This window comes from Trichomycterus rosablanca, chromosome 21 (genome assembly GCF_030014385.1).
Source record: "Trichomycterus rosablanca isolate fTriRos1 chromosome 21, fTriRos1.hap1, whole genome shotgun sequence".
Lineage (NCBI taxonomy): Eukaryota > Metazoa > Chordata > Actinopteri > Siluriformes > Trichomycteridae > Trichomycterus > Trichomycterus rosablanca.
In genome coordinates this window covers 14,703,008-15,279,723 of record NC_086008.1, presented here as the reverse complement: position 1 = coordinate 15,279,723, position 576,716 = coordinate 14,703,008, and the positions used below count along the sequence as shown (strand labels likewise).

Genomic DNA, 576,716 nt, shown 5'->3' with positions numbered 1-576,716 from the left:
TGGATTTTTTGTTGATATTCTGTCTCTCTCTGTTAAAATAAACCTTCCATAAAAATTATAGACTGTTCAAGTCTTTGTAAGGGGGTAAACTTACAAAATCAGCAGGGGATCAAATACTTATTTTCCTCACTGTATATACAGTATATATACAGTATATATATATATATATACACACTAATCAGCATTCAAATTAAAACCACCTCCTTGTTTCTACACTCACTGTCCATTTTATCAGCTCCGCTTACCACATAGAAGCACTTTGTAGTTCTACAATTACTGACTGTAGTCCATCTGTTTCTCTGCATGCTTTTTTTTAGCCTGCTTTCACACTGTTTTTCAATGGTCAGGTATTATTTAGGTGGTGGGTCATTCTCAGCACTGCAGTGACACTGACATGATGGTGGTGTGTTAGTGTGTGTTGTGCTGGTATGAGTGGATCAGACACAGCAGCACTGCTGGAGTTTTTAAATATCGTGTCCACTCACTTTCCACTCTATTAGACACTCCTACCTGGCTGGATATATTTGGTTGGTGGATTGTTTTCAGTCCAGCAGTGACAGTGAGGTGTTTAAAAACTCCATCAGCGCTGCTGTGTCTTATTCACTCATACCAACATAACACACACTAACACACCACCATCATGTCATTGTCACTGCAGTGCTGAGAATGATCCACCACCCAAAAAATACCTACTCTGTAGTGGCCCTGTGGGGGTCCTGACCATTAAAGAACAGCATAAGGGGGCTAACAAAGCATGCAGAGAAACAGATGGACTACAGTCAGTAATTGTAGAACTACAAAGTGCTTCTATATAGTAAGTGGAGCTGATAAAATTGACAGTGAGTGTAGAAACAAGGAGGTGGTTTTAATGATATGGCTGATCGGTGTATATGGCAAAACTAGAACTTTAAATAACTTATTTGATCTGCGTCTATAAATAAATAGTCGCGTCTCCTGATGTTTTTGGAAAAGTGTGTAAATTCTTGAATCCAAGTTAAAATAATGTGATATGTCCTGTATTTATAAAAGTATTTATAAAACAAAACATATATCAAATGAACTATTATTGTAGCAAACATGCATATCAGTTGGGTGAGTAAACAGAAGGTTAACGTGTAGTACGCGCTCGTCACACACACATATTTGCGTGGCTGGACTGTGCTGAAGCATGCTGTTTGCTCATTTCGTAATGGCTTGGCCATGAGCCCACACACTTGTACACAGACACTTGCACGCACACACACACACACTGCACGAGAGAGAAAATATTTGGGTCAACGCCAGGCTGGAATGCTACTGACTCTAGCTTTCTGTACTCCAGCCAAAACTCCACGTAATTTTTGCTGTGCTTTTTTTTTTAAGCAGCCAGTTTGGTCCTTACTTGCAACCTCAAATCAGAAAAAGTTGGGACAGCATGGAAAATGCAAATAATATAAAAACACAGAGTTTCTTACATTTACTTTGACTTTCATTTAATTGCAGACAGGATGAACCTGAGATATTTCATGCTTTGTCTGCTCAACTTTATTTCATTTATTAATAAACATCCATTCCTGCATTTCAGGCCTGCAACACATTCCAAAATAAGTTGGGACAGTAAAGCATTTACCACTTTGTAATGTTGCCATTTCTTTTCACAACACTTAAAAGACGTTTTGGCACAGAGGAGACCAAGTGATTTAGTGTTTCAGCTTTTATTTGGTCCCATTCTTCCTGCAAACATGTCTTAAGATGAGCAACAGTTCCCAAAAAAAGACCAGGAATGCTGATTCATCTGACCACAATACACATTTCCACTGTGTGATGGTCCATCCTAGATGCCTCCGAGTCCAGAGAATTCAACGCCGCTTCTGAACATGGTTAACGTAAGGCTTCTTTTTTGCACAGTAAAGTTTTAAGTGGCATTTGTGCATGTAACTCTGTATTGTAGTGCTTGACAAAGGTTTGCCAAAGTAATCCCTCACCCATGTGGTTATATCAGCTATTGTTGAGTGGTGGTTCTTGATGCAGTGCCATCTGAGGGATCAAAGATCACTTTACGCACTAAAATTTCTCCCAATTCCTTGAATCATTTAATGATATTATGCACTGTAGAGGGAGAAATATGCAAATCCCTTCCAATCTTTCTTTGAGGTTCATTGTTTTTAAACATTTCGATCATTTTCTCACACATTTGTTGACAAACTGGAGATCCTCTGATCATCTTTGCTCATTAAAGACTCAGCCTTTATTTAACATCATTATTTATTTTTTTCACTTCATTACTAGCCCTAAATTGCCCCCGTCCCAACTTTTTTTGGAACGTGATGCAGGCCTGAAATGCAGGAATGGATGTTTATTAACCAATGAAATGAAGTTGAGCAGAAAAAACTAGAAATATCTCAGGTTCAAACTGTCTGCACAGCGTTTTTATTTTATTTGCATTTTCCATAATGTGTAGTATAACCTACACTATCAATAAACTATCATACAATTAATTGTAAATCGTGATTAAATGATCTGTTGTTGTTGTTGGCTTCAAGGTACTTTTAAAATAATCCCATTAACAGCTTTATCCTGGTCAGGCATTTATACTGGTAGCAAGGCATTTTATCCTCATAGTTGATGTGTTAGAAGCAGGAAAAATGAGCAAGCGTGAGGATTTGAGCGAGTTTGACAGGGGCCAAATTATGCTGGCTAGACGACTGGGTCAGAGCATGTCCAAAACTACAAGGCTCACTGATGCACGTGTGGTCCGATCCAACAAACAAGCTACTGTAGCTCAGATTGCTGAAGAAGTTAATGCTGGTTCTGATAGAAAGGTGTCAGAATACACAGTGCATCACTGTTGCAGGGCTGTTTTGGCAGCAAAAGGGGGACCAACACAATATTAGGAAGGTGGTCATAATGTTGTTTAAATGTGTAAAGTAAAATATGCATGTAAATGCTACAAATGTTCAGCTTGGAGGCCAATACTTCTCTCAGGAAGATGTTCAGATTCTCAATCACCAAGGATTAACACTTAATTCTTAACATTTAGAGCTCTCAAAAAAAGCATCTAAGCCACCGTGAGCCAGTGTAATAAATACAAAGATAAGGAATTCGGCCCCAATGTGCAACGTGCAATCACCCCCACCCTAAAACCCCATCTTGTTCTGGTTTTAGAGAGGCGTTTATTGCCTTTGAATTTGGCTTTCTTTTGCTGTGTCAAAAACAGGCAGTATATGGGCTCCACCGAGTCTGCCAAATGCCACTAACATCCTTTCATTGTTCCTGTATGGGACTTTATCTGTGGCAATATATGAAGTTTAATTAGATGCATTTGGCTGCACAGAATATTTAAAAACTACCTTTTTATTTTATTAAATTTAATTTAAAATGTCTGATATTTCCATGATGCTTTCTATACAAGTCTTAAACATTATTAAAACAGGTTAACCATTTAAAATCCCATTATACTATAAACTCCCGTCATTCATTTTCCATGGAAAGCCAGTTTCCTACACGAAGAAAAAGAGAAGGCTCCTGTGTCATCATGTTCCATTATACGACCCTCAATTAAGGTCGATGCCCTTATTTGAATTGCATTTCTACGCTTTAGATTACACCGGTGCGTTCGCTAATGCAGCCCTTAATGCACATTTCTCATTTAGCGGGTCCCGAGGATGATCTGTCATGAATAAAAAATGAAAAGTCCATCCGGGTCTGCTCTGTATAGATCTGAGTTGGCTTAAGAGCCCGGCCCTTGTTGTATCAATCTGAATTATCCTCGGAGAATACGCAGTAGTTATCTTCTGGGGGAGATTAGAGGAGCGCTGGATCGACACTGGTTCACTGCATAACTACACAAATACCTATGTTTTACCTTATTCATTACTGTCTTCTTCAGACAAACCTAACAATCAACTTAAATAAATACTCTTAGGCATTGGGTTAATCAGACTATGTTTTGGGTAATGATGTTCAAACCTAAATTATCGTTTAACACACTCTCATTGAATTGACTTCTATGAATATTATAGGTTTAAACAATGATTCCACTAAAATCCATATACATACATATGGATTAAAAACTACATATCCCATCAGCCCTCCCTCTCACATGCTTATGCACATTTGTGGTGGGAATATGCTACTGTATTCACACAGTGTATTCCACACATCACCCTGTTCTACAAAAATACCACACCAGTAAAAAATACTGGTATGACAGGGTGTTGTACACTAACCAGGCACAACATTATGACCACTGACAGGTGAAGTGAATAACACTGATTATCTCTTCATCACGGCACCTGTTAGTGGGTGGGATATATTAAGCAGCAATGGCCAAATACTGATGGCTAGATGACTGGGTAAGAGCATATCCAAAACTGCAGCTCTTATGGGGTGTTCCCAGTCTGCAGTGGTCAGTATGTAGGAACAGTGGTCCAGGGAAGGAACAGTGGATAACCGGCGACAGGGTCCAAGGCTCACTGATGCACGTGCTGTAGCTCAAATTGCTGAAGAAGTTAATGCTGGTTCTGATAGAAAGGTGTCAGAATACACAGTGCGTCACAGTTGCAGGGCTGTTTTGGCAGTAAAAGGGGGACCAACACAATATTATGAAGGTGGTCATAATGTTATGCCGGATCGGTGTACAAATGCAATAACTTGGAATAACATGGAATCATTTTTATAAATGTTGCAAGCATACACTGGTAGAAGGGGTACATGTAGTAAAGAAGCATTTCAATGTTCCAAACTAAATATGCATTACGAGTCATGTGGGCGATGTTTAGAGGAATCCAAACATGGTTTAAACTTGACATTCCAACACAAATACACCATATACTGAAGTAAACTGTTCATGGTTGATACGTCTGAATAAATAATACAGTTCAATCCATTCTACTAGTCATAAACCTACTTCGGTTTGGGTGTCTATCATTCCTCACTATTATTAGTGCTCTAGTTTTACACAGGCTGTCCTCACACTGGTGTACAATTATAACAGCATTCATTATAATTATTATAATTGCTTTAATTGTTTTGCATTACTGTAACAATTATTAAAAATAAATTGCAGTTATTATAATAATAAAGCAATAATAATTAATAGATAATTGGTCATCTGTGAGAGTAGACAAGGTGAAAATCCATACATTTACAATAATAAACCTGCTGTTTAGATTGACAATCCAATTTACATTACATTATTCTTTATGGGGTTGATGAATTAATGAATCACTGAACATAATGGGTTGACACAATTCGATTAATTATTTTCAATAAGTTTGTTTATGGTCATTTTAAATAAATATGCCGAGTGGGTTGAATGAATTTTAATAGGGTTTATATGTTTACACTGATGCACAAGCTACATTTGGTTGTTTATGGTAAATGAGTTTAAATCAATAAACCTACTGAGTTTAGCAAGTTACTCAAGTCATAATGTAATACTGAGACTTTGGAACTGAATCAAAAGTCAAATTCTGTACTCCAGACAAGACATGGGTATTAGTCAGATGCATTCAAACACTGTGGATCACCACGTACCTGTTTGAACTGCTCCTCGTAAGTCCACTCGTGGTGCTGCGGCTGCGCAGAGGGGGACTCGGTCTGCCGTGCCACAGTGTACGGAGCCTGAACCCTGGTGAGCGCATGCGCGCTTTTCGGAGACTCGTCCTCCCCGGTGTGAACAGCATGGCGAGGCGGGTAGTGCGAAATAGCTCCTTCGAGCTCGTCGCCCTCGTTCATGCTGTCCTCTTCCTCCAGATCCCGCTCGTCCTCCTCGTCGTCCATGGCGGTGCGCTCGTCGTCCGCGTCGGACTCGTCAGTTGCGCGCTGCGCTGCGGGTAACCTGTGCGCTGCCAGCGCTCCGCGCACTGAAGCCTGGTAGTGCCGGAAAGCGAGGGCTTGCTGCTGGTGGTGGTGGTGCTCCAAAACCGCTCTGAACTCCTTGTCCTTCTCGGCTTGGCCGCGCAGCTTCTCCTCGAGTGCCAGTCGGGCGGCTTGCTGCCGCTGCAGGTTCTCCATTACAGCCTCCAGCTTCATACCGGCGCCGGCGGTCGGATGGTGCGAGTGCGCAGCCGAGAAGTGAGAGTGCGTCCCCGAAGCCATTAGCAGCGGGAGCGCGCTCGCAGTGGAGAAGGTGGCTTGCTGTTAAAAACCCCCCCCCAAAAAAAACAGTACATTTAGTCTGGACATACAGTTTTGCAAGCACTTCAGTGCTCCCTCCGTAGTGAATGGATTTTATACCAGTACTGGTCCGATCTGAGCCAATAAAACATTTATAGCCCGACAACACACCAAACTGCGCGCTTTTCTCTTTATTGCTCATTTAATCTGAATTCTTGCTTCCAGTAAATGACTCAAACAGGGGAACATTTAAAACTAAAATGTTTATGTGGAAGGATAATTACCCAGCACTTATAAGATTTGCTGGGTTGTTTTTTTCTACCCAAACACTGGCTTGAGGCAGTTGGGTCATCTTCATTTTAATTTCATTTTCAGCATTTAGCAGACGCTTTTATCCAAAGCGACTTACACAATGAGCGGAACATGATGAGCAATTGAGGGTTAAGGGCCTTGCTCAGGGACCCAACAGTGGCAACTTGGTGGTAGCAGGGCTTGAACCGGCAACCTTCTGTTTACTAGTCCAGTACCTTAACCACTGAGCTATCACTGGCCCTTGCTGGGTTATTTCATCATGTCCTGTTGCTTAGCCAGTGGCTAAACTTAAGAATATAAATGTAAAAATTGAAAAATTGGCAGGTTTCAAGGTATCACGACATTGCAAATAAATATATTTAAATATTTAGAATGTCACTACATTTATAATCCCTGATCTGTAAGATATCAGCAGTTAATTTGTATTATGTTTTTTTTTAGTATGTTTGGGCGGTTTTCCATGCATTTTAGCGGATTTTGACACTGTAGCAATCTGGCAACCTCTGGGCTGCAATCAAGGAAACGCATCTAACACTTTCTGTCGCTATATATATATATATATAACCCAGTTTGGGTTTTAAAGTGTAGTCTATAGCTTTCCACACAGCGCGTCAGCAAGCGGATATTAGATTTTATATATATATATATGTGTGTGTGTATAATTTATTCTAAATAATAAAAAACTCCAAAACATCTTTGTGCTGACTGTATTGTTACTATTATTATTAATAATATTATTAGGATTAGTAGTAGAAATAGTAGCAGTATTAGTATTATGATTTGCATATCAGCATTTGATTAAACAACCCAACATTCATGGTGAAATTAACCCAACATTAGGTAAAACAGAACCCTACAGTTGGGTTAAATACTGGTTAAAATAACCCAGCGTGTGTTCTGTACAATATTTACCCAGCGTTGGGTTGCCAAATAACCCAGTTTGGGTTTTAAAGTGTAGTCTATAGCTTTCCACACAGCGCGTCAGCAAGCGGATATTTGATTTTATATCTCATTTACCTAGTCAAAAAAACTAACAAATCAGGCCTGGGAATGCAAATAAGACCCTATGTCAGACAACAAGTCAGCTAAAGTGTGTGGTGTGGAATCAGAAAAAACTATATATATATATAATAACCAGGAATGTTAAAAGTATATTTGTATATCAACCGGGACGGGTGTCCGGACTGCTGTAGATATAATCTATACAGTGTTCCGTACAGTGCGTATTAAGGTTTATTGTTAGGACTTAAAATGCTAAAAATCATCCCGAAGTTAGATACACTGACGTGTCGTGGAATTAGCGAAATGCGTGGGGAACTAAAACATGGGCTAAATAGTTTGCGCGCAAGCTCCAAAATGGTAAAAGTTGGGCTTTGTGCTTTATTAAATGCACTGCAAATCCGATCTACTAGTCTAGACAAACTTTAGTTTCATTAAAACATATCAGTGGTTTCTTATTTTGTTTTAGAATAATTTGTTTGATTATTAGGAAGAAGTATCATTATACAGTAGTTAGATAAATTCCATACATTCAAATGACTAGTACTAGTACTCTAGTACTGTACTAGTAGGCTATGTAAAGAGCTACCTATTAACAGTGATTATTTAATGCCTGTAGACTCAAGCATCATCTAGAAAAGTTGTGGGACTTTTTGAAACCGAAACATTAGATGCCAAAACAGGACTGGAATAAATATACAATTATAATAGTATGCGTAAATATGCGTGTATATAGTAGCCCTAACACATGCTGTTATGTGAAAGTGTATATAATGACATTAAAAGTGTAAAACTAAAAAAAGGAAAGAAAATCAGTTGCTTACCAGGGCAGATTTAGTTGCTATGCTCGTGTTATCAACCATGCTTCTTCACCCGTCAAACGCAACGACCCGGTTTAAATCTGTCCCGCTTTAACTCGCTTACACTAATCGCTGTAGTCCCGCTCCAACATCGAGTTCTGCCGACCACCTGAAATTTCGTTCAAAAAATGAAATAATTCGTTCTCCTTATTTGGGAGTAGAACTGAGCCGGCAGAAGCCGAGGCTTTTGGCAACAAGTGGCAAACTGTAAGCAGAATGACCTCTTGAGGCGAGAGAGGATGAGCACCTCCTGCTGCCGAGCGCCTCCAACCGTACAGCGCGTCAAAGAGTGATAAAGCGCAGAGGGCAGGGTCTATAGTATACAGCTCTCAATAAACCAGCCTGTACCTCCAACCAGCACACACACACACACACACACACTCACACACACACACACACACACACACACACACACACACTGACCTACGACTTCCTCTCATGTACCTCCACCTCAATAAACGCAATCCACTGTAATAAATGTAATCCACTTTTTGGTGGATTACCAAGAACACCACCTTAAATTTCTGAATACTACCTTAAGTCTTACTTTTGAAATTTGTTATGGATATCTGCTATATTTCGTCCAAGTTTATTTGAGCCACAAAAATAAACCCATTTAAACAGTGTCCTAAAATTAGAGTGACCAGCATTATATTATGGTAAAGTCAGGTAATTAGGAGCACAATTTGGGCAAATTATCAAGAAAACCACCTTAAAATTTCTGAATACTGCCTTAAGTGTTTCTTTTAGAATTTGTTACTGATCTCTGTTTTATTTCACGCAAGTTTATCTGAGACATAGAAATAAATACCTCATTCAAACAGTGTCCTAAAATTAGAACAGTCTACATTTTATTAGGGTAAAGTCAAGTAATTTGGAGCACAATTTGGGTAAATTACCAAGAAAACCCCCTACAATTCTGAAGACTACCTTAAGTGTTAGTGTAGAATTTGTATCAGATCTCATCCAAGTTTTTTCTGAGCTGCAGAAATTAACCCCTCATTCAAACAGTGTCCTAAAATTAGAACAGCCAACATTATATTAGGGTAAAGTCAGGTAATTAGGAGCACATTTTGGGTAGATTACCAATAAAACCATTTACAATTCTGAAGACTACCTTAAGTGGTACTTTTGTAATTTGTTACAGATATCTGTTATGTTTTACCCAAGTTTATCTGAGCTGTAGAAATTAACCCCTTATTCAAAAAGTGTCCTAAAGATAGAACGTCCAACATTATATTAGGGTAAAGTCAGGTAATTAGGAGCACAATTTGGGTAAATTATCAAGAAAACCTCCTTAAATTTCAGAGTACTACTTTAAGTGTTACTTGTAGAATTTGTTACAGATCTCTGCTATATTTCACCCAAGTTTATCTGAGCCGCAGAAATATACCCGACATTTAAACAGTGTCCTAAAGATAGAACGGCCAACATTATTATAAAGTAAAGTCAGATAATTAGGAGCACAATTGGTAGATTACCAAGAAAACCTCCTACAATTCTGAAGACTACCTTAAGTGTTACTTTTATAATTAGTTACAGATCTCTGTTATATTTCAAACAAAATTCATCTGAGCTGCAGAAATAAATACCTCATTCAAACAGTGTCCTAAAGTTAGAATGATCATCATTATATTAGAGTGAATTCAGGTAATTTGGAGCACAATTTGGGTAGATTACCAAGACAACCATGTAAAATTCTGAAGACTACCTTAAGTGTTACTTTTAGAATTTGTTACAGATCTCTGCTATATTTCATCCAAGTTCATCTGAGCCACAGAAATTAACCCCTCATTCAAACAGTGTCCTAAAATTGGAACAGCCAACATTATATTAGGGTAAAGTCAGGTAATTAGGGACACTGTTTGGTAGATTACCAAGACAACCATGTGAAATTCGTACTCCCTCAAGAGTTACTTTTAGAATTTGTTGCAGATCTCTGCTATATTTCACCCATGTTTATATGAGCCACAAAAACAAACTTGACATTCAAACAGTGTCCTAAAGGTAGAACAGCCAACATTATATTAGGGTAAGGGGTGGCACGGTGGCTACACTCTAAAAAATGATTCAGCACATTAGTAAATTAAACATAATATAATAAGTCAGTTCAACAAAAAAAAATAAGTTTGTTACATTTGTTCAAATTTTTTAGTTTGGGCAACCTAAAAAGACATTATTTTAGACAAACTTAAAATTGTAAACTTTTTCAACACATTATTTTTGCATTAGTACAACATCATACCAATTTTGAGTTGAGCCAACTAAAATATCTGAGTTGTCTGAACAAAGCAAAGAAGAGAAGAGCATCAGAAGCTCTACGTTCTGTGACTGCGCATGCGCACTTCTCCGAGTTGAGTTGTAACGGACGAGGATGACCCTGAGGACGACGCTGAAGTTTTGGATTTTGCCCTGACCTGCCCTGAGGTCGGTATTCAGCTATTCAACATAATACAAGTTATGTTTAAAACTTAACAAATGCATAAACAATACTAGCATTTTAGTTTCACGTATTTTCTCAACCAAAATTTCAAATATTGTATGGCAGACGAGTGCGAGTTCTTTTCAAATTGTTAATTTATATAAAGGTGTACAAGTGTAATCTACAGTATTTGCAAATTTGGGCTTGTCGGTGACAATTTAACCATTTTTGGTACACAGCGAGCGATGTTAGCTGACATGCTAGCGGGTTATGATGCCCATTTGTTTGAATGGCCTGGGGCTAACCGTGTTAGCTTAATAAGCTAACCTTCTCTGTGGTACAGCACATTACAAAACAGTCTGTTACACTTAATTATGATGCGGTATGATTGTAAGTAAGCGGCTCATTTGATGTGATTTTCACGACTGTGAATTAGGTAGGGCCTTATTCATGGTATTCATAGTTAGCTATAGTTGCAAACTTTTAAACATTAATATGCTTATTGTCAATTTATTGGAATTTTGCTTACATACTTCAACTTTAGCTGATTTACTGTGCTTGTCTTAATTGATCATTAAACGAGAGCTAAATCATCATATTGTTTAATGTAAATATATTAATTTAAAATTGTTTGTGTTTTTTATTGCAGATTAATATGCAATGCAATCCCAGTCCAGAAGTACTACTGAAACATTACAGATTGTGTCATTACCAAGGGCGCTCCTGGCCATTGCTGTGTTTGTATCCTGACTCTGCTTACCTGGAAAACTAGTTTGTTTATTGATGCTAATTATACTTTTGCTGGTGTGGCACAGGTTTATGGCTTAAAATAAATGTCTGTTGTGAAAGTCAAATAAACATTTCAATAAAATTTTCTTAAATTGTCTTAAATTTCTTTCATAGCTACTTGTTAAGAGCGTAACATATTCATTTACATTTTTGTCATTTTGCAGATGTTTTTACTCAAATAGACTTACAATTGTGGCTGAATACAATACAAGCAATTGAGGTTTAAGGGCCTTGCTCAGGGCCCCAACAGTGGCAACTTAGTGGTGGTGGCACTTGAACCAGCATCTAGACCAGTACCTTAACCACTGAGCTACCAACTGCCAGTTCAGATATGTAAAAAACTTTTGCCTGTAAAAAAACATTTAGTAACTGCTTTTTTGTAAAAAAAAAAAAAAAAACAACAGTTTAGTAAACTAAAAGTAAAATGTTTAGTCAACCTTAAAAATCTAAAGGTTAAGCTGACTTGAAAATGTAAGGCAACCGGCTGCCTCACCTTTATGAGTTTTCTCAACTTCAGGAGCCCAAGCAGTTGTGCAACTTGCTTTGCTAAGTTAGGTTGTTAGTTCACTTAAATCACTATTTAAAGTTGGACAAAATTACAATTACTATTTGATTGTACTTCGAAAAAAAAGGTTGATTTAACTTGAAATATTCTTTGAAGTGAACTTACAGGGAAACGAAAGAAAATAAGTACGAATGCCTGAAGTTGAGAAAACTCAGAAAAGTGAGGCAGCTGGTTGCCAAAGCAGATGCTTTAATTTGTTGTTGCATAACAAAACATGGAATTTCCAAAGGTGCCTTTCATTTTCTTTAACTGAACTGTCATATAATTAATACAAAAGGTTAGATTAATTTAGCCTGATGGTTTTGAAATATATATGGTGGTTGCATATAATGTGTATAATGTGTGTTAATTGTTTGCACTTTTAATAAATACAGATATTGTATTTGATGTCTGGAAATTTATTTATTTGAGTGGTAGTTAAGTGTGCTTGTATTTTAAGAAATACAAAAGCAAAAAAATTAAGGCAATAATTTGCATGGATCTTTCTATGTTGGTAGAACTTAAAAAAAATGAGTTGGTACAACTTGAATTTGTAGTCCTTCATTTTGACTTTATTTAGTTGTGTTTATTACAAAACCTGAGTAGATTCAACTTAAAAATATTTAAGTTGACTCAACGTAGTGATTTTAGTTATACTGTGATATTTTATTTAAGTATATTTTAAGTGGCTTAGATAGGTTCCATTTACTTAATAAAACAGAAAGTTAATTCAACTCAAAAAGATCCATGCAAACTATTGCCTTAAATTTTTAAAGTAATTTCAACACCTCATTTTTTACAGTGTAAGTGGGTAGCTCTGTTGCCTCACAGCAAGAAGGTCCTGGGTTCGATCCCCTGCTGGGGCTGTCTGGGTCCTTTTTGTGTGGAGTTTGCATGTTCTCCTCGTGTCTGCATGGGTTTCCTCCGGGTGCTCTGATTTCCTCCCACAGACTGTGTTTGATATTAACTTGTAAACTGATGAATCTTGTGTAATGAGTAACTACAGTTCCTCTCATGAATGTAACCAAAGTGTAAAACATGACATTAAAATCCTAATAAACAAACAAACAAACAATATTAGGGTAAATTCAGGTATTTAGGAGCACAATTTGTGTAGATTACCAAAAAAACACCTACAATTCTGAAGACATACCTTAAGTGTTTCTTTTAGAATTTGTCATGGATTTCTGCTATATATTTATCTGCTAAAAAGATGACATGTCAAGTTAAATACTTTTGAAACTTTTGATACTTTTGGACCTCTAAAGAACCCCTACCTCATTCAAATGTCATGTTCAGGTAAAATGGACACCAAACAAATCAGCTTAATTAAAGAATAACTGTATTTAATTTTTGTATTTTTAAATGGTTGAATGCATTTGTCAAAGCATTCAGTCTAGTGGGAGGCTGTACCCACTACACTACGAAATATTCAGCCAAAATTAATTTACTTCGCTGCTAAGGTGGAGCAGCAGTAAAAACACATGCTAGAACCAGAAGCTGGGATCTCGAATACATTGTATCTAGTCTCAGCTCTGCCTGCCGGCTGGGCTGAGCAGCCACATGAACAACAATTGGCCTGTTCTACGGAGGGTCTCTCTTTCATAACTAATGCAATTACGACCTCTGCTGGCTGATTGATGGCACCTGCACAGAGATGGGAAAAGAGTGCTGTCAGGGTGTGTCTCTCCATACACTGTGCTGAGCTGCACTGCACTCGGCAAAGTGTAAGTGACAAGATGCATACCGAATGCCGCCCACGTGTCGGAGGGGGCGTGGGTTAGCTTTGTTCTTCTCAACCAGAGTGGGATCGACATTGGTGGAGAGGAAGCATGGAGCAATCAGCAATTGGACGCACTAAAAAAGGGAGAAAAAGGGGAGAAAAAATGCATAAACAAAAAAAAAATATATATATTACTACTTCATCCAGTGCCAGGAATAATCAAACCATATATATATATATAAATTTTATTCTAGGAACATACTGCAACAAACTACATAGTTCAAGCTACTAGGTTTGATTTTTCTTGGCACTGGATGAAGCCAAACAGAAAACCTGTAAAATGACAGTGTGGCACACAAAAGCCCAGTAACTAATGATTTTATGCCACCTGGTAGCCTAAAACTCCTGACCCCCGGCCTTGAAATAACTTAAGATACCTATTAACATGTTTTTTTTTTTTTATATTTATTTAAAAAGTAAGGGTTCAGATTTTTCCTAATTTTTAATCTGTCCAAATTTCTTTTTTTTTTTTTTTAATATCTGGGCTTTATAAGGATATTTTAAGATGTAAATTAATGGCTGGCCAGCACAGTGGCACTGTAAGTAGTGCTGTCCCCTTAGAGCAAGTTCTCAGGGTTTTTTCTTTGTGGAGTTTGCATGTTCTCTTTGTGTACACATGAGTTTCCTCCGGGTGCTCCGTTTTCCTGCCACAAGTTTGAAATAATGTGGGGGACCTGTTTGGGGGGTTTCTTGCCCTTCACCCAATGAATTAGACCCATTACAACACTGACCAGAATAAAGCAGTGGTAAAACAGTCAATTCATGAATGAAAATTAAAGGATTTACTGTATATAAATGTTTTTAAGTAGAACAATGACATTTGGTCATTATAGAAGTCCCAGGTGGTATGTGTATTACTGTCCCACAAAAACAAGGATCAAAAGCCAAAGAAAGGGAAACAATTATGTTGTCGTGTCTGTATCAAGCAGATATACAGGAAAAAGTACTCTGCATATCAAGGACCTAAACGCTGCTCAAAGGAACAAAGAGTTTGGAATAACGCAGATCACATCCATTGTATACATTCACAATTATACTTTGCAGTTTAGACCTTGTACGGGTGATTATTTTACACCTTTATTAATAATAGGTGTAATTATTATAGGTGTGATTATTTAATAATTTGGGGGCACTTGCCTTTTTAAGTATTTTAGCGCTTTTATTTCTGTAAGCAGTTGCTAAAACACTGTTGTAACGCTCTCTTAACAGTACTTAAAATATAGCAAATTATTGATTATCCAATATTGTTAGGTTAAACATGACATCTGAATAATGAATGTCTGCACATTCGAGTGTAATATCTATCTATCTATTTCCTCAGCTGCTCCCGTTAGGGGTCGCCGTCGGATCGTGATCTGCATTATTGATTTGGCACAGTATTTACGCCGGATGCCCTTCCTGAAATAACCCTCCCTATTTATCTGGGCTTGGGACCGGCACTACAATGCACTAGTTTGTGCATCCTAGCGGCTAGATATATCTATAGGTATACCTAGGTATACCTATAGGACAATTCAGTGTCTCCAATTAGCCTGGTTGCATGTTTTTGGACTGTGGGAGGAAACCGGAGCACCCGGAGGAAACCCACGCAGACACGGGGAGAACATGCAAACTCCGCACAAAAAGGACCCGGACCACAGAACCTTCTTGCTGTGAGGCGACAGTGCTACCCACTTAGCCACCATGCCGCCCTCAGGTGTAATATCTAAGTTAAAAAAAAAGATCACTGACAAGTCATGTTTAATAATTATTGCCTATATATATATTATATATATATAAGTCATAATGATGCATACATACATTCATTTGTTTAGTTTCACCCGACCCTCCTTTACGTTTTGAAGAGGTGATACTAGGGGTCTATACTGGGTATCTACAGAGAAATGAGGAGAACAAGCATTCTCACCAAAAAACTCCTCACAGTCAGTGACCAGCAATATTATTAGAACCTACGCTCTTTAGGACTAGCACACACATTATCTACTGGGTCATGTGGAATTTTTCATGAACTCATCCACTCACCACCGCTGTTTTACCAACACTTTGATTCTATTCAGGGTCACTGTGGATACAGTTAGTCAGGAAAAAGGTACAAAACACTCACAGGGCATACACACAGACCTACATTCACATCTAGGGCAATTTTAGTAGCTCCAGTTAATCGGACTGCATGTCCAGTTAATCAGACTGTGGGAGGAAACCGGAGCTCCAGGAGGTAACCCACATAGACATGGAGAGAACATGCAAGCTCAACACAGCAAGAACCCGGACTGCTCCATCTGGGAATCGAACCCAGGACCTCCTTGCTTTGAGGCGACAGTGCGACCCACCAACCCACCGTGCCGTTGATGTAAAAATAATTGGTGCATATTAGTTATTTCGATAGTGATATTATTAAAAACTATAAAGCCCTTTTTTCTGGAAAAGTTGGGACATGTATGTGAAATTTTTTTTATTAAAATTTTTTCCCCCTCTTTTTTCCCCCAATTTGTATCCCCCATATTCGTGTCCAATTACCCTGATTGCGTCCTCTATACTAATTCGACCCTTCACCACCGCCTCTCAACTGACTTGCGCCCCCTCCGGTAAATAAAGGTACGCACAGTCAGTACAGACTGCATTTTTAACCTGCACGAGTTGAGTTCATACACTTGACAGGCACTGTGTATGGAGGGCCACACCCCCATCAGCATTATTCCTCAGCACTGTGCAGGCGCCATCAGTCAGCCAGCAGGGGCCGCAGTCGCACCAGTTATGAGGACCTATGATCCGACTTTTTAACCCTGAACAACAGCTAATCGTTGTTCATACAGCCGCCCAGCCTAGTCGGAAAGGCAGAGCTGAGATTCGATACGATGTATTCAGAACCCCAACTCTGGTGAGCTAGCGTACTTTACCGCTGCACCACCTGAGCGGCCTCTTGAACCTTTATTTACTTTACAAAAACAAGGATTTTTATTGTTTCCACAGACCAATTTAATTGTATTTTGTAAATATAAACAAATTTGAATCTGATGCCTGCAACACACGCAAAAAAGTTGGGACATAGGCATGTTAACCACTGTGTTACATCAACTTTCCTATTAATTACACTGTTTATTATTTGGGAAGTAAGCCTACTAAATGCTTCTGTTTTGCAAGTGGAATTTTTGCTTAGCACCTGACACACGCCCCCTCCGATACGTGCGCAGTACCGACTGCCTCTTTTCACCTGCACAAGGTGAGTTCATATGCGGATCAGCCTTGTGCACGGACAGCCAGACCCTGATCAGCATTATTCCCCAACACTGCCCAGGCCGCATCAATCAGCCAGCAGAGGTCATAATTGCACCAGTCATGAGGAACCCTGGTCCGGCTCATCCCACCCTGAACAACAGCCAATCGTTGTTCATGTGGCTCCAGCCCAGCCAGATGGCAGGACTAAGATTCAATACAATGTATTCGAAATCCCAGCTTTCAGCTTGTTTTAAAAAAAAATGGAAGTCAATGGCCGCTCAGGTGGCGCAGCGGAAAAAAAACGCTAGTGCACCAGAGCTGGGATTTCGAATACATTGTATTGAATCTTAGTCAAAGCACACATTTATTGTCTCAGGACCAGAGAATTCAGTGGATTTGAATTAATGTAGGACTATTTATCTGTATAATACAGTTTAATTTCTTAATGCAGTGGTAGGCAGGGTTAAATGACAACAATTTTCCAAAGTACTACAGTACGAGATTATTGATAATAAGTGATAAGCCACGACATATCTGTGCTTGCTAAGACTGATCTTTTGGTCGATTCTCCTTTTATACCCAATCATGATGTTTTAAAATAAGGATAACTTGAATATGCTATGAACTTTTCACTTTAAAAAGTCCTAACGTTTTTATATGTGTTATCAAATTTACAGGAATCAAATAAGGAATCAAATTTACAATTTGTTTATACTTACAGACCAAAATTAGGCAGGACAGTAAAAACATTGTAAATATTTGCTTTGTATTTTTGTAAGTAAAATAAATTTAAAACAGAATTAGCAAATCATATATTCTGGTTTTTATTGCATCCAACAAAACACACTAACATTTCCAGAAATTAGGTTTCTAATAAAATATTATTTTTTTAATTTAATGATTTTAAATAAATAATCATAGAAGTCTAGTACATTTAGGTTTTTATGTAATCGTATTATGTATTCTAAATGTAGTTTTTGTTATCATGTTATTTTTTTTTATTGCATTTTACATAATATACAGTGGACCCTTGAGTTACAAATGGTTTACCATATGAACATTTTTTGTTATGAACGATCTTTTTTAACTTAACGTACGAACAAATTTCAGATTACGAACAGAAATTCGCAAAACACGTGACGTCAGGAACAAGTTCACTCCAACCGTCTCTCTCTCTATATATATACAGTGAGCGAACATTCGGACAGCGGACGGTGTTTTTCCAGTGTTTTTTTTATATTTTGTAAAATTCAATATTAAAATGTCCCCAAAGAATGTGCAGAGGAAGGGTAGTGGTGAGAAAATGAACAAATCTATTACATTTGTTGTGTTGTATAATTACTCCTGCCAGTAGCTGTCACTGTGTATCAGACAGAGGGGACAGTGAGTGAGAGATAAGAAGGAATTCGGCTCAGTAAAGTAGTTTTTCTTTCATGCAATTACACCTACAAAATACAACACTACTGAAATAAAGAAGGAAATAATAGATCAATGTGAGAGTTATTGTTGTTTCTGGTAGATACATTTTTATAAAAAAAGAAGGAAATGTATTATGGTGTATGGTACAGCACACGTACTGTACTGAGATGTGTGTTTTTTATGTACAGTACTACTGTGTATTGTTGTTTATTATTGTTTATTACAGGAATGTCTATTCTATAATTTAAGATTTAAGGGAAAATATAGTTGTATTTATAACAAAAAAGACCATTTAAGACATTAGAAAGGTTAGGTAAAGGGGTGGTTTGGGAGGTCTGGCACTGATGAATTCTATTCACATTATTTCTTATAGGAAAAATAGGTTTAACTAACAAACATTTTGACTTAAGAACAGCCCTTCTAAACCAATTAAATTCCTAAGTCAAGGGTTCACTGTAAGTGGTTTGCCGAAGTGATGTGATGTGATTCCTTCAGGTACCCAAACTACTTCCCCAACCAGACTGGCTCCACTTTACTACTTATATACTGTAAGTGTGTTAGTGAATGTTGAAATGTATGATGTCCTATGTGTATTCTGTCTAAATGTTCTAGGTGGCCCTGGACCCACCGTAACCCTTACCAAGATGGAGCAGTCAGTCCAAAATAAATGAAAGCAATGAATTATGTAATTGTTTTAACACTAAGAAATTTACTCACACAAACACACACAGCAGGTTCATATTGAACAGATGATTTGTCTGATAAGCAATAGCTGTTTCAATCATTATTATTTAAATTCATTAAGCATTTATTTAAGATGTATACATATTTATGAATATGTTTTGTTCATTTTGATGATTTTATCATTTCTAATATTGCAGTTATCATGTAAATACGTGCAAAACACGAGGACACAGAATTGTTGAAACAGTCCAAGCAAGTGTATTGTTTTCTAACAATAAAACCACAGGTCTGGGCTAGTTTTGTTTATATACTGTATGTGCAGTCAGTCATTTTATAAACACACCCTAATTGCTGTGCATTTCTCAAACACAAACATGCAATACTCCTGTGCTCAAGAGCCAACATAAAGAATCAACAAATCATTCCAGTGGTTTACTGGTTCACCTTGTAAATGCAAAAATCCATACAATGTACTTTTATTAATTGCAAATTCATCATTATTTTAAGTAAGAAAGAAGAAGTTATGATTACTGTATTGTGTCTTAATGTTAATCCTGGTTTGCATGTAAACAACAGATAGCTTTGCTGTATTTAGAGGTAATTAAAATGCTATATATATATATATATATATATATATATATATATATATATATATATATATATATATATATATATATATGTATATATATATATATATATATATATGTATATATATATATATATATATATATATATATATATATATATATATATATATATATATATATATATATACTAAGCGCTAGTAATAACCAGTTGTACTGCAATGCAATAATAAAGAGCTAATAATTTAGCATAGCATAGCATAGCATAGCGTTAAATTATAAATAAAAATAAAACCACGGTAGAAACCAAGTTCATTTTAAATGCTGCCCAAATGTGCCATCTACTGTTCGAAACCCTTATGTACATCTGGTAACTGAAGTCCAACACCACATACAAAGGTTCGAATTTTTAAAAATAATAATATACAAAAGTAATTAAAAACGCTAATTGCTAACTAGCACTAAATGCTAATTTGACGAAGTTACACGTACATTTTGGAAGCACTAGCAACACAAGTGCAGCTGTATACACGGATTACACGGATTAAAATGACTTTTGCAGGGTTAAATAAGCTAATTTAAGTCAATTTTGGACCAAAATATTTCAAAACAATTAAAATGACTTTAATTTTTGTTTTACCAGAGTGATGCAGGAGCTTCCACTGCATTCAAAATGTGAACTGTGAGGAACTACCATCAGCCCAACATTTAATACACAATGGTACCTCGAAACTCAACATCAGTTGGTTCTGGGACTGGCATTGAGTTTTAATTCACATGAGAAGCGACAAAACCACCTTTGTGCTGGCTGTGCCGCTATTTCCTATGGAGTGTTGCAGCAAGTTTAACATGTTGTACTAAAACAATGAGCGAGGAATTTCATTAGTGGAGAGAACTTATGAGCAGTACTAATTAAGAGAGGTTTAGTGTTCCCATGTCGTTCCTATGTCCAGATTCTCATCATTTCTCAGCACCCTGAGCTATAACACAAGTTTAAAAGTGAAACAGGAGAAAAATCCAGCTAAACACAGATAGATGTAGAGCTTTCATAGTAAATTTGATGGTTATTCCACATAGATCCAGATTCATTTCATATTCACACTTTTATGACGTTTTAAGGGAGTATGGGGTAAGGGGAACGTCGAGTATAAGGGTACAGATTTCTCCACAAAGTGCGTCAACTTTCAAGAATTTAAGTTTAGGGGATGTCGAGTTACAAGGTACCACTGTATTCCTGAACATGCACATTTTGAGAAGTGGTTCTAATGTTTTAGCTGATTATGGATGGTTGGGTTGATACCTGGTTGGGTATGGAAGCCTGTTTTTGGATGTACCACTGGGTCAGTCAGGAAATTGATCCCAAACATGTAAAGTAAGTCTACACATAGATGGTCAGATTACAACAAAATTAAGCTTTTGCCATTGGTAGGTCAGTTCTTTTACCTAAACCAAATTAAAACCTGTCAGAGGAGCTGAACAGCCTTCAGATCCTTCACTCTGAATTTTAATATTACTTCTGTTATGTTGCCAAAAAGTTGCACATACACTGATCAGCCATAACATTAAAACCACCTCCTTGTTTCTACGCTCACTGTCCATTTTATCAGCTCCACTTACCATATAGAAGCACTTTGTAGTTCTACAATTACTGACTGTAGTCCACCTCATTCTCTGTATGCTTTGTTAGCCCCTTTCACCCTGTTCTTCAATGGTCAGGACTCTCCCAGGTCCACTACAAAGTAGGTATTATTTGGGTGGTGGGTCATTCTCTGACATACTGACACTGACATACCACTGGTATGAGTGGATAAGACAGCAGTGCTGCTGGAGTTTTTAAACACCTCACTGTCACTGCTGAACTGAAACCAGCCAACCAGTTCACCAACCAAAAACATCCAGCCAACAGCGACCCGTTGGCAGTGTCCTGTGACCACAGATGGTCTAGAAGATGACCAACTCAAACAGAAGCAATAGATGAGCGATCGTCTCTGACTTTACATCTACAAGGTGGACCAACTAGGTAGGAGTGTCTAATAGAGTGGACAGTGAGTGGACACAGTCTTTAAAAACTCCAGCAGCGCTGCTGTGTCTGATCCACTCATACCAGCATAACACACACTAACACACCACCACCATGTCAGTTTCACTGCAGTGCTGAGAATGATCCACCACTTAAATAATTCCTACTCTGTGGTGGTCCTCAACAAAGTATGTTGAGAAATAGATGGACTACAGTCAGTAATTGTAGAACTACAAAGTGCAAGTACAAGGAGGTGGTTTTAATGTTATGGCTGATCAGTGTACTACTGCATGCAGGGGTGCCAGTAATAGCCGAGTTAGAAACATGTATTTTTCTAAAGGTTCGTCTTTATTTTTATTAGTATTTAAAGTATTTTTTAATATAAAGGCCAGACATTTAGTACAAATGTAAACTGCTTATTTTCTATTGGACAATACTACCAGTATACACGTTAATTAACCTGTCAAACAACATCTGACACTTTATCTACAGCAGCAAGCAATCCAGAAATCGGATTTATTTTTACACCAGCCTCTTTTCACAGAGCAAACTCTTCACCTGAAGGAAGAGGAATTGATGGAGGAAAGAAAATGGACAGCAGATGGAGGGATCGATACTGATCAGGAATATTGATCAGCCAGTGGAAATGAAAGCGGGTTTGTCGAAGGCTATTTATCAACTCATCTAAGTGGTAGACAAATCAAGGACGATAATAGATGAGCTGCATTATGAAGTTTGTATTCATTATACTTAATGATGCATGCTAGTGCCAGTAAATGAACAGAAAAAAAAGGAAATTGCAGGTGTAAGGATTTATGGGTAATCACAAATAAACCTTGATCTTACCATATAGTAATAAATTTTTTATTATGCATCTATAAAAAAAACCTCAGTTTACAAATGAGGGTGTTTTATCATGCATAATAATAATAATAATAATAATTATTATTATTATTATTATTATAAAAATAATAATATAATATTAATAATAAAAATATTAACAATAAATAATATTGATAAATATAATAATAACAATAATAATAATAATAAAAATATGTAATAATAATAATATATAAAAATAATAATAATAATAATAATAAAAATATATAATAATATGCCGCTCAGGTGGCGCAGCGGTAAAAACACACGCTGTTCACCAGAGCTGAGATCTCGAATACATCGTATCCAATCTCGGCTCTGCCTACCGGCTGAGGCTGAGCAGCCACATGAACAACGATTGGCCTTTTGTTCAGATAGGGGCGGGTTTAAGCCGGATGGGGACTCTCTCTCAGACTAGTGCGATTATGACCTCTGCTGGCTGGTTGGTGGCGCCTGCACGGAGATGGGAAAGGAGTGAGGTAGAGGGTGTGGCTCTCCGTACACAGTGCTGTACTGCACTGCACTCGTCAAGTGTAGGTAATAAGATGTTCGATTGCTATGCGCATGTCGGAGGGGGCGTAGAGCAGCCTCTTCCCTCAATCAGGAGCAGGGACCAGCATTAGTGAGAGGATGATTGACTGGCAGAAATTGGATGCGCTAAAGTGGGAGAAAAAAGGGGAAATATATATATATACTGTATATAAATTAAAAAATACATTAAAAAAATAAAAATATATAATAATAATAATAAAAATATATAATAATAATAATAAATAATAATAATAAAGGGCATATGGGACACCTTCATTTGTCATATATACATATACATATGTACAGCACGATGACATGTTTCATCTTTGAAAGCTGGGGTCAAAGCGTAGGGTCAGCCAATGTACAACACCCCTAGAGTCAAGAGGGTTAAGGGCCTTGCTCAAGGACCCAGCAGTGGCAGAGCTGGGATTCAAACCCACAACCTTTCAGGTTGAGCAAGGGCTCTAGATTGCAGTTTAACCAGCGCCAACAGTGGAAAGGTAAGAAAAACACCCTGAACCAGTCCTTCACAGGGCATACACACACACCTAGTAGTTCCAATTAATCTGACTGCATGTCTTTGAACTGTAGGAGGAAACCAGAGCTCCCAGAGGAAACCCACACAGACACAGAAAGATCATGCAAACTTCACCTACAAAGGACTTGGACCCCTCCACCTTTTTAATGTGAGGCAACAGCGCTACCCACCAAGCCACCTGCTGCATTGCATTTTGTTTCCTCTTTTTCTTCCCTAGTCTAGTCGTATCCAATTACCCTGATTGTGTTACGCTTCACCGATACAACCCTCCACTGCTGACTGAGGAGCTTCGCAACTGACACCCCCCTCCCCCTGACACATGCGCAGTACTGACTGCATCGTTTCACCTGCCTGAGGTGAGTTCATATGCGGATCAGCTTTGTGTATGGACAGCCACACTGTGATCAGCATTATTCCCCGACTCTGTGCAGGCGCCATCAATCAGCCAGCAGAGGTTGTAATTGCACCTTTTCCCACCCTGTGAACATTGTTCATGTAGCCGCCCAGCCCAGCCGAATATGGATTATTCCTATTTTAATAGGGTTTGTCATCATGGATTCGAGCAGTTCCCAGCCTTGGGTACAGATCTCCATGTTGGATTGCATAAATTGCAGGGCGGTCACTAAAACTTTTTACATACTATTTATATGGAGCTTATATAAACCAGATAAATGCCATAACTTTATTTGCTTAGGCCATATGGAGTGTCTTGCAGTTTCAATTGAAAAAATAATAAACTTACATTCTGTCGGAAATTTCCCACAGGATGAAGGTTGGGGTTGTAATGGGGTCACAGGGTTGAAAGGGTTGATATACTATAGCGATATAGGTCAATGACCAGCAGAGGGCACTTGTAACACATATTTAACACGCAACCCTGTTCTTTAGTGGTATTGTGACACAGCTGCTACAAAAGGCAGCACCGAGGTCGAGTGCTTTTTTGATTCATTTGTCCACCATTTAATTTCCTTCAGGATAAATATGTCTGTCCGTCCGTCCGTCCGTCCGTCCGTCCGTCCGTCCGTCTATCTATCTATCTATCTATCTATCTATCTATCTATCTATCTATCTATCTATCTTTCTATCTATCCATCCATCCATCCATCTCTATCTATCTATCTATCTATCTATCTATCTATCTATCTTTCTATCTATCTATCTATCTATCTATCTATCTATCTATCTATCTATCTATCTATCTATCTATCTATCTATCTATCTATCTATCTATCTATCTATCTATCTATCCATCCATCCATCCATCCATCTCTATCTATCTATCTATCTATCTATCTATCTATCTATCTATCTATCTATCTATCTATCTATCTATCTATCTATCTATCTATCTATCTTTCTATCTATCCATCCATCCATCTCTATCTATCTATCTATCTATCTATCTATCTATCTATCTATCTATCTATCTATCTATCTATCTATCTATCTATCCATCCATCCATCCATCCATCCATCCATCCATCCATCCATCCATCCATCCATCCATCCATCCATCTCTATCTATCTATCTATCTATCTATCTATCTATCTATCTATCTATCTATCCATCCATCCGTATGTCTGTCTGTCTGTCTATCTATCTATCTATCTATCTATCTATCTATCTATCTATCTATCTATCTATCTATCTATCTATCTATCTATCTATCTATCTATCCATCCATCCATCCATCCATCCATCCATCCATCCATCCATCCATCCATCCATCCATCCATCCATCCATCTATCTATGTATCAGTCTGTCTATCTATCTATCTATCTATCTATCTATCTATCTATCTATCTATCTATCTATCTATCTATCTATCTATCTATCTATCTATCTATCTATCTGTCTGTCCATAAGTCCACAATATTAATATATTAATAATGTAATTTTATTTTATAATTATAATTATATAACAATTACATACTAATAATGTAATCATATATTTGAATGCATATAGAGTAATTTAGGGTTGTATATGCCTAAATACATGCACATGTTGAATTGACTGGTCTGAATCGTCCCTAAGTGTTCCTAGATGGACTGGATGAGCTAGGGTGCATTTCTTCCTTTCCTGCCAGTGTTTACGTGCGCTAAAACTTTCCACTGCAACCCTGACCAGGATGACCCGGCTAACAACGACGAATTCAGACTGAAAACATGCATCGAATGATGCCGTAGCAAGAAATCCCAATCATCTCGACAGCCAGGACGAACGCCTGCGATGATTAGAGCACTTAATTCCACACTCAATTTAAACACACCTAAACAGACGACACAAGTAAACACATTTATAGGTGTAAAATCTGAGTTACTGTACTGAGAACACTGTTCAGAACACTGAGTATTACAGAAGAAAATCACTCCCAGTTTACAGAATCTTCTGTACATAAGTGCTTAAAATTCAACGCTACCCCGGAGCCCAAAACACGTTTAAACGGCCCCTGGGAATAATTTGGGTTGAATGACGTTAACAGGCTAAAGATAAAATGTATTAAGTTAGCTGTTTATTAACCAGTGTGTAAGTATTTTGTCTCCTCGTGCCCATAATTACCTAATAGCTTGAAGTGCGCCGAGGGTCCTGGGTAATCTATATGCAGATAAATTGCTCAATTGCAACAGCCTCAGTGCGCCGTTTAGCAAAGTCCTGAATGAGATATTGTGCCTCGGCTGGAAAGTGAGCGTGAGTCATTTTCGGCCTGCTACCGTAATGAGCTCTGCTAAATCTTTCCATGTTTTCTATCTGTTTTGAATGTTGAATGTTGTTACATTTTGCCACAGGACTCCTGAGAACTTCCATTGAGACCACAGCAGTCAGAAAATGATAGTAAACAATTTTTTTTAGGTTCTTGAGTATGCACAGTGTCCATTTCATTTGGTCATGTGACCTTCAGATGAATTCCTGATTAATTGTCTTGTGGGATCTGTAGTTTATTCATATATATTCATAAATCTTTAAAGCTGGACGAACACCCCCTGGACGGGGTACCAATTCGCTGTCTGCACACTCACCGTGTACTAACACCTCTGAGAAATTAACAGCCTATTTAAATACTAGCTTTTTATTTTAAGGAACTGGAAACTGGAAGAACCACAAATAAAAATGATGCAAACATGCCATTAGCTCAACTCCTGGCACAAATTAGTACTTCATTTGTTGTTTGTAGTTAAAAACACTGTATGTATCTATATGTACAACCCCAAATCAGAAAAAGTTGGGACAGTAAGGGAAATGCAAATAAAATCTATAAAAAGATGATCAGAGGATCTCCAGTTTGTCAACAAATGCATGAGAAAATGATTGAAATGTTTAAAAACAATATTTACATATTTCTCCCTCTACAGTGCATAATATCATTAAGCAATTCAAGGAATCGGGAGAAATTTCAGTGCGTAAGGGCCTAAACGCCCATGATCTTCCATCCCTCAGACGGCACTGCATCAAGAACCGCCACTCAACAATAGCTGATATAACCACATGGGTGAGGGATTACTTTGGCAAACCTTTGTCAAGCTCTACAATGCAGAGTTACATGCCCAAATGCCACTTAAAACTTTACTGTGCAAAAAAGAAGCCTTATGTTAACCATGTTCAGAAGCGGCGTTGAATTCTCTGGGCTCGGAGGCATCTAAGATGGACCATCACACAGTGGAAACATGTATTGTAGTCTGATGAATCAGCAAATAGATGTGCTTCGTTGTGTGCTCCGGACCAAAGATGAAAAGGACCATCCAGACTGTTATCAGGAAAAAGTCCAAAAGTCAGGGTCTGTCATGGTATGGGGTTGTGTCAGTGCCCTTGGCAAAGGTTTTTTTACACTTCTTTGATGGCAGCATTAATGCAGAAAAGTACATTGAGATCTTAGAGCAACATGTGCTGCCGTCAAGACGTCATCTGTTCCAGGGACATCCATGCATTTTTCAACAAGACGATGCAAAACCACATGCTGCACACATTACAAAGGCATGGCTGCGGATGAACAGGGTACGGGTACCTGACTGACCTGCCTGCAGTCCTGATCTGTGGCAGGCCAGAGAATGTGTGGAGAATTTTGACACGAAAAATGCGACGACAACCCCGTACTGTTGCACATCTTAAGACGTGTTTGCAGGAAGAATGAGACAAAATAAAAGTTTTTTTTTTTTTTTTTTTTTTTTTTTTACCCCTTTTTCTCCCCTTTTAGCGCATCCAATTGTTCAATTAGCATCGTGCTTCCTCTCTGTCTATGCCGAACCCTGCCCTGACGGAGGTGATTGAAGCTAACCCGTATCCCCTCCGAAACACAAGCAGCAGCCAGATGCATTTTTGCCACCCACACATCGACGAGTTTGGTGCCACCTAGCGTTGCATGCGGAGAGACACACCCTAAGGGCACCCTCTCCCATCTCTGTGTAAGCGCCTCCAATCAGCCGGCAGAGAACGCAATCGCATTCTGACAGAGAGAGACCCACATCCGGTTCTTTGTCCCACCCCCCATATGAGCAACCGGCCAATCGTTGCTCATATAGCCACTCAGCTTCGAACCGGTAAAGCAAGGCTGGATTCGATACCACGTTCTCAGAATCCAGCCCTGGTTGCAGCGCGTTTCTTTTTACCGCTGCGCCACCTGAGCGGCGACGACAAAACACTAAAAGTTGAAACACTAAATCACTTGGTCTCCTCGGAATGGCAACATTACAAAGTGGTAAATGCTTTACTGTCTCAACTTTTTCTGGAATGTATTGCAGGCCTGAAATGCAGGAATGGATGTTTATTAATAAATGAAATGAAGTTGACCAGACAAAACATGAAATATCTCAGGTTCATCCTGTCTGCAATCAAATAAAAGTCAAAGTAAATGTAAGGAACACTGTTCGATCTGGTTTCAGCTGTATTTAATAATATCATCCACTAGATGCCACTGTGTAAGAGCTCATTCAAATCGTGTCTGGTCTTATTCACAAGTACGCGTGTATTTTGTCATTGTACTGTACTATGAAGTGATAACAGTGGCCACACAAAGAGCAGTGGCATGGGTTGTAGAAGAGCACTGTACTATAAAAAGCCCCACAAAGTCCACTCTTCTCATTAAAATATGTGTTCGTGTAAACCATTCCAATGTATTAAAGTTAAATATTGATTTTTAGGACAATATACACTGATCAGCCATAACATTAAAACCACCTCCTTGTTTCTACACTCACTGTCCATTTTATCAGCTCCACTTACTACATAGAAACACTTTGTAGTTCTACAATTACTGACTGTAGTCCATCTGTTTCTCTGCATACATTTTTAAGCTGCTTTCACCCTGTTCTTCAATGGGCAGGACTCTCCCAAGACCACTACAGAGCAGGTATTATTTAGGTGGTGGATCATTCTCAGCACTGCAGTGACACTGACATGGTGGTGGTGTGTTAGTGTGTGTTGTGCTGGTATGAGTGGGTCAGACTCAGCAGCGCTACTGGAGTTTTTAAATACCGTGTCCACTCACTGTCCACTCTATTAGACACTCCTACCTAGTTGGTCCACCTTGTAGATGTAAAGTCAGAAACGATCGCTCATCTATTGCTGCTGTTTGAGTTGGTCATCTTCTAGACCTTCATCAGTGGTCACAGGACGATGCCCACGGGGCGCTGTTGGCTCGATATTTTTGGTTGGTGGACAGTCCAGCAGCGCTGCTGTGTCTGATCCACTCATACCAGCACAACATACACTAACACACCACCACCATGTCAGTTTCACTGCAGTGCTGAGAATGACCCACCACCTAAATAATACCTACTCTGTAGTGGTCCTGGGTGAGTCCTGACCATTGAAGAACTGCATGAAAGGAGGCTAACAAAGCATGCAGAGAAACAGATGGACTACAGTCAGTAATTGTAGAACTAAAAAGTGCTTCTATGTGGTAAGTGGAGCTGATAAAATGGACAATGTGTGTAGAAACGAGGAGGCTGATCAGTGTATATGGTTCTCAATCAATTGAGTGTATATACGTGTATAATTAAGTGTATATAATCAAAAAATGACCCCAACATGTAGACCAACTTCCAAATGATGTATAAAGAAATGAATGTGGCAGGAGCAAGGTGGTTAATTCCGAGAATCCCAGCAACATGAAATAATTGAAACAGCGTAAAGCAAAACCGTCTAAAATTCAGTCCTACATTCTTCAGTTCTTTTTGAATAAGGTTGAGATCTTCTTTGCAGAACTTGCTTCTAAGTTTCTTAGTTGTTTGGGTCTGTTGACAGGCGTGTTCATGATATTGGTTAGTTAAGCGCTTTATCATCCAGGATTGTAGTGTTTGCTACTTACACCCAATTTCCACAAGGGGACTGCCTTTACCATTGTATATCTGCCCCTTGGGCAACAGCTGGCAGCAGAGATTCTGGCTTCAAGGCATTTAGTAACAGCTCAATAACGTGTCCAGTATGACCACCATAATTCTGTTTGTTTATTCATTCATTCTTTCACTGTCTGTTTTACCACCATGGTGGGTCTGATTCACTAAGCAAAAGGTAGGAAACACACCGGACAGGTCGCCAGTCCATCACAGGGCAAACACACACTCACACACATTGACACACACTGCATGTCTTTGGACTGTGGGAGGAAACCCATGCAGATACGGGAAGATCATGCAGCACACACAGAACTGACCCGAACCGCTCCACCTGGGAATCGAACCCAGGACCTTCTTGCTGTGAGGCATCAGTGACCTGTTTATTCATGTTTTACCTGTTATGCCAAGACTTGAGATTCCTACACATGAACATGAAATGTGAGTGAGTGAGTGAGTGAGTGAGTGAGTGAGCATGTTACAAGTCAGGTCTATTAAGTTCTTTCCATTAAAAAAAAAACCTTCCACCTGCTAACTAGTAGTAGGTGAGTGACTTGGTGAGTATGTGAGTGAGTGACTGACTGACTAAGTGAGTGTGTTACAAGTCAGGTTTATTAAGTATTTTCCATTTAAAAACGTCCACCTGCTAACTAGTAGTTAGTGAGTGAGCGTGTTAAAAGCCAGGTCTAATAAGTTCTTTCCATTTGAAAACTTCCACCTGTGAGTAATCGTGTTACAAGTCAGGGGTGCATTTCCCACAACGTTCATGAAGCTAAGTACTTCGTAACCTAGTACATAAGAACATTCTTAAATTTACGAGTGTTTCCTGAAATCCTTCGTAACTAACGTAGTACTTAAAATCGTTCGTAAATTAAGAGAAGTCTGACCTATTCATAACTCACTTCGTACTTCTTAGCATAAACTTTGCGTGCACAGAAACGATATATTCAGATCAAATTGCTAAAAAAAAAATCACAGATGCACTGGTTCAATACACGGCAACATCACCTTTATAAAAATAGATACTATCATAAAGGTTATGCAGGTCGTTCATTTACATTTGACTATAAAATATGTAATGTTGTATTTCAATGTTTAAATCATTTTATTCACTTGAAAAAATCATTTATTTTTATTAAAGTACATGAAATAATTTGTTGATGTACACATCTTGTTCAGTATAGGGCAGTATAGAAATAGATGGCATTGATTAGCTATAACTCGGCCATAATGTCCTGTTGATCAGGTGAAGCCATTTGACTTGACTGTGCAGAGGAAGGCGCAGGAGATGACCCAGGACTGCTGCAAAGTGAAGGTTGCACAGGGGATGTAGGCTGAGATGGGGTAGATGGGAACTTTAAACATACATCTACTCCCCCAGATATCCCTTCAGTCGCTGATGGGCCTAGTATTCTCAGTGTTGCTTCCTCTTCTACAGTAAGGCCTGTTGCAGATAACTGACCTCCACCTGTCTTGGCCCTCTCTTTCCTAAATTGTGCCCCGTTTGCGCTGTAGACTTGCCATGCTTCTGGATTGATGCATGAAATGTTAATTGTGCGCCAATTTATAGGCTTGATATGCAATAGATAGCGATTGCAAATGTAATGTTGTTATACCACTAGTTCTAGTCATTCGTAAAGTTGTTCGTAAATCGCTAAGATCAATCGTTATCGGGAAACGCACCCCAGGTCTATTAAGTTCTTTCCATTGGAAACTTCCACCTGCTAACTAGTATTAGGCGAGTGACTTGGTGAGTGAGTGAGTGAGTGAGTAAGCGATTGAGTGAATGAATGGGTAAATGACTGCGTGTGTGTTACAAGCCAGGTTTATTAAGTTCGTTCCATTTAAAAAACGTCCACCTGCTAACTAGTAGTAAACGAGTTACTTGGTGAGTAAATGAGTGAGTGAGTTGGTGTGTTACAAGTCAGGTCTATTAAGTTCGTTCCATTCAAAAAAACGTCCACCTGCTAACTAGTAGTAAGTGAGTGAGTGAGTGAGTGAGTGAATGGGTGAATGACTGGGTGTGTGTTACAAGCCAGGTTTATTAAGTTCTATCCATTTAAAAACTTCCACCTGCTAACTAGTAGTAAGCGAGTGACTTGATGAGTGAGTGACTGTGTGTTACAAGTCAGGTCTATAAAGTTCTGTCTATTTTAAATGTCCACCTGCTAACTATTAATAAGCGAGTGACTTGTTGAGTAGGTGAGTGAGTTAGTGAGTAAGTAAATGAGTGAGTGAATGAGTTACAAGCCGTAAAACGTCCACCTGCTATTAGTAATAGAGAACCATTGAGCAAATTGACTGAGGTACCATAGCCAGATCAATATACGAAGTTGATCAATTAATGAGTGAATGAGTAAGCGAATAATGAGTTAGTGAGTTACAACCCAGGTCTGTCAGGTCGACCAAATTCCACACGCTAACTGTGAGTGAATGAGTGAGTTACAGGTCAGTACATGAAGGTGTTTTTGACCTGTTAACTTTGCGTGTAAGTGAATGAATGAGTGAACGATGTGTTTCTACTTGCTAAACACGAGTGAGTAAGTGACTTGAGTTACAAGCCGGATCTTAAGGTGATTTGGAGACGCATGTGTGCGCATAATGTTTTCTAAAAGGCGCAGTTGGAGGTGCTGTTCTCTAGGTGGGGCGTGAGGGGGTACTGTGACTTTAAGGGAGAGGTGGGCTGCGCAGCAGTGACGCAGGAATAATAATGAAAGGATGCTTCAAAATTCCACACACCGACTGCAGCATGTGTGGTTAGTACCGAGCAGCCCAGTGAACCCACTCAGTCAGACAGGAGGAATCTCACACGCACACGCGCAGCATAGAAGACTTTAACTAAGTGTAGTAAAGTGTAGGAGGGTAACTATCGGGACTTATACACTCTGCACGTGCAATAGAGTGAAGAGAAGAGTCTGGAGTACTTTTGGCACAGACAACAGTTTAAACCAGATAAAAATAAACTAGTTTTTTTCATTAACACGTTTCAAAACAGCAGCATGTTGTGTCTGATGAGCCTATTCGCGTGCATGTGGGTGCTCGCGTGTCCCAGCGGAACGAGCGCGCTCAGTGAAAGCGTGAACGCGCTCGTGCTTCTGCCTCGCAACGATTCCTACATGTTCTCCATCGCCAAAGTGGCTCCCGCGATCGAGTTCGCGCGCCGGCAGCTCGCGCGCGGGCCCCTGTCCGGACTCAATTTCAGCGTGCAGTATGTGAGCAGCGAGTGCGGCGTGGACGCGCTCTACGCGCTGGTGGACCGCGCGCGCGACGAGCGCCCGGACCTGATCCTCGGTCCCGTGTGCGAGTACGCGGCCGCGTCCGTCATCAGGGTGGCGTCGCACTGGCAGATCCCGGTCATCTCGGCAGGTGCCCTGGCGTCCGGCTTCAGCAGCAAGAACTCCGAGTACGCGCTGCTGACGCGCACCGCGCCGAGTTACCTGAAGATGGCCGAGACGTTCGGCGTCATGTCGCAGCGCTTCGGCTGGAGGAGCGTGCACCTGATCTACCAGGACGACAAGGAGGAACGCAACTGCTACTTCACCGTCGAGGGGGTGCACACGCTCCTGGAGGGTCAGCACGACATCTCCGTGTCCGTTATAGACTCCAAAGAGCCGCTGGCGTACGTCGACGAGGTGGTCAAGTCCATGTACGAGCATGAAGGTAGTAGTAATGGCATCTTCTCAATGTTTATTACCACATCATGTAGTTGCGCATTTTGTTGTTTTCCGTTAAACTTGACGCAAAAACGCACTTCATTCCAAGTGCGCAAGAGCTTTCCATTTCCATTAACATTTTCAGCATTTAGCAGACGCTTTTATCCAAAGCGACTTACACAATGAGCAGAACACGATGAGCAATTGAGGGTTAAGGGCCTTGCTCAGGGACCCAACAGTGGCAACTTAGTGGTGGCGGGGCTTGAACCGGCTACCTTCTGCTTACTAGTCCAGTACCTTAACCACTGAGCTATCACTTGCCCTTTCCCGCTGTTTTTAGGTTGTCCTGCAACTCATTTTGTGTGTTGTGTTTTGGGTAACTAAAATGTGATCCCTGCAACACAATCAGAAAGTTGGCATGGGGCAAATCGAATATTTAAGTTACGCAATTGGTAACAGGTGAGGGTGTCTTGTCTGCTCAACTTCATTTCATTTATTAATAAACATCCATTCCTGCATTTCAGGCCTGCAACACATTTTTAAAAAAAAGTTGGGAGAGTAAAGCATTTACCACTTTCTAATATTGCCATTCCTTTTCACCACACTTAAAAGACATTTTGGCACCGAGGAGACCAAGTGATTTAGTGTTTCAGCTTTTATTTTGTCCCATTGTTCCTGCAAACACGTCTCAAGATGTGCAACAGTACGGAGTCGTTGTCACAAATTTTGTTTCAAAATCCTTCACACATAATCTGTTGGGGACAGATCAGGACTGCAGGCAGGCCAGTCCAGTACCCGTACCCTGTTCATCCACAGCCATGCCTTTGTAATGTGTGCAGCATGTGGTTTTGCATTGTCGTCCCTGGAAAAGACGATGTCTTGAAGGCATCACATGGTGATATCAATGTACATTAATGCTGCCATCACAGAAGTGTAAATGACCTTATGACACACCCTGGCTTTTGGACTTGTTCCTGATAACAGTCTGGATGGTCCTTTTCGTCTTTGGTCCGGAGCACACGGTGCCCATTTTTTCCAAAAAGACCTGGAATGCTGATTCATCTGACCACAATACACGTTTCCACTGTGTGATGGTCCATCCTAGATGCCTCAGAGCCCGGAGAAGTCGACGCCGCTTCTGGACGTGGTTAACATAAGGCTTCTTTTTTGCACAGTAAAGTTTTAAGTGGCATTTGTGCATGTAACTCTGTATTGTAGTGCTTGACAAAGGTTTGCCAAAGTAATCCCTCACCCATGTGGTTATATCAGCTATTGTTGAGAGGTGGTTCTTGATGCAGTGCCGTCTGAGGGATCGAAGATCACGGGCGTTCAGCTTAAGCTTGCGCTCTTGGACTTCATGCACGAAAATTCCTCCTGATTCCTTGAATGGTTTAATGATATTATGCACTGTAGAGGGAGAAATATGCAAATCCCTTCCAATCTCTCTTTGAGGTTCATTGTTTTTAAACATTTCAATCATTTTCTCACACATTTGTTGACAAACTGGAGATCCTCTGATCATCTTTGCTCATCAAAGACTCATGATTATAATCACCTGTTTGGATCACATCATTATTTAGTTTTTTTACCTCATTACTAGCCCTAAATTGCACCCGTTTAAAATGTGATGCAGGTCTGAAATGCAGGAATGGAGGTTTATTAACAAGTGAAATGTCGATCAAACAAAACATGAAATATCTCAGGTTCATCCTGTCTACAATGAAATCAAAGTCAAAGTAAATGTAAGGAACACTGCATTTGTATTTTATTTGCATTTCCCATACTGTCCCAACTTTTTCTGATTTGGGGCTGTAATAACAATACACCAAATAACCAAATACTGAGCTGTTTCACACACTAAGATTGGTTAGAGGTCAGCTGAGTTGAACAAAAGAGTATGTGGAAAAAATGATCAGAATTTTGACAGATGTACAGCACTGGGCAACAAGTTTTAGGAATTTAAAGTGCCAATTTCCGTAGGTAGATTTCACACCCACAGGCTTTTTATTTCACCTCACAATAATTACTGTGTTACCATATTAAAAATACCACCCAAACCATGTCCATGTTATTGGTATTATGTACAATGATCAGCCATAACATTAAAACCACCTCCTTGTTTCTACACTCACTGTCCATTTGATCAGCTCCACTTATCATATAGAAGCACTTTGTAGTTCTACAATTACTGACTGTAGTCCATCTATTTCTCTGCATGCTTTTTTAGCCCCCTTTCATGCTGTTCTTCAATGGTCAGGACTCTCCCAGGACCACTACAGAGCAAGTATTATTTGGGTGGTGGATCATTCTCAGCACTGCAGTGACACTGACATGGTGGTGGGATGACTGGATTAAATACAGCAGTGCTGATGGAGTTTTTAAGCACCTCACTGTCCCTGCTGGACGGAGAATAATCCTCCAATCAAAAACATCCAGCCAACAGCACCCCATGGGCAGCGTCCTGTGACCACTGATGAAGGTCTAGAAGATGACCAACTCATACAGCAGTAATAGATGAGCGATCGTCTCTGACTTTACATCTACAAGGTGGACCAACTAGGTAGGAGTGTCTAATAGAGTGGACAGTGAGTGGACACGGTATTTAAAAACTCCAGCAGCGCTGCTGAGTCTGATCCACTCATACCAGCACAACACACACTAACACACCACCATCATGTCAGTGTCACTGCAGGGCTGAAAATGATCCATCACCTAAATAATACCTGCTCTGTGGTGGTCCAGTGGGGGTCCTGACCATTGAAGAACAGCATGACAGGAGGCAAACAAAGTATGTAGAGAAACAGATGGACTATGTCAGATATTATACAGGTCTTTTATGTAGAAACCGTATAGTTCAACATCTAAGCTGGCCTTTTATGGTGGTTGCTATGGTTACACATTTGTTATTATCATGTATGCATGAAGCAGCTTAATTATGCTGTGTTTATGCTATCAAATTACACTTTGATCATTACACTTTATCAAATTCTACATTTATTTAACACAAAAAACATTAAACATGCCTTTGTCATAATCTCTAAGGACAGGGTTAACATAGTGTACATGGACTTTATCAGAAGGTCCCTAATTTAGCCCCACTAAGTAGCCACCTTTGGACCCCTGATCATGGTCCGTTACCCTGGCTTGCATTGCATTCAGTTACGTTGTGAGTTTCATTAAGCAACATGCTGAGGTTATAGAGTTTCTTTTACATGGTGTCTATTTATTATATAACAACTCAGATCAGAAATATGTGCTTCACCACGTTGACCACCCACGCGTCACTGGTTCTACCTACACCACAATGTGGCCTAAGAATAGACGTTATTTAATCATACAGATGTACATAAACAGAACAAATGAATACAGTTTACCACTGCAACTAACAGCAGCTATTAATTTACACCCTTTTTTGAGTACATTACAAATATTCACAGATTTAGCAATTTTGTTCTTTCAACTGATGATTGACTGTTGAGCTAAATGATCAACAAGCTTGTAGCCAAAGACTTCAGACTCGACTCGGACTTGTTTGAAATGACTTAGACTCGACTCATGACTCGCAAAAAAAATTACTCGTAAACAACAAGAGTCCCTAGCGTCAGCATGATATTTTCATTCGGGACACAGCCTCTTCTGAGTGTGAGTGTAATAAAGAAAGTAAAATTGGATAGGAATCTCACTTAAAATGATGGAATACCCTACGTGGTGCACTTCACAGGAACAACTAAGGTGAATGGAACGCTCCTACAGAACTGGCGCTAATGGTTGAAAGAGCGCTTTCTGAACCCATCAGACCTTCTGATTTGAATTGTTAGTAAGAAATGCTGTTATTTGCATTTATTCAGTTTGCGTCACACAGATGATGTATCAATGAAACGCTTGATTGGCTTTCTAACGAGTTCGTGTTTTACTTCACAACTGGGAAAAGTTTGGAGGTTTTTAATTATAAGCACATTTATAAAATAACGGATTATATTCCTAATGGGACACACGGTTTTAAATTTAATAGAATCTGGAAGAACATAAGCTAAGGTAAGCAGTGGTTATGATGTTTTTTGCTGTGTTTTGGATTTTGGCCGCTGTGCCGTGATTTATCGCTCTTTTGTTTTGCAATGAAAACAAAACTTATCAGTTTAAGCTTTTAACTGCTACCTTCTTGTTACAGAAATTACATTCATTGGCACAATGACTAGAAAAGTAAAGGCACTAAGTAAAACAGCAAAATACAGTCGCTAATCTGTTGTTGTTTTTTATCTGAACTTACATATTATTTCTTTATTTATACGCTACATTTCCAATATATGTTTTGTGTATATTATATTGACTCGTGACTTGACTTGGACTCTAGTCTAAAGACTCGTGGCTTGACTCTAACTCTAGCCTAAAGACACGTGACTTGACTCTGACTCGTATTTTGTGACTTGTGAACATCTCTGCTTGTAGCATCTTATTACAATATAAAACACATCAGAGTTTCATATTAGCAAGTCTTTCTGCTTTATTTAATGAAACTGTGTAACGTAGTGAATGTGCTTTCAGTATGTAGATTTTATACAGTAGCCGGTAGCAAACAGTGCTAAATACTTGTGCTAATCATAATTAATTGATTTTAACTGAACAGTTGGTACACTGATCAGCCATAACATTAAAACCACCTCCTTGTTTCTACACTCACTGTCCATTTTATCAGCTCCACTTACCATATAGAAGCACTTTGTAGTTATACACATACTTTTTAGCCTGATTTCACCCTGTTCTTCAATGGTCAGGACCCCCAGAGGACCACCACAAAGCAGGTATTATTTAGGTGGTGGATCATTCTCAGCACTGCAGTGACACTGACATGGTGGTGGTGTGTTAGTATGTGTTGTGCTGGTATAAGTGGAGCAGACACAGCACATGTAAAGTCAGAGACGATCGCTCATCTATTGCTGCTGTTTGAGTTGGTCATCTTCTAGACCTTCATCAGTGGTCACAGGACGCTGCCCATGTGCGCTGTTGGCTGGATATTTTTGGATGGTGGACTATTCTCAGTCCAGCAGTGACAGTGAAGTGCTTAAAAACTCCATCAGCATTGCTGTGTCTGATCCACTCATACCAGCACAACACACACTAACACACCACCACCATGTCAGTGTCACTGCAGTGCTGAGAATGATCCACCACCCAAATAAACCCTGCTCTGTAGTGGTCCTGGGAGAGTCCTGACCATTGAAGAACAGCATGAAAGGTGGCTAACAAAGCTGATCAGTGTATTTGTCTCAACTGATTCAGGCAGGGGGATATTAAAGGGATATTAAACATTGCTTACTGAATCCTTTCATGTACAGTATCTAAAACATTCGGAACCCAGCCTTTGCGAAACCCATCACATCTAGCAGGAGCAGCGTTGTTGGCACGGCAGTTTCGACTTGCAGGATTCAACCTCGGGCAGATAAACAGGTTTCCGTCAGAAACACCTTGGGGTAAAACAATGTAGTTAAAATGTGAAATCGTTAAGAGTAAAAAATCAGTTCTGCAGAGAGTAGCTGTAGACTCCGGCACCCCTAATGATTACATCATAACTAAAAGGGAGAGCGAGCAAGTAACAAAGTCATGAAGGCTTTCACAGGACGTCAGCGCCCACCTCCCCCACATCATCAATCCTGAGTGATCGGACAAGAGAGGCAGAACGACAGCAACCCAACATCCCTAATCACCACAAGTTTCTATGACCTAGAACCTCCAAGCTCTGTGCCTTTGTCTATAATCATGGTGGGCAGCTCTGGCTCTAGGGGACAGAAACCAGGCGCAGCCAGAAGCCAACATGCAGTGCCAGCAAATCTGACAAACATGAGAGTACCAGACTGCCCAGACCCCAGACCCCCAGGACCGGAGCCCTAGTTTGGAAAGACTAATTTGAAACACAAACAAAAGAGACCATGGTAAACTAAAAGTGAAGGCCAAAACAATAGAAACAAAGTAACAAATTAAACAAAAAACATAGGCAGCCCACATTAAAGAAAGTAAATAGAAAAGGGATAGCGCATAATCAAATGGTTGTCACAATATGGCAAGCTGTTCAGAGCACTTGTGAGACCACAGTTCTCAGAACAAGAGAAATGAAAGGAAACCCAGTGCAAACCAGGGACGGCAATGCATGATCGGCACCCATCCCTTCCAACCGGTGCTGCCCTTGCCCATAGCTGTCACACCTCTGGGGCAGTTTGCTCGTCCAGGCTGCTTTCTCATGATGGCTGAAAAGTGCTGCAGTATTGCAGTTTAAAGAGAAAGGCAGGTTTTTTCCAACAGAGGAGCTGCCAAATCTGTGAGGAACAAACTGTGATAAATAGAAACACTTCCACTTGAGGCGGTGGTGACTGTCAGTTATGAAGAACTGACACATTAATCATCTGGCAAGGCAGGATGACATGATCCTGTAACGTAACCCTGTTGCCGATCTCCGCAGCAGGTATGCTCGTTACACTGTGTCAGCATCTGGTGTGAGCCACCAGATGGAAGTACACACTTCTTAAACACCCAAGCTATCTATCTAAAGGCTTCTTTTTGCTCCCTAAACCCTAAGCAAGGTACTTACTCATTCACATCGAGAGGTAACTTGAACACTTAGCTACTATGAGGAACCCCACATGGATGCAGGTCACATTTCTTTTAGTGACCAGAAACAAGTTTTGTACTGAGCTTGTGCAGTTCAGCAGGTTATCATTAATCATGGTCATACTTTAATCTGGCTTACATTAATTGACTAGGTGCCAGTTGCCAGCTTTATGCAGTATACAGTAATAATGTAGTACAATGACAACAGTGCTTTTAGAATACCATGAAGATGTGTGGGTGAACTGCTAAAGTGGTGAGTGGGTGGGAGGTGGAAACTACACTTCATGTAGTTGATTTCACTCTCAGTGTTTTGAAACATTCAATTAGACGGTGAATTGGGAACAGGTGAGGGTATCATGATTGGGTATGAAAGGAAGATCCAACAAAGGCTTGGTCTTGGCAAGCAAAAATGGGTCATGGAATACTGCATTGTGCCAGAATTTGTGAGAGAATTGTCAAGTAGTGGAAAAAGTAAATAAAAAGAGTGAAAATTATCATGGATTCTAGAGAAATCTCAATTTATGCAGGGCAAAACCAGAAACCACTGTTGAATATGCATGACCTTTAAGACCTCAGACAGCATAGCATGAGATACCATAAAGTAAATTTGATAAATATAGCCACATGGGAACTGCAGAAAAGTATTGTCACTCAACATAGTCCTCCACTGCATCAAATAAAGCAATATGAGTTACTGATGCACAAAAAAAAGACTCATATGTCAAATTTATGCAAAAACACCTGAGCTCATCTTAAATGGATTGGAAGTTAGTGCCATGGTCAGATGAGTCCAAGAAACTTGTTGAAGATCCCTCGTTTACAAGTACAAGTTTCCGCACTTTTATATTTTGGTTGGAATTAGTGAGGGTGGGAGGAGTTTGAGAGGCCGAGAGAGAGCAGCGGTGTATCAGTGGCTACGCGCTCAACCAAAACATTGTTTGCTGATGGCAGTAATACATACTGTATATATATATATATATATATGTAAGGGCGGAAACTTTTTGAAGATCCTTCGTATACAACAAATCTTCAAAAAGTTTCCGCACTTTTATATTTTGGTTGGAAACGGTGAGGGTGGGAGGGGTACTTATTGGTCATGTTTGAGAGAGACTGAGAGAGAGCTTATAGTCCGGATTTAGCGCCATCTGATTTCCACCTTTTTGGACGCTCAAAGAAGATTTTCATGTGATGATGATGTGAAGCAGCGCTGCATCAGTGCAGTGCACTGCACATCGTGTCTACAACCAACACCTAGAGTATGGTGGGCGTGGCTTATCAGGTCCACGTGGCCCAGTCATTTAAACGCAGTCTGATGAAAAGATGGAGCAAAATAGATGGATGAAAAGTGGCAAAAGCCACCTGATGACTATTTTATGTTTCCTCGCTTTAAGGAGGTCATGAGGGGATCAAGGTTTGTGGACATCTCAAAGATCCAGACCTGTGATGTCAACTCTGAAGGCGATCCTAAAAAACTGTACGAACGTTGTTAAAAGTGAGTTGTGCCAGATGAAGGTCATTACTTTGAAAGTCAATAAAAGTATTTTCACAGAACCTTTTGTCCACACCCGTATTGTCTTGTATAGATTAGCATACATTATAAATCCAGAAGACTGGTGGCGTTTTTTAAATAGGACTTCAAGGTCATTAAACAGCCCATTAAGTTGGAACTATGATGTTTATGGTTAAAGAATAAAGCACAGTGAAACATGCTATTATAGGAACATAATCCACAAGTGAATTATTATCCAAGCATATCCACAGTGCTCATAAAGTTCATAAAAAAAACATTTACTCTGATTTTTTTACTTGTTTATTGTTACATTTAATAAAGTAGACAGTCTGAACATAATAGCAGCAAAGAATCCTATTCAGTCATTTGTTTTTTACTCTCTTGGGGCAAGAATGAGTCCAGAAGGACATTTAATCAAGCTAAATTAAACCAGTTTTACTGATTACAGTCTTATTTAGCTCAACCTCATTTCATTTATTAATAAACATCCATTCCTGCATTTCAGACCTGCAACACATTCCAAAAAAAGTTGGGACAGTAAAGCATTTACCACTTTGTAACGTTGCCATTCCTTTTCACCACACTTAAAAGACGTTTTGGCACAGAGGAGACCAAGTGATTTAGTGTTTCAGCTTTTATTTTGTCCCGTTCTTCCTGCAAACACGTCTTAAGATGTGCAACAGTACGACGGAGTCGTCGTCACATTTGTCTTTTCAAAATTGTCCACAGGCAGGCCAGTCTAGTACCCGTACCCTCTTCCTCCACAGCCATGCCTTTGTAATGTGCGCAGCATGTGGTTTTGCATTGTCTTGTTGAAAAATGCATCGACGTCCCTGGAAAAGATGACGTCTTGAAGGCAGCACATGTTGCTTTAAGAGCAATGTACTTTTCTGCATTAATGCTGCATCACAGAAATGTAAATGACCTTTGCCAAGGGCACTGACACAGCCCTATACCATGACAGACCCTGGCTTTTGGACTTGTTGCTGATAACAGTTTGGATGGTCTTTTCCTAAAAAGACCTGGATTGCTGATTCATTTGACCACAATACACGTTTCCACTGTGTGATGGTCCATCCTAGATGCCTCCGAGCCCAGAGAAGTCGACGTTACTTCTGGACATGGTTAACATAAGGCTCCTTTTTTGCACAGTAAAGTTTTAAGTGGCATTTGTGCATGTAACTCTGTATTGTAGAGCTTGACAAAGGTTTGCCAAAGTAATCCCTCACCCATGTGGTTATATCAGCTATTGTTGAGAGGCGGTTTTTGATGCAGTGTCGTCTGAGGGATTGAAGATCACAAGACCTGATCACATCATTTAGCTTTTTCACCTCATAACTAGCCCTAAATTGCCCCCGTCCCAACTTTTTTTGGAATGTGTTGCAGTTCTATAATGTATCATGCATTTTATAAGGAATATAAGGCAGCATAGACAGCTGTTTGACAGACAATTTGGAGGACAAATGCCAGCTTGCTGATTACAGGCACAGAGAATCCTTTCAGATAGAGTCACGTAAGCGTACTTTGATCCTGATTGGATGCAGTGTTGTGGTGTTTTGACAGCAAATGATGTGCGTGTGAAAACCCAGGCCCGCCGAAAGGTCCTGCGGGGTGTAACCGAGGGAATTCACAGAGCAGGGGTGTGTTATGCTCCTGCTTACTTAGCATTCTGCAGACCGACCGATCATTCACATCGAATCGTTTATATGCAGTCATAAAAACGTGAACTCGCGCCGTGCACCGGGCCTCGCGTTCCTCAGTTCATTCGTAACTGGTGTCAGTGGGAAATCCAGATTTTTGAAATATTACTGGCTGGAGCCGTACCCCATGGAATCGGCGTGGAGTCCACACAGGGCCCGTAGTGTGTTGCGCAGTCTGTAATTAAAGGGTGGCATAGAATGCGAGCACTGAGGTGAAGTTTGTCCCGCTCATCTGAGGATATTTCAGGCCGTGCGCTACACTGAAAGAGTTGTGGGGAATGTTCCAGAACTCTGAATTTTCCTATTTATGGGACACTTGAAGATCTTTTTTTAAATCGCTGATTGCATGCTTGTTTGTTTGTATTTTTTCGACCCCCTTGCTCCACGGAACAATGTTTTTGGGGTTGTTTTTTTTTCATTCTAATGAATTGCTTTTTTAACATTTGACATGCATTATTTAATTTATGCCCTAAAGAGTTTATGAGATTGATCTTCCGCTAGCACACCAGTACCAAGATTCTGAACTCCTCAATACGAAACTCGACATTGCCACCGGTCTGCTGGGTGCCATCTAGCAAGGGCGGGATGACCGGACCATATGGGTGGGGTCTTCAAACGCTGTGTAAGGACCCTGATTAGCAGATAGAGAGGCACCTGTGCAGAGTGCATGGGTGAAAAAGGATTCCGCAATGCCGCTCAGGTGGTGCAGCGGTAAAGTACGCTAGCTCATCAGAGTTGGGGTTTCGAATACATCGTATCGATTCTCAGCTCTGCCTTTCCGACTAGGCTGGGCAACTGCATGAACTGCATGATTGGCTGTTGTTCAGGGTTAGAGGGTTAGAAAGTTGGATCATAGGTCCTTATAAGTGGTGCGACTGCGGCCTCTGATGGCTGACTGATGGCGCCTGCACAGGGCTGAGGAATAATGCTGATGGGGGTGTACTGACTGTGCGTACCGGAGAGGGCGCAAGTCAGTTGAGAGGCGTCCTCAGTCAGCGGTGAAGGGTCGAATCAGTATAGAGGACGCAATCAGGGTAATTGGACACGACTAGACTGGGGGATAAAAATTGGGGGAAAAAAGAGGGGAAAATATCTATCATCTATCTATCTATCTATCATCTATCTATCTATCTATCTATCTATCTATCTATCTATCTATCTATCTATCTATCTATATTTATATATATTATATATATATATATACAGTGTATCACAAAAGTGAGTACACCCCTCACATTTCTGCAGATATTTAAGTATATCTTTTCATGGGACAACACTGACAAAATGACACTTTGACACAATGAAAAGTAGTCTGTGTGCAGCTTATATAACAGTGTAAATTTATTCTTCCCTCAAAATAACTCAATATACAGCCATTAATGTCTAAACCACAGGCAACAAAAGTGAGTACACCCCTAAGAGACTACACCCCTAAATGTCCAAATTGAGCACTGCTTGTCATTTTCCCTCCAAAATATCATGTGATTTGTTAGTGTTACTAGGTCTCAGGTGTGCATAGGGAGCAGGTGTGTTCAATTTAGTAGTACAGCTCTCACACTCTCTCATACTGGTCACTGAAAGTTCCAACATGGCACCTCATGGCAAAGAACTCTCTGAGGATCTTAAAAGACGAATTGTTGCGCTACATGAAGATGGCCAAGGCTACAAGAAGATTGCCAACACCCTGAAACTGAGCTGCAGCACAGTGGCCAAGATCATCCAGCGTTTTAAAAGAGCAGGGTCCACTCAGAACAGACCTCGCGTTGGTCGTCCAAAGAAGCTGAGTGCACGTGCTCAGCGTCACATCCAACTGCTGTCTTTGAAAGATAGGCGCAGGAGTGCTGTCAGCATTGCTGCAGAGATTGAAAAGGTGGGGGGTCAGCCTGTCAGTGCTCAGACCATACGCCGCACACTACATCAAATTGGTCTGCATGGCTGTCACCCCAGAAGGAAGCCTCTTCTGAAGTCTCTACACAAGAAAGCCCGCAAACAGTTTGCTGAAGACATGTCAACAAAGGACATGGATTACTGGAACCATGTCCTATGGTCTGATGAGACCAAGATTAATTTGTTTGGTTCAGATGGTCTCAAGCATGTGTGGCGGCAATCAGGTGAGGAGTACAAAGATAAGTGTGTCATGCCTACAGTCAAGCATGGTGGTGGGAATGCCATGGTCTGGGGCTGCATGAGTGCAGCAGGTGTTGGGGAGTTACATTTCATTGAGGGACACATGAACTCCAATATGTACTGTGAAATACTGAAGCAGAGCATGATCCCCTCCCTCCGGAAACTGGGTCGCAGGGCAGTGTTCCAGCATGATAATGACCCCAAACACACCTCTAAGACGACCACTGCTTTATTGAAGAGGCTGAGGGTAAAGGTGATGGACTGGCCAAGCATGTCTCTAGACCTAAACCCAATAGAACATCTTTGGGGCATCCTCAAGCGGAAGGTGGAGGAGCACAAAGTCTCGAATATCCGCCAGCTCCGTGATGTCGTCATGGAGGAGTGGAAAAGCATTCCAGTGGCAACCTGTGAAGCTCTGGTAAACTCCATGCCCAGGAGAGTTAAGGCAGTTCTGGGAAATAATGATGGCCACACAAAATATTGACACTTCAGGAACTTTCACTAAGGGGTGTACTCACTTTTGTTGCCGGTGGTTTAGACATTAATGGCTGTATATTGAGTTATTTTGAGGGAAGAATAAATTTACACTGTTATATAAGCTGCACACAGACTACTTTTCATTGTGTCAAAGTGTCATTTTGTCAGTGTTGTCCCATGAAAAGATATACTTAAATATCTGCAGAAATGTGAGGGGTGTACTCATTTTTGTGATACACTGTATATATATATATATATATATATATAAATAAATAAAAAAGGATTCTGCAAAGGCCTGCGCGGGTGGGAGGCGTGAGAAGCAATATACCCACCTCAACTGCAATCAGGGTCCTCAACCCCCAGATCAGGTGGTGCAGCAGTCTGAAACACTCGTAAAACACACCAACACACCAGAACTGACAATCCAAACTCGTCGGTTCAAAACTCAGCTCTGCGACTACATGAACAACGATTGGCTGTTGTTCATACAGGATGAGAGCCGGAGCTGGGACCTCATAACTGATGCAATAGCGACCTCTGCTGGCTGATTGTTGGCGATGGCACCTGCACAGAGTCTAGGAATAATGCTGATCACAGTGGGGCTCAGTACACAAAGCTGATCTGCATATGAACTCGCCTCATGCAGGTGAAAAGATGCACACGGCTACTGCACACGTGTCGGAGGGGGCGTGTGTCAGTCACGCTCTCCTCAATCAGGAGTGGAGGTCAGCATCAGTAGAGAGGAAGCGTAATGCAATCGGGTAATTGGATTAAAAGGGCGCCCTCTACCAGCCACAGTTGGCTAAGATTTGCAAATCCACCGAAGTGTGGGTGAATAAGAAGGGATTGGTGGACTGGCTGGTGGAAAATACACCCTCCTTGGACGCCGTCGGGGTCCCCAGCAGTGGATTGGCTATGCTAAATTGGGTAAAAAGGGGGTTAAATGCACCACAAAAAAAAAGTGGAGCAAGGAAAATTATGCCAATTTAGGTAGGTAGGGTAAATGTAAAGCCAGTTTAATACCGATCCGGCGTTCCGGCTAGGTTTTTTTTGGCTGGTAGTACTGGACAAGAGACAGATACTCACGACTATACACCAATTAGCCATAGCATTAAAACCACCTCCTTGTTTCTGCATTCACTGTCCATTTTATCAGCTCCATTTACCATATAAAAGCACTTTATAGTTCTACAATTACTGACTGTAGTCCATCTGTTTCTGTGCATGCTTTGTTAGCCCCCTTGCATGCTGTTCTTCAATGGTCAGGACTCTCCCAGGACCACTACAGAGCAGACATTATTTGGGTGGTGGATCATTCTCAGCACTGCAGTGACAATGACATGGTGGTGGTGTGTTAGTGTGTGTTGTGCTGGTATGAGTGGATAAGACACAGTAATGCTGCTGGAGTTTTTAAACACCTCACTGTCACTGCTGAAGTGAGAATAGTCCACCAACCTAAAATATCCAGCCAACAGCGCCCCATGGGAAGCGTCCTGTGACCACTGATGAAGGTCTACAAGATGACCAACTCAAACAGCGGCAATAGATGAGCGATCGTCTCTGACTTTACATCTACAAGGTGGACCAACTAAGTAGGAGCGTCTAACAGAGTGAATACTGAGTGGACACGGTATTTAAAAACTCATACCAGCACAACACACACCATGTCAGTGTCACTGCAGTGCTGAGAATCATCCACCACCTAAATAATACCTACTCTGTAGTGGTCCTGTGAGGGTCCTGACCATTGAAGAACAGGGTGAAAGCAGGTTATTAAAGTATGTAGAGAAATAGATGGACTACAGTCAGCAATTGTAGAACTACAAAGTGCTCCTATATGGTAAGTGGAGCTGATAAAATGGACAGTGAGTGTACCTTAACAGTGGTTAAGGTACTGGACTAGTAATCAAAAGGTCAAGGCCCTTAACCCTCAATGGCTTAGACCAGTGGTTCTCAAACTTTTTAGACCGAGTACCACCCATTATCAAACCAAAAGTTCCAAGTACCACCTATGTTTCTCATCACAGAACCACATATGCCACACATTATTTAGGTGTGTATGTGTATATAGTAGTGATGGGAATTATGGCTTCTTGAACGGAGTCGGACCTTTTGGCTCGGTTCCTTTTAAAGAGCCGTTCAAAAAAATGGCTCTTCGTTCTTTGAGAGGCGCTACTAGGTAAACTATAGGACACCCCCGATATTAATATCAAATTTTGCTACCTTGCCTTAAATGTATTCCTAATTCAAACAACACTTAAACAAGAGAAAAAAGATTTATTTTTAAAAGGAAAAAAAACTACAGGGAAGAGACATACTGTGGTTGCATTGCATTAAGTTTCAGAAAAATCCTGTGACTGTGTTTGTTTTTGCTTTAAAACATAAGCACAATGAAATAACCAGATTTAACACAATTAAACAAGTGTATAGTTTATTTCTCAATTATTTATCATTATACTACTAGCTCTGTGTGTGTGTGTGTATAAGTATGCATGAGTGCGAGTGTGTGTTTATGTGTGTGGTGTTAGTGTATGTGAATGTAAGTTTGTGTATGAGTGTGTGTGTGTGTGTGTGTGTGTTGCTCACTCTCCGTGATACTGAAAGTGTTTTCGGATTTGAATATCGACAATAAACAGCTTTTATTACGAGTTACGATTAATTCCCTCTACTGATGCGAAGCTTAATGGGTTGATTACAGCCAATAAGAACTGTGCAGAAATAAAAGACTCGGTTCCTTTTGTTCATTTCAAAGATGCGTTCAATAGAATCGGATCATTCGCGAACGACCCATCACTAGTATATATGCAGTTAGCACTGAGCATGTGAGTGAGAGGGGTGCGCCTGTTTAGCGGAGCAGCCTTGTGATGTCAGGAACGAGATCAGTGAGCTTCAAAAGCAGATCTGGCTCTGACAAAAGTGAGAGAGCTACTGATAACTTTACTAATAACTTTACTGATAACGTTTCGGAAATTTCGAGATGGAAACCGCATACGTAATAAAGTACGGTGTCTGCATAGCCCCGAATATTTCTAGAAACACCTTCATTTTAATTAAACTGATTTTATTAAAACAGAATCATAAGAACTTTGAAACAGATTTTATTGGTAATTTACACATTTTGTTTAATTTTTTTAAATAATTATTCAATTATTTATTTTTTCGGTGCATGTAATAACTTTTCCAAGATTATCTGGCATACCACCTCGTGCTGCTTCACGTACCACCAGTGGTACGCGTACCACAGTTTGAGAACCACTGGCTTAGACAGTTGCTGTCACAGTAGTGTAAAATACAGTGACAGCAACTAAAATACAGTAAAATACTTGTATAACTGATACGCTTTTTTCTTTGTGTCCTTGCAGTGGTCATCATTTGCACTCATACAGACGTGGTACGGGAGATCATGCTGATGGCTCACAGACGCAGACTGACCACCGGCAACAGACTCTTCTTCAACATCGAGCTGTTCAACTCCTCCTCCTACGGTAAAGCCGTAAACACTTTATCTCAGCTACCAGTTGTGCTGCGTGCTGATTAGAATGCTTATCTGCCTGGGTTCTGACTCTCATCCATTGCACAGTGATTCAAGGCCTCGAATTCTTCAGCTGGATAGAGATTACATTTACGAGCTCACAGCTCTAAACATGAGGCACTGGGATATTGTCCGGATTGTTTTGTAGTGCAGGACAATGCCTTTCTAATTTTTCTTTACGCATTGAAACGTAGCCAATTAATCGTATTCGATGAGGGCACATTTGCCTGACACACGCCCTCTCCGACCCCTTCTAATTCGCCATACTTGTGGATGTTGGATTCACACATGAGGCCAGTCTTGCACATGGAGAGTCACACCAAGGCTCAACTTCATTTCATTTGTTAATATACCTCCATTCCTGCATTTTCAGGCCTGCAACACATTCCAAAAAAAAGTTGGGATGGGGGAAATTTAGGGCTAGTAATGAAGTGAAAAAACTAAATAATGATGTGATTCCAAACAGGTGATTATAATCATGGTTTGGTACAAAAGCAGCATCCAGGAAAGGCTGAGTCTTTGATAAGCAGAGATGATCAGAGGATCTCCATTTTCTCAACAAATGCGTGAGAAAATGATTGAAACGTTTAGATTGGAAGGGATTTGCATTTCTCCCTCTACAGTGCATAATATCATTAAACAATTCAAGGAATCAGGAGGAATTTCAGTGCGTAAAGGCAGAGGGCGCAAGCTTATGCTGATCTTCAATCCCTCAGACGGCACTGCATAAGAACCGCCTCTCAACAATAGCTGATATAACCACATGGGTGATGGATTACTTTGGCAAACCTTTGTCAAGCACTACAATACAGAGTTACATGCACAAATGCCACTTAAAACTTTACTGTGCAAAAAAGAAGCCTTATGTTGACCATGTCCAGAAGCTGCGTCGAGTTCTCTGGGCTCAGAGGCATCTAGAATGGACCATCACACAGTGGAAACCTGTATTGTGGTCAGACGAATCAGCATTCCAGGTCTTTTTTGGAAACAAATGGACACCGTGTGCTCAGGGCCAAAGACGAAAAGGACCATCCAGACTGTTATCAGGAACAAGTTCAAAAGCCAGGGTGTGTCATGATATGGGGCTGTGTCAGTGCCCTTGGCAAAGGTCATTTACACTTCTGTGATGGCAGCATTAATGCAGAAAAGTACATTGAGATCTTAGAGCAACATGTGCTGCCTTCAAGACGCCACATGCTGCACACATTACAAAGACATGGCTGCGGAAGAACAGGGTACGGGTACTGGACTGTCCTGCCTGCAGTCCTGACCTGTCCCCAATAGAGAATGTGTGGAGAATTTTGAAACAAAAGATGCGACAACATCGACCTCGTACTGTTGCACATCTTAAGACGTGATTGCAGGAAGAATGAGACAAAATAAAAGCTGAAACATTAAATCACTTGGTATCCTCGGTGCCAAAATGTCTCTAAGTGTGGTGAAAAAAATAAATGTAAATGTAAAAGTAAAATATGTTTTATAATAAAATATTTCACATACTTTTTAGGGGATGGATCCTGGAGAAGAGGCGACAAACACGACAATGAGGCCAAAGCCGCTTACGCTTACCTCAACACAGTGACGCTACTGAGGTCCACCAAACCCGAGTTCGAAAATTTCTCTTTAGAAATGAAAAGGTCCCACCAGAAGATCGGCATTAATGTCTGCGACGGCTGCAACAATGTACGTAAGTTTTTACACGCAGCTGTATCGCTGGGTTCTGAAAAGGGTCACATGTTATTGTCAATCAGTATTATTATATTAGATTCGTATTATATGTACAATTACTCATGACACTGAGGTCTCCACTGGTCACTGTCTTTGAGGAGTTTTGGAGTCTTCTTGCGTCCAAGAGACAAAAATATACAATACTAGCTGTGTCATTATGTCCATAAAATACTTTTACAATACAATTACTGACTGTAGTCCATCTGTTTCTCTATACACTTTGTTAGCCTCCGTTCACCCTGTTCTTCAATGGTCAGGACCCCCACAGGACCACTACAGAGCAGGTATTATTTAGGTGGTGGATCATTCTCAGCACTGTAGTGACACTGACATGGTGGTGGTGTGTTAGTGTGTGTTGTGCTGGTATGAGTGGATCAGACACAGCAGCGCTGCTGGAGTTTTTAAATATCGTGTCCACTCACTGTCCACTCTATTAGACACTCCTACCTAGTTGGTCCACTTTGTAGATGTAAAGTCAGAGACGATCCCTCATCTATTGCTGCTGTTTGAGTTGGTCATCTTCTAGACCTTCATCAGTGGTCACATGATGCTGATCCACTCATACCAGCACAACACACACTAACACACCACCACCATCAATCGTCAATGTCACTGCAGTGCTGAGAATGATCCACCAGCCAAATAATACCTGCTCTGTAGTGGTCCTGTGGGGGTTTTGACCATTGAAGAACAGCATGAAAGGGGGCTAACAGAGCATGCAGAGAAACAGATGGACTACAGTCAGTAATTGTAGAACTACAAAGTGCTTCTATATGGTAAGTGGAGCTGATAAAATGGACAGTGAGTGTAGAAACAAGGAGGTGGTTTTAATGTTATGGCTAATCAGTGTATGTTCACTAGATTTAAAATTAGCTGTACATACTGGGGTACCACCCTGGAGATAACAGACTATGTACTTTTGTGTTAGTACATGACTCTCTTCACACAGCACTGTTTACTGTGTGAAACGTCTCTGGCAGGTGAAGCGGTTGGTAAGTGCACACGTTAGAAGAGGCACTTGCTAGGTACTGCCCTTCTTGGTCAAAGTAGAGATCAGCAGTGGGTACAACTGGGTAATTGGATACGACTAGATTAGGTCTGAATACTTACTAATTCCACTGTAGGTGCATTTAATCATGGAAACACTTGTGTACAGTGTATGTGATTGTCAAGGGGTAAGACTTTGTTTGAAAATGCTCCACACGTACGCAGGTCAATTATTGTCAGAACACAAGCCTGTCGAATACTTCATAGGTAACTTCAAACACTAAAAACTAGCATTTTTTGCTAATAGTTTACTACACTTCATAAATGAGTAAACCATCCAAATGTGACTGAACCTGAACTCCAGGCTTAGACTTGCTGTTGACATGCAGAGTCATAAAAAGATATTAGTCCTTTCTTAGTTTTTCTACAACTCTAAATAAAAAAAAGTTGGGACAGTATGGAAGATGCAAATAAAAAAAACTCGTCCCAACTTTTTTGAATGTGTTGCAGGTGTAAAATGAAGTTGACCAAACAAAACATGAAATTTCTTGGGTTCAAACTGTCTGCAATTAAATAAAATGCTAATGAAATAAGAAACATTGTGTTTTATTTGCATTTTCCATATTGTCCCAACTTTTTCTGATTTGGTGTTGGTTGCTGGTTGAAGAATTGGAGAGTGCTCTTTATTAAGGCTCTAATGTGTAAATCCCTAATGAAAATTGGATTTGTCAACTGGGGTCTTGTGTATACACATTTAGCCTAGTGGCCATTTTTTTTGCAAACAAAGGGTGTCCTTAATCATCCCGGTACAGAATGACCCAGCCAGTTATGGACCGAACAGAGCTGGACAGAATCAAATTAGCCATCGAGCACCAGGGTGTTGTTCTGGGTCAGACCCTGTTCCAGATACCTCAGGAGCCCTATTCCTGAATGACATGATGGGGAACCCGGGTCACTGTAGGGGGTCCTTGCTACAGTGCTCACTGCCATTTGAGCTCCTGCTTTCGGATTCCCAACTAAGCACTCGAAGGTCACTCATACTGAGTCCTAAGTTGGGCCGCCGCCATTTGGGAGAATCACCAAGACCTAAGTTCATGGAGGTCATTTAGCAAGATTGTTGTCCTGTTGTCAGCTATGCCATGCTATGAGTTCCATAACCTAGAAGCTGAGAACAGAGGAGCTCCAAGATTAAATTGTCAATCCAGTTGGACGTCCATCTCCAAGAGCAGTTGGACTAAGACCTTTGGGCAAGCAGTCTGGAGAGAAATTTCTCCAGACAAACAACCTTTCCGTCACCACCCCCACCTAATCCTCCCTCCAAACCAGTATCTACCACATGGGGAAGTCGCAGCATGTCACTGCTTGGCACTTAAGCTTAAAGTTCAGGGTCTATCCCAGGAAGGAGAACTTGTGATAGACCATAAATCTGCTCCTTAACCCTCTGAGATCTTTTTAAAAGCCACTGTCACTTGGGAAACCCAACATGAAAAAGCGGACTCTAATTGATTCTGATGCCTCTATGACCAGGGCCTTGGTTCTGCCTATTATCTGTTATACCCATTAAAGTTCAATTACCATTTTAGCCATTTAATGCCAAACATTGGCATCTGGAGCGGTGACCCTTCAGACCCATCATATTATCATGTGTCTAGGTACCCTAGGTAAGGTGGCTGGTGTACCGGTGTACTGGAGCGTTTCTGGGTTCCAGCCTGCCACATTCTGGACCCTGAGCTCTTTCAGGAGTTCCACCACAGCTAAGCGCTGGTTGTGGGAACATCGGAAGCTGTTCCTGGCAGGAAGAATGGGAAGGGGGGGAGGGCGTTGTTATGTAATCCTCTACCAACAGTCTAGAATCTACTAGTACAAATACAAAGCCCAGACAAATGAGTGTTGTGTGTAAGCAAGATATTTGCATTGACCCTGTTCTGTACAAACAGAGACACCATTGCATATAACTGCCAGTGTGTTTATTAGGGCAAATGCAGTACATCATCATAATCCACCGCCTAGGTCAATGAACGATCAGACCGGGTAAACACATGCTCCGTGATTACATTCCAGAGACACGAGCGAGGGTCAAAAGCAGAAAACAAGACACAAGAAAACTGTTGGATAACACGTTAAATACACAGACTTATTAAGACAGGATGAGAAAGAGTACATTGATCAAGGAAAGCAATAACACAACAAAACGACAAAAACGTGAGACTTACACTGATCAAGCAAAGCAATAACACAACAAAACGACAAAAACGTGAGACTGTACAGCGTAAACAAATGCCCATGCCAGCACTGCCATGAGAAACGGGTAAACAAGGTGGATGTTGCACATATTTGGTCTGGTCATGCTGTCCGGCTAATTGAAATGACAGTCCCATGTAGTCTCTCTCAGTAAACAAGTCTGCAGAAAATAGAAAGCATCCATGTATTGCAATTTATACATATTTTATATATATTTTAACCGACTTAAATGTAAAATTAAACAAAATAAGATGTGCAGAACTGTGGTTAGCTAAATTAAAACCTGAAAAAAATCACTAAGCTAAAAATGCTAAGCAAAACTTAAACTGAACGCAACTATGAACTGCCGTCAAACCTCAAAATAAAAAATAAAAATAGCTAGAGAGGTGTATTTCCTGAACAAAATGCGAGTGTGATTGCAGCTCAGAAGTGGTAGAGTAGTGCATGTGGAAGTATCTGTTTGGTGGGGGTGCAAGTACTTTTGCTCAGACAGGTGATTGTGTGTTTGCAAAATGTATTTGATGGGGATAGGTGATTGTGTGTGTGTATTTGGGATGTGTATACTTTAGCTCAGATAGGTGATTGTATGTGTGCAGAAATGTATTTGGTGAGGTTGTAAATACTTTAGCTCAGATAGGTGATTGTGTGTGTGCAAGAATGTATTGGGGTGTGTGTATACTCTTGCTCAGATAGGTGATTGTGTGTGTGCAAAAATGTATTTGGTGAGGGTGTGAATACTTTTGCTTAGATAGGTGATTGTGTGTGTGCAAAAAGCATTTGGTAGGGGTGTGTATACTTTTGCTCAGATAGGCGACTGTGTGTGTGCAAAAATGTATTTGGTGAGGGTGTGAATGCTTTTGCTCAGATAGGTGATTGTGTGTGTGCAGAAATGTATTTGGTGAAATTGTGAATGCTTTTGCTCAGATAGGTGATTGTGTGTGTGCAAAAAAGCATTTGATAGGGGTGTGTATACTTTTGGTCAGATAGGTGATTGTGTGTGTGCAAGAATGTATTTGGGATGTGTATACCTTAGCTCAGATGGGTGATTGTGTGTGTGCAAAAAAGCATTTGATAGGGGTGTGTATACTTTTTCTCAGATAGGTGATTGTGTGTGTGCAAAAATGTATTTGGTGGGAGTGTGAATACTTTTGCTCAGATAGGTGATTGTGTGTGTGCAGAAATGTATTTGGTGAGGGTGTGAATACTTTCGCTTAGATAGGTGATTGTGTGTGTAGAAATGTATTTGGTGAGGGTGTGAATGCTTTTGCTCAGATAGGTGATTGTGTGTGTGCAGAAATGTATTTGATAAGGGTTTGAATACTTTTGCTCAGAAAGGTAATTGTGTGTGAGCAGAAATGTATTTGGTGAGGGTGTGTATACTTTTGCTCAGATAGGTGATTGTGTGTGTGCAGAAATGTATTTGGTGAGGGTGTGAATGCGTTTGCTCAGATAGATGATTGTGTGTGTGCAAAAAAAGCATTTGATAGGGGTGTGTATACTTTTGCTCAGATAGGTGATTGTATGTGTGCAAGAATGTATTTTGAATGTGTATACCTTTTCTCAGATATGTGATTTTGTGTGTGCAAAAATGTACTTGGTGAGGGTGTGAATACTTTAGCTCAGATAAGGGATTGTGTGTGTGCAGAAATGTATTTGGTGGAGGTGCAAGTACTTTAGCTCAGATAGGTGATTGTGTGTGTGCAAGAATGTATTTGGGATGTGTATACCTTAGCTCAGACAGGTGATTGTGTGTGTGCAGAAATGTATTTGGTGAGGGTGTGAATACTTTTGCTCAGATTGGTGATTGTGTGTGCAAAAAAGCATTTGATAGGGGTGTGAATGTGTTAGCTCAGATAGGTGAATGTGTGTTTGCAAAATGTATTTGATGGGGGATAGGTGATTGTGTGTGTGTGTGTGTGTGTGTGTGTGCGTGTGTAAAAATGTATTTAGGGATGTGTGTATATTTTTGCTTAGATAGGTGATTGTGTGTGTGCAAGAATGTATTTGGGATGTGTATACCTTACCTCAGATAGGTGATTGTGTGTGTGCAGAAATGTACTTGGTGAGGGTGTGAATACTTTAGCTCAGATAAGTGATTGTGTGTGTGCAGAAATGTATTTGGTGGGGGTGCAAGTACTTTAGCTCAGATAGGTGATTGTGTGTGTGCAAGAATGTATTTGGGATGTGTATACCTTAGCTCAGACAGGTGATTGTGTGTGTGCAGAAATGTATTTGGTGAGGGTGTGAATACTTTTGCTCAGATTGGTGATTGTGTGTGTGTGTGTGTGTGCGCGTGTAAAAATGTATTTAGGGATGTGTGTATATTTTTGCTTAGATAGGTGATTGTGTGTGAGCAAGAATGTATTTGGGATGTGTATACCTTACCTCAGATAGGTGATTGTGTGTGTGCAGAAATGTACTTGGTGAGGGTGTGAATACTTTTGCTCAGATAGGTGATTGTGTGTGCAAAAAAGCATTTGATAGGGGTGTGAATGTGTTAGCTTAGATAGGTGAATGTGTGTTTGCAAAATGTATTTGATGGGGAATAGGTGATTGTGTGTGTGTGTGTGTGTGTGCGTGTAAAAATGTATTTAGGGATGTGTGTGTATTTTTGCTTAGATAGGTGATTGTGTGTGTGCAAGAATGTGTTTGGGATGTGTATACCTTACCTCAGATAGGTGATTGTGTGTGTGCAGAAATTTATTTGGTGAGGGTGTGAATACTTTAGCTCAGATAGGTGATTGTATGTATACAAAAATGTATTTGGTGAGGGTATTTGGTATTTGGTGACAGATGCTTTGATCTGGCAACCCATTGCTCCTTGTTACATACAGATAACGCCACGCTACATTTAGCCCTTGTGTTTCAATAGCTTGGCTTTGTAGTGATATAGAGCAGGTGTCACTGTGTTGTCCTTTTGTGAAGCACACGGTGTCTTTGTGTTTGTTTTTGTGTACACGTCCCTATTGTCTCCGCCTCCTTTTTCTGATTCGTCCCCGTGTCAATCACTCCCAGCTGTTCCCCATTTCTGTCCTGATTAGCATGATGTGTATATATACATCTGTTTGGAACCACCCTAAATGTGTATCTGTGAGCGTAAAGCTGACATTGTTAGCTTGAGCCTAGCTTGAGCTTAGCTTAATGTAGTCATTAGTTTGTTATTAAGGTTTAGTGGTTAAAACTGCTTAGTCTAGGGATCCGTTATGTTTAGCTTAACATTAGCATTTAGCCATTAGTTTTAGCCCTAGCCTTTAGCATAGCTCAGTATAAGGTTAAGTTTAGTCAGTGTGTGTTGCTGTTAAGTCTTGTTCTTTTGTATATTGTCTATTTTTATAATAAATCATTATCATGTCTAGACTATCTCTGTGTGTCTGCCCCGTCCTCCGTGCAGTTAAGATCTGTCTTCTATTAAAAGCACAATATCCAACATTTGGTGTAGTAGGCTCCTAAAAGATCACAGCACCTTTTTTAAAGGGGATATTCCGCTAGCACACCAGCGCCGGGATTCTGAACTCCTCGGTTAGAGACTCGGCGTTGCCACCGTCGCTTGGGTGCCATCTAGCGAGCATAATTGGCAGTGTCAGCAGCAGACACATTTTTGCTAGGGTGGGATGACTGGACTATGTGGGTGAAATCTTCAAACGCTGTGTAAGGACCCTGATTGGCAGCTAGAGAGGCGCCTGTGCAGAGTGCGGGTTGGAGGAGGCGTGAGCAGCAATATACCCACCTCCACTAGCAGTCAGGGATCCCGCAGCAGCGGAAGACAAAATTAACTACGCTAAATTGGCAAAAATTTGTATTTTAAATACTTGTAGGGTGGCACTGTGGCTCGGTGGGTAGCACTGTCGCCTAACAGCAAGAAGGTCCTGGGTTCGATCCCCAGGCGGGGCGGTCCTGGTCCTTTCTGTGCAGAGTTTGCATGTTCTCCCCGTGTCTGTGTGGGTTTCCTCTGGGAGCTCCGGTTTCCTCCCACAGTCCAAAAACATGCAGTCAGGTTAATTGGAGACACTGAATTGCCCTATAGGTGAATGGGTGTGTGTGTGTGTGTGTAAATGTGTGTCTGCCTTGCGATGGACTGGCGCCCCGTCCAGGGTGTTACTGTATGCCTTGCGCCCATTGAAAAGCTGGGATAAGCTCCAGCACCCCCCTCCGCGACCTTAATTGGATAAGCGGTTAAGAAACTGAGTGAGTGAGTGAGTGAGAGATTTCCTTCCTGACACAATCCTCCTAAATATATCTGATTTTTGGACCAACACAAAGAGCACTAAGAGGTACACCTACCAATGGATAGTCTGGTCTGTTTGGACACCCCTTCCCCCTCCCTGACTCAGACGTTGCTCGAGTGGCCTATAGCACCGCTGAGATTCGAACCCTGTATCTCAGCAAAAGTGAGCTAGTGGGTTTTTTCCACCCCATATTATTATCACATGACTATACACCGATCAGGCATAACATTAAAACCACCTCCTTGTTTCTCACAGCTTCACTTACCATATGGGCAGCACGGTGGCTAAGTGGGTAGCACTGTCGCCTCACAGCAAGACGGTCCTGGGTTCGATCCCAAGGTGGGGCGGTCCGGGTCCTTTCTGTGTGGAGTTTGCATGTTCTCCCCGTGTTCGTGTGGGTTTCCTCTGGGTGCTCCGGTTTCCTCCCACAGTCCAAAGACATGCAAGTGAGGTGAATTGGAGACACTAAATTGTCCATGACTGTGTTCGATATAACCTTGTGTGAACTGATGAACCTTGTGTAATGAGTAACTACCGTTTCTGTCATGAATGTAACCAAAGTGTAAAAACATGACGTTAAAATCCTAATAAACAAACAAACAAACACTTACCATATAGAAGCACTTAGTAGTTCTACAATTACTGACTGTAGTCCATCTGTTTCTCTGCATGCTTTGTTAGCCTTCTTTCATGCTGTTCTTCAATGGTCAGGACCCCCACAGGACCACCACAGAGCAGGTATTATTAAGGTGGTGGATCATTCTCAGCACTGCAGTGACACTGACATGGTGGTGGTGTGTTAGTGTGTGTTGTGCTGGTATGAGCGGATCAGACACAGCAGCGCTGCTGAAGTTTTTAAACACCTCACAGTCACTGCTAGACTGAGAATAGTCCACCAACCAAAAATATCCAGCCAACAGGGCCCGTAGGCAGGGTCCTGTGACCACTGATAAAGTTTTAGAAGATGACCAACTCGAACAGCAGCAATAGATGGGCGATCGTCTCTGACTTTACATCTACAAGGTGGACCAACTAGGTAGGAGTGTCTAATAGAGTGGACAGTGAGTGGACACGGTATTTAAAAACTCCAGCAGCGCTGCTGTGTCTGAGTCACTCATACCAGCACAACACACACTAACACACCACCACCATGTCAGTGTCACATTGCAGTGCTGAGAATGACCCACCACCCATGTAATACCTGCTCTGTGGTGGGCCTGTGGGGGTCCTGACCATTGAAGAACTATAACGGTAAGTGGAGCTGATAAAATTGACAGTGAGTGTAGAAACAATGTTATGGCTGATCAGTGTAAATGACAACTTGATCAATATTATTAGCACTACGAAATAGTAAATTTAAGGAGGAACACATCTTCAAAGGTCAGGTATGCTTCCTCCCAAGGGACATCCGACCTATCACTGCATCTCTGTCTTTATTATCCACAGGACAGCACAGCGCAGGGCTGGGTGATGAAGATAATAGACAAAGACACTCATGGTTTGGCTCGGACAAAGCTCCCCGCCCACGCGTCATTACACAGGGGGCCTTTTACATGAAACCCACTAAGCTTGACATCCTCAGAATAAATGACTCAAACTGCTGAGTACATAGCCATATTCGTGAGCTCACACGACCAGTAGGTGACTCTGTTGGATTACCACAGTTATCTGACGTGTGTAATTTGCTTTAATCCAGCTGTGTTGTGTTTAAAATTTTTAGAATGAACAACCGTTGGTGCGTTTTTACTCCAACTATCATGAAAGCATACAAGTAATTTGAAATACAATCAACATACAATTAACATGCAACTTAGACACTCAAAGCAACCTACAGAATACAGTCTAAGCAATTGGTGGTTAAGAAGTGGGCTTTCAACCAGCAACCATCTGATTACTTATCCAGTACCTTATCCGCTAGGCTGCAACTGCCCTATATACACCGATCAGCCATAACAATAACACCACCTCCTTGTTTCTACACATACTGTCCATTTTATCAGCTCCACTTACCCTGTTCTTTAATGGTCAGGACCCCCCACAGGACCACTACAAAGCAGGTATTATTTAGGTGGTAGATGATTCTCAGCACTGCAGTGACACTGACATGGTGGTGGTGTGTTAGTGTGTGTTGTGCTGGTATGAGTGGATAAGACACACCAGCGCTGATGAAGTTTTTAAACACCTCACTGTCACTGCTGGACTGAGAATAGTCCACCATCCAAAAACATCCAGCCAACAGCGCCCCATGGGCAGCGCCCTGTGACCACTGATGAAGGTCTAGAAGATGACCAACTCAAACAGCAGCAATAGATGAGCGATCGTCTCTGACTTTACATCTACAAGGTGGACCAACTAGGTAGGAGTGTCTAATAGAGTAGACAGTGAGTGGACACGGTATTTAAAAACTCCAGCACAACACACACAAACACACCACCACCATGTCAGTATCACTGCAGTGCTGAGAATGATCCACCACCTAAATAATACCTGCTCTGTGGTGGTCCTGTGGGGGTCCTGACCATTGAAGAACAGGGTGAAAGCAGGTTAAAAAAGTTTGTAGAGAAACAGATGGACTACAGTCAGTAATTGTAGAACTACAAAGTGCGTCTATATGGTAAGTGGAGCTGATAAAATGGACAGATATTGATTTATGTATGTGTTCGTTTTCTTGTTTTCATTGAATTGTTCAGTCGTAATTGAAGAACCGCCAAGGTCTGCAGCAGATCTGCCATGTATTAGAAGCTGCTGCACCATAGGTAACACTGTCCACTGTTGATGAAGCCTTAAGTCATCATGACTTTGAGACAGCTGTGAAAGTAAGAAGCCCCTGGTTCAAAATCAGCAGGTCTCTCAGGGTGCACTCAGGGTTTTAGATAGTGCCTGATCTCATAACTCAACGTCCCCATTTTATGCCCTTCCTAGACTTCGCTTTGCTCGGCTTGAGAAGTGCGGTAAAACATCATCAAAGTGCGAATATGAGATGAATCTGCATTTGTGTGGAATAAGCGTAAATTTCACTCAGTGTTTAGCTGGATTTTCCTTACTGTTTCACTTTTAAACTTGTGTTATATGGCATTTCAAGATCAAGCATCGCCATAATTATTTTACATTAGACTAACATACAGTGTATCACAAAAGTGAGTACACCCCTCACATTTCTGCAGATATTTAAGTATATCTTTTCATGGGACAACACTGACAAAATGACACTTTGACACAATGAAAAGTAGTCTGTGTGCAGCTTATATAACAGTGTAAATTTATTCTTCCCTCAAAATAACTCAATATACAGCCATTAATGTCTAAACCACCAGCAACAAAAGTGAGTACACCCCTTAGTGAAAGTTCCTGAAGTGTCAATATTTTGTGTGGCCACCATTATTTCCCAGAACTGCCTTAACTCTCCTGGGCATGGAGTTTACCAGAGCTTCACAGGTTGCCACTGGAATGCTTTTCCACTCCTCCATGACGACATCACGGAGCTGGCGGATATTCGAGACTTTGCGCTCCTCCACCTTCCGCTTGAGGATGCCCCAAAGATGTTCTATTGGGTTTAGGTCTGGAGACATGCTTGGCCAGTCCATCACCTTTACCCTCAGCCTCTTCAATAAAGCAGTGGTCGTCTTAGAGGTGTGTTTGGGGTCATTATCATGCTGGAACACTGCCCTGCGACCCAGTTTCCGGAGGGAGGGGATCATGCTCTGCTTCAGTATTTCACAGTACATATTGGAGTTCATGTGTCCCTCAATGAAATGTAACTCCCCAACACCTGCTGCACTCATGCAGCCCCAGACCATGGCATTCCCACCACCATGCTTGACTGTAGGCATGACACACTTATCTTTGTACTCCTCACCTGATTGCTGCCACACATGCTTGAGACCATCTGAACCAAACAAATTAATCTTGGTCTCATCAGCCAATAAGACATGGTTCCAGTAATCCATGTCCTTTGTTGACATGTCTTCAGCAAACTGTTTGCGGGCTTTCTTGTGTAGAGACTTCAGAAGAGGCTTCCTTCTGGGGTGACAGCCATGCAGACCAATTTGATGTAGTGTGCGGCGTATGGTCTGAGCACTGACAGGCTGACCCCACACCTTTTCAATATCTGCAGCAATGCTGACAGCACTCCTGCGCCTATCTTTCAAAGACAGCAGTTGGATGTGACGCTGAGCACGTGCACTCAGCTTCTTTGGACGACCAACGCGAGGTCTGTTCTGAGTGGACCCTGCTCTTTTAAAACGCTGGATGATCTTGGCCACTGTGCTGCAGCTCAGTTTCAGGGTGTTGGCAATCTTCTTGTAGCCTTGGCCATCTTCATGTAGCGCAACAATTCGTCTTTTAAGATCCTCAGAGAGTTCTTTGCCATGAGGTGCCATGTTGGAACTTTCAGTGACCAGTATGAGAGAGTGTGAGAGCTGTACTACTAAATTGAACACACCTGCTCCCTATGCACACCTGAGACCTAGTAACACTAACAAATCACATGACATTTTGGAGGGAAAATGACAAGCAGTGCTCAATTTGGACATTTAGGGGTGTAGTCTCTTAGGGGTGTACTCACTTTTGTTGCCGGTGGTTTAGACATTAATGGCTGTATATTGAGTTATTTTGAGGGAAGAATAAATTTACACTGTTATATAAGCTGCACACAGACTACTTTTCATTGTGTCAAAGTGTCATTTTGTCAGTGTTGTCCCATGAAAAGATATACTTAAATATCTGCAGAAATGTGAGGGGTGTACTCACTTTTGTGATACACTGTATATGCAGTTCCACAGGACCATGGAACCCATTAACAGGTTTCCTATACATCCTTATGGGAAAAAAATACCTTGAAACTCAACCACTCAGAACTAAGTGACGTCTAGTTTCAAGGTACCACTGTATAGAAATTTCATTCTGGGGTATTAAAGAGATCAGAGGCCTCGTTTGACCCGAAGTTACACACCCAAACCTTATTACAGAATGTTTGTTCCACTTCAGTTATCTCGAGCAGATAAGCAAATCAGCGGATCACAGTGTTCAGGACAGTCAGCGTCAGAACTGATTCTTTATTAGTCGTCTTCTCAGTTATTAATCTATAAATATTTCGTTAGGACGTTTTAATCAATGCTGGATTGTCTGGCAGCATTCGCATTTGAGAAATTCTGCACCAGAGAGAGGAAACGGACATGCGGTTGCTCGTTTTGGGGCCTCTAAGGACCTTCGGCAAAGTAAAGCATACAGGGAAAAACACCGAGGCTAATAAGCTTAGCGCATAGATTTGTTTTGGCTAATGACGCATCCAATAACACCATAAATCCGAAACCTGGACTACATTTATTATGAATGAACTCATAGATACCGATGTTTTACACTGAAACGCCTTTTAAAACCTTTTATAGGTTCAATCGACAAAGTCCTCCTTAATTTGACATAATCTGACATAAAGCGAGTAACATTGTCAACAAGAGTGATTGCTGCATTTAAACAGGCAGCAAACCGTGAACTGTAATGCGCATAAAGCTGCGCCCCATGACAGACATTCCAGAGGTTCCAGGGAAGACGTCACCTTTTGGGTCAGCATCTCTGTCTTATGAAACATGACGCCTCAGCTTTGGGTGGTCTTCATGGCCGGTTGATCCTCAGCAACCCGGCTACCAGCAATCGGACCCTTTTCAGGCAGGAATCTTAGAGAGCCATGCGTACTTGGCAACCCATTGCTAAGCACAACATTTTAAATGTGGAATGTTAAATGCAGTGGTACTTTGTAACTTGACGCCCCCTAAACTTGAAATCTTTGAAATTTGTACCCTTAAGCCCCCTGCAGTAAGACGTGATCAAAGTGCGAATATGAGACAAATCCGCATTTGTGTGGAATAACTATCAAATTCACTCTGAAAGCTCCACGTGTATCTGTGTTTATCTGGATCTTTCTCACTGTTTCACTTTTAAACTTGTGTTATAGCTCGGGGTGCTAAGAAGTTGTGAGAATCAGTGACTTAAAGTATTAAAAGAACGACACAGGAACACAAAACCTCTCTTAATTATTACGGGTCATAAGTTCTCTTCACTAATGAAGTTCCTTGCTCGTTGTAGTACAATAGGTCACGTTACCTCCATAGGAAGTAACGGTACAGCTGCGCAAAAGTGGTTTTGCCGGGGACGTCGAGTTACAAGGGACCACCGTATTTCGAAATCATCCATACGAGTTTAAACCCAACAACGTAGTATCCTGACTTAGTATCAGATTAAAAGTCCTGCAGTCCTGATGAAACTTGACGCCTCAGCTTTGGGTGGTCTTCATGGCCGGTTGATCCTCAGCAACAGACCCTTTTTAGGCAGGAGTCTTAGAGATCCATGCGTACAAAACTTGGCAACCCATTGCTAAGCACAACATTTTTAAATGTGGAATGTTTAATACAGTGGTACCTTGTAACTTGACACCCCCTAAACTCGAAATCTTTGAAACTCGACGCCCTTCATCAAGAAATTTGTACCCTTGAGACCCCTGCAGTAAGACATGATCAAAGTGCGAATATGAGACGAATCTGCATTTGTGTGGAATAACCGTCAAAGTAGGTCAAGAATAGACTTTTTTTTATTAATAAATTATTTGGCTTTTTCTGTCTCATTTCTTGCAGATTAACATGTTTATGGAGGGTTTCCATGATGCTCTACTGCTCTACGCACTTGCCTTAGATGAGGCGGTCAGAAACAATTTCACTAAAAAGAACGGCACGGAGATAACACGTAGGATGTGGAACCGAACATTTGAAGGTATTTTATTTATTTTTTTTAATTCACAGTCAGAAGTGTAATGGGTCGAGTTTTCAATGATTTCCTCAATTTTTGTGACTAAAGAATTAGAACAGAAACTTTTTGCATGTATTTTCATAGGTTTAATGTGTTTTTTTAATGTGAATGATTCTCTGTGGCGGTATAATTAGGGCTGATCGGACTGCACCCGTTAAAAAGCACATGGAACAGCGTTCTCATTTCCAAGGTTGAGACAAAAACCCAACATTTTATCTTATGTTGAACTTAAATTCGTCAGGATTGTTAGATTCAATACATGAACCACAAAAATGCAGCTCTTTGTGGTAATACTGTCCACAGTCAAAAGAGCTTTACATCAAGACTTTTAATTAATGCTAGATGTGTTTTTTAGTGTTATTTTGATTGGGACAGCATGGAAAATGCAAATAAAATAAAAATGCAGTGTTCCTTACATTTACTTTGACTTTTGTGTCATTGCAGACAGGATGAACCTGAGATATTTCATGTTTTATCTGCTCAACTTCATTTCATTTATTAATTAACATCCATTCCTGCATTTCAGGCCTGCAACACATTCCAAAAAAGTTGGGACGGGGGCAATTTAGGGCTAGTAATGAGGTGAAAAAACTAAATAATGATGTGATTCCAAACAGGTGATCATACTCATGGTTTGGTACAAAAGCAGCATCCAGGAAAGGCTGAGTCTCTGATGAGCAAAGATGATCAGAGGATCTCCAGTTTATCAACAAATGTGAGAGAAAATGATTGAAATGTTTAAAAACAATGTACCTTAAAGAAAGATTAGAAGGGATTTGCATATTTCTCCCTCCACAGTGCATAATATCATTAAACGATTCAAGGAATCAGGAGGAATTTGCTTAAGCTGAACGCCCGTGATCTTCCATCCCTCAGACGGCACTGCATCTAGAACCACCACTCAACAATAGCTGATATAACCACATGGGTGAGGGATTACTTTGGCAAACCTTTGTCAAGCACTACAATACAGAGTTACATGCACAAATACCACTTAAAACTTTACTGTGCAAAAAAGAAGCCTTATGTTAACCATGTCCAGAAGCGGCGTCGACGTCTCTTGGCTTGGAGGCATCTAGGATGGACCATCATACAGTGGAAACATGTATTGTGGTCAGATGAATCAGCATTCCAGGTCTTTTTTTGGAAAAAATGGACGCCGTGTGCTCCGTACCAAAGACGAAAAGGACCATCCAGACTGTTATCAGGAACAAGTCCAAAAGCCAGGGTCTGTCATGGTATGGGGCTGTGTCAGTGGCCTTGTCAAAGGTCATTTACACTTCTGTGATGCAGCATTAATGCAGTACATTGAGATCTTAGAGCAACATGTGCTGCCTTCAAGTCTTTTCCAGAGACAACCATGCAAAACCACATGCTGCACACATTACAAAGGCATGGCTGCGGAAGAAGAGGGTACCGGTACTGGACTGGCCTGCCTGCAGTCCTGATCTGTCCCCAATAGAGAATGTGTGGAGAATTTTAAAATGAATAATGCGACGACGACCCCGTACTGTTGCACATCTTAAGACATGCAGAAAGAATGGGACAAAATAAAACCTGCTTGGTATCTTCGGTGCCAAAACGTCTTTTAAGTGTGGTGAAAAGGAATGGCAACATTACAAAATGGTAAATGCTTTACTGTCCCAACTTTTTTTGGAATGTGTTGCAGGCCTGAAATGCAGGAATGGATGTTTATTAATAAATGAAATGAAGTTAAGCAGATAAAACATGAAATATCTCAGGTTCATCCTGTCTGCAATAAAATAAAAGTCAAAGTAAATGTAAGAAACGTGTCAAGTAGAGATGCAGAATTCACCTTACAACGTTTAAATAACTTAAATTACTCCACTTACAAAGTAGGTGCACAGCCGTGTCTGCTGCCAGCGCAGTTTCCGTCGAGCTCGGTGCCAGAACCAATCACGATATAATAATGTTTTGTTCTGCGGGAATCATCAGGAACAAGGGTCATGTTTTCTCATCAAATGAAATAATATTTTAAAAATGTCAAGAATCCGGGAACACGGACGCGGGGATGAAATTACCACCTCGGCGAGACCGTGCCAACATAATCGAGGGGAGGCAGATGAGATTTCCTGCGCCGTTTCGCCCACTGGAAGTTTCTCAATCCTCGCTGGTGTTTTCCTTGGAATGTCTGACTATTTTGCCTAATTAATTCTCACATTCCTTGCATTCTGCCACACAGGGATCGCTGGCCAGGTGTCAATAGATGCCAACGGCGACCGGAATGGAGATTTCTCGGTTATAAGCATGACCAACCAAGAAACTGGGACATATGAGGTAATAATAATACATAGACGAACATGCCAATACATACATGGATATAATATCGTTTGTTGACATAATCAACTTTACAGATTGAGGTATAGTCTATAATTCAGTAGTAGTGCATCAGAGGAGGGTATATTTGCCAGACATGCTCCTTCCGAGACCATAATTCAGTGGATTTTCACGTAAGGCCAGTCTCGTGTATGGAGAGTCACACTCTGATCTTCTGTACAGGCGGCTCGAACTACCAACCAGGTCCTTACACAGCATCGAAGACCCCACCCCATTTTTTTTGTCCTGTGTTTTCCCACCGACCAGACTAGTGGCCAGTTTTGTCTGCTGCAGGCACTGTCAATTGTGCATGTAAGGGGGCGCCCAGCCAACCGGTAGCAGAGCTGAGATTCAAACTCTGAGAGTTTATGGGGGTTCACAATCCCAGCGCTGCTGCGCTAGCGGAATATCCCGCCGTGCCAATGCCCTACATAGTGTAACAGTCTGCACAATATGCTATATGAGGTAATCCTAGCAATTATACGGCAATTAAGTTAGTGGTGTACTTTGCTGCTGAGGATGTTTGATATACACTGTATTGCCAAAAGTATTCGCTCGTCTGCCTTCACACGCATATGAACCTGAGTGACGTCCCATTCTTAATCCATAGGGTTTAATATGATGTCGGCTCACCCTTTGCAGCTATAACAGCTTTAACTCTTCTGGGAAGGCTTTCTACAAGGTTTAGGAGTGTGTTTATGGAAATTTTTGACTATTCTTCAAGAAGCGCACTAATATTGGATGAGAAGGCCTGGCTCGCAGTCTCCGCTCTAATTCATCCCAAAGTTGGGAGCATGAAATTGTCTAAAATCTCTTGGTATGCTGAAGCATTAAGAGTTCCTTTCACTGGAACTAAGGGGCCGAGCCCAACTCCTGAAAAACAGCCCCACACCATAATCCCCCCTCCACCAAACTTTACACTTGGCACAATGCAGTCAGACAAGTACCATTTTCCTGGCAACTGCCAAACTTAGACTCGTCCATCGGATTGCCAGACGGAGAAGCTTCATTAGTCACTCCAGAGAACACGTCTCCACTGCTCTAGAGTCCAGTAGCGGCGTGCTTTACACCACTGCATCCGACGCTTTGCATCGTGCTTGGTGATGTAAGGCTTGGATGCAGCTGCTCGGCCATGGAAACCCATTCCATGAAGCTCTCTACACACTGTTCTTGAGCTAATCTGAAGTCCACATGAAGTTTGGAGGTCTGTAGTGATTGAATCTGCAGATATTTGGCGACCTCTGCGCACTATGCGCCTCAGCATCCACTGACCCGCTCTGTCATTTTACGTGGCCTTAGTTGTAATCGTTTCCAATCGCTTCCACATTGTTATAATACCACTGACAGTCGACTGTGGAATACTGGACTTGCACAGGTGACATCCTATCACGGTACCATGCTGGAATTCACTGAGCTCCTGAGAGCGACCCATTCTTTTACAAATGTTTGTAGAAGCAAACTCCATGTCTAGGTGCTTGGTTTTATACACCTGTGGCCATGGTAGTGATTGAAACACCTGAATTCAATGATTTGGATGGGTGAGTGAATACACATATTGAGTGCATTTTGTCTCTTTGGGGATTCCATAATCAATGTGTTCGTTTCTGTGTAGTCTGTGCTGCGCCTCAAAAGAACAAGCCAGTAAAGTATTATGCTTCCGATAGTTTGTCTAGGTACAGTTTACTTGTTTCTTCATAAATTCAGTAAACTCAGCAGATGCTCGGTTACACTAGCAATCAGTTAGACAAAATGTCCAAGATGTCGAAGTCTGAATTATGTGGCCATACTTTAAAAACAATACTTTGCGTTTCTGTCTTCTCAGACCGTCATGAACTTCTTCGGCACCAATGGAAGTTTTCAGATCCTGCCAGGCTTCAACAGTGAACGGTTCACTCTGCGAGGAGCGCCGAGACCTTCGGTTCCAGAACACACTGACCAATCATGTAAATTACCTCTGTTGCTTTACCTATACGTGTTTCGTTTACATTGAGAATGCTTAAGTCCCCTTAAAGTAGTTGTATAAAGCCAGTGTTAGTACCACGGACCGGTTTCATATAAGATATAATTTCACAGACCGGCGAGGAAGGGAGGATTTAATAATATTGCTCACAAATGATGTAAACGAGACGCTGCTTCCACCTAGGTGGGACAATAAGACAGTAACAGGCTAAATAACAGTACACGGCCCGGTAGTTAGGGACCACTGCAATAAGGGGCTGCTCATAACTGATGCAATTATGACCTCTTCTGGCTGACTGCAATCAGCCAGCGGATGTCATAAGTGCACCAGTTATGAGGAACCCTGGTCCGGCTCTGCTGGCTGACTGCTGGCGCCTGCACAGAGTCGAGGAATAATGAGTTGATCAGGGTGTGGCTCTCCATACACAAAGCTGATCCACGTATGAACTTGTGCAGGTGAAAAGATGCAGTCGGGTACTGCACATGTGTCAGTCAATCAGATGTGGAGATCAACATCAGTAGAGAGGAAGCATAATGCAATTAGGTAATTGGATATGACTAGATTGGGAGGAAATTGGACTGGACGGATTGGGCGGTTTATTAATAAACGGACAGTTTTACAAAATCAGCAACATAAACAAAAAGGTCAGATTTAAACAGACCATCATTCTGTCAAACACAATTTAGGGAACAGCGTACATGACAGAAATACTACAGGTTAAATAGATAGAGGTAACTGGGACAACCAGGTGACCCCATTCATTCCCTTACGTCCCTCTTTCGTCACAGTTTTGTCTGAACCCACCTGCTAGTGAGAACCGTGATGACGTAAATTGTAGCCACTGGTACAAAAATTTGTGGACAAACGAAAAATATTGGAGTGTATACACTGATCAGCCATAACATTAAAACCACCTCCTTGTTTCTACACTCACTGTACATTCTATCAGCTCCACTTACCATATAGAAGCACTTTGTAGTTCTACAATTACTGACTGTAGTCCATCTGTTTCTCTGCATGCTTTGTTAGCTCCCTTTCATGCTGTTCTTCAATGGTTAGGACCCCCACAGGACCACCACAGAGCACGTATTATTTAGGTGGTGGATCATTCTCAGCACTGCAGTGACACTGACATGGTGGTGGTGTGTTAGTGTGTGTTGTGCTGGTATGAGTGGATCAGACACAGCAGCACTGCTAGACTTTTTAAATACTGTGTCCACTCACTGTCCACTCTATTAGACACTCCTACCTAGTTGGTCCACCTTGTAGATGTAAAGTCAGAGACGATCGCTCATCTATTGCTGCTGTTTGAGTTGGTCATCTTCTAGACCTTCATCAGTAGTCACAGGACGCTGCCCACGAGGCGCTGTTGGCTGGATATTTTTGGTTGGTGGACTATTCTCAGTCCAGCAGTGACAGTCAGGTGTTCCTGATCCACTCATACCAGCACAACACACACTAACACACCACCACCATGTCAGTGTCACTGCAGTGCTGAGAATGATCCACCACCCAAATAATACCTTCTCTGTAGTGGTCCTGTGGGGGTCCTGACTATTTTAATAGTTATGGCTGCTCGGTGTATAAGCAAATGTTTACTTTTATTTAAGACTCATGATCACAAAATGTTAAAATGTTAAACTAATAATCAAGTAATCTGTAATTGGTGGAATACAAATGTAATATTCCTTACTAATAACTTCATTTTGTCTCCTAAGCAGGTGGACTAGGATTATCAGCAGTGACTGGAATCATAGTTGGAGGACTTCTCGGAACGGCGCTACTTCTGGCGTTCTACTTTTTCAGGTAGAATTTAACACATATTCATATTCAATCTTTTTCCCTGATTTTCTCCCCTAATCTAGTCGTATCCAATTACCCTGATTGCATTACGCTTCACCTCTACCGATACAACCCTCCACTGCTGACTGAGGAGCCTCGCAACTGACACACGCCCCCTGCAGTAGCCGGCTGCATCTTTTAACCTGCACGAAGCGAGTTTATATGCAGATCAGCTTTGTGCACGGAGAGCCACACCTTGATCAGCATTATTCCCCAACTTTGCACAGACGCCATCAATCAGCCAGCAGAGGTCGTACTTGCACAGGCTCGTCCCACCCTGTGAACAACAGCAAATCATCGTTTATGTAGCTGCCCAGCCGGATGGCAAAGCTGAGATTTGATACGATGTATTCAAAATCCCAGCTCTGGTGTGCTAGCGTTTTTAACGCTGCGCCACCTGAGCGGGCCCTACATATCCGTCTTTAAAACTCTTTCTTTTGGTAAAAAATGTGCCCATGCTGTTAAGTAACACATATGCAATGTTTACTAAAGTGTTATTGGTTTAGAATTCGAATTAGTTAAATTTGTTATGTTCAATTTTCTCTTCTTGTACATTTTGGGATTATTTATATTATGTAAATATTTCTCAACATCACTTTGCAGGTCATAAAATCGGCATGCATTGTGGGAGATTCAGTTTATGTACGACAGTAAAATACAGTGTATTTTAAGACGATTGTTCTGCCCTCGCTTTGAGTTTTTCCCCCTTTCTCAGCTAGACAGACAGACAGACAGACAGATGAAAATAAATTCGTAACTGAAACAATGTAACATACTCGCTAAACATTTACAAACAACTGAGAATATACACTGATCAGCCATAACAATAAAACCACCTCCTTGTTTCTACACTCACTGTCTATTTTATCAGCTCCACTTACCATATAGAAGCACTTTGTAGTTCTACAATTACTGACTGTAGTCCATCTGTTTCTCTGCATGCTTTGTTAGCCCCCGCAGGTGTCCTTATAAATTATAAGTACGTCTCTGTAACTACTCAAACTATCACAACAAACATGTCATTAATAAATTTTTACTTGTTCTTTTATGTTTAGGAAGAATTACAGGATAACCATCGAGAGGAGAACACGACAGGAACCGTGTGACGGCAAACATCGTCAATTACGAGAAGACTCCATCAGATCCAACTTCTCAGCAGCATAGATTCTGACACACAGACGCACAAATTAAAGAAGTTCACTGCTGGGAAAGGTGTGTATCAGACGCGTCCAAAGACTTACACAATCCCAGGAGTCCTGAAACATTGTATGACATAATGTAGTGTTTTTTTTTTTTTTTTTATTACAAATGTTGACGTTCTTGACTTTGGTAAACTCAGGAAAGTGTAGTAGTTAAGTTGGGCTGCTTACTGGTCTTCGTTCAATTAAATCCCTCATGGAGGGATTCGTCTTTATTGGTTCTAGCTACACGACAGACCGGCAGCCAGACATACAGTGTATCACAAAAGTGAGTACACCCCTCACATTTCTGCAAATATTTTATTATATCTTTTCATGGGACAACACTATAGACATGAAACTTGGATATAACTTAGAGTAGTCAGTGTACAACTTGTATAGCAGTGTAGATTTACTGTCTTCTGAAAATAACTCAACACACAGCCAATAATGTCTAAATGGCTGGCAACATAAGTGAGTACACCCCACAGTGAACATGTCCAAATTGTGCCCAAAGTGTCAATATTTTGTGTGACCACCATTATTATCCAGCACTGCCTTAACCCTCCAGGGCATGGAATTCACCAGAGCTGCACAGGTTGCTACTGGTATCCTCTTCCACTCCTCCATGATGACATCACGGAGCTGTTGGATGTTAGACACCTTGAACTACTCCACCTTCCACTTGAGGATGCGCCACAGGTGCTCAATTGGGTTTAGTCCATCACCTTTACCTTCAGCTTCCTCAGCAAGGCAGTAGTCATCTTGGAGGTTGTGTTTGGGGTCGTTATACTGTTGGAAAACTGCCATGAGGCCCAGTTTTCGAAGGGAGGGGATCATGCTCTGTTTCAGAATGTCACAGTACATGTTGGAATTCATGTTTCCCTCAATGAACTGCAGCTCCCCAGTGCCAGCAACACTCATGCAGCCCAAGACCATGATGCTACCACCACCATGCTTGACTGTAGGCAAGATACAGTTGTCTTGGTACTTCTCACCAGGGCGCCGCCACACATGCTGGACACCATCTGAGCCAAACAAGTTTATCTTGGTCTCGTCAGACCACAGGGCATTCCAGTAATCCATGTTCTTGGACTGCTTGTCTTCAGCAAACTGTTTGCGGGCTTTCTTGTGCGTCAGCTTCCTTCTGGGATGACGACCATGCAGACCGAGTTGATGCAGTGTGCGGCGTATGGTCTGAGCACTGACAGGCTGACCTCCCACGTCTTCAACCTCTGCAGCAATGCTGGCAGCACTCATGTGTCTATTTTTTAAAGCCAACCTCTGGATATGACGCCGAACACGTGGACTCAACTTCTTTGGTCGACCCTGGCGAAGTGGAACCTGTCCTGGAAAACCGCTGTATGACCTTGGCCACCATGCTGTAGCTCAGTTTCAGGGTGTTAGCAATCTTCTTATAGCCCAGGCCATCTTTGTGGAGAGCAACAATTCTATTTCTCACATCCTCAGAGAGTTCTTTGCCATGAGGTGCCATGTTGAATATCCAGTGGCCAGTATGAGAGAATTGTACCCAAAACACCAAATTTAACAGCCCTGCTCCCCATTTACACCTGGGACCTTGACACATGACACCAGGGAGGGACAACGACACATTTGGGCACAATTTGGACATGTTCACTGTGGGGTGTACTCACTTATGTTGCCAGCCATTTAGACATTAATGGCTGTGTGTTGAGTTATTTTCAGAAGACAGTAAATCTACACTGCTATACAAGCTGTACACTGACTACTCTAAGTTATATCCAAGTTTCATGTCTATAGTGTTGTCCCATGAAAAGATATAATGAAATATTTGCAGAAATGTGAGGGGTGTACTCACTTTTGTGATACACTGTATCACAGTCAAACGCGATGTTGATATGAATGAGACTCTCAGCCAGTCGGTTGAAAAATATGGATTTGATTTTAATAACAGAAATACAACCCCAAATCAGAAAAAGTTGAGACAGCGTGGAAAATGCAAATAATAAAAAAACACAGAGTTTCTTACATTTACTTTGACTTTTATTTGATTGCAAACAGAATGAACCTGAGATTTCACTTCATTTTATTCATTAATAAACATCCATTCCTGCATTTCAGGCCTGCAACACATTCCAAAAAAGAAAAATTGGGACAGTAAAGCATTTACCACTTTGTAATGTTGCGATTCTTTTTCACCACACTTAAAAGACGTTTTGGCACCGATGATACCAAGCGATTTAGTGTTTCAGCTTTTATTTTGTCCCATTCTTCCTTCAAACACGTCTTAAGATGTGCAAAAGTACGGGGTCGTTGTTGTCGCACTTTTCGTTTCAATATTCTCCACACATTCTCTAATGGGGACAGGTCAGAACTGCAGGCAGGCCAGTCCAGTACCAGTACCCTCTTCCTCCACAGCCATGCCTTTGTAATGTGTGCAGCATGTAGTTTTGCATCGTCTTGTTGAAAAATGCTGGACGTCCCTGGAAAAGATGACGTCTTGAAAGCAGCACATGTTGCTCTAAGATCTCAATGTACTTTTCTGCATTAATGCTGCATCACAGAAGTGTAAATGACCTTTGCCAAGGGCACTGACACACCCCCATACCATGACAGACCCTGGCTTTTGGACTTGTTCCTGATAACAGTCTGGATGGTCCTTTTCGTCTTTGGTCCGGAGCACACGGCGTCCATTTTGGAATGCTGATTCATCTGACCACAATACATGTTTCCACTGTGTGATGGTCCATCCTAGATGCCTCCGAGTCCAGAGAAGCCGACGCAGCTTCTGGACATGGTTAACATAAGGCTTCTTTTTTGCACAGTAAAGTTTTAAGTGGTATTTGTGCATGTAACTCTGTATTGTAGTGCTTGACAAAGGTTTGCCAAAGTAATCCCTCACCCATGTGGTTATATCAGCTATTGTTAAGTGGTGGTTCTTGATGCAGTGCCGTCTGAGGGATCGAAGATCACGGGCGTTCAGCTTAAGCTTGCGCCTTTGGCCTTTACGCACTGAAATTCCTCCCGATTCCTTGAATGGTTTAATGATATTATGCACTGTAGAGAGAGAAATATGCAAATACAAACTGGAGATCCTCTGATCATCTTTGCTCATCAGAGACTCAGCCTTTCCTGGATGCTGATTTTGTACCAAACCATGATTACAATCACCTGTTTGGAATCACATAATTATTTAGTTTTTTTTACCTCATTACTAGCCCTAAATTGCCCCCGTCCCAACTTTTTTTGGAATGTGTTGCAGGCCTGAAATGAAGGAATGGATGTTTATTAATAAATGAAATGAAGTTGTGCAGATAAAACATGAAATATCTCAGGTTCATCCTCTCTCCAATCAAATAAAAGTCAAAGTAAATGTAAGGAACACTGTGTTTTTATTTTATTTGCATTTCCCATACTGTCCCAACTTTTTTCTGATTTGGGGTTGTAAGTTTGTATTTAAAAAGCTATGTTTGTATAGAGAATTTATATTGCACATGTAAATTTTTTCAAAATTCATATCTATATGTATGTAAGTTTACTATCTTAAGATGTTCATTAATACCGTATTCAGTTTGTTCTATACTGTATAATATACTGTATATTTCCCTGTTACCATTTCAGGTGTTCGGATACAGATGACATTTAAAACCATAACGTCTTTAGTTTTTAAAATGCATATTTTAGGGTTTTATTAAAAATTTATATAACAGAAAATGTGTATTAATGTAAGTAAATGTATCAACATAAAATTATTGTGATGTTATTTATTATTTTTGTAGAAGCTTGGATTTTCATAGTATTGATTTAATAATGATTTGATTTTTTGTCCCATTTTATTTGAAAACACAACAATCTTTTTGTAAAGAAAGCAAACCAGACAGTAGTAAGTTATTTGTATTGCCAGTACATATTGACCAATAAAGAAACTTATTTTACCCACTTGCATGTACTTTGAACTGTTACTGAATTGATGAAAAACTAAAAACAACACAAAGAAGTTTATGAGGATTTTAATTTTAACTGTCTTTTTTATTTTAAGATTTGCCACCAATGATTACTTAATTGCCTTTTTATCGCACGACAAAGTAAAAACAGGTTTTTAGACATTTGTGCTAATTTATTAAAAATCAAAACTTAAATATCATATGTACACAAGTCTGCACACCCTTTGATATGATACCCAAAAGTGAGCTGAGGTGCATTTTGTTTTCACTGATACTGCTTGAGATGTTTCTACAGTTTAATTGGAGTCCACCTGTGGTAAATTCAATTGATTGGACATGATTGGGAATTGACAACACCTGCTTATATAAGGTCCTACAGTTGACTGCATATCAGAGCAAACTCCAAGCCATGGGGTCAAAGGAATTATCTGCAGACCTCAAAACAGGATTGTGTCAAGGGTACAAAAAAATTGCTGCAGCGTTACAGCTCCCAAAGAGCACAGTGGCCACCATCATTTATAAATGGAAGAAGTTTGGAACCACCAAAAGTCTTCCTAGACCTGGCCGCCCAGCCAAACTGAGCGATCGGGGAAGACGGGCCTTGGCCAGGGAGGTGAGCAGGAACCCGAGGGTCACTCTAACAGAGCTCCAGCGTATCCTTGTGGAGATGGAAGAACCTATCAGAAGATCAACCATCCAGGCAGCACTACACAAATCACGCCTTAATGGTTGAGTGGCTAGACGGAAGCCACTCCGCAGTAAAAGGCACATGACAGCCCGCTTGATGTTTGCCAAAATGCACCTAGAGGACTCTCAAACCATGAGAAACAAGATTCTCTAGTCTAATGAAATACCAAGCATCACTTCTGGAGGAAACCAGGCACCGCTCATCACCTGGCTAATGCCAGCCCTACAGTAAAGTATGGCGGTGGCAGCATCATGATGTGGGGATGTTTTTCAGCAGCTGGAATGGGGCGTCTAGTCCTAATAGAGGGAAAGATGAATGCAGCTAAGTACACCGAGATCCTAAAAAAAACCTGCTCCAGAGCGCTCTGGACCTCAGACTGGGGTGAAGGTTTACCTTCCAACATGACAACGAACCAAAGCACACAGCCAAGAGAACAAAGGAGTGGCTTCGGAGAAAGTCTGTGAATGCCCTGGAGTGGTCCAGCCAGAGCCCAGACCTGAATCCAATCAAACATCCAACCTAACAGAGCTTGCAAGGATATGCCAAGAGGAATGGGCAAAAATGTCCAGAAACAAGTGTGCCAAGCTCGTAGCTTCTTTCCCAAGACGGCTTGAGGCTGTAATTGCTGCCAACGGTGGATCAACCAAGTTTTAGGCTAAGGGTGTGTACAGATATGTAATCCCTAAATAAACGCAATTGTGTGTAGATGTTTGAGACAAAAAAAAGAACTCAATCTATTATTTACATGTAAATAAAGCCAAGCAACATCTCTAACAATGATGTTGGAGCTTTACAAACATTGCTAATGATTGTTTTTAGCAACTCTTTCAAGCACCATGTATTAAGAAACATGATTACAGCTAATCTGTTAGCACTGGTGCTACACTGAGTGAGCTGTCACTCTCTGAACAAAACTAAACAAGTCAACTAAACAATCAAACAGCTAAAACAAGCCTCAGAGTTATTTTATCAAAATTTAAATAAAATCCTCCTAAACTTCTCGGTGCTTTTTTCACTTTTACTTTTCACCTGTAGCCAACTTGCCTAGCTAGCTATTAGCCAGCACGCAGGTGTGCGGTCCCTCCCAGTGTCCCATCAGCATAAACACAATTTGCCTCAAATGGGCCCCTTGAACAGCAGTGGTCATTGTCTCTTCACTTTTCACTAAATTCTGTAATATTAAATAAATTGTTTTAGTTATGCCTTTCTAAACAAACAAAAAAAACCAGACAAATTAATTAAAGAAAAACAAATGGGCCCCTTGAACAGTGGTGGTTATTCTGTCCCTCTGTGTGTGTTTGTGTTTATGAGTGATGTTGTGTGTTGTAAGTGTTTGTGGCAGATTTTGATGCCTTGATATTGGGGGCTCCCATTTAAAGCACTGTGGTTTAATGTCCATTAATGAGTTCCATCCACAGCCAACGCGTTCCTGGTTTTGGTTTTATTAAGCCCCACCATGGAAAAAACCCTCTCTGCATCTGCATTTGCGTGTGGCAGAACTAATACCAGTTTGGCAATTGTAGACAGCCTCGGAAATCTGCTCATACCAGTCACCTTTGAAAAAAATGAACCAAGGAAGCCTAATTACACTCCTACATATTTTTGCAGTTATTAAGTTGCTCATGTCAATGGGTGTGTGCTGAATATTTCTTACCCTATTCTTCAGTGAGGTCATATTCCCCCAGAAAGCCTCAATGTCAAACATGACTGGGTCTTGGGGCATAGGGATGTCCATTAACTGGTAGTCCAGGAACTCCTCACCCAGCAACAAGAAATTCTATTTTCTGATTGGCTGAAAAATTCTATTTTTCTGATTGGCCGATAGGTCGCTAATTCAAGACAGCTGTTTGAGCGCAGAGTAGTCTGCCTTTGACTCGTTTGTAGAATTAATAAGTAATTAATAATTAGTAATTTCTGTGCGGTGAAGTTAATCATTTCTCAGCGTGAGAAATGTCATGTGTGGCGTGTGAACTTGTTGAAATGCGTATGACTTGAGAGCCCTGATTATAGCTAATCTGTTAGCGCCGGTGCTACACTGAGTTGTCACTCTCGGAACAAAACTAAAGTCAACTAAACAATAAAACAACTAAAACAAGCCTCTTTTATCAAAATTTGATTAAAATAGCCAACTTGCCTAGCTAGCTATTAGCTAGCATGGCTGGCTAATGTCACTAAGTGAGTACAAACTGAACACTCAAAACAACTAAAACACTATATACAGCAACAAACACTATAAAATACACTGAAATAACACTGAATAAAATGATGTTTATGAGGATTTTAATTTGAATAAAAATAACTAAAGCTAAGTGGCAATCATTATTATTTTTTATTATTTGCACTTAATGCCCTTTTTGTTTCTTATCGCACCATTAACACCACCGGTAACATTTTACTTGTAAATAAAGCCAAGCAGCGCTTCATCAAAATGAAATTTGTCATGTCAGTGTTTGTAAGTAATGTGCTTGCAGTAGCTAATGAAAGCTAATGAAACAACGCACTCATAATCAAAGCCCTCCTCTAACAGTAATGTTGGAGCTTTACAAGCATCAATAATGGTTACATTTGGCAACTTTTTCAAGCACCATGTATTAAAAAACATGATTATAGCTAATCTGTTAGCGCTGGTGCTACACTGAGTGAGCTGTCACTCTTGGAACAAAACTAAACAAGTCAACTAAACAATCAAACAACTAAAACAAGCCTCATAAACTTCTCAGTGCTTTTTTTCACTTTTACTTGTCACCTGTAGCCAACTTGCCTAGCTAGCTATTAGCCAGCATGGCTGGCTAATGTTGCTTAGTGAGTAAAAACTGAACACTCAAAACAACACAGTATATACAGCAACAAACACTATAAAATACATAGAAATACACTAAATATAAATAACACTGTGTACAAATTGATAGAAACTACTGAAACAAGTGAGGAAATCAGATGTCTAGATGAGTAGCAGGCGCTAGGTGGAAGTAAACAAACGTGTTGTTTGCTACATTGTGCATGACGTCCATTGAAAGAATATAAAACAGGCTTAATAATGGATAAAAAATACAGCTCTTTTACTCATTACTACATTTTTACTTGTGTTTTTATGTTTAGTAATAATATTAAATGTACTGTGTTAGTTAAAAGCATTGAAGGTTAGAATGCAAGAATTATTAAGCATTTGTATGTGCTTATTTTCTGAAGTACCACAGTACAGTGGCAAATATCAGGAATTCCTCATGGACCTGAGGCCGGGTTTAAGCAAACAGTATCTGTATCAGCGAGTCCACAGAGACACTAGGCTGGTTTGTCTGACACAGATTAACACTCATTACTATTAACTCATTACTCATAACTACATTATACAGCTACCATGAAAAAACAAGAAATATCTTGGGGATTATTGATTAGTTCTCAATCCTTATGGTAGCATTTCATGCTAATGTGATGTATACACTGATCAGCCATAACACCACCACCACCTCCTTGTTTCTGCATTCACTGTCATTTTATCAGCTCCACTTACCATATGAAAGCACTTTGTAGTTTTACAGGTACTGACTGTAGTCCATCTTTTCTCTGTTCACTCTGTTCTAATGGTCAGGACCCCCACAGGACCACCACAGAGCAGGTATTATTTAGGTGGTGGATCATTCTCAACACTGCAGTGACACTGACATGGTGGTGGTGTGTTAGTGTGAGTTGTGCTGGTATGAGTTTTTAAATACCATGTCCACTCACTGTCCACTTTATTAGACACTCCTACCTAGTCGGTCCACCTTGTAGATGTAAAGTCAGAGACGATCACTCGTCTCTTGCTGCTGTTTGAGTTGGTCATCTTCTAGTCCTTCATCAGTGGTCACAGGACGCTGCCCACAGGGCGCTGTTGGCTGGATATTTTTGGTTGGTGGACTATTCTCAGTCCAGCAGTGACAGTGAGGTGTTTAAAAACTCCAGCAGCGCTGCCGTGCCTTATCCACTCATACTAGCACAACACACACTAACACACCACCATCATGTCATTGTCACTGCAGTGCTGAGAATGATCCACCTCCTAAATAACACCTGCTCTGTAGTGGTCCTGTGGGGGTCCTGACCATTGAAGAACAGCATAAAAGGGGACTAACAAAGCATGCAGAGAAACAGATGGACTACAGTCAGTAATTGTAACTTGTTTTGAGAGGTGAAAGGGACCACACAGGCATAAAGAGAATGTCAAAACTGGAAAACAGGGTTGGAAAAGTGATCAGTCCCCTGATTTTGTACTTTGTAGAGCCACATTTTGCTTTAATTACAGCCATCAGTCTGTTTGGATATGTCCTTACCACCCTTGCGCACCTAGATTGCGGAATATTTGCCAAATTTTGTAGTGACTGGCAATGAATTTTGGATGGACTCTATTTACGTCCATCCAAAGGTTTTCAGATTTAAGTTAGGGCTCTGACTTGGCCACTGAAGGACATACTAAAGGACCTTCACCTTCCCATCCTTAAGCCACCGCTCTGTTTTTGTGGTAGTATGTTGAGTCTGGAATCTCATGAAATGAATCTCCTGCCCAACTTTAGCTGTCCATCTTCCTCAAGAATTTAGATACCCATCTTGAAGGCATGATCATTTTTCTCTTGTTTCTCTGGTTTTGTCCACAGTCTGGTCACATGGACATCATACAACACCTCACAACCCCACTAATTCCACTAAAAAGTGATCACCAGATGTGGTAAGTTGGTCAGACCAGTGCCAGATGGCCTTAATAAGGATTTAACAGATTCACTTGCCTAATTTCTTTCCCCCCTTTTTCCTTTGTTGCCAATTAGAGCATCCCTGTCTTGGAAGGGAAAGATGACCCAGAGCAACCAGAAGTTTTTCAGTCAGGAGTCAAAGTGTGGCTCCATAATTGGGAAGTTTACCCCCCGGCTCTACCTGTTGAAACACCCTTTGCCTCTCACGTTACAGAATTTTGGGATTATTGTGCTCTAGTCGCCTGGGGCGCAAGTGGTTGGGTGGATTTCTTTTCATGTCAGGGGAGAAATACGTCAAAGTCTGTGTGTCCATCACACACCTTTGACACCCTTCCACTTCTTGGCTCATATCACTGTGGGCCTATAATAAAAGGGACTTAAATGAGAAGGGACACTCCTTTAAAGACACAAATGTTCATATTTTGGACAGAAAAGACAGATGGTTTGAAAGAGGAGTAAAGGAGGGTGGTGGCATATGACACCAATTGTCAGCCAACTACACAGCAGTCTGGAAATCCCTTTCAAGGTGGTTTAATCCCCATTCACACCTTGACCCATGTGATCCTACTGATTCACATGTTGGCAGGGTGAGTCAATGGTCAATGCCTAAAAGACGTTTTGGCACCGAGGAGACCAAGTGATCTAGTGTTTCAGCTTTTATTTTGTCCCATTCTTCCTGCAAACACATCTTAAGATGTGCAACAGTACGGGGTCGTTGTTGTTGCACATTCTCTAATGGGGACAGGTCAGGACTGCAGGCAGGCCAGTCCAGTACCCATACCCCGTTCTTCCGCAGCCATGCCTTTCTAATGTGTGCAGCATGTGGTTTTGCATCGTCTTGTTGAAAAATGCTGGACGTCCTTGGAAGAGATGACATCTTGAAGGCAGCATATGTTGCTCTAAGATCTCAGTGTACTTTTCTGTATTAATGCTGCCATCACAGAAGTGTAAATGACCTTTGCAAAGGGCACTGACACACGTTTTCACTGTGTGATGGTCCATCCTAGATGCCTCTAAGCCGAGAGAAGTCGACGCCGCTCAGTAAAGTTTTACTGTGCACAGTAAAGTTTTAAGTGGCATTTGTGCATGTAACTCTGTATTGTAGTGCTTGACAAAGGTTTGCCAAAGTAATCCCTCACCCATGTGGTTATATCAGCTATTGTTGAGTGGCGGTTCTTGATGCAGTGCCGTCTGAGAGATTGATGATCATGGGCGTTTAGCTTAAGCTTGCGCCCTTGGCCTTTACACAATGAAATTCCTCCTGATTCCTTGAATCGTTTAATGATATTATGTACCGTAGAAGGAGAAATATGCAAATCCCTTCCTATCTTTCTTTGAGGTACATTATTTTTAAATATTTCAATAATTTTCTCACGCATTTGATGACAGACTGGAGATCCTCTGATTATCCCTGCTCATCAAAGACTCTGGATGCTGCTTTTGTACCAAACCATGATTACAATCACCTTTCTGGAATCACATCATTATTTAGTTTTTTCACCTCATTACTAGCCCTAAATTTCCCCCGTCCCAACTTTTTTTGGAATGTGTTCAGGCCTGAACTGCAGGAATGGAGGTATATTAACAAATGAAATGAAGTTGAGGAGACAAAACATGAAATATCTCAGCTTCATCCTGTCTGCAATCAAATAAAAGTCAAAGTAAATATAAGGAACTCTGCATTTTTATATTATTTGCATTGTCTATACGGTGCCAACATTATAACTAGCCTCCCATCTGCCACTGAAAGCAAAGTGCCAAATGCAAAGTGCAGTGGAAACAGTGAAGAATGCTTCTAACAAAGGAAACCCCACATTAAGAAGGAAGGAAGACTCAAATTGCTCTTGACTTGTGAAAATGTGAGTAGATTTCAAACAGGGAACATGGGGAACAAATTCACAGCTGATAAGCAGCCTCTGACGTCTGGTGAAAGCAAGGCACCGAGGCCACACAGGTCGCGGCCTGATGAAGGAAGGGGGTAAACGACAGCGCGCAAAAAAAGCCTGTTCAAAGTGTTTCAAAGTTTGGAACAACACTGATGCTAATCAAGCGATTTTAATTGAGGCACTGCTCACAACATCCCGTTTGGATGATAATATTTACTCTAGATCACATGCAATTCTGCAGTAAGGCTGAGCAAGTCAATTTAGATTTTTTTACTGCAGTACTGCTTGCTGAAATGATGTACTTGGTAAAATGTTACGTAATGATAAAAAGGAAAGAGAAAGATTAAGATAAGAATGCCTAAATTATATTTAATTTGAGTTATAATCCTCAACATACTTGACTGGGGTACTTGCTTACATACTATATAGAAGAATAGTTCCAGAAAGTTCCAGCATGGCCATATTAATTATGAACATTCTGGTCCTCACATTTGCATATTTACTTATTGAGAAACATAACATTATGACCACTGACAGGTGAAGTGAATGACACTGATTATCTCTTCATCACTGCACCTGTTAGTGGGTGGAATATATTAGGTTGATGTGTTAGAAACAAGAAAAATGGGCGACTCCCTCCTTTACTGACCCCTGTCCACCACCAAAAGAGCCAACAATGTGCTTTTAAGCATCCACGGACCACGGATCAATGGAAGAAGGTGGCCTGATCTGATGAATCATGTTTTCTATTACATCACGTGGGTGGTAAGGTGCGTGTGCGTCGCTTACCTGGGGAACACATGGCACCAGGATGCACAATGGGAGGAGGGCAAGCCGGCGGAGGCAGTGTGATGCTTTGGGCAATGTTCTGCTGGGAAACCTTGGGTCCTGCCATCCATGTGGATGTTACTTTGACATGTACCACCTACCTAAGCATTGTTGCAGACCATGTACACCCTTTCATGGAAATGGTTTTCCTAATGGCAGGATAATGCGCCCTGCCACAAAGCAAAAACGCTTCAGGAATGGTTTGAGGAGCACAAGAATGAGTTTGAGGTGTTGACTTGGCCTCCAAATTTCCCAGATCTTAATCCAATCAAGCATTTGTGGGATGTGCTGGACTAGCAAGTCCGATCCATGGAGGCCCCACCTCACTACTTACAGGAGTTAAAGGATCTGCTGCTGACATCTTGGTGCCATATACCACAGCACACCTTCAGGGGTCTAGTGGAGTCCATGCCTCGATGGGTCAGGGCTGTTTTGGCAGCAAAAGGGGGACCAACACAAAATTAGGAAGGTGGTCATAATGTTATGCGTGATAGATAGATAGATAGATAGATAGATAGATAGATAGATAGATAGATAGATAGATAGATAGATAGATAGATAGATAGATAGATAGATAGATAAGGGCTCAGGAGTTCTTGCAGCACCATGAAATGTGACCTCAATTCTGTACATCAGTTCTGCTGCAGAGTTTTCTACACCTGATCTTATCTCAGATGGACCAAAAGACAGTAGAAACTTGTGCTGTGGTCAGACGAGTCTGAAAAACAGACATCGAATACTCCGTGCCAAAAACAAAAAGGACCGGCCAGACTGTTATCAGCAAAAGATGTATCTAGTCATGGAATGGTGGTGCATCAGTGCTTGCGTATGTGTGCACTGATATCACTGATGCAGAGGCGTAGATCAAGATTATAGAGAGGCATGTGCTGCCATCAAGGCCACATCTTTTCTCTGGGAGTTTATGGCTGATGCAGAAAGATAATACCAGACCTCATTCTGCATGCAACAGTGTGGCTTTGGACTGTTGAGGATGCTTGGATTCCCCCAGCAAAACTGCAACAGTAAGTATCATCAGTTCACAACTTATTCCACCGACCCCTTCTTATTCACCCATACTATATATACACTGATCAGCCATAACATTAAACCAACTCTTGTTTCTACACTCACAGTCCATTTTATCAGCTCCACTTACCACACAGAAGCACTTTGTAGTTTTACAATTACTGACTGTAGTCCATCTGTTTTTCTACATACTTTTTTAATCTCATTTTACTCTGTTCTTCAATAATAAGGACCCCCACAGGACCACCACAGAGCAGGTATTATTTGGGTGGTGGATCATTCTCAGCACTGCAGTGACACTGACATGGTGGTGGTATGTTAGTGTGTGTTGTGCTGGTATGATTGGATCAGACACAGCAGCGCTGATGGGGTTTTTAAACACCTCACTGTCACTGCTGGACTGAGAATAGTCCACCAACCAAAAATATCCAGCCAACAGCGCCCCGTGGGCAGCGTCCTGTGACCAATGATGAAGGTCTAGAAGATGACCAACTCAAACAGCAGCAATAGATAAGTGATCGTTTCTGACTTTACATCTACAAGGTGGACCAACTAGGTAGGAGTGTCTAATAGAGTGGACAGTGAGTGGACACGGTATTTAAAAACTCCAGCAGCGCTGCTGTGTCTGATGCACTCATACCAGCACAACACACACTAACACACCACCACCACTGAGAATGATCCACCACCTAAATAATACCTGCTCTGTAGTGGTCCTGTGGGGGTCCTGACCATAGACGAACAGGGTGAAATCAGGTAAAGAAAAAAAAGTATGTAGAGAAACAAATAGACTACAGTCAGTAATTGTAGAACTACAATGTGCTTCTATATGGTAAGTGGAGCTGATGAAATGAACAGTGAGTGTAGAAACAAGGAGATTGGTGTATATACATTCATTAATTAATCTGTAGATAGTAGAAATAGTTATGAGTCTTTTATTTTTTAAATAGGCAGCTCTGTCAAACAACAAAATATATAGGATTAACATTTATATTAATATGTATCCACATATAATTTGTTTTCTGCACGAACGCTTGGCTGTGTGGTTTGTAATCGTGCGTGTGCAGACTGTTATGCATTGAAAAAGATTAACTTCATTCTCAGGACTCAGCAAACCATGCCACCAATACTTAGGGTACAGCGACTTTAATGTCAAACTCTATTTGTCTTAAATCATTAAAAGAAACTGTTTTTCCTGAGGAGAACTCATTCTTACCCTTTGAAATTCCTCAGAAAAAAAAAGCCTGGGGGAAAAGACCTTGCTCTAAGATCTAAAGCAATGAGCTGTATTACGGGATGTAAATCCACGAAAACACTCAGTCTTAAAGAATGCGTCTGTTCCACCCTATTTTATTACCAGGCTGTATTTTGTAGATTAAGGTTGTAAGATCTAACCAGTGTGGACGTTTTTTTTTACCTGTCACATTCCCACTATGACCGCGGTTTGAATTTTATATATTAAAGCTAGACCGGTCTGGTTCTGAAAGGTCAAACAGTTTAAAATTCAATCGTGGCCGTAACCCTTACTCTCAATTATGAATATTTATGACAGGGTAGCATGTTAACACAACACAGACCCGGTCTTAGCTGCATGCAAGCTCAAGTAATGTAACAGAGCCACTTTGTGATGGTTTTACTTTGTCGTGCTTCCAAGCTTTTGAATTTTTGAACACAAAAAACTGAAATGAAATAAATCCCACATTAAATAAAGTATCCTCACATAAATAAATTTGGCTGGAAAATTCCGAACCTGGCAACCCTGTAGTGACGTCAACCAGTCGAGGTGAATAGTGCCAGTGCCCTCTGCTGTTTAAAGTGAATATTGATTCATTATACATGTAAACCGATTTGAATCATTACACATGTGAATTACACACTGTCACCTCACAGAAAAAAGGTCCTGGGTTTGATCCCCAGGTGGGGCGATCTGGGTCCTTTCTGTGTGGAGTTGCTGTGTTCTCCCCATGTCTGCATGGGTTTCCTCCCACAATCCGAAGACTACTTAACAACCAAGGACTTGGGCAAGGACAAGAATGGGTCGCACTCAGGAGCTCAGTGAATTCCAATGGTACCGTGATAGGATGCCACAAGGATGCCACAAGTCTAGTTGTGAAATTTCCTCGCTACTAAATATTTCACAGTCAACTGTCAGTGGTATTGTAACAAAGTGGAGGCGATTGGGAACAACTGCAACTCAGCCACGAAGTGGTAGGCCACGTAAAATGACAGAGCGGGGTCAGCAGATGTTGAGGCGCATAGTGAGCAGAGGTCACCGACTTTCTGCAGAGTCAATCGCTACAGACCTCCAAACTTCATGTGGACTTCAGATTAGCTCAAGAACAGTGTGTAGAGAGCTTCATGGAATGGGTTTCCATAGCTGAGCAGCTGCATCCAAGCCTTACATCACCAAGCGCAATGCAAAGCGTCGGATGCAGTGGTGTAAAGCACGCCGCCAGTGGAGACGTGTTCTCTGGAGTGACGAATCGCACTTCTTCATCTGGCAATTCGATGGATGAGTCTGGGTTTGGCGGTTGCCAGGAGAACGGTACTTGTCTGACTGCATTGTGCCAAGTGTAAAGTTGGTGGAGGGGGGATTATGGTGTGGGGTTGACTTTCAGGAGTTGGGCTCGGCCCCTTAGTTCCAGTGAAAGGAACTCGTAATGCTTCAGCATACCAAGAGATTTTGGACAATTTCATGCTCCCAACTTTGTGGGAACACTTTGGGGATGCCCCCTTTGTGTTCCAACATGACTGCGCACCAGTGCACAAAGCAAGGTCCATAAAGACGTGGATGAGCGAGTTTGGTGTGGAAGAACTTGGCTGGCCTGCACAGAGTCCTGACCTCAACCCGATAGAACACCTTTGAGATGAATTAGAGCGGAGACTGCGAGCCAGGCCTTCTCTTCCAACATCAGTGTCTGACCTCACAAATGCACTTCTGGTAGAATGGTCAAAAATTCCCATAAACACACTCCTAAACCTTGTGGAAAGCCTTCCCAGAAGAGTTGAAGCTGTTATAGCAGCAAAGGGTGAGCCGACATCATATTAAACTCTGTGGATTAAGAATGGGACGTCAGCGCCCAGGTGGCGCAGCGGGATATTCCGCTGACGCACCAGCACCGAGTTTCTGAACCTCCCGGTTCGAGGCTCGGTGTTGCCACCGGTCGGCTGGGCGCCATCTGGCGGGCATAATTGGCAGTGCCTGCAGGTTGGGGGACCGGACTATATGTGGGTGGGTGGGTCTTCATGCGCTGTGTAAGGACCCTGATTTGCAAAAGAGACGCCCGTGCAGAATGCACGGACGAGAAGAGGAGGGCTGTACACGTGTAAAGAAGGCGTGGGGCAGCGGCGTGCTCTCCTTGGATGCAGGTCTGGTGTGCCTGTTAGCAGCGGAAGACAGATTGGAAGCGCTAAAAATTGGGAGAAAAATCGGGGAGAAAATTCGAAAAAAAAAAAAAAAAAAAAAAAAAAAAAAAAACAGAATGGGACGTCACTCAAGTTCATATGCGTGTGAAGGCAGACGAGCGAATGTTTTTGGCAGTATAGTGTATGTCAAAGTTTGATGAAGAAAAGGGCTGAAAAATGAAAAGCCAGCCGCATCCTGTTATCAGAGTGTGCACTACTAAAAGACTAGATTATCGACTAATTAATCTAATTAGTGAGTGGTTATTGGAATTCCAAACTGGCATATTTTCTGGCCATAGATTTACATTTATGGCATTTAGCAACTGGGGTTAAACACTGAGGTGAAATAGCTGAAATGGATCATTGCACTGTTGAGCAGCTAAAATGTTATGCCAGGAAAGAATATGGGCAAAGAGTCCAGAACTGAGGACACAGTTACAGAACGTTGTTAAAAAGAAAGGTGGCATCCAGGTGGCACAGCAGGATATTACACTCTCCAAGTTTGAATCCAAGGTTGAATCTCAGCTCTGCTAATTAGCTGGGGGTGGGATCTTCGACACCTTTTAAGAATCCTTGTTGGTGGCCCAAGGCACCTGTACAGAAGTTGGGGAATGCAGGGATCAGGACTCTCTATGTGAGAGACTGGCCTCACATGCGACTCCACCAAAGTATGGGCAAAAACGAAGAGGTCAGTGGACTGAGCAAATGTCGGAGGGAGCATGTGTCGGGCAAATATATCCTCCTCTGAGTCCCCAGCAGCAGAAGACTAACTGGCTTCTCTAAATTGGAAGTAAAAGTGAGAAAATGCATAAATAAAATAGTAAAAAAAGAAATGGGACATAATTTATTGGTAAGCTTGTCCTTGCCCAGAGTAGTTTGTCTTAAATTTGTCAGACTTATTGCCTCTACAAATTAAATTTTGTGGCTGGAGCGACTGGAATTCAATTTACTATTTCAATTTCCCTGCCACATAAACTACCTCCACACTGGCCGAGGAGGGCCACAGGCTAGCACACGTGTGAACCTGCCGACCGTATCTTCACACGTGCCATAGGCGGAATCCTACACAGAGCTTTGACATGCATGCTGTCTGTATTTCTTCCCAGTGGCTTATCAGACAAACAGAAGCAACAGTCAATCCAAACTTTACTCACTTACAGCGAAGTGTGTCTGTTGGGTAACCAACCAGGATAGTAGGACCAAAAGGACCAGACACATGTCTATGCTAGGATGTTAAACTGCTACGGTACCTGAGTGCTAAATATTTATTAAATATTGCCTACAAACCTCTGTGATGATTCCTTTGTCTGAAACGTTTGTAACCGAAAGACATTATTGTGTATTGAAAATCCTTAAAACCAATCCAAGAGCCCATACATTTTTCCATTTCTTTTATATCAGATATTAGTCATTGCTCACTTCGGCTTCAAAACAAATTATTTTGGGGTTTTTTTCCACAAATATATCACTGCCAAAGGGAGGTGCCATTCCGTGAGATCTTTAGACATTTCAAAATTCAATACAACTGTACGCACTCAGACGTGAAGTACAGCAGGAATGGCATGTCAAGTTTAACATTTGGGCTGGATTTGTTAGAGCCCTGGGAAAGACGGTTTTAGACGCAATGTGGTTTTAATTCCTGCAGCCTAGTCCGGTGGAAGGGTAAGAGTAGTCTTTATCACATGTGGTATCCAATGTCTGGCATACCAGACGTGCTCTTCCAAATGTGGAACGAGCGTTTCTTCATGGTTTCGGGGTCATTTTAATACCTTTAATCAACTGTGCTGCCATCAGTTTAACCATCCTTTTTTATCTTTTTTTCCGTTCCAGGTTGATATGCAGCTGGAGAGAAAAGGAATGCGAGCTATCAAAAATCTGCGCACGCGATTGGATTCGTAGCAGGAGTGATAATGTTTCCGAAATACAATCAGGAACTGGTTTACCTCATAGCAAGTGCAAAATGACATCTTATTGGTGTAAGATTAATAGTAGTTTTTACTCTGATGTAATTTTTTGACTGTATCTGGTGTGTATTTGTTGCTGGGAATAGCTTGCACGAGTTAATGTGATTAGGTCCAAAGTATAAAAGTTTATTATTTTACTCCATATTTACACCGATTAGTCATAACAATAAAACCACCTCCTTGTTTCTAAACTCACTGTCCATTTCATCAGTTCCACTTACCATATAGAAGCACTTTGTAGTTCTACAATGCCTTGCCTTGTTAGCCCCCTTTCATGCTGTTCTCTAATGGTCAGGACTCTCTCAGGACCACTACAGAGCAGGTATTATTTGGGTGGTGGATCATTCTCAGCATTGCAGTTACACTGACATGGTGGTGGTGTGTTAGTGTGTGTTGTGCTGGTATGAGTATGATGGAGTTCTTAAACACCTCACTGTCACTGCTGGACTGAGAATAGTCCACCAACCAAAAACATCCAGCCAACAGCGCCCTGTGGGCAGCGTCCTGTAACCTCTGATGAAGGTCTAGAAGATGACCAACTCAAACAGCAGCAACAGATGAGCGATCGTCTCTGACTTTACATCTACAAGGTGGACCAACTAGGTAGGAGTGGACAGTGAGTGGACACTGTATTTAAAAACTCCAGCAGCGCTGCTGTGTCTGATCCACTCATACCAGCACAACACACACTAACACACCACCACCATGTCATTGTCACTGCAGTGCTGAGAATGATCCACCACCTAAATAATACCTGCTCTGTGATGGTCCTGTGGGGGTTCTGACCATTGAAGAACAGGGTGAAAGCAGGATAAGAAAGTATGTAGACAAACAGATGGACTACAGTCAGTAATTGTAGAACTACAAAGTGCTTCTATATGGTAAGTGGAGCTGATAGTCAGTGTAGAAACAAGGAGGTGGTTTTAATGTTTTGGCTGCAGTAAATAGAAGTGTTATTATGTTTTATTTAGCAGGTCAAATTTCAGCACCACCTGGTGACACTGGGTGCAAGGCAGTAACCTACTTTGGACAGAGGCAAGTACCTGGAGGAAACATGCAACACTCCTTACAGATAGTGACCAGAGGCAGGTCCTTGGACCCATGTTGACGTGCAACATCCACTTTCCCAGCTGTGACTCCATGCTGCCACACCCACAGACATTTTACAACCCTTTATCGCCTAATTACGACTACAGCTGACAACCCCGATCTACCCCACCTCACCACCCCCACATCAAAACTGTCAAACACAGTCAGCTTAATGGGCTGTACGATGTTCAAATCTTTTATGTGGTGAAGCCACTGCAGGGTGCCGGGTCTGAAAAGAAAGTAAAAGGGTATACAAGGTTTACGACAGGTATTGCAGAAGAGGAAGGACCGACCACTTGATGGCCAGGCATTCTTTCTCTATGACGGAATCAAAACTGGCACCCAGACAGCGGGCTAACAAGTTTTTAATATGTATACCACTGTAAAAAGACATTTGACCCTGTTCTTCTCTTTTGCGTATTTATCAACAATTAATCCTGAGTAAACACAATGTTGCGAATGTTTTAAGGTTTATTTCATTTATTAAGGAAAAAGTTGGCCAGCGTCAACTGGCCCTGAGTAAAACTGGAATTGGCCCCTTATTTACTGAATTATTTGGGATTAGTTGGACTAGCTACACCCAGGATTGAGTTAAGCAAGCAATTTTAAATGCAAATATTATTAAAAAGAACCAGTGTCAATAAGCAACATCTTACACCAATCAGGCATTATGACCATCTTTCTAATATTCCTAATGTTGTATTGGTCCCACTTTTGCTGCCCCATACGCAACATGTATTCTGACACCTATTTATCAGAACCAGCATTAACTTCTTCAGCAATCTGAGCTACAGTAGCTTGTCTGTTGGATCGCTCCCCACGTGCATCAATGAGCCTTGGCTGCCCAGGACCCTGTCGCCGGTTTACCACTCTTCCTTTCTTGGACCACTTTTGATAGATACTGACCACTGCAGACTGGGAACACCCCACAAGAGCTGCAGTTTTGGAGATGTTCTGACCCAGTCATCTAGCCATCACAATTTGGCCTTACGCTTGCCCATTTTGCCTGATTCTAACACATCAACTCTGAGGATAAATGTTCACTTGCTGCCTAATATAGGTTCTCCAAAGAGTCTAAGAAATCATAGCAATAGCATTATCTACAATTAGGAAAAAAATTAACGTTGCTAAATCTTTTTAACAATGGCTGGCATATCAGAAAGTGCATACACGACAAGATGTCAATAAAGAACCCAGACAATCATAGAAGGAAATGGTTCAAAAAACAATATTAAGTGTTCTAGTTCAGTGGTTCTCAACCAGGTGGGCATGACCCACTAAGGTCCTGTTGCATTTTATTAAGAAAAGTAAATCAATAAATTAATATTGGCATACGGCAGATCTGCGGTGTCATATGAATCTGCTACCTATAGCCTAGTCTAGGTCTTGGACAAATGGACCAATTGAGCATTGAGGATGACATGCAGCTTGGTCAATTCAAGATCTCTCCTGGTATAAACAGAATAATCAGTCGTCTTAAGCAGCAGCAGTTGCACTGAAATCTGAATCACTGGCCAATTTTTTTTTCTGAAGCTATTGCAGGCTTGTGTAAAATACTTAGCAAAAAGTACCTTTTGTCATCCTTGCTGAAAGCGTGAGAATAATAACATAACACCTGTAGGGGGTCTGAGAAAAATTTTTAGAACACAGGGGGTCTAAGAGAAAAAAAGGTTGAGAACCGCTGGTCTAGTCAAACTTTAACCCTATTGAAATACCATGCCAGTTTTCTGCAACAATGGAAAAGACTGGTTTTATACTTTTTATTGTAGTTGTATCTACAAGAGACAGTTACGTTTTCACATGGTGGTATGCAGTAGCTTTAGAGAATATTCAGACCTCTTGACCATTTTCTGCCTGTTTTGTGTTGTAGATTTGATTTTGAATGGATATAATTGCCACTTTTACCAATCAATCTACACTTAATCACCCATAATTGTGAAATGTAACAATACAACACTAATTACAAGTCATAAATGTATCCACATGCTGTAATTTGAACTGATGAAACATAGTTTATAAAGGCACCCACCTGGGTCTGTAATTTACACTGCAATGTCAGGACACAAACCAATCCATGAAGCCTAAGGAACTGTAAGTGGATCTCCACAGTCAAACTGGTACCACATAGATATAAAACAATAAAAAAGCGCTGATCAAGAAGGGTCAAGTTGAGCAAGAAGGTTTAAGTGAGCAAGAAGGATCAAGTTGGGCAAGAAGGGTCAATATGGGTGAGAAAGGTCAAATTGGGCAAAAAAGGTCAAGTTGAGCAAGAAGGATCAAGTGGGGATAGGGCCAAGTTGAGCAAGAAGGGCCAAGTTGGGCAAGAGCCAAGTGGGGCAAGAAGGGTCATGTTGGGCAAGGGCCAAATGGGACAAGAAGGGTCATGTTGGGCAAGGGCCAAGTTGGGTAAAAAGCATCAATTGGGCCAGTAGGGTCAAATTGGACAAGAAGGGTCAAGTTGGGCAAAAAGGGCCAAGTTGGGCAAGAAGGGTCAAGTTGGGCCTGAAGGGTCAAGTTGTGCAAGAAGGGTCAAGTTGGGCAAAAAGGGTAGAGTTGGGCATAAAGGGTCAAAATGGACAAGAGAGGTCAAATTGGTCAAAAAAGGTCAAGTTCAGCAACAAGGACCAGGTTGGGCAACGGCCAAGTTAAGCAAAAAGGGTCAAGTTGGGCAAGAAGGGTCAAGTTGGGCAAGAGCCAAGTTGGGCAAGGGCAAAGTTGAGCAAGAAGAGTCAGGTTGGGCAAGAAAAAGTCAAGGTGGGCAAGAAGGGTCAAGTTGAGCAAGAAGGGGCAAAGTTGGGCAAGAGCCAAGTTGGGCAAAATGGGTCAATTGGGCAGGTAGGGACAAATTGGGCAGGGGCCAAGTTGGATAAAAGTTGGGTAAGAACTTGGGCAAGAAGGGTCAAGTTGGGCAAGGGCCAAGTTTAGCAAAAAGGGTTAAGTTTACATTTACATTAAGTTAAGTTGGGCATTTACATTTACATTACGTTAAGTTGGGCAAAAAGGGTCAAGTTGGGCAAGAAGGATCACATTGAGCAAAAAGGGTCAAGCTGGACCAAGTTGGGCAAGGGTCAATCTGGGGAAAAAAGGGTCAATTGGGCAAGACGGGTCAAGTTGGGCAAGGGCCAAGTTGGTCAAAAAGCATCAATTGGGCAAGTAGGGTCAAATGGACAAGAAGGGTCAAGTTGGTCAAGTAGGGTCAAATGGACAAGAAGGGTCAAGTTGGTCAAGCGAGGGCTAAGTTGGGCAAGAAGGGTCAAGTTGGTCATGAAGGGTCAAATTGGACAAGAAGGGTCAAGTTGGGCAAGAAGGGTCAAGTTGCGCAAGAAGGGTCAGGTAAGGCAAGAAGGGCCGGGTTGGGCAAGAAGGGTCAAGTTGGACAAGTGCAAGTTTAGCAAGAAGGGTCAGGTTGGGCAAAAAGGATGAAATTGGGCAAAAAGTTGAGCAACAAGGACCAGGTTGGGCAAGAAGGGTCAAGTTGGGCAAGGGTCAAGCTGGCCAAGAAGGGTCAGGTAGGACAAGGCCAAGTTGGGCAAGAAGGGTCAAGTTGGGCAAGAAGAATCAAGTTGGACAAAAGGGGTCAAGTTGAGCAAGTTGGCCAAGTTGGACAAGAGAGCTTAAATTGGTTAAAAAAAAAAGTAAAGTTGGGCATAAAGGTTCAAGTTGGACGAGAGAGGTCAAATTGGTCAAAAAGTTCAAGTTGTGCAAGAAAGGTCAAATTGGGCAAGAAGGGTCAAGTTGGGCAAGAAGGGTCAAGTTGGTCATGAAGGGTCAATTTGGAGAAGTAGGGTCAAGTTGGGCAGAAAATTTCAAGTTGAGCAAAGAGGTATCAAGTTGAGCAAGGGCTGAGTTGGGCAAGAAGGGTCAAGTTGGGCAAGAAGAAGGGTCAAGCTGGGCAAGAAGAAGGGTCAAATTGGACAACTAGGGTCAAGTGGGGCAAGTTGGATCAAATTGGACAAGAAGAGTCAATTAGGGCAAAGAAGGTCAAGTTGGGCATGGGTCAATTGGGCGAGAAAGGTCAAGTTGAGGAAGAAGGGCCAAGTTGGGCAAGAAGAAGTGTGCAACTGATGACATGAAAAAAATGAAGAATAGATCAAGGCTAGAGCAAAATTTGCTGTAATGAGCTTTTCCAATGTATAAAGCATAGTTAAAAATGTAACTACAATTAAAACTACAACTGTACAATAAATATAGATACATTTTAAGATGAAATATTAAGTAATTATTAATTACGTAATTATGTAATTATTAAGTAATGTGTATGGAAGTTTTGGTATGTGGTGATTTTCTCTTTATAACGCAGTACAGAACATCTGTGTTGAGAAAGATCATTAAACTTTGCGACTTTTACCAGGGTTCTACTTTGATTTTATCCTTTTGGTGACAGAAAGCCCTTTTCTTTTTATCCTAAAACGGAATTTAAGTTGCAGACATCAAACAGCTTTGAAAGCACCTGCACTGGCTGAAACTGGCTAGACTTTCTTACAGCTATGACATTTGTACAGATGTTGAAGCAAAGGAAAAGCCCAAACGGAAACTATGCGCAGTACCCCTGCCCACGTTGTGCCATAATAAATGAATCCGTTCATCAAACACCGCCTTACAACAGTTCTCTCTTTAACAGCTGCCTGACAGCTGAGCAGAGTTCAACATAATGTTATACACCATGGAATACCAGATTTATTTAAGACGGATTAATACCCTGAACAAGGTTCCAATCTACTGGTTAAAGTGCCTCTGAACAGCTAATTATAATTTTGCTATGGGCCTAATGCCACTAGAATTACACCCTAGACAGACTGCCTGGGCAACACAGACCCATTTATTTATTCACTTACACCTAGGAGAGTTACCTATTCACCCTTTACTTGTTTTAGGGGTGAGAGGTAACCAGATTACACTGGTAAATCCACAGTAACCGGGATTAAGGAATATACCAAGGTCAAGTTGGGCAAGAGCCAAATTAAACAAGAAGGGGAAAGTTGGGCAAAAAGGGTCAAGTTGGGCAAGAGCCAAGTGGGACAAGAAGGGTCAAGTTGGGCGAGAAGGGTCAAGTTGGGCAAGGCCAAGCTGAGCAAGAAGGGTCAAGTTGGGCAAGAAAGGTCAAATTGGGCAAGAAGAGCCAAGTTTGGAAAGAAGGTTCATGTTGGACAAGAAGGGTCAAATTGGGCAAGAAAGGTCAAATTGGGCAAGAAGAGCCAAGTTGGGTAAGAAGGTTCATGTTGGGCAGCGGACAAATTGGGCAAGAAAGGTCAAGTTGGGCAAGAAGGGTCAAGTTGGACAAGGGCCAAGTTAGGCAAGAAGGGTCAAATTGGGCAATGGTCAAACTGGGCCTGAAGGGTCAAGTTGGGCAGAAAGGGTCATTAAGCAAAGGCCAGTTGGGCAAGAACAGTCAAGTTAGGCAAGGGTCAAATTGGGCAGGGGTCAAGCTAGGCAAGAAGGGTCAAGTTAGGCAAGAAGGGTCAAGTTGGGTAAGAAGGGTCAAGCTGGGCAAGAAGGGTCAAGTTTGGCAAGAAGGGTCAAGTTTGGCCGAAATTAAGTTGGGCAAGAAGGGTCAAGTTGGGTAGGGGCTAGGTTGCGCAGGAAGGGATAAGTTGGGCAAGGGTCAAATTGGGCAAGAAGGGTCAAGTTTGGCAGAAAGGGTCAACTTGGGCAGAGATTAAGTTGGGCAAGAGGGGTTAATTTGGGAAAGAAGGGTGTAGTTGGGCAAGAAGGGTCAAGTTGGGCAAGCAGGGTCAAGTTGGACAAGGGCCAGGTTGGGCAAGAAGGGTCAAGTTGGGCAAGCAGGATACAGTCCCAGTCCTCCCCTGTGGTATGCACATAGACTCTATTTTTTTTGTTTTTCACTCCACACCCACTCGTCACCGCCCCGTCCCTCTGATTCGTTCTTCGTCCCATCATGCACAGCTGTTCCCATGTCTTGCCTGATTAATTAGTGTATCTAGTACCCGCTCCGTTCAAGTGTTCTTGTTTGGCATTTATCATTCTGTGTGTCTGTTCTGACCTTCCCTTAGTTCATTGTTTACTTTATTTGAGTTCATGGTTCTTCTGGTTCCTTATTCCTGGTTTCCTTTGTTATTTCCTAGTGTTTTTTCATACCCTTGTTCCTTTCTAGTGTCCTTATTTACAATGTTAGCATTTTGCAATTTAGGGTTTAGTTTTTTTTTTGTGGTTTCATAGTTTAGCATTTAGCAAATCTTAGCATAGGGATTAGAGTTTTATGTTTTCCTTGTTTAGGAATTAGCATAGCTCAGTGCAGGAATTAGGCTTTCATATTTTTCTTGTTGACCATCTATCATTCCATGTGTTTGTTCTGACCTTCCCTTGTTTTATTGTTCACTCTGATGGCGTTCTTAGTTCTAGTTTCTCGTTGCTGGTTTCCCTTGTTTACATAGTGGTTTTTTTTTCATAGCCTTGTTCTCCTGTTGCTAGTTTCAGGTATTATTCCATAGCAACCTTCTTTAGTCTTGTCTTTCCATAGTCTTTTTTTATGCATTTTCTTTATGCATTTTCTCCCCTTTTTCTCCCTTTTAGCGCATCCAATTGCCCGATTGCGTCATGCTTCCTCTCCACCAATGCCGATCCCTGCTCCAATTGAGGAGAACGAAGCTAACCCGCCCATCTGAACAACAGGCCAATCGTTGTTCATGTGGCCATTCAGCCTTAGTCAGCAGGCAGAGCTGAGATTCGATGTATTCGAGATTCCAGCTCTGGTTCCAGCGTGTGTTTTTACCGCTGCGCCACCTGAGCGGCGTCTTTCCGTAGTCTTTATTTAGAATGTTAGCATTTAGTGATTGGCATAGGGTTCATAGGGATTTTTCATGGTTTCCTAGTTTAGCAATTAGCATAGCTTAGCATTGGGATTAGGGTTTCTTGTTTAGCTCTTTGTTCCCACAAAGTTGGGAGCATGAAATTGTCCTGAAAAAAAACTCCTGAAAAACAACCCCACACCATAAACCCCCCTCCACCAAACTTTACACTTGGCATTATGTTTTCCTAGCTTAGCAGTTAGCATAGTTTGGTTCATTTTATATTTCATTTTTTACTTGTTAAGCATTGTTTAGTTTAGCATAGGGGTTAGCTGTTACATTGTTTTCCCATATTATTTTAGCTTACCTGTTATGTCTAGTGTTGCTTTTGGTCAATAATTAAATATCTTTCATGTTGGTGCACCTGTGTCCTGCCACTTCTTCTAGCCCACTGTTACAGTTGCACCTTTTAGTATGCTAAGCCCTGTCAGCATGCACTTGAGCTGGCATGGACGGCATCATTTATGTGCAAAATCGACTAATCTGTGTCATCCCGGTATGATTTTACAAAATGCCAAAGAGCATTTTGTGATGTTAATGAATGCTTGGTTATGTCTGTCTATCTTCGGCAGCGCCAATCACAAACAATCATATGTTTATCCCATCAATGATGGATGCGGCCTTCGATTCATGGTACAGTAGCGGCCTGGTCACGGTGTCGGATCTCTACCTTGACGATAACTTTGCCTCATTTGATCAATTACTACAAAAATGTAATATCCCAAGAGCATATTTTTACAGATATTTGCAGATTCGGAACTTTGTAGCTTCCAGCTCGGACTGCTTTCCAGCACGCCCTTCCACCCACTACTCTATTGGACTCAGTTTTTAACTGCAACTTCACTAATAAGAGAGTTATAAGTACAATGTATGGCCTGCCTGACAAGTGTAACTCAAATAGACCTTCTTAAAGACAAACAGGAATCAGATCTCGACTAAACTACACTATACTGCCAAAAGTATTTGCTCGTCTGCCTTCACACGCATATGAACTTGAGTGACGTCCCATTCTTAATCCATAGGGTTTAATATGATGTCGGCCCACCCTTTGCAGCTATAACAGCTTCAACTTCAGACACTGTTGTTGGACGAGAAGGCCTGACTCACAGTCTCTGCTCTAATTCATCCCAAAGGTGTTCTATCGGGTTGAGGTCAGGACTCTGTGCAGGCCACTAAACTCGCTCATCCATGTCTTTATGGACCTTGCTTTGTTCACTGGTGTGCAGTCATGTTGGAACAGGAAGGGGCCATCCCCAAACTGTTCCCACAAAGTTGGGAGCATGAAATTGTCCTGAAAAAAAACTCCTGAAAAACAACCCCACACCATAATCCCCCCTCCACCAAACTTTACACTTGGCACAATGCAGTCAGACAAGTACCGTTCTCCTGGCAACCGCCAAACCCAGACTCATCCATCAGATTGCCAGATGGAGAAGTGTGATTCATCACTCCAGAGAACACGTCTCTACTGCTCTAGAGTCCAGTGGCGGCGTGCTTTACACAACTGCATCCGACGCTTTGCATTGAGCTTGGTGATGTAAGGCTTGGATGCAGCTGCTCGGCCATGGAAACCCATTCCATGAAGCTCTCTACGCACTGTTCTTAAGCTAATCTGAAGGCCACATGAAGTTTGGAGATCTGTCATTTTACGTGGCCTACCACTTGGTGGCTGAGTTGCTGTTGTTCCCAATCGCTTCCACTTTGTTATAATACCACTGACAGTTGACTGTGGAATATTTAGTAGTGAGGAAATTTCATGACTGGACTTGTTGCACAGGTGGCATCCTATCACGGTATCACGCTGGAATTCACTGAGCTCCTTCCTTCACAAATGTTTGTAGAAGCAGTCTGCATGCCAAGGTGCTTGGTTTTATACACCTGTGGCCATGGGAGTGATTGAAACACCTGAGTTCAATTATTTGAATGGATGAGTGAATACTTTTGGCAATATAGTGTATATCAGAAGAAGTGTGGCACAAAATAATACAGGGAATTTTCTCCTCATCCATCTGTCTAAGACATGCAGTCATTCAATTTAAGATTGTGCATCGGCTACACTGGATTACGGTCAAACTCTCTAAGATTAGGGCAGACATAGATCCTAAATGTGACGGATGCAGACAGGCCCCGGCCACTCTACTGCATATGTTTTGGACATGTCCAAAGCTCCATGTATTCTGGTGTACAATCTTCGGAACTTTCTCTAAAATATTTGAGAGTAATTGACCCATTCCCGTTTATTGCCCTGTTTGGAGTGGCACCGGAGAGTGGTACCGCCAGCAAGAAAGAAATTAGCGTTATGGCCTTCACAGCTCTCTCCTGGCTAGAAGATTGATATTGTTTAAATGGAAGGACTCTGCTCCACCTACATATTGCCAGTGGTTTACAGAAATCACTAGTCATCTTAAACTATAGAAGATTAGATACACTATCTGGGGGTCCACCGAGAAATTTTACAATATCTGGCAGCCCCTTCTGGCATATATTGGGGAGGTGGGAGCTAACGAAAGCTAAAAAGATTCAGAGGTCTGTAGAAATCATAGTCTATGGGTCTGTCTGAACATCTTCCTTTAATTTCCTTAGGGATATCTATCTATCTATCTATCTATCTATCTATCTATCTATCTATCTATCTATCTATCTATCTATCTATCTATCTATCTATCTATCTATCTATCTATCTATCTATCTATCTATCTATCTATCTATCTATCTATCTATCTATCTGGGCAGCTGCCAAAGTAGAGAGGATTCTAATAAGACATCAAACTCGTAAGGCACACTATTTGGACGCACTACTTAGATGGTGTTTACATCAGTTTCCACTTACTAAGCTAACACAGTTCACCTCAGGCCATTCAAACCAAAAGGCTGAGGTGGCACAACCTGCTAACATCTCCCTCTGTGTACTGAGAACAGTTAAATTGTCACTGACAAGCTTGGATTTGCAAATAAATGACACTTGTACACCTTTATACAAATTAAAATACAAAAATAGAGAATTTATTTACGTTTGAAATTAAATTTTTGTGTCGCACTGAATGCTGGGATTGCCTTCACCGCTAAGGACGCATAGGATGCTCCCTCATAATTCAGTCAGATTATCACTCAGAATTAAGGCACCTCAGTAGGCAGCACTTTGAGGTATCTAAGAATTTAGACAGACTTGTTCTTGGGAAAGCATACAATGACATAAAATTATGTCTTTGTACAGAGATCACTAGGTTTTCAGTCAGACCCTCTGTAGGCCAAGGCTGGAAAACACTGTTTCAGATGGCATTACATAAGAAACTGTCATGCTAATGTCATGAATAAAGCCACATGTGCTCAAGAGTACTTTGGAAAACTGTTGCCACTCAACACAGTTCGCCACTGCATGGAGATATGCAAAAAAGAAAGCCATACGTTAATTCTGTGCAGAAACGCCACCCATTTCTTAGGATCAAAGCTCTTCTCAGATGGACTGAAAGGCAGTGAAAATGTTTGTCCATGCTTCAGCTTAATTTTCAGTATCAGTAAAAGCTTTCTGTCATGATTTGGGGGTTCATCAGCATGCACGACTGGAATATGTGTGAGGGTCTTACAGGTTACGTGAAGCCGTGTACTGGGATTCCTGGGAAAACGATGCCAGGCCTCCTTCTGCACCCTCTACAACAGCGTGGCTTTATAGACAGAGTGTGTGTGCTTGACTCTCCTGCCTGCAGTCCAGAACTGTCTTCTATTAAAAATGTACGGTGTCTCATAAAGAGGAGAATCAAACAAGGTCAGCACAGACTTGTTTCTACACTCACTGTCCATTTTATCAGCTCCACTTACCATATAGAAGCACTTTGTAGTTCTACAATTACTGACTGTAGTCCATCTGTTTCTCTACATACCTTTGTAACCTGCTTTCATCCTGTTCTTCAATGCTCAGGACCCCCACAGGGCCACTACAGAGCAGGTATTATTTAGGTGGTGGATGATTCTCAGCACTGCAGTGACACTGACATGGTGGTGGTGTGTTAGTGTGTGTTGTACTGATATGAGTGGATCAGACACAGCAGCACTGCTGGAGTTTTTAAATACCATATCCACTCACTGTCCACTCTATTAGACACTACTACCTACAGGGGTTGGACAAAATAACTGAAACACCTGTCATTTTAGTGTGGTAGGTTTCATGGCTAAATTGGACCAGTCTGGTGGCCAATTTTCATTAATTGCACATTGCACCAGTAAGAGCAGAGTGTGAAGGTTCAATTAGCAGGGTAAGAGCACAGTTTTGCTCAAAATATTGCAATGCACACAACATTATGGGTGACATACCAGAGTTCAAAAGAGGACAAATTGTTGGTGCACGTCTTGCTGGCGCATCTGTGACCAAGACAGCAAGTCTTTGTGATGTATCAAGAGCCACGGTATCCAGAGTAATGTCAGCATACCACCAAGAAGGACAAACCACATCCAACAGGATTAACTGTGGACGCAAGAGGAAGCTGTCTGAAAGGGATGTTCGGGTGCTAACCCGGATTGTATCCAAAAAACATAAAACCACGGCTGCCCAAATCACGGCAGAATTAAATGTGCACCTCAACTCTCCTGTTTCCACCAGAACTGTCCGTCGGGAGCTCCACAGGGTCGATATACACGGCCGGGCTGCTATAGCCAAACCTTTGGTCACTCGTGCCAATGCCAAACGTCGGTTTCAATGGTGCAAGGAGCGCAAATCTTGGGCTGTGGACAATGTGAATATGTATTGTTCTCTGATGAGTCCACCTTTACTGTTTTCCCCACATCCGGGAGAGTTACGGTGTGGAGAAGCCCCAAAGAAGCGTACCACCCAGACTGTTGCATGCCCAGAGTGAAGCATGGGGGTGGATCAGTGATGGTTTGGGCTGCCATATCATGGCATTCCCTTGGCCCAATACTTGTGCTAGATGGGCACGTCACTGCCAAGGACTACCGAACCATTCTGGAGGACCATGTGCATCCAATGGCGGTGCCGTGTATCAGGATGACAATGCACCAATACACACAGCAAGACTGGTGAAAGATTGGTTTGATGAACATAAAAGTGAAGTTGAACATCTCCCATGGCCTGCACAGTCACCAGATCTAAATATTATTGAGCCACTTTGGGGTGTTTTGGAGAAGCGAGTCAGGAAACGTTTTCCTCCACCAGCATCACGTAGTGACCTGGCCACTATCCTGCAAGAAGAATGGCTTAAAATCCCTCTGACCACTGTGCAGGACTTGTATATGTCATTTCCAAGACGAATTGACGCTGTATTGGCCGCAAAAGGAGGCCCTACACCATACTAATAAATTATTGTGGTCTAAAACCAGGTGTTTCAGTTATTTTGTCCAACCCCTGTAGTTGGTCCACCCTGTAGATGTAAAGTCAGTGACGATCGCTCATCTGTTGCTGCTGTTTGAGTTGGTCATCTTCTAGACCTTTATTAGTGGTCACAGGACGCTGCCCACGGGGCACTGTTGGCTGGATATTTTTGGTTGGTGGACTATTCTCCACTAGTCTTATCCACTCATACCAGCACACACTAACACACCACCACTATCAATCGTCAATGTCACTGCAGTGCTGAGAATGATCCACCACCCAATTAATACCTGCTCTGTAGTGGTCCTGGGAGAGTCCTGACCATTGACGAACAGCATGATTGGGGGCTAACAAAGCATGCAGAGACCACAATCAGTAATTGTAGAACTACAAAGTGCTTCTATATGGTAAGTGGAGCTGATAAAATGGACAGTGAGTGTAGAAACAATGAGGTGGTTTTAATGTCATGGCTGACCACCACCCATGATTATTTACGTATAACCGTATTAATTTACTGACCATAGAAATATTTACATATTTCAGTCTTGCTCAGTGAAGGAGGAATTTTCCCACATGTCGTTCTCCGAATCATAACGTTAACACAATCCAGCGGGCAGCTCGTCTTCCTGCATTTAAAGGTAAAGTGTGTGTACGAGGAAACGGAAGAGCGCTCCATTCATGCATCTTATCTCGATTGCTTCCTAAAAACATTTTTGCGAACCAATTAGCGGAGAGCTGTGAGACCAGCTTGTTAGCGTTATTATAGGAAGCAAAACACTAGTACATAACAAAATACTAGGAACCGAGCCAGCTTCAGACTGCATCCTTAGTGCCCAGGTTTCCTTTGTTTTCCCATGTGCGGCGAGCCAACAATCCGGTAGCTTCCTAATCTCACTTCCGCTTCAGAGTTCATGAGAAATCCTGTTTAAGCACAGCAAGAAATGCACCGGCTGAGAAAATGTACCACTGGATGATATTATTAAAAAAAAATCATAAACAAAACACTTTAGTTCATTTTGTGATGTCATAAGATCACGCATACAGTATACAAGCACTGGCAGTGGAATCTGTTGCATTAAAGAGCCCAGTGAATTGTAATATGGCATCTCTGAGGGCTGAAGTGCCTAATACAAACATACACTCATTACTAAGTTTCACACTGTCTCTGGAAGCAACGATGGCACAAGAACTTACTTTTTTAAATAGTATTCACTCATCCATCCAAATCATTGAATTCAGGTGTTCCAATCACTACCATATCCACAGGTGTATAAAACCAAGCACCTAGGCATGCAGACTGCTCCTACAAACATTTGTGAAAGAATGGGTCGCTCTCAGGAGCTCAGTGAATTCCAGCGTGGTACCGTGATAGGATGCCACCTGTGCAACAAGTCCAGTCGTGAAATTTCCTCGCTACTAAATATTCCAGTCGACTGTCAGTGGTATTATAACAAAGTGGAACGACAGCAACTCAGCCACGAAGTGGTAGACATGTAAAATGACAGAGCAGGTTCAATAGACGCTGAGGCGCGTAGTGCACAGAGGTCGCCAACTTTCCACAGAGTCAATCGCTACAGACCTCCAAACTTCATGTGGCCTTCAGATAACCCTATGGATTAAGAATGGGATGTCTCTCAAGTTCATATGCGTGTGAAGGCACACAAGCGAATACTTTTGGTAATTTAGTGTATATTGGGTCTTAATTGCCCAAGCAGCTGCACACAAGTCTAAGATAACCATTTGCAATACTGATTCTGATGTTTGCATCAGAAACAGTGGTGTAAAGCACTTCACTGTTAGACTAAGGAACAGTCCCTGGATCCCTTGGTGGATTAGTAACAGTGGCCTAGGGCAAAACCCCTTAGGCAAACTTCACACTATATGATTTTAGCCAGGATTTTTTTTACACACAGACAGGTTGCGCCAACAGATGCAGCAGCTCAGAGGCAAATCTGCCTTCGGTCGGGGCTCGAAACTCGGCTTCTAATCGCAGTGTGTAAATTGTTTAAAGACGTGATCCAATAGTCTTGCAGATCGCTCACAAACTCAAGGAAAATATCTAGCATGCTAAATATCTGGACGGACTACAGCCATTGAGAACCCGGCGGAGGAGTTGTATGTGACAATGGTTTTCTGAAGCATTCCCATTTATTATAGAAGCATGACAGCTTCACATGCCACTGCTAGCTGAGGGCTTGGAGGTCACACATTCGAGAGTGGTGTCCTTAGTTCTCTAGGTTTTCTGTACCTTTTTACAATATTATGTACGGTAGATGGTGAAATTTGCACATTATTTTTAACACTGTGCCAGCCTAGATATCATGATTGTAAATTATATGTAATTAGATGTAATTATATTTTGCTTTTATTAGTATTTAATTCATGTTTTTCAGTCACAATTGCTAACAGGTGTAATACATCAACTTTGCAGCAACAGTTTAGGGAAGACCCTTACCTGTTCCATCATGAAAAGCCTGCACAGAGCCCTGACCTCAGCCCCACTGAACAGCTTTGGAATGAACTGGAACATCAATTGAGGTTTTTGTAGAGGTAAGTCTGTTTTAATACTATTTGCATTTGAAATGGGATGTCCGACAAGCTTGTGGTCAGGTGTCTAAATTCTTCTGGCCATATAGTGCAGACCTTCTGCCCCATGAATCAGCATCACGAATAAAATGTAGTTGGAAAGGAGCCGGAAGTCAAGGCTGGTATTTAAAGGACCCCGACTGGCTGCAGTGTATTAATGCTTAATGATGCTCAGAGATCACTGAGGTGCGGATTAAAGAAAGCTGCACTGTCAGTCATGTGCACCTCCGTAAATAAATAAACAGAAGTAAACAAACATTCATGAACCGGGTAAGAATAAATCATGTAGAATTATCTTTAATAATGTAGAATCATCTTTAGAGGCAATAACTTCTTCTAACATCTCACTACGGTGGCAATTCCAACATCTTGATGGCCGTTCAGTGGGTAGCACTTTTACCTCACAGGAAAAAGGTCCTAGGTTTGATTAAACATGACGTTAAAAGCCTAATAAATAAATAGTAGAATACCAGCCAATTTTTTTGTCTGTTACATGGCCCAAGCTAATGGACAGATGGCCTCACATTTGTATCAAGAATACTCTAGTATAGAGTTTATTCTTGTCTGCAAGTTTCCCAGGTTATGGGGTTGCAAAATAAGTCCATAAACAGGTGCTCCTTCACTTACGATGGGGTTCCATTCCAATAACCCCATTGTAAGCTGAAAATATTGTAAATCCAGGTCAGTACTACGGTAGTCTAACCTAAGCCTAGCCTACCCAGCCTAAAGTCTTGGATCAGTGATTTCCCAGCATCTTAACATTAAAAATTTAATATACTGTGGTAGCTTGTAATTCAACGTCCCCTAACTCAAAATCATTGAAACTCGACGCACTTCGTGGCAAAATTTGTACCCTTTAAACTCGACATTTTATGTTTACGTTAAAGTTTACTTCTTGCGGTGACAACGGTGCTATCCACCGAGCCACCATGCCATGTAAAAATTACACTAATCAGCCATAAAATTAAAACCAGCTCCTTGTTTCTACACTCACTGTCCATTTAATCAGCTCCACTTACCATATAGAAGCACTTTGTAGTTCTACAGTTACTGACTGTAGTCCATCTATTTCTATACATACTTTTGTAGCCTGCTTTCACCATGTTCTTTAATGGTCAGGACTCTCCCAGGACCACCACAGAGCAGGTATTATTTGGATGGTGGATCATTCTCAGCACTGCAGTGACACTGAGATGGTGGTGGTGTGTAAGTGTGTGTTGTGCTGGTATGAGTGGATCAGACACAGCAGCGCTGCTGGAGTTTTTAAACACCGTGTCCACTCACTGTCCATTCTATTAGACACTCCTACCTAGTTGGTCCACCTTGTAGATGTAAAGTCAGAGACGATCGCTCATCTATTGCTGCTGTTTGAGTTGGTCATCTTGTTAGACATTCATCAGTGGTCACAGGACGCTGCCCACGGGGCGCTGTTGGCTGGATGTTTTTGGTTGGTGGACTATTCTCAGTCCAGCAGGGACAGTGAGGTGTTTAAAAAAAACTCCATCAGTGCTACTGTGTCTGATCCACTCATACCAGCACAACACACACTAACACACCACCACCATGTCAGTGTCAGTGCAGTGCTGAGAATGATCCACCACCTAAATAATACCTGCACTGTGGTGGTCCTGTGGGGGTCCTGACCATTGAAGAACAGCATAAAAGGGGGCTAACAAAGCACGCAGAGAAACAGATGGACTACAGTCAGTAATTGTAGAACTACAAAGTGCTTCTATATGGTAAGTGGAGCTGATAAAATAGACAGTGAGTGTAAAAACAAGGAGATGGTTTTAATGTTATGGCTGATCAGTGCATAATATATTCTGAAACAGCTGACAATTACTAGTAAAGTCTATCATCCTTGACTCCCTTGACTGCTCGATCCGTTCCCGAGGATACAGCATGGCATGTTAGAATGGTCATCTTTGCTCTGCCGACTGGTTCCTCAGACGACAGGAACGGTAACTATCTGTGAACCGACATAAAGAGCACAGTAAGGGTCTGAGGCAGGGAGCCTTAAACAATTAACTTTAATTAGTTCCAGTAATCTTATATGGCTAGACGTCTGCTACTGATGGTAGGGATGTGACTTTCTCGTCATTATTTAATGAGCACTGTTTGAACTGGTGTCTTGGAAACCTACCAGTAATACTTTAGAATGTGTTTTACTGTTCTATTAAACCAACAGGTGACTGCGCATCCTTCAAAGTACAGTACAACCCCAAATCAGAAAAAGTTGGAACAGCATGGAAAATGCTAATAAAAAAAGACAGTTTCTTACATTTACTTTGACTTTTATTTGATTGCAGACAGGATGAACCTGAGATATTTCATGCATTCCAAAAACGTTGGGACAGTAAAGCATTTACCACTTTGTAATATTGCTATTCCTTTTCACCACACTTAAAAGATTTTTTGGCACCGAGGAGACCAAGTGATTTAGTGTTTCAGCTTTTATTTTGTTCCATCCTTCCTGCAAACACGTCTTAAAATGTGCAACAGAACAGGGTTGTCGTTTCAAAATCCCTATTGGGGACATTCCCTATTGGGGACAGATCAGGACTGCAGGCAGGCCAGTCCAGTACCCGTACCCTCTTCTTCTGCAGCATATGTTGCTCTAAGATCTCAATGTACTTTTCTGCATTAATGCTGCCATCACAGAAGTGTAAATGACCTTTGACAAGGCCACTGACACAGTCCCATACCATGACACACCCTGGCTTTTGGACTTGTTCCTGATAACAGTCTGGATGGTCCTTTTTGTCTTTGGTCCAGAGCACACGGTGCCCATTTTTTTCCAAAAAAAATACCTGGAATGCTGATTCATCTGACCACAATACACGTTTCCACTGTGTGATGGTCCATCCTAGATGCCTCAGAGCCCAGAGAAGTCGACCCCGCTTCTGGACATTGTTAACATAAGGCTTCTTTTTTGCATAGTACAGTTTTAAGTGGCATTTGTGCATGTAACTCTGTATAGTAGTGCTTGACAAAGGTTTGGCCTTTACACACTGAAATTCCTTCTGATTCCTTGAATGGTTTAATGATATTATGCACTGTAGAGGGAGAAATATGCAAATCCCTTCCAATCTTTCTTTGAGGTACATTGTTTTTAAACATTTCAATAATTTTCTCCCGCATTTGTTGACAAACTGGAGATCCTCTGATCATCTTTGCTCATCAAAGACTTTCCTGGATGCTGCTTTTGTACCAAACCATGATTATAATCACCCTAAAATGACCCTGTCCCAACTTCTTTTGAAATGTATTGCAGGCCTGAAATGCAGGAATGGATGTACAGTGTATCACAAAAGTGAGTACACCCCTCACATTTCTGCAGATATTTAAGTATATCTTTTCATGGGACAACACTGACAAAATGACACTTTGACACAATGAAAAGTAGTCTGTGTGCAGCTTATATAACAGTGTAAATTTATTCTTCCCTCAAAATAACTCAATATACAGCCATTAATGTCTAAACCACCAGCAACAAAAGTGAGTACACCCCTTAGTGAAAGTTCCTGAAGTGTCAATATTTTGTGTGGCCACCATTATTTCCCAGAACTGCCTTAACTCTTCTGGGCATGGAGTTTACCAGAGCTTCACAGGTTGCCACTGGAATGCTTTTCCACTCCTCCATGACGACATCACGGAGCTGGCGGATATTCGAGACTTTGCGCTCCTCCACCTTCCGCTTGAGGATGCCCCAAAGATGTTCTATTGGGTTTAGGTCTGGAGACATGCTTGGCCAGTCCATCACCTTTACCCTCAGCCTCTTCAATAAAGCAGTGGTCGTCTTAGAGGTGTGTTTGGGGTCATTATCATGCTGGAACACTGCCCTGCGACCCAGTTTCCGGAGGGAGGGGATCATGCTCTGCTTCAGTATTTCACAGTACATATTGGAGTTCATGTGTCCCTCAATGAAATGTAACTCCCCAACACCTGCTGCACTCATGCAGCCCCAGACCATGGAATTCCCACCACCATGCTTGACTGTAGGCATGACACACTTATCTTTGTACTCCTCACCTGATTGCCGCCACACATGCTTGAGACCATCTGAACCAAACAAATTAATCTTGGTCTCATCAGACCATAGGACATGGTTCCAGTAATCCATGTCCTTTGTTGACATGTCTTCAGCAAACTGTTTGCGGGCTTTCTTGTGTAGAGACTTCAGAAGAGGCTTCCTTCTGGGGTGACAGCCATGCAGACCAATTTGATGTAGTGTGCGGCGTATGGTCTGAGCACTGACAGGCTGACCCCCCACCTTTTCAATCTCTGCAGCAATGCTGACAGCACTCCTGCGCCTATCTTTCAAAGACAGCAGTTGGATGTGACGCTGAGCACATGCACTCAGCTTCTTTGGACGACCAACGCGAGGTCTGTTCTGAGTGGACTCTGCTCTTTTAAAACGCTGGATGATCTTGGCCACTGTGCTGCAGCTCAGTTTCAGGGTGTTGGCAATCTTCTTGTAGCCTTGGCCATCTTCATGTAGCGCAACAATTCGTCTTTTAAGATCCTCAGAGAGTTCTTTGCCATGAGGTGCCATGTTGGAACTTTCAGTGACCAGTATGAGAGAGTGTGAGAGCTGTACTACTAAATTGAACACACCTGCTCCCTATGCACACCTGAGACCTAGTAACACTAACAAATCACATGACATTTTGGAGGGAAAATGACAAGCAGTGCTCAATTTGGACATTTAGGGGTGTAGTCTCTTAGGGGTGTACTCACTTTTGTTGCCGGTGGTTTAGACATTAATGGCTGTATATTGAGTTATTTTGAGGGAAGAATAAATTTACACTGTTATATAAGCTGCACACAGACTACTTTTCATTGTGTCAAAGTGTCATTTTGCCAGTGTTGTCCCATGAAAAGATATACTTAAATATCTGCAGAAATGTGAGGGGTGTACTCACTTTTGTGATACACTGTATATTAACAAATGAAATGAAGTTGAGCATACAAAAGATGAAATATCTTGGGTTCAAACTGTCTGCAATCAAACAAAAGTCAAAGTAAATGTAAGGAACACTGCATTTTTATTTTATTTGTTTTATTTATTGTTATAGAGGAATATATAATGTTATATAATGTTATAGAGGAATAATCTGTATTCACCTCAGTGCACTTTCATTCAATAATTCTTCATGTATAACTGCATTGTAGAGATTTGTGTGTCTATTAAAGTTCTCCATACATATGTCTGTATTGCGGTGTTGGATTCATTGACATAATGCTACTGAGGCTTTAATTTCCTCCAGAATCAATAAAGTATCCATCCATCCATCCATCCATCCATCCATCCATGGTTAGCTGCATGACATAACAGGGTGTGGTCCAAGACTCCTCCTAGAATATAGGAACATTTTTGAATACAGATACATTAGTCTGAGCTGACAGATGTTTTCCAGACATGTGGTACAGACACATCGACAAAGCAAATGCCATTGTTTTGTAAACTGTGCTCTCGTTAAACTGCGGGGGGTGTGATTAAGTGTTGAACTATGAGACATTTATTTAGCCTGATAAAAGGAATAAATGGAATGCTCTGCGATGCAGTGAGGATGTGCACATGGTACTCGCTGGCTCAGGTTCAACATTCTTTATTTAAATGGGGTGTTTAATCTAAGCTCTAACGTAAATGGATAAGGGATGCATCAGAGTGGGATTATCTGAGGGTCGGATCAGTTCCAGATGTGCGGGGATTGCAATTATAAACGGCCTCTAGTAACGAGTAACGCACTTTATTATGCTGATTACCTCCATGTGGGAGAAATTTGTATCCCTAGTGATGTTAAAAATAAACTGTTTATGGCATCATAGATAGGAAGAGAAATATTCATGCTAATCGTTCGGTCAGTCTGGTAAACATGCACTGGTAAGGACAGCACTGGATGTTTGTACACTTTATTGCCAAAAGTATTCGCTCGTCTGCCTTTACACGCATATGAACTTGAGTGACGTCCCATTCTTAATCCATAGGGTTTAATATGATGTCGGCCCACCCTTTGCAGCTATAACGGCTTCAACTCTTCTGGGAAGGCTTTCCACAAGGTTTAGGAGTGTTTTTTTTTTTTTTTTTTTTTTTTTTACGTCATGTTTTACACTCCTTGGTTACATTCATGACAGACACACGGTAGTTACTCATTACACAAGGTTCATCACTTCTCAAGGTTATATCGAACACAGTCATGGACAATTTTGTCTTTGGACTGTGGGAGGAAACCGGAGCACCCGGGGGAAACCCACGCAGACACGGGGAGAACATGCAAACTCCACACAGAGTTTAGGAGTGTGTTTATGGGAATTTTTGACCATTCTTCCAGAAGCGCATTCATGAGGTCAGACACTGATGTTGATCTCGTCGCAGTCTCCGCTCTAATTCATCCCAAAGGTGTTCTATCGGGTTGCAGGCCAGTCAAGTTCTTCCACACCAAACTCGCTCATCCATGTCTTTATTGGAACAGGAAGGGGCCATTCCCAAACTGTTTCCACAAAGTTGGGAGCATGAAATTGTCCAAAATCTCTTGGTATGCTGAAGCATTAAGAGTTCCTTTCACTGGAACTAAGGGGCCGAGCCCAACTCCTGAAAAACAACCCCACACCATAATCCCCCCTCCACCAAACCTGGCAACCGCTAAACCCAGACTCGTCCATCGTATTGCCAGACGGAGAAGCGTGATTCTTCACTCCAGAGAACACGTCTCCACTGCTCTAGAGTCCATTGGTGGCGTGCTTTACACCACTGCATCCGACGCTTTAGATTGTGCTTGGTGATGTAAGGCTTGGCTGCAGCTGCTCAGCCATGGAAACCCATTACATGAAGCTCTCTACACACTGTTCTTGAGCTAATCTGAAGGCCACATGAAGTTTGAAGGTCTGTAGCGATCGACTCTGCAGAAAGTCGGCGACCTCTGTGCACTATGTGCCTCAGCATCCGCTGACCCCGCTCTGTCCTTTTACGTGGCCTACCACTTCGTGGCTGAGTTGCTGTTGTTCCCAATCGCTTCCACTTTGTTATAATAGCACTGACAGTTGACAGTGGAATATTTAGTAGCGAGGAAATTTCACGACTGGACTTGTTGTACAGGTGGCATCTTATCACAGTACCACGCTGGAATTCACTGAGTTCCTGAGAGCGACCCATTCTTTCACTAATGTTTGTGTGTGTGATGCTTGGTTTTATACACCTGTGGCCATGGAAGTGATTGGAACACCTGAATTCAATTATTTGGATGGGTGAGTGAATACTTTTGGCAATATAGTGTATATTTGACTAATTCCATCAACAGCGCAGAGACCAGAGAGTATCTTGCGTGGTACCAGCCAGTCCGTCCATAAAACATCCGACACAGCGTGATACTGGGATGTGTTAACACCGTGCATTTTTAAATGTTCCAAAGAGCGTCGTAGTGCAGCACCGGACGCTACATGCTAAGTGATTCCTGGCAGCCGTCTTACCATTACATCAGCATGTAAGTCTCGGCCACATGTTTGTAATTTTTTCTTATTTTCCTTTCAACTTAGGAATGTAATAAAAGAGAATCAAAGCTTGCCGTGACCATCTGACACAGAGGTCGTGTAGGTTTGGCGTCTGAACCTTACCAGGCTACACAAGTGCAGTGCACAGCTGGAACTACTGAAATCGCTCAGAGCGTAATCAGGTTACTGTATTTTGGAAAGGTAGGATCAGGTAGTGGCTGGCCAGACAATCCGAAGGCACGTCTCCTTTCTATAAGGGGATGAAAACAATGCATAATAGAGTGTATCAAAGACTGGCCATTTATGAGGGATCTTCAAAAAGTTTCCGCACTTTTTTAAACTATTCATTAAGTATTTCAAAAACAAACTACACCACTTTTCGACATAATCACCTTCCAATGTGTTTTTCCCAGCGTCGTACCAACTTTTTAGTGCCAACAGTAAAAAACGTTTGTGGTTGAGCACGTAGCCACTGATGCGCCACTGCTTTCACATCATCATCACATGAAAATCTTCTTCCCCTTAAAACTTATTTGAGCGTCCGAAAAAGTTGAAATCAGATGGCGCTGTATAAATCCGGACTATAGGCGTCTCTCAGACGCGACCGATTACTCCTCCTCCCGCCCTCATAGTTTCCAACCAAAATATAAAAGTGCGGAAACTTTTTGAAGATCTTACAATTGAGGCTGTATACATTGCAACCGATTGAGGGTTAAGGGCCTTGCACAAGGGCCCAACAGTGGCAAGTGGGCAGATGTGGGGCTTGAACCAGTGACCTTTTGATTACTAGTTTTGTACCTAAACCTCTGAGCTACCCCTGCCAGTTTCACCTTGGACAAAGAATCTGGCTCTCCTCAAGTGACCTCAGACTTTGCCTTCCATCACACAAGTCCATGCTTCCTTGGTCCATTTAAAGTACCCAGACAAATCAATCTTGCATCTTATAGGTTAGAATTACCTCAGTGTTACAGAATATCCCAAACTTTCCCTGGTAACCAGCAGTCAAGGGTGTCCGCCAAAGACATTTGAGACTCATTACTAATTTGCAAGTTCCATCAAGAACTGACCATCACCTAGACCTAGGGGAAGGCACCAATGCACCAAAGGGCTGGTTTCTGTATATGCAACCAAGCCAAAACTCATGATATTGCACCACCAAGGCACCAGAGAGCACCCTCACCTGAATTCCATGTGCACTTGCTGGTTCTCTCAAACCAAGAAGTAATGAACTCTGGGATATAAGGACCATGCTGCTCAAAAGCCTTTGTAAAGTCTTGCCATCATTACAGTAAGTTCTGAGACTTGCACACCTTGTTATTTTGAACTTTTATGTGTGATTTTTTTTGCACCTTTGCCTTGTTGAACTGTTTTTAACTGTTGTTACTAAACCCCGCTTGGACTTTTACCCCTTTGTACCCTTTTATGTGTGTGCATGAATAAATAAACTATCCCGCAAATGGAACCACGATTTGTACAGTCCTTGACTATCCTCTCAGTCAACATGTTTGGGCTTCTCAGTGCTGATGATGCTGGTACTCAACCAAAGCCTTAAACTGCCTGATATTAAACAGAGAGAAAGATTATGCTTATCAGACACATTCCCAGCCTTTTTCAGGAGCAGATATTGCTGCGCAAGCTAAAAATGTTTATTTTCATAGTCAGTGTTTGTGGATGTACCGGATCACGGAAGCTTGCTAATAGCAGTTCGCGTGCGTTTGCTTGTTATATTTGTTTGAATCCCAAGACTTCACAAGAACCCACCCCCCACCCCCCCACCCCCCCAAAAAAAAATTTGCAGATCTGAGATTTGAGATTTGTAGCATACAATTAAAAAGAAACATTATTATTTGGTCTGTTTTTCTGTGTGTCATGATAATGTCAATGCATGAGATGGCTGTGTGTATAAGCAAATTCATAAATACAATAAATACTAATTAATTATTTCTGTTTTTTAACCTATAGCCATGCGTAATCATTCTATTGTTGTTACTTTATTTGTTTTTAGATCAAATTTATGATAACAGTCCAGAACATGAACATTTAAAACATGAACATGCTATGCTATGCTACTTTCGCTAATAAAGGAATCTCAGAAGTGTAACATTGCCTTATTTTAGCCTTACAAATATCAACTACTCACATTAGATATTATTAATTAGAGGACTTAGACTTAATAGAGTATTTATTAAAGCAAAAGTTAGTCTAATCAGCCAGCTCAGACTACAGTATCTACATTAAACACAGTGTAGCATTGTTAGCAAATTACCTCACCACATTTTTAACTAGCAAGATTTCTAGCTGTGTGCTAATGTTACAAAACACAAAAAATACAACTAATAAATGTCTAAGAAGTAATTACTGTCTCTGACTTCGCCTCTGATTACCAATGACCAACCAATGACCAACTTCATCTAGACTAATTAGCAAATAGCTAACAAGAACTGCAAGGTTCCAAGGACCACCACAGATGATTTAGGTATTATTAATTTAAGAGTTAATAATACAACAAAAAAAAAACTAATTAAACAACGGCTTTAATGTATGTGTATATTTTTGTTTATTAATCTTGCTTTAATTATACCTGAGATGTGGCTAGAACAATAATGCAATACACCTGCTATTAAAATTGAATGGACGTTGTTTTGAACCGCACACATTTGGGTCTATCACGACCCAAATCTCAGTGGGAAACTATTTCTCAGTGGCTAAAAACAAGCACTTTACATCAACTGGCTTATACCATGCCTACAGTGAAACATGGTGGTGAAAGCATCATGCTATGGGGGTGCTTCTTAGGAACAGAGACAGGTAGGGATGGATGAATTCAGCCAGATACAGGAACGTTCTTGAAGAAAACATAATCTGGAGGTCAACACAACAATGGGCCAAGTATCTGAATGTCCCTGTTTGACCCAGCTAAAGTCCAGACTTAAACTCCATGGATAGGACTTGTTTGTACAGCACATCCCACAGATGCTCGATCGGATTGAGATCTGGGGAATTTGGAGGCCAAGTCAACACCTCAAACTCGTTGTTGTGCTCCTCAAACCATTCCTAAAGCATTTTTGCTTTGTGGCAGGGCGCATCATCCTGCTGAAAGAGGCCACAGCCATCAGGGAATACCTTTTCAATGAAAGGGTGCACGGTCTGCAACAATGCTTAGGTAGGTGGTACGTGTCAAAGTAACATCCACATAGATAGCAGGTCCCAAGGTTTCCCAGCAGAACGTTGCCCAAAGCATCACACTGCCTCCACCGGCTTGCCTTCTTCCCATAGTGCATCCTGGTGCCATGTGTTCCCCAGGTAAGCGACGCACACGCATGGGCACCCTGAGTGGTGCACTGTGTATTCTGAAACCTTTCTATCAGAACCAGCATTAACTTCTTCAGCAATTTGATCTACAGTAGCTCGTCTGTTGGATCGGACCACACAGGCATCAGTGAGCCTTGGCCGCCCATGACCCTGTCACCGGTTTACCACTGTTCTTTCCTTGGACCACTTTTTATAGATACTGACCACTGCTGACCACTGCTGACCACAATCTATCTCTGGCACCCTTGTCAGACAACACTAGACAGACCACAACCCTGACTAAAGTGGTGGGTTGAATACATTCATATTGGATTCTGTGGCACCCATGGACAGATGTCACAGCACCCACTTTGGTAACCACTGTTTTATATTGGTAAATGTTATGTCTAGGGAATTCAAGAGACCAAGAAACCATGTTTGCTGTCAGTTACCGAGGCAGAGTCCTTGTCGGATTTCAGGGTCTTTGTTGGACGAACACTGGTGAGCACCTCCACAAACATTCAGCACTAAGCAGAAGTGTGGGAAATGTCAACAAAAAATAAAGCTCTCATTAGTTCCTGGAAAGGCAACCACTACAGTGATAACTCACGGCATTCACTGTGCATGTGTCATTCTTTTACGACCATCTTTTCACTATCTTGTCGCCTCTGAAAAAAAAAAACACCCAATCTCAGTGTTTGCTGACTGAAATACCAAGAAGATGTATTACTATCATACTATTTGTAAAACCTTCAAGTCAAGTTAAATAGTTTACCAAGTTCTATTCATTTGGAGGTTATTAGGGCTATTCCCATTGTTAAAGCGAGTCAGAACTGGCAACTCAAAACAAAGGTCAGAAGAGTTTCAGACATGTAATGGTACAATGTTATGACAACGCCAACACGGCGTCAAATAACAACCGCATGCACCCTTGATAGCAGCGCTTGCCTGACTGCTATCAAGATGAACTAAAAGATGATTCATCAGGAGATGGGTGGATCGGCTTTACATAGGGGTCAAACAAACAATGCGTTGCTATGATATCTTGACATCTTGGCTCATTCAAGAGCACCGATGAAAGATTTTTTTACTACTTAGCATGTCATTTACTCCCAGTTATCATCACAACGCATCACGTAAAACGTACCGGGAGGATTGATTTTTTCCTTTGCTTATAGAAAATTAAGCCGTGATGATAACTCGATTGTTTCAGTGCTGACCCCATTGAAGTCGTTTCAAAACACTTGTCCCTCTGCTACCACAGTTCATATGACAATGCAAACATTTGTACAGCACACAGTTTAATGTAAACTCTAGTCATTTTGAATGACAGTTGTTTTAGTCATGATTTCATATTATTTTTCCATGCAGTTTGCCTCCCTGGACTCCCTGGAATTATACAACCCCAAATCAGAAAAAGTTGGGACAGTAGGGACAATGCAAATAAAATAAAAATGCAGTGTTCCTTATATTTACTTTGACTTTTATTTGATTGCAGACAGGATGAAACTGAGATATTTCATGTTTTGTCTGCTCAACTTCATTTTATTTGGGACGGGGCAATTTAGAGCTAGTAATGAAGTGAAAAACTAAATAATGATGTGATTCCAAACAGGTGATTGTAATCATGGTTTGGTACAAAACAAAGATGATCAGAGGATCTCCAGTTTGTCAACAAATGTGTGAGAAAATGATTGAAATGTTTAAAAACAATGTACCTCAAAGAAAGATTGAAAAGGATTTGCATATTTCTCCCTCTACAGTGCATAATATCATTAAACCATTCAAGGAATCGGGAGGAATTTCAGTGCGTAAAGGCAGAGGGCGAAAGCTTAAGCTGAACGCCCGCGATCTTCAATCCCTCAGACGGCACTGCATCGAGAACCGCCACTCAACAATAGCTGGTATAACCACATGGGTGAGGAATTACTTTGGCAAACCTTTGTCAAGCACTACAATACAGAGTTACATGCACAAATGCCCACTGATGGTCTGTAACGCGTAACTTAGTAACGCGTTACTCTAATCTGACCACATTTTTCAGTAACGAGTAATCTAACGCGTTACTATTTCCAATCCAGTAATCAGATTAAAGTTACTTATCCAAGTTACTGTGCGTTACTATTTTTGTCATTTTCCTTAGTGAAAAGATATTTTTGCTTTCTTCTTGGCAGGGGCGGAGCCAGGGGGTGGCCAGTGGTTGCCATGGCCACCATAAAGTAATCTTCGGCCAGTGACAACCTGGCAGTGGTGGGGCTTGAACCAGCGACCCTCTGGTCACTGGCCTAGTACCTTAACCACTGGGCTACAGCTGGCCCAGCAGGTAGCAGGTAAATTTAATAGCAGGTAAATAACACTTCTATTTAAAAGAAAATCTTCCGTTTTAAGAAGCTCCAGCATTGTAGAAGGCTATTAAAAGTAAAGTCAATTTTCAATGCTGATTTGGTAATAGTAATTAGTGTTGGTCAGTCTGTATCATATTCTTGAAAGAAAATTAAAATTTGTTTTCCATGCATTCACACTGGCATGTTCTGGGATTCAGTTGAGTCTCATCAGTACACACAAGTTGGCAGCCAAATGATAAAGTATTGCAAAGGAATATCTTTGAAATATTCCGCATTATATAACTAATAAAGTAACTTGTAATCTAACTTAGTTACTTTTAAAATCAAGTAATCCATAAAGTAACTAAGTTACTTTTTAAAGGAGTAATCAGTAATCAGTAATCAGATTACTTTTTCAAGGTAACTATGCCATCACTGCAAATGCCACATAAAACTTTACTGTGCTAAAAAGAAGCCTTATGTTAACCATGTCCAGAAGCAGCGTCGAGTTCTCTGGGCTCAGAGTTATCTAGGATGGACCATCACACAGTGGAAACGTGTATTGTGGTCAGATGAATCAGCATTTCAGGTATTTTTTGGAAAAAATTGACACTGTGTGCTTTGGACCAAAGACGAAAAGGACCATCCAGACTGTTATCAGGAACAAGTCCAAAAGCCAGGGTCTGTCATGATATGGGGCTGTGTCAGTGCCCTTGGCAAAGGTCATTTACACTTCTGTGACGGCAGCATTAATGCAGAAAAGTACATTGAGATCTTAGAGCAACATGTGCTGCCTTCAAGACATCGTGTTTTCCAGGGACGATGCAAAACGACATGCTGCACACATTACATAGGCATGACTGCGGAAGAACAGGGTACGGGTACTGGACTGGCCTGCCTGCAGTCCTGACCTGTCCCCAATAGAGAATGTGTGGAGAATTTTGAAATGAAAAATGCAACGACTACCCCGTACTGTTGCACATCTTAAGACGTGTTTGCATGAAGGGGACAAAATAAAAGCTGAAACACTAAATCACTTGGTATCCTCGGTGCCAAAACGTCTTTTAAGTGTGGTGAAAAGGAATGGCAACATTACAAAGTGGTAAATGCTTTACTGTCCCAACTTTTTTTGGAATGTGTTGCAGGCCTGAAACGCAGGAATGGATGTTTATTAATAAATGTCAAAGTAAGTGTAAGTGTGTTTTTTATTATTTGCATTTTCCATACTGTCCCAACTTTTCTGATTTGGGGTTATATTATTACTACTATACTTATTTGTATACGCACTTGTTTTTTAGCTGCGGAGACATCACCTCTGTTTACTATTTATAAATAGAGCAAATCTACAGCAAATGCGATGCCTCACATGCGTCATTCTCATTTCAGTATTGCTGACAATCCTGTCAGACCCATTACCAAACCTACAGTGTGGCGAATCCGAGACTGACAGTGCTATTTACATGGTCGAACTCTCTGGGTAATGAGAAAGCTAAATATTTATACTGCGACTTCATCTGTCTAAACTGATTTCGTCTCTTATCAAACGCAGGATAAGCAAGCATCGGCTGCCACTCTGAGATTCTCAAGTGTTTGTCCGAGTTGGATGTTTATTGACAGATATACTGACCTGGGATTTGGGCAGTTGTAAGAATGGTTGAAACATTTGATTATGTGAGCGTAACTATATATGAATATTAAAAGTACAATACATACACTGATCAGGCATAACATTAAAACCACCTCCTTGTTTCTACATTCACTGTCCATTTTATCAGCTCCACTTACCATATAGAAGCACTTTGTAGTTCTACAATTACTGACTGTAGTCCATCTGTTTCTCTACATGCTTTGTTAGCCCCCTTTCATGCTGTTCTTCAATGGTCAGAACCCCCACAGGACCACCACAGAGTAGGTATTATTTAGGTGGTGGATCATTCTCAGCACTGCAGTGACAATGACATGGTGGTGGTGTGTTAGTGTGTGTCATACTGGTATGAGTGGATAAGACACAGCAGCGCTGCTGGAGTTTTTAAACACCTCTCTGTCACTGCTGGACTGAGAATAGTCCACCAACCAAAAATATCCAGCCAACAGTGCCCTGTGGGCAGTGTCCTGTGACCACTGATGAAGGTCTAGAAGATGACCAACTCAAACAGCAGCAATAGATAAGTGATCGTCTCTAACTTTACATTTACAAAGTGGACCAACTAGGTAGGAGTGTCTAATAGAGTGGACAGTGAGTGGAAACTCTGTTTGATCCACTCCTACCAGCACAACACACGCTAACACACCACCACCATGTCATTGTCACTGCAGTGCTGAGAATGATCAACCACCTAAATAATACCTGCTCTGTGGTTGTCCTGTGGGGGTCCTGATCATTGAAGAACAGGGTGAAAGCAGGCTAAAAAGGTATGTAGAGAAATAGATGGACTATAGTCAGTAATTGTAGAACTTCAAAGTTCTCCTACATGGTAAGTGGAGCTGATAAAATAGACAGTGAGTGTAGAAACAAGGAGGTGGTTTTAATGTTATGGCCGATCAGTGTATTTAATAATGTCTAGATTTGGTCATCCATATGCATACAGTAAATGTCGAAAGTGTTGGGCCGCTCAAAGTTCACCTGATTGAATTTTGACCCAGTTTGCCGCTGACATTTTCAAAGCGCCTCCAATGAGACGAACTGTTTGATATGACGCAATAAAAGCGACACAGGCAGTACGAACAACGCTTAACGTGAACAAAGCTTAGTGTGATTGTTGTACTAAAACAATGACAGAGGAATTTTAGCAGTAGAGAGCACTTATAACCAGTAATAAGTGAGAGAAGTTTAGTGTTCCTGTGTCGTTCGTTTAGTACATTAAGCCACATTAAGCTTTTTCGACTTTCCCGGGGAGGCCCGATTCGCAGCATCCCGAGCTGTTTAAAAGTAAAACCATCACACAGTGAGGAAAATACAGCTAAACATACTGTAGATATATGCTTGGCTTGAGCAAAGTGTAATATGCAATTTGCTGGGAAATTCTAAATTTAATGTTTGTGTTTAACTATTTAACGTTTTTCATTCGCGAAGCATTCAAGTGCCTCACGTTTACTGATTAACTTGCAATCCTAGCAATCTTGGTCCTATGTCCAATGGCGGTCCTAGCAATCTTATGGCAATTAAGTTAGTGTAACAGACTTTTCTGTGGTGTACTTTGCTGCTGACAATGTTTGATGTATGTGTTTACGTATTGAGTGCATTTTGCCTCTTTGGGGATTCCATAATCAATAGAAAAGTGAGCTTCTCTACACACATGATCATCTCTGTAGTCTGTGCTGCCAGCTAAGTATTATGCTTCTGATATTTTTTCTATGTACAGTTTATTTCTTTCTTTATAAACCCAGCAAACTCTAGAGATGCTGGGTTACATTAGCAATCAATTAGACAAAATGTCCAAGATGTTGAGCCTTGGCGCAAGCTACCACTTTGTTCCGCACTTGGCTTGAGCTGTGCGATAAAACGTCATCAAAGTGAAAATATGGGACCAATCTGCATTTGTGTCAAATAACCGACAAATCCACTCTGAGAGCATCCACATACCTCTATGTTTAGCTGTATTTTTCACACTGTTTCACTTTTAAACTTGTTTTATAGCTCAGGGTGCTGAGAAGTTGTGAGAATCAGCTTTTCCAAGAGAGTCTAAAACACTTATTGTTAAAAAGCTTAACGTGGTTTAATGTACTAAAAGAACGACAAAGAAACACTAAACTCCACGTAAGTTCTCTCCACTAATGAAATTCCTCCCTCGTTGTTTTAGTACAATAAGTCACGTTAAGCTTTGTTCGAGTCACTTTTACCGCGTCATATCAAACAGTTTGTCTCATTGGAGGCGCTTTGAAAAGGTCAGCTGCAAACTGGGTCAAAGTTCAATCAGGTAAACTTTAAGCAAAAAGCGGTTTTGTCACTTCTTATGTGAATGTGCCCTAATGCTGCCAAAACCTTGTTTTAGTATTGGGATGCTATTAGCCAAGTGATGTGCACTGCCCGCCTACTGCCCAGAAAGTTCAATTTGCATCTCATCTCACTGTTTAACAAATTCCAAGCAGACAGTCTTTAGCTTTTTACTCAATAGTGGCTCCCAACTTGCTACTCTGGCATAAAGACCTGATTTATGGAGTGTGGCGCAGATGGTTGTCCGTCTAACAGGCTCTCCCATCCCTGCACAGGACATTTGGAGCTCTTTTGGAGTAAGTGTTAGGTTCTTTCTTACCTCCGTGACAAAGGCCCTTCTTGTCCGGATGCCCAATTTGGCCAGACGGCCAACTCTAGGGAGGATGAAGGTTGTGCCAAGCTTCTGCTATGGTCCTGGAAATACTCAGATCATTTGATTTTGTTTTATATTCTTGCTCTGGTTTTTGCCCTGCCAAAAAAAGACTCTATGGCTTGTGTTTTGTCCAGAAAATACTATGTAAACTGTGAGCCCCTATAGACCCAGGTATATGACTTTCCAAATTATGTCCAATCGACTCAGAAGCGGGATACACTAGACCACAATGTTACAGCAAAGATCTGAAAGCATCAAGAAAACTCTAAGAACATGTTTCAATTTCTTCATTAAAGGTGATTAAGTGTAGATGGATAAAAATATCAATTATACACCGATCAGCCATAACATTAAAACCACCTCCTTGTTTCTACACTCACTGTCCATTTTATCAGCTCCACTTACCATATTGGAGCACTTTGTATGCATGCTTTGTTAGCCCCATTTCATGCTGTTCTTCAATGGTCAGGACACCCACAGGACCACCACAGAGCAGGTATTATTTAGGTGGTGGATCATTCTCAGCACTGCAGTGACACTGAAATGGTGGTGGTGTGTTAGTGTGTGTTGTGCTAGTATGAGTGGATCAGACACAGCAGTGCTGCTGGAGTTTTTAAATACGGTGTCCACTCACTGTCCACTCTATTAGACACTCCTACATAGTTGGTCCACCTTGTAGATGTAAGGTCAGACACGATCGCTCATCTATTGCTGCTGCTGCACCACCCAAATAATACCTGCTTTGTGGTGGTCCTGGGAGAGACCTGACCATTGAAGAACAGCATGAAAGGGGGCTAACAAAGCATGCAGAGAAACAGATAGACTACAGCCAGTAATTGTAGAACTACAAAGTGCTCCTATATGGTAAGTGGAGCTGATAAAATGGATAGTGAATGTAGAAACAAGGAGGTGGTTTTAATGTTATGGCTGATCTGTGTCACCAGCATCAGCTGACCTACAGCTCCGTTTCCTCCTGGTGTGAATGGAATGCAAACATCAATATACAGGTATCCTAAAGACAGCACACAACGATCGGACGACTCGAGTTTCACGTTCTGCAAATATTCGAGACTCGCAGGGCGCATATTTGTATCTGCCCCTGACAGAGCCAGATGTTTTGCCTCGTCGTACAGCAGACACCCCCTGTTGTTTCTTCCCTTTTCCTTCTGGGGCAATCACCAGTGTGGTGCGACTCATTCGGCAGCATTCCTCTTACCTTTTAAAAGAGGCCATGGCAGCAAACACGTAGGCATGTAAAAACAAACTCTCAGGGACAGGTTAATAGGACCCAGGGTCCACATACAAGGAGGGGGTGACCCTCCCGGGCCTGAGTCGAGGGAAGACTCACACCTATGATCCAGATTGTAAGCAAGCAAGCAAGCAATATGTAACCGGACAAGAGGTGAAAATGCTGCATTCTACGAGTCTGCCGTGGACCCAATAAAAGAGGAATGTTGCACCGTAAAAGTAATGATTTTCGGAACATAATAATAATACAGGCAGACATTATTACCCAAATTGTTCTGCATACTTTCCAAAGTGCAAACCCAGTCCGTGTTCCCCCGAGATCACGTTAAAGTTCCCTACACGTCATTACGTGTTTTTTTATTCCAAATATTCAATTTATTAAACCTCTTAAATGAGAAGGAAACGTGAACTGTGGAGTAACGTCGTAAATGAGGCTTGCGACTTAATTAGTGAACTGATGTTCGCCTGGGGTCGAGTTCTGAATGAATGATTTAACGACCTACCATGAGTGAGTGACTCTGCTTTTTTCTACTGCTAATTCAATTAGACAGTCTATGTCGGAAAGCCACATAGACATACCACACATTTTAGTTTATTTATATTTATATAAATAGCTACCAAGTTTATATCAGATACTATATTATCTATTGTCTCCATGTTTCTACACTCACTGTCCATTTTATCAGCTCCACTTACCATATAGAAGCACTTTGTAGTTCTACAATTTCTGACTGTGGTCCATCTGTTTCTGTGCATGCTTTGTTAGCCCCCTTTCATGCTGTTCTTCAATGGTCAGGACAAGACCACTACAGAGCAGGTATTATTTGGGTGGTGGGTCATTCTCAGCACTGCAGTGACACTGACATGGTGGTGGTGTGTTAGTGTGTGTTGTGCTGGTATAAGTGCAGACACAGCAGCGCTGCTGGAGTTTTTCAACACCTCACTGTCACTGCTGGACTAAGAATAGTCCGCCAACCAAAAATATCCAGCCAACAGCACCCGGTGGGCTGCGTCCTGTGACCACCGATGAAGGTCTAGAAGATGACCAACTCAAACAGCAGAAATAGATGGGCGATCGTCTCTGACTTTACATCTACAAGGTGGACCAACTAGGTAGGAGTGTCTAATAGAGTGGACCGTGAGTGGACACAGTATTTAAAAACTCCAGCAGCGCTGCTGTGTCTGATCCACTCATACCAGCACAACACACACTAACACACAACCACCATGTCAGTGTCACTGCAGTGCTGAGAATGATACACCACCCAAATAATACCTACTCTGTAGTGGTCCTGTGGGGTCCTGACCATTGAAGATAAGCATGAAAGGGGCTAACAGAGCATGGAGAGAAACAGATGGACTACAGTCAGTAATTGTAGAACTACAAAGTGCTTCTATATGGTAAGTGGAGCTGATAAATTGGACAGTGAGTGTAGAAACAAGGAGGTGGTTATAATGTTATGGCTGATCAGTGTATGTACACATTTAATGTACCGATTATGATCTGTAGCCATTTTCATAAATAATTAATGTAAATTGATTATATTGACAAAGGGCGACATGGCGGCTTGGTGATTAGCACTGCTATCTCACAGCAAGAAGGTCCTGGGTTCGATTCCCAGGTGGAGCAGTCTGCGTCTTTTCTATGTGGAGTTTGCATGTTTTCCCTGTGTCTGTGTGGTTTCCTCCAGGAGCTCCGGTTGATTATATAACCTGTTTATGATTATTTACATTAATTGTTTGCAATCTTATTTAAATATTTTATGTAAAGCATGAATATTTAGGACAAAATAAATAGTGCTACATTTATTTCCTCTAGATATTTAGGTTACTCACACTAGCATGTCATATGACACCCAAAGATTAAGACATCTGATACTCTAATTCAGCAGGGTAGCAGGTCCTAAGCAGGGTTCCTTCGGAATGTGTTTGGTTTTCCCAGCAAACAGCTTTAAACAGAGCTACAAAGGGACGAGACGTGTTTATATACGCTTTAAACGATGCGCTCTGACGTCCTTCCGTCAAAAAGAAACCCAACGTGTTGACACTGCGTGTGTGGCTGACATTTTTACGTCAAGAGATTTCCTTGGATTCTTTTTTTCCTCTTTGTAAGTTTATTTGAACGGACTGTTACTGCTTTCCATTGTCCGGTTCTGTCTACAAGCTATTTTTGTAGCGAACGGTGGGAAGATCGGGGTCAAGCGGTGATGTAAATTAATCAAAGAAGTAGTCGCAGGGCTTGATTCATGTAGCTGACATCAAAGTGAGCAATCAGATTTTTTTTAATGAATAGAATAACGAGCCTAGCTGGTGAATTATACCTATGAATATGGAATAGAGCAAGAACTGGAGATGGTATCATTATCCCTGATTCCGGATATAAAATGTGGGACAAGAACTCAAAAAAATCTAATATAGCAATAATAAAATGAGCTTGAAGGTGTGGCTTGTAGCGGTGCCATGTCTATTAAGTCTAAAAATAATAAGGAACACAAATTTTAAAAAAGCCTAGCACACTTTGACACCTATGAAGCCACATACTGTACCAATTCTTTTCACCTGTCAATAACTAAGCCTCCCTATTTATGCAACACTGGTGTTGCACCTTGACCTGCAAAATATCACTTGATTGATCACTTGATCTACTGTGTACCAACATCAATACCTCAATCCAGCTGTAAAATATGGCGAAGGGAGCTTCATGCTTCAGTGCTGCACAGGTGGCACAGCTGGAGTTCGAATCTCAGCCCTGCTACCGATTGGCTGGGCGCCACCAAGCAGGCACAACAGGCACAAAAGTCTGCTGGGTAGGAAAAGACCGGACTTAAAATAGAATGGGGTCTTCGACTGTGTAAGGACCCTAGTTAGTAGCTTAAGATGCCTCAGAGATCAGTACATGACTCTCCATGCGCGAGACTGGCCTGAAATCAGTCATCCAATCAAGAAATTTATTAAATATCCCATCGAAGCATGGACTCCACTAGACCCCTGAAGGTGTGCTGTGGTATCTGGCACCAAGATGTTAGCAGCAGATCCTTTAACTTTTCTAAGTTGCGAGGTGATGTCTCCATGGATCGGACTTGTTTGTTCAGTACACCCCACAGATGCTCGACTGGATTGAGATCTGGGGAATTTGGAGGCCAAGTCAACACCTCAAACTCGTTGTGCTCCTCAAACCATTCCTGAACCACTGTGGAAGGGCGCATTATCCTGCTGAAAGAGGCCACAGTTATCAGGAAATACCATTTCCATGAAAGGGTGTACATGGTCTGCAACAATGCTAGGTAGGTGGTACATGTCAAAGTAACATCCACGTGGATGGCAGGACACAAGGTTTCACAGCAGAACGTTGCACAAAGCATCACGCTGCCACCACCGGCTTGCCTTCTTCCCATAGTGCATCCTGTTTACCAGGTAAGCGACGCACAAGCACCCAGCCATCCACTCAATGTAAAAGAAAACGTGATTCATCAGACCAGGTCACCTTTTTCCATTGCTCCATGGTCCAGTTCCGATGCTCACGTGCCCATTGTTGGTGCTTTTGGCGGTGGACAGGGGTCAGCATGGGCACCCTGACTGCTCTGCGGCTATGCAGCCCCATACACAACAAACTGCGATGCACTGTGTATTCTGACACCTTTCTATCAGAACCAGCTACACACATGCATCAGTGAGTCTTGGCTGGCCATGACCCTGTTGCCGGTTTACCGCTGTTCCTTCCTTGGAACACTTTTGATAGATACTGACCACTGCAGACCAGGAACACCCCACAAGAGCTGTAGTTTTGGAGATGCTCTGACCCAGTCCTCTAGCCATCACAATTTGGCTTCTTCTAACACATCAACTTTGCCTAATATATCCCACCCACCAACAGGTGCCGGGATGAAGAGATAATCAGTGTTATTTACTTAATCTATCAGTGGTCATAATGTTATGCGTGGTTGGTGTATTTTTTAAATAAAAAAAATCTGAACAAAGCACAATATAGTCCAAGTAGAAAGCCCTGAACGTTACTGTGGTTTAACACGACCTTGAGAGCACCAACAAGGGGAACGCCATGAATACTTAACAACTGTTTTACGCCAGCACGGTCTTTTTCCATTCATGGTTCCAAATTTCCATCCACCGCTACCTGGAATCATGTGGTCAAAAGTATTTTCCGCTGTTACTGCTAATTGAGAAACGTGTGACATTATTTCCCAGCATTTCTTTTCTTTGATAAAACGTTGAGCTGAGAATGTGTCAAGAATTAGCATGTGTCAAGAATTGCAAGCGCTGGACAAACACAAGATCTATTCTTCTGTTTTTTTAACAACTCTGGACCAATGCTTCAAAATTATAACTATTTTAATTGTGTCCAAGGGGAATTAATGAATGCATTGTGGAGATTGTTGCATAAGCTTCGCCGCGCAGGAATTTAGCTGTACGAGGCACAGAAGATATGCTCTGAGCTTCCGGTATTCATCACCACAGGCAGCTGGAGTGCTTCACAGCATCTTACTGCATAGCCAAAGCTCATTAGGTGACGAACCCCAGAGGCTTTTATTGCACTTACGCTTTCCTAACTCGACCTGCCAAATCAAGTATTTTTTTTATTTTTTTATCAGCGCAATCAATCAGGGGTTTGTTCGAGAGACGGCGCAGGCAGCCGGACAGGTCGGGGGCATTTCCATCTGACCCCTCGGTGGGGTCCTGCGGCCTGCGCTGTAAAGTGGCCCGGTCCCAGCAGAGGAGGGAGAGAAGCAGTCATCAAGCAGGCCCCGCCGCATTCCTTGGCGCACCCCGGCCAACGTCAACAGCCGCGGGCAGCGCCAAACCCCCGCTGCTGCTCACCTTGCGTCCCGGCTCTGCAGCACACTGGCTGTTAAACCGTCCAAGTACGAAAGGCCACGATGTGTCTGAGGCTTCCACTGATCGGCCCACGTTCCACTCGAATCGAAAAATTTTGTGCTTACTAGTTTTAAATCCAGGTTTACTTTGCTGTGTATAGGCTGATAATAAAAAATAATGTGGCTTATGAATGAGCCTTGAGGTATTTCATCTTTCCCTACATTTGCAGAATGTGTATTGATAAATAAGGGTCTATTTTGAGCTGGCTTTAAATGAGATCTACTTTGCTGTGTATAGGCTGATCATAAAAAATAATGTGGCTTATGAATGAGCCTTGAGGTATTTCATCTTTCCCTACATTTGCCAAATTTGTATTAATGAATGAGGGCATGTTTTGAGCAGGCTTTATATTGAGTATGAGTATTTAGGTATGCCTTTTGTACTATAAAATGCAACCGCTAAATTCCACATTATGTATATTTATTGTCAGCAAACACACTTATTTGCTAACCCATTCACCCCTATGAGCTATCTAGACTAGCTAAATCACCTACAATCGTAATCAAAAGTATTCAACCCCCATTTTAAATTAGGTTTATTAGCAAAATGTACAAACTCTCAGATGTTTGCAGTGACTAAAGAGCAATTTAAATACCTAAACACAATTAATATAGTAAGCAATTTTTTCAAATTCAACATACAATGCCACTTTTAATGACTACCGCAGTCTCAGAATAGATCAGCCCTTATTAATTCATGACAAGCATCTTCAGTACTTAGTCGAGCATCCTTGTGACTTTTGGACCAGTTTGGACCAGTTTGGACCAGTTTATCCTATTCTTATGGGCAATGCTGTCCAGTTGATCAATGTTTTTTTTTAAGGGGCTGGGTCAGAGCCCAGGGTCAGACATTGTATGGTGCCGCTGGAGCAGACAGGGTTAAGAGGATTGATCAAGGGCCCAGCAGCAGCTGCATAGCCGAGTCTGGATTTGAACGATAGCCCAAAGCTCTACCCACTAGGCTACTGTTCCAGTAACAGCTGTTTAAAGAGATCATATAATTACTGAGTGGAAATAGGTTCAGCCTACTGGTCCAGGCCTTCACAACAGTCCCAGTTTCTCATGTAACCCCTTGCAAAATTTTATTGCCCACCCCTGGTATAGGCATACAAAAGTAGACCCCAGAGTAAACCTATGTCCTAAGACTCTGAAACTGTGTGGCAACCACGCTAAATGACTATTTCAATTCCAGAGTGGTAGCTGTTTTAAAATGTCTTTTGTTGTTTAGAATATTTAATAATGTTTGGACTGTGTACCAACACTAGTACCTCATTTCAGCTGTAAAGCATAGTGGAGGGAGTGTCTTGCTTTAGTGTTGCTTTGCTGGCACCCTGTGGGCCTTTCTGTGTAAATATTAATTATTTTATTATTATTTAATTTCTTTAAAAAAAAGAAATCTTTATTGCTTTGATCTCGATTATTGATAATGATCCAGTACTAACTACTCCGAAGTAAAAGGACAGTGGTAGCCTAGTGGGTAGAGCCTTGGGATATCAATCAAAAGATTGAGAGTTCAAATCCTGGCTTTGCCATATTGCCACTGTTGGCCCATAACCCTCTCAGCTCCACGACAGTCATTCAATTAAATTAAATTAGCCACAGTAAAACACACTAGCACACCAGAGCTGGGATTCGAATACATTGTATCGAATCTCAGCTCTGCCATTGGCTGTTGTTCATAGGGTAGGATAAGCCGTATAGGGACTCCTAAAAACTGAGCGAATTACGACCTCTGCTGGCTGGTTGATGGCGTCTGCACAGAGATCAGGGTGTGGCTCTTCGTGCACAAAGCTGATCCGCATATGAACTCGCTTCATGCAGGTGAAAAGACGCAGTCGGCTACTGCACACGTGTCAGAGGGAGCGTGTGACAGTCTCACTCTCCTCAATCAGGGCTGGGGTCAGCTCCAGCGGAGAGGAAGCATAATGCAATTGGGAAAAAATTGGACGCGCTAAAAAAATCAGAGAAAAAGCATAAAAAATGAATAAATAAATTACATAGATAGAATAAATGGAAGCTTCAATACACAGCACAGCCAACCTTAATGATTGAATGTAAACCTAGATCATTCAGCAACAGTGTGAGGCTCCGTCTCAAATACTAAAATACTCGTCTGTGTTTTGACACACACCCCTCTACGTCCACAGAATTGGTTGGGAGTTTTGCAAACTCAGACTACCTGAATACGTTAATCTTCCGTGTGTTGTTGATTTAGTTTTATTTTGTTTATCGTAAAAAAGCGCTTGTGTTTACTAACGTAAATTCGTGCTGTGTTGGAAACTAGGAAACTTCTGCTACCGGCATCCGAACGAAGCCGGTTTTGTTTGTTTTTGTACTTCAGCGCATAAACATCATAATTATCCAGAATTAAAACCGTTTTCGGTCCGCACGAAGCACGTTTGTGTTTGGTTGTGTTCTGTATTTCAGCTCTTAAAACACCTCTGTTTTGTGGGGAGTTATAACCGTTTCTGTTCGTAGGAAGCGCGTTTATTTGTTTTGTACACCAGCGCATAACACCGTTTTCCTTTAGAATTACAGCCGCTTTTGTCCGAACGAAGCGCATTTGTGTTGCTTTGCTTGGTGGTTTTTGTATTCCAGCTCATCATCGCCTGTTTCATCCGGAATTAAAGCCGTTCTTCTGTGACTACCAGCAGAAGCGCCGGTGAATCCAACATAAACATCATCTCCAACTCATCTTGTAAAGCTAAGTATATTACTTTGTTACTATGGCCCCAGCAGGAGCTTTGTATCCATGTTCCGAGTGTAATATGTTCAGTTATTCCTTCTCCGTGTTTAGTGATAACTTTACATGTGATAAGTGTAGATTAGTGGTTAGTCTAACGGAGAAGATCTCAGTGTTAGAAGGGCGCATTCGGGCGTTAGAACAGACTACTACTAGTGAGGACTTAGATTCAGCTGTAGCAGCCCCGAATGCCAGCAGTTCAGGTACAGAACCCCAGACTCCGGCATTAGAGCCCTCACAGCGGGGCGACTGGGTGACGTCTCGGCGACATAGTCGTAGGGAAAAGCACCGACCATCTCAGTTGCACGTGTCCAACAGGTTTTCCCCACTCAGTGAGCCACCCGCTGAGAAGCCTGTTAATGTAAGTGCTCTGGTTATAGGAGATTCTCAGCTCCGACACGTGCGTATTGCAACCCCCATAGAGACACCAGCAACCATAGTCACTTGTATTCCGGGGGCCAGGGCGCCTGACATCAGAGCAAACCTGAAAGTGCTGGCTAATGCTAATCGTAGATTTTCGAAGATTGTTATCCACGTCGGCACTAATGATGTTCGTTTACGGCAGTCTGAGGTTACTAAGAGTAATGTTAAAGAGGTGTGTGAGTTAGCTAGGTCGATGTCTGAGGCAGTAGTGTGCTCTGGCCCCTTACCGATTCGACCCAGTGGCGAAACCTACAGCAGGTTGTTGTCGCTGAACCGCTGGATGTCTAAATGGTGCTCAGAAAACTGCATCGATTTTGTAGATAACTGGTCCACCTTTGAGGGAAGGCCTGGTCTTTTGAAGCGGGATGGTGTCCACCCCACGTGGGAGGGTGCTGCTCGCATTTCTTGCAGCATAGGTGACAGGCTTTACCACCGCGTTAGTGTAGCGGCAGATAGTGTTAAATGACTATCCAGAGCCAAGACCAGGCAGCAGACTAACAGGCCTAACCGACTGTCTGCGAGTCGCCATCGGACGTCACCTGGAATCCTTAGGTCACAAACCATTGAGACTGTGTCTGTTTACCGTGGCAGGTGTAAGCCAAAACAAAATCAAAAAGTATGTCATAATAACTTAATTAAAATTAATCTAAATGAGCATCATGAAAACCCTAGTAAAGTTAAACTAAAGTTAGGACTTCTAAACATCAGGTCACTTGCATGCAAAACAGTAATTGTAAATGAAATAATTACAGATAATTGTCTTAGTGCCCTGTGTTTAACCGAGACCTGGGCTAGACCTGATGAGTATCTAGGTTTAAATGAAGCATCTCCTCCGGGTTACAGTTATGAACATAAGCCACGTCTTAGCGGTCGTGGTGGAGGAATAGCCGCAATTTATGATAAAGACATAGGTCTTACTGTAAAATCAACTCCCATAACAAACTCGTTTGAAGTTCTTATCTCTGACATATCCAATAAATGTTCATCTGATAAAAATAGTATGTTTAAACTGGTTACTGTTTATCGACCCCCTGGTCCTTACTCAGAATTTCTTAACGAATTTGCCGATTTTCTTTCTAAATTAGTTTTATCAACTAAGAAAGCTTTAATTGTTGGTGACTTTAATATTCATTATGAGGATAAGTGTAATCCACTCAAAATTGCGTTTGATTCTATTTTAGAATCCTTAGGCATCACCCAAAATGTAACAGGACCCACTCACCGCTGTAAACATACCTTAGATTTAATACTTACTTATGGTATAAACATAGACAACCTGGAAATTATACCACAGAATGACTTAATCTCTGATCACTCCCTACTAATATATGAAGTGTCCCTGTCCAATAATATACAGCAACCAAATCGTTTTAAATGTAAGCGCACTATTACATCTGCAACTGCAGCAGCGTTCATAAACTGCCTACCAGAATTACCAAATATATCAGCATCAGAACCTAAAGAACTAGATCAGGCAACTCAAAACCTAGAAACCGTACTGCGCACAACCTTAGATAACGTAGCCCCACTCAAAACTAAACTGATTAGGGAGAAAAAACTTGCTCCATGGTACAATGACCACACATGCGCACTTAAACAAGCAGCACGGAAATTAGAACGTAAGTGGCGTCACACTACACTGGAGGTGTATAAGATTGCTTGGAAAGATGCTCTAACTGAGTATAAACATGCACTTATAAAAGCTAAATCTGTATATTATTCATCCCTAATAGAGAAAAATAAAAACAATCCTAGATTCCTTTTTGAGACAGTGTCCAAATTAACTAAAAACGTTAATGAAACTGAATCTAATATACCGCCTGACTGTACCAGTGATGATTTTTTAAAATTCTTTAATGACAAGATAGAAAAAATACGACTTCAGAGTCAGAGTGTGTCACTTGCCAATGTTAAGTATGGACTCACTCCGAGCAGCATTGGTGATAATAGTAACGAGTTAATCCAACTAAATTCCTTTAATCCAATCTCCCAAAATGAACTAACTGTGTTGATTAAATCATCGAAGTCATCATCGTGTATACTCGATCCTGTTCCAACTCGTTTACTTAAAGATTTACTCCCAGCTATTGTAGAGCCCCTGCTTACATTAATCAATGCATCCCTTAGCCTTGGGTATGTACCTAAATTGTTTAAAAGTGCTGTTATTAAACCCCTGATTAAAAAACCTAATCTTGATCCACATGTTTTATCTAATTATAGGCCAATTTCAAACCTTCCTTTTGTCTCAAAGATATTAGAAAAAGTCGTTTCCAAACAGCTATGTTCTTATTTGAATGAAAATTGTATTCATGAAAAATTTCAATCAGGATTTAGACCCAACCATAGTACCGAAACCGCATTAATTAGAGTAGTTAACGAGTTGTTAATGTCTTCTGATAATGGATGTGTCTCTTTTCTTGTTCTATTAGATCTTAGTGCAGCGTTTGATACGGTCGATCATAACATTTTACTGGAGAGGCTAGAAAATACAGTAGGTGTTAAAGGACTCGCACTCTCTTGGTTTCAATCATATTTGACTGACCGCTCTCAATTCGTTTATGTAAATAATAAATGCTCAGAAACTACAAAAGTAAAGTGTGGTGTTCCACAGGGGTCGGTACTTGGACCGCTATTATTTACACTCTATATGCTTCCTCTAGGTGAAATTATTCATAAACATGGCATAAACTTTCACTGCTATGCAGATGACACACAGCTGTATATATCAGCCAAACCAAATGATACTGACACAATCAGTAAGATAGAAGATTGTGTAAACGACATAAAAAACTGGATGTCGTGTAATTTTCTTTTACTTAATTCAGATAAAACTGAGGTTTTACTTGTTGGCTCTAAAGCTGCAAGAGACAAGTTGTCTAACCTGGTGCTAAACTTAAACACGTTCTCTGTTACTCCCAGCCCAGATGTAAAAAACTTAGGTGTCACAATAGATTCAGATCTCTCCTTTGATACACACATTAATAATATTACTAGAGTTGCTTTCTATCATTTGCGTAATATCTCTAAAATAAGAAATATACTATCTGTTAATGACGCCGAAAAACTGATCCATGCGTTTATAACTTCTCGGTTAGATTATTGTAATGCTCTTCTAACTGGTTGCTCTGGTAGATCCTTAAACAAACTCCAGTTAGTTCAAAATGCAGCAGCTCGAGTGCTAACTAGAACTAAAAAATTTGATCATATCACTCCTGTTCTATCATCTCTACACTGGCTGCCAGTTAAATTTCGCATTGATTACAAAATACTTTTACTAACCTATAAAGCGCTACATGGTCTGGCTCCACAGTATCTGAGTGAGCTTATTAATTACTACAACCCAGCACGTCCACTTCGTTCACAAGATGCAGGGTTACTTATAGTTCCTAAAATTAAAAAGACCAAAGCTGGTGGAAGAGCATTTTCTTACAAAGCTCCACAACTTTGGAATAATCTTCCTGCCTCTGTTCGGTATTCGGACACAGTCTCAATGTTTAAGTCTAAACTGAAAACATATTTATTTTCTCAGGCTTTTGATTAATATAGACAAAGGAGCAGAGCTTGGGGGTTCTTGGTCATAGAAACTTGTGGTGATCAGGGATGTTGGGTCGCTGTCGTTCTGCCTCTCTTGTCCAATCACTCTGGTTTGGGTAGGAGAGGTGGGCGCTGATGTCCTGTGAAAGCCTTCATGACCTTGTTACCTGCTCGCTCTCCCTTTTAGTTATGCTGTAATAATTAGGGCTGCCGGAGTCTAAAACTCTCTGTAAAACTGTTTGTCAACTAGCATTGTACATTATTAACTACATTCTCTGTTGTTTTACCCCGAGGGCATTCTGATGGAAACCTGTTTACCCGCCGAGGTTAAGGATTAAAGTCGAGACTGCCGGGACAACGATGCTGCTCCTGTCAGATGTGACGGGTCTGGAGTAATTGCAACGACAAGAAATCACTACAGACTTTATTGAAGACTAGAGTGGATAACAACTCTATTATTATTTAATTGTTTATTTATCTATTTATTACCACTGTATGACTTTTAGATCATTCAATTCTGTGTTTGTATGATTTGTGTAAATCGTGTATTTATTTAAAGTATCCTCCAGACCACCCAAGAAGGATGGGCCCTGTTGAGTCTGGTTCCTCTCAAGGTTTCTTCCTGTAATTTTCAGGGAGTTTTTCCTTGCCACAGTCGCCCTCGGCTTGCTCAACAGGGGTTTTTGTATCTGTTGGTCCTGGATTTTGTAAAGTTGCTTTGAGACAATGTATATTGTAAAAAGCGCTATATAAATAAAGTTGACTTGACTTGACTTGACTAGTGTTTTTAGCTGCTTTAGACTTCAACATCTTGGACTTTTTGACTAAGCGGTTGCTAACTGAATTGCTGTAGGATTGCTAGGACCGCCTCATATTGCAAATTAACCAGTAAACATGAGGCACTTGAACGCTACACATTCCTTACATTTTAAATTTCATAGCAAACTGTATATTACAAGGTTCGTGAGGTGATTTCCATGGCCGTGAATTAGGTTGGGCTTTAATTATGTTATATCAGCCATTCAAGCATAAGCTGTCACTGCATTTTAAACATGTCCAGTCTATCACTGACAGATTAGCACATCCCTGATCATAATTCAACACAATTTATCCCTACTTCAAGCCAGGAAACGCTTTCGCCAATACCATCCATGTCACGAACAGGAAACTGAAGGTGCCTCGTAATCAACATGCATTTAATTTCTCAACAGAAGAAGCATTCCTTCCAAGAAACAGGATCTGTTATATTAGGTACCATGGAGTACAACAACAGGGACAGATACATCCATCAAAAAGACCCTCAGCCCACTGTTAGTTTGAAATCAAACCAAAGATGAGCTAACATTATTATATACAACCCCAAATCAGAAAAAGTTGGGACAGCATGGAAAATACAAATAATAAAAAGAACACAGAGTTTCTTACATTTACTTTGTTTTTTATTTCATTGCAGACAGGATGAACCTGAGATATTTCGTGTTTTGTCTGATCGACTTCATTTCATTTGTTAATAAACATCCATTCCTGCATTTCAGGCCTGCAACACATTCCAAAAAATGTTGGGACGGTTAAGCATTTACCACTTTGTAATGTTGCCGTTCCTTTTCACCACACTTAAAAGACGTTTTGGCACAGAGGATACCAAGTGATTTATTGTTTCAGCTTTTGCAGCAGTACGTGGTCACACATTCTCTATTGGGGACAGGTCAGGACTGCAGGCAGGCCAGTCCAGTACCTGTACCCTTTTCTTCCGCAGCCATGCCTTTGTAATGTGTCCAGCATGTGGTTTTGCATCGTCGTGTTGAAAAATACACGGACGTCCCTGAAAAAGATGACGTCTTGAAGGCAGCATATGCTGATCTCAATGTACTTTTCTGCATTAATGCTGCCATCACAGAAGTGTTAATGACCTTTGCCAAGGGCACTGATACAGCCCCATACCATGACACATCCTGGCTTTTGGACTTGTTGCTGATAACAGTCTGGATGGTTCTTTGCGTCTTTGATCCAGAGCACACAACGTTCATTATTTTCCAAAAAGACATGTCATACTGATTCATCTGACCACGATACACGTTTCCACTGTGTGATGGTCCATCCTAGATGCCTCAGAGCCCAGAGAAGTCGACGCCGCTTATAAACATAAGGCTTCTTTTTTGCACAGTAAAGTTTTAAGTGGCATTTGTGCATGTAACTCTGTATTGTAGTGCTTGACAAAGGTTTGCCAAAATAATCCCTCACCCATGTGGTTATATCAGATATTGTTGAGTGACGGGTCTTAATGCAGTGCCGTCTGAGGGCTCGAAGATCACCAGCGTTCAGCTTAAGCTTGAGCCCTTGGCCTTTACGCACCGAAATTCCTCCCGATTCCTTGAATCGTTTAATGATATTATGCACTGTAGAGGGAGAAATGTGCAAATCCCTTCCAATCTTTCTTTGAGGTTCATTGTTTTTAAACATTTCAATTATTTTCTCACACATTTGTTGACAAACTGGAGATCCTCTGGTTATCTTTGCTCATCAAAGACTCCTCAAAGACCTTTCCTGGATGCTGCTTTTGTACCAAACCATGATTACAATCACCTGTTTGGAATCACCTCATTACTAGCTCTCAATTGCCCCCGTCCCAACTTTTTTTGGAATGTGTTGCAGGCCTGAAATGTAGGAATAAAGGTTAATTAATAAATGAAATGAAGTTGATCAGATAAAACATGAAATATCCTGGGTTCAAACTGTCTGCAATCAAATAAAAGTCAAAGTATATCTAAGGAACACTGCATTTTTTTTTCATTTGCATTTTCCATACTGTCCCAACTTTTTCTGATTTGGGGTTGTATATTGTAAAATCTTTTTTTTTGTAAATATCAGCTTAAGCTGACGTGCCAGAACCTGCAACACAACACCCCGGATTCCAGTGACACAAGCATCAGACGGAGAACCACAGCTGCTGATGTTCAGTCACTAGACTCATTGCAGACACTTCAAATGGAAGCAGATGTTGGACTTCAGAGGCGTCAGTGACCTGAACTAGTGGAGTGGAATACACCCATTTCATCCCCTCTCCCCACCAGTCCCCCCTCACCCAATTGCTCTGTTTTCCAGGATAGTCTTTCCTCAATCCATCATAAAACCATGAAACGCTACGCCAAAGCCTCGCTACGCCCATGTTTCCAGGTGCAGGTTGAACGGGCACTCCAGAGCACTCACGGCAAGTCGGGGAGGGAGCGTGACTTTCAGAGGGCGGATAGGAGAGGACATGCCTCGCGTGCATGGATGTGATGGAGGACATTTTTTCCACTGAAATGCGTGCAGACCACAGCACGACTTTTAACGTCCATCATCCGAACAAGCCCTCGTTCCACTGAGCGATTCCACAGATGTGACTCCAGGACAATTTTTCATATAATCCGTTTAAATAACGCATTCATCAGAAGTCCTGTGATCATGTGCCACTGTGAAACACACTGTTCTTGAATTTAAATGTACTTGAATTTAAATTCCACCTCGTTCACCCTTGGAATTATGTGAAGGGACCCTTAATATGGAAACCAGCTCCCTTAATCGTCTGAATTAGTACCCCACCTCTTTAATTATTAATTATTTGATTTATTATTTTAAAAAGAGAACATTCTAGTTCTTAGGGGGATAAAACAGGGGGAGATCTCAGACACACTCCACATTCCAGAACATCCATAAAACTCAGTATGTAAGGGCGTTGAGAAGCGGCAAACCTGTGCCATGGTGCTCACCTGATAGAACTTTGACCCAGTTTGCCATTTACCTTTTTTAAAGCGCCTCCAATGAGACGAACTGTTTGATATGACGCAGTAAAGAGGTTTTGGTCTGTTGGTCCTGGATTCTGTAAAGTTGCTTTGAGACAATGTCTATTGTAAAAAGCGCTATATAAATAAAGTTGACTTGAAGTTGACTTAAAGGTGACTCAGGCAGAACGAACAAAGCTTAACGTGACTTATTGTCCTACAACAACAACCGAGGAATTTCATTAGTTGGAAGAGAATATGAGCAGTAATAATTAAGAGAAGTTTAGTGGGCCGCTCAGGTGGCGCAGCGGTAAAGTACACTAGCGCACCAGAGCTGGGGTTTCGAATACATCGTATTGAATCTCAGCTCTGCCTTTCCGACTGGGCTAGCGGCTGCATGAACAATGATTGGCTGTTGTTCAGGGTTAGAGGGTAAAAAAAAAAAAGTAGGATCATAGGTCCTCATAACTGGTGCAACTGCGGCCCCTGCTGGCTGACTGATGGCGCTTGCACAGGGCTGAGGAATAATGCTGATGGGGGTGTGGCCCTCCATACACAGTGCCCGTCAAGTGTATGAACTCAACTCGTGCAGGTGAAAAATGCAGTCTGTACTGGCCGGAGGGGGCGTATGTCAGTTGAGAGGCGTCCTCAGTCAGCGGTGAAGGGTGGAATCAGTATAGAGGACGCAATCAGGGTAATTGGACACGACTAGATTAGGGGAGAAAAATTGGGGGGGAAAAGTGTGGGGAAAAAAAGAGAAGTTTAGTGAGTGCCCAGGTGGCACAGCGGGCTATTCCGCTAGCACACCAGCGCCGAGATTCTGAACTCCTCGGTTCAAAACAACGTTTCCACCGGTCAGCTGGGTGCCATCTAGTGGGCATAATTGGCAGTGCCTGCAGCAGACGCGTTCCTGCTAGGGCGGGCTGACTGGGCTATGTGGGTGGGGTCTTCAAATGCTGTGTAAGGACCCTGATTAGCAGATAGATAGGCACCTGTGCAGAAAGCATGGGCGAAAAGAAGAGGTCGCAGGAGGTGTGAGCAGCAATTTACCCACCTTGACTGCAATCAGGGATCCACCAGCAGCGGAAGACAAACTGACTACGCTAAATTGGGAGAAAATGCATAAATGAAATAGAAAAAAAGAGAGAGGTTTAGTGTTGCTGTGTCATTCTTCTAATACATTAAACCACATTAAGCTTTTTTTTTACGATAAGCGTTTTGAAAAAGCTGCTTCTTACAATTTCTCAGCACCCCGAGCTATAGCACAAGTTTAAAAGTGAAACAGTGAGGAAAATCCAGCTAAACACAGATACATGTGGAGCTTTCAGTGTGGATTTGATGGTTATTCCACACAAATGACACTCTTATCCAAAGCGACTTACAGAACTGTGACAGTATATTGTCTGAGGATTAGAGGATTAAGGGCCCAACAGTGACAACCTGGCAGTAGTGGTACTTGAACCAGCGACCTTTCGATTACTAGTCCAGTACCTTAACCGCTAGGCTACAACAACGGGGCATTATGATTCTAGAATATGTTTAGGAAAATCTGCACCATAGGGTGCACACGACACAGTCCTGTAAAATGACTTTAAATTTGACAGTTTTGCCGCTCAGGTGGCACAGCAGAAAAAACACACGCTAGCACACCAGAGCTGGGATTTCGAATACATCGTAACGTATCGAATCTCAGCTCTGCCATCCGGCTGGGCTGGGCGGCTGCATGAACAACGATTGGCTGTTGTTCATAGGGTGGGACAAGCCGGATAGGCCCCTCATAACTGAGCGAATTACAACCTCTGCTGGCAGGTTGATGGCGTCTGCACAGAGTCGAGAAATAATGCGTTGATCAGGGTGTGGCTCTCCATGCACAAGGCTGATTGGCATATGAACTCACCTCGTGCAGGTGAAAAGGTGCAGTCGGCTACTGCGCACATGTCGGAGGGGCGTGTGACAGTCTTGCTCTCCTCCTCTCCAGTGGAGATGAAGCAATTGGGTAAAAAATTGGCAGTTGTAGCCTAGCGGTTAAGGTACTGAACAACTAATCAAAAGGTTGCTGGTTCAAGCCCCACCAGTGTCAGGTTGTTGCTGTTGGGCCCTTGAGCAAGGCCCTTAACCCTCAATTGCTTAGACTGTTTACTGTTATAGTACTGTAGGTCGCTTTGGATAAAAGCATCTGCAGTTTTGATAGTGGAATTTTTCTCTTTCTTGCTTGAGACTTCAGTCCGTGGTCGACGCTTCAGTAGTAGATAGACCTGGACTGCAGGCAGACTGGTCAAGCACACGCACTCTGTGTCACACGCACTCTATATCTTTCTTCGTATATCCCATCTTGTTTGGAAGCTGGGGTCAGAGTCCAGGGTCAGCCATCGTACAGCACTCTGGAGCAGAGAGGGTTAAGGGCCTTGCTCAAGGGTCCAACAGTGCATGGCAGAGCTGGGATTCAAACTCTCAACCTTTTAGTTGATAGCCTAAAGCTCTACCAACTAGGCTACCACTATGGTAAAGATGGTTAAAGACCTAAATTATTCTAATAATTCTAACATAGTTTTTTTTTAACTCATTGACTTGCTTGTCTGAGCCTTTGGTGGATCCTCCTTTTACATCCAATCGTGATTCCCTCACCTGTGGAATATTCTTCAATATTCTATAAACTTTTCGCTCTTATTTTGCTGTGTCCTAATATTTTTGGAATGTGTTGCAGGAATACAATCACATTGCTCAGCCTGACTGGCTCAGGAATTCCTTATTACTGCTGGATTCTCGACCTCTGCTGGCTGTTCTATGGTGCCTGCACAGAGACAGGGGATAATGGGGATCAGTGCCTCACTGTCTATGCCCTATACAGATCTCCAGTGGTAGCTCATTTAGCAGTGGTTGCTCAGCGGTTAAGGTACTGGACTAGTAATCTGCATTAAGGTTGCAGGTTCAATCCCTGTAACCACCAAATTGTCACTGTTGGGTTCCTGAGCAAAGCCTTTAACCCTCAATTGCTCAAATTGTATATTGTATAAATGCCACAAATGTACATCTCCATATGAACCCATCGGCTACTCAATATGTGTGGGGACGTGTGTAAGCTACGTCCCTCAATGGTCAGGAATAGAGGTCAGCAGAAATAGAGGTAGCGAAATGCAGTTGGGTAAACACAAAAGATACTGATCATTTGTGAGACACATATTAATAATAATAATAATAATGATAATAATAATAATAATAATAATGATAATAATAAAAAAAATAATAATAATGATAATAATAATAATATTAATTTTAAAAAAAATAATGATAATAATAATAATATTAATGATAATGATAATAATAATGATAATAATAATAATATTAATAATAATGATAATAATAATAATAATAATGATAATAATGATAATAATCATGATAATAATAATAATGATAATAATAATAATAATAATAATGATAATAATAACAATGATAATAATAATAATAATGACAATGATAATGATAATGATAATAATTATAATAATGATAATAATAATAATAACAATAATAATAATAAAAAATAATAATAATAATAATTATTATTATTATTATAAAAATAATGATAACAATAACAACAATAATAATAATAATGATAATAATAATAAAATAATATTAATAATAATAATAATAATAATATTATTAATAATAATAATACTAATAATAATAATAATAATGATAGTAATAATGATGATGATGATATGGGACAGTGGTAGCTCAGTGGTGAAGATGCTGGACTAGTAATCATAAGGTAGCTGGTTCAATCCCTGTTACCACCAAGTTGCCACTGTTGGGCCCCTGAGCAAGTAAATATAATAATAATACTTTTTTACTAAATGCTTTATTCTCTTCAGGGTTACAGTTTGCAGTTTGATTGTTTTTGGAAGGTGGGAGGTAACCGAAGTACTCAAAGGAGACCCATGCAGATAAAGTGAGAACATGTGAAACTCCTGAGACAATGACCAGAGGTAAGGATCATACCCAGCACCCAGTCTACCACCATTAATAATAAATATAATAATTAATATCAGAATATAATTAAATATCTGTAGCATTAATTCACGAATTCATTAAGTGTATATAGCTCTAATGAGTATTATAAACGTTTATAAATATTACAATCTTTAAAAATGGAGCTTTAGCACCACCTAGTGACGTCCCGTGAAACAGCTTATTGGATTCGTGTTCGATTAGTCTGGTACCCTCAGTTGTACAACGTTTGTACCATTAGCAGGTAAATTTAGGGTACACCAGTGTATTATCAACCCCTCAGGAAATTACAAGTATGACCTTATATGGACACCCAATTCCAAAAACATAAGCATTGTTACAGTATAAGGCCATAACAGTCTCCAGTCTGTAACAGGGTAACACACACTTCCACATTTACATACACCTGAGTGGGTGATCGGTAGGTAGGAGGAAACCAGGGTACACAGGGAAAACATGCCAAACATCCCCATATATATATATATCACAAAACGTTTTAGAATGGGGTGGTAGAAGACCCGAAGGGTAGCACTGTCGCCTCACAGCCAGAAGGTCCTGGGGTTGATTCCCAGATGTAGCAGTCCAGGTCCTTTCTGTGTGGATTTTGCATGTTCTCCCCATGTCTGCATGGCTTTCCTCTAGGAGCTCCGGTTTCCTCCCACAGTCCAAAGACATGCAGTCAGGTCAACTAGAGATATTTGCCCTTAGATGTGTGTGTGTGTTTGCTTTGTGATGTACTGGCAACCTGTCCATGGCCTTTCTTACCTTTCGCTCGGGAATCTGACCAGGATAACGCGATGCTAAAACAGACACACACATTTACAAAATACTTAGACGTGTAAAAACAGGTCACGCCCGCAAGAAACGTCCCGAGCTGATTTACTAACAGCTCATCAAAGGATTGACATTTTTCAAATAAGCAAAATAACACCCCAGGGTGTAAAAGGGGTGTAAAAATGTCTGGGGGTGTAATTTTGTATCTCTTATTAACCTGACTGCATGTCTTTGGACTGTAGGAGAAAATCAAAGCACCCGGAAGAAAACCCACATAGACGAGGGGAGAACATGCAAACCCGGACCTCTCCACCTGGGAATGGAACCCAGGACCTTCTTGCTGTGAGGCGACAGTGCTACCCACCAAGCCACCATGCCACCCACATACTCCTAATGAATCAAACTACAGGTAATTAATTTAATCAGGTAATGTCCATCAAGTTCCATCCTGATCAGGGTGGCAGGGGGTCAGGCTTCACTGGAAAAAGTCACGCCCAGCCGGCCGATTAGATTAGCGTCGCTTAGATTCAAACCCGTGGGGTCTAACATGTCGCCCGTTGTGCCACCCACATAATTTTTCTACATAGTAACCTTCTGATGTATTTTTCCCAGCGTCGTACCATATGGACATGGGGAGAACATACAAATCCACACAGAAAGGACCCGGATTGCTCCACCTGGGAATCAAACCCAGGACATTCTAGGACAGGACAGTGCTACCCACCAAGCCACCGTGCCACCCACATACTCCTAATAAATCAAACTACAGGTAATTATTTTAATCTGATCATTTCCATTAAGTTTCATCCTGATCAGGGTCACAGGGGGTCAGGCTTCACCGAGAAACACTTGTGTGTGAGGCAGGAAGCCAAAATGTGTAGGTCATTGACCCAGATGTAGCCAAATGCATCTGCTTAGACACCCGGCTGGTCACTTAGATTCAAACCCGTGTGGTGTAGCCTGTCGCCCACTGTGCTACCCCTCCCAATTTCTGATAAATTCGAAATCAAACGCTCATCACCTTGTTTAATCACCTCTAAACCCACGGCACACAATCTGGCACAGAATCTGGCACAGGTAGGCGCCTTGAATAACGAACAATAGCATTAATGATAATCATCACCTCCACTCTAAAAAAGTACGTTAGACCTCCATGGTGACGGGATCTCCATAGTAACAAGCATCCCTGCCGCCACCGCTAAAAAGCATTAATTATCCGTCTTTCAATCACGCCACAAAGCCCGAGATTGAACTGAATTATAAACGAACCGTCGGAATTATTAAGAGTCTTTCTTGCAAGGTACAAAGCTCAATTATACACCGACTAGGCATAACATTACGACCACTGACAGGTGAAGTGAATAACACTGATTATCTCTTCATCACGGCACCTGTTAGTGGGTGGGATATATTAGACAGCAAGTGAAAATTTTTTCCTTAAAGTTGAAGGATGAGTGTAAGGATTTGTACGACCACTAGACCCAAAAAAACAATTTTGCTTTCACCAGTCCACAAAATGTTGAGCCATTTCTTTTTGGACCAGTCAATGTGTTCCGTGGAAAATTTTAACCCATTCAGGACACGTCTTTTTCTTAACAACGGGACTTTGCAAGGAGTTCTTGCTGGTAAATTGGCTTCACTTAATCATCTTCTGTACTCACTGGGAACTTCAGATGTTCCTTGATCTTTCTGGAGGTGTATCATACTGAGTATTTGCCATTTTGGCTATTCTTCGATCCATTTGAACAGTAGTTCCACACTTCCTTCCGTGTCTTTCAGGTTTTGGTTGTCACTTCAAGGCATTTGAGATCATTTTAGCTGAGCAGCCTATAATTTGCTGCATTTCTCTGTATGTTTTTCCCTCTACGATCAACTTTTTAATCAAAGTACTCTGTTCATCAGAACAATGTCTGGAACAACCCATTTTACCCAGTATTTCAGAAGGAAATGCGCTATGACCAACCTGTGCAACATTTGCCACCCTCCTACCTTAAATAAGGGCCAAAATTGACACACGTTCTTCTGCAGAATGAATGACTTCACCAATTGAACTCCTCACTGCTATTATTTTGAACAACCCCCTTTTAATCAATGCTTCGATTACTCAGAATGAGCAGCATGCATGTCCTAATTGTTGGGTTTGTTTTGTTTTCATGACTCTACTACACTTTCAAGCTAATTTTTTGCTATGTAGAAATAGCATTTCTACTAAAAACAGTGATTTATCAGGTTAATGATGTTGGACTGCTATTTTTTTTTTTAACACCACTGTACCTGGGAAACACATGCCACCCGGATGCACTATGGGAAGAAGGCAAGCCGGCAGAGGCAGCGTGATGCTTTGGGCAATGTTCTGCAGGGAAACCTTGAGTCCTGCCATCCATGTGGATGTTACTTTGACACTTACCACCTACCTAGGTATTGTTACAGATCATGTACACAAAACCACAAAGCAAAAATGCTTTAGGAATGGTTTGAGGAGCACAACAACGAGTTTGAGGTGTTGACTTGGCCTCCAAATTTCCCAGATCTCAATCCAATCGAGCATCTATGGGATGTGCTGGACAAACAAGTCCGAGCCATGGAAGCCCCACCTCACTACTTAGAGGAGTTAAAGGATCTGCTAGTAACGTCTTGGTGCCAGATACCACAGCACACCTTCAGGAGTCTAGTGGAGTCCATGTCTCAACGGGTCAGGGCTGTTTTGGCAGCAAAAGGGGGACCAATACAATATTAGGAAAGTGCTCTTAATGTTATGCCTGATCGGTGTATACTCTAAATAACATGTTCCCTAAGTGACCTGATGCACTTGCCCCCTCGCTTAATGCTAAATAATATCAAGCTTTGCACGCAACACTGTAAGCCGCGTCATCTCCGAGACTGGCGCTGGCAAACGCGCCGGCTACTGGGAGTTTAAAGCCTGATTTAATTTTTGTCAGCAAATGCAATTGATGCAAGATGGCTCTTCTGGACAGCTCTCTGTGAAAGGGCTGTTGTTGCACTGGAGTCTGGTCTATGTCTGAGTGGGTGTATGGACAATTATAATTCCTGCTCCCACGCTAAGGCGAGCAAATCTCCCTCACACACACACACACAACACTAAATGCAAACCACCACAGGCACTGGGTCGTCCTTTTCTGCCGTGCAAAGCCGTGCCAATCCGGGATCCATTGATTGGAAGCCAGGCTAGTAGTTCCCATTTCCCATTTCTCTAGCTCGTATTTTAAGTGACACGCCGCTGAGAGGGTCCAAACCCAAAATGACAAACATATTTCACTAAGAAACCACCCAAACGTCGTTCATCATTCGTGGCCTTTATTCCGTATTCCGTACACCAAGTATAAAGTATATACAGTAGTATGTATAACAGTGTAGCGATTTCAATTCCTACAGCTAATAATAAGAAGCGGATTTAAATTCCGAACATAACCAAGGCGAACCAAAACTTAACCACATAAACTGAACCAAAAAAACCACGTGTTTTAAACAGTGCTCGATATAAAGAATTAAGCTCTAAAAACGCTCCGTCCAAGCACGTCTGGTCTATTTTATAATCTTCTTATGGCATCATCGATGTCTGACATTTGTTCCTTCAGCTGGTTCCACTGCTCCGCGTTCAGCGAGATACCTGAGGACAAAGAATTAGGTCAGTTTGGATACACCGATCAACCATAACATTAAAACCACCTCCTTGTTTCTACACTTACTGTCCATGTTATCAGCTCCACTTACCATATAGGAGCACTTTGTAGTTCTACAATTACTGACTGCTTTTACCCTGTTCTTCAATGGTCAGGACTCTCCCAGGACCACCACAGAGCAGGTATTATTCAGGTGGTGGATCATTCTCAGCACTGCCGTGACTGACAGTGTGTTGTGCTGATATGAGTGGATCAGACACAGCAGCGCTGCTGGAGTTTTTAAATACCATGTCCACTCACTGTCCACTCTATTAGACACTCCTACCTAGTTGGTCCACCTTGTAGATGTAAAGTCAGAGACGATCGCTCATCTATTGCTGCTGTTTGAGTTGGTCATCTTCTAGATGTTCATCAGTGGTCACAGGACGCTGCCCACAGGGCGCTGTTGGCTGGATATTTTTGGTTGGTGGACTATTCTCAGTCCAGCAGTGACAGTGAGGTGTTTAAAAACTCCAGCAGCGCTGCTGTGTCTGATCCACTCATACCAGCACAACACACACTAACACACCACCACCATGTCAGTGTCACTGCAGTGCTAAGAATGATCCACTACCCAAATAATACCTGCTCTGTAGTGGTCCTGTGGGGGTCCTGACCATTGAAGAACAGCATGAAAGAAGGCTAACAAAGCATGCAGAGAAACAGATGGACTACAGTCAGTAATTGTAGAACTACAAAGTGCTTCTATATGGTAAGTGGAGCTGATAAAATAGACAGTGAGTGTAGAAACAAGGACGAGGTTTTAACGTTATGGCTGATCGGTGTATATCCTGAATTTCCCAGAACACTCTGGCACCCCTGCTGCTTTCACAACATCTTCTTAGGCTTAGAAGTGGCACAGTGCAAAGCAGGAGTCCTACAGAGAGCTCGGACAAACAAGGAGGAACACGCTATACCCTTTGTGTTCCACCACCGCTCATCCCAACGCCTCTGCCGAACTGTAGAAGGTGATTCCCTATTCCTCATTCCCCTAAACTAACACGCTCATTCATGTGCAAATGCATTCACTTTACACATACATGGTCTGTTTTACCCCTGCTTTATCCTGGTCAGGGTCGCACTGGATTCGATTCATTGGGCAAAAGGCAGGAAACACCCTGCACAGGTCGCCAGTCCATCACAAAGCATACACACTCACTCGCACTTAGGGCGATTTCTAGTAGCTCAAATTGACCTGACTCTAGGTCTTTGGGCTTGTCGCAGGAAACCCAGATGGATACAGGGAAAACAAGCAAACTCCACACAGAAAGGACGGGGAATGGAACCCAGACCCTTCTTACTGTTTAGCATCTTTATGCCAGCAGGTGGTGGATTCTTTGAGAGGTTCAACAGCTCATGGCGATGCCTCAACCAGATGGTAGAAGGAGCTGTTGCAGTGACAAGGGGGCTTTATCCACTCTGACCTCTCCCATTCTCAGGCACGGCCAAGTCACGACCAGACTCTGATACATGTAAGTGTTGGTTTGTTTAATTCTTAATGCCATGTTCGCTACTATGGCTATAATCATGGCTGGACAGTACATTCATGAGCGGCCACATAAACAACGATTGGCCTGTTGTTCATATAGGGGTGGGATATTAAGCCGGATAAGGACTCTCTCATAACTGATGCAATTACGACCTCTGCTGGCTGGTTGATGGCGCCTGCATAGGGGCGGGGAAGGAGTGCGTTGATCAGGGTGTCTCTCCGTACACAGAGCTGATCCGCAGTTGATCTGCAGCTGATCTCGTCTAGTGTAGGTGACAAAATGCATACGGCTGCTGCCCACGTGTCGGAGGGGGCGTGGGTTAGCTTCATTCTCCTCAATCAGTGCGGGGATAAAATTAAGCTAATTTAACTATAACAGGCTTAACAGATCTGTATAATCTCTGAGTGTAAAACCAGGAGCAGCAGATTTAAGTAACACGTACCTTTTTTGCCAGGCTTCATGTCACCTGATTGGTCATTCCAGTATTCACGTAGGTCGATCAAAACTTTCCCTTTAAAATCTCTGACGCTAACGTATCGCATCTTTCCAATCTGGAAGAGACATTAACTGGGTTATTGGGTTAAAATAAGCAGTGGACAAAATATTGGAAAACAATTCAAAGATTACTAAGCACTAAGAGCTACGCTGATCAGCCATAACATTAAAACCACCTCCTTGTTTCTACACTCACTGTCCATTTTATCAGCTCCACTTACCATATAGAAACACTTTGTAGCAGGACTCTCCCAGGACCACCACAGAGCAGGTTTTTAAATACCTCAATGTCACTGCTGGACTGAGAATAGTCCACCAACCAAAAATATCCAGCCAACAGTGCCCCGTGGGCAGCATCCTGTGACCACTGATGAAGGTCTAGAAAATGACCAACTCAAACAGCACTCAACTCAAAAAGGTGGACCAACTAGGTAGGAGTGTCTAATAGAGTGGACAGTGAGTGGACATGGTATTTAAAAACTCCAGCAGCACTGCTGTGTCTGATCCACTCATACCAGCACAACACACACTAACACACCACCATCATGTCAGTGTCACTGCAGTGCTGAGAATCATCCACCACCTAAATAATCCCTACTCTGTGGTGGTCCTGTGGGGGTCCTGACCATTGAAGAACAGGGTGAAAACAGGCTAAAAAAGTATGTAGAGAAACAGATGGACTACACTCAGTAATTGTAGAACTACAAAGTGCTTCTATATGGATAGTGAGTGTAGAAACAAGGAGGTGGTTTTAATGTTATGGCTGATCGGTGTATAACAGGTGGACAAAATATTGGAAACTGTTTACAACTTAAAAGATTAAAGACTCACCCCTTTACCAAGCACTTAATCTAAACATTACACAGTCATGACAATTTTGTATCTCCAATTCACCTCACTTGTATGACTTTGTACTGTCGGAGGAAACCGGAGCTCCCGGAGGAAAGCCACACAGACATGGGGAGAACATACAAACTCCACACAGAAAGGACCCAGGCTGCTCTGCCTTGGAATCGAACCCAGGACCCTTTTGCTGTGAGGTGATAGTGCTACCCACTGAGCCGTCGTGCCGCCCATGTGTGCATTATATGGACAAAAATATATGAGCAGCGCATGTGCACTCATTTCATGGGCACTCATTTAGGATACGTATGACCAAATTTAGGGAAGTATTAAACTTAACACTAAATGGTCAAAAGTATTTGGACACCTGACCAGCTTGTTGGACATCCCATTTCAGAAATGAATGGTATTAATATAGAGTGACCTGAGTCATCTGAGAAGGATCCTCACAAGACTTTGAAATGTGTCTGTGGGAATTTCTGCCCATTCAGTCAAAAGATGACAGCATTTGTGTGGCTGGACACTGGTGTTTCTTTATAGACCTTGCTTTGTGTACAGGAGCACAATCATGATAGGACAACAAGGTCCTTTTCTAAACTGTTATAGCAAACTTCCTTTATATAACTGATTTATTATACCGGTTAGCAACTGTTGTTGTCCTAATACTTTTGTACATTCAGTGTAAATGCACAGTTTACAGCCAAAAAGTACCACAATAAATACCACAAAGCCACAACTAGCCGTCCCCAAAGGCCTAGTAAGTCATAAGTGCCAATAGTTGTTGTCTACCATACTAATCAGCAGCCTTATAAATGCCTGAGAACAAGGTGAATATGTGGAGAAGCCAGACCGAACCTGGAACATGTTATCAGGAGCACTTCTGTCGCTCTTGGCGGAGCTGCTAGGCTTGGAGGTCTCGCCGCTTTTCTGTTTTTTAGCAGGCTTCTCCACTGCGCTCGCCTTCTTTCTCTTAGCCTGGGAGAACAAGCCATACAGTCAGTTATTGTAATGCTTGGACAGGGCATTAATATGTGATTTGTGACGTATAAAAAGATCCTACTTTTGTTTCAGCTTCACTGTCCGAGTCACTGCCGGACGTGGTGGACGGCACTTCTTTTGATTTGGGCATGCTGAGGAAGACAAGGGCAGAACTGTTAGTGTCAAATGTTAGCAAACACTGCCACCATATGTTTAAGCAAGGAAGATCATAGTCGTGGCATCAAGCTACTGATCTGAAACGCTTCATACTGCAAAGACTTAATTATTTGTAATATTACTAATTGGTAAGCAAGCCAGGGATCAAGGGTCAGGAATCTTCTAACGATCCATTTAAAAGCAGCATAGTAGCTAAAGCCGCTCCTCCGTGTTTAGTCTTCACCTTAGGCTGGACTTACTGACCAGTTTCTAGAGATCTGAGATTTCTGCTTGGCTCACATCTCTGTAGCATACACTGATCAGCCATAACATTAAAACCACCTCCTTGTTTCTACATTTACTGTCCATTTTATCAGCTCCACCATAAAGAAGCACTTCGTAGTTCTACAATTACTGACTGTAGTCAATCTGTTTCTCTGCATGCTTTGTTACCCCCCTTTCATGCTGTTCTTCAATGGTCACGACCCCCACAGGACCACCACAGAGCAGGTATTATTTAGGTGGTGGATCATTCTCAGCACTGCAGTGACAATGACATGGTGGTGGTGTGTTAGTGTGTGTTGTGCTGGTATGAGTGGATCAGACACAGCAGTGCTGCTGAAGTTTTTAAATACCGTGTCCACTCACTGTCCACTATGTTAGACACTCCTACCTAGTTGGTCCACCTTGTAGATGTAAAGTCAGTTGGTCATCTTCTAGACATTCATTAGTGGTCAAAGGACGCTGCCCATGGGGCGCTGTTGGCTGGATGTTTTTGGTTGGTGGACTATTCTAAGTCCAGCAGTGACAGTAAAGTGTTTAAAAACTGCATCAGCATTGCTGTGTCTGATCCACTCATACCAGCACAACACACACTAACACACCACCATCAATCGTCAATGTCACTGCAGTGCTGAAAATGATCCACCACCCAAATAATACCTGCTCTGTAGTGGTCCTGGGAGAGTCCTGACCATTTAAAGAACAGCATGAAAGGTCGCTAACAAAGCATGCCGAGAAACAGATGGACTACAGTCAGTAATTGTAGAACTACAAAGTGCTTCTATATGGTAAGTGAAGATGATAAAATGGACAGTGAGTGTAGAAACAAGGAGGTGGTTTTAATGTTATGGCTGATCGGTGTATCTTCTATGTAAAAAGCAAATTCATATTTAATATTAGTATGAGACAAATAGAAGCGTGTGTGTGTGTGTGTGTGTGTGTGTGTGTGTGTGTGTGTGTGTGTGTGTGTGTGTGTGTGTGTGTGTGTGTGAGTGTGTGTAGCATGATATGCGTTCTATACAGACTTCAGGCATTTAATAGAACAGTTAGCTCTGCAGAGCAGCATGGTCAGGATTAAACTGTCACTGCTCTTTGTGCCCACTGTTCTACCTCATGCCAAACTAATTTAACCTTTGTAATGGTTGTCAAATATTCCCACACAATCACCCTGACTTACATTCGACGATCTGGATGCTGTAGCAACACGTTCTGTATTTATATCGACGGTAAATCTAGGTACCGATAACACGAGGCCAAAGACTTTCACACACCACAGAGATAGTACACTGCCGCGCGACAATATCAACACGTTGAAACGCCCGGCTCACGTCACGTGAGACAGTGTGAACCAATCACGTCAAGAGTCAGTGACGCTTCTCTGGGTTTTTACGACGATTAGCTTGAGCATGGCCACGTGCAAGTAAATATAACTGGTAAATGTAGTATTGTGGATTTTTGGTTAATAAAACAAAACATTCTAAATATTTTATATTATATTCCATCTAATGTCATGAAATAATCAAATAAATGGCCCAATATACATATTAATGACAATATTAATTACTCAGTAATACAGTCACTCAGCTAGTATCCACCTCATAGTTAGGGTGGCCACTTTTAATAACCCCAAAAAGGAGGACATGACAGTGGGTAGTCAGTTAGTGGTGGTATATTCGGTTCATTTTATGGACTCGGGTTAATCTGAGTCATTCGGTAATGTGATCCGGTTCACTTGAGTCACTTGTGCTGACATCTTGATTGCGATTGATTTACTGCATGCTCTCTTAATTCTCTTAATTCTCTTTGCACCTCAAACTTCTCTTGTCAGTGACAAGTTGATACTGATTCTAAGTGGAATCTTGATTATAGGGGAGAGTGGGGTGGACTCACCTACTAATCAGATAGGTATTATAATGGGTCAAGGGTTCAAAGGGGATGGTCAACAACATATTGCCATGGCAACTTCACCCAGTCAGGCGGCCACAGTGGCACCAAAACCAATAAATTACCATGGTGAAGGGTTATGATACTCCTTAAGTGGTACAGTCCTAAAGTAGCCTGTAAGCCAGTGGCGTAACTACAGGGGGGGCATGGGGGGCAGGTGCACTGGGGCCCATGGCAGGGGGGGCCCTTCACGACATGAACTCTTAACATGGCTGCATGTATTATGCATGTATTATGGCAAGCCAGCAAGGAAATATATAGCAAACACTGATATATATGGAATAAAACATGCCTAAACATTTGTTGAGGGGGGCCCAACATTTTTGCACTCGGGCCCATGAGCTCCTAGTTACGCCACAGCTGTAAGCATTTACATTTTAATAATAATATAACTACATTTTGTTGTTGTTTTGCTTACAAGAAAATATGCTGCATTACTAATCTATACGGGCAGCACGGTGGCTAAGTGGGTAGCACTGTCGCCTCACAGCAAGAAGGTCCTGGGTTCGATCCCCAGGTGGGGCAGTCCAGGTCCTTTCTGTGTGGAGTTTGCTTGTTTCCGGGAGCTCTGATTCCTCCCACAGTCCAAAGACATGCAAGTGAGGTGAATTGGAGACACTAAATTGTCCATGACTGTGAACCTTGTGAACTGATGAACCTTGTGTAATGAGTAACTACCGTTCTTGTCATGAATGTGACCAAAGTGTAAAACATGACGTTAAAATCCTAATAAACAAACAAACAAACTAATCTATACCACTACTACTGTTAAATAGCATGTGCATAATATCAGCCACATAACGAACACCAGTGTGTTTAACTGCTTGTTTATTGGAATATTTAACTTATTGCTCACTCGCCTTGTGTACTTAGCAGCAGCCAGTCAGAGGACTCATAGGATCTGGGTTAATTGAGATTTAGGACTTGTGATTCCTGATTCAGTACAAAGATTCAAATCATTAACCCGGGTGATTCACAAACCGCCCAGCTCTAGTCAGGATAGTACCTACAGCAAACTAAATTTACTATTAATTTATTAGGATTTTAACATCATGTTTTACACTTTGGTTACATTCATGACAGAAATGGTAGTTACTCGTTACACAAGATTCATCAGTTCACAAGTTCAATATCAAACACAGTCATGGACAATTTTGTATCTCCAATTCACCTCACTTGCATGTCTTTGGACTGTGGGAGGAAACCGGAGCTCCCGGAGGAAACCCACACAGATACGGGGAGAACATGCAAACTCCACACAGAAAGGACCCGGACCGCCCCACCTGGGGAACGAACCCAGGACCGTATTGCTGTGAGGCGACGGTGCTACCCACTGAGGCACTGTGCCGCCCGCTTGACAGAGTACAGACTGAGCGCACACGACCTGGCCGTGGAGACAGGGTGACACACCTGGGAGGAGAGGCTGTGCCAGCACAAATTTAACTCCCTCCCAGACCCCGACAAACTGCCCCACCTACTGGGGGAGCACAGAGAGTTTGTTTGTTTATTAGGATTTTATCATCATGTTTTACACTTTGGTTACATTCATGACAGGAACGGTAGTTACTCATTACACAAGGTTAATCAGTTCACAAGGTTATATCAAACACAGTCTTGGACAATTTAGTATCTCCAATTCACCTCACTTGCATGTCTTTGGACTATGGGAGGAAACTGGAGCACCCGGAGAACCCACACGGCCACAGGGAGAACATGCAAACTCCACACAGAAAGGACACGAACCACCCCACCTGGGGATCGAACCCAGGACCTTCTTGCTGTGAGGCGATGGTGCTACCCACTGAGGCACTTTCTTTCGCCCTCTTGACGGGGTACAGACTAAGCGCACACGACCTGGCCATGAAGATGGGGCGACACACCCTGTCCTGGCTGCCCCAGGAGGAGAGGCTGTGCCAGTACTGCACTCTCAGTACAGTAGAGACGGAGCTGCACTTCCTCACCCAATGCACAGCTCATCATCTAAAACTCAATCCCAGCAAGACAGAGCTGTTGCTTATTCCTGGAAATCAATCTCCAACCCAGGACCTAGTCATCTCTCTTGATGACTCCCAGATCAGACCATCTGATAATGTAAGAAGCCTTGATGTTGTCCTGGATAACCAGCTGACCTTCTCTCCTCATGTAGCCAACATGACAAGATCGTGCTGCTTTCTCCTGTACAACATCAGAAAGATTCGGCCATTTCTCTCCATGGAAGCTACTCAGACTCTTGTGCAGTCACTTGTAATCTCACGGTTGGACTACAGCAACTCCCTCCTGGCAGGTGCTCCCATGTCCACTATTAAACCTCTGCAGCTCATTCAAAATGCAGCTGCTTGTCTGGTTTTTAACCAACCTAAACACTGCCACATCACCCCACTGCTGCGTTCTCTTCACTGGTTTCCTGTAGCTGCACACATTCAGTTTAAAACACTGATGCTGGCCTACAAAGCCAAAAATGGACTAGCCCCAAGCTACCTTCGTGTTCTTATCAAACCCCGCTCTGTACCACGTAACCTCCGAGCCACTAGTCTCGCTCGACTTGATCCTCCACCCAGGACTTGAGGAAGGCAAGCACCAAGGCTTTTCTCTGTACTGGCACCTAAGTGGTGGAACGAGCTTCTTCTGTCTGTCCGAACATCTAAAACGTTAGTTCTATCAGGGTTTCAGTAGATGTGTGTTCTTGGACTGTCTACATAAACTAGAGTAAGGTAATGTTCACTATGAAAGCACTTCACTTCGCTCTGGATAAGAGCGTCTGCTAAATGCCGAAAATGTAAATGTAAATGCACCAAATACCATCACATCCGGGCCCAATTCTTCCCCAAATTTAACAACATCAACCCCGACTTCAACTCCGTCCCAGACCCTGACAAACTGCCCCACCTACTGGGGGAGCACAGAGAAAGCTGCACACTAGCAGCACTCTATACACACACATGCCACCAGGTGAGGGACAGTGGGTGACCATGTCTCACACACACACACACACACACACAGTGGCGTAACTACAGGGGGGGCAGGTGCACTGGGGCCCATGGCAGGGGGGGGCCCTCCACGACTTGAACTCAACCACCCACCTCACTGCCCCCACATTGGCTGCACCTATTATGCATGTGTTATGGCAAGCCAAAGAGGAAATATATAGCAAACACTGATATATATATGGAATAAAACTGATATATAACTAATTTTTATGACTACCTCATAACTGTAAATGTTATTATTTTTAATGTTATTATTTGCACTGTTTTTATGATTCTTTTATTCTATTTTATTTTTTGCACCTGTAACTGTTTTGTATATATTTGTTCTTTCTTATTGTAATTTTTTTTTTCTCTGTAACTGAGCTTTGGCAATACGAATGTCCTTATTTTCCATGCTAATAAAGCTTATTTTGTTTATCCTTATTAAGATTAGCGGTTTGAATTTTTTACTCAAAGTGTCCAAGCTTCCTATTAAGCTTTCTGCTTTTCACAAGCAATCCCTTTTATATTGGCAATTGATTTATAAACACAATCCCCCCCCCCCCCCATAAATTTGTGTTATGGAATAATGAACACATAGCCTATAAAGGAAAAAATGTTTTTGTTCAATCATTGTTTGAAAAGAATTTAATATTTATTCACCATTTAATTAATAGAAATGCTTAACTTCTTTCTTTTTCTGACTTTTTTTATATAAATAGGAACATTTGTTCAAAAATACAATACAAAAAAATTTGTGATGCTATTCCAGATGGTTTTTTTTTTCTCTTTGCAAAGGTAATTTTTACAATCCCAACAACACATTGTCCTTAGATCTTAATATTTATGTTGAAAGGATTAATATAATGAATAAAAAATTTATAACAAATACAGTATATTAGGAACCTTCTTATCCATTAATCCATTAATCATTTATGTTTTGAATGTGTCTATACATTTTCCTTTTGGGTAGATGTGTTCTGGGATTTGGGGAAAAAAATTGGTAAAGATATTCCAATTAAAAGTCAATATATTTTTTATATATTTGATAACCCTATTTTCCGGCCGATTGAGTCTTATATAATTAACTTAATAATAATACTAGCTAAATATTATATTCATAAAGTTAAAAATGCGAAAGAATTGGCATCTTTTATTTCTTTTATAAATTCAGATTTGAAAATATATTTACAAACAATAAATTCCTTGAGCCCCTCGTTAAACAAGAAATTATGTAAATTGGTAACTGTTTTAAAACATTTTAAATTTATATAAGGATAGCATTTTCTAAGGAGATTTTTATTTATTTACTTATTTATCTTTTATTGACTTTCATTGTAGTATATAATATACTTTTGGTACAAGATTTATTTTAGATGATTGTAATTCCTCTGGCTTTGTTTTTTCTTTTATGTTTATATTTTTTATTTCTTTGCTGTTGTTCAACATACTTTGTCTAGTGTTAAAATTAAAATTAAAGCGAGGTCTTTTTTTGATAATGTGTTCATATATGCTGTATGTATGTTTATGTAATATTGCTGATTTAAAAAAATAATAATAATAAAGCTCATTTAGAGTTTGAGTGGAGTTTAATATTGTGGAACTACAATTCCCAGCATCCTTTCCGGACGGAGCGTTTAGAACACGACGTACTTCCTGTTATGACACGCTTATATAAGGGCAGCGGCGTCGGTCGTCAAGAGCTTGTCCGTAAAGTAGAAACCAATGATTCCTATATGTCCTGTGGTCTCCTTCACCTACGGTGAGTAAAATGTCATAAAAACATATCGACTAGAAGTTTAATAGCAGCGCATATGAATTCTGAGCAGTTATAAATGTTTAATAAGCCAAGTAGAGCTTATTTACACTTAGTTTTTGGTCACGTTTGGGATTATAGATAATGCGGCGTCTGTGTGGTTGCTAGTTAGCATAGGGAGTTAGCATGCTAAGCTAGCGCTTAACCTCCCTGTATCTCTCCGCAGTGCCCAGCCGGTTAGGTGAAGATGCCAAAATGGCTACCGGCGGCAATTACTTTGGATTTACCCACGGTGCGGCTGCGCAGTACAGGTAAGCGCTTTGTGCTGGCTTATGTCTGCGGTTATGATGCTCGTAATCACTAACATGTGCTCAGGATCCCTTCAAACCAGTGTGATTTCACCTTATTGACGTTGCTTTGTTCGAGAGTGGGGGAGGGGGAGCAGGAGTCGGGAGGCGCTATGCGGTGCTGAATCCATCCAAGTGATTCACTGCATCGTGGAACTGGTTCCTAAGTAATTGACAGTCGGGTTCGGGTGCGATCTAACGAGCATTGCCTAGAGGAACAGATCTGAGCTGATCTTGCATTGTATTGCAGTCCTTCCATTACAGAGTAATGCCACTGAAAGCTATCATCCGATCAGGCTTACCTTACAGACCTACCCAGCAATTACTGAACACTCGATTCTGTATTGGCATTTGACACGTTTTTAGACTTGGTCTATTCATCCAGACTAGATCTAACACAGACTTTGTTGGACAATGCCAGTGTTTCATCATCAGCTGTCATTATGTGGCATTTATTATACCAACCAGGCAAAGTAGTGCCAGCTTTGACTCTTCAGACATCACAGGGTCATGCTTTTTGTGTTCGTACTGGACTACACCTTCATCTTATTGTTTACGAGTATGGCTGTAGTGCTCTGACCCTAAACCCTGGTGCTGTATTTAAAGGAGTCTCAAATAGACAGTTTTCAAGGACTCCCTGAATGTCACCTGGTCTGTTTTTTACTCCTACAGTCTTGCTGAGCTCTGAGTTTATTATTAGGGCTGGAATTACAAAATATTCCTTCAAAGTTACCTTGATCGAGTTGTTTTACCCCTATGCATTAATATGTATACATATACAGTATATAATATATACACAGTTTAGCTATAACATGAAAACCACCTCCTGGTTTCTACGCTCACTGTCCATTTTATCAGTTCCACTTACCATATAGAAGCACTTTGTAGTTCTACAATTACTGACTGTAGTCCATCTGTTTCTCTACATACCTTTTTACCTTGCTTTCACCCTGTTCTTCAGTGGTCAGGACCCCCACAGAGCAGGTATTACTTGGGTGTTGGGTCATTCTCAGCGCTGCAGTGACACTGACATGGTGGTGGTGTGTTAGTGTGTGTTGTGCTGGTATGAGTGGATCAGACACAGCAGAGCTGCTGGAGTTCTTAAATACCGTGTCCACTCACTGTCCACGGTATTAGACACTCCTACCTAGTCGGTCCACCTTGTAGATGTAAAGTCAGAGACGATCGCTCATCTATTGCTGGGGTTTGAGTTGGTCATCTTTTAGACCTTCATCAGTGGTCACAGGATGCTGCCCACGGGGTGCAGTTGGCTGGATGTTTTTGGTTGGTGGACTATTCTCAGTCCAGTAGTGACAGTGAGGTGTTTAAAAACTCCATCAGTGCTGCTGTCTGATCCACTCATACCAGCACAACACACACTAACACACCACCACCATGTATGTCAGTGTCACTGCAGTGCTGATAATGACCCACCACCCAAATAATACCTACTCTTTGGGGGTCCTGACCATTGAAGAACTGCATGAAAGGGGGCTAACAAAGCATGCAGAGAAACATATGGACTACAGTCAGTAATTGTAGAACTACAAAGTGCTTCTATATGGTAAGTGGAGCTGATAAAATGCACAGTGAGTGTGGAAACAAGCAGGTGGTCATAATGTTATGCCTAACTGGCGTATACTCTATGTTCTATATACAGTAAATTGCTCATGTCTGAATTTTTAAATCTTAATTAAGCATGTGCTAATAGAGCTGTCGTGGTGAAAGAATTTCCCCTTGCGATATTCAACCTGTCTGAATATCGTGGTATGTGGTGATATCGCGCTTTTTTTTTTTCTTTTTTTTTTTCTTTTTTTTTGTGTGAAAATTACTTAATTTATCTGGATTTTAGAGCTATATAAACAAGCTTTATTGTTAGGCCACGATTCGGTATATTATTGCTTTATAATGACAAAGATGAGACGGCTTTAAGACCAATGAAATGCGTGTTTAATGTTAAATACAGAACAGAGCAGGGATGCGCGTCTTTTCTTTATTAAAAAAAAAGGTTTAAATTTAGCTTCTAGGCTAGATATGCACTGAAACGAAAAAAAAAAAGAGTTTAGGCTAAATATTTTAAACGCACATCTAATCAAAATATGGTAAAAAAAAACATAGAATAAAGAATAAAGTCTGTAAGAGTTTAAACCTGCGTTATCATGCGCGCTAGAAAAACCAACATGTTCACCTGATGTGGTTTAGAGAGGATCTGAGTGGGGTAGCGATGTTTCCGGCGTTACCGATGTTGCACTAATACACACGTACTGCACCTGCACACTGTAAGCCCGGATAAGTTCAATCTACTTAAAAAATTTGAGGAAACCGGTTGCCTTAAAAAAGTTAAGTAATGTATAATGAAAACTTGAGTTAGCATAACTTAAAACATTAAGTTATTACACCTAAAAGGCAAGTTGATTAAACTTTCTTGTTTTTGTTATACCAACTGCTTTTCCCAATAATTCTACTTAATATCTTGAGCTCAATGGAAAAAACTATTGATTTCTTCTTAGTTTTCATGTTAATTACATTTTAAATATGAATTACAAATGTTTATAGAGAAACAGACACAATTATAAAATTATTTTTCTTTATTTCACTTCAGAAGTATTTACTTAAAATACAACATGTCAAGAAAACATCTTTAAAACTGTACAAACTGTATATAAAGTTCTGATGAAACACAAACAGCTCCTCACAGTAACCATGAACCTGTAAAACAACAAAAAGAAACAACAGAAGTATTAAAATCAACATTAATAGCATTAATTTAAGGATTAAAATAAAGCAAGCCAGCACACTCTTTGCTTCGTATGAAGGCTAGCATGCTAACATGCTAGCATGTAGCCTAAATACGGCAAATAAAGCAGCGCTGTTTGATTATTTATTTAGTGTCAACATTAAGATCATTTATTTTAAACAAAATTGTTAAGTAAAGTACAACACTTACCAAAATTAGACGGAAGATGAAAAAGCCCCATCAGACTGGTGTACATGCTACTCAAAAATAGCATAATGAGGAAGAAAATGTTTGTCCACTTAGTTTAACAAAGGTTCCACTTCACAAAAGACATTTCAGGAAGACAAGTTTACTTTTGCAAAAAGCCTTCAATGAAAAGTAAAAAGTAATTTGCAACAACAGGTTTCAAAAGTTAAAACAAATGGCTGCCTGATTCACCAACAGCAAGCTGAAAAAAGGCGACTTACATGTAAATGGTGGCGTTTTTCTGTTTTATTACCTTAACTTAACTTTTTTAAGTTAATCTGATAGAAAAGTAATTTTTTTTGTTTAGTAAACTTAAATCTTTTAGCACATTTAAATGTGTACTCAAATTAGTACAATGTACTCCACATTTTATAGTAGAGCAAAAAAACTTAAATAATTTATGTATGTTGTACTAAAAATGTTTGATTAAATATAAAGTCCGAGCTAACAGTGCATGCGACTTTAGAGAGCAGAGGAATCTAGCCTGGTTATCGCGCCACTATTAACTATCTATTTAGTAGATATAATTAACATAACAATATATACTACATTTTAAGTTATTATTCGTTTCAATAAATTTTTATTCAAGGAAAAAATACATTTAAATCATTCCAGCAAGACCAGAAAGAGAATATTTGCAGGCTGCAATGCCATATTAACCATCATTAAGTGTTTTAGTTCACCAAGGCTGTTTGAATATAGTCTAAATTACAAGTATTTTATTGAGTGTGAACTCAATTTAATCATTAATAAACTTGCCTATAATTCCTGTTGCGATTGTTTACATTTTAAAACACAAAGCCTGACACTCAGCAGCAACGCATGCGAACAGGTTGCGGGAAAATGTCGCTCCTAGCTCATTTTCATTATGAATTTATTTAACATTTATTACGCCCGAATGTAAGCGTATAAAACAAGATGGACCCTGCAAAAAAAAAAAAGAGAGAAGAAAGAAAAAACGTGAATATCGCGGTGATGCGGTTGCTTGGCATGCCCTGCGGTTGGCTGGTCTATACCGCGGTATTTCAAAATTGCGGTTAGCGCGATAGCCCTATGTGCTAATGCTGAGACCCAGAGCCTAGTATCTGTTGTGGAAATGATACTGATGCAACAAGCTAAACAGGTTCAAACTGGACCTTGTTTGCCCTCTTACATACTCTAAGTACATACTCTTACATACTAGTTTAAGTCCCATGTGATGTTTATGGACAAAACAGTTCACCCACATTAACAAACGATACAAACTGCACTTTCCATGTTGACGTTTTGCAAAGATACAGTACTCGGTAATTTGGTTTGGGATTGTAAACAGGTTGATCCAACAACCCTGTATTAATGAATCCCAGGTTACAATCCAGGGTCATCACTAATGTCTATTCAGATCTCTTCTAGAATAGATCAAGGCGATGTTGGGTTGCTTTACCAAAATGAGGTATGGAAGTTATGGATAAGAGAGCACAATATAAATGCCATGCTGTCTCATCAACCAGGTCTGGTTTGAGCATATGTGGGTAAAAATTTACACATTCATTGTAGAACTTTAATTCATTATCAGGAATCGATTGCATCATCTTGCAGTACGAGCACAATAATACAGCCACCTTGCCTGTAACCGCCACTCACTTTGTAAAGATAATTCCTTTACATGAAGACGTCTATTTATATATTACTTTAACTACATGTCTGTTACAGGCAGATTTCTCTAAATCAGGGGTCTCAAACTCAATTTACCTGGGGGCCGCTGGAGGTAGAGTCTAGGAGCGGCTGGGCCACATCAAGTATTCCACAAAAAAGGGTTTCAGGTATTCCAAACAAAAGTACAACTGATCCAAACTTCTCAATCTTTATTAATAACAGTTCAGAACATGAACAATTCTTCAGAACATAGGCTTCTTTTACCTACTCTTTGCTGCCAGAAACCTTCAAAGATCCATTATTCCCAAAATTGTCTTACATCTTGAAGGTTTTCTTTGGGTCATTTAGTGAAAGTCACAACACTTGTAACTAGGGGTGTAACGATACATCGTTTCACGATGCATCGCGATGCAAAAATGTAGCGATGTGCATCGTGGACATCGGCGCGATTGTACGAGTGCACGTGCGTTCTGTAATTTATTAGTGATGGGTCGGTCGCGAACAGTCCGGCTCTAAGAGTCGGCTCTTTAAAATGAACGGCAGGATCCGGAGCCGATTCGGTTTTTTTTCCGTTAAAGCCGCACGTGATTGGTGAAGATACGTTTGTGTGTTTACACTGAGCAGGAGGGGCGGGGTTACATACACACACACACATACACACACGGACAGCGTGCGCATGAACAGGAGGGAGAGAGAGAGAGAGAGAGAGAGCACTTGATGAAGTTTTACATTGCGCTTTACGTAGCCAGACATTACACGCTGGAAAGGTGAGGAAAATGAGTGACCGGAAACAGTAAAGTTTGGACACGAGGAACCACTTTAACAGAGAAGTTCAGACCCACTGAGACCCACATCGTGTACATGTCACTGTGTATTGTAGCAACATCTGTCCCCTCAGAGAATCTTTTCCAAAACAGGGCAGATCATAACAAAGGAGAAACAGGATCAACCCCTCAAAGATGAGCTCGGTTTTTCTGCATGCCAATCTTCACTAAATACTTACAAATACTGTCACCTGGATGCTGCTTTTCCTTTTGCACATTTTCATTTATATTTTGTTGAGTGATGCTTTGTTGATGTGTTCTTTCACTCTAGATGCAAATTTACAAGTAATATACACAATCAGACCTTTTGGTCTAATTGAGATGGGTCTTTGTTTTTGTATTTTATAATTTATTGTTGTGGCACTCTGTTCCATGTTGAGTATATAAATAAAGCCATTTAAATAATAAACATTTGATACAATGTTTTTTTTTTACATTAATTCATTTTACATGTAATTTGTTAATAAATTAGTTCATGCAACAAAGAAAATTAGTTTAAAGACTCAGTTCAGCTCAATGAGCTTGTTTGATTACTTTGATTTTCAATTTAAGATGGCAATAAGTAACTTAAATTTGGTAAACCTGTTAGGTTACAGTAAAGTACTCTGATCTTGGTAATTACCTTTAATTGCAAGGGACTGAAGTTTTTTTTTTGTTTAAAAAATGTGCAAGAAAATGTGCACTGTTTTGCACTGTTTACACTTCAAAAAAATAATCGTGAGAAAATCGAATCGTGAGCTCAGTATCGTGAATCGAATCGTGAGCAGTGTATCGTTACACCCCTACTTGTAACCGTGACTTGTGTTGAGTTATGAGATTTGCAGTATGACTGTTGTTTGGTATTTGTTGGTGATGAAAAGAAGGCTGGTCTATAGAATCAACAATTAATGCCAACTTCAGTGGTTATACAGTTTGAAAATGTTTTATGGGATGTTCTGTACTAAAATGACATTACACATCCCTAAATGTTTTAAATGTTCTATCAACATGTTTTTTCTATTACATTTTAATTAAAAACAACTATTGTGAGATATATCCACTTGTCCCGTTTGCATTACACAGGAGAGAATCCCCCCCCCCCCCTATTGTTAAGAATTTTTTTTTTTTACTAACACAAGTAACGAAGTAACGTTTACTCTGAGTATGTTTTAAATGAGTTACTTTTTTACTTGAGTAGGTTTTTAGACTAGTAATTTTACTCGTATTTCAGTAAAAATTATTTAAAGTAGTAGTACTTTTACCTGAGTACAATATTTTAGTACTCTTTCCACCTCTGCCCAATACCTGAGTGTTTGGGATATTATTCAGAAAGCCCTTTCTATATATTCTGAGAGGAATTTGAAAATTTGTTGTTCATAGCTTTTTTGAGCACTTCGTTTTTCTTATCATTATTAAATGTATCTCTCAGGTGTTTATGCATTTCACATTCATAAATAAAGTGATCTAGATTTTATTCTTTTTGTTTACATCCTACACATCCTTCTGCTCTACCAAATCTCTCTGCCACTGAGCTAACTCTGGTGTCCATGTTACTTCACCTCTCAATTCTTAATATCAAGTGCATTGTCTGTTTTATATATTTTAAATTCTTGCTCTTTTTGATTAAATTGTTCTTGGTAAATTCGTTTTCTTTTGCGATCGCACCTTTCTGTCCTCTGTACCTTGCACTGGCTGACAGGATATATTTTCCTTCCACTTGGTGTCGCTCTGAATCACGTTTCAGCCAAGTGACGTTGCTAAATACGTTGCTAAGTGAAAAAAATAATAAAATGCGAAGGGTAAAGAGTTGTGCAACGACTCGGCAAAATAGGTGCATGTGAGAAAACCGTGCGGGCCGCACTAACAATGAACTTTGACGTTATGTCGGGGGCCACAAAATATCGGCCTGCGGGCCGCAACTGGCCTGCGGGCCGCGAGTTTGAGACCCCTGCTCTAAATGCAGCCTGGTCAAGCTTATTTTGTAATATAAAACCCTTCTGCTGCAAAACAAAATGCATCAATAATATTGCTTGATGATTTTGATTACATTTGGTCAATTGTTTTGGTCTAGACCCTGCTGTAATTTCACTTTACTGCCTTAGTTATTTATTACACTTGTTAATTAATTAATTACATTTTATGTGTATTTTCACCCAATTTAGTGTAGTCAATTTGTCTTCTGCTGCTGGGGAAGGAGGGTATATTGCTGCTCACGCCTCCTCATACCCATGCACAGCCCTTAACGGAACCCTTTTCCGCTCTATCCACCAAATATGGTCCTTACACAACGTTTGAAGACCCCGCCCATGTAGTCTGGTCATCCCTCCTTGCAGGCACTGCCAATCATGTCCGCTAGATGGCGCCCGGCTGACCGGTGGCAACCTGGGCGCACACTTAATTTAATTTTAAAGTTTAATTTAAAAATAATTAACAGCCAAATCAAGTGGATCTAGTCACCAATTCTATATTTTGTGTGTTTAAATGTTTCCGGATTGACGGATGTATGTAACAGATATCTGACACGTCCAGAAATCCCATATCATTGCGTTCATGCTTTCAGTGGTAGAGGATTAGTAAGTGTATTAGCTATTGGATCATCTAGGTCATACTTTTTGAGCTAAATTACAAAATTTGGGTCCTAGATTTTAACTCATGTATGTTTTGATGTTTCTAACTTTATTTAGTTTTAAACTTCAAGTCCAAATTTGTTTCATTATATACTTTTAACTTCGATTAATATCCAGTGCCAAACACCAACATGTACATTGATGATCCAAAACATTTCGCTTTCACTTTGTCTTAGTTCATCTACAAATGCAAGTAAGGACTTTACTATGCAAAGACCCACCTCTTTACTAATTACTCAAGCTGAGAACTAACATGGGCTTTCTAAATTTTCTATAGCATCTTAAGGGACAGCTATCAATTGAAAGGTTAAGAGTTCGATTCCTGGCTCTGCCATGTGGCCCCTGTTGAGCCCTAGACCCTCTCAGGGACCTTAACCCTCTCAGCTCCAGGGGCACCGTAGTATCCTTGGACTGTTTACTAGAGTAGGGAAATGTTTACTGTGGAAGCTCTTCTGTAAGTCGCTCTGGGTAAGAGCGTCTGCTAAATGCTGAAAATGCAAATGACAGAAGCATGTTTGTTTCAATACAGCTGCAAGGGATTGACTGTCTTGTATTTTCCCTTTAATGCACAGATGTTTCTCTAAATCTCTAAAACACTATATATGGTAAAATTCGTTGTGATTGTATAATGTATGCATAGTGTTGGATTTTAATAATTAGGAGGGGTGTTGACATACTTTTTTGACATTCAAACTGAACAACGCTGTTTCTACTCTCAAGCATTATGCTGTTGGTATGTTCTGTTATGGTGCCAGTGGAGCTGGATCGTTTTAGGAGGTGGATGAAGGGGAAAGGTTACCGCTGTCTTGTTGCAACACCTTAAATACTTAGCCAGGCTATTTTAATCCTGACAGAGTAAAGATGACCAATTCAAAGACCTAATTTATGGAAAAACTTGGGATGGTTTCATCGTACTACACTAAAGCTTTTGGAATGGCACCTCAGCCTCATTAGAATATGTGAACAGGGCGTTCAGATGGTGCAGTGGTCTTACATGCTACTGCGGCATATTGGAGAGTTAGAACATGGAGTTAACTGGCAGGTGATAAGCGGATGCATGTCGGACGCATGTCGGAGGGGGTGTGGGGTAATCCGGCTGTTTGATCAGATCAAGTGTCAGATCAGTGCAAATGGCACTGGATTCACAATTGGGAATCAGAAATGACTAAAATGAATGATGATTAGAGGGGGCTAGAAAAAATAGGAATAAGTGAACAGATGAAACACAAAACCCCCAATTCTGACAACAATGATCAACTGGGTCAAAAATATACATACAGCACAACTTCTAATTGACGGCATGATGTTCCATATAATGTATTGTTCTGATTTATTGGTGATTTATTTAAAGTTGAAGTTAAACTCTTCCTACAATAACCCTCTGCCTTCCACTTGCAGCCAGCAGCCGACGGCCGGGGTAGCCTACACTCACCCCACCACCGTGGCCAGCTACACCGTGCACCAAGCTCCCGTGGCTGCTCACACTGTGGCCGCAGCCTACGCCCCGACAGCCGCCACCGTCGCAGTAGCCAGGCCCGCAGCCGTTGCGGCCGCCGCCACTGCAGCCGCCTACGGAGGGTACCAACCCGCCCACGCCACTACCGACTACGGATATGCCCAGCGCCAGCCAGAAGTGCCCCCGCCACCTCCCCCTGTCACCTCCCAGAACTATCAGGTAAAGACATAATAAACGTAATAGGGTTAAAAGGGTTTGTGGCCTCAGATGGGTTGAATTACTCCAAGTATTTTCCAACAGGACGTTCTTGAAATATTTGTAGTCTTTGTTTTCTGGTGTCCAGATGCTTTAAAAATAGCATTCTGTGAACTAATAGATAAGTCAGATGTGGAAATTTCTCAAGCACTGAGATAAATCTTGAGCAGTCTGTAAATTATTAATAGAGTAGCATTTAGAATTGCTGTAGATAATCTCTTGCCTTACAGCCATAGATAGATACTTCATTTGTATTTGTGTTAATTCTACTTCTTTTGCTTGTTCAACTACTGAAGGCCGATTATTTCTAAGCAAGTAGGGTGTAGTGACTGTACAATGTGCATATATAAATAATGTATGGTATGCAAAGAAGTATGTGCAAATTGTGCATCTGGCGTAAAAATATTATGTGCAGTAGCGTGTCTAATCTTATAAACAATATATGCAGATATATAGATTTAAATATGTGACATACAATATACCGGTTATAGGTGTAAGTATATACAATAGGAGCAATTATAGACAGTGGAACCTCAATGTAACGGATCTTCATTTAACCAGTAGTCCTGTCCAATTGTTTGAAATTCCAATGAGAAGTGTACCAAGAACAGTAGTTCAGTAACTGTCCACTAAGTGGTGGACTTTATTTTGTCAGAAGGCTCGGTATGTTCTCGCATTTTGGTGTTTTATGCTTAATTTTTGCAAGTTCTAGTGCTTAGTTATGCACCAGCGCTGCTCCATTAGTCACCAGCAGTGCTTCAGACTCCGAGTAATACATATTATGAGTCCCACTATACGATCACTGTCAAACATCTCCTCCACCACACAAGGTAAATGAAATTTCTCCCCAGTAGTACAGTACACCAATTTTTTTTTCCAACCTTCCCCCCTCCCCAATTTTCTCCCCTAATCTAGTCGTGTCCAATTACCCTGTTTGCATCCTCCACTGCTGACTGAGGACGCTTCTCAACTGACACATGTACTCCAACACATGCTCAGTACAGACTGCATTTTTCACCTGCACGAGTCGAGTTCATATATACCGATCAGCACTGTGCATGGAAAGCCACACCCTGATCAGCATTATTCCTCAGCCCTGTGCAGGCACCATCAATCAGCCAGCAAGGGGTCGTAATTGCACCAGTTATGAGGACCCATGATCCGGCTTGTCCCTAACCCTATGAACAACAGCCAGTCATTGTTCATGCAGCCGCCCAGCCGGATGGCAGAGCTGAGCTTCGATACGATGTATTCGAAAACCCAGCTCTGGTATGCTAGCATAATTTACCGCTGCGCCACCCGAGCGGGCCCCAGTTCACCAATTTAAAATGTATTTGCATGTTTCACATGGCATATTTACCCGAAAAAAACCTAGTTGTTTCTGATGATTGCATTTCACAGACCAGTGCTCCCCCCTTTTAGTCTGAGGTTCCACTGTACATTGTTTATATTTATTATATACATATATGTGTGTATATGTATGTATGTGTATACATTGGGATAAACATTATTTAGGAAAATTAGAAAGTTAGATATAGGTATAACATATAACATAATACATGTAATAGTAAAATAGATTATAACTGATGTACATATAGGTATAAATATAAGAATGTAAATATCAAAGAGATAGGCTTGGATATGGCGGTGCATATGTGTGTTAGTTTGAGTTTATTTTATAAATGACTCCTTTGGGCTATTGTGTAAACAGGTGTGCTCTTGTATTCACAGGATTCCTATTCATACGTGCGTTCCTCGGCCCCGGCTGTAGCTTACGACAGTAAACAATACTACCAGCAACCCACCGCGACAGCAGCTGTTGCTGCAGCAGCTGTACAACCACAACCTACAGTGGCTGAGAGCTACTACCAAACAGGTAAAGCTTTTATACATCAACGTGAAACCTTTAAAATAAGCAGTCAGGCTCCAAACTGACACTAAACCGCTTCCGATTGTGATTTCTGTGTTCAATACGTTTATTGGTAATGATTTAAATAGTATGATCTGTTTTAATAACAATGTCAGACCTAGACCTAGTGGAACTGCACGCTCAAAGTGTAACCCTGTGTTCCCCTTGTCGCTCATCCCCCTGTGTTCACACCAGTCATCGTCTGGCATGTGGGCGTTTGGTTGCCATGGTTTAACTGACATCAAGCAAAAAAAAGGCAAATAGCATGATGGTACAGTGTAATTCACTGGCTAGTATCTACAGAGCGTATAGAAAGAACAGTTTAACCATAAATCAGATCAGTCCCTGCTAAAAATAGATTCTGGAGCGACATTGCTTGTCTATACATCTCACCCCTGGGTAGCCCATCACTGTCTGTGCAGTCAACATGACAGTTTGTCTTCTATTTCTTGTAAGAACAGTTTCTGTTGGTAACCACCACATCACTTCATTCCTAATTTGCATAAAGTAAAACTTTGCCGTGCTGACGGCAACTTTGTGTCAGCAACATTTACACTGGCTCTTTTTACTGGAAATTGCCGTCTCTCGGGAAAATTACAAATAAATGACAGCTGGTTGTTTTGTCGCATCTCGGCGCTGCCGGCATGAATGCAGGGTACGGGCGTGTCTTAAATCGACAGCCTGAACTCTCACACAAGCTTCCCTCTCAGCTGTGAGGAAATACATTTACATAAGATTAGATAATCCTTTATTAGTCCCACAGTGGGGAAATTCACAAAGATTAAAAGATTTTAATTGAACAACGGTTAACCATGTAATTATTCCCATCTCTCAACCCAGACATACAAATTTAAACTGTGCAACCTGTCTTTGCTTTAAGGCTGCAAGGCATATTCTGCTAGTCCACCAGTGCAGAGATTCTGAACTCCTCGGCATTGCCACCGGTCGGCTGGGCACCATCTAGCGAGCATAATTGGCCGGACGCGTTTCTGCTAGGGTTGGATGGCTGTACTATGTGGATGGCGTCTTCAAACGCTGTGTAAGGACCCTGATTATCAGATAGAGAGGATTGTGAGACGCCTGAGCAGAATGCATGGGTGAAAAGGGTTCTGCTAAGAGCTGCACGTGGGTCGGAGGAGGTGTGATCAGCAGTATATTCACCTCGACTGCAATCAGGGATCCCCCAGCAGCGGAAGACAAATTGCGATGCTAAATTAGGAGAAAATGTGTAAATAAAACCCAGAACTATGATCCATGTTGATCTCTTGGTGTTGGTCTCTTGTTGGCTTGCTGAATTTTGCAGAAGTGTTTACAACATCCTGACATGATGCAACCACTGACTCAATAATTTTGCCCTCTTGTCCCTTATCTCTACTAGCCGCCAAAACGGGATACAGCCAGGGCGCGACTGCGTACACACAGACTCAGCAGACTCGTCAGGTTACAGCAATAAAGCCAGCCACACCGAGCCCAGCCACCTCCACCTTTTCAATCTACCCAGTGTCCTCCGCCGTGCAGCCTGTGGCGGCCTCCGTGGTTCCAACCTACTCCCAAAGTCCGACCTACAGCACCAACGCTGTTACATATTCCGGTAAGAGTTATGGAGGACATCAATAACTGGATGAGCCAGAATTTTTTACAGTTAAATAAGGACAAAACAGAGATTGTTGTGTTTGGCAGCAAAGAGAAGAGGACCAGTGTCAGTGAACACCCGGGCTCTAAAGACCAAGTCCGAAATCTTGGCGTTCTAATAGACTCAGATCTCACATTCACCAGCCATATTAAAAACCACCATCTTAGAAATATAGCCAAAATCAAGGGTCTAGTGTGCCAACAAGACCTAGAGAAGCTGATCCATGCTTTTATCTCCAGTAGGGTGGACTATTGTAATGGTCTCTTAACTGGACTTCCCAAAAAGACCATTAAACAGTTACAGCTCATTCAGAACGCTGCTGCTAGAGTTTTAACTAAGACGAAGAGAACTGAGCACATCACTCCAGTTCTAAAATCTCTACACTGGCTTCCAGTTAGTTACAGAATAGAATTTAAAGTGCTGCTACTGGTCTATAAATCAATGAATGGGTTAGGCCCAGAATACATCTTTAGAGAATATAAACCCAGTAGATCTCTTAGATCGATGGACTCAGGTCAGCTAGTTGAGCCCAGAGTCCAAACTAAACATGGTGAAGCAGCATTTAGCTGTTGGGCTGCATATAACTGGAACAGACTGCCAGGAGATATTAGATGTTCCTTAAATGTAGAAATCTTTAAATACAGGTTAAAAACTTTTCTTTTTTCTTGTGCCTATGATTGAGCTTGAAATGTTTGCTATTACCCTCATTTTACCATATTTCTTTGTGGTTTTTCATGCTATTAATAATTTTTTATAGAGTATTGTATGAGTGTTTGTTGACATTACTGCGGTAAGTTGTGTAGTTTAATGAATCAGTACTAGGTGATGCTGTGTGTTCCACCTCGGTGGGAATCAGATGACGCTGTGTGATACCGTCTGGCCCATAGTACTAGAAAAGGTGACGTTGTGTGTTCCACCTGACCCGTAGTTTAAGGATAAACAGTAAAGATATCTGGGACGCCTGTCTATGTAAGACAGAGATATCACCATGGACGAAATCGCTATAGGAGTGTCATTGTGTGGCAGTAGAACTGGAACACTGTACTATTGGTGATGATCGGGAGTATAAGTTACTTTGTCTGCTGTTGTCTGTGGGATAGTCTTAGTATTTAGTATTGTAATTTACCCGTTAATATGTATAATTAATCCCTTATAATAACGTGTATCTCTCGTTTTAATTTTATATTCTCTAAACTGTAGGGTATATTTTACCATATTTTCCTTTAGTTTTCATGTTCTTAATTGCTTATCTCTCGTTTTAATTTCATATTTCTTAAATTGTAGGGTATATTTTACAATGTTTTCTTTTAATTTTTCATGTTCTTAATTTTTATCTCTCTTGTTTGAATTTCATGTTCTTAATTGTAACTGTTTTTCTGAGGTTCTAGATCTCAGGAATGTTTTAATGCTTTTAATTTTTCCTTATGTAAAGCACCTTGAATTGCCACTGTGTATGAAAGGTGCTATACAAATAAACTTGCCTTGCCTTGCGAGATTTAAAAATGAGCATGTGGGTCCGGCTGAGAATCTAGTGAGCTCTTTACATAGACGCATTTTACGTCATCCTGTGTCCCAATTCTTAGATACCTTAAATGCTGCCTACTAAGGTGCTTTAATTATAATTGTGCCGCCTCAGCCCATTGATTTGAATGGCCTGAGGCTAAGTGTTAGCTTAGTAAGCGAAAACTGTGGGGACATAATTGCCATAATCTCTGTCTAAATAATAGCACTGCGTCTAAATAATCTGCCTTATGAATTTGATGTCTTATAAGAATCCTCTCTACTCAGCAGCTGCCTAGGTAGGGATTAGGCAGCAAGGCAGCTCACTAGGTTTTCAGACAGACCTGAATTGTTAGACCTGCTATGAGGTCATTTGCACACCAAGTCAGCACTCAGTAATTTCCTAGTAACATTCCTTGGTGTTTTGCTTAGTGTCTGTAATAAGTACTTAGTCTATAATCAGTTTCTATTGCGTGTGTTCCCAGGTACGTCATATTCGGGCTACGAGGCAGCAGTATACTCGGCTGCTTCCTCGTACTACCAGCAACAGCAGCAGCAGCAGCAGCAACAGAAGCAGGCAGTCGCCGCAGCAGCCGCCACCGCTGCCTGGACAGGCAGCACGTTCACCAAGAAAACACCCTTCCAGAACAAAACGCTTAAACCCAAACAGCCTCCGAAACCACCTCAAATACATTACTGCGACGTCTGTAAGATCAGCTGTGCCGGCCCACAGGTTAGAACCTCGCATGCACTTGAATAATCTGACTGGGGGGGGGGTCATTTCAGGGTCATGCTATCAGAGTGCTCAGATTTGTGTGTAATGTGGCGGATGTCTACACGGACGTGATTGGCTATGTTTAACAGGGTCTAACAGCTCTGCAATTGATTGGTGCCCTGTCCAAGATGTTCCTGTCTTGCTCTGTGTTTAATGGCAGAACCATACCCACCGTGATCCTGACCAGGATAAAGCAATGATCTTTAATCCTTACACACACTGATAGGTGGCACGGTGGGTAGCACTGTTGCCTCACAGCAACCTTCCCAGGTGGAGCGGTCAGGGTCATGTTTGTGTGGAGTTTGCATGTTCTCCCCTCATCTTCAATGGTTTCCTCCTGGAGCTCCGGAGTCCAAAAACATGCAAGTGAGGTGAATTGGAGATACGAAATTGTCCATCTTGTGTAGCCAGTAATAACCCATCATCATTTGGACATGGCCGTCAACCCTCCTGCCTCTAGGGGTGCTGTCTTATGGCATTGTTATACAGTACAATATGTACATGTATAACAATGCCATAATCTACATCTTTTCACTGTATTCACGGTCGGTAGCACAGCTGTGGATTCGAACCCTGGAACCCCCTGATTCCTTTATATCCATAAATAATCTACCTGTACTGGATATCTTCATGTCCATGTATTAAATGAAGAGCATCCACATGGTCAGAAGCTCCACTTCCATTTAATAGCATTTGTATTTACTTTCAGACTTACAAAGAGCATCTAGAGGGTCAGAAGCATAAGAAGAAGGAAGCAGCCCTGAAAGTCTCCCAGAGCTCCAGTAGCAGCAGCAGCGGGAGCAGCAGCTCAGCCCGGAGCACACAGAATCAGCTTCGATGTGAGCTCTGCGACGTCGCCTGCACCGGAGCGGATGCCTATGCCGCTCACATCCGTGGCGCCAAACACCAGAAGGTAGAGTGATTTTCCCAGTGACTTGCACCACTACAAGGAGAGGCTTTACAATATATCTTTTTTTTTTTTATGTATCCATAATATATCCCGTATACATAAAAATATAATGCCTGGCCATGCCTTATTTACATGTGGGAAGGAGATTCCTAATGCATGGCCACAGCTTAGTAAGGTGTGAGAATTAAATATGCAAAGATGGTATATATGCGTTTGGGATAAAGCGAAGCTTACTTTTCTTGGACAGTCATATACATGAGAGCAAATATCCAATTCTGTTTGCCTTATGTTAGCTGTGGCCAAAATAAAGAGATCCTGTTGTCACACCTTAGTAAGTTGTCAATCAATCAGACAAGCCAGGGGGACTCCCTATTCCATTACTACTACAGTTTAGTTTGAGTTAGCCACCTTAGCCTATGGTAATGAACTGCACGAGGCGAGTTCAGATGCCGATCAGCTCTGTGCACGGAGAGCCACACCCTGATCAGCATTATTCCTCAACTCTGTGCAGACGCCATCAACCAGCAAGCAGAGGTTGTAATTCACTTAGTTATGAGGAACCCAGCCCGGCTCATCCTACCCTATGAACAACAGCCAATCATTGTACCGGATGGCAGAGCTGAGATTCGATACGATGTATTCGAAATCCCAGCTCTGGTGTTGCTAGTGTGTTTTACCGCTGCGCCACCTGAGCGGCTCTGTGCCGTATATATTAACAGATGTACAATGGCAGAGTGCCAGATCCTGTTCATGAGTCTGTCCTGATGGTGGCTCGGTGTACTACAATGTCTCGGCACAGTAAATAAGTGTTATACAGTGTGATCGCCATTGGTACAAACAATCTCCTGCACCGTTCCTTGTTATAGCTGAGCTGAATCTGTTACTGAAAGTGCTCCGCTGTCGGACTAGCAGGTCACGGAGATGGTGCGATGAGTTGTTTTAATATGGTTATGAGTTCAAGGGACCTCCTTTCAACCACCAGCCTTCTTGATCAGATTGAGTTTTCTTGCCTCTCCTGCTCTTGGCCCCAGAAATGGACCCACAATATAAAGACAAGATATAATGAGCAGAACTTAATACGATCATGCCATACAATGAAAAAACACCTTAAATGTAATGCCTGGTTTGTTTTTCTTACCTTCTCATCAGGTTGTCAAACTGCACACCAAACTGGGGAAGCCCATTCCCTCTACTGAGCCCAGCGTGGTGACCCAGGCGACCACGTCCACAGCGTCGGCCCTCGGTAAAACAGCCAGCGCGGTTATCGGCAGCTCCACCGGCAACACCGCGTCCGGCATGTCCGTCTCCTCCTCCACCGGCTCTTCTTATCTGAAACCGATTGGCGTGCTCAACAGCGCGGCAGGCTCGACCATGCAGGGCAAGAGCGCGGTCCCCGGTAGCATTTCATCCACCACAGCTGCCATCAAGAAGGTCAACACACCCAAGATCAACTTTGTTGGTATGTAATCAAATCAAATATAGTAATATACTGTGGTTTATATATGATATACAGTATGAGTGGCGGCATATTTTGCCTTTTGATTATTTCGGCATGTTAAATAACACTGGTGGTGCAGCGGTAAAGTAAACCTAGCCCACTACTGCTGAGATTTCGGGAACCAAGGTTCAAATCTCAGCAGTGCTATCAGCTGGTCTAGAGTCTTGAAGGACATAGCTGGCTAATGCTCGTTTATGGCTGGGATTTAAACCAGGGAGCCTGACCAAGGAGAGCTGCAGACTATCACATACCCTCCAGGATATGCGCACAACCTGTGCTCAAGTCTTAGCCGTATGGGATACAGAGTCACACACTAATATCAACTGACCATCAGAGGCTGCACTTGTGCCCACAGAGAGAAACCTCTTGGAACACACCACCCACCAGACACAGCCAGTCTGTGGACACCTGGGGCAATCGATTACTATAGGCTAGGGCATTACTAATAAATATAATTTCCTTTGGGATAAATAAAGTATCTATCTATCTAAATGGTGTCCTGCCTAATAGTACCTCTAAAATGACAAGGGGTGCCACAAAAGCCGAAGGTATTTTTAGTGCTACACAGACCTGGTTTTATTCCTGGCCTCCAGTTACTGTCTGTGTGGAGTTCAGCATGTTATTTCAAAAATATCAGTGGGCATACACTGGTACCTTGAAACTCGACGTCAGTTGGTTCAGGGAGTGGTGTCAAGTTTAAAAGATGCTGAGTTTCAAGGTATTGTTTTCCCATAAGGATGTATTGGAAACCTGTTAATGCGTTCCATAGTCATGTTTTAGGCTAATGTAAAATAATGAGAGGTTTAAAACTCACACTGAAAATAACACACATATAATATAGAAACACTAAACTGACAATTAAAAAACTGTTCAAAATGAATGAAAAATTAGTCGCTCATGTGGCGCAGCGGTAAAACGCACACGGCTGGGATCTCGAATACATCGTATTGAAGCTCCCAAGCGACCACATGAACAACGACTGGCCTGTTCAGATAGGGGTGGGATATTAAAGCCGCATAGGGTCTCTCTCATAACTAATGCAGTTACGACCTCTGCTGGCTGATTGATGGCGCCTGCACAGAGACGGGGCGAGAGTGCTGTCAGGGTGTCTCTCCGTACACAGTGCTGACCTGCATTGCACTCATCAAAGTGTAAGTGATGATGCATACGGCTGCTGCCCACGTGTCGGAGGGGGCGTGGGTTAGCTTCGTTCTCCTCAATCAGAGTGGGGAACGGCAGTGGTGGAGAGGAAGCTTGGCGCAATTGGGCGCGCTAAAAGGGAGGAAAAGGGGAGAAAATGCATAAACAAAATATATAAAAAATGAATATAAAATATAATAAAACCTTTTGGGAATGATTTCTTATTGATTTCACTCCTTTTGTGCAACATCAGTCGTCTTTGTTTCCTTATGATTTTTAACCGTGGAGATTACCTTCAATAGAGGTTTCTGCCAAACAATATTGGTATAGTCAGTATTTGTTTTTTCTCATCAGTTTCTGTTTGTTTTACAGGTGGAAACAAATTGCAGACGACCGGCATTAAGCTAGACGAGGCGAAAGCCGAGCTGGCTAAACCAACCCAGTCATCATTGGTAACGGCTACGCAGGAGGTTAAAAACGACATACCTGATCCGATGTCCCCTCTTGCAGCTTTGCAGAGCGACGTCCAGCCAGTCGGGCATGATTACGTTGAAGAGGTATTAAATACATACGTAAATGTATTAATAAGTGCCAGTTCGTCGTAACCAGTTATGATGCTCACAATTCCTGTGTGGTCTCACAGGTGCGAAACGATGAAGGCAAAGTCATCCGGTTCCACTGCAAACTGTGCGAATGCAGTTTTAACGACCCGAATGCAAAGGAAATGCATCTTAAGGGGAGGAGACATCGTCTGCAGTACAAGGTTTGTAAATGGTTGGGGTTACTTCTAGTTTCAGGTGGGATAACAGTGTGAAAACCTAGTGAGCTGCCTACCTGGGTGGCTGCCTAAGCAGAGAGGATTCTAATAAGACATCGAACTTGTAAGGCTGTGTACTGAATACAGTTAAATTCTCCCTGTTGAGCATCTGGGAGGAAGCATCGAATGCTCCCTTTTTATTTAGTAATTATTCAGATTATCACTTAATATTAAGGCACCTCAGCAGGCAGCATTTTAAGGTATCTAAATATTTGAACAGCCTTCTTCTCGGGAGCATAGGATGACGTAAAATGCGTCTGTTTTTCCCAACTGTAGAAAAAGGTGAACCCAGACCTCCAGGTGGAAGTGAAGCCTAGCATCAGGGCTCGAAAGATCCAAGAGGAGAAGATGAGAAAACAGATGCAGAAGGAGGAGTACTGGAGACGGCGGGAAGAAGAAGAGCGCTGGAGAATGGAGATTAGGTTTGCTAAACTTGTTCCTTTTTGCTTCTGTGGGTAGCGGGTTACACTGTCGCCTGGTTGTGATACCCAGATGGAACGGTCCGGGTCCTTTCTTTGTGGAGTTTGTATGTTCTCCCCATGTCTGATTGGGCAAGTGAGATGAATTGGAGATACTAAACTGTCCATGGCTGTGACGTGTGTAAAACTTGACATTAAAATCCAAATGAATAAATAAATCTGCATTATCTGATCACTCTTGTTGTTGGTCGTATGCAGGCGCTATGAGGAAGACATGTACTGGCGACGGATGGAGGAAGAGCACCACCACTGGGACGAAAGGCGCAGGATGCCCGACGGTGGCTTCCCACAAGGTCCGCCTGGACCTCCCGGTCTGCTTGGAGTGAGGCCTGGAATGCCCATTCCACAGCCACAAGGACCAGTGGTTAGTCTTTTATCCAATGTTTTAGTGCTGGTGTTTGTTTATTCTTTTCTGCCCTGTCCTCCTTTTTCTAGTAACTATCCTGTTTGAGAGCACACAGCTTGACTTCCCAGCTGACTAATACATTAACTGACAAAAATCGGTCAACCATACTGTCCCTGCTTGACCGGTTGCCCATTGTCCAAACCAAATAACATGATCCCATTTTCTATTCCTTGTTCTGCTGAGTAGGTTTGTGTCACATGGAGCTTAGCAGGTCTTTCTGTGCCCAATACAGCTCTGTGTGAAAACCTAACACTGGCAGGTGATATAAAGCGGCTCCAGTTTGGACAGTATTTGATCAGATTGGGGGTTTTGCTATCCCCCTATTAAAGAAAGTGAAATGTGTATAACTACACCCCTATAATATTTAAATAATACAGTGGTGTACAAATATCCTTATTTGGCTCTGTGTTAATGTTAATATTTAATTTTGAGCTAAGAAATCATTTTGCTCAGTGTGGGTGCTAATTAGTGGCTTAAATTGGGTGTGTATTTTAAACGCAAAAGAAAGCATGCCACAACACTATTGACCAAACACAATAATAAGTAGCACATTAAATTTGCTTGACTATATAAAAATTGTAAAATTGGATGCTCAGGTGGTGCAGTGGTAAAAACACACCCTAGAACACCAGAGCTGGGATCTTGAATACATCAAGCAGCCACGTGAACAACGCTTGGCCTGTTGTTAAGATAGGGATGGGATATTAAGCCGGATAGGGACTCTCTCATGACTGATGCAATTGCAACCTCTGCTGGCTGATTGATTGGCACCTGCACAGAGATGGAAAAAGAGTGTGCTGATCAGGGTGTGTCTCTCCGTACACAGTGCTGATCCGCATTGCACTCGTCAAGTGTAGGTGACAAGATGCATATGGCTGCTGCCCATGTGTTGGAGGGGGGCATGGATTAGCATCAGGGTCGGGGTTGGCATTAGTGGAGAGAAAGCATGACGCAATCAGGCAATTGGCAACGGCCAAGAAAATGCATAAACAAACAAAATATAAATGTATATATGTATATATGTGTATATATATATAATTATAAATATATATAATATTTATTTTTTCCCCCTCTGCAGCCCCCACGCCGGCCCGATTCCTCAGACGACCGTTACGTGATGACAAAACACGTGGCCATCTACCCCTCTGAAGATGAACTCCAGTCCATTCAGAAGATCGTGTCCATCACCGAGCGCGCCCTCAAGCTCGTGTCCGACATAATTACTGACCAAGACAAGGACAAAGAAGAGGATAAAGAGAAGAAGGAGCCACCCAAAGACAGGTATATGTCTGGTTCTGTTATTAGACACCTGCTTGTGTCATGAAATTTGTAGGATCATTGCAAAATAAATATACACATTTATATAATTTTCTTCTTTCCTTTCTGTGTTCTAGAGCGCTGAAGGGGGTTATGAGGGTTGGCGTCCTGGCCAAAGGACTCCTGTTGAGGGGAGACAAGAACGTCAATCTTGTTCTCCTTTGTTCAGAGAAGCCTACCAAGAGTCTGCTGTCACGCATCGTGGAGCACCTGCCCAAACAGCTCACGGTATCTCGCTTATGCTTTTAGATAGCACTTTTTGACCAAAAGAACTCTGGTTCCTGATCCGGTTCTCATCAGGCTTCTGAGAACCTTGGTGCATTTTAGAGGGGTTGGTGATCTGAAAAAAATGTGTCGCAGTAAAAATGATAATTATATACACCGATCAGCCGTAACATTAAAACCACTTCCTGGTTTCTACACACACTGTCAATTTTATCAGCTCCACTTACCATATAGAAGTTCTTTGTAGTTTGTAGTTCTACAATTACTGACTGTAGTCTATCTGTTTCTCTGCATCACCACCACAGAGCAGGTATTATTTAGATGGTGGATGATTCTCAGCACTGCAGTGACACTGACATATGGTGGTGGTGTGTTAGTGTGTGTTGTGCTGGTATGAGTGGATCAGACACAGCAGCACTGCTGGAGTTTTTAAATACCGTGTCCACTCTATTAGACACTCCTACCTAGTCGGTCCACCTTGTAGATGTAAAGTCAGAGACGATCGCTCATCTATTGCTGCTGTTTGAGTTGGTCATCTTCTAGACCTTCATCAGTGGTCACAGGACGCTGCCCACGGGGCGCTGTTGGCTGGATATTTTTGGTTGGTGGACTATTCTCAGTCCAGCAGTGACAGTGAGGTGTTTAAAACCTCCAACAGCGCTGCTGTGTCTGATCCACTCATACCAGCACAACACACAGTAACACACCACCACCATATCAGTGTCACTGCAGTGCTGAGAATGATCCACCACCTAAATAATACCTGCTGTGTAGTGGTCCTGTGAGGGTCCTGACCATTGAAGAACAGCATGAAAGCATGCAAAATGTATGTAGAGAAGCAGATGGACTACAGTCAGTAATTGTAGAACTATAAAGTGCTTTTATATGGTAAGTGGAGCTGACAAAATGGACAGTGAGTGTAGAAACTTGTAGGCGACTGCCCCCCTTGTGGAGGCTTTATGTTACAGCAATGTTTGTGTTGCTTGGGTCACATATAAAATCATGGACACAATGTGGGTCCTTGAAGGAAAAGTTGAAGATGAAAAACCCAGTTTTAGACAGCCGGCTTGTTCCCACCTGGAACAAGTAGTAAAGAAGTAAAGAGTAGTAACAAAGTAACAGAGTGTGTAGATTACCTGCAAGCATTTGTGCTGCTGTTTATGCAAAATGTATTAATCAACTATTGGTGATAAGAAGGTGTAAATGGTGACCGGTTCGGTTTGTTTGTTGCCATTGTTGCTTTCTCTAGCGCATTCACATGAGAAGCGTTTTGAACCTTGGTGCAAATAGCTGCTTGGCTTGAGCTGTGCTGTAAAACATCAAAGTGACCACGACTCGATCCATTAGTGTGAAATAATCAATATCAAATCCACTCTGAAAGCATCCACACACATTTATTTTTGGCTGTATTTTCCTCACTGTGTAGTGATTTCACTTCTAAGCTAAGTGGCACCGCCACACTCAAAAGGAAACAATAGCACAGTATTGCTGCTTCTCATGTAAAAGCACTCAAACCTCTACAACTTGACCCGCCCACAGATGACATCACGGTTCACGCTGAAAACCCACTAGGGTTTATTCAGTGTTGCCAGCTGCGAATAAACATTTGCAGTACAGAGCCCAACCTAGGCTGTGGGCACCACAGATAGTGGTGTACAAATTGTACACAAATTAATGCTCCTACATGGTTCTTTATTTATATTTTTGCCTCATTTGCCTCATGTGGAGCGGTCTGGGACTTTTCTGTGTGGAGTTTGCACGTTCTCCTCGTGTCTGCTTGGGTTACCTCCGGGAGCTCTTGGTTTCCTCCCACAGTCCAAAGTTCCTCCCATTTTATATAGGAACTTCAGTAATGCTTTTACTTCATTAGCCAATCAGAGCGCAGGAAACAAAGCCAATACAGTTTTTAGTGTTGCTGCAATTTCTAGCATCTTCCATCTCATGTGTTTTCAGCTGGTTGCTCCTGAGAAGTACGAGATCAAAGGCTCCGTACAAGAAGCCGCCATCATCCTGACTTCCTCTACCGACCCCAAGATGCAGGTGACCATAACGCTGACCTCGCCCATCATCCGTGAGGAGCACCCCCGCGACGGAGGTCGGCAAAAACTTAGCTTTTCTATTTCACTTTTAGTTCATTAATTTATATCTTAACTACTTGTCAGTTTGTTGAATTGACTCCATGATTCGACACCCTAAAGAGCCTATCTGCTGGCACCAGGGCTATGCAACAAATGCACTACAGATTTGAATACCCATTTCCTATAATGGCCATCTGTAACCGAGCATGTTTTGCTCTTTATTTCTGTTAAACGGTTGAGTGAAGTTATAGGTTTGATAAAACCTGGAATGTGCCTGAGCTTGCTCAGTTATTTAAACGGAAAATTGGTTGTAAATCTGTCAAATGCCTATAAAAGCCTTGTTAGCTCAATTGCGGAAGTCATACAAGCAATTATAAGTGCTTCCTAATGCACCTGGCAACCCGTCCTTCTGACGTAATACATCCGTTCTTGTTCTCTTTGCTCGAAACGAAGTCAAGTTCACCACCACCAGGTTTTATTAGACTTGTACTTAGACTAAGTACTTGCCAGCAGTGTCGCTCAGGGCTCTCTCTCTCTCTTTGTAACACACCTCTAGTGCTTTTAAAGCTCTTTCCAAAATGAGCATGATATGTGTCTTGCATTGTGTAAGTCTAGTTAGTTCGGAGTAAGAAGTTGTTTTGTTTCCTGTGTTCCAGGGGATTTTTTTTCCTCCGCTGTTTAATTCCTAGGGGGTCACAATTAAAATTGAAAACATTACAGGAAACATTACAGTTTTCCAGCTGTTATTTTAACGTCCCCACAGGAAACAAATATTTTGTTCGGTGGTGAGAAGATTCACCCATCTGAAGTCCCTTGTTCCAAAATGAAAGTGCTCCCCTGAGTGACTCAACCCACCGTCATGAACGACAACTAATTAAATGCTAGTAATTTATATTAATATTTCTTTACCATAGGGTAGAGCTCCAAATCATAACTATTATTTATTTTGTTGCCTTCAAGTCCTACTTTGAAATAAATACAGTTAGCGTTAAAACAAATGGGCGATATGTGTTCCACAGACATCACTCATCACTTTTTTTTTTTTTTTTTTTTTTTACGTGAGCCTTGTATATAAAAAAAGGGCTTAGTATTAGTCATTTTTTACAACCCTAAATCAGAAAAAGTTGGGGCAGTATGGAAAATGCAAATAAAATAAAAATACAGTGTTCCTTACATTTACTTTGACTTTTGATTGCAGACAGGATGAACCTGAGATATTTCATGTTTTGTCTTCTGCATTCCTGCATTTCAGACCTGCAACACATTCCAAAAAAAAAGTTAAAACCGTGGCAATTTAGGGCTAGTAATGAGGTGAAAAACTAAATCATGATGTGATTCCAAACAGGTGATTATAATCATGAGTCTTTGATGAGCAAAGATGATCAGAGGATCTCCAGTTTGTCAACAAATGTGTGAGAAAATGATTGAAATGTTTAAAAACAATGAACCTCAAGGAGAGATTGGAAGGGATTTGCATATTTCTCCCTCTACAGTGCATAATATCATTAAACGATTCAAGGAATCAGGAGGAATTTCAGTGCGTAAAGGTCAAGAGCGCAAGCTTAAGCTGAATGCCCGTGATCTTCCATCCCTCAGACGGCACTGCATTAAGAACCGCCACTCAACAATAGCTGATATAACCACATGGGTGAGGGATTATTTTGGCAAACCTTTGTCAAGCACTACAATACAGAGTTACATGCACAAATACCACTTAAAACTTTACTGTGCAAAAAAGGAGCCTTATGTTAACCATGTCCAGAAGTGGCGTCGACTTCTCTGGGCTCTGAGGCATCTAGGATGGACCATCACAGTGGAAACGTGTATTGTGGTCAGATGAATCAGCATTGCAGGTCTTTTTTGGAAAAAATGGACGCCGTGTGCTCCGGACCAAAGACGAAAAGGACCATCCAGACTGTTATCAGGAACAAGTCCAAATGCCAGGGGCTGTCATGGTATGGGGGTGTGTCAGTGCCCTTGGCAAAGGTCATTTACACTTCTGTGATGCAGCATTAATGCAGAAAAATACATTGAGATCTTAGAGCAACATGTGCTGCCTTCAAGACATCGTCTGTTCCAGAAGAAGAGGGTACGGGTACTGGACTGGCCTGCCTGCAGTCCTGATCCCTACTAGAGAATGTGTGGAGAATTTTGAAACAACGACCCCGTACTGTTGCACATCTTAAGACGTGTTTGCAGGAAGAATGGGACAAAATAAAACCTGAAACACTAAATCACTTGGTCTCCTCTGTGCCAAAAAATCTTTAAGTGTGGTGAAAATGAATGGCAACATTATAAAGTGGTAAATGCTTTACTGTCCCAACTTTTTTTTGGAATTGGTTGCAGGTCTAAAATGCAGGAATGGCTGTTTATTAAAAAATGAAATGAAGTTGAACAGACAAAACATGAAATATCTCCAGTTCATCCTGTCTGCAATCAAATAAAAGTCAAAGTAAATGTAAGAAACTGTTTTATTATTTGCATTTTCAATGCTGTCCCAACTTTTTCTGATTTGGGGTTGTACTTCATAGTGCTCATATTTCTGTTCAAACTTGAAGGCAGCACGAGTCCTTTGCCAATCACAATTGAAAGCTGATAAAAGGCAGCCGAATCTCGCTGGTATGTTGCCGACTGTTTGGATCCTTAGGGGAGTATCACTAAGCTTTTGGGAGGAAGACTTTACTCGAGGAATCTTTCGGTCGGACCCGAGTCTTCGTCCGTTTTCGATTTTCTTTTCAGATTTTCACAAACCCGCACAAAGCAGGTGTGCATGCAGTGACGTCCTAACCCCTTTCGCTGGGAGCTTAACGTTTTCTTTCCAGCACGCATCGCTGCCTTTGTGTATCCAAAGCTTTATGAGTCCAGCCCAAAGCCTCATCACGTTCTGAATAACTCGTTTTCCCCATCTGAGGCTACGTCTACCAGTTCTGGAAGGATTTTTGACCAAGGTCCCCTCTCAAACCCCACTCAAACACTTTGCCACACCTACTATTGCCGTTCCATTGTAGTAGGTCACACCAAGCACTTGTTACATTATGAAGAGTATATTTATTTTCTTTGTAATCTTTTTGTTTTGTACCACAGTGTTTAAATATTCAGCTACTACAGAATATCATTTCTTACACACAGTTAGAAATGTTAAAATATTAGAGGTAAATCAGTTACTCTTAGGGATCTACATATTTTTGAAATTTTACTCATATAACACCCACATTTTCATACTGGCAGAACTTCACAAGTATCCAAGTTGAGCCAAACTGAATATAGCACAAACAGAATAAAGAAAATTGATGCAAACCTATAAAAGTTAGTAGTTGCACATGTGCATTAGTGCAACCTGAGGACACTAACTCACTTTCTTAATCGCATATCCAATTATAGTCACCGGGGGGGGGCTGCTGGAGCCTATCCCAGCTTTTCAATGGGTGCAAGGCACACACCCTGGACAGAGCGCCAGTTCACCTATAGGGCAATTCAGTGTCTCTAATTAATCTGACTACATGTTTTTGGACTGTGGGAGGAAACCGGAGCTCACACAGGACCCGCACTGCCCCGCCTGGGGATTGCACCCAGGACCTTCTTGCTGTGAGGCTAATCTTTCTCTACATTCATTCATTGGCAGTTTTCCCACCACTTTATTCTGCTCAGCGTCGTACTGAGTCTGATACATTGGACAAAACAAATGGAAAACTCCAGACAGGTCACCAGACCATCCAAGGCAGTCATTCACACTCGCACTTGGGGGCAACATTCATAGCTCTTGGCCCGACTGCATGTATTTGGACCAGAGCACTTGGAGGAACCCACACAGACACAGGAAGAACATGCAAACTCCACACCGAAAGAAACTGAACTGAACTTCTTGCCGTGAGGCATCAGCGCTACCTGCTGTGCCACCTTGGACCTGTTTCTTGTGGCATGTGATTGTTTATACCCTGCTGATACACAGTTGCCATAGTGATGATAACGTTGGTATATTGATTAGACTCCACGGGTGTGTTCAAAAACCTAGGGAGCTGCCTTGCTGTCTTACTGCCTACATAGGTAGCTGCCTAAGTAGAGAGGGTTGTAACAAGTCATCTACTTATGTCAGACTATTCGAACGCACTACTTAGACAGCGATAACGTCGGGTTTCGCTTACTAAGCTAACACAGTTAGCGTTATGCCATTCAAACCAATGGGATGAGGTGGCACAACGTGCAAGCATGTCAAATAACATCTCTCTCCGTGTACAGAAAACAGTTAAACTGTCTCTGACAAGCCCAAACTTATAAAATAATCGTCTGCCATATTTGTTATTATTTTGTGAGAAAAGTTGAGCCGCACTGAACGCTGGGATTGCCTTCATCGCTAAGGAAGCATCGGATGCTCTCTCGTTCTCCACTCAAAATACCGTTAATTTTAAGATACCTTACTAGGGAGCATATTAAGGCATCTAGGATTTAGAACGGCCTACTTCTCTGGAGTGCGCCTAGGATGTGAAATGCTGTCTATGAAGAGAGCTCCCTAGGTTTTCGAACACACCCCATGTCTCCTCACAGCAAGAAGGTCCTGGGTTTGTTTCCCAGATGGGGCGGTCCGGGTCCTTTCTGATTGTAGTTTGCGTGTTCTCCCCGTGTCTGTGTGGGTTTCCTCCCACAGTTTTTTGGCTTCCTCCCACAGTCCAAAGATGTGCAAGTGAGGTGAACTGGAGATACAAAATTGTCTATGACTGTAAACTTGAACTTTAGCCATGTGACAGTCACTCCTCCTTTTGTTAACATACAATTCAGCTACAGTTCTGCTAGTGTGAATGTTTGGTAAAAGGACCCTTGATAGCTTTTTTGAGTAACATTGGTCATTTTTCCTTCTTCCTATTTGAAGTTGTTGTTCCCCTTAAAAAAGTAGCTCATTATAGTAGCACAAACATGCCGTGTAGTACCTGAATTGGAATTCACTTCCACTATCGCCACCTTATTCTATGGTTTCCTTATCCTCTTTTTCCTCAATGTGCCAGGATAGCATCCGATTTCCAAACTGTTGGTCCACATGTGTAAAGAGTGTGCTGTACATCATATAAACAATACAGTTTATTTGTAAGATTGAGAGTAATCAAGAGAGCAATTTGGTATGTGTGGCAATGTGTTCTTGGCTTTCTTTCTGACCTGGTCAAACACCCGTTCCTCACCTCCGTTTGACAATTCGATCCATTTTTAGATGTAACCTCGGGTATGGTGAAAGACCCAGCGGACGTCTTGGACAGGCAAAAATGCCTTGACGCTCTGGCTGCACTACGCCACGCTAAGTGGTTCCAGGTTCGGACCATCATTTTTCTTTCTTCTTGTAGCCTTATGAGATGTGTTATTATTTTTTATTATTATTATTTACATGTTTAATTGTAGTCCTAATTTCTGATTTATATCAAGTCTGACAAATACAATTAATTCAAGGATGCTTTCTAACTACTGTAAATTATAAAGTTATATGGTATATTGTAATGTTATGAGCATTACAGATTAGATATATTAGACACTGAGCATCCTTGCATGCTGTTTATTTTAATTAGGATTATAGTGCGTCAACGTGAATTAGGCTACAAACTGTAATTCCATAAGGCTGCAGAATACCTTTGCATAAAAAAAATCACCTATAAGAGCTTTCATGTTTGTTCTGTGATTTTGTTGGTTCGTTTCGTTTTTGGGTCCTTTATTTTCGGGTACTGAGGGTTAAGGAATATCTGATTAGTTTGTCCTGATGTTGCTGGCGCGGCGAACACACAAGCAAAGTAAAGCAGATTTCCTCGACCCCTTCAGTCCCCGGGCTCCACTCTTCAGACTGATCTTTTGTAAACGAGAGGATTAACTGTGGAGCCGAGGTTAGGGTTTACAAGATGATCCGGGGGACGTCCCGGACGCGCCTTGTAAACTTTAACTTCGCGTACTAACGGCGAGGTAAAATACTGCTGGGAATGGCAGCTTATTTACAAGCACTGGCTAAAGAGCGTGTAACCAAAGTAAAAGCTTCCATTGTGAACAGTAGTGTTGCGCCTCTCTCTCAGAATTATGAACCCTGTTGTAAATGCACTCGTGACTAACTTTGCCTGACTTTATTGCACTGAAGGCTAGAGCCAACGGACTCCAGTCCTGCGTTATTGTTATTCGTATCCTGCGTGACCTTTGTCAGCGAGTTCCCACTTGGTCTGCTTTTCCAAGCTGGGTGAGTATGGTTAGCTTTGTGTTAACTGTGTTTCTACTAACTGTTTTTAAAGTAGGGTAACAATATAATGATATTTAAATATTTATATTAGTATCTTCATTTTTGATGCATGCTGTTGGTGGGGATGTGAACTTTTGGGCTTCTCACAGACATGCTCACTTGCCTGAGCAAAAGTATTCACCCTGCCACCAACTACATGCTCACACACACAATCACCTGTCTGAGCAAAAGTATTCACCCTGTCACCAACTACATGCTTAAAAAAACACAATCACCTGTCTGAGCAAAAATATTCACCCCTCCACCACCCCTTACACACATGCAGTCATCTGTCTGATTGAAAACACATCCAGCTTCGTAGCAGTGCCTTCAATGTCTCTGATTTTGACCAGGCTGTATTGCATCATATCATACTTTATATGTTTGTAGAACGAGTGATTGGGCATGGGGTTCTTGGAATCTATTGCACACAGTGAGGAATGGTGGTGGGAACATCATGATGCAGTATAAGGCTGCAATCATGAACCCTTTACTTTTCTCCATCCAGGCCTTGGAGCTGCTTGTGGAGAAGGCAATCAGCAGTGCCTCTGGACCAATGAGCCCCGGTGACGCTCTGCGACGAGTCTTTGAATGTATTGCCTCCGGAATTCTGCTACATGGTAAGATTGGGCTAATGGGCCAGTCGTGACATAGCTTAATATTTTTTCCTCTCCCTCCACAGTGAAGGTTCCAATGTGGCACAGGTTGTTGTAACAATTCTAGGGTAACAGCCGTCGATAGCTGATGCCTATGATGACTTTTAAACACTGATCCGTTCAATTGCAGGTGGTCCAGGGCTGATGGACCCATGTGAGAAGGCTCAAGTAGACACACTGGCTAGCATGGAAGAACAGCAGAAAGAAGACATAACATCCAGTGCTCAGGTAATCCTGATAATATCTCAATCATATATAGAGTGATATGCTGTATTGAGTTCACTACTGATATCTTATCTGGAACCAGATTTACAGTATCTGACAAATAATTGCTTATACATTTAATGTAACCAAAGGCTACCCTTTAAAAAGTATGCAAAGTTCACACTACGCAACTTTCTAAGTCGTCAGGTCGCTGTACAGTTCACACTACACAACTGGATCTCTTGTAATCGGGAGTCTTTGAAGGCTTTTACACTACACGACTGATCGGCGATGGGGGGTTTCACACTACACGATCTTTCACCAACTGGAATCGCAGGCGAGCTTCCCTGGTCTCCCAAACTACGTTTTGTCAGGAAAACAAACGCGAGAAGTGAAGAGGAGTTTAATGATGCCACGTCCAAAAATGCATGTCAGCAAGTAGTGAGCGATCAAAGTTGTTTGTGTGCTGATGTGCAGCGTGAAATCGAAGAGAAAAAATAAATGAATCCGAGTGGATTTGGCAACGCAGCCAGCAGGGATTGTTTTGTTCTGTAGTGAGTTGGAGGTTAATAATTATTTTTTGTAATGCAGTGTTGGTATTATGATTTGATGTGGACAATAAGATCACAAATATTGTAAAGCTTGTTGTGTGTGCCGATGTATTCTGATAGAAACTATATTATCCCCCTCACCACACTAATTGCCAGTTGCAACCGACTGATTTAGATATTCAACATGCTAGATATCTCTCTTCAGCCGCTCAGATCGAGTTGTTGAGTAGTTCACACATAGAGATCGAGAGCCGAGTTTTGATCGCCGAGCGAACGCAGAGTTGCTCCCGAGCTGCCACATCTAGCGGCGACCAGTCAGCGAGCGAAAATCAGGGCTAAAATCGTGTACTGTAAACTAGGCATTTAAAAGTGTATGAAGGATCAGAGACTGTTCCTTCATACAAAATCTTTATAGGTTCCAAGGTCCATACTTGTGGAATCTCCATTTTATTCCATTCCATTCCTGTAGGTATTTAATAAGCTTTAGATCAAGGAACTGGGATGACTGTGGCAGAACCTTGATTCTGTTGTCAGTGAACCAATTTTGTTCATTTTAAGGTGTCAGTTGGATCACTGCACTACTGGACGATCCAACAACTGCCCACTGCACTAAGCTTTCTGACTGATTCAGTCAGGTTTTGATTGATTATTTGCTGGTACCTGTCCCGATCACGTTTTTTGTTCCTGATCATTAATTTTGATCCCGATCCGATACCGAGTCTCAAACCGATACTTGTATTTTCTAGATATTGTCTAGATAAGAACTGGATAATACTGTTCACACAGTGCACACTTCAAGTACATTACAGTTATTCAAATTAATCCAGTGTATATGTTTCAGAACTGAATAGCTCTGCAGTGCTGTAGGAAAAAAATTTCCTGCATCCAAGCTATTGCTTAATGTTCTTTTATTTTTACAAAATAAAAGTAAACAAACTTAGTGCAGCATTGTAGTAGTAAAACTAGAACACTCAAAATAGTGAAGGTTCTTTTTGAGGAAAATCAGCATCTCTGCCGTGTTAGCGGACAGCCGGTTCCTCTTCTCATCATATAATAATAAACTCGCTGTATTCGGCTGAGTGTTTATTTTTTAGGTGCCATATCTAATTGGTAGTAATTGTAGATTGTTTGGTTAAATGATATCTGGTTTGTTTCTTATGAGCCACCGTACTTGTATGCGTGTTGTAACTGTAACAAACTTTTCTGTGGTTGTATTGTGACAATGGTTTGATGGACGTTTCTACGCGAAGTGAGTGTGTTTTGACCCTTTGGGACTTGCATAGTGCATGGAATAGCGTGCCTGGCTAACGCGATGACTAGCTGTCCGCTATTCGGTACCGTAACAGAAGAAGGTAATAAAGTGTTTTGCTCCCGACAATTTGTAAATATACCGTGTATTTATTTCTTTATTAAGCAAGTGCATCACTACGTTGTTTTGTAAACCGATGTGATCCTTGACTCACCATATAAATAGTAAAATTCTACAGTAATGAACGCAGCTCTGCTCCTATTGCCTCGTGAAACGCTCGCATTGCAGACATTACACTTCGCTGTTGGACTTGTTTCACTTTCCAATTTAAAGTATTTCGACACAGTGGACATGCTGATGTAAAACAAAGGATCGGAATTAGGATCGGCCTTAGTAAAGCCGATACCGATCAGTTAAAAAATGCCTTGATCGGCCTCGATTCCGATCTTTGAGATCGGATCAGGACATCCCTAGTAGGAATGCTTTTATTTGTGGCTTTACCAAACCTACGTGTAGTATTTATTGCCAACATGCTTTATTTTATTCAAATCTTATCTCGGAAGTCCCAGCAAGTTCTAGCCACTGTGTTGAATTTGCAGACATAATGAAGCATAGCATGTTGAAGGGTTCATTAATATGGCACTTTAGCATTTCTCACATTACTGTGCAAGAAATGGGAGCAAAAATCAGCTAAACTGTTCTATGGTTTGTGCTTTAATCTCAGCCTGGTAGAACAACCTCCTGATCTTAACCTGTGTAACCACAAGCCGTATAATCACACAGCTGTACCACATGATTCACATACCAAATACTTCCTCAGCCTTGACATCTAGTTCTTAGCTTTTGGATTAGCAGCATCTCTGATCTGCTAAATACGCACAATTTTGTGTTCTCTTCTATTCTATAATATATTCTGAACTTCTGTTGCTGTTCTTACAGTTTGCCCTGCGACTCTTGGCGTTCCGTCAGATCCACAAGGTTCTAGGAATGGACCCGCTGCCTCAGATGAACCCACGCTTCAACGTGAAGAACACCCGCAAGCGAAGGCGGGACAACAGCGACGGCACAGACGGCTTTGAGGGCGAGGGCAAAAAGGACAAGAAGGATTTCGATGCCGTCTAGACCTCCGCCTCAGATCTCGGACTCGTGCTTGTGTTTGAAATCTGTACGTCGGGGGTGTGAAAGCGGTCCTGTAGATCTGTGTGCATGCTGATTAATGCTTTTCCAAAAATCTCCCCATGTCCTTTTACTAAACATCTAATTTGATTGGTCTTCGTTTGGCTACTAGCGCTCTTAATGGGGGGGGGGGGGGGGGGGGGGCTTTGTTGGTGCTGGAGCCTATCCCAGCTTTTCAATGGGCTCAAGGCACACAGTAACACCCTGGACGGGGCACCAGTCCATTGCAGGGCAGACACACATACACACACACTTATACACACCCATATGGCAATTTAGTCTTTGGACTGTGGGAGGAAACCGGAACTCCCGGAGGAAACCCACACAGACACGAGGAGAACATGCAAACTCTGCACAGAAAGGACCCTGACCGCCCCACCTGGGGATCGAACCCAGGACCTGCTTGCTGTGAGGTGACAGTGCTACCCACTTAGCCACCGTGCCGCCCAACCACACCCCTATTTTTTGCTATCATAAACGTCTGTGACTGAAGTATGTTTGTATGCCAACAGGTTATAATTTAGCATATAGGAAATCTTCTTAACATGAGTTATAAACAGTCTGCTAGCTTGAGTACCTGATTTGATAGGGAATGGACCTACATTTACAAAAGTACACACCTACCAGTACGTAAACGATCACAGCTTTGCTCTGAAGGTGAGCAACACAATGTTAAGTACTATTATTCAGCTTTTATTTTAATCCTGTTATTTTTTACTCTAGGTGTTTTAGAGCCATGTAGGAAAAGCCAACCATGACAGAAATTAATTTCAATCTTGCTCTCGTGAGTAAATGCGATGTACAGTTTTAATTAATGAGTTTAAATGTGATGCTTCTTGCTGTTTATGTTTTTCATTTAGAGACATTCCTTATATCCTCAGTTGGTGTGTTGTGATTGTCCAATGAAGTGAACCATAATGTATCGCTAACAGTACTACCAACAGTCGGCTTCTAGCTGTTATGCGTTCGTGTACATATGTGCGTATTTGGCTATACGGGAAAATACAAAAGGGTATCAGAAGGGTATCACAATGTGAATGGTTTGAAGCTGAGCTGTATTGTTCCTATTGTAGGCTTCTGTTTCGTAAATACATTACATTTCTTTAAAGACTGATCTAAGGTCTGAGTTGGGTTGGAAACCAATACAAATGAGTTTCTGATCGTATTTATGAGCCAGTAAACTGAAAAAATATTTATATACGCAGCTTATGGATAAATGCAGCTATTGTTATGTCTGATACAGTGAAAGGGACCCCCCCCCCCCCCCTCCCGAATTTATACATGCAAATAAAGAAATGGGTGTAATGTAACAAATGTAGATGATTAAAATGTTTTAGGATTATGTGAAGGACTTTTCAACGTCCATTCAACTTGAGTAATGATACTCTAGGGTCTTTGTCATTATACATATACACTGGTCAGTCAAAACATTAAAACCACCTCCTTGTTTCTAAACTCACTGTCCATTTTAACCTCCCACTTTGTAGTTCTACAATTACTGACTGTAGTCCATCTGTTTCTCTGCATGCTTTGTTAGCCCCCTTTCATGCTGTTCTTCAATTGTCAGGACTCTCCCAGGACCACTACAGAGCAGGTATTATTTAGGTAGTGAATCATTCTCAGCACTACAGTGCCACTGACATGGTGGTGTGTCTTATCCAGTCATACCAGCACAACACACACCGTCAGGGCTGGACTGAGAATAGTCCACCAACCATAAATATCCAGCCAACAGCGCCCCGTGGGCAGCGTCCTGTGACCACTGACGAAGATCCAGAAGATGACCAACTCAAACTGCAGTAGTAGATGTATGATCGTCTCTGACTTTCTACAAGGTGGACCAACTAGGTAGGAGTGTCCAGCAGCGCTGCTGTGTCTTATCCACTCATACCAGCACAACACACACTAACACACCGCCACCATTAATTGTCGGTCACTGCAGTGCTGAGATTGATCCACCACCTAAATAATACCTACTCTGTAGTGGTCCCGGGAGAGTCCTGACCATTGAAGAACTGGGTGAAAGCAGGCTAAAAAAGCATGCAGAGAAACAGCTGGACTACAGTCAGTAATTGTAGAACTACAAAGTGCTTCTATATGATAAGTGGAGCTGATAAAATAGACAGTGAGTGTAGAAACAAGGAGGTGGTTTTAATGTTATGGCTGATCAGAGTGCAGGGGCAGCCATCATACGCCACCTCTGGAGCCTACAGGGTTAAAGCCCTTGCTCAACAGCCCAACAGTGGCTGCATGGCAGAGCCAGTATTTAATGCCACACATTTCCAGTTGCTTACCCACTAGGCTTTTCTGAAAATTCTACCCACTGTAGGAAATTAATGCCTCCAAGTCTGCCCAAACTTGGTGTTTTATAGCGTCAAAATCCCTATATGTACATATGGATATAATCATATGTAGCTCTGTGTAGGCTATGTTTGATCTCTAATATATGAGCATTATTAAGCGTATATATAATCCTACTGTAAAGCTTCAACAAAGTGTATAATTTTATAAAAGCATGGCAGATGTTATTGTTTAATAGATTTTTGTTTGCTGATTAGATTAGATGTGCTGTGCAGCTGGAGGTTTTGCTTTAGTTTGACGGTTTCTCATGTTCTCTGTGTAATTGCTCATGTAGATTAAGCTTTTCATAAACCTGTTAATGACTGTCGCTGTACTACTGCTTAAAAATAAAGACCATCTCACAATCATGACGGTTTCTGTTGACGTTCTGGTTAATGTGGGGACATGAACTGGATCTGTGATACTAATTCAAAGTTAGTTTTGTGTATGCCTCAGTATGCTGGTCAAACGAACACCATGTTTCCAGTTTTAGCAATAAACTGCGAGGGGAAAAAAGAGAGTTTAACAAAAAGGCTTCATCTGGCAACAAGTCGTTGATTACCGAATCACTACTTATTCATTCATTCATTGTCCGTCCTACCACCTCTATCCTATTCAGGGTCCCGATGGGTCAGATTCACTGGGCGAAAGGCAGAAAACACCCCAAACAGACACACACACACACACACACACACACACACACACACACACACACACTCATACCTAGGGTGATTAATATCTCCAATTCACCTAACTTGCATGTCTTTGGACTGTGAGGAATCCCACACAGACACGAGGAGACTGCAAACTCCTAACTTTGCTTGAGAATCGAACCCAGGACTGTGAGGTGACAGTTCTAGCCACTGTGGCACCACTACACACAAACTATTAAAATATTAATTGTACATTGTAAGGTTATTTACAAGTGGTTGAACCACCTTTTTTTGGGTGGTGGGGGAAGGTATGGGGGTAAATGAAATTGTAATCCATTTAATTTAAGTGACCATTTCATCCTGAACGGTGTTACAGTTTGGGTTCTAGCACATGGTAGAGAAGCTCATATAGTAAGCAAAACGGGTGAAATTATCATTGGTATCATTGGTTCTGATGGAATGCTGGTTCTGATAGAAAGGTGTCAGAATACACACTGCATCGCAGTTTGTTGGGTATGGGGCTGCATATCCATGCTATCCATGTGGATGTTACTTTGACACGTACAGTAGTGTTCAAAAAAAATAGCAGTGATTTCAAAAAAACGAATAAAGCACAAAATCATTATAATAACTTATTTCCATAAATGCAAATGCATTGAAAATACTACACTTTCAATTCTAAATCAAAACATTATTAAAATTTAGCCAGTTTGCGTTCATCCTTTACAGAAAATTAAGAAAAATGAATATTAGATTGTTCAAAAAAATAGCAGTGCCAGCATTTTTCTTAAAAAAACAAAAAAAATGTATCTATAACATGAAAATTTTTTTGAGGTTTCACTTTACTTTAAATTACTGAACTAATATTTAATATAACAATTGTTTCTAAGATCTGTGTTGCATGGAGTCGACCAACTTCTGGCAGGCACCTCTGAACAGGTATTCCAGTCCAGGATGATCAGACTACGTTCCACAGTTCTTCTGCATTTTTGGGTTTTGCCTCAAAAAAACGTTTCAGACGTCAGAAGACAAGTTCTCTATGGGATTGAAGTCAGGGGATTGGGCTGGCCACTCTATTACCTCAATCTTGTTTGTCTGTAATCAAGATGTTTTTGGTCATTGTCATGTTGAAACACCCATTTTAAGGACATTTCTTTTTCGACATAGGGCAACATGATGATCTCAAGTATTCTGATATATTTAAACTGATCCATGATCCCTCGTATGCGATAAATAGGCGTAACACCATGGTATGAGAAACATCCCCATATCATCATTTTGTACCACCATGCTTTACTGTCTTCACAGTGAACTTGGGCTTGAATTCAGTGATCGGGGTCGTCTGTCATACTGTCTACGGCCACTAGACCCAAAAAGAACAATTTTGCTTTCACCGGTCCACAAAATGTTGAGCCATTTCTCTTTGGACCAGTCAATGTGTTCCTTGGCAGATTTGAACCCATTCAGGTCATGTCTTTTTCTTAACAACGGGACTTTGCAACGAGTTCTTGCTGGTAAATTGGCTTCACTTAATCATCTTCTGTACTCACTGGTAACTTCAGATGTTCCTTGATCTTTCTGGAGGTGATCATTGGCTGAACCTTTCTTTGCCATTTTGGCTATTCTTCGATCCATTTGAACAGTAGTTCCATGCTTCCTTCCGCATCTTTCAGGTGTTGGTTTTCACTTCAAGGCATTTGAGATAATTTTAGCTGAGCAGGCTATAGTTTGCTGCACTTTTCTGTATGTTTTTTCCCTCTACAATCAACTTTTTAATCAAAGTACTCTGTTCATCAGAACAATGTCTGGAACAACCCATTTTACCCAGTATTTCAGAAGGAAATGTGCTATGACCAACCTGTGCAACATTTGCCACCCTCCTACATTAAATAAGGGCCAAAATTGACACACGTTCTTCTGCAGAATGAATGACTTCACCAATTGAACTCCTCACTGCTATTATTTTGAACAACCCCCTTTCAATCAATGCTTCGATTACTCATAATGAGCGGCATGCATGTTCTAATTGTTGGGTTTGTTTTGTTTTCATTACTCTACTACACTTTCAAGTAAATTTTTTGCTATGCAGAAATATCACTTCTACTAAAAACAGTGATTTATCAGGTTAATGGTGTTGGACTGCTATTTTTTTGAACACCACTGTACCACCTGCCTAAGCATTGTTACAGACCACGTACACCCTTTCATGGAAACGGTAATCCCTATAATGCGCCCTGCCACAAAGCAAAAATGCTTCAGGAATGGTTGAGGAGCACAACGACGAGTTTGATGTTTCGACTTGGCCTCCAAATTCCCCAGATCTCAATCCAATCAAGCATCTGTGGGATGTGCTGGACAAACAAGTCTGATTCATGGAGGCCCCACCTCTGAACATACAGGAGTTAAAGGATCTGCTGCTAACATCTTGGTGCCAGATACCACAGCACACTTTCAGGGGTCTAGTGGAGTCAGTGCCTCGACGGGTCAGGGCTGTTTTGGCAGCAAAAGGGGGACCAACACACTATTAGGAAGGTGGTCATAATGTTATGCCTGATGGGTGTATTTACAATAGACAATATGCAAATAAATGCAAAAGATGTCCAATTTGTGTGTCTCTTAGCTATAAGCTTCTCTAACCTACAATTCATATTATTATTCGGCTTTAAATAACTCATGTTTTCCCGAGGAAAGGAAGGATATGTGGAATGGAGTGACCATCCTGCCTGCTGAAATTCCCCTGAACAGGAAATTCACAAGACCTTGTGTTGATCTGATCTCTGAGGAATAATCCCTCATGCATGTTGTCCTTAAAACTCAGATTTTAGGGAGAAGTTGCACATTTTCCAACAGTTGACTGAATGTCTTTGAAGGTTCTGCAGTTCTCAGCCAGTTAGCAAGAAATGCAACGTTCTATTGTCTTGTTTTTCAAAAAGTGGATAGAAATGGTATATATACAGTAGTGTTAAAAAAAATAGCAGTGATTTTAAAAAAGCGAATAAAGCACAAAATCATTATAATAACTTTTATTTCCATAAATGCAAATGCTCTGAAAATACTACACTTTCAATTCTAAATCAAAACATTAACAAAATGTAGCCAGTTTGTGTTCATCCTTTACAGAAAGTTAAGAAAAATGAATATTAGGCTGTTCAAAATAATAGCAGTGCCAGCATTTTTCTTTAAAAACTTAAAAAATGTATCTATAAACTGAAACAAATGTTTGAGGTTTCACTTTACTTTAAATTACTGAACTAATATTTAATATAACAATTGTTTCCGAGATCTGTGTTGCATGGAGTCGACCAACTTCTGGCACCTCTGAACAGGTATTCCAGTCCAGGATGATTAGACTACATTCCACAGTTCTTCTGCAATTTTGGTTTTGCCTCAAAAAAACGTGTTTCAGATGTCAGCCCACAAGTTCTCTATGGGATTGAAGTCAGGGGATTGGGCTGGCCACTCTATTACCTCAATCTTGTTTGTCTGTAACCAAGATGTTTTGGGTCACTGTCATGTTGAAACACCCATTTTAAGGACATTTCTTCTTCAACATAGGGCAACATGATCTCCTCAAGTATTCTGATATATTTAAACGGATCCATGATCCCTCGTATGTGATAAATAGGCGTAACACCATGGTATGAAAAACATCCCCATATCATCATTTTGTACCACCATGCTTTACTGTCTTCACAGTGTACTGTGACTTGAATTCAGTGCTTGGGGGTCGTCTGTCATACTGTCTACGGCCACTAGACCCAAAAAGAACAATTTTGCTTTCATCAGTCCACAAAATGTTGAGCCATTTCTCTTTGGACCAGTCAATGTGTTCTTTGTCAAATTGTAACCCATTCAGGACACGTCTTTTTCTTAACAACGGGACTTTGCAAGGAGTTCTTGCTGGTAAATTGGCTTCACTTAATCATCTTCTGTACTCACTGGTAACTTCAGATGTTCCTTGAACTTTCTGGAGGTGATCATTGGCTGAGCCTTTGCCATTTTGGCTATTCTTCGATCCTTTCGAACAGTAGTTCCACACTTCCTTCCGCGTCTTTCAGGTTTTGGTTTTCACTTCAAAGCATCTGAGATCATTTTAGCTGAGCAGCCTAGAATTTGCTGCACTTCTCTGTATGTTTTTCCCTCTACAATCAACTTTTTAATCAAAGTACTCTGTTCATCAGAACAATGTCTGGAACAGCTCATTTTACCCAGTATTTCAGAAGGAAATGTGCTATGACCAACCTGTGCAACATTTGCCCCCCTCCTACCTTAAATAAGGGCCAAAATTGACACACGTTCTTCTGCAGAATGAATGACTTCACCAACTGAACTCCTCACTGCTATTATTTTGAACAACCCCCTTTCAATCAATGCTTCGATTACTCATAATGAGCGGCATGCACGTCCTAATTGTTGGGTTTGTTTTGTTTTCATTACTCTACTACACTTTCAAGTAAATTTTTTGCTATGCAGAAATAGCATTTCTACTAAAAACAGTGATTTATCAGGTTAATGGTGTTGGACTGCTATTTATTTGAACACCACTGTATATAACATTATGACCACCTTCCTAATATTGTTTTAGACCCGTCGAGGCATGGACTCCACTAGACCCCTGAAGGTGTGCTGTGTTATCTGGCACCAAGATCTTAGCAGCAGATCCTTTAACTCCTCTAAGTTGTGAGGTGGGGCCTCCATGGATCTGACTTGTTTGTCCAGCACATCCCACAGATGCTTGATTGGATTGAGATCTGGGGAATTTGGAGGCCAAGTCAACACCTCAAACTCGTTGCTGTGCTCCTCAAACCATTCCAGAACCATTATCCTGCCATCAGGGAACACCGTTTCCATGAAAGGGTGTACATGGTCTGCAACAATGCTAGGTAGGTGGAACCTGTTAAAGTAACATCCACATGTATGCATGGCTGGATTACTGACCGGGCCAGTGGGGCCAGCACCCAGGGGCCCTTGAGGTCAGGGGGCCCCGGCCCAAAACATTTTGCGATGCCTAGCAACATTTATGATACAATATATTTTTATTTCCGAGGGCCCTCCATTTTAAGGATCCTCTGACTATTAGGGACTTTGACCCCAGGGCCTCTTGGGGGCCCTAGCCATGCTTTTGGGCCCCCTAGCCATGCTTCTAGGGCCCCTAGCCATGCTTTTGGGCCCTAGCCATGCTTTTGGGGGCCCTAGCCATGCTTTTGGGCCCCTTATGAAAATGGATGAGGCGTTGTGGCACTGCTCTGACTTCGACTTCTGGCTATTAGGGGTTCTAGGAAAGAGGGGGGCATATTTTTAGAGGGCCCTGGTTATGAGAGCCCCTACCAGGGGGCCCTAGAGAAGAGCAGGGCATACCATTAGAGGGCCCTTGATCACGAGGGCCCCTGCTATGGGGCCCCTCGACTTCCATAGAAGTCGTTTACCATGGCTCCTTGACTTTCTAGGGACCTACAAATTGCCAGGCAAGCTACCATATTTCATAACAGACGTTTTTTTGCAAATATGCGATTCAGGCCCTTACTTAATGTTTCTGAATTTGTATTGTTTCAAAATTATTATGTTCAATTTCTCTTAAGCGCAGAGACACAAATTAATTTAGCAATTTTGCAATTATTTAAATTTAAGACAAGCAATTTCAAGCAGTTTGAGTGCATACACACACTTAACTGAGCTATTTGATGTTCTTTTCATGCCTGACAATATGTCCAACAGTGAGCTCACTTTAAAGGCTAACTCACTCGCTGCAGCATATCCTTCAGATCTGAACATGAGCCTGGCAGATGAATTGATACAATACAAATCATTCATAACAGAAAAAGAAAAATGTCCTAGTAAAATGCTCAAAACCATGATAAATTTGAATTTACAGTCAACCTTTCCAAATGTCTACATAGCACTTAGACTTTTTTTGACTGTGCCTATCACAAATTGTGAAGGGGAGCGTTCATTCTCCAAACTGGCTCGTATTAAGAATGAACTCAGGATTAGGATGCGCCAAAACCGCCTGAACCCACTGTCACTTCTGGCCATTGAATCAGATTTGGTCAGACAGCTTAATTTTGATGAATTAGTGGATGACTTTGCAAGAAAGAAGAGTAGAAAGAAACTTATATAAAATAGATTCTTGTGTTAGGGTTAGTTATTGACAGGTTGTTCAATGTATTAATTTATTTATGTTTTTGGAGGGGGGGCCCAGACTATCCTTAATCCGTCCTTGCATGTATGGCAGGACCCAAGGTTTCCCAGCAGAACGTCGCCCAAAGCATCACACTGCCTCCGCCAGCTCGCCTTCTTCCCATAGTGTATCCTGGTGCCACATGTTCCCCAGGTAAGCGACGCACACGCACCCGGCCATCCACGTGATGTAAAAGAAAACGTGATTCATCAGACCAGGCCACCTTCTTCCAATGCTCCGTGGTCCAGTTCTGATGCTCATGTGCCCATTGTTGGTGCTATTGGTGGTGGACAGGGGTCAGCATGGGCACCCTGACTGGTCTGCAACTATACACAACAAACTGTGATGCACTGTGTATTCTGACACCTTTCTATCATAACCAGCATTCCCTTTTTCAGCAATTTGAGCTACACTAGGTCATCTGTTGGATCGGACCACACGGGCATCAGTGAGCCTTGGTCGCCCATGACCCTGTTGTTGGTTTACCACTGTTCCTACCTTTTGATAGATACTGACCACTGCAGACCGGGAACACCCCACAAGAGCTACAGTTTTGGAGATGCTCTGACCCAGTCGTCTAGCCATCACAATTTGGCCCTTATCAAATTTGCTCAAATCCTTACGCTCGCCCATTTTTCCTGCTTATAACACATTAACTACTGTATATATAGTTATATATACTGTGGAGGGTAGTGGTGGCTCCATAATTGAATGGGTTTTTGTTTAGCTGCCATTCCATGGGACCCCTGGTACATCTACAAATTCTGATGGGTTTGACCTCTTTCAGCAGTAACAATGTACTGAAACACACGTCTAGAGATGCCACATTATGGGTAGAGGAACACGGAGTTTGGGGGTTTTGCCATTCCCACCTAAGTCATCAAATCTCGACGTTATTGGACACATCTGGAATGCCATACACTTTGGAATACAACAGTATTGTGGACCATTCTGCAGGACGTTTGTGGAGTCCATACCTTGTCATATTTCTCCAGTCAGTCCTACACTCCCATGGTGGACCTACCAAGTATTAAACTGGTGTACCAGTATATGGCTTCAAATATACACTGTTTACTTTAATAAGACCATCAATCCTGGACTGGAACTCCACCCTTTTCTCTCAAAACAGCCTTAATTCTTTGTGTCATGGGTTCCTCAAGAGTTTGGTGACAGACGTATCAGCTGACCATTCATGCTGCACATTTTGTCTTCCATTACATCCCACGAGTGCTCTATTGGATTTAGATCTGGTGACGGAAAGAGGCGTAGAAGAACACTGACCTCATTGTCTTTGTGGTATGGTGCATTATTATTCTGGAAGTGGCGACTGTAGGGATTTACATAGGCAGTATGTGCCCAGAAAAACATCTGCACCATTATGCCACCAGCCTGTACTGGTTATACAAGTCAGGTTTAGTCTGTGGATTCATGCTGTTTATGCCAAAGGTGTCGGCATCTACTGTAGATATGACCCAATCTTGGCAACAGCTGTATGTTTTGAGCTTCATGGTAGAACTACCATTTAAATATACAGTATACACAGATCAGCCATAACATTAAAACCACCTCCTTGTTTCTACACTCATTGTCCATTTTATCAGCTACACTTACCATATAGAAGCACTTTGTAGTTCTACAATTACTGACTGTAGTCCATCTGTTTCTTTGCATACTTTTTTCGTCTGCTTTGACCTGTTCTTCAATGGTCAGGACCCCCACAGGACCACTACAGAGCAGGTATTATTTGGGTGGTTGATCATTCTCAGCACTGCAGTGACACTGACATGGTGGTGGTGTGTTAGTGTGTGTTGTGCTGGTATGAGTGGATCAGACACAGCAATGCTGATGGAGTTTTTAAACATCTCACTGTCACTGCTGGACTGAGAATAGTCCACCAACCAAAAACATCCAGCCAACAGTGCCCCATGGGCAGCGTCCTGTGACCACTGATGAAGGTCTAGAACAGTGGTGGGCAAACTACGGCCCGCGGGCCACATGCGGCCCGTTAGGCTGTTTAATCCGGCCCGCTGAGTATTTCCAAAACTGTCCTAAAACCGCATTAATTTAAATCTTTTTCCTGCACTAAACTTGCGTTTTAATTGATTCCACAAGATGGCGCACACCAGGCGGTTATGTTATGAAATATATAACGTGTCTCACACCGTCATAGGAACATGGATTCTGCTGTTTACAATTTATTATTTTTATTCTTTATAATAATAAACCAGAACCATGTTTTAGGCAAACCAACATCCATAAAGAACATCATGTAATCATGTAACCATAGTGCAACAACATTTTTACATAATTCGAACCTAGGGCGGAAAAACATGAGCCTCTGCCCACTGCGCTACTCAAACAGCGGTGTAATAAACAGGCTGTTATGCTGATATCCCTGCGCACACATGGCGTTACTGAGACTAAACGTGAACACTAAGAATAATAACCAAACGCTTTCTAATTCCCACGGTAGCAGCAGTTTCCTTCTGTTTCATACAGATCGCCCCGTCTCTGTCTCATCTGCTGCATTTCTCTACCATTGATAAAAAATACGGAATAAAGTGCGTCCCGTATCAGTTCAATACGGAACGCAGCCTTTAGTTTCCAAATAAGGAAGGATTCCGTATTTTATGGGACGGTTGGCAACCCTACTATCACCCCAGCATGATCAAACCACTTGACTGGTTTAAAATGTTACACATAAACCATTAACTTATGTTGAAAGTGCTGCTTTAAAGGCTGAATTGGTTTTGTTTAGACGGCGATACACCAAGTGGAAACAAAGATAAAATAATTTTAAAAAATGCATTAAAAAAAATCACATTCACGCATGTGTAAATGTGCACATAAAAGGATGAGTCTGGTGTTTCATTTATATTCAAAAATTCATCCTTTAATCACGAAAATAAAGGTTTAAACGTGAACTTATATTAGTTCCAAACCCCCGCACCCACCCGGCCCGTCTGTCAATTTTTAAAACCCAGTGTGGCCCTTGAGCCGAAAAGTTTGCCCACCCCTGGTCTAGAAGATGACCAACTCAAACAGCAGCAATAGATGAGCGATCGTCTTTGGCTTTACATCTACAAGGTGAACCAACTAGGTAGGAGTGTCTAATAGAGTGGACAGTGAGTGGACACGGTATTTTAAAACTCCAGCAGCGCTGCTGTGTCTGATCCACTCATACCAGCACCATGTCAGTGTCACTGCAGTGCTGAGAATGATTCACCACCCAAATAATACCTGCTCTGTGGTGGTCCTGACCATTGAAGAACAGTGTGAAAGCAGGCTAAAAAAGTATGCAGAGAAACAGATGATTGTGCCACCAGCCTGGCCAGGCACATAACAAACACACAGGTCTAAGAAGGGAAGACTGGTTGCTGAAAAATTGACTGCTGCTGTCTGGCTGAGGTGGGTTTAGAACTACAGAGTGTTTGTATCAAGCAAGAAAGAAATGTACCACCATCTCCCCTTTCTTTCTTTAACACTGTATCCACCCCACACCTCATCATCACCTCTATTCTTCAGCATTCCATCAACTTCCAGCTTCACACACATTCTTGATGCACCCTATGTCATTTCTCCTCCATCTACACCATAGTAGAACAGTTGAAACCCTCCTCCAGTGCTCAATGCCTTACTTCTAAGCTTCAACCCTTTTCCTCTCTATCATACCAGCTAACGTTCTCTTTTTACCAGTTATAGCACAACATGTTCAACGTTCCAACTCTCACCTCCACCTTCATACCCTTCCACCTCTCTCTCTGCTGTAGAACATTCTGTCCCATCTTCTTATTTCCTGACACAACCCTCAGGGATGGCTAAGTTACAATATGCATTATATATAATGTAGATATACCATTAGCGTACAATGGTAAAACATTTATTGTTGCGGTAAAACAGTGGATCCAGTTGGTTGCTGAAATGTAGGAAACACCCCAGACAGGTTGCCAGTCTCACAAGGCAAACACACATACTGTACAAACACACACACAGAGGGCAATTTTGTATCTCCAGTTAACCTGACTGTATGTCTTTGGACTGTGGGAGGAAACCCACGCAGACACAGGGGGAACCCAGACCGCTCTACCTGGGAATCAAACCCAGGACCGTGTTGCTATGAGGCGACAGTGCCATCAAGCCAACGTGCTGCCCCAAATAGAAAAACCTATGCACATAAATAGTTACAATTGTACAGATGGTAAGGTGCAGAGTACTGGGACAGTATATGTATAGTGTAGGAGATCAGCAGTAATGATTAGTTATTGATTGATGCACAATGTATGCAATTAAACTGTTCAGTACAATGACGATGAGCTGGAAAGGAAGTTGGTATTCATAAGGGAATAGTACAGAAGTAGCACCACCTAATTGTAATTGATGGTTGCTTTGAGAATGTTCATGGAGAAGTATAGGGAAGACCAGAAGGAGTTGTGTTGTATGTTTTTGGATCTAGAAATAGCTTGTGACAGGATGCCAAGAAAGGTGATGTGGAATTTTATGAGGAAATCGGGAGTGGCATAGAAATATGAGAGGGTGGTGCAAGATATGTATAAGGACAGTGTGACTGGTGAGATATGCTGTAAGAATGTTGGATGGGTACTGCATCAAGGGTCAGTTCTGAGTCCTTTTCTGTTTGCAACAGTCCTGGACAGGCTGGCAAGCATTAGGCAGGAATCTCCATGGACTTTGACGTTCGTGGATGACATTGTGATTTAGTGAGAGTAGAAAACAGGTTGAAGAGAACCTGAAGAGATGGAGGTATGCATTAAATAGAAGTAAAATAAAGTATATGATTAAAAGGTGGGGGTGGAAAGGTGCAGTTTCAAAGTAGTGATGGTAAATATTGAGGGTTGATTGTACGAAGTAATGGATAGTGTGGCAGGGTAAAGAACGAGAGACAAGATGTTAAGACTCTTAGACTCTGATTGTTTGGGCATGTGCAGAGGAGGGATGAGAGATCTATAAGGGATAGAGAAGGACTGAGACGGTTTGGGCATGTGCAGAGGAGGGATGAGAGTTCTATGGGGATAGAGAAGGACTGAGACGGTTTGAGCATGTGCAGAGGAGGGATGAGAGATCTATAAGGGATAGAGAAGGACTGAGACGGTTTGGGCATGTGCAGAGGAGGGATGAGAGATCTATGGGGATAGAGAAGGACGGAGATGGTTTGGGCATGTGCAGAGGAGGGATGAGAGTTCTATGGGGATAGAGAAGGACGGAGATGGTTTGGGCATGTGCAGAGAAGGGTTGAGAGATCTATAAGGGATAGAGAAGGACTAAGATGGTTTGGGCATGTGCAGAGGAGTGATGAGAGTTCTATGGGGATAGAGAAGGACTGAGATGGTTTGGGCCTGTGCAGAGAAGGGTTGAGAGATCTATAAGGGATAGAGAAGGACTAAGATGGTTTGGGCATGTGCAGAGGAGTGATGAGAGTTCTATGGGGATAGAGAAGGACTGAGACGGTTTGGGCATGTGCAGAGGAGGGATGAGAGATCTATGGGGATAGAGAAGGACGGAGATGGTTTGGGCATGTGCAGAGAAGGGTTGAGAGATCTATAAGGGATAGAGAAGGACTAAGATGGTTTGGGCATGTGCAGAGGAGTGATGAGAGTTCTATGGGGATAGAGAAGGACTGAGATGGTTTGGGCATGTGCAGAGGAGGGATGAGAGATCTATGGGGATAGAGAAGGGTGCTGAGGAGGAAGAGAGGGAGGCCAAAGAGGAGGTTTATGGATGTGATGAGGGAGGAGGACATGCAGGTGGTTGGTGTGACAGATGAGGATGGTCAGGAGCCGAATGATCCGCTGAGGTAACTTGACTCGTAATAGGAGCACCCGAAGAAAGAAGACGAATAAATAAAAAAGTAGAATCAGATGTTATTTAAATAAAAACGAGCTATATAAAGAATAGATAAATAATCTTCGGACTTATAAAGTTTAACCAACTAAACAAACTCGTCGAGTAATACTGGTGAATCGACTCGAGTCACTCTATATGACTCACTAAAAAGAGTCGGAATGCGAGTCACAAGGCGAGACTAACTTTGATTGACAGCCAGACAAGCCAATGGAATCGATCATTTTTGAGCACGCGGAGGTGGGCGGGGTTTCGAGTCCAACAGGTTCGTGCAGATGAGAGGACGGTGAGCAGCTGAGCTCGAGCGCGCTCCCGGTCTTCAGTCTGGAAGCAGCAGCGCAGTAATGTTGAGTCTCGGAAGCGGAGCCGCCAAACCGGCCAAACCTTCGTTCGTTTCTTATGTTACACCCGAGGTACGTTTTTTATTATTATTTAGCTTTAAAAGACACATTTTATATACTGTAGGAACATCGAGCTTTTGTGAATGGGAGGGGTTTTCAACCGGGCTGCGGCTCAACCGGACACTCAAGTTTACTACAACATGGAAGCCTGACAATAATAATTCAGTGCTGCTGTTTAGCTTACAAGAAAAGCCTCATAAATCCTGTATTATGTCTTTTTTTTTTACTTGTACAGTCACACAAAGTCATTGTTTAGTAATTGTATATCATTTCTAAAATGCATATGGGTCATTGACGTGACGCCTAAATTTTCTGTCCGACTGCATTTTCTTCAGTTAAGAAAATGTTTAAATGCATAAAAAGATGCCATATGTATGTAGTATCTCTCCTATATATGCACTCAATTTAAATTTTCACAAAACATTAGTAAATTGTCATTTTTTGATTTTTAAAGTGTCAAAATATCATATGGTGCGACCGTCCGGCCATGACTTCTGTTTTAAAAACTTCATTTAAATTCTCTACACCTGTTCGTCTTTATTTTATGTCCTACTCGGCATAATTTTTAAAGTGTTTTGCAGTACTGTACAAAAATGCAAAGCGTTTTTATTTTAACTTCCATCATAATATACAAACAAACTTTGTCCGATGATGCCCATTTTATGAAATATCATGTGGTGCGACCATGAAGAAATGGCCACTTTGGGGTTTTAATGTTGAAAACAAGTCAAAGACTTGAAGTTGTATCATACATCTATTTGTCAAGGGTCCTTGAAAGCAACAAGCAGGTTTGTAACTCAAACTCAATTTTCAAAAAAATAACCCTTCAGCTGGTATATAGTTGTCATATTTGGAAATCATGTGGTATGACCTCAAAAATATAATGAATATTAAGTTATTTCTACAAACATATATTTTAATTATAGATTTCAGAATTACATTATGTGGGAAGCTAGCTTATTTTGTTAAGGTGGCCAATTCTGTGCCTGTAAATTTGAACTAAACTTGAAAAGATCATGTGGTGCGACCATTGCAGAGTGATTTCCATGATGGATTTATGTCCTAGATTGGCAGTATTTGTGCTTTTATATATATAAAACTGATGATTTATATACGTAAAGTACTTTATTATAGTTTTTGGGATATATTTTATTGCAACATGACTAATATTTCAGAAACAATGACTTATGTTTAAACTTTGAACAATTTTTGAAAAATGCAAAATAAAAATTAGTAAATGTAATTTCACTTTGGTAATTATGCATTTTTAGGCATTTATTCTTTTTTTATTTATATATTTATTTATATCTGCAGTATGATCTCAGTACCTGGCTAGGAGAAGAGAAAGGTTATGTTAAACATGAAGCATAAATAAACAAACATGAAGTACATATAGGTTGGGTGTATTGTAGTTCTTTTTATCACCTGGAGAAAAATAGATTTTTCATTAACATGTTTTTCTGCTGTCTATCATTATTGCAAAATAAAATATACCCTATAATTAAGGCATAACACTATTTACTGACCAGGCATAACAGTATGAGCACTGACAGGTAAAGTGAATAACACTGATTATTTCTTCATCACAGCACATGTTAGTTGGGGGGGAGGGCGGGTATATTAGGCAGCAAGTGAACATTTTATTCTCAAAGTTGATGTTAGAAGCAGGAAAAAGTTTGATGAGTTTGACGAGGGCCAAACTGTGATGGCTAGACGACTGGGTCAGAGCATCTCCAAAACTGCAGCTCTTGTGGGGTGTTCCCGGTCTGCAGTGGTCAGTATCTATCAAAAGTTGTCCAAAGAAGGAACAGTGGTAAACCGGCGACAGGGGCATGATCGGCCAAGGCTCATTGATGCACGTGGGGAGCGAAGGCTGGCTCGTGTGGTCTGATCCAACAGACGAGCTACTGTAGCTCAAATTGCTGAAGAAGTTAATGCTGGTTCTGATAGAAAGGTGTCAGAATACACAGTGCAGCACAGTTTGTTGCATATGGGGCTGCTTAGCCGCAGACCAGTCAGGGTGCCCATGCTGACCCCTGTCCACCACCGAAAGTGCCAGCAATGGACACATGAGCATTGCAACTGGTCCACAGAGCAATGGAAGAAGGTGGCCTGGTCTGATGAAGCACGTTTTCTTTTACATCATGTGGATGGCCGGGTGCTGGTGCTGTGTTGCTTACATGGGGAACACATGGCACCAGGATGCACTATAGAAAGAAGGTGAGCCAGCGGAGGCAGTGTGATGCTTTGGGCAACATTGTGCTGGGAAACCTCGGGTCCTGCCATCCTTGTGGATTTTACTCTGACACGTAGCTCCTACCTAAACATTGTTGCAGACCATGTTCACCCTTTCATAGAAAGTTTGTGAAACATTTCTATTCATGTCAGTTTGATGAAATGTTAATAAAATTTGGTTTAAATTTCTTGTTGTAGGGAATTTGTTTACAAATAGATTTTTAACAATAAGAGGTCTTCATGTCATTTGGGGCGACCACTTATCATGTGGTGCAACCAATAACAGAAGTAACTGAATTAAATTATAAATAATAAATCTCACTTATGTTGCTAAAATATTAATCACTGATTAAGTATGCCTAAGTTAAAGGTAATTGTAAAAAAAAATTAATATGTTTAATGTGATTTACAGGAAAAATAAGTCTGTCAAGTACATTTAAGGTAGTGAATTTGATGTTATACAACAAAAAATACAAGTACATTATTTACAAAAACTTAAAGTAATAACATAATTTGTTTCTAAACACATTATATTATTGAGTACTTGCAAAAAAACTGTTCAGCATGTTGAAAAAATTAATTAATTTTAAAATAAATCACAGTCGCACCACATGACATTTTGTTAGGCCACAGCCAATTCATCTGGATGAAAAAACACTAAAATGACTTAATTTAAAATTTTAAGAGGAATTCACATGTACACAACATTCTAAATAAGTGAACAATTGCAAGAAACACTCTTATTTTTAGTATTTTAAAATTGGCCTGTTGAAATTCCTTATTCGTCATTGACCCATATATCATGTACACTGATAAGCCATAACATTAAAATCACCTCCTTGTTTCTACACACACTGTCCATTTTATCAGCTCCACTTACCATATAGAAGCACTTTGTAGTTCTACAATTACTGACTGTAGTTCATCTATTTCTCTGCATGCTTTGTTAGCCCCCTTTCACCCTGTTCTTCAATGGTCAGGACCACCACAGAGCAGGTATTATTTAGGTGGTGGATCATTCTCAGCACTGCAGTGACACTGACATGGTGGTGGTGTGTTAGTGTGTGTTGTGCTGGTGTCAGTTTTAAAATACAGTGTCCACTCACTGTCCACTCTATTAGACACCTTGAAGATGTAAAGTCAGAGACGATCGCTCATCTGTCGCTGCTGTTTGAGTCGGTCATCTTCTAGACCATTTATCAGTGGTCACAGGATGCTGCCCATGGGATGCTCTTGGCTGGATGTTTTTGGTTGGTGGACTATTCTCAGTCCAGCAGTGACAGTGAGGTGTTTAAAAACTCCATCAGCGCTGCTGTGTCTGATTCACTCGTACCAGCACAACACACACTAACACACCACCACCATCAATCGTCAGTGTCACTGCAGTGCTGAGAATGATCCACCACCCAAATAATACCTGCTCTGTGGTGGTCCTGTGGGGGTCCTGACCGTTGAAAAACAGCATGAAAGAGGGCTAACAAAGCATGCAGAGAAACAGATGGACTACAGTCAGTAATTGTAGAACTACAAAGTGCTTCTATATGGTAAGTGGAGCTGATAAAATGGACAGTGAATGTAGAAACAAGGAGGTGGTTTTAATGTGATGGCTGATTGGTGTACTAGCTCACTATGTGCATGGGTTTTATGTTGTTATTGTTGTATTACTATTGTTGTTGTTTTTCCGAAAATACGAATTTCTGTCATTCCAAACTCACATTTTAACAATTTAAGGTCTAAACTTGAATTTTTGGCACCAAGCATTATGACAGGTTGTGTTATCTTGTTACCCCTTAATCCAGATTTGTGTGGCAGAAAGCCAGTCAGTAGAGTGTAAATTCCCACTGCTCCAGAGTACAAGAGTGGTGTGATTTAAACCACTTCTGTCAGTTGCCACTGCTAGTGTAGACATTACTGGTCTGGTTATCTCTTCATCACAGCACCTGTTAGTGGGTGGGATATATTAGGCAGTAAGTGAACATTTTATCCTCAAAGTTGATGTTAGAAGCAGGAAAAATGGGCGAGCGTGAGGATCTGAGCGAGTTTGATAAGGGCCAAACTGTGATGGCTAGACGACTGGATAAGAGCTTCTCCAAAACTGCAGCTCTTGTGGTGTGTTTCTGGTCTGCAGTGGTCAGTATCTATGAAAAGTGGTCCAAGAAAGGAACAGTGGTAAACCGGTGACAGAGTCATGGGCAGCCAAGGCTCACTCATGGTCGTGTGGTCCGATCCAACAGACAAGCTACTGTAGCTGAAATTGCTGAAGAAGTTAATGCTGGTTTTGATAGAAAGGTGTCAGAATACACAGTGCATCGCCCTTTCATGGAAACGATATTCCCTGATAACTGTGACCTCTTTCAGCACATTAATGCGCCCTACCACAAAGCAAAAATGCTTCAGGAATGATTTGAGGAGCACAATGAGTTTGAGGAGTTGACTTGGCCTCCAAATTCCCCAGATCTCAATCCAATTGATCATCTGTGGGATGTACTGGACAAACAAATCTGATCCATGGAGGCCCCACTTCACAACTTACAGGAGTTAAAGGATCTGCTGCTAACATCCTGGTGCCAGATACCACAGCACACATTCAGGGGTCTAGTGGAGTCCATGTCTCAATTGGTCAGGGCTGTTTTGGCAGCAAAAGGGGGACCAACACAATATTAGGAAGGTGGTCATAATGTTATTCCTGATCGGTGTATACCAGGGATGGGCAATTACATTTTTCAAGGGGCCACATGAGAAACTGGGACACGGTGGCGCAGTGGGTTCAGTCCCTGTGTGTGTAGAATTTGCATGCTCTTCCTGTGTTTGCTTGGGTTTCCTGTGGGTGCTTCGATTTCCTGCCACAAGTCCAAAGACATGCAGTCAGGTCAACTGGAGCTGCTAAAATTGTCTGGCTGTGTGTGTCTGCCCTGTGATGGACTGGTGACCTGTCCGGGTGTTTCCTGTCTTTCGCTTAATGAATCCAACCCAGTGCGAACACCCGAGACAAAGAGGTGGTAAAACAGACAATAAATAAATAAATGAATATACACTGATCAGCCATAACATTAAAACCACCTCCTTGTTTCTACACTCACTGTCCATGTTATCAGCTCCACTTACCATATAGAAGCACTTTGTAGTTCTACAGTTACTGACTGTAGTCCATCTGTTTCTCTATGTACCTTTTTAACCTGCTTTCATGCTGTTCTTCAATGGTCATGACCCCCACAGGACCACTACAGAGCAGGTATTATTTAGGTGGTGGATCATTCTCAGCACTGCAGTGACACTGACATGGTGGTGGTGTGTTCGTGTGTGTTGTGCTAGTATGTGTGGATCAGACACAGCAGCGCTGCTGGAGTTTTTAAATACTGTGTCCACTCACTGTCCACTCTATTAGACACTCCTACCTAGTTGGTCCATCTTGTAGATGTAAAGTCAGAGACGATCGCGCATCTATTGCTGCTGTTTGAGTCGGTCATCTTCTAGACCTTCATCAGTGGTCAAAGGATGCTGCCCATGGGGCGCTGTTGGCTGGATATTTTTGGTTGGTGGACTATTCTCAGTCCAGTAGGGACAGTGAGGTGTTTAAGAACTCCATCAGCGCTGCTGTGTCTGATCCACTCATACCAGCACAACACACACTAACACACCACCACCATGTCAGTGTCACTGCAGTGCTGAGAATGATCCACCACCCAAATAATACCTGCTCTGTGGTGGTCCTGTGGGGGTCCTGACCATTGAAGAACAGCATGAAAGGGGGCTAACAAAGCATGCAGAGAAACAGATGGACTACAGTCAGTAATTGTAGAACTACAAAGTGCTTCTATATGGTAAGTGGGGCTGATAAAATGGACAGTGAGTGTAGAAACAATGGGGTGGTTTTAATGTTATGGCTGATCAGTGTATTGTGAAATGGACTTTGGTTCTCCCTTTAACATCAGTTTATGGATTGTGACTTTAAGGATCCACTTTCGTTTAGCCTGAAGTGTTGGTCTGGTCGTCTTTTTGAATTTATATAGAACGGCTTAGGTCGGGACTTCGCTTGCCAGTCAGGTTCTTCCACATTGGACTGATCAAACTATTTCCTTATAGACTGACCTGTGCATGAAGGTGTTGTTATGCTGATTTAGCAGAGACTCATTGTAGTTACGCTTCATCACTACAGGAATCTGTTTCCACAGCTCCAGAGTCTAGCAGTGGTGTGCTTTATGAGTTTTTGCTTGGTTTGGTATATTTACAGCATTTAGCAGATGCTCTTATACAAAGTGACTTGCATAATTGCTTTATCATTACCTTAATTTCCTTTGGGATTAATAAAGTATCTATCTACACCGATGAGGCATAACATTATGACCACCTCCTTGTTTCTACACTCACTGTCCATTTTATCAGCTCCACTTACCATATAGAAGCACTTTGTAGCTCTACAATTACTGACTGTTGTCCATCTGTTTCTCTACATACTTTTTTAGCCTGCTTTCACCCTGTTCTTTAGTGGTCAGGACCCCCACAGGTCCACTACAGAGCAGGTATTATTTGGGTGGTGGATCATTCTCAACACTGCAGTGACACTGACATGGTGGTGGTGTGTTAGTGTGTGTTGTGCTGGTATGAGTGGATCAGACACAGCAGTGTCACTGCTGGACTGAGAATAGTCCACAACCAAAAATATCTAGCCAACAGCGCCCCATGGGCAGCGCCCTGTGACCACTGATGAAGGTCTAGAAGATGACCAACTCAAACAGCAGCAGTAGATGAGCGATCGTCTCTGACTTAACATCTACAAGGTGGACCAACTAGGTAGGAGTGTCTAATAGAGTGGACAGTGAGTGGACACGGTATTTAAAAACTCCAGTACAACACACACTAACACACCACCACCATGTCAGTGTCACTGCAGTGCTGAAAATGATCCACCACCCAAATAATATCTGCTCTGTGGTGGTCCTGTGGGGGTCCTGACCATTGAAGAACAGAATGAAAGGGGGCTTAAAAAGTATGTAGAGACACAGATGGACTACAGTCAGTAATTGTAGAACTACAGAGTGCTTCTATATGGTAAGTGGAGCTGATAAAATGGACAATGAGTGTAGAAACAGGGAGGTGGTCATAATGTTATGCCTAATCGGTGTATCTATCTATCCATCCATCAGTAAATATTTCTTTATTTTCACACAAGTAGACACCAGACTAAGAGTTTAAATCGGCTGAAACCCTCAGGTGGCGCTCTGCCATCCGGCTAGCCTGGGCAGCTACATGAACAACGATTGGCTGTTGTTCATACAGGATGAGAACCAGACCAGGTTTCCTCATAATTGGTGCAATTGCGACCTCTCCTGGCTGATTGATGGCGCCTGCGCAGAGTTGGGGAATAATGCTGAACAGGGTGTGGCTCTTTATTCACAAGGCTAATCTGCATATGAACTCGCCTCGTGCAGGGGAAAAGATGCAGCCGGTACTGCTCATGTGTCGGAGGGGGCGTGTGTCAGTTGCGAAGCTCCTCAGTCACCACTGGAGGGTTGTATCGGTAGAGCGGTAGCGAATATATACAGACTGCTTTGTACAGTATTTTCACAGACCCTTTTAATTCTTTGTATTTTTTTTATTTTGAACTTTTCGCTCCTTGTTTTTGTAATTGCTATCTGGCCCAGTTTGGGGGAGGACCCTTTTCTGTTCGAGCATGACCGTGCCCGCTATTTGTTGTTTTGTAATTGGTACCTTGCACCACTCTTCCTTCCCTTTCCTTATGTGGCTTTCGCTGCTGTTTGAACATGTTTACATGTTGTTTTTGTGTCCTCAGTAATACTGTAACTTGCCCACAGCAATCCGAAAAAATCCATTGCCCAGCTTTCACTTTCCGGAGTCCTTTTTGACCAGTCGAAAAGAGAACCAAGTTGAAAAGGGGTTTACAGAATTACAGGATTGAATTATTGAGACAAGATTTATGTTGGATTGTTTTTATTTAGTCTGCTTTCGCCAAATATAACCACACATTGCAACAGCACTAAAAACAAACAACAGCTTATATTTCTTAATGAAGATGCATTGAAGTTGTATTAGCCTTTTCCCACCCTTCCTATGCCCCGCCCTGCTGGCCCAGTGGGTCTCTTTACATATACACCGATCAACCATAACATTAAAACCACCTCCTTGTTTCTACACTCACTGTCCATTTTATCAGCTCCACTTACCATATAGAAGCACTTTGTAGTTCTACAATTACTAACTGTTGTCCATCTGTTTCTCTGCCTGCTTTGTTAGCCTCCTTTCATGCTGTTCTTCAATGGTCAGGACTCTCCCTGGTCCACTACAGAGCAGGTATTATTTGGGTGGTGGATCATTCTCAGCACTGCGGTGACACTGACATGGTGGTGGTGTGTTCGTGTGTGTTGTGCTGGTATGAGTGGATAAGACACAGCAGTGTCACTGCTGGACTGAGAATCGTCCACCAACCAAAAATATCCAGCCAGCAGCGTCCTGTGACCACTGATGAAGGTCTAGAAGATGATCAACTCAAACAGCAGCAATAGATGAGCGATCGTCTCTGACTTTACATCTACAAGGTGAACCAATTAGGTAGGAGTGTCTAATAGAGTGGACAGTGAGTGGACACGGTATTTAAAAACTCCAGCAGCGCTGCTGTGTCTGATCCACTCATACCAGCACAACACACACTAACACACCACCACCATGTCAGTGTCACTGCAGTGCTGAGGATGTTCCAACACCTAAATAATACCTGCTCTGTGGTGGACCAGGGAGAGTCCTGACCATTGAAAACAGCATGAAATGGGGCTAACAAAGCATGCAGAGAAACAGATGGACTACAGTCAGTAATTATAGAACTACAAAGTGCTTCTATATGGTAAGTGGAGCTGATAAAATGGAGAGTGAGTGTAGAAACAAGGAGGTGGTTTTAATGTTATTGCTATCATCATTCAAATTTGTAGAATTAGTTTGGGGAAGGCCCTTTTCTGTTCTAGCATGGCTGTACCCAGTGCACAAAGCCATAAAGTCCATAAAGGCATGGTTGGGTTTGGTGAGTTTGGTGTGGAAGAACTTGACTGGCTTGACTTTTTTTCCTTATTGTGTATACTATAATATATAAGCATAAACATATATTTTAAACAATGAGAAATATAAAATGACGCTCAGTGTTAACAATTTAGTTTTAGCCGCACCTACGTGCATCTGAACACTTATTGAGGTGAAACTGAACTAGTGGTGTTGTGGTTATGCAGGAACACATTCACACGCACACACACATCTCCTCTACATACAGAAACTTTATTCCAGTGCAATAATGTTAACATGTCAACATGCCCCGGCTTTGGTTGGCTCTCACTTTGGCAAAGGTGCCAGGAATACTGGAGTCTTGCCAGGCTAAGATATTTGTCCTCATTAGCCTTCCATTAGTCGTCTTTCTTGGCAAGTGGCATTCACTTCTTCACTCGGCGATTGAGATGCTTCATTTCCCCTTCTTTGTTCTCTTTGCTGCTAGTTTCAGAATCAGAAACAAAGTCAAGAATAGAAGGTTCAGCGTCCGTATTTATGGTTGGGGTGGCACTGCTTCGGTTACAGAGACTGTCAGATTAGCTGAAGAACAGTGTGTAGAGAGCTTCATGGAATGGGTCTCCATGGCCGAGCAGCTGCATCCAAGCCTAACATCACCAAGTGCAATGCAAAGCGTCGGATGCAGTGGTGTAAAGCACGCCGCCACTGGACTCTAGAGCAGTGGAGACGTGTTCTTCTCCGTCTGGCAATCCGATGGACGAGTCTGGGTTTGGCGGTTGCCAGGAGAACTGCGAGACTGCCGCTCTGATTAAGGAGAACGAATCTAACCCACGCCCCCTCCGACACGTGAGCAGCAGCCGTATGCATTTTGTCACCTACACTTGACGAGTGCAATGTGGATCAGCACTGTGTACGGAGAGACACATCCTGAGAGCACTCTTTCCTCGTTTCTGTGCAGGCGCCATCAATCAGCCAGCAGAGGCCGTAATTGCATTAGTTATGAGAGAGACCCTATCCGGCTTTTTAATATCCCAGCCCTATCTGAATATGTGGCTGCTCAGCCCAGCCGTCAGGCAGAGCTGAAATTCGATACGATGTATTCGAGATCCCAGCTCTGGTGATCAGCGTGTGTTTTACCGCTGCGCCACCTGAGCGGCCGAGAATTTCACTTTTGACTTATTCGTGACTGTGTAAACCTAATGTACTCATTTTTATTTTGCACAGGAAATTAAATCTGAGAAAGAACCACTGAAGAAAGAAAAGCATCCAGACTTGTTACCAGGTACATGCAAATATTTAGTCTATCCCTGAAAAAAGTACCTCATTATTATTATTATTAAACCAGGCTCTGTATACTGTATAAAATGATTTGTTGCGTATGTGCTTCGTCCGTTTTGTCGTCAGGAGAGGTCGTGTTCTGCAGTGCGAACACCATTCTCAAACACACTCACGATGACGTCTCTCAGCGGGGGATCTTCGGAACACTCCTCTGCACCAATTTCCGGGTCTCGTTCGTCAGCGACGAGACGCCACAGGACGACACGGTAAGGACACCCGGGGTCTGTCTGAAAACCTAGTGAGCTGCCTTGCTGCCTAATGCCTACCTGGGCAGCTGCCTGAGCAGAGTGATTCTAATAAGACATTGAACTCGTAAGGCAGATTATTTAGACACACTACTATTATTTAGACAGCAATGACGGCAATTACCTCATGCCATTCAAACTCATGGGTTGAGGTGGCACAACTCACTAGCATGCCACCTAACATCTTGCTCCATGTACCACAAACAAGCCTGATTAATTAATAATGAATAATATTAATAATTAAATGACACTTGTATAATGACACTATATTTGTGCCGCAGTGAATGCTGGGATTGCATTCACTGCTAAGGAAGCATTAGATGCTCCCTCATCATTCAGTCAGATTATCGGTCAGAATTAAGGCACCTTAGTAGGCAGCATTTTAATATATCTAAGAATTTAGACATGCCTTCTTCTCGGGAGTAGAGAAATCACTAGATTTTCAGGCAGACCCAGGATGTTGCTTGGTCTCACTTGAGCCTTCTTATTGGTGATATTGACTAACTACAGCTGGTTACTATTTGTGCCTTGTAAATAAGGCTAGTTTGATTTTACCCATTAAAAAGTACATGAAACATCGTTGACAAAAGAAAAAGAACAGCAGGTAGATCATTAACCTTTATTTACACCCACCCACTGAAGTCCCAATAAATCATTGAAAGGCTTTTTATAAAAAGCTACATGAAGGACACCTTTTCCTAGATGTCATTTGTTTGGTCCAGCAGCAATGACCTCTGGATAAATATGTAGTGAGTTCCCCCCCACACGCCAGCCGATTGCAACAACATTTTGGTTGTAGGATAGGAAAGGGTTCAAATCCCACCTGCCGTTATAGAAATCTCTTTTCCATACTAGTGCATGTAAACCTTAGGGCAAATGAACCATAATGGTAATAATAGTATTTATGTCCAATATTTATATTGGCTTTATGTACCCCGCCCTCCCCCCACACAAATACACTTCCTGTGCCTGTGTAAATAAGGCTAGTTTGATTGCACCCATTAAATAGTACCTCAAACAGTGGTCATAAAAAAGTGTACACCCGCCCACAGAAATACCAATAAAACTACAAGCTACAAGGAGGACATGCTTTCCTAGATGTCATTTGTTTGGGCCAGCAGGAATGGATAAATACAGTATCTCACAAGAGTACACCCCTCACATTTCTGCAAATATTTCATTATATCTTTTCATGGGACAACACTATAGAAATGAAACTTGGATATAACTTAGAGTAGTCAGTGTACAACTTGTATAGCAGTGTAGATTTACTGTCTTCTGAAAATAACTCAGCACACAGCCATTAATGTCTAAATAGCTGGCAACACAAGTGAGTACACTTCACAGTGAACATGTCCAAATTGTGCCCAATTGTGTCGTTGTGCCTCCCTGGTGTCATGTGTCAAGGTCCCAGGTGTAAATGGGGAGCAGGGCTGTTAAATTTGGTGTTTTGGGTACAATTCTCTCATACTGGCCACTGGATATTCAACATGGCACCTCATGGCAAAGAACTCTCTGAGGATGTGAGAAATAGAATTGTTGCTCTCCACAAAGATGGCCTGGGCTATAAGAAGATTGCTAACACCCTGAAACTGAGCTACAGCATGGTGGCCAAGGTCATACAGCGGTTTTCCAGGACAGGTTCCACTCAGAACAGGCTTCGTCAGGGTCGACCAAAGTTGAGTCCACGTGTTCAGCATCATATCCAGAGGTTGGCTTAAAAAAATAGACACAAGTGCTGCCAGCATTGATGCAGAGGTTGAAGAAGTGGGAGGTCAGCCTGTCAGTGCTCAGACATACACCACACACTGCATCAACTCAGTCTGCATGACCATCATCCCTACTTACATGAATTCCAACATGTACTATGACATTCTGAGGCAGAGCATGATCCCCTCCTTTCGAAAACTGGGCTGCATGGCAGTTTTCCAACACGATAAAGACCCCAAACACATCTCCAAGATGACAACTGCCTTGTTGAAGGAAGCTGAAGGTAAAGGTGATGGACTAAACCCAATTGAGCACCTGTGGGGCATCCTTGTGGAGGAGCGCAAGGCATCTAACATCCACCAGCTCTGTGATGTCATCATGGAGGAGAAGAGGAGGATTCCAGTAGCAACCTGTGCAGCTCTGGTGAATTCCATGCCCAAGAGGGTTAAGTCAGTGCTAGATAATAATGGTGAGCACACAAAATATTGACACTTTGGGCACAATTTGGACTGTGGGGTGTACTCACTTGTGTTGCCAGCCATTTAGATATTAATGGCTGTGTGTTGAGTTATTTTCAGAAGACAGTAAATCTACACTGCTATACAAGCTGTACACTGACTACTCTAAGTTATATCCAAGTTTCATTTCTATAGTGTTGTCCCATGAAAAGATATAATAAAATATTTGCAGAAATGTGAGGGGTGTACTCACTTTTGTGAGATACTGTATGTAGGGAGTTTCCCCCACACGCCAGCCAATTGCAACATACTGGTCTGGGTTGGTAAGGCTGACTAAGTAGGAAAGGGATCAATTCCCAAATCCAATAAAAATGTCTCTTTCTTACAAGAACATGTAAACCTATAATAATAATAATAGTATTTATGTCCAATATTTCTATTGCCTTTAAAAACCCAAACCCCACCCCTTCCTTGTCTGTGTAAGTAAGGATAGTTTGCACTCATTAAAAAGTACCTGAAACAGGGGGCCGCTCAGGTGGCGCAGTGGTAAAAATGCACGCTAGAACACCAGAGCTGGGATCTCGAATACATCGTATCGAGTCTCAGCTCTGCCTGCCGGCTGGGCTGAATGGCCGCATGAAAAACGATTGGCCTGTTGTTCATATAGGGGTGGGATATTAAAAAAGTTGAATGGAGCTTCTTTTTATGGTGCAACTATGACCTCTGCTGGCTGATTGATGGCGCCTGCACAGAGATGAGGAAAGAGTGCGCTGATCAAGGTGTGTCTCTCCGTACACAGTGCTGATCCGCACTGCACTCGTCAAGTGTAGGTGATGAGATGCATACGGCTGCTGCCCACGTGTCAGAGGGGGCGTGGGTTAGCTTGGTTCTCCTCAATCAGACCCGGGGTCGGCATTAGTGGAGAGGAACCATGATGCAAAAGATTGTAACGACATTTCGGTCTGGGCCGGCGGGGCTGACTAAGATAGGAAAGGGTTCAAATCCCAACTGCCATTAAAAATGTGTGTTCCTTACATGTGCGTAGGAGTGTCTAATAGAGTGGACAGTCAGTGGACATGGTATTTAAAAACTCCATCAGCGCTGCTGTGTCTGATCCACTCATACCAGCACAACACACACTAACACACCACCACCATGTCAGTGCAGTGCTGAGATTGATCGACCACCTAAATAATACCTGCCCTGTGGGGGTCCTGACCATTAAAGAACAGGGTGAAAGCAGGTAAAAAGGTATGTAGAGAAACAGATGGACTACAGTCAGTAATTGTAGAACTACAAAGTGCTTCTATATGGTAAGTGGAGCTGATAAAATGGACAGTGAGTGTAGAAACCAGGAGGTGGTTTTAATGTTATGGCTGATCAGTGTAGTAAAGCTGGCTCACAGGGATAGTAATTGGAAGGTCACTGGTTCAAGCCCCACATCTGCCAGGTTGCTACTGTTGGGCCCTTGTATATGGTTGTATATCTCAATTGTCCACTAAATGCTGAAAATGTAAATGTAAGTCTCCTAAAATGTCAAACACAAAGTGAAAAGGGATCTGTGTCTAGTTACTTTTACTTTAGGTGCATAGAAGGAAGTTGTGTGTGTGATTCAACCCCTGGTAAAGGAGCCTTGCATACATATTTGATTAGTCAAGCAACCACTTCTGCTTTTTTGTTATTATTTTGTGACTAATATCACTGCAAGCGGACTGTAGCACATCTGTGGTGCTTAATCTGACTGTACAGTAAGTTGTGACTGTGAGTTTCAGTTCTTGAGGTTTAGGTTGATCTGATACTGTGTATAAAAGTGGGAAGTACAATTCTGTCATTGTAGTTGGTTTCACAAACAGCTGGCGGGGTGAAAATAGAAGCAGGAAATAAAGCTACCCGACCAGACAGCAGAAAATTGTGTAAACACAGAGTGTGACAGATGTGCTGTTTTTTAAATAGGTAATATGTTTGTTCAGTACTGCTTGGACAAATGGTGACCTATTATATACACCGACCAGGCATAACATAATAACCACTGACAGGTGAAGTGAATAACACTGATCATCTCGTCATCACGGCACTTATTAGTAGGTGGGATATATTACACACCAAGTGAACATTTTATCCTCAGAGTTGATTTTAGAAGCAGGAAAAATGGGCGAGCGTGAGGATTTGAGCGAGTTTGACAAGGACCAAATTAGGGATGCATCAATTCGCTTGTTAAGTGTGACGTCACCCGTCATTTCCGGGGCCAAACGAACCTAATCGCAAACGCAAACAACTATAGCTAAACCTGTGAACCTTTTTATATATATATTGTAAGATCCATATTGCACTAATTGTAATGATCTATGTTTATTGTCATAAATATTTTCTGTTTGGTTAAAGAATACTTATTTGAGGTGACTTGGTATTTCAGCTATTGATTATTTTTCCTGGTAATCAGTGTATGCTGTTATTCATTAGTCCTCTTCGGTGGAGCCTGCGGGGGACAGAATTGTACTGACTCTATATACTGACAATATTTATCAAATATACGGAAAGAAAGAGGACGTGGAGCAACAGATTTATGATCGTAGTTTTGTTTGTTATACGCCAATTGCGAACATAGTGAGTTTTTATAAGAAACTTGGATTAACGGATAAGTCAATGTAAGAAGAAAGCTAAAATAAATTCTGTTTGTGGAAAACTTAAGGAACTCGTGTTGCTGTCGTTGGAAATTGGATTTACAAACATTACCCGAGTCATAAATGTCTAGTCCTTCTCAATAGCGGTCTGGACGAGAAAAGGTCTTATTATATACATATATTTTATATATATATATATATATATATATATATATATATATATATTAGAAACATACATTAAGGTACAAATAAGACAAGATGTGCAGTACACTAGTGCACTTCAGGTAATCTGAATATCATGAAAAGTTCATGTCATTATTTCATGTCACCTCATCAAGAGGTAAGCGGTCATATTTTTAATTCATTACATGAAAACTGACATTTCTAACTCTGGTTTTACTTTTAATCAGTATAGCTTATAGCTTATATAGTAAAAATCCAGAATCTCACATTATTATATGAAATAAAAAAAAAAGCTTGAAACACGTGTAATGAATATACAATGACTGTTTACCTTTTTACATTGAATTTTGAACAAAAATATTACTTCATGATATCTAATCGCAAGAAAAGCGGTAAAAAGACAGTTGGGTAGTTTTTTTTCGACTCGGACCTGTTGAAGCAGTACGGCACACAGCACTGTGGCATATTGAAAATACGAGGGACTCGGCCAACTTGGACCCGGATGTGACGTATCATAAGGTCGACACGTCACCACTTAACAAGCGGATACCATTTTTTCCCAACCGAGTACAAGTACATGTATTTTTGTACTTGCCGATACCGATACTGATACCAATACCTATTGGATCAGATATCTGACATGCTAGAAAACTCGATCCGGTCGCCGAGCGCCGAACGCCGAGTTGCTCCCGAGCCGGCAAATCTAGCGCCGACCAGTCGCCGAGCGAAAATCAGGGCCAAAATCGTGTAGTGTGAACTAGGCATAACGCAGCAATGTGCACTAGGCACACAGTATCGGATGTTTAGTATCGAGTACAAGTTAATGAGCGCGGTATCGGGCAAATACCCGATACCAGTATCGGGTACGGGTATCGGGTACTCATGCATCTCTAGACCAAATTGTCATGGCTAGATGACTGGGGCTCTTGTGGGGTGTCGGTATCTATCAAAGTGGTCCAAAAAAGGAACAGTGGTAAACCGGTGACAGGGTCATGGGCGGCCAAGGCTCATTGATGCACGTGGTGAGCGATCCAACAGACGAGCTACTGTACCTCAAATTGCTGAAGAAGTTAATGCAGGTTCTGATAGAAAGGTGTCAAAATACACAGAGCATCACCATTTGTTGTGTATGGGGCTGCATAGCCGCAGACCACTCAGGGTGCCCATGCTGACCCCTGTCCACCTCCAAAAGCACCAAGAATGGGCACATGAGCTTCTGATTTGGACCACGGAGCAATGGAAGAAGGTGGCCTGGTCTGATGAATCACGTTTGCTTACCTGGGGAACACATGGCACCAGGATGCACTATGGGAAAAAGGCAAGCCGGTGGAGGCAGTGTGATGCTTTGGGCAACGTTCTGCTAGGAAACCTTGGGTCCTGCCACCCATGTGGCTGTTACTTTGACACAACAACGAGTTCGAGGTGTTGACTTGGCCTCCAAATTCCCCAGATCTCAATCTAATCGAGCATCTGTGGGATGTGCTGGACAAACAAGTCCGATCCATGTAGGCCCCACCTCATGAGCAGCAAGGCAGCTCAGTAGGTTTTTAGACAGACCCTAAGTATGCCAAGATCTGACATCATAGCTATTGCACATCACCAGTTTGACTTGACTTTTAATGGTTAAAATTGGTACCAATTAGTTGCTCTCTTTCCTTTTGTTTTCCAGAGTCAACACTTTAAGAATAAGCTGTATGGAGAAAATGACGTTCCTCTAATGTGTGTAGACAACATCTACGGAGGTAATTTATATATATATACATGAACGTACTTCTAATCTGTAACCATGAAGTTTATAGTCATACCACTGTACATGGGTCAAGTCTAGCATCAGAATCATATCATGTCCTTTATTTATGCATTTCCCCCCAATTTAGTGTAGTCAGTTTGTCTTCTGCTGCTGTGGGATCCCTGATTGCAGTCAAGGAGGGTATATTGCTGCTCACGCGTAGCTCTTAGTCGAACCCTCTTTCACCCATGCACTCTGCACAGGCACCTCTTTATCTGCTAATCAGGGTCCTTACACAGCGTTTGAAGACCCCGCCCATATAGTCCGGCCATCCCGCCCTGGCAGAGAAGTGTCTGCTGCAGGCACTGCCTACTATGCCTGCTAGATGCCTCCCAGTCGACCGGTAGCAACGCCGAGTTTCGAACCGAGGAGCTCAGAATCTCGGCGCTGGTGTTCCAGCGGAATTCCCCGCATTTCAAACATTTTTTGTGATCCCACACGTGTTAGTGTTTACCGTCTGTCGTTCACATTTATTTGTTTCACAGTTTACGATGACAAGAAAAAGCTGATCACTGGTGGCATGCTGAAAAATAAAAACCCCTCAAAAATGATCATCCACTGTAAAGACCTGCGTGTTTTGCAGTTCGGTTTAACCTTCACCAAAGAAGAGGATGCCAAGAAGGTATTATAATAAAATGTTTGTTTCCTCCTCTTTCTATTACTTGTAGACTTTTTGTATTGTTTGTTATGCAGTGCGTTCTTATTATTTGTGGGACAGTGGTAGCCTAGTGCAGGGGTTTTCAACCTGTCTGGGGGGGTGCGAGTGCCTGACCAGGGGGCGTGGCATTACGAGATTTTTTTACTAAAACTAAAGCAATTCATGTTTCACCCACGGGAGACATATTTGATTATTCTCACTGACCACGCTCACACGCACGTTTAATGTTATTCAGTTCAGTCTGAAAAAACCTTAAAAATAGTGCAAACAGTGAAGATAAACCGGTGACGAAAGCAACGACGCGTGTGTGTTTTTAAGAGAGATGCTCTGTTCACAGTATCGATATAAGTGATTCAGGAGTCGATTCATTTTAAGCGCAGCGTAAGTTTCTCTTCTCAGTCATCTCTCCATTTTTACTGTTATTAATGAATGTCGCGGTTTTAAATAAATGTCGCTTACCTTAAAAAGCTCAGGCTTAATTAAACTGCTATTACCACAGAGCGGGAGCCGAGTCAGACTCGTTCTGCCTGTGGAGCTAAAAGTTTTCTGTCAGTCAGAGCAGATGATCCTGAACTAACGAACTTAGTAACTGATGTACTTTTCCCTTTGCTTGGCTCTGTGAAGTAACGTTTTCTGCATTTAACTACATCAAAAGCAAGAACTGCTTACGATTTACCAAAGTGAACCACGAATTTATATAATGTGCTCATAGAATCGGCTCAGATGGGATCGGGCTGTATTATCTTTTTGAAGTAATATTTTCAAGTAGCAAAATTGCATCGTATGTATGATGTGCACAACGTTAATTATGTTATTTTAGGTTGTCAAGAGCTTTCGCAATGGTTTCTGTGCGATGGTTGATAAAGGTGGGGGGGGGGAGGGTTAGGTGCAAGGTCGAGTGGGGGGTGTTAAGGTGGCGGGGGGGGGGGGGGGGGGCGCGAGTTCACGGTTGGCACACGGGGGGGGGGCCTAGTGTGTAGAGCTTTGGGCTTATTAGACTGTCAAATCCAATCCAGGCCATCCTGCCATGCAGCTACGTTTGGGCCCTTGAGCAAGGCCATTAAGCGTGTCTGCTCCAGGGGCCCCATACAACCGCTGGGATATGCTAAGAAAGAATATCATTGTACTGTACGTCTGTATATGTATATACACAAGATATAACGAGGTATTTTTTGTTCTAGATCTTTCAGGGTATTGCCCACCACTGCCTGGAACCGAAGTCTCTGAAATGTGTCTTTGCTTTTTCCTTTCATGTTACAACAGTTCCAGGTAAAAATTATTTGTGTTTCTTATATTTCACTGTTTTATTACTGACATTTTATGCATATGTATTAGGGTCCTACTAAATTCACAGGATATCACTCATGTAAACACAGAGACACGCCAGCCAGCGGAAATTACTGAACTTGTCTTGGTACGCTTCTCGTGGGAATTTTAAACAACCCCAGCAGACACTCAGTTTTCCAGATTTTGTCAGTTAAATCCGAAATCCGTTAAATCGAGGTTCCACCGCATTTTGTATTTAATTCTATACTCACCAAAATAAAAGTTGGGAGCGTATAATGTGCATTATGCCAGTAATGTTTTTTTGTCTTTACATGTGGTGTTACAGAGATACAGACGACACAAAGGACCGTTATGTTTGATTCAGCAGCCGACTGGGATCAAGAATTGAAACGGACCAAAGGAAACTGTAAAATAGTCACCAAAAATAAGAATTTTGAAATCTCCACAAGGTGGGTGATACGTTTGTAATGAAATGAAGAATAATGACATTATTATAAAACACTACTAGCTCAGTGGGTAACACTGTCGCCTCACAGCAAGAAGGTTCTGGGTTTGATTCCCAGGTGGAGCAGTCCAGGTGCTTTCTGTGTGGAGTTTGCATGTTCTCCCTGTGTCTGTGTGGGTTTCCTCTGGGAACTCCGGTTTCCTCCCACAGTACAAAGACGTGCAGGTGAATTGGCCATGACTGTGTTTGACATTAAACTTAATCTGATGAATCTTGTGTACCCAGTAACTACCTGTCCTGTCATGAATGTAACCAAAGTGTGTAAAACAAGGCACCAGTGCTACCCACCGAGCCACCGTGTCGCCAACACATTTAAAGTGTTGTAAATAAATTACTATGAGGGTTAATAAAGACTTAAGTGTACATTTATCTTTAGGTTACCGAAGTGCTTTGTCATCCCAGCTGCTGTTTCTGAGGAAGACTTGGATAAATTCCAAGGAAAAGGACTGCCTGTAAGTGTTTACTATGCACTATTAAGTGTTTATCTCTGTACTGTATTGAACTGCATTTACACCGATCAGGCATAACATTATGACCACCTTCCTAATATTGTGTTGGTCCTCATTTTGCTGCCCCATACACAACAAACTGTGATGCACTGTGTATTCTGACACCTTTCTATCAGAACCAGCAGTAACTTCTTTAACAATTTGAGCTACAGTAGCTCGTCTGTCGGATCGGACCACACGGGCCATCCTTCGCTCCCCACGTGCATCAATGAGCCTTGGTCGCCCATGACCCTGTCGCCGGTTTATCACTGTTCCTTCTTTGGACCACTTTTGATAGATACTGACCACTGCACACCAGGAACACCCTACAAGAGCTGCAGTTTTGGAGATGCTCTGACCCAGTCGTCTAGCCATCACAATTTGGCCCATGTCAAACTTGCTCAAATCCTCACGCTCGCCCATTTTTCCTGCTGTGTTTTGTTATTTGTTGAACGTGCATGATCTAAAGATAGTAGACAGTGGTATCGCAGTGGTTACTGGACTGGACTAGTAGTCAGAAGTTTGCCGGTTTAAGCCCCACCATGGCCTAGTTGCCACTGTTGGGCCCCTGAGCAAGGCCCTTAACCCTCAATTGCTCAAACTGTATTCAGTCATAATTGTAAAATAGTAAAAGCGTTCGCTAAATGCCACAAATGTAAACGATCCAAAATATTATTCAAATCCACCTGTTAGTTTTAACATGGTAAACATATTTTTGCTTACTAGGCTTATGTAAGTTGGTTTTGAATCTCAGTTTCAGTGTCGGCCACCCAGGCGTCTACACAGGTGAATAGCTGATGCCCTGTGTGGACTGGCACCCTGTCCAGGGTCTTTATGCCTTGCCCTTTGTGTGTTCTGGTGGAATCTAAACTGTCGCAACTCTGACCAGAATAAAGCGTCCAATTACCCAACTGTATTTAGCCTCTACTGGTGCAGACCTTCACTCCTGACCAAGGAGGACCAGTACCGACAGCAGTTTTTACCTGCATGATGCAGAGATCCGTATCGCACACAGACAGTCATGCTCTATTTACATGATCCCAGCCAGCAGAGGTCGTAATTGCAGCCGTTATCCTGCCCCTTACGGACACACAGCCAATCATGGGTCCGTGTAGACGCCCGGACAGCTCATAGCAGAGCTCGTGATCTCAGCACTGGTTGGCTTGTGACATGTCTGGCATAATTGCACCAAGAATGACAAGAACTCACTACAGACTTTATTGAAGACTAGACCAAATAACAACTCTATTATTATTATTTAATTATTTATTTATTGCCAGTTATAACTTTTAGTTCATTTAATTCTGTGTTTGTATGATTTGTGTAAATCCTACTTATTTAAAGTATCCTCCAGGCCACCCAAGAAGGATGGGCCCTGCTGAGTCTGGTTCCTCTCAAGGTTTCTTCCTGTAATTTTCAGGGAGTTTTTCCTTGCCACAGTCGCCCTCGGCTTGCTCAACAGGGGGTTTTGTATCTGTTGGTCCTGGATTTTGTAAAGTTGCTTTGAGACAATGTCTATTGTAAAAAGCGCTATATAAATAAAGTTGACTTGACTTGACTTTTACCACTGTGCCACCCGAGCGCCTAAATTAAACCCTATTTTTACTCAGAAACATGGAATTTGACCAGGTATCTCATCTTTTACATAAGATTTTAGAATAAAAATGGATAGGTACCACTGCTGACCAAGTCATTATCTTTAAACCATGGGCTGTGTTTACTGTGGACTGCTGTTTCCATTTAACTTAATTATTGTCATGAAGGCCATACTAAACTGGAAGATGTGCTGTGTTTATGTAATGGCAGCACCTGTTCAAAAACTTGTCATATTTAAATCTCTGTTTACATCTAAAATAATCATACAAATTTATATTGTTGTATTGTATGATTTTAATCATAAACCTTTTACAAATCAGTAAATCTGGCTTCCCACTGTCAAAACCTGGAATGGAGGCTTCTTTTTAGAATACTATTCATTTAGCTACATGATAATGGGTGGCACTGTCGCCCACAGCAAAAAGGTCCTAGGTTCGATTTCCAAGTGAAGCGGTTCGGACCCTTTCTGTGTGGAGTTTACATGTTCTCCTTTTGTTTGTGTGGGTTTTCCTCAGGAGCTCCAGTTTCCTCCCACGTCCAAAGATATGCAGTCAGGTTAATGGTGTGTGTGTGTGTGTGTGTGTGTGTGTGTGTGTGTGTGTGTGTGTGTGTGTGTGTGTGTGTGTGTGTGTGTGTGTTCCTATGTGTGTTTCCTATGTGTTTCCGATAAAGTGTTGGTAAAACAGACAATGAATGAATTAATAATGTAGTAGTTTCAATTAGAGATGCATGAGTACCGATACTGGTATTGGGTATTTGCATGATACCGCGCTCATTAACTTGTACTCGTACTCGCAAACGAGGCTCCGATACTAAACATCCGATACCGTGTGCCTAGTGCACGTTGCTGCGTTATGCGTTATGGATCAAAACTTGGCTCTCGATCGCTAAGTGTGAACTATCCAACAACTCGATCCGACCGGCTCACCGAGCGCTCGAGTTTTCTAGCACGTCAGATATCTGATCTGAGATGTGCGACTGGGAATGAGTGACATGTCGAACAGCCAATGAGAACGCAGGATACGGTGTGAGGGGAAACGCAGGAGAGGAGTGTAAACAGGTGGGACAGGGGGATAATATAGTTTATATCAGAATACACCAGCACACACACACGTTTTACAGTATTTCTGACCTGATCGTTCTCTACAAAACATAACAACAAAACACCAACATTGCAAAAATATTTATTATCCTCCAACTCACTACAGAACAATCCATGCTATTCCTGTTGCCAAATCCACTCAGATTCATTTATTTTTCCTCCTTGATTTCATCACGTCAGCGCACAAACACTTTGATCACTCGCTACTTGTTGACGTGCATTTTTGGACGTGGTATCATTAAACTTCTCGTCACTTCTCACGTGTGTTTTTGTTTAAAAAAAAAAACGGTATTCTAAATAGGTACTGATATTGGTATCGGCAAGTACAAAAATACATGTACTTGTACTCGGTTGGGAAAAAATGGTATTGATGCATCCCTAGTTTCAATGCATACATGCATGTAAGGAATGTCATGTGATAATTCTATGCTATAAATGAACTGTTTTGTATTTATTTTTGTTTTTAAGATGTGGTGTTGGTCCCATCATAGTGGCTGTGCTTTGTTTAAAGCTTCCTCTCTGCCTGGAGCACAAGAAGACGGCTTGTTGCAGGCGTACACCGACAGGTAAAGGATTCAACTCCAGATACACTGTTTAAAATATTATTATTAATGTATTTATTTATTAGTGTAATTTATTGGTAGAAATCTTAAATTATATTAATTTCAACTTGGTTTGTCATTATAAGCAATCTAGTCTCAGTCCAGAATGAATGGCCAGCCAAAATAAATAAATTCGTTTTTTAATCCTTAGGGAAGCTAAGGTGTTTTAGTGTATCTAGAGACGGAACCGTATGAGAATGTGGGATCATATTACAACAGCTCTTCAATCACTCTATTGGCTTCCTGTGTCATTTAGAATTTAAGATTCTTTGATTGGTTTTTAAATGTCCTCATTGCCCCTTCATATCTTCATTACATTTTACATTTACATTTTCAGCATTTAGCAGACGCTTTTATCCAAAGCGACTTACACAATGAGCGGAACACGATGAGCAATTGAGGGTTAAGGGCCTTGCTCAAGGACCCAACAGTGGCAACTTGGTGGTGGCAGGGCTTGAACCGGCAACCTTCTGTTTACTAGTCCAGTACCTTAACCACTGAGCTATCACTGGCTGTTCTCGCATTATCGCAGATTGCATTATCTGATGCAATTACAACCACTGCTGGCTGGTTGATGGTGTCTGCACAGAGTAGAGGAATAATGCTGATCAGGGTGTGGCTCTCCGTGCACAGGGCTGATCTGCATATGAACTCGCCTCGTGGAAGGGGCATGTGTCAGTTCGCTCTCCTCAATCAAGGGTGGGGGTCAGCACCAGTAGAGAGGAAGCATAACACAATTGGGTAAAAACTGGACGCACTAAAAGTCGGGAAAAAAAGCGGAAAATTCATTAAAAAAAACAAAAAGAATACAGGGTCTCACGTAGGGTTGGGCGGTATGACGATATTACCGTATACCGCGGTATTTAAAAATGGTGACGGTATTCAAAAATGGTGACGGTATTTTTTAAATGTGAAGTGCCAAATTTCTGCTTCAGGTTTACCTTGAAAACTGAGACTTTAGGACATGCGCGCATCCACAGTGAGGGAGGGGTAGGCGGTTGGAGCTCGCTGATTGGCTGTGGGGTGCTCACTGGTGATAACACAGAGAGACGAGTGAAGAGCCACACTGGCTAGCGTTAGCTGTGAGCTAACAAGCAGAAACTGAAAAACGGCTCGTCTTTTAATTTTTCAAAATCAACATTTTTTAAATGAACACGAGCGCGTGCATGCGCGGACATGTACTTATTTACTAAATATATCTTCAGTGTAAATCGAGCACAAGTGTTGAGAAAAAGGAGCAAACAGTAATAATAACGTTACGCCCAATCCACTGTTCTGACTCTTGTCTGCCATAGATTTTCCTGCCTATGTAAGAACTATTTTTTCCTAAATAAAAGCGCTATATTAAGAAAAGAGAACGTCTCACCTGTCGTGTAATTTGAATTATAAAATATATTGTCTGGCCCTTTAAGAATGTTAAGCGCACTATAGGGCGTAGGGAGCGAGTGTGTAGGGAATAGAGCGGATTTGTACCGTTTCCGTGCTCGTGTTTTGCACGGAGCTTGTGTGACATGTAAAGTAGCGTTCTCGTTAAACCACTCAAATGTTTGGACTTTGAATTATTTTAACATTATTTTACATCACCGTCATCGCAACATGAACATTTACATTCATATTTTTTGTTACGGTATAGAACTTAATTCTGGATTACAGGCATAACTAATCGTACACGTTCATACACTTTTAAGAAATATCTGTAACTATAAACTAAGCAGTTAACTTTTGAAATATATTGAAGTGTTTAGCCTGCTATTATTCTGTTTTGTGTGGGCAGAGAGAGATTACAGTGCCAAAATGTTGTGTTAATGTTTGTGTTAAAGTGTAATTGAGACACATGCATTTATACTTATATTTATTATACAGGGTGGGCCATTTATATGGATACACCTAAATAAAATGGGAATGGTTGGTGATATTAACTTCCTGTTTGTGGCACATTAGTATATGGGAGGGGGAAAACTTTTCAAGATGGGTGGTGACCATGGCGGCCATTTTGAAGTCGGCCATTTTGGATCCAACTTTAGTTTTTTCAATGGGAAGAGGGTCATGTGACACATCAAACTTATTGAGAATTTCACAAGAAAAACAATGGTGTGCTTGGTTTTAACGTAACTTTATTCTTTCATGAGTTATTTACAAGTTTCTGACCACTTATAAAATGTGTTCAAAGTGCTGCCCATTGTGTTGGATTGTCAATGCAACCCTCTTCTCCCACTCTTCACACACTGATAGCAACACCGCAGAAGAAATGCTTGCACAGGCTTCCAGTATCCGTAGTTTCAGGTGCTGCACATCTCGTATCTTCACAGCATAGACAATTGCCTTCAGATGACCCCAAAGATAAAAGTCTAAGGGGGTCAGATCGGGAGACCTTGGGGGCCATTCAACTGGCCCACGACGACCAATCCACTTTCCAGGAAACTGTTCATCTAGGAATGCTCGGACCTGACACCCATAATGTGGTGGTGCACCATCTTGCTGGAAAAACTCAGGGAACGGGCCAGCTTCAGTGCATAAAGAGGGAAACACATCATCATGTAGCAATTTCAAATATCCAGTGGCCTTGAGGTTTCCATTGATGAAGAATGGCCCCACTATCTTTGTACCCCATATACCACACCATACCATCAATTTTTGTGTTCCAACAATCTTGGAGGGATCTATCCAATGTGGGTTAGTGTCAGACCAATAGCGGTGGTTTTGTTTGTTAACTTCACCATTCACATAAAAGTTTGCCTCATCACTGAACAAAATGTTCTGTGTAAACTGAGGGTCCTGTTCCAATTTTTGTTTTGCCCATTCTGCAAATTCAGTGCGCTGATCTGGGTCATCCTCGTTGAGATGCTGCAGCAGCTGGAGTTTGTAAGGGTGCCATTTGTGAGTAGCTAATATCCACCGAAGGGATGTTCGACTGATGCCACTCTCCAGTGACATGCGGCGAGTGCTACGCTGTGGGCTCTTGCTGAATGAAGCTAGGACAGCCACTGATGTTTCTTCATTAGTGACGGTTTTCATGCGTCCACATTTTGGCAAATCCAACACTGAATCAGTTTCACGAAACTTGGCAAGCAGTTTGCTAACTGTAGCATGGGAGATGGGTGGTCTCGTAGGGTGTCTTGCATTGAAATCTGCTGCAATGACCCGGGTACTGCGTTCACCAGACATCAACACAATTTCTATCCGCTCCTCACGTGTTAACCTCTGCGACATGTCAATGGCTGTAAACAAAGAGAAGCTTGTAAATAACTCATGAAAGAATAAAGTTACGTTAAAACCAAGCACACCATTGTTTTTCTTGTGAAATTCTCAATAAGTTTGATGTGTCACATGACCCTCTTCCCATTGAAAAAACTGAAGTTGGATCCAAAATGGCCGACTTCAAAATGGCCACCATGGTCACCACCCATCTTGAAAAGTTTTCCCCCTCCCATATACTAATGTGCCACAAACAGAAAGTTAATATCAACAACCATTCCCATTTTATTTAGGTGTATCCATATAAATGGCCCACCCTTTAGATCAGACAAGATAAGCAATGTTTGACGTTCAGATTGTTAAATCTTTTTATAATAAAACATTGAAATATTGTAATTACACTCGTGTGTACACTGTAAAGTTTGTCCGCGACAACCCCATAAAAACACAAATACAGGAAATGGAACAGGTTAACATCCTGCTCTGATCAACATCTGGTTCTAAATTTGGTGGGCCAGAGTCCCAACCTATGGAGTACAGACTACAGAGACATTTTTCCAAGCAGCAGGACTAGCTTTAAATCAGCATGTCTTTGATGCCCAGGATATTCAGTGTATTCCATAATTCATTCTTATTTTGCATTTCCCCCCATTTTTCGTCCCAATCTGGTCGTATCCAATTACCTGATTGCATTACGCTTCATTACATGGATGTTGACCTCCACTCTGACTGAGGAGAGCGTGACTAACACACGTGTGCAGTAGCCGACTGCATCATATGTAGATCAGCTTCGAGCAAAGAGGGTCACGTACTAATCACGTCATTCCTCGTCAGCAGAGGTCGTAATTGCATCAGTTATGAGGAATTTCATGCAGGTGAAAAGATGCGGTCGGGTGCTGCTCACGTGTCAGAGGGGGCATGTGTCAGTTTGCTCTCCTCAATCAAGGCGGGGGTCAGCACCAGTACAGTGGAAGCATAAAAAATTGGACATGCTAAAAGTCGGGAGAAAAGGGAATAAATAGCTGTTGCTGTATGAAAGGTACTATATAAATAAAGATCATTATTATGTTACAGAATGCTTGATGCAGTGGCGCACAACCACCTTTATTCCGTGAGAACAGAGGATCTTTCTGAAATGCTTCCCACCATTCAAGATATTCAGCAGTCATACACAAAGTTTAAGCAGTTGTTTCTCATCGGTGAGTCCTCGATTCAGGGGAACTAAATGTTTACAGCAGATTGTCACATGTATCCTAAAAGGTTTGTGTTGTTCCGTTTGCAGATAATTCAACAGAATTTTGGGAGTTGGATGTAAAGTGGTTTTCCTCTCTTGAAAGCTCAGGGTGGCTCGACATTATCAGGTCAAAATGCTGCTTTTTACCCTGATGTTACCAGTGTTTACTTAAACCATTACAGTCATTAATAAGAGGCGTCTGTTTTATTTATGTTTACAGACAGTGTCTCCAAAAAGCAGTAGAAGTAGTAGAGTGCCTCGAGAAAGAGAACACCAACGTTCTCATAATGGGTAGGTACCTCAAAGGGTCATTTAAGGTCAAGTTTTGCTCTTGGGTAGCACTGTCGCCTCACAGCAAGAAGGTCCTGTGTTCGGTTCCCAGCTGGAGCGGTCCGGGTACTTTCTGTATGGATATTGCATGTTCTCCCCGTGTCTGCGTGGGTTTCTTCCGGGGCTCCGGTTTCATCCAACAGTCCAAAGACGTGCAAGTGAGGTGAATTGGAGATACAAAATCTTCCATGACTGTGTTTGATATTAGAAAACCAGTAATTACCTGTTCCGTCATGAATGTAACCATGGTGATGGGCGATTTAAACCTGTGTAGTGAAATACCTTTGTGAAGATATCCTTTATTTGTCATATATACATATACAGGTGTACAGTACAATGACATTTTCTTCACATATCCTAGCTTCCACAAAGTTGAATCAGTTCATCTGGACACAAGTTTGTTGTAGAGATACGTTTCGTCACTCAATCCGAATGACTTCTTCCGGATTGAGTGACAAAACGTATCTCTACAACAAACTTGTGTCCAGATGAACTGATTCAACTTTGTGGATTTGTGTACCTGGATTATTGAGCATGCATCAACAGACATATCCTAGCTTGTTTGGAAGCTGGGGTCAGAGTGCAGTCAGCCATCGTATGGCGCCCCTGGAGCAGAGAGGGTTACGGGCCTTGCTCAAGGACCCAATAGTGGCTGCATAGCAGAGCCTGGATTTGAACCACCAATCTTTCGGTTGATTGCCCAAAGCTCTACCCACTAGGCTGCCATATAGTCTATATATCTATATGTCTCTATACGACTCTATATGTAGAGTATAACCCTACAATCAGAAACATTTATAATTGCTAGCTATTGACCTTTACACTTTGAGAAAGGACACATAGCATAGGCTATAAGTATTCTAAAACAGATTGATATGACATCATATGAGATCTCTCATATGACGGTAGCCTACTGATTTTCCTGTCCCATCATGTGTGATTATCTTGTACTCTTCTCAATAAAATGTAACGGGACCCCCGTCTGGGCTCACTGAGGCTCCCTAGTTGTTGAGAACCACTTTTTAGTACAACCCCAAGTCAGAAAAAGTTGGGATAGTATGGAAAATGCAAATAAAATAAAAATGCAGTGTTCCTCACATTTACTTGACTTTTATTTGATTGCAGACAGTTTGAACCTGAGAAATTTCATGTTTTGTCTGCTCACCTTTATTTCATTTGGTAACAGACCACCATTCCTGCATTTCAGGCCTGCAATACATTCCAAAAAAAGTTGGGACGGGGTCAATTTAGGGCTAGTAATGAGGTAAAAAACTGAATAATGATGTGATTCCAAACAGATTTGGTACAAAAGCAGCATCCAGGAAAGGCTGAGTCTTTGCTAAGCAAAGATGATTAGAGGATCTCCAATTATTGTAATGTTTAAAAAATAATGTACCTCAAAGAAAGATCTGAAGCGATTTGCATATTTCTCTCTCTACAGTGCATAATATCATTAAATGATTCAAAGAATCAGAAGGAATTTCAGTGCGTAAAGGCCAAGGGCGCAAGCTTAAGTTGAATGCCCGTGATCTTTCATCCCTCAGACGGCACTGCATCAAGAACCGCCACTCAACAATAGCTGGTATAACCACACGGGTGAGGGATTACTTTGGCAAAGCACTACAACACAGAGTTACATTCACAAACGCCACTTAAAACTTTACTGTGCAAAAAAGAAGCCTTATGTTAACCATGTCCAGAAGCATCGTCGACATCTCTGGGTTCGGAGGCATCTAGGATGGACCATCACACAGTGGAAACGTGTATTGTGGTCAGATGAATCAGCTTTCCAGGTCTTTTTTGGAAAAAAGAGACGCCATGTGCTCCGGACCAAAGACGGAAAGGACCATCCAGAGGGCAAGCTGCAGCCTAGTGGTTAAGGTACTGGACTAATAATCCGAAGGTCGCTGGTTCTAGCCCCACCACTGCCAGGTTGCTGCTGTTAGGCCCTTAACTCTCAATTGTTCAGACTGTATAATGTAACTGTAATGTAAGTCGCTTTGGATAAAGAATGGGTTGTTTGCATGAAGAGTGGGACAAAATAAAAGCTGAAACACTAAATCACTTGGTATCCTCGGTGCCAAAACGTCTTTTAAGTGTGGTGAAAAGGAATGGCAACATTACAAAGTGGTAAATGCTTTACTGTCCCAACGTTTTTTGGAATGTGTTGCAGACCTGAAATGCAGGAATGGAGGTTTATTAATAAATGGAATGAAGTCGACCAGACAAAGAGTGAATTCTGAGTAGTGTTTTATGAGCTGATCAGTTGCATTGCAGTGTTTGGTGGTAAAGTGCCATTAGGTATATTGATTGGTGTCTTGTTGACTGATTTCAGAGGAGGAGGGAACAGACCTTTGCTGTGTTATTTCCAGCCTGGTTCAGATCATGCTGGACCCTTACTACAGAACGCTGACGGGCTTCCAGGGCCTCGTGCAGAAAGAGTGGGTGGCCGGATGTCACGCTTTCCTCGATCGATGTAATCATCTTCATCAGAAGGATAAGGAGGTAGTTTCTTTTTGTACATGCTTAATTTTATCATAACTATTTAAACTATTTACATTTTCATTAAAAATTAAAACAAATTATTAATATTTTGGGTTTTTTATTTGGTTTTTTTTGTATTATTTTTTAAAATTTTATTATGTATTTTTTAACTATTTTATGTATGCATTTTTTTTTCTCCATATTCTTACAATTTAGCATAGCCAGTTAGTCTTCCACTGCTGGGGACCCTGATCGTGTCTGAGGAGGGTATATTTGCCTGACACACGCTCCCTCTGACATGTGCACAGTCCACCGACCCCCTGTGGTTTGCCCATAGATTAGCCAGTGCGGCCAGTCTTGCGCACGGAGAGTCACGCACTGATCTCCGCGTTTCTCCACTTCAGTACCAGGGTTGAAGACCCCACCCCTGTCCTTTCCTACCCTACCCTACTTTAGTGGCCAATTTTTTGAGTGCCTGCTAGTGGGCGCCCGGCCGACCAGTAGCAGAGCTGAGATTTAAACTAGGAGAGCTCGTCAGCTGGGTGCCCCATTAGTTCAACATGTTTGTAATTAATGTATAAAAAGTTTTCATGGGCGTTCTGAACACCCCGGTTCTAATCTCGTGTCTGCTACCAGTTGATTGGGTGCCATCTAGCGGGCTAATCTAGCGGATAATTGGCTACTGTGTCTACTGGGTGGGAAAATGACCAGACTAAGTGAGTGGGGTGTTTATATGCTGTGCAAAGACCCTGGTTAGCGCCTGTGCAGAAAGTGGATAAGCGTCATAAGCACGAGCGTAAAAGAAGGGGTCCGCTAGGCAAATATACCAGCCCCAAGCTACCTTAGAGACACCCCATCATCCTCATCACACCCCTCTCTGTACCACACAACCTCAGAGCCACTAGTCTCGCTCGTCTTGATCCTCCATCAAGGCACTTTACTGTACTAGCACCCAAGAAAAGATATGTTTCAGCAGATTTGTATCCTTTGACTGTTGTCTACTTAAACTAGAGTAGGGAAATGATCACTGTGGAAGCTCTGCATAAGAGCGTCTGCCAAGTGCCTTAAATGTAATTACACTGATCAGCCATAACATTAAAACCACCTCCTTGTTTCTACACTCACTGTCCATTTTATCAGCTCAACTTACCACATAGAAGCACTTTGTAGTTCTACAATTACTGACTGTAGTCCATCTGTTTCTCTGCATGCTTTGTTAGCCCCCTTTCATGCTGTTCTTCAATGGTCAGGACCACCATAGGACCATTAGAGAGTAGGTATTATTTAGGTGGTGGATCATTCTCAGCACTGCAGTGACACTGACATGGTGGTGGTGTGTTAGTGTGTGTTGTGCTGGTATGAGTGGATCAGACACAGCAGCGCTGATGGAGTTTTTAAACACCTAACTGTCACTGCTGGACTGAGAATAGTCCACCAACCAAAAATACCCAGCCAACAGCGCCCTGTGGGCAGCGTCCTGTGACCACTGTTGAAGGTCTAGAAGATGACCAACTCAAACAGCAGCAATAGATGAGCGATCGTCTCTGACTTTACATCTACAAGGTGGACCAACTAGGTAGGAGTGTCTAATAGAGTGGACAGTGAGTGGACAGCGCTGCTGTGTCTGATCCACTCATACCAGCACAACACACACTAACACACCACCACCATGTCATTGTCACTGCAGTGCTGAGAATGATCCACCACTTAATAATACCTGCTCTGTGGTGGTCCTGTGAGGGTCCTGACCATTAAAGAACAGGATGAAAGCAGGCTAAAAAGATATGTAGAGAAACAGATGAATTACAGTCAGTAATTGTAGAAGTACAAAGTGCTTCTGTATGGTAAGTGGAGCTGATAAAATGGACAGTGAGTGTAGAAACAAGGAGGTGGTTTGGCTGATCAGTGTATCTTACTTGATATGTATGAAATGTAAGGAAACTATTTGACATTCGCTTCCTATCTGTGCAGAGCCAGTCGCCGATCTTCCTGCTCTTTCTGGAGTGCGTTTGGCAGCTGGTTCAGCAGCACAGCGCAGCCTTTCAGTTCTCCGAGACCTATCTGACCGTGCTGTCCGACAGCATCCATGTTCCTGTCTTCAGCACTTTTCTCTTCAACTCGGCCTATCAGAGGGAGAGCGTACTCAAGGTACCACTCGTAATCACCGTCTCTTTAGTTTAGTTGTTATTACGAATTCTTTTTTTAAATGCCAGCTTATTTAAGGCTAGTTTTGCTTTAAACGGGTTGCACTGTATTCCAGGCCATGTCAGTTTGTTTCAGTCTGTCATAAAAATACATGCACTCACTGAAAACCATAATTTTTACTGTGACCCAGGCAACACAAACAATCCATTAATAAGAAACACAAAACAAAATATACTTAATTAATACAAATGATGGCAATCTGGTCCCACTGTGGTTTACAAAATGTAACGTAAAGCCTCCACATGGGGGTATTTGTGTACAAGTTAGGATTAGGATTTCATCATATTTGACACACTTTGGTTACATTCATGCCAGGACAGGTAGTTACTCGTTACGTGATTCATCAGTTCATGTCTTTAATATCAAACACAGTCATGGACAATTTAGTATCTCTAGTTCACCTCACCTGCATGTCTTTGGACTGTGGGAGGAAACCGGAGCTCACAGAGGAAACCCACACAGACACGGGGAGAACATGCAAACTCCACACAGAAAGGACCCGGGCTGCTGGGAATCAAACCCAGGACCTTCTTGCTTTGAGGCGACAATGCTACTGCACTGTCGCTTCACAACAAGAAGGTCCTGGGTTCGACTGTCGCAGCACAGCAAGAAGGTCCTGGGTTCGATCCCCAGGTGAGGCGGTCCGGGTCCTTTCTGTGTGGAGTTTGCATGTTCTCCCCACGTGGGTTTCCTCCGGGTGCTCCGGTTTCCAAAGACATGCAAGTGAGGTGAACTGGAGATACAAAATTGTCCATGACTGTGTTCGATATACCCTCGTGAACTGATGAACCTTGTGTAATGAGTAACTAAGTCCTGTCATGAATGTAACCAAGGGTGTAAAACATGATGTTAAAATCCTAATAAACAAACAAACAAACCTGCACTGCCCCACTGAACGGCTTTGGAATGAACCGGAACATCAATTGAGGCTTTCTTGACCATGCGTACTATTGCTCTTTTGACTGAATGGGCACAAATCCCCACAGACATGCTTCTATTATTAAAGCTAAAAAGATCACATAGAGGTCAGTCTATTTTAATACCATTTGTTTTTTAAATAGGATGTCCAACAAGCTCATGGTCAGGTGTCTTTACTTTAGGCCGTATATTGTAGGTCAGTTGATATATTTAAGTGGCTATTGTAGCAGATATAATGACAGCAGTGACATGCACACACTATTTCTTAGCCTGTAATTAACACGCTACAGTTCCACATGCACCATATGTTACACATTATGACCCTTAACAATATACTGTTTTTTATGATGCAAGTTAGTAATCACACACTTTCAGTGGCTGGCTTAGCAGTACCACGTCACCAGGCGAAAAACTCAAACACTTATCTCTCTGTAATGGTGTTTACCAGAGTGCATGTTTACTCTGCCAGCGCACTACTTACTTACTTTCCACCTTTACTTTGCTCCTGGTCATTTTTTTGGCAGGCTGAGTCACAGTATTTACAAAGAGGCCCATCGAATTGCCCTGCAGTGTGGGACTGGTCGGTGCAGTTTAACTTCAAGGCCCAGCAGCTCTTTCTCAACCCTCTGTACATCGTAAAGTTCAAGCTAGAGAAAGCTACACGCAGACTTCCTCGCTCTAAGGTAATGATCCCGGACAGCAGTGCACCATGTTTACATTACATTACATTTTCGACATTACATACCTACAATTATGACTAAACACGATTTTAAGCAGTTGAGGGGTTAAGGGCCTTGCTCAGGAGCCCAACAGTGGCAAATTGGCAGTGGTGGGGCTTGAACCAACAACCTTCTGATTACTACTCCAGTACCTTAACCACTGAGCTATCACTGCCCTGCACTGCCCATGTGGACCAAAATGCTCTTTTAAACAGAACTGGAGCTCTACTACTTTTCAAAATGTTTAAAAGTGTGCATACTTGGCACCCAAGTGGTGCAGCGGGATATTCCGCTAGCACATCAGCGCCGAGATTCCGAACTCCTCGGTTCGAAACTCGGCATTGCCACCGGTCGGCTGGGCGCCATCTAGCGGGCACAATTGCCTGCAGCAGCACTGCCAATACTGGGTGTGCATACTGGGCGCCAAGTATGCACACTTTTAAACATTTTGAACAGTAGTAGAGTTCCAGTGGGTGAAACAAACTAAAAAAGTTTACTGGTACTGGAGTAGTAATCAGAAGGTTGCCGCTTCAAGCCCCACCACTGCCAAGTTGCCACTGTTGGGCCACCGTGTCTGCTAGGGCGGGATGACCGGACTATGTGGGTGGGATCTTCAAACGCTGTGATTAGCAGATAGAGGCGTATGTGCAGAATGCATGGGCGAAAAGAAAGGGGTTTGCTAGGACTGCGCACGGGTCGGAGGAGGCGTGAGGAACAATATACCCTCTTCGAATGCAATTGGGGATGTTCTTGGATGCTAACATGCTAATAGCATCTTAGGATAATCTAGAGCAGACAGAATGTGTGAGTGTGAACTGGTGCTCTGTTTAGGGTGTGTTCGTGGCAAAGCTGTCTGGCCCACAGCAACCTCGATTATAATCAAGTGGTTTTTGAACATGAATAGACAAATAGTTGGTTAAGCCAGACTAACTATTGCTTTGAAGAGGCAAGTCATGTACATTGTAGCGGTATAAATCCCATAAGAAACACTGTCAGACTTCAAAAAGATGATTGAATTTCTGACTGATTGTATGGCACTGCGGTAAAACACACTAGCACGTCAGAGCTGACGTCTCAAACTCATATGTTTGATCCTCAGCTCTGCTGCTGAGCTCTGCTTTATGAGATCCACCCTACCATAACCTCAGTCAGACTTAAAAACACCATATAAAGCTGTTCAGGTGGCTCAGCGGTGAAATACGCTAGCACACCAGAGCTGGGATTTCGAACACATCGTATCGAATCTCAGCTCTGCCGTCTGGCTGGGCTGGGTGGCTATATGAACAACGTTTGGCTGTTGTTCATCCTGGGAGTGAGCCGGATAGGGACCTCATAACCAGATTGGGAGGAAAATTGGAGGAACTGGTCGAGGGTGGAACTGGGATGTACACAAGTAAAGAAACAAATCGACTACCCACTTTGACCTTGTAAAGACTGAACCTATTATTCAGCCATGATAATCGCCATAGAATCAAACAAACGGGCGCTCAGGTGGCGCATACACATCACACCCTAGCACACCAGAGCTGACATCTCGAACTCATCACCTACAGGAACAGTGATTGGCTCGTTCGCAGAGAGGGTGTCAGAGGGGATTCCTCAAAACAGGTGCAATTATAACCTCTGCTGGCTGAGACAAGGAATAATGGGATCAGGGTGTGACTCTTTGTACGCAAAGCTGATCCGCATATGAACTCGCCTTGAACTCCTCAATCAGAGTGGAGGTCAGCATCAGTGGAGAGGAAGTGTAATGCAATCGGGTAATTGCATACAACCAGATTGGGAGGAAAATTGGGGAAACTTGCCGAGGGTGGGACTGGGACGCACACAAGTAAAGAAACAAATCGACTACCCACTTCAGCTTTTTAAAGACAGAGCCTATTGTTCAATTATGATAATCGCCATAGAATCAAACAAACGGGCCGCGCCTACACGAGGAATAAGACGAGGAATAATGGGATCAGGGTGTGACTCTTTGTACGCAAAGATGATCCGCATATGAAGTCGCCTCGTGCAGGTAAAAATAAGCAGTCGGCTACTGCACATGTGTGTTAGTCATGGCTCTCCTCAATCAGAGTGGAGATCAGCATCAGTGGAGAGGAAGCGTAATGCAATCGGGTAGTTAGATACAACCAGATTGGGAGGAAAATTGGTTGGACTGGTTGATGGCGCTTGCACAGAGACTGGGAATAATGGAGATCAGGGACTCTCTGTGTGTGATACGAGTCTCCATATGAACCCGCCTAGTGCAGGGGAAGAGAAGTAGTTAGCTACTGCACTTGTGTATAAGGGGGCGTGTGTTAGTCAGGCTCTCTTCAGTCAGGAGTGGAGGAAGTGAAATACTATTAGATAATTGGATATGACTAAATTGGGTAAAATTTTATATAAAAGATGATTAAATTGTTAATTTTCTGCCCTGCAGCACCAGCGTCAGTTGTCCCTGCCCAGCTCGGCGTTCAAAACGCCACCCAAGAAAGGCTTCTTCAAAGACGAAACAGACAGCCTGAAGAAGCTGCTCCGCGTCAAGCGCCTCAGCCGCTGGATGCAGTCTCCCGACTCCCCCACCGCAGGTCCCGCTAACGAATTCTACGAGGCTTGGCTCCGCCGTCCGCCGGATCCCCACGGCATGCTCCTGCCCTGCCTCTCTGGGTCGGCCATACGCCTGTGGATGCAGCGCTGCCTGCGCTGGATCCCCGACTGCCAGGTCGCGGGCGGGGACGCCCCGGCCATCACGAGCAAGCTCTACGACCTTCTGCGCCAAGTGCAAGACCTCCAGAGCGAGCTAGACCGCCGAGGAAGCTCGCGAACGGAGCCCGAACATCACAGGCTGCCGCCGCCAGCGTTGGCGTTGGCTCAGACGACGCTGCGACTGTCGTCTTCCTTTCCTTTCGCTACTAGGAGGAGCTGGTGCTTCAAGCCGGCCATTCTCACAAACCTGCCGCGGAGTCGGCTCGCCAGTGACAAGCTAGCGAGTCAAGACGACGAGAGCGGAGAGTTGATGAGCTTGGTTTAAGAGTCGAATCGTCTCTAATAGTATCTGTGTGTGTAAATAATACCAATAATATCATTATGACACAAATGTAGTATTAATTCATTCACAATTAATCCTAAAAAAGAACAAAATAAACATAAAATCGTCATTATGAACGATCTGGTCAGGTGTATATGCTCGGTCTGACCCCACCTTACCAAAAATTAGAAAAGCAAAAGGAACTAAGAGGTTTTGTGTTTTCTCCCTGTGTCCATGTGGACGTCCTTTAAATACAAGTGCTCCTCCACTTGCGATGGGGATATTGGAACGGAACCCCATCAGAACTGAAAATATCGTAAATTTAGGACAGCACCATGGTAGCCTAACCTAAGCCTAGCCTACTCAGCCTAAAGTCTCTTTTATTTATATATATATACCGATCCGATCAGCCATAACATTAAAACCACCTCCTTGTTTCTACACTCACTGTCCATTTTATCAGCTCCACTTACCATATAGAAGCACTTCGTAGTTCTACAATTACTGACTGTAGTCCATCTGTTTCTCTGCATACTTTTTTAACCTGCTTTTACTATGTTCTTCAATGGTCAGGACCCCCACAGGACCACTACAGAGCAGGTATTATTTAGGTGGTGGATCATTCTCAGTACTGCAATGACACTGACATGATGGTGGTGTGTTAGTGTGTGTCGTGCTGGTATGTGGATCAGACACAGCAGTACTGCTGGAGTTTTTAAATATCATGTCCACTCACTGTCCACTCCTACCTAGTTGGTTCACCTTGTAGATGTAAAGTCAGAGACGATCGCTCATCTATTGCTGCTGTTTGAGTTGATCATCTTCGAGACCTTCATCAGTGGTCACAGGACGCTGCCCACGGGGCGCTGTTGGCTGGATGTTTTTGGTTGGTGCACTATTCTCAGTCCAGCAGTGACAGTGATCAGCGTTGCTGTGTCTTATCCACTCATACCAGCACAACACACACTAACACACCACCATCATGTCAGTGTCACTGCAGTGCTTAGAATGATCCACCACCCAAATAATACCTGCTCTGTAGTGGTCCTGTGGTGGTCCTGACCATTGAAGAACAGCATGAAAGGGGGCTAACAAAGCATGCAGAGAAACAGAAGGACTACAGTCAGTAATTGAAGAAGAAAAAGATATACTTTATTTATCACATACACATATACAGTTGTACAGTACAATGAAATTCTGGGGTGCTGGGGTCAGAGCGCAGGGTCAGCCACCTTACGGCGCCCCAGGGTTAAGGGTCTTGCTCAAGGACCCAACAGTGGCTGCATAGCAGAGCCTGGATTTGAACCGCCAATCTTCCGGTTGATAGCCCAAAGCTCTACCCACTAGGCTACCACTGTCCCTAAAAAAAAAGCCTCTTCCTGACATGGTTACTGCTCTCTTTGAGATAAAACGAGTCATAATTGTATATGGTAAGTGGAGCTGATAAAATGGACAGTGAGTGTAGAAACAAAGAGGTGGTTTTAATGTTATGGCTGATCGGTGTATATATCCCCCAGTCTAGTCGTATCCAATTACCTGATTGCATTACGCTTCCTCTTTATTGATGCTGACCTCCACTTCTGACTGAGGAGAGCCGTGACTAACACAGGTGTCCAGTAGCCGACTGCATTTTTTCATCTGCAAGGTGACTTCATATGCTGATCAGCTTTGTGTATGGAGAGTCACACCCTGATCAGCATTATTCCTCGACTCTGTGTAGATGCCATCAATTAGCCAGCAGAGGTCGTAATTGCCTCAGTTATGTGAGAGTTCCTATCCGGGTCCTCCACCCGAGCGGCCAGAACCCTCGTATATTTATGATTTTATTTATGATTGTATTTTATTGCTTTATTTACATTTGAAATCATCACCTACGTCACTCCTTCTGGAAAATCAGCCTAATGTAGACGATCGGTATCGTTCCTCATATACTGGTTCTGTGCTTTAACTACTGATCGACTGAAACGACGTTTCAACAATAAGCTCTCGCACATCTGTACCAAGTCTTTTAAAATCACACCTTCCAAAGTCAACGTGCAAATTCCTTACTTATATGCAAATAACCAAACGCCTCGTTTTATAAGCTCAGGTGATGTAGAAATGTTTCAGGTCGTTTTATATAAGTGTTTGATGTGTGGAATCATTGATTGGTTGCCACATAGGGGATCATTTGATGGGTTTATATTATTTAATATTTTTTTAAAGCCAATTGATACAAAAATTAAGGATAAGCTTAAATAAATAAATGTTTATGATGTCTTCAAATTCGCAGTAAACGACACAAGTGCCTCTGGTCAGTTTGTGATTATACAATCATGTGTCTAATGTTTACTTGTTAATCTGTTTAATTTTTTTATGTAACTAATATAAAACAGCTTATTAAAGAAGTAAATTTTTTTTTTTTGCTGCTTTTATAAACTGTTAATTGCACTACTGCCGGATGCTCTTGCTCACTGATGTTACTGAAAGCTGATCAGTTTACTTTATGAACATGTACTGCAAGTTGAGTTGATTTACTCTCAAGCGCTGTGTAAGGAAATGTGTAAATAAAACCAGACTGATGATTTGTAAACCCTTGTCAACCCTTTTCAACCTAGCAACCTCATTGTCTACAATAGGGAGGATCCCATTCGCTAATAGATCTTGTATTATCACTCTAAAGAGGGGGTAGGTAGCCCCAAAAAAAGATTTTCCACACTGGGTCCATTTAGAACGTCCAGTCTAACTACAAGCATGTTGTCATTTATTTATTTATTACATTTTATTGTAAAAAAATTTATTTATTACATTTTATTTTAAAATGTATTACATTTTATTTCATTAATTTTATTTAGGGCGGCTCGGTGGGTAGCACTGTGGCCTCACAGCAAGAAGGTCCTGGGTTCGATCCCCAGGCGGGGCGGTCCAGGTCCTTTCTGTGCGGTGTTTGCATGTTCTCCCCGTGTCTGTGTGGGTTTCCTCTGGCAGCTGTGTGTGTGTGTGTGTGTGTGTGTGTGTGTGTGTGTGTGTGTGTGTGTGTGTGTGTGTGTGTCGGTCGTCCCGTCCAGGGTGTTACTGTGTGCCTTGCGCCCGTTGAAAAGCTGTGATAGGCTCCAGAGAATGATCCACCAGCCAAATAATACCTGCTCTGTGGTGGTCTTGTGGGAGTCCTGACCATTACAGAACAGGGTGAAAGAAGGCTGAAAAAAAGCATATAGAGAAACAGATGGACTACAGTCAGTAATTGTAGAACTACAAACTGCTTCTATATGGTAAGTGGAGCTGATAAAATGGACAGCGAGTGTAAAAACAAGGAGGTGGTTTTAATGTTATGGCTGATCAGTGTATACAGAATCAAATTAATGCTCATATTTTTCATCTCTGGCATTAATGCACCAATCGGAGCAGCGCTCACTGTCATATAAGGACTCATTCATTCATTAATTGTCTGTTCTACCACCGTTTATCCTGGTCAGGGTTGTGGTGGGTCTGATTTACTGGGCATTGGGTAAGAAACACCCAGACAGGTCACTAGTCTATAACAGGACAATTTTTAGTAGCTCCAGTTAGCCTGACTGATATCTTTTGAATTCTGGGAGAAAACCCGGAGCACCCAGAGGAAAGCCACACAGACACAAAGAGAAAGGACCCTGGCTGCCTGGCCAGGGAGTCGAACCTAGGCCCATCTGGCTCTGAGGCAACAGCACTACCTACTGCACCCCTGTGCTGCCCATATAAGGACTTACTAAGGCATTTTCAAACACTGACTCAAAGACCCCCCAATTAGGGGGGGGGGGGGGGGGGTGCTGGAACCTATCCTAGCTTTGCAATGGGCGCAAGGCACACAGTAACACCCTGGACGGGGCGCCAGTCCATCGCAGGGCAGACACACATACACACAAAAACACACACACTTATTCACCTATAGGGCAATTCAGTGCATGACTGTGGGAGGAAACCGGAGCTCCCGGAGGAAACCCACGCAGACATAGGGAGAACATGCAAACTCCACACAGAAAGGACCCGGACCACCCCGCCTGGGAATCGAACCCAGGACCTTCTTGCTGTGAGGTGACAGTGCTACTCACCGAGCCACCGTGCCGCCCCTGACTCAGAGACACCATCCCCAATCACTACATTTTAATTATGAATGATGTGACACACCCACACAGTCTAACTGGCTTTAGTATGATGTGATCCTGAAGTGAAATCCTTCAAGATGTTCCTTCACTCTTTTGAGGTTAATAAACAAGGTGAGAAGTTGAAACACATGAAGGCTCAACCCTGTAGCTCGCCCTGTAGTCACCAGTTCAAGCTTTGATGATGAAGAATTGATCAACAATCACCATTGAGATGTTGACAATGTTTTTTGATCGATTCGCTGATAAGGTTTCATCGCCGAGACAACCAGGATGCCTGGTAGAGCACGACAGTCACCAATCTCTGTATGAGCTGTGCCTCATGTGCCCGGGCAGATCGACACCCCTGGTTGAGGGTGTGAACTGCTCTCGGCCATGCACATGAGCTCACAGACGTCCAAGATTGGTCAGTGAAGCGAGATTAGAGGATTAGAGGAGATGAGAATGCCATCCCTTTACCAAGAAGGCTGGACCGATCTTCTTCCAGCCCCTGACTATAAATCATCATCATCATCGTCAGGGCTTGAGCTCGCAACCATGGGGTGACAGAATCAACCCTTATCTGTTGAGCCTACATGTGTTCTACCTCCTCACCATCTTTACTGAATGATAGAGTGGACAGTTCTCAGGATGAAACAGAAAGAGAAGATGAGAGTGACAAGTATCGATCTTTATGGGTTCAGCTTCCATCTATGTGGTCCGTTTAGTGTTCAGGTTTCCACTTCTGGACAGCTATTCAGAATTACCAGGATGTCAGGGACAACCCTGGGATGTCGACCTCCACGGGAGGTGATCAGTTAATCTTTGGGAATCCCCCTACCGGACAGATAACCAGAGATGACACTGGAGCATTGATCTCCATGGGTTTGGCTCCCTCACCCTGATTGTTGGCCTCTGTGGGCTCTGATCTCTGATTAGCTCAGGATGGCATGAACATCTCCATGAGTTTGCCTCCTTGCCTTGTGCATTGCCTGCTCTGTTCCTCAAGGTTTTATGGACCAACAGCTACCACACCTAGACGCCTGGGACTGGGCTAGCCCACTGGCAGTACATCTTACCACCTCGCTCCACCAAGCAATCATGCTGGGGTCGGTATGCCTTCACCATTGGCTCGTGAGGAGTCACAGTCGACCATTCTGGCACTGATCAAGTTGTCCGAGTTGATGCTCACAGTCTCAGCCACCATCACGCCTACCCCAGCACATCTCTCTGCACAGCTCTGGGCAGTGTTCAGCATCTCACAAAAATGGCAAGCTTCTTCCTGGCGTGGTCAACATTACCATGCCAATGGCCAACTTTATGTTGGATGTTGAATTGGTATTCCAGCAACACCGCCAGCATGCGTGCTACCTGCCTCTCAGGCTCCTGGAACCACAGCAGCCACATTAGCGATGCGTGATCAGATTGTAGCGTGAACGGCACCCCGTAGACATACAGTGGGGGAAATAAGTATTTGATCCCCTGCTGATTTTGTAAGTTTACCCCCTTACAAAGACTTGAACAGTCTATAATTTTTATGGAAGGTTTATTTTAACAGAGAGAGACAGAATATCAACAAAAAATCCAGAAAAAAAACATTAAATAAAAGTTATACATTAATTTGTATTTAATTAAGGGAAATAAGTATTTGATCCCCTACCAACCAGCAAGAATTCTGACCCCCACAGACCGGTTATGTGCCCATGAGGCACACAAATTAGTCCTGTCCCTGTATAAAAGACTCCAGTCACAGAATCAGTTTCTTCCGTTCAAATCTCTCGACCACCATGGGCAAGACCAAAGAGCTATCAAAGGACGTCAGGGACAAGATTGTAGACCTGCACAAGGCTGGAATGGGCTACAAGACCATCAGCAAGAAGCTTGGTGAGAAAGAGACAACTGTTGGTGCGATAATTCGAAAATGGAAGAAATACAAGATCACAGTCAATCACCCTCACTCTGGAGCTCCATGCAAGATGCATCACCTGGTGGGGTAAGAATGATTCTGAGAAAAGTGAGGTCAGTCCAGAATTACACGTTATTACAGCTTGTCAATGATCTCAAGGGAGCTGGGAGCAGATAAATGCTGGATATGACCCCAAGAACACCATCCCCACCTGGCATTTCTTTGCCTCCAAACACGGCGAGTGGAGTTGATGCCAAAGAGCTCAATTTTGGTCTCATCTGACCATATCACATTCTCCCAAGCTTTCTCGGAATCATTCAGGTGTTCATTGGCAAACTTCAGACGGGCCTGTACATGAGCCTTCTTGAGCAAAGGGACTTTGCGGGCACTACAGGATCTCAATCCATTACGGCGAAGTGTGTTACTAATGGTTTTCTTGGTGACTGTGCTCCCAGCTCCCTTGAGATCATTGACAAGCTCCTCCCGTGTAATTCTGGACTGACCTCACCTTTCTCAGAATCATTCTTACCCCACCAGGTGAGATCTTGCATGGAGCTCCAGAGTGAGGGTGATTGACTGTGATCTTGTATTTCTTCCATTTTCGAATGATCGCACCAACAGTGGTCTCTTTCTCACCAAGCTTCTTGCTGATGGTCTTGTAGCCCATTCCAGCCTTGTGCAGGTCTACAATCTTGTCCCTGACGTCCTTTGATAGCTCTTTGGTCTTGCCCATGGTGGTCGAGAGATTTGAACGGAAGAAACTGATTCTGTGACTGGAGTCTTTTATACAGGGACAGGACTAATTTGTGTGCCTCATGGGCACATAACCGGTCTGTGGGGGTCAGAATTCTTGCTTGTTGGTAGGGAATCAAATACTTATTTCCCTTAATTAAATACAAATTAATGTATAACTTTTATTTAATGTTTTTTTTCTGGATTTTTTGTTGATATTCTGTCTGTCTCTGTTAAAATAAACCTTCCATAAAAATTATAGACTGTTCAAGTCTTTGTAAGGGGGTAAACTTACAAAATCAGCAGGGGATCAAATACTTATTTCCCCCACTGTATGTAGTGAGCATCTCTAGTAAGGCTAATCTTGAGCACTTGTCATGTTTCCTTCATTTTTTTTCAAGTAGGGGAAAAGCTGTTTGACATCCTGGGTAAAGGGGGGATATCCTACAAAGGATATCCTTTAAGCCTTTACTCAAGTCATGACTTATTGGTGTTGAAAAAGCACAGATGGTTCATACAGTAGTGTTCAAAAAAATAGCAGTGATTTTAAAAAAGTGAATAAAGCACAAAATCCTTATAATAACTTTTATTTCCATAAATGCAAATGCACTGAAAATACTACACTTTCAATTCTAAATCAAAACATTAACAAAATTTTGCCATTTTGTGTTCATCCTTTACAGAAAGTTAAGAAAAATGAATATTAGGCTGTTCAAAAAAATAGCAGTACCAGCATTTTTCATTAAAAACTCAAAAAAATATATCTATAACATGAAAAAATGTTTGAGGTTTTACTTTACTTTAAATTACTGAACTAATATTTAGTGGCAAAACAATTGTTTCTGAGATCTGTGTTGCATGGAGTCGACCAACTTCTGGCACGTCTGACCAGGTATTCCAGTCCAGGATGATTAGACTACATTCCACAGTTCTTCTGCAATTTTGGGTTTTGCCTCAAAAAAACGCGCTTCAGATATCAGCCCACAAGTTCTCTATGGGATTGAAGTCAGGGGATTGGGCTGGCCACTCTTACCTCAATCTTGTTTGTCTGTAACCAAGATGTTTTGGGTCATTGTCATGTTAAAACACCCATTTTAAGGACATTTCTTCTTCGACATAGGGCAACATGATCTCCTCAAGTATTCTGATATATTTAAACTGATCCATGATCCCTCGTATGCGATAAATAGGCGTAACACCATGGTATGAGAAACATCCCATATCATCATTTTGTACCACCGTGCTTTACTACCTTCACAGTGAACTTTGGCTTGAATTCAGTGCTCGATGGTCGTCTGACATACTGTCTATGGCCACTAGACCCAAAAAGAACAATTTTGCTTTCACCAGTCCACAAAATGCTGAGCCATTTCTCTTTGGACCAGTCAATGTGTTCCTTGGCAAATTTGAACCCATTCAGGACACGTCTTTATCTTAACAACGGGACTTTGCAAGGAGTTCTTGCTGGTAAATTGGCTTCACTTAATCATCTTCTGTACTCACTGGGAACTTCAGATGTTCCTTGATCTTTCTGGAGGTGATCATTGGCTGAGTATTTGCCATTTTGGCTATTCTTCGATCCATTTGAACAGTAGTTCCATGCTTCCTTCTGCGTCTTTCAGGTGTTGGTTTTCACTTCAAGACATTTGAGATCATTTTAGCTGAGCAGCCTAGAATTTGCTGTACTTCTCTGTATGTTTTTCCCTCTACTATCAACTTTTTAATCAAAGTATGCTGTTCATCAGAACAATGTCTGGAACAACCCATTTTACCCAGTATTTCAGAAGGTAACGCGCTATGACCAACCTGTGCAACATTTGCCACCCTCCTACCTTAAATAAGGACCAAATTTGACACACGTTCCTCTGCAGAATGAATGACTTCACCAATTGAACTCCTCACTGCTATTATTTTGAACAAGCCCCTTTCAATCAATGCTTCGATTACTCAGAATGAGCGGCATGCATGTTCTAATTGTTGGGTTTGTTTTGTTTTCATTACTCTACTACACTTTCAAGTAAATTTTTTGCTATGCAGAAATATCACTTCTACTAAAAACAGTGATTTATCAGGTTAATGGTGTTGGACTGCTATTATTTTGAACACCACTGTACTTGCCTTCTACTCCTTCTAGAACCCAAGGTCATCCATTGGCTTCACTGCACAGTTCTTCACATGGTTTAAGAATGATTTACACTACATTGCCAAACATATTCACTCACCCATCCAAATAATTGAATTCAGGTGTTCCAATCACTTTCATGGCCACAGGTGTATAAAACCAAGCACCTAGGCATGCAGACTTCTTCTACAAACATTAGTAAAAGAATGGGTCGCTCTCAGGAGCTCAGTGAATTCCAGTGTGGTACCGTGATAGGATGCCACCTGTGCAACAAGTCCAGTCGTTAAATTTTCTTGCTACTAAATATTCCACAGTCGACTGTCGATTGATTTGGAACGTCAGCAACTCAGCCACGAAGAGGTAGGCCACGTAAAGTGACAGAGCGGGGTCATTGGGTGCTGAGGCGCATAGTGCGCAGAGGTCGCCAACTTTCTGCAGAGTCGATCGCTACAGACCTCCAAATTTCATGTGGCCTTCAGATTAGCTCAAGAACAATGTGTAGAGAGCTTCATGGAATGGGTTTCCATGGCCGAGCAGCTGCATCCAAGCCTTACATCACCAAGCGCAATGCAAAGCGTCGGATGCAGTGGTGTAAAGCACGCCGCCACTGGAGTCTAGAGCAGTAGAGACGTGTTCTCTGGAGTGACGAATTAGGCTTCTCCACCTGGCAATCCGATGGACGAGTCTGGGTTTGGCGGTTGCCAGGAGAACGGTACTTGTCTGACTGCATTGTGGCAAGTGTAAAGTTTGGTGGAGGGGGGATTATGGTGTGGGGTTGATTTTCAGGAGTCGGCCTCGGCCCCGGCCCCTTAGTTCCAGTGAAAGGAACTCTTAATGCTTCAGCATACCAAGAGATTTTGGACAATTTCATGCTCCCAATTTTGTGGGAACAGTGTGGGGATGGCCCCTTCCTGTTCCAACATGACTGCGCACCAGTGCACAAAGCAAGGTCCATAAAGACATGGATGAGCGAGTTTGGTGTGATAGAACTTGACTGGCCTGCACCGAGTCCTGACCTCAACCTGACAGAACACCTTTGGGATGAATTAGAGCGGAGACTGTGAGCCAGGCCTTCTCATCCAACATCAGTGTCTGACCTCACAAATGTGCTTCTGGAAGAATGGTCAAAAATTCCCATAAACACACTCCTAAACCTTGTGGAAAGCCTTCCCAGAAGAGTTGAAGCTGTTATAGCAGCAAAGGGTGGGCCGACATCATATTAAACCCTATGGATTAAGAATGGGACGTCACTCAAGTTCATATGCGTGTGAAGGCAGACGAGTAAATACTTTTGGCGTGGATGCTCGCCTTTACAACCTCATCTTCAATGTAGGGCACAGCTCTCTTGACCAAAGCCTTCTTTCATGCTGATGATGAATGCTATCTGAACAATATACAAAACCTGTTTTAGCTAGAAGGATTGTATGCACTGTGCTAACAAATGGTGACTCCGTGTTCACAAGCATGATGTTATTTTAACTTACCTAATCATTAAAGTCCTAAAACAGCTATTATAAGTTCAAATCCTGTAATGAACCTACCTCTTGGAGACTTTAGAGTGCTGTATTTCTGTTCTGTGCAGCTTTGCTTGTTTGAGCTTGTTGATTAATTTCATATATTCATTGCCTGTTTAACCCCCAGTTTATCCTATTCAGGGTATTCAGGGTATTCAGGGTGGGTCCGATTCACTGAGAGAAAGACAGGAAACTCGGCCAAACAGGTTACCAGTCCGTCACAGGACACTTATAGGGAGTTTACTTTCTCCAAATAACCTAACTGCATGTCTGGACTGTGGGAGAAAACCCACATGGATATGTGGACATGTGGAGAACATGTGTATTCCACACAGAAAGGACCCAGACCACTTCACCTGGGAATCGAACCCAGGACCTTCTTGGTGTGATGCGACAGTGCTACCCACTGGGCCACCTTGATTCATTTCAAATATGCACAATTACTGTCAATGTTGTGTTGCACTTCAGGTTGATTAGGGTGACCACTCCATAGGAAACAATGTAACATTAAAACCACCTTGTTTCTTCACTCACTGTCCATTTTATAAGCTCCACTTTCCATATAGAAGCACTTTGTAGTTCTACAATTACTGACTGTAGTCCATCTACTGTATTTCTCTACATACTTTTTTAGCCTACTTTCACCCTGTTCTTCAATGGTCAGGACTCTCCCAGGACCACCACAGAGTAGGTATTATTTGGGAGGTGGATCATTCTCAGCACTGCAGTGACACTGACATGGTGGTGTGTGGTGGATCAGACACAGCAGCGCTGCTGGAGTTTTTAAACACCTCACTGTCACTGCTGGACTGAGAATAGTCCACCAACCAAAAACATCCAGCCAACAGCGCCACGTGGGCAGCATCCTGTGACCACTGATGAAGATCTAGAAGATGACCAACTCAAACAGCAGCAATAGATGAGCGATCTTTTCTGACTTTACATCACACACTAACACACCACCACCATGTCAGTGTCACTGCAGTGCTGAGAATGACCCACCACCTAAATAATACCTACTACTGTCTTGTGGGGGTCCTGACCATTAAAGAACAGCATGAAAGGGGGCTAACAAAGCATGCAGAGAAGTAGATGGACTACAGTCAGTAATTGTAGAACTACAAAGTGCTTCTATGTGGTAAGTGGGGCTGATACAATGGACAGTGAGTGTAGAAACAAGGAGGTGGTTTTAATGTTATGGCTAATCAGTGTATGAAAAGTTGGGACAGGTGGTGGGTTCTGTTGACAGGGTTCAGATTTTACACGTTCTCTGATTTGGTTCTCACCTGGTACCTCCTAAAAATATGCAGAAGGTGGATCGGGTGCTTTAGCCTGCATATGGTTGTGAGTGAGTGAATGTCGTGTTTACGGCCAGCACAGGACCCACTGTGACCCAGACAGCTACGAAGCTGTTAATGAACATGAACCAGTGACTGAATGACTGAATGAATGGCACCTCTGTGTGGAATCACTCAGGCTTCGATGCCCCGCGTTACCTGAGGAGTAGTGCCACATCCACTGCTGACGTCACGGCGGGCCGCCATGTTAGCGCTAAGCGACTTGAGAGAAAGTGAGTGAGCTCGACTCGATACAGGATTAAAAGCGACTTCAGGATTTAAAGTTCTATTTTTTATTGAGCTGCGCTTCGGAAAAGCTTTATGTTTTGATACTAAGCGAAAAGGCTCCGACCTGAGAGCGGAGTTAGCGTGTTGTTATTTTTGTTACCGTGAGGGAGCTGTTAGCTATGAGCTCGTTAACTCAGCGCAGTTCAGGCCTCGTGCAGAGACGCACCGAGGCCTCGCGCAGTGCCGCCGCTGATAAGGAGCGCAGCGCGGGGGAGGAGGACGAGCAACACCGCCGAGACGAACAGGACGACGATGAAAGCGGAGACTCTAAAGAAACCAGACTTACTCTCATGGAGGAAGTGCTGCTGCTGGGATTAAAGGACCGAGAGGTTAGTTAGCTGGATATTAAACGTTATTTTATTCTTATGTGCTTCAGTCTCAATAATAACTTTAGCTACATTGCTAATGCTATCGGGCTTTTCAGCTACATGCTAGCTGGCTAATGTTAGACCGAGTCTCAAACCACAAACTACCTTACTAAATAGTATGCTTATAGTGTTACCTTACTTATATTTAATAGTGTTCCTTAACAATGACCCTTAATAGTGTTTGATAGGGTTGTTAAATTTCTTAATTATGGTTGATAGTTTTCCCTTATAGTGTTTCTTATATAGATACTTAGTGTTCCCTAACACTGTTATTTTAACAATGTTTTTTAGTGCATGCTTAAGTGTTCCTTAATAGTGTTCCTTAATAGTGTTCCTTAATAGTGTTCCTTAATAGTGTTTCTTAATAGATACTTGACGGTGTTCCCCAACAATGTTCTTCAGTGTATGCTTAAAGGTGTTACTCAGTAGTGTTCCTTATTAGTGTTTCTTAATAGATAGTTTACAGTGTTCCTTAACACTGTTCTTCAGTGTATGCTTGGACGTGTTCCTCAGTAGTGTTCCTTATTAGTGTTTCCTAATAGGTATCTCACAGTGTTCCTTAACACTGTTCTTTCAACAATGTTCTTTAGTGTATGCTTAAAGGTGTTTCTCGGTAGTGTTCCTTAATAGTGTTTCTTAATAGATAGTTTACAGTGTTCCTTAACACTGTTCTTTCAACAATGTTCTTTAGTGTATGCTTGAAAGTGTTACTCAGTAGGGTTCCTTAATAGTGTTTCTATATAGATATTTGACCGTGTTCCTCAACAATGTTCTTTAGTGTTTGCCTAAAAGTGTTTCTCAGTAGTGTTCCTTAATAGTGTTTTTTAATAGATTGTTTACAGTGTTCCCCAACAATGTTCTTTAGTGTATGCTTAAAGTTTTACTCTGTAGTGTTCCTTGATAGTTTCTTAATAGATACTTGACAGTGTTTCTTATCACTGTTCTTTAGTGTATGCTTGAAAGTGTTCCTTAATAGTGTTCCTTAATGGATACTTGACAGTGTTACTTATCACTGTTCTTCAGTGTATGCTTGGACGTGTTCCTCAGTAGTGTTCCTTAATAGTGTTTCTTAATAGATACTATACAGTATTCCCTAACGCTGTTCTTTAATAGATATACAGTATAATAGTTATTTAGTGTATGTTTGAAAGTGTTTCTCAGTAGTATTCCTTAACACTGTTCTTTAATAGATATTTGACAGTGTTCCTCAACAATGTTCTTTAGTGTATGCTTAAGTGTTACTTAGTAGTGTTCCTTAATAGTGTTTCTTAATAGATACCTCACAGTGTTCCTTAACACTGTTCTTTAATAGACATATAATAGATCTTTAGTGTATGCTTGTGTTCCTCAGTAGTGTTCCTTAATAGTGTTTTTTAATAGATACTTAATAGATAGTGTTCCTTAACACTGTTCTTTAATAGATAATTGGCAGTGTTCCCCAACAATGTTCTTTAGTCTATGCTTAAGTGTTACTTAGTTGTGTTCTTTAATAGTGTTTCTTAATAGATATTTGACAGTGTTCCCTAACACTGTTCTTTTAGCAATGTTCTTGAAATGTTTTCCCTGTAACTGGTCTTTAGTGTATGCTTGGAAGTGTTCCTCAGTAGTGTTCCTTAATAGTGTTTCTTAACAGGTACTTGACAGTGTTCCTTATCACTGTTATTTAGTGTATGCTTAAAGGTGTTCCTTAATAGTGTTTCTTAATAGATACTTTATAGTGTTCTCTAACACTTCTTTCAACAATGTTCTTTAGTTTATACTTAAAGTTTAAAACTGTTCCTTAAAAGATATTTTACAGTGAGCTTACAAGGTATTAAATAAACAATTGTTAGGGATGCATCAATACCATTTTTTCCCAACCAAGTACAAGTACATGTATTTTTGTACTTGCCGATACCGATACCAATACCTATTGGATCAGATATCTGACATGCTAGAAAACTTGATCCGGTCGTCGAGAGCCGAGTTTTGATCGCCGAGCGAACGCCGAGTTGCTCCCGAGCCGGCAAATCTAGCGCCGACCAGTCGCCGAGCGAAAATCAGGGCAAAAATCGTGTAGTGTGAACTAGGCATAACGCAGCAACGTGCACTAGGCACACGGTATCGGAGGTTTAGTATCGGAGCCTCGTTTGCGAGTACAGTACAAGTTAATGAGCGCGGGCAAATACCCGATACCAGTATCGGTACTCGTGCATCTCTAATAATTGTATCAGGTATCAGTTAGAAGAAGAAAAAAAGAAAAAAATCCAAGGCATTACATACACTTAGAAGCACAGTGATGACAGTAATGTAACCAGTAACTACCTGTCCTGGCATGGATGTAACCAAAGTGTTTAAAACATGACGTTAAAATCCTAATACAATAAACAATATTTGGCTTATAGCAATATAGTAAGGGATGCACAGAGAAAGTAGTGGTCAACACACACACAGTACAGATACAGAGTACCAACTTCATATAACACATGTGTATATATATATATATATATATATACAGTGTATCACAAAAGTGAGTACACCCCTCACATTTCTGCAGATATTTAAGTATATCTTTTCATGGGACAACACTGACAAAATGACACTTTGACACAATGAAAAGTAGTCTGTGTGCAGCTTATATAACAGTGTAAATTTATTCTTCCCTCAAAATAACTCAATATACAGCCATTAATGTCTAAACCACCGGCAACAAAAGTGAGTACACCCCTAAGAGACTACACCCCTAAATGTTCAAATTGAGCACTGCTTGTCATTTTCCCTCCAAAATGTCATGTGATTTGTTAGTGTTACTAGGTCTCAGGTGTGCATAGGGAGCAGGTGTGTTCAATTTAGTAGTACAGCTCTCACACTCTCTCATACTGGTCACTGAAAGTTCCAACATGGCACCTCATGGCAAAGAACTCTCTGAGGATCCTAAAAGACGAATTGTTGCGCTACATGAAGATGGCCAAGGCTACAAGAAGATGGCCAACACCCTGAAACTGGGCTGCAGCACAGTGGCCAAGATTATCCAGCGTTTTAAAAGAGCAGGGTCCACTCAGAACAGACCTCGAGTTGGTCGTCCAAAGAAGCTGAGTGCACGTGCTCAGCGTCACATCCAACTGCTGTCTTTGAAAGATAGGCGCAGGAGTGCTGTCAGCATTGCTGCAGAGATTGAAAAGGTGGGGGGTCAGCCTGTCAGTGCTCAGACCATACGCCGCACACTACATCAAATTGGTCTGCATGGCTGTCACCCCAGAAGGAAGCCTCTTCTGAAGTCTCTACACAAGAAAGCCCGCAAACAGTTTGCTGAAGACATGTCAACAAAGGACATGGATTACTGGAACCATGTCCTATGGTCTGATGAGACCAAGATTAATTTGTTTGGTTCAGATGGTCTCAAGCATGTGTGGCGGCAATCAGGTGAGGAGTACAAAGATAAGTGTGTCATGCCTACAGTCAAGCATGGTGGTGGGAATGCCATGGTCTGGGGCTGCATGAGTGCAGCAGGTGTTGGGGAGTTACATTTCATTGAGGGACACATGAACTCCAATATGTACTGTGAAATACTGAAGCAGAGCACGATCCCCTCCCTCCGGAAACTGGGTCGCAGGGCAGTGTTCCAGCATGATAATGACCCCAAACACACCTCTAAGACGACCACTGCTTTATTGAAGAGGCTGAGGGTAAAGGTGATGGACTGGCCAAGCATGTCTCCAAACCTAAACCCAATAGAACATCTTTGGGGCATCCTCAAGCGGAAGGTGGAGGAGCGCAAAGTCTCGAATATCCGCCAGCTCCGTGATGTCGTCATGGAGGAGTGGAAAAGCATTCCAGTGGCAACCTGTGAAGCTCTGGTAAACTCCATGCCCAGGAGAGTTAAGGCAGTTCTGGGAAATAATGATGGCCACACAAAATATTGACACTTCAGGAACTTTCACTAAGGGGTGTACTCACTTTCGTTGCCGGTGGTTTAGACATTAATGGCTGTATATTGAGTTATTTTGAGGGAAGGATAAATTTACACTGTTATATAAGCTACACACAGACTACTTTTCATTGTGTCAAAGTGTCATTTTGTCAGTGTTGTCCCATGAAAAGATATACTTAAATATCTGCAGAAATGTGAGGGGTGTACTCACTTTTGTGATACACTGTATATATATATTACACACCAACCAGGACTAATATCCTTAGTTAAACTCACTAAACCAACAACAGCTTTGTATGCTCAGACTCTTAAAGCAGTTATTAACAAGTAGATAAAATACACACTACAGGGACATTACCAAGAACTTGACATGCCTCCAAAACTAATGAAAAGACAACAAGAAAACTGGTCTGGGAGGCTGCCAAGAGGCCTACAGCAACATTAAAGGAGCTGCAGAAATGTCTTGCAAGTACTGCTGGTGTACTACACTTGCCAACAATTTCCTTTAGTGTTCATGTCTGGGCTGTGGGGTAGGGTGACAAGAAAAACATCCAAGCCTGGCTACATTTTGCAAAAACCTATATCAGGTCTTTCAGAAGGGCAGTTGTAGCCCAGTGGTTAAAGGGCTGGACTAGTAATCAAAGGTCACTGGTTCGAGCCCCACCACTGCCAGGTTGTCACTGTTGGGCCCTTGAGCAAGACCCTTAACCCTCATTTGCTTAGACAGTATACTGTCACAGTTTAGTAATTAGCTTTGGATAAATGCTGCAAATGTAAAAGCATGTGGAAAAAATGTGTTAGGGTCTGATGAGACCATGGTTGAACTTTCTGCCTATAGTTTCAACAGGAAACAAACTGCATTGCCAAAAGGACACCATGCACACAGTGAAGCATGGCGGTGGCAGCATTCTACATTACTGCTATGTTACGCAATGTCTATTTAATAAAGTATTATGTTTGTTGATATTAAACTTGATGAGTCAATATATTAGGATTCCCTGGTGAAAACAGCTGAGCATGGTGTCCATAAGACATCTTAAGGTGCCAGGACATTAACAACAGGTCCTTTAACTGTACAGCGTGGTCCTAATGTTTCGACTCTTCTGTGTATACTGTAGTCTTATGTATTACAGTGTACAGTATGTGTTCCTGCATGATGAGGGAACTGCGGTAGCTTCAAAGCCATCTTTGCCACTACATTAGGTCTGTAGTCATATGGCACATCACCTGTATAGACATGTGTCCAGTCTGTGTAATCCAGTGATGTTCCTTACATCAGTGCCCCCAGGATATTGTGGTTTCATTTTGCCCTAATGTTGCCTTATTGCGGGTGGCTCCGTGGCTCGGTGGGTAGCACTGTCGTCTTACAGCAAGAAGGTCCTGGTTTTGATTCCCAGGTGAGGCGGTCCGGTTCCTTACTGTGTGGGGTTTGCATGTTCTCCCTATGTCTGTGTGGGTTTCCTCCGGGAGAATTGCAGTTCAGGCATCGCACACTACCAACCAGGACTAATATCCTTAGTTAAACTCACTAAACCAACAACACCTTGTATGCTCAGACTTTGAAACTAAACTAAAACTAAAAACTAAAGTGTTTTTGTCAGAAGTTGTACCAGTGCTCTTTTTTGTTGACGCAGGTTATGCTCTTCAGTGCAAGTATCAGTAAAAATATGAATATGTTATTAGAGCTGTTTAAAGTTTATGAATATTTGTAACTGGAACAAGGAAATTCTACAGCATACAAAAATATAAGTAAGAATTAACCCTAGGCTGTGCAAACATCATTGTAAATCAAACGATAAACTGGAAACCAGTTTCTGCACTTATTTATTATTACCTGACCGCACTGTAACTAAATATTGATTTTAATATCCTGGTACCAGATGCCACAGTGCTCCTTAAGCTGTCTTAGGAAGTAAGAGCAAGTTTGACAGGGTGGTCCTAATATTTTGGCTGAACACTAGCTGAATGTTGATTTTACTTTGTGTTATATACACAGATCAGCCATAACATTAAAACCACCTCCTTGTTTCTACACTCACTGTCCATTTTATCAGCTCCGCTGTAGTCCATCTATTTCTTTGCATGCTTTGTTAGCCCCCTTTCACCCTGTTCTTCAATGGTCAGGACCCCCACAGAGCAGGTATTATTTAGGTGGTGGATCATTCTCAGCACTGCAGTGACACTGACATGATGGTGGTGTGTTGTGCTGGTATGAGTGGATAAGACACAGCAATGCTGCTGGAGTTTTTAAACACCTCACTGTCACTGCTGGACTGAGAATAGTCCACCAACCAAAAATATCCAGCCAACAGCGCCCCGTGGGCAGCGTCCTGTGACCACTGATGAAGGTCTCGAAGATGACTAACTCAAACAGCGGCAATAGATGGGCGATCGTCTCTGACTTTACATCTACAAGGTGAACCAACTAGGTAGGAGTGTCTAATAGAGTGGACAGTGAGTGGACACGGTATTTAAAAACTCCATCAGTGCTGCTGTGCCTGATCCACTCATACCAGCACAACACACACTAACACACCACCACCATGTCAGTGTCACTGCAGTGCTGAGTGATCCACCACCCAAATAATACCTACTCTGTAGTGGTCCTGGGAGAGTCCTGACCATTGAAGAACAGCATGAAAGCAGGTTAAAAAAAGTATGTAGAGGAACAGATGGACTACAGTCAGTAATTGTAGAACTACAAAGTGCTTCTATATGGTAAGTGGAGCTGATAAAATGGACAGTGAGTGTAGAAACAAGGAGGTGGTTATAATGTTATGGCTGATTGGTGTATATTTCCATTGCTCTAACGTTGAATTTAGAAATTTGTGCTTTTTGACATTTGAGTGAACTTGATTTTAGAATGTTGTTAAGTTAATGTGTCAAGTGTCTAGAAAAACAAAATGTACACTACGTAATTCAAATTCAAACTTCAAACAAAACAACAAGGATGACATTATTATACTATTACTCTGTCTATTACCCTGTGCTGTGTAAAGGTTAGTGCACCCAAGTGCAAAGGGGATTGTAAAAATGTTCCTTACAGGCTGCTCAGACTGGTTTTATTTGAACTAAAACCTCACTGGTTTTTATTTGCACTTGGTGGATCAGACTTGACCGTTGTACCAAGCTGTACTGTACTGTCAACTGTTTTTTTTTTTTTCTATGCAGTTTTACTGCTCTTGAGTACATGCTGATACAAATAATAATACAGTCTATTCACTACCAACAAGTATACAAAAGATCAAATGTGTCATAGCAACAGGCTTGAGTTTTAAGTTTAAATGTAAGTGGTCAGGGTGGCTAAGTGGGCAGCACTGTCTCCTCGCAGCAAGAAGGTCCTGGGTTTGGTCCCCAGGTGGGGCGGTCCGGGTCCTTTCTGTGTGGAGTTTGCATGTTCTCCCCGTGTCTACGTGGGTTTCCTCCGGGTGCTCCGATTTCCTCCCACAGTCCAAAGACCTGCAAGTGAGGTGAATTGGAGATACTAAATTGTCCATGATTGTGTTTGATATTGAACTTGTAAACTGATGAATCTTGTGTAATGAGTAACTACCGTTCCTGTCATGAATGTAACCAAAGTGTAAAACATGACGTTATAATCCTAATCAACCAACAAACATTTATACGGATAAGTTTGCATAATTTCTAGGGATGTAACGATGCACCACAAGACAGTTAAAAATTGATTCACATGTGTAACAATTCAAATTGGTTTACATGTATGATTAATCAATATTCACTTTAAACAGCAGAGGGCGCTTCTGCTATTCACCTTGCCTGGTTGACGTCACTACAGGGTTGCCAGGTTCGGAATTTTTCAGCCAAATTTAATTATGTGAGGATACTTTTTTATTTGTATTATTTATTTATTTATTTAATGTGGGATTTATTTCATTTCAGTTTTTTTTTACACAAAAAGGGAAATGTGCAGCATCGTTTTGCATAGTTTGTACCTACCTCAGCAATAAAAGGGCATTTATTATTTAATAAATAAAAGATGAGCACAAATACAGTTTTCTTTTTTTTTTTAAAGAGAAACAATGAAAGGAAACTTTGTCTTCATTTGTATTCAATTTAATTCTGTTGAAAATATCGGGGGAAATTGTATCGTAAACCCTGTAACGTGAATCTCATCGCATTGTGAGTAGTGTTTTGTGCCATCACTAGTAATTTCAGTAAATATCAAAGTTTACATACACCTGCACATAACAGACATATCTTTGTTGATGCCTAAATATTCATCCTTTTTTTGTTCGTTTTTTTTAAATACAAAGTCAAAAAAAGTGTAAATTTGAAGTGAATAGTTGCAGCTAAGGTAAATTAAATAATAAAAACAAAAGCCGTGTGATAGTTATTATTATTTAGTACTTTTATGCTGTAAATGAATTATTAATTTACAATAAATACAAGTGATGTAGGAATGCCATATAAAAGACCGAAGCAGGTACGTTTAGGGACAGCAATGGGAGCTTGGGCGGTAAACTGACTCCCGAACAAGACGAACTAGGGAGGGTTCAGATAATGGCCGCATTATGACACGGTCTTGCTGTAATGAAGTCGAACAAGTCTTACCAGTCAGCACAGTGACACAAAGTCCACAAAATACTTTCAGGCCAGACACTGGCTTTAAACACTGAATCAGAGCTTCAACTCTGCAAATGAAAACAAAAGTAAAAATTGTTTGAGCATTAAATTAGACTAAAGAAAGATTTATTAACTCCCGAACAGCTAGTAATTGATATTGGTTGTTTTGCATAACGTTTTTTTTTTTAAGTGGGCCCTAACTTGCATCATTTGATTGTCATGTTTTATGATTTTAGGTGGTTTCAATGTCAATTAAAATTATGGGGTTTTTATGTTTCTTAATTTTAATATTAAATGAAAATACATGTAGTGTACACTAGGGATGTAACGATGCGATTCAAGATACTGGGTTCACGATATGATTTTAAATTTTTTTTTTTTTTTTTTTTTTTTTTTTTTTTTTTTTTTTTTTTTTTTTTTTTTTTTAATGCATTTTCTCCCCTTTTTTTTCTCCCTTTTAGTGCGTCCAATTGCCCGATTGCGTCATGCTTCCTCTCCACCAATGCCGATCCCCGCTCTGATTGAGAACGAAGCCCCCTCCGACACATGGGCAGCATGCCGTATGCATCTTATCACCTACACTTTTGACAAGTGCAGTGCAGCTCAGCAATGTGTACGGAGAGACCCTGACAGCACTCTTTTCTCATCTCTGTGCAGGCGCCATCAATCAGCCAGCAGAGGTCGCAATTGCATTAGTTATGTGAGAGACCCTATCCGGCTTAATCCCACCCATATCTGAACAACAGGCCAATCGTTGTTCATGTGGTCTCTCAGCCTAGCCGGCAGGCAGAGCTGGGATTCGATACGATGTATTCGAGATCCCAGCTCTGGTTCCAGCGCGTGTTTTTACCGCTGCGCCACCCGAGCGGCCTAATGTTTCTTAATTTTAATATTAAATGAAAATACATTAGTGTACACTAGGGATGTAAAGATACACTCTACCCACGATGCCATGTGATTCACGATACTGGGTTCACGATACGATTTTTTTTTCCCTGATTTTTTTTTTTTTTAAACTGAAATTGAAGACGAATTATAACAGTTTCCTTTCATTATTTCTCTTTAAAAATTAAATAAAATTATGTATTTGTGATTATCTTTTATTGATCTAAATAATGAATGTCCTTTTATTTCTGAGGTAGGTACAAACTATGCAAAAAAAATTTAGAATTAAGCCCAATTTGGCTGGAAAAAACCAGAATCTGGCAACCAGGCGTATAGCGCCAGTGACGTCAACCAGGTGAGGTGTATAGCGCCAGTGCCCTCTGCTGTTTAAAGTGAATATTGATTCATTGTACATGTCAAATCAATTTGAATCGTGTAATTTTTGAATCAGTTATTAACTGTCTTGTGTACACCGATCAGCTACAATATTCAACCCACTGATCGGTAAAGCAAACAAACTTTTGATTGATTAATTTGTTACAGTTGCACTTGTCAAGGGGTGGGATATGTTAAGCAGCAAGTAATCAGTCAGTTCTTGCAGTTGATGTGTTACAATCAAACAAAGCAGCATGTTGTGTGGGGTATTTTCAACATACAGATATAAATGAGGGGTTGGTTGGGGGCATGGTTAGCTTGTTTAATTTGATCCTACAGAGCAGCTACTGTAGCACAAATTATCAGCACAAATGTTCATGCTGGCGATGATAGAAAGCTGCCTGACATAGTGCTTCACAGTGCTATGTATGGGGCTTTATGGATGCGCACTGAACAAGTAGCCCCTGCTGACCCCTGTTTATTGGCGTTGGTGCGTCTTTCACCTGATGGGATGGTACCAGGGTGCAATATGGGAAGAAGGCAAGCCAGTGTGGTGCTCTGGGCAATATTCTGCTGGAAAACCATGTGCATTACTTTAACACATACCACCTACCTAAACATTCTTTTAGACCAGGGGTGTCAAACTCATTTTCACCGAGGGCCACATCAGCATTATGGTGGCCCTCAAAGGGCCGATTGTAACGTATCCTGCTGTGATTGCAGTCTGTTGTTTTTCTTCTAGGCTAAATTCTGCGTTTATATTGTCCTCCTTTACACCACAGACACAGCCTCATAACACAAGAGACGCACCGGTTTCTTTTCCTGAAGCACAAACTTGTTTTCATTTTCATTAAATTTCCTCCTTCTGCTTAATTTTCTTACTTCTCTTCTTGTACATTTTGGGATTATGTGTAAATATTTCTTAACATCATCTACTGGCGGGATGTGTCACTTTGCAGGTCACAACATCAGCCTGCATTTTGAGAGATGCTGTTAATTTTACAGCGTATTTTAAGACAATTGTTTTGCCCTCCCTAAAAGTTTATCCCCCTTGCTCAGACAGACAGACAGACAGACAGACAGACAGACAGACAGACAGACAGACAGACAGACAGACAGACAGACAGCTCTCTTCAGAATACAGTCGGTTTTATTTGCTCCCCAGCTGTGTGATACACTGTGTGCACCAGAATGAAGTAAAAATACAAACAATAAAAACAATAAAGAACTTAATACAGTAAAAGCACACAGCTGTAATTCAGTGTTACATCTGGTACAATATGAGATTTAACCAAACGTAAAATAGCGCTAACGAGTTAGCATTTTGTGTAAAGATACTAATTGCTATAGTAACGGTAACAATTGTATTTAATTACGGTAAATTTGTAACTAAAACGCTGTGATATACTCACTAAACATTTACAAACAACTGAGAATATAAACGCCACTACTTACAGACGATGCTCTGGTATTATACTGCAAGATAATTATTTATATTTATTATTATTGTTTACATTACTACCCGTGTTCTTTTGCCGTAAAAGTCACATGGCTTCTCAGCGAAGGTCAAAGTTAGTTGCCATGACTACGATGTCAACAGTTGCACTCAAAGGCGCAGGTGTCCCATTAAATTATAAGTGCGTCTCTGTAACGACTCGAACTATCTCAACAATCGTACAGTCGTTTAAGCTCTCGCGGGCCACATAAAATGACGTGGCGGGCCGGATCTGGCCCGCGGGCCGTGAGTTTGACACCCCTGTTTTCGATCAAGTACATCCCCTCATGAAAGCGGTATTCCTTAATATCATTGGCCTCTTTTCAGCACCATAATGTGCCTTGCCACACTCCAAAAATGTTCAGGAATGGATTGAGGAACATAACCAAGAGTTTAAGATGTTGACACGTTGACAAATTCCCCAGATCTCAGTCTGATCAAGCATCTGTGGGATGTGCTGGACAAATAAGTTTGTTCCATGGAGGCCCCACCTCACAACTGCTGCTAATGTCTTGTTGCTAGATACCAGAGGACATCTTCACTTGTCTGGTGGAGTCCATGCTTTAGCAGTTCAGAGCTAGTTGGTGGCCTAACTAACTTCAACATTAAACATTTAGTATCACATCTTTGTGTATGAGTTTGAAAAGTGTTCTAAAGGATCTGAATAAGTGGTGTATTTACATTTGAGGCATTTAGCAGACACTTTTGTCAAAATCGACATACAATTACACTATATTGCCCAAAGTATTCATTCATCCATCCAATATTTAAATTCAGGTGTTCCAATCACTTCTATGGCCGAGCAGCTGCATCCAAGCCTTTACATCACCAAGCGCAATGCTGAGCATCGGATGCAGTGGTGTAAAGCACGCCGTCACTGGACTCTAGACAGTGCAGATGTGTTCTCTGGAGTGACGAATCACGCTTCTCCAACTGGCGATCCGATGGACGAGTCTGGGTTTGGCGGTTGCCAGGAGAACAGTACTCGTCTGACTGCATTGTGCCAAGTGTAAAGTTTGGTGGAGGGGGGATTATGGTGTGGGGTTGTTTTTCAGGAGTTGGGCTCGGCCCCTTAGTTCCAGTGAAAGGAACTCGTAATGCTTCAGCATACCAAGAGATTTTGGACAATTTCATGCTCCCAACTTTGTGGGAACAGTTTGGGGATGGCCCCTTCCTGTTCCAACATGACTGCGCACCAGTGCACAAAGCAAGGTCCATAAAGACACAGATGAGCCAGTTTGGTGTGGAAGAACTTGACTGGCCTGCATCTGAACCCAACAGAACACCTTTGGGATGAATTAAAGTGGAGACTGTGAGTCGGGCCTTCTCGGCCAACATCAGTGTCTGACCTCACAAATGCGCTTCTGGAAGAATGGTCAAAATTCCCATAAACACACTCCTAAACCTTGTGGAAAGCCTTCCCAGAAGAGTTGAAGCTGTTATAGCTGCAAATGGTGAGCCGACATCATATTAAACTCTGTGGATTAAGAATGGGACGTCACTCAAGTTCATATGCGTGTGAAGACAGACGAGCGAATACTTTTGGCGATATAGTGTATGTCTGAATAAAATGCCCCAAAAGTTGCAACCTGGTGGTGGTGTGGCTTTAAGAGGCAACCTTCTGATTGCTAGTCCAGTACCTGAACTGCTGAGCTAATTTAATAAGGAACTAAATAAACTGGTTCTCTGTACCACTAGTTACGGAGCAAATGCATGTTTTGTTTTTTGTGTACCGTTTGTGTAGAATGCCCAAAATACACTAAAGAAAGAGAACAAGCACACATGCCAGAAACTATCAAAGAGACTCTCACACAAGACAACACAAGAAGACTTTTAACCTACCTTGCAACCATAAAAATAAAAATGAACATATAATATGGACCAAAATATGAAGACACATACATAATACCTATTACTGACATTAAATGACACCAATGTTCTTTTTCAGGGCTACACTTCATTTTGGAACGACTGCATTTCGTCAGGGCTGCGTGGCTGCATGCTCATCGAACTGGCTGTAAGAGGGAGGCTGCAGCTGGAGGCCTGTGGCATGAGAAGGAAAAGTCTGCTCGCCAGAAAGGTGAACTTGCTTTTGTTAACACAGCCGAGTTTCTTGGGCTAAATCCGGCAACGTGTTCCAAAGAAGCTGGCACAGAGACGCGTGTGTAACCTTGTTCCATTAGTTTTCCTATTTAAGAACATTCTGTAATTGTTTGAGAACTGGGGACACCAATTGCTGTAGTTACTTGGGGTCTGTTCGAAGACCTAGTGAGCTGCCTTGCTGTCTACTACCTACCTGGGCACCTAAGTAGAGAGGATTCTAATAAGACCTCAAATTTACAACGACCAGTCATAACATTATGGTGAAGTGAATAACACTGATTATCTCTTCATCACGGCACCTGTTAGTGGGTGGGATATATTAGGCAGCAAGTGAACATTTTATCCTGAAAGTTGATGTTAGAAGCATAAAATGGGCGAGCGTGAGGATTTGAGTGAGTTTGACAAGGGCCAAATTGTGATGGCTAGACGACTGGGTCAGAGCATCTCCAAAACTGCAGCTCTTGTGGGGTGTTTCCCGGTCTGCAGTGGTCAGTATCTAGCAAAAGTGGTTCAAGGAAGGAACAGTGGTCATGGGCAGCCAAGGCTCACTGATGCACGTGTGGCCCGATCCAACAGACGAGCTACTGTAGCTCAGATTGCTGAAAAAGTTAATGCTTGTTCTGAGATAAAGGTGTCAGAATACACAGTGCATCACAGTTTGTTGCGTATGGGGCTGCATAGCCGTGGACCAGTCAGTTAGGAAGGTGGTCATAATGTTATGCCTGATCATGTCAGATAAGTTAGATTAGACGTACTTCTAAGACAGCGAGGCGGCACAGTGGCTAAGTGGGTAGCACTGTCGCCTCACAGCAAGAAGGTCCTGGGTTCGATCCCCAGGTGGGGCGGTCCAGGTCCTTTCTGTGTGGAGTTTGCATGTTCTCCCCGTGGTTTTTTTTCCGGTGCTCCGGTTTCCTCCCACAGTCCAAAGTGAGATGAATTGGCGACACTAAATTGTCCATGACTGTGTTTGATATAACCTTGCTCAACACGTCCGGGGTCTCCAAAGGCAAAACAGGCTGGCCTGCCTGCAGTATCTCTTACTACTAAGCCTTGCTGTTGTAACACGTGCAGAAGGTGGCTTGCTCTGAGATGCATATGTACCCCTCCATATTAATGGTGCTTACACCATTCACCATGACTAACACACCCTTTCTGATGTGCAGTAGTCGACTGCTTCTTCTTTTTTTTTTTACCAGCACAAGGCGAGTTCTTACGGAGATTTGATCTCCCTTATCACTGTGCAGGCGGCATTAATTAGTCAGCCGATATATGCGCCACTCGTGCATATTTGAAATATTTCAAGCCCATGTGGTTATCTTTGTCACAAAAGCATGTCTGGTTTTAATACAGTGCCATATGAGGGATTCAGTAATTCAATATTACAGGTCTTTAATATTTCAAGCATGTTTACTTTAGTGTTTTAAATAGATGTCACTTTGCCCTGCTGCTAATACCTAGTTTTGGGAGAAGCTCTATGTTGCCCCTAAATAAATATTTGTAGGGTTTTACAGGTTAAGTATTATTCAGTGTCTGAAGTTCTTTTTATAGACACTGTTGTAGTTAAGCAATGAATTTTAACCTGTATTTAGCATAGGGCTGGACGATATGGCTAAAATTTATATCACGATATAACTCCTAATTTCGGTCGATACGATATAATTCCGATATCGATATGAATAATACAAAATTGGATGGCTGTACCTGCAAACCTCTTTTCTGGTTTCTGGCAAGAAATACAAGCTGAATACACGACTGAATTAGTCCTTCATCTCTTATCAGCTATTTCATCTGCTTCTTTTTCAACTGTGGACAGTGGCAAAGCCAGACAATTTCCATAGGGGTGGCCAGACTGAGACCATTGCTCACACAGGGGTGGCACAGAAACTGTCTGATACCTTATTTTTGTATGTGGCTAGTAGCTGTTGATCTAGTAGTGTTTTTTGGTCACTCACTCGTTTACCTATGGCAGTGAGTACCATGTAGAAATACATCAAGCCTAGCATAATAAGCTTTTTATTTTTTCTCATTTTCCCTGTGAAAAACTAAAATATAGCCTGTAACCTTAACAGAATTTCAAAGATATTCCTTTGCAATACTTGATCATTTGATTGCAAACTTGTGTGTACTGATGAGACTCATCTGAACCCCAGAACATGCCAGTGTGAATGCATGGAAAACAATTTTAATTTTCTTTCAAGAATATGATACATTCTGACCAACACTATTAAGCCAAATCAGCATTGAAAATTGACTTTACTTTTAATAGCCTTCTACAATGCTGGGGCTTCTTAAAACTGAATATTCTCTTTTCAATAGAAGTGTTATTTAAATGCTATTAAATTGTTTTTGAAAAAAAAACGCCCAATTAGGAGGAAAACAGCCCAATCTGGCAACAGTGGAACGCGAATATCCCGTTGGTGCCTTTATTCGTAGCGTGCCACAACTAATAAGAAGTAATATTAATAACTGGTATTAGTACTCAGTACTAGTACTTTTTCTGTAATTGTGTTGGTGGTTGACATTTATGTTGAGTGTGTAACTGCACTGTTTTGATGGAGAACTATTCGCTTGAGGTGCGCTGTTGAATTGCGTCCCTGTGGGAACCTGTGTGCAGAAATGCTTCCGCAAAAAAGTAACACGGGCAAAGCGCGCTGACGTAATGCATATCGATCGAATTTGTTTAAAAATCATATCACCGTTATTAAAACATTTTCTATCGCGATATATATCGATATCGAATTATTGTCCAGCACTAATTTAGCAAGAAGGTCCTGGGTCTGGGTCCTTTCTGTGTGGAGTTTGCGTAGACCCGTGTCGGTGTGGGTTTCCTCCGGATGCTCTGGTTTCCTCCCACAGTCCAAAAACATGCAAGTCAGCTGAACTGGAGATACAAAATTGTTCGTGACTGGGTTTTGACATTATAGACTTGAACTGATGAATCATGTGTAACCAGTGACTACCTGTCCTGTCATGAATGTAACCAAAACATGTGTAAAACATGACATTAAAATACTAATAAATAAATAAATTACCCTGTATTATTTATAAGCTGTATTTCTTTAAAGTTTGACTTCATGCCACTTTGATAAGCCTAAGATATTAACATAGTGTTGATATAAGATATTATTTCTTTTTAAAAAGGACCATTATTTATCGACATTAAACATTTTCTTAAGAACTTGAAATAAAATGTGATTTAATTTTCTTTCTGTTTGCTTTCAAGGCTTAAAATATGTAAAAAAAAAATAAATAAAAAAAAGACCAACTACAATACATAATACTGAAATTCTTTACTGAACAATGAACAATAATTGTAAGGAAATACTGATCTTGTGAATATCAGGGCAGAACAGGCTGTTCCCTCTGTCATGTACATGTCATAACAAAACTCTACCACGTTAAACAACAGATCATGGTGGTCGATAAAGACCTTGACTGGGGAAAAAAGAAAGCATTTGATGTCTCAGGGATTTGATTGCATTGATAAAATGACATTTATGTGACCATTTGTTCTGCCAGACCTTTCAGAACCAATGACTTATTTTTATATGGAAAGGCGATTGTGGGCGGTCAGTGGCGTGAAGGTAAAACACGCTAACACACCAGATTGGCTCGTCTGTCAGGTAGGGCTCGTCTGTCGAGTAGATTCTCCCACGTGTGTTAGTCACTTTTGTGAAGGTTTGCAGCAGTAACTGTCGCCTCACCGCAGGAAGGTCCTGGGTTTGATCCCAAGGTTGTGGCAGTCCGGGTCCTTTTTGTGTGGAGTTTGCATGTTCTCTCTGTGTCTGTGTGGGTTTCCTCCCACAGTCCAAAGACGTACAAGTGAACTGAACTGGAGATACTAAATTGTCCATGGCTTTATATCAAACTTGAACTGATAAATCTTGTGAATGTAACCAAAGTGTGTAAAACATGACGTTAAATTCCTAATAAATGAATAAATGATGATGTTTAATGATGAGGTTATTCATCATACCTTGATGTCTGGATAAAGTGCTTGACAGCACAATATAGATGTGAAATTAAACACCTTGTCTTTATTGTGTACAGATAATCTGCAAATCTGATGCCCCCACTGGTGACGTGCTGCTAGATGAGGCCTTGAAACACATTAAAGACACCCAGCCACCGGAGACTGTACAGAGCTGGATTGAGCTCCTTAGTGGTAAGTACAAAACACACTAATGTTAAACCAAATACTACTATCAGTCTTGGTGGCACGGTGGCTAAGTGGGTAGCACTGTCGCCTCACAGCAAGAAGGTCCTGTGTTCGATCCCCAGGTTGGGCGGTCCGGGTCCTTTCTGTTATTCATCTAGTCGTTTGATTTTTGTGAGTGACCATTGTGACTCTCTGTTCTCAAAGGTGAGACGTGGAACCCACTGAAGCTCCATTACCAGCTGAGGAACGTGAGAGAGAGACTGGCCAAGAACCTGGTGGAGAAAGGCGTCCTCACCACAGAGAAGCAGAACTTCCTGTTGTTCGACATGACGACACATCCGCTGACCAACTGCAACATCAAGCAGCGCCTCATCAAAAAGGTCCAGGAAGCCGTCCTGGACAAGTGGGTCAACGACCCGCAGCGCATGGACAAGCGCCTGCTGGCGCTCATCTTTCTGGCGCACTCGTCCGACGTGCTGGAAAACGCCTTCGCGCCGCTGCTGGACGAGCAGTACGACCTGGCCATGAAAAGGGTCAGGCAGCTGCTCGACCTGGAGCCCGAGGGTGAAAGCGTGAAGAGCAACGCCAACGAGCTGCTCTGGGCCGTCGTGGCCGCCTTCACCAAATGAGAACGGTCCAGAGGAAGCGCTTAGAACTTTCGACTGGTCGCTGACAAACAGAAAGGGTCATATTGGAAATGAACAATAGCTGGACGGAGCTGTTTCGGTTGCCCTTCTCTCACTGAACTCGTTTCCTTTCTGCGTTCTCTACACAGACTCGGTGGGGCCAAAAGAAGACCTGTCTGCCTTTTTCCCATTTTTTTTTACTCTCATATGCTGTCCAGTTTAATGCATGGGAGCTCTTTACACCCTGTCTGTCTCCTGTCTGTTGGTCTGTCTGTCTGAACACGTATGGCAGGAGCAGTCTGTACCTTTGCTATACTGGACAAGTTGTTTTTTTCTGTTTTAATACGCGTCCCGGAGATATACGATTGAATCAGCTCTTTATTGATGTAATAAATAATCAAACAGGTAGTAGGGGTGTAATAATACACACTGATTTGGGTTTTAAAACAATACATGCTGCAATTAAAAGCTAATTTGGATTCTGTTTGGGTGATGTAGAACACGTGTGTGGGTTATTACAGGTTTTAGATCGTGTCCTATTCCTTTACACTACTTTATTACACCCGTTTGTCCGATTTTCAAATTTGGGCTGTTACCAATAGGTCCGTAAGGCAGATTTTGGGACGGGGTCTTTGTGCTTTGTGTGTGGGTGTGGATAGTTTTTTTTTTTTTTTTTAATCACGGTGTAGCAACACGCATGACATGACCAGGACTTGTATAACTACAGCTATTTGAAGCAGAAATGCAGACTGGATTAGCACCAGGTACTCTCTTTAATCAGTTCTCGTCGGTTAGAGTCACACACTTTAACATGCTGCTCACGCTAGTATTTGCACAGCGCTAATCTTACAGTGCCGCCATTGCATTATACCGGTTTTACCGGTTATGTTCTCACACACGGGGGGTTTGGTTTTTGTTATTTGAATGTTTATATTGGTGGTCCAAATTGATATTGAGTATCAGGATTAAAATACCAGACCAGATTCACTCATTGTTTTATGCATTGATTAGGTGGATTATACTTGTGAATGTCTGTATAGACACGTACATACACCGATCAGCCATAACATTAAAACCACCTCTTTGTTCCTACACACATTGTCCATTTTATCGGCTTTGTAGTTCTACAATTACTGACTGTAGTCCATCTGTTTCTCTGCATGCTTTGTTAGCCCTCTTTCACCCTGTTCTTCAATGGTCAGGACCCCCCCACAGAGCAGGTATTATTTAGGTGGTGGATCATTCTCAGCACTGCAGTGACACTGACATGGTGGTGGTGTGTTAGTGTGTGTTGTGCTGGTATGAGTGGATCAGACACAGCAGCACTGCTGGAGTTTTTAAATACCGTGTCCACTCACTGTCCACTCACTGTCCACTCTATTAGACACTCCTACCTAGTTGGTCCACCTTGTAGATGTAAAGTCAGAGACAATCGCTCATCTATTGCTGCCGTTTGACTTGGTCATCTTCTAGACCTTCATCAGTGGTCACAGGATGCTGCCCACATGTGCTGTTAGCTGGGTATATTTTTGGTTGGTGGACTATTCTCAGTCCAGCACTGACAGTGAGATGTTTAAAAACTCCAGCAGCATTGCTGTGTCTGATACCAGCACAACACACACTAACACACCACCACCACGTCAGTGTCACTGCAGTGCTGAGAATGACCCACCACCCAAATAATACCTGCTCTGTGGTCGTCCTGTGGGGGTCCTGACCCTTGAAGAACAGCATGAACGGGGGCTAACAAAGCATGGTCAGTGAGTGTAGAAACAAGGTGGTGGTTTTAATGTTATGGCTGATCAGTGTATATACTGGCATTAGTTCTGTATCTCACTGATTCATATACAAGAGTATAATACAATTGTCTATTGTTACACCCCTAACAGGAAAGGATTACGGCTTAGTTTTTGAAATATGGTCTATAGATGGTCTTTAATTTGTAGAACCCCCCCCCCCACGTTAAATGGTTTCAGATCACGATCCTTTACCAGACCCTGTGGTCCATTGAGAAGAAGGATTATAGCGCTGCAGTAAAACCACAAGGCTCTTTATAAAACTGAATACTCTCTTTGGGGAAGCAAATTATTCAATCAAAGATGTTTAGTGTATTATCAGTGTGATGCCAGTAATGCGTTTTTTCCTCCACTGACTTAAACCAAGTTTCGGCGCTGAGCCTTGATGGAGCAGCCAAGTACAGAGCCAAGCAGAATCTAACTGTCTGGAGCTGATGCTGAAACCAGTACGCTTGGTTCAAGATCAAATATAAATATATATAAATGGTTTTAAACCCTTTTCCCTTATTTTTAGCATAGCTTTCACTTCATAAATGCTTCACCGCTCAGATCTTTCCAGTTGAGCATTTGATTTCATTTATTAACCTCGTGGATGCTTTGTCGCTGTTGCTTTACAGCTTCCTCTCGCGTATGTTAACACCGCCACCACTTTGACGTGCCTGATCTCGGTTATAGGACTTGTAACCTCCATGTTGCATTATGTACTGTAGCTATTTCCTAATGTGACATGACATTTATGAGCAACTGAGCAAAATGATTTTAAGGTTCTGTTTGTGTCCGTTATCGGTATGTTGTTATCTAAAGGATCCAAGGGATTGGATTTTCTTTCCATCTTTTTCATACGTCTGTGGCACTTGTTAGGCCTGGTCCACGTTATTGAAAACGTATCCGTTTAGCATTTGTATCCACACTTGAGCTTTTCCAAAGTGCTGACACGCACAGTTAAAGTAAAGCTAGCACTCGAGTTCACTTGTGATCCTGACAATGATGGTTATTTATGAGCTCCTAATGGAACAAGCCGTTAGCACCACAGTAAAAGAAACCCCCAGCTAACTGATTTATTATTGTACTCTATGTAGTACGCAGGACGTTTTTCCCACTGCGATGTCCAGCACAGCATCTATTCTGGACAAGGAGGAATGCAGAACCTCTGAGAACCAGATGAAGCCGTGAGGTTCTTCTTTTCCCCAGCCATAGGTAGATTCATGCAGAGAAGACTGAACACTGAACCCGATCAGACCGGCCTTCCCTCCCTCAGACATGGCCAGTTGTGTCTGTTGAGAGCTCGAACCAACCAGTCGGGAGGCTTGCATAATAGACTGCTGTCTCACCCAGATTCCCACCCTGTATATAGCTTGGGATGGATGTGGCTCAGTGGGTAGCCCTCGCCTGACAGCAAGAAGGTCCCGAGTTTGATTCCCTAGGTGAAGCGGTTCAGGTCCTTTCTGTGTAGTTTGCATGTTCTACCCGTGTCCGTGTGGGTTTCCTCTGAGACCTGTATGAAGCCGCAGGGTTCCTCTTTTCACCAGCCAGAGGTAGATCCATACACAGATGACTGAACACTGAACCCAATCAGACTGACCTTCCCTCCCTTAGACATGGCCAGTCGTGTCTGTTAAGAGCTAGTCGGGAGGCTTGCATAATAGACTTCTGTCTCACCCAGATTCCCACCCTGTATGTAGATCAGTGGGTAGCACTGTCATCTCACAGTAAGAAGGTCCTGGGTTCAATTTCCAAATTCATATCTGTAAATTAATACAAATAATTGCTCCAATTATTGTCATGATATTACCTTTACGTTATCACTGTCTTCCTTTAGACAGGAGCTTTAGATATTTACAGATTATATTCTTTATACATTGTCGTGTTGGAGCAGAAATGGTTGTAAATGACATTCTTAGACTTATGCAATTGACAAGTGACTTGGTATATCAATGTTAAACTACACTGATCAGCCATAACATTAAAACCACCTCGTTTCTACACTCACTGTCCATTTTATCAGCTCCACTTACCATATAGAAGCACTTTGTAGTTCTACGATTACTGACTGTAGTCCATCTGTTTCTCTACATGCTTTGTTAGCCTGCTTTCACCCTGTTCTTCAATGTTCGGGACCCCCACAGGACCACTACAGAGCAGGTATTATTTAGGTGGTGGATCATTCTCAGCACTGCAGTGACACTGACATGGTGGTGTGTTAGTATGTGTGGTGGAGTTTTTAAATGCCGTGTCCTCTCACTGTCCACTCTATTAGACACTCCTACCTAGTTGGAGACGATCTCTTATCTATTGCTGCTGTTTGGTGGACTATTCTCAGTCCAGCAGTGACAGTGAGGTGTTTAAAAACTCCAGCAGCACTGCTGTGACACACACTAACACACCACCACCATGTCAGTGTCACTGCAGTGCTGAGAATGATCCACCACCCAAATAATACCTGCTCTGTATTGGTCCTGGGAGAGTCCTGACCATTAAAGAACAGCATGAAAGAAGGCTAACAAAGCATGCAGAGAAATAGACGGACTACAGTCAGTAATTGTAGAACTACAAAGTGCTTCTTTCTATATGGTAAGTGGAGCTGATAAAATGGACAGTGAGTGTAGAAACGAGGACGTGGGTTTTAATGTTATGGTTGATCGGTTGACTTGCCCCAGTTTTCATTCCATTTTTATGTATCCGTCTATCAAAACCTGACTCTTACATCATCAAATAAAAACCCAAATGACTATTTTAAATCTGGCTGGCGTCTTTGGTTTCGCATGTTGCACAAAGCAGGACATTTACACGACCATTCCATTTTAATCTGTATACTGATTTCTATCTTACTTCAGCGTTTTATTCTAGCCGTCGACTGAAAATGCCTTCTTCAAACATCACATTCTTCTATTGACGTTTATATTTTTATTCTTTTGCCAAAGTATTGGTTTTTACTTCATTTTAAAGCAATAATTCACATTTTTTTGAGTTTATCTTTTGTTAACGCTTACATTGCAGTGCTTAGCAACTTCTGTACCTGTGTGTAGCAAAGCCTTTTGGGAATTGTGTAACTCTAGAACCTGTTATGAAGGAACCCATATGTATACTTTCCTTTTACCAAATAAATGAAGGTATCGGAAGTGCCTGAAACTCACACGTCATTTTCTTTTGTACATTCTACGCCATAAGCTCATCCTGTCTGCATTTGTCTACATACAAGTATTGCTGATTGGAGAACAGCCATTGATTAACAAGACCATGTGTGACTGTCTTGGCTGCTCAGATTGGTTAACTTTCTCCAATTTTCTCCTTTTTGTCTTATGTCTTATGTAGCAGACTAGCCCTTGATCATGCAATCCACGTTGTCTTAATCTTCCACAAGTCCTGTCTTTTTTTTAAAGCATTTTCTCCCCTTTTTCTCCCTTTTTAGGGCGTCCAATTGCCCGATTGCATCATGCTTCCTCTCCGCCAATGCCAATCCCTGCTCTTATTGAGGAGAACGAAGCTAACCCACGCCCCCTCCGACACGTGGGCAGCATGCCGTATGCATTTTATCACCTACACTTTGACTAGTGCAGTGCAGCTCAGCGCTGTGTACGGAGAGACACACACCCTGACAGCACTCTTTTCTCATCTCTGTGCAGGTGTCCTCAATCAGCCAGCAGAGATCGTAATTGCATTAGTTATGAGAGAGACCCTATCCGGCTTAATCCCGCCCATATATGAAAAACAGGCCAATCATTCGATACGATGTATTCGAGATCCCAGCTCTGGTTGCAGCGTGTTTTTTTACCGCTGCGCCACCTGAGCGGCCCCCACAAGTCCTGTCTTAACGCTACCTTCAAGGTTGTTGCATGGGAGCCTCATCACACGCCCAGAGTAACTTCTGGGACTTCATATTGTTCAGTAGCTCCTTGTCTGTTCTGGTTATCTTGTACACTCGCTCATTGGTCATCATCTTCCCCCATGAGATCTTCATCAGTTTTGTGATGCACTTGTTCTCACAATAGTGTTGGCACTATGGCTCTGCCCTGCATTACCCACATTGCACAATTCTGACTTGACAAATCCTAGATTGATAGGCTCAGATTTTTACCCCACCCTCCTCACCCAGCTTTTTACACTTACTTACAATCCTAGTTAAATAAAACATTGTCAAAGATTTCCACACACACACACCCACACACACACTCATAAATTGTTCATACAAAGTGCCAATATCCTAAATATATTGCCAGGGCTACACCCTTCATGCTTTATAATTTAATATCATTAAGTAACTTGCACTCGCAACATTAGCTGTCTCTTAAATCACATATTTGGCACACGTGGTGTAATAAAAATGGATATAAATAATACGGGCCCACACCATAACACCATAACATTTTGGGGTGCTCAAGTTCTCAAGAGTGACTTCTATGAACAGGTACTACTTGTTGTATTAACCCTCACGTTCTATTTGGGGTCCCTGAGACCCCTGAGCATCTTTAATAGCTCACGAAATATCCTTAGCCTTTCTCAATCAGCTTGATACTGTACTTCATGACTTTTCCTAATTTTATGGACACTACAAATAAACATTTTTATATTGATATTGTGTTCCACCCCCCCGCCCCCCAATTTAATTCACTTAGCTAAAATGTGCAGCTAAGATACTAGATTAAAGGCAATAGATGTTTTTTTTATGTTTTTAGTTTACAATTCTTTACAACAGGGGTGTCCAATCGGCTGTTACCAATTTTGAAACGACCCCTGATTAATTGTACAAATTAAATGAAAGTTGGCCCGCAATTAAGCAGATTAAGCAGTTCCTAGTTTGAACACTAGGTGTCGCCAGCGCATTAACATTACCGACGTTACATTTGCGTTACATTTTACATTATCAGCATACGCTTTCATCCAAAGCGATTTACAGTACTGTAACAGTATACTGTCTAAGCAACTGAGGATTAAGGGCCTTGCTTAAGGCCCCAACAGTGGCCACCTGGCAGTGGTGGGGCTTGAACCAGTGAACTTTTGATTACTAGGCCAGATCCTTAACCACTAGCCTACATCTGTCTGTCCGTCCGTCCGTCCGTCTGTCCATCCGTCTATCTATCTATCATCTGTCTATCTATTATCTATCTATCTATCTATTATCTATCTATCTATCTATCTATCTATCTATCTATCTATCTATCTATCTATCCACCCGTCTGTCCGTCCGTCTATCTATCTATCTATCTATCTATCTATCTATCTATCTATCTATCTATCTATCTATCTATCCACCCGTCTGTCTGTCTGTCCGTCCGTCCGTCCGTCCATCCATCCATCCATCCATCCATCCATCCATCTATCTATCTATCCATCCATCCACCCACCCACCCATCTGTCTGTCTATCTATCCACCCACCCACCCACCCATCTGTCTGTCTATCTATTTATCCATCCATCCATCTATCTATCTATCCACCCATCTATTCGTCCGTCCGTCCGTCCGTCCATCCATCCATCCATCCATCTATCTATCTATCTATCTATCTATCTATCTATCTATCTATCTATCTATCTATCTATCTATCTATCTAATCTATCTATCTACAGTGTATCACAAAAGTGAGTACACCCCTCACATTTCTGCAAATATTTTATTATATCTTTTCATGGGACAACACTATAGAAATGAAACTTGGATATAACTTAGAGTAGTCAGTGTACAACTTGTATAGCAGTGTAGATTTACTGTCTTCTGAAAATAACTCAACACACAGCCATTAATGTCTAAATGGCTGGCAACATAAGTGAGTACACCCCACAGTGAACATGTCCAAATTGTGCCCAAAGTGTCAATATTTTGTGTGACCACCATTATTATCCAGCACTGCCTTAACCCTCCTGGGCATGGAATTCACCAGAGCTGCACAGGTTGCTACTGGAATCCTCTTCCACTCCTCCATGATGACATCACGGAGCTGGTGGATGTTAGACACCTTGAACTCCTCCACCTTCCACTTGAGGATGCGCCACAGGTGCTCAATTGGGTTTAGTCCATCACCTTTACCTTCAGCTTCCTCAGCAAGGCAGTTGTCATCTTGGAGGTTGTGTTTGGGGTCGTTATCCTGTTGGAAAACTGCCATGAGGCCCAGTTTTTGAAGGGAGGGGATCATGCTCTGTTTCAGAATGTCACAGTACATGTTGGAATTCATGTTTCCCCTCAATGAACCTCAGCTCCCCAGTGCCAGCAACACTCATGCAGCCCAAGACCATGATGCTACCACCACCAGGCTTGACTGTAGGCAAGATACAGTTGTCTTGGTAATTCTCACCAGGGCGCCGCCACACATGCTGGACACCATCTGAGCCAAACAAGTTGATCTTGGTCTCGTCAGACCACAGGGCATTCCAGTAATCCATGTTCTTGGACTGCTTGTCTTCAGCAAACTGTTTGCTGGCTTTCTTGTGCGTCAGCTTCCTACTGGGATGACGACCATGCAGACCGAGTTGATGCAGTGTGCGGCGTATGGTCTGAGCACTGACAGGCTGACCTCCCACGTCTTCAACCTCTGCAGCAATGCTGGCAGCACTCATGTGTCTATTTTTTAAAGCCAACCTCTGGATATGACGCCGAACACGTGGACTCAACTTCTTTGGTCGACCCTGGCGAAGCCTGTTCCGAGTGGAACCTGTCCTGGAAAACCGCTGTATGACCTTGGCCACCATGCTGTAGCTCAGTTTCAGGGTGTTAGCAATCTTCTTATAGCCCAGGCCATCTTTGTGGAGAGCAACAATTCTATTTCTCACATCCTCAGAGAGTTCTTTGCCATGAGGTGCCATGTTGAATATCCAGTGGCCAGTATGAGAGAATTGTACCCAAAACACCAAATTTAACAGCCCTGCTCCCCATTTACACCTGGGACCTTGACACATGACACCAGGGAGGGACAACGACACATTTGGGCACAATTTTGACATGTTCACTGTGGGGTGTACTCACTTATGTTGCCAGCTATTTAGACATTAATGGCTGTGTGTTGAGTTATTTTCAGAAGACAGTAAATCTACACTGCTATACAAGTTGTACACTGACTACTCTAAGTTATATCCAAGTTTTATTTCTATAGTGTTGTCCCATGAAAAGATATAAAAGTGCTAATTCCATATTAATTCCAAGTAAACAATTATTAACTGACAATAACTGGCAACATCCTATAGAATGTCATGAAGAATTAAGTCTTTGCCCAAGTGTTTGCTTTCCAATCACCCATGTCTTTAAGGATCTACACACTTTTCTACTCCCTGATAACCTTACCAAAGTACAGACTTGAAAAATGACTGCAGGGCTCATGGTGGCATTTGGGCCGAGGCCTTATATAGATATTTTTATTTATTTAAGAACAGCTCTTGGGCATCAAGTTGCTTCCAGTTCCTGAAATGTAACCACATAATTAGCCCCCTAATTGAAGCCACCTGGGCTCACGGCTGCGCATCTCATTTGTTATATGAACTGCTGAACGGTTCACTATTCCAGACTACACAGACATACACTGATCAGCCATAACATTAAAACCACCTCCTTATTTCTACACTCACTGTCCATTTTATCAGCTCCACTTACCATATAGAAGCACTTTGTAATTCTACAATTACTGACTGTAGTCCAGCTGTTTCTCTGCATGCTTTGTTACCTCCCCCATGCTGTTCTTTATGGTCAGGACTCTCAGCACTGCAGTGACACTGACATGGTGGTAGTGTGTTAGTGTGTGTTGTGCTGGTATGAGTGGATAAACACCTCACTGTCAATGCTGGACTGAGAATAGTCCACTAACCAAAAACATCCAGCCAACAGAGCCCCATGGGCAGCGTCCTGTGACCACTGATGAAGGTCTAGAAGATGACCAACTCTAACAGCAGCAATAGATGAGCGATCGTCTCTGACTTTACATCTACAAGGTGGACCATTTGAGTAGGAGTGTCTAATAGAGTGGACAGTGAGTGGACACAGTGTTTTGAAACTCCAGCAGCGCTGCTGTGTCTGATCCACTCATATGAGCACAACACACTAACACACCACCACCATGTCAGTGTCACTGCAGTGCTGTGAATGATCCACCATATAAATAATATCTCCTCTGTGGTGGTCCTGTGGAGGTCCTGACCATTGAAGGACAGGGTGATACAGGCTTAAAAAGTATGTAGAGAAACAGGTGTACTACAGTCAGTAATTGTAGAACTACAAAGTGCTTTTATATGGTAAGTGGAGCTGATAAAATGGACAGTGAGTGTAGAAACAAGGAGGTGGTTCTAATGTTATGGCTGATCAGAGTAAATGGGTTAAGATAACATCATAAACAAGAACAACAACTATTATGCCTGTTGCTGTTTTAGAATCAAACATACCAGACAGCTTTGTCATGTCCGGGCACATCAAGACAGATGATTCCTAAAAGTGTCTCAACAATTTTGTAGCCTGGAGGAAATCAAACAGGTCATAAGCTGCAACATATTTCCTGCATCATAAAGTCACGTTTTGATTTACGTCTATTTTCTGCACTTAAAATGCATTTTAACCTTTATTTCATTGGCCAACATACAAAGTAATAGATTTTAATATTTTAGCTGACAAGCTTGATTATATTTTGTAATTAACTCATTTTAAATGTGATACCTGCAAAATAAGAGAAACGTTATATAGAAACGAATAGTCAAGTTCCACTGTTCTGAAACATTCCAGAATAAGCAGTGTTGAATTGGTAACAGGTGAGGAAATCATGACTGGGTGTAAAAGGAGGATCTACCAAAGGCTCAGGGTTTTGGGTAACTTTTTTTGCTTTAAATCCAAATTGCAAATCCCCCAAATTGGGATTCAGGCATCTGGATGATGGTTTGTGGTTGTGCTTATGATAAACAATTTGGTGGTTCTTGGGGTTTTGTTATTGAAACAAGTGTGCAGTCAAATTAGCCCTATTTATATAGGTATGACACGCTACTATTTGTATCGAACAAGGGTGCCTGGGTGGTGCAGCAGTACATCACGCTAACCCACTACTGCTGGAATCCAGGGTTCAAATCCCCAGTGGTGCTGTTGGTGTGTTGAGTGGAGCAGCAATGGATAGGTGTCCTGTCCATATTACTGTATGTAAGGAACTGGACCCTTCACAACCCTGACCAGGACAAAGTGGTGGTAAAAGGAAAATTAAGTGAAACTAAATAATCCCAACAAGTGATGGATTAGTGTCCTGGCCAGAGTGTCCTGGCCAGAGTATTCCTGCCTTGATCCTTGGTAGAACTGGGCCCACAGCAACCTTGACTAGGATGAAGCATGAAAATATGGCTAAAAATGGAAATAAATGACAATATAAAAGTAGAATGTACACTATTTGTCCAAAAGTATATGGACACCCTGGCTCCCAGGTGGCGCAGCGGGATATTCCGCTAGCACACCAGCACAGAGATTCTGAACTCCTCGGTTCGAAACTCAGCATGGCCACCGGTCAGCTGGCCGCCATCTAGCGGGCATAATTGGCAGTGCCTGCAGCAGACACGTCTTTGCTAGGGCGGGATGACCGGACTATGTGGGTGAAGTCTTCAAACGCTGTGTGAGGACCCTGATTGGCAGATAGAGAGGCTCCTGTGCAGAGTGCATGAGTGAAAAAGGGTTCCGCTAAGGGAGTAGGCGTGAGCAGCAATATACCCACCTCGACTGCAATCAGGGATCCCCCAGCAGCGGAGGACCAATTGACTACACTAAGCTGGGGAGAAAATGGGAGAAAATGCATAAATAAAATAGAAAAAAAATAGTATATGGACACCCCTCGTAATTATTGAATTCAAGTGTTTCAGCCACATTCATGAACAGGTATGAAAAATCAGTTAAATAAAAATTTGTGTCCATATTTGTGCAAACAGTTTAGGGAAGGCTTTTTCTTGTTCATTCATGACTGTGCCTTTGTGCACAAAACAATGTCCATAGAGCTGTGACCTTAGCCCTATTTACACCTCTGGGATGATTAATGAATTAGTCCAACATCAAAATCTGGCCTCACAAATGCTATTTTGAATAAATAGGCACAGATATTTGTAATAGCCACAAGCACTGTCCTTAAATGGCTTTGGGATGACATTTCTGACAAGTTCATGATCAGGCGTCCACATACTTTTGAAGCTGGCGGAGCAGGAGTTTATATATGGGGGCGGGGCTTGTAGCTGCGTGGCCCCTCCCCCAGGATTTACGCTCCAGATGGTGAGCTCGTGCTGACGCTCCACCCGCCGTTTCATCCTCACAGACTGAGGAGAGTTCGAACATCACAACTAAGTATTGTCAGTTTATACCGTCGAATATTTACTCAAAAAAGAGCGAAATTTAACTTTTTATATCGTCGAACGGTACAATATATTCGTTTCTCGATAATTTCAGTCAAGCTTTATTCCGTTATTCATTCAGTGGATGTACGAGTAACGGCGTTTGTTTATTCTTCGGTTGGAGCTTGCTGAGGAGAGCTGCATTAAAAAAGTGGATTTGGTCGTCAAGCGGTTCGCCTTTAATTCAGGAATATTATGTAAATTCACGGTAAGTTTTCCACATATTTAACCTTTATTATATTATTTCCTTCATATTTACTCTTTTGAAAGTAAACACTGTTGAAATAAAGTCGTCCTGTGTGGAACATGTTGATATGTGTTGATGCCTTTATTTTGTCCATTACCAGCACTTTTGTACAGTAAAAATACAATATAGTAAGTTTAAAGCTATCTAAGGAATAGCTTTAATATATTTAAAAGCACTGTGGGAGTTAGTAAACCAATAGTAAACCAATGGTAAACGGGACACTGTTAGTCAGGAATATGTTGGAGTGTAATTTGCTTTGGCTGCTCACTTTTCTGTTTACTGCTTCATATAAGGCTTATTCTTTTATTAAGAGCATTTCTGTACAGTAAAAAATACAGTAGAGTAAGTATAAAGTTATCTAAAGGGTAGCTTTAATGCTGCTATGGAAAACGAAATGGTAAACGTGACACTGTTAGTCAGGAATACATTGGAAATATAAACAGTAATTTATTTTGGCTGCTCACTTTTCTGTGAGAATCTTCCAGAACCTTTTTACCTGGAAACTTTGAATTGTACAATTTTCCCCAATGGTCCAGTCCAGTACCAAGAGGACCTAATGACACCCAGGTGTAAGGCTGTAAGTAGCAGTAGTGTTGTTGATTGGTTAAACATGGCACCTTAACCATGTGTACACACACAAGTGATGGAAGTTTAGCTTTTCGTCCTTTAGAAGCCAGCTCTTGTACACATTGTATTTGGTCTTTGTTTCTGATTGGTTAAACATGCCACCTCAACAATGTGTGGCATCTCTTGTACACGTGATACCTTTTCTTTGCCAGTTTGGAGCCTGGTGTGTTTGCCTTATAAAGACAGCAATCTAACATACTGGCAGCTGAAATAGTGCTACTTCAGCTAAAGATTTACATTTTTTTCTTTGGCATTTAACAGACCTTTTATCCAAAGAGACTTAAAAGCACTTTTATACAGTAAAAATACAATATAGGGTGTTTAAAGCTATCTGAGGAGTAGCTTTAATGTATTTAAAAGCACTCTGGAAGTTATCCAATGGTAAAACAAATAGTAAACGTGACACTGTTAGTCAGGAATACTCTGGTAATATAAACAATGTCTTGTAATGTAATGTGTTTTGGCTGCTCACTTTCTGTTTACAGCTTCATATGAGGCTTGTTTTACTACCAGAATGTTTAACTACCAGAATTGTACTTTTTCCATTGGTCTACAGTACAGTACAGTACCAAGTACAGGAGCACCTAATGACACCCAGGTGTCAGAGCGGTAGAGAGAACAGAGTGGCGACACTCCCATAGGGAACCGTTGGAAAGGGGGCGGGACATATTTTCTGTGCAGCTTCCGGGTTGTGGAGCTCTGTATAGTTCCAAACATCCCATAGAGCCCCATTCATTTCCACTACTTATCAAGCATTTTTAGCTGTTTGTTGCTTTGTTTTAAAAAAAATAATGAATTTGATGTCATTAATATACGTAATACTGTTATTATTTAGCATTTGCTCAGCACTAAATGTTACATGTTTATCTTAATTAATAGGTATAACTGAATTTAGCTTAGTCAGCTAAGCTAAATTATTGACACTAGAGTCTTTTCACCTAAAATTGATTAATTAAAAGTTGATTAATCAAGAGTCTTGTTACAGAAATGATAATAAAACATCAGAGCCATAATAAATCATTATACTTTTACTTTCATTCTTAAGTACATTTGAAGGTAAATTTAGTTTAGTACTTTAGTGGAGGTAAAGAGTATTTTTACTTTTACTACTACTTTTACTGGAGTAATATGTTACCTTGGATATCTCTACTTCAACTCAACTACATGGTTTGTGTACCTTGTCCACCACTTACATTAGACAAAATGAACTAGTGCATATTAATTATGAATTACTTCATGTATTACATGTAGGAATAAATTATTACTTACTCATGAAATAAGACATGAATTAATGCTATTTCATGTACCTGCACTATAATGTTAAAGGTATTGGTACGGTAGTGTGTTTATGAATCTGTTCATTCAGTGCAGGTAAACCTTATGAATCCAGCCACATGGCTTAGTGTTTAACCAAAATGATTATTATTATGAATCCTCAGGAAAGTGAAGGGAGATTAGTTTATGTAAAAAACAAAACATAAAAAACTGTCTAATCTCTGTACTGTATATTGTCTCTACTACTTAATGATATCGCATTATGTAATGTATGCTAATATAATGTACTGTGTGTTAACAAGAACGACCTATTAACAAGTCATTATAAACATCAATATTCCACTTCATATACCAAATTGATATTAAAGCAGATGCAGTAAATGTAAACGCAGTTGAAAATACCCAGAAATTGTACAAATGTTTATTATTTACTGTTTAATATTTCACTCACTGCTGCCTGTCCCATATGAGAACATGACAGCGCCGGGTTTGTTTGGAACTATTGGAGGGTTACATGAACCACGTGACCGCGTAGCGGCGAGATCAAGGAGTGTCGCAACTCTCTCTATCTACGGCTCTGCCAGGTGTAAGGCTAGCAGTAGTGTTGTTGATTGGTTAAACATGGCACCTCAACCATGTGTACACATAAGTGATGTAAGTTTAGCTTGTCCTTTAGAAGTCAGCTCTTGTACACATTATATTTGGTCTTTGGTTAGTTTGTAACTAGCAGCTTTGTTTCTGATTGGTTAAACATGCCACCTCAACAATGTGTGGCATCTCTTGTACACGTTGTTCCTTTTCTTTGCCAGTTTAGAGCCTGGTGTGTGATATGGTTCCACTTCAGCTAAAGATTTACATTTCTTGCATTTAACAGACCTTCTATCCAAAGAGACTTAAAATTGTGACTGAATACAATGCATTGCAAAGCATTAAGGGCTTTGTTCAGGGGACCAACAGTTAATACGTGGCTGTGGTGGGGCAAGAACCAGCAAACTTTTAATTATTTGGCCAGTACCTTAACAGCTGAGCTACCACTGCCTAGAGATCCAATGGCTGAAATTCTGGACAAAAATTTTAAAATGTGGCCAATGCTACACTGGGTCTCGAGCATGCATGCTTCTTACAGCATATACACCGCTCAACCATAACATTAAAACCACCTCCTTGTTTCTACACTCACTGTCCATTTTATCAGCTCCAAAATTAATGAAAAGACAAGAAGAAAACTGGTCCAGGATGCTGCCTAAAGGCCTACAGCAACATTAAAGGAGCTGCAGGAATTTCTGGCAAGTACTGGTCGTGTACTACATAATTCATATGTCTGGGGTTTAGGGGTAGGGTGGCAAGAAAAACATCCAAGCCTGGCTGCATTTAGCAAAAACCTACATCAAGTCTGCCAAAATCATGTGGGAAATGTCTTATGGCCTGATGAGACCAAGGTTGAACTTTTTGGCCCTAATTCCAAAACCTACTTTCTAAAAAAACATACTGAAGTCGGATTGACTACTCTAAATTGCCATAAGTGAAGGTTTGATTGTGTGTCCGTTGTGTATTCCTGCCTTGCACCAAGTGTTTCAGGGATGAAGCAGTTACTGAAAGTGAAAATTGAAAGAATATGTTGATCTGTTTAGCTTAGTGTTTAAGTGTGGGATATGTTAATTGTAAAGACAAAGTGTAGATCAGTTTGGACTAGTTGATTGACAAGTAAACATAGTTGCCATGGACTTGTACTATTATGTCCTGTACAGTGTACCATGTATGAAGGTTTTCAGGGGTCAGTAACATTTAACATTCATCTGGATGTTTAAGGAAACGAATATCCACTTTTAGATACATTTTGACATGCTAGCATTTGTGTATTTAGTGTGCCATTTCCATTTGTGATGAAAGGATTGGTTACTTTTGTGAACATTGTTATATTCATTTTGTTTGTATGTGGTTTTATACAGCTGGATTTCTATAGTGCACTACATTTGTTTTACAAGCTTATTGTACCTAATGGATCGACTTCAGCTATGATTACGCTTAAGATTAGTCTGTACCCCTTTACATTGCAATTGTAATTCACCACTGAACTATTTAGTCTCACCCCGGTTGGCGTCACTGCTTTTCAGAAATAAAAAAACCTTTTGACTGCTTAAGTAAATCACCTGATGTGCATATTCATAGTAAATAGGGGCAGTTGTAGCCTAGCAGTTAAGGTAGGAACTAGCTATCAAAAGGTCGTTGGTTCAAGCCTCACCACTGCCAGGTTGTCACCATTGGGCCCTTGAGCAAGGCCCTTAATTCTCAATTACTTAGGCAGTACTTTAAGTCGCTTTGGATATGTTAAATGCAATGTAAATAGTTCCCAAACAAAGTAGCAATGGAAAGTATGAAACAGTTTTGTATCTTCAGTTTACCTCACTTGCATGTCTTTGGACTGTGGGAGGAAACCAGAGCTCCCGGAGGAAACCCACACAGACATGGGGAGAACATGCAAACCCCATACAGAAAGTACCCAGACCGCTTTAACTGGGAATCCAACCCAGGACCTTCTTGCTGTGATGCAACAGTGCTACCCAGCATACTTCTAGTAAACAATCCCCAAACAGTGTAGAGATGGACTGTGTGAAACAATAGGTCTTGATCATAGAAGTTGAATGTCATCTACATCTACATTCGTTCTATTAAAATGAAAGTAAATTAACAGAGAAGGACTAAGTTTGCAGATAATAAGAGCTACAGAGACACTATGCTGCTTGTGGAGTGTAGTCATATGACGTAATGTGTTGCTCACATACAGGAATTCTCTCCTCTCTTGGTAATTTAATCACTGTCCAAACTGTTATCACTTAGGAAACTTGTGCAGATATCTCCCTAATAAACAAACCCAATCTGAATAGGGCTCATATGCTCTGTAAAAATAAAAGCAAACCTGTGGTGAGATGGTGAAGATTCTTTTATTTGAAGAGTTTTAAGGGAGCAGAAAATCTGCAGTACGTCAGAGAAATGGTAGCAGGATCTGGCACGGTGCTCCTTAAATGTCCAGTCCAGAAACCCAGCACCTTCTTCGAAACGTTTTCTTCCTGTTGGATAAATGTATATATTTAATACTGCACATTACTGTAGGGGGGAAAATACTTCCTTCTCGTCCATAGACACATTGTTTTGAGGTTCCTACGCACTCGTGTATGTGTTATATTTTGTAAAGAATCATAACACAATAGAACTGGCATCCTGTGTTCAAATGGGTCTTACCATGTGATGTTTCGATTACATCATTGCTCAGTAATAGAGAACAGACGTAGTGCGCTTAAAAAGAGATCGTAGAGTTTATGGATTTGGTCAAATACAAACCCCAGTTCCAGAAAAGTTGGGACATTTTGTAACATGTAATAAAATAAGCAAGTGTAATTTGTTTATCACAAAGAAAAGATTGTCAAGGTTAAATACATTTCCAATGTTTTTACTGAGCAATGGAATTGTTTTTTGTAAATACAAACAAATTTCAAATTTGATGCTTGTGACACACTCCAAAAACGTTGGGACAGAGGCATGTTTTTCTATCGATGAATCTATTGACTATTTTACGATTAGTCAATTAATCTAAACGATACATTTTCCCCCCCAAAAAATCTAATTCAGCATATCATATAAGCTTCTTTTTTTTCTATGTTATTTATGCATTTTTCTCCCGATTTAGCGTAGTCAATTTGTCTTCCGCTGCTGGGGATCCCTGATTGCATTTGAGGAGGGTATATTTTCTGCTCACACGCCCTCCAACCCATTTGCAGTTCTTAGCGCACTCTGCACAGGCACCTCTATCTGCTAATCAGGGTCCTTACATAGCGTTTGAAGACCCCACCCACATAGTCCGGTCATTCTGCCCTAGCAGACACGGTGGTTAATTAGTGTCCGCCAATTAGAAGGCACTCAGCCGACCGGTGGCAACGCCGAGTTTCGGACAGAGGAGTTCAGAATGTCGGTGCTTGTGTGCTACAGGAATATCCCGCTGTAACACCTGGGCGCCGTTAGCTTCCTTTAATTTAACAACAAACTGTATGGCATGATAATATGGCACAAAACAAAATGTAAACAGAATTTATAAATAGTGCAAAACTGTAGTTTTGAAGTGACAACACCATCATGATCACAATGAAGACTTCTTATTTTAGTAGTGCAACGCAAAGAAATCTAAGTTTCTATTAAACCTTTTATCAGGTTCAGTTCACTGCTTCATATTAAACTAAGTGCAAGATGTATTTATGACATTCCATACACAAAGCAATGTGCTTAAAATGATAGCAGAAATAAAAGTGTTACAAATAGGCATGTCTCATCAAAAACGATGGTTTTGCCTTTACTGGTGGTCCATCTTCCAGAATAGTGCCTGTGTGTTTTCTCTGTGCTAGTGCTGCTGCGAATACCAGTAAAGCTTTGCACAGTGTACAGACCACTTTTTTGTTTTGTGTCAGCTTGAAGTATTCCCAAACTTTGGATAATTTGGGTCTTTAAAAGCTCTTCACAATCGGTCTCTAACTCGGAGCTGCAGCCGGCTTCTTTTTAAAGACTGCGCTTAATGCCACCAACCAATGACTGGAGTCAAATATGACAGACGTCATGCACGCAGCAAGTAGCATTGAGGCAAATCATTTGTCATATGAATGGAAACGTGGTAGAAATGAACAAGGAACACTAATAAACAGTTTTAAAAATTATGCATCAACCAACAACATTGACCAATTGCGGCAGCTTTAATGTTTACCACTGTGTTCCATCACCTTTCCAATTAATTACACTTTTTAATCGCTCAATACTAATTGCAGTTTTGCATATGGAATTTTTGTCTATTCTTGCTTGATACAAGACCTCAGCTGGTCAACAGTTAGTGATCACCAATGTCTGATTCTCCTCTTTATGATGTGCCATACATGTTCAATAGAAGACACATCTGTACTGCAGACGGCAGCATTTTAGACAATTGAATTAATACAAAAACGGGCTTGCCAAAATAACACCTCCTTCTCTGCTGGCCAATCTGTCGGGTGTTTTCTTACATGTCCCACAGGACTTCAGAAAATTTGAGAGGAGTAATAAATACCAATTTAAAGCCAGAGAGAAAAATGGTGTGGCTTAGTCTCCTTTAAAAATAACAAAAATGCATTTTTATATAACAAATTGTTATACAGTGGATTCAGAAATTATTTAGACCCTTGACTTTTTGTGCATTTTTGTGTGTTGTGATTGTAAATTGAAAGGCCTGCAATTTACCCTGCATTGTCAGGCTCTCAGGCTATCAGTATCGCTCTGATCAAATTGTGGCGAGGTATAGATCTGGGCAGGGATATAAAACAATATCTCGGGCTATAACTGTGTCCTCAGGACCACAGCGGCTTCAATAAATAATGAACTTCATAAATCAGGCCTCATCCAGAGCGGCTGCTCAAACTAGGGTGACGGCTCACTTTTTAGAGGTAAAGATGTAAACATCAGTTGAACATCTGTGGGGAGACCTGAATATGAAAGTTCACACATGGAGCTTCAGAGGATCTGCCATGAAGAATGGGATAAACTGCACAAAACCAGATGTGCAAAGCTTGTAGGAATGCATCGAAGAAGTCTTGCAGCTGTAATTGCTGCTGAAGAGGGCAAATAAGGGATTTCTAAAAAGTGAGCCGTCACCCTAGTTTGAGCAGCCGCTCTGGATGAGGCCTGATTTATGAAGTTCGTTATTTATTGAGGCCGCTGTGGTCCCGAGGACACAGTTATTGCCCGAGATATTGTTTTATATCCCTGCCCTGATCTATACCTCGCCACAATTTGATCAGAGCAATACTAATACAGTTTTCAGTTTCCGATTATTAAAAAACCCCTCTAAAATCATGTTTTCACTTTGTAATAATAGATGATTAAGTGTAGGTTGCATAAAAAAGGGCAATTAATTTCTGAATCCACTCTACATGTAAACTCCACATGTAATCCCAGGCCTCCAGGATCCATGCTGCTTTGTAGCAAACACAATACCTGATGTTCCACCATGCCCCTGGTTTTCCCCTGACTGCTTAAAAACAATAAACCGTGACCTTCCGTCAGACCGAACCATCGCACCCACGTGGCACACACATCGCCAGTTGTTTTCCAGCTGTCTGGAGAAAAGAAGCAGACTCCTGGATTACTAAGGAGAGACGTGGTAGATGATTGTAAACCATCTCTGAAAAAGCACAGGCCTCGCTCTGCTCTTTCTCTCTCCACCTCTCCTTTGGCCTCGTGCCCGTTCTTCAGCAGTGGTTTATTCAATTACATCTACACACTGAGCCAAAGAGTAAACCTCATGTATTTCATGCAGCTCAGTTTTTTCATTGCAGAAAAGAGAAATATCTGGTATATGTGACGTCAAGGGGTCTCGTTTAAACAATGGAGGAATAGACTACGTTCCTACAAAAACTACAAAATTATGTGGTCACCCTTTGTAGTTAGTGGGTTTGGCGTATTAATATTCTTAGGAAACTGGTGTAAAAAAACTGACTCAAACTGACTCACTTGATAAATGGCTGGGCAGCAATAGCTCTGTGGTTAAGGCACTGTCCTAGTAATCAGAACTGGCTATGTCTGAGAAGGAAGAGGTGGTGGCTGAAGACCTGTGATGAATTGGCACCCTGACCTGTGATGAAACCCCATTTTTCTCCCAATTTAGTGTAGTCAGTTTGTCTTCCGCTGCTTAAGATCCCCAATTTTTGCAGTAGAGGAGCGTATATTGCTGCTTACGCCTCCTCCGACCTGCGCACAGCCCTTTTTTTTTTTTTTTTTTTTACCCCTTTTTCTCCCACTTTAGCGCATCCGATTTCTGCCCGTCAATCATCCTCTCACTAATGCTGGTCCCTGCTCCTGATTGGGGAGGACGAGGCTGCTCCACGTCCCCTCCGACACGTGCACAGCAATCAAACATCTTATCATCTACACTTGACAGTGTGTAGTGCAGTGCAGCGCTGTGTACAGAGCGCCACACCCTCTACCGAAGACCCCACCCACATAGTCCGGTCATCCCTCCCTGCAGGCACTGCCAATTATGCCCGCTAGATGGTGCCCAGCCGACCGGTGGCAACGGCGAGTTTAGAACCAAGGAGTTTGGATCTCGGCGCTGGTGTGCTAGCGGAATATTAAACTGGGTGCCAGTTTAAGCTTTTTTAAACAGTTATGGTGCACTTAAGCATTTTTGGGGCTGACTGGCTTTATTGACCATCATTAGTGGACAATCTCTTGAACTTTTGTGGCAGAAAAACCAGTATGGAAGGACCTCTTAGAAGAGCTAAGGCTGTTATAGCAGCAAAAAGGGGCCAACTTTATATTACTTCAAATGATCTTAAAATAAGATTAAACAGGCATGTATGGATGAGTTGATTTTGCCGACACTAACCAGTTGGTGCATATATTGCACAAAATTCACTTGCATGCAAAAAAAGTGGAGCTGAGTCAGCTTAGCTCATGCCCGGACCATTAATCAAAACAAGTGTCAAAACAAGGAAGAGCACAAAATTGACAAAAATCAAATCAAAGGCCCAACAGAGTCAACCTGGCAGTGGTGGGGCTTGAACCAGTGACCCTTTGATTAGTCCACAACTGCCCATATAACATACAACTGCCTCAGTGAAATAAGTTCAGGTTGGCATACATGGTTGTACTTTATGTCCTAGTCCATACATGGTTGTACTTTATGTCCTAGTCCATACATGGTTGTACTTTGTCCTAGTTTTCTTAAAATCACAATGTACACACTAGCACACCAGAGCTGACGTCTTGAATTTTAGCTCTGCTAATGGCAGGCCGGGCGCCTACACGAACAGTGATTGGCTCTTTCGCAGATAGAAATGCCGAAGAGGATTTCTCATTAATGCTATAATTACGACCTCTACTGGCTGATTGATAGCGCCTACACAGAGTCTGCGATAATGGAGCTCAGTCCCTGGTTCTCCGTGCACAATACGGGTCTCCATATGAACCCGCCTCATGCAGGTTTGCAAGTGGCAAACTACTGCACAACTGTCAGAGGGGGTGTGTGTTAGTCACGGCTCTCCTCGGTCAGGAGTGGACATCAGCAGCGGTACTCTTTTTACTTCATATAAGTTCTGATAGGAGACCAGTCTTCGTCCTGGTGAACATGTTTAAACTCCAGTCAGGTTTTTTTTTAATGCTGGTCTTGAAGTAAGGGCTTCATTTTTCATTTAAACCCTTCAGACCAAAATTTGTTCAACCCTGGGACTTAATTTGTAGTTCCATCCTGAATGATTTGTTTATGTTGTCCCTTCTTTTTAAATTTGGTACCTTCTGCAGTTGTCTGGCAGTTGCTCCCATGGAGGTCCACTCTTTTTCCATTGTGTCAAGATCCAAAAATGCTCTTGGATGGAAGACTAGACCCATAAAAACAGTCATGGGTGCAATCATTAACTCCTTGGCAGTTTGGCAGCTGGCCAATCAAAGGCTTCATTCATTCATCCATTCATTCATCCATTCATTCACGGTCTGTTTTATCACCGCTTTGTAGTCGTGTTGGGTCTGATTCATTGGGCAAAAAGCAGGAAACACCCCAGCGAGATTGCCAGTTCACAAGGCAGACACACACACACTTAGGGCAATTGTAGTAGCCCCATTTGGCCTGACTGCATGTCTTTGGACTTGTGGGAGAAAACCGGAGCACAGGGAGAACATGCTGCCAAGCCCTTCTTGCTGTGAGACTACAGCGTTCCCCACTGCACCTCTGTGCCGCCAAATTAAAATGTATAAATGCTGCAATAAATCTGTTTTTATTTATTTATTTATTTATTTTCCCCCCTTTTTCTCCCCCTTTAGCACATCCAATTGTTCAATTTGCATCGTGCTTCCTCTCTGTCTATGCCGAACCCTGCCCTGACCGAGGAGATCGAAGCTAACCCACATCCCCCCTGAAACATGAGCAGCAGCCGGATGCATTTTTGCCACCCACACATTGATGAATTTGGCGCCACCTAGCGTTGCATGCGGAGAGACACACCCTAAGGGCACTCTTCCTAATCTCTTGTGCAGGCGCCTCTAATCAGCCGGCAGAGGTCATAATCGCATTCTGACAGAGAGAGAGAGAGACCCACATCCGGTTCTTTGTCCCACCCCCCAAGTGAGCAACCGGCCAATCGTTGCTCATACAGCCGCCCAGCCTCGAACCGGTGAAGCAGAGCTGTATTCGATACTACGTACTCAGAATCCAGCTCTGGTTGCAGCGTGTCTTTTTACCTCTGCGCCACCTGAGCGGCTAATAAATCTGTTTTTATAAACACACGTTGATAAGAAATGTAGGACTTAGTCTAGGTGTTTTAAACATCTGGTTAGATGATGTGTTTATGCCATGTTTAGCTCTTTGACCTACATAGTGGTGCCTGCTTTCAACCAACCAAACCATTGAGTGAAAAACCCAGTGAATACTATAAATAGTCGTATAGCTTTTAATTGATGTCTTGTGCTGGTTTTGGTTACGTTCTTTGCAGAAGGAATGCCACAGTAGACATTGACTGATGTGCTCTAATCATATGCTTATATACCAGCTTTTCCACAATCATTTTTCTTGTTTTAGCTCTTGCATTGACATGTTAAAGTATACACTGATCAGCCATAACATTAAAACCACCTCCTTGTTTCTACACTCACTGTCTATTTTATCAGCTCCACTTACCATATAGAAACACTTTGTAGTTCTACAATTACTGACTGTAGTCCATCCGTTTCTCTGCATGCTTTGTTCTTCAGTGGTCAGGACCCCCACAGGACCACTACAGAGCAGGTATTATTTAGGTGGTGGATGATTCTCAGCAGTTAGTGTGTGTTGTGCTGGTGTGAGGTTTTTAAATACCGTGTCCACTCACTGTCCACTCTATTAGACACTCCTACCTTGTTCGTTCACCTTGTGGATGTAAACTCAGAGACGATCGCTCATCTATTGCTGCTGTTTGAGTCGGTCATCTTCTAGACCTTCATCAGTGGTCACAGGACGCTGCCCATGGGGCGCTGTTGGCTGGATGTTTTTGGTTGGTGGACTATTTTCAGTCCAGCAGTGACAGTGAGGTGTTTAAAAGCTCTATCAGCGCTGCTGTGTCTGATCCACTCATACCAGCACAACACACACTAACACACCACCACCATGCCAGTGTCACTGCAGTGCCACCACCTAAATAATACCTGCTCTGTAGTGGTCCTGTGGGGGTCCTGACCATTAAAGAACAGCATGAAAGGGGGCTAACAAAGCATGCAGAGAAACAGATGGACTACAGTCAGTAATTGTAGAACTACAAAGTGCTTCTATATGGTAAGTGGAGCTGATAAAATGGACAATGTGTGTAGAAACAAGGACATGGTTTTAACCTTGTAAATTGTATTTTACATCACAATAGGCGCTCGGGTGGCACAGTGGTCTGTCACTCTAGCCCACCACCGCTAAAATTCAGCAGTGCTGTCAGCATGATTGCCATGTTTTGCAGGGAATCGTCGAATCCCTGTGACTGATTGGTGCCCTGTCCATTGTATTTCTGCCATGCACTCAGAGTTTAACGGGCCCGTCACGACCCCGACATAAAAAAGTGGTTGATAAAAATGAAATAAAATATTGATAAAAGGCACCAGTTTGTGAAAAACTGCATAAACTAATAGTCCACCAGTTTAGAAGCATTTGGACATTTCTAACACCCAGATGTGCCCAAACTTAACTGTTTGGGCCTCATATGATGGTTCATCTCGAGTTCAGCATTCATTTTTTTTTTCATGGCACTTTAGTGAAGATTAAGAACCATTCGTTGTTGCTTCGTTGAATGTATTCAGGCCGTTCTGTGTTTTATTACCCTGAGTATGGAATGAATGAATATTTGCATATGAGAAGCCGCCCTAAGTGTCCCTGCATTGTCTCCATTCAGGACTCTGAGCCGTGAATGAGGGCTCCTTTTCTTTTAAACTGGCTCACCTCTGACATCCGTGTCTGCCCCTCACTGTTATTAGAACTGCCCCCCACGGTCCTCCTATTTTTAGGTGGAAACGACCCTCTCGGCTCCGCTCTGCTCTTTAATGTTTGATCATTTTGTGTTTAGCTTTTCCTCTCTTTACTTCTTCTTCCATCTAATCCAGTCCTCTGGGATGCTGGTGAGATCCCTTCAGGGAAGGTTGTATCTTAGGGGCTTCACTTTATAGCCGAACAATTATTCACTGGTCATTCCATTGGTCATTTTCATCAGCCGCTTTCATCGCTGTTCATCAGTCACCTGCTTTGTAAATAAAATTGGATTAAACAATTCAACTAAATTCAACCTAGAGATGCAAGTTTTGCAAATGTCTTTTTTTTATTGATAACAAACAATCAATAATCAATGGCTAACTGGTAACCCACAAGGATTTAGCATCTCCGAGCTTCATACCATAAGTTTTTCGGCTTTATTGATCCAAAAACAGCATCACAGTGAACGTGGCAGTAACATAGAACAGTGAGAACCAGTGAGAACTGGTTTAGCATTCATCGTGTAGATTTTCAAGTTGGTAGCGGGTGCAAGGCAAGATGATTAGTGGAACTTCAATTTAACGGACCTCCATTTAACAGATTTTGGATTTAACAGACAGAATCTGGAAAAAAAAGAATGTCCCGAAGAAGCACACCAAGACCAGTAGTTCTGCTAATCGTCTGCTAGTCAGCGCACACCTCTCTGTTTACATGAGTGGTAGGCTTTGTTTTGCCAGGAGGCTCGCTTTGTTCTCGCCTTTTTCTCTGTGTTTTATGCTTCATTTTTGCAAGTTCTTGTGCTTAGTTATGGCTTCGAAAGGCAAAGTAAGTGATTTAGGTATTGACAAAAAGTTAGAACTTATTAAGAAAGTGGAAAGCGATGTTTCTGTGACTCACGTATGTGAGGAATATGGTGTGAAGAAACAGTCTATGATATACGTAGACAATTCCTGTTGGTGATTTTGATACTACAATTTATATAATATTAATGATTTAAATGTCCTGTTTTGGTTCGAATCTCAAAGTTGTGCCAGTTTTGTTTACACATACCTTCAATCATTCACAGTCCTGATGTGTAGCTAGGAGCTGGCAGACATACACCTGGTTCCTCTGTTATGTAAAAAAACCCCAGATGTTTGTCTAGCGCACAAAAGGGCCGATCTACGAACAAAGACTCTAGTGAGTCACGAGCTGTTGGCACACGCAGACTCGTGCCGTGATTGCAACGGAATAACGTTTTTCTTTTCTTTATTTTCCCCCTCCATGAATCCTTCCTCACGAGGACATTCAGGTGTGCAGAAGGTGCCAGACCAAATTGCTCCAGGTTACAGTGTGTACTATTCAACAGTTTCTTCTCTCACAGGCTAACGCAGCTAAAAACAGATTAAGGTACATCGAGAACAGTAAATAAAAGTTGTTTTTACATGAGGGACTTTTGGCCCTGAGCTTTATTAGCACCAGTAATGTGAGCATTTTGCTCTAAGCTGCTTTAAAAAGGTTGTTGGACCCGTGCTCCGGTGCAGATTTTCACTCCTCCCATCACACCCTGTTATACATCTGATGTGCCTGTAAACAGCTCAGTGTCGTAGCGCTTTTTATAAATATTTTTAGCATTTTTAAAATAAATACTAACTTTTTTCTGCTGCAGTTTCAAGCATCCAATCATCAAAGAATAAAGCCTTTTAATATGGGACATCTCATTCAAAGGGGAAAAACAGATTTTTGACAGTAGTCTAATCAGTAGTCAGATTTATAACAGTAGTCTAGTCTATCTTTGGGCTATCAATTGAAAGGTTGAGAGTTCGAATCCCACCTATGCTATGCAGCCACTGTTGGGCCCTTGAACAAGTCACTTAACTGTGTCTGCTGCTCTAGGGGCGCTGTGCAATGGCTGACCTTGCTCTCTGACCCCAGCTTCCAAACAAGCTGGGAAATGTGAAGAAAGAATTTCATTGTACTGTCCACTTGTTTATGTATATATGACAAATAAAGGCGTCTATTCTCTATATTCTCATGCATTGATACAGTTTTAGTGAAATGTAAATACATCATTTGCATCTTTTTGCTATATTGTATCAATGTTTGGAAGTGAATCAACGCTACACTCGTCATTCACAATTCCATGTTATTCAAATTGCTTTGCACTTGTTGCTAGTGACTGATTGTTTAAACAGTAGATAGATAGATAGATAGATAGATAGATAGATAGATAGATAGATAGATATAGATAGATACTTTATTGATCCTGATGTAAATTAAAGCCTCAGTAGCATTATACAGCAATACTGAACTATCAAAGTAATACTAATAAACTATGCAACAATACAAATACGAAAAACAGAACATACACAAAATAAACTACCTTCCTAATATTGTGTTGGTCCCCCTTTTGCTGCCAAAACAGCCCTGACCCGTCAAGGTATGGACTCCACTAGAGCCCTGAAGGTGTGCTCTGGTATCTGGCACCAAGATGTCAGCAGCAGATCCTTTAACTCCTCTAAGTTGCGAGGTGGGGCCTCCATGGATCACGTGATGTAAAAGAAAACGTGATTGCTCCGTGGTCTAGTTCCAATGCTCACGTGCCCATTGTTGTCACTTTCGGCGGTGGACAGGGGTCAGCATGGGCACCCTGACTGGTCTGCAGCTATGTAGCCTCATACACAACAAACTGTGATGCACTGTGTATTCTGACACCTTTCTATCAGAACCAGCATTAACTTCTTCAGCAATCTGAGCTACAGTAGCTCGTCTGTTGGATTGGACCACACGGGCCAGCCTTTGCTCCCCACGAGCATCAATGAGCCTTGGCCGCCCATGACCCTGTCGCCGGTTTATGACAGTTTTTTTTTTTGGACCACTTTTGATAGATACTGACCACTGCAGACAATCACAATTTGGCCCTTGTCAAACTCGCTCAAATCCTCACGCTTGCCCGTTTTTCCTGCTTCTAACATCAACTTTGAGGATAAAATGTTCACTTGCTGCCTAATATATCCCACAGGTGCCGTGATGAAGAGATAATCAGTGTTATTCACTTCACCTGTCAGTGGTCATAATGTTATGACCGAAGCTGGGGTCAGAGCGCAGGGTCAGCCATCGTGCGGCGCCCCTGGAGCAGACAGGGTTAAGGGCCTTGCTGAAGGACCCAACAGTGGCTGAATAGCAGACCCTGGATTTGAACCGCCAATCTTCCGATTGATAGCCCAAAGCTCTGTTCACTAGGCTACCACTGTCCCTATACGTATTAGGCCTCATGGTTGTGGTTCTTCCTTCATCAAAGGTATTGTAAGTTTGTCGCTGTTTTAGGTCCTTGCTAACACAGCAGCGCTTCGTCAGCATTAACACTGGATCACGACTCACGTCTTAGTTCTTAATTGGTGTGTCTATTATGACACCTTCAGCCATGACATTATGCTGAGTCTTTTGGCACCTTTGTCCCCACTGGCTGCTTAACACTTTGCGCTTCGGCAGGTTGTGCTCATGAATGCCAAAAACAAAAATGCTAAAAAATAAAAATATGTTGTAGCTATTTAAGACCAGGCAGCATTCCTGATTGCTGTGTTCACTGTCTGTAACTTTTACTGTTAATATACACCGATCCGCCATAACATTAAAACCACCTCCTTGTCCATTTTATCAGCTCCACTTACCATATAGAAGCACTTTGTAGTTCTACAATCACTGACCGTAGTCCATCTGTTTATCTACATACTTTTTTAGTCTGCTTTCACCCTGTTCATCAATGGTCAGGACTCTCCCTGTACCACTACAGAGCAGGTATTATTTGGGTGATGGATCATTCTCAGCACTGCAGTGACACTGACATGGTGGTGGTGTGTTAGTGTGTGTTGTGCTGGTATGAGTGGATCAGACACAGCAGCGCTGCTGGAGTTTTTAAACACCTCACTGTCACTGCTGGACCACCAACCAAAAGATGAAGATCTAGAAGATGACCAACTCAAACAGCAGTAATAGATGATCGTCTCTGACTTTACATCTACAAGGTGGACCAACTAGGTAGGAGTGTCTAATAGAGTGGACAGTGAGTGGACACGGTATTTAAAAACTCCAGCAGCGCTGCTGTGTCTGATCCACTCAAACCAGCACAACACACACTAACACACCACCACCATGTCAGTGTCACTGCAGTGCTGAGAATGATAGACCACCTAAATAATACCTGCTCTGTAGTGGTCCTGACCATTGAAGAACAGGGTGAAAGAGGGCTAACAAAGTATGTAGAGAAACAGTCAGTAATTGTAGAACTACAAAGTGTTTCTATATGGTAAGTGGAGCTGATAAAGTGGACAGTGAGTGTAGAAACAAGGTGGTGGTCATAATGTTATGCCTGATCGGTGTAGATTCAGAGCTGATCCTGGAAAACCGGCACATTTACATTTTTGACATTTAGCAGATGCATTTATCCAAAGCGACTTGCAGTACTGTGACAGAATACTGTCTAAGCAATTGAGGGATAATGGCCTTGCTCAAGGGCTTGAACCAGTGACCTTTTGATTACTAGTCCAGTACCATAACCACTAGGCTACAACTGCCCGCGAATTAGCAGTGAACAAAGTAGCAGTGAACAATAGATTTTCATTGCAGATCTCATTATACAGTGCCTTGCAAAAGTATTCGGCCCCCTTGAACTTTTCAACCTTTTGCCACATTTCAGGCTTCAAACATAAAGATATGAAATTGTAATTTTTTGTGAAGAATCAACAACAAGTGGGACACAATCGTGAAGTGGAACGAAATTTTTTGGATATTTTAAACTTTTTTTAGAAATAAAAAACTGAAAAGTGGGGCGTGCAATATTATTCGGCCCCTTTACTTTCAGTGCAGCAAACTCACTCCAGAAGTTCAGTGAGGATCTCTGAATGATCCAATGTTGACCTAAATGACTGATGGTGATAAATAGAATCCACCTGTGTGTAATCAAGTCTCCGTATAAATGCACCTGCTCTGTGACAGTCTCAGAGTTCTGTTTAAAGCGCAGAGAGCATCATGAAGACCAAGGAACACACCAGGCAGGTCCGAGATACTGTTGTGGAGAAGTTTAAAGCCGGATTTGGATACAAAAAGATTTCCCAAGCTTTAAACATCTCAAGGAGCACTGTGCAAGCGATCATATTGAAATGAAGGGAGTATCAGACCACTGCAAATCTACCAAGACCCGGCCGTCCCTCTAAACTTTCAGCTCAAACAAGGAGAAGACTGATCAGAGATGCAGCCAAGAGGCCCATGATCACTCTGAATGAACTGCAGAGATCTACAGCTGAGGTGGGAGACTCTGTCCATAGGACACAATCAGTCATACACTGCACAAATCTGGCCTTTATGGAAGAGTGGCAAGAAGAAAGCCATTTCTCAAAGATATCCATAAAAAGTCACCTGGGAGACACACCAAGCATGTGGAAGAAGGTGCTCTGGTCAGATGAAACCAAAATCGAACTTTTTGGCCACAATGCAAACCGTTATGTTTGGCGTAAAAGCAACACAGCTCATCACCCTGAACACACCATCCCCACTGTCAAACATGGTGGTGGCAGCATCATGGTTTGGGCCTGCTTTTCTTCAGCAGGGACAGGGAAGATGGTTAAAATTGATGGGAAGATGGATGGAGCAAAAGACCTGAGACTGGGACGGAGATTTATCTTCCAACAAGACAATGAACCAAAACATAAAGCAAAATCTACAATGGAATGGTTCACAAATAAACGTATCCAGGTGTTAGAATGGCCAAGTCAAAGTCCAGACCTGAATCCCATCGAGAATCTGTGGAAAGAGCTGAAAACTGCTGTTCACAAACGCTCTCCATCCAACCTCACTGAGCTCGAGCTGTTTTGCAAGGAAGAATGGGCAAAAATGTCTGTCTCTCGATGTGCAAAACTGATAGAGACATACCCCAAGCGACTTGCAGCTGTAATCGCAGCAAAAGGTGGCGCTACAAAGTATTAACGCAAGGGGGCTGAATAATATTGCACGCCCCACTTTTCAGTTTTTTATTTCTAAAAAAAGTTTCAAATATCCAATAAATTTCGTTCCACTTCACGATTGTGTCCCACTTGTTGTTGATTCTTCACAAAAAATTACAATTTCATATCATTATGTTTGAAGCCTGAAATGTGGCAAAAGGTTGAAAAGTTCAAGGGGGCCGAATACTTTTGCAAGGCACTGTACACACTCACTTACTCATTCATCAGCTAGATTTAGGTTAACTACAATATTTGGATTTCCCCCAGGTTTCCTTTTAATCCAGTCAGATTAATTTACTATAGGGTTGGGAGGTATGACGGTATTACGGTATACCGCGGTATTTAAAAATGGTGTTGGTATTTTTTAAATGTGAAGCGCCAAATTTCTGCTTCAGGTTTACCTTGAAAACTGAGACTTTAGGACATGCGCGAATCCACAGTAAGGGAGGGGTGGGAGTGGTAGGCGGTTGGAGCTCGCTGATTGGCTGTGGGGTGCTCACTGGTGTAAGGTGATGCCACACTGGCTAGCGTTAGCTGTGAGCTAACAAGCAGAAACTGAAAAACGGCTCGTCTTTTAATTTTTCAATATCAAAATTTTTTATCAGTTCAACCGGAAATGAACACGAGCGCGTGCATGCGCGGACATGTACTTATTTACTAAATATATCTTCAGTGTAAATCGAGCACAAGTGTTGAGAAAAAGGAGCAAACAGTAATAATAACGTTACGCCCAATCCACTGTTCTGACTCTTGTCTGCCATAGATTTTCCTGCCTATGTAAGAACTATTTTTTCCTAAATAAAAGCGCTATATTAAGAAAAAAGAATGTCTCACCTGTCGTGTAATGTGAATTATAAAATATATAGTCTGGCCCTTTAAGAATGTTAAGTGCACTATAGGGCGCAGGGAGCGAGTGTGTAGGGAATAGAGCGGATTTGTACCGTTTCCGTGTTTTGCACGGAGCTTGTGTGACATGTAAAGTAGCGTTCTCGTTAACCACTCAAATGTTTGGACTTTGAATTATTTTAACATTACTTTACACACCGTCATCGCATCGCATGAACATTTACATTCATATTTTTTGTTACGGTATAGAACTTAATTCTGGATTACAGGCATAACTAATCGTACACGTTCATACACTTTTAAGAAATATCTGTAACTATAAACTAAGCAGTTAACTTTTGAAATATATTGAAGTGTGTAGCTGCTATTATTCTGTTTTGTGTGGGCAGAGAGAGATTACTATGCCAAAATGTTATGTGTTAATGTTTGTGTTAAAGTGTAATTGATACACATGCATTTATACTTATTCATATTTATTATAGATCAGACAAGATAAGCAATGTTTGACGTTCAGATTGTTAAATCTTTTTATAATAAAACATTGAAATATTGTAATTACACTCAAGTGTGTACACTGTAAAGTTTGTGCCCCCCCGCGGTAATACCGTATACCGCGGTATTTCCTGAAGACGGTATGACGGTATGAAAATCGGCAATACCGCCCAATCCTAATTTACTACAGACCTCCGGTCTTGACCGAACACAGCCATGGCTAAAACACGCCCCCTCTTACGTGTGTGCATTAGCCCACCGCTTCTTTTCACCCGAAGGAGGTGCATTCATATGGAGATCTCACCCAAAGAGGATGGAGGTCACTGCTGAGTCTGGTTCCTCTCAAGGTTTCTTCCTGTTATTATAAGGGAGTTAATCCTTGCCACTGTCGCCCTCGGCTTGCTCAACAGGGTTTTTTGGTCTGTTGGTCCTGGATTCTGTAAAGTTTACTTTGAGCCAATGCCCATTGTAAAAAGCGCTATGCAAATAAATTTGACTTGACTTGACTTGATCTGTATCGGGTACGGAGACTCACGCACCGATCTCCATCATTCCTCGTCTCACTGTCGATAAGCCGTCAATCCCCACTGACAGACAAGCCAATTATGTCCGCATAGTTCTGCAGGTAGCAGAGCAGAGGTTTTAGCGCTGCACCAACTTATCGCCCTCCTGATTAAGCAATCTTATAATATAACTGTCAGTAACTCTTCTGTGTTCTGTTCTGTGTTCAGACTTTCATAAGAATATTGCTAGCAAAATTGATCGTACCAGCTAAAGACACATAAATCAAGGCAGTCTTTATGGCTTAAATGATTTCTGCAACAGTGCTTTTTCTGTGACTGATTAGAACACGCACTGAGCGCTCTGACCTGCACACCATAGTCAGATTAGGGTATAAAATCAGATTATGACATTAATGCGATTATTGGATTTGACTGCACTTCACTTAAAAGATTATGGGAAACAATCTGAGTTTGCATGAGCTACTTAGTAAGAAGAAGAAAGCCTGTATTTATCATATGTATGTACATCGATCAGACATAACATTATGACCACCTTCCTATTACTGTGCTGTTCCCCCTTTTGCTGCCCCATACACCACAAACTGTGATGCACTGTGTTTCAATCAGAACCAGCATTAAATCCTTCAGCAATTTGAGCTACAGTAGCTCGTCTGTTGGATCGGACCACACGGGCCATCCTTCACTCCCGACGTGCATCAATGAGCCTTGGCCGCCCATGACCCTGTCGCCGGTTTACCTCTGTTTTTTCCTTGGGCCACTTTTGATAGATACTGACCACTGCAGATGGGGAACACCCCACAACAGCTGCAGTTTTAAAGATGTTCTGACCCAGTCGTCTAGCCATCACAATTCGGCCCTTGCCAAACTCACTCAAATCCTTACGCTCGCCCATTTTTCCTGCTTCTAACACCTCGGCATACAGCTCCAGTGATTTAGATGTGATTTTAACTTGCGTATTTGTCTCAGTATTCTTGTTTCTTCTGGTCTCTAAAAAATCCCAATATGAAGATTATCTACCTTGAATTGTCCATGTGCGTGATTTCCTGTAAATTTTATTCTGTTTTGGCCTTGCCCTCAGAACAGTGTTTTTCAGACTGTTAGAGTACCCTAACCCTAACCTTAAAGTACTGTATTACTAGACGTAAGAGGTTATCATTGGTACCAAAGCTTCAATCGTCTTTGGCTGACACTAATCTAGTCTGGCCTTCCATCTGCTCCCAATCCCTCCATGTGGAAAACCTTGGGGGTTTCAGTTTACCCCACTGCATTAACACCCTTGAACAGAGCGGATTGTCCTCAGTCTGTGTCTGTGCCATCTGTATCAATAGCATTAGCAGCTAATACTGAGCTTTTCTCCGACATAACACAGTTTGTACCATCTGGCAACCTTGTCACCACTTCTCACTGCAGTGCTGAGAATGATCCACCACCTAAATAATACCTACTCTGTGGAGGTCCTGTGGGGGTCCTGACCATTGAAGAACAGAGAAAAAGGAGGTTAAAAAGGTATGTAGAGAAACAGATGGACTACAGTCAGTTATTGTAGAACTACAAAGTGCTTCTACAGGGGTTGGACAAAATAACTGAAACACCTGTCATTTTAGTGTGGGAGGTTTCATGGCTAAATTGGACCAGTCTGGTGGCCAAATCTTCATTAATTGCACATTGCACCAGTAAGAGCAGAGTGTGAAGGTTCAATTAGCAGGGTAAGAGCACAGTTTTGCTCAAAATATTGCAATGCACACAACATTATGGGTGACATACCAGAGTTCAAAAGAGGACAAATTGTTGGTGCATGTCTTGCTGGCGCATCTGTGACCAAGACAGCAAGTCTTTGTGATGTATCAAGAGCCACGATATCCAGGGTAATGTCAGCATACCACCAAGAAGGACAAACCACATCCAACAGGATTAACTGTGGACGCAAGAGGAAGCTGTCTGAAAGGGATGTTCGGGTGCTAACCCGGATTGTATCCAAAAAACATAAAACCACGGCTGCCCAAATCACGGCAGAATTAAATGTGCACCTCAACTCTCCTGTTTCCACCAGAACTGTCCGTCGGGAGCTCCACAGGGTCAATATACACGGCCGGGCTGCTATAGCCAAACCTTTGGTCACTCGTGCCAATGCCAAACATCGGTTTTAATGGTGCAAGGAGCGCAAATCTTGGGCTGTGGACAATGTGAAACATGTATTGTTCTCTGATGAGTCCACCTTTACTGTTTTCCCCACATCCGGGAGAGTTACGGTGTGGAGAAGCCCCAAAGAAGCGTACCACCCAGACTGTTGCATGCCCAGAGTGAAGCATGGGGGTGGATCAGTGATGGTTTGGGCTGCCATATCATGGCATTCCCTTGGCCCAATACTTGTGCTAGATGTGCGCGTCACTGCCAAGGACTACCGAACCATTCTGGAGGACCATGTGCATCCAATGGTGGTGCCGTGTATCAGGATGACAATGCACCAATACACACAGCAAGACTGGTGAAAGATTGGTTTGATGAATATGAAAGTGAAGTTGAACATCTCCCATGGCCTGCACAGTCACCAGATCTAAATATTATTGAGCCACTTTGGGGTGTTTTGGAGAAGCGAGTCAGGAAACGTTTTCCTCCACCAGCATCACGTAGTGACCTGGCCACTATCCTGCAAGAAGAATGGCTTAAAATCCCTCTGACCACTGTGCAGACTTGTATATGTCATTTCCAAGACGAATTGACGCTGTATTGGCCGCAAAAGGAGGCCCTACACCATACTAATAAATTATTGTGGTCTAAAACCAGGTGTTTCAGTTATTTTGTCCAACCCCTGTATATGGTAAGTGGAGCTGATAAAATGGACAGTAAGTGTAGAAACAAGGTGGTGGTTTTAATGTTATGACTGATCAGTGTATAATGTTAAGTTGATTATTTCTCTCTCTAAATAAGAGCACTTTCTGTTAACCCGGCTAAAGGCTGAAATCCCTCATCTTTTTAGGCCAAATCAGTCATCTGGCAGCTTCATCGGAGATCGTTCCGACAACTCATCACAACTCATCAGTTTTTCCTTTATCCTTTAGTCTGCATGTCAAACCACATCCAGTATCGGCCACAGCCAAACTGGGTTAAAAATAGACCGTGTGTCTGGCCAAAGAGGGCAGAAATGTGAAATGTTGAAAATGTGGCGTGTCTGTAGTGCCACGCAAAATTCTCTGAGCATTTTAAATTGGTCTGTTCTGCTGCTGCCAGTGTTTGTCTAAGGATAATGCATGACTCTTAAAGGGTGTGGCCAAAATGCTCGCACTCACTAATTAAAATACGTATTTAGGACGTGTAGGTCAGTGTAGATCAGGACTACAGTGAGATGGTAATCATGGTATGGGGCATGCTATTGTTTTTGTTTTATTACAAGCACTTTGGGGGAGGCAGGGTGGTTCAGTGGGTTGCACTGTCGAATCACAGCAAGAAGGTCCTGTGTTCGATCCCCAGGTGGGGCGGTCCGGGTCCTTTCTGTGTGGAGTTTGCATGTTCTCCCCGTGTCTGTGTGGGTTTCCTCCGGGGGCTCCGGTTTCCTCCCACAGTCCAAAGACGTGCAAGTGAGGTAAATTGGAGATACTAAATTGGGGATGCAGTCCATGATATAACCTTGTGAACTGATGAATCCATTTCTGTCGTGGATGTAACCAAAGGGTGTAAAACATTGCACCAAAGCACTTTTGGGGCGGTAGGGTGGTTCAGTGAGTAGCACTGTCGACTCACAGCAAGAAGGTCCTGGGTTTGAGCCCCAGGTGGGGTGGTCCGGGTCCTTTCCACCTTTCCTCCGGGAGCTCCGGTTTCCTCCCACAATCCAAAGACGTGCAAATGAGGTGAATTGGGGATGCAAAACTGTCCATGAGTGTGTTTGATATAACCTTGTGAACTGACGAAATCGTTTCTGTCATGGATGTAATCGAAGGGTGTAAAACATGCCGTTAAAATCCTAATAAATAAACAAACAAACACGCACTTTGGTGTTAGAGACGTCTGATGATGAATTGAATTATTTTATCCACGTCTGCCGTCATACTGCAAAACCCTAGTGTCCAGATTGACTAGTGCACCTTAGTGTTCTCACCTAGTGCACTTTGCTTTCTCTTATTTACTCACCTGAGTCAGTACAAAGCTCCAGAAGTATATATTAAATATTACATATTGTGGTGGAAACAAGTCTCACATAGAAGCTCTGTGAATGTGATAAGAATGAAAGAAAATAACCACCCTCTATACTCACATCAGTGAACTTGTAGGATAGTGGCTAGAACAGGGGTCACCAACCCGGTGCCCGTGGGCACCTGGTCGCCCGCAGGGACCACGTGTGAGTCGCCCGCAGGGCATGTTCTAAAATAGCACTAGTACCTATAGAGCTCCGTCTAAAAATTGTATTTGTGTTGCTGTTCTTTTTGAATCAATAACACTTGCATTGATGTAGATTTGAAAATGACAATACTAATATAACATTTTAAAAACAGAAATGTTTGTTTATATGAGCTCTGATCTTGTCTGGTCTTATATCGTGCGCATAACGCTGAGACGAGCAAGCTACGCATGCGCAGCTACGATGAGGAGCGAGATGCGGTTTTACCATGAAAAAATAATAATAAAAATGTCAGAAAAGCTAAAGAAAACTTAATTTTTTTTACAACAGTTGGGAGGAAAAGTGTGTTTCATTCACGGGGCGACGGCAGAGAGCGGCACAATGTGGAGAGAGGCTTCAGTCAGTACGTGTCACGAAAACGTCCATTTGAATCGTAGCTTTTTAAAAATCTTAAAAATCTTACTTAACTGATTATTTGTACAAACATTGGACAGAGTTCATGATTTGTTCTAAAACGTTACAAAGGTAGTGATAAGTACAAACGGGACATGATTTGTACAAACGGGACTTGATCTGAAGATGTGACTGTTAATGATTTCCTTAAAAATGCTACAGAAGTGATCATTTGTGAAAAAAGGTGTGATTTTGATCAAAATGCTACTAATGTGCTCATTCATACAGAACTGTCGAATAATATTTACAAAAATATCAGAGATGTGATAACAAATATTGAAACTGATTGAGATTAACAGAAATAAATAATGTTACATGTTTAAATATATGTTTTCTGCCATGGTAAATCATTGTTAATAATTATTGTGAGGAATGATTAACATGTGATCAGACAGTCTCTTTACATATATGTATATAAATTATTATTATTATTAATCATAATATTACCATTAAAGGTGAACCATGCAACTTTATGGTATTCAGGAAGTTTGTATCCTACAAGTAGCCCTTCGGCTTACTCAGTACCCCTAAAGTAGCCCTCTGTTTCGAAAAGGTTGGTGACCCCTGGGCTAGAACATAGGAACTGGTCTAAATCAGCTAGGATTTGGAGGTCATATAGTGTAATCAACCCACTTCTTGTCACATCCACCACTTTCCAGTAACATTCCACTGTAGCAGTATTTTTTGGATATTGGAATATGACTACTGGCAGCCATGACCTGCATAAATCAACACGCTCTAATTAATACTTCTAGTGTAAATCAAAATTTTTTGCCCACAATAATAAATAGGACATGTGTATGTCCCAATTAATCAATGGAACAGCCTTCCGCTGCTGGAGGATCCCTGATTGCAGTCGAGGTGGGTATATTGCTGCTCACGTCTCCTCCGACCCGCGCGCAGCCCTAAGCGGAATTAGGGTCCTTACACAGTGTTTGAAGACCCCATCCTTATAGTCCGGTCATCCCGCCCTAACAGAAACATGTCTGCTGCAGGCACTGCCAATTATGCCCACTAGATGGTGCCCTTGAACCGAGGAGTTCAGAATCTCAGCGCTGGTGTGCTAGCGGAATATCCTGCGTTGCCACCTGGGCGCCGCTATTGTTTATTTCATTTCATTTTTATCAGCCACTTTTACTTCAGGGTCAGGGTTGTGCCTGGGCTGCTTCCTCTAGGAAATTTTGGGTGCAGAGCAGGAATACCCTGGACAGGGCACCAACCATCCCCATTCCCAGACATCATGTCTGTGTAGACGCCTGGCCGGCCGATAGCACAGTGAGGTTCTAATGCAGATTTTAGGTGTTGTGGGCTAGCGTAGTAGAAGTGTGAAATATAATTACTAAACAATGATCTATATGGGTAACTAACTATACACCGATCAACCATAACATTAAAACCACCTCCTTGTTTCTACACTCACTGTCCATTTTATCAGCTCCACTTACCATATAGAAGCACTTTGTAGTTCTACAATTACTGACTGTAGTCCATCTGTTTCTCTACATGCTTTGTTAGCCCCCTTTCATGCTGTTCTTCAATGGTCAGGACCCCCACAGGACCACCACAGAGCAGGTATTATTTAGGTGGTGGATCATTCTCAGCACTGCAGTGACACTGACATGGTGGTGGTGTGTTAGTGTGTGTTGTGCTATGTGTTGTATGAGTGGATCAGACACATCAGCACTGATCGAGTTTTTAAACACCTCACTGTCACTGCTGGACTGAAAATAGTCCACCAACCAAAAATATATAGCCAACAGCGCCCCGTGGGCAGCGTCCTGTAACCACTGATGAAGGTCTAGAAGATGACCAACTCAAACAGCAGCAATAGATGAGCGATCATCTCTGACTTTACATCTACAAGGTGGACCAACTAGGTAGGAGTGTCTAATAGAGTGGACAGTGAGTGGACACGGTATTTAAAAACTCCAGCAGCACTGCTGTGTCTGATCCACTCATACCAGCACAACACACACTAACACACCACCACCATGTCAGTGTCACTGCAGTGCTGAGAATCATCCACCACCTAATAATAACCTGCTCTGTGGTGGTCCTGTGGGGGTCCTGACCATTGAAGAACAGAGTGAAGGGGGGGTAACAAAGCATGCAGAGAAACATATGGACTACAGTCAGTAATTGTAGAACTACAAAGTGCTTCTATATGGTAAGTGGAGCTGATATAATGGACAGTGAGTGTAGAAACAAGGAGCTGGTTTTAATGTTATGGCTGATCAGTGTATACCCAAATTTTTCACATTACCCAAACACACTCATCCTATCAAAGGTTTGAGCCAGCCATAGGAAGAATATCGACTACGTAGTGGTGACATGTGGACGTAGCACACCTTGTGGGACCTTGTGGGGGTAGAGCATGGGGCTCAAGAAAACTGTTACACGCACATTTTAAATGCAACGTTATTATTTGGCAACCAGCATGCATGGTGAAGTATTTTAGCGAGCGGTAAGAGCATTAACATATCTCAGCCAACCGGGAAAAGCAAAACTGTTTATAAAGCACTTAACTGGTTTAAGATTTTGAACCACCCTGTGGTCCACTTTGTTACTTTTATCTTGTGCTGTTTGGAAGGTTTTGGTATCAGTTTTATTTTCAACTGGCATTACAACTGTTCTGAAAAAATATTAGGGTAATATTTTTACTGTGTAAAATTGAGAGCTGTATCTTTTAGCAGTGTAGAATATCAATGTTGATGACCCTAGCAGCTGATGCCGTTTCAAAGCCTGTCCTTTGATTTTCTCTCCTCTTACACACACACACACTTTTTTACTGAGTACTTTAATTGACTTCTACTTCCTCTGTTTCCAGGCCACAACTGGTTCATATAACACCACCAGCTGTTATCATGTAGGTTTTGGTATTTTAAATCATGCCTTATACACTGATCAACCATAACATTAAAACCACGTCCTTGTTTCTACACTTATTTTATCAGCTCTACTTACCATATAGGAGCACTTTGTAGTTCTACAAATACTGACTACCTTTTAGCCTGCTTTCACTCTGTTCTTCAATGGTCAGGGCCCCCACAGGACCACTACAGAGCAGGTATTATTTAGGTGGTGGATCATTCTCAGCACTGCAGTGACACTGGCATGGTGGTGGTGTGTTAGTGTGTGTTGTGCTGGTATTTACATTTACATTTACATTTTCAGCATTTAGCAGCAGCTTTTATCCAAAGCGACTTACACAATGAGCTGAACACGATGAGCAATCAAGGGTATGATCCGTGTCCACTCACTGTCCACTCTATTAGACACTCCTACCTAGTTGGTCCACCTTGTAGATGTAAAGTCAGAGACGATCGCTCATCTATTACTGCTGTTTGAGTTGGTCATCTTTTAGACCTTCATCAGTGGTCACAGGACGCTGCACATGGGGTGCTGTTGGCTGGATGTTTTTGGTTGGTGGACTATTCTCAGTCCAGCAGTGACAGTGAGGTGTAAAAACTTCATTAGCGCTGCTGTGTCTGATCCACTCATACCAGCACAACACACACTAACACACCACCACCATGTCAGTGTCACTGCAGTGCTGAGAATGATCCACCACCCAAATAATACCTGCTCTGTAGGGGGTCCTGACCATTGAAGAACAGCATGAAAGGGGGCTAACAAAGCATGCAGAGACATAGATGGACTACAGTCAGTAATTGTAGAACTACAAAGTGCTTCTATATGGTAAGTGGAGCTAATAAAATGGACAGTGAGTGTAGAAACAAGGAGGTGGTTTTAATGTTATGGCTGATCAGTGTATAGTTGTATAGTGCAGTTAACTGAAGGCAAATCATGGTAGTTTTAAGTAAATGTAACCTCATTTTGATCCAGTCCTGTCAGCATTGTACTTCACCTTTTTGTAAGTGTTGCATAATACAAGTTAGAGCTGTGAATAGGAGCTGATTTGACTCGGGTGGGTAGCACTGTTACGTCACAGCGAGAGAGTACTGGGTTCGGTTCCTAGGTGGAACGGTCCAGGTCCTTTCTCTGTAAATGTTCTTCCCATCTGTGTGACCACAATTTGGGTTACAACATGATTAAACCATTGAGACTTCGTGTTTAAAGGTGTGTTGCAGCCATGCTGAAAAACAAGAGGAGGTCATTTCATTGCACCAAAAGGGCGACAGGGCGATTATAAGATGATCCCCATGACCTTAAGCATTCCCAGAGACACCACTAGATGTTTTGACTGGAGGTTTCAAACAACCAGGGACTTCAAGGCCAGACTCCAGACCGCACACCAATCTCGACCAAGAAGCACAGGAAGAGTCGACTGAAATACTCCAGGAGGAATTTTGGGACACAGTTCTGAGGAGCTATAAATCAAAACTGGAACTGCGTTGCAGGATAGCTGAGTTGTGGTTAAACAAACTGACTCAAGGCCAGGAAGCTGTGATGCAGTGTTGGTGATTTATATTTAAAGCATTTAGCAGATGCTTTTATCCAAAGCGACTTACAGTTATCAATGTAAGCGATTAGAGGTTAAGGACCTTGCTCAATGGCTCAACGTTGGCAACTTGGCGATGGTGGGGCTTGAACTTGGACTTAATTGAAACCTACAAACTTAGAATAACAAATCTAAAATGCTTTTCGATTGTAGCACTGCTAGTCTGAGTCTGCACCCCAGCCAGGTCCTGAAATAGCTGAGGTGCGCTCCTAAAATTCTCTCTGGAATTAGCCTTGCCCAATTACAGGTAACTTAGTAACTTCTAGCTCAGCTGGTCCTTCAACTCCCAGGACAGCTGCCAGCATGCTAGGTGAAAACAAGTAAAATCCCTTGACATACTCACCTGTTTAAATAAGTTAAAGTTTAAGAGTTAAAATCTACACCGATCAGCCATAACATTAAAACCACCTCCTTGTTTCTACACTCACTGTTCATTTTATCAGCTCCACTTACCATATAGAAGCACTTTGTAGTTCTACAATTACTGACTGTAGTCCATCTGTTTCTCTACATGCTTTTTTAACCTCCTTTCACCCTGTTCTTCAATGGTAAGGACCACCACAGAGTAGGTATTATTTGGGTGGTGGATCATTCTCAGCACTGCAGTTACAATGACATGGTGGTGGTGTGTTAGTGTGTGTTGTGCTGGTATGAGTGGATAAGACACAGCAGTGCTGCTGGAGTTTTTAAATACCGTGTCCACTCACTGTCCACTCCATTAGACACTCCTACCAAGTTGGTCCACCTTGTAGATGTAAAGTCAGAGACGATCGCTCATCTATTGCTGCTGTTTGAGTTGGTCATCTTCTAGACCTTCATCAGTGGTCACAGGATGCTGCCCACGGTGCACTGTTGGCTGGATATTTTTGGTTGGTGGACTATTCTTAGTCCAGCACTGACAGTGAGGTGTGTAAAAACTCCAGCAGCGCTGCTGTGTCTGATCCACTTATACCAGCACAACACACACTAACACACCACCACCATGTCACTGCAGTGCTGAGAATGATCCACCACCCAAATAATACCTGCTCTGTGGTGGTCCTGTGGGGGTCCTGACCATTGAAGAACATGGTGAAGGCAGGTTAAAAAAGCATGCAGAGACATAGATGGACTACAGTCAGTAATTGTAGAACTTCAAAGTGCTTCTATATGGTAAGTGGAGCTGATAAAATGGACAGTGAGTGTAGAAACAAGGAGGTGGTTTTAATGTTATGGCTGATCGGTGTGTATACAGTGATCATAACCCTTAAAATCATCTTTACATCCAGTTTGCCAGCATAGAGTTTTTGATACAGGTGTGTTTGTCCTGCATAGCAGCAGTTAAGCATTTAGCGTATGTGGTTTAAATAAAAGAGTCTTTATACCTAAGGCCCTATCTATTTCACGGCAGCGAAAATCTCGTCACGGACCATGAAATTAGCCTTTTCCCATGTAATATACAATTTGCTGTGAAATTCAAAAACAATTTAATGTTTTTCATTCACGTAGAGTTCAAGTGCCTCATGTTTACTGCTTAATTTGCACTACGAGGTGGTCATAGTGTAACCGAGCGTCTTTAGAGTTTGCTGAGTTCATAAAGACAGAAATAAACTGTACCTAGACAAACTATCCGGAGCATAACACTTCACTGGCTTGTTCTTTTAAGGCGCAGCACAGACTACAGAGAGATGATCACGTGTGTAGAGAAGCACACTTTTCCATTGATTATGGAATCCCCAAAGGGACTCAAAATGCACTCAATACATAAACACATACATCAGACATTGTCAGCACACTAAGCACAAAAAAAGTCTGTTAAACTAGTAATCCTATGACAATTCAGTTAGCAATCGGTTAGTCAAAATGTCCAAGATGTCGAAGTGGAAAGCAGAGAGTTACAACAGTTCGGGATTGTTTTGCAGAGCTTTTGATAGGTGTGTTTGTCCTGCGTAGCAGCACTCAAGCATTAGCATGTGGGGTTTAAATACTTCATACTCTTCATACTGTGTAAATTAAAGCAATAAGCCACGAGAGACCGTGCGTTACTGCGATTTTATTACCCTAAACCCTAAAACGTCTTTCCCCGTGATAAAATCATAGCAGTAACGCACGGTCTCGAGTGGCTTATTGCTTTTATAAAACGGCGGTCAACATAAAATATAATAAAATACAACAATGTTCAATTTATAAATGTTTTTATTTACAAAAACATTTACAGAAAGCATTCTTCCGCGAAATCACGTAGTTCGTTAACAGTGTTGCTAGGCAACATGAGGGCGAACATAACATTCACGTTTTCTTTTCAGTGGCGTATTAATATGGAATGATGTGAGGCGGTCATAGGTGTGCGTTTATCGGGGATTTTACAACGACTTCGAACGCAGCTCAGCCAATCAGATTTTAGGACCGGAACTATAACTCCGTTTTATAATCCCCGTTACTTTATGTAAGCTCTTCTATCTATGTAAGCACCTCTATCTGCCAATCAGGGTCCTTACACTGCGTTTACCGGTGGAGTTCAGAACAGGGGAGTTCAGAATCTCGGCGCTGGTGTGCTAGCGGAATATCCCGCTGCGCCACCTTGGACGCCTGATGTAAGCTCTTTTACAAACCCTACAAAGCTGCAGTCTGTTCGATACAGGAAAGAAAAGGCTAATGACCAGAAGAACACTATCCCTACAGTCAAACTTAAAAGTGGGTCAGTGATGATGTGCAGGAAGTGGCAGTCTTGACCACATGACTGGCATCATAAATTCACAGAAATACCAAGGCGTTCTGAAAAGGAATGTTCTGCCTACTGTGGTGAAATTGAACCTTGGTAATAATTGGACTCCTCAGCAGGACAGTGATCCCAAACAACCAAAGATGGAAGGAATCAGTCCTAGAATATCCTGGAGTGACCTTCCCAGTGTCCAGATTTATATTTATATAGAAGATCTGTGGTGGGATTGGTGGGAAAGCAGTTTGCAGCATGAAAGATGAGAAGTATGGGTGAAGATTCCCCAAGAGAGGGAACCTGAGATGCATCGATCGATCAGTCGCTAACTGGAATCGGCCGATAAGTCTCATATAACTGATTCTGTGCCGGTCATATTTACATGTAAACAGCCCTGAAGACATACACTATACTGCCAAAAGTATTCGCTCGTCTGCCTTCACACGCATATGAACTTGAGTGACGTCCCATTCTTAATCCATAGGATTTAATATGATGTCGGCCCATCATTTGCAGCTATAACAGCTTCAACTCTTCTGGGAAGGCTTTCCACAAGGTTTAGGAGTGTGTTTATGGGAATTTTTGACCATTCTTCCAGAAGCGCATTTGTGAGGTCAAGACACTGATGTTGGACGAGAAGGCCTGGCTCACAGTCTCCGCTCTAATTCATCCCAAAGGTGTTCTGTCAGGTTGAGGTCAGGACTCTGTGCAGGCCAGTCAAGTTCTTTCACACCAAACTCACTCATTCAACTGGTGCGCAGTCATGTTGGAACACAAAGGGGGCATCCCCAAACTGTTCCCAGAAAGTTGGGAGCATGAAATTGTCCAAAATCTGTTGGTATGCTGAAGCATTAAGAGTTCCTTTCACTGGAACTAAGAAGCTGAGCCCAACTCCTGAAAAACATCCCCACACCATAATCCCCCCTCCACCAAACAGAGAAACGGACAGAGAAGCGTGATTCGTCACTCCAGAGAACACGTCTCCACTGCTCTAGAGTCCAGTGGCGCTTTGCATTGCGCTTGGTGATGCAGCTGCTCAACCATGGAAACCCATTAAATGAAGTTCTCTACACACTGTTCTTGAGCTAATCTGAAGGCCACATGAAGTTTGGAGGTCTGTAGCGATTGACTCTGCTCACTATGTGCCTCAGCATCCACTGACCCGCTCTGTCATTTTACGTTGCCTAACACTTGTGGCTGATTTTGCTGTCGTTCCCAATCGCTTTCACTGTTATAATACCACTGACAGTCGACTGTGTAATATTTAGTAGTGAGGAAATTTCACGACTGCACAGGTGGCATCCTATTACGGTACCATGCTGGAATTCACTGAGCTCCTGAGAGCGACTCATTCTTTCACAAATGTTTGCACAAGCAGTCTGCATGCCTAGGTGCTTGGTTTTATACACCTGTGGCCATGGACATGATTGGAACACCTTAATTCAATGATTTGGATGGGTGAGTGAATACTTTTGGCAATATAGTGTAAATAGCGATAGATCCAGAGCCAGTTACCATTCAGGGAACAGTTCTGGAACTTGTACCCAGCTACAGGTACCTTGGAGTTTAGCTGGACAGCAAGCTGGACTGGTCCAGACATATAGATACAGTTTACAAAAGATCTCAGATGCTCAGATCTTTTAATGTCAGCAGGCCCCTTTTGTGCACCTTTTGTGGTGCTCAGTCTGTGGTGGTCAGTGTTCTTCTTTGGAGTGGTTTGCTGGAGTGAGGATGCTTGAACAACAGACACAAACAGAATTAATAAACTTATCAAGAAGGCCAGCTCAAGCCGCTCAGGTGGCGCAGCGGTAAAGTATCGAGTTGGGTTTCTAGATGCATCGTATCGAAACTCAGCTCTGCCTTTCCGACTGGGTTGGGCGGCAGTATGAACAACGTATGGCTGTTGTTCAGGGGCTTAGGGGTAGAGTCGGAGCATAGGTCCTCATAACTGGTACAACTGCGGCCCTTGCTGGCTGACTGACGGCGCCTGCACAGGGCTGAGGAATAACATTGAGGGGGGTGTGACCCTCCGTGCGCAGTGTCTCTCGGTGTATGAACTCGGCTCGTGCGGGTGAAAAATGCAGGCTGTACTGATTGCGTGCCGGAGGGGGTGCAAGTCAGTTGAGTGGCGTCCTCAGTCAGCGGCAAAAGGGTCGAATCAGTATAGAGGACGCAATCAGGGTAATTGGACACGGCTAGAATAGGGATAAAAATTGGGGGAAAAAATAGATAATTAAAAAAAAAAAAAAAAAAAAGGCCAGCTCCATAATTTGGTCCAAACAGGAACAAAACTTAATAATGACAAATCCTTCACACCCACTTCATACTGCTGGCATCCAGGGTGCAAATCCCCAGTGGTACTATGAAAGGGGGTCATCTACACACAGACTTGATTGGCGGTGGCGGTGCTGCTGTTGGGGGGTGGGGTGGGGTCGAGGCATCTTGATGGATTGCCGCCCTGTTTGTGGTGTTCCTGCATTTCAATCAGTAGGTCTGCATTTCACCTCTGTTGGAGGTTTGAGTGGACTTGAGCTATTCTGTGGTCCTCTTAATGTCATGTGTAATACTGATTTTACTGTAGTCAGGGGTATTGTGTGATGTAAAAGCATTTAATTAATAATTCTTTCTCCTCCGTAGGTCAAATCCTGTGGCGCCTTAAAGTCAGGATCGAAGCTCCGTAGTTACATTGCTCCAATATCGCTTGCTTTTGCAGCGCTGGAAATTGGATTTGGAATGACCCGAGCTGACTGACTAATGGCTCGTTCTGTAGCGTAAAAAGCCTCCTGCTCCATTCTCTGGATGACATCATGGCTCTGTGTAGGTCAAGTGTACGTCGGAATGCCAGGACTGGACCTCTGAACTCACAGGGCCCGCACATCTACCCAGCCAGCCTGGCTTAGATGGAGACGAGCCCGCTTTTACACATCTGATCCGAGCACTAGAACTGAAAGGGGGGAAGAATTTCACCCATCATGCAGGGGAGGCCCAGGCAGGCCCAGCATCAGCAGCCAGGATGCCCATTACCCAAGAGAACGCACTGAGCCACCTTCCTCTACTTGAGAGCTGGCTGCAGGTTCACGCCAGGGACCAGGAGCAGGACCAGGAGGATGAGTGTCGGACGAATGCGGGCGACAACGCTCCGTGCCTCGCCGCGGTCCGCAAGCTGGTCGAGTACATCCAGCTGAACTTCACGGACTGCGAAAGCCGCACCTGCAATGGCGGAATCAAAGAGGAAGCGGACGTAGAGTTGAGGGCGGTGTGGATGAGCAAAGCCGCCGAAGACGAGCCGGAGTTCGGTCTCAGCTTCGGTAACATTCCCATCTTCGGGGATCCAGAGGGGAAGAAGAAGGTAAGGCGCCGGCGCCGGAAGAGCGACAAGGGTCCTGTGTTGGATGTAGGGTGCATATGGGTTACCGAGGTGAAAAAGAGGAGCCCGGCGGCCTGCTGCGGCGACATTAAGCTGCGGGATGAGTTGCTGTCGCTCAACGGACAGCTGATGGTTGGAGTGGACGTCACTGGAGCCAGGTAGGACCACCAGGGTCAATTTACAACCAATATTATAGAACAGTAGTCTTCTTTTTTTGTCTTTTGTTAATTTTCCCTATTTCTTTGGCAATTTAGTCATTTCCAGTTCTCGACTGTGAATCTGTTGCTGCTTGCACAACCCTATGAACCACAACACGCCCCCTCTGACACATGCTCATGTGTCCAAACCATGATAAATAGAAAAACGTCCACCTGGAAGTGACACGTCAATCATCTGTGCCTCCATGCCCCCTTTTCCAGCCATGTTTGGGAAGGCAGAAGGACATTATTTTTATACCGGAGCCACGTCATCAATCTCCACAGTTCAGCTGAGATTAAAACTGTTTAGTCACTGTTTGGTGTAGTTGTAACTAACAAGCTCACATATTGTGGAGATCGATGGCGTGGCTCAGGTATGGACTAATGTCCTTCTGCCTTCCCAAATATGGCTGGAAGAAGGGGCATGGAGGCACAGATGATTGGCACAGAGTCACCTACACCAGGTGGAATTGTTTCTATTTATCATGGTTTGTTTACTCACAGACTTTCCTGGCCTCTCGGTTGGAAACGTAATGCTGGGTTCGATGTGGTCCGGTTTTCTGCTGGTGCACATGCCGGCACTCTTTATCTTATCTTGGGAACTCGGTAGGTGCCATGACAGAAAAGCATTTGTATATGATGTCAGTTTAGACCATTTATATCATGGAGCAAGCCCCCCTCCCCCCACCAACCCCCACCCCCAGTTTCCCTCTTCATGTTCCCCTAATGCCACTGAGTATTAACATTAGTGGGTTAGTGGGAAGGACGGCCTCGGATCTGTCCACTCTGGCTTTTCCACTGTCTGACCTTAATTCTGATGCCAGACATCCCTGTCAGATCTAACCAACCTTACACAGGGTAAATTCACTATATAGCCAAAAGTATGTGAACACCTATCTGAATTGTTAAGTTAGGGAAGCACTGGTTTTCTTTTTGCTCCAATACATGCCTAGTCTCTTTTGTACTGTGGATTCATGAGCACTTACCTAGAGACGCCATCGAATCCACTCTGAAAGCTCCACATGTATCTGTGTTCAGCTGGATTTTCCTCACTGTTTCACTTTTAAACTTGTGTTACAGCTCGGGGTTCTGAGAAATTGTGAGAATCAGTTTTTCCGAGAGAGTCTAAACCGCTTATCGTTAAAAAAAGCTTAATGCGACTTAATGTATTAAAAGAACGACACGGGAACACTGAATTCCTCTTAATTATTACTGCTCATAAATTCTCTCCACTAATGAAATTCATGTTGATAAGTCACGTTAAGCATTGTTCATGATAAGAGTTGTTCGTACCGCCTGAGTCGCTTTTACCGCGTCATATCAAACAGTTTGTCTCATTGAAGGCGCTTTGAAAAGGTCAGTGGCAAACTTGGTCAAAGTTCAATCAGATGAACATGGCAAAAGTGTGCCACACTCCACAGGAAACAACGGCACAGCCGACGCAAAAGCGCTTTTTCCGCTTCTCATGTGAACACGCCCTTACTGTATAACAGTTACCCAAGCAGAGAAGGCTCTCGGAGTAATCCAGCGCTAACAGACCCAGCAGTTTATATAAGTGATATATTGTTCTCTCAAAGTGGCTCGATAAGCTTATCCAAGCAATCGTAACCTGTAATTAGGCAGCGTCTGTTTTGGTGAATAACAATAGAAATGTCTTCTTTTTTTTGGTTAGGAGGTAGAGATGCCTTCTGCTTATGCTGCAGCCCTAAGTGGCCTCACCATGCACACAAATAGATGAACATCACAGTGCGGGATGGGTGGAGGTTTTTGGGAGGGCTACATGTTTTAGACCAAAAAATGTAGTTCTCCTAAAGAGTGTATCATTTTCTCTGGAGGAGGAGAGGCGGCTCTGCCAAAGATATCTCTCAGAGACACAACACAGCATCTGTTTGTATCTAGAACCAGACTAAAGCAGCAATCAGACCAGCATGATTATGCTCCAGCCAGAAACAAAGCGTTTCTCTCATCATACCTACACCAGGAGGAGGTCAAATGTACAGAAGCAATATGAAAGATGCCCAGTTATTTTTAATGTGGCACATGAAAATCTAAAAGAGAGCCTTTTTTTTCTAATTCGCATGATTGTTGTACAACCTCTTGCTTGCACCACTTAACCCCCAGCCCTAAGTGAGGAAACACTGAGTGAGTTGAGCTTAATAATAATGATAGATAGATAGATAGATAGATAGATAGATAGATAGATAGATAGATAGATAGATAGATATGTACAGTGTATCACAAAAGTGAGTACACCCCTCACATTTCTGCAAATATTTTATTATATATTTTCATGGGACAACACTATAGAAATAAAACTTGGATATAACTTAGAGTAGTCAGTGTACAACTTGTATAGCAGTGTAGATTTACTGTCTTCTGAAAATAACTCAACACACAGCCATTAATGTCTAAATAGCTGGCAACATAAGTGAGTACACCCCACAGTGAACATGTCCAAATTGTGCCCAAAGTGTCAATATTTTGTGTGACCACCATTATTATCCAGCACTGCCTTAACCCTCCTGGGCATGGAATTCACCAGAGCTGCACAGGTTGCTACTGGAATCCTCTTCCACTCCTCCATGATGACATCACGGAGCTGGTGGATGTTAGACACCTTGAACTCCTCCACCTTCCACTTGAGGATGCGCCACAGGTGCTCAATTGGGTTTAGTCCATCACCTTTACCTTCAGCTTCCTCAGCAAGGCAGTTGTCATCTTGGAGGTTGTGTTTGGGGTCGTTATCCTGTTGGAAAACTGCCATGAGTTCAGTTTTCGAAGGGAGGGGATCATGCTCTGTTTCAGAATGTCACAGTACATGTTGGAATTCATGTTTCCCTCAATGAACTGCAGCTCCCCAGTGCCAGCAACACTCATGCAGCCCAAGACCATGATGCTACCACCACCAGGCTTGACTGTAGGCAAGATACATTTGTCTTGGTACTTCTCACCAGGGCGCCACCACACATGCTGGACACCATCTGAGCCAAACAAGTTTATCTTGGTCTCGTCAGACCACAGGGCATTCCAGTAATCCATGTTCTTGGACTGCTTGTCTTCAGCAAACTGTTTGCTGGCTTTCTTGTGCGTCAGCTTCCTTCTGGGATGACGACCATGCAGACCGAGTTGATGCAGTGTGCGGCGTATGGTCTGAGCACTGACAGGCTGACCTCCCACGTCTTCAACCTCTGCAGTAATGCTGGCAGCACTCATGTGTCTATTTTTTAAAGCCAACCTCTGGATATGACGCCGAACACGTGGACTCAACTTCTTTGATCGACCCTGGCGAAGCCTGTTCCGAGTGGAACCTGTCCTGGAAAACCGCTGTATGACCTTGGCCACCATGCTGTAGCTCAGTTTCAGGGTGTTATCAATCTTCTTATAGCCCAGGCCATCTTTGTGGAGAGCAACAATTCTATTTCTCACATCCTCAGAGAGTTCTTTGCCATGAGGTGCCATGTTGAATATCCAGTGGCCAGTATGAGAGAATTGTACCCAAAACACCAAATTTAACAGCCCTGCTCCCCATTTACACCTGGGACCTTGACACATGACACCAGGGAGGGACAACGACACATTTGGGCACAATTTGGACATGTTCACTGTGGGGTGTACTCACTTATGTTGCCAGCTATTTAGACATTAATGGCTGTGTGTTGAGTTATTTTCAGAAGACAGTAAATCTACACTGCTATACAAGTTGTACACTGACTACTCTAAGTTATATCCAAGTTTCATGTCTATACTGTTGTCCCATGAAAAGATATAATGAAATATTTGCAAAAATGTGAGGGGTGTACTCACTTTTGTGATACGCTGTATATATATACTGATCAGCCATAACATTAAAACCACCTCCATGTTTTTTCACTTACTGTGTGTATGTGTATCATTCACTTACTCTCCACTTACTACTGACTGTAGTCCATCTGTTTCTCTACATACCTTTTTTAGCCTGCTTTCACCCTGTTCTTCAATGGTCAGGACCCCCACAGAACCACTACAGAGCAGGTATTATTTGGGTGGTGGATCATTCTCAGCACTGCACTGACACTGACATGGTGGTGGTGTGTTAGTGTGTGTCATGCTGGTATGAGTGGATCAGACACAGGAACGCTGCTGGAGTTTTTAAATACCGTGTCCACTCACTGTCCACTCTATTAGACACTCCTACCTAGTTGGTCCACCTTGTTCATCTATTGCTGCTGTTTGAGTCGGTCATCTTCTAGACCTTCATCAGTGGTCAGAAGTCGCTGCCCATAGGGCGCTGTTGGATGGATATTTTTGGTTGGTGGACTATTCTCAGTTCAGCAGTGACAGTGAGGTGTTTAAAACCTCCATCAGCGCTGCTGTGTCTGATCCACTCATACCAGCACAACACACACTAACACATCACCACCATGTCAGTGTCACTGCAGTGCTGAGAATGATCCACCACCTAAATAATACCTGCTCTGTGGTGGTCCTGTGGGGGTCCTGACCATTGAAGAACAGCATGAAAGGGGGCTAACAAAGCATGTAGAGAAACTTTGTAGAACTTCAAAGTGCTTCTATATGGTAAGTAGAGCTGATAAAATGGACAGTGAGTGTAGAAACAAGGAGGTGGTTTTAATGTTTTGGCTGATTGGTGTACATACATATCTATGATACTAAATATTTATAAATATTAAGCATTGCAGCATGTCACTGTCGTGTTTGAACCTCACCGACAGAAGCAGAAACTATTAAGAAGTCAAAACGCAAATGAGTGAACGTCTTATTACGCTAATGGTTTTAAGAGCGAAAGCTCAGCCTGCAGAGCTCTCTTAAATTCTCCTTTCATAATTTTGAGCTTTTAAATTTTTTTCTCCCCCTTTTACAGCTTGGCACTGTGTTTGTCTGAATAAGGAAAAGAGCTGAACTCATGGCAAAGTGTTTTCCACTGAAAGAATGAAAGATTTAAGAGGACAGAGATGATGTAGTAAAGTCAATTATGAACGTTAATGGCAACACCAGGTACATTCTTCCATAAACTAAATGACTAGATTTAAAAATATCATAGATTTAAAAAACAAAGCTCATTTAATTCTTATAAATGTCAAACCACGACTAACAGCAGCCAGGATTTTGCTGCTCATTTACGAGTTGTTGAAAAGAATTTTCCAAATGATCTTGGATGCAGATGAAAATAAACCACAGGTTTCTGGCAGGAAAACGAGTAAAACCATGGTGAATAAATAATAAATTAAATATTTTAGCAATCTGGATACGATTGCAGTTGATTGGCTGCTCGCTAGGTGATTATAGAATAGAATGTCTTCATTTGCCAATATATACGTATACACGTACAGTACAACTAAATTCTTTTCCCGCATATCCCAGCTTGTTTGGAAGCTGAGGTCAGAGCGCAGGGTCAGCCTTTGTATGGTGCCCCTGGAGCTGAGAGGGTTAAGGATTTTGCTCAAGGGCCCAACAGTGGCTGCATGGCAGAGCTGGGATTCCAACTCTTAACCTTTCAGTTGATAACCCAAAGCTCTACCCACTAGTCAGCATACCTCAGTGTTCTTTATCTGAGTGGAAATGTTATTATATACACACACAATAGTTTATTGGGCGGCACGGTGGCTAAGTGGGTAGCATTGTCGCCTCACAGCAAGAAGGTCCTGGGTTCGATCCCCATTCTCTCACAAATGTTTGTAGAAGCAGTCTGCATGCCGAGGTGCTTGGTTTTATACACCTGTGGCCATGAAAGTGATTGGAACACCTGAATTCAAGGATTTGGATGGGTAAGTGAATATGTTTGGCAATATAGTGTATGACACAGAAGCACTATGCCGTATTTCATGTCAATCAAATAGTCTTTGTTTGTGTAACATTATCTTGCATGTGGTAGCGCCACCTAGCATTGCAGTTACAAAATTTTGTCATAGCCCACGAACCTCTTTTCTTTTCTTCCCCTTTTTTTTCCACTTTAGCGCATCCAATTTCTGCCCATCAATCATCCTCTTACTAATGCTGGTCCCTGCTCCTGATTGGGGAGGACGAGGCTGCTCCACGCCCCCTCCGACACGTGCACAGCAATCGAACATCTTATCACCTACACTTGACGAGTGCAGTGCAGTACAGCGCTGTGTACGGAGAGCCACACCCTCTACCTCACTCCTTTCCCATCTCCGTGCAGGCGCCACCAACCAGCCAGCAGAGGTCGTAATCGCACTAGTCTGAGAGAGAGTCCCCACCCGGCTTTATCCCACCCCTATCTGAACAACAGGCCAATCGTTGTTCATGTGGCCGCTCAGCCTCAGCCGGTAGGCAGAGCCGAGATTCGGTACGATGTATTTGAGATCTCGGCTCTGGTGAACAGCGCGTGTTTTTACCTCTGCACCACCTGAGCGGCACGAACCTCTTTTTGAAGTCTTGTGACAATTGATGTAGTGCTTTCTTAGTTAGAGCACTACTGCTGTGCTCTAAGGACGTGTGCTTGTGGATCATTGTGCCAAAATCTAGTGCTTCTGGTGTGTACTTTACCGTGCTGTGTGTGCTTTGCCCATAGAAATTCCAGCAGACCATCCAGTTATTCATTCATCTTCCTAAAACCACAGTTTATGAGCGTGTTGGCTGCAAGGTTACACCAGTGTGTTCTCCACTTTAACGTTCCCTTACCGATAAACATCTAGCTAATTTCATCCACAGTTTAAGATCAAAACCCCTCTATGAGTGAGCGATTGTGTTCTGGGTTTTCCTTTGCATCATACCTCCATGAGTCATTTTGCGGTGGTTACTGCTTCACCAATCAAATAAATAAGAGCTGAGCATTCTGTAGTTTTCCCTGGCATCAGCCATGTAGGGCTTTCGGTGTAGGATTATCTGCATGTTTCCCACGGTTACGGAGGATTTCTGCATTAATGTTAGTGGACGGCGCATCATGCAGTGCTAAAAAAAAGGTGCTGAAACTGAAGGGTAAACAATTAGGAAACAATTCATATGAAGTTGTATCTGAAATTCTATCACAGAATTTAGAACAGCACGATGGCTCGGTGGGTAGCAACCTGGGTTTGATTCTCAGTTGAAGCTCCAGGTCGTTTTTGTGTGGCGTTTGCATGTTCTCCCAGTGTTTGCATGGGTTTCCTCCTGAAACTCTGGAGGAAGTTATTGTGTATGGCAAAAAAGTGCATAAAATAACTATAAACACAACATACACACACATATACAGTATGTATATACACCGATCAGACACAACATTATGACCACCTTCCTAATATTGTGTTGGTCCCCCTTTTGCAAAAACAGCCCTGACCCGTCGAGGGATGGACTCCACTAGGCCCCTTGAATGTGTGCTGTGTTATATGGCACCAAGATGTTAGCAGCAGATTCTTTAACTCCTGTAAGTTGCAAGTGCGTCTTGTTCCCATAGTTCATCCTGGTGCCATGTGTTCCCCAGGTAAGCGACACACGCACCCGGCCATCCACGTGATTCATCAGACCAGGCCACCTTCTTCCATTGCTCCGTGGTCCAGTTCCAATGCTCACGTGCCCATTGTTGGCGCTTTCGGCCACTGTGTATTCTGACACCTTTCTATCAGAACCAGCATTAACTTCTTCAGCAATTTGAGCTACAGTAGCTCGTCTGTTGGATCGGGACCACACGTGCATTAATGAGCCTTGGCCGCTCATGACCCTGTCGCCAGTTTACCACTGTTCCTTCCTTGGACCACTTTGGATAGATACTGACCACTGCAGACTGGGAACACCCCACAAGGAGACCCAGTCGTCTAGCCATGACAATTTGGCCCTTGTCAAACTCGCTCAAATCCTCACGCTTGCTCATTTTTCCTGCTTCTAACATCAACTCTGAGGATAAAATGTTCTCTTGCTGCCTAATATATCCCACAGGTGCCGTGATGAAGAGATAATGTTATTCACTTAATCTGTCAGTGGTCATAATGTTATGCCAGGTCGGTGTATGTGTGTATATATATATAATATAGATCTTAGATTAGCAATGTCTTGTCCACCATATATATTCATACACACACACACACACACACGCACATACACACACACACACACACAAACACACAAACACTTGAACTTGATACATAGGAGGGTGTCCACATACTTCTGTCCATATACAACCCCTGGCAAAAATTATGGAATCACCACTCTTGGAAGATGTTCTGTCAATTGTTTAATTTTGTAAAAAAAAAAAAAATCACAGACATGCCACAAAACTATCATTTTTCAAAATGTCAACCTTCTGGCATTAAGAAACAATAAAAAAAAAGTAGAGATGGGACGATCGGGGTTTTTGGCACCGATTGCGATCTCCGATCTCGATCTCCTTTCAGGGCAATCGGACGATAGTCGATTTCTATCGCGGGGGGCGGGGGGGGGCGGTGACATGCAATTTTTAGCGCAAAATCAGCAGTAAATAATAAAGTAACCAAACAATTATTTTTTTCACCCACAGGAGATATATCTTATTAGTCTAACTGACCACACACACAGGTTTAATGTTATCCAGTTTAGTCTGAAAAAAACTTAAAAAGAGCCTCACAGTGAAAATAAACCGAAAGCAACAGCGTGTGTGTGTTTCTTTAAAAAAAACGCTTTGTTCACAGTGTCGCTTTAAATGATTCTGATTCAGGAGTCGAATGTGACGCGTAAGTTTCTCTCTCCGTTTTTACTGTTATTAATAAATGCTGTGGTTTTAAATAAACACCAGCTACTACAGAACATTTTGTGTGACTTTCTTACATTAAAAAGCTTAATTAAAAAGCTTAATTAAAAAGCTTAATTAAACCGCTATTACCACAGAGCGGTCACCGAGTCAGACTCGTTCCGTCTGTGGAGCTAAAAGTTCTGATTACCCTAAAAGTTTAGCAGATGATCCTGAACTAACGAATTTCGTAATGAATAAACTTTTGCCTCTGATTGGCTCTGTAACGTTTTCTGTTCTCATCTACATCACAAGTAAGAACCGCTTACGATTTACCAAAGTGAACCAGGAGTTTATATAACGTGCTGATAGAATCGACTCAGATGTGACCGGGTTGAATTATCTTTTTAAAGTAAATATTACAATCAGCACAATTACATCGTATGTATGATGCACAACGTTAATGATGTTATTTTAGGTCATGAAGAGCTTTCACTGTGGTTTCTGTACGATGGTTGATGAATGGTGATGTGATGGTTGGCGCGTCGTAGCTCAAAGTCTGGATCAATCCACTGAGCTGTTAACTTAACGTGATCTTTATATATCACACGATCGAATCGGCTACTTTTAGGAAATATCGCCGATCGCCGATAGCATATTTTGATTAAAAATCGTCCGATACCGATTCATAGCCGATCGATCGTCCCATCTCTAAAAAAAAGAAACAAATATAATAGTTGTGGTCAGTCACAATTGCTTTTTTTAGATCAAGTAGAGGAAAAAAATATGGAATCACTCAAATCTGAGGAAAAAATTATGGAATCACTCTGTAATTTGCAGTTTAAAAACAAAACATCTGCAGCAGATTAGATTTGCTAATTATTCTTCAGTTTAAAAAGAGTGCTTACACCTCGGAGAGCTGTTGCACAAAGCAGATTGTCATGAATCATGGTTCCAACACAAGATATGTCGGTTAAAACAAATGAGAGGATTATAAAACTCCTTCAAGAAGATAAATCATTGTGGAAAAGATGTTGGTTGTTCCCAGTAAGCTGTGTTTAAAATCTGGACCAAGTACAAACAAAATGGGAAGGTTGTAAAAGGGAAGCATACTGGTAGACCAAGTAAGACATCAAAGCATCAAGATAGAAAACTTAAAGCAATATGTCTTGAAAACAGAAAATGCACAACAAAACAAATGAGAAACAAGTGGCCGGAAAGTGGAGTCAATGTCTGTGACTGAACTGTAAGAAATCACCTAAAAGAAATGGGATTTACATACAGAAAAGCCAAACAAAAGCCACCATTAACACCTAAAAAGAAAAGAACAAGGTTAAAGTAGGCTAAAGAAAAGCAATCGTGGACTGTGGGTGACTGGATAAAAGTGATCTTCAGTGATGAATCGCGAATCTGCATTGGGCAAGGTGATGATGCTGGAACTTTTGTTTGGTGTCTGTCCAATGAAATTTATGAAGATAACTGCCTAAAGAAAACATGTTAATTTCCACAGTTGTTGATGATATGGGCCTGCATGTCGGGTAAAGGCACAGGGGAGATGGTCTTCAATAAATGCCAAAGTCCACATTGAAATTTTGGACGCTTTTCTTATTCCATCAGTTGAAAGGATGTTTGGTGATGATGACTTCATTTTTCAAGATGATAATGCATCTTGCCATAGGGCAAAGGACGTGAAAACTTTCCTTCAAGAAAACATATAATGTCAATGGCATGGCCTGCAAATAGTCCGGATCTCAATCCATTTGAAAATCTCTGGTGGAAATTGAAGAAAATGGTCAATGACAAGGTTCCAACCTGCAAAGCTGATCTGGCAACAGCAATAAGAGACAGTTGAAGGCAGATTGATGAAGAATACTGTTTGTCATTAGTTAACTCCATGCCTCAGAGAGTTTAAACCATTATAAAAGCCAGAGGTGGTGCAACAAAGTAATAATGGTGCAGTGTTTTCTAATGATTCCATAATTTTTTCCTCAGATTTGAGTGATTCCATATTTTTTTCCTCTACTTGATCTAAAAAAAAGCAATTGTGACTGACCACAACTATTATATTTGTTTCTTTTTTTATTGTTTCTTAATGCCAGAGGGTTGACAGTTTGAGAAATGATAGTTTTGTGGCATGTCTGTGATTTATTTTTTTTCTACAAAATTAAACAATTGAAAGAACATCTTCCAAGAGTGGTGATTCCATAATTTTTGCCAGGGGTTGTAGTATTAATGAAACCAAGTGGTTATTGTACAGCTGTTTGCTTTAGAGATTTGTCCACCAGATGGCAGCAATGCATCAATATTTTAATACAAGTGTGTATGTTTTAAATATACACACACACACCGTTTTTCAAATCGGCTGCATCTCTATATACCTTACAGATGTGAACATACAGTCACTAACTGTAGCCCATCTGTTGCATCTAACAATGTGTTACCATCCTGTACCCTGTACCCCATTTATCTACCTATTGGGGACCTCAGTAGGATCATTCTCTGCGCTGCAATGACACTAACATAATAATTACATGGTTGTGTTTGGTGTAACGGTATGACACACGCACACACACACGCACACACACACACACTCACACACACATACACACACATACACATACACATACACACACACACATGGATTCCAAAGACAACTTAGCTGGTGTTTTTTTTTTGTTGAAAGCTAAGAACCTATGTAATTGATTTTGAAGTAGACATGGCTAAAATGCTTGAACTTGATCAATAGGAAGGTGTCCACATACTTCTGTCCATAGTATTAATAAAACAAAATGAACGTTGTACAGGGATTTGCTTTTGAGATTTGTCCACCAGATGGCAGCAACGCTCAATATTCTTAGACACGTCTTTATATCATATACAGGTCCTTCTCAAAAAATTAGCATATTGTGATAAAGTTCATTATTTTCCATAATGTAATGATAAAAATTAAACTTTCATATATTTTAGATTCATTGCACACCAACTGAAATATTTCAGGTCTTTTATTGTTTTAATACTGATGATTTTGGCATACAGCTCATGAAAACCCAAAATTCCTATCTAAAAAAATTAGCATATTTCATCCGACCAATAAAAGAAAAGTGTTTTTAATACAAAAAAAGTCAACCTTCAAATAATTATGTTCAGTTATGCACTCAATACTTGGTCGGGAATCCTTTTGCAGAAATGACTGCTTCAATGCGGCGTGGCATGGAGGCAATCAGCCTGTGGCACTGCTGAGGTGTTATGGAGGCCCAGGATGCTTCGATAGCGGCCTTAAGCTCATCCAGAGTGTTGGGTCTTGTGTCTCTCAACTTTCTCTTCACAATATCCCACAGATTCTCTATGGGGTTCAGGTCAGGAGAGTTGGCAGGCCAATTGAGCACAGTAATACCATGGTCAGTAAACCATTCACCAGTGGTTTTGGCACTGTGAGCAGGTGCCAGGTCGTGCTGAAAAATGAAATCTTCATCTCCATAAAGCTTTTCAGCAGATGGAAGCATGAAGTGCTCCAAAATCTCCTGATAGCTAGCTGCATTGACCCTGCCCTTGATAAAACACAGTGGACCAACACCAGCAGCTGACATGGCACCCCAGACCATCACTGACTGTGGGTACTTGACACTGGACTTCAGGCATTTTGGCATTTCCTTCTCCCCAGTCTTCCTCCAGACTCTGGCACCTTGATTTCCGAAAACAGTACTTTGGACCACTGAGCAACAGTCCAGTGCTGCTTCTCTGTAGCCCAGGTCAGGCGCTTCTGCCGCTGTTTCTGGTTCAAAAGTGGCTTGACCTGGGGAATGCGGCACCTGTGGCCCATTTCCTGCACACGCCTGTGCACGGTGGCTCTGGATGTTTCTACTCCAGACTCAGTCCACTGCTTCCGCAGGTCCCCCAAGGTCTGGAATCGGCCCTTCTCCACAATCTTCCTCAGGGTCCGGTCACCTCTTCTCGTTGTGCAGCGTTTTCTGCCACACTTTTTCCTTCCCACAGACTTCCCACTGAGGTGCCTTGATACAGCACTCTGGGAACAGCCTATTCGTTCAGAAATTTCTTTCTGTGTCTTACCCTCTTGCTTGAGGGTGTCAATGATGGCCTTCTGGACAGCAGTCAGGTCGGCAGTCTTACCCATGATTGCAGTTTTGAGTAATGAACCAGGCTGGGAGTTTTTAAAAGCCTCAGGAATCTTTTGCAGGTGTTTAGAGTTAATTCGTTGATTCAGATGATTAGGTTAATAGCTCGTTTAGAGAACCTTTTCATGATATGCTAATTTTTTGAGATAGGAATTTTGGGTTTTCATGAGCTGTATGCCAAAATCATCAGTATTAAAACAATAAAAGACCTGAAATATTTCAGTTGGTGTGCAATGAATCTAAAATATATGAAAGTTTAATTTTTATCATTACATTATGGAAAATAATGAACTTTATCACAATATGCTAATTTTTTGAGAAGGACCTGTAGACACACACACACACACACACACACACCTACTTCAACTACACTTACCTTTTGAAACTTAGTGGGCAAACAGTTACTGACTGTAGCGTCCATCTGTTGTGTCCAACAATTTGTCACCATCCTGTTCCCCATTTATTACGTTTATTAATTAAAAGGGACCCCAATAGAACCATTTGCACTGCAGTGACACTAGTATAATAATGACGTTTTGGTAAAAAGGTATGAGTGTTATGACACACACACACACACACACCCACACTTGCTCTTTTGATCCCAAATAAGACCTTGTTATTTTTTTTCAATGCGCACATTATTGAGATTTGATTTACATTTGACTACTCAACTTAATACAGTATGGGAGAGCCTTGCTTGGAAGAGACCAAATGTAGTCTGATTGGGACTATATTAGTTGTTATTGTGGCTGTATTAAATGCCACAATTGTACTAGAACAGGTTCTAAATAATATTGATCTATCTGTCTATCTATATATGTGTGTATGTATAATATACTCTGATCAGTCATAACATTAAAACCACCTCCTTGTTTCTACACTCACTCCATTTTATCAGCTCCACTTACCATATAGAAGCACTTTGTAATTCTACAATTACTGACTGTAGTGCATCTGTTTCTCTACATATCTTTTTAACCTGCTTTCATTCTGTTCTTCAATGGTCAGGACCCCCACAGGACCACCACAGGACCACCACAGAGCAGGTATTATTTAAATGGTGGATCATTCTCAGCACTGCAGTGACACTGACATGGTGGTGGTGTGTTAGTTTGTGTTGTGCTGGTATGAGTGGATCAGACACAGCAGCACTGCTGGAGTTTTTAAATACCGTGTCCACTCACTGTCCACTCTATTAGACACTCCTACCTAGTTGGTCCACCTTGTAGATGTAAAGTCAGAGACGATCGCTCATCTATTGCTGCTGTTTGAGTTGGTCATCTTCTAGACCTTTATCAGTGGTCATAGGACGCTGTCTTAGGGGCGCTGTTGGCTGGATATTTTTGGTTGGTGGACTATTCTCAGTCCAGCAGTGACAGTGAGGTGTTTAAAAACTCCATCAGCATTGCTGTCTGATCCACTCATACCAGCACAACACACACTAACACACCACCACCATGTCAGTGTCACTGCAGTGCTGAGAATGATAGACCACCTAAATAATACCTGCTCTGTAGTGGTCCTGGGAGAGTCCTGACCATTGAAGAACAGCATGAAAGGGGGCTAACAAAGCATGCAGAGAAACAGATGGACGACAGTCAGTAATTGTAGAACTACAAAGTGCTTCTATATGGTAAGTGGAGCTGATAAAATGGACAGTGAGTGTAGAAACAAGGAGGTGGTTTTAATGTTATGGCTGATCAGTGTACATGTTGACCAGTTGTGGAACCCAATTCCCTTTAGTCATCACCCAATTGCATTTTGCTTTCTCTACTGTTGCTGACCTCCACTCTGACCGTCAGACATGTGCAGCAGCCCACCGCTTCGTTCCTTCTGTATGAGGCAAGTTGATACGGAGATCCGTATCATGCATAGAGAGTCACACACTGATCTCATTATCAGCCAGCAGAGGTCATAAATGCAGCAGTTATGAGGAATCCACTCTGGCATTTCCACTCTTCATTGACGAGCCCTTCATTGTCCGTACAGGAGCCTGAAATTCGAACTTGTTAATCTGAGATGTCAGCACTGGTGTGCCAGCGTGGTTTACTGCTGTGCCACCTAAATGCCTTAAATTTTTGACAGTTAAAATACATTGTCAGTATTTCATACAGCAGCTTTGTACTGTACTTGTGTCTGAGTATAAGGGGTATAATTTACGCTTAAGTCATTCCCCCTTTTTTGTATTGCATTTTATTTGGATATAAAATTCCGCTGTGCACTTCGGCGACCTCTGCTGTCCGCATGACATCCTTGCTGGCTAAGTAAAACCTTCTCCGACACACATGCAGTTGTCTGTAACAAGCACAGAGGTCCACCGAGTTCTCTCTGCATTCCGGTGCCTCGATCAGACGTTTGGAGTTGCCGTTGCAGCGATAAAAAGGTGATTTCCTCCTTTAGATATAATCAACTGTGTCTGCCAAGCATTCCGCCAGGCTGACGGCACAGTCTCTGTGGTGGTCGACTAGCGTCCATTATGTGTATTTTTTCAGATCATGAAAGGCTCTCGGGGACATGACTCGTGGGCCTAGCGGGTGGAATGTAAACAGTGGAGTGTTTTTCAGATTATATTTTTTCAGTATTATGATAGAATTACACGTTAACACTTACATTGTTTACACCGATCAACCATAACATTAAAACCTCCTTGTTTCTACACTCACTGTCCGTTTTATCAGCTCCACTTACCATATAGAAGCACTTTGTAGTTCTACAATTACTGACTGTAGTCCATTTGTTTCTCTGCATGTTTTGTTAGCCTCCTTTCATGCTGTTCTTCAATGGTCAGGACCACTACAGAGCAGGTATTATTTAGGTGGTGGATGATTCTCAGCACTGCAGTGACACTGACATGGTGGTGGTGTGTTAGTGTGTGTTGTGCTGGTTTGAGTGGATCAGACACAGCAGCGCTGATGGAGTTTTTAAACATCTCACTGTCACTGCTGGACTGAGAATAGTCCACCAACCAAATATATCCAGCCAACAACGCCCCGTGGGCAGCGTCCTGTGACCACTGATGAAGGTCTAGAAGATGACCAACTCAAACAGCAGCAATAGATGAGCGATCGTCTCTGACTTTACATCTACAAGGTGAACCAACTAGGTAGGAGTGTCTAATAGAGAGGACAGTGAGTGGACACGATATTTAAAAACTCACGTCAGTGTCACTGCAGTGCTGAGAATGATCCACCACCTAAATAATACCTGCTCTGTAGTGGTCCTGTGGGGGTCCTGACCATTAAAGAACAGCATGAATTGGGGGGTAGCAAAGCAAGCAGAGATGCAGATGGACTACAGTCAGTAATTGTAGAACTACAAAGTGCTTCTATATGGTAAGTGGAGCTGATATAATGGACAGTGAGTGTAGAAACAAGGAGGTGGTTTTAATGTTATGGCTGATCTGTGTACATCTGAAGGTCATCAACATAGCAGTATTACTAAGATTACTAAAAAAACTAAGATTATTACTCAGGAAAATCTGGCCTAGGGCTGCTGTCTGTCTGCAAGGTATAAACATAACCACACTGAAGCTGTCCCTGAGATACCAGCTGATGAGATGGAAAAGACATATTTAATAATTTAACAGTATCAAAAGCTGCAGCTGCACTGAGATCAAGCACAAGAGGAATGTTGATGGCGCCACCATATGTGGTGAGCAGCAGATCATCCGCAGCTCTCGATAGAGCAGTTGAAATGGCTCATAGAGAAGTTGTGCCACTACTACATTTTCCATTACTTTGGAAATCTAAAATTAAGGTTGGAAATTAATTTGAATTTGCGAACATGTTGAATTAAGGGCAGTGAGGACTAGGGCTGCAACTAACGATTATTTTAGTAGTCGACTAATCTGACGATTATTTTTTCGATTAGTCGACTAGTCAGCGATTATTTATGTCATACCCTCTATCTCTGCCTTAACATAAAACCCTGTTATGTTATTTAAGTTCCAATATCAAATTAAAATAATGACCCATGAAACATGAATATGAAACTTAAGCTTGATAGTTTAATTAAATATATTTGAAACATTAATACACAATCACAATAAAAAAAATTCAGTGAAATAAGAAAGCTTTGGACAGCATTAGAAACTGTTATGTTTCAGAAGTTATCACTCTGGAAGTCAAAAACATTTATAACATGTGGTTGAGAAACGTGAATGCTGTCTGTGAAGACCTCAGCCATCTGAGGGGTGCATGAACCTCTTCTCATCCACACTCCATTGCTTAGTGCTATTAATAGAAAGAGCAAAAGAGAAAGCTGTATTAATTATCACAAACTGAAGGCTATGTATCATAGTTTATTACAAATAGTGTACTGGCTATGCCAACTAAACCATGACAGGTTAAATATCTTAACTGAATTATCTGCTGAGCTAACTAGCTATCATTAAGTGGATGAGGCTTATTATTTAGAATGAATGCTCTTATTAACGAGAGCAAAAAATATGGAAGACGAGACGGGGTAACGTTAGGCTATAATGTTAAGTTATATAACGTTACTCATATAAATGACTGATTAACTATTGCACTTAATGAGTTAGCTAGCAAACAAACCTGAAAAATAGCGATCTCTTAGATAGTTTTCTGACAAGTACTCTAGCATTAACAAACATTAACTACGTTGGTTAAAGCACAAAGCGGTGTAAAAACTTACCGTAATAATGCTGCTCATCACGGCTGCAAGGCGTTTCACCGTAGTGCTGGCGTGAAACCACAACTCTGCTCTGTAGTGTCTGCGTCCAGCTCGTTTCTTTGGGTTATTTTGGCTGAAATACTTTAGAAAGTTTCGGTCTCTTTATCTTTGCCTCTCTGTGTTCATAAACTCCCTGCTGCGCCATGGAAGCGTGTAATCCCTCACCCATGTGGTTATATCAGCTATTGTTGAGTGGCGGTTCTTGATGCAGTGCCGTCTGAGGGATCAAAGATCACAGGCGTTCAGCTTAAGCTTGCACCCTTGGCCTTTACACTCCTCTCGATTCCTTGAATCGTTTAATGATATTATGCACTGTAGAGGGAGAAATGTGCAAATCCCTTCCAATCTTTCTTTAAAGTTCATTGTTTTTAAACATTTCAATCATTTTCTCACACGTTTGTTGAGAAACTGGAGATCCTCTGATCATCTTTGCTCATCAGAGACTCAACCTTTCCTGGATGCTGCTTTTGTACCAAACCATGATTATAATCACCTGTTTGGAATCACATCATTATTTAGTTTTTTCACCTTATGACTAGCCCTAAATTGCCCCAGTCCCAACTTTTTTTGGAATGTGTTGCAGACAAAACATGAAATATCTTGGGTTCAAACTGTCTGCAATAAAGAAAAAGTGGATGGATGGATGGATGGATGGATGGATGGATGGATGGATGGATGGATGGATGGATGGATGGACAGACAGATTGACAGACATTTAGATAGACAGATATATAGATAGACAGACATATACATAGACAGACAATAGACAGACAGATAGATATATAGACAGATGCATAGAAAGACAGAAATATAGATAGATAGATAGATAGATAGATAGATAGATAGATAGACAGATGGATAGATAGTTAGATAGACAGACAGATACATAGATAGATAGATAGATAGATAGATACAGATAGATATTATAGTATTATAATATAGTATATAATATAGTAAATAAGTGTCATATATATATATGGGTTTTAATGGGTATATAATTGTACAGATATCAGTACACAGTATGTTCGAGTGTAAGTAGTCTCACAGTAAACAGAAGGAATTCCAGATGTTTTTTGACAGCTCCCTGTTGGTTATGGAGCGGTAGTTCGGGAAAGCCAAGTTAGTTGTCATGCCACTTATTAAGTCCATAGCAGACATTCTTGAAGTGGACAGAGAAGTCCATGATTAATTCCTCATACAGGCGCAGCATTTTAACTAGAGCAGCTGTCATAAGACTACAAAGCAGGGATTGCATCCTCTGGTGCACAGTAGGTGAAAGGCCGTCTCTTGGACCTGTGAATACACCGTTGGCGAGGGAGGATACCCCGCCTTATTAAATGTGTCAGATTCCAGCTGTGGACGAGAGTTGAGACATTTAGTCTCGCTTGCAGAGTATATAAGCTGTGTGAGGCCAGCAGCGATTACAGCCAGTAACATTAAACGCTTATGTAAATGATGTCCATACAGCGGCACAATATTGTTTAAAATCAGTAGCTTCATTGGAACATCTAGTATTAGCCAAACACCTAAAACACCCACACTGACCAATCAAGTACAAGCAAACAAGAGAGGCTAGGCAACCTTCAGCCCCTATTATAGCATCAGGTCTTTTGGATACATTGATACCGGCTTTGTAACCTGTATTTAGGCAGTTTGTACCATTCTTCATGGTAGATTCTCTCAAGCTCGGGCAGATTGGATACTATATGTGCACTGTCACTGTCACTCAAGGACATTCACAGACATGCCCCAAAGCCTCAAATCTCAGTGTTGTTTTGGCTCTATGCTTAGAGTCATTGTTTGAGTTTCTGTGCTCTTTGGAGAAGTAGTATGATGCTACCACCACCATGTTTACACATAGGGATGGTTTCAGCTAGGTCATGTGCCAAAATGATTATGGCCACAGTGGTCCAGGTAATACTCAAAGCATTGGACCACAGTCCGATTACAGAGCTCCACAGATAGTTCTTCGGACTTTGTGGCTTGGTTACTATCCTGAATACGCAGTGTAAACATGGACCCAGGTGTGTGTCTTTCCGGATAGAATAGAATGCGTTTATTTGTCATATATACTGTACATATACTGATCAGCCATAACATTAAAACCACCTCCTTGTTTCTACACTCACTGTTTATTTTATCAGCTCCACTTACCATATAGAAGCACTTTGTAGTTCTACAATTACTGACTGTAGTGCATCTGTTTCTCTGCATTTTTTGTTAGCCCCCTTTCATGCTGTTCCTCAATGGTCAGGACCACCACAGAGCAGGTATCATTTAGGTAGTGGATCATTCTCAGCACTGCAGTGACACTGACATGGTGGTGGTGTGTTAGTGTGTGTTGTGCTGGTATGAGTGGATAAGATACAGCAGCGCTGCTGGAGTTTTTAAATACCGTGTCCACTCACTGTCCACACTATTAGACACTCCTACCTAGTTGGTCCACCTTGTAGATGTAAAGTCAGAGACGATCGCTCATCTATTGCTGCTGTTTGAGTTGGTCATCTTCTAGACCTTCATCAGTGGTCACAGGACGCTGCCCACGGGGCGCTGTTGGCTGGATATTTTTGGTTAATGGACTATTTTCAGTCCAGCAGTGACAGTGAGGTTTAAAAACTCCAGCAGCATTGCTGTGTCTGATCCACTCATACCAGCACAACACACTCTAACACACCACCACCACCATGTCAGTGTCACTGCAGTGCTGAGAATCATCCACCACCTAAATAATACCTGCTCTGTAGTGGTCCTGGCAGAGTCCTGACCATTGAAGAACAGCATGAAAGGGGGCTAACAAAGCATGCAGAGAAACAGATGGACTACAGTCAGTAATTGTATATGGTAAGTCGAGCTGATAAAATGGACAGAGAGTGTATAAACATGGTTGTGGTTCTAATGTCATGGCTGATAGGTGTATACAGACGTACAAGTACAATGAAATTCTTAATCCACTTATCCAAGCTTGGAAGCTGGGGTCAGAGCCAAGAGGCTTAAAGCCTTGCTCAAGGGCCCGGCAGTGGCTGCATGGCAGAGCTGGGATTCAAACTCTCAACCTTTTAATCGATAGCCCAGACTCTACCCACTAGGCTACTACTGTTCCTATGTGATATCCAGTCAATTCAGATTGCAACAGGTGGAGTTCAGCTGAATTCTGGACACATCTAAAGGATGTTTAAAGCAAAAAGGATGCATCAAAAGATTTTAGTTTTTGAGTTTTAATGCATTTTTGACTATTTCTAGATGGATAAAAATAGCAATTATATGCATTTAAAGTCAAATCCACAACACAGTAAAGTGTATAAAAGGTGAAGGGGTCTAAATATTTTTTCCTTACAGTGGTTTATTTTATCTGGACTTACTGGTACAGAACATTTCATTTGTTTTATTCAATATTCACACTGGTCATGGTTTCACTGCAGCTGCATCGCTATTTTAAAGCTGTCCAAAATGGAAAAAGCTCTCGTACTCTATCATTTTCCTATCTGAACGAGCCTTGAGGCGATTTTTTTGGTCATCCACTTTTGCAGCAGGGATGTTTGTCATTTATAAGCGTAGCAGTGCATCTGGGGTGGAGATCTAAAACAACACTCTAAATCACATCCATATGTGATTCTTATGTATTTCATTTCAGAACCACGGGCATTAACATGAAGTTGAACTTCTTTACTTCTGTTATGCCCTTTACTCTTCTGAGAAAGAAGATTTAGCAAAATAGCCATGGGGATTCATGTCCACAACAGCATTAGCAGCAAGACACTGATGTCAAGCAATAAGGTCCGGCTCACAGTTGGCATTACTACTCACACAGGTGTTAGATGGGTTGAGGTCAATGCCAGTTAAGTTCCAACTCACTAGACTCAACCTGTGCCACAAAAATGTTAAAATTAAGTGGCCCAGTCCTAAACATAAAAAAATAGATGCAAACCATTATTCTTCCTCCACCGTTTTGTATAGTATGTACACTATGCACAAGAGTCCAATTGCAGTGTGCCTTACACCACCTTGGCTAATTATTGCATAGTAAGTTCCACACCAAAATGTTTAGTGTATCAGAAGCAGGATGGGATGATTTGTACTTAAAGGAGAGATGATCACTTGAAACTCTTGTCCTGTGCACTCATGTGGCTTATAGTTTTATGGCTGAGCTGTTGTTGCTCTTAAACATTTTCCGTTAAACTAACAGCATAAATGTATACAATGAAATGTTTTATTTGCCAAAGGAAAGTACATGTAAATATTAATATTCCCACAGTTAGAATACTGTCCTACACTTTTTAGGACAGTATTCTAACTGTGGGAATAATAATATTATTATTTATGAATCATGATTTCATTTTCTGTCGCCTCACAGCAAGAAGGTCCTGGGTTCGATCCCCAGGCGGGCGGTCCGGGTCCTTTCTGTGTGGAGTTTGTATGTTCTCCCCGTGTCTGCGTGGGTTTCCTCCGGGAGCTCCGGTTTCCTCCCGCAGTCCAAAAACATGCAATCAGGTTAATTGGAGACACCGAATTGCCCTGTAGGTGAATGGGTGTGTGTGTGTGTGTGTGTGTGTGTGTGTGTGTGTGTGTATGTGTGTCTGCTCTGCGATGGACTTGCGCCCCGTCCAGGGTGTTACTGTGTGCCTTGTGCCCATTGAAAAGCTGGGATAGGCTCCAGCACCACTGACCCTACTTGGATAAGCGGTTAAGAAAGTGAGTGAGAGAGTGAGTGATTTCATTTTCTGTTAACATTCTTTATGGTGTAATAAAGTTATTATATATGTTTATTTATTGTTATTAATTTTTAATCTCCCTCTTGTTTGCATTGTGTCGTTTTACATTTACAATTTTGGCATCCAAAGCGACCTACAGTACTGTGACACTATATTGTCTAAGTAATTGAGGGTTAAGGGCCTTGCTTAACAGTGGCAACCTGGCAGTGGTGGCGCTTGAACCAGCGACCTTTCATTTACTGGTCCAGTACCTTAACCACTAGGCTACAACTGCCTTTACATATTTATAAATCCATATTTTCTCAGTGCATTTTGGTGATTTATTCTCTGTATGCATTTATCCATTTCCTTACAGTGTAATGTTATCCAATTACCCTGGTTATATTTCTTCACCACTGGTGCAGATCCCTATACTGGCCGAAGAGGGCCATACCTAACACACACCCCCTCCGACACGTGTGCAGTTGCCAGCCAATTCTTTTCATTTGTATGAAGCGGGTTGACACAAGGATCAGTATTTTGTACAGAGATTCAGGCACTGCTCTCCTTTATCCCCCGTCTCGAACAGCACGGAGGCTCGGTGGGTAGCTCTGTCACCTCACAGCAAGAAAGTCCTTGGTTGGATTCCCAGGTGGAACTGTCCGGGTCCTTTCTGTGTGGAGTCTGCATGTTCTCCCCGTCTCTGTGTGGGTTTCCTCCGGGTGCTCCTGTTGTCTCCCACAGTCCAAAGACATGCAAGTGAGGTGAATTGGAGACACTAAATTGTCCTTGACTGTGTTTGACATTAAACTTGTGAACTGATGAATCTTGTGTAACCAGTAACTATTGTAATGATCAGATTAGCCTGTCATGTATCAGGAGCGCAGTGCATAAAATCATACAAGCTTTCTTGCAGTGGGCTTGGACTGTGAATGATATTAGTGTCTTCAGGACATTTCCCCACTAACCATCAGAGTTATGTAAGGAATGTGTGCCCAGACAGCCGCCGGAGACCGGACGTTCTCTGTAATGAAAAGAAACTCTGAAAGAAGAGAGTCAATCAGTAGGGAAGTAAAAAAAGTAAACACATGGAAGTTAGACGTGTGGATTTTTGTGTAATTTATGTGAATAATGTCACCAAATCATTAAGAGATTTGTTTGAATTACGGCTGTGCTATCGGCTGCCTGCCAGGCATCTACACAGACATGATTGATTATTGGGGAATCGGGAATAGACGTGCAGATGCAGAAACCAGGGTGTGTTTCTGTCTTGCACCCAGTGTTGTTGGGTGCTGCCTGGGCAGCTCACCTCTGATCAAGATCATTTTAAAGGAAATATAGATGCACACAAATTATTCTATTCTAGCTATTCTGGTTTTGGTTTCTGCATACATTTGTATACTATGCTTGATTTTATTAGAGGTTTGTGCTTTTATTGCATATACGTATATCATAAATGTATTTTATTATATACAGGTCCTTCTCAAAAAATTAGCATATTGTGATAAAGTTCATTATTTTCCATAATGTAATGATAAAAATTAAACTTTCATATATTTTAGATTCATTGCACACCAACTGAAATATTTCAGGTCTTTTATTGTTTTAATACTGATGATTTTGGCATACAGCTCATGAAAACCCAAAATTCCTATCTCAAAAAATTAGCATATTTCATCCGACCAATAAAAGAAAAGTGTTTTTAATACAAAAAAAGTCAACCTTCAAATAATTATGTTCAGTTATGCACTCAATACTTGGTCGGAAATCCTTTTGCAGAAATGACTGCTTCAATGCGGCGTGGCATGGAGGCAATCAGCCTGTGGCACTGCTGAGGTGTTATGGAGGCCCAGGATGCTTCGATAGCGGCTTTAAGCTCATCCAGAGTGTTGGGTCTTGTGTCTCTCAAATTTCTCTTCACAATATCCCACAGATTCTCTATGGGGTTCAGGTCAGGAGAGTTGGCAGGCCAATTGAGCACAGTAATACCATGGTCAGTAAACCATTCACCAGTGGTTTTGGCACTGTGAGCAGGTGCCAGGTTGTGCTGAAAAATGAAATCTTCATCTCCATAAAGCTTTTCAGCAGATGGAAGCATGAAGTGCTCCAAAATCTCCTGATAGCTAGCTGCATTGACCCTGCCCTTGATAAAACACAGTGGACCAACACCAGCAGCTGACATGGCACCCCAGACCATCACTGACTGTGGGTACTTGACACTGGACTTCAGGCATTTTGGCATTTCCTTCTCCCCAGTCTTCCTCCAGACTCTGGCACCTTGATTTCCGAATGACATGCAAAATTTGCTTTCATCCGAAAACAGTACTTTGGACCACTGAGCAACAGTCCAGTGCTGCTGTTTCTGGTTCAAAAGTGGCTTGACCTGGGGAATGCGGCACCTGTAGCCCATTTCCTGCACACGCCTGTGCACGGTGGCTCTGGATGTTTCTACTCCAGACTCAGTCCACTGCTTCCGCAGGTCCCCCAAGGTCTGGAATCGGCCCTTCTCCACAATCTTCCTCAGGGTCCGGTCACCTCTTCTCGTTGTGCAGCGTTTGCTGCCACACTTTTTCCTTCCCACAGACTTCCCACTGAGGTGCCTTGATACAGCACTCTGGGAACAGCCTATTCGTTCAGAAATTTCTTTCTGTGTCTTACCCTCTTGCTTGAGGGTGTCAATGATGGCCTTCTGGACAGCAGTCAGGTCGGCAGTCTTACCCATGATTGCAGTTTTGAGTAATGAACCAGGCTGGGAGTTTTTAAAAGCCTCAGGAATCTTTTGCAGGTGTTTAGAGTTAATTCGTTGATTCAGATGATTAGGTTAATAGCTCGTTTAGAGAACCTTTTCATGATATGCAAATTTTTTGAGCTGTATGCCAAAATCATCAGTATTAAAACAATAAAAGACCTGAAATATTTCAGTTGGTGTGCAATGAATCTAAAATATATGAAAGTTTAATTTTTATCATTACATTATGGAAAATAATGAACTTTATCACAATATGCTAATTTTTTGAGAAGGACCTGTATATAGATAGATAAATCACTTTATTAATCCCATAGGAATAGTTATTACAGCAGCTCAGGATACATTATAGCAAAAAGTATTAAAGTACACAAGAAATGTTGTACAACTGTATGTAATTAAATAAATAGAATTAAAAGTTAGGACAGTATGGAAAATGCAAATAACATAAAAATGCAGTGTTCTTTACATTTACTTTGACTTTTATTTGATTGCAGACAGTTTGAACCCAAGATATTTTATATTTTATCTGATCAACTTCATTTCATTTATTAATGAACCTATTATTGAACATTTCAGGCCTGCAACACATTCCAAAAAAAGTTGCGACAGGGGCAATTTAAGGCTAGTAATGAGATGAAAAAACTAAATAATGATGCGATTTTAAACAGGTGATGTCAACAGGTGATTTGATGAGCAAAGATAATCAGAGGATCTCCAGTTTGTCACCAAATGTGTGAGAAAATGATTGAAATGTTTACAAACAATGTACCTCAAAGAAAGATTGGAAGGGATTTGCATATTTCTCCCTCTACAGTGCATAATATCATTAAACCATTTAAGGAATCAGGAGGAATTTCAGTGTGTAAAGGCCAAAGGTGCAAGCTGAAGCTTGCATCAAGAACCGCCACTCAACAATAGCTGATATAACCACATGGGTGAGGAATTACTTTGGCAAATCTTTGTCAAGCACTACAATACAGAGTTACATGCACAAATGCCACTTAAAACTTTACTGTGCTAAAAAGAAGCCTTATGTTAACCATGTCCAGAAGCTGCGTCAACTTCTCTGGGCTCAGAGGCATCTAGGATGGACCATCACACAGTGGAAACGTCCAAAAGCCAGGGTCCGTCATGGTATGGGGCTGTGTCAGTGCCATTTGTTTCGGAAATTCTTAATAAATAGAGTTTAAAAAAAGTGCAGAATTTTTTTTGAAGAACCCTCGTACCGTTTTTAAACATTTTGTTTATGGATATGACAATGTGCGTACATTAGAAGTGATGAAATGCACTGGAAGTACATAATATGAGGTTGAATACTTGTTGCCCTAACTATATAGCATCTAAAACCTAACATTTCAGTGATTGATAGTGGACTGAGTGAATGATGTGCATCATACAGATGTGACTGTAGGCAGAGGGATGAAAGGGGCGGGACCGGAGCTGAACATAATCTCACTTAACCAGTTCACTTACACTGCGTGCACACACACACACACACACACACACATTCACTTCTACTGCTGCAGCTGCTGGAGGAATCCACTTCCACAGGATTTCAGCTTCAATCAAGATCATTCTGAACAATCTGACTGCACAATTTACAGCACAGAAGTGTCTCGTCCTGGATACTCTACCAGGCTGCTCTGAGGAAGAACTAAAGCAGGATTCATGGAGTTAAAACGATTTTAAAGCAAACGTGTGAAACCGGGAGCTGATGGAACGTAACACACCGGCTCTGTCTGCGTCTCGCGCTCTCCGGGTGGATTGTGAGCGCGTGATTAAAGCCGATTATCGAGCTCGCGCGTTTAACGGTTGAAAGCGCGCACGCGCCGCACTCCTGTCAGCACTGGCTAAACCGCTTATTTAGTCACGCAGGTCAACATGAGACTCAAATAAACACTTCAGGTATTTATTACTTTTATTACTATACTTTATTAATATGAATTCCGTTCGACGTTCTATTTAAAGTCGACTGTTGTTTTTACAGTTTGTTGTTTCGTGAACTTGTCAGAACTCGTCAGAATTGAGTAGCGTGTTTGTTCAAGGTATTCGACTTTAGCATCAGTATTTATGTTGTTTACATTCGTGTTAATAACGTCTTTTTGGTCCTCCTCAAAGCTTAATGTATTTTTACTTTAATTTACTTTTCCACAAAACTTTGACTTAGTTTAACACTGACATTGTTATGTACGAAACGCAGTGATTAACTCAAGGCTGGAGGTAACAGTGTTCCGTACATTTGTACTATCGTATTTATTAGCTTTACTAACGTCTCATCTGCATTTGAATTACACACACACACACACACACACACACACATATATATATATATATACAGGTCCTTCTCAAAAAATTAGCATATTGTGATAAAGTTCATTATTTTCCATAATGTAATGATACAAATTAAACTTTCATATATTTTAGATTCATTGCACACCAACTGAAATATTTCAGGTCTTTTATTGTTTTAATACTGATGATTTTGGCATACAGCTCATGAAAACCCAAAATCTCAAAAAATTAGCATATTTCATCCGACCAATAAAAGAAAAGTGTTTTTAATACAAAAAAAAGTCAACCTTCAAATAATTATGTTCAGTTATGCACTCAATACTTGGTCGGAAATCCTTTTGCAGAAATGACTGCTTCAATGCGGCGTGGCATGGAGGCAATCAGCCTGTGGCACTGCTGAGGTGTTATGGAGGCCCAGGATGCTTCGATAGCGGCCTTAAGCTCATCCAGAGTGTTGGGTCTTGTGTCTCTCAAATTTCTCTTCACAATATCCCACAGATTCTCTATGGGATTCAGGTCAGGAGAGTTGGCAGGCCAATTGAGCACAGTAATACCATGGTCAGTAAACCATTCACCAGTGGTTTTGGCACTGTGAGCAGGTGCCAGGTCGTGCTGAAAAATGAAATCTTCATCTCCATAAAGCTTTTCAGCAGATGGAAGCATGAAGTGCTCCAAAATCTCCTGATAGCTAGCTGCATTGACCCTGCCCTTGATAAAACACAGTGGACCAACACCAGCAGCTGACATGGCACCCCAGACCATCACTGACTGTGGGTACTTGACACTGGACTTCAGGCATTTTGGCATTTCCTTCTCCCCAGTCTTCCTCCAGACTCTGGCACCTTGATTTCCGAAAACAGTACTTTGGACCACTGAGCAACAGTCCAGTGCTGCTTCTCTGTAGCCCAGGTCAGGCGCTTCTGCCGCTGTTTCTGGTTCAAAAGTGGCTTGACCTGGGGAATGCGGCACCTGTAGCCCATTTCCTGCACACGCCTGTGCACGGTGGCTCTGGATGTTTCTACTCCAGACTCAGTCCACTGCTTCCGCAGGTCCCCCAAGGTCTGGAATCGGCCCTTCTCCACAATCTTCCTCAGGGTCCGGTCACCTCTTCTCGTTGTGCAGCGTTTTCTGCCACACTTTTTCCTTCCCACAGACTTCCCACTGAGGTGCCTTGATACAGCACTCTGGGAACAGCCTATTCGTTCAGAAATTTCTTTCTGTGTCTTACCCTCTTGCTTGAGGTGTCAATGATGGCCTTCTGGACAGCAGTCAGGTCGGCAGTCTTACCCATGATTGCAGTTTTGAGTAATGAACCAGGCTGGGAGTTTTTAAAAGCCTCAGGAATCTTTTGCAGGTGTTTAGAGTTAATTCGTTGATTCAGATGATTAGGTTAATAGCTCGTTTAGAGAACCTTTTCATGATATGCTAATTTTTTGAGATAGGAATTTTGGGTTTTCATGAGCTGTATGCCAAAATCATCAGTATTAAAACAATAAAAGACCTGAAATATTTCAGTTGGTGTGCAATGAATCTAAAATATATGAAAGTTTAATTTGTATCATTACATTATGGAAAATAATGAACTTTATCACAATATGCTAATTTTTTGAGAAGGACCTGTATATATATATGTATATACACATGTATATATATGTATACCGGTTAGACATAACATTATGCACCACCTCCTTTTTTCTACACTTACTGTCTCTTTTATCAGCTCCACTTACCATATAGAAGCACTTTGTAGTTCTACAATTACTGACTGTAGTCCATCTGTTTCTCTGCATACTTTTTTAACCTGCTTTCACCCTGTTCTTCAATGGTCAGACTCAGGACCCCCACAGGACCACTGGATGATTCTCAGCACAGCAGTGACATGGTGGTGGTGTGTTAGTGCAAGCAATTCATTTTTCACCCACAGGAGACATATTTGATTAGTCTAACTGACCACACACACACACACACACACACACACACACACACACACACACACACACAGTGAAGATAAACCGGTGACAAAAGCAACGACGGTGACAAAAGCAACTACGTGTGTCTTTAAGAGAGATGCTCTGTTCACAGTATCGATATAAGTGAATCAGGAGTTGATTCATTTTATGCGAATCGTAAGTTTCTTTTCTCTCCGTGTTTACTGTTATTAATTAATGTCGCTGTTTTAAATAAACACCAGCTACTACAGAACATGTGTGACTCTCTTACCTTAAAAAGCTCAGGCTTAATTAAACTGCTATTACCACAGAGCGGGAGCCGAGTCAGACTCGTTCTGCCTGTGGAGCTAAAAGTTTTCTGTCAGTCAGAGCAGATGATCCTGAACTAACGAACTTAGTAACTGATGTACTTTTGCCTCTGCTCGGCTCTGTAACGTTTTCTGCTCTCATCTACATCCAAAGCAAGAACCGCTTACGATTTACGAAAGTGAACCATGAATTAATATAATGGGCTCACAGAATTGGCTCAGATGGGATCGGGTTGTATTATCTTTTTGTAAGTAAATAAGTAAATATTTCAATAAGCAAAATGGCATCGTATGTATGATGTGCACAACGTTAATTATGTTATTTTAGGTTGTCAAGAGCTTTCACAATGGTTTCTGTACGATGGTTGATGAAGGTGGGTGGGGGGGGGGGGGGGGGGGGGGGGGGGGGGGTTGCGCAAGTCCGTGGTTGGCACACGAAGGGGGGCGCATGCCCAAAAAGGTTGAAAACCCCTGTGTTAGTGTGTGTTGTGCTGGTATGATTGGATCAGACACAGCAGCGCTGCTGGAGTTTTTAAATACTGTGTCCACTCTATTAGACACTCCTACCTAGTTGGGCCAACTTGTAGATGTAAAGTCAGAGACGATCGCTCATCTATTGCTGCTGTTTGAGTTGGTCATCTTCTAGACCTTCATCAGTGGTCACAGGAACGCTGCCCACGGGGAGCTGTTGGCTGGATATTTTTGATTGGTGGACTATTTTCAGTCCAGCAGGGACAGCGAGACATAATGTTGTGCCTCATCGGTGTGTATATATGTATATATATAATATATACTGTATATATATACAGGGGTTGGACAATGAAACTGAAACACCTGGTTTTAGACCACAATAATTTATTAGTATGGTGTAGGGCCTCCTTTTGCGGCCAATACAGCGTCAATTCGTCTTGGAAATGAATACAAGTCCTGCACAGTGGTCAGAGGGATTTTAAGCCATTCTTCTTGCAGGATAGTGGCCAGGTCACTACGTGATGCTGGTGGAGGAAAACGTTTCCTGACTCGCTTCTCCAAAACACCCCAAAGTGGCTCAATAATATTTAGATCTGGTGACTGTGCAGGCCATGGGAGATGTTCAACTTCACTTTCATGTTCATCAAACCAATCTTTCACCAGTCTTGCTGTGTGTATTGGTGCATTGTCATCCTGATACACGGCACCGCCATTGGATGCACATGGTCCTCCAGAATGGTTCGGTAGTCCTTGGCAGTGACGCGCCCATCTAGCACAAGTATTGGGCCAAGGGAATGCCATGATATGGCAGCCCAAACCATCACTGATCCACCCCCATGCTTCACTCTGGGCATGCAACAGTCTGGGTGGTACGCTTCTTTGGGGCTTCTCCACACCGTAACTCTCCCGGATGTGGGGAAAACAGTAAAGGTGGACTCATCAGAGAACAATACATGTTTCACATTGTCCACAGCCCAAGATTTGCGCTCCTTGCACCATTGAAACCGACGTTTGGCATTGGCACGAGTGACCAAAGGTTTGGCTATAGCAGCCCGGCCGTGTATATTGACCCTGTGGAGCTCCCGACGGACAGTTCTGGTGGAAACAGGAGAGTTGAGGTGCACATTTAATTCTGCCGTGATTTGGGCAGCCGTGGTTTTATGTTTTTTGGATACAATCCGGGTTAGCACCCGAACATCCCTTTCAGACAGCTTCCTCTTGCGTCCACAGTTAATCCTGTTGGATGTGGTTTGTCCTTCTTGGTGGTATGCTGACATTACCCTGGATACCGTGGCTCTTGATACATCACAAAGACTTGCTGTCTTGGTCACAGATGCGCCAGCAAGACGTGCACCAACAATTTGTCCTCTTTTGAACTCTGGTATGTCACCCATAATGTTGTGTGCATTGCAATATTTTGAGCAAAACTGTGCTCTTACCCTGCTAATTGAACCTTCACACTCTGCTCTTACTGGTGCAATGTGCAATTAATGAAGATTGGCCACCAGACTGGTCCAATTTAGCCATGAAACCTCCCACACTAAAATGAGAGGTGTTTCAGTTTCATTGTCCAACCCCTGTATATATATATGATGCAGTGTGCGGCGTATGGTCTGAGCACTGACAGGCTGACCTCCCACGTCTTCAACCTCTGCAGCAATGCTGGCAGCACTCATGTGTCTATTTTTTTAAAGCCAACCTCTGGATATGATGCCGAACACGTGGACTCAACTTCTTTGGTCGACCCTGGCAAAGGCTGTTCCGAGTGGAACCTGTCCTGGAAAACCGCTGTATGACCTTGGCCACCATGCTGTAGCTCAGTTTCAGGGTGTTATCAATCTTCTTATAGCCCAGGCCATATTTGTGGAGAGCAACAATTCTATTTCTCACATCCTCAGAGAGTTCTTTGCCATGAGGTGCCATGTTGAATATCCAGTGGCCAGTATGAGAGAATTGTACCCAAAACACCAAATTTAACAGCCCTGCTCCCCATTTACACCTGGGACCTTGACACATGACACCAGGGAGGGACAACGACACATTTGGGCACAATTTGGACATGTTCACTGTGGGGTGTACTCACTTATGTTGCCAGCTATTTAGACATTAATGGCTGTGTGTTGAGTTATTTTCAGAAGACAGTAAATCTACACTGCTATACAAGCAGTACACTGACTACTCTAAATTATATCCAAGTTTCACGTCTATAGTGTTGTCCCATGAAAAGATATAATGAAATATTTGCAGAAATGTGAGGGGTGTACTCACTTTTGTGATACACTGTATTGTGTGTGTGTTATATAAATATGTTATATAAATATAACATCTTCACATCTGATTTGGGGGCTAAAACACCCACATTGTTAGGAGCCATAACCAGCAAATTTGTTTTTAACAGCAGTGTGTTCTAACTGGGTGCCACTTTGTGACCAACTGGTTTGGAACATATCAGAACCTCTCCTTTTAAATAAGCGTGAAAGAAATTTTGGTTTTACCCCTTAGTGTTCACCAAGCATCAACAGCCAGGCACCGCATGGATCTGTCTGTGCATGTAATGTAACGTTATCTAAAGTTTTTGGGCAGCTTTCATGCCACGTGACTGCAGCTGTGATGTTTATTTATAATCCACTAATAAAGGAGAGCATTGTATGTTTTGGCAAATGATGCTTTAAATACTGACTTCCTAGCCTTGGCTAGTTAGTATTCCAACTGTACGTTAGTTCAAACTTCCCTTCTGTTCATATTTAGAAACTATGTGACTTTGTTAAATCATTGCGTAATGTGATGTGATAATATTATAAAACCACTAAAATCAGTCTACAGCTGACTTTAGTGCTAATCATGGCTGGGCTTTATCAAATACCGCCGTACCATAGCATAGTTAATAAAACAGCTGTAGGCTTTAGTAGGCAGCAAATCATATAACCTTACTCTATAGACAGTCGAGAAAGAAGCTTTCAGAGCAATAATTAAAACAGTGGATTCCAGGTTTGTCCTAAGGGGCAGAAATACTTCAGGTCAGTCACTAAACCAGCGTTATAAGCGAACTGGAAGCGGAGATATATATAAAGTTGTCCACTTTTCTACAACATATCTGTGGTCAAGTTGTACAATGGAGTTTGCAAACATCACTTTATTCGTTGAAGGGTAATTGTACAATACTTAAATATTAAATAAACAATAAAAACTGTATTTATTGCAACTGTACTGAATCACATGTACTGATTCCATCATATATTGTGTCATTTTGTGGGGCCAAGCAAAGCTTATAGTACTCAAAACCTTCACTATATACGTACATGGTGAAATTAAAAGTTTTTTATATTCTATGTACTTATGACAGTAGAATAATGTCGTAACAGATATATAAAAGTCCCAGTAATAAAAAAAACAACATACTGTGATATACCGTGAAACTGTCAGATTCTTAAGAAATACTGTGATACAAATTTGAAGTCATACTGCCCCACCCTAGTGTTGATGCATCAATTATTAGTCATAGAATCAGGACTGATACTGACCAACTAATCTTAAGTAGTATTGGATTGAACTTTACAATGTTTACAACTGATTGATTTACATAGTTGGAACCTGTGGGGTTTTGTTTAAGATGGTATATATTGACTGCATGAAATCATTGCTACTTTTTTAGCAATTTTACCTGAAGGAATTAGTTTTTTGTTGACTTTTGTCACTTGTGTAATACTTTATACACCGATCAGCCATAAGATTAAAACCACCTTCTTGTTTCTACACTCACTGTCCTTTTTATCAGCTCCACTTACTATATAGCAGCACTTTGTAGTTCTACAATTACTGACTGTAGTCCATCTGTTTTTCTACATACTTTGGTGGTGTGTTAGTGTGTGTTGTGCTGATATGAGTGGATCAGACACAGCAGCGCTCCTGGAGTTTTTAAATACCGTGTCCACTCACTGTCCACTCTATTAGACACTCCTACCTAGTTGGTCCACCTTGTAGATGTAAAGTCAGAGATGATCGCTCATCTATTGCTGCTGTTTGAGTCGGTCATCTTGTTAGACCTTCATCAGTGGTCATAGGACGCTGCCCACAGGGCACTGTTGGCTGGATATATTTTTGGTTGGTGGACTATTCTCAGTCCAGCAGTGACAGTGAGGTGTTTAAAAACTCCAGCAGCATTGCTGTGTCTTATCCACTTATACCAGCACAACACACACTAACACACCACCACCATGTCAGTGTCACTGTAGTGCTGAGAATGATCCACCACCCAAATAATACCTGCTCTGTAGTGGTCCTGTGGGGGTTCTGACCAGTAATTGTAGAGCTACAAAGTGCTTCTATATGGTAAGTGGAGCTGATAAAATGGACAGTGAGTGTAGAAACAACGAGGTAGTCATAATGTTATGCCTGATCGGTGTAGAATAACATTGCATAACCAAGAAATTCTTGGTTATGCAATGTTCTTGAAAAAAATTACCTAATAGAGATCTTAAAACACAGAATGTTTCAGATAAACATTCAGAATTGTGTTTACTTTGGATTTTTTATAAAATAATTGATTGAGTCCACTGTTGGCAGAACATCATGTAAAACAAAATTGTGTGGCTCAGACCAGTAATTGCGGTAATCCTCAATACTGACAGCTTCTGTATTCGCCATATGATTATGATAAGATAATTATTTAACAGTGACAGGTCTATTTATAATCCAGATTTTTTATGTTGGTATGATATTGAAAATCATAAACAAGTAAATCATGCACACCATGTAAAAAGCTACATTTTTTTGAAATACTGTTTTCAAATGCTCACATCTGTCACACAGCTTACAAATTTTGGGGCAATTAAGTTTATTTTAACTAAATTTAAATGCTGAGATCTGTGTTTGGGAGTCTACTCCAAAATGATTGGATATATCTGGGAGGGTTGGTGGTGGCCAAAATGTTGCAACTGAGTGCCATTCCTGCCTTGCATCAAATGTTTCCTTTTGAAACTGGACTCAACGCGAACCCAACCAGGACATATGACCTCATATTTTTTTTGTGTAGTACAAGGTCTTAAAACACAGTGTAAGATAAATATATATATAATATAATATATATATATATATATATATATATATATATATATATATATATATATATATATATATATATTAGGGCTGTCAAACGATTACAATTTTTAATCGCGATTAATCTCAGAATTTCATATAGTTAATCGCGATTAATCGCATTAAATAAAATCTGTGTAAATGTTATAGAAAACAAGGTTTTTTAAGTGAAATGTGAAAAGTGGACGTTTCTACACGAAGTGAGTGTGTTTTGACCCTTTTGGGGCTTCCATAGTTCATGGACTAGCGTGCTTGACTCCGGTATTCAGTGCCGTAACAGATTAAGTTAATGAAGTGTTTTGCTCCCGACAACTTGTGAATATACCGTGTATTTATTTCTTTATTATGCAAGTGCATCCCTACGACGCTCAGTTATATTATTTTAACAAACCGCAAATGAACAACGGTGGCAAGTCCGACATTAAAACGTTGGTTCTACCAGTCAAGTCTCAACATGAACTAGAATTTGCGTTAACGGCACTAATTTTTTTAATCGCGTTAAATTGAGATTGCGTTAATGCGTTATTATCGCGTTAACTTCGACAGCCCTAATATATATATATATACAGTTTATATTTTTTTCTTTTTTCAGTTTGCTAGTTAACATTAAGCATTTGTAGTTTGTAGACAGCTGCTCCGTAGGGGCTGCTACAGCACACCTGGTCTGCATACCTGACTGGCTCAGTTTTTATGTTGGATGATCTTTCTGATGGAACCCTCCTAGTTGGTGCATCATCTGAGAGTTTAGCCTGAATGCTATGTTTAGCATATGCACAGATCAGCCATAACATTAAAACCACCGCCTGGTTTCTGCACCCACTGTTCATTTTATCAGCTCCACTTACCACATAGAAGCACTTTGTAGTTCTACAATTACTGATTGTAGTCCATCTGTTTCTCTACATACTTTTTTAACCTGTTTTCACCCTGTTCTTTAATGGTCAGGACCCCCACAGGACCACTACAGAGCAGGTATTATTTGGGTGGTGGATCATTCTCAGCACTGCAGTGACACTGACATGGTGGTGGTGTGTTAGTGTGTGTTGTGCTGGTAGGAGTGGATCAGACACAGCAGCACCTCTGGAGTTTTTAAATACCGTGTCCACTCACTGTCCACTCTATTAGACACTCCTACCTAGTTGGTCCACCTTGTAGATGTAAAGTCAGAGACGATCGCTCATCTATTGTATTGTCATCTGCTGTTTGAGTTGATCATCTTCTAGACCTTCATCTGTGGTCACAGGACCCTGCCTATGGGGCACTGTTGGTTGGATATTTTTGGTTGGTGGACTATTCTCAGTCCAGCAGTGACCGTGAGGTGTTTAAAACCTCCATCAGCGCTGCTGTGTCTTATCCACTCATACCAGCACAACACACACTAACACACCACCACCATGTCAGTGTCACTGCAGTGCTGAGAATGATCCACCACCCAAATATTACCTACTCTGTCCTGACCATTGAAGAACAGCATAAAAGGGGGCTAACTAAGCATGCAGAGAAACAGATGGACTACAGTCAGTAATTGTAGAACTAGCATATAGGGTATTTTCTTAACTTATAATAACTATCCGTTATGTGGTTTTGAAGCACCGCATCTGACTGAAGGGCCTAATTACATTCACTTCCTGATACAGTAATAGGAATCTTATGCTGTCTGGTATACTGAGCTACCAGATTGCTCAGCCGTCTTGAGAAGCAGATTTTTCATCACACATACAAACTGGTGTCTTTTACATTAAGCTTTTAATATCCTTTGCAGGGTATATGACGGCATATTTCTTGGAAGGCTCTAATTGTAAGTGAATTTGAAAGAGGCTTTTCTGCAGGTTTTACTTTTTTGGCTCACTAATGTTCATCTAGCTTGTGGCAACAAAATAAGAGAACCCTTCAAGCCTTGAACTGCAGCTTGGAGCTTGTTGAACTGTAACCTAAAGGTTCCTTTTGGGTCTTCCCTACAGCTGTGTTTATACTGAATCGACTCTCAGCTATTTTTGGCAGACAGCAACCCAAGGATGCATGTAGTAAATATTGCATAGAGCACAGCAGGAAGTAGAAGGCAGGATGTCTTCCCGACTCGCACAGGATCCAAACTGGAAATGCTAAAAGGCAGTGGTAGCTCAGTGGTTAAGATACTGGAGTAGTAGTCAGAAGTTTGCTTGTTCAAGCCGCACCATTGCTAAATTGCCCCTGTTGGACCCTTGAGCAAGACTCTTAACCCTCAATTGCTCAGATTCTATTTAGTCATGCTGCTAAGTCACTTTGGATGCTAAATGCCATGAATGCAAATGTAACACTTTAGTATTGATTTTGCATCACAAACATTGACAGGGCAAGCCGTAGCATAGTGGTTAAGGTACTGGACTAGTAACCAGAAGGCTGCTGGTTCGAGCCCCACCACTGCCAGGTTGCTGCTGTTGGGCCCTTGAGCAAGGCCCTTAACCCTCAATTGCTCAGACTGTATACTGTAACTGTGATTTAAGTTGCTTTGGATAAAGGCGTCTGCTAAATTCCGAAAATGTAAATGTAAATGTAAATGTAAACCATAAAAGCTGAGATATTTTACAGTTCCTACCATCGTTTTTCTTCTTTGGACTAGCGCCCTGTCCAGGGTGTTTCTGTGTGCCTTGCGCCCATTGAGAGCTGGCATAGGCTCCAGCACCCCTGTGACCCTAATTAGAATAAGCGGCTTAGAAATTGAGTGAGTGTTTTTGTTTTTGCGTTATAAGCACATATTATTGATGATTTTTTATTTATTTTTCTATTTGCCCCACTTAGATTTGGTGCAAAAGTGTTTCATGATCTAGTTTTGCACCCTAGCTTTAGGGCTAACATAGCAAATATGTAACAGACCCTTTTTACTTAAACCTGTTCATTCATCTTTAGTAATTGCTTCATCCTGATCGGAGTTTTGTTGGAACTGAAACAGTAGACACAAAGTGAAAATATGCTCCGAACAGGGCGTCAGTCAATTGCATGGCCACGCCCATTTTTGTCAGCTAAGGAGTGCAGGTCAAATATTATTTTAGTCAATCATTTGTTCAGTTTCATGTCTACAATTTCATGTCTACACAGACATGATTGGATATGTCTGAGGGGCTGGATGGCCAAGGCCCAGTGATGAATTGGCGCCCTGTTCCTGCCGTGCACTTAATGTTTTCTGGTGTAACCAGGCCCACTACGACTCTGACCAGGATAAGGTGGTTGTTGAAAAAACGCTGCATTTATTAATTTCATTTTATTTTTAACTTTAGGTCAACCTTTACGAATACATCGTATCGAATCTCAGCCACATGAACAATGATTGGGTATCTCTTATAACTAATGCAATTACGACCTCTGCTGGCTGGTTGATGGCGCCTGCACACAGTGCACTCCGTACACGCTAAAAGGGAGAAAAAGGGGAAAAAATGCATAAACAATATATATATATACAGTACAGGCCAAAAGTTTGGACACACCTTCTCTTCAATGTTTTTTCTTGGTTATTTTTATTTTCTACATTGTAGATTAATACTGAAGACATCCAAACTATGAAGAATTATGTAGTGAACCAAAAAGTGTTAAACAAACCAGAATATGTTTTATATTTTACCAACTCTACCTCTGCACAACCCAACTGATGGTCTCAAACACATTAAAAAAGCAACAAATTCCAAAAATTCACTCTAGACAAGGCACAAACATTCATTGAAAACCATTCCAGGTGGAAACCTAATAAAGCTGGTTGAGAAAATTTCAAAGAGTGTGCAAATCTGTCAATAAAGCAAAAGATGGCTACTTTGAAGAATCTAAAATATAAAACATATTCTGGTTTGTTTAACACTTTTTTGTTTACTACATAATTCCATACGTGTTCCTTCATAGTTTGGATGTCTTTAGTATTAATCTACAATGTAGAAAATTTAAAAAAATTAAGAAAAACCACAGGAATGAGAAGGTGTGTCCAAACTTTTGGCCTGTACTGTATATATTGTATACATACATATATAAAAATATATAAAAGATGTAACTCTGATAGTTAGCTGGCTCAGGTTCTCTTCTGTTTGGTATGTTGCTGTTATTTCAAGACATTTACATTTTCAGCATTTAGCAGACGCTTTTATCCAAAGCGACTTACACAATGAGCAGAACACGATGAGCAATTGAGGGTTAAGGGCCTTGCTCAGGGACCCAACAGTGGCAGCTTGGTGGTGGCGGGGCTTGAACCGGCAACCTTCTGTTTACTAGTCCAGTACCTTAACCACTGAGCTATCACTGGCCGAGGGCGGCACGGCAGCTTGGTGGGTAGCACTGTCGCCTCACAGCAAGAAGGTCCTCGGTTCGAACCCGAGGTGGAGCAGTCCAGGTCCTTTCTGTGTGGAGGTTGTATGTTCTCCCCGTGTCTGCGTGGGTTTCCTCCGGGAGATTCGGTTTCCTCCCACAAGCAAGTGAGGTGAATTGGAAATACAAAATTGTCCAAAACTTGTGAACTGATGAATCTTGTGTAACGAGTAACTACTGTTTCTGTCACGAATGTAACCAAGAGTGTAAAACATGACGTTAAATTTTTAAGAAATAAATACATTTCAAGAAGCCTTACAGGTTTAGTTTGTCATTATGATGAGTGGAAAAATGTGATTCTGCTCGGGTTCCAGAAAGCCTGAGCATGTGGGACAGATTCTTTTCATATTAACTGCATAGTTTCTGATATAACTCAACCAGACAAAAAGAACCACTATAAGTGATAGGTTTTAAATGTAAAGCACCTGTTTAAGCTCTTTTTGTATGGTATTGTATACAAATTGAAACAAATGTTGATGCATTTCTGAAGATAGGGGCTTTTTTACTGATAAAAATCATCTAGCTAGACGCTTGTGTTCCTTCTGTCTATGATACAGTGATCAGCCATAACATTACAACCTCCTTGTTTCTACACTCACTGTCCATTTTATCAGCTCCACTTACCATATAGAAACACTTTGTAGTTCTACAATAACTGACTGTAGTGCATCTTTTTATCTACATACTTTTTTAGCCTGCTTTCATCCTGTTCTTTAATTGTCAGGACCCCCACAGGACCACCACAGAGCAGGTATTATTTAGGTGGTGGATCATTCTCAGCACAGCAGTGACACTGACATGGTGGTGGTGTGTTAGTGTGTGTTGTGCTGGTAGGAGTGGATCAGACACAGCAGCACCTCTGGAGTTTTTAAATATCGTGTCCACTCACTGTCCACTCTATTAGACACTCCTATCTAGTTGGTCCACCTTGTAGATGTAAAGTCAGAGACAATCGCTCATCTATTGCTGCTGTTTGAGTTGGTTATCTTCTAGACCTTCATCAGTGGTCACAGGACGCTGCCCACGGGGCGCTGTTGGCTGGATATTTTTGGTTGGTGGACTATTCTCAGTCCAGCAGTGACAGTGAGGTGCTGTCCATCAGCGCTGCTGTGTCTTATCCACTCATACCAGCACAACACACACTAACACACCACCACCACGTCAGTGTCACTGCAGTGATGAGAATGATCCACCACCCAAATAATACCTGCTCTGTAGTGGTCCTGGGAGAGAGCTGACCATTGAAGAACAGCATAAAAGGGGGCTAACACAGCATGCAGAGAAACAGATGGACTACAGTTAGTAATTGTATAACTTCAAAGTGCTTCTACATGGTAAGTGGAGCTGACAACATTGGGCAATGTGTGTAGAAACAAGGAGGTGGTTTTAATTATATGGCTGATCGGTGTATTTTACTGCTGGTAAAGCACGGGTCAGCCATATCAAATAACATCTCACCCAATCAGCCATAGCTTGCAAACTAAGACCAAACTGGATATGGTGGGCAGATTTTCACAGCAGAAACTAACGTTTCTTGCTTCGCAGAAGCCCACCAGATGCTGCCTTTTTGCTACCTGGCACAGACTTAAAAGTGCGACCACTTCGAGTTCGCACAGTCTGGCAGGCAGCGAGCCACTGCACCAAGACTTTTCTTCTCCCAGACTGTTTAAGGCGTAAGGAATTAAGTCTGATGCAGTAGTGAAAGCTACATAATATTCTAGCTGTGAGTGGAATTTCCGTTCGGGTGCATGGCGGATGGCTTATGGTGAATACCTCTGTGCGGAATCCAGATCCTAGCCAATAAATATGAACCTTTTTGTGGCTCACTGAAGACTTTTTCCCTGAAGATGTAGCAGAATATGATAGACGTGTGCACGCAGGTTCTCACACATCAGTTACGTGCAGCTTTATTACCCTCTGTCTTAGAAAAACATAGCTAGAAGCTTTGCATGGAATGATTATCCACATAGCACCAGGTCAGAGTGAATTATGTTTGTTGACAACAGCTGTTTGCAACAATCACACCGTTTGCCGACCGCGAACTTGCGCACACACGCACGCACGCGCAAACTTGCCATCCGCATCCCATCTGAGCCGATTCTATGAACATATGATATAAACTCGTGGTTCACTTTCGTAAATCGTAAGCGGTTCTAGCTTTTGATGTAGATGAGAGCAGAAAACGTTACAGAGCCAAGCAGAGGCAAAAGTACATCAATGACTAAGTTGGTTGGTTCAGGATCATCTGCTTCGTCTGACTAATCTTTTAGCCCACAGGCAGAACGAGTCTGACTCGGTTACCGCTGTGGTAATAGCATTAATTAAATAACTAAATAATTAAATATCATGGTAATTTAGCCTGCGCTTTATACGGTAAGCGAGTCACACATAATGTTCCAGTAACTGGTGTTTATTTAAAACCGCAACATTCATTATAACAGTAAATATAAAGATAACTGTGAAAGAAACTTACGATTCGCATCTTATGAATCGACTCATGACTCACTTATAGCGACACTGTGAACAGAGCATCTCCGACACCTTTCTTAAAGACACACACACACGTCCTATAACAGCGCTCACTGTTTAGTCACTGATTTATCTTCACAGTTAGCCCTATTTTTAAACTGGATAACATTAAACGTGCGTTTGTGCGTGGTCAGCAAGACTAATCAAATATGTCTCCTGTGGATGAAAAATTAATTGCTTTAGTTTTAAAAGTAAAAAAAAAAAAATCTCATAATGCCACGCCCCCTGGACAGGCACTCGCGCTCCCCCAGACAGGCACTGGTGCCCCCCTTTCTTGTTTGTTTGTTAAGATTTTAACGTCATGTTTTTACACTTTGGTTACATTCATCACAAGAACAATAGTTATTCATTACACAAGGTTCATCATTTCACGGAAGTCATAGACAATTTTGTATCTCCAATTCACTCTACTTGCACATCTTTGGACTGTGGGAGGAAACTGGAGCATCCAGAGGAAACCCACGCGGACACGGGGAGAACACGCAAACTCCACACAGAAAGAACCCGGACCGCCCCACCTGGGGATCGAACTCAGGACCTTCTTGCTGTGTGATGACAGTGCTACCCACTTAGCCACCGTGCCCCCCCCCCCCCCCCCCTTCTTGTAGAATTGTGCTTCAAATAAAGAACTTTATATTGAAGAGATTGTTAGTTATTTACAAGTCAATATTGCCTATATGGACAGCGATTTGAAAAAAGAAAAAGAAAAAGTGAACCTGTAAAACTGCGGTGTTAAATGCGATGTGGTCGAAAATTTGGGTGCACCTAACTTTTGTGCTGGTGCACCTAAGAAAAAAAGTTAGGCGCACCAGTAGGGCTGGGCGATATGGATCAAAAATAATATCTCGATATTTTTTGCTGAACGGCGATATACGATATATATCTCGTTATTTTTTTATCCCATAAGGTAATAACAAAAAGACACTTCTGAGACAAAGCTACATGTTCCAATTTTTTTACAGGCACTTTTATTAATATTCATGCTGGGGAAACTTCACACAAGAACTATTTTTCCTTAAAAAAAAAGAAAAAAAAAGAGCTATTCTAAGGAAAAAAAAAAGTTGTTTTCTAAGGCATCTCCTGTTGTGTAATGTGAATTACAAATATATTGTCTGATCCTTTAAGAATGTTAAGTGTACTATAGGGCGCAGGGAGCGAGTGTGTAGGGAAGATGTCGGAATGACACGGTTTCCGGCTGAGCTTGTGTGACATTAAAAGTAAAACCCCGTTAAAGTAAACCCCTCGTTAACCCCCCACCCCCCCCATGTTTGGACTTTATACATTATTTTATGTATATGTCACCATAACATTTACATAATTTTTTTTTTAACGTATAGAACTCAGTTCTGTAATACAGGCAGAACTAATCGTTCATGTTACTGTGTAACTATTACAACATTTAATGCATTTTAATCAGCGTTCTGCTTCATGCACTTTATTATTATTTAACAGCTTTATTTGTTGTTTAATTGCTGTTTGCTCCTTGTTTACTGCAGAGTTAGTTCATGCAATTTAATAATGTTTGGTTGTTTATTGGCCGACAACAAGAAATACTATAATAGAAGATAAATAAATAAATGACGTGTCGGACGTCGGGCGATCGTCCAGTATAAACTAACACGACCACGTACAACATCCAGTACAGAAATCCCCATATTGTTTGTATTTACAGATAGAGCAAGTATATGCACATCACATATACAAACACAAGAGTCAGAACAACAGCAGACGCACCGTTATGTTATTATTACTTTCTCAACACTTAATGTGAAGTAAATATGTGCATGTCAGCGCGTGCATGCCCTTGTGTTGGTTTTTGAAACGAATAACGACTCGTTTTCTTGTTTTTTAACTTTGGGATTTGAAGTGAAAACGAATGAAGGTACACGGAGCTGGAACCTTTTGTCTGGACTTGTTTTCGGCGTTCTCTACAGAATACATTATTCTGCTGCTCATCTGACACTTTGAATTCGAACCGTCTCCAAATAATTCCAAAAAGAGTCATTATTATTCGTTTTAGTAAGCAGCTCCTCTTCCATAGCTTCTGTCACGTCTTTATCCGTCTCCATGCTATGGAGACCTCCATGCTATATCCGTTAACATGCCTGCAGGACTTACTGGTGAAGCGGTGGGGAGGGGCGAGTTGTGTTCAGTGAGGGAGAGGGGCGGGGCAGGTGAACATGTGCAGAGACAAACTGGGAGAAGAGAAAGATGAACTGTCTGATCTAACTGGAACGTAACATCTATATCGATATATGCGATATTGTCTTATCTTATATCGCGTATGAAAATATATCGATATTTTATAAAATCTCGATATATCGCCCAGCCCTACGCACCAGTGCAACTAGTGCAAAAAGTTAGTCTAGAGCCCTGATACTCTATTTATACTGGAGAGATACCATTAGCTGGAACCAAATTCCTTGTGTGTATCCACATACAGGGGTTGGACAAAATAACTGAAACACCTGTTTTTAGACCACAATAATTTATTAGTATGGTGTAGGGCCTCCTTTTGCGGCCAATACAGCGTCAATTCGTCTTGGAAATGACATATACAAGTCCTGCACAGTGGTCAGAGGGATTTTAAGCCATTCTTCTTGCAGGATAGTGGCCAGGTCACTACGTGATGCTGGTGGAGGAAAACGTTTCCTGACTCGCTTCTCCAAAACACCCCAAAGTGGCTCAATAATATTTAGATCTGGTGACTGTGCAGGCCATGGGAGATGTTCAACTTCACTTTCATGTTCATCAAACCAATCTTTCACCAGTCTTGCTGTGTGTATTGGTGCATTGTCATCCTGATACAAGGCACCGCCATTGGATGCACATGGTCCTCCAGAGTGGTTCGGTAGTCCTTGGCAGTGACGCGCCCATCTAGCACAAGTATTGGGCCAAGGGAATGCCATGATATGGCAGCCCAAACCATCACTGATCCACCCCCATGCTTCACTCTGGGCATGCAACAGTCTGGGTGGTACGCTTCTTTGGGGCTTCTCCACACCGTAACTCTCCCGGATGTGGGGAAAACAGTAAAGGTGGACTCATCAGAGAACAATACATGTTTCACATTGTCCACAGCCCAAGATTTGCGCTCCTTGCACCATTGAAACCGACGTTTGGCATTGGCACGAGTGACCAAAGGTTTGGCTATAGCAGCCCGGCCGTGTATATCGACCCTGTGGAGCTCTCGACGGACAGTTCTGGTGGAAACAGGAGAGTTGAGGTGCACATTTAATTCTGCCGTGATTTGGGCAGCCGTGGTTTTATGTTTTTTGGATACAATCCGGGTTAGCACCCGAACATCCCTTTCAGACAGCTTCCTCTTGCGTCCACAGTTAATCCTGTTGGATGTGGTTTGTCCTTCTTGGTGGTATGCTGACAATACCCTGGATACCGTGGCTCTTGATACATCACAAAGACTTGCTGTCTTGGTCACAGATGCGCCAGCAAGACGTGCACCAACAATTTGTCCTCTTGAACTCTGGTATGTCACCCATAATGTTGTGTGCATTGCAATATTTTGAGCAAAACTGTGCTCTTACCCTGCTAATTGAACCTTCACACTCTTCTCTTACTGGTGCAATGTGCAATTAATGAAGATTGGCCACCAGACTGGTCCAATTTAGCCATGAAACCTCCCACACTAAAATGACAGGTGTTTCAGTTATTTTGTCCAACCCCTGTACTTGGCCAATACATCTGATTCTGATGCCCCTACTTAGTTTTGTACTTGGTCTAAAAAGTTAGATAATTATGGACTTAATTATTTAGCACAGAGCCTAAGAAATTAATTGATTATCTTTGATTAGACAAATGTGAAATGTTAAAGGTTTAGTCTAAAAATATTATTTAAAGTAAACTCGTGAATGTTGTGGGGAACCCTGGCTAGCCTTTTTTGGTGTTTGCAACTTTAAAACCGTCTTTTAAAGTCAGTTCCTGTAGAAATCCAAACGGCAACATCCACAGAATAATAGTAGTATAATCTCTTACTATCCGTCCTCTTTTAAAAACAACATTCTTCTGGATCGCTACAAAAGATGGTAGTTATTTATTTCACTGATGAATAGGCCTACCTAAATAAGGCATTAAGGGCATTGTGTTGTGTCCACACGACTCTACCAAACGTGTCAGACGAGTATCGGGTGGACATGGCCCTGAGCCAGCCTAATCCTGCAGAGCTATACAGACTGTCGCCGTTGATTAGTCAGTCGGAAAAATCTTTGTCTAGTTGGTTTTAAAAATATTTACTGTTCCAGTTCTCAAAGCATCAAAGCCTGAAATGAAATCCAAGAAATAGCCTACTGTGTGGTGATGATTATTGTATGTTGAGTTTCTGCGGTTTTGCTGCCCATTTTAGGTCTAAAGTTCCTTCCATCAAGTCAAAGGAGCAGTTTGTCATAATTGTCAAAATACATTGGGCAGTAGTAGCCTAGTGGTTAAGGAACTGGACTAGTAATCGAAAGGTCAATGGTTCAAGCCCCACCACTGCCAAGTTGCCACTGTTGGACCCCTAAGCAAGGCCCTTAACCTTCAATTGCTTGGACAATATACTGTCACAGTATATTTTGGATAAAAGCGTCTGCTAAATGCTGAAAATGTACATTTGTAATGTGTGTTTTGTATGTCTGGTGTTCATTTGTACTTTGATGCTGCATATTTTTGCTGGTACCTTTCTAATAAAACTGCAAGGATGTGCTTTATACTCATATGCAGTAAAGGGCCGTACCTAACACAACACCCTCTGACATGTATTAGCCAACCGTTTCTTTTCACACTCAAAGGGTCTGTCCAGAAACCTAGTGAGCTCTCTACATGGATGCATTTTGCGTCACCCTACGCTCCAGAGAAGAAGGCTGTCTAAATTCGTATATGCCTTTTAATGCTGCCTACTGAGGTGCCTTAATTCTAAGCGGTAGTCTGACTGAATAATAAAGGCACATCCGATGCTTCTTAAGCAGTGAAGGCAATCCCAAAAAACTTTTCTCACCAAAAATTACAAATATGGTGGACAAATGCAGACCAATGAGTTCTTAATCGATTTTTAATTTGTATAAAAGTGTACAAGTGTGATTAATTTGCAAATTTGGGCTTATAAGTGACAATTTAACCGTTTTCGGTACACGGGGGAGATGTTAGCTGGCATGCTAGATGGTTGTGCTGCCTCAGACCATTGGTTTGAATAGCCTGAGGCTAACTGTTAGCTAAGCAAGCGAATACTGCGGTGACATAAACATCGTAATCTCTGTCTAAATAATAGTCGTTCATCTGAATAATCTGCCTTATGAGTTTGATGCCTTATTAGAATCCTTTCTACTTAGGCAGCTGCTCAGATAGGCAGAAGGCAGCAAGGCAGCTCACAGACCCATAGATCCACGTTATCCTTTCTGTTATTCACTGCCTCTGTAAAGGCGCCTTTGACCAGCCCGCAGAGGCCACAGTTACAGCAGTAATGAGGAATCCCTTTTCGGCCCTCCCATCTCCATCGCCAATAATATCTGTGTAGTTACCCAGCCGGTTGATAGCAGAGCTGCCAAGATTCGACCTTGAAAGCTTGAGATCTCAGCAGTAGTGGGCTAGCATGGTGGACTTTTTTTTACTCTTTTACCACAGTGGCTCAGTGGGTAGCACCGTCACCTCACAGCAAGAATGTCCTGGGTTCGATTCCCACGTGAAGCAGTCCAGGTCCGTTCTGTGTGGACTGAATAAGCCACGTCAACTGACCACTCACATGTATTAGAATTCAGGATAACACAGCATTAACCATTCCTCAACAAAAGGAAAAGCCTCAGCAATGCCAGCTTGTGTTCACTGAGCTTCATTCACCTAGTGGCATGTTATGGCTTGCTGAACCTTCATAGGTGCCCCTCCTTTCTCACCCCCGGTGTTGTAGCAGCCTGTGTCGTTTCATTTTCTCTTTTAGATTTCTTTTTTTGGTCGTCCTTATCAGATTACATTTTTTGTAAGAAGTCCTTTAGAGAAATGCGGGTCTGAACAAGCTCAGGCTGATCACCAAACTTCTAGAGAGAACGCTATATACCATCTTATTTTTTTAGACACAGAAATGGCTACCTAGCCAGTATTGAATCCTTTATTCCATTTGTTTGTATTAATCAATAAATATTGGACTGTTTCCTGCTTGGCTCGTTGTCCTTAAAATAATGGCAGATGTTATCAGGTAGTGTTTGTTTATTAGGATTTTAACATCATGTTTTACACTTTGGTTACATTCATGACAGGAACGGTAGTTACTCATTACACAAGGTTCATCACTTCACAAGGTTATATCAAACAGTCATGGACAATTTTGTATCTCCAATTCATCTCACTTGCATGTCTTTGGACTGTGGGAGGAAACCGGAGCACCCGGAGGAAACCCACACAGATCGAACCCAGGGCCTTTTTGCTGTGAAGCAACAGTGCTACCCACTTAGCCACCATGCTGCCCATTAGAGTTTTTAACTTTTGCAGCTTAACAAGCCTTCATGTTTCCTTTCTCCTAGGTACCGTCTGTAATAACTTCCAAGTATTACTAGTACCCTCATTCGAAAAACTATTTGGTGTAGTCAATACTTCAACCTTCCCCTCAACCGAAGTCTGTCTTTGCTTATCATAAAAACATATGCTAAAAGGCATTTTATGTACACGACATGGCCAAAGTATTCTGGCATCTGACCCTGACCTTGCTAGAAATCCCTTTTAAAAAACAAATTGTAGTAAACGAGAGTTTTCTCTATGTTATCTTTTCAGCTATAACAACAGCCACTCTTCTGTTAAGGCTTATTACAAGACTGTGAAGTGTGTCTGTGGGAATTTGTGCCCATTCAGTCAAAAAGCGTTTGTATGGCCGGGCTTTGGCTGTTGAGTGGGGCTGAGGTCAGGACTCTGTGCAGGCCACTAGAGTTTCTTTAGACCAAGATTTTCTTCATGTCTTTATAGAGCTTGCTTTGTGCACAGGGGCACAGTCATGCTGGAACAGGAAAGGGCCTTCCCTAAATTGTGCTGCAAAGTTCAAAGCAGAGAATTTCCCTCATATCAGTGATTTACTACACTGATCAGCCATAACATTAAAACCACCTCCTTGTTTCTACACTCACTGTCCATTTTATCAGCTCCACTTACCATATAGAAGCACTTTGTAGTTCTACAATTACTGACTGTAGTCCATCTGTTTCTCTACATGCTTTGTTAGCCCCTTTCATGCTGTTCTTCAATGGTCAGGACCCCCACAGGACCACCACAGAGCAGGTATTATTTAGGTGGTGGATCATTCTCAGCACTGCAGTGACACTGACTTGGTGGTGGTGTGTTAGTGTGTGTTGTGCTGGTATGAGTGGATAAGACACAGCAGTGCTGCTGGAGTTTTTAAATACCGTGTCCACTCACTGTCCACTCTATTAGACACTCCTACCTAGTTGGTCCATCTTGTAGATGTAAAGTCAGAAAAGATCGCTCATCTATTGCTGCTGTTTGAGTCGGTCATCTTCTAGACCTTCATCAGTGGTCACAGGACGCTGCCACGGGGTGCTGTTGGCTGGATCATTTTGGTTGGTGGACTATTCTCAGTCCAGCAGTGAGGTGTTTAAAAACTCCAGCAGCGCTGCTGTGTCTGTTCCGGTTGTCCGACTGTGGCTGATCAGTGTACATCTGTTAGCAATTGTTTTCAAATGGATTTCCCAATAATTTTAGGCGAATAATCACCAGCATTATGGGTGTCACACTTTTGAGCTAATGTACTTACAGCATTCCAGAATTAGCCCACTGCTTTAATTACCACTGCTGTGCCAAGTGACAGTTAGCATTAACATATGGCCTAAAGTCTAAAGACTTAACTATCACATATGTTTTTTTCTTACTGTCAAAGATAATTTACAGCTAATTATAAATATTATCTTGACATCTAGCTACACATTTATCTAGTAATTATGTAATAATAATAATAATAAAATTTTATTTGAAAAGCGCCTTTCATGACACCCAAGGACACTGTACAATAAAAATATAGAAAAGCTAAGCAAAATAAATAAAATACACATTGACTAAGCAAAAATAAATAAAATACATATTTACAAACATAGGAAACACCAAACATGTGGCACAGTTCTGAGTCAGCTGGAAAAGATGTTTTGAGGGTTTTGAACGCTGCTGCAGATAAGATTTCCGTACTTCTGGTGGGAGGAGCCTAGCATCACCTTGGCAACCTCACGGCGTTGCAGTGACCAGAGTGAGGGAATGTTGCTTTTAGCATGCTGTTGGTAAACAAAAGTCCGAACTGAGGCTCGGTGGGAATATTTAGGCCTTTGCAAAATACCAATGTCGCGGTGGAGAATGTACAGGTGTAGATACTGCGGTTTGATGTTTACGTGTCTTAAACTAGACATTAAATAAAGTTTTTAATAAAGTTTGCTCATACCAGTACTGAAGACAAGGCAGAAATGGTCAAATGAGACCTGCACACTGAAGCTGCTAGAGGATGTGTGTTCAAGAAATAGATTTACATCAACGTGGTTTTCTCAAGAATGTCTGGACTTTTCTGCCAGGCCCACTGTTTCTTTTTTTCCCCTCTAAGCAATCCTGGGACTTACCATTCCCCGCATGCAGCTGTGCTCTTTAGCTTGTTAAAGATCAAATCTAATCCCATTATTTATTAATAATAAAAAAATGACCGCCCAATCTAATGATAACTAATAAAATTCATTCTTTCTTTCTTGTTTGGTAATTGTTGCTGGAGGACAGCAATGACTGTCTTGTTCTTTTCACATTCCATCATAACTGACAGAGGGAAAGTGGAAATAAGGCCACTGTAAACAGTAAGGCCAGACATAAGGCATAATCCGACGGTTTTATGCGCTCTCTAAGGTTCAATTTTTGGCTTTGTCATTGTTTTAAACTGAATGCGGCCAGCAACAGGAAGCCAGTATAAAGAATGCAACAGTGGGGTGATGTGGCAGTGTTTGGGTTGGTTGAAAACCACGGGCAGCTGCATTTTGAATCAGTTGTATGGGTTTGGTAGTGGACATAGGAGCACCTTCCAGGAAGGAGTTGCAGTAGTTGTAGTCACAGAGAGTGGACAAGAATCTGAGTGGCTTCCATAGAGAGAAATTATCGATTTTTTTGATGTTGTAAAGGAAGAACCAGCATGAGCAGAGAAGGACAACTGGCTATCCAGGACAACACCGGGGTTGTGTGAACTGTCAAATGGTTTGATCTGGGAGTTATTAAGAGAGATGACTAGGTCTTGGGGTGGAGACTGCTCTCCAGGAATGAGTATCAGCTCTGTTTTGCTATGGTTAATTTTTGGGTGATGAGCTGACATGCAAAGTGAGATATCTGTCAAACATGTTTTTTGAAGGAGTGAATGACGGAATAAGCTGAGCAACTTCCTAATCAGGAGTGGTAAGAGAAGCCATGGCAGGAAATGACCTTACCAGGAGAGTTAGTGTAGATGGAGAATAGAAGAAGACCAAATACAGAGAGTGCATGGAGGGGATATAGATTTTATTTATGCAGCAATGAGTTTGCATGGACATCAGCTGGTGGCACTGCTGATATGTCATCAAAGCCCTGAATGCTTTGATAGTGGCCTACAGTTTGTCTGTATTGCTGGGTCAGGTGTTTCTCATGTTCTTCTTGACAACACCTCATAGATTCTTTATGGGGTTAAGGTTCAGAGAGTTAGCTAACAGTAATATCATGGTCAGCAGACATCTCCATGTAGCTTCTTAGCAGATGGAAGCGTAAATGCTCTAAAATCTTCTGGTAGACGGCTGTGTTGACTTTGGACTTGATAAAACACCAACAGAAACCATCACAATCTGTGGAAACTTCACACTGGACTGTGAAGTGCCAAAAAGACATTTTGGATGCTATGCCTGTTCTTCTGATGTTAGAGATAAACAATGAAACAGATGCTAGTATTAATTTGTGATACTGTGTTGCATTATTCGGTTGGGAGTACAAATATGTATGAGAGGTACTAAATGACCTGGTTATAAATCTCTGGTTTTATTTTTTTGCTTGTTTGGGTTTTGTGTGGTGCCTGTATTAATAATCTAGCGCTTCGTTAACTTAAAGTGATTGATTCTGGGATTTTTAACCTTTTTTGTTTGCCAGTGACCACATTATTTGAGCAAATGTTTCTGCAACCACATAAAAGGTAAAAATGGGTGAGAGAGAGAGAGAAAGTGAAGCTGAATTCCTTACACATGCAATCAAAAGAATTTTACCATAATGTGCAACATATGAACATATTGATTAATATTTTTTTTTCTTTAGCTTGCTTTAATTTGTCGCAAGCTGTAGCCTAGTGGTTAAGGTACTGGACTAGTAATCAGAAGGTCGCTGGTTCAAGCCTCACAGCTGCCAGGTTCCTGCTGTTGGGCCCTTGAGCAAGGTCCTTAACCCTCAATTGCTCAGACTGTATACTAATGTAATGTAAGTCGCTTTGGATAAATGCCAAAAATGTAAATGTAAATGCTGTGCCAGTTAAGGTTGGCAGAGGGGGCATGGATGTGCAGATCATTAAGTGTCGGTCTCTATTAATTAATAAATTAAATCTCTCTTTAAATAATTAATTAAATAATGTTGAGCATTAATTCGCTCCAAGTGGAGGTATTTCTATTCATCACAGTTGTGTATTTAAAGATTTGCCAACTCCTGTGTTGGCAACCCGCATTCTCTGGACCCGTGATGCAGGGCTGGGACAGGTCTGGATTTCTGCTGGTGTATGAAGGTGTTACTAGGGAACGGCCTTGGAGGCCTTCCGGAAGGGACCCCACATTTGGACCCACACTAAGCGTAGGCTGCTCATGCATTGCCGTCCCCACATAGCCAAATTTTCTTGTGTTGCCAGTTCTTACCCAGTTCTGTTGCTCTACAAGCCTGACCATGGATTAAAAAAACAGTGGCATGTTGTAGGGATGTAGATCAGATTAGTTGATGCTTAGACATCAAGGTTCATCCTGCTGTATCCTTGCGTGCGTGTCGCTTATTGCTTGATTATTCTACAGTGCAGCTACTTTTTGCTTGTTGCTTTGTAACACATTGTTAGTATAATGATAAGCTTTACCAAAGGCTCGTACAGTGTTTCTGAGATTTTGTCTCCTCTGAGAACTCGGTCAATCATTTAGAGGTTTAAACTAATAATGTCGCATGATGCGTGAACCTTGGCCTTGTGATTGTACCTGTTTCTGCAGTGCTTGAATGCTTGAAGTTAATAAGTACTACAGTAATCCTTTGCTGCAGGCTGTGATCACTTTTATGGCAATATTCATGGTTAAATATTAGTATATTCAATTTAAGCTTGTATAATGACAAAAATGCCAAACTGCACTCAACATGGGTTTGTTTCTTTGTTTCATGACAAGCAGTGACATAGTGTAAATCACAGACAGGTTATTTTGTTGTACCCAGATGTTCAGCAAGACAGAACGTCTTTGGTTTTTGTGATTCTGTGGTTTAAGAAAGTCACTGTATGTCTTGTTCTTTTGTTTTTATCTTTGTCCATGCAGCTACCTGGCGGACCAGTGCTGGAATGGCGGCTGCATCTACCTGATCATGTTGCGGAGGATCAAGCGCAAGGCCCCCGTCCCTCCGTGCAATGGCAGCGCCGGCTGCGCAGAATCTCCCAGCCATCATTGCGTCAGCGTCAAGTCGGAGTCCGCATGCAACAGCCCCACGCGGAACGGCAAACGGACTCGCAAGTTCGGCGTCATCTCCCGCTCCTCTTTCAGCCGAGACAGCAAGGAGAGCAACGACAGTCGAAACTGTGGGCACGAGAACGGCTACGCTTCTGAGGCCACGGCCTCGGGGGACAGCACACCGACTGAGGACAGTCCTGCCTTAGGCCCCGGAAGCACCACCACTCTGCCTGTTCGCTCAAACTCATGCCTGGCAGAGAGCTTCAGGACTCAGGATCAAAGGAATGAACCATCCAGTCAGGTAAGACGTGTACAATTGGATTTAACAAATAGAGGATACAACCATTCATTTATTCACTCAATTACTCACTCATTCATTGGTACAGTGGTAGCCTAGTGGGTAAAGCTTTGGGCTATCAACCAAAAGGTTAAGAGTTTGAATCCTAGCTCTGCCATTCAGCCACTGCAAGGGCATCCAGCATAAAATTAAGTATGCAGACCTGAATGATTGCTGTGGCGTGGTAATATGTTCAACATACTGGTCAGTAAAAAGCGTTTTGAGGTTCTGGTAGGGTGACTTTACAAAATCTGGGGGCTTAATCTGGCATCAGGCACATCAAATAAGTCAAAGTGCTTCATCGTCCACGTTCTCCTACAAGAACTGCCATGTGAATCCTTTATCAGCATACTAGAAATGCGGTTTAGGGTGTTTTTAAGGAAGGGTCGTGTTTTCGAAGTGCTTTCTGAGATATCATCCTCATCTGTAGACTGACCCCCAGTCAAATCCGCTGGATAATTCTACCTTATTTAAAAATCCTAACAACACTGCGGCACCTGATACATTCATACCAGAACAACACACAGGAACATTTCAGTTCCATGTTAGTGTCACTGCATTGCTGTACATGTTCCACCTCCCAAACAGCTTGTGATTGATGAATAAATTGAGTACAGCGGGGTGACAGAGTACAGAGCAATAGATAAGCTACAGTCAGTAATTGCATACATACAAAGTTAATCTGTATGGTAGATGTAGCTTATAAAATAATCAGTGAACGTACATATCAGATAAGTGTACCTAATAAAGTGTGTATTATATGTTTTATATATACAGGGCTGCATTTGTACCCTGCACCACTGTACAGGGCTGTGGTAGCCTAGTGGGTAGAGCTTTGGGCTATCAACTGAAAGGTTGAGAGTTTGAATCCCAGCTCTGCTATGCAGCCACTGTTCGGCCTTTCAGCAAGGCCCAACAGCAAGGCCCTTTACCCTTTCTGCTCCAGGGGCATCGTACACCTAGCTCAGCGGTAAAGGTACTAAACTAGTAAGCATATGTTTGCTGGTTCAAGCCCCACCATCACCAAGTTGTCACTGTTGGGCCTCTGAGAAAGGTCCTTAATCCTCAATTGCTCAAATTGTATTCAGTAATAATTTTACGTCGCTTTAGATAAAAGCGTTTGAATAGAGCTGCTTTATTTTACTGATGTTTTACCACATCCAAGGCATAACAAACCAATTTAGAGTCAGCTTAATGTTAAAGTGGTAGCCAGTTGGTAAAGCTTTGGGTGATCAATTGAAAGGTTGAGAGTTTGAATCCAGGCTCTGCCATACTGCCAATGTTGGGCTCTTGAGCAAGACCTTAATACTTTCGGCTCCAGGGGCGCCATACAACGGCTGACCCTGCGCTCTGACACCAGCTTTTGTTGTACTGTACATGTATGTGTATATACGACAAATAAAGGTGTTCTACAGGACATTATCAGCGACAGAGAAATAGATTGTTCTTCGTCTGGGGTTTGTTGGTAGCACTGTCGCCTTACAGCAAGAAGGTCCTGGGTTCGATCCCCAGGTGGGCCGGTCTAGGTCCTTTCTGTGTGGAGTTTGCATGTTCTCCATTGTCTTTGCAGTGTCCGTGTGGGTTTCCTCCGGGTGCTCCGGTTTCCTCCCACAGTCCAAAGACGTGCAAGTGAGGTGAATTGGAGATACAAAATTGTCCATGACTGTGTTCGATATAACCTTGAGAAGTGATGAACCTTGGGTAACGAGTAACTACCGTTCCTGTCATGAATGTAACCAAAGTGTAAAACATGATGATAAAATCCTAATAAACAAACAAACAAACATCTGGGGTTTAAACAGTTTATATTTCACATTTTAAAACATTTCACTTATAACAGCTGGCTTGTAAAAACGGTGCATGATGTAGCTCTGGTGATGTGCTTGTTCTTAACAAATAGATGTGAATGCAGATGTGAATGTGGGCTGCCGTGACAAAACAGAAATGTATGGGCCATGTGTAATACTCTCTCAGCTCTCTGAGCAACATAACTGGTCAGTAATGCTTTTATTTATTTTTTCGAGTGCATACCAGTGCATGTTTATCTAAGCTTAAGGTAATTTGATCCCAGTGATTCACCCTGGCCAGCAGCCGTTTATAAAGGTGTTGCCTCGATTTCCCACTTCCAGTGAATAGCTTAGTGTCAACCTGTAACTACATGCAGAATGAGGCAGACTGTCTGTTAGCTTGTCTAAATATTGTGTAATGGGACTTTCATATTTCTCATCTGCTTTGAGTCATCGTCAATTAAACTCGAAGATAAATCAGCCTTTCACTTCTGCTCTGGAATGCAGACATGCGAGCAGGTCAATATTATTTCATTCCCACAAACATTAAGATTTTAGCAGATGAGTGAAACCAAAATATTGTATTAGGTCAAATCAGTAAGAGGCTAAAGAAGATTATACATGAATTCTGAAACTTGAACATCACCACGCCCACATTCTTTTACTTTAACATCAAACATATTACTTCAAAGCAGAAAAAAATCTTCTTACATAGTTTAGTTACATTGTTTTGCTTATGTAATTGCAAACTGGGGTGGCTTGGTGGGTAGCACTGTCGCCTCACAGCAAGAAGGTCCTGGGTTCAATCCCCAGGTGGGGCAGTCCGGGACCTTTCTGTGTGGAGTTTGCATGTACTCCCCGTGTCCGCATGGGTTTCCTCTGGGTGCTCTGGTTTCCTCCAACAACCCAAAAACATGCAAGTAAGGTGGATTGAACTTTTAAATCAATTCCTGCATTTCAGGCCTGCAACACATTCCAAAAGAAGTTGGGACGGTAAAGCATTTACCACTTTGTAATGTTGCTATTCCTTTTCACCACACTTAAGACGTTTTGGCACCGAGGATACCAAGTGATTTAGTGTTTCAGCTTTTATTATCTGTTGTTGCATTTTTCCTTTCAAAATTCTCCACACATTCTCTGATGGAGACAGGTCAGGACTGCAGGCAGGCCAGTCCAGTACCCGTACCCTCTTTTTCTGCAGCCATGCTTTTGTAATGTGTGCAGCATGTGGTTTTGCATCGTCTTGATGAAAAATGCACGGACGTCCCTGGAAAAGACGACGTCTTGAAGGCAGCACATGTTGCTCTAAGATCTCAATGTACTTTTCTGCATTAATGCTGCATCACAGAAGTGTAAATGACCTTTGCCAAGGGCACTGACACACCCCCATACCATGACAGACCCTGGCTTTTGGACTTGTTGCTGATAACAGTCTGGATGGTCCTTTTTCTGTTATTGGTCCGGAGCACACGCCGTCCATTTTTTTCCAAAAAAAAACCCTGGAATGCTGATTCATCTGACCACAATACATGTTTCCACTGTGTGATGGTCCATCCTAGATGCCCCCGAGCCCAGAGAAGTCGACCCTGCCTCTGGACATGGTTAACATAAGGCTACTTTTTTGCACAGTGGCATTTGTGCATGTAACTCTGTAAAGTAGTGCTTGCCATCTTGCCATGATTACAATCATCTGTTTGGAATCACATCATTATTTAGTTTTTTCACCTCATTACTAGCCCTAAATTGCCACCGTCCCAACTTTTTTTGGAATGTGTTGCAGGTCTGAAATGCAGGGATGGATGTTTATTAATAAATGAAATGAAGTTGAGCAGACAGAACATACAATATCTCAGGTTCATTTTGTCTGCAATGAAATAAAAGTCAAAGTAAATGTAAGGAACACTGCATTTTTATTTCATTTGCATTTTCCATACTGTCCCAACTTTTTCTGATTAGGGGTTGTAATAAATGATGTATTAGGTGGCTAATACTCCCCATTTCCTTCATAAATTAGGTAACTATCGATTTCTTAATTAATTAAATGATTTTTTCTTTTCATGGTGTCTCTGATGAAGCCAAGACCCTAAATGCTGTTCTGAATGTAGCCCAAGACACTTTCCAACCACAACTCCGAGATCATCATTGCTCATTAATCAGATCGTTTATTTTCACTGAACCCCCATGTGCCACTAATTACCTGTTCCGCTCAAGCATCACACCGTTCCTGTACTGTAAGTCTACTCACAGTGACGGTAATAGCAGCAGACACAACGGGATTAATGTAGCGTTGATCAAGACTGTGAGACACCAAGGGAGCGGGTTTCTACTCCGGTAGCCGTCACATGCAGGTGCACCTAAACATATGGTCCTCTGTTTAGAAAGCAGGATTGTACTGGAACAGGATAATAAAACACATCAGTGTTGCTTTCAGCTTGTGTTGATATTGAGTCCACGTTCCTGTTAAGAGCAGAAAAGTAACTGACAGGGTTTTAGTGGACAGTGGTGTTAATTGAGGAAACAAGTTAGTATTGGTAGTATGTAGCATGTATGAGAACTACACAGGAGATGGTTCAGTGATGCAAAGAACTTTGACGAGCTAAATCTAATTTCAACTCACAGAGCAGCTGCTTGTGAGATCTGGGGTTTAGTTCTCATGGTCTGTAATTATATCATGGTCTGACTGATGTATCTAGAGACTGATTCTCTCTTGGCTTCACACAATGTAGAAAATATAGAGCCAAGGGCGGCACAGTGGCTTGGTGGGTAGCACTGTCGCCTCACAGAAAGAAGGTCTCGGGTTTGATTCTGAGGTGGAGCGGTCTGGGTCCTTTCTGTGTGGAGTTTGCATGTTCTCCCTGTGTCTGTGTGGGTTTCCTCCAGGAGCTACAGTCCAAAGACGTGCAAATGAGGTGAATTGGAGATGCAAAATTGTCCATGATTGTGTTTGATATTAAAAACTTGAATTGATGAATATTGTGTAACCAGTATCTACCTGTCCTGTCATGAATGCAACCAAAGTGTGTCTTTGATAGACCAATCAGAACACAGCTCACAAACTAGAATAAAGAACCAAGACGAAGGCTTGTGTGCTAGTGGAAGTTTGTTGGTGAATCAAAGACATTCATGGTCTAATGCAGGGTTGCATAGAAAAATAATAATAATTAAATAAACGAATTTTAAAACACACATAAACACGAAATGAACTTGTACATGAACATCCCCTTGTGGAGACTTTACATTAGACCTTGTAAACCACAGTGGGACCAGATTGAATTTCATTAATTAAGTATATTTTGTTTTGTTTTGATGCATTGTTTGTGTTGCCTGGGTCACAGTAAAAATCTTGGACAAATTGTGGGTTAAAAAACACGTACAAAACCCTGGTCATATGTATTTATAATAATATACACAGATAACATTATGACCACCTTCCTAATATTGTGATGGTCCCCCTTTTGCTGCCAAAACAGCCCTGACCCGTCGAGGCATGGACTCCACTAGACCCCTGACGGTGTGCTGTGAAATCTGGCACCAAGATGTCAGCAGCAGATCCTTTAACTCCTGTAAGTTGTGAGGTGGAGCCTCCATGGATCAGACTTGTTTGTCCAGCACATCCCACAGATGCTCGATTGGATTGAGATCCAATTGTGCTCCTCAAACCATTCCTGAAGCATTTTTGCTTTTGCTCGTCTGTTGGATCAAACCACACGGGCCAGCCTTCTCTCCCCACGTGCATCAATGACCCTGTCGCCGGTTTACCACTGTTCCTTCCTTGGACCACTTTTGATAGATATTAAGCACTGCAGATGGGGAACACCCCACAAGAGCTGCAGTTTTGGAGATGCTCTGACCGAGTCGTCTAGCCATCACAATTTGGCCCTTGTCAAACTCGCTCAAATCCTTATGCTTGCCCATTTTTCCTGCTTCTAACACATCAGCTTTGGGGATAAAATGTTCACTTGCTGCCTAATATATCCCACCCACTAACAGGTGCCGTGATGAAGTATTTTTGATTTTGAAACAGAACATGAAGCTTCACACAGTCGGTAAATATTCATGGTTTACATTCAACCGTTAGAGAGCTGTGGTGTGTATTGTAACTTCTATTTAATCTATCATTTGGTTTATCAGGGTAATTTAATGACATAAAATTAAGCACATTTTCCCCTGAAATTAGTAGCGGCCTATTTATACTGGTCAGGACTGTCATACACCGTCACCTACTCTTACAGCCACTGAACAAGCCTATTCAAAAGTATTTAAAAGTACAGCTAGTAAATTATATGAACTTTTACAGGTTTACAGTATTAACTGTGTAAGTAAAGGTTTACTATTTATTTATGAGTCTTTTTTTTTAGTTTCTCTGTTATGTAAATATGTCTCTACTCTTATAAGTGTCTTTTTAATTTACACCCATCGTTCTTTCTTTCAGACCAGAGAGAGCAGTAATATCTGGAAGATGCACATGCTGAAGGGCCGAGATGGACTGGGCATCCAGATCACAGGTGGCCGCGGCTCGAAACGTTCTCCACACGGCATTATTGTAGCCCACGTAGAGAAGGGCGGAGCTGCACAAAGGTAACTTCTATTTTTCTGCTCTGTCTGCCAGCTCAAGTGCTACTCAGGCACTGTCGTGTCTACCATCCTTTTTTATTCATATGCAGTGATGTGGGTTCTCAAGTGCACTCTATAGGTCTTCAAAGCCACTGAGATTCATGCTGGAACTGATTCACAGCTGTATGACACTACACACTTTAAAAGAATATTATGGGGTGGTATTATTTATTCATTAGTATTAAACATTGCCAAGTTTGGTTAGCTTGGGCTTTTGACTAAAGCATGTTATCATTTTTTAGGCGTATTATAAGTATTAGGCACCAGAATTGTCAGCCAAATACACCTCAAATTCTTGCATAATATACACCGATCAACCGATTAACACACACTGTCTATTTTATCAGCTCCACTTACCATATAGAAGCACTTTGTAGTTCTACAATTACTCACTGTAGTCCATCTGTTTCTCTACATACATTTTGCATGCTTTCATGCTGTCCTTTAATAGTCAGGACCCCCACAGGACCACTAGAGCAGGTATTATTTAGGTGGTGAATCATTCTCAGCACTGCAGTGACACTGACATGGTGGTGGTGTGTTAGTGTGTGTTGTGCTGGTATAAGTGGATCAGACACAGCAGCACTGATGGAGTTTTTAAAAATCATGTCCACTCACTGTCCACTCTATTAGACACTCCTACCTAGTTGGTCCACCTTGTAGATGTAAAGTCAGAGACGATCGCTCATCTATTGCTGCTGTTTGAGTCGGTCATCTTTGAGATCTTCATCAGTGGTCACAGGATGCTGCCCACGGTGCACTGTTGGCTGGATATTTTTGGTTAGTGGACTATTTTCAGTCCAGCAGTGACAGTGAGGTGTTTAAAAACTCCAGCAGCGCTGCTGTGTCTTATCCACTCCATACCAGCACAACACACACTAACACACCACCACCATGTCAGTGTCACTGCAATGATCCACCACCTAAATAATACCTGCTCTGTGGGGGTCCTGACCATTGAAGAACAGCATGAAAGCAGGCTAACAAAGCATGCAGAGAAACAGATGGACTACAGTCAGTAATTGTAGAACTACAAAGTGCTTCTATATGGTAAGTGGAGCTGATAAAATGGACAGTGAGTGTAGAAACAAGGAGGTGGTTTTAATGTTATGGCTGATCAGTGGACGGTGCGCCAGTCCATCGCAGGGCAGACACACATACACACACCCATTCACCTTTAGGGCAATTCATTGTCTCCTATTAACCTGACTGCATGTTTTTGGACTGTGGGAGGAAACCGGAGCTCCCGGAGGGAACCCACGCAGACACGGGGAGAACATGCAAACTTTACACAAAAAGGACCCAATCCAGGACCTTATTGCTGTGAGGCGACAGTGCTACCCACTGAGCCACCATGCCACCCTAATGTGGGGATCAGTCCGACCCATATACGAAAAGATGGGTCGGTACTGCACATGTGTTGGAGGGGGCGTGTGGGCATGTGACTGTTGCAGCTCACCTCGGTCAGGAGTGGAGGTCGGCAGCAGTAGAGATGAATCATAATCGGGTAATTAGATGTGACTAGATTGAAGAGTGGCAACCAGGCAGTGGTGAGGCTTGAACCAGCGACCTTTTGATTACTGGACCAGTACCTTAACCACTAGGCCCTGTTTTAAAATTGCAGAATCTTGTCAAAACACGGACGATTATTTTCGTCTTTGAGACAGAACCGTCTCACACCGTCGCTGAATGTTCTTGGTTTACATTCAACTGTTAAGGTAGCTGTGCTGTGTATTGTAGCTTCCATTTATTCTATCATTTAATTTATGAGTTTAATTTAATGACTGCTGTGAAATAAGGCACTTCTCTTTAAAATTCCTTATATTTCTTAGAGACTCAACAGTATTTTCCTCATTTTGCTCCACAAATAGTATCATAAACAACAGGATCAAATGTACAGGGCTGAAACGTAAAATCTTGCAGACGACACTGAAACCCAGGCTGTGTTTGAAGCTCTGATGTGTTCTGGAATTTGCTGACTTGCTTCTCTTTGCAAATCATTAAAGCGTGCACTGGCAGAGGTTTGTGAAAGCCTAACAACTAAAAAAGATTAGGATTAAGATTATTTTTAGTAAAACATTTAAATAGATCCCCTTAGGTGATTCGTTTTAGGTTAACTTTTATGAAAACACAGTCCCTTTTTAACGGAAAAGAAGAAAAATGAATAAATAATGAATAAAAGACTCGATCTAAAGGAAATCTGTGCAGCTTTCTGAGCGTCTATGTTCTGGTGGGTTGTTTTTAATGTGGTTAAGCATGACTGCCATGATTGGGCCTTGTGGTTATGAATTAACATGTCAGTGTAGAAAGGTATGTAGAACCTTTCAGTAAACAGAACAAATCCACATATTGAACTCGGCTACATTCTGTACTGTAGGCAATAAAGAAACATAAGATCTCTGATGTTTTCATTATGTTGGGGGTATCTGTAGCTCATTTTAGCACAGGGTGGAAACATTAGTATCATTAGTGGTTTATATTATACTTGCAATGACTTGCCACAACGTTAAAAAAATTCATAGCTCCTATGATCAACCATCAGTATCCAGAGATCAGAAAAGAAGGACCTTATGATTTTGATTAGCTTGTGTTAAGAAGTACAGTGGTACCTTGTAACTCAACGTCCCCTAAACTCAAAATATTCGTCAAGAAATTTGTACTCTTAAACTCAACGTGTTCAGTTTGTTTTTTTAAAATGAATTTATTTAATTTGAATATAGTTGCTTTGGATAAAAGCGTCTGCTGAATGCCGAAAATGTAAATGTTTCAGATCAAACTACTTTTAATATAAGAAAATGCTTTTTTCAAATGATGGTTTATTGAAAAATGGCTCTTTGAAAAAAAAGTATTGCCTACTTAGCTAATAATTGATAGATAATTGGGTTCAGTTGGGTTCAGTTTCCCTACTCACACCCCGGCATCATGACTTCCATATGTGCTGTATCTAAACATCACTTAAATAGAAACTGTCTGGCAATGTGAACAGCCTAGAGGTCTCAAAAGCAGCTTGCTAGACAGATGATGTTTAATGAGATTTAAGTACAGATGTAAAACCAAGTCATTGAAATCTGCCTAAAATCTGTCTAAAAAGGGTTACACAGCCATTGATAAGGCTTTGGGACTCCAGTGAACAACAGCAATAGCCATTCACCAGTGGAGAAAACTTGGAACAGTGGTAAAGGCACAAACCATTGCTGAACAAAAAGAACACAAAGTCTTGTCTAAGATTTTGCAAAACGCATCTAAATGACCCCCAAGACCCGTTATATCTGGCATAAAGCAAACACTGCATTCCATCATAAGAACAGGATGCCAGGTGCCATGCCAGGCAGGACTTTACATGGGTAGTTTACATTCAAAACCCTTTAATGAAGTTAAATTAAAACAATTCTCCAAACAACAGTTGGGCCGGAATTTATCAACAGTAATGTTAAAGATTTGTCCCAAGTTATCGCAAACGTTTGATAACAGTTGTTACAGATGGGGGCAAATACTTTTTTTATAGCTCTGTATGTAGTGGAATCTAGCAGCTGTAAATCTCAAATGATACAAGAACAAATGATAGAATTCTGTACCTTAAAGTAACATTAGCTGTGCATCAAACTGGTTAAAACGAATCAATTAAAATAATCAGTTATTAATAATACGTTTCTTTTTGTTTAAGGGATGGACGATTGAAGACAGGAGATGAGCTGCTGATGATCAACGGTCACTCTTTGGTTGGCCTCTCGCATCAGGAGGCAGTTGCTGTCCTCCGTTCTGCTGCAGGGCTTGTGGAGCTGGTGGTGGCCAGCAGGGTACGTTTGATCAGAACAAAAAGAAATTCTTTTATTTTATTATTAATCAGGGATGTTAGACTATCCAAATGCTTAAGAAAGTCTAAATAAATTAAGCAAATGAGATATTTTTATTTATTAAGTATTATCAAGGATTACTTGCTAGTAACAGCACTGTGGCATGTCAGGAAAGTGTAAAACTATATTTTTAATGCTTTTTTAATAACACTTAAGTAAATAAATACAGCATCCACATGATTGTATCAGCTCTGAGATTAATATGACAAAAACAAGATTTTCAGTCCAGTGCTCAGTGGTAGGTGCCAATTCAGGTGCTATCTTCATTATTTATTTATTTTATTAGGATTACCGTCATGTTTTACACACTTTGGTTACATTAATGACAGGACAGGTTGTTACTGGCCACACAAGACTCATCAGCCCAAGTTTAATGTCAGACACAGTCATGGACAATTTAGTATCCCCAATTCGGAGGAGGAAACCAGAGCTCCTGGGGGAAACCCACACAGACACAGGGAGAACATGCAAACTCCACACAGAAAGGACCCAGACGGCTCCACCTGGGAATCAAACCCAGGACCTTCTAGTTGTGAGGGAACAGTGCTATCCACTGAGCCACCGTGCCGCCCTGTTCTCTTCATTAAAATAAATACTTCCTCTGCTCTATGCAAGTGCTCAAGTGGATCAGTGATTCAAGTGAATTGATTCCTTTTCCAAGCGAGTTGCACTAAATGAGGCAGCGACTTGATTCTGCTGAATCTTGTGTCTTTACATTTAGTTGGAATTTAAATGAGAAGCATCAGTCTGCATTCTGAGGGACCAAGTACCTAATTTGTTGTATTTGGTAGCACAATCTCTCCTCTTTAATTTTAGCTGTTTTGGGTTTGCCGGCAGACTTCTTTTCCTTTGGTTCGTTTCTCAGCTTTTGTCGCTCAGCTTCTTCGTTTTTTTTTGTTGAGCAGCCAGTTTGTGTACGATGTAGAGTGCTCGTTCTCGACCCTCTACAGCCACGGACCGGTTTCATACAAGATAGAATTTCACTGACCAGCGGGGGCGGGGGGGTCTAAAATAGAATAACTATAGAATTGAAAATTAGTGTTACCGAAGTGCTTCCATAGTAAAAGTTTTTCGATGCAATGAGACGCTGCTCCCACCTAGTGGTGATTGGAGACAATAAAACCCGAGGAGTTTTAATTGGAAATATAATTGGTCTTGTAGCAATCTCTAATTATTTATTCTTTCTGTGTGGCCCGGTAATAAATGACCCACAGACCGGTACCGGTCTGCAGCCTGGTGGTTGGGGACCACTGCTCTACAGCCTAGCATCAAATTAGCACTTGGGTCCTGAATTAGGTCATCGGTGTGTCACCCTACAACACCACCATGTCTTTATATAAAGGACAATAGTGCAAAACACATAAGCTGAAAAATACAAAGGTGCACAGACAGTTAATACAGAATATGTGCAGGGTCAGAGGTAGTATTAAAGTGTACATTATATTAGATATAAATATGTAGTCTTAGCGACTGCTGCTTAGCTGTTTTGTGTGCATTCATTGGTAGTGTTCAGTATGTAGAGGTAAACCAGGTCAAGTGTGCAAATTAAGTAAGTATTGTAAACAGTGTAAATACAGTGTCACAGTTGTTATATTTTCAAAGTGTACAGTACAGGTATATGAGCATTAGCAGTACAATAGTATAAAAACCACTGCTGCTGTCAGCACTATTCTCTTGTTATAGAACCAGCTGGATGGCAAAAGCAGTGCTAGTACTACCCAAAAATTAAGTGTAGTCAAAATACAACTACAGACCATGCCAAAAGAGTTGAAAAGAAAGGTTCTTAGTGAGGAAAAGAAGGGTTCAATACTAGCTGTACTGGCAGAGGGATACAGTGAGCGTCAGGTTGCTGAAAATTTCAAAAACAGCGGTTCATAAGAACAAGGTCAAGCAGCAAACACATGGGAACAACAAAGCTACAGACTGGCAGAGGGCGAAAGTCAAGCGTCAAGTTACCCAACAGTAATGTAAAAGACTGGTGGAAAGCATGCCAAGACGCATGAAAGCTGTGATTAAAAATCAGGGTTATTCTACGAAATATTGATTTCTGGACTCCTCCTAAGTTGTAATATTAGTACTGTGTTGTTTAAAAATGAATATGAGCTTGTTTTCTTTGCATTGTGTTCTGAATTTTTTGTAACTGTTTTGTTATTTTGACCATTAGTCATTTTCTAAATGAAAAGATGCTCTAAAATACAATATTTTTATCTGGAATTTGGGAGAAATGTTTCCAGTAGTTTATAGAATAAAACAACACTGCTCATTTTGGTTAAACACAAATTGTAAAACTAGAGAAACTAATAATTTTGAAGTGGTTTCTTATTTTTTCCAGAGCTGTAAGTGCGTACAGTTAACTTAATGCTGCTAAATTAGTCTGAGATGTCGCATGCTTTGTGACATTATCATGGTGGAAGTAGATAATATAAAATGGATAAGAGTGGCCGGAAATGGTCAAAAACTATACCAAACACAACCTATATCTTTGGCATTCAAACAGTGCTTGATTGGTAGTAGGGACCCCATTATGTGTCTGGCAGCATAAACTGTTAACCCTTGATGCACAACCTGGGTCAAAAGTGACCCAACTGAGTTTTTATTTTCTATATCTTTGCAATAAAATAATTTCGTCATTCAAGCTTCCATGAATTTTTCAGTTAACTTGTTTTTGATCATCACAAATCCTTATTTCAGTTTTATATTTTTTGCTTTTTTAATAAAAATCATTTTTGTATCACTACCCTTCTAATGCACAACATGGGTCAAAAATACTATGGAATTTGACAGGAACTACTGACATTTGTAAGTGTTTGTAGTCAGAAACATATTTACTGATCTTTTGAAAGACAACCAAAGATTAGGCTCTTGAATTCTAGTATAGATAGCTTTTATTAGCTAAGACAGTAAATACATGAATAACTGACAAATGTGCATATGAAAATATTCTTGAATGGATGAATATGGGTCATTTTTGACCCATGTTGTGCATTAGAAGGGGTTTGCTTAGCTTGTGCATCAAAGGGTTAAGCATAAAAATTGTAAACTGTTAGCATAAAAATGTGGTGTTGCATATTTAACCATATTTTTTAAACTTCCCTTTGCTTTCCAATTTCTCTGCTACGTCCAGAATGAATCTGAAGTGGACTTCCACAAGTACCCATCGAGCAGCCTGCCTGATCTAGTGAGCACATGCTCAGCTCAGAGCTCTCCACCCTCCCCGGGGGACGAGAAAGATAACATGGTGCCGGACGCGGAGGACATGAGGGCCAGCAGCCTCTCGTTGCCCACACATGACTCGGTACGTGCGACAAGGGGCCTATCTTCTTCTTCTATCTGATCTAGCATTCCCTCACTCACATACAGACTGTTCAGCTGTGATCTTGTGTATGTGCGTCTGTAAACATTACCGCGGTTCAGTGCTTTTGCAGTACAAATGTCGTGGGACTGCACTTATGTTTGTTTACTGTGGCTATAACAGCTTTAAAAATTGTCCACCATGTCAGTTTAAAGTGAAGAGAAAACATGAAATGCTTCTGTACCATTTACTACCGTGAGGGATGTTTTCATGACCCAGAGATCTAAAAAATAAAATAGGAATAAAGTATTTTACACAAACAAGCAGAAGCACATCATCAACCAAGTTAATCTAAATTTAAATTACATTCGGAGCTCTGACTGGTGTAAGATTACAGCTTCGTCTCTAATGATGTAACAATATACTGTGGACAGTCCAAGAATGCAAATTCACATCACATTTGTTGATAATCACCTTTGTAAATAATTTGTAGATCAGCTTTTTCAATTTAAAACCCCATTTCTAAAATGCAATAACAAGAATCTGCGATTTATTAATTATAATGAACCTTTATTCAACTAAAATAAAGTTTTTCTCCCGATTTTTACCTAATTGCGTTATGTTTCCTTTCTACTGGTGCTGACCCCCGCCCCGATTGAGGAGAGCAAACTGACACGCCCCCTCCGACACATGCCCAGTACCTGACTGCATCTTGTCACCTGCACAAGGCGTTTGTATGCAAATCAGCCTTGTGCACGGAGAGCCACACCCTGATCACATCATCCCTCAACTCTGTGCAGACACCATCAATCAGCCAGAAGAGGTTGTAACTGCATCAGTCATGAGGTCCCTGTCTGGCTCCCTCCCTGTATGAACAACAGCCAAACTTCATATGTTCATATAGCCGTCCAGCCGGATGGCAGAGCTGAGATTCAATAAGAAAAGACTTTTAATGTTTCAGCTGACCAGCATTACTGGAAAATAGGAGTGAAAAGTTTAAAAAATAAAAAATAAAAAATTAGTTCACAAGCAAATGTTGGTCCTGTCCTGCTACATTGTGCCAGAGTTTGTGAGAGGAAAAAAAAAGAACTTTCTCCATCTATCATACATAAAACTGTGAAAAGATCCAGGGAATTTGGATTGATCTTAGTTAATGTAGGGCAAGGCCAGGCAGCACTCTCAAAAGTACCTGACGTTTGAGCCTTCAGTTGGCAATGGATGAAAAACTCTTAGGGACATAGGCTCAGAAGTACTTTGGAAAACTGTACTTTACTTAACACAGCTCACCGCTGTTTAAAACTCATGCTGCTGAGTTTCTGGGCCCAAGCTCATCTCAGATGCACTGAAAGTCCACGTGGCAGTAAAAGATGCAACATCTGTCATTGCATGTGGACACCTCAGCGCCTGCCATCAAGGCAACGTCTTTTCCTGGGAAATCCCTAATTGTTTCAGCAAGATAATTCCAGGCCTGATTCTGCACGTGCTACAAATGGCACTCGGGCAGAGAGCCTTCTATCACAAATCACTCCTGGCACTCTGTGCAATACACTCCACCCTGCCTGCACTCTTGTCTTCACCTCTCGAACACACTCTAGTGTGTGTGTCCCTAAAACTGCTTTTTGGGTTGAATGTTGTGCCTAAAACCATTCTTTATTTTGACAGTTTGATAACACTGGATAAAATTCCTTACTTCTTATTACTGGTGTACTGCCAAATGTATTGTGTGTATAAAGGTACAGCCTGTAAGAAGTGTCCCTGTAAAGAGGGGGCACACATTTCACCATCAGGTGTGTGTTACATTTCTGATACACTTAACACATTTTTTATATTTTTGAAGACACGTTTGAAAACAGGAACTGTTCCAACAAGACGGAAAAAAACTTGTGGTTATAGTTGTAGTTCATTGTTTGTTAAAGAATACTGGAACATTTCCAGTGCAAACAGAAATGCTACATGTATCATTTCTACTACTGGCAACAACATCATTGTGAAGTTTATTATGTGAATTGCCTCAGATGAACTTTGCTTTATTATTTGTTCAGACTTTTAACAATCTTGTATTTAGTTTTTAATGATGCCAGGGTAATATGTTGAACATGTAGAGAGCATCTGACTGTGTAAACCACAACAGTAAAACACACTAGCACACCAGAGCTGACATTTCGATCACGACGGTTCAAAACCCAGCTCTGCCATGTGGCTGGGCTCGTACATGAACATCCATTGCCTGTGGTTCATACAGTGAGGGAGCTGGACAAGGACTTCTAACTGAGGCAATTGCGACGTCTACTAACTGATTGATGGCGCCTGCATAGAGCCGAGGAATAATGCTTTAATCAGGGTGTGGCTCTCCGTACACGAAGCTGATCTGCATATGAACTCACCTTGTGCAGGTGAAAAGATGCAGTCGGCTACTAGTCGGAGGGGGCATGTGTCAGTCTCGCTCTCTTCAACCAGTATAGAGGAAGCATAACGCAACTGGGTAATTGGAAACACTAAAACGTTAGGCGAAAAGGGGGAGAAATGCATAAACAATATATATATATATATATATATATATATATATATATATATATATATATATATATATATATATATATATATATATATATACAGGGGTTGGACAAAATAACTGAAACACCTGTCATTTTAGTGTGGGAGGTTTCATGGCTAAATTGGACCAGTCTGGTGGCCAATCTTCATTAATTGCACATTGCACCAGTAAGAGCAGAGTGTGAAGGTTCAATTAGCAGGGTAAGAGCACAGTTTTGCTCAAAATATTGCAATGCACACAACATTATGGGTGACATACCAGAGTTCAAAAGAGGACAAATTGTTGGTGCACGTCTTGCTGGCGCATCTGTGACCAAGACAGCAAGTCTTTGTGATGTATCAAGAGCCACGGTATCCAGGGTAATGTCAGCATACCACCAAGAAGGACAAACCACATCCAACAGGATTAACTGTGGACGCAAGAGGAAGCTGTCTGAAAGGGATGTTCGGGTGCTAACCCGGATTGTATCCAAAAAACATAAAACCACGGCTGCCCAAATCACGGCAGAATTAAATGTGCACCTCAACTCTCCTGTTTCCACCAGAACTGTCCGTCGGGAGCTCCACAGGGTCGATATACACGGCCGGGCTGCTATAGCCAAACCTTTGGTCGCTCGTGCCAATGCCAAACGTCGGTTTCAATGGTGCAAGGAGCGCAAATCTTGGGCTGTGGACAATGTTTAACATGTATTGTTCTCTGATGAGTCCACCTTTACTGTTTTCCCCACATCCGGGAGAGTTACGGTGTGGAGAAGCCCCAAAGAAGCGTACCACCCAGACTGTTGCATGCCCACAGTGAAGCATGGGGGTGGATCAGTGATGGTTTGGGCCGCCATATCATGGCATTCCCTTGGCCCAATACTTGTGCTAGATGGGCGCGTCACTGCCAAGGACTACCGAACCATTCTGGAGGACCATGTGCATCCAATGGCGGTGCCGTGTATCAGGATGACAATGCACCAATACACACAGCAAGACTGGTGAAAGATTGGTTTGATGAACATGAAAGTGAAGTTGAACATCTCCCATGGCCTGCACAGTCACCAGATCTAAATATTATTGAGCCACTTTGGGGTGTTTTGGAGAAGCGAGTCAGGAAACGTTTTCCTCCACCAGCATCACGTAGTGACCTGGCCACTATCCTGCAAGAAGAATGGCTTAAAATCCCTCTGACCACTGTGCAGGACTTGTATATGTCATTTCCAAGACGGATTGACGCTGTATTGGCCGCAAAAGGAGGCCCTACACCGTACTAATAAATTATTGTGGTCTAAAACCAGGTGTTTCAGTTATTTTGTCCAACCCCTGTATATATATATATATATATATATATATATATATATATATATATATATAAATTTACACTGAAATGGTAACAGATGAGGGTAGCTTAATAGACAGTAGATGATGGTGGTCAGATGAGTCCACAAGTCAGTGCAAAAATGTAAACATCTGTTATGGTATGGGGCAATCAGTGCCAAAGGCATGGATGACTTGCACATGTGTGAGGGTACTATCAACCTAGACGCGTATATTTGGATCTTACAGACATTCGTTGCCATCAAGGCCGTCAGACGTCTTGATTATTTCATCAAAACAACGGCAGATCTCATTCTGCACACGCTATAACAGCTTTGCTTTGTAAATACAAAGAGTGTATGTGCTTGTTTGACCTTCCTGCAGTCCAGATCTGCCTCCAGTTAAAAATGTCTGGCACATAATGAAGACAACGAATCACTATGGTGACCATCGACTGTTGAGCAGCTGAAGAGGATGGGCAAAAATTTCACCTGCACAACTGGAACATTTAGTGTCCTCAGTTCCTAAACCATTAAAAAGTCTCATTAATAGGAAAGTTGATTGACCACAGTGGCAAACATGTATCTGTCCCAACTTTTTTGTGGGGTGTATTGCAGGCATCGACTTTTAATTTTATTTATATGTACAGAATAAAGTTACGTTATTCTGTGAAAAAATTTACAATTTTCTTTGTTTTTTAAAGGTACAAGAAAATGAACAAATCAGAAATTACACCGATGAGGCATAACATTGTGACCACTGACAGATGAAGTGAATAACACTGATTATCTCTTCATCACGGCACCTGTTAGTGGGTGGGATATATTAGGCAGCAAGTGAACATTTTATCCTCAAAGTTGATGTTAGAAGCAGGAAAAATGGGCGAGCATAAGGATTTGAGCGAGTTTGACAAGGGCCAAATTGTGATGGCTAGACGACTGGGTCAGAGCATCTCCAAAACTGCAGCTCTTGTGTGGTGTTCCCGGTCTGCAGTGGTCAGTATCTATCAAAAGTGGTCCAAGGAAGGAACCATGGGCGGCCAAGGCTCATTGATGCACGTGGGGAGCAAAGGTTGGACCGTGTGGTCTGATCCAACAGACGAGCTACTGTAGCTCAAATTGGTTCATAAGTTAATGCTGGTTTTGATAGAAAGGTGTCAGAATACACAGTTTGTTGTGTATGGAGCTTTAAAGGTAGACCAACACGATATTAGAAAGGTGGTCATAATGTTATGCCTCATCAGTGTATATAGCAGTTCTTTTTTTCCCCTTGTAAGTTTACAGCTGGAACAGTTTACACTCATTTCTTCTGTCCTGATTCAGTTCACAGAGCTGGATAAGCTGGATGAGCATAGTCGAACTGAAGGACCCAAAGGCTGCTGCCGCAGTCCGACGCCTATGAAATTTCGCAGCCGATCTCAAGGTCAATATTGTTGGCTAATTTAGTATTAAATTTTATGCTTTTTATTGTTGCATGTCTCAACTCCACATACTTTAAGACTCTGTATTTATATCCAGAAGATGATGTATCATCTGTAAATGTAAATTTTTTATTAATGATATTGGTGTAATCAGGTGGCAGCCGTCTGGAGTCTGTTGGAGAAGACGATGAATTAATAGTTGAAAATGGTGAAGCAGGAGGTGCTGCAGCAGACAAACCGGCACATGGTGGACGGAAACATTCCCTCCCACAGCAGCTGGACACAGTAGGAATCCGACATGTAAGTTCATTTACATATTCTTCTTTATAATAATAATAATAATAATAATAAAAATCTATACATGGGGTAAATTACACTAGTTCACCCCACTACCTCTTTCAGACAGAGACGCTCATTCAGGCCACTGTACTTTTTCTAGTTTTTAATGGATCATTCACGGTCTGTCTGAAAACCTAGTGAGCTGCCTTGCTGCCTACTGCCTACCTGGGCAGCTGCCTAAGTAGAGTGGATTTCAATAAGACATCAAACTCATAAGGCAGATTATTTAGACGCACTACTATTATTATGTATTATGGCGATTACGTCACCACAGTTTTTAATTACTAATCTAATACAGTTAGCCTCAAGCCATTCAAACCACCCTGTTAGCATGCCAGCTAACATCTCAATTTGCAACTAAATGACACTTGTGCACCTTTATACAAATTATAAATCAGTAAGACTTTATTTACATTTGAAAAGAACTCCATTAGTTGCTTCGCATTCGTCCTCCATATTTGTCATTTTTTGGTGAGAAAAGTTGTGCAGCACTGTATGCTGGGATTGCCTTCAGTGCTAATAAAGCATCAGATGCTCCCTCGCTATTCAGTCAGATTATCGCTTAGAATTAAGGCACCTTAGTAGGCAGCATTTTATGGTATCTAAGAATTTAGACATGCCCTCTTCTCTGTAGTGTAGTATGATGTAAAATGCGTCTGTGTAGAAAGATCACTAGGTTTTCGGACAGACCCTCAGTCTGTGTCAAAACAGGCTTTGTATTACAGTTCTGTAACTAATTGTATTATTAAAAGGCTTTAAACTGGCTTAAGTTAGTTTTTATTGATGTCTGTTTTCTCCGTTTACTACTCTGAGCAGAAAGCACGTCTGCTAATTACCATTACTGTTTATTCATGCTTTCTTTGTTCTCTTCCTCAGGAGTATCAAATCGTGAAGAAATCAACACGTTCCCTAAGTACTGTTCAAGTGGAATCACCATGGCGACTGGCCCAGCCGTCTATTATCTCCAACATCGTCCTGATGAAAGGACATGGAAAGGTGAGTGGCCACTCTGAACAACAGACGCCACTTCATCATAACAGACACACTCTGTTCTATGGGATCAGGTCATAAATCATACAAGAGCCAGGATTTATTACATATGTATGATGCTTTGGCGTCGTTTTATTTATGTAAGTTTTATAAGGTGCCTCGGTTATAGACCGTTTCAAATGAATATTCACGAGTCCAGGAAGTGACGTAGATGTTCCTAAAACGCTTCCGCTTGGTGGTAAACAGCGCTCAGAACAATAACGATTGACCACAACTGCTTTAATTCTTTTGCGCTGGTTCAGTTGTCATTTATTGACAGTATGTCTAAATTAAAGTTAGGACCATATTGTTCGGTTGGCGGATGTTCCCTCAGGCCAGGTACAAACTTGCTTTCAGAAATTAAGGTGAACAGATTTCCAAAAGAACGCACAGTGAAACGCTTGGATTGCTGCTGTAAATAGAGACGGCTGGATACCCACCATCAACTCTTATAATAAATGTAATATATATTATTTCATAATAAAATATTGTAAACATTGTCTTGTCCCTGACGTTTAGCTTAAGTGTATTAAAATACGCAGGCGCTTAATATTTGTATTAATAGAACAGAATAAACATAAACCAACATAAGCCTTAAAAAGTTTACATTTTCCTTAGAATACGATGTAAAAGCCATAACTTTATAGGACTATATTTTGGGGAAATGTCACTATATGGAATTATATTAACAGCTTAATTAGCTTAGCTTAATTATTAAATGACACGCAGACCTGTAAAGAAACATGGTTCTACTTTTGTAATACAAAAAGTAAACATTCTATTTATGAATTCATTGTGCTTACTGTAAAATATTTCATGTATTTCCAGTTAGGCTATAAAAAAATCGTTTTAGCATTAGCTAATGTTCTAATTCAGATGAGAAGTAATTCACTGTGGTTTGTCATATTTTTATCATATTATAATGGCTCTTGGCTCAACAGACACAAAAGGGGAGATGACACTAATTATTTTAATAATGAATTGTATGCTTCCAAACTGCGGTATGCTTTCACTGCCTCTCTGGTGTAAACACACTTCGTTTCAACAAGGTAGTGACACACGGCTGGGTCTGTTACCTCAGGCAAAAGTTTTAGGTCAGCGGAAAAACACTGACTTCTTAAATTCTCCTCAAAAGGGGCTGGTAAAGATACTTGATGATCTATCATCATTTCTGCTAATATCGCGTTTCGGGAGACTCGCAAAGTACAATCTCGTCATGTTGACAGCTGGATGGATGTTTAAAAATGGCGCTACCGGAAAAACGAAAGGAACAGACATGCGCAGTAGCGTTGTTATTGTTTACCCTCATTGAAACGGTCTATAGAGTTGTTACGTTTAAAGCTGTTCTATTATAAATAATTTTTTTTAAATGAGGATTTTCTTTCTGGCAGAGGTGGAAAGAGTACTAAAATATTGTACTCAAGTAAAAGTACTATTACTTTAATGAATTTTTACTTAAGTACGAGTAAAATTACTAGTCTAAAAATCTACTCAAGTAAAAAGTAACTCATTTAAAATGTACTCAGAGTAAACGTTACTTAGTTACTTTTTTAACAGCGGGGGAGGGGGGGGGTCTCTCCTGTGTAATGCAAACAGGACAAGTGGGTTTATCTCACAATAAATGCAACATTTAAAACATTTAGGGATGTGTAATGTGTAATTTTAGTACAGAACATCCCATAAAACATTTTCAAACTGTATAACCACTGAAGATGGTATTAATTGTGGATTCTATAGACCAGCCTTCTTTTCATCTCCAACAAATACCAAACAACATCATACTGCAAATCTCATAACTCAACACAAGTCACGGTTACAGGTGTTGTGACTTTCACTAAATGACCCAAAGAAAACCTTCAGGATATAACACAAAACTTTGCCATTCTTTGACATCAGACTATGTTGTCAAATAACGAAACATCAAACTCCAAACATGTTAAACTTTTAAAACCACCCTTCCCTCCCTACTCTATACCTCAGTGGCGTAACTAAGAGCTCATGGGCCCCAGTGCAAAAAGTAATTTTGGGCCCCCCTCATAGATAGATAGATGGACGGACGGACGGACAGACCGACAGACCGATAGATAGATAGATAGTATACTGTATATAGTGTTTTTACTTTTGCTTTCACCGCACTTTACCGCTAGCATTAGCCACTTGCTACTAGAGGGTCGGCTCACCTAGTCGCTGTCCGGTGGGGAAGCTACTGGTTGTTTGCTCCGTGCGGTGGTGGAGGTGTGGGAATAAAAGCACTCGACAAGGTGGAGTCACTTTAACTGTTTAATCAGGACTTCAATGAGCGGTACAACACTTTATACTGCCTAGCTCCGAGTCTCAGATACAAAACTAACTAACCGCAGAACGTCCGAATGCACCTGTATAAACCGGGTGCTGCATTCTGATTGGCTGAGCAGAATGTCACTCACATATCGCCGCTACAATCTTGTAATATAATAACGACCTGGCGAATGCAGCCAATGGGGAGGCAGTGCGGTGGGTTCATGTCGTAAGGCTTTATTTTAACACCAGTTTATTTTCCATAGCAGAGTTCACTGCAGCAGTTTCTCAGACGCGATTTTTTTTTTACTCAGTAACGGATGTTATTTAAAATGTAGAGAATTACAATTCTTAATACAAAACATACTTAAGTAAAAGTAAAATTACTGGTTGTAAAATCTACTTTAAAAAGTACAAGTACACAAAAAAAACTACTCAATTACAATAACGCGAGTAAATGTAATTCGTTACTTTCCACCTCTGCTTTCTGGTCATAGTGTAATACACAGATTAAAACCACCTCCTTGTTTCTACACTCACTGTCCATTTTATCAGCTCCACTTACCATATAGAAGCACTTTGTAGTTTTACAATTACTGACTGTAGTCCATCTGTTTCTCTACATACTTTTTCAACCTGCTGTTACTCTGTTCTTTAATGGTCAGGACCCCCACAGGACCCCCCCACAGAGCAGGTATTATTTAGGTAGTGGATCATTCTCAGCACTGCAGTGACACTGACATGGTGGTGTGTTAGTGTGTGTTGTGCTGGTATGAGTGGATCAGACACAGCAGAGCTGCTGGAGTTTTTAAATACCATGTCCACTCACTGTCCACTATTAGACACTCCTACCAAGTTGGTCCACCTTGTAGATGTAAAGTCAGAGACGATCGCTCATCTATTGCCGCTGTTCGAGTCGGTCATCTTCTAGACCTTCATCAGTGGTCACAGGACGCTGCCCACGGGGTGCTGTTGGCTGGATATCTTTGGTTAATGGACAATTTTCAGTCCAGCAGTGACAGTGAGGTGATTAAAAACTCCAGCAGCATTTCTGTGTCTGATCCACTCATACCAGCACAACACACACTAACACACCACCACCATGTCAGTGTCACTGCAGTGCTGAGAATGATCCACCACCTAAATAATATCTGCTCTGTGGGGGTCCTGACCATTGAAGAACAGCATGAAAGGGGGCTAACAAAGCATGCAGAGAAACAGATGGACTACAGTCAGTATTTGTAGAACTACAAAGTGCTTCTATATGATAAATGGAGCTGATAAAATGGACAGTTTGTGTAGAAACAAGGAGGTGGTTTTAGTGTTATGGCTGATCGGTGTATAATATATTTAATTATGTACCTGTTACAAGCCCAGCTGCCATGCACCTTGATTAGCGGGCTCTGTTAAGGAATCATGTCCTTCTGCTTTTTCAAATATGGCCAGCAGAGGGAGCGTGCAGGCGCAGATGATTGACATGACGATACCTTTTGACTGACAGTCACCTGCACCTTAAGTGTTAATTTGCTCCAGGTGGAAGTGTCTCTATTGATCACGAGTTCTTCCTTACAGATTTGCAGGCTCCTCTATTGGCAACCTGCTTTCTCTGGAACCGTGATACTGACTTTTATCTCTTTCTGGGAGCTCAGCCGGTGTTGTCCTCATTTAGTCATGAGCGAACCGCCCTAAGCGAGCGGCATGACAGCCCTTTTCTGGAGCGGGTCTCACACTAGGACCCATGTTGGTTGGGCTCGGGCTACACCAGGTGGTGGGGTTTGGTGACGCTGGTCTCTTTCTTGGTTGCTGGTGCTCCAAACAGTTCATTTATGCTCGATCCTTTTCTGTCCACTTTTTCCACTGCGGGCTGCAGATGTTTTTGTGTCTATTCTGTAGTTACTTTGTTTCTGTTATTTTGGCCACCACATTTATTTGCACTTAATCCTTTGGCTTTTTAGCCACAGTATTGTTTTACCTTGGTTAAGCATCCTGTAAATTGGGTTCATTTTCAATTCATGCTGGCGCCTTAATGGTGAGGTGCGACCCACCCCATTACAGTATCGTTACTAAAGGGAACTCAGGAGTTTGCGGCAGTGTTAAAGCTCTTTATGCTTGATGCTTTAAGTGCTTTGTGTTTTCCTGTATGACCAGGGTCTGGGCTTTAGTATTGTCGGAGGTCAAGATTCTGCCCGAGGCAGGATGGGAATATTCGTCAAGACCATTTTTCCCAACGGAGCTGCAGCAGCAGATGGTAGACTTAAAGAGGGTGAGTGCTTATATAGCTAATAAGCTTGTTAACCCCTAGATGTATACTGTAGATTGTCAACGAATTTCAAATAGCATAAAATATGGGTACACATTTTATTTAAACACTTAACACTACTTTAAAACAGGGTTTAAATATAAAATAAACCTTATATTCCCAGAACAGTTGTTTATCCATTATTTTACTTTTTTGTGTGTGTGTTTTTTGTGTTATTGTCATTGTAAATTCTGTAAATTTTTTAATTTAGATTTTTTGTAAATTCTAGTTTTTCTTCTTTAAATATTGTTTATAACACTTGAGATTATTGCACCTTAATTTCGTTATACCTGGTATAATGACAATAAAGATATTCTGATTCTGATTCTCACTTTTTCAGGAGATGAGCTATTAGAGGTAAATGGAGAATCTCTTCAAGGCCTCACACATCAGCAGGCCATTCAGACCTTCAAGGTAAAATTCATAGATACTTTGTGACAGATATATCCAAGCAGAGAATTGATAAGAGATTTAGTCCAGATCCTATAAGGTTAATCCTGTTACACTGACTTGGTAAACTGTGGCTATAAAGGGATGCACCAGGTCAGCAACAACCAGACAGACTGTGGCATGCAAACAATTGAGGAGCCCAGTAGATTTTGCATCCGCCACATGCTCCCTCCTACATGTGCGCAGCCTCTCAATCCCTTTTTATTTGTCCATACTTGAGTGGATTTGCACATGAGCTGTACGGAGAGTCACGCACTGCTCTCCACGTTCCTCCACTTCTGTACATGCGCCTTAGGCTTCTAACAAGGGTCCTTACACAGCGTTGAGTGTGAAGACCCCACCTACTTACTAGTCCAGTCTTTCTCACCCAGCAGACTAGTGGCCAATTTTGTCTGCTGCAAGCACTGCCAGTTGTGCCACCGGTAACAGCTGAGACTCAACCTTGCTGGTACGCTAGCGAAATATCCCACTACTTTACCTGGGAAAACTAGCAGCTTCTGACATCTTTGATATGAACATTTACTAAAGCTACTGACCTGTATCTGATTTAATGTTTTGCAATGTGGCCACTTGACTGCCTTGCTGGATAATTACATTAACGGGTGTTGAGTGTGTTTCAGTGCTCATGTGCTTCTGTGTGTGTGTGGTCTGTGTTTCTCAGCATTCTGACACTTTCCCACGATATTAAGGAATGCACTTTACCATGTTTAACACTGATTTCATGTGTAATCTTTCATTCTAATTATGTGCAGCAACTGAAAAAAGGAGTAGTTACACTAACAGTGCGTACACGGCTGAGAAGTCCAAGCCTGACTCCGTGCCCGACACCAACCCTGCTCAGCCGATCCAGTTCACCCAACTCTAACGTCAGTAGTGGCACACCCTTACCTTCAGGCTTTGATGAAGGAGACTACCGCAAAGGACCCGGCCCTAAAGATCGCATCGTTATGGAGGTCACACTTAATAAAGGTAGCTTCTCATTTTTTGTTTTGTCATGTTTATTTGTTCCAGTACTTGTTGGATAGTGGAAAACCAAATGATCTCACATGGAGAACAAAGCAAAACTACTGGTGTGATGTCTGAGATTATTAGATTTTTATTGATTACCAATTAAGGGCGGGGGGTGGTTTTCAATAGCTGCAAGGCACACAGTAACACCCTGGGTGGGGCGCCAGTCCATCGCAGTGCAGACACACATACACACACACATACACACACCCATTCACTTATAGGGCAATTCGGTGTCTCTAATTAACCTGACTGCATGTTTTTGGACTGTGGGAGGAAACCGGAGCTCCCGTAGGAAACCCAAGCAGACACGGGGAAAACATGCAAACTCTGCACAGAAAGGACCCGGACCGCCCCGCCCCGCCTGGGGATCGAACCCAGGACCTTCTTGCTGTGAGGCGAGCCACTGTGCCGCCCTTCTGATCCATCATCACTATGCATTTAGGGTAGTTTAATGCTTGGGTGGATCAGTGGAAAAATTCCGCTAGACCACTACCACAGGAATCGAGGGTTTGAATACAGGGCCTCTGCCCTGAGACTGATTGGCTTCCTCTTTGGGGTGTGTTACCGCATTGCACCAGTGATTCCTGGGAAACCTGACCCACCGCGAAAGATGTTAAATGATAAATGAAAGTTAATCATAAGTCTCAGAACAGGCTTTTAGATTTACTATTACTTGTACTCAGACTCTTTTAAACAAAACATCATGCCTTTCTGCTTGTTTTTAGAAATACTGAAACTGTTTGCACTGGTGGTTGTAACATTATAATGTGTGTGTGTGTGTGTGTGTCAGAGCCCGGTGTGGGGTTGGGGATTGGTGCCTGCTGTTTAACGCTAGAGAACAGTGCTCCTGGGATCTACATTCACAGTTTGGCTCCAGGATCCGTCGCCAAGATGGATGGCAGACTCAGGTATTACAAGGCAAATGAACTGAACCTAGTTACAGTAACTTGCTCACGTAGATCAGTTCTTCTTTTCAGAGCTTGTTTCATATGTGAAGCTGAATCACTGAAATTAATGTCTTGTCATTAGTGAATAATCATTAGAGGTAGAAACAACTTCCAATCTTTCTCACATACATGTTTAATATCACAAACAAATATTATTATATTGTATTGTATTATACACCGATCAGCCATAGCATTAAAACCACACTCACTGTCCATTTTATCAGCTCAGCTTACCATATAGAAGCACTTTGTAGTTCTACAATTACTGACTGTAGTCCATCTGTTTCTCTGCATGCTTTGTTAGCCCCCTTTCACCCTGTTCTTCAATGGTCTGTAATACCACAGAGTAGGTATTATTTGGGTGGTGGATCATTCTCAGCACTGCAGTGACACTGACATGGTGGTGGTGTGTTAGTGTGTGTTGTGCTGGTATGAGTGGATAAGACACAGCAGCGCTGATGGAGTTTTTAAACACCTCACTGTCACTGCTGGACTGAGAATAGTCCACCAACCAAAAATATCCAGCCAACAGCACCCCGTGGGCTGATGAAGGTCTAGAACAGGGGTGGGCAATTAAATTTTCGAAGGGGCCACATAAGAAACTGGGACTGTTGTGGAGGGCCGGACCAATAAGTTGAACTTAATTCTGCTCAATATTAATTTTTTATTTACATTTTCAGCATTTAGCAGATGCCTTTATCCAAAGTGACTTACAATAAAGTTACAGTATACAGTCTGAGCAATTGGGGGTTAAGGGCCAGCAGCAACCTGGCGGTGGTGGGGCTTGAACCAGCGACCTTCTGGTTATACTAGTCCAGTACCTTAAGCACTAGGCTACAACTGCTCACTCTTTATTAAAAGCAGTAAATTGTGCAGTTCTAATAAGCTGTTAATGTTTAGATGTTATAATCAGAAAATTAGAAGTAGGCAGAGAAAAAACATCAACATTATTTTACTATTTAAACAAACAAATGCAAAAAAAAACAAATGTGAACAAAATGTGCAGGTTTTTAAACTTTACACTATTTTGTTTTGAGTCTAATTACCACATTTGTTTTTCAGTCCTTTGTTATTGTTGGATATTCTTATTAAAATCACAAAGCTGGTCCTGACTGCTTCAGTTCTGGATGTGTTAAACTTTATAAAAAGTCCTTGTTGCTTTTGCAGTTTAGTTAGTGAAGCGTCAGGTGTGACGCTCCGCATCGTTCATGTTCATGTATTTGTTTCTCAGTTTAGTACCATAACAGCGATTTAAAGCCTAAATTGTGATCGTTAACCAGCTTTACATCTGACTTTAGTAAACAAATACTTCAGCAGTTCATGTCTTGTTAAAAACTCGACTGTCAATCACACTCAGTTCTGTTCGCCTTACGGTGAAGCTGATACACTCTCACACACGTAAATCCAAACTTGCGGATATTTAAAGACACAGCGCTCCCGTCAAAAACAATCCTGTTATATTGCATGTGTGATGTACGTCTGATTTTTAATTGCCACGAACCTCATGCGGGCCGGTTGGGGATGTCTCGCGGGCAGGATGTGGCCCGCGGGCCGTACAATGCCCAGGTCTGGTCTAGAACATGACCAACTCAAACAGCAGCAATAGATGAGCGATCGTCTCTGACGTTACCTCTACAAGGTGGACCAACTAGGTAGGAGTGTCTAATTGAGTGGACACAGTATTTAAAAAAGCCATCAGCGCTGCTGTGTCTGATCCAATCATATCAGCACAACACACACTAACACACCACCACCATGTCAGTGTCACTGCAGTGCTGAGAATGATCCACAACCTAAATAATACTTACTCTGTGGTGGTCCTGACCATTGAAAAACAGCATGAAAGGGGCTAACAAAGCATGCAGAGAAACAGATGGACTACAGTCAGTAATTGTAGAACTACAAAGTGCTTCTATATGGTAAATGGAGCTGATAAAATGGACAGTGAGTGTAGAAACAAGGAGGTGGTTTTAATGTTATGGCTGATCAGTGTATATTATGATAATAATCATAATACTACAACACTAGCCCACCTGCTAAAATCCAGGTTTTAACAATAGAGGTGCTATCGGTCAGTCAGGCGTCTACACAGACATGATTGGCTATGTCTTTCAGCGGCGAGTGGGGGGTGTCGATCAAAGCCTAATGATGGATCAGTGCCCTGTCTAGGGTATCCCGACCTTGTGGCCAGTGTTTCCTGATGTAGTCGGACCCACCACGACCCTAACCAGGATAAAGTGGTTAAACTTTCATTTTATTAGAATGTAAAAGTTTATCAAATTTGAGTCTGGCAGTTGTAGCCTAGCAGTTAAGGTACTGGACTAGTAATCAGAGGGTCACTGGTTCAAGCACTACCACTGCCAGGTTGCTGCTGTTGGGCCCTTGAGCAAGGCCCTTAAAGGCCTCCGCATACTTCCTGTGAAACTAAGTTCGCGAGCATTGCACGAAGCCAAACGCACCTTCGCAAGCTTACAAGCCGGCATACTTCCAGCGGTTTCGTTTTGCCTGTCACGTCTGCTCCACAGCTACAGGTGACACTGTGACATTTATGGTAGCTTCATGGCAGGTCTTTTTTTTAACCGACCAATCACAGGCGGTGTCGCGGAGTGACGTCGTCCGCGGAGTTCGCCCGGCTTCGCGAACGAAGCCACTGCACGACGTCCGTGGTTGTTCGCTTTCTCCGCAATTACGTCACATTGGTCGCCTAAGTCAGGCGACACTCTAATGCTCAGACTGTCACAGTAGTATACTGGAGGTCGCTTTGGATAAAGGCTTCTGATGAATGCCGAAAAAACGTAAATGAGTCTTTTTATATTTCCAACGATCATCCATCTTCAGTTCATTTCAACATGATTCTGATTTACACTCCAATAAATCGCCTGAATTCATAAAAACAATTAAAAAAAAAGGATAAAATCTGTGTAGCAACATTTTGTGAGACAGACCTCTCGGCTCTTAGATAGTTTTGAGCTGGTGAATAATGCTGGTCTTCCTCGTGCGGCATCTAATTGATCTATGAACTTGAGTCGGTTTTGCATAATTAAGGAAGGGAGAGGCAGGAAGAGTCTCCACGAGGGAAAACAAGCCTACGGTGTTCATATTATTTTCCCTGCAGAGCCCACGAGTCGGTGGAAAGGGTTCCCGTGCATGTGGATGCAGTATTTTAAAGACTTCATTTTGACCTAAGAATATTGTTCCATGCATGTGGAAAAATATGAAGTGTTTATGGCAGGAAATTCAAAATATTGGTTCAGTGAGGGCGTGTTTGGAGCTGTCCATGTGAATAAAACAGTATTTCTTCACTCACAGACAATCTTTGTTTAATGCTGTTTAAAACATTATTGATACACAGTTAATTACAGGAAAGTTTTGCTCGTGTGTGTGTGTGTGTATGTGTGCTCAGTCGAGGCGACCAAGTCCTGGAAGTAGACTCCGTAAGTCTCCGCCACGCTGCACTTAGTGAGGCCTACGCTATTTTGAGCGAGTGCGGACCTGGCCCAGTGAGCCTCATCATAAGCCGACATCCAAACCCCAAGGTAGGTGTAAAAAAAGACAAATGTTCAAATCTTTGTAAGTACACATAATTCTACCATATTAAGAACTAAATACATTCCAAAACCCTGCTGTGTTCCACAGTCTCAGTCAGCACCTTGTCTCCCCCAGTCTGCCACATAAGCAGCAGTGAAAACACTTTGCACACCTGCTAACGTTTTAATCATTTCTTGCCATGAATCACTACTGGCCGCAAAAAAAGTAAACAACATTCCTTTAGCCTGTGTGCCAAGGCTCACGTTTCCTCTCGCTAATGAATGAGAGTGTTGAGGAACAGCCAACAGTGGTGTGCACCATCAGAGGTTTGTGGTTAGAGGATGCCGGTTCTTTGCTCTCCTGTAAACAAATGGCTAAAACTAACAGGCACTGAGCATGACGTTAGCCTGTCCTGACACTTTCTGAGTCACTAGAGTGGACAAGGTCAAAAACAATTCTCTTAGAGCTCATTTATTACTGCGGTGGAGGTGTAGTGGTCCGGGTCCTTTCTGTGTGGAGTTTGCGTGTTCTCTCTGTGTCTGTGGCATTCCTCCGGGAGCTCCGGTTTCCCCCCACAGTCCGAAAACGTGCAAGTCAATTGTCCATGATTGTGTGTGACATTAAAAACTTGAACTGATTAATCTTGTGTAACCAATTATTACATGTACCAAGCTATACATGTTATAGCCAACATTCTCATCTCTAGGTTTGGAAACATACCTAAGACAAGCATTAAAGGGTTTACCAACTACCTGGGTACCTGGGTAAGGGCTGGTTTAAATATATGAGTCATATTTTTAAATGCATTTTCCCAATTTTCCTCCCAGTCTAGTCGTATCCAATTACCTGATCACATTTCGCTTCCTCTACTGCTGCTGACCACTCCAGACCAGGGGAACTGTGACTGACATAGTAGCAGCAGCTGACAACTTGTTGTTCAGCTGTACAGGGCAGACTCATGGAGATCTGTATCATGCACGGAAAGTAATGGACAGATCTGTGTTATCCCCCGACTCTGTGCAGGCCCTATCAATCATTATCGATCAGCAGAGGTCATAATGCAGTTATGAGGAATCCCCCTATCCCCTCCCATGTTTGTGCTAGCATGTTTTACAGCTGCACCACTAGCATAACATTATGTCCACCTTCCTAATATTGTGTTGGTCCCCCCTTCGCTGCCCTATATGCAACAAACTGCGATGCACATTGTATTCTGACACCTTTCTATCAGAACCAGCATTAACTTCTTCAGCAATCTGAGCTACAGTAGCTCATCTGTTGGATCGGGCCACACGGGCGCCCATGACCCTGTCGCCGGTTTACCGCTGTTCCTTCCTTGGACCACTTTTGATAGATAACTGACCACTGCAGACCGGGAACACCCCACAAGAGCTGCAGTTTTGGAGATGCTCTGACCCAATCGTCTAGCCATCACTCAAATCCTTACGCTCACCCATTTTTCCTGCATCTAACATAAACTCTGAGGATAAAATGTTCACTTGCTGCCTAATATATCCCACCCCTACTAACAGGTGCCGTGATGAAGAGAAGATAATCAGTGTTATTCACTTCATATGTCAGCGGTCATAATGTTAAAGTCTAGTGTCTACTGTAAAGTAAGGTCTGTTTTTGCTCTGTAAGACCTAGACATTCTGCTTTCAAAATTCTGCTTTATTCTGCTCTAAAAAAAGCTTGAAAAGTTGCACAATCTACCTGAACGCTACACAACACCTTTGGAATGAACTGGAATGCCAACTCAAAGCAAGCCTTTATTTCTCATGATCAGTGCTCGACCTTACTAAATACCAAAACCATTTTAGGATTCAGAACTCAGGATTTCTTTGGCTTTTCTGTTGGAACATCAGCTCAAGAATCACTACGCAACTGTAATTTCCAAGTATTACACAGCAGTGCCACCTGGTGGTCACTCTACACAGAGGACCCTGGTTAATTAACGTCATCATCTCAAATCTATACCATAAATGACTGTTAAAGTGTAGACGCATACACATGCAGATGTTTCCAAGCAGTTTGTTGTAATCAACAGTGTTCACTCTTTTGGAGCATTATCAACTGTGTGTGTTTTCAGGTGTCAGAGCAGGAGATGGATGAGGCAATCTCACGCTCTACTCACAGGGATCATATGAGCAGTCATTCCTGCTACACTCTGGGTTAGTTGCTTTGTTGTTAAGTCTAAAATTATAGTAATCTAAACAATTTGGCCATTAGAATAGGAAAAAAACAATTAGTTAATAAACGACACACAAGTAACTGTAACTGTTAGATCAGGCAGTTGTAGCTTAATCATAAGGTCACTGGTTCATGCCCCACCACTGCCAGGTTGCTACTGTTGGGCCCTTGAGCAAGGCTCTTAACCCTCCAGGGCTCTAGAGTGCGACCAATTTGGTCGCACATGCGACCTAATTTCTTAATGGTGCGACTAAAAAAAATCTCAGGTCGCACCGGTGCGACCAGGCGTCCGAGGGAAAAAAAAACAACAGACACACATTAGGCCAATATCATGGTCTAAACCAATCAGAGATAGTGAAGGGCGGGACAATATTGTAGCGGTGATATGTGAGCGACATTCAGCTCAGCCAATCAGAATGCAGCACCAGGTTTATACACGTGCGTTCGGATGTTCTGCAGTAAGTTTAGTTTTGTATATGAGACTCGCCGGATGTCCCCAGAATGGAAGTTCGGGTTCTGGAGCTCGGCGGTGTAAAGTGTTGTAACGCTCACTTAAGTCCTGACTAAACAGTTAAAGTGACTCGACCCTGTCGTGTGCCTTTATTCCCACACCTCCACCACCGCACAGCAAAAGACCCGCAGCATCCCCACCGGACAGCGGCTAGGTGAGCCGACCCTCTACAGTAGCAAGGGGCTAATGCTAGCGGTGAAGTGCGACGATAGTGAAAGTAAAAACACGACAATATTTTCGTTAAGTAAAATATAAAAATAACTAAAAGACCAAAATATATTACAATACATGTAGTCAAAATACACAGTGAGTGCACCACAAGCGATTTTGGGAATCTGTGTAAAAGATTCAGTAAAGCCGATAATATAATGCACTGCATTTAAGATTACACTCTAACACTCTAGAGCCCCATACACACACACACACACACACACACACACAAACATATACATATCATTTTAAATATACACACACACATAAATAGATATACACACATACATACACATTTACTCTATTATTATTGTTATAATTTTTATAAGTGTGCTATAATTAGTCTATAATACTATAATTAACTGTAAAGAGCATGGGAAGACAGTGGCCGGCAATAATATATTTGTGACTGGTTCTAATACATTTCGAGTTGAAAGGCTGAAAAAGCCCAATGCATCTATAAAACACATTACATGCCGCGATAAATGCACTGCCCAAGTCTCCCCTCTCCCCACTGCCCTTCATTGTCAGGCAGCAGCAAACAGATCATCAGACGAGGCCATGTTGACCAGATTGTTAGTTATTTCCAAGTCAATATTGGACAGCGAAAAAAAAAAGTGAACCTGTAAAACTGCGGTGTTAAATGCGATGCGGTCGAAAATTTGGGTGCACCCAACATTTGTGCTGGTGCACCTGTGCAACCAGTGCAAAACATTAGTCTAGAGCCCTGCCCTCAATTGCTTGGACAGTATACTGTCACAGTACTGTAAGTCGCTTTGGATAGAAGGCATCTGCTAAATGCCTTAAATCAGCACTTCCCAACCTTTTTTGCACCACAGACCGGTTTTCATATAAGATATAATTTCATGGACCGGCAGTGGTCCACCTAGTGGTGATTGGAGACAATAACACCCATAAAAAAAGCAGAGTTTTCATTGCTTTTGTAGCAATCTCTAATTATTTATTCTTATATATATATATATATTCAATACCGGTCTGTGGCCCGGTGGTTGGGGACCACTGCCTTAATTGTACATGTAGATCAATGCTGTTGAATATTGTGGCATTGGCGAGATGTAAGGAAACATTTCTGCTCTTTAAACTGTAGGAGGCAGCATTACTATTTTCAGTTGCTTTGGAGCCAGTTACAAAAGCATGCAAAGGGGCGGCACAGTGGCTCGGTGGGTAGCACTGTCGCCTCACAGCAATACGGTCCTGGGTTCAATCCCCAGGTGGGGCAGTCCAGGTCCTTTCTGTGTGGAGTTTTCATGTTCTCCCCGTGTCTGCGTGGGTTTCCTCCGGGAGCTCCGGTTTCCTCCCACAGTCCAAAGACGTGCAAGTGAGGTGAACTGGAGATACAAAATTGTCCATGACTGTGTTCGATATAACCTTGTGAACTGATGAATCTTGTGTAATGAGTAACTACCGTTCCTGTCATGAACGTAACCAAAGTGTAAAACATGACGTTAAAATCCTAATAAACAAACATAAACAAAAGCATGACAAAAGAGACTAGATCTGATGTACAGCAGATCCCTTCCATTATGCTTTAACAAACCAACAGGTCACTAAACGTAACATATATTTAAAAAAAAAAGCGCTTCTATAACATTTTGATTATTAACCCCATTTTTAACCCCTATTAATACTCAGATGACGTAAACAGGGAGACGTCCCTCGCCTTTCTATGACTGTGAGCGGCCACTTGCCACAATATAAAGGGTCAATTTTATTCCCAACGGCTTGCAGTAAATATTTAAATTTAAAGTGGAGCAGCTGATTGTAGCCGGCGACATGTGGATCAGTTCACCACAGCATCTTATTTGCAACACTGGTGTTGTGCCAAATATGCTCCTGCTGCTAGATGGTTTATAGCGTACATTTAATGCCAACCTAGCTCTGTTAGTTGTATTCACTGCATGTTTGTTTACTGCATAATACCTTTTTTTACTTTTGTTACCTTAAGCAGTTTCTAACTGTTAATAAAGTTTAAAGTTGTGTTACAGTTAAGGTTTTTTTTCATTATCACATCACTTGGTTAGACTGTCTGCTATTTGCCACTTGTAGTGCACATTTGACTTGCTAACTGACTCTTTTCTGGACAGGAATACCATCCAAGAGTCCTTCACCCACAGTAAAGGCCAGGCAGGTTGAGGGCAACAACCACGCCCTCAGCTGGACCATGAAAAGATTCTTAGAGCCAGCAAGCCGGGTAAGCGAGCGACTCGTTTGATTATAAAAGTGTTAAAAATGATCAGCTCTCTTGTAGCATTTATTCCATCTCACTTTTTCCTCTACAGCAAACCTCTCTAAGTTCTGAGGCTGAACTCTCTCAGTACTTCTCACACGATGTTCCCAGCCAGTCGTCTCTGTCAGAATCCACAGCAATAGGCTCTAGTGATGATGACATGCTTCACAACAGCAGAAGCTGCAATACATCACTGGATGAGCCAACAGCGCCTCATTTGCATGGTAAACCCAAAAATATGCTCTTTATTTATACTATGTCAAGATGACTTGAGGAAAATTACAATCTTCAAGATGGAAAATACTTGAGTTAGTTGAGATAAACTCTAAGCTTTTCTGCGGTTCTTGATTATGCTTTAAATGAAGTCTTTATCTGTTAAATGATGCAGCAAATGAACAAAGACAATGAATGATTTAGTATTTTAGAATAGCAGGACATTTTGTTAATGCTGCCATGTTACAACTATTTAATCCCTGCATAATATTACTGATCTTAAGGCCTACTGCTAGTCTGTATGAACTTCAATTGTTTTCAAGCTCACTGCTCTGTGGTACAGCCAACAGAAAGCGAGTTGGACATGTATTACGTAAAAAGCTTAAACACAGAGCAGTGGCGCGGCGGGATAATCCGCTAACACACCAGTGCAGAGATTCTGAGCTCCTGGGTTAGAATCTCAGCTGTGCTTCCAGTCGGCTGGGCGCCCTCTAGCTAATGCCTGCAGCAGACAAAATTGGTCTCCAGTCTGCTGGGTGGGAAAGAGACTAAGGGGCGGGGTTGTCAACGCCAACCTCATGCACAAATCCACCAAAGTATGGGTGAATAATAATGTGGACTGCACACATCGGAGGGAGTGTGTGTCAGGCGAATATATACACCCTCCATGGACACCGTCAGGGTCCCCAGCAGCGGATTGGCCACACAAAATTTGAAGGAAAAGGGGGTAAAATACATGAAAAAAGGCTTAAACGCTGTGTCCCATCATGTGTCATACAAACAAATGATGTAAGCGCTAGTATAAGTGCTGCTTAGTCTTAATTTAAACACGTGTAAAAAGCAGAACTCAGCATGTATAAATGAAGCACACCGAACATTTACTTGTGCAGCTGCAGTTGATTACAACATACGTTCTCAGAAATTATGCTATTAAAAGAAAAATGCCAGTATCAGTAAAAATGTACATTTCCCCCTGCACTAAATAGACTTTAAAATAATCCTAAAGACTAAAAACCTCTATTACTCTCATATTTATATTACTTACATTTTCAAGTTTAAGGCTTTAAACTAATTCTGCACACGCTTCCTGTTGTCTCTTATACCTTAAGCTTATAAAGACTGTGACCCCTGTGTGGATGGTACTCCTTCATCCAGAGAAAGCTGTGAGAATTTCTCCGGTCCCGTTTGCCAAACCACAGAGCGACAGGCCAGCGTTGGCAGCAGCCCCAGCTCAGTCCGTAGCCCACTCCTGCGTCAGCGCCCTGTCATTTGCTATGAAGACGAGCCCAGTGATGAAGACGAAGATACCGGATCCTTTTGCCAATTAAAAGGTGGCATCGCCAATGGTACACGTCAGCAGGAAGAGGACTCTGGCATCGCTGTGGTTAGTTCTTCTCTGGAAGCAGATGACGAGAGTCAGCACAGTTCGCTGGAGTCGGTGGAGGGACGTGCCAATTGCGCAGAGCTGACCCTTATTCCCGCTTGTTGCCAGGAGCAGAACACGAGAAAAGAGGCCAAGCGTTCACCCAAGCTAGAGCACAAAGCCGTGACGCGTGTGAAGAGCATGATGAGCATCGAATGTCCAAACCATGTACAGAAAGCCAAACCTGAGGATTCCACTGCAGCTCCTACAGGTGGCCCGGCTCATGTTAGCCAAAGAGGGCGAGCCCAACACCACTGCAGGAAAGGCGAGCTTAGTGAGCTGGCAGGCATGTGCACTATTGAGACTGTGGTTCTGAAGCGCACTGAGTCGGAGTCTTTTGGACTGGATCTAGAGATCAAGTCAAATCCTCTAAAGGTCCTGATAACCGGACTGAAGCCCGGAGGAGCAGCTGAAAGGGTGAAGTATCGATTAAAAAAGAATCTTTGGGTTGTTGAAAAGCGCTATATAAATGTAATGTAGTATTATTATTATTATTATTAATGGTGCAGATTCTGTATCTTGGGCTACATGGCACTTAGATATAGCCTTGTCCTGCTAGATTTATAAAGCTGTGATAATGGTTATGTTTAGAGCCCTACTAAATTTACAGGCAAATGAGCTAAATTTCTCAGACCTCCTACGTTTTTCAAAAATCACAGATTTCACACATTTTTAAGGAGAAGAGCCACATTTCACTGCAGTCATTAAATAACACTTATAAATTGAATAGAATAGACATAATAAATAGAAGCTACAATACACAGCACAGCCTACCTTAATGGTTGAATGTAAACCTAGAACATTCAGCGAGGGTGCAAAGCTTCATGTTCCATCTCAAATACAAAATACTCGCCCGTGTATTTCTCTATTTCTCACACCAGCTCCAGCAGTTTCAACCCAAGTTTAAAACAGTTTTATTAAATTAGGTTCACTTTTATGGGAGCAAGTTAGAATCATTCCAGAAAAAAAACAGTCCATTCCAGTAAAGCATCAACAAAAGAATCTAATTAAAAAGCTGTGTTTTACTATAGGCCTTAATTTTACATTACCCAAAGCCCACCACCACTGTGGTCTGAGTTCATTTCTTAGTGGTGCAATTGGCTGTGCTGGGCACCTACACAGACATGATGAGCTATGTCTGGGTGTTAAAGCCCTGTGATGGATTGGCACCCTGTCCAGGGTGTTCCTGCCTTGCACCTGTGTTTCCCAGTAATGCCAGTCTGCCGCCATCCTGACCAGGAAAAAGTGGTTAATGAAAAATGAATCACAAAGTGGACGTCGTATTAGCTTAATGTAAAGCAATGCTGGATAAATAAGAAAAATATGCCTTGTGTGTTTTGGTCCAACCAGCACTCGTGCACTTTTCTGTAGCGAGTCTTTGCTATGCACGTACATCTGCACTCGGACTGAATTTTTACATGTATAATATTTATAATTCAATAGACATAGTTATTGATAAACTATCTAAATATGACAGCAAAAATCATTACATCTGTCATCATTTAGCTGAGTGTATTTATCGTTCCACTTTTCACCATACTGGGAACATGGAAACTCTGTACATGTTCCTATATGTTCTCTTGTTTCTGTCTATTAGGAAGCCAAGGGCAGACTGAGTGTGGGGGATGAAATTGTAGCCATTGGCGACACCCCGGTGTGTACCTCTTCCTATCAGGAGATCTGTGACTTGATGCATGGCTTACCAATCACACTGACTTTGGAGGTTAAGAAGCCAGTCTCAGGTGAGTTGATGATAAGTGCAAGCAATAATTTTATCCTTTAAAGCTGGGCAACTGTTTCCCCACCCTACATTTACACCAGCAGAGATTAATTGCTCTGCCTTGATTGATTGCTTTACTGAACTGCACTGTGGAATCACTTGACATGTGAGATCTTTCTGTGCCAGAAAAAAATATTTATAAACCTGCAATAAATCAGTTTGAACGCTTAATCAAAAGATTTAACAGTAATAAGTTAATTGCTGACATAATACAGTACTTAACTGGCTTTTAATGGGCTAATTGTGCTTCGTTTGGGACTGATCCAGATTCAAAAACTTATTCAGGCTTTACAGTGCATTCAGTGACTGGTTTAGTGGACAGAATGGCATTCTCGGCTTCCCTGCCTGTTGTGTGACACTAGCAAATCCCAGTTGTGAGCTTACGTTTATAGATGAGAGCAGTTAATGCCCAATAAGATGTGCTGATCTGACCAAATTACATCACAGGTGTTTGCATGAAGCTAATCTAAACATTTTTCTCGTATGGCCACACCCTTCTTCTTTGGCTATAACATCACCAGCTCTTGCAATACATCACTGCTATTGTAAATGCAGAGAAAATAGAAATACCTATAGCATTCCCGTGACACGGTGTCTCGATGGGTAGCACTGTCACCTCACAGCAATACGGTCCTGGGTTCAATCCCCAGGTGGGGCGGTCCGGGTCCTTTCTGTGTGGAGTTTGCATGTTTTCCCCGTGAGTTTTCTCCTGGTGCTCCGGTTTCCCCCCACAGTCCGAAGACATGCAAGTGAGGTGAATTGGAGACACTAAATTGTCAAAGACTGTGTTTGATATAATCTTGAGAAATGATGAATCTTGTTTAATGAGTAACTACCGTTCCTGTCATGAATGTAACCAAAAGTGTAAAACATGACATTAAAATCCTAATAATAAACCAACAAACAAACAATCCTAATGAATAAAATAAATAAATATAACTGTTCTCATATTCCTGGAATTCAAAACTGCTATTTGACTCATTATATTACCAGTAAAACCAAATGCTATTTATTTTGTTTCAAATGTAGCATGGCATTGTACAGTATATTAGACTACAGTACAGTTGCTCATCTAGACACGACATTGCTTATTAAGTACAGAGCATATAAGAGAATAGGAGCCTGCAGTTGTGTTTGTATAGTTTCAGCCTACTGTAGCTGGATGCTGTAATTGCTCTCTTAAAAGACTGTGGTGCTCCACTGACTCCTTCCAAATTAAATTCACATGCATTCTGTTTACATAAACAAAATGTACCAGTTAGCACTTGTGTGTGTTTAGCCATCCTATCATGTGTGATTGACTAATTAAAAAAAGCACGCCATGGAAACCAAAAATTGTGAACTAAAGAGAACAGTTATCTTTCCCCATGCTGCCTTGAAGATGTTGGAGCACAACAGACTTTCCCTTGCTGGCACTACCCGTCTTCACCTCAAATGGAACTGCAATCAACTGGCTTTTATTCTTTGGTGACTACTGTTTAACTCCGTGCCTCTAGTGTCTGTAGCTTAGTTGTAGTTAAATCCCAGTATAGTGTGTAGTTTACCATAGCCCAGGTAAATAGGTTTTGTGTTATTGTTGTGAGTATTATTATTTCCAGCTGTTCACAGCTCATAGCCCATGCAATAAGGGCCTGCATGAGCTCTAAAAGTAATCCAAGTATTGATTCATTTTACACATTAGTGCTCACAGGCACTAAACCAACACAAGCTACATACAGCTCTGTTTCAAAGACTGTTAAAGCATTATATGCAATTCACTTTTTACATCATTCTAATTCTTTCTGTTTATAGTATTTTTATTTGGTTTAGATTACTTTTTTAAATTACCAAACTCACTCACTTTCCTAACCGCTTATCCAATTAGGGTCGTGGGGAGGTGCTGGAGCCTATCCCAGCTTTAACACCCTGGATCGGGCGCCAGTCCATCGCAGGGCAGACACACACACACCCATTCACATACAGGGCAATTCTGTGTCTCCAATTAACCTGACTGCATGTTTTTGGACCGTTACCAAACTGTTCCAAACAATTTTTCTCAATTGGATGTCCAACAAGTTCAGTCAGGTGTCCACATACTTTTGTCCATATGAGGTATGTGCTCAAAACATTTAATATGCGTGTTAATCTTTCCAAATCAACAAATTTTATTTAATTTCTTACATATTACTGGTAACCATTACATCCTGCACCATCACCATGGAACACTAGGGATTCCAAGTGTTTAAAACAATAGCTGTATTGTGTTTTTATACAATAGTCAGTTCCGACCAAGTTATTTGATTGGACAAGAGTTATCTGAGGAGTGGTAATTGGTAATATTCAGAGTAACAGCACTGTGACTTTGTACTAGCATTTCATTAATACTATCACTCCTCTTGCAATGACTGTTAATTAGACACGTTAACAATTGTTACCATTTAGATTGCACCACAGTGACAAATGCATTTGCACTAATAACTTTTCATTTTAACTATGAATGTTCATACAGAGTCACTATGTTCAGCAGAGTCTTATTTTTCCTGCACAGTAATTGAAAATGTACAAATGAATGCACCGGTAGAAAGCAGCAGAAAGTGTGTGCAGGGATGTACTTGTGTTGCCGGGCAACAATCCTTAACTATTTGTGCTGGTGGAGCCAAAAAAATGATTAAATCATAATGGCATGTAAGGGCAGTTGTAGCCTAGCAGTTAAGGTACTGGACTAGTAATCGAAAGGTCGCTGGTTCAAGCCCCACGTCTGCCAGGCTGCCACTGTTGGGCACTTGAGCAACCTCCTTGTTTCTACACTCACTGTCCATTTTAATAGCTCCACTTACCATATAGAAGCACTTTGTAGTTCTACAATTACCATTAAAGACCAGCATGAAGGGGGGGGGTAACAAAGCATGCAGAGAAACACATGGACTACAGTCAGTAATTGTAGAACTACAAAGTGCTTCTATATGGTAAGTGGAGCTAATAAAATGGACAGTGAGTGTAGAAACAAGGAGGTGGTTTTAATGTTATGGCTGATCGGTGTAATTATAGCATTTAAAAAATTGTGTCTGTGATAGACAGGTTGTGTCTAATAAATTTTTAACTGTTAAGAATATTCAAAACCACATTGAAACTATAAATAACAATCATGCCACGACCAAAAAAGACCAAAAAATGCAAAGCTATTGATTATTCATTACCGTCAAGCAGCCCTATAACAAATGAAGTTCCCACATATGCTGAGCACTTGGTCGCGTTTATAAATGAAACTTCTTGTAGAAGAAACATTAGTTATTGATCAGAGTGTATTAGGATTATTGAATATGTCTGATTGATTAAGACTGTATGCCAGGCTATTTAGAAAACCTTTATGCTCACAGCAATGACTTTATCAAGCCAACACACTGTAGATAAAATGCTGATGTCTCTGTTTTTCGTCTGTACTGTAACCCACAGTTTGAGTGTAATAGTTTTTTATGCATGTTTGCCAAATCTGTGTAGTTTAATGTGTCAATCCATTAATACTCTAAATTGTATTGAAGCTCTTCCCTTAGTTGTGTTTATTATGGTGAAACAAACATCGTCTAACACATCAGTTAAAAATCTCTAATAAGTGTTTAGTTGGGTTAAAATCTATTGCATAAGGTCACAAGATCAAAACATAAGGGATCATTTATATCATGTTACACTCATCAATCAGCAGCAGTAGCCTAGTGGTTAAGGCACTGGACTAGTAACCAGAGGGTCGCTGGTTCAAGCCACCACCGCCAGGTTGCTGCTGTTGGGCCCTTAAGCAAGGCCCTTAACCTTCAACAGCTCAAGCTGTACACTGTGATGTAAGTCGCTTTGGATAAAAGCGTCTGCTAAATGCTGAAAATGTAAATGTAAAATGCAGCACAGTGGTGCAGTGGGTAGTGCTGTTGCATGTTCTCCCTGTGTTTGTGTGGGTTTCCTCCGGGTGCTCCGGTTTCCTCCCACAAGTCGAAAGACATGCAGTCAGGCCAATTGTAACTACTTAAAATTGCCCTAGGTATGAGTGTATATGTGAATGTGTGTGTGTGTGTTTACCCTGTAATGTTGTACAGGCGACCTGTCTGGGTTGTTTCCTGCCTTTTGCCCAATGAATCAGATCTACCGTGACCCTGACCAGGATACAGCGTTGGTAAAACAGACATTAAATAAATGAATGGATGATTTGCAGTGACATTTCCATCCAAGGGGACAAAAGGCTGGAACCCTAATCATGCCAGTAAAAAAAACAAAAAACCCACACACACACATACCATAATCAACCCACCAGATTTCATTTCTGTAGGACTGTCGCCTCACAGCAAGAAGGTCCTGGGTCCGGGTCCTTTCTGTGTGGAGTTTGCATGTTCTCCCCGTGTCCGTGTGGGTTTCCTCCAGGTGCTCCAGTTTCCTCCTACAGTCCCAAGACATGCATGTGAGGTGAATTGAAGACACTAGATTGTCCAAGACTGTGTTCAATATAAACTTGTGAACTGATGAATCTTGTGTAATGAGTAACTACCGTTCCTGTCATGAATGTAACCAAAAGTGTAAAACATGAAGTTTAAATCCTAATAAACAAACAAACAAACATTTCTGTAGGGTCTAGCATTCAGGCCTGTACAGTTCTCATGGTGTATGATACACATGTACCCACTAACTAATCTAGTATATAGTACAGTATTGAAACAAGAGCCAGCGCATCTGTATTTGCTCCTAAAGCCCTAAAAACCTTTTTCTTAACCATAAATTAGTATCAACTCTTTCTCTACATACTTTTTTAACCTGCTTTCACCCTGTTCTTCAATGGTCAGGACCCCCAGAGGACCACCACAGAGCAGGTATTATTTAGGTGGTGGATCATTCTCAGCACTGCAGTGACACTGACATGGTGGTGGTGTGTTAGTGTGTGTTGTGCTGGTATGAGCGGATCAGACACAGCAGCACTGCTGGAGTTTTTAAATACCGTGTCCACTCACTGTCCACTCTATTAGACACTCCTACCTAGTTGGTCCACCTTGTAGATGTAAAGTCAGAGACAATCGGTCATCTGTTGCATCTGTTGTTTGAGTTGGTCATCTTCTAGACCTTCATCAGAGGTCACAGGACGCTGCCCAGGGGCACTGTTGGCTGGATATTTGTGGTTGGTGGACTATTCTCAGTCCAGCAGTAACAGTGAGGTGTTTAAAAACTCCATCAGCATTTCTGTGTCTTATCCACTCATACCAGCACAACACACACTAACACACCACCACCATGTCAGTGCAGTGCTAAATGATCCACCACCCAAGTAATACCTGCTCTGTAGTGGTCCTGGGAGAGTCCTGACCATTGAAGAACAGCATGAAAGAGGGCTAAAAAGCATGCAGTGAAACAGATGGACTACAGTCAGTAATTGTAGAACTACAAAGTGCTTCTATATGGTAAGTGGAGCTGATAAAATGGACAGAGAGTGTAGAAACAAGGAGGTGGTTTTAATGTTTTGTCACCTGTCTAAATGTGATAATTAATAAAAGCCAGATGTTCCGTTTTTATGATGTGCATTAATAACTACTTTGAAATAATATTTACTTTTATCTTTTCATTTTTGCAGCTGTAGATCGACTGTGTAGTTTAATGACGTCTTCTGGCTGTGAGCGGTCAACTAGAATGGAATCTGCAGCTGCTCCAGAGCAGAAAACGAGCATGGACCAAACTGGGGTTGCATTTGTAGAAACAGAAAATTCCTGTACAGAACCAAACCATAAACCAGAAGAAGAAATCCCCACCAACGAGGTTGCTGTCAGTAATATCGATGACGTTGTGACTGATATTTTAAACAACGAAAGATCCAAATCAGATTCCACAGACGTTGCAAAAACGATGACAACTACAGGTTCAGTAGAGACCAGCAACCCAGGACCAAAGGAGCAACCAAATCCTCTGGATTTCTCTATTTTAGATTCAGAGAACAAAGGTTGCCTTTTACCAGTGGGAAAGACATTTCTGAACAGTTACTCCCGGAACTATAGTCAGCTCCTAAATGAAAACGCAGACCTTTCTGTGAAAGGATGTGAAGAGCACCCGAGCATGTATAATATGCTTGATGAAAGTGATACTGAGACCGACTCCGCCACTGATAGTTCAGCAAAGAATAAAACAGCACAAAACAACTGTGAAGAACTTCAAGATACTGACTCTGATGAGGAAGTTGAGCTGTGTTACAGCACCGTTTCTGACCCTCAATCCAATCAACAAACTGACTGTTCGGTCTCTCTAAAGCAGGATATCTTAAGAAACCAAGCTGGGAATAAGGTAGGTGCTGCGGAGGTTCTTCAAAGCATACCTTCTCCCCTAGATGATGTGGACTCAAAGACAGAACATCTGTCCTCTAACCTCACTGAGTCCCGGAGTCTGATCCATCATGAGCCCTTTAATTCAGAGCCTTCAGATGAGACAGTGTTGTGTTTGCAGAGAACGTCAAGCTCAGAGCCATCTGAAAGTAAATTGGAGAATGTCGAAAAGGTTTTGGTGCCTGCTACAAGTCCACCGTTCCTCTCAGGTTCACCCAGAGCTATTGAAATACCAGTCACGTCAGCCGAGCAAGATTTTGCAAGTACTGAATTCAGCGGCAAATCATCAAGTACACCGACTAAGGATAAAGAGAAAATAAAAACACCCTCCAGCCCTGACTACAAATTCCAGTCTAAATCCACTACTAATAGAGCTGTGGAAGACAAGCCTCTGAACAACACCCCTGTCTCACCTCTTTTAAGTAGCAGGTTCAGGCAAGAGGAGAAATCAAGCAAACTTAAAGGATTAAGTATTAAAAGTAAATGCAACGGACAGGAGCAACCAGTGTGTAGGCCTGCCAGCCCGTTGTTAAAGAAATCCAACTGCTCACCCATTCATTCCCCTAAATTAGCATCTAAAAGGATTACCCCTGCAGCTAATCAAATGGCCAGCTTCCTAGAGAAGAGTAGTTCGATCATTAAAGTAGGGGATCAAAACCAACAGAATGGGAATCAAACCATAAAAGGAAGTGACTCTGTGAGGTCTGAACACGATGATGGAACAAAGCCGTCAATATCGAAAAGTGAGGCAAGCTCAAAACAAAGGACTTTCATTGAGGTGCGACTCTCATCATCATCTTCATCATCAGCACCAGTCCTTACATGCCGGGAATCTTCAGGTAGCAATAATTTAAGAGACAGCCCATTGCATGAAGAATCAGCACCAAAACTCACTTCAGATACTGTTATTTCCCTAAAGTCATCTGTGTCTAGACCAGAGTTGAATAATTGCATTGAAAGCCCAACTGAGCCTACAGAATTATTTCAAAATGATTTCAAGGTAAATACAACCACTGCAGAATCAACAAGTTATAAAGCAGGCAGATCTAAACTCTACCACAGAGCCCTGGATCGAAGGAGTTACTCCATGGGTGGCAGACCTCAAGACCCCAAACCATTTTCTGTTAGACAAAGAATCAAGTCATTTGAAAACCTGGCCAGTTTTGGACCAGTTATGAGATGTATTGACATCCACTCTTACGCTGTGAGCTCCAAGACCTCTTTTGACAGGAGGCGGTCTGCTAACACGACCTCAGTTAGCGCCCAGTCCACAGATAGTTGCTCTCTGAAGAGGAGTCTTAGCTCCTGTGTGGCTACTTCGAACTCCTCTTCTTCACTACAGCCACAAAATTCCTTTTCCAGTTTGGTTCTAAACAGCTCAGAGCCAGCAAGAGAAAAGCCACCAGTTGAGGACGCTGTTTCTCAACCCAGTCCAGTATTACACACTCCACCGGTGCTGCGCTCCCGCAATGCCCGTGCCAGTAATGGGATGTCACGTTCGAAACTAAGGGAACTAAGGGCACTTAGCATGCCTGAGCTTGATAAGTTATGCATTGAAGACTTCTCCCAAGACCCAGGCAATATCATGTTTAAGACAGAGCTGGAAATCCACCCTACAAGACAAACAACATGCACTATGGTGACCAGGATGAGGATGGTTGATCCTGGGATGCCTGAAACAATTACCAATGGGGACCATGGTCAGGAGCAAACTGGAGGACATTCAAGTTGGTCCATTAGGTAGGTGGAATATTTATATATAAACTAATTATTTATAAGTATGAGGACTGGAAATGTCTGGTAACAAACAATACAATATACATTTAGTCAGACTAAACTGATCTTTGGTCCAGAGTTGTTTCATTAATTACAATTTAAGGGTATTTGTTTTACTGTAGCGAGCTATAAATTACAGTAAAACCTGTAACATGTGGGGCCCCTTAGGGACATTTTTTGTGCATTCTCTTATACACTCTTATACACTTATATACTCTTTTACTTTCTCCTCTGCAGTGCCCTAATAATCTAGCCCACCAGTTTGATTCTTAGCTATGTTATCAATCTAGTCTGAAATTGGCTGTACCTGAAGGAGGGCTATGGCAGCTTGTTTGTTAAGGCTCCATGTGAGACTCTGCAGCTTGTAGGGGGCAGCACGGTGGCTAAGTGGGTAGCACTTTCGCCTCACAGCAAGAAGGTCCTGGGTTCGATCCCCAGGTGGGGCGGTCCAGGTCCTTTCTGTGTGGAGTTTGCATGTGCCACTCTCCTCCCTCAGACATAGTTAGTCCTGTCTAATAGACCACTGCACAACACTTTTTTTAATGTAGGTGTATTATATTGTATTAAGAGGCAGGGGTCACCAGAGCTGGGATCTCGAATACATCGTATCGAGTCTCAGTTCTGCCTGCCGGCTGGGCTGAGCAGCCACATGAACAACGATTGGCCTGTGGTTCAGATAGGGGTGGGATATTAAGCCGGATAGGGTCTCTCTCATAACTAATGCAATTACGACTTCTGCTGGCTGATTGATGGCGCCTGCACAGAGACGGGAAAAGAGTGCTGTCAGGGTGTGTCTCTTCATACACAGTGCTGATCCGCATTGCACTCGTCAAAGTGGAGGTGACAAAATGCATATGGCTGCTGCCCACGTTTCGGAGGGGGTGGGGGTTAGCTTCATTCTCAATCAGAGCGGGGATCGGCATTGGTGGAGAGAAGCCATGACGCAATCGGGCAATTGGACATGCTAAAGGGGAGAAAAGGGGGAGGGGTAGCTTAGTCGTTAAGGCACTGGACATGTAATCAGAAGGTTGCCAGTTCAAACCTCACCGCCGCCAAATTGCCACTGTTGGGTCTTTTTTGTACTCAGTTATAACTGTAAGTCACTTTGGATAAAAGCTTCTGCTAAATGCCACAAATGTAAACTATATTTTAATCTTTTGAACTTGTTTGTGCCGTTAAGACGTGTATTTATTATCAGCGACTGATCTTAGTTTTAGGTCTTGTCCAGCTTTATTGTAAGATATTAATTTAATGATGCTAAAGGGTTGAATTCTCCCGTGTTGTGTTTCTCCCATTACAGTATGAAAGACTTATTATCCTCTCCACTGGACCAGAGCAAGGTGCAAACAGCTCTAAATTCCCTCCCGGCCACTACGGACGTGAAGAATCTGATGGAGGAAGTGAACAGTGTTTCAGAGGTAATGATGTATAAAGAGGTAGAACGCAATCGGTTTTGTAGTGCGCCGCAGAATCCGAGTTTTATTTAATTGTTTTATTCAAGATAATTAAATTGTTTTCGGTTTAGCTTTTGTTGTAGTTCACTGTTTATTGAAGTACCTTTGAAGTTGTAATTCTAAACCATTTTCATTTAAATCCTCTACAAGATAAAGGGCAAGGAACATACCACCCCTTTATTTGAAAAATAATTATAGTATATTATTCATTAGACTTCATAGAATAATAATAATAATAACAGTTTAAGCACAAGGTTGAATCTTTAATTTGAGAGTAGCTTAAAATTTGGTAAGGGGCACAGTCATGCTAGAATAGGAAAGGGCCTTCCCTAAGCTATTGCTGCAATGTTGAAGCATATAATTTCCTTCATATGATTTATGTATTACTCTTCTTAGCAAGTGTTGTATCTAAATTCAGTAATGACTGAAAAGAGTGTCCTAATACCTTTGCCCATATAGTGTATATAGGGCACAAAGGGTGTCAGTGAGGTGTTTAAAAACTCCAGCAGCACTCCTGTGTCTTATCCACTCATACCAGCACAACACACACTAACACACCACCACCATGTCAGTGTCACTGCAGTGCTGAGAATGATCCACCACCTAAATAATACCTACTCTGTGGTGGTCCTGTGGGGGTCCTGACCATTAAAGAACAGCATGAAAGGGGGCTAACAAAGCATGCAGAGAAACAGATGGACTACAGTCAGTAATTGTAGAACTACAAAGTGCTTATATGTGGTAAGTGGAGCTGATAAAATAGACAGTGAGTGTAGGAACAAGGAGGTGGTTTTAATGTTATTGCTGATGTGTATAAAAAATTAAAAAATAATAAAAAAAAAAAAAGCTGTAGTAAGTGTATACAGTTCAACAGTTGCATTACAGTCAGTAATTGTATACCAACAAAGCAAGGTGTAAAAAAACGTTAAGAAAATCTTGGTTTAAAGAAACTCCAGTGGCCTGTGCAGAGCCCTGACCTCAGTCTCACTGAACAGGGACATCAATTGAGGTTTGATTGACCAACATCAGTGCCTAGCCATGCAAATGCACAATTACCCACAGACATACATTAAAGTTTTAAGAGAAGCCTTCTCTAAAGTGTGTCTATTAGGTCAGTTTATTGTAATTCCATTTGGTTTTTTTTAAATGGGATGTTTAGCAAGCTCAAGGTCAGGTGTCTGAATACTTTTGGCCATATAGTGTATCCAGATGTTATTTGGGTGGTGGACCATTCTCAGCACTGCAATGGCACTATGGCAATGACTTGGTAGTAGCTGTTTTACATCAGGTGCAGCAGTGCTCTAACAAGAGAATATACACCGATCAACCATAACATTAAAACCACCTCCTTGTTTCTACACTCACTGTCCATTTTATCAGCTCCACTTACCATATAGAAGCACTTTGTAGTTCTAACTGACTGTAGTCCATCTGTTTCTCTGCATGCTTTTTAGCCTGCTTTTACATTGTTCTTCAATGGTCAGGACTCGCCCAGGACCACCACAGAGCAGGTATTATTTGGGTGTTGGGTCATTCTCAGCACTGCAGTGACACTGACACGGTGGTGGTGTGTTAGTGTGTGTTGTGCTGGTATGAGTGGATAGGACACAGCAGCGCTGAAGGATTTTTTTAAACACCTCACTGTCATAGCTGGACTGAGAATAGTCCACCAACCAAAAATATCCAGCCAACAGCGCCCCGTGGGCAGCATCCTGTGACCACTGATGAAGGTCTAGAAGATGACCAACTCAAACAGCAGCAATAGATGAGCGATCGTCTCTGACTTTATATCTACAAGGTGGACCAACTAGGTAGGAGTGTCTAATAGAGTGGACAGTGAGTGGACACGGTATTTAAAAACTCCATCAGTGCTGCTGTGTCTGATCCACTCATACTAGTACAACACACACTAACACACCAGCACCATGTCAGTGTCACTGCAGAGCTGAGAATGATCCACCACCTAAATAATACCTGCTCTGTAGTGGTCCTGGGAGAGTCCCATCAAGCAGAGAAACAGATGGACTACAGTCAGTAATTGTAGAACTACAAAGTGCTTCTATATGGTAAGTGGAGCTGATAAAATGGACAGTGAGTGTAGAAACAAGGAGGTGGTTTTAATGTTATGGCTGATCGGTGTAAAGACAGCAGTGTTGTGACCAGAATGTTTGAGTAATTTAAATGTAATGCCATGTGATAAAGTTGATAAAAAAAAAAAATCAAGTTTCCAAAACCAGCCGTCCTAGAACTTTTTTTCATTTGAATTTAGACTGTTGTGTTCACACATGCTCTAACTGCTTTATGCAGGGTAAAGAGGATGTTTACGTTGTGGTCTTGATGAAGGAAGTGGGCTCTGGACTTGGCTTCAGCATCGCAGGAGGGGTGGACCTGGAGCAGAAATCAGTCACTGTAAACTATGACTATTATAATCTTAGCTGTTTTTCTCTTTTTGTCTGTTATACCTTTTTTTGTCATTTAAACTAGGGATGCACCGATCCAACTTTTTCAGTTCCGATACCGATCCGATACCATTGTTGAATTAATAAACCATATACTTTATCATGTGGGAAAGACTTAAGGCATCAGGATTAACTTAAACATTACTAAGTTTGCAAAACAAAATATAATTAACACAGATATAAATGTACTGAACTGCTATTTATTTGTCAATAAAATAATAAACAATTGTGCAGGACCTTGGCACAGCATTCAAATTCAAAATAAAAAAGTTAAAATATTTTCTTAAATATTTCTTCTTAAAATATTTTAAAATAAATTAAATGTATCAGCTGAAACTGAAGTAGTTACACAAACAGTAATCAATCTTATTTTTTAAATATGTACTGTAGTGTAAACAGTAATTCAAAATAAAATCTAGCAGCGGAAGAACCTGAGAATAAACGAATACCTTGGTACAATACAATCAGTAATCAAACACTGTAAACAAGCAAACATCTAGTGCAATTCAACATAAAGGGTGTGTTGGAGAAGCTAGTGATCTCTCTACATAGACGCATTTACGTCATCCTGTGAGCGCTCCCGATAAGGAGACTGTTAGAAATCCTAGATGCCTTAAAATCCTCACTTCTGAGGCATCTTAAGAACGAGTGAGCGTCCGACGCTGCCTTGGTGATCAAGGCAATCCCAGCATTCATTGCGGGTCGGGTGCGCTTCTCTCACAGAAAAATAAACATGGCTGACGGGGCGGAGAAACGAATGTTATTATCAAACCTAAATAAAATATTACTGATTTTTAACCTGTATAAACTTGTACCGAGTGTTTTTATTTGCAAGTTCGAGCTTGTCAGGAAATGTAATCGTTATCAGTACATGAAGGGAGGTGTTATATTGACGTTAGCGTGCTGTGCTACCTCAATTCATTGGTTTTAATGGCAAGATGCTAAATGCTAAACGCGAAGTAGCGCGTTCGAATAATATTGACTTATTAGAATCCTCTCTACTGAGGCAGCGTATCGGCCTAATTATGTGATACCCGATCTATCTCATTTTGGTAATATCGGGACCAATATCCGATCTTAATATCGGATCGGTGCATCCCTAATTTAAACCAACAAAAGTTAACTAGAAAGATCTGTACTATCAATCTGATTTTGATCACATGAAGTTTTACCACCTGGGATTTGTATACATATTACACAGTCCTACTTTTTGTAACAGGGTTGATTGTCCCCTAATCTAGTCGTGTCCAATTACCCTGATTGCATCCTCCACTGATTCAACCCTCCACCGCTGACTGAGGACGCTTCTCAACTGACATACGCCCCCTCCAACACGTGCTCAGTACGGACTGCATTTTTCACCTGCACGAGTCGAGTTCATATACCGGTTAGCACTGTGTATGGAGAGCCACACCCCGATCAGCATTATTCCTCAGCTCTGTGCAGGCACCATCAATCAGCCAGCAGGGGTCATAATTGCACCAGTTATGAGGACCCATGATCCGGCTTGCCCCTAACCCTATAAACATTCGACAACCCACCTCTTGTGTGCTAGCGTGTTTTACCGCTGCGCCACCTGAGCAGCTACATGAAGGATGCTTAACCAAGGTAGAACATTACAGTTGTAACAGTTGGGACAGTTGTAGCCTAGTGGTTAAGGTACTGGACTAGTAATCCAAAGGTTCCTGGTTCAAGCCCCACCACTACCAGTTGCCACTGTTGGGCCTCAATTGCCTCAATTTAACCCTCAATTGCTTAGACAGTATACTGTCACAGCACTGTAAGTTGCTTTGGATAAAAGCCACAAACAAAAAGGGGATAAGTGCAGTGCAAATAAATGCGGTGGCCAAAATAACGAAAACACAAAGTAACAAAAAACATTCACAGCCTGCAACGAAGAAAGTGGATAGAAAAGGGTTTGAGCAGAAGTGAAACCTGGTTGTCACAACATGTCAAGTTGCTCAGAGACAAGCCTGACGATCAGCACCCTGCCTCACCAACTGGCGCAGCCTGCGTCCAGCGAGGGTCCAAACGAGACCTGCCCCTAAAAAGGGCTTTCACACCGTCTCACTCGTCCATCAGCATCATACACCAGCAGAAAATCTGACCAGACCAAGTCCAGGTTGCCAACAAAGGAGCCGGCAAATCTGTAAGGGAGGAATCAAAATAAATAGAAACACTCCCACATGGAGCAAATGAGCACTCGATGAGGCGCAGGAGACTCAGTTAAGAGGAAGTGATACGTTAGTCTACACGTTCATGCCCATAAATGGCCAGGCTGGACTACATGATTCTGCAACCGAGCCTATTCACCGGGGGGCCTGTTTCACTTTCATACTATGATAAATATTCTTTGCCTTTAAGGTGGTCTTGTATCCTTAGCCAAATCTCACTTGAAAACTGTGAATACCAGGTTACTTTAATTGGTAATGACAGTCGTTCACACAACCCAGCTCAGTAAACACTATATTTGTCAATAAGTGTCAATTTAAAACTTTAAAATATGCACTGATCATTTTCAAGACTTGTTCTGACTGCTCTTGGGCAGTTTGTAGCATAGTGATAGACCCCACAAGGAGATCTCATCTGATAGGACGTCTAATCTGATTGCTTTCGACAGGTCCATCGGGTCTTCACTCAAGGGGTGGCGGGGTTGGAAGGTACCATCTTACGAGGGGATGCTGTGTTATGCATAAATGGAAAAAGTCTGCATGGGACAACTCATGGCGAGGCTCTGTCCTGTCTCCATCAAACCAGGCTCGCCGGTCAAGCAGTCGTGGTCATCCAGAGAAGCAAGAACAGTGAGCCTGTGTCTCCCAGACAGGAACTCCCTTTAAAATATGGATCACATGTTTCTCCAACTCATCAACAGAGAAACAGAGAAAACGAAGCAGGTAATCAGAGCTTGAATAGAAATACAGAAACACGTTATGTTGAGTCAATGCTTTCAGTTAAGTCTAAGACCAGACCAACGCCAGTACAGACGCAGACAAGACCAGTACTGGAATCACTCCAAAGCAAAGTCAAGTCAGATTTATTTGTATAGCGCTTCTTACAAAAGACGTTGTCTCAAAGCAACTTTACAGAATCCAGGACCGACAGACCAAAAACCCTGTTGAGCAAGCCGAGGGCAACAGTGGGAAGGAAAAACTCCCTTAAAATTACAGAAAAAACTTTGAGAGGAACCAGACAGGAGGCCATCATGCAGATCACAGCCAAGTTAGCAGGCCATCTAAATTAAATAGCATTGGTCATTGCATTATCATAAGTACAGTATTGTCATTTCATCAAGCAATTTATTTAATAAAGGCCAATTATGTTAAAACAAACCATATTAAGCAGGATTTGTGTAGGTTACATTATTAATGGTACTATGTATGAGGCATGTAACCACTGACTAAATCTTGTTGATGTGGTTCTGTGTTCTAGCTGTGGAAGTTGGGCCAGATGGAGCATTAAGTGTTGAGCTGATGAAGACCTCAGCAGGCCTGGGTTTCAGCTTAGAGGGGGGCAAAGCTTCAGTTCACGGTGACCGCCCCCTTTACATCAAACGTATTTTCAGAGGTATGTATTTCTTACCCACTGTTTGAATCTTTACTGAAATGTTAGTGCATCAGTGTGGATCTAAAACTAAGCTGTTCATGAAATGTAATTTTATTAAATTAAATTCATTTTTATCAACCACTTTATCCTGGGCAGCACCGACCAGGAAACACTGGGCATGAGGCAGGATTATTGTAGACATTGCAACAATCCATCAAAGCGCCCACCTCCCCTTCTCCCCCCAGACATAGCCAGTCATGTCTGTTTAAACACCCAGCCGGTCGGTAGCACCGCTGAGATTTAAACCCATTAACAGACTGTTGCACCACCCGGGTGACAAGCTACTTTTACTGCTGTTGGCTGTTACTTTGTTACTCCACCACACTAATCTTTTGACATTTTTGGCATGGCTACTATTACATGACTTCACCTTTGCACCACCCGAACGTCTCCCTGCTATGGATTCTCCGAATAAGGAATTAAAGATAAAATCGGCATTTTTTCCCCAACACGTTTCAAAATATGTCCAAAAAAAGGTGATGCAGCGGTAAAACATGCTAGCACACCAAAGCTGGGATTTCGAATACACCTGGCTGGGCTGGGCTGGGCGGCTGCATGAAACGATTGGCTGTTGTTTACTGGGTAGGATGAGCCGGATACGGACTCCTCATAACTAAGCGAATTACGACCTCTGCTGGCAGGTTGATGGCGTCTGCACAGAGTCAAGGAATATTGCTGATCAGGGTGTGTCTCTCCGTGCACAAGGCTGATCCGCATATGAACTTGCCTCGTGCAGGTGAGAAGATGCAGTCGGGTACTGGGCACGTGTCTGAGGTGGCGTGTGTCAGTCTCGCTCTCCTCAATCAGGGCGGGGGTCAGCTCCAGTGGAGAGGAAGCATAATGCAATTGGGTAAAAAATTGGACGCACTAAAATCGGGATAAAAGGGGACTAAATGCATTAAAGAAAAATGCCTAAATGCTTTACCCAAATGCTTTGGTAACTATGTTAGGATACTTGGTATTACTGATTTCATAAAGTACCAGTAAATGCTAAATTAAAACATTGCTGCTGCTGTTGCCTCGAAGCTTAGTGTTCCCAGAAGAATCTTCCAACAGGACAATGATCCAGATCTACACAACAGATGAATCTTTTGCTCCATTGAACTCCATTTAATAGCTGCTGGCTAAGCTAAAGATTCAAATCCACAAGAGAGGAACTAGGAGAATACATTTTCTGTATTAGATGAACTAATTCAGCTGCATCAAGAGTGATGTTTTCAGTTTGGGTTTAATGCTTTATGCTGTTGGACCACTGGATAAGCTTTATTATTTAATAATCAGTTATAATTGTAGTCATATGCCAAATGCAGACTTTTTATTGCGCTGTATCTGACTTTCAATAATAATAAATGTAGCTACAGGGCACCTGCTACTCAAAACTGAACTGCTGTCAAGCATGTTTTATTTCTAGCTGATATCATTCACTTTTTCGCTTTCGGTGGGTAGCACTGCCGCCTCACAGCAAGAAGGTCCAGGGTTGGATTCCCAAGTTGAGTGGTCCAGGTCCTTTCTATGTGTGGTTTGCATGTTCTCCCCGTTTCTGTGTGGGTTTCCTCCAGGAACTCTGGTTTCCTCCCACAGTCCAAAGACATGCAAGCGAGGTGAACTGGAGATACAAAATTGTCCATGACTGTGATTAACACTGAACTTGAACTGATGAATCTTATGTAACGAGTAACTAACTACCTGTCCTGTCATGAATGTAACCAAAGTGTGTAAAACATGACATTGAAATCCTAATAAAAACATTAAAAGCACCAGTTCTGATTCTGCTACCCAGATTGAAAGACATTTTGTACAATGTTATGAAAGAAATAAGATTTTATGCTTTATATTACTTAAATTATAGTAGTATGGTTTTTTGTGCCTTGAATTCTTAGATGTATTGTGCTTGAGCGAAGTCTAGGAGTCTAGGCTACAAAGATAAGCAACATACCTGTTGTTAAGCAGTAAATGGTTGTAAAGCAGTTGTAAAGCCTATAGGGGGTAACACCCAATGGGTCCAACACCCAATGTCTTGTGACCAGAGCAGTATAAAGACATAGCCATAGCATCTGTTCTGGGTTCTGCTGAAGGAACCCCCACGATTTCCCATGACTATGTTTAAAGTGCCTTAATATAAAACTTGACTGCTGATTTAATTATAACAATTCTGTATGTAGTTTAAGTGCTCTGTCTTTACAAGAGTCGTAACCCATCTGTGTCTTTTTGTTCACGTAGGAGGTGCTGCTGAACTGTCCCATGTTATCGACGTTGGAGATGAACTTCTAGCCATCAATGGCAAGTCCTTGCAGGGCCTGATGCATTACGATGCCTGGAACATCATAAAGACAGTTTCGGACGGCCCTATCCAGTTAGTCATTAGAAAACCCCGCACCTCAGTATGACGTCTGAGGGACTGTTTGCAGGACCGATGTGAACGATCTGCATGTGAAGCCGGTGCCAAACTGTTGTACATATTGAGCGCTGCTATTGCCATTACTTTTTAGACTTGATTTTTTTCTAACGTCACTCTTTGAGGATTCACTGCGCTCATGGCATTTCTACTGAGAAACTAGCTGGTAGCGTAGCAGGTACTTGTACAGTGTACTTAACAGCTGATTATCATGTTTTCTCTTCTTTCCATGTTCACACAGGAATAATGGAGCTTCGTTTAAAAGAGCTTACTCGTGAATTTCCTGTTTATAGGTTAATTGTAGGTTTTTCAAAGCAGCGTCCTACCAAAGTATGTTTGACTTTAAGCTCTAACTTGTACAGGTTTTATACATTACGTTAGCGGAGCTTTTAGCGGGGCTATGGGATGGCCGGGTGTGTGTAAAGGGGGATGTCCGAAGCCCCGCAATGAATTGGGGCCCTGTTTAGGATATTTCTGCAGTGGCTAATTCCCTTTATTTCCTTCTTAACCCTTTAAGTACTAAAGCCTGAAAGTGACCCTTTGGACACACTGTAATTTTTTATCTGTAAAAATGTGTAAATACAATATTAATAGGTGTTTCAAATTCTTTCTTAGCATAACCCTTTACATGTTAACGAATCCACAATACAAAACCTAATATACATCTATAAATGACATGATAAAGTAGTGTTACTTAAAACGATCACAGACATTAAGAAACAGAATGACATACCAGCAGATTTTAGGGAAGGGGGGGGGGGGGGTGTCTGAATCATCTAGCAACACAATAATTTAAACAACTATCCAAATCCACACAAAAATCATTGTTTCATATCCAGAGAATTAAGCTTTCGCTATCCCTGCAGTTCCCTTACATCCCAGTTCCCTGACATAAACACCATTAAAAATTGTTGGGGTGATGTGCACGTTATTCATCAACTCTAACTGGCATTACTTATCTTGGATGGGTTTCGTTCACCTACATGACTATTTTTTGTAACATAGAGAAAGCCTAAAGTTGCCCTGTGAAATAATGTACAAAAAGTGATTTCAGTCCTCTCATTCCTCATCTTGATTAAATATCGAACTTGCTGCTAACAGTTGTTAGTTCATTTACAAAATTAAGAAAACAAAGCCGCTCAGGTGGCACAGCGGTAAAGTTGGGGTTCTGAATACATCGTATCGAATCTCAGCTCTGCCTTTCCGAATGGGCTGGGTGGCAGCATGAACAACGATTGGCTGTTGTTCAGGGTTAGAGGGTAAAAAAGTCGGATCATAGGTCCTCATAACTGGTGCAACTGCGGCCCCTGATGGCACCTGCACAGGGCTGAGAAATAATGATGATGGGGGTGTGGCCCTCCATACACAGTGCCCGTCAGTGTATGAACTCGACTCGTGCGGTTGAGAGGCGTCCTCAGTCAGCGGAGAAGGGTCGAATCAGTATAGAGGACGCAATCAGGGTAATTGGACACGACTAGATTAGGGGAGATAAATTGGGGGAAAAATAGAAAGAAAAGAAAAAAAGAAAGAAAACAAACATCTTTAAATTGAGATTACTTTTTCCCCCCAAATTTTATAATTTCATGACGATTGTATATTGATAGGTGTCTAGTCATGACTGGATATGTTTGAGATTAGGGTGATAATCAAAGCTCTGCACCATCTAGGGCAGACCTGGGCATTGTACGGCCCGTGGCTGTCCACAAGTAGCCCACATGAGGTCAGTGGCAATTAAAAATCAGAAGTAAATAAATGTACATCACACATGCAATATTGACTGGACCACTATGTCTTTAAATGTTCGTAAGTTTCGATTTACGTGTGTGCGAGTGTATCCAGCTTCACCGTAATATGCTAGCGAACTGAACTGAGTGTGATTTATAGAGACGGTAGAGCCAAAACATCAACTTTTAAGTATTTATTTACTGAAGTCAATTAAGTAAAGCTGTTAAATGATCACAAAATTAAAATCCAGGGTTTAAATCACCATTACGGTATTAAACACGGAGAAATACAAGAATGATGCAAAGCGCTCACTCCTGAAGCCTTACTAGCTAAACTACAAAAGCAACAAGGACTTTTTTACACATCCAGGACTGGAGCAGTCAAGATCAGCTTTGTGATTTCCAAAAAGAATATTGGTAATATTACTGCACATTTTGTTCACACCTATTTTTGAAAAAAATTTAAATTACGAATAAATAGTGAAATAATGTTGATGTTTTTTACTTTGTCTGCTTCTCATTTTCATTGCCTGATTGTAACATCTACTCTAAACAGTACAATTTACTGCTTTTTATAAAGCGATCCACTTAATATTGAGCAAAATTAAGTTCACCCTATTAGTACGGCCCTCCACAACAGTCCCAGTTTCTTATGTGGCCCCTTGGAAAATTTAATTGACCACCTCTGGTCTAAGGTATTCCTGCACTGCGCCCATTGTTCCCCAGTAAAACCAAACACAGACCAGGATAAAGAAGCACTTAATTAAAATAAACAGAAAAACATGAAATGTACAGTATAAATCAGGTTATCAGTCAGTTTAATCTGAAAGGAGCTTTATTTTATTTTTTTTATTTAGTTTTACCTTTTATTTGTATCTTGATTTGTCAAATGTTTTCTAAATCGGCATCTAGAATGTGCTGCAGACAATGCTAAACTACTTAAATGGTTAAAATGCTTAAATCTGTTCCACAAAACACTACGGTTTTAAATGTGAACAGCCTAGTCTAGTTTTAAACATTTAATTCTTCTAATGGACCAAACAACTGTGATGCTTAAAATATACCAAACACATTCAGAATTTCTAAACTTCTGCTTAGTTTATTATTTCAGCTATGAGTCTTTTTCTTCTTTCTTCTTGTTTCCGCCAGGGTTCGCCACAGCGAATCATTCGTCCCCATCATTACCTATATGTCCTGAACATCCTCCTCTGTCATATCAACTACATGCATGTCCTCCCTCTTTCTCACCCCATCCATAAACCTTCCCTTCTCGTGATTCCTCATCTGCACATGCCCAAACCATCTCAATCTCTCCTGCCTGTGATGCCACTAATAAACTCTCACTCTCCTAATCCTGTCTATTCTCATCACTTTCAACGAGAACCTCCAGCTCCCCTCTCCTGTCTTTTAGTCAGTGCCACTGCCTCCAAGCCATAACACAGACCTCACTACTGTCTTGCAAAGTTTCCCTTTCACTTTGGCAGACACCCTTCTATCACAAATCACTCCTGTAAGTACACTCCTAGCTGGTACATAGGCTCTGTATTCACTTTTTCGCTCTAAAGAAATTACAGCGGGGCGGAACGGTGGCTCAGTGGGTAGCACTGCCGCCTCACAACAAGAAGGTCCTTGGTTTGATTTCCAGGTGGGGCGATCCGGGTCCTTTCTGTGTAGGGTTTTCTGTTCCCCTGGGAGCTCCGGTTTCTGTATTGCCACTCTAATAAACTCTTTCCTAATCCTGTCCATGCTCGTCACTTCCAACGAGAACCACAGCTAAAGCCTCCAAGCCATACTATAGCAGGCCTCACTACTGTCTTGCAAACTTTCCCTTTCACTCTGGCACACACCCTTCTATCACAAATCACTCCTGTAAGTCAGCTTTTTAATGACACTAAGCTATAATGCTGATATCTTGAACCAACATTGTTACGACTGTAATTATATATTTTTGTATGTGTAAATATTGCTGTCGCTATAAACAGTTAAGTTAATGCATTTGTGCTTTGAAGAACCAGTTTGTTCTGGTGGTGCTGATCAAAAATTATTATGAATGATTATTTTTTTCTATGTATTACACTCAAACATGCATTTCATGATCTTGTCCTTGTGTAAGGATGAATACTTTCAGTGCATTGCTGTTATTTATTTTATTTTCAGGTATGTTTTGTTCTGCCCTAGCTTGCAACAAGAACTCATAAACAATGGTACTGGTAGCACTGTGCGCCAGTAGCACCTGAAAGAAGCCTGCTATTCAGAATTTTTTGCTGCATATATTTGAATTTTGCTATAATAATAAAAAACTTGACAGTTTACTTACTCGGTTTAGCTGTTTTACTAAGAAACAACACAGCTATGCAGCAGTCTCAGTTCCGCTTGCTCCAGGTATCTTGCTTTCTTGCATACACTGATTAGCCATGACATTAAAACCACCTCCTTGTTTCTACACTCACTGTCTATTTTATCAGCTCCACTTACCATATAGAAGAACTTTGTAGTTCTACAATTACTGACTGTTGTCCATCTGTTTCTCTGCATGCTTTGGTAGCTCCCTTTCATGCTGTTCTTCAATGGTCAGGACTCTCCCAGGACCACCACAGAGCAGGTATTAGTGTGTTAGTGTGTGTTGTGCTGGTATGAGTGGATAAAAGACAGCAGTGCTGCTGGAGTTTTTAAATACCTCACTGTCACTACTGGACTGAGAATAGTCCACCAACCAAATATATCCTGCCAACAGCGCCCCATGGGCAGCATCCTGTGACCACTGATGAAGGTCTAGAAGATGACCAACTCAAACAGCAGCAATAGATGAGCGATCGTCTCTGACTTTACATCAACAAGGTGGACCAACTAGGTAGGAGTGTCTAATAGAGTGGATACGGTATTTAAAAAAGCCATCAGCGCTGCTGTGTCTGATCCACTCATACCAGCACAACACACACTAACACACCACCACCATGTCAGTGTCACTGCAGTGCTGAGAATGATCCTAAGTGAGACCTAAATAATACCTGCTCTGTAGTGGTCCTGACCATTGAAGAACAGGGTGAAAGCAGGCTGAAAGAAACAAATGGACTACAGTCAGTAATTGTAGAACTACAGAGTGCTTCTACATGGTAAGTGGAGCTGATAAAATGGACAGTGAGTGTAGAAACAAGGAGGTGGTTTTAATGTTATGGCTGATCGGTGTATTTAATCGTCTTATGTTCAGGATGGGTTTCCTTTGGGTGCTCCGGTTTCCTTTCACTTCTGGAAAGCAGGTTAGGAGGAAAATTTCCCCAGAGTACCTTTAACACACACAGTAGCACATTATACTCTCTATTCCTCTACTGCTTATGTTGGCTCCCTAACCAGACAGTAGACATCACTGCTACAGCTGGTGAACCCTAATCTGGCCCTTCCTCCCTTGTATACAGTAATCGTGTCTGTACAGTGCCCGACCAGGCCATTGGCACTGATGACACCTAAACACTAAACTCTGAGAAGGCAGACGGGCACGGTGGCTCAGTGAGTAGCACTGTCGCCTCACAGCAAAAATGTCCTGGGGTCGATCCCCAGGTGGGGCGGTCCGGGTCCTTTCTGTGTGGAGTTTGCATGTTCTCCCCGTGTCTGCGTGGGTTTCCTCCCACAGTCCAAAAACATGCAGTAAGGTTAATTGGAGACACTGAATTGCCCTACAGGTGAATGGGTGTGTGTGTGTCTGTCTGCCCTGCGATGGACTGGTGCCCCGACCAGGGTGTTACTGTGTGCCTCGCGCCCATCGAAAAGCTGGGATAGGCTCCAGCAATCCCCTGCGACCCTGACTGGATAAGTGGTTAAGAAAGTGAGTGTTCTGCCGAGTTACATTGGTGGTTACGCTAAGCATGGAAGAATTGTGCTGCTGTTTAAGTCCTGACACGTTTTGGAATTATCTTGTGGAACCGAAAGCAATTGTGTTTATGTATTAGCATTAAGCATGTTCCTAGCCTAAGGATATAATGTTGCCAGCCCATCATTTATGACTAATAATCAACTGCATATTTGTGTTCTAATGTTTTTTTATTATCAAAAGTTTGTAGACACCTGATATTTTTCACACCAGACTCTTTAAATCATTTTGGACTTTACTCTGCATGGAATCATTGTACTGCTAAAGCGGTATAAGACACTTGCACCCAAATGTGGAGTGTTCAAATTGCGAGTACGAATCTCTGATCTGCAATATGTGATGTTTATGACTGATGGGGTAACCTGTACAAGTCAGTGGGTGTTGCATGGGGCATAGTGTGTCTCTATACGTATTATTATTGGGAACTCAACAATGACAGGTGACAAGAAGCGGCTGGCGACTGCGCACATGTAGGAGGAACTGTGTGATAGTCTATAGCACTTTTTGGCAGCAGTAAAAGTACAATCAGTAATGTGTATGTGTGTTTAATAATTCCAGAATGCAATAACGAATCTAAAAAGCGGATGCTAAAATTGACAACCTGACTAAGAATCTAAAAGTTAAATATCTACAAAGCAGTGTAAGGCCTATACATATACACCGATTAGGCATAACATTATGACCACCTTCCTAATATTGTGTTGATCCCCCTTTTGCTGCCAAAACAGCCCTGACATGTCGAGGCATGGACTCCACTAGACCCCTGAATGTGTGCTGTGGTATCAGGCACCAAGATGTTAGCAGCAGATCCTTTAAATTTATGTAAGTTGCGAGGTGGGGCCTCCGTGGATCGGACTTGTTCAGCACATCCCACAGACCAGGCCACCTTCTTCCATTGCTTCGTGGTCCAGTTCCAATGCTCACGTGCCCATTGCTGGCGCTTTCGTCGGTGGAAAGGGGTCAGCATGGGTGCCCTGACTGGTCTGCGGCTATGCAGCCCCATACACAACAAACTGTGATGCACTGTGTATTCTGACACCTTTATCTCAGAACCAGCATTAACTTCTTCAGCAATTTGAGCTACAGTAGCTTGTCTGTTGGATCGGTCCCCACGTGCATGAGTGAGCCTTGGCTGCCCATGACCCTGTCGCCAGTTTACCATTGTTCCTTCCGTGAAGCACTTTTGTTAGATACTGACCACTGCAGACCGGGAACACCCCACAGGAGCTGCAGTTTTGGAGATGCTCTGACCCAGTCGTCTAGCCATCACAATTCGGCCCTTATCAAAATCGCTCAAATTATTACGCTCGCCCATTTTTCCTGCTTCTAACATCAACTTTGAGGATAAAATGTTCACTTGCTGCCTAATAAATCCCACCCACTAACAGGTGCCGTGATGAAGAGATAATCATTGTTATTCACTTCACCTGTCTCTTATATATAGCGGCATTGCTTGGTGCTTTTGTGAAATGTTGCTGCCTTTATTCTATGTACATTCATCATGTCACCAGTGGCTGAAATAGAATCAGTGAATGTAACTTGGCACTGGTTCCCCTTTGTCTCCCAAACAACACTGAGAAAAAGTGTCACATAGGCATTTCTTTATGACGTATTAAAAGCTACACTTTTTATTTACTCCACCTGAATATGTTACTAAAATTTATTCAAGCCAGGAGCTGTTTATCAAAGTATTCTGCCCAGCCATGGTCACAACAGACAGCTTACGTCTACAGACAGTACAAGTACAGTGCAAAGATGCTCAGCATTGTTTGACTCTTGCACTTGTACAGATGGCCACAAGGTCCTCCTGAGATTCCCACCAAAAGCTCATTGAATCAAGGCACACAACAATCTAAAGTCTAATCTTTTCACTGGACATGCTCCTGTGTTCAATAAGATGCAAAATAATTGCAGATTGAATGTTAGAGCAGCAATTAATCGATGGGTTTTCGTTTGGTTGGTTTCTGCACCAGACAAACTATTGGAAAACAGGCAATTTTAACAACGATGAGCAGCAGTGTCTCTTTAACAGTCTCCCAGCCCTCCCAGAAGACTAAAGTCATTTTTTAAATATATATTCTGACTTTAAATCTTGCTTTTGTTCAATTGCGTCCAATTGCCCGATTGCGTCACGCTTCAGCTCCACTAATGCCGATCCCCGCTCTGATTTAAGGAGAATGAAGCTAACCCATGCCCCCTCTGACACGTGGACAGCGGCTGTATGCATCTTGTCACCCACACCAGGCAAGTTCATATATGCGAATCAGCCTTGTGTATGGAGAGACACACCCTGATCCGCACTATTTTGCCATCAATTGGCCAACAGAGGTCATAGTGCATCAGTCACGAGGAGTCCCTATTAGTTTAAGTTTAATGTCAAGCACAGTCATGGACAATTTTGTATCCCCAATTTACTTCACATGTCTTTTGGACTGTGGGAGGAAACCGGAGCAGACATGGGAGGAACATGCAAACTCCACACAGAAAGGACCTAAACTGCTCCACCTGGGAATCGACCCAAGACCTTCTTACTTTGAGGCGACAGTGCTACCGACTGAGCCACCATGCCGCCCAAACCTTGCTTTTGCATTTTAGTGCTTTAAACAGTGCTTTAGTGCGACTATATCTTCGTGCGACTTACCTGCCTGTGTGGCATGGAGCATCATCCTGCTGAGGAACATTGTCGGAGCACAAGGAAGTACGTTTTCTTACAGGAGAACCTTGGCTTGATTCATGGGTCCTTCACAAAGACAAATCTGCCTGATTCCACCCCCAGGTCATTACCTATCTGCCACCAAATGTCACACACACACACACACACACACACACACATAGTTATGGTCAACATCATTGCCCCTGAATACTAACTATAACATGTAAAATATCTTCAGAAGTAAAGTGTTTAGTGAAAGCACAAGACACAATCATAATAGCACCCTTTGTTTAGTTTGAAACAACTCACAAAATTAGTGCAACCTGTGATTATTTAGATATTAGACCCAGCTGTTCCCACCCTGTTAGTGCTCACATCACTTCACACATCACTGGCCTGTAAATTGTGGCTTTGATGCTTAAAGGCCAATTTTTTCCATGTTAATTGTTTGCAGTTGTCGAAAGCTGTCTGAGCAGACCAGAAATGCTCTTCTCACCAAGCACAAGCAAACTTAAGAGTAAAAGACTCCAAAGACCGTTGTATCCTGGCTTGAGGTACTCATGGAACAGTCTAGAACTTTCAAGGACGTGATGGAAAACAGAAGATTCGTGAGGCAAACATGTGGCAAAGCAATCAAGTAAAAAATTCAAAGAACCTCTGGAGTGATGGTTTCAACCTGCAGTTTGTATCTGGTCATTATGAATTATCCAGAACCTAATTTGGAGAGGTATAGAGAGAAAAGTCACATGCCAAATAGTAAAATGTAGACTCAATCAACACCCATCTCACAGTATTAGTATTTTTAATAAGGGGAAAGATGTAAAGATGATCATTTGTAGTTTTTTCATTAAACGTTAAATGCATTGTCAAACAACAGTATAACTAGAGAGAACTGTCCTTAGAGCTCTGTTGTCTGTGGCATTGAAGGTGCAATCATGTAGAAAATGTCACAGGTTTCAGTTCTCTCACACTTCCTGTTTCTGCTATAATCAGGCACAAGGCAATCTGCTTAAATTAGCAAAGCCACCTCAGCACTCTAGAGACCTAAGAGAGAAAATCACTCTGATTTACTTTTTGATGGGAGCCTCAATTTAGATTGAAATGCTGGGACATTTTGTACAATGCAATATAAACAAAAAGCTGTGATTGGTTCATTCTTATGAATCTTTATTTAACTGACAAATGTAGAAATGGGCTGTGCCCATGCTGGCTGGCAGTGAGGGTGGAGATGCAGATCGATGGACAGTAATGAAGAGTTCTCTTTGTTGGTTCTCTTATTTGTTAGTCCTTTGTTGTTTATCTGATCTGTCTGGCTGACAGATGGATTTCACTACTTTTACTGGTGTTACTATGTTCTGTTTACCGGCCCAGCTGAAAAACAGTTGCACTACTATACTATGCTAATATCTTGAGTTTTGTCTATGGGTGGTGTGACAGCTTTCTGGGGTTTGTTTTTTTCTTGGTTCTCTGGTCAGTGTTGGTTTTATCTTGCTGGTGGATTGAGTAGCTGGCGGCGTTGCACCCAAGCAGCACTTTTTGGTTGGTTTTCCAATACTGTCCCTGTTTTTATGTGTTAACTGGTGATTGTGTGGATTGCAGTTATGCGGATTGCTTTATGCCATTTACATTTTCAGCATTTAGCTTTTATTCAAAGCGACTTACAGTACTGTGACAGTATACTGTCTAAGCAATTGAGGGTTAAGGGCCTTGCTCAAGGGCCCAACAGGTAGGTGGTACGTGTCAAAGTAACATATACATGGATGGCAGGACCCAAGGTTTCCCAGCAGAACATTGCCCAAAGCATCACACTGCCTCCGCCGGCTTGCCTTCTTCCCATAGTGCATCCTGGTGCCCTGTGTTCCCCAGGTAAGCGACGCACACGCACCCGGCCATCCACGTGATGTAAAAGAAAATATGATGCATCAGACCAGGCCACCTTCTTCCATTGCTCCGTGGTCCAGTTCTGATGCTCACGTGCCCATTGTTGGTGCTATTGGTGGTGGACAGGGGTCAGCATGGGCACCCTGACTGGTCTGTGGCTATGCAGACCCATACGCAACAAACTGTGATGCACTGTGTATTCTGACACCTTTCTATCAGAACCAGAATTAACTTCTTCAGCAATATGCGCTACAGTAGCACTAACAGGTGCTGTGTTGAAGAGATAATTATCGTTATTCACTTCACCTGTCAGTGGTCATAATGTTATGCCTAGTCGGTGTATACTGCCATTAAGATGACTTCTTTTTCTGGGGAAGTCCATTGTTATTCAGCAAGACATGACAGGTCTTATTCTGTATGCATTACAGATGCTGGCTTCCTAGACACAAAGCTGTGTCAATCCTGTGTACGTTCTTGGATATTTTTCAACTAATTAATCAAAACTTTGTTGGGCTTAATAGACTAGATAGGCTTAATTATGACCAACCCTGTTATATCTAAACTTAAATAGAACCTTTTTAAGGAAAGCCAACAGCTGAACGCTATGCCACAATAAAAAAAAAAGAAAGAATAATTAACAAAATATATTAGTCTGAGCTATACAAAGCCATGGGACTCTTGCAAACCACAACGAAAGCTATTATCTCCAAATGGAGAAAACATTTTACAGTACAACACTACCATTCAGTCTCTTTTTAATGGTGCAATTATTAGCGTATACCTTATATAAGGTGCATTAGGCCTGCACTACCTTAAATGTTCATCTGGGCTCTTTTGTGAGTCTTGTGTATTACTACCAGATTTGAAGAAAAAGCATTTCATCAAGGCTTGGTATTGCATTTGATGTTCCTGGGCTTGTGTGTGACTGTTGAAGGCACAAAGTTGTGATGCTAATGTTGCTATAAAAATAGTTTTGACACTTGCTAGTCAGGCACATTGTACTCATTATATGACCTTTTAGCAGTCTGTGGTTTGGTTCCTGAGCGTATATGGGCTATTTTAACTTGTTGTTTATGACTATTGTGGGCTACAGTTTCCTGACTGACAATGACTTAAAATGGTGGCATCTTATTATAGTGCCATTATTATAGGTTTGTGTGATCCTCCAGGGATATGCCGCCCCCAGACCATCACTGACCCACCACCAAACCGGTCATGCTGGATGATGTTGCAGGCTGTATAACATTTAACACATCGTCTCCAGACTCTTTCAGGTCTGCAACGTGCTCAGTGTGAAGAACTTATCTGTGTAGAAAACTGGATGCCAATCGAGCTGCACAGATTTCACTAAAGAACGTCAGGCCCTCATGACATCGTGGAGTCTGACAGTTTGCAGTTGCTGGAGGTCATTTTGTAGAGTTTTGGCATGGCTCCTCCTGTTCCTCCTTACATTTACATCTTCGGCATTTAGCAGACGCTCTTATCCAGAGCGACGTACAGAAGTGCTTCCATAGTGAACATTAACTTACTCTAGTTTAAGTAGACAACAGTCCAAGAACACAAATCTGCTAAAACCTGTTAGAACCAAAGTGCTTTTTTTTTTTTGCAAGAAATAAATGAGTATTAGTGAGTGTTAGTAAGTAAGTAAGTATAAGTCAGCTTAGGTGTTTAGTAAAGAGGTGATGAAGGTTTTTAATCATTTTTTAAAGACAGCAAGAGACTCAGATGTTCGGACAGACAGAGGAAGTTCGTTCCACCACTTGGGTGCCAGTACACAGAAGAGCCTTGATGCTTGTTATCCTCGAGTCCTGGGTGGAGGATCAAGTCGAGTGAGACTAGTGGCTCGGAGGTTGCGTGGTACAGAGCAGGATTTTATTAGACCACAAAGGTAGTTTGGGGCTGGTCCATTTTTGGCTTTGTAGGCCAGCATCAGTGTTTTAACCTGAATGCGGGCAGCAACAGGAAGCCGGTGAAGAGAACGCAGCAGTGGGGTGATGTGGCAGTGTTTAGGTTGGTTAAAAACCAGACTGAGATCCTCCTTGCACAGAGGAGCAGATACAGCCCTAAGCTGAGTCGACGGCCGAGTCCAGCTCTGTTTGTGCAACAGCCTGTGTCCTGGTATTTCCTTCATGGTTTTGAGACCTTAAAACCTTCTTGTGATGGCGTGTAAGGATGTGCCATTCTGGAGGAGCTGGATTCTGAATGGGCTTCTGAAGGTACCTGATGCTACCAGAATCACTCAGGGAGGATAAGAACAGAGTAATGGTCTGTTGCTACCCCCCTGCAAAACAATTCCCTTTTTGCTGGTTGTCTTGCTGTTGCCTGTCCAGAATGTAAAATTGATTCACAGTTGTTTATGCTTCCCAGAGGTGGAAAGTAACGAATTACATTTACTCGCGTTACTGTAATTGAGTAGTTTTTTGTGTACTTGTACTTTTTAAAGTAGATTTTACAACCTGTAATTTTACTTTTACTTAAGTATGTTTTGTATTAAGAATTGTAATTCTCTACATTTTAAATAACATCCGTTACTGAGTAAAAAAAAAAAAGAAAACAATAAAAAACTCAAACCTGCGCAAACATGTAGAGCAGTGGTGGCTAAACTGTTAGGCTGTTTGATCCGGCATAAACAACTCCATGAATCGGTTCATTTGGTGAGAAGATTCAGATGTATAAACCAATCAGAGCTTCCGAATTCACATTCTGGGTGGAATTTCAATCTTTTTCTTCATTGGTTGTTGTATAAATGACAGTTTAGTGAATGAATCACCAATTTAAGCTTTTTACCAGGAAAGCTGAGAGAATAAATGATCTACAATAGTTTTCATTAGTTAAGTGGATAAAACAGTTGGGTATGGATTTATATAATCTGGAAACATACAAGATGGTCTTATATAAAGTGGATTATATCCTCAATGGGACAACACACGGATATAGATCAGGTAAGCAGATAAGTGGTTATGATCTTCTGCTGCTGCTGTGTGATTGACCTGGGTCGCGGTTCTGCTGTTTACGGTTGGCTTTCATTTTGCAACGATAGCAAAGCATTATGAAATATTGTGATTTTTTATGTTCATTTATTTTAAGTAAAACGGACAGCATAAATGTGATTGTGAGATTCTGCCGGTTTGTTTTTGATTTTGATCATGTTCCTATGACGGGGTAAGACCCCTTATATTTTTTTATAAGTGCAACCCTAACTGTTGCAACCCCACCCCCCCACCCCCCGCTCACGCTCAGGTAAACACCCGACATCCCACCCCCCACCCTATGCCTGCCACCAACCCGCCAGCCCAGGGTGTTCTTTTATTTCCAGTTCTGAAAGTTGGCAACCCTAGTTGGCACTATTGACCTGAACCAAGTTAGTTAGCGTCAAGTCCAACAAGCTATAAAATAATGCTAACGTTAAACAGCGATTTATTGAGGATAAACAGAAATAATGCTGTTTTGAATTGATAAGAGCAGTTGCAGTCTGTTAGGTGTGAGCTGTGTGTAGTCTGCTGTATCATTCATCTATCAACTTCTGTTTGAAAATGATGTCCCTCCTTCTGTTAAACAAGTAACTAAGTAATGTTTACTCTGAGTACATTTTAAATGAGTTACTTTTTACTTGAGTAGATTTTTAGACTAATAATTTTACTTGTACTTAAGTAAAAAATCATCAAAGTAATAGTACTTTTACTTGAGTACAATATTTTAGTACTCCAGGTATTTCCACCTCTGATGCTTCCTAACTGGATATATTACATATCTGAAATTCAACTGACTTTGAGCAGTGGTGCAGTGTATTTTAATAAAATTATGTCTAATGCCTTTTATAGTCAAACAGAAATAATGGTTGGGTTTGTGAAGTGATTTTTACAGAATATAGCCAAATTGGGCTGATGAGGATGATGGAAAGTGCTGCAGCTAAATTCCCTTAATATTCTCCTTACACATAAGCAATGAATTGTAAATGTAATCACTGAACACCACTTGGAAACCCCTGCATCGATTTCTGTTTTCCTGAATGCATAAACACAACGGCTGTTGAGTCCATTCCCCCTGGTACTGTAATAAATGAGTATATGTTGTATAGTTGAGTGTTTTAGTTGGACTAAGGATGTGAAACTAGTAAATCAAAATCAATAGTAAACTATTAGTTAATATGCAGATTGAAACACACCCCAAATACACCTCTGCATATTGAAGCCTTAGACCAGGGGTGGGCAATTAAATTTTCCAAGGGGCCACATAAGAAACTGGGACTGTTGTGGAGGGCCGGACCAATAAGGTGAACTTAATTCTGCTCAATATTAATTTTATCTTTTTATTTACATTTGCATTACATTTTCAGCATTTAGCAGACGCATTTATCCAAAGCAATTTACAATACAGTTACAGTATACAGTCTGAGCAATTAAGGGTTATGGGACTTGCTCAAGGGCCCAACAGCAGCAACCTGGCAGTGGTGGGGCTTGAACCAGCAACCTTCTGATTACTAGTCCAGTACCTTAACCACTAAGCTACAACTGTCCACTCTTTATGAAAAGCAGTGAATTGTACAGTTCTAAAAGCTGTTAATGTTTTGATGTTACATTTAGAAAATTAGAAGTATGCAGAGTAAAAACATCAACATTATTTTACTATTTAAACAAACAAATGCAAAAACAAATGTGAACAAAATAAGCAGGTTTTTAAACTTTACACTATTTTGTTTTGAGTCTAATTACCTCATTTGTTTTTCAGTCCTTTGTTATTGTTGGATATTATTTTTATAATCACAGAGCTGGTCCTGACTGCTTCAGTTCTGGATGTGTTAAACTTTATAAAACAGTCTTTGTTGCTTTTGCAGTTTAGTTAGAGAAGCTTCAGGTGTGACGCTCCGCATCGTTCATATGCTTGTATTTCTGTTTAGTACCGCAACAGCGATTTAGAGCCTAAATTCTGATCCTTAACCAGCGTTACATCTGACTTTAGTAAATAAACAATTCGGAAGTTCGTGTCTTGTTAAAAACTCCACCGTCTATCACACTCAGTTCTGTTCGCATTACAGTGAAGCTGATACACTCGCGCACACACGCGCATACGCAACTCGAAAGGTACGGATATTTAAAGACACAGCGCTCTCATCAAAATCAGTCCTGTTATAGTGCATGTTTGATGTACATTTATTTACATCTCATTTTTAATTGCCACGAACCTCATGCGGGCCGGTTGGGAATGTCTCCCGGGCCGGATGTGGCCCGCGGGCCGTACAATGCCCAGGTCTGCCTTAGACAATGATAACCCTGTATCCATAACATTAAATTAGGGTGAGAGAAGGGATTTCTGTTAGGAACCAAGTACCATTAATCATCTGGGCTTTTGGGGAACAATTAGAACTAAATAAAACTGAACTTTCTGTACAGTCTTGATTCCTGTACAGTCTTCCTGCTTCCAGAACATTCTGTCCTGCTTTCCTCTCATGCCATTAAGATTTATTGTACTTTATGCAAATCATACATTTGAGATCTCAGGTGGTGAGGCGGTAAAGTATGCTACCCGCTACTGTTGAGATCTGGGAATCCAGGGATCGGATATCAGGGGTGCTATTGGCCAGTCGAGTCTCTGCATGGACATCATTGGGGGGCACTATGACTGAAACAGCCTAGTCATTGGGAGGTGCACCCTGGTGCCAGTCCAATGCCCGGATAGAAATAGCAGGGTTGCGTCAGGAAGGGTATCCGGCGTACAAACTGTGCCAAGTCTGTTAAGGGGACCAGATCTGCTGTGGCGACCCCTACATATACGGGAGCATCCAAAAGGAAAATATGCAGATCATACATTTGCAAGTAGCAGCTCAGTCTTTGGTTAGGGCTTTACTATATGGTTCAAACACCCCTCCTAACTTTGGCAACAGTTTATGGAAGGTTCATCATGATGGTAAACCCATCAAGGCATGGTTTGATAAGTTTGGTGTGAATGAACTTATGAAGATAGATTAAAACATTCCTGTGAATGAAGGATAGATTAAAACATTGATTGTGATCCAGGTCTACAACATCAGTGCCTGTTAACTAGTCTTTTGAATAACTGGCCACAAATTCCCACGAACACATCCATTAATAAAGTTTGGAGGCTGTTATATAGCCATGAGGGCAGCTGTAGCCTAGTGGTTAAGGTACTAGTAATCAGAAGATTGTCCATTCAAGCCCCACCTCTGCCAGGTTGCCACTGTTGGCATTGACATTTGACATTTTCAGCATTTAGCAGACGCCTTTTATCCAATGCGACTTATATTACAGTTACAGTATACAGTCAGAGCAACTGAGAGTTAAGAGCCTTGCTCAAGGACCCAACAGCAGCAACATGGCAGTGGTGAGGCTTGATCCAGTGACCTTCTAAATACTAGTCCAGTTCCTTTACCACTAGCCTGTTGGGTGCTTGAGCAAGGCCCTTTGCCCTCAATTGCGTAGCTTGTATACAGTCACAACTGTACCCTCAATTGCATAGATTGTCTCGTATGGAGCTTAATGCTGCACTTCCAACTTTTAAAGTTCATCTGATTAAATTTTGATCCAGTTTGCCGCTGATATTTTCAAAGCACCTCAAAAGAGATTAACTTGATATGACGTGGTAAAAGTGACCCGGACAGTACGAACAAAACTTAACATGAAAAATAAAGCGTAACGTGGCTTGTTGTACAAAAACACTGTACCTAGCATATGCGATGAATTTGGGCAGTACAGAGCACTTATAACCAGTAATAACGGAGAGAAATTGAGCGTTTCTGTGTCATACTTTTAGTACATTTAGCCATGTTATGCTTTATTTTTTATGTTAAGCTTTTTCGACTCTCCCGAGAAGCTGATTCAGAACCCAGAGCTGCATGAACACCACATGTGAAGTAAATCCAGCTAAACACAGATACATGTGGAGCTTTTAGTGTGGATTTGATGGTTATTTCACACAAATAAATGTTCATGTCGAGGAACTTTTTGCGCCTAGGGTCGCGGTGAGAGCGAAGCGCAAAATGCTTCTTATGTGATGCAGTAAAGAAAGCAACAATGGCGACAAACACGTCTACGTCTTCTTATCGTCAGTAGTTGATTGATGCTTTTTGCATAAAAACGAACATCTGTAACAAGAGCACAAATGCTCGCAGGTAATCTACACACTCCGCCATGATGTTACTAATCTTTACCTTCGTTGTGTAGTGCCCACCATTGATGATACATACTTGGTTTCCAAAACTGGTGGAAATGTGCATCGGTTCTCTACAAATCACCAAGGTTTGAAGAAACCTGAACAGAACCGGTTCAAGAACCAGGGTTCTTTTGGTGGAAAAGCGCTATTATTCAGCCTAACATAGTAAAATAGCAACTAGCTATCCAGCTTTAAAGTATGTTGAAAAAAGGATGTGACAGTTATCAAACCATAACCCTTATAGGTCCAGGTATTTTATTACACTGATGGTAAATAGACGTTTCTGGGTGAAATGTGTTATTTCCTTGGACTTAATCCCATAACTCTCTCTACTTTAATGATTTCCTCAAGGAGCACAGGCCACTAACATTACAGTGAGAAACAATCCCTCTGCCAACATGATCTGTCATGTTTTACCTGAAACCTAACTGTACCAATACTATCACTGTACAGTAATAGTTTCGTTTTAATTTACTTTCATTTTGAATTATTTGCATTTTAAAATGCACGTCATATACTAACAGCTACTGAGAACGTCTTTCTCTGACAGTCCTTTCCACTTCTAGTCCTAGCTATACCGTCTATCCCAGGGACCAGCCCCATTCACCTGTCAGGGGTCCAGCATTACTGGCACAGCTAAGCAAAACTGTTAATAAAGATTATCTGGGTGCTGTGCTGGCACACTCGCCAACTGTCTTCCCCCCCTGTGAAAATTAAATTAATGTACCGGTTAAAGCAGGCAGTCAGTTCAGTGATGCAAGAACTTTGTAATCATGTAGAGAGAGAGGGGTTCTTGGGAAAGCAGTGCCGCATGTCATAATACAGCTAAACAATTAGAAAAAAAGCTAAATAATGGTAGGATGAAGATGAGAGTACCTATTTGCTAAACAACTGATGTTATTTACCATCAGCAACTCAAAGAGAAGTAAGAAGAGGCAAACCGCTATAGCTTCTTATTCGAAATTTCTTTCATTTATAAAAAGCCCAATTACTCACAACTAGGTTTATTCAGAGTAACCACTTTACCTAATAGCATGTTTTGGGAGGTGGAAGGGAAGCCACACGGACGGAAAGAGATAATTTCACTGACCATATGTATACAGTGGATTCAGAAAGTATTCAGACCCTTTAACATTTTGCACACTTGTGTTGTGAATTTGATTTAGAATACATATAATTTACACCCCCCCCCCCCCCCCCCCCAATGTACACTCAATCATCCATAACGATGAAAAAAATTCAAATCTGTTACTCACAAAGTATTCAGACCCTTTGCTGTGGCACTCCATTGTGGTCAGGCAGTCTGTGGCACCCTGTTTTCTTGAATCTTGAGATGTCTCTCGAACTCAGTTGGTGTCCACCTGTTACAGTCTGAAAAGAGACGCATCCAAAAGATTTGCAGCTGTAATTGCTGGCAACTGGACTTCTACAACTTATTGAATTTATATTATATATACACTGATCAGGCATAACATTGACTGCCAAAACAGCCCAGACCCATTGAGACATAGAGTCTGACACCTTTCTATCAGAACCACCATTAACTTCTTCAGCAATCTGAGCTACAGTAGCTCGTCTGTTGGATCGGACCACACGGGCCAGCCTTCACTCCCCATGTGCATCAATGAGCCTTGGTCGCCCATGACTCTGTCGCCGGTTTACCACTGTTTCTTCCTTGGATAGATACTGACCACTCCAGACCGGGAACACAATCGTCTAGCCATCACAATTTGGCCCTTGTCAAACTCGCTCAAATCCGTACGCTTGCCCATTTTTCCTGCTTCTCATCAACATCAACTTTTTCTTTTGTTTGTTTATGCATTTTCTCCCCTTTTTCTCCCTTTTAGCGTGTCCAATTGCCCCATTGTGTCATGCTTTCTCTCCACCAATGCCGATCCCTGCTCTGATTAAGGAGAACGAAGCTAACCCACGCCCCCTCCGACACGTGGGCAGCATGCCGTATACATCTTATCACCTACACTTTGACGAGTGCAGTGCAGCTCAGCACTGTGTACGGAGAGACACACCCTGAGAGCACTCTTTTCTCATCTCTATGCAGGCGCCATCAATCAGTCAGCAGAGTCGTAATTGCACTAGTTATGAGAGAGAGACCCTATCTGGCTTAATCCCACCCATATCTGAACAACAGGCCAATCGTTCATGTGGCTGCTCAGCCTAGGCGGCAGGCAGAGCTGAGATTCGATATGATGTATTCGAGATCCCAGCTCTGGTTCCAGCGTGTGTTTCTACTGCTGCGCCGCCTAAGCAGCATGAACTTTGAGGTTAAAATGTTCACATGCGGTGAATAATATATATATATTAGGGCTGTCGAAGTTAACGTGATAATAACGCATTAACGCGATTTCAATTTAACGCGATTAAAAATAATAGTGCCGTTAACGCAAATTCTAGTTAATGTTGAGACTTGACTGGTAGAACTACAACGCTCGGTTACATTATGTTAACAAACCGCAAATGAAAAACGGACTTGCCACCGTTTTTCATTTGCGGTTTGTTAACATAATGTAACTGAGCGTTGTAGTGATGCACTTATAAAGAAATAAATACACGCTATATTCACAAGTTGTCGGGAGCAGAACACTTTTATTAACTTATTCTGTTAAGGTACCAAATACCGGAAAGCTGAGTCAGGCACGTTAGTCCATGCACTATGGAAGCCCCAAAGGGTCAAAACACACTCACTTCGTGTAGAAACGGCCATCAAACCATTGTCACAATACAACCACAGAAAAGTCTGTTACAATAACTACGCCTTATCCCACCTAAAGCACCGCTGATCTACAATGTTTGCTGATGGAGAAATTCTAAACTACAATCTGACATTTACTGCCTAGTATGTGAGTGAATAAAACTCCCTTACAGTTTTCTCTTGTCCCAGCAGTTTTTAACATCAGTACATTTAGCATAAAATGTGTTCACCATTTTAATTGTAACATTTCACATAAAAATCCTTGTTTTCTATAACATTTACACAGATTTTTTTTAATGCGATTAATCGCGATTAACTATATGAAATTCTGAGATTAATCACGATTAAAAATTTTAATCGTTTGACAGCCCTAATATATATATATATATATATATATATATATATATATATATATATATATATATATATATATGTAAATATATATGTATATATATATATATTAGGGCTGTCGAAGTTAACGCGATAATAACGCAATCTCAATTTAACGAGATTAAAAAAAATAGTGCCGTTAACGCACTAATTACATTACGAGATTTTTTCACTTCTAAAACTAAAGCAATTCATTTTTCACCCACGGGAGACAGATGTGATGATTCTCACTGACCACACTCACACGCACGTTTAATGTTCTTTAGTTCCGTTTGACAAAAAAACCCCTTAAAAATAGAGCTAACAGTGAAGACAACCGGTTACAAAAGCAGCGACCGCTGTTTGTGTTCAATTCTCTGTTCACAGTGTCGATACAAGTGATTCAAGAATCGATTCATTGTAAGCGCAGCGTAAGTTTCTTTTCTCAGTCATCTCTCCGTGTTTACTGTTATGATGAATGATGCGGTTGTAAATAAACACCAAATACTACAGAACATTTTGTGTGACTCGCTTACCTTATAAAGCTCAGGCTTAATTATACTGGTTATTACCACAGAGCGGGAGTCGAAAAACAATATTTTACCAAAATCAACAAAATTATCCCCAATTTTAATTCTCTCTCAAACCCTGACAAGCTGCCCTACCTATTGGGGGAGCACAGAGCGAGCTGCACACTCGCAGCTCTCTACCTACACACCTGCCACCAGGTGAGGGACAGTGAGTGACCTTATACTGTATCCCATACACACTCACACATACTCGCACACACACACCATCATACACACACACCATCATACACACACACACAAACACACACACACTTACAAATACTTTTTCCACACATACATATACACACTTTATATACTTGTTGTTCTAATTTGTTTCTGTTATTTTTTAAGGCTAATTACTAATGTTATTGAACATTCTTTAAATTAATATAAATGTTTATGTATGCAATTTTTTTTTTTTTTTTTCATTTATTATCTAGTTTGTAAATGCGCTTTGGCAATACAAATGTGAATATTTGTCATGCTAATAAAGCACTTTTGAATTGAATTGAGTCGACTCAGAGTCGTTTACGATTTACCGAGGTGAACCACGAACGTGCTGATAGAATCGGCTCAGATGGGATCGGACTGTATTATCTTTTTAAAGTAAATATTTCAATCAGCAGAATCGCATCGCATGTATGCACAACGTTAATTACGTGCGTTTATTAATGAACGTTTACGTTAGCTTGTCAGAAGCTTTCTCAATAATGGCTGTGCGGTGTTTTTTTTTTTACAATTAGTGATGGCAAGCAACTGTTCCACTGCACTATTTTACACTAAAAACTAAACTATTCCATAATGCTCCAGATTGCATCATTCTAAATAGGTATCGGCGTGTACAAAAATACATGTACTTGTACTCGGTTGGGAAAAAATGGTATCGATGCATCCCTAGTGAAAACACACTCACTTCGTGAGAAAAGTCTGTTACAATAACTACGCATCTGACATATATACGAAGTCAAGGTTCTCTGCTAGATAGTATTACTGCCTAATATGTGAGTGAATAAAACTCCCTTACAGTTTTCTCTTGTCCCAGCAGTTTTTAACATCAGTACATTTAGCATAAATATGTTCACCATTTTAATTGTAACATTTCACTTAAAATCCTTGTTTTCTATAACATTTACACAGATTTTTTTAAATGCGATTAATCGCGATTAACTATGTAAAATTTTAATCGTTTGACAGCCCTAATATATATACAGTATATATATATATATATATATATATATATATATATATGTATATATTAGGGCTGTCAAACGATTAAAATTTTTAATCGCGATTAATCTCAGAATTTCATATAGTTAATCGCGATTAATCGCATTAAATAAAATCTGTGTAAATGTTATAGAAAACAGGGTTTTTTAAGTGAAATGTGAAAAGTGGACGTTTCTACACGAAGTGAGTGTGTTTTGACCCTTTTGGGGCTTCCATAGTAAATGGACTAGCGTGCTTGACTCCGGTATTCAGTGCCGTAACAGATTAAGTTAATAAAGTGTTTTGCTCCCGACAACTTGTGAATATACCGTGTATTTATTTCTTTATTATGCAAGTGCATCCCTACGACGCTCAGTTATATTATTTTAACAAACCGCAAATGAACAACGGTGGCAAGTCCGACATTAAAACGTTGGTTCTACCAGTCAAGTCTCAACATGAACTAGAATTTGCGTTAACGGCACTATTGTTTTTAATCGCGTTAAATTGAGATTGCGTTAATGCGTTATTATCGCGTTAACTTCGACAGCCCTAGTATATATATATATATATACAGTATATATATATATATATATATATATATACATATACTGTATATATATATACAGTGTATCACAAAAGTGAGTACACCCCTCACATTTCTGGAGATATTTAAGTATATCTTTTCATGGGACAACACTGACAAAATGACACTTTGACACAATGAAAAGTAGTCTGTGTGCAGCTTATATAACAGTGTAAATTTATTCTTCCTGTCACACTGCTAGCCTCGGTGTGCTCATATGTGCCACGCCCCTCTTCTCTGTGTGCACACTCACTCCCCTGCCATGCCTCACAGGTGATTGGCTCCCTGAGCTAATCAGCCCCAGCTGCTCCTCATCAAGGAGCATTTATAAGGAGAGCTGGGGCAATGGGCAGGTTGGAGATTACTGTCGGTGTAACTCTGTTTGTGTCTGGTATCTCTGTCCTGGTATCTCTGTCCTGGTATCTCTGTCCTGGTATCTCTGTCCTGGTATCTCTGTCCTGGTATCTCTTCCATGGTAACTCTGTTTGTGTCTTGTATCTCTGCTCCTGGTACCTCTGCCCGTTCTCGTCTTGTTTGCTCTGTTTGCTCTGTTTGCTCTGTTTGCTCTGTTTTCCTGTTTAGTCTTTGATTAGCCTGTCTGTTAGCCTGTGTAGTCTGATTAGCCTGTTTAGTCTTTGTTTAGCCTGTCCGTTAGCCTGTTTAGACTGTTTAGCCTGTTTAGTCTTTGTTTAGCCTGTCCGTTAGCCTGTTTAGTCTGTTTTGCCTGTTTAGTCTTTGTTTAGCCTGTCCGTTAGCCTGTTTAGTCTGTTTTGCCTGTTTAGTCTGTGTTTAGCCTGTCCATTAGCCCAGTTAGTCTGTTTAGCCCAGTTAGTCTGTTTAGTCCTGTTCTGTCAGTTTAAACCCTGTCTTGTCTTTATTATTATTAAATATAGTTTATCACACATCTCCGCGTTTGTGTCCGCCCCTCCTGTCCGTCTAGCCCACAAACCGTTACACTTCCCTCAAAATAACTCAATATACAGCCATTAATGTCTAAACCACCGGCAACAAAAGTGAGTACACCCCTTAGAGACTACACCCCTAAATGTCCAAATTGAGCACTGCTTGTCATTTTCCCTCCAAAATGTCATGTGACTCGTTAGTGTTACTAGGTCTCAGGTGTGCATAGGGAGCAGGTGTGTTCAATTTAGTAGTACAGCTCTCACACTCTCTCATACTGGTCACTGAAAGTTCCAACATGGCACCTCATGGCAAAGAACTCTCTGAGGATCTTAAAAGACGAATTGTTGCGCTACATGAAGATGGCCAAGGCTACAAGAAGATTGCCAACACCCTGAAACTGAGCTGCAGCACAGTGGCCAAGATCATCCAGCGTTTTAAAAGAGCAGGGTCCACTCAGAACAGACCTCGCGTTGGTCGTCCAAAGAAGCTGAGTGCACGTGCTCAGCGTCACATCCAACTGCTGTCTTTGAAAGATAGGCGCAGGAGTGCTGTCAGCATTGCTGCAGAGAATGAAAAGTTGGGGGGTCAGCCTGTCAGTGCTCAGACCATATGCCGCACACTACATCAAATTGGTCTGCATGGCTGTCACCCCAGGGAAGCCTTTTCTGAAGTCTCTACACAAGAAAGCCCGCAAACAGTTTGCTGAAGACATGTCAACAAAGGACATGGATTACTGGAACCATGTCCTATGGTCTGATGAGACCAAGATTAATTTGTTTGGTTCAGATGGTCTCAAGCATGTGTGGCGGCAATCAGGTGAGGAGTACAAAGATAAGTGTGTCATGCTTACAGTCAAGCATGGTGGTGGGAATGCCATGGTCTGGGGCTGCATGGGTGCAGCAGGTGTTGGGGAGTTACATTTCATTGAGGGACACATGAACTCCAATATGTACTGTGAAATACTGAAGCAGAGCATGATCCCCTCCCTCCGGAAACTGGGTCACAGGGCAGTGTTCCAGCATGATAATGACCCCAAACACACCTCTAAGACGACCACTGCTTTATTGAAGAGGCTGAGGGTAAAGGTGATGGACTGGCCAAGCATGTCTCCAGACCTAAACCCAATAGAACATCTTTGGGGCATCCTCAAGCGGAAGGTGGAGCAGCGCAAAGTCTCCAATATCCGCCAGCTCCGTGATGTCGTCATGGAGGAGTGGAAAAGCATTCCAGTGGCAACCTGTGAAGCTCTGGTAAACTCCATGCCCAGGAGAGTTAAGGCAGTTCTGGGAAATAATGGTGGCCACACAAAATATTGACACTTCAGGAAATTTCACTAAGGGGTGTACTCACTTTTGTTGCCGGTGGTTTAGACATTAATGGCTGTATATTGAGTTATTTTGAGGGAAGAATAAATTTACACTAAATTTATATAAGCTGCACACAGACTACTTTTCATTGTGTCAAAGTGTCATTTTGTCAGTGTTGTCCCATGAAAAGATATACAACCCCTGGCAAAAATTATGGAATCACCACTCTTGGAAGATGTTCTGTCAATTGTTTAATTTTGTAGAAAATAAATAAATCACAGACATGCCACAAAACTATCATTTTTCAAAATGTCAACCTTCTGGCATTAAGAAACAATAAAAAAAAGAAACAAATATAATAGTTGTGGTCAGTCACAATTGCTTTTTTTAGATCAAGTAGAGGAAAAAAATATGGAATCACTCAAATCTGAGGAAAAAATTATGGAATCACTCTGTAATTTGCAGTTTAAAAACAAAACATCTGCAGCAGATTAGATTTGCTAATTATTCTTCAGTTTAAAAAGAGTGCTTACACCTCGGAGAGCTGTTGCACAAAGCAGATTGTCATGAATCATGGTTCCAACACAAGATATGTCAGTTGAAACAAATGAGAGGATTATAAAACTCCTTCAAGAAGATAAATCATTGTGGAATGTCGCAAAAGATGTTGGTTGTTCCCAGTAAGCTGTGTTTAAAATCTGGACCAAGTACAAACAAAATGGGAAGGTTGTAAAAGGGAAGCATACTGGTAGACCAAGTAAGACATCAAAGCATCAAGATAGAAAACTTAAAGCAATATGTCTTGAAAACAGAAAATGCACAACAAAACAAATGAGAAACAAGTGGCCGGAAAGTGGAGTCAATGTCTGTGACTGAACTGTAAGAAATAACCTAAAAGAAATGGGATTTACATACAGAAAAGCCAAACAAAAGCCATCATTAACACCTAAAAAGAAAAGAACAAGGTTAAAGTAGGCTAAAGAAAAGCAATCGTGGACTGTGGGTGACTGGATAAAAGTGATCTTCAGTGATGAATCGCGAATCTGCATTGGGCAAGGTGATGATGCTGGAACTTTTGTTTGGTGTCTGTCCAATGAAATTTATGAAGATAACTGCCTAAAGAAAACATGTTAATTTCCACAGTTGTTGATGATATGGGCCTGCATGTCGGGTAAAGGCACAGGGGAGATGGTCTTCAATAAATGCCAAAGTCCACATTGAAATTTTGGACGCTTTTCTTATTCCATCAGTTGAAAGGATGTTTGGTGATGATGACTTCATTTTTCAAGATGATAATGCATCTTGCCATAGGGCAAAGGACGTGAAAACTTTCCTTCAAGAAAACATATAATGTCAATGGCATGGCCTGCAAATAGTCCGGATCTCAATGCATTTGAAAATCTCTGGTGGAAATTGAAGAAAATGGTCAATGACAAGGTTCCAACCTGCAAAGCTGATCTGGCAACAGCAATAAGAGACAGTTGAAGGCAGATTGATGAAGAATACTGTTTGTCATTAGTTAACTCCATGCCTCAGAGAGTTTAAACCATTATAAAAGCCAGAGGTGGTGCAACAAAGTAATAATGGTGCAGTGTTTTCTAATGATTCAATAATTTTTTCCTCAGATTTGAGTGATTCCATATTTTTTTCCTCTACTTGATCTAAAAAAAAGCAATTGTGACTGACCACAACTATTATATTTGTTTCTTTTTTTATTGTTTCTTAATGCCAGAGGGTTGACAGTTTGAGAAATGATAGTTTTGTGGCATGTCTGTGATTTATTTTTTTTCTACAAAATTAAACAATTGAAAGAACATCTTCCAAGAGTGGTGATTCCATAATTTTTGCCAGGGGTTGTACTTAAATATCTGCAGAAATGTGAGGGGTGTACTCACTTTTGTGATACACTGTATATATATACTGTATATATATATATATATATATATATATATATATATATATATATATATATATATATATATATATTAGGGCTGTCAAACGATTAAAATTTTTAATCGCGATTAATCTCAGAATTTCATATAGTTAATTGCGATTAATCGCATTAAATAAAATCTGTGTAAATGTTATAGAAAACAAGGTTTTTTAAGTGAAATGTGAAAAGTGGACGTTTCTACACGGTGAGTGTGTTTTGACCCTTTTGGGGCTTCCATAGTTCATGGACTAGCGTGCTTGACTCCGGTATTCAGTGCCGTAACAGATTAAGTTAATAAAGTGTTTTGCTCCCGACAACTTGTGAATATACCGTGTATTTATTTCTTTATTATGCAAGTGCATCCCTACGACGCTCAGTTATATTATTTTAACAAACCGCAAATAAACAACGGTGGCAAGTCCGACATTAAAACGTTGGTTCTACCAGTCAAGTCTCAACATGAACTAGAATTTGCGTTAACGGCACTATTGTTTTTAATCGCGTTAAATTGAGATTGCGTTAATGCGTTATTATCGCGTTAACTTCGACAGCCCTAATATATATATATATATATATATATATATTAGGGCTGTCAAACGATTAAAATTTTTAATCGCGACTAATCTCAGAATTTTACATAGTTAATCGCGATTAATCGCATAAAAAAAAATCTGTGTAAATGTTATAGAAAACAAGGATTTTTAAGTGAAATGTTACAATTAAAATGGTGAACATATTTTATGCTAAATGTACTGATGTTAAAAACTGCTGGGACAAGAGAAAACTGTAAGGGAGTTTTATTCACTAGGCAGTAATACTATCCAGCAGAGACCCTTGACTTCGTATATATGTCAGATGCGCGGTTATTGTAACAGACTTTTCTGTGGTTGTATCGTGACGATGGTTTGATGGACGTTTCTACACGGTGAGTGTGTTTTGACTAGGGATGCATCGATACCATTTTTTCCCAACCGAGTACGAGTACAAGTACATGTATTTTTGTACTCGCCGATACCGATACCTATTTAGGATGACGCAATCTGGAGCATTATGGGATAGTGTAGTGTTTAGTGTAAAATAGTGCAGTGGAACAGTTGCTTGGGTTGCCATCACTAATTGTAAAAAAAAAAAAAAACACCGCACAGACATCATTGAGAAAGCTTCTGATAAGCTAACGTAATTAATGTTCATTAATAAACGCACGTGATTAACGTTGTGCACATCATACATGCGATGCGATTCTGCTGATTGAAAAATTTACTTTAAAAAGATAATACAGTCCGATCCCATCTGAGCCGATTCTATCAGCACATTCGTGGTTCACCTCGGTAAATCGTAAACGACTCTGAGTCGACTCCCGCTCTGTGGTAATAACCAGTATAATTAAGCCTGAGCTTTATAAGGTAAGCGAGTCACACAGAATGTTCTGTAGTAGTTGGTGTTTATTTACAACCGCATCATTCATTATAACAGTAAACACTGATAATTGACTGAGAAAAGAAACTTACGCTGCGCTTACAATGAGTCGACTCCTGAATAACTTGTATCGACACTGTGAACAGAGTATTGAACACAAACACAGCGGTCGCTGCTTTTGTAACCGGTTATCTTCGCTGTTAGCTCTATTTTAAAGGGTTTTTTTTCTCAAACGGAACTAAATAACATTAAACGTGCGTGTGAGCGTGGTCAGTGAGAATAATTCAATCTGTCTCCCGTGGGTGAAAAATGAATCGCTTTAGTTTTAGAAGTGAAAAAATCTCGTAATGTCATTTGCGTTAATGGCACTATTTTTTTTACTCGCGTTAAATTGAGATTGCGTTAATGCGTTATTATCGCGTTAACTTCGACAGCCCTAATATATATATATACTGTATATATTTCTTTAGTTATTTACTTATTGAATTTAAATATTAGCAAAGCTAGATTGACTGAGCCTGGATGGCTGCATATTGAGATAATCAGACACAATTTAGTGTGCAGTTCTGGTCTTAATTTAATTACTTTCCTTTCTCTTATTTCCAGTCATTAGATACTATTGCATAAACATTTTAATTACAAAATAACCTTCACATTTTATAACTTGTCATTCTAATTAATTATACCTAATTATACACATGTAATAGATTTGTCACAAAGCAGCAACCATTATAAAATAACAGTACCTTTACTGTCTGCAACTCACTGAATTAGACCTTGAATCAGATTCGTTTATATTTGAATCAATGAATCTGAATCACTTAGTATGAATCACTGTTCAAATTATAAAATAAAAAAACGCAATTCACTACAAAATATTCTATTTACTTCTATTTAATATATCTTGACGAAGTAATATAAACATTTCACATTAAATAAATAAATAACTGCAAAAAATGTAAACGAACACGCTATTAATTATGCTATTATTTAGCATAGCGCATTAGCCAACATTTCTGAGATAAATTAGTCGACTAATTAATAAAAAATAACACACCTTGAATGTACTTTATTATTCTTAAACAGTTTAGTAAAATGTTAAAGCATTTTAACAATATCGATATACAAAATGTATAAAGTATGTTTAGTGTTTTATGGATAATTACACACCTGCAATTAGAAGTAGTCAAACGCACTTGCGCGTGCATACGTCTGGTCCGAACCTTCCAGAACCTTCTTCTCTCTTTGAGCGGCTAATGGGCCCATACAGCATGTACTGTAATGAACACATTCCCTAAACACATCACGTCTTGAATATAAAATACAAATTACATTTAGATGTAGCCTTTTTATATGTATGTTCGTTTATTTATGTATGTATCATTTATTTTAAGCTTGAGGCATAACATTATGACCACTGACAGGTGAAGTGAATAACACTGATTTTCTCTTCATTAGCACCTGTTAGTTGGTGGGATATATTAGGCAGCAAGCGAACATTTTATCCTCAAATTTGATGTGTTAGGAGCAGGAAAAATGGGCTTTCAAGCTTAAGGATTTGTGGGGTGTTCCTGGTCTGCAGTGGTCACTATCTATCAAAAGTGGTCCAAGGGGGGAACAGTGATAAACTGGCGACAGGGTAATGGGCGGCCAAGGCTCATTGATTTACATGGGGAGTGAAGACAAGCTACTGTAGCTCAAATTGCTGAAGAAGTTAATGCTGGTTTTGATAGAAAGGTGTCAGAAAACACAGTAGTGCATCACAGTTGCAAAGCTGTTTTGGCAGCAAAAGAGGAACCAACACAATATTAGGACATAATGCCTGATCGATGTACAGTATATTATATATATGTATATTAGACAATGTATATTATTGGCCATATTGTCAATAAATATACCCATAACTGATATATTTATAACTAATAATATCTTTAGATAGACGTTACTGTAGTTTTGTAAGCTGAATACTGTAGTAATTTATAACTGAAGCTACTGGATACTGTATAAGTTGCATACTGTAGGTGTTTAAGTACTAACGGAATTCAGGAATGTAGCCTATGTGTTAATTAAACATTGTAGGTGTCAGCAGTACGTATTAATACTGTAGGAGGTGGTTGTCAAAGTAACATCCATGAATGCCAAGACCCAAGGTTCAGTACTTTAAATTAACACTGTAGGTGTAAAATAACTACTATAAAAATTTAATACTTTAATATAGGGGTACAGTAGTGGTTTATTTTTATGATTAAGCACAGTAGGGTTTAACTTAATGCTGTGGGAGTTACTGTAGTTTTGTAAACTAAATACTCTAGTAATGAAGAACTAACGCAAGTAGATACTGTATAAGTTACATACTGTAGGTGTTTAAATACTGGTTGAATTAAGGTAATAAAATACTTGGGTGTCTGCTAGGGGGTTTCACCATCTTAAATACTGTACATCATTACTACACAACTACTGTGTAGGTAGCTAACTATGTGTACTTTATCACTGTACAACTGACATTTTCCTATGTTATTTTTCTCCAGTTCATTGAATGTGTATTGTTTGGGGGTTACCAGTACCAGTAATATTGTATTTGTTACATACTGTACGTGTTTAAATACGAATGGAATTCAGGAATGTAGCCTGTGTGTTAATTAAACATTGTAGGTGTCAGCACTACGTATTAATACTGTAGGAGGTGGTTGTCAAAGTAACATCCATGAATACCAAGACCCAAAGTTCAGTACTTTAACACTGTAGGTGTTAAATAACCACTATAGAAGTTTAATACTTTAATGTAGGAGTACAGTAGTGGTTTATTTTTTATGATTAAGCACAGTAGGGGTTAACTTAATACTGTGGGAGTTACTGTTGTTTTGTAAACTAAATACTCTAGTAATTTAGAACTAAGACTAGATACTGTATAAGTTATGTATAATATACATTATGTATAATGTAGGTGTTTAAATACTGGTTGAATTAAGCACTGTAAGTGATAATGAAATACTTGGGCGTTTGCTGAGGGGTTTCACCAGCTTCATTACTTTAAACCATCTTTACACAACTAATGTGTAGGTAGCTAACTATGTGTACTTTAGCATTGTACAACCAGTTCTCCAGTTGGTTGAATGTGTATTGTTTGGGGATTACCAGTATTAATATTGTATTTGTTCAACACGTTTCACGGCGTCTGTCTTTTGCGGTACTTTCACTTTAAATGAGAAACCGCTTCGGTCGCCTTTCGGAATCGCCATTGTTGGGGTTCACAGCGCAGAGTGGTGATGAGCGACGCTCACAGCAATGCTTCCGGCGTTAAACTGACATCTCTGCGTGATCAGTCGCTAAAAGGAGCAGCACATACAGACGGACATTTGTTCATTTTATTTGATTTTATTCCAGCCTTGGTTGAGGCGAGATGATCCGCTCGCTGTGAGTCGGCGGAGTGAAGCTGAACAGCCGAGCGGCTGCTGTATGTATGACACACCTGGGTTTGTTTCCACAGCACGTATGCAGACAGCGCTTCTGTCGTGACCGAACGAGGGAAGGAGCGTTTTTTGGTCCATTTGCTCAGAAAAGCAGTTCCGTTTGAGGGTTTTGGAGTTTATGGGGATGTGTTCAAGGCAAGAGAGGATTCAAAAAGACGTCGACATCGTAATACAGAGGTGCCAGGCGGAGAAGGACTGCCTTTTCTCGGGTGAGTTCCTCAATCAAGAGTGCTGCTTAATGTTGGATGGGACCGTGTCCAAAATGATAGTGAAACAAATGTATTGCTTTGTATGAACACATGCTTTGTATATATGCATCATATAGCTTCCAGTGTGTACAGGATTGGGTAGATCTATAGGCACTGTTCCTGTTTCCAAAATATGCATTAGGGTAATGGAATAGAATTTGTCATATATGCATATCCAGATGTACAGTACAACGAAATTCTTTCCTTGCATATCACATCTTGTTTAGAATTTGGGGTCAGAGCGCAGGGTCAGCCCTCCTACAGCACCCCTGGAGCACAAAGGGTTAAGGGCCTTGCTCAAGGGCCCAACAGTGGCTGCATGGCAGAGCTTTCAGTTGACAGCCCAAAGCCCTACCCACCTGGCTAGCAGTGTCTGTCCAGTAATAATCCCTGATATTATGGCTCTTAATTACACTAGCAGTCAGCACATCCACAGTCTGGTGTATTTTACCAAAAATACTAAACATTAATATAATCAGAAGGAGCAAAACATCAATCTCTAGTTGGGTAAATATCTGTGCTTTGCAGTTTGCCATGCAAATATTTATTAGCTCTGGCTTTGCTTACTCAGTAGTGTCAGATGACAGCGGAAACCCCTGGTGATGTTGCCATGGAGACAACACTTGTTGAGAGACATCTTTTTGTAGTGTTTCTAATTTTCCGTTTCGTCCACTAACATTTGTCTCACATATACATTTATTAATGTATTTAATAAACAATTAATTCATCTAGATAGAAACTTCTCCCTGTGCTGTGTGGGTTTCCTCCGGGAGCGCCGGTGTCCTCCCACAGTCAGGTTACTAAATTGCCCAATAGGTGAATGTGTGTGTGTGTGTCTGCCCTGCGATGGACTGGCGCCACATTCAGGGTGTTACTATGTGCCTTGCGCCTATTGAAAAGCTATGACAGGCTCCAGCACATTACCCCCCTCCCCCGCGACCCTGATTGGATAAGCGGTTAAGAGAGTGAGTGAGTAATTCAAAAATTAAAAAGCCTTAGTTCAACCCTATTAGACTTATTCAGCTTTGTTAGGCAGGTCAAAATGATCATAGCTAATACCTGGTACCTGGTACGCTATCCCACTACAGCTGGGATCCAGAGTTGGAATCCCCAGTGGAGCTATTGGTCGGTTGGGCATTTAAATACGGACTTGATTAGCTTTGTGTAGGGGGTGTTTATGGATTATAATTCTGTTCGGGGTGTGTTACTGCTTGTGCCCAGTAATTCCTGGAGAACTGGACCCACTGCAGCACTGTCCAGGATAAATCGGTGGTAAAAACATGAAAATGAATGAATGATTAAATACCTGTTTGGAAGACTTAATAAATACACTAAACCACCTGCTAATACTACCCCTACAGTAACACATGGTGGTGGCAGCATCATGCTATAAGGGGGCTTTACAGCAGCTGGAACAGAGGGAAATGAGGGGCCAATAAATGCAGCAAAATACAGATATACACCGATCAGCCATAACATTAAAACCACCTCCTTGTTTCTACACTTTCTCCATTTTATCAGCTCCACTTACCATATAGGAGCACTTTGTAGTTCTACAATCACTGACTGTAGTCCATCTGTTACTCTGCATGCTTTGTTAGCCCCCATTCATGCTGTTCTTCAATGGTCAGGACCACCACAGAGCAGGTATTATTTAGGTGGTGGATCATTCTCAGCACTGCAGTGACACTGACATGGTGGTGGTGTGTTAGTGTGTGTTGTGCTGGTATGAGTGTATCAGACACATCAGTGCTGATGGAGTTTTTAAACACCTCACTGTCACTGCTGAACTTAGAATAGTCCACCAACCAAAAATATATCCAGCCAACAGCGCCCTGTGGGTAGCGTCCTGTGACCACTGATGAAGATCTAGAAGATGACCGACTTAAACAGCAGCAATAGATGAGCGAAAACTCCAGCAGCGCTGCTGTGTCTGATCCACTCATATCAGCACAACACACACTAAGCAGTGCTGAGAATTATCCACCATCTAAATAATACCTGCTCTGTAGTGGTCCTGTGGGGGTCCTGACCATTGAAGAACAGGGTGAAAGCAGGCTAAAAAAGTATGTAGAGAAACAAATGGACTACAGTCAGTAATTGTAGAACTACAAAGTGCTTCTATATGGTAAGTGGAGCTGATAAAATAGACAGTGAGTGTAGAAACAAGGAGGCGGTTTTAATGTTATGGCTGATCAGTGTATACAGGGGTGTACATATAAACAAGCACAATGACTACGGTTTCTCACAAGACACACACACAAAAACAGCGCTTTTATATTTTTATTACTGTATGTTCCTGTATATGTCCATATCCACTGTTCAATATTTCAGTAAGCCATACAACCACTAGAGCTGTAATGAACCTGCCTGGAACAGAAGTGTATTTTGCTATCCACAATAAGACAATAAGGAGGCTGGATAGAATGTTTCAAACATAAAGGCTGGAGATTTTTACAGTATTACAGTGTCATTTTGGGGTTATTGGGCGTCCAAGCACACAATTAGATATCAGCTTTATGCCAACAGACGTCTTGGTAGGCAAGCTAGGGAAAGCCTTTTCTTTTATCTAAACAAAAAGTTTGCTAGACAATACTGGAACACTGACAGGATGGGAACTGGTTTCATAAAAATAATGGCATACATCGTTTCTACACTCACAGTCGATTTTATCAGCTCCACTTACCATATAGAAGCACTTTGTAGTTCTACAATTACTAACTGTAGTCTGTCTGTTTCTCTGCATGCTTTGTTAACCCCCATTCAAGCTGTTCTTCAATGGTCGTGACCCCCACAGGACCCCCACAGAGCAGGTATTATTTAGGTGATGGATCATTCTCAGCACTGCAGTGACACTGACATGGTGGTGTGTTAGTGTGTGTTGTGCTGGTATGAGTGGATAAGACACAGAAGCGCTGCTGGAGTTTTTAAATACCATGTCCACTCACTGTCCACTCTATTAGACACTCCTACCTAGTTGGTCCACCTTGTAGATGTAAAGTCAGAGACGATCGCTCATCTATTGCTGCTGTTTGAGTTGGTCATCTTCTAGACCTTCATCAGTGGTCACAGGACGCTGCCCACGGGGCGCTGTTGGCTGGATGTTTTTGGTTGGTGGACTATTCTCAGTCCAGCAGCGACAGTGAGGTGTTTAAAAACTTCAGCAGCACTGCTTTGACACACACTAACACACCATCACCATGTCAATGTCACTGCAGTGCTGAGAATGATCCACCACTCAAATAATACCTACTCTGTAGTGGTCCTGGGAGGGTCCTGACCATTGAAAAACAGCATGAATGGGGGCTAACACAGCATGCAGAGAAACAGATGGACTACAGTCAGTAATTGTAGAACTACAAAGTAGGGCTGGGCGATATATCGAGTTTTAAAAATATATTAATATATTTTCATACGCGATATAAGATAAGACAGTATCGCGTATATCGATATAGATGTTGCGTTCCAGTTAGATCCGACAGTTCGTCGTTCCCTTCTCCCAGTTTGTCTCTGCACATGTTCACTTGCCCCGCCTCTCTAACTTACTGAACACAACTCCCCCCTCCCACCACGTGAGTCGCCCGCAGGGCATGTTCTAAACAGCTCTAGTGACTATAGAGCTCCGTCTAAAAATGATATTTTCGTTGTTGATCTCTTTGAATCAATAACACTTGCATTGATGTAGATTAGAAAATGACAATACTGAATATAACATTTCAAGAACAAAACTGTTTGATGTTTATATGAGCTTTGATCTGGTCTGGGTGCGGAGTTTTATAGCGGAACGCTGAGACGAGCGAGCGAGCGCAGCTACCATGGGGAGTGAGATGCGGGTTTTACCCCGAAAAAATAATAATGAAAAAACACACAAGAAAAGCAAAAGAGAACTTAATATGTTCACAATGATTGGGAGGAAAAGTGTGTGTTTCATTAGCGGGACGACGGCAGATAGCGGCACAATGTGGAGAGAGGCTTCAGTACGTGTCACAGAAACGTCCATTTAAATCGTAGCTTTTAAAAAATCTTACTTGACTGATCATTTGTACAAACGATTCATGATTTGTTCTAAAACAAAAGTAGTGATCAGTACAAACGGGATCAGTACAAACGGGACATTATTTGAAGATGGGACTGTTAATGATTTCCTAAAAAAAATGCTACAGAAGTCATCATTTGTAAAAAAAAAAATTAATTAATTACAAAAATTGTGTGATTTTGATCAAAATGCTACAAATGTGCTCATTCATACAAAACCGTCAGGAACAATATTTACAAAAATATCAGAGATGTGATAACTTTCAGAAATAAATAATGTTACATGTTTAAATATGTCTGTGTTTCCTGCCATGGTAAATCAATGTTAATAATTATTCTCTTCACATATATGAATATTTATTATTATTATTATTATTATTATTATTAATCATAATATTATCATTAAAGGTGAACCATGCAACCTTATGTTATTCAGGAAGTTTGTATCCTACAAGTAGCCCTTTGGCTTACTCAGTACCCTTAAAGTAGCCCTCTGTTTCAAAAAGGTTGGTGACCCCTGATTTAATATATGCCAATAGTTTATTTTTGAGGAATTTCTCATGTTTATCTACAGCTGAATGTTGATAAAAGTGCCTGTATAACATTTGGAACATGTAGCTTTGTCTCAGAAGTGTCTTTTTGTTATTACCGTATGGGATGAAAAAATATCGAGATATATATCGTATATCGCCATTCAGCTAAAAAATATTGAGATATTATTTTTGATCCATATCGCCCAGCCCTACTACAAAGTGCTTTTATATGATAAGTGGAGCTGATAAAATGGACAGTGAGTGTAGAAACAAGGAGGTGGTTTTAATGTTATAGATGATCAGTGTTAGTCTAGGTTTTCCAAGGATTTGCCAACATCTGAAAAAACAAACAAATTGAGTTAGTGTTTTGTTGTATTTAAGCATATCAGTGATCCAAAAGACATGTCCAAATTAAGACCAAAATGATCCAAAGAGCAGAAAGTCAAGCTTTCGCCATGGTCACCCCAGTCCTCTCATGTAACTTTAGGAAGGCTGTAGAGTCAGCCAGAGAGAAGAGTTAGGAAGTTAGGATCTAGGACCCTTGGATGATCTAGAAAGATTCATTTTGTTTTTAGTGTCGATCTTGTCAAGCATTATAGGAGAAGACTCTGTTGTAGTCTTTGATGTTATGTGTGTAACTAACAGGGAGTTGCAGAAAAAAAAAACTAATTAATTATAGGTTTAATTACAGATATTACATTTACTTTGACTTTTATTTGATTACAGACAGGATGAACCTTAGTTATTTCATGTTTTGTCTGCTTAACTTCATTTCATTTATTAATAAACCTCCATTCCTACATTTCAGGCCTGCAACACATTCCAAAAAAAGTTGGGACAGTAAAGCATTTACCACTTTGTAATGTTGCCATTCCTTTTCACCACACTTAAAAGACATTTTGGCACCGAGGATACCAAGTGATTTAGTGTTTCAGCTTTTATTTTGTCCTGTTCTTCCTGCAAACACGTCTTAAGATGTGCAACAGTTCGGGGTCGTCGTTGTCGCATTTGTCCTTTCAAAATTCTCCACACGTTCTCTATTGGGGACAGGTCAGGACTGCAGGCAGGCCAGTCTAGTACCTGTACCCTCTTCTTCCTCAGCCATGCCTTTGTAATGTGTGCAGCATCTGGAACAGACGATGTCTTGAAGGCAGCACATGTTGCTCTAAGATCTTAATGTACTTTTCTGCATTAATGCTGCCATCACAGAAGTGTAAAATACTTTTGCCGAGGGCACTGACACACCCTATACCATGACAGACCCTGGCTTTTGGAGTTGTTGCTGATAACAGTCTGGATGGTCCTTTTTGCCTTTGGTCCAGAGCACACAATGTCCATTTTTCCCAAAAAAGTCCTGGAACGCTGATTTATCTGACCACAATACACGTTTCCACTGTGTGATGGTCCATCCTAGATGCCTTGCCTCCGAGCCCAGAGGAGTCAACGCCGCTTCTGGACATGGTCAACAAAAGGCTTCTTTTTTGCACAGTAAAGTTTTAAGTGGTATTTGTGCATGTAACTCTGTATTGTAGTGCTTGATAAAGGTTTGCCAAAGTAATCCCTCACCCATGTGGTTATATCAGCTATTGTTGAGTGGCGGTTCTTGATGCAGTGCCGTCTGAGGGATGGAAGATCACAGCATTCAGGTTAAGCTTGCACCCTTGGCCTTTACGCACTGAAATTCCTCCCGATTCCTTGAATTGTTTAATGATATTATGCACTGTAGAGGGAGAAATATGCAAATCCATTCCAATCTTTCTGTGAGGTACATTGTTTTTAAACATTTCAATCATTTTCTCACTCATTTGTTGACAAACTGGAGATCCTCTGGCCACCTTTTGAAGTTGAGCAGACAAAACATGAAATATCTCAGGTTCATCCTGTCTGCAATGAAATAAAAGTCAAAGTAAATGTAAGGAACACTGCATTTGTATTTTATTTGCGTTCTCCATACTGTCCCAACTGCTTCTGATTTGGGTTGTAGTTTTCCACACAGGCTTTTACCAAGAGTGCCAGTAATCTGTTGTTGAGCTGACTGCTCACTGCTGTTTATTGATTTTTAAGGAGTGTGTATGTCACCAGTGTGCTAAGAACATTGTTCTGTGGAATCCCCCTAACATTTGCTAAAAAGTCAGAGAAAGGCTAACAAAAAAGCATAGCAATAGATGTGCTACTGTCAGTAATCGTATAAATAGAAACTTATCAGGGATGCATAACTTGCCAAACTTCAAGTGTCAAGTCATGATCAAAAATATTGGGACCCCTGCACCAAAAAGGCACCGATGCTCCACACAGAACTCCAGAAATAGAGTGGACAAATAATAATAATAGAATATAGAAATGAGCATGAAGCAAAGCAAGAGGAACAAAGAATCGTCTGAGGAAGTGATAACCAAGACCACAGCCAACCTCAAGGTTACAAGTCCATCTCCAGAGAACTTAATGTTACTGTGTCCACTGTGTGCAATATCATTAAGAAGTTCACAGCCTGTGGCACTGTACCTGACCTCTCTGTATGTGGATGGAAAAGAGAAATTCATCTCTTTCTATTTGAACAGTGGACAAAGAACTCAATCAAACTGACCTGCAGGCACAGGTTACAGTGCCAGCTGAATAAAATTGGACTGTATGGTGGGAGACCCAGGAGGACCGTAGTGCTGACATATTGACATAAAAATGCCAGGCTGCTTTATGCCATAACCTACCTAAGGATAGATGAGACCAAACTAGAGCATTGTTGTACTATTTACAAAAGGAAATAACGTCTTTAAATAAAACAACATTATCAATATGTTCAAGCATGGTGAAGGTTCATAGATGTTTTGGGGTTGCTTTGCTGCTTTTGGTACGGGAAGCCTTGACTGTCTGCATGGCATCATGAAATTTGAAGACTACCAACAAATTTTGGAGCATAATTTAGGACCCAGTGGCAGAAAGCTGGGTCTCAGTCAGAGCTCATGGGTCTGGGTCTATATATACAGGGGTTGGACAATGAAACTGAAACACCTGGTTTTAGACCACAATAATTTATTAGTATGGTGTAGGGCCTCCTTTTGCGGCCAATACAGCGTCAATTCGTCTTGGAAATAACATATACAAGTCCTGCACAGTGGTCAGAGGGATTTTAAGCCATTCTTCTTGCAGGATAGTGGCCAGGTCACTACGTGATGCTGGTGGAGGAAAACGTTTCCTGACTCGCTTCTCCAAAACACCCCAAAGTGGCTCAATAATATTTAGATCTGGTGACTGTGCAGGCCATGGGAGATGTTCAACTTCACTTTCATGTTCATCAAACCAATCTTTCACCAGTCTTGCTGTGTGTATTGGTGCATTGTCATCCTGATACACGGCACCGCCATTGGATGCACATGGTCCTCCAGAATGGTTCGGTAGTCCTTGGCAGTGACGCGCCCATCTAGCACAAGTATTGGGCCAAGGGAATGCCATGATATGGCAGCCCAAACCATCACTGATCCACCCCCATGCTTCACTCTGGGCATGCAACAGTCTGGGTGGTACGCTTCTTTGGGGCTTCTCCACACCGTAACTCTCCCGGATGTGGGGAAAACAGTAAAGGTGGACTCATCAGAGAACAATACATGTTTGACATTGTCCACAGCCCAAGATTTGCGCTCCTTGCACCATTGAAACCGACGTTTGGCATTGGCACGAGTGACCAAAGGTTTGGCTATAGCAGCCCGGCCGTGTATATTGGCCCTGTGGAGCTCCCGACGGACAGTTCTGGTGGAAACAGGAGAGTTGAGGTGCACATTTAATTCTGCCGTGATTTGGGCAGCCGTGGTTTTATGTTTTTTGGATACAATCCGGGTTAGCACCCGAACATCCCTTTCAGACAGCTTCCTCTTGCGTCCACAGTTAATCCTGTTGGATGTGGTTTGTCCTTCTTGGTGGTATGCTGACATTACCCTGGATACCGTGGCTCTTGATACATCACAAAGACTTGCTGTCTTGGTCACAGATGCGCCAGCAAGACGTGCACCAACAATTTGTCCTCTTTTGAACTCTGGTATGTCACCCATAATGTTGTGTGCATTGCAATATTTTGAGCAAAACTGTGCTCTTACCCTGCTAATTGAACCTTCACACTCTGCTCTTACTGGTGCAATGTGCAATTAATGAAGATTGGCCACCAGACTGGTCCAATTTAGCCATGAAACCTCCCACACTAAAATGACAGGTTTTTCAGTTTCATTAGGTGTTCCAACCCCTGTATATAGAGTGTATCACAAAAGTGAGTACACCCCTCACATTTCTGCAAATATTTCATTATATCTTTTCATGGGACAACACTATAGACATGAAACTTGGATATAACTTAGAATAGTCAGTGTACAGCTTGTATAGCAGTGTAGATTTACTGTCTTCTGAAAATAACTCAACACACAGCCATTGATGTCTAAATAGCTGGCAACATAAGTGAGTACACCCCACAGTGAACATGTCCAAATTGTGCCCAAATGTGTCGTTGTCCCTCCCTGGTGTCATGTGTCAAGGTCCCAGGTGTAAATGGGGAGCAGGGCTGTTAAATTTGGTGTTTTGGGTACAATTCTCTCATACTGGCCACTGGATATTCAACATGGCACCTCATGGCAAAGAACTCTCTGAGGATGTGAGAAATAGATACACTGTATATATATAGTTTTCGAAGGGAGGGGATCATGCTCTGTTTCAGAATGTAACAGTACTTGTTGGAATTCATGTTTCCCTCAATGAACTGCAGCTCCCCAGTGCCAGCAACACTCATGCAGCCCAAGACCATGATGCTACCACCACCATGCTTGATTGTAGGCAAGATACAGTTGTCTTGGTACTTCTCACCAGGGCGCCGCCACACATGCTGGACACCATCTGAGCCAAACAAGTTTATCTTGGTCTCGTCAGACCACAGGGCATTCCAGTAATCCATGTTCTTGGACTGCTTGTCTTCAGCAAACTGTTTGCGGGCTTTCTTGTGCGTCAGCTTCCTTCTGGGATGACGACCATGCAGACCGAGTTGATGCAGTGTGCGGCGTATGGTCTGAGCACTGACAGGCTGACCTCCCACGTCTTCAACCTCTGCAGCAATGCTGGCAGCACTCATGTGTATATTTTTTAAAGCCAACCTCTGGATATGACGCCGAACACGTGGACTCAACTTCTTTGGTCGACCCTGGCGAAGCCTGTTCCGAGTGGAACCTGTCCTGGAAAAGCGCTGTATGACCTTGGCCACCATGCTGTAGCTCAGTTTCAGGGTGTTAGCAATCTTCTTATAGCCCAGGCCATCTTTGTGGAGAGCAACAATTCTATTTCTCACATCCTCAGAGAGTTCTTTGCCATGAGGTGCCATGTTGAATATCCAGTGGCCAGTATGAGAGAATTGTACCCAAAACACCAAATTTAACAGCCCTGCTCCCCATTTACACCTGGGACCTTGACACATGACACCAGGGAGGGACAACGACACATTTGGGCACAATTTGGACATGTTCACTGTGGGGTGTACTCACTTATGTTGCCAGCTATTTAGACATTAATGGCTGTGTGTTGAGTTATTTTGAGAAGACAGTAAATCTACACTGCTATACAAGCTGTACACTGACTACTCTAAGTTATATCCAAGTTTCATGTCTATAGTGTTGTCCCATGAAAAGATATAATGAAATATTTGCAGAAATGTGAGGGGTGTACTCACTTTTGTGATACACTGTATATATATATACACCAAAGTAAGGTTGCAATCTTTGGGCACCATGCTGACTCGTGGGGGGAACGCCCTACATATTAATCCACAGGCCATTGCTGCTGGCCCATACTGATAAGTGTGTCCTCCCCGTAGCTATTTATAGACTGCCTTTCTGTAATTTATTGGGATTTCTTTTTATGTCTTTCAGATTTCCGATTCAGTGACGCCACCTTCACGTTTACCTACTCAAAAGGATCTAGAAGGTAAATGTAATTCTTGTATGCAGCTACATTTATTGTTTATTGTTTTACAATCCTGATCTGATTGTTTGTATTTACGGATGAAGTGTTAGTGGATCAGCTATGATGTTTATTAAGATCAAACATCTGGAGAATTGTGTTAGGAATTTTGAGTTTTTCCTTTTCTGACCACAGCACATGTTTCTACTGTCTTTGGGTCCATCTGAGGTCCATCTTGCACCAAGATAACTCAGTGGTGTTTCTACATAGAATCAATTTCTGGCTTTCTCGTTGCATAATTTTCATTTCTTAATAAAGTGGTGGTGTGTAAAGTGACCACAAGGTACTTCTGAGTCTATGTGGCTATATTTGTCACAGTAGCATGACAGTTTTCATGAAGTGCCATATGAGAACTGACAGGTCACACACAGGTCTTTGGATTTCTTGAATCTTATTTTGAATCAATATTATGTATGATAGATGGGTATGACTTAAACATTATACATTAATCAGCCATAACATTTTATCAGCTCCACTTACCATATAGAAGCACTTTGTAGTTCTACAACTACTGACTGTAGTCCATCTGTTTCTCTGCATGCTTTGTTAGCCCTCTTTCATGATGTTCTTCAATGGTCAGGACTCTCCCAGGACCACCACAGAGCAGGTATTATTTAGGTGGTGGATCATTCTCAGCACTGCAGTGACACTGACATGGTGGTGGTGTGTTAGTGTGTGTTGTGCTGGTATGAGTGGATCAGACACAGCAGTGTCCACTCACTGTCCACTCTATTATGTAAATAAATTTTCATTGATGTTTAATTTGTATAAAGGTGCACAAGTGTAATTTTTTTGCAAATTCAGGCTTAGCAGTGACAGTTTAATCGTTTTTGGTACACAGAGGGAGATGCTAGCTGGCATGCTGTCGGGTTGTGCCTCCTTAGCCCATTGGTTTGAATGTCCTGAGACTAACTTTGTTAGCTTAGTAAGCGAAAACTGCTGTGATGTAATCGTTGTCTAAATAACAGTAGTGCGTGTAAATAAACTGCGTTATGAGTCCAATGTCTTGTGAGAATCATGAGCCACATCTCTAGATGTCGAAGTAAGACAATAGCTATAGTGTTAAGGCGGTAGTTAGATAGAAGTGTACAGCAAGTGATGAGATGACATTTAGGGATTTAAGGTGTCGTTTAAGGTGTCCTTTGATTTTCGACTGCTAAATTCTGGCCCCAAAGAAGGCAGCAATTGGAAAGAGTTGAAGCTCTTACTGTGGCTGTCGGTCAAGAACGTCTATTTATTAGCTGAGGAGACAAAGGTTAGTTAGTTGATGTGCTGCTGGATGGTGAGGAAAGAGGATTTGGAAAGACTGATGAAGTCATCTCTGCCTCTTGTCTGGGAGAAATTGGGGAAATTGATGGTCCAGCAGAAGGAGAAGGGAAGCAAATTCTGGGAAGGTGTATTAAAAGCATAGGGTTTGAGGGATTTGCAGGATTTCTTGATGTTCTTCGGGATGATCTGGCATTATTATCTGGGTTGCTTTTGAAAGTTCTTATAAAAGGACCAAAGACCTTCCCTTCTAGCTCAGCCTAGTTTGAATCTCAGCTCTGCTATGGGCTGCTCGGGCGCCTCGGCCTATGTCTGGGGGTGGGAAGGCCAAAGGGATTCCTCATTTTCATTTCTGTTTTCTTCATTGTCTGGTTGATGGTGCCTGCACAGAAAGGCCATATAGGAGTCGGCTCTTCTATGGCTATAACAGGCTCCACTCTTCTCAGAAGGCTTTTCACCAAATTTTGGATTGTCTGTGGGAATTTGTGGCCATTCAGCCAAACATTTGTACAGTCAGGCAGTATTTGCTAGAACTCTCTCAGAAGAACTCACAGGCCCCTGAGACATCACACTTAAATGAGTTGTTATATTGCTCCTTTCCCCCGTGGTCATGCAAATTCCGGGATTAATCCCTCGATAAATGCTAATTGAAAATGGATGTGGCCAGAATTGCACCTCTTGCTCACTAGAGCAGGGCCGGTGTCGATAAGGACGTCCTGTGAAAGATTTATGAATGCAGAGTTGGGGGGGACTTCGATGTTGTAATTAATTGAACTTAAATTAGGACGCCCCCTTGGGCCTAGACCGCATCCTCCGAAAGCCTAATGAATGATGGGTTTATTCTGAACGAACTATTTACTTATTAGTGGTGGATGTCAGGGTCTGTGTGAAATAATGGAAGTTCTGAGGAATATACACTTATGGTCAAAATATGTGGACACCTGATGATGAGCTTGTTAAGCATTACTCTTCTTCTCTACTGATGTTGACCTCCACTCTGACTGAGTAGAGCTGTGAAGCCCCCTCCGACACGTGTGCAGCAGCCGGCTGCGTCTTTTCACCTGCACTAGGCGAATTTATATGCGGATCAGCTTTGCATACGGAGAGACACACCCTGATCACACATTATCCTTTGCCCCTGTGCAGGCACCTTCAATCAGCCAGCAGAGGTTGTATTTGCATCAGTTATCAGGAATCGCCACCGGCACCCCTCCCTTAAACAACAAGCCAATCGTTCGTGTAGCCTCTAAGGAATTTGATTTAAGGCAGTTGTAGCCTAGCGATTAGTTTACTGGACTAGTAATCGAAAGGTTTCTGGTTCAAGCCGGTAGCAGAGCTGAGATTCGAATCGACAAGTTTGAGATGTCAGCTCTGTCATAATTCCTCTTAATATATTACAAGTTGCTGTATTTTAATTAGTCTTTGCTTAATTAATGAAGCAAATTCCAAAAAAGGCTTAACACCACTGAGGTGTCAACACATTCCTGAAGTGTGAGTGTGAATAGCTCATCAAACTGTGTTGGTAACTGTGAGGTATGCGATGACATAACATTAAAACCACCTCCCTGTCTCTACACTCACTAGCACTTTGTGGTTCTACAATTACTGACTGTAGTCCATCTGTTTGTCTGCATGCTTTGTTAGCCACCTTTCATGCTGTTTTTCAATGGTCAGGACTCTCCCAGGACCACTACAGAGTAGGTATTATTTAGGTGGTGGATCATTCTCAGTACTGCAGTGACACTGACATGGTGGTGGTGTGTTAGTGTGTGTTGTGCTGGTATGAGTGGATCAGACACAGCAATGCTGCTGGAGTTTTTAAACACCTCACTGACACTGCTGGACTGAGAATAGTCCACCAACCAAAAACATCCAGCCAACAGCGCCCCATGAGCAGTGTCCTGTGACCACGGATGAAGGTCTAGAAGATGACCAACTCAAACAGCAGCAATAGATGAGCGATCGTCTCTGACTTTACATCTACAAGGTGAACCAACTAGGTAGGAGTGTCTAATAGAGTGGACAGTGAGTGGACACAGGTGTGTCTGATCCACTCATACCAGCACAACACATCTTAACACACCACCACCATGTCAGTGTCACTGCAGTGCTGAGAATGATCCACCACCTAAATAATACTTGCTCTGTAGAGGTCCTTTGGGGGGTCCTGACCATTGAAAAACAGCATAAAAGGGGGCTAACAATGAATGCAGAGAAATAGATGGACTACAGTCAGTAATTGTAGAACTACAAAGTGCTTCTATATGGTAAGTGGAGCTGATAAAATGGACAGTGAGTGTAGAAACAAGGAGGTTTTTTTAATGTTATGGCTGATGAGTGTATTTATATAATAAATGTACAGTATAATACTATACATTTAAAAAACCAATGAATGCTGTCTGTGAACGCCGTCTATGAAACTGTGTCACTGGCTGTGTTTAAGAGGAAGTAAATAACTTCCTGTTCTTTTGAGAGAAGTGTTGTTGCTCATTTTGTAAAGGTAACACTCAAAGTATAAGTACAACCCCAAATCAGAAAAAGTTGGGACAGTTTCTTACATTTACTTTGACTTTTATTTAATTGCAGACAGGATGAACCTGGAATATTTTATTTAATTTATTAATAAACATCCATTCCTACATTTCAGGCCTGCAACACATTCCAAAAAAAGTTGGGACAGTAAAGCATTTAACACTTTGTAATGTTGCCATTCCTTTTCACCACACTTAAAAGACGTTTTGGCACCGAGGAGACCAAGCGGTTTAGTGTTTCAGCTTTTATTTTGTCCTGTTCTTCCTGCAAACACGTCTTAAGATGTGCAACAGTACGGGGTCGTTGTCGTATTTTCAGTTTCACAAAAGTGTAAATTACCTTTGCCAAGGGCACTGACACAGTCCTATACCATGACAGACCCTGGCTTTTAGACTTATTGCTGATAACAGTCTGGATGGTCCTTTTCGTCTTTGCTCCGGAGCATCAATTTTGTTCCAAAAAAGACCTGGAATGCTGCTTCATCTGACCACAATACACGTTTTCACTGTGTGATGGTCCATCCCAGATGCCTCTGAGCCCAGAGAAGTCAACGCCGCTTCTGGACATGGTTAACATAAGGCTTCTTTTTTGCACAGTAAAGTGTTAAGTGGCATTTGTGCATGTAACTCTGTATTGTAGTGCTCGACAAAGATTTGCCAGAGTAATACCTCACCCATGTGGTTATATCAACTATTGTTGAGTGGCAGTTCTTGATGCAGTGCCGTCTGAGGGATGGAAGATCACGGGCGTTCAGCTTAAGCTTGCGCCTTTGGCCTTTACACTAAAATTCCTCCCGATTCCTTGAATGGTTTAATGATATTATGCACTGTAGAGGGAGAAATATACAAATCCCTTCCAATCTTTCTTTGAGGTTCAATGTTCTTAAACATTTCAATCATTTTCTCACACGTTTGTTGACAAACTGGAGTCAGAGAGAGTCAGAGTCAGAGAGGTTTTATTGTCATTTCAGCTACATACAAGTACATATTGAAACGAAACAGCGTTCCTCTAGGATCACGGTGTAACACGGTACAAAAAGTGCAAGACAAAACAGTGTAAATACAAAACAGTGTAAATACAAAACAGTGTAAATACAACAATAAATACAAAAAAATCCTATAATAAGTAACTACAAAAGATATTCCTAATTATCCCTAATCTAAACAAGTAATTAGAAGACAGGACTAAAGACAAGTGTTAGTACATGATGGTGAATAGATGGTACAATGGTTCATGAGGTAGTGACATGTTGTACATTAGCAGCGTAAAATTGGCAATGGAGATAAGGTGCCTAAAAAGTAAATAAGGTGCAAAAATACAAAAAGACTTTTCAATATTTGAATAAACAGGTAAAAACAGACTAACATAGTCAATACACTTCAGCAGAAAATTTCCGGAGGAAATTGTTATAGTACTGAGTTGAGGAGTCTGATTGCTTGTGGGATAAAACTGTTACACAGTCTGGTTGTGTTAGTCCGGAGATCCTCTGATCATCCTTGCTTATCAAAGTCTCAGCCTTTCCTGGATGCTGCTTTTGTACCAAACCATGATTACAATCACCTGTTTGGAATCACATCATTATTTAGTTTTTTCACCTTAAATTGCCCCCGTCCCAACTTTTTTAGGAATGTGTTGCAGGCCTGAAATGCAGGAATGGAGGTTTATTAAGAAATGAAATGAAGTTGAGCAGACAAAACATGAAATATCTAGTGTTCAAACTGTCTGCAATTCACTGCGATTCACTTGGCAATTGAAACAGCTACCAAAGGTGCGATCACGGATTTAAAAACGTGCCGTACCATAGGGTGCCGTGCAGTGAAAAGTGGGCATTTGACATCGACTCCTTCTGAGAAATGGCACACCACCACTACATTGTCATTATGAAGGTTTGCTTTGCCTTTCCGGCCACCATACAGTCTCCCAGTTTCTCCCAATTTAGCATAGCCAATTAGTCTTCTGCTGCTGGGGACCCCGAAAGCGTCCAAGAATGGTTTATTTGCTAGTTTCACACCTCGGGCTACTAACCAGGGTCTTTACACAGCGTTGAAGAACTCGGCCCCTTTTTTAGTCCTGTCTTTTTCCACCTAGCAGACTAGTGGCCAATTTCATCTGCTGCAGGGACTGCCAGTTGTGCTTGGTAGAGGGCGCCCAGCCGACCGGTAGCAGAGCTGAGATATGAACTGCTGGCGGAATATCCCACTGCTTGATTCAATCACCTATACTATTAGATTTGTTGTTGAGTGAGTATGGTTCATGTGTCGAACAGACAACTGTAGCAAAATGCCACATCAAAGCCTTACTCAAGCGTGTCCTTCCTCGGCTGCCTAGAGGGAAACCTCAGCGCCTGTAAGACATACATCTCTAACCAATTTTATGGGGTCTTACCGAGCGCTAATGTCATCGAGTCCAATTTCGGTTGCACTTATTAGCTTCGGATGCTGCAGGGCTTTGAGTTTCTGCCTCCACGGAAAATTATAAAGCTCTGTTTGGGAAAGCTAACACCCCTATATGGGCTGTTGTAGTACCTCATGATACCTCATGATAATTATGTGATATGAGTGTGTGCAGCAGTTTTACAACCCCAAAGAGACTAAGACTTCAAAATCAGCTCCACTTATACACCATATAGGAGCACTTTGTAGTTCTACAATTACAGATTGGAGTCCATCTATTTCTCTGCATGCTTTGTTAGTCCCCTTTTATGCTGTTCTTTAATGGTCAGGACCCCCACAATACCACCACAGAGTAGGTATTATTTAGGTGGTGGAACATTCTTAGCACTGCAGTGACACTGACATGGTGGTGGTGTGTTAGTGTGTGTTAGGGTGCTGGTATGAGTGGATCAGACACAGCAGTGTCCACTCACTGTCCACTCTATTAGACACTCCTACCTAGTTGGTCCACCTTGTAGATGTAAAGTCAGAGACGATCACTCATCTATTGCTGCTGTTTGAGTTGGTCATCTTCTAGACCTTCATCAGTGGTCACAGGATGCTGCCCACGGGGCGCTGTTGACTGGATATTTTTGGTTGGTGGACTATTCTCAGTCCAGCAGTGACAGTGAGGTGTTTAAAAAACCTCATCAGCATTGCTGTGTCTGATCCACTCATACCAGCACAACACACACTAACACACCACCACCATGTCAGTGTCACTGCAGTGCTGAGAATGATTCACCACCCAAATAATACCTGCTCTGTGGTGGTCCTGGGAGAGTCCTGACCATTGAAGAACAGCATGAAAGGGGACTAACAAAGCATGCAGAGAAACAGATGGACTACAGTCAGTAATTGTATAACTACAAAAAGCTCCTATATGGTAAGTGGAGCTGATAAAATGGACAGTGTGTAGAAACAAGGAGGTGGTTTTAATGTTATGGCCGATCGGTGTAGATGCAAAATTTGGAGGAGGGTTGGACACTTGCAACAAACAAGTCCGATCCTTTGAGGCCCCACCTCGCAACTTAGAGGAGTTAAAGGATCTGCTGCTGGGAACATCTTGGTGCCTGATACCACAGCACACCTTCAGGGGTCTAGTGGAGTCCATCCCTCGATGGGTCAGGACTGTTTTGGCAGCAAAAGGGGGACCAAGACAATGTTAGGAAGGTGGTCATCTGTGTATTTTATGAATGTGTTTTTTAATCACCAGTAGAACCTGTACTCGCTGCAGTATCATATGCTATATATTTTTATAAGCTGGGTAAAGCCCAGACCTTCTGTTCCGTGTCATATCCGATTCATGTGTATTTCACTTTGTATTTCCTGTGAGAGCTTTAAAGCATTATATATGTATGAGCTTTCACAGGAAATACAAAGTAAAACACCTGAATGAAAAATGACACAGCGCAGAACTTTTGGGCTTTACCCAGCTGCTACTTTGAATAACGACGTCTCCCTGCTGTTAAAAAAAACCTCAAGGACTCTTACGGCTATTGAATTTAAGAAAACGATTTTCTCTTAGTGATCTAATTTCCTTGTGCGATACCTCAGTGTGTATCTCACTTCTTATCGCACAGGAAGTCATTTGGGTTATTCTTAATGTCTGGTGTTCGGTGTCTGCCAGTGTCCTATCATAATTAAGAAGACTGTAGCAGTGCTTGATAGAATGAATGGAAGATACAATACACAGCACAGCCACCTTAACGTACATTGAATTGAATGTAAACGTACAACATCCAGCGACGCATCAAAGACGAAAATTTGGGGAACACCCCACAAGAGCTGCAGTTTTGGAGATGCTCTGATCCAGTCGTCTAGCTATCACAATTTGGCCCTGGTCAGACTCGCTCAAATCCTTACACTTCTAACATCAACTTTGAGGATAAAATGTTCACTTGCTGTGTAATATATCCCACCCACTATCCCAACAGGTGCCGTGATGAAGAGATAATCAGTGTTATTCACTTCATCTGTCAGTGGAACCTCGATTTAACAGACCTCCATTTAACGGACCTCCATTTACCAGATTTTGGATTTAACTGACAAAATCTGGGAAACCAAATGTCCGGTCCGATTGTTTAAAATTCCCCCGAGAAGCGCACCAAGACACAAGTCTCTTTGTTTACATGGGCCATAGGCTTTGTATTATCAGGAGGCTCGCTTTGTTCTCGCCTTCTTCTCTGTGTTTTATGCTTAATTTTTAAGTTCTAGTGTTCAGTTATGCACCAGTGCTGCTCCAGTAGCCACCAGCAGTGCTTCAGGCTTAGAATAATAGATACTACTAGAAATATAAAGTCTCCCCCCCCACTATATGACCACGACACACAAGGTAAATGAAATTAATATTTATTTACAGATTTTACATGACATATTTACATATCTATTACATTGTTAATTTGACTGCTTATGTGTATGTAATACGTGCATGTTTAGCACATTTGAGGACCTTGAGGACCTGCCATGTTTTTGTATATTTTCTTGTTACTTGTTAGCGCTATTGCTAACAGCCACCGAGATGAATTCAAAAGAATTTAACTACACTACACAGTGAGCTAGCAATAGAAGAAGGAGCAGATTGATTTTGCCCCAGTAATGCCCTAGTATTTCATCAACTTTGTAATGTCATGTACCCTAATGAGGTGCCTAGTGCTTAGAGGAAAAATAGCCCTGTACCAACACAGATCTATACCTAACAGTGGTCATCAGGTTTTCTTTTTAGTGTGGTCATCCTTCTTTTTACACCAAACTCCCACTGAGTTTTGCCAAAAAGAACCATTTAGACCAGGGCTGCCCAATTTGGGGCCCGTGGGCCAAACTTGGCCCGCCGTCTCTTTTTTTTGGCCCACCTCACTAGATCAAAGTAGCGCCTACTTTTGTCAGTAGCTGGGAATTTCTTTTAACAGGTGTTAAACTACCTATAACGCTAGCTGCAATTCATTAGCTGACCACAATTTTACATGAGACAGTGGATAGGAGAGGGGGGCGCTGTGGAGCTCCTGTCAGCAGACATCAAGTAATCTATGATGACATGAGTGAGGCTGTTAATCATGGTGCGTATGAGGCAGTGGCATTGGATAAACAAAAATTTAAAAACAGTTTGAATATTTTTTCACCGAAATAGATTAAACCGCAGTTTGCCTCATCTGAGGATAGAGAGTGGCTGTGCTAAAGGAGTACAACATCCGTCAGCATTACGAAAAATGCAAAGGACGTCCCTGGAAGAGATGACGTCTTGAAGGCAGCACATGTTGCTCTAAGATCTCAATGTACTTTTCTGCATTAATGCTGCATCACAGAAGTGTAAATGACCATCGCCAAGGGCACTGACACAGCCCCATACCATGACAGACCTGGATGGTCCTTTTAATCTTTGGTCCTGAGCACACGGCATTTTGCCAAAGTAATCCCTCACCAATGTGGTTCTATCAGCTATTGTTGAGTGGCGGTTCTTGATGCAGTGCTGTCTGAGGGATCATAGATCACTGGTGTTCAGCTTAAGCTTGTGCCCTTCCTCCTGATTCCTTGAATGGTTTAATAATATTATGCACTGTAGAGGGAGAAATATGCAAATTCCTTCCAATATTTCTTTAAGGTTCATTGTTTTTAAACATTTCAATCATTTTCTCACACATTTGTTGACAAACTGGAGATTCTCTGATCATCTTTGCTCATCAGAGACTCAGCCTTTCCTGGATGCTGCTTTTGTACCAAACCATGATTACCATCACCTGTTTGGAATCACATCATTATTTAGTTTTTTCACCTCATTACTAGCCCTAAATTGCCCCGTGTGTTGCAGGCCTGAAATGCAGGAATGGAGGTTTATTAACAAATGAAATGAAATGAAATACATAGTTCATGAAAACATGAAATATGTCAGGTTCATTCTGTCTGTAATCAAATAAAAGTAAATGTAAGGAGCACTGCATTTTTATTTTATTTGCATTTTCCATACTATCCCAACTTTTTTTATTTTATTTGGGGTTGTAGTACGTACAGTTTAAGTGTACGATTCTGGACGCAGCCCATGGTTCCAGTTAAAGTCCCAATAGCATCTAGCAAACTTCAAGTGCTTATTTGTTTGGAATGATAGAAAAGCTTTTTACTGGCTATGTTTACATAATTAAATTCACTTTGATTATAGATTCAGACTAAAGGGTTTATATGTACCCTTTACTTTACAATCAAATCAAGATCTCCATTTACATACACTTGCATGTGTAGAGTACCACTTAGTGTACACGTTACCATGACAACAAGCATCACTTGGGTCAATTCCTGTAGCACACCAGCGATGAGATTCTGAGCTCTTGAGTTTGAATCTCGGCTAGTGCCTGAAGCAGACAAAATTGGCCTCTAGTCTGCTGGGTGGAAAAAGACTGTACTAATAAAGGGTGGGGCTGTGTAAGGACCTTGCTTGCACAGAGCGCAAAAAAGAAGTACCCTTTATTTCTAAGGGTAAAGAACAGTAAGCACTTGGCCATGCGGTTTAATGAAAGGATGTCTGTTGGCACACTTGGGTGATTTTACTGCCGATCCATTAAACCATGTCAAAAATAAACAGTGCTGAGTCATGCCAATTCAACAACTCCCATTAAGTGAAATCACGCTAGCACACCAGAGCTGGGATTTCCAGTACATTATAGTGGCTACATGAACAACGATTGCCTGTTTTTTAGTGGGTGGGACAAGCCGGACCAGGGTTCCTCATAACTGGTGCAATTACGACCTCTGTTGGCTGATTGATGGCGCCTGTTGAATTGAGGAATAATGCTGATCAGGGTGTGGCTCTCCATGCACAAGGCTGAGCTGCATATGAACTCTCCTCGTGCAGGTGAAAAGATGCAGTCAGTACTGCACACATGTTGGAGCTGTATTCATAAAGGTGAAGTGTAACGCAATAGGAGAGGCTGTCCAACTTTGTTTCTTGTCGAATTGCCCGATTGCGTTATGCTTCCTGTCTACCAATGCCAATCCCCGCTCTGATTGAGGAGAACGAAGCTAACCCACGCCCCCTCCGACACGTGGGCAGCACCTACACTTTGACGAGTGCAATGCGGATCAGCACTGTGTACGGAGAGACACACCCTGACAGCACTCTTTTCCCATCTCTGTGCAGGCGCCATCAATCAGCCAGCAGAGGTCATAATTGCATTAGTTATGAGAGAGACCGTATCCGGCTTAAAATCCCACCCCTATCTGAACAACAGACCAATTGTTGTTCATGCAGTCGCCCAGCCGGGTGGCAGAGCTGAGTTACAATATGATGTATTTGAAAACCCAGCTCTGGTGTGCTAGCGTATTTTACCGCTGCGCCACCTGAGTGGCAACAATTTCTACAATTGTGTGACACACACTGCCTCTGATGTGTGCACAGTACACCAATCCCTTCTTAATCTCCCATACGTCTGTGGATTTGCACATGCGGTCGGTTTCAGGTACGGAGAGCCATGGCCCGATCTCTGCGCTCTTCTACTTTCTGTACAGGCACCTTGGGCAACCAAGGTCCTTACACAGCGGCATTTGTCTGGTATTTCCCACCCAGCAGACTGGAGGCCAATTTTGTCTGCTGCAGACAATGCAAATTGGGCCTGCTGGAGGGCACCCAGCCAACCGGTAGCAGAGCTGAGATTTAAACCCAGGAGCTCAGAATCTTTACGCTGGTGTGCTAGGGGATTATCCTCCTGCGCCACCTGGCCACCCACAAAATTTCATTTCTAAGGGTAAAGAACAGTAAGCACTTGGCCATGCGGTTTAATGAAAGGATGTCTGTTAGCACACTTGGGTGATTTTACCACCGATCCATTAAATCACGTCAAAAATAAACAGTGCTGAGTCAAGCCAATTCAACAGCTGAGTACATTTCATTGTTGTAGATTCTGAGTAGGTTAGTTTTATGGCCTGACTGATATAAACATTTTGCAATTTATTATTTTGACCTTTTTGTTGAAAAATGCATGGACGTCCCTGGAAAAGACGACGTCTTGAAGGCAGCACATGTTGCTCTAAGATCTCAATGTACTTTTCTGCATTAATGCTGCCGTTACAGAAGTGTAAATGACCTTTGCCAAGGGTACTGACACAGCCCCATACCATGACAGACCCTGGCTTTTGGACTTGTTCCTGATAACAGTCTGGATGGTCCTTTTCACACAAACTGATGGAGTTTTTAAATACCGTGTCCACTCACTGTCCACTCTATTAGACACTCCTACCTAGTTGGTCCACCTTGTAGATGTAAAGTCAGAGACAATCTCTCACCTATTGCTGCAGTGTGAGTTGGTCATCTTCTAGACCTTCATCAGTGATGACAGGACGCTGCCCATGGGGTGCTGTTGACTGGATATTTTTGGTTGGTGGACTATTCTCAGTCCAGCAGTGACAGTGAGGTGTTTAAAAACCTCCATCAGCATTGGTCTGTCTTATCCGCTCACACCATGTCATTGCCACTGCAGTGCTGAGAATGATCCACCACCTAAATAATACCTGCTCTGTGGTGGTCCTGCGAGAGTCATGACCATTGAAGAACAGCATGAAAGGGGGCTAACAGTGTGTAGAGAAACAGATGGACTACAGTGAGTAGTTGTAGTTGTAGAAGTGGAGCTGATAAAATGGACAGTGAGTGTAGAATTGAGGAGGGGTTTTTAATGTTATGGCTGATCGGTGTATAGAAGATCAATAAGTGCATGTTAGTTCTCAACTTAAGTGCTTAGTAGTCATCTTCTGAAGACGTTAAGCAACTCACATGTACGAACAGACAGCGGTCGTTCGTTCCACCACTTGGGCGCTATTACAGAGATTAGTCTTGATGCCTGTTTTCCTTAAGACTTGTGGCTCAGAGGATGTGTGGTACAGAACGAGGTTTTTTAAGTTCTCTAAGGTAGCTTGGCGCTGGTTCATTTTGGTTTTGAAGGCATCATTGAAGAGAACGCATCAGTGGGGTGATGTGGCAGTGTTTGGATTGGTTGAAAACCAGGCGGGCAGCTGCGTATTGAATCTTTGCAGGGTTTTAATAGTGGACATGGGAGCACCTGCCAGTGGGGAGTCGCAGTAGTCCAGCCTTGAGGCTTCTATAGAGAGAAATGGACGAATCTTCTTGATGTTGTAGAGGAGAAACCGGCATGATCTTGTCATGTTAGCTACATGAGTAGAGAAGGATAGTTGGCTATCCAGGACAACACAGAGGTCCGTACATTGTCAGATGGTTTATGACTGACCTCTCCTTACGAGACTCTCTTTTCTCTTTTATGTTTCAGGGTGTCCTACTCTGTTCACGTCTCTGATGATTATCCAGGTAACTACCTTTTTTTCATCACTCTATTTTTTTTAATTCAGCAATGAAATTAGAAGATGCTAAACATACACTATATTGCCAAAAGTATTCACTCACCCAATCACCTTCATGGCCACAGGTGTATAAAACCAAGCACCTTGGCATGCAGACTGCTTCTACAAACATTAGTGAAAGAATGGGTCGCTCTCAGGAGCTCAGTGAATTCCAGCGTGGTACCGTGACAAGATGCCACCTGTGCAACAAGTCCAGTCGTGAAATTTCCTAGCTACTAAATATTCCACTGTCAACTGTCAGTGGTATTATAACAAAGTGGAAGCGTTTGGGAACGACAGCAACTCAGCCACGAAGTGTTAGGCCACGTAAAATGACAGAGCGGGGTCAGCGGATGCTGAGGCGCATAGTGCACAGAGGTCGCCAACTTTCTGCAGAGTCGATCGCTACGGACCTCCAAACTTCATGTGGCCTTCAGATTAGCTTAAGGACAGTGCGTAGAGAGCTTCATGGAATGGGTTTCTGTGGCCGAGCAGCTGCATCCAAGCACAATGCAAAGCGTCGGATGCAGTGGTGTAAAGCACGTCGGCACTGGACTCTAGAGCAGTGGAGACGTGTTCACTGGAGTGACGAATCACGCTTCTCTGTCTGGCAATTCGATATACGAGTCTGGGTTTGGCGGTTGCCAGGAGAACGGTACTTGTCTGACTGCATTGTTCCAAGTGTAATGTTTGGTGGAGGGGGGATTATGGTGTGGGGTTGAAAGGAAATCTTAATGCTTCAGAATACCAAGAGATTTTGGACGATTTCATGCTCCCAACTTTGTGGTAACAGTTTGGGAATGGCCCCTTCCTGTTCCAACATGACTGTGCACCAATGCACAAAGCAAGGTCCATAAAGACATGGATGAGCGAGTTTGGTGTGAAACTTGACTGACCTCAACCCGATAATTTTTTAGATTAATTAGAGCGGAGACCAGCCAGGCCTTCTCGTCCAACATCAGTGTCTGACCTCACAAATGTGCTTCTGGAAGAATGGTCAAAAATTCCCATGAACACACTCCTAAACCTTGTGGAAAGCCTTCCCAGAAGAGTTGAAGCTGTTATAGCTGCATCATATTAAACCCTATGGATTAAGAATGGGACGTCACTCAAGTTCATATGCGTGTGAAGGCAGATGAGCGAATACTTTTGGCAATATAGTGTAGTTTGGCTACAGACAACTCCAGAATTACTGGCATAGAAAGTCTTTGTCTGTTGTTTGCATCTAATTGTTTGCCAACAAAACGACATTGAGGCTTCTTTTATAATACTTGGCATTGCTAGACCGTAAAGGGAAGTAATTTGAGAGCCCTTCTTTATTCAGAGTTTGTCCTACATACGCCCTGTGGACTCACCCAATTCGCCCCACTCAACATGAATGAACACTTCTCATAGACATACACTCATTGTCCAATTTATTACAGTTACACCTGTCTTGTAGATGCACTATATGGGTATGCAATCACTGGTTGAAGTCCATATGTTGCCCTTTCTACCTTATCCATTAATAGAAAGGGACTCCTATTGGACCCCCATGGACCAGGTACTATTTTAGGGATTTTCTAACACCACACCTTGAATTACACCGATATGGTAATGACATGGGTACATATCAGGGCCAAAGTTTCTTCATTTTAGTCCATTACTTAATAAAAAAGAGCAAACCCAGAGGATACAGATTCTCCTATAGCTTGTAGGCTAACGCTTAATCCTGCCTGCATCACATCGCTGTGCATTTAGCTTTGCATAAGAATTCTTGCCTCTCTGGCTTAGTCTCGTTTGTGAGGATAACCTATAAAAAGAGGATTATTCAAGAAGCCATCAGCATTTCGTGGATTTATATTTAGTGTAGGGGGAAAATAGCCTGTGCTAATTTAGAATACATACAGCCATGTGATTATCTTATCATGTCTTCTGCTAGTTGTTGTACAGTGCTCAAAACAGGTGGATTATAAACTAGCTGACTCTGGCAACATGACTGTACATGTAATCACGTTGCTTAATTCAGGGTGTCTGCAAGCACAGTAACCCATTATTATCCATATAGACATGTGTCTAAGTGCAGGTCAGCTGCAGTAAAGGAAGCAAAATGCACTTAAGTTGGATATGACTAAATTATGGGGAGAATTGGGGAACAGGCATTAAAAATGGGTATTTTTGTGATTTTGTGTTGAGTCCATGTGTCCAGAAACCATATATTTGTGCAGTGTTTCCTGGCTCCTATATTCTTTACTGCTAATTATAGTTATTATTCGTAGTCATTTCTTTTATTTATTTAAATATTATTTCTTAATTATTACAATTATTAATGATAATTTAATGATATTTAAGTATTGTTTATCCTGCAGTTATTTTAGTCAATTCTTTTATTTATTTAAATGTTAATTGTAAGTCTTATATTAATCTGATTATTTATTTATTTATTTATTTTATTCTGATAGTTGTAGTTATTATTATTAAGTAATTGTTATATTTATTTCATTTTTATTTATCCTGATAATTTGATCATTTTTATTTAAATTTTATTTCTTTTGATAATTGTAATTATTTGTAGTATTTTTTCTTTATTTAAATTTTATTTATCCTGATAATTGTAGCTGTTATTATTAGTTAATTAATTTTATTCATTAAAATTTTATTTATCTTGATAATAGTAATTATTATTTTTATACATTTTATTATTTATTAAAATATGATTTATTCTGATAATTGTAAAGTAGAATCATTTTACTGTTTATGTATTTATTTTATTCTGATAGTTGGTTATTATTGTTAATATTTATATTTATATAAATGTTATTTATCATGATAATGGTAATTATTATTTTTAGTTAATCCTTTTATTTAAATGTTATTTATTCTGATAATTGTAGTTATTGTAAGTTAATCTTTATAATTATTTATTTCATTTATTCTGATAGAATAATAATCTGAAAGATAAATTTTTAAAATGATCAGAGTAAAGTTAGTTAATCCTTATATTTGTATAAAATGTTATTAAATAATAATGATAATTGTAATCATTATTTTTAGTTAATCCTTTTATTTATTTTTTATTTTATTTATCATGATAATTGTTGTCATTATTTTTAGTTAATGATTTTATTTATTTTAATTTTATTTATTCTGATAATTGAAATAATTTTGTTAATCAATTTTATTTATTTAAATGTTATTTATCATGATAATTGTAGTTATTATTTTTAATTAATCTTTTTATTTATTTAGATTTTATTTATCCTGATTTTTTTTATTTTTTATTATTCCTTTTATTTTTTTTATTTAATTTATTCTGGTAATTGTAGTTGTTATTATTAGCTAATTCTTATATTTATTTGAATTGTATTTCTCATGATAATTATAGTTATTATTTTTAGTTAATCATTTTTTTATTTTATTTATCATGATATTGTATTTAACATTTTTATTTAATCCTTTTATTTATTAAAATTTTTATTTTACTTCAATTTAATTTACTTCATTACTTCATTATTTCATCATCGAAATATTTTTTAGTGAATCAATTTTATTTATTTAAATGTTATTTTTCCTAATAATTGTAGTTGTTGTTTTTTATTTTTTATAAAAAATTTTTAGCAATTTTCCCCCCTAATCTAATCGTAACTAATTACTATTATTATTATTATTATTATTATTATTATTATTATTAATTAGCGTTACGCTACCCCTCTACCGATACTACCCTTCACTGCTGACTAAGGAGAATCGCAACTGACAAACTATTACTTTTAGTTATTTTTTATTTTATCTTGATAGTGTAGTTATTATAACAGTTAACTCTTTTTATTTATTTAAACTTTATTTATTCTAATAATGGTAGTTTAAATTATGTTCCAAGTCAAAATATGCCTGTTCACAAGCAGTAATACAAATCCGTCTTGTTTTGCTATCTGAAGCTCGGTTAAATCAGGAACAAATTGCTTTCTCTCTGATACTACATCACACTTGAATGTGAACCGAGTGAACCTCTTATAACAGACTGATTTTATCCACACCAGAGCGTGATTGCTGTTCTCGTCTGCTAAACCCTCAAAGCCAGACAGAGTCGATTTGGGATCAATTTTTGCCCCTCCACTTTTTCTGGTCTAGTAACTCATAAGTGGTATAACATACAGACATCATCTGAACCACTGATCTGTAATGCTCTATTACACTTTGAATTATCTGCAGTAATCTAGCTTTAAAAATACATCAATATGAAGCGCGATCTTCAAAAAGCAGACCCAGGAAAAAACTACATATTATTATTAGTTAATCCTTTTATTTATTTACATTTTATTTATCCTGATCATTGTAATTATTTTAGTTAATTTTTTTATTTATTTACATTTTATAGATCCTAATAATTGTAGCTATTATTTTTAATAAATCTTTTTATTTATCCTGATAATTGTAGCTATTTTTTAAACAAATCTTTTTATTTTATTTATTCTGATAATTGTAGTTATTATTCTTACTTAATTCTTTTATACAGTGTATATTTAAATATTATTTATCCTGATAATTGTAATTATTTTTAGTTAATTTTTTTATTGATTTACATTTTATTTATCCTGATAATTGTAATTATTTTTAGTTAATTCTTTTATTTATTTATTTAAATTTCATTTATCCTGATTATTATAGTTATTATTTTTGTTAATTATTTTATTTATTTAAATTATTTTTATCCTGATAATTGTAATTATTTTTTTACTTAAGGCTGTTATTTATTTAAATTGTATTAATCCTGATAATTGTAGTTATTTTTTTACTTAAGCCTGTTATTTATTTAAATTGTATTTATCCTAATAATTGTAGTTATTATTTTTATATAATTTAACTTAGTATTGTCCCTTTAATTTAATAAATGTTTGTTGTTTCTTTTTCAGACAACACATATGTCTCAAACTCTGAGAACGACGATGAAGTATTAGTTACCAGAGACCCCATTCCAGTTATTTTTCACAGAATTGCGACAGGTAATGCAATAAAGCTCAGCAATATATGTATTTATTCTACTTATTATAGAAATTCCATTTTATTGTAATGTATGTTATACATTTACATTATTATGAAGATCTATCAAATTACCCAGTTGTATCTTTTCTTCACTGTTGCATGCCCCATCCGACACATGTGCAGTTGCCAATTGCTTCTTTTACCTCGTCAGAGACGGAGTCTCACAGAGAGCAGTACCGCGTATAGTCACGCACTGCTCTCCATTATTCACCATCTGTAGACAGGCGCTTTTGACCTGCCATTAGAGGCCCCAACTATGGCAGTAATTAGTAATTACCATCCCTCCTAACAGACACAGCCAGTCATGTCCCCTCGGGCAGGGGCAGGTCTAAGGGGAGGGCAGCAAATCTGTTTCCCTGTTCTATTCCCTATGGCTATTTTTAATATGTAGTAAGACTAACAAATCAATCTCTACATCTGGTGACGGGATCTGTGTTTAATAATAATTTAATAATAAATCTGTTTGAAGATTTACCTCAGTTCACAGCTCTGAGTCAGTGGCCTGATTTTAAATTAAGCATGACAAATATAACCTGCAAGACTGTTAAAACAATTAGCAAGATAGCTAATTCTTCGGTAACACAGTCACATGCTTTAGACACCCTGCAGCTTTGTGATGATGATAACAGGACAAAAAAATAAATATGCTACAAGTTTTAAGAGATTTAGTAGTTTGTTATTGGTGCATAAGATTTGGAGTGGGTTTTTCTGTTTGTGGTTATTTTTAATTACCTGATGGGGTCTGACCTTTTTTGTGTTATGTTGGATCCATTGACATTATATTGAATCCATTGACATTATTTTGGATCCACTGACAGTAAGACCCATAATATATTGAATCTATTGACCTTATATTGGAGCACTGACAATATGACCCATAATTTTTTGGATCCATTGACATTATATTGGATCCACTGACATTCTGACCCCTAATATATTGGATCCATTGTTATTGTATTGGATCCATTGACATTCTGACTCCTAATATATTGGATCCATTGACATTCTGACTCCTAATATATTGGATCCATTGACATTGTGACCCCTTAATATATTGGATCCATTGACATTATATTGAATCTATTGACATTATATTGGATCCACTGACATTCTGACCCCTAATATATTGGATCCATTGACATTCTGATCTCTAATATATTGGATCCATTGCCATTATATTGGATCTATTGACATTATATTGGATCCACTGACATTCTGACCTCTAATATATTGGATCTATTGCCATTATATTGGATCTATTGACATTATATTGGATCCACTGACATTATATTGGATCCACTGACATTCTGACCCCTAATATATTGGATCCATTGACATTGTGACCCCTTAATATATTGGATCCATTGCCATTATATTGGATCTATTGACATTATATTGGATTCACTGACATTCTGACCCCTAATATATTGGATTCATTGAAATTATATTGGATCCATTGACATTCTGACCTCTAATATATTGCATCCATTGCCATTATATTTAAATCTATTGACATTATATTGGATCCACTGACATTCTGACCCCTAATATATTGGATCCATTAATATTATATTGGATTCATTGACATTATATTGGATCCATTGACAATATGACCCATAATATATTGGATCCACTGACATTCTGACCCCTAATATATTGGATCCATTGACATTATATTGGATCCATTGACGTTCTGACCCCTAATATATTGGATCCATTGTTATTGTACTGGATCCACTGACATTCTGACTCCTAATATATTGGATCCATTGACATTCTGACTCCTAATATATTGGATCCATTGACATTATATTGGATCCACTGACAATATGACCCATAATATATTGGATCCACTGACATTCTGACCCCTAATATATTGGATCCATTGACATTATATTGGATCCATTGACGTTCTGACCCCTAATATATTGGATTCATTGACATTATATTGGATTCATTGACATTCCGATCCCTAATTTATTGGATTCATTGACATTATACTGGGTCATTGACATTCTGACCCCTAATATGTTGGATCCATTGACATTATATTGGATCCATTGACATTCTGATCCTTGCTTTATTGCACTAAATCGGGAGGAATATGGTTCCAGCTTCATTTCTTTTTTACAGATTCTGTTTTGATTGGAGCAGGATTAACCCTAAACCCTAACCTTAAACCTTAACCCTTTATGAAGTGCCCACTACCTTTTCACCCACTTACTTTAATCTCAAATCATTAACTGGAATTAGCAACTATTAAGGTGGTTAATAGACCGTAATTGTACATGCATTTTCCAGCCTGCTCTTCATAAATTAGTGGTTTCCATTGAGTGTGGTTGTGTTATTTTGCAATCAATAAGCCTACTTAATTAATTTTAGTGTAAAGTCAATTAAGAATTTGCAGTTTCCTAATTAGGTTTAGTGCAGGAAGTGTCCGCAGGCTGATTAACGTCGGATGTTGGACATAGGGCGAATAATGTTCAATCCAAACTTTGATTAAACGGCTCATCGGGTTTTGATAATCATCACTGGTTTCAAATTTACTGCAGAGATTCGGATCAGTAATGATGCCACCAGCTGTCTTTCCATCAAGTCGAAACTTCAGATCGACAAAACCACAGTGAGTCTGATGCTAAAGATTAACATCTTGGTGGTTTGATAATGTGACTAGTAAATAATGCCACAAATCTACTATTCAGTTCTGTTTATCTGATCTTAATGTTTTGATTATTCTGATCTTGTAGTTCCATTTCGCTGTAGAAGAGGATTCAGAGGGTGATAATGACTCAGAAGAGTTCTACTATGGTGGCCAGGCAAGTGTAAATGAAATATTTCTTCTTATGTAACCGGAAATATTAGGCAGCAAGTGAACATCCTCAAACTTGATGTGTTAGAAGCAGGAAAAATGGGCGACAAGGGCCAAATTGTGATGGCTAGACGACTGGGTCAGAGCGTCTCCAAAACTGCAGCTGTTGTGGGGTGTTCCCGGTCTGCAGTGGTCAGTATCTATCAAAAGTGGTCCAAGGAAGGAACAGTGGTAAACCGGCGACAGGGTCATGGGTGGCCAAGACTCACTGGTGCCTGTGTGGTCCGATCCAACAGACGAGCTACTGTAGCTCAAATTGCTGAAGAAGTTAATGCTGGTTCTGATAGAAAGGTGTCAGAATACACAGTGCACCACAGTTTGTTGCGTTTGGGGCTGCAGACGCTGACCAGTCAGGGTGCCCATGCTGACCCCTGTCCACTGCCGAAAGTGCCAACAATGGGCTCGTGAGCATCGGAACTGGACCATGGAGCATTGGATGAAGGTGGCCTTGTCTGATTAATCACGTTTTCTTTTACATCACGTTGGTTACATGGGGAACACATGGCACCAGGATGCACTATGGGAAGAAGGCAAGCTGGCGGAGGCAGTGTGATGCTTTGAGCAACGTTTTGCTGGGAAACCTTGGGTCCTGCCATCCATCTGGATGTTACTTTGACACGTACCACCTACCTAAGCATTGTCGCAGACCATGTACACCTGTTCATGGAAACGGTATTCCCTGATGGCAGGATAATGCGCCCTGCCACAAAGCAAAAATGCTTCAGGAACGGTTTGAGGAGCACAACAACGAGTTTGGTTTCCAAATAAGTTCGATCCATGGAGGCCCCACCTCGCAACATACAGGAGTTAAAGGATCTGCTGCTAACATCTTGGTGCCAGATACCACAGCACATCTTAAGGGGTCTAGTGGAGCCCATGCCTTGACAGGTTTTTATCATACAAACGAATGTCTGCACGAGTGAGTTGCTCTCAAACAGGCCGACTCATTGGAGGAGATCCATTACAGTAAAGTCAGAATAAATGAACTCGATTTAGCCTCACTGGGTACATTTTCATGACTCATAGCAGATTTTCATGAATGATTAGTGGCCGTTGTCTGAATGAATATGGGTCCTCTAATGCTCTCGGTGGCTGCGAAGGCACACTGGTACTCACTCACGGTAATGTGACCCTATTACGGCTTTGATGTTCCCTCTGATTCTGGGAGCTTTCGATCAATGTGGACTGTTTTATCATCATTATCATCATCATCACTGCCTCTGGTCATCTGGAGGATTATATTTTTTCTGCTTTAGTCTAGTGAAGAAAGATTTTGGGGTAAAGGTAGAGATTTACTGTATATGTCACATACTTTTAGGGGGTCTGTAGACCATTTTGGGAGTCTGTCATCATTCTTAATTACACCAGCTAGTCCAGTAGGCTGCAATCAAATACTGTAAATGACTAATCTAGTCGTAGTCAGCTAGAACTTTATCTCTCTTGTCACTGCCACCACCCCAACCTCCAAATTGAGGTGGCCCGGGCTGTCAATTGCTCTCCTATGCTGTGAAGAGCAATTGATGATCCTTGATGTGATTCCAAGCAGGTAATGTCAACAGGTGATTATACTCATGATTTGGTACAAAAGCAGCATCCAGGAAAGGCTGAGTCTTTGATGAGCAAAGATGATCAGAGGATCTCCAGTTTGTCAACAAATGCATGAGAAAATTAAAGTGTTTAAAAACCTCAAAGAAAGATTGGAAGGGATTTGCATATTTCTCCCTCTACAGTGCATAATATTATTAAATGATTTAAGGAATCGGGAGGAATTTCAGTGCGCCAACCAAGCGCCCTTGAATGACATTTGTTAGATAAATTTGACACACTATGCTAATAAAATATACACCAAATAGGTTTCAGCAATCCTTAAGATTAAGGTACTAGAGTAGTAATCATACAGTTGCCTGTTCAAGTCCCTCCACTGCCAAGTAGCCACAGTTGGGCACCTGAGTAAGGCCCGTCAACATCAACTGCTCAAATTGTATTCAGTCATGAGTCTAGGTTACATTGGATAAAAGCGTCTGCTAAATGGCACAAATTGTAACTTAAATGCTTCAAAACCACACCCACCTGTCACATTTCCCAACTGCCCAATGAAGCCCCCAGCCTGTGGACCTTATTGAAGTTAAAGGGCTGTAAACGGATTTAGGCACTGGCATGTGCAGGCGAGAGTGTTCCAAGACAAGGGTGAAAGTTTGCCCAAGCAGGTAGTATCAAAATACAGTTTGAGCAATTGAGGGGCTTTACTCAGGGGCCCAACATTGGCAACTTCTTGGTGGTGGGGCTTGAACTGCCAACCTTCAGATTACTTGTCCAGTACATTAACCGCTGAGCTGCCACTACCGGCTTAACTTGTTACAGTAGGGCTGAACCCGATTGGCTGTGGGTCTTAATGGGGGGAAGTGGGGACCAATACAGGCATCCTTGTTGCAGCTTGGTTAAAAGCATTCCACAGGGAGTCATCACACATCTGCTCCAGGGGGAAGTCAGACAGCGGCATTACATACAGAATGGGGTCTTCCATTAGACCTTCTCTCTCTGTATCTTTGCACCAGTCCCTGTCCTGGTTGCTGATTCCCCAGGAGACACGCAACTGACAGTTACCTGTGCCTCGCTGAGCATTAATTCGCTCCTGGTGGAAGTGTTTCTACTTACCACGGTTTCTTCCTCACAGATTTGCCAGCTCCTCTCCATCCTATTCCTGGATGAAGCTGAATAACTGCTGCCTCCTGATTTTCTATGACTTAGCATCCGTACCCTGACCTAAGTAACTGTGTGTGTGTTTGTGTGTGTGTGTGTGTGTGTGTGTGTGTGTGTGTATCTTGCAGGTGAATTATGATGGAGAGCTTCACAAACACCCTCAGCTGGAGGCTGACCTGGCAGCCGTGAGGGATTTATATGGCCATCATGCAGTATCGCTCAGGTACCTGCTCATTCTCTCACCTTCTCAGGACCAAAACAGCTTGACATTTATGCAGAAACTACCAGTGGGTTTTTACAACCCCAAATCAGAAAAAGTTGGGACAGTATGGAAAATGCAAATAAAATAAAAATGCATTGTTTCTTACATTACTTTTACATTTACTTAAACATCCATTCCTGCATTTCAGGCCTGCAACACATTCCAAAAAAAGTTGGGACAGGGGCAGTTTAGGGCAAGTAATGAGGTGAAAAAACTAAATAATGATGTGATTCCAAACAGGTGATGAGCAAGGATGATCAGAGGATCTCCAGTTTGTCAACAAATGTGTGAGAAAATTATTGAAATATTAAAAACAATGAACCTCAAAGAAAGATTAGATGGGATTTGCATATTTTTCCCTCTACAGTGCATAATATCATCAAACGATTCAAGGAGTTGGGAGGAATTTCATTGTGTAAAGGCCAAGGGCGCAAGCTCAAGCTGAACGCCCGTGATCTTCCACCCCTCAGACGGCACTGCATCAAGAACCACCACTCAACAATAGCTGATATAACCACATGGGTGAGGGATTACTTTGGCAAACCTTTGTCAAGCACTACAATACAGAGTTACATGCACAAATACCACTTAAAACTTTCCTGTGCAAAAAAGAAGCCTTATGTTAACCATGTGCAGAAGCGGCGTCGACTTCTCTGGGCTCGGAGGCATCTAGGATGGACCATCACACAGTGGAAACGTGTATTGTGGTCAGATGAATCAGCATTCCAGGTCTTTTTTGGAAAAATTGGACGCTGTGTGCTCTGGACCAAAGACCAAAATGACCATCCAGACTGTCATCAGGAACAAGTCCAAAAGCCAGGGTCTGTCATGGTATGGGGTGTGTCAGTGGCCTTGGAAAAGGTCATTTACACTTCTGTGATGCAGCATTAATGCAGAAAAGTACATTGAGATCTTAGAGCAACATGTGCTGCCTTCAAGACGTCGTCTTTTCCAGGGTAGACAATGCAAAACCACATGCTGCACACATTACAAAGGCATGGCTGCGGAAGAAGAGGGTGCGGGTACCGGACTGGCCTGCCTGCAGTCCTGATCTGTCCCCAATAGAGAATGTGTGGAGGATTTTGAAATGAAAAATGCGACAATGACGACCCCGTACTGTTACCCATCTTAAGACGTGTTTGCAGGAAGAACGGGACAAAATTAAAGCTGAAACATCAAATCACTTGGTCTCCTCTGGTGAAAAGGAATGGCAACATTACAAAGTGGTAAATGCTTTAATGTCCCAACTTTTTTTTTAATGTGTTGCAGGCCTGAAATGCAGGAATGGGTTTGTAGTTATTGACCTTCTATAAACACTGTTGTGTGTGCAGTCAGTTAAGGTGTGCTGTCTGAGTGCTTTTCAAATCGTATTCAGTAATGTGAAGCTGTCCAGAATAACCAATACATGTTTAAACTTCTTTCACCAGTTGACACGAATGCATGTATGTGGGCAGAGGTCTCGCAGGAGTAAAAAAAAAAAAGTACAGGTCCTGAAAATAAATCCCACACAAACAACTAGCCTAGAGTGCTAAAGTAATGGGCACTGAAATAGGATTTTCTTTGTGATAACTGTTAGTATTGTTTTGTCCTGTGGGACAGTGATGACTTGATGATTTTATTCACTAGCTTAAGACAAACAGAGTAAATCTAGAATCAGATTTCTTTTATTTGATTTTAATTATTAGATTTTTAAAATAAAAATAGCTCCCAATTGTTTGGCCTAACTGTAAATCGATGTTAAAATAGGATGATTAAAATAGGAATCGGCAAAAAAGCATTGAGTCAGTCAATTCAGTTCTGATTCCAATCATGCAACCATGCAATTTAAAAATAATCTGTTCGCCATGCTTAATATACTTTGTGACAAAACTTTGGGGAAGGCCTCAGCAGCCTGCTTAAAGCCCTGACTTCAACAATCTCAAACACCCTTTAGATGAATTGGAACGTTGACCAGAAGCAGCTTTTTTTTTTCTCCCTCTTTTTTTCCTCAATTTTTATCCCCCAGTCTAGTCGTGTCCAATTACCCTGATTGCGTCCTCTATACTGATTCGACCCTTCACCGCTGACTGAGGACGCCTCTCAACTGACATACGCCCCCTCCGGTACGCACAGTCAGTACAGACTGCATTTTTCACCTGCACGAGTCGAGTTCATACACTGACGGGCACTGTGGATAGAGGGTCACACCCCCATTAGCATTATTCCTCAGCCCTGTGATCATGCCACAGTTCTAACAATTTTAAAATCAGACAAAATTAATTCTGTCGTTCTCCACAAAGCTACTAATAACATTACTCAGGGTTATGCAAGTGTGCATTGTTTGCATAATCAAAAATGGCCCATGCAGTAGGTCATCCGGGTAGTTTTTGCGTACTGTTTAATGAATACTATGTATTCGGACATACTACCCACTCTTGCGTACTGCTTTCGCCTACTGTTCAGTATGGAAGTATGCAATTTCGAAGCTTAATACTGTACAAAGATTAGGCAATGAAGGGGTTCAAGGATCTCACGGTTAAACTAAAGCTAGGCTAGAACAAGGAACAAAGATATCAAGGTTATACAATGACTATGCTAGGTTAGGCTAGAACGTGGCTAATGTAGCTTTAAGCTATCCATCATACTTCAACTAAAACTGGATACCCAAGACAATAATTGAAGAACAAGTTGGGGCTCATAGACATGCAGGCAAATCAGGGGGCAGGGGCAGAGACAGAGGGGGCGTGGAGCATAAACAAAAAAACATTAAATCCAACACCAACTAGCGTGTTAATCTTGACAGGTTCCCATGTTAGTGTTCATGACTCATGATGCATTGTGAATGAAGATTAACAATAAAATTAGCCATTTTAACTACCCACGCTAGCTAACAAGCAAAATAATCTGATATCGTATTTTCTCCAATGGTTACAGTGGTTTAAAAAAAAAAAAAGAATCAAACCGTGATGGCTCTAATTATTACCATAGCAAAGCATAACAGCATCTGTCAATGTCAATGTTCTCAACAACCTGAAAAATAAACACTCAAGCTTGACGCATAGAGTAGGAGGGAGTCGTAAACGGCGCCAAGCTGCTGCTGAGAAAATGATTCATTTTCAAAATCTGGTCTTGGAATTTGTCATTTCATTTATCATTCTAGCTTTATGCTAATGCAGCTATTAAAAGACTTGTTGATCGAAGACTCACAGAGCTGAACGTTTAGTTAGTAGTGGCAACCTCGGTGAGGGTTCAGGCGTCCCGTCTGTGTTTTCTGTGTCTGCCTTTGGTGCATAACTGTAATTGTAATTAACTTCAATGCAGCAACAGTCGTTTGCAGTAAATGTACCTTATTATTATTATTATTATAAAATTATTATGAATTTTATGGGACTTAAGATTTGGCGATCTCTGTGGTAGAAATGTGTTACTGCAGGCGAATTTTCACAAATCATGCTGCATGTCCCTCATTTATGCAGATTGATCCGTGTAATTTCCTGCTTGTTATTGTACGTTTATACACCGATCAGGCATAACATTATGACAGTCTCCCTTTTGCTGCTGAAACAGCCCTGACCCGTTGAGGCATGGACTCTACTAGACCCCTGAACGTGTGCTGTGGTATCTGGCACTAAGATGCTTAGGTAGGCGGTACGTGTCAAAGTAACATGCCATGTGTTCCCCAGGTAAACTACGCACACGCACCCGATGTAATTCCTCAGACCAGGCCTTCCATTGCTCCATGGTCCAGTTCCAATGCTCACGTGCCCATTGCTGGCGCTTTCGCCGGTGGACAGGGGTCAGCATGGGCATCCTGACTGGTCTGCGTCTATGCAGCCCCGTACACAACAAGCTGTGATGCACTGTGTATTCTGACACCTTTATCTCAAAACCAGTATTAACGTCTTCAGCAATCTGAGCTACAGTAGCTCGTCTGTTGGATCGGACCACACGGGCCAGCCTTTGCTCCCCACGTGCATCAATGAGCCTTGGCTGCCCATGACCCTGTTGTCGGTTTACCACTGTTCCTTCCTTGGACCACTTTTGATAGATACTGACCACTGCAGACCGGGAACACCCCACAACAGCTGCAGTTTTGGAGATGCTCTGACATTTATGCACTTGTCAGTGGTCATAATGTTATGCCTGGTCGGTGTTTGTCATATACATATAAAATGACAATAAATTACTTTGTAAATCTGTTGGTTTCTTTTAGGGAATATGGTGCAATTGATGATGTAGACATTGACCTTCACATAGATGTCAGTTTTCTAGATGTAAGTATCTTATGTTAGATAAAGGTAACAAATAATTTGCCAGATATGTGTATTTATGCAATATATAAATACTATTTTATATATCTATATCTATATCTCTATATATATATATACTGTATATATATATATATATATATATATATATATATATATATACAGTGTATCACAAAAGTGAGTACACCCCTCACATTTCTGCAGATATTTAAGTATATCTTTTCATGGGACAACACTGACAAAATGACACTTTGACATAATGAAAAGTAGTCTGTGTGCAGCTTATATAACAGTGTAAATTTATTCTTCCCTCAAAATAACTCAATATACAGCCATTAATGTCTAAACCACCGGCAACAAAAGTGAGTACACCCCTAAGAGACTACACCCCTAAATGTCCAAATTGAGCACTGCTTGTCATTTTCCCTCCAAAATGTCATGTGACTCGTTAGTGTTACTAGGTCTCAGGTGTGCATAGGGAGCAGGTGTGTTCAATTTAGTAGTACAGCTCTCACACTCTCTCATACTGGTCACTGAAAGTTCCAACATGGCACCTCATGGCAAAGAACTCTCGGAGGATCTTAAAAGACGAATTGTTGCACTACATGAAGATGGCCAAGGCTACAAGAAGATTGCCAACACCCTGAAACTGAGCTGCAGCACAGTGGCCAAGATCATCCAGCGTTTTAAAAGAGCAGGGTCCACTCAGAACAGACCTCGCGTTGGTCGTCCAAAGAAGCTGAGTGCACGTGCTCAGCGTCACATCCAACTGCTGTCTTTGAAAAATAGGCGCAGGAGTGCTGTCAGCATTGCTGCAGAGATTGAAAAGGTGGGGGGTCAGCCTGTCAGTGCTCAGACCATACGCCGCACACTACATCAAATTGGTCTGCATGGCTGTCACCCCAGAAGGAAGCCTCTTCTGAAGTCTCTACGCAAGAAAGCCCGCAAACAGTTTGCTGAAGACATGTCAACAAAGGACATGGATTACTGGAACCATGTCCTATGGTCTGATGAGACCAAGATTAATTTGTTTGCTTCAGATGGTCTCAAGCATGTGTGGCGGCAATCAGGTGAGGAGTACAAAGATAAGTGTGTCATGCCTACAGTCAAGCATGGTGGTGGGAATGCCATGGTCTGGGGCTGCATGAGTGCAGCAGGTGTTGGGGAGTTACATTTCATTGAGGGACACATGAACTCCAATATGTACTGTGAAATACTGAAGCAGAGCATGATCCCCTCCCTCCAGAAACTGGGTCGCAGGGCAGTGTTCCAGCATGATAATGACCCCAAACACACCTCTAAGACGACCACTGCTTTATTGAAGAGGCTGAGGGTAAAGGTGATGGACTGGCCAAGCATGTCTCCAGACCTAAACCCAATAGAACATCTTTGGGGCATCCTCAAGCGGAAGGTGGAGGAGCGCAAAGTCTCGAATATCCGCCAGCTCCGTGATGTCGTCATGGAGGAGTGGAAAAGCATTCCAGTGGCAACCTGTGAAGCTCTGGTAAACTCCATGCCCAGGAGAGTTAAGGCAGTTCTGGGAAATAATGGTGGCCACACAAAATATTGACACTTCAGGAACTTTCACTAAGGGGTGTACTCACTTTTGTTGCCGGTGGTTTAGACATTAATGGCTGTATATTGAGTTATTTTGAGGGAAGAATAAATTTACACTGTTATATAAGCTGCACACAGACTACTTTTCATTGTGTCAAAGTGTCATTTTGTCAGTGTTGTCCCATGAAAAGATATACTTAAATATCTGCAGAAATGTGAAGGGTGTACTCACTTTTGTGATACACTGTATATAGATATAGATATAGATTTGATATAGATAGATAGATTAGATAGATAGATAGATAGATAGATAGAAATACTATACTATTTATAGATGTAAATACTATACTACATATATAGATATAAATTCTTTGCTATACATATAGATATAAATACTATACTATATATATATATATATATATATATATATATAAATACTATATTATATACATAAAGATATACAGTATATATACAGTGTATCACAAAAGTGAGTACACCCCTCACATTTCTGCAAATATTTCATTATATCTTTTCATGGGACGACACTATAGAAATGAAACTTGGATATAACTTAGAGTAGTCAGTGTACAGCTTGTATAGCAGTGTAGATTTACTGTCTTCTGAAAATAACTCAACACACAGCCATTAATGTCTAAATAGCTGGCAACATAAGTGAGTACACCCCACAGTGAACATGTCCAAATTGTGCCCAAATGTGTCGTTGTCCCTCCCTGGTGTCATGTGTCAAGGTCCCAGGTGTAAATGGGGAGCAGGGCTGTTAAATTTGGTGTTTTGGGTACAATTCTCTCATACTGGCCACTGGATATTCAACATGGCACCTCATGGCAAAGAACTCTCTGAGGATGTGAGAAATAGAATTGTTGCTCTCCACAAAGATGGCCTGGGCTATAAGAAGATTGCTAACACCCTGAAACTGAGCTACAGCATGGTGGCCAAGGTCATACAGCGGTTTTCCAGGACAGGTTCCACTCGGAACAGGCTTCGCCAGGGTCGACCAAAGAGGCTGAGTCCACGTTCGGCGTCATATCCAGAGGTTGGCTTTAAAAAATAGACACATGAGTGCTGCCAGCATTGCTGCAGAGGTTGAAGACGTGGGAGGTCAGCCTGTCAGTGCTCAGACCATACGCCGCACACTGCATCAACTCAGTCTGCATGGTCGTCATCCCAGAAGGAAGCTGATGCACAAGAAAGCCCGCAAACAGTTTGCTGAAGACAAGCAGTCCAAGAACATGGATTACTGGAATGCCCTGTGGTCTGACGAGACCAAGATAAACTTGTTTGGCTCAGATGGTGTCCAGCATGTGTGGCGGCACCCTGGTGAGAAGTACCAAGACAACTGTATCTTGCCTACAGTCAAGCATGGTGGTGGTAGCATCATGGTCTTGGGCTGCATGAGTGTTGCTGGCACTGGGGAGCTGCAGTTCATTGAGGGAAACATGAATTCCAACATGTACTGTGACATTCTGAAACAGAGCATGATCCCCTCCCTTCGAAAACTGGGCCTCATGGCAGTTTTCCAACATGATAACGACCCCAAACACAACCTCCAAGATGACAACTGCCTTGCTGAGGAAGCTGAAGGTAAAGGTGATGGACTAAACCCAATTGAGCACCTGTGGCGCATCCTCAGGTGGAAGGTGGAGGAGTTCAAGGTGTCTAACATCCACCAGCTCCGTGATGTCATCATGGAGGAGTGGAAGAGGATTCCAGTAGCAACCTGTGCAGCTCTGGTGAATTCCATGCCCAGGAGGGTTAAGGCAGTGCTGGATAATAATGGTGGTCACACAAAATATTGACACTTTGGGCACAATTTGGACATGTTCACTGTGGGGTGTACTCACTTATGTTGCCAGCTATTTAGACATTAATGGCTGTGTGTTGAGTTATTTTCAGAAGACAGTAAATCTACACTGCTATACAAGTTGTACACTGACTACTCTTAACTATCCAAGTTTTATTTCTATAGTGTTGTCCCATGAAAAGATATAATGAAATATTTGCAGAAATGTGAGGGGTGTACTCACTTTCGTGATACACTGTATATATATATATATATATGAATACTATGTTATATAGATAAAGATATAAATACTATAATATATAGATATGAATACTATATATACATATGAATACTATACTATATATAGATATAAATACTTTACTATGTATGTAGATGTAAATACTATGCTATATATATAGATGTAAATACTATACTATGTATATAGATATAAATAATATACTATATATATATAAAGATGTAAATGCTATACTATGTATATAGATATAAATACTATACTATGTATGTAGATGTAAATACTATGCTATATATAGATGTAAACACTATACTATGTATATAGATATAAATACTATACTATATATATATATAAAGATGTAAATACTATATATATATATACAGGGGTTGGACAAAATAACTGAAACACCTGGTTTTAGACCACAATAATTTATTAGTATTGTGTAGGGCCTCCTTTTGCGGCCAATACAGCGTCAATTCGTCTTGGAAATGACATATACAAGTCCTGCACAGTGGTCAGAGGGATTTTAAGCCATTCTTCTTGCAGGATAGTGGTCAGGTCACTACGTGATGCTGATGGAGGAAAACGTTTCCTGACTCGCTTCTCCAAAACACCCCAAAGTGGCTCAATAATATTTAGATCTGGTGACTGTGCAGGCCATGGGAGATGTTCAACTTCACTTTCATGTTCATCAAACCAATCTTTCACCAGTCTTGCTGTGTGTATTGGTGCATTGTCATCCTGATACACGGCACCGCCATTGGATGCACATGGTCCTCCAGAATGGTTCGGTAGTCCTTGGCAGTGACGCGCCCATCTAGCACAAGTATTGGGCCAAGGGAATGCCATGATATGGCAGCCCAAACCATCACTGATCCACCCCCATGCTTCACTCTGGGCATGCAACAGTCTGGGTGGTACGCTTCTTTGGGGCTTCTCCACACCGTAACTCTCCCGGATGTGGGGAAAACAGTAAAGGTGGACTCATCAGAGAACAATACATGTTTCACATTGTCCACAGCCCAAGATTTGCGCTCCTTGCACCATTGAAACCGACGTTTGGCATTGGCACGAGTGACCAAAGGTTTGGCTATAGCAGCCCGGCCGTGTATATTGACCCTGTGGAGCTCCCGACGGACAGTTCTGGTGGAAACAGGAGAGTTGAGGTGCACATTTAATTCTGCCGTGATTTGGGCAGCCGTGGTTTTATGTTTTTTGGATACAATCCGGGTTAGCACCCGAACATCCCTTTCAGACAGCTTCCTCTTGCGTCCACAGTTAATCCTGTTGGATGTGGTTTGTCCTTCTTGGTGGTATGCTGACATTACCCTGGATACCGTGGCTCTTGATACATCACAAAGACTTGCTGTCTTGGTCACAGATGCGCCAGCAAGACGTGCACCAACAATTTGTCCTCTTTTGAACTCTGGTATGTCACCCATAATGTTGTGTGCATTGCAATATTTTGAGCAAAACTGTGCTCTTACCCTGCTAATTGAACCTTCACACTCTGCTCTTACTGGTGCAATGCGCAATTAATGAAGATTGGCCACCAGACTGGTCCAATTTAGCCATGAAACCTCCCACACTAAAATGACAGGTGTTTCAGTTATTTTGTCCAACCCCTGTATATATATACAGTGTATCACAAAAGTGAGTACACCCCTTAAATTTCTGCAGATATTTAAGTATATCTTTTCATGGGACAACACTGACAAAATGACACTTTGACACAATGAAAAGTATTCTGTGTGCAGCTTATATAACAGTGTAAATTTATTCTTCCCTCAAAATAACTCAATATACAGCCATTAATGTCTAAACCACCGGCAACAAAAGTGAGTACACCCCTAAGAGACTACACCCCTAAATGTCCAAATTGAGCACTGCTTGTCATTTTCCCTCCAAAATGTCATGTGATTTGTTAGTGTTACTAGGTCTCAGGTGTGCATAGGGAGCAGGTGTGTTCAATTTAGTAGTACAGCTCTCACACTCTCTCATACTGGTCACTGAAAGTTCCAACATGGCACCTCATGGCAAAGAACTCTCTGAGGATCTTAAAAGACGAATTGTTGCGCTACATGAAGATGGCCAAGGCTACAAGAAGATTGCCAACACCCTGAAACTGAGCTGCAGCACAGTGGCCAAGATCATCCAGCGTTTTAAAAGAGCAGGGTCCACTCAGAACAGACCTTGCGTTGGTCGTCCAAAGAAGCTGAGTGCACGTGCTCAGCGTCACATCCAACTGCTGTCTTTGAAAGATAGGTGCAGGAGTGCTGTCAGCATTGCTGCAGAGATTGAAAAGGTGGGGGGTCAGCCTGTCAGTGCTCAGACCATACGCCGCACACTACATCAAATTGGTCTGCATGGCTGTCACCCCAGAAGGAAGCCTCTTCTGAAGTCTCTACACAAGAAAGCCCGCAAACAGTTTGCTGAAGACATGTCAACAAAGGACATGGATTACTGAAACCATGTCCTATGGTCTGATGAGATTGTTTGGTTCAGATGGTCTCAAGCATGTGTGGCGGCAATCAGGTGAGGAGTACAAAGATAAGTGTGTCATGCCTACAGTCAAGCATGGTGGTGGGAATGCCATAATCTGGGGCTGCATGAGTGCAGCAGGTGTTGGGGAGTTACATTTCATTGAGGGACACATGAACTCCAATATGTACTGTGAAATACTGAAGCAGAGCATGATCCCCTCCCTCCGGAAACTGGGTCGCAGGGCAGTGTTCCAGCATGATAATGACCCCAAACACACCTCTAAGACGGCCACTGCTTTATTGAAGAGGCTGAGGGTAAAGGTGATGGACTGGCCAAGCATGTCTCCAGACCTAAACCCAATAGAACATCTTTGGGGCATCCTCAACCGGAAGGTGGAGGAGCGCAAAGTCTCCAATATCCGCCAGCTCCGTGATGTCGTCATGGAGGAGTGGAAAAGCATTCCAGTGGCAACCTGTGAAGCTCTGGTAAACTCCATGCCCAGGAGAGTTAAGGCAGTTCTGGGAAATAATGGTGGCCACACAAAATATTGACACTTCAGGAACTTTCACTACGGGGTGTACTCACTTTTGTTGCCGGTGGTTTAGACATTAATGGCTGTATATTGAGTTATTTTGAGGGAAGAATAAATTTACACTGTTATATAAGCTGCACACAGACTACTTTTCATTGTGTCAAAGTGTCATTTTGTCAGTGTTGTACCATGAAAAGATATACTTAAATATCTGCAGAAATGTGAGGGGTGTACTCACTTTTGTGATACACTGTATATATACTGGTGCTGGTCATAAAATTAGAATATCATGAAAAAGTTGATTTAATTCAGTAATTCCATTCAAAAAGTGAAACTTGTATATTATATTCATTCATTACACACAGACTGATATATTTCAAATGTTTATTTCTTTTAATGTTGATGATTATAACTGACAACTAATGAAAACCCCAAATTCAGTATCTCATAAAATTAGAATATTACTTAAGACCAATACAAAAAAAGGATTTTTAGAAATGTTGGCCAACTGAAAAGTATGAACATGAAAAGTATGAGCATGTACAGCACTCAATACTTAGTTGGGGCTCCTTTTGCCTGGATTACTGCAGCAATGCGGCATGGGATGGAGTCCATCAGTCTGTGGCACTGCTCAGGTGTTATGAGTATCGCTCGACTTGAGCCTCCATCCAGGACTAAAGGAAGACAAGCATCAAGGCTCTTCTTCTCTGTTCTAGCGCCCAAATGGTGGAACGAACTTCCTCTGTCTGTCCGAACATCTGAGTCTCTTGCTGTCTTTAAAAAACGATTAAAAACCCACCTTTTTACTAAACACTTAGGCTGACTTGTACTTATTTACTAACACTTTATTCCAATCTTTTCCATTAAAAAAAAAAAAAAAAAAGGCCACTTTGGTTCTAACAGGTTTTAGCAGATTTGTGTTCTTCGACTGTTGTTTACCTAAACTTGAGAAATGAAATGTTCACTATAGAAGCACTTCTGTAAGTCGCTCTGGATAAGAGCGTCTGCTAAATGCTGAAAATGTAAATGTAAAATGAGAGCCCAGGTTGCTCTGATAGTGGCCTTCAGCTCTTCTGAATTGTTGGGTCTGGCGTATCGCATCTTCCTCTTCACAATACCCCATAGATTTTCTATGGGGTTAAGGTCAGGCGAGTTTGCTGGCCAATTAAGAACAGGGATACCATGGTCCTTAAACCAGGTACTGGTAGCTTTGGCACTGTGTGCAGGTGCCAAGTCCTGTTGGAAAATGAAATCTGCATTTCCATAAAGTTGGTCAGCAGCAGGAAGCATGAAGTGCTCTAAAACTTCCTGGTAGACGGCTGCGTTGACCTTGGACCTCAGAAAACACAGTGGACCAACACCAGCAGATGACATGGCACTCCAAACCATCACTGACTGTGGAAACTTTACACTGGACCTCAAGCAACATGGATTCTGTGCCTCTCCTCTCTTCCTCCAGACTCTGGGACCTTGATTTCCAAAGGTAATGCAAAAGTTACTTTCATCAGAGAACATAACTTTGGACCACTCAGCAGTCCTTTTTGTCTTTAGCCCAGGCGAGACGCTTCTGACGCTGTCTCTTGTTCAAGAGTGGCTTGACACAAGGAATGCGACAGCTGAAACCCATGTCTTGCATACGTCTGTGCGTGGTGGTTCTTGAAGCACTGACTCCAGCTGCAGTCCACTCTTTGTGAATCTCCCCCACATTTTTGAATGGGTTTTGTTTCACAATCCTCTCCAGGGTGCGGTTATCCCTATTGCTTGTACACTTTTTTCTACCACATCTTTTCCTTCCCTTTGCCTCTCTATTAATGTGCTTGGACACAGAGCTCTGTGAACAGCCAGCCTCTCTAGCAATGACCTTTTGTGTCTTGCCCTCCTTGTGCAAGGTGTCAATGGTCGTCTTTTGGACAACTGTCAAGTCAGCAGTCTTCCCCATGATTGTGTAGCCTACAGAACTAGACTGAGAGACCATTTAAAGGCCTTTGCAGGTGTTTTGAGTTAATTAGCTGATTAGAGTGTGGCACCAGGTGTCTTCAATATTGTACCTTGTCACAATATTCAAATTTTCTGAGATACTGAATTTGGGGTTTTCATTAGTTGTCAGTTATAATCATCAACATTAAAAGAAATAAACATTTGAAATATATCACTCTGTGTAATGAATGAATATAATATACAAGTTTCACTTTTTGAATGGAATTACTGAAATAAATCAACTTTTTCATGATATTCTAATTTTATGACCAGCACCAGTATATATATATATATATATATATATATATATATATATACTATATAAGATATATAAACAACTGTTTTTGTACAGGAGGAAATCGCTCTTGCTTGGGACGTGATCAGGACCGAACCTGTTATTGTACGTCTTCACTGCTCCCTAACGCAGTATCTAAACGGACCAGGTCAGAACTTTTACACACGTTTGCTCGTTTGCCTTTATGTGCACTTCTTAGTTATGATGTTACTTCTTTTGTAACATTAGTGTGTAGCAAAGTCTCACAGCTTTTAGCTGATTGGATTAGTCAATGTTTTTTTATATTAGATTATACGTCTTAAAACGTTTCTATAATTTAATTCTTAGCCATTTATTGCTGCATTCATGAAGGGTGGGGGAAGGGTCTGCTATACTAAAACATTCGTTCTATATCAACAACTGATGGGTAAAGTGACGGATCCTAACATTACACAAGCTAGTGAGTGGAATAGGGAGGCACGGTGGCTCGGTGGGTAGCACTGTCGCCTGACAGCAAGAAGGTCCTGGGTTCTTCTGGGTTTCCTCCCACAGTCCAAAGACATTCAGTTTTATTTGACTGCAAGACTTTATTAAGACACATAATACTAAAAACCCTCTAATACTAAAAGCCCACTACAGCTTAGATCCAAGGTTTGAATTTCAGTAGTGCTGTTGATTGGTTGGGCATCTACGCAGACATGATTGGCTATGTCTGAGTGGGGAGGATGGCTGAACAGCCCAGCCATTGGGAGGCACACTTGTCACTTGTCAAAGCCAAGATAAAATATTGGGGGACAATATACACTGATCAGCCATAACACTAAAACCACCTCCTTGTTTCTACACCCACTGTCTATTTTATCAACTCCACTTACCATATACAGTGTATCACAAAAGTGAGTACACCCCTCACATTTCTGCAAATATTTCATTATATCTTTTCATGGGACAACACTATAGACATGAAACTTGGATATAACTTAGAGTAGTCAGTGTACAGCTTGTATAGCAGTGTAGATTTACTGTCTTCTGAAAATAACTCAACACACAGCCATTAATGTCTAAATAGCTGGCAACATAAGTGAGTACACCCCACAGTGAACATGTCCAAATTGTGCCCAAATGTGTCGTTGTCCCTCCCTGGTGTCATGTGTCAAGGTCCCAGGTGTAAATGGGGAGCAGGGCTGTTAAATTTGGTGTTTTGGGTACAATTCTCTCATACTGGCCACTGGATATTCAACATGGCACCTCATGGCAAAGAACTCTCTGAGGATGTGAGAAATAGAATTGTTGCTCTCCACAAAGATGGCCTGGGCTATAAGAAGATTGCTAACACCCTGAAACTGAGCTACAGCATGGTGGCCAAGGTCATACAGCGGTTTTCCAGGACAGGTTCCACTCGGAACAGGCTTCGCCAGGGTCGACCAAAGAAGTTGAGTCCACGTGTTCGGCGTCATATCCAGAGGTTGGCTTTAAAAAATATACACATGAGTGCTGCCAGCATTGCTGCAGAGGTTGAAGACGTGGGAGGTCAGCCTGTCAGTGCTCAGACCATACACCGCACACTGCATCAACTCGGTCTGCATGGTCGTCATCCCAGAAGGAAGCTGACGCACAAGAAAGCCCGCAAACAGTTTGCTGAAGACAAGCAGTCCAAGAACATGGATTACTGGAATGCCCTGTGGTCTGACGAGACCAAGATAAACTTGTTTGGCTCAGATGGTGTCCAGCATGTGTGGCGGCGCCCTGGTGAGAAGTACCAAGACAACTGTATCTTGCCTACAGTCAAGCATGGTGGTGGTAGCATCATGGTCTTGGGCTGCATGAGTGTTGCTGGCACTGGGGAGCTGCAGTTCATTGAGGGAAACATGAATTCCAACATGTACTGTGACATTCTGAAACAGAGCATGATCCCCTCCCTTCGAAAACTGGGCCTCATGGCAGTTTTCCAACAGGATAACGACCCCAAACACAACCTCCAAGATGACAACTGCCTTGCTGAGGAAGCTGAAGGTAAAGGTGATGGACTAAACCCAATTGAGCACCTGTGGCGCATCCTCAAGTGGAAGGTGGAGGAGTTCAAGGTGTCTAACATCCACCAGCTCCGTGATGTCATCATGGAGGAGTGGAAGAGGATTCCAGTAGCAACCTGTGCAGCTCTGGTGAATTCCATGCCCAGGAGGGTTAAGGCAGTGCTGGATAATAATGGTGGTCACACAAAATATTGACACTTTGGGCACAATTTGGACATGTTCACTGTGGGGTGTACTCACTTATGTTGCCAGCTATTTAGACATTAATGGCTGTGTGTTGAGTTATTTTCAGAAGACAGTAAATCTACACTGCTATACAAGCTGTACACTGACTACTCTAAGTTATATCCAAGTTTCATTTCTATAGTGTTGTCCCATGAAAAGATATAATGAAATATTTGCAGAAATGTGAGTGGTGTACTCACTTTTGTGATACACTGTAGAAGCACTTTGTAGTTCTACAATTACTGACTGTAGTCCATGTGTTTCTTTGCATTATTTGTTAGCCCCCTTTCATGCTGTTCCTCAATTGTCAGGACCCTCACAGGACCACCACAGAGTAGTTATTATTTGGGTGGTTGATCATTCTCAGCACTGCGGTGACACTGACATGGTGGTGGTGTGTTTTTGTGTGTTGTGCTGGTATGAGTGGATCAGACACAGCAGCGCTGCTGGAGTTTTTAAATACCGTGTCCACGGGGCGCTGTTGGCTGGATACTTTTGGTTGATGGACTATTTTCAGTCCAACAGTGACAGTGAGGTGTTTAAAAACTCCATCAGCGCTGCTGTGTCTTATCCACTCATACCAGCACAACACACACTAACACACCACCAGTGTGTGTCACTGCAGTCAGTGTCACTGCAGTGCTGAGAATGACCCACCACCTAAATAATACCTGCTCTGTAGTGGTCTTGTGGGGGTCCTGACCATTGAAGAACAGGGTGAAAGCAAGTTAAAAAAGTATGTAGAGAAACAGATGGTCTACTGTCAATAACTGTCAGAACTACGAAGTGCAACAAAGTGCTTCTATATGGTAAGTGGAGCTGATTAAATGGACAGTGAGTGTAGAAACAAGGAGGTTGATCAGTGTATATTGTGATTACGGCCTTAATTTATTGAATAGCAACTGAACATGTCAGTGAGGCCAGTGGTAGCTCAGTGGTCATTGGGTTACTGGTTCAAGCTCTTACTATATGCTGGTAGTAATTGTCTCACTCCTCCATTCGTGTTTTTATTTCAGTTCCCACCGTTGATGTATTCCAGATGTCTACAAAAGACAGGTTCGGCCTAGGACACCAGTTAAAAAAGTAAGATTTCTGTTCTTTACAGATCTTCCATGAACAGATCCTCTTATTAAATCCTGGAACTAATTCTAAATCTGGCTTCTGTTTTATCAGGATAATGCAGACCTTTGTCACACAGGAATGGAAGCATCATACTAAAGACAAACTTAACTGTCCACATAGCAAAAAGCAGCCAGATAAGAAGGTCAAGTCTCCTCTGCACATCTTCTCAACTCTTCGCAGGTATGAGCAGTTTTGCATGGGGCGATTGGGTCTATTGGGCTAGGCCAGGGGTGCCCAGTCGATACAGTGCATAACATTAAAACCACCTGCTTGTTTCTACACTCACTGTCCATTTTATCACTTACCATATAGAAGCACTTTGTAGTTCTACAATTACTGACTGTAGTCCATCTGTTTCTCTACATACTTTTTTAGCCTGTATCACCCTGTTCTTCAATGGTCAGGACTCTCACAGGACCACTACAGAGCAGGTACTATTTGGGTGATGGATTATTCTCAGCAATGCAGTGACACTGACATGGTGGTGGTGTGTTAGTGTGTGTTGTGCTGGTATGAGTGGATCAGATACAGCAGTGCTGCTGGAGTTTTTAAATACAGTGTCCACTCATTTTACTGGACACTCCTACCTAGTTGGTCCACCTTGAAGATGTAAAGTCAGAGACAATCGCTCATCTATTGCTGCTGTTTGAGTTGGTCACCTTTGAGACCTTTATCAGTGGTCACAGGACGCTGGTTGGTGGACTATTCTCAGTCCAGCAGTGACAGTGAGGTGTTTAAAAACTCCATCTGCATTACTGTGTCTGATCCACTCAAACCAGCACAACACACACTAACACACCACCACCATGTCAGTGTCACTGCAGTGCTGAGAATGATCCACCACCTAAATAATACCTGCTCTGTGGTGGTCCTGGGAGAGTCCTGACCATTGGAGAACAGCATGAAAGGGGGCTAACAAAGCATGCAGAGAAACAGATGGACTACAGTCAGTAATTGTAGAAATACAAAGTGCTTCTATGTGGTAAGTGGAGCTGATAAAATGGACAGTGAGTGTAGAAACAGGGAGGTGGTTTTAATGTTATGGCTGATCGGTGTATATTCACATTGACAGCATTTTTTGGATCAACCCACTTCTGTGAATTAACCTTTTCCCACATAAAAATAATTAAGTTTAAATATCTGATGACCTGTCGACTGAAAATAGTAGATCTCAAGCCACGTAAGTATGGGCCATCACTGATGGATTGTAGAGCACCTAGAGTTTGATTCTTGGCTGTGCTATCGATTGGCTACTTTTGGGCACAGGGATGTGGTTGGTGGGTGAACTGGTTCTGTACTGGATGGTTGAGGCGTCTGCATGAAGGATGGTTGAGTCACTGATAGTAGTGTGTGACTCTCCATAAGCAATACAGCTCTATGTAACCCTGCCTTTGCCTGGTGAAAAGAAGCGGTTGACGACTTGAATAAAACGGCTTTATTTGTCGTATATACAGATACATGTGTACAGTACGATTAAATTGTATTTCCTCATATCCCAGCTTGTTTGGAAGCTCGGGTCAGAGCACAGGGTCAGCCACTGTGCAGCGCTCCTGGAGCTGAGGAAGTTAAGGGCCTTGCTCAAAGCCCCCCAAAATTTAGATGCATTATCTTTATATTTGATACATTAAAAAATAAAAAGATACGGGCGCCTAGGTGGTGCAATGGGAAATTCCACTAGCACACCAGCACTGGGATTCTGAACTCTCTGTTTCCCAGGGCGCCTGTACAGAAAGTGGCTCTTCATAATGACAAGATGACATTCGTAACCCATTAGCGTTAGCAAGTAAAATGTTTGGCTACCCTTTGTTGGGTAGCACTGTCGCCTCACAGCAAGAAGGTCCTGGGTTTGATTCCCAAGTGAAGCGGTCTGAGTCTCTTCTGTGTGGAGTTTGCCTGTTCTCCGGTTTCTTCACAGTCCAAAGACATGCAGTCAGGTTATTTGGAGATACTAAAACCCCCCTAGGTATTGTTGTGGGAATTCAAAATAACCCTTAAAGATTGACACAGACAACCGGGATAGTGATAAAAGCAAATAATCAATTTATTACTCAGCTGAGGGCCAACCTCAATGCAAACCGCTCACACAGCTTTACAGAGAGAGAGGACGACTCCTGTCTGCCCTATCACAGTATTTATACCCCACTTTACTGCCCCTTCAGGCTAACTCTTCTCAGCGACCCAACTCAAGGTCAACTTTCCACATCAAACTTGCTTATCATCCAAGTCAGTTTGTTAGAAACATGGCGTACCTCCACAAGAATGCACCCGTATCAAAACTGCGCGTGCACCCCCGCACACACCATCCTGACACCCATGCATTCCCACGGAAGCAAGAAGCCCATGCCAAGGTCAACATATCTCTGCCCCTAAGTAACCTTCCAAAAGTCTCTTCTACCTCTGCTAATTGAACTAAGAAAGCAGAAACGTATAAGTTTGATGCAAATAACTAATAAAATATAAAATTTCCATTCACAGTATATGAGTGTGTTTGAATGTGTGCCCTGTGAAGGACTGGCAACCTGTCTGGGCAACCTGGCAACCTGTTTTTGTTGTAAAACAGGTCCCAGGCAGGAGAAAGTTAGTTCCCTTGATATCCGTTTTCTAATTATTTTTCCACTATTGTTGTGCCAATCAAGGTCCCCCAGCTACCCCCCACCCGGCTGCACGAAGAACAAAAAAAAGCTCAAGCCCGAGCAGGATGGCGTGTCCAAGTCACACCGGCTCTTGCGCCGCACGTGTTCGAGCGCCGTGAAGCCGGAGGTGGACGGTTGTGTCAGCAAGCCACGCAAGCTTCTGGGCCCCTCGCTGTCGGAACAGCTGCAGGGCCTCAAACCGCCGCAGCCGCTCGTATCCAGGCCCGACGAGCGTCAGGTATCACGGCCTCACCGGCTCCTACCCCGATCCGGCTCCGGGGAGCCCCGCTGTGATCGGAGCGCGGGGGTGGACGGTACGTGCGTGCTGAAGCCCCACCGGCTCCTGAACCGCACGGACGAGCTAGACGGCCTCAAGCACCATCAACGGCTTCTCGGCAGGTCCAGCTCCAGCAGTGCCAAGATGACCAAAGGCGAGACGCTTAAAGAGCCTCCCGGGGAGAGTCGAAGGCTCTCGCTTACCTCAGGGCTCATAGGCATCCTGGCCCCAGCACTCTCACAAACGCCTCCGGTAAGCTCAGTTTTCTAAACGTATCAGCTGACCTTTTACTTATATGTTAACGTTACCTACTTATATACTCCTTTCCATCTGTAAAGCATTCAGTTGGGCAGTTGTAGCCTAGCAGCTAAGGTACTGGACTAGTAATAAGAAGGTTGCTGGTTTAAGTCCAACCACTGCCAGGTTGCCACTGTTGGGTCCTTGAGGCTTTTAACCCTCAATTAAAGCGTAATGCTGAAAATGTAAACAAGATGAGCCATTCGTAACCTGCTAGCGAACCACCTACCTTTAAAATAATTGGCTATGCCGCTCAGATGGCGTTAAGATACACTAGCACACCAGAGCTGGGATTTCCAATACATTGTATCGAATCTCAGCTCTGCCATCTGGCTGTTGTTCAGAGGGTGGGACAAGCCAGACCAGGTTCCTCATAACTGGTGCAATTACGACCTCTGCTGGCTGATTGATGGCGCCTGTGCAGAGTCGGGGAATAATGCTGATCAGGGTGTGTCTCTCCATACACAAAGCTGATCCACATATAAACGCGCCTCGTGCAGGTGAAAAGATGCAGTTGGTACTGCACACGTGTCCGAGGGGGCGTGTGTCAGTAGCGAAGCTGCTGCTATTTGGCTGCGTTGAAATAATACACTTTTGGGGCGCTCAGGTGGTGCAGCAATAAAGTACACTAACCCACTACTATTTAAGTCTAGGTTTGAATCTCAGCGGTGCTATCGCTCAGTCAGGCGTCTACACAGACATGATTGGCTATGTCTGGGGGGGAGGTGGAGGGCACTTTTCATTGCACTTTCAGTGCCGGTCCCAAGCCCAGATAAAACTGTGCCAAATCAAGTCTTTTGGATGCTCCAGGCTGATAGTGGGCAGTGATGGCATAGTTACCTTGAAAAAGTAATCTGATTACTGATTACTGATTACTCCTTTAAAAAGTAACTTAGTTACTTTATGGATTACTTGATTTTAAAAGTAACTAAGTTAGATTACAAGTTACTTTATTAGTTATATAATGCGGAATATTTCAAAGATATTCCTTTGCAATACTTTATCATTTGGCTGCCAACTTGTGTGTACTGATGAGACTCAATTGAATTCCAGAACATGCTAGTGTGAATGCATGGAAAACAAATTTTAATTTTCTTTCAAGAATATGATACAGACTGACCAACACTATTACGCTAAATCAGCATTGAAAATTGACTTTACTTTTAATAGCCTTCTACAATGCTGGAGCTTCTTAAAACGGAAGATTTTCTTTTAAATAGAAGTGTTATTTACCTGCTATTAAATTGTTTTCCAACAAAATCCGCCCAATTTGGCGGATAATCGCCCAATCTGGCAACACTGGAATGCGCAGAGCCAGCTGGCGCTTTTACTCGTAGCGCGCCACGAATACTACTAAATAGTACTACTTCTGTAATTGTGTCGGTGGTTGACATTTATGTTGAGTGTATTACTGCACTGTTTTGGGTCTGAGGTGCGCTGCTCCTGCGTGCAGAAATGCTTCCGCAAAAAAATTGCCGGCAAAGCGGTGGTGGGGGGGCCAGAGGGGTGGCCGAAGATTACTTTATGGTGGCCATGGCAACCACTGGCCACCCCCTGGCTCCGCCCCTGCGTTACTAAGTAACGCGTTACAGACCATCAGTGATAGTGGGTTAGCGTACTTTACCACTGCGCCTTCCAAGCGCCCTTCGCTGACCAGAATACGGACCTAAATAAAGTTAATATACTGGAGCATGAGGCAAAATATCCAAACCTTTGTTATTATATATTTAGGGTGATAGGGTATTGCAATGGTAAAGCACGCCATAGAGATTCAACATAACTGTGGCAATTGCAATCTCTGAAGGCTGATTGATGCCGCCAGCACGGAGACAGGGGATAATGGAGATCAGTGCCTGACTCTCTAATCAGCTACTGAACAAAAACAGCTAAAGGTCATGTCATGATTAGGGACAGTGATAGCCTAGTGAGTAGAGCTGTGGGTTTGAATCCTGACTCTGTGTTGCGATAGTATCTTATTATCTAATTATGTTGTTTTTGTTCCATTTTTACTAGCCAAACAATGGAGCCAAGTCGATACCAGCCAGAGACCACGGCTTTCTCGTCCAGGTGAACAGCCACCATACACATTTCAACAGAACGATCTAACATTAATAATAATCAGATTTATAATAATCAGCACTTTATAATTGCAGACGATGGAGTACGCAGAGCAGAGGATCCTGGTTCTGAACGAGTTCTGTGTGGTCTGCGACGAACCCCACGTGTTCCAAAATGGACCAATGCTCAGAGTACGTGTATATCAAAATGCTACACATCCAAATGTTCACTAATCAGTCTAATCATGTGACAACGGGTCTGTCTGAAAACTTAGTGAGCTGCCTTGCTGCCTACTGCCTACCTGGGTAGCTGCCTAAGTAGAGAGGATTCTAATAAGACATCGATCTTATAAGGCAGATTATTTAGACACACTACTTTACGGTGATTGCGGCGATTACATCACCACAATTTTTGCTTACTAAGCAGTTAGCCTTAGGTGATTCAAACCAATGGGCTGAGGCGGCACTAGAGATTTATACATGTATCTTCCTTTTACCTTTGGCTCTTGGCGCTTTTTCACAGTGCTCTTGGTGTGATTTTTGCACGACAGTTTTGAACGGCCTTCCTAGGGGAGAGTGACAGCAGTACTAACTTTCTTACCTTTGCAGACGTTTAGCTTTTCTTTAGCTTAGCATCTCTTTCTAGATGTTTTCATCGTGATTTTTTGATTGGTTTACAGTTTACAGATCTTTTTTTGTAAACAAAAAGGGACACCTCCAGTTTCATTTCAGGCGCTCAGGTGACGCAGGGGTAAAATACGCTAGCCTACCAGTGCTGAGATATCGGCTCTGCTATCAGCTGGCTGGGCGCTTACACAGCCACGATTGGCTCTGTGTCTGTTGTCTGTAAGGGGCGGGACAACAGCTGAACAGGGTTTTCTCAAAACATCTGCGATTGCGGCCTCTGCTGGCTGGTCAATGGCGCCTACACTATGAGACGGGGAATAATGGAGATCAGTGCGTAACTCTCCATGCAGGACAGATCTCAATAGGAACCGACTGCAAAGATGCAGTCTGTACTGCACTCGTACCTCATTGGTCATTTGTGGAGGGCTGCAACATTAGAGAACCATCGGGTAATTGGATATGTCAAGTCAAGTCAAGTCTCAGTGGCCTAGCGTATTAGATCTTTGTAGCACCTGAGCACTATTTTTTAAATAAACTTGAAGTGGGCATCAAGTAGGGTATCTAGTAGACATTAAATGACTTTATGGAATCATTCTTCTCCTTAAGTCTTGACTGTAAATACCGTTGAACGCAATTCTACCTTTGCTTCTGAATTAAATGTTGACTTTGTGTGTTTTTGCAGCCCACAGTGTGTGAAAGAGAGTTATGTGTCTTTGCCTTCCAAACACTAGGGGTGATGAACGAAGCTGCCGATGAGATTGCCACGGGTGCCCAGGTACACTCGATTGAACACAAACGTCACATTAAACACGAGCATCGAACACGATACCTTATGAATCGTTTCTGAATACGCCCTGCAGGTCGTCGACTTGCTGGTCTCTATGTGTCGCTCTGCTCTGGAATCCCCCAGAAAAGTCGTCATTTTTGAGCCATATCCCTCCGTAGTGGATCCCAGCGATCATCAATCACTGGCCTTCAACCCACGGGTATATTCAGCATTTAATATGGTAAAGTAGCATTGTTGTATGGCAATTGTATATCTCTTTATCTTCATGTTATGCTTGCTTATAGAAAAAGGACTATGATCGAGTAATGAGAGCTCTGGATAGCCTCACGTCTATAAGAGAAATGACCCAGGTATCGTTAAAAATGCATCACCATTACTTTTTGTATTTAATGTACAAGCCCAAATCAGAAAAAGTTGGGACATCATGGAAAATGCAAAAAATTGCAAAAGAAAGTTCTGGAAATAGTTTATGTGTTTCATTTCTTCCAAACAGGCTTCATATCTGGAAATAAAAAAGCAAATGGACAGAGTTGACCCCCTTGCTCACCCGCTTTTGCAATGGTAGGAACCTTATCTGCATGGTCGATCCTGCACCCATAACCCACACACCTGCAAGATAGGAAAAAAACAATCCATTGTGCATATATTTAATCTATGTAGGACAAGCCCACAACAGAGAAAGTGGATAGAAGAGGTATAGTGCAGACATGAGAACTACATGTTTATATGACAAGCCCAGCCAAAAAGGGGGACGCTGTCTAAGGACCCTGGTTAGTAGCTCAAAGGCGCCTTTACAGAAGTATAAAAATGCTGAAATCAGCTTGTGACTCTTCATGCGCAAGACTGGCCTAACACGAGAATCCACTGAAATATGGCTGAATAAGAAAGGGTTGGTGGACTGCGCACATGGAGGACTAATTGGCTATTGGCGATTCAGAGCCGATCTGCTGTCACAAACACCATACACAACCTTTCAGCTCACCAGCAGTACCTGTCTCTCCTATGTATGCGTTTTTATCGTATATTACAATCACTGCTAAAATGATCTGTAACCATTGTGAAAAGAAAACCAATTTGTTGTTTACAGGGTCATATCCAGTAATAGGTCTCACATCGTGAAGCTACCAGTAACCAGAGTAAGTTTCTTTCATTTCTTTACTGATATTAATATGGACAACAGTTTAACACTGGAAGATTAACAGATCTGTGTGATTTACCTTTCTGTAGAAAACAGAAATGTTTACATTTTATGTTTAGGTTGTTTGTAATGGTAAAGCAATGGAATAGCATTATCATGTTCACCTGCCATCTTATGGTAGTCTTATCATTAACACAATAACTGCAGCCATGTTGCAAATTGTGCATCAGATTACTACTTGTCATTTTTTTCATTGTAAATCTTATTGTTGGCAACTAGTTCATTGGAATTGACACAGCATACTCTTTCTATCCCAACAGCAACTAAAATTTATGCACACCCCACACCAGTTCCTCTTACTAAGCAGCCCGCCAGCCAAAGAATCCAACTTCAGAGCTGCCAAAAACCTCTTTGGGAGTACCTTTGCTTTCCAGTAAGTTTCAGCTCTTACATAATGGCTATTGTTCATAATTACTGGTAATAATTACTTATCTATCTATCTATCTATCTATCTATCTATCTATCTATCTATCTATCTATCTATCTATCCATCCATCCATCCATCCATCCATCCATCCATCCATCCATCCATCCATCCATCCATCCATCCATCCATCCATCCATCCATCCATCCATCTATTTATATGTCTAGCCATCCATCCATCCATCTATTTATATGTCTAGCCATCCATCCATCCATCTATCTAGCCATCCATCCATCCATCTATTTATATGTCTAGCCATCCATCTATCCATCTATTTATATGTCTAGCCATCCATCCATCTATCTAGCTATCCATCCATCCATCTATTTATGTCTAGCCATCCATCCATCTATCTAGCCATCCATCCATCCATCCATCTATTTATATGTCTAGCTATCCATCTATTTATATGTCTAGCCATCCATCCATCTATCTAGCCATCCATCCATTCATCTATTTATATATCTAGCCATCCATCCATCTATTTATATGTCTAGCCATCCATCCATCTATTTAATGCTCAGTTTCAACCGAGTACAAAGATGTAGCTTGTCATAAGATACATGCATTATTAATATTATTAATAATGTAGTGAAAATTCCTGCATTTTTTTTATATCGCAATATACTGTATATCTAGCCATCCATCCATCCATTTATATGTCTAGCCATCCATCCATCCATCTATCTATTTATATGTCTAGCCATCCATCCATCCATCCATCTATCTAGCCATCCATCCATCTATCCATCTATCTATATATCTAGCCATCCATCCATCCATCCATCCATCCATCCATCTATCTATCTAGCCATCCATCCATCTATATAGCCATCTACCCATCCATCCATTCATCCATCCATCTATCTATCTAGCCATCCATCCATCTATATAGCCATCTACCCATCCATCCATCCATCCATCCTTCCATCCATCCATCCATCCATCCATCCATCTATCTATCTAGCCATCCATCCATCCATCTATTTATATATCTATCCATCCATCCATCCATCTATCTATCTAGCCATCCATCCATCCATATATCTATATATCTAACCATCCATCCATCAATCTATTTATATATCTAGCCATCCATCCATCCATCTATATAGCCATCTATATAGCCATCCATCCATCCATCCATCCATCTGTCTATCCATTCATCTAAACACACTTCCATCTGACTCTTATTATTTTCTTAATACTGCCTGGTCACTATTCAACCCCTACATAACTATAACTTGTTGCTAGTCTGCATGACCTAAATCTGGGTTACAACATGATTCAACTCAGATAGATTGAGATCTGGGGAGTTTTGGGGCCGAGGCAACACTGTAATCTCCTGATCATGTTTCCAAACAATTCCTGAACAATTTGTGCATTGTAGTATGGGTATGGTGAATTAAACTGCTGAGAAGGTGCACATTTATCAGAGAAGAAGAAGCCATGATGAAGTATACCTTGTGTATGATGGTGTCCATAAATTTCACAACTCTGGCTTTCCCAGTAGCACACACATGCCCAACCATCCACATGAGCTATCAAAAACCCGAATTCAGTGAACCAGAAGACCTTCTTCCTTTGCTCCAGGGTCCAGCTCTGATGCTCGCATGATGTTTCTGTTGTAGCCACGTTCAGTGGTGGGCAGATGTCTAACATGGGCACTTTGACTGGCCTGGAACTATGCAGCCTCTAACACAGAATGGTTTCATGCAATGTGTTATGTCACATTCCCTCTAATTCCTTCTAAACAGTCCATCTGTTGGGTACCAGACTTGATAGTCTTTGCTGGCCTCCAGCATCAGTGAGTCTTGGCTCACCCAAAACTGTTGCTCTATATCTGAAATAATAACTCCGATGGGTCCATAATATACATATGAAATATCACAAGGGGTCTGTGAATTACTGATTTAGTTGTTCTTTTACAGCGGCTCACACATAGAGAACTGGCACTCCATTCTGAGGAACGGCTTGATTGTGGCTTCCAACACAAAACTTCAGGTAAAAACATGTAAAACTTAATTAAGGGATAAAAAAAATTGATCTATCAAACCGTCAACCTGTCCTATAAAAATCCCAAGATGCATCCATTAGTCTAGCCTAGTCCTTTATTAGTCATTGTAGATTGGGGGCCGCCATGTAGAAAAATGCATCAGCAAGGCTCTCAATTGGATTCAGGTCCAGACTCCAAAACTTTGATCTTTATCTGGTGAGGCCATTCTTTTGTTGTTGTGGGGGTATGCTTTGGGTCGTTGAAAGACCAAAATTGACAGACCATAAGGCATTTTTTTCACATGCTTTTGGCAGACTTTATTTTGATGTAGACAGCCCAGGCACAACCAGTGCTAGTCAGCAATTCCTGCAGCTCCTTTAATGTTGCTGTAGGCTTCCTGGCAGCCTCCTGGACCAGTTTCCTTCTTGTCTTTTCATCAGTTTTGGAGATACGTCCAGTTCTTTGTACTATCACTTGTTGATGATGGTCTAAACCAGTGTTTCCCAACCACTGTGCCGTGGCACATAAGTGTGCCGTGAGAAATCATCAGGTGTGCCGTGGAAGATTATCTAATTTGGTACTCTAAGCCAGTGTTTCTCAACCTTTTTTCAGTCACGGCACCCTTTAAAAGTATGCAAAATCTCAAGTCACCCCAGTCTAAAATGTATTAAAAAACTTACACTCTGCATCCCTCGGACTGCTAACACACATGGACACACACCATAAGGTATCATTTAGGGAGGGAGGGGTAAACGTGACTTACTTTTAATGGGAAACCTGAGCCTGGGATGATGCACACAATCGCCCTATTCTGGCAGGGATGGATGAGAATCAGACACGGAGCTCCTGGTCCAGAGCCCTCAGTCGCCCCCTGTACTTGTTCTTGATGCAAGTTACGCTCGAAAAGCTCAGTTCGCTCAATGAACGAATCAGATTTACCATAATTAAACAAGTTTATAGTTTATTTCTCAATTATTTGTCATTATACTAGGAGCACTGCTTCTTTTCTGCATGTTCTCTCTGTAGCTCGGTTACGGCTCTCTCAACTCAAACTCAAAAGAAGCTTTATTTGCATGACAAATAAGGACATTCATATTGCCAAAGCAAGTTAGAGAGAAATAATAAAAATAACAGTAAGAAAGAACAAATATATACAAAACAGCACTTTGGATGTAAATGTGTTTTATAAACAAATTACTTACTTACTAAAACAGTTACAGGTGCAGAAAAATATTATATTAATAAAAACAGTGCAAAATAATAACAAAATTATAATATTTACAGTAATGAGGTAGTAATAACGATCAGTCTCTCTCTCTTTGTGTGTGTGTGTGCGCACATTAACTGATCGTTATTACTACCTCATTAATGTAAATATTATAATTTTTATTGTTAATATTTTGCACTGTTTTTATTATTATTTTATTCTATTTTATATTTTTGCACATGTAACTGTTTTGTATATATTTGTTCTTTCTTACTGTTATTTTTATTATTTCTCTCTAACTTGCTTTGGCAATACGAATGTCCTTATTTGTCATGCCAATAAAGCTTCTTTTGAGTTTTTGTGTGTGTGTGTGTGTGTGTGTCTCGCTCGCTTTCCGTTTTCGGATTTGAATTTCGACAATAAACAGCTCTTATTATGACTGATTAATTCCCTTCACTGATGGAAGCGGAATGGGTGGATTACAGTCGATAAGAATTGCGCAGAAATAAAAAGATATACATATATAGGGGCTTCCAGAGGCGCGACTCGGTTCCTTTTGTTCATTTTAAAGAGCCGTTCAATAGAATCGGATCGTTCGCGAACGACTTATCACTTTTAGAATATTTTGGACGGCACCCCGGTTCAGAAAGGCTGCTCTAAGCGAGCGGCGTGTAGTGACAGGCAGAACAATTACATTCTCTTCCACTAGAGGGCAGTACAACAATACTTTTTGTGACTTTTTTTTTTTGTGGTGTGCCTTGTGATTTTTCTAATGTGAAATATGTGCCGTCGGTCAAAACGGTTGGGAAACACTGGTCTAAACTGAATTCCATGGTATAAATAATGCTTTGGAAATGATTTTGTACCCTTACATTGACTGATACATTTAAACTATGAGATCCCTTTGATGATTTGTAGCTCTTTGTGGAAAACCGCCCCATCCAGGGTGTTACTGTGTGCCTTGCACACATTGAAAAGCTGGGATAGGCTCCAGGCCCCAACGACCCTAACTGGACAGGCGGTTAAGAAAGTGAGTGAGATTATAGGTCACAAAAAGCTGGCATTAAATTAGGGGTGTGGGTGCCCAGGTGGCGCAGTGGGGTATTCCGCTAGTGCACCAGCGCTGAGATTCTGAACTCCCTTAGTATGAATCTCAGCTCTGCTACCGGTCAGCTGGGTGCCCCCTAGCGGGCACAATCAGCAGTGTCTACAATCTACTAAAGTCAGCTGGGTGGGAAAAAACGGACTGAAAAGGGTGTGGGGTCTTCGACGCTGTATGAGGACCCTGGTTAGTACCTCGAGGTGCCTGTACAGAAGTGGAGGACCGCATGCAAATCCACCAAAGTATGGGCGAATTAGAAGGGGACGGTGGACTGTGTGCTTCGGAGGTAGCATGTGTCAGGCGAATATACCCTTCTCAGACATGATCATGGTCCCCAGCAGTGGAAGACTAATTGGTTTCTTTTGATCTGCATTTAAATGTTAATGGTCATCTGATTTCTGTTTGTCTGTAGCTCCATGGTGCCATCTATGGGAGCGGAATCTATCTCAGCCCATTGTCAAGCATTTCCTTCGGTTACTCAGGTTTGTTCGTTTTACATGTTGGTGTGCATCGATAATGTTTTTATAATTTTGTGATCTTATTGTTAGTAAAATGTAATAAAAATTATGACACATTTGCGTATTGGTTCCTTTAAGGGATGAACAAAAAGCAGCAGAAAGTTGCATCCAAGGATGAGACTGCTACAAACAAGACCAATATTCATCTGCAGGTAAAACACACCATACAACAAAGTAAAATAGAGTTTCTTACATTTACTTTGACTTTTATTTAATTGCAGATAGGATAGATATTTTTCATTTATTAATAAGCCTCCATTCCTGCATTTCAGGCCTGCAACACATAAAAAAAAAAAAATTAAGACCACTTTGTAATGTTGCCATTCCTTTTCACCACCCTTAAAAGACGTTTTGGCACTGGCGATACCAAGTGATTTAGTGTTTCAGCTTTTATTTTGTCCCATTCGTCCTGCAAACACATCTTAAGATGCGCAACAGTACGGGGTCGTCGTTGTCGCATTTTCAGGTCAGGACTTCAGGCAGGCCAGTCCAGTACCCATACCCTCTTCCTCCACAGCCATGCCTTTGTAATGTGTGCAGCATGTGGTTTTGCATCGTCTTGTTGAAAAATGCATGGACGTCCCTGGAAAAGACGACGTCTTGAAGGCAGCACATGTTGCTCCAAGATCTCAATGTACTTTTCTGCATTAATGCTGCCATCACAGAAGTGTAAATGACCTTTGCCAAAGGGCACCGACACAACCCCATACCATGACAGACCCTGGCTTTTGGACTTGTTGCTGATAACAGTCTGGATGGTCCTTTTCGTCTTTGGTCTGGAGCACACAGCGTCCATTTTTTCCAAAAAAGACCTGGAATGCTGATTCATCTGACCACAATACACGTTTCCACTGTGTGATAGTCCATCCTAGATGCCTTCATACCCAGAGAAGTTGACGCCGCTTCTGGACATGGTTAACATGAGGCTTCTTTTTTGCACAGTAAAGTTTTAAGTAACATTTGTGCATGTAACTCTGTATTGTAGAGCTTGACAAAGGTTTGCCAAAGTAATCCCTCACCCATGTGGTTATATCAGCTATTGTTGAGTGGCGGTTCTTGATACAGTGCCGTCTGAGGGATGGAAGATCACGGGCGTTCAGCTTAAGCTTGCGCACTTGTCCTTTACACACTGAAATTTCTCCCGATTCCTTGAATCATTTAATGATATTATGCACTGTAGAGGGAGAAATATGCAAATCCCTTCCCTCCCTGGAGATCCTCTGATCATCTTTGCTCATCAGAGTCTCAGCCTTTCCTGGATGCTGCTTTTGTACCAAACCATGATTACAATCACCTGTTTAAAATCGCATCATTATAAAGTTTTTTCACCTCATTACTGGCCCTAAATTGCCCCCGTCCCAACTTTTTTTGGAATGTGTTGCAGGCCTGTAATGCAGGAATGGAGGTTCATCCTGTCTGCAATGAAATGAAAGTCAAAGTAAGTGTAATACTGTCTCAACTTTTTTTGATTTGGGGTTGTATGTTTCTTTCTTCCAGTCACAAAAGAAGGGTCAGCAGCCCCAGTTTCTGCAGAGTCGCAATCTGAAATGTATAGCCTTATGTGAAGGTATAGAATGATACATTTACAGACTGTGTTAATGCTATTTTTTTTTTAATTAGCCTGTGTTTTAAATTTATGATTTCACTTTCCCAGTTATTACTTCAGCGGAGCTTCACAAGCACGGCGACATCTGGGTGGTTCCAAACACCGATCATGTCTGCACGCGATTCTTTTTTGTGTAAGTTAGTGCTAAAGAAGTCTCTCTGATATAAGCTGTTCATAATTCTCTCCACCTTGATTAAAACCTCAGTTGCAGCTAAAGAAAAACAGAACTAAAGCGTGATGCTGCCACCACCATGCTTTACTGTTAGTATGGGGTTATTTTGCTGATGACCTTTTGGAATTATGGTTAAAAAGTTTAACCTTGTATGTAGCCGGGCTTGGAACTGAGCCGGTGCGCAATCCACAGACCCCCTCTTATTCACCCATGCTGATCGGTGGATCCTCACATGTGGCCAGTCTCACACATGTAGAGTCACGAGCTGATCTCAGCGTTCCTCCACTTCCACTAGGGTCCTTACAGAGTGTCAATGACCCCACCCACTTATTAGTCCGGTATTTTCCCACCCAGCAGACTAATGGCCTGCTATAGACTAGTTTGTCTGCTATAGGCCCTGCCAGTTGTGCCCAGCCGACCAGAAGCAGAGCTCTGGGAGTTTAGAATCCCAGCGCTGGTGTGCTAGAGGAATATCCCGCTGTGCCACCGAAGTGCCGTGTAGTTTTTTATGTTCACTGTTTTTATTATTATTATTATTGTAATTTATTACAATTTAGCATTGATGTAAAATATGGACACCTGTTATTTTAGCTGGTCATTTAAACCAGGGGTTTTCAACCCTTCTGTGGACAGAACTGGGCTGACTTGGCTGTCGCTCTGTGGTAGTAAATAGTTTAATAAGTTTAAATAAGGAAAGCAAAGCACACAAGGTGTTTCATATTAGCTGGTGTTTATTTGAAACCGCAGCATTCATTAATAACAGTAAAAATGGAGAGCTGACTGAGGAGAGAAACTCAGAACGTGCACAAGCCAGAGATGTCAGAGTTCGAGTCAAGTAACGAGTCAATATAATATACACAAAACATATATTGGAAATGTAGCATAAAAATAAACAAATAATATGTAAGTTCCGATAAAAAACAACAACAGATTAGTGACTGTATTTTGCTGTTTTACTTCGTGCCTTTACTTTCCTAGGTTTTGTTTTCATTGCAAATCACGGCACAGTGGCCAAAATCCCAAACACAGCAAAAAAATCCATAATACTGCTTACCTGAGCAGTATTATGTTCTTTCAGATGCTCTTAAATTTATAACTGTGTGTGGTCCCATTAGGAATATAATCCATTATTTTGTAAATGTGCTTATAATTAAAAACCTCCAAACTTTTCCTGGTTGTGAAGTAAAACAGGAACTCGTTAGAAAGCCAATCAAGCGCAAAAACTGAATAATGCAAATAACAGCATTTCTTACTAAAAATTACACTCAGAAGGTCTGATTGGTTCAGAAAGCAGTTCTTACAATCGTTAGTGCCAATTCTGTAGGAGTGTTCCATTCCCATTATTTGTTACTGTGAAGTGCACTACGTAGGGTATTCCACCATTTTAAGTAGGGAGCGAGGCTTCATCACTACACCGGAAGCTGGCTGTAACATTTACCCATTGTGTGCGTTGTGGGTTAAGACGGCCGGAGCGTTATTAGAGAGCAGAAAATGACACGATCGGAATAATGTCGGATCATATATATATATATACAGTATGTACATACAGTGTATCACAAAAGTGAGTACACGCCTCACATTTCTGCAAATATTTCATTATATCTTTTCATGGGACAACACTATAGAAATAAAACTTGGATATAACTTAGAGTAGTCAGTGTACAGCTTGTATAGCAGTGTAGATTTACTACTTGTCTTCTGAAAATAACTCAACACACAGCCATTAATGTCTAAATAGCTGGCAACATAAGTGAGTACACCCCACAGTGAACATGTCCAAATTGTGCCCAAATGTGTCGTTGTCCCTCCCTGGTGTCATGTGTCAAGGTCCCAGGTGTAAATGGGGAGCAGGGCTGTTAAATTTGGTGTTTTGGGTACAATTCTCTCATACTGGCCACTGGATATTCAACATGGCACCTCATGGCAAAGAACTCTCTGAGGATGTGAGAAATAGAATTGTTGCTCTCCACAAAGATGGCCTGGGCTATAAGAAGATTGCTAACACCCTGAAACTGAGCTACAGCATGGTGGCCAAGGTCATACAGCGGTTTTCCAGGACAGGTTCCACTCGGAACAGGCTTCGCCAGGGTCGACCAAAGAGGCTGAGTCCACGTGTTCGGCGTCATATCCAGAGGTTGGCTTTAAAAAATAGACACATGAGTGCTGCCAGCATTGCTGCAGAGGTTGAAGACGTGGGAGGTCAGCCTGTCAGTGCTCAGACCATACGCCGCACACTGCATCAACTCGGTCTGCATGGTCGTCATCCCAGAAGGAAGCTGACGCACAAGAAAGCCCGCAAACAGTTTGCTGAAGACAAGCAGTCCAAGAACATGGATTACTGGAATGCCCTGTGGTCTGACGAGACCAAGATAAACTTGTTTGGCTCAGATGGTGTCCAGCATGTGTGGCGGCGCCCTGGTGAGAAGTACCAAGACAACTGTATCTTGCCTACAGTCAAGCCTGGTGGTGGTAGCATCATGGTCTTGGGCTGCATGAGTGTTGCTGGCACTGGGGAGCTGCAGTTCATTGAGGGAAACATGAATTCCAACATGTACTGTGACATTCTGAAACAGAGCATGATCCCCTCCCTTCGAAAACTGCAGTTTTCCAACAGGATAACGACCCCAAACACAACCTCCAAGATGACAACTGCCTTGCTGAGGAAGCTGAAGGTAAAGGTGATGGACTAAACCCAATTGAGCACCTGTGGCGCATCCTCAAGTGGAAGGTGGAGGAGTTCAAGGTGTCTAACATCCACCAGCTCCGTGATGTCATCATGGAGGAGTGGAAGAGGATTCCAGTAGCAACCTGTGCAGCTCTGGTGAATTCCATGCCCAGGAGGGTTAAGGCAGTGCTGGATAATAATGGTGGTCACACAAAATATCGACACTTTGGGCACAATTTGGACATGTTCACTGTGGGGTGTACTCACTTATGTTGCCAGCCATTTAGACATTAATGGCTGTGTGTTGAGTTATTTTCAGAAGACAGTAAATCTACACTGCTATACAAGTTGTACACTGACTACTCTAAGTTATATCCTACTCTAAGTTTTATTTCTATAGTGTTGTCCCATGAAAAGATATAATAAAATATTTGCAGAAATGTGAGGGGTGTACTCACTTTTGTGATACACTGTATATACAGTGTATCACAAAAGTGAGTACACCCCTCACATTTCTGCAAATATTTCATTATATCTTTTCATGGGACAACACTATAGACATGAAACTTGGATATAACTTAGAGTAGTCAGTGTACAACTTGTATAGCAGTGTAGATTTACTGTCTTCTGAAAATAACTCAACACACAGCCATTAATGTCTAAATGGCTGGCAACATAAGTGAGTACACCCCACAGTGAACATGTCCAAATTGTGCCCAAAGTGTCAATATTTTGTGTGACCACCATTATTATCCAGCACTGCCTTAACCCTCCTGGGCATGGAGTTCACCAGAGCTGCACAGGTTGCTACTGGAATCCTCTTCCACTCCTCCATGATGACATCACGGAGCTGGTGGATGTTAGACACCTTGAACTCCTCCACCTTCCACTTAAGGATGCGCCACAGGTGCTCAATTGGGTTTAGTCCATCACCTTTACCTTCAGCTTCCTCAGCAAGGCAGTTGTCATCTTGGAGGTTGTGTTTGGGGTCGTTATCCTGTTGGAAAACTGCCATGAGGCCCAGTTTTGGAAGGGAGGGGATCATGCTCTGTTTCAGAATGTCACAGTACATGTTGGAATTCATGTTTCCCTCAATGAACTGCAGCTCCTCAGTGCCAGCAACACTCATGCAGCCCAAGACCATGATGCTACCACCACCATGCTTGACTGTAGGCAAGATACAGTTGTCTTGGTACTTCTCACCAGGGCGCCGCCACACATGCTGGACACCATCTGAGCCAAACAAGTTTATCTTGGTCTCGTCAGACCACAGGGCATTCCAGTAATCCATGTTCTTGGACTGCTTGTTTTCAGCAAACTGTTTGCGGGCTTTCTTGTGCGTCAGCTTCCTTCTGGGATGACGACCATGCAGACCGAGTTGATGCAGTGTGCGGCGTATGGTCTGAGCACTGACAGGCTGACCTCCCACGTCTTCAACCTCTGCAGCAATGCTGGCAGCACTCATGTGTCTATTTTTTAAAGCCAACCTCTGGATATGACGCCGAACACGTGGACTCAACTTCTTTGGTCGACCCTGGCGAAGCCTGTTCCGGGTGGAACCTGTCCTGGAAAACCGCTGTATGACCTTGGCCACCATGCTGTAGCTCAGTTTCAGGGTGTTAGCAATCTTCTTATAGCCCAGGCCATCGTTGTGGAGAGCAACAATTCTATTTCTCACATCCTCAGAGCGTTCTTTGCCATGAGGTGCCATGTTGAATATCCAGTGGCCAGTATGAGAGAATTGTACCCAAAACACCAAATTTAACAGCCCTGCTCCCCATTCACACCTGGGACCTTGACACATGACACCAGGGAGGGACAACGACACATTTGGGCACAATTTGGACATGTTCACTGTGGGGTGTACTCACTTATGTTGCCAGCTATTTAGACATTAATGGCTGTGTGTTGAGTTATTTTCAGAAGACAGTAAATCTACACTGCTATACAAGCTGTACACTGACTACTCTAAGTTATATCCAAGTTTCATGTCTATAGTGTTGTCCCATGAAAAGATATAATGAAATATTTGCAGAAATGTGAGGGGTGTACTCACTTTTGTGATACACTGTATATATATTTAATTGTCACACGTAACTAATGTTGCTGACTTTTGTTGTCCACAAGTCATTTTATGCGAGTCACGAGTCTCTGGCACAAGCTTTGCTTCATACAAATCGACTCCTGAATTACTTATAGCAATATTGTGAACAGAGCATCTCCCACTATACACCTCTTTTAAAGACACACACACACGTCCTATAAAAGCAGTCATTTTTTGTCACCAATTTAGGGAGACTAATCAAACATGTCTCCTGTGGGTAAAAAATTAATTACTTTAGTAATTGAAGACCTCGATTCAAACCATTAAAAGAACTGTGCAAATAATAAAATAAATAAATAAATGTTGCTTAATAAAAAAAAAGTCCAACAATCTCTACTAACAACGTCTTGTTTTGTTCATAGTTATGAGGACGGACAGGTGGGCGACACGAGCATTAACACACAGGATCCCGGGATCAATCGGGAGATCTTAAGAGTCATCGGAAATCAGACGGCCACGGGATAGTGAATTCAGACGCAATACCGCCGCCTACACCTGCCTTCCTGTCTCACATGTTTCACACAACACACAAAAAGTCATTTCTGGTGTACGCTATTCATACCCAGTGGAGTCCGATGTGTTTTTACGATGTGACACTGGCTAATCAAATTAAGCTTGTTAGGCTGCGTTCACAATAACGTTCTTGGCATCTGTCTAAAAACCCATAAATATTTGATACTTAGTTCTGTCGTGGATTGGGACACAGCTGCTTGCAATGTATTCTCATTTATGTATACGGTATGATAAAGTATGATTCTTTTACACCAGCCAGCGGTGGATTCTCACAGAGAGCCATACCGCAGTAAGAAGAAACCCCATTCAACCTCTCATCCTTCAGACACAGCCAATTGAGATTCAAACTGAGCTCAAGATTGTGAGCTTGAGATCTTCTTGGTACCGGACTACCATATTAGACCACAGCGCCACCTATGCTCCACCAGTAGGTTTTCGACGATGCAGAAAATGTCATTGTGAACACAGCCTGGCAGATTCTACACAAGCAAGAACACCACACCAGCAGAATCTTTCAAATACAGAAAGGTTTGTACTCACACATGACGCCTAAATTGCTGCAATGCAAATGGTGTAAAAAATCATCAATAATTTGTAGACCAGATTTTGAAATTTCAGAGACGACTAACAGTTTTTCTGTTCGTTATGTGCCACTGGTTTCTTTTATGTTTGTGTATTTGCCACACTGAGGCATAACATTATAACCACCTTCCTAATATTGTCTTGGTCCTCCTTTTGCTGCCAAAACAGCCCTGACCCGTCGAGGCATGGATTCCACTAGACCCCTGAAGGTGTGCTGTGGTATCAGGCACCAAGATGTTAGCAGCAGATCCTTTAACTCCTGTAAGTTGTGAGGTGGGGCCTCCATGAATCTGACTTGTTTGTCCAGCATATCCAACAGATGCTCGATTAGATTGAGATCTGGGGAATTCCGAGGTTTAGTCAACACCTCAAACTCGTTGTTGTGCTCTTCAAACCATTACTGAACCTGGCAGGGTGCAGCATCCTGCTAAAAGAGGCCACAGCCATCAGGGAATAGCGTTTCCATGAAAGGGTGTACATGGTCTGCAACGATGCTTGGGTAGGTGGTACGTGTCAAAGTAACCTGCCATCCACATGGATGGCAGGACCCAAGGTTTCCCAGCAGAACATTGCCCAAAGCATCACACTGCCTCCCATGGTCGCCTTCTTCCCATAGTGCATCCTGGTGCCATGTGTTCACCAGGTAAGCAACGCACCCCACAACCCACAAGAGCTGCAGTTTTGGAGATACTCTGACCCAGTCGTCTAGCCATCGCAATTTGGCCCGTCAAACTGTTTTTCCTGTTTCTAACACACCAACTTTGAGGAAAAAATGTTCACTTGCTGCCTAATATATTCCACCCACTAACAGGTGCCGTGATGAAGAGCTAATCAGTGTTATTCATTTTACCTGTCAGAAGAACTGCAGATCTTGCTCACCTCATATGTGTAGCTTAGTGGTTAAGCTACTGGAAAAGTGATCAGATCGTTGCTGGTTCACGTTCCTACTGTTTGGCCCTTAAGGAAGGCCCTTGTAAATTGCTTACATCATGTTTGGTCATAATGGGTAGTTGCTTTAGATAAAAGTGTCTGCTAAACGCTATCACTTTGGACAAGGGTAGCCTAGTGGGTAGAGCTTTGGGCTGTCAATTGCAAGGGGGTTAGAATCTAAGCTCTGCTGTACAGCCATTGTTGGGCCCTTGAGCAAAGCCCTTATGCCTCTCAGCTCTCCTTTACCCTAAGCTCTGACTCTGACAGTGCTTATCATCCCATCAGTAGAAGAACTAAAGAAGGGTTAAAGTGGCATCCATGAGGGAGTTGCTTGTCTCAACACCTCTACTTTGCCAGTAACACCTTGACAATAAAATACACATTACAAAGCTAATGCAGCATTTTACAACAAGAACATCATACCAGCAGTCAAACCTGGTGGATGCTGCCTTCCAGGTCTGGGTGACTTCAAGAAGTGGAACAGTTATTAGAACCAAAATATTCCAATGAACGTAGTTGGTTCTGAACGTCTGGTCAATGGAGTTGGGCAACAAAATAACCATCCAAAGCACAAAATTGAGGTTTATGACTTAAACCCCTTTAGGATGCTGTGGCCTTAAAACCTATCAAGCAATGTTTAACCAGCAAGGTTGGCACAACCAGTTCAATTATTGGTGCAATTATTGGTTCCACATAGGAAATATACATGTATAACCTTTTCCTTGATTGGTTTTCTTGTTTTTTTGTCTGATATTGCATTGTGTTTGAAGATCTAAGACCATTTAGTGTGACAAATACGCAAAAATGAAAGGACATCATGATTGGGCGAATACTTCTTTCCTTATAACCTTTTTGAGATCACACGTCTCTGCATGACTGATCGTCTCGTCTTTGAATTCAGCTAATCAATAGCTTTCTTTAATCCACAAAGTTGAATCAGTCCATCTGGATACAGGTTTGTTGTAGAGATACGTTTCGTGCACTCATGCAAGTGATTTCTTCAGTCTGAGCTGGTGCTGAATACCCCAACCTTATATGCAGGCAATTTGCATAACAATGAAACCGGTGATCAGGTCCATATGCAAATCACAATGACCATTAATTACAATGGTCATGTGTGCCCTTCACATACGTATGATTGGGGTATAGCTCCAATCACGGCGTTGTAAGATGGTAAGAGATGTACTCTCAGCCCCTCCTCGGTTAAGAGATGGTCGTTCCCTCTTCACATAGACGGCCTCTTTGACTCCTCGTTCAAACCAGCGTTCCTCCTTGTCAAGGATCTGCACATCTTCATCATTAAATTAGTAGCCACTGGCTTGCAGGTGAGTGTAAACCGCAGAGTTCTGGCCAGAAGGGGTTGATCTTCTATGTTGGGCCATCCGTTTCGCCAGTGGTACAATTCCCGGCAACACTACGTTATTCTGTTTGTGTCGAGGGACTTGGTCCTTAGGGTGAACTAATTTCTGGTGTAGCATATTTTTGGGTTTGAAAGCAACTGAATTGCGGTGTTTGGAGAATATGCGTCTCAATTGTTCTACTATTCCCGCCACATACGGAATCACCACTGGTTTCTTCTCCCTTTGATCCACTAGAGCAGTGCTTGGGCATTTTTCCAGCTTTTATGAATGCCCAGTTGGGATAACCACATTCACCCAGGGCCTCCAATGTTGATCCCCACTCTGATTGAGGAGAACGAAGCTAATTCACGCCCCCTCCGACACGCGGGCAGCAAGCTGTATGCATCTTATCACCTACACTTTTGACGAGTGCAGCTCAGCACTGTGTACGGAGAGACACACCCTGACAGCACTCTTTTCTCATCTCTGTGCAGGCGCCATCGATCAGCCAGCAGAGGTCGTAATTGCATTAGTTATGAGCGAGACCCTATCCGTCTTAATCCCACCCATATCTGAACAACAGGCCAATCGTTGTTCATGTGGCCGCAGAGCTGAGATTCGATACGATGTATTCGAGATCCCAGCTCTGGTTCCAGTGTATGTTTTTACCACTGCGCCATCTGAGCGGCCGTCACCCAGGGCCTTCTTAATATGAGATTTCATCGGTCATTGTAATTTGCATATGGACCTGATCACCGGTTTCATTGTTACGCAATGGGCGATGATTGGTCGTAATGCAAATCAACTGCATATAAGGTTGGGGTATTCACCATCAGCTCAGACTGAAGAAGTCACTTGGGTGAGTGATGAAACGTATCTCTACAACAACTTGTGTTCAGATGAACTGATTCAACTTAATCTGTTTCCCTTTCATTACAGTGTACATTTGGTCATTTACACTGATCTGGTCGTCAGTCCTACAACACAGTTATGCAGCTGAAACCTGCATGGTTCAACCCGGTCGTAGAGATGAGCACAGGCAAAAAAACAAAAGCACTAGGTGCTGTACAAGAGTGGTGCTTCGGATCAGTGACACCGTGTGTCCTGGTCGTAATTTAACAAGCTAGCATTTTGGGGATATTTCTTTCTTTGTGGTGGCACGCCGTTCTTCATTGTTTACTTAAAGTTGCACTTTAAAAGTACAACTACTCTTTGTTTATACAGAAGGTGTGATATGCACTTTACTTTCTCAATGCAAGCTTTTAGTTCTGAGTTTATTATCTTAAAATGCCTTTAATTCGATTCAGATTCGATTTCATATTGACTTAAATTCATGCAAGTATCCCTGGTGTTGGAGACATTAAGGATGCAGTGTTTACAGTTTCCATGTTCTGATCAGCCATAACATTAAAACCACCTCCTTGTTTCTACACTCACTGTCCATTTTATCAGCTCCACTTACCATATAGAAGCACTTTGTAGTTCTACAATTACTGATTGTTGTCCATCTGTTTTTCTGCATGCTTTGTTAGCCCCCTTGCATGACCCCCAAAGGACCACCACAGAGCAGGTATTATTTAGGTGGTGGGTCATTCTAAGCACTGCAGTGACACTGACATGGTGCTGTGTTAGTGTGTGTTGTGCTGGTATGAATGGATCAGACACAGCAGCGCTGCTGGAGTTTTTAAATACCGTGTCCACTCACTACACACTCTATTAGACACTCCTACCTAGTTGATCCACCTTGTAGATGTAAAGTCAGAGACGATCGCTCATCTATTGCTGCTGTTTGAGTAGGTCATCTTTTAGACCTTCATCAGTAATCACAGATGGCTGGATATCTTTGGCTGGTGGACTGTTCTCAGTCCAGCAGTGACAGTGAGGTGTTTAAAAACTCCATCAGCGCTGCTGTGTCTTATCCACTCATACCAGCACAACACACACAAACACACCACCACAATGTCAGTGTCACTGCAGGGCTGAGAATGATCCACCACCCAAATGATACCTGCTCTGTGGTGGTCCTGGGAGAGTCCTGACCATTGAAGAAAAGCATGAAAGGGGGCTAACAAAGCATGCAGAGAAACAGATGGACGGCAGTCAGTAATTGTAGAAATACAAAGAGCTGATACAATGAACAGTGAGTGTAGACACAAGGAAATGGTTTTAAAGTTGTGGCTGATCGATGTATATGCTACTTGTTAGTAGCTCTTGGTTTACACTTCATCAGTTGCTGTTTGTCATTTATTGTCGATACAAAACAAGCAGTATTTAATATATATTTGGATGACAGTGAGAGAAAAGAAAATGCATGTTGGTTCTCTTACATTTTGTCAGATTGTGTTTATAGTTTATAGTTCTTTGTTAATAGAAATGATGACAAGAACTGGCACCCAGTTGTAAAATCTTTTAACGTTAAGGTAAATCAAGGCAGAATAAAATGTTTGCAGCTTGTTTCTGTTTTCCAATCCAAATGAAGTACAATTTATTAATTACACTGATTTACAAGGTTTTCGTTTCCTTTACAGTTTTTAGTGTTCCAAATAGACTTTTTGATGCTGATCACAGAAATGACTTCGAAATTTTCACATCACATACACCACAGAAATGGCCAATACAGCCAAGCCGGAAAGTCTGCACATCCCTTTCCCCTTCCAACGTTTTATTACATCACAGTGTGCCCACCCTTTTCACTGATCCTGCTTGAGATGTTTCTACAATTCAATTGGAGTCCACCTGTGGTAAATTCAATTGATTGGACATGATTGTGGATCGCCACCTGCCTATATAAGGTCCCACAGTTGACAGTGCATATCAAAGCAAACTTCAAGCCATGGGGTCAAAGCAATTATCTACAGACCTCAAAACAGGATTGTGTCAAGGCATAGATCTGGAGAAGGGTACAGAAAAATTGCTGCAGCATAGTAGCCACCATCATTTGTAAATGGAAGAAGTTTGGAACCACCAAAAATCTTCCTAGACTTGCCCGCCCGGCCAAACCGAGCGATCTGGGAAGACGGGCCTTGGTCAGGGAGGTGAGCAGGAACCCGAGGGTCACTCTGACAGAGCTCCAGCGTATCCTTGTGGAGATGAGAGAACCTATCAGAAGATCAACCATCCAGGCAGCACTCCACAAATCACATCTTTATGGTAGAGTGGCCAGATGGAAGTCACGCCTTAGTAAAAGGCACATGACAGCCCGATTGGAGTCTCAAACCATAAGAAACAAGATTCTCTGGTCTGACGAAACCAAAATTTAACTTGTCCTTGAGCGGCCCAGCCAGAGCCCAGACCTAAATCCAGTCGAACATCTGTGGAAGGAGCTGAAAATGGCTGTGTACCGACGCTCCTCATCCAACCTGACAGAGCTTGCAAGGATATGCCTAGAGGAATGAGCAAAAATGTCCAGAAACAAGTGTGCCAAACTCGTAGCTTCTTTCCCAAGACGTCTTGAGGCTGTACTTGCTGCCAACGGTGCGTCAACCAAGTATTAGGCTAAGGGTGTGTACAGATATGTAACCCCTAAGTAAACGATTTGCATATTTTCTAAACCCTGTTTGATGTTTGAGCCAAAAAAAGAGAACTCAATCTATTATAGAATGAGTCTGTAACGTAATAAAACGTGGAGAAGGTGAAAGGGGTGTGCAGACTTTCCAGCTTGACTGTATGCCGCTGGACACAGGACAAAGCTTAATAAATATAGCAGACATTATACAACGATCAGCCATAACATTAAAAACACCTCCTTGTTTCTACACTCACTGTCCATTTTATCAGCTCCACTTACCATATAGGAGCACTTTGTAGTTCTACAATTACTGACTGTTGTCCATCTGTTTCTCTACATACCTTTTTAGCCTGCTTTCACTCTGTTCTTCAATGGTCAGGACCCCCACAGGACCACTACAGAGCAGGTGTTATTTAGGTGGTGGATCATTCTCAGCACTGCTGTGACACTGACATGGTGGTGGTGTGTTAGTGTGTGTTGTGCTGGTATGAGTTTTTAAATACCGTGTCCACTCACTGTCCACTCTATTAGACACTCATGCTTAGTTGGTCCACCCTGTAGATGTAAAGTCGAAGATCGCTCATCTATTGCTGCAGTTTGTTGCTTCATCTGTGAGATCTTCATCAGTGGTCACAGGACGCTGCCCACGGGGCGCTGTTGGCTGGATATTTATGGTTGGTGGACTATTCTCAGTCCAGCAGGGACAGTGAGGTGTTACCAGCACAACACACACTAACACACCACCACCATGTCAGTAGTCTGTAGTGGTCCTGGGAGAGTCCTGACCAATGAAGAACAGCCTGAAAGAGAGCTAACAAAGTATGCAGAGAAACAGATGGACTACAGTCAGTAATTGTAAAACTACAAAGTGCTTCTATATGGTAAGTGGAGCTGAAAACATGGACAGTGAGTGTAGAAACAAGGAGGTGGTTTTAATGTTATGGTTGATCAGTGTAAATACATACTGTATGTGTTCAGCGTGTTAAAATCTACTTGTTTCACTAGAAACTATATAATTAACAAAATAACTAACTTAACTCAGCATTAGTTAAGTTAGTTAAGCCGTAGCCTAGTGGTTAAGGCACAGGACTAGTAATCCAAAGGTTGCTGGTTCAAGCCCCACCACTGCTAGGTTGCTGCTGTTGGGCCCTTGAGCAAGGCCCTTAACCCTCAATTGCTCAGACTGTATACTGAGCTTTGTCAGTAAGTCGCTTTGGATAAAGGCGTCTGCTAAATGCTGAAAATGTAAATGTAGTTGTTTTTATATCTTTGAAATTATGAAATCAATACGTTGTGAAAGTATCATCACTTGGATTAATTAAAACAATCAGAGCTGGTGATATCTGCTGGTGACAGGTAGATAATTAATGTTTTTAATTATATTATGTAACCCAGTTTACACTGAGGTCCAGAGGAAAGATATTTCATCATCATCAACATCATCATCAACTCTTGATAAGGCAGTTATGTTACGTTCACACAGCTTATTGTGCTTAGTGTTACGTTTGTTTGGTTTTGCATATTTTACCAACTACAGGATCATGCCACTTAGCATTTGGTGCCTTACAGGAAAGGATTATTGGAAAATGTCTATCAATACTGTACATACTGTAAATACTGCCAGAACAATATTCTGAACTATTTTCTGTATTGAGTTTTTTTCTTTATTTCACAAACAAAAGCTTTGAAGCTTTGTGTAAGTTTTAAAATGTAGCTTATGTACCAGTTTATGTTCATTAAATTTGCTTTGAAATCCCACACGTGTGTTATATTTTTTCCCTGTAACATAAGCAAGTCATCCGACCACAATACACGTTTCCACTATGTGATGGTCCATTCTACAACCCCTGGCAAAAATTATGGAATCACCACTCTTGGAAGATGTTCTTTCAATTGTTTAATTTTGTAGAAAAAAAAAAAATCACAGACATGCCACAAAACTATCATTTCTCAAACTGTCAACCCTCTGGCATTAAGAAACAATAAAAAAAGAAACAAATATAATAGTTGTGGTCAGTCACAATTGCTTTTTTTTTAGATCAAGTAGAGGAAAAAAATATGGAATCACTCAAATCTGAGGAAAAAATTATGGAATCATTAGAAAACACTGCACCATTATTACTTTGTTGCACCACCTCTGGCTTTTATAATGGTTTAAACTCTCTGAGGCATGGAGTTAACTAATGACAAACAGTATTCTTCATCAATCTGCCTTCAACTGTCTCTTACTGCTGTTGCCAGATCAGCTTTGCAGGTTGGAACCTTGTCATTGACCATTTTCTTCAATTTCCACCAGAGATTTTCAAATGCATTGAGATCCGGACTATTTGCAGGCCATGCCATTGACATTATATGTTTTCTTGAAGGAAAGTTTTCACGTCCTTTGCCCTATGGCAAGATGCATTATCATCTTGAAAAATGAAGTCATCATCACCAAACATCCTTTCAACTGATGGAATAAGAAAAGCGTCCAAAATTTCAATGTGGACTTTGGCATTTATTGAAGACCATCTCCCCTGTGCCTTTACCCGACATGCAGGCCCATATCATCAACAACTGTGGAAATTAACATGTTTTCTTTAGGCAGTTATCTTCATAAATTTCATTGGACAGACACCAAACAAAAGTTTCAGCATCATCACCTTGCCCAATGCAGATTCGCGATTCATCACTGAAGATCACTTTTATCCAGTCACCCACAGTCCACGATTGCTTTTCTTTAGCCTACTTTAACCTTGTTCTTTTCTTTTTAGGTGTTAATGATGGCTTTTGTTTGGCTTTTCTGTATGTAAATCCCATTTCTTTTAGGTGATTTCTTACAGTTCAGTCACAGACATTGACTCCACTTTCTGGCCACTTGTTTCTCATTTGTTTTGTTGTGCATTTTCTGTTTTCAAGACATATTGCTTTAAGTTTTCTATCTTGATGCTTTGATGTCTTACTTGGTCTACCAGTATGCTTCCCTTTTACAACCTTCCCATTTTGTTTGTACTTGGTCCAGATTTTAAACACAGCTTACTGGGAACAACCAACATCTTTTGCGACATTCCACAATGATTTATCTTCTTGAAGGAGTTTATAATCCTCTCATTTGTTTCAACCGACATATCTTGTGTTGGAACCATGATTCATGACAATCTGCTTTGTGCAACAGCTCTCCGAGGTGTAAGCACTCTTTTTAAACTGAAGAATAATTAGCAAATCTAATCTGCTGCAGATGTTTTGTTTTTAAACTGCAAATTACAGAGTGATTCCATAATTTTTTCCTCAGATTTGAGTGATTCCATATTTTTTTCCTCTACTTGATCTAAAAAAAGCAATTGTGACTGACCACAACTATTATATTTGTTTCTTTTTTTTATTGTTTCTTAATGCCAGAAGGTTGACATTTTGAAAAATGATAGTTTTGTGGCATGTCTGTGATTTATTTTTTTTCTACAATATTAAACAATTGACAGAACATCTTTCAAGAGTGGTGATTCCATAATTTTTGCCAGAGGTTGTAGATGCCTCCGAGCCCAGAGAAGTCAACGCTGCTTCTGGACATGGTTAACATAAGGCTTCTTTTTTGCACAGTTAAGTTTTAAGTGGTATTTGTGCATGTAACTCTGTATTGTAGTGCTTGACAAAGGTTTGTCGAAGTAATCCCTCGCCCATGTGGTTATATCAGCTATTGTTGAGTGGCGGTTCTTGATGCAGTGCCGCCTGAGGGATCGAAGATCACAAGCGTTCAGCCAGGGCTAGTAATAAGGTGAAATACTATATAATGATGTGATTCCAAACAGGTGATTGTAATCATGGTTTGGTACAAAAGCAGCATCCAAGAAAGGCTGAGTCTTTGATGAGCAGCAATGGCCAGAGGATCTCCAGTTTGTCAACAAATGCAGGAGAAAATTATTTAAATGAACCTCAAAGAAAGGTTAGAAGGGATTTGCATATTTCTTCCTCTACAGTGCATAATATCATTAAACCATTCAAGGAATCGGGAGGAATTTCAGTGCGTAAAGGCCAAGAACGCAAGCTTAAGTTGAACACTTGTGATCTTCGATCCCTCAGACGGCACTGTATCAAGAACTGCCACTCAACAATAGCTGATATAACCACATGGGCGAGGGATTACTTCGACAAACCTTTGTCAAGCACTACAATACAGAGTTACATGCACAAATACCACTTAAAACTTAACTGTGCAAAAAAGAAGCCTTATGTTAACCATGTCCAGAAGCAGTGTCGACTTCTCTGAGCTCAGAGGCATCTAGGATGGACCATCACACAGTCGAAACGTGTATTGTGGTCAAATTAATCAGCATTCCAGGTCTTTTTTGGAAAAAATAGACGAAAGACTATTACTGTTACCTGATACTGTTATCAGCAACAAGTCAGGGTCTGTCATGGTATGGGGTTGTGTCAGTTCCCTTGGCAAAGGTACTTAATATTTTTATTTTATTTGGTTGTTTATAATAAAATGACACAGGTTTAGCAGAATATTGAGTATAAGCATAAGTAGATAGTTATATTTAAATACATTTATTTACATATACATAATATGTAATAATCATGGGTGTGTACAATATTTTATTATTTATTTTTCAGACAAAATAGGAGAAAAACATAATTACATTAATAGGGATGCAAAGAAAAAATTAAATGTAATAGTAATAATAACAATAATATTTAATACATAAGTAGTGAGAGCATGACAAGACAAATATTGACTTTAGTGTTTTGGTGGCTTTTCCACATCCTTCAGAAACACAGTGAAGAGACACTTTTAGTTTGTAAATCTACATTTTTGAGTGATTTGGCAAGTAAAAAAATAAAATTATTAAGAACAAAGTATTTGTGACTTCATTAATATAATCACAACAGCGACCAGTCTGAGTTTAATTGCATTCTAGTTTTAATAACGACGCCTAATTCATTACCCTATCCACCATGAATGGACTAAACCATTTAACGTTAAGCTGGAGGGGGCACAGCTGACATAGCACAACTTACATTGCTGTTGGTGTTGTATCTCAAACGTTTTTTAAAAAAATAAAACAACATTCCATAAACATAGATACTTAATTAAGAATGTTTACTAAGCGTGATGATATGATACAAAATAATATGAATGATAAACAACCAGTGTTGGTTCCTGTCTCCTTCGAGGTACTTGGTATCATCCTAACATTCCCGCGCTGACAGCCCATGTTTGTTTAACTATGCCGTATTATCTGTGTTCAAACGAGTTTAAGATCAGTACAAATGTAGAACTAATGTATAACTAATGAAAGGAAACACACGTGCACTTAAGTATACTCATGAAGGATGCCAATATATGGCTAAGAACATTAGGTAAGGTGATATTGTGATTTACTTTAACCCTTTGAATGCATAAATCAAGTCAATAGTGCCCAAGACCACAATTTTCCCCATGCACACTGCAATATAATTAGTGTACCTAATGTTTATTTGCACTTGTACACATTAAGCATTGCATAATACTTTGATTGCACAGCCAGCACATATTGTTTTATGCTTTAATAGTGTTCTAAGCTTTTATTGCTCATACATTTTACATTTGCCACATTCTCTGCACAGAAGCATGTTGCAACTCAAAAATAATGCATTAAAATCAATAGAGTGACTGTTCAGAAAGAAGCATTTAAAGGCTTAATTGATAAACAGGTTCCCAACCTAGCTCACCATTACTTTTGACCCCTCATAACCCATGTAAAATTAAACAACAACTCTCAGATTAGATACTAACTTATATTAGAGTCCAGATTTGTATTAGAGAAAGTCTACAGCCGGTAGGGTTGCCAACTTTCAGAACTGGAAATAAGGAACACCCTGGGCTGGCAGGTTGGTGGAAGGCTTAGGGTGGGGGTTGCTTTGGCGGGTGTTTACACCTATAAAAAATATTACGGGTCTTACACCATCATAGGAACATTATCAAAATGTTTAATATAGGCTGTTTAACATATATTATTTTCGCTCTTTATAATAATAAATCAGAACCATATTTTAGGCAAAACAACATGCATGAAGAACATCATGTAACTTTTTTAGTTTAGTGCAAACTATTGCAAATTTCACTTAAAATAAATAAAACAGACCTGGTATTATAAAAAATGCTGAACATTTCTCACACTTTTCATAAATACTTTAGTTTTGTCTTGGTTAGTTTATGTATTACAGTGGGCACTGTTTGAAATAAACTCAACTGTGTGGCATCTTTTGCTGGCATCTTACTTTTTTTGTATTATATTTTGTTAGAATTTCATATCACATGTACACTGTCAATTTGATATTTTCTTCCACAAAGTAATTTTAGTTAACCAAAGTATTTGAATGATTCTAATTGAGTTAAAGATACAGACCGCGCTAAAGTAGACCCAGGTGAGGAAGCTCTCGCTGCCATATATACAGTGTATCACAAAAGTGAGTACACCCCTCACATTTCTGCAAATATTTTATTATATCTTTTCATGGGACAACACTATAGAAATAAAACTTGGATATAACTTAGAGTAGTCAGTGTACAACTTGTATAGCAGTGTAGATTTACTGTCTTCTGAAAATAACTCAACACACAGCCATTAATGTCTAAATGGCTGGCAACATAAGTGAGTACACCCCACAGTGAACATGTCCAAATTGTGCCCAAAGTGTCAATATTTTGTGTGACCACCATTATTATCCAGCACTGCCTTAACCCTCCTGGGCATGGAATTCACCAGAGCTGCACAGGTTGCTACTGGAATCCTCTTCCACTCCTCCATGATGACATCACGGAGCTGGTGGATGTTAGACACCTTGAACTCCTCCACCTTCCACTTGAGGATGCGCCACAGGTGCTCAATTGGGTTTAGTCCATCACCTTTACCTTCAGCTTCCTCAGCAAGGCAGTTGTCATCTTGGAGGTTGTGTTTGGGGTCGTTATCCTGTTGGAAAACTGCCATGAGGCCCAGTTTTCGAAGGGAGGTGATCATGCTCTGTTTCAGAATGTCACAGTACATGTTGGAATTCATGTTTCCCTCAATGAACTGCAGCTCCCCAGTGCCAGCAACACTCATGCAGCCCAAGACCATGATGCTACCACCACCATGCTTGACTGTAGGCAAGATACAGTTGTCTTGGTACTTCTCACCAGGGCGCCGCCACACATGCTGGACACCATCTGAGCCAAACAAGTTTATCTTGGTCTCGTCAGACCACAGGGCATTCCAGTAATCCATGTTCTTGGACTGCTTGTCTTCAGCAAACTGTTTGCGGGCTTTCTTGTGCGTCAGCTTCCTTCTGGGATGACGACCATGCAGACCGAGTTGATGCAGTGTGCGGCGTATGGTCTGAGCACTGACAGGCTGACCTCCCACGTCTTCAACCTCTGCAGCAATGCTGGCAGCACTCATGTGTCTATTTTTTAAAGCCAACCTCTGGATATGACGCCGAACACGTGGACTCAACTTCTTTGGTCGACCCTGGCGAAGCCTGTTCCGAGTGGAACCTGTCCTGGAAAACCGCTGTATGACCTTGGCCACCATGCTGTAGCTCAGTTTCAGGGTGTTAGCAATCTTCTTATAGCCCAGGCCATCTTTGTGGAGAGCAACAATTCTATTTCTCACATCCTCAGAGAGTTCTTTGCCATGAGGTGCCATGTTGAATATCCAGTGGCCAGTATCTTGAGAATTGTACCCAAAACACCAAATTTAACAGCCCTGCTCCCCATTTACACCTGGGACCTTGACACATGACACCAGGGAGGGACAACGACACATTTGGGCACAATTTGGACATGTTCACTGTGGGGTGTACTCACTTATGTTGCCAGCTATTTAGACATTAATGGCTGTGTGTTGAGTTATTTTCAGAAAACAGTAAATCTACACTGCTATACAAGCTGTACACTGACTACTCTAAGTTATATCCAAGTTTCATGTCTATAGTGTTGTCCCATGAAAAGATATAATGAAATATTTGCAGAAATGTGAGGGGTGTAGTCACTTTTGTGATACACTGTATATATACAGTGTATCACAAAAGTGACTACACCCCTCACATTTCTGCAAATATTTCATTATATCTTTTCATGGGACAACACTATAGACATGAAACTTAGCCATTAATGTCTAAATAGCTGGCAACATAAGTGAGTACACCCCACAGTGAACATGTCCAAATTGTGCCCAAATGTGTCGTTGTCCCTCCCTGGTGTCATGTGTCAAGGTCCCAGGTGTAAATGGGGAGCAGGGCTGTTAAATTTGGTGTTTTGGGTACAATTCTCTCATACTGGCCACTGGATATTCAACATGGCACCTCATGGCAAAGAACTCTCTGAGGATGTGAGAAATAAAATTGTTGCTCTCCATAAAGATGGCCTAGGCTATAAGAAGATTGCTAACACCCTGAAACTGAGCTACAGCATGGTGGCCAAGGTCATACAGCGGTTTTCCAGGACAGGTTCCACTCGGAACAGGCTTCGCCAGGGTCGACCAAAGAAGTTGAGTCCACGTGTTCGGCGTCATATCCAGAGGTTGGCTTTAAAAAATAGACACGAGTGCTGCCAGCATTGCTGCAGAGGTTGAAGACGTGGGAGGTCAGCCTGTCAGTGCTCAGACCATACGCCGCACACTGCATCAACTCGGTCTGCATGGTCGTCATCCCAGAAGGAAGCTGACGCACAAGAAAGCCCGCAAACAGTTTGCTGAAGACAAGCAGTCCAAGAACATGGATTACTGGAATGCCCTGTGGTCTGACGAGACCAAGATAAACTTGTTTGGCTCAGATGGTGTCCAGCATGTGTGGCGGCGCCCTGGTGAGAAGTACCAAGACAACTGTATCTTGCCTACAGTCAAGCATGGTGGTGGTAGCATCATGGTCTTGGGCTGCATGAGTGTTGCTGGCACTGGGGAGCTGCAGTTCATTGAGGGAAACATGAATTCCAACATGTACTGTGACATTCTGAAACAGAGCATGATCCCCTCCCTTCGAAAACTGGGCCTCATGGCAGTTTTCCAACAGGATAACGACCCCAAACACAACCTCCAAGATGACAACTGCCTTGCTGAGGAAGCTGAAGGTAAAGGTGATGGACTAAACCCAATTGAGCACCTGTGGCGCATCCTCAAGTGGAAGGTGGAGGAGTTCAAGGTGTCTAACATCCACCAGCTCCGTGATGTCATCATGGAGGAGTGGAAGAGGATTCCAGTAGCAACCTGTGCAGCTCTGGTGAATTCCATGCCCAGGAGGGTTAAGGCAGTGCTGGATAATAATGGTGGTCACACAAAATATTGACACTTTGGGCACAATTTGGACATGTTCACTGTGGGGTGTACTCACTTATGTTGCCAGCCATTTAGACATTAATGGCTGTGTGTTGAGTTATTTTCAGAAGACAGTAAATCTACACTGCTATACAAGTTGTACACTGACTACTCTAAGTTATATCCAAGTTTTATTTCTATAGTGTTGTCCCATGAAAAGATATAATAAAATATTTGCAGAAATGTGAGGGGTGTACTCACTTTTGTGATACACTGTGTATATACAGGGGTTGGACAAAATAACTGAAACACCTGTCATTTTAGTGTGGTAGGTTTCATGGCTAAATTGGACCAGTCTGGTGGCCAATCTTCATTAATTGCACATTGCACCAGTAAGAGCAGAGTGTGAAGGTTCAATTAGCAGGGTAAGAGCACAGTTTTGCTCAAAATATTGCAATGCACACAACATTATGGGTGACATACCAGAGTTCAAAAGAGGACAAATTGTTGGTGCACGTCTTGCTGGCGCATCTGTGACCAAGACAGCAAGTCTTTGTGATGTATCAAGAGCCACGGTATCCAGGGTAATGTCAGCATACCACCAAGAAGGACAAACCACATCCAACAGGATTAACTGTGGACGCAAGAGGAAGCTGTCTGAAAGGGATGTTCGGGTGCTAACCCGGATTGTATCCAAAAAACATAAAACCACGGCTGCCCAAATCACGGCAGAATTAAATGTGCACCTCAACTCTCCTGTTTCCACCAGAACTGTCCGTCAGGAGCTCCACAGGGTCAATATACACGGCCGGGCTGCTATAGCCAAACCTTTGGTCACTCGTGCCAATGTCAAACGTCGGTTTCAATGGTGCAAGGAGCGCAAATCTTGGGCCGTGGACAATGTGAAACATGTATTGTTCTCTGATGAGTCCACCTTTACTGTTTTCCCCACATCCGGGAGAGTTACGGTGTGGAGAAGCCCCAAAGAAGCGTACCACCCAGACTGTTGCATGCCCAGAGTGAAGCATGGGGGTGGATCAGTGATGGTTTGGACTGCCATATCATGGCATTCCCTTGGCCCAATACTTGTGCTAGATGGGCGCGTCACTGCCAAGGACTACCGAACCATTCTGGAGGACCATGTGCATCCAATGGCGGTGCCGTGTATCAGGATGACAATGCACCAATACACACAGCAAGACTGGTGAAAGATTGGTTTGATGAACATGAAAGTGAAGTTGAACATCTCCCATGGCCTGCACAGTCACCAGATCTAAATATTATTGAGCCACTTTGGGGTGTTTTGGAGAAGCGAGTCAGGAAACGTTTTCCTCCACCAGCATCACGTAGTGACCTGGCCACTATCCTGCAAGAAGAATGGCTTAAAATCCCTCTGACCACTGTGCAGGACTTGTATATGTCATTTCCAAGACGAATTGACGCTGTATTGGCCGCAAAAGGAGGCCCTACACCATACTAATAAATTATTGTGGTCTAAAACCAGGTGTTTCAGTTATTTTGTCCAACCCCTGTATATATATATATATATATATATATATATATATATATATATATATATATATATATATATGGCAGTGAGAGCTTCCTCACCTGGGTCTACTTTAGCGCGGTCTGTATCTTTAACTCAATTACATTTACATTTACATTTTCAGCATTTAGCAGACGCTTTTATCCAAAGCGACTTACACAATGAGCAATTGAGGGTTAAGGGCCTTGCTCAGGGACCCAACAGTGGCAACTTGGTGGTGGTGAGGCTTGAACCGGCAACCTTCTGTTTACTAGTCCAGTACCTTAACCACTGAGCTATCACTGACATTCTAATGAATTAGAATCATTCATAGTCACCATTCATCAACCTTAGCACTTTTTAGGTGGGCGAATCAAATATTTGTCCATTGTCCCAATGTAGACCCAGTGTAGGCTAAGGGAACTTTAAAATAGATTTATATAACCTCAAGAGAGATATCCTGTATGCTAATAGTGTATTGATTTTCTCAACCCATCACTGATGACTTTTTATTCCTCTGAATCAAATGGTCACCGAGGTTCCCCAGTGGGCCACGGCCTCCTGGTTGAGAAACACTGCTTTAGAGTACTGTTGCATCTTTGATTCTTTAATACTTCAGCCCGTGACCTAAGATGTATCTATGTTGTTCCTATTAAGTATATGCTCCACCACCTTAAAAATTAATTAAGAGTAATTTAAGATCAGGATGGCATGTTGATAGTATGTGTGCCAAACGAACACCATCCAGGATTAAGAATTTGGATTCAAATCTTGTGTCCTGTGCAGGTTCTTGCTTTGGGTTTCCTTCAGGTACTTCAGTTTCCACCAACCCCCCTGACAATGTAAGCAGATAGATAGTCTGATCTGAACTGCGCCTTGAACAGTGATGCTTTGTGATGAATTGGTGCTTCATCAGGGTGTGTTCTTTATACACTGTACTGTTTTGATCAGTATTGTAATGTGCTTGTGTACATGTCTATCATGTTTGGGCTTTATTAGTATTACTTCTGAATTCACTGCTTGCTTTCTGGATCATCGGAATGGCGTAGGGTTAAATGACGTATTGATGTCCTCCTGTCTACTGAAGCTAATACCATTGCTAAACAATTCGCTAGCTTATAACTCAGACTTGTGAGGTGTACTATGGTTAAAATGTGAGTTTTTCCACTTCCAGGACCTCACTAAGTAGTACTGAACATAACAGTTATAAAATGACCACATATACAGCTTTGTTGACTGTCATTGTTTTAATGAAGCAAGCATGTGCACCTAGTGTTTTACATATTATTTAGCATTTAAATAAAACCACTTTTTATAAAAGACAGGCAATAGAAGTAAAATAATAAGCAACTACAAGATTTAACCAGAAATAAGAATTTATAGGATGCAGTGCATGTGCATATTCATCTAAGAACAGAGCAAAATAATGTTTTCTAAATACATGCCTGTAGGAAACTGTCATACAGCCTAATTAAATACTGATTTTAACTAAAAATGTAAGCAAACATTAGTTTGATATTTTCATATTTTTCTGTTGTAAGCAGCATCTACAATTCTGTTAAATATATAATAAAACAGCCACTGTAGTGTCTTAATATTAGGAAATACCAAATGTGGCCCAAAAAACCCCCAATGACTGTTATTTTCTGATATTGGAATGCTTGTTTTATTTTGTGACGCAATTCTGTTGTGTTTGAGTAGTGCGCATTGATAATAATGACGGATCGTGAGCCGCTCAGGTGGCACAGCGGTAAAATACGCTAGCACGCCAGTGCTGGGATTTCAAATACATCGCATCGAATCTCGTCTGTGCCATCCGGCTGGATGGCTATGTTGTTCATCCAGGGAGGGAGCAGGATAGGGACCTCATAACTGATGCAATTACGACCTCTGCTGGCTGGTTGATGGCGTCTGCACAAAGTCGAGGAATAATGCGATCAGGGTGTGGGTCTCCATGCACAAGGCTGGTCCGCATATGAACTCGCCTTGTGCAGGTGAAAAGATCAGAGGGGGCGTGTGTCAGTTAGCTCTCCTTAATTGGGACGGGGGTCAGCACCAGTAGAGAGGAAGCATAACGCAATTGGGTAAAAATCGGGACACGCTAAAAATCGGGAGCAAAAGGAAAAAAATGCATTAAAAAAAAAAAATAATAATGACAAGTCGTGTATACCTAAGTAAACAAAGAATTATGAAATAATTCCATAATACATTATAGAATAATGTATAAATTATTGGAAATTAATACATTAAATTGGCAGAACAACAACAATAATAATAATAAAAAGAATAATTCATTGAAAATAAAAATATATATATTGACATTGACAATACAATGCACCTTTTAGGGAGTAGCAAACATTCTTTTGTATCCAGAGCAGTTTTGGAAGGTGGAAAGCACAGGAACACGTTGCGAACATGCAAAACACCAAACTGACTGGTGACCCGAAGCTAGAATCGAGCCTGGATTTTCAGGACCTTTGTTGCGATACCCTAAGTAATAAAAGGTGGCTTTTTGTTAATGTTTTAAATAAAAGCTTAAGAGGAAACACATCAAACAGGAAAGACATGTTATTCACAGTTATTTAAATATTTGTCATGTTTCATGGTAACATGCTTAGCAGTACCAAATACTGATCTGATAATGGCATTCTCATTGTAACTGACTGGACTCTCAAGCTACTTCAGCCAAACAAAGTTTATATTGATCGCTTACTATATAGAAGCACTTTGTAGTTCTGCATTTACTGACTGTAGTCCATCTCTTTCTCTGCATGCTTTGTTAGCCCCCTTTCACCCTGTTCTTCAATGCTCAGGACCCCCACAGGACCACTACAGAGCAGGTATTATTTGGGTGGTGGATCATTCTCAGCCCTGCAGTGACACTGACATGGTGGTGGCGTGTTAGTGTGTGTTGTGCTGGTATGAGTGGATCAGACACAGAAGCGCTGATGGAGTTGTTAAACACCTCAATGTCACTGCTGGACTGAGAATAGTCCACCAACCAAAAATATCCAGCCAACAGTGCCCCATGGGCAGCGTTCTGTGACCACTGATGAAGGTCTAGAAGATGACCAACTCAAACAGCAGCAACAGATGAGCGATCGTCTCTGACTTTACATCTACAAGGTCGACCAACTAGGTAGAGGTCTAATAGAGTGGACACTATTTTAAAACTCATACCAGCACAACACACACTAACACACCACCACCATGTCAGTGTCACTGCAGTGCTGAGAATGATCCACCACCTAAATAATACCTGCTCTGAGGGGTTCCTGACCATTGAAGAACAGGGTGAAAGCAGGCTAAAAAGGTATGTAGAGAAATAGATGGACTACAGTCAGTAATTGTAGAAGCACAAAGTGCTTCTATATGGTAAGTGGAGCTGATAAAATGGACAGTGAGTATAGAAACAAGGAGGTGGTTTTTATGTTATGGCTGATCAGTGTATATTCTAAGCAGTCAGCCAGCATACACGTTTGTTGTCAGTGTAAAAACAATGCGTTTGTTAGAAATACTCTTTTGTATGTGTGATTTTGGAATGCTTCTGTTTTAAATGAAAAATTTGACTTTAGAAAACTGACCTATAAATGTAAAGCACCACTAAAAACAATAAAAAATATAATGATTTTCGGAATGTTACTCTTTTTTAAATGGAGAAACATCTACACTTGAGTGATGTGTGCTATATAAAAATTAGGTTTATGTATACTTGTATAGTAAAATTCAGTGAATGTAGCATATCAAGAACATATCAAACAATTCCTTTGACTTTCAGCTCCTCTTGAACCCGTTTCAGATAGTCAGGATCTGGGTATCCATATCTGGGCAAAGAAAACAACAAACTGTTTAGAATAGAAATGATACACACTGAATCGTAAAAGCCAGTAACTTAAATAGCATTTGTGATAATCCAGAAAGTCTGCACACCCCTTGACTGATCCTGCTTGAGATGTTTCTACAGTTTAATTGGAGTCCACCTGTGGTAAATTAAACTGACTGGACATGATTGAAGAACGCCAACATCTGCCTATATACTGTAAGGTCCCACAGTTGACAGTGCATATCAGAGCAAACTCCAAGCCATGGGGTCAAAGGAATTGTCTGCAGACCTCAGAAACAGGATTGTGTCAAGGCATAGTGCACAGTGGCCACCATCATTCGTACATGGAAGAAGTTTGGAACCACCAAAAATCTTCCCAGACCTGGCCGCCTGGCCAAACTGAGAGATCGGGGAGGACGGGCCTTGGCTAGGGAGGTGAGCAAGAATCCGAGGGTCACTCTGACGGAGCTCGAGCGTATCCTTGTGGAGATGGGAGAACCAGAAGATCAGATCAGAAGATCAAGCATCCAGGCAGCATTTCACAAATCACGCCTTTATGGTTAAGTGGCCAGACAGAAGCCACGCCTTAGTGGAGTTTGCCAAAAGGCACCTAGAGGTCTGATGAAACCAAATTTAACTGTTTGGCCTGAATACCAAGCGTCACGTATGGAGGAAACCAGGCACCGCTGATCACCTGGCTAGTGCCATCCCTACACTGAAGCATGGCGATGGCAGCATCATGATGTGGGGATGTTTTTCAGCAGCAGGACCGCATTGAAGCTGTAAGGGGTGTGCAGATTTTCCGGCTTGACTGTATGTGTAGCGATCTACGAACTCAACTTACGCAGTAGGCCCACCAGTACGGGACGTCTTGTGATGAATGTCGTTCCACGTGACCACATTGTTCAAGCCAGAGGTCGAAGAGCGCCCAATGGTAAAGATCAACCTTTGGTCGAAGGCTCGCTGGAGTAGCTTTAGAACTTTTCTTCCCTCTGGACAGTCTGGCAGGTAGGCTAGTCGTGTAGCGCCCTGGTATGGCTTGCCTGGATTTGGGTGCTCGTCCTAAATATTAAAATATATAAAAATATAAAGTCAATGTTTTTGTCGTTGTTAAAATCTGATTTTGTCAAGTCAATGGTCCAGAATTGTGTGCATAGAATAAACTGATCAGCCATAACATAAAAACCACCTCCTTGTTTCTACACTCAATGTCCATTTTATCAGCTCCACTTACCATATAGAAGCACTTTGTAGTTCTACAATTACTGACTGTAGTCCATCTGTTTCTCTACATACTTTTTTAGCCTGCTTTCACCCTGTTCAGGACCACTACAGAGCAGGTATTATTTAGGTGGTGGATCATTCTCAGCAATGACGTGGTGGTGGTGTGTTAGTGTGTGTTGTACTGGTGTGAGTTTTTAAATACTGTCCACTCTATTAGACACTCCTACCTAGTTGTTCCACCTTGTAGACAATCGCTCATCTATTGCTGCTGTTTGAGTTGGTCATCATCTAGACCAGGGGTGCACAACATACAGCCCGCGGGCCAGACACGGCCCAGCAAAACTCTCGATCCGCCCCGCCAAATGAAGTGCTGATGCATTTTTAAATAAATGATGCGGTCACTTTAAATTCACCGAGTAATTTCATGAACTTGCGACTGAAAAGTAAATTATGTAAATACAAGTTACTTCAGCGGTACCATGTTTGTCCAAACCAAGTACGAGTAAACAAAGAAAAGTGGATCTCAAGCATATGAAATTTAACCCTGAATGGACATACAAGTATTTTTTTATTAAACGGGCCATGGTATTTTCTCATGTCTGCTGTGCTTGCGACCACATTAATCAGTTGGTGTCAGAAAGACGCTGCAGTATCTCCCACTGACCAAGATATTTCTTCTAACTACTGATTTTATGTAACTGTATTTAGTGCTGGGCGATTTTCACGATTAATTCGGTTAATTCGAATGAACGTTTTCACCCGATGTTAGAAATGGGACAATCGCGATTGTTTACATATTTCATATTTTAATTAAAATACTAACATGTCACGAGGCAGAAACTGAGCAGACGCTCGCGGAATATAAAGTCCAAAACCAGAGGATGAACAGACAGGCAGCAAACGGAAGACAACAAGGATTGTACACGGTAATGGTTAGATTCAGAAATAAAGACACAAACACAATCGGCAAAACTTCACAACGAGACACACAAACAGAAGAGTTTAAATAAGACGCGCATGGAACCGAACACAGCTGAACTGAATCAAAACTCCGGAGACGGTGAGCGCGATCAGGATTGGCTGACCGAGGACATGTGATAGTCACGTGAGAGTCCGTGGGAGCATGGGAATTGTAGTCCATATTGTTAGACGCAGAATGTGCCTCGTCCATCCACCCCCCAGTCACAAGAGGACAAAATCAAAGCTGAGCTGACTGCTTACTCAATGTCCCCTAGTGTAGATACTGATACAGACTCGTTTAAATTATTGTTAGTTATTGTTATAAAGTTTGAGTTCCTTGAAAGGATAATTATAGGTGGTGCTGTTACTATTTTTGCACTTCTGCAGTCTTTTAAATTAAAATTTTTTAAATTGCATTATACAAAAAATCGTAATCGAGAATCGATAATACATTTGAAAATAATCGAGATTTTTTTTTTTTTTTTTTTGCAATATCACCCAGCCCTAACTATTACAAATTCATGTGGACAGGTCTGTAAAAATTAAATTTGTGGCCCTCTGGTTTAGGTGTTTATGTGAAATCGGCCCTTGGTAAAAAAGAAGTTGTGCACCCCTGATCTAGACCTTCATCAGTGGTCACATGATGCTGCCCATGGTGCGCTGTTGGCTGGATATTTTTGGTTGGTGGACTATTCTCATACCAGCACAACACACACTAACACACACTAACACACCACCCAAATAATACCTGCTCTGTAGTGGTCCTGGGAGACTCCTGACCATTGAACAGCATGAAAGGGGGCTAACAAAGCAGGCAGAGAAACAGATGAACTACAGTCAGTAATTGTAGAACTACAAAGTGCTTCTACAGTGCCTTGCAAAAGTATTCAGCCCCCTTGAACTTTTCAACCTTTTGCCACATTTCAGGCTTTAAACATAAAGATATGAAATTGTAATTTTTTGTGAAGAATCAATAACAAGTGCGACACAGTTGTGAAGTGGAACGAAATTTATTGGATATTTTAAACTTTTTTTAGAAATAAAAACCTGAAAAGTGGGGCGTGCAATATTATTCAGCCCCTTTACTTTCAGTGCAGCAAACTCACTCCAGAAGTTCAGTGAGGATCTCTGAATGATCCAATGTTGACCTAAATGACTGATGGTGATAAATAGAATCCACCTGTGTGTAATCAAGTCTCCGTATAAATGCACCTGCTCTGTGACAGTCTCAGAGTTCTGTTTAAAGCGCAGAGAGCATCATGAAGACCAAGAAACACCCCAGGCAGGTCCGAGATACTGTTGTGGAGAAGTTTAAAGCCGGATTTGGATACAAAAAGATTTCCCAAGCTTTAAACATCTCAAGGAGCACTGTGCAAGCGATCATATTGAAATGAAGGGAGTATCAGACCACTGCAAATCTACCAAGACCCGGCCGTCCCTCTAAACTTTCAGCTCAAACAAGGAGAAGACTGATCAGAGATGCAGCCAAGAGGCCCATGATCACTCTGAATGAAGTGCAGAGATCTACAGCTGAGGTGGGAGACTCTGTCCATAGGACAACAATCAGTCGTACACTGCACAAATCTGGCCTTTATGGAAGAGTGGCAAGAAGAAAGCCATTTCTTAAAGATATCTATAAAAAGTCACCTGGGAGACACACCAAACATGTGGAAGAAGGTGCTCTGGTCAGATGAAACCAAAATCGAACTTTTTGGCCACAACGCAAAACGTTATGTTTGGCATAAAAGCAACACAGCTCATCACCCTGAACACACCATCCCCACTGTCAAACATGGTGGTGGCAGCATCATGGTTTGGGCCTGCTTTTCTTCAGCAGGGACAGGGAAGATGGTTAAAATTGATGGGAAGATGGATGGAGCCAAATACAGGACCATTCTGGAAGAAAACCTGTTGGAGTCTGCAAAAGACCTGAGACTGGGACGGTGATTTACCTTCCAACAAGACAATGATCCAAAACATAAAGCAAAATCTACAATGGAATGGTTCACAAATAAACTTATCCAGGTGTTAAAATGGCCAAGTCAAAGTCCAGACCTGAATCCCATCGAGAATCTGTGGAAAGAGCTGAAAACTGCTGTTCACAAACGCTCTCCATCCAACCTCACTGAGCTCGAACTGTTTTGCAAGGAAGAATGGGCAAAAATTTCTGTCTCTCGATGTGCAAAACTAATAGAGACATACCCCAAGCGACTTGCAGCTGTAATCGCAGCAAAAGGTGGCGCTAGAAAGTATTAACGCAAGGGGGCTGAATAATATTGCACGCCCCACTTTTCAGTTTTTTATTTCTAAAAAAAGTTTAAAATATCCAATAAATTTCGTTCCACTTCACGATTGTGTCCCGCTTGTTGATGATTCTTCACAAAAAATTACAATTTCATATCTTAATGTTTAAAGCCTGAAATGTGGCAAAAGGTTGAAAAGTTCAAGGGGGCTGAATACTTTTGCAAGGCACTGTATATGGTAAGTGGAGATGATAAAATGGACAAGGAGGTGGTTTTAATGTTATGGCTGACTGTTATTAAATGACAATTCTTGCAATACTTACCCCCTGGATTCCACTTGGAATGACGTAGTGAATGACGACTGTGGTATAGCTTTTATAACCCGGTAAATAATCATTCTCATAGGTTATTTTCATCTTCCCCCCTTCAGGTTGGGTCCCTTTTAGTGCACCGTATATCACTCCACATGTCGGACAGACGGGTTTGATTTCAAACGCCTGCTTTAAGCAATCCTTACAGAACGAGTGCTTACATTTCTCCAGAGTCGTACTTCGCGACTTCACCATGGGTTCCAAACAAATGCAGCACGTTTCCTCTGGGTCACTGGGTTTATTTAGTGCTGATGAACTTGACGACTGGGTGCTAGAATGTTCTGTGTGGTTGATTTGTTTTGGAGGAGACTTATTAGGTGGACTTCTTAGAAGCTGCTCAAATCTATCAAGACTTAAGTAGCTCCCGGTCAGTGTTACTGTATAGTTTCCTCGGTCTGTGATTAGAAGCTCTGGAAACTCGTGTAATCTCTGCCTTTGGGTTGCGTCTAAATCGAACGTCTTGGTTTGCAATCTTGTCGCGATCTTCTGATAGAACGTAATGAAGCGCTCTCTGACCAGATGAGCCTGATCAGTACCCTGGGTTGGATCTTGTTCACGAAACGTCACCTGCTTTCTACCGAATTCCATGTGGACTCCAGTTTGTCTTATTCGTTCAAGTTCCCTAGAGCATTTGTCTTTGATGTAAGCCATGATAAAGTCATCAACCTCAACTGGTTCCACTGTTTTACGTGGAGATCGTTGTAATCCTGCAGAGGTGTGTGGACTAGTTTCATATGCTTCTTTGTGTGCTCCATGTTGGCCCGTTGTCCTCTCCATTCCTGATAACTTTACAAACATCTTCTCAACACCTGTAAAACTTCCACTGATTGAACTTCCAGTCCAATTTATGTCCTTCTGAAGCTCTCTTTGAAGCTTTGATGGCTCCAAAAATGTTGATGGGTTTACATGAAGCGTTACGTTAGTGAATATCTGAAATAAAGCCGCACTGTGTTAGTCGGGTATTAACTTAGGTAATTACTTATTAACAATAAGGTGACTTATTCTTTAAGAAACTGGAGTAACAGAACAAAGTCCTATTACAGAAACAAGTTTGTTTGCTTTATTCAATTTCAGTTTAACCTTAGAGATTAAAACTGCTGCCTTATTGTGATCATGTGCATAATATACAGTATATATACACCGATCAGCCATAACATTAAAACCACCTTCTTGTTTCTACACTCACTGTCCATTTTATCAGCTCCACTTACCATATAGAAGCACTTTAAAGATCTACTGTTGTCCATCTATTTCTCTACATACTGTTTTAACCTGCTTTCACCCTGTTCTTCAATAGTCAGGACCCCCACAGGACCACCACAGAGCAGGTTTTATTTGGGTGGTGGATCATTCTCAGCACTGCAGTGACACTGACATGGTGGTAGTGTGTTAGTGTATGTTGTGCTGGTATGAGTGGAGCTTTTAAATACCGTGTCCACTCACTGTCCACTCTATTAGACACTCCTACCTAGTTGGTCCACCTTGTAGATGTAAAGTCAGAGACGATCGCTCATCTATTGCTGCTGTTTGAGTTGGTCATCTTCTAGACCCTCATCAGTGGTCACAGGACGCTGCCCACGGGGCGCTGTTGGCTGTATATATTTTTGGTTGGTGGACTATTCTCAGTCCAGCATATACACTCATACCAGCACAACACACACTAACACACCACCACCAGTGTTACAGCAGTGCTGAGAATGATCCACCACCCAAATAATACCTGCTCTGTGGTGGTCCTGTGGGGGTCCTGACCATTGAAGATCAGCATGAAAGGGGGCTAACAAAGCATGCAGAGAAACAGATGTACTACAGTCAGTAATTGTAGAACTACAAAGTGCTTCTATATGGTAAGTGGAGCTGATAAAATGGACAGTGAGTGTAGAAACAAGAAGGTTACTGTGTATAGCTCATAAAATTGCCATAGATTTACAGTAATATACATTTTCCTCAGATTTAATACCATGTTCTTCATTACAAGTCACAGAATCAGCAAAAGGACTTAAATGCACATGAATTTGCATTTTATTTGTTTGAATGTTATAATGTAGTAAACGCTGCAAAACATGTAAATTAATTTCTACTGACTTCTGGAAATGGAGACTTCGCCATCGCTCTACAAAGCCCGTACACCACTCTTTAACGACTTGATTCCACACGAACACTGCTGCAAAAAGATAAAACAAGTACCTGGAGTAAATAAACGTGCAGAGGTAAACTAAATAAACTAAAACAGATCAACACTGCATTCGCGCCATCGCAGCCGCTTTACTTTCGTTTTAATAAAATTGGACGGCAGGCCGTAGTGTGCGTAATATAAGCGCATGTAGTTTTGCGCGCTTCGAAAGTGCTGGAGTCGACTTAGAATCTAATTCCCAGTCTTGGGATTCGATTCAGGAGCCGATTCTTCAAGATTATGATCTCGATTCCAAAAATTAAAGCACGCACAGGAACAAACTTCAACGACTTTAAATAATATAATCCCATATAAATAAACAACACCCCCCCCCCCCCATTATGCAGCGTCTGTGCTCAAACTTTAACTGAGTTTATTGTACGGAGTCGGTTCGGGCTTTGAAGTTGATTTTGTGGAAACACTGTTTAACAATGAAAGCTCTGTACAGTTGTCCTGTATAAATAAAGAAACTGAAGAAAATAAATTTGGAGTCGACTCCGCCTAAACCGCAGAAGAGATTTCTTATGAATTAACTTCTAATCACAACGTTTTAGAAATAAGGGAGAAATACTCTGTTTAACAATGAAAGCTCTGTACAGTTTTCCCGATTCGGGCTTTGGAGTCGACTCCGCTTGAACCTAAGAAGCGACTCCTAAAGAATCAATCCAATCACAGCGTTTAAGTAATAAAGGAGATTTTGTGGAAATACTCTGTTTAACAGTGATAGCTCTGTACAGTTTCCCCATATAAATAAACAACAGTTTTCCCCTCTATGCAGCGTCTGTGCTCAAACTTGAACTGAGTTTATTGTACGGAGTCGATTCGGGCTTTGGAGTCGAGTCCGCATAAACCGGAGAAGCGACTCCTAAAGAATCAACTTCCAATCACAGCGTTTTAGAAATAAGGGAGATCTTTTGGAAGTACTCTGTTTAACAGTGAAAGCTCTGTACAGTTTCCCCATATAAATAAACAACAGTTTTCCCCTCTATGCAGCGTCTGTGCTCAAACTTGAACTGAGTTTATTGTTCGGAGTCGATTCGGGCTTTGGAGTCGACTCCGCCTAAACCGGAGAAGAGACTACTTATCAATTAATTTTCAAACACCACGTTTTAGAAATAAGGGAGATTTTGTGGAAATACTTTGTTAAGCAATGAAAGCTCTGTACAGTTTTCCCATATAAATAAACAGATTCCCCCCACCATGAAGCGTATGTGCTCAAACTTTAACTGAGTCGACTCCGGCTTAACCGGAGAAGCGGCTCCTAAAGAATTTATGTCCAATCACTGCGTTTAAGAAATAAGGCAGATTTTATGGAAATATTCTGTGTAACAGTTAAAGCTCTGTACAGTTTCCCATATAAATTAACAACAAAATTTCCCCCCTATTATGTAGCGTCTGTGTTCAAACTTGAACGGAGTTTATTGTACGGAGTCGATTCGGGCTTTGGAGTCGACTCCGCCTAAACCGGAAAAGCGACTCCTAAAGCATTAATTTCAAGAATTGAGACAGATTTTGTGGAAACACTCGAGTAAATACAGTGTTTTAGGGCGTTTGACTATTATTTATCTTTACTAAAAGGTGTTAAAAACGCGCAGTGAGCAGTAGTGCTGTTTCTTTCCGAGCATCACACTACGTTATTACGGTTTTTTTGGCCAACGGGTCATTCTGTTGCCCAGCAACGCAACGCAACGTTGCAGTTTCTTTTACCTTCATGATTTGTGCAAGCTACTCAGCACAGTAGAACAACCAACTAACTTTTGTTTTAGGTCTAGTTCTGTCATATAGCTTATTTATCTCAATATTCTGGGGGGTGGGGTGAGAATAAACAGTAACATTTTTCAAGAGCAATTGCTGAGGTGGATGCCAAAGGTGCAACCAAAAGTACTGTTGTTTGTATTAAATAGGCTACCAGTAATACCAAGAATGGCCTGTAGATGGCACACTATAGCCATCTTTAATAATGATGTACGTATATATACAGTATATACAGTATATGATACTAGGGGGCAGGTAGGGCTAAACGTGTTGCCTCTCGCCCCCAGGATTTCCCCCCCTAGTGTTAGCACGAGGTTTGAATAGTCGGGTAGTTTCTAATAACATTAAGTCACAATGAGTCATTCAAGGTCTTGTTTCGAGAAGGGTATATTTTCTGCTTACGCCTCCTCCAACCCCTTATTTTCTCCCATACTTTCTGCACAGGCGCCTCTATCTGCTAACCAGGGTCCTTACACAGCGTTTTGAAGAACCCCACCCACATAGTCCGGTCATCCCACCCAGCAGACACAGTGGCTAACTAGTGTCTGCTGCAGGCAATGCCAATTGTGTCCGCTAGATGGCGCCCAGTGACCGGTGTTCAGAATCTTGGCGCTGGTGTGCTTACGGATTATCTTGCTGCCCCACCTGGGCGATAAGTATTATTTTTTTTAAACATTATGTCTGACCATCGTGACACATTTCCTCTAAACATTAGTTAAACGTATTGGGTTTTCTTTTTGACCTCAGGAAAAAAAGTCAACTGTTCCATGAAGCCCAAAAATCATCAGCTATAATTAATCACAATCACAAAATGGAAATTAGGAGGCCATGCTACACTTTAAATGACTTTAAAGAACTTTTTAACCCACAAAATTAACTTCTGTGACCATATGGTTTTGTCTTTGTAAAATATGTACAGAGAGTCCAGGTCCTAGACTGGCCTGCCTGCAGCCAAGAACTGTCTCTTATTAAACCTGTGTGACACATTATGAAGGGTTAAATGCAACAATGAAAGCTCTCTGTACTGTTCTGCAAACAGACTTGCATAATTGATTATGAATAATTGAAATAAGTTGATTTATTTATTTGTCTTTTTAGGATTCATCAACTGTCTGGCAAGATGTGAGGACTTTATCTACTACGGTAAGTGGATTTTAATTACATTTTAGGCTGTTGTGTACTTTTTGGAGATATTGATACCTTGCCCTACTTAAAAGGTAGCTTGTATTGAATGATATACACCGATCAGCCATGACATTAAAACCACCTCCTTGTTTCTACACTCACTGTCCATTTTATCAGCTCCACTTACCATATAGAAGCACTTTGTAGTTCTACAATTACTGACTGTAGTCCATCTGTTTCTCTACATGCTTTGTTAGCCCCCTTTCATGCTGTTCTTCAACAGGACCACAGGACCACTACAGAGTAGGTATTATTTGGGTGGTGGATCATTCTCAGCACTGCAGTGACACTGACATGGTGGTGGTGAGTTAGTGTGTGTTGTGCTGGTATGAGTGGATAAGACACAGCAATCACTGTCCCTGCTGGACTGAGAATAGTTCACCAACTGAAAATATCCAGCTAACAGTGTCCTGTGACCACTGATGAAGGTCTAGAAGATGACCGACTCAAACAGCGGCAATAGATGGGCGATCGTCTCTGACTTTACATCTACAAGGCGGACCAACTAGGTAAGAGTGTCTAATAGAGTATTTAAAAACTCCAGCAGCGCTGCTGTGTCTGATCCACTCATACCAGCACAACACACACTAACACACCACCACCATGTCAGTGTCACTGCAGTGCTGAGAATCATCCACCACCTAAATAATACCTGCTCTGTGGGGGTCCTGACCATTGAAAAGCAGGGTGAAAGGGGGCTAACAAAGCATGCAAAGAAACAGATGGACTACAGTCAGTAACTGTAGAACTACAAAGTGCTTCTATATGGTAAGTGGAGCTGATAAAATGGACAGTGAGTGTAGAAACAAGGAGGTGGTTTTAATGTTATGATTGATCAGTGTATAAGAGTTGAGTCCAGACCAGATAAGTACTAAATGTGGTTCTTAGCCTTGCCTTCACCAAACCCATGGGCATTATTACAGAGTTAGCTGCTTCTTTGTAACTACAACAACCTCAACACTTCTAAAAGCGCCTTTCACTTAATTCTGTGTGGGAATTTGTACCCGTTTCGTGAAATAGCATTTTTGAGGTCAGACCTGGCTTGAGGTCAGACCTGGCTTAGTTAATCTTTAAGTTTATCCCAAAGGTGATCACTGGGCTAAAGGTCAGGACTTTGTGCAGGCCACAGGAGATCTCTGAATAGTTGCCATGTCCCTTAAATCAGCGGTCCCCAACCTTTTTTGCACCACGGACCAGTTTCATATAAGATATAATTTCACGGACCGGCTGGGGCGGGAGGATTTAAATAAGAATACAGTAGAATGGAAAATCAGTGTGAATCCTGAGCTTTATTTCGCTGCAATGAGACGCTGCTCCCACCTGGTGGTGATTGGGGACAATAACACCCGAAAAGTTCAATCAATTATTCTTTCTGTGCGGCCCAGTAATAAATGACCCGCGGACCGGCCCGGTGGTTGGGGACCACTGCCATAAATAACAATATTTAATTTCAAGCTGAAAGGTTGTTGCCTCCAAAACTACAGCTGGATTTAGTAGTTATATTATGCAAGTGTCTCATTAAGTGTGACCACTAACACTTTAGAACTTAAGTGCAATCATACTTTGCCCACATGGTAGCATAGAATCTGGTATCTCTTCTTCTCCAACAAAGCTGGTGCTGGTGCTGGATTTGAGAGTCTAACGATTACATGGGTGTGAGCGTTCCATCATCCAGAAACAGAATAGGATGCGCTCTTCCTTTGCATATTTTCCTTCTTTCTTTGAGGGCATATCTAGCTATCCAGCTGTTTTAGCTGCAGTTCTCTTGCTTTTGGTTGTAATTGGTGGAAAGGCAGGTAAACAACATTACTATGGTGACTCTGGGACTTCTTGCCCTTTGGCTGATTGTGTCACAGGTTTGCTGGTTCCAGACCAGCAAGAATTTGGGTCCAGAACCTAAATGCTTCAGTTTGCCCAGCCTAAATGCTTAGTAAAGAAGTGATGAAGGTCTTTAATCGTCTTTTGAGAACATTGAGAGACTCATCTTTGAATGGACAAGGGTAGTTCATTCCACCACTTGGGGGCTAGTACACCAAAGATCCTTGATATGCGTCTTCTTCCAGTTCTGGGTGGAGGATCAAGACAAGCAAGACTAGTGGCTTGTAGGTTGTGTGGTACAGACCGGGGTTTATGAGTTCTCTTAGGTAGCTTGGGGCTGGTCCATTTTTGGCTTTGAATGAGGGCAGCTACTGGAAGCCAGTGACGAGAGCTCAGCAGTGGGGTGATGTGGCAGTGGTTAGGTTGGTTGAAAATCAGGTGGACAGCTGCATTTTGAATAAGTTGAAGGGGTTTAATATTGGGCATGGAAGCACCTGCCAGAAGGGGGTTGCAGTAGTCCAGCCCAGAGAAGACAAGTGATTGGACAAGAACCGAAGTGGCTTCCATAGAGAGAAATGATTGAATCTTCTTGATGTTGGAGAGGAGGAACCAGCACGATCTTGTCATGTTGGCTACATGAGTAGGGAAGGATAGCTGGTTATCCAGAACAACACTGAGGTTTCATACATTATCAGATGGCTATTTTATATACACCTGTTTGCAATGGGTGTGGCTGAAACACCTACACTCAATAATCAGGACAACTGTCCCCCAGATGTGTGATGATGTATGTCTAAAATTATTTGGAAGTATTATGGTCACCCTTGACAATTCAAATTTATACATTAATACCAGGATGCTTCCATGGATGCTTTGTTGGCTCAACCCCCTAATATACTTACACCGATTAGGCATAACATTATGACCAACTTCCTAATATTGTGTTGGTCCCCCTTTTGCTGCCAAAACAGCCATGACCCGTCGAAGCATAGACTACACTAGACCCCTGAAGGTGTGCTGTGGTATCTGGGGAATACCGTTTCTATGAAAGGGTGTACATGGTCTGCAACAATGCTTAGGTAGGTGCTACGTGTCTAAGTAACATCCACATGGGTGGCAGGACCCAGGATTTCTCAGCAGAACGTCGCCCAAAGCATCACACTGCCTCCGCTGGCTTGCCTTCTTCCCATAGTGCATCCTGGTGCTATGTGTGCTCCAGGTAAGCAATGCACACAAACCCGGCCATCCACGTGATGTAAAAGAAAATGTGATTCATCAGACCAGATCACCTTCTTCCATTGTTCTGTGGTCCAGTTCCGATGCTCATGTGCCCATTGTTGGTGCTTTCGGTGGTGGACAGGGATGCAGCCCCATACGCAACAAACTCTGATGCACTGTGTATT

The 576,716-nt window shown here is 41.6% G+C and overlaps 9 protein-coding genes and 1 long non-coding RNA gene across 16 annotated transcripts in view; 6 read left to right on the top strand and 4 right to left on the bottom strand.

The window, feature by feature from the left end:
• Positions 1-8,273, bottom strand: part of arid3c (AT rich interactive domain 3C (BRIGHT-like)) — a 107,982-nt gene extending 99,709 nt beyond the window's left edge. Inside the window, exons 1-2 of the mRNA XM_063017953.1 lie at positions 8,235-8,273; positions 5,518-6,120 (exon numbers count right to left, since the gene is read on the bottom strand). Coding sequence (XP_062874023.1) covers positions 5,518-6,120; positions 8,235-8,273 — 642 coding nt within the window. The remainder of the gene's footprint in view (positions 1-5,517; positions 6,121-8,234) is intronic.
• Positions 8,274-33,037: 24,764 nt separating this feature from the next.
• On the top strand, positions 33,038-72,937 carry npr3 (natriuretic peptide receptor 3). Its single transcript, XM_063018030.1, has 8 exons — positions 33,038-33,668; positions 49,438-49,560; positions 51,115-51,290; positions 65,416-65,551; positions 67,791-67,885; positions 69,747-69,867; positions 71,606-71,690; positions 72,782-72,937. Exons 1-8 carry the CDS (start codon positions 33,038-33,040, stop codon positions 72,888-72,890), a joined length of 1,476 nt encoding a protein of 491 aa, XP_062874100.1. The 3' UTR covers positions 72,891-72,937.
• A 76,303-nt stretch (positions 72,938-149,240) lies between these two features.
• sub1b (SUB1 regulator of transcription b) lies at positions 149,241-155,145 on the bottom strand. The gene is made up of 5 exons (XM_063017896.1): positions 155,044-155,145; positions 153,511-153,580; positions 153,306-153,425; positions 151,555-151,663; positions 149,241-149,570 (listed from the first exon to the last, which is right to left on the bottom strand). Exons 2-5 carry the CDS (start codon positions 153,577-153,579, stop codon positions 149,491-149,493), a joined length of 378 nt encoding a protein of 125 aa, XP_062873966.1. The 5' UTR covers position 153,580; positions 155,044-155,145; the 3' UTR covers positions 149,241-149,490.
• A 5,329-nt stretch (positions 155,146-160,474) lies between these two features.
• zfr (zinc finger RNA binding protein) lies at positions 160,475-195,508 on the top strand. 2 transcript variants are annotated; one of them, XM_063017937.1, is made up of 20 exons: positions 160,475-160,538; positions 160,759-160,843; positions 170,326-170,602; positions 172,370-172,514; positions 173,926-174,138; positions 176,166-176,413; positions 177,165-177,368; positions 178,515-178,824; positions 180,376-180,560; positions 180,647-180,766; positions 181,097-181,242; positions 181,498-181,663; positions 182,784-182,986; positions 183,100-183,250; positions 185,201-185,342; positions 190,523-190,620; positions 191,426-191,521; positions 192,069-192,180; positions 192,347-192,444; positions 195,160-195,508. In XM_063017937.1, the coding sequence occupies exons 1-20, from the start codon at positions 160,502-160,504 to the stop codon at positions 195,340-195,342; spliced, it is 3,219 nt and encodes a 1,072-aa protein (XP_062874007.1). In that variant the 5' UTR covers positions 160,475-160,501; the 3' UTR covers positions 195,343-195,508. The 2 variants fall into 2 exon arrangements, with proteins under 2 accessions (XP_062874007.1, XP_062874008.1); XM_063017938.1 differs by lacking the exons at positions 190,523-190,620; positions 192,069-192,180; positions 192,347-192,444; positions 195,160-195,508 and having other exon boundaries at positions 160,480-160,538; positions 191,426-191,492.
• A 15,234-nt stretch (positions 195,509-210,742) lies between these two features.
• Positions 210,743-249,095, top strand: mtmr12 (myotubularin related protein 12). Its single transcript, XM_063017898.1, has 16 exons — positions 210,743-210,836; positions 221,289-221,346; positions 221,469-221,608; positions 228,289-228,361; positions 228,894-229,030; positions 230,248-230,335; positions 230,679-230,802; positions 231,235-231,310; positions 234,513-234,610; positions 238,916-239,040; positions 239,124-239,202; positions 239,296-239,366; positions 241,741-241,910; positions 243,861-244,037; positions 245,537-245,695; positions 248,154-249,095. Exons 1-16 carry the CDS (start codon positions 210,768-210,770, stop codon positions 248,742-248,744), a joined length of 2,235 nt encoding a protein of 744 aa, XP_062873968.1. The 5' UTR covers positions 210,743-210,767; the 3' UTR covers positions 248,745-249,095.
• Positions 249,096-260,687: 11,592 nt separating this feature from the next.
• Positions 260,688-280,391, top strand: golph3a (golgi phosphoprotein 3a). Of its 2 annotated transcripts, XM_063017820.1 has the most exons (4): positions 260,688-261,066; positions 274,303-274,434; positions 278,508-278,622; positions 278,821-280,391. In XM_063017820.1, the coding sequence occupies exons 1-4, from the start codon at positions 260,857-260,859 to the stop codon at positions 279,243-279,245; spliced, it is 882 nt and encodes a 293-aa protein (XP_062873890.1). In that variant the 5' UTR covers positions 260,688-260,856; the 3' UTR covers positions 279,246-280,391. The 2 variants fall into 2 exon arrangements, with proteins under 2 accessions (XP_062873890.1, XP_062873891.1); XM_063017821.1 differs by lacking the exon at positions 274,303-274,434.
• Positions 280,392-326,917: 46,526 nt separating this feature from the next.
• On the top strand, positions 326,918-439,598 carry pdzd2 (PDZ domain containing 2). Of its 3 annotated transcripts, XM_063017505.1 has the most exons (24): positions 326,918-327,799; positions 381,218-381,647; positions 387,903-388,048; positions 391,749-391,881; positions 395,063-395,233; positions 400,405-400,504; positions 400,657-400,802; positions 401,718-401,837; positions 406,296-406,410; positions 406,787-406,860; positions 407,649-407,865; positions 408,698-408,815; positions 412,258-412,390; positions 414,472-414,553; positions 417,399-417,505; positions 417,594-417,765; positions 418,864-419,594; positions 420,775-420,919; positions 426,536-429,014; positions 430,351-430,468; positions 432,812-432,913; positions 435,584-435,857; positions 436,393-436,527; positions 438,787-439,598. In XM_063017505.1, the coding sequence occupies exons 1-24, from the start codon at positions 327,288-327,290 to the stop codon at positions 438,951-438,953; spliced, it is 6,927 nt and encodes a 2,308-aa protein (XP_062873575.1). In that variant the 5' UTR covers positions 326,918-327,287; the 3' UTR covers positions 438,954-439,598. The 3 variants fall into 3 exon arrangements, with proteins under 3 accessions (XP_062873575.1, XP_062873576.1, XP_062873577.1); XM_063017506.1 differs by lacking the exons at positions 435,584-435,857; positions 438,787-439,598 and having other exon boundaries at positions 436,393-436,510; XM_063017507.1 differs by lacking the exons at positions 326,918-327,799; positions 381,218-381,647; positions 387,903-388,048 and adding an exon at positions 390,072-390,105.
• LOC134335105 (uncharacterized) lies at positions 400,588-468,460 on the bottom strand. Of its 3 annotated transcripts, none has more exons than XR_010015542.1 (5): positions 468,421-468,460; positions 457,508-457,622; positions 447,192-447,338; positions 425,231-425,356; positions 400,588-400,778 (listed from the first exon to the last, which is right to left on the bottom strand). It is a non-coding gene; the product is annotated as an uncharacterized LOC134335105 (long non-coding RNA). The 3 variants fall into 3 exon arrangements; XR_010015544.1 differs by having other exon boundaries at positions 447,192-447,334; XR_010015543.1 differs by lacking the exons at positions 447,192-447,338; positions 457,508-457,622; positions 468,421-468,460 and adding an exon at positions 443,003-443,101.
• Positions 468,461-470,739: 2,279 nt separating this feature from the next.
• Positions 470,740-543,316, top strand: parp8 (poly (ADP-ribose) polymerase family, member 8). Its single transcript, XM_063017628.1, has 26 exons — positions 470,740-470,929; positions 481,428-481,482; positions 495,011-495,048; positions 499,973-500,062; positions 502,655-502,725; positions 502,850-502,918; positions 505,800-505,894; positions 510,126-510,186; positions 519,137-519,227; positions 522,333-522,399; positions 522,490-522,618; positions 525,075-525,600; positions 527,659-527,712; positions 527,799-527,894; positions 529,012-529,104; positions 529,190-529,315; positions 529,401-529,466; positions 529,610-529,677; positions 530,204-530,252; positions 530,575-530,687; positions 532,671-532,743; positions 535,457-535,526; positions 535,641-535,714; positions 537,060-537,129; positions 537,217-537,301; positions 542,472-543,316. Exons 1-26 carry the CDS (start codon positions 470,839-470,841, stop codon positions 542,572-542,574), a joined length of 2,523 nt encoding a protein of 840 aa, XP_062873698.1. The 5' UTR covers positions 470,740-470,838; the 3' UTR covers positions 542,575-543,316.
• Positions 543,317-563,481: 20,165 nt separating this feature from the next.
• si:dkey-3h3.3 (uncharacterized protein LOC100144568 homolog) lies at positions 563,482-570,503 on the bottom strand. Its single transcript, XM_063018326.1, has 4 exons — positions 570,468-570,503; positions 568,335-569,312; positions 564,429-564,646; positions 563,482-563,585 (listed from the first exon to the last, which is right to left on the bottom strand). The coding sequence occupies exons 1-4, from the start codon at positions 570,489-570,491 to the stop codon at positions 563,516-563,518; spliced, it is 1,290 nt and encodes a 429-aa protein (XP_062874396.1). The 5' UTR covers positions 570,492-570,503; the 3' UTR covers positions 563,482-563,515.
• Between the last annotated feature and the right edge of the window lie 6,213 nt (positions 570,504-576,716).

Coding starts and splice junctions, on each gene's coding strand:
- npr3 (XM_063018030.1), top strand. CDS start 33,038: ATGTGGGTGCTCGCGTGTCCCAGCGGAACGAGCGCGCTCAGTGAAAGC. Junction 51,291..65,415: donor TCTGCGACGGCTGCAACAAT/GTACGTAAGTTT, acceptor CATTTCTTGCAG/ATTAACATGTTTATGGAGGG. Junction 65,552..67,790: donor GTGGAACCGAACATTTGAAG/GTATTTTATTTA, acceptor TCTGCCACACAG/GGATCGCTGGCCAGGTGTCA.
- sub1b (XM_063017896.1), bottom strand. CDS start 153,579: ATGCCCAAATCAAAAGAAGTGCCGTCCACCACGTCCGGCAGTGACTCG. Junction 153,426..153,510: donor ACAGTGAAGCTGAAACAAAA/GTAGGATCTTTT, acceptor TTGTTCTCCCAG/GCTAAGAGAAAGAAGGCGAG. Junction 151,664..153,305: donor CTCCTGATAACATGTTCCAG/GTTCGGTCTGGC, acceptor TGTCTCTTCCAG/ATTGGAAAGATGCGATACGT.
- zfr (XM_063017937.1), top strand. CDS start 160,502: ATGATTCCTATATGTCCTGTGGTCTCCTTCACCTACG. Junction 174,139..176,165: donor CAACGCTGTTACATATTCCG/GTAAGAGTTATG, acceptor GTGTGTTCCCAG/GTACGTCATATTCGGGCTAC. Junction 192,445..195,159: donor ACATAACATCCAGTGCTCAG/GTAATCCTGATA, acceptor CTGTTCTTACAG/TTTGCCCTGCGACTCTTGGC.
- mtmr12 (XM_063017898.1), top strand. CDS start 210,768: ATGTTGAGTCTCGGAAGCGGAGCCGCCAAACCGGCCAAACCTTCGTTC. Junction 210,837..221,288: donor TTTCTTATGTTACACCCGAG/GTACGTTTTTTA, acceptor TATTTTGCACAG/GAAATTAAATCTGAGAAAGA. Junction 230,336..230,678: donor TCATGTTACAACAGTTCCAG/GTAAAAATTATT, acceptor GTGGTGTTACAG/AGATACAGACGACACAAAGG.
- golph3a (XM_063017820.1), top strand. CDS start 260,857: ATGAGCTCGTTAACTCAGCGCAGTTCAGGCCTCGTGCAGAGACGCACC. Junction 261,067..274,302: donor TGGGATTAAAGGACCGAGAG/GTTAGTTAGCTG, acceptor GTTCTTTTTCAG/GGCTACACTTCATTTTGGAA. Junction 274,435..278,507: donor AAAGTCTGCTCGCCAGAAAG/GTGAACTTGCTT, acceptor TATTGTGTACAG/ATAATCTGCAAATCTGATGC.
- pdzd2 (XM_063017505.1), top strand. CDS start 327,288: ATGCCCATTACCCAAGAGAACGCACTGAGCCACCTTCCTCTACTTGAG. Junction 407,866..408,697: donor GGAGGTCACACTTAATAAAG/GTAGCTTCTCAT, acceptor TGTGTGTGTCAG/AGCCCGGTGTGGGGTTGGGG. Junction 429,015..430,350: donor CATTCAAGTTGGTCCATTAG/GTAGGTGGAATA, acceptor CTCCCATTACAG/TATGAAAGACTTATTATCCT.
- parp8 (XM_063017628.1), top strand. CDS start 470,839: ATGGGGATGTGTTCAAGGCAAGAGAGGATTCAAAAAGACGTCGACATC. Junction 535,527..535,640: donor CATTTCCTTCGGTTACTCAG/GTTTGTTCGTTT, acceptor GGTTCCTTTAAG/GGATGAACAAAAAGCAGCAG. Junction 537,302..542,471: donor TGCACGCGATTCTTTTTTGT/GTAAGTTAGTGC, acceptor TTTTGTTCATAG/TTATGAGGACGGACAGGTGG.
- si:dkey-3h3.3 (XM_063018326.1), bottom strand. CDS start 570,491: ATGGCGAAGTCTCCATTTCCAGAA. Junction 569,313..570,467: donor CGAAGTCTCCATTTCCAGAA/GTCAGTAGAAAT, acceptor GCTTTATTTCAG/ATATTCACTAACGTAACGCT. Junction 563,586..564,428: donor CGTACTGGTGGGCCTACTGC/GTAAGTTGAGTT, acceptor TTCTTTGCCCAG/ATATGGATACCCAGATCCTG.